We start from the raw sequence: 576,716 nt of genomic DNA on the forward strand, positions 1-576,716 counted from the left end.
ACATTCAAACAATGGCATTATAATAGATGAACCTTTTTTTCTTCTTTTATGCCAATGTAACAACAACCATTTGGCCTTTTACTTGAGCTTTGTGTTATCCTGTTCTCCCATCTGTGCGTGTGTGCACGCACACACACGTGCCTTCAAGTCAGTGCTGCCTGGACAAGTCACTGCAGTTTTCTTGGCAAGATTTCAGAAGTGGTTTGCCATTGCCTCCTTCCTAGGGCTGAGAGGGAGTGACTGGCCCAAGGTCACCCAGCTGGCTTTGTGTCTGAGGCAGAACTAGAACTCACAGTCTCCTTGTTTCTAGCCTGGTGACTTAACCACCACACCAAACTGGCTCTCTCCTTTATAAAACACAACATTTTGCATACTGTAAATGAAAGCACCTTACTGTAGCTTGGCCCTACGCATATTTATTTGGAAGTACTAAGCATAGGTTCAACTTCCACACCTACCTAGACACACTTACCAGGACAGAAAATCCAAAGTCTATTTATATTTACAATCCTTTTGGAAGGAATCCCCGCAAAGGACCGCTGTAAAACCAACTGAATGCAGTAAGATCGAATACACTTAGGACTGCAGCGGCTAAGAAGAGCAAGGGCAACACAAGAAAACGGTATTTGAGAGACTGAAACATTTCCAGAAAGCTATGAAAAGAGACCATGTGTTGTAGGGAATGCTTGAGACTTTTCCAGAGAAAGATCCAAAATGGAAAGTTGTGGTGTTGCACCCTCATCGGTTTTTATTGATTATATTTATGTCCAGTTTTCTCCGTCCAATTTTCTCCCAAGGAGGTGATGGTAGTCACCCAAGCGTTCTTTTCCCCCTTTCATTTCATCCACACAATAACCTCGTGAGGAAGATCAGGCGGAGAAACGGCGATTGCCGCTACGAAGCCCAATAAGCTTCACCGAACCGGTTTGAACTTGGCTGTCCCAGATCTCAAAGTCAGACAACTAGAATCGCCTTGTGTTCGTTATTCTTGCCCTCCGCAGCAGTAGCGGCGGCGCCATCAACCCCCCCCCCCCGGCTTCCCTCCCCCCCCTTGGCTCCAGCAATGAAAGCCTCTAGAAAGGTTCCTCCTCCAGGTTGGGGCGGGCGGGACTGAAAGGAGGAGGAGGAGGGCAGGGCTGGAGAAAGGAGGTGTACTAAAGCTGGACGAAGGTGGGATGCCAGGAGACTTCGCGGCGCCCCGGCTTGCCTTTCTATCCTTTTCCTTCTTCCTTCCGCCCTCCCAGCCCTCACCCTCCGCAGAAGATGAGGGTGGCGGCGGGTACGAGCCTCAAGGTCCCTCCGAGGTAAGATCTGGGGCTTTGCCTGTTTTTTTCCCCCGCCCCGTCCTTCGCTTTGCAGCGTTGTCCTTCGCGGCGGTTCTTCTTTACCCAGACCGCGGGACCGGGCTCACCGAAGGCGTCCGTGGACAGGGCGCCGGGCTCCAAGGCAGCTGGCAGCTCCTTCCGGCGAGAGGCTTGGCGGAGGGCGGCGAGAAGCAGCATTTGTTTAAAAAGCTGAAGGGTCCAAGAGCCTTGCGCGCCCCGTACTTTTATTAAAAGAGGCGGTTTGCTCCGCGGCGGCTGAATATTAGCAGAGAAGAAGGCTACTTCTTACGGGACAGGCGCAGGAGCTGTGAGTGTCTCGTCTATATCTCTGTAGTGAGCTTAAGTCGGTGGGCGGTGGGGGGAGGACCGACCATCTTCTTGATTTAAAACTACCGCTTATCGAACTCAACATTTAGGTCGGCGCTTACATGAGGTTACTATAGAGTCAGATTCTCTCTCTCCATCTAAGAAATCATCGCCAAACGCGCCTTCCCACGCGACAGCAAATGAACTGGTTCCCACCATAAGTTCTGCCCATCAATAACCGACCGCGTTGGCTAGAAGGAAAGGGAGGATGAAAAGAAATGAAGGGAGGAAGCTTGGCTTTTCACGGGACTGGAGGAAACGTGACTCTTGACTGTAGGGCACGTGGAAATTGAGAGGTGCAGATCAGCTGAGTGAAGCAAAGCTATAGGAGGATGGTTACCTGTCGTGCATGGTGTGGGCATGTAGCAGCCCCGAACGTTAAAAATGGCAACAAGAAAAACGATTCTTGCTTTCCCAAAGACCCATCATTCCAGTAATGGCTTTGAGGCAATCTTCCAGCAAAGTTCTATCGGGGAATAGGGTTGCCTTTCCCCTGAATCACATAATTTCAGAATATTCTAATAAGAAAGAATGCTGTGCAAAGAAAAAATGTATATGCAAATATGTATCAACTTAAATTTAAGCAGGCAGGAGGGAGAATATGTTTCTTTTCTCTCCCTTTGACATGGCTTATCAGGTTTTCTTGTGGCTTGCAAGTCTGACATAAAAACATGCCAGTGAAAATTCAATACTTGGAATTTCCAGCTTGGAACTCCAGCATGTACTCTCTTTATCACAATCAACATTTTCCTTATGTATATGTGTGTGAGAGAGAGATACACAGCCTCTGTTTTAATATAAATAATCACATTTGTTTAAATTAGTTGCATTAAGTTTGCAGCAACAGAAGCCACCATAGACGTATGCTTTCCCCAGTGCCCAAAGATCATTTGGAGTTTCAAATGGCACGTGAAAAAATGAAGGAAGTGGATTAAATGTTTAAAATCAACATTACAGAATATGTTATTAAAAAAGAAATCTCGATTCATGATGCTCTTTGTGTTTCATGTATTCATTAGCATATGCTTTTGTTGCATGCTACAGGCATGTATATTTTATGGCTGCCCTACATCCATTGCTCTCTGACCTAAATAACATGGATTGCTCCAAGAAGCAATAGGTTTATGGTCTATTCTTTTAGCTAATGAGCTTTCACTTTACTCCCTTGAGCTGATGCAGTACATATTAAAAAATCATTATAGAGGGTTAATGGTGTCTTAGTAGAGGAGATACAAATAAGCATCTTCAAGACAGTTCAGTCATTCTTAATGGACATCTGTCTCATTCATATCTCATAAGCCAGTGAACAGAGTGCAGTATAGCTGTCTTTAACCATCTATGTACCCCAGAACATGCTTCATGTTTGAACAGTAGAGGGTGCAAAACTGAGCCCTTTTCCCTTACTAGAAGAAACTAATTAGGGAAAACAATGAATGTGTTTATTATAGACTTTTCAGTGTGATTTACTTTTAATGGATGTACCTATCTAGTTACACATAGTTTTAGCATGTGGATTGTGCATAAAAACAAAATGAGATGTAACATTTTAATACTTTAATAACAATGCTTAAGATTGTTCTCCTAAACATGCCAACTAAAGATCAAGTTCCCATGAATATAAACTTTCTTTATACACTCAGTAATTGCAAACATGAAAAGAAGCTGAGGACAGCTTCTGATTCTCCCTCAATTCCTACTTCCCTGTGATAACGGGAGAGATTAAGATAACATAACTGTTTTAATTTGAAGGTATCTACAGTAATTCATTGTGTTAGAAACCTTGATTGTCTGTGGTTTCCAATAGCATAAAGAGTATAACCATGTCTGAACAAAGTTCAGTTTTTCTTCGTTCCTCTTCCATCAACCCAGGAAGGTCAGGGATGGAACTGGCAAAGCTGAGTCCTGTCCATGCTCAGAATTACTGAATGCCAGAACAGCACTTTAGAAGACATCAGGATCTTTAGGACTGCACTGTAAGATGTGCTTCTTGAAAATAAGAACGTTTTACATGGCCACATGTCTCAATTTCAGTGAAAGAATTGGAAATTAGCAAGCTAGTACATTTCAAGACACCAATGGCTTGACTAGTGGATTTTAATAAGCAATGATGTAATAAAAATGAGGCAGATCAGGCTTCTGATTTTTTCCAGTTTCTTAGCTGTAGCTTCTGATTTTCATTCCTCAGTTTGATCCACATTCAACTGAACCACACTTTCATTTATTTCTGCCATGAAAGTAGGGCTGCCTGCTCCTCCTCTTCCTCCTCTCTTAGCAAATATGTCCTTACAACATAAGCCATAAAAAAGGAAACAATGAATTTTGTTTAAAGAGTTCTGTGAAAATCTGTGCCCTTCTGGTGATTATATACTCAGTGTTGCTCAGTATAATGTACAAGCCTGACCTATATATCAGTAAGAATTGTTATACAAGTCAATAAATATTACTGCTTCCCCTGAATAATACTATAACTGGGCTATTTTTAAACTGCCACATGGATATTTTAGTAGTGGTACAAGTAGAAATGTGTGTCTATTTAGTGTAATCCATAATGGAGAGCTGTAGCTATTGATTTCAGGTGTACTTTTTAAGAAGGTAAGTGGACTCACCTACATGTAAGTTAAGAGGCAGAATGTATCCTTTACTGCAGAGCTGAGCAAGTATGATAAGCTGCCAAATTTCCATAGCATGATTGATTATAACCTTCACATCAGGCACAGCAATATACCTTGCTCTTCAGACACTTAAGTCCTTATTCAAGACCTGGCTTACTTACAGAAGGCTCTCAGATGTAACTGAACTATTTTTTCAGACAAGAATGAAGATTAAACAGAAGTCAAAGTTTGTGCTCCAGGTTGTAAGCTTCTTCTTCCTTCCTTTTCAATTCAATGGATACTTGGGTTTCTCTTGATAGCCTTGGAAGGCAATTGATTTCTGTTGTCATAACAGCTCTCTTTAGGCTGGGAACCACTGATTCCTGTCTTGCCAACTTATTCCAGTTGCTGGAAATTGGCAACTACTATGGACCCTGAAAATGAGTATGTAATTCCTAAAGTAAATTTAAGACAATTAAACTCCCCCAAATATTGCCTACTCCAGCATAGTTGCACCAGTACAGTGAAATTGGTGGCATCTTTCATATATGTAGTAACTCAGGATAACATACTGTAGATGCAGCAGTACAATTTCTCTGATATTGCCGAATTGTATGCAAACATTGCTAGAATCAGATATGGGCAGAGACAAGATTGGGAAATATAGTACAAATACAATCATATTCATTCTTAATGTAAGCAAAATATAAACACCAAATATTAAATGTCATGATCAATTAAAACACTGGATGCTAACTTCTTTGCACAAGGGAAATCCATTGACAGGGCCAATGGGTTTTTTTTTACTCAGAGTACACAGATGTTGTTCTTAAGTGCCTCTTGAGGGATACTTAACTAGAGTGCATGAAGTTAATGAACAGATTTATAACTGCCCAGCATGATACCAAGAACTAGCATTTCCCTATAAGGTTAACTGTAATTGAAAAGCAAATATTCAATTGTTAAAGAATTATTACTTAAATGTCATTTAATCATGACCTCATGTTGCTAGTTTGGGTAAATGGCTTTTTCTTTGCAGAATACCTAGTAAATCAAATACAGTTATGTTGTACTGCTAATCCCTTTGCCACAACATGAACTATGAGAACAAATTTTGCTAAAACTGATGAATTACAGGGAATTGCAAAGGGATCAGAAGAGGTAAATCAAAAGCACAGCATTTGTTTTATAGACAATGAATGTTAAACATGAGCTGCTTCCATCTCTGTTCATATTTGACACCTAGATAATTATTAGATGCAAAACTGAGAACACAAGAAGAGCCTTTTTGGATTAATTATTGGCCAAGCATAGACCTATGGAAATTCACAACCTGGAGTGCAATATAAGACTTAAGAAATCAATCTCCTGGCAGCTACTCAAAATGTTCATTGATTTGGAGCTGGAAGAGTTGCTTTATGGAGGGAGAAGCAATAGAATATAATAGAGCTCCAAGCATCTCTCTCTTACTATTTTTAATAATTGACATGACTCCAGAATCCAAGAATGATCTGAGCATGTTCACTGAGGCTAAGGGATCAATAGCAGTAATAGAAAAGGCATTGGGTAGGAACATCAGTACACATTTGGAGATATTAGAGGCTTGGAGAATCTTGCCCATTTCACCAAGCCTAGCCTCAGCATCATACCCTTCTCCAAGAGTTCCACAACCTACAGAACCGATGTAAGGGACTTTGGTTTCAGGTCTGGTTTGAGCATGTTACTGACTCGGAGCTGTCCTTGGTGGTTCAGCCAGCAGTTATACTACTAGAGCACTCTTTAATGTAATAATATTATAATAATGTGAGCTGAGTGACTAGGAATTCTGGGAGTCCTAAACCTAGCATTTTGTGTGGGTCATAGAATATGACAAGCTGGACTACATATTTTTGCTTAATTTTTCTTGCCTGTATATCTTTTTTCTTATTAATAATGTCTTCCTTTTAGAACTGGGAAAACAGCACAGATCATTGAAGGCAACTCTGATTTTTCTTTCTTCTTGAGTCTCTTATGATTTCTAGAAACTCAGAACAAACTGATAATTAGATTTAGATGACTTTTTTCTGAAAAGATAGTTGAGATTTCCTTCCAAAGCACCACCTTAGTTCCCCTATGGCCATACCTTTAGGCATGATTCTCATTTCTCTCAAACTGGGGGCACAACTCTTCCACTGAATTCACTCCGTATAAACATCTCCTACCAGTATTTTTTTACCTCCTCCCCTTGGTTTCCTCCTCTTTCAAATATTCACACATTTTCTCAAACTGACTAGACCCGCAGTGCTTTTTTGTGACTAAGTCTACTCCTGGAATGACCACATTCAGTCTACTACCAATCAGTAAATCTTTAGCAATTATTGACTAAGCTCCCAAATATGGCAGAATCCCTGCAAATGAGTTATAACTTCTTCCAGAACCAGCTATTATTGTGCCAGCATAATAATGGGAACAGAGTTTACATTCTTAGTAATAACCAGATGATGTTGGAAAACACTTAAATCACTAATGAAGAAATGACCTGTATCAGCTTCTTCAGTAGGTACAAGTATAAGTCTAATTTTTGATACAACTAGAATTAATGCTCCTTTCTAATCCCCCTTTTACCTTCTGTACCAAATGATAATAGAAGTAGTTTAATTGCCCTTATTCGGTTATTTACATGGGTTTGACATTCGTGTGTGTGTGTGTTTAATAAATCATGATTTTATTAAATGTGACTTACTGGCTAAATTTGCCAAGATGATTAGTTGCCAAGATCACTCACATGTGTGTATCATGATGTAACCTGCATTTGAGTTGTTAGGCTGAAGGTAGTGTGAAAGCATAATATAGTTCAACAATTTTGGAATTTTTTAAAAAAATGCATTTTTCAACTCACTGATAGATATCAGTTTCAGAAAATATATATTTTATTACATTTTTCATTTCTCCAGTTTTTGAATTTTTTAAGGAAATAGATATTGAGAAGTAGATAAAGTTATACTAATCGATATAAAATAGACTCTCTCCATTTTGTTTTCTTAATGCTTTTATAAATTAAATTATCTTTTCAGTAAATGCTAAGGTCCAAAATGAAACCCCTTTGATATACCAGTGTAGAGCTATAACTTGTCTTGCTGATATTAATAAAAAAAATTAAAGTTTTGCTACTTATATTTTTGTTCTTAATAGGAAAATATTCACAATTCTGAGGTGTAATATTGATCTGATAATTATTTTCTTATCAATCCTATTTCTTTTTTAAAAAGAGTAAAAGATTCAAAGGTTTTGATTCATTATATACAGTATATTTTCAATATATACCATTGTTTCACAGGTTTTTGCTGTCAAAGAATCATACATATTTCTGCTGCTTAATAATACATTAATAAAATATGTGTGTGTGTGTGTGTATATACACACACATATACATATACTGTGTGTGTGTGTATACTGTGTTTATGTGTGTGTGTGTGAAATTATAATCAAGAACTGCCTAATTCTCAGTATCCATGGGAGGGTCAAAACAGGCAAAACAGTGGACGGGGGAGAAAAACAGGCAAAACAGTGGACAAAACAAAAACAAAAAAACAAAACAAAACAAAACAGTGTCACAGTGCAAGCCCTGCCTTTTTTCACACATCTGCAATGTCAATAGTTGTATAGAAAGGCTGGGGCTTGCACTATAACACTACTCATTTAACAACTGCCTGGTTAAGTGACCATTCACAGTTACAGTGGTGATGAAAAAGCAACTTTACAACCAATCCTTGCATTTACAACTTTTGCAGGTCTGTAAAGCAAATGAAAGCTGAAGTAAGACTGTGAGCACAGTCACAGTTTCACTTCATGACTGCTTTGCTTAACAACTGAGTTGCTGGTCCCAGTGGTGGTCACTAAATAAGATCTACTGTACTTGTACATTCACCACCTTGCCTGTTTTGTCCCCTCCCTAGCTGCTCATTGCATTCTAAATAGTGATTTAGATATTCTAATACAATCTACTCCCTTCAAGTTCTGCTGTGCTAGCTCATTGTTACAGAAAGATTTCCCAGCAGGGATGAACAAAGAATGCCTCAGATGGAGAGCACAAGTGTATACACCTAGCAGGGACTCACAAGCCATGAAGGTCATCCTACCTGCCCAACTAAAGCAAGCAGGCTCCTATATTGTGCAGCAGTGATATAGGAAGATGCTGGAGGTCAAGCATCACTTTAGCAACTATGGTAAAGGTGTCATTTCATACTGCATGGGAGAAGGCAAAGGTAAAGAACTCTTGTATTTTACCAAGAAAACCATATTGACAGAAAATATAAAATGATTGATGATATAGTACCCAACGATGGGTCCCTCAGGTCAGATGACACTCAACATCCTACTGAGGAGAATTAATGGTGTTTATGATGCAGCTAGAGTAGAGCTTTTAGGACATCCTAGTTGCTGACATTGCCATGGAAGAAAAGAAAATCCAAAGCTACATGGGAAAGCTCAATGTAGTGAAAGATGAAATGAATTGACTACACATTGACATTTTAGGCATCAGCAAATTTAGATGGACTGGATTTGGACACTTTCAGTTAGAAGACCATACTGTTTACTAATCAGGACGTGAAAGACAAAGAAGAAACTGTGTTGCTTTCATAGTTAGGAAGGGCATAGCAAGAGCAGTACTTGGCTAAGATGTAGTCAATGACCACATAATGTCTGTTAGACTTTGTGGACACCTGTTTAACATGATAATTCAAAATCATGTTCCAACCACTGATACAGAAGAAGAGGAGGCTGGTTAGTTTTAGGCCAAGTTCAGTCTGAAATTGACAGAATATGCAAGCAAGATGTGCTGCTTGTTGTTGGAGCCTGGAATGCCAAAGTTGAAAATAATGAGGAAAATGGAGTTGGCCTAGGACACAGAAAGGGGCAATAATTTATCAGCTTCTATCTATCCAATTATTTCTTTATTGTTAATCCAGTCTGCAAAATAATAAAACGACATCTATATAAATGGACATCACCAAATGTAATACACAGAAATCAGATTGACTATATTATGGGAACAAGGAATTTAAAGAGCTCAATTATAACAGCAAAGATGTAACTAGGGACAATGGAACAGATCATGAACTGCTCATGTGCAAGTTCCAAGTCAAGCTAAAGCAGAAGAAAGCAGTTTCCATGATATGATCTTCAGCACTGACCCACAATTTTCAAGGAGAATATCAAGAATTCCTTTTAGGTCCTGAACTTCAGTGATCCAGAGGAACCAGAGGAACCTCAGTGAACCAGAGGAACTGTTGTTAAGGATGAACATGAAAAGAGAATGCAAAAGACAAGGACACAAAAGAAAGCAATCTGGATGTCAGAACAGATGGTGGAAATTGCCAAGAAGAGAAGCCAAAGCCAAGAAAGACAAAGAAATCAGGTATGAACTTACAGTATTTCAGAGAGTTGGTTAGAAGTGACCAGAAGTCTGTAAAGACATTGGAATTGGAAATAGACATGGAAAAACAAGGAAAGTCATCCAAAAGTTCTCTGAACTTAGAAGGAGGTTCTGATCTTGAATTGGTATGGTAAAGCATACCAGCACACATAGTAACCGATTCAAAGAAGATCAAACAGAGATGGAAGGAGTATACTTAAATCATGTACAGCATGGATGTCAACATAGAAAATATTCCATATTTACAAGAGCTGCTAATAGTGAAAGATGAAGTTAGATCAGCAGTCCAGCCACTGCCAAATCAGAAGGCTACAGGAATTGAGGGAATGTCTATAGAAATATGGCAAGCAACCTAAGAAGAATCAGTAAAGGTTCTAGCTAACCTATGCCAGCAAATCTGGGGAACCACACAGGGACCCATAGATTGGAAGAGTTCAGTCTAGATTTCAATACCAAAGAAAGGAGACTTAATAGAATATAGTGCAAACTATTATACGATTTCCTTAATTTCACATGCTAGCAAATCATGCTTGGGATCATCCAGTGCAGATCTGGTGTCTCCCTGCTTGGTTTTAGAAAAGTTGAGAAACAAGATACATTATTGCTGATGCATGCTGGATAACTAAGAAAGCCAAAGAGTGCCAAACATAAGTTAGAATGTGCTTCATTAATTACAGAAATGCCTTTGATTGTGTGAACCATGTCTAGCTGTGAAATGTTCTTAGGAAAATGAGAATCCCAGAACATTTCATTGTCCTCATGCCAAATCTTTACACAGGACAGGAAACCACAGTCTGGACGAAACATGGCAAAACAGACTGGTTCCAGATTGGCAAAAGAGTGAGACAAGACTGTATATGTACTCTCTTAATTATTTGTTCAACTCATATGCTAAATATATAGTAACAGTGGCTGGATTGGAAGAAGATGAGCATGGTTTTAAAATTTGAGGAAGAAATATAAATAACCTGCACCATGCTGATGACATTAATCTCATAGCTGAAAACGTATTTTTATTCTAGTAATGAAAGTCAAGAAGCACAGTGAAGATGTTGCGTGGTGGATAGAATGAAGCATAGTTCCCCATGCTTCACTTGAATCATAGTCCTTTAAAAGGTTAACATTTAGTTATAGTTTACCCTCTGCTTTTTTCCCCTTTTATTTACCTCTTTTGAGTCTATAAGCATTGCATTAACATTTAAATCTCCCATTGTAAGATTTAATAAGTCATTTTTTTTCTTAAGATTTTCTGCAAGAGGCTCTACTTTTTCTTGATGAGTAAACAAACTGATACAAAGATGTACACTTTCTCATTTTCAAACCTCATACTAAAATTTATTCTCTCTCTTTTGAACGTTTCTCAATTTAAAAGAATAGCAATACCTCTTGATCTGTTTGCCTCTGAAGCAACTTTTATCAAAATATTTTTTTTTCAACTTTTAAGGCTACTATTTATTTATTTGCTGGATTGATAAGGCCACCCAAGCCAAACAGTGTGACAAGAGAAAATCATCAATAAACCAAAAAAGAGGCATGTAATGTTAAAACATACACAATGTATTCCATCCAACTAATATGTTTCTTGAATACGATTACAGAGGGATTTATCGAAATGAAATATTCTCTATTTTTTTCCTGTAACTTTTCACCTTCAAACATTTAAATATGTTATTCTAAAAATGACCACTTAACATATTTTGCCTTTGGAACTCTAACATGTAACATTTGTTCCACTGCTAAGCTTTTGGTGTAGCTGCCTAGGCCTGCCCCCTCCTTATCTCTCCTTCGCCTTCATTACCCAAACTGTGTATTATCCAATCCCTTTAATTATTCCCATTGTTACAAGAGCCAAGGCACTGAAAAGACCTGTGTAGATTATATGGAGCTAACATCTAAATCAAAGTTGTTCGGTATCCCACACAGTGGATTAAATTATACACAGAGATGTTATCTTTCATTTTATCCCCAAAGGGCAATTATTTTGGTACATTACTTTTTAAAAATAATTATTAAATAAATATAAATGCCTGCTTTGAACAGACTAGCTTTGTATGTTTACTTAGTTAAATGTCCTTTTTAACAACATTTTCTAAAGTTGAGGATATTTATAATTTAGGTCATACTATTATAGGAAAAGTTATGGCTGATGTAGAGGGCAGTTTCTGTAGTTGCAATGAAGTAAGTTTGCTTTTCTGCTTTGGTTTGTTCCATATTTGCTTAGAAGAGACCCTCTTTATCTTTGCTTCTGTTCTTGTAACGTATTTGCATTTTCATCCATAATTTCTTATTTTAGAAATAATGAAAGTGATTAAAATGTTGCTACTTCCTTGGGTGTTGCTGTTTTTGTTGTGTATCCATCTAGAACAACCACTGACCTTTGCTGGGAGGCTCATTTCCATTTTACTGCATCTTCCTGCAAAAGCTCTGTAAAAGGGCTGGCTTCTAGAATTATAGGCCATTTTTTCTCTATAATTCTAATGTGGAGTGAGTTATCTGAATCTCTTCAGCAAAAGATTTATAACTTCTTTCCTACTAGTCCAGCAATTCCTTTTAAAAGACATGATAAACTGATCCAGTAACCCAATCATGGGAGTATCCGAGATTTGAGAAGGCTATAAAATTGTTTGTGTGTAAGAGACGGGGGGAGGAACAACTCCTTTTTCGTGAAAACACGAAGTTACTAGCCAAGGCTTAATCTGGACTGGTTTGCTAAGGCTCAGATCAAACAGTTTTTAGGGTTTTAGGATTGTCATTGCACTTCTGAGTTAATATAGTTTGTCCAAACATAAATGCAATTCAAGAGGAAGCTACTTGGGGATGGAACTCACAAGACTGGAACTCCTTTGTAAAAAAGATGGAAGTGTAAGAAACAGTAGCTCAGTAGTATACCGTGTGCTTCGCATGCAGGAAGGTCCAAGTTCATCCCCTGCTATATCCTGTCAGACAGCAGGGGATGGGAAGCATCACTGTCTGACAGGTAGAAGAGTCACTGCCGCTTAGAGTAGATAATCATGGACAAGTTGATAGATACATAGAACAGCTTTTGCTGGCATACGGGCAATAATAGATTCAACAAGATTATTGTTCTATATCTGTAGAATCTGACAGTAATATTCTGCCTGCGCTACAGCATTCATCAGTTTTATCCCTTAGCAGTTTTATTCAACCTTATTATAAAGGATAAAGGATAAAGAAGTGAGATTTGCCAGAGTCTAGTTTTCATGAATTACTTGCATACTGCATCAAACCAATAATAAAACTGTATGCATTAATTTGCTTCTGGAGGAGAATATAAAAGCCCAAATGCGAAAACAACAGCTGCGGCCTTCAACTAGGCCAATAATGATAATGCAGCAATGTTTATTCTCAGGGATTGTCTGTATCTCTCAACTCTTCCCTTTCTGAAGCCCAAGATTAAAAAATCATAGCTAATTAGCTAACACTTTATAGTCCAGGCAGGGAGGATAAAATTTTAAAATACTAGGAGTTCACATGTATTGTGCTGCTGCTATCCGCACCCCCAACCCAGATGTCAATTTTTATGCATAAAATTTAACAGTAGTTTGGAACAAAACTGCAGTGGTCCAGGGAACAATATCTCATTTGCTAGGAACACTTGGATCATCAGAGTGCAAATTAAGTGAGGTGTTCTATTGTCTGTCTTGTCTTAGTTGCATTTTAAAATGACCTCTGGCCACTTTAAATTATCTTAACTATAGAATAGGGAGATTGCAGAGAAGCTAAATATATTATTTGCTTCTGTATTATGAAATATGTTAGCCAAATACCCACACCTGAAACTTATGTTTTTTTTCCTGATGGGGGTTGGAGGAACTAAGTCAACCGAAGTAATAGCATATATATTCTAGTGCTTATAAGCAAAAATTAACAAAACTCGCTGGATCAAAATGGCAACCACCCAAAAGTTAACCAATATTCAAAGGTAAAATTGCTGATCATATGTGAAAGATGTATGCAGACTGTTAACATTCACGCAGATTGGGAAAGTGAGCAATGTAAGAGCTGTTTTTATAGAGGACTAAAATGTGGATCCAGGACATTTCCCCACATAGTGGGAAATTGGTGGAAAGCAGTACTAAAGGAAAGAATTTATTGGGCATGTACAAGAGCCAATCTTGTTGGAGAGAAATCAGCATGGTATCTATGAAGGAAATTCTGGTTCTTGATGTTCTTGGATAGCTTCAATGTGCATACATCAAAAGCAATTCATTAGTGAACATCTGACCTAATTACCAAAGCTTAATTACAAAAAGCATTTCTTCAGTAGCAAAAATAGCCTTCCCCTAGATATTACCCCAGAGAGCTGAATGTGATTTACCATAATCTGTGGCTAACATGGCCATTTCCAATGTTATTTGAGGATGAGGCAAACTGTAGTTCAATATCTGCTTTTGGGAAAGCACCTAAACAAATTTGATGGGGAAAAAATCTTTTTATGAGCATTAATTTTTAAATCATATTTGTTAATTCTTCTGTGGTGCTGTTTAGCTTTCCTACAAGAGAAATCTGGGTACTGAGCATAACTAGAAGCAGAAGGCTCTTCATAAGCTACAAAAGTACTCTGTGGTAGGCAGACAGACATAAAGTATATAGACAGGGAGTAGTTACCATGATAATCCAGGTGCTTCCTTATAGCATTCCTGAGCATCATACTATTGCTTATAAAGTAAAATCTCTTATATTCCAAAGGAATGGAATTAGAAATTAGTATCCTTTTTTATGTTTTTTATATCTTTCCAATATTAACTGAAGTGTAATAACATAAGAGATTTGATACAATGAAGTCTTATAATGCTAATCTGAAGCAGGCACCTTCTCTTCATTTTTCTTGGCAGATCCAAAGTTGATTTTGGAGATTCCAATATTCCAAAGAGAAATATTGACTTTATCTTTTCTCTTATAATCTCCCCTATCATTGGTGTCAACAAATATTAACTTAGAGTTCACACTGGATAAAGTCAAAGTTCCATAGTGTTAGGTCTGTGTAGACTTATTCACATATGCAAGTCATTACTTGGGAGGCATCATTGATAAACTTGCAGAGAAACCTCCAGGTTCAAATATATGCTTGCCATGAAAGTATTAAAAAAAATCTATTTCAAGAATTATTTTGAAAACAGTGTGGGAACCATAAAATCAAATTGCATATTGGGTGCTGAAGCAAGCAAGGGTGAAACCAGAGCCCAGAATTGGGTGGTAAGGATATTTATTTTCTTTCTGACATCTACATTTTTTTTTGTCTCCCAACTTTCCTTTTTACATTTTTACATTCCCCCAAGCCATAGTTGTAGGAATAAAGAAAAAGCTCTTCTTACCCTGGTCTTTGGCACAAAGCCACAGAAATTAGTTTTATGGCTGCTTACAGTCCAAAGGCCACTGGTTGTTGAAGACCACAGATAGAAAATGTTTTCTTCAGTTCTACCCTTTACTTCTCAACTGATTTTAGACATTAGGTGAAACTTCTTACAATAGAATGCTCCTGTTTAAATCCTACAAGAAGAAAATAAGGTTTTGTAAGAAATAAATTTTCTCTGTGTAGGGATATGTGTATGTATATGTATATGTATATGTATATGTATTGTTATAAAATAACTTTCTATAATGTGAATCCAAGTCTGCAGCATGGTACAGCTAAGGCAGAGAAGTCATATTGGATGTAAGAAATAGCCCAAAGTGCTACCAGATACAGTCTGTGATAGGTAACAGTTAAAGTCATTACCACTTTTTTTTTGGTATATAATGATTGTTCTCATTTGAAGTGGGCAACATTTCACCATACCAAAGGTTTTGCGAATTTTTTTTTGCTGTTTACTCCTGAATAACCGTAACTCCCTTGAAATAAGGGAGTTTTATATTAATGGAGAAAAGTCAGGGATCAAATGCTAGAACTTCTGTTTCTTTGGAAAGGTGACATATTTTAATGTGCAGATAGGATCGTTGTGCTTAGTAAGTCACTTGGCCCTAACAGCATTTCAGTTTGGTAAACCTCACCTTATCGTTGCAAAGTAGATCATCTGGCTGAATTCTCACATTTAATGGAATAAGGTTTTTCAAGCACTGGAAAGCAAGGGGAAAAAATCCCTGTAAAGTTACAGATTATGGCTTTTCTTTTCCATTCAATATTCTCCATTTGATATTTATTCCAAAATGACAACTAGCTTAACACTGGGATTCCTGCAACTGTTCAGTTGTGGTAAATATGAAATGCCTGTGCAAAATAACATAATGTGCATTGAGTAAAGGCAATGGAATGCTATATTTTTAAAATACAAAGCTGGTGTTTATTTAAAACTTGGCTGATTTAGTGACAACGTATAATACTAGAAACAGATTCTTCTTTAGTAATTACATCCTTTATAGTCAGAATCCTGAGACATATATTATTGTACCAGACCCCTAATGTGTGATCTATACAGCTTGTGGAATTAGGCCACAGAGCATTTACATTTTGCCTGGAGTTTCATCCATAAAAAATCCCAAAGACATTTGCTACAGGTATTTATAGCTGTCACTTTGATTAACCATCTGTGCCTTTACTGAAGAATACACATGGATAGGAGTGAACAAATAATTCCAAACAACTCTAACTTTAAAATCACAAATGCAACTGCTGGGGTATATATGTCACTCAAATTTATTTTATTTATGTATATTTTTGTTGTCAAGTCAGTGCTATATATTTGAGAGAATAATGCATGTAAAATAAGATCTGGATTAAAATTTCAGTAATTTTGCTCTTCTAAATAATTGTAAGGTTAAATCCTATTGCAGGAAATGGCTTTGCTTCTATGAACCTATTTAGGGTTTCATTGTTAGCCATACAACTCATTAAATAATCTGAAATGATAAGCATCATTTAGCTACATTAAACACATGGTTTTATGGTTTTATTAATGAATTATCCTAGAAAATAAATTTGGTTTTCTAAGCTGGTTTCTCCTGTTCACCTTTCCTAAACACTGTTTATTTCCGAGAACAGAGACAGGGCCTTACTTTTAAATATCCTTTAGATCAAAGGTGGATGGCCTGTGTATTGTGTGTCATCTTCAGTCCACTTTGGAAACCTGCAAAATCCATTGCAATAGTGCCAAAATTCAGAGGCAAACTAGTAAAACACAGTGGTTGAATTTACTATCTGAAAAAAATGGATAAAATGTGTAAGTTAAGCCTTTGATAAGTTTTAACACATCTATTTTTTTTTAAAACCCTCCCACTTCCCAAAAGATTTTTAAAAGATTTTAAAAAACAGACCTAAATATTCCAGTCCTGCATCTCACAGTCCTGAATGAGGAATGTCCCTTAAAAATCCAGTCAGGGATCTGACTACCATAGATGCCAACCAGACAGATTGATGAACATATTTCCAAAACAGGTCAGCACAGGTAAACACGGTTCCATCATGAAGCAGCACTGCTATTCTACCAGCTGGAGCTAAGACATATATTACTGGCCTTGAAATAACTGTCAGATCAAGTGTGAACAACTGGTATGAACTGACAATGCTACAACAAAGTCCACTTAAATCATCAAGGTGGATTCAGATCAAATAGCCATCAGAGGGAGATCACTACCTAGATATTGGACAGGAGCAACTCAAAAGGATATACTAGTGAACTTTTATAGCTCCTGTCAGCTCCATCTCTAATGACTGAGAATGATAGTTGGACTTACCACCCTGATAATTAGAAGATGGACTTGACAGTTATATCCTACCTAAGAGTGGGAATTCATTAAGATAGAGTTCAAGCAGCCAGCCCAAGGATTAAGATATGAGCTACTTCTTTGTGTTATGCTGTCATATTCTAGTCTTCTGGTCCCATGTTTTGTTTTGGGGTTTTGCAAATTACAAGTGTTGTTACAGCAAAATATGCAGGAAAGTTAAGTTTATATGCACACAATCATGTGACTTAAGGGAAGGTATTTCCTTCATGAGGCAGGAAGAAGGCTAAAACCCTGCCTTCTGACCAGAAGAAAGAGTTAAGCCCTTTCTCTTCCGGTGATCAGAATGGCAATTCTTGGTAAGTACATTCATAGAGCCATAAGAGTCAACTGTTGTGTCAAAGCTGAATTTATGTAAAGGTCTTTGCCTCATGACTTCTTATTACACTAATTCAGTAACAGCAGCATTTAAGACTGGTATGAGCTTTGTGTGATGATGAATTGTCTGATGAAATTCTCAGATAATTTCTTTCAGCCCTATTGTTCAACTGATAACTGTTCCATATCTGGGCTGATAGAAATGGCCTACTTTGCTTCCTAAATTCAATCATTCCCATTGTATTCTTTGCCTTGAATGGCTATAATTTACCTCTTTTCTTGGGTATAAAACAGATGACTTAGTATAAAATTTAGTGTGCAATTTCTTGCCTGCTGTCATAGTGAATGAATGTAACCACTATATAATTTGGAACCCTCAAATTGCTTGTTTGATGGAGAAGAGAATATTTTAGTGTACTGTTGAAGGTGGACAGATGCTATATCCAACTTAGTTCTGTATTCTGGTTTTTTAAAAGGCAATCAGGCTGCTATTTCAGAACATGACTCCAGTATGAAAAAAATATAACTAATACCTAATCCCATGAGTAATAGTATGATGCTCTGAGCCAGAAAAACTGCAGGAACTAGAATGGGACGAGGTAAGAAGGACCATGAAACCATGTTTGATTTATTTGTGTCAGTGTCACTGAATTTCTTTCCTTCTTCTCTCTTCAGCAACTTTGAATGTCCCCTGATGTATGAAGTCTCACACCACAGTGGCACAGATAATAGTGTCGGAAGTTCGGTCACAGCTTGTAAGAAGGTAAATCGTTTTAGTCAGCAGCTCAGCCATGCTGTTTACCTATTATTTCAATAGTATTTGAAGTGCACACTAAGCAAACAACTAAATGAGGAAAACATATTAATATCTGGATACATTCAGTTGACCAACCATATGCTGAAAAATGGTTACATATTCTAAAAACAAATTTGTTCAGTTTTTATGGACAAACCTTATTTTATGATACTTCGTAGCCTATAGAAATAATGGCTTATAACAACGAGCCACTCAGACACAACAGTGCTTGGGACAATGGGTACAAATCTCACAGTACTAGAATTTCTGGAATGAAATAAGGAAGGACAGAAGGAGTTGGATCCAAATATAATATTAAGAAATGAGTTTTGAATGTTATCTGGTCCTGGAACCACTAAACTAGAACTGTCCAAAATGAAACTCCAAGACCCCAATGCAGCCCAGAAAGGTGTGGTCCACAGGGTTCATCCATCCAGGAGTCACTGCCAAACTTTAAAAGAAGAAACATGTGTTATTTCTTATTTTAATTAATCAAAGAGAATATCTGTAGCTCAGGGTTGAACTGTGGAGTCCTTGCTGCTCTCTGAGCCTTGTTGTTTTCTTGAAGATGTTTCACTGCCACACTAGGCAACATCTTCAGTGCGAAAAAGTGTTTTTGCACTGAAGATGTTGCCTAGTCTGGCAATGAAATGTCTGCAAGAAAACAACAAGGCTCAGAGAGCAGCAAGGACTCCACAGTTCAACCCTGAGCTACAGATATTTTAATTAAATTTAAATTAACTTATAGGTCATGGGATTGGCTCTTCCTATTTTCTGGAACATAGCTTCTCAGTCCTGAAAAACAATGTGTACTGCTGCTCTATGCCCTAGAGATGTGTGGCTGAATTCCTTTGTCATTTCGTAACAGCTAATAGCTAAGTGAGTTTACAATGAATTTAAATATGATTCATGCAGTTCACTTTAAGGATCAGAACTCTGTTACCATCTACTATCACAATTTAGAATATTTGCTTACCCAGACTTTGAGAGGCTATGAGCTGCTTTCTGATGTTCCAATCTTTCTGGATAGCCATTTGTCCAGAATGGTATGAGGATTCCCGCACTGGGCAGGGGTTTGGACCAGAAGACCTCCGAGGTTCCTTCCAATGCTATTATTCTATAATTTTATGATTCTATGATTCTAATTGTAATACATTAGGCAGAGCAATCCAATGGCAGTGACAGAGAGGAGAACTACACTTACTTACACAATGCACAGTTGAAGCCAACAGATATGATGGCCCCTGTTTAAACAAAGTTAAAAGGGGACTGGACAAATTTAAGGGAGTTTGGGTTATCAATAGCTGTTAGAATTTAATGGCTGTGCTGTATCCAGAATCACAGGCTGCATACATTCAGTACCAGTTGGGAGCAACAGTGGTGGAGGACTAGCACTCTCTTGTCCATATTTGTGGGATTCCTATATTTATGTGGTTGGTCACTGGGAAATAAACTGTATCAGGTACAGGACTGGCATAATCATTTCTCCTCTGCCATGGTCCTGTTTTGCATTTCTACCATTGTTCTAATGGCACAGGGACCATTGCTATCTCATCGGGGAGATTACTAAGAGAATCTCCTTTATCCACTGACTTTTCTCTTTGGAAGGAAGAAATATTAGGAGTAGAAAACTGGGGTCCTTCATATTATTTCGCCATTAATCAAATCTCATGGGACTGATGGGCATTGGTCCAGGACACCAGATGGTCTACTCTAACTCTATATTCTATGGAAAATCTTCCTGTTGGCTGTATTATTGTTCTATTGGTTTCAGTTCAGTTAATTAACTGACTTTATTGTTTATTATATTATTTTTATAAGAAAAACCCCTCAAGCTTTTAAGCAAATGAATGTTTATACTTCAAAATAATACTACAAATGAGCAGTTATCCTTGGTTTGGGATAGCAGTTCAATCACCTCTTTTCCTAGTGGATCAATATTATCCTTGTGATCCATCTCTGATACAAATCAGTTGCATCATCCTAATATAATTTCACAGAGGAGAGATTTTAACCTTTCCATCTCCTTCCATTGGTATCTCCAGGGGCAAAAGAGGCAAATAGCAATACATGTGTCATGATGCCATCAGCAAATAACACAACTTACGTACTTTGGCAGATGTCATACAAGTATATAATTGTGACATTCGCATGATGATGTCACAATGCACATGCCATCATGTTTATACTGGTGCGGCTTAGTAATGGACACACATGCCTCTTTCTGTATGATCATTCAGAGGACCAGAAATTAAAATGTAGCAAGAATCTTTTATGGTATTGATCAGCATCATATTGATCCCTCTGCACATCCAGTTTATTTATAAAAAAGAAAAAAAAACTGATTTAATGGCTTCTGAATCTAAGAGGGTCTGCCCATATGCAGTATTTACTTCAAAAATTAAGCTCTGTTTATTTTCTTGCTTCAAATGATGTGCCAACAATTTACCAGCTCTTTCACCTGACTTCCAATATTTTTACTTTAATCTACTCAGTGAGAATTCAATCTTACCAGAGTAAGAATCGCTCAATTGTAACTTGGTTAAAATAAATGCATTATAAGCCTTTTCCATAGGATTTTTCGCATATTCCAGCAAGTACACTTTGACCAAATTTTCCAGCTGTTGAAACAAAAGATTATTTTCTTCCTTCCTTCTGGAGGCATAAGCAATTACATAATCTTACATACAGGTCTGTTAAGTATCCCATACAGTCTGTATAGTGGGCGAATCACAAATAAGTTCAAAAAATCGTAAAGTTAGTTGTCTATTATAACTTAAGAAGCCATCATCTTATAACAGGGAGGTATTAAAATGCAGCTTCGTAGCCTAAATTGACATTTTTTAAACTGAAGCTTTAATGTATGATCAGATATGACAATAAGATAAATAGAAGAGTCTAAAATCCATTCCAGTACTGTAGTGAAGGAGAAATGAAGAAATAATCTACAGTAATCTGGAACATTCTATGAGTATAAGAAAATATATACAGTTCCTGGTGTGAGAATGAAGTTTATGCTAGACATCAGTCAAATTAAACTCTTGTAAATAAGCCTGAAGCAGTTTCCAATTCTGATGATAAATGCAATTTTTGGATGGAATATTCCAATCCAAATCTAAATGCATCATAGTACTGAACTAGCCTGCAAAGATTAAATGATAATGTGCTACCTTTACACAGAGACTGATTTGGCAGTCAGTTTTAGAAGTGACTGGAAAGTCTTTTCAAGGTGAAATCCAGCTGGTGATTTCCAGGTCCCAGGTCCTAGACCTACAGTACTTATGTATGTCTAAATAGGCAATTATTACATACATATAATTTTCCTAAACAACAGTGTTAAACTGAGGGCTAACAAGCAAAAGATTCCCAACACCTGGCCTAAGTTTTTACTGCAGATTTTTTTACTGTCTGTGCAATCTTTAAGGCATATTCTGTTCCACCAAAGTATGATTCACTTCCATATTGACAATAAGCTCAAATAATAGTTGTTATTATAAGATGAGTTGAAATGGAAAACATCACTAAGACCTGCTCATAAGCCATTGCAGTCCATCTCCTGATCCCACACATTATGTTAATGTAATTGATTTTTTAAATGTAGGTTTGTTGTTTGCAGTGGGCTGGCACAATCAGAGAATAACTTAAGCATTCCCTTCAGTCTGCTTTAGTTTTGTTCAGTTATTCCTGACATGAACAGAAACTGATAGCATGTAACATGCCAAATATTATTTCACTGACTCCATTTTAGAAAATGCATGGAATGAGCCCCCGAAGTCTCATCTTGTTTTGCATGTTCTTTGCCATCTCTTTTTGATGAGCTGTAATTAAGCACTGCAATTAAGATGATCAGGCAAGAATAAGCTGTTATCTCATGTGTGAAGAGAACCTCTATAGGGATGTATCCAATTACACATTAACTATATTAGTCACTTAACTATCTTAAAGAATGATGTGGTTGTTCTGAATTTATAGTCTGTGCACTGTTAGACAGTGTTTCAGTTCTCTGATTTACAACTGGCAATACAGGCCTTAATAGGGACAGATTAGTCTATATGAAATTTTCTTTTTAAACAATGTCAATTAGAATTAAGCCATTCATTTTTATTTTATTTTTTTTAGCTGAAGAAAAATTGTGAAGTTTCATTTTTGTATCTGTGGAGTATGACTTATATCTACTTGTAGGTTTGCTGAGAGGCTGAAGAAAATGGGATGTTAATCACAGATTTTTTTTAGTTCAAGACATCCTTGCAGTGTTTTGGGGATCAAGGGCCACATCACAGAGTAGCCAGGGCCAAAACAGTGAAGAGGATGGGCCCAGTGAAATAATAAACATGATTTAACTCTAATTTGCATGTAAACTAAATTAAAATACAACCAACTAATTATAGTTAATAAGATTAAAATAGGTAAGGAATTGGTTAGAGAATCTTTAAAAAGGGGGGAAAGTGGATCCAGGAAACTACAGACCAATCAGCTTGACCTCAATACCTGGGAAAATCCTGGAAAAGGTAATCAAGCAGCAGGTTTGTGAGCACCTAGAAATGAACAATGTGATTACTGGAAGCCAGCATGGGTTTGTTAAGAACAGGTCATGCCGAACAAATCTTATTGCCTTTGATAAAGTGACTAAATTAGTGGACCAAGGAAATGCTGTGGATATAGTATATTTAGATTTCAGTAAGGCATTTCATAATGTAGACCACAGCCTATTTCTTGGTAAGATAGAATAATATGGGATAGACAGTACCATTACCAGATGGATTCACAGTTGGCTGACCAACCGCACTCAGCATGTGGACCTTAATGGAACTACATCTACATGGAGGGAAGTATGCAGTAGGGTACCTCGAGGTTCTGTCTTGGGCCCAGTGCTCTTCAACATCTTCATGAATTACCTAGATGAGGGGATTGAAGGGGTGCTCATCAAATTTGCAGATGACACAAAGCTGGGGGGAATTGCTAACACTTTGGGAGATAGACTCAAGATTCAGAAGGATCTTGACAGACTTGAGCATTGGGCCCTATCCAACAAAATGAAGTTCAGTGGTGAGAAATGTAAGGTTCTACACGTAGGAAAAACCAGGTGCATGAGTACAAGAGAGGCAGCACCTGGCTCAACAGTAGTGCCTATGAGACGGATCTAGGTGTCCTGGTGGACCACCACTTAAAAATGAGTTGGCAGTGTGCTGCACCTGCCAAAAAAGCCAAAGCATTCCTGGGCTGCATCAACAGAGGGATTGTATCAAGATCACAGGAAGTGATAATGCCACTCTATACTGCACTAGTGAGGTAGAACTGGAATACTGTGTCCAGTTCTGGTCACCACAATACAAAAAAAGATGCTGAGGCCCTAGAAAGAGTGTGGAGAAGAACAACAAAGATGATAAGGGGTCTGGAGGCTAAATCCTACAAAGAACGGCTAAAGGAACTAGGTATGTATAGCTTAACAAAGAAAAGACTGAGGGGAGACATGATAGCAGTCTTCAAATACTTGAAGAGCTGCCACAGGGAAGATGGTGTCGATTTATCCTCCATAGCACCTGAAGGTAGAACAAGAAGCAATGGGTGGAAGGTCATCAGAGGGAGATCCAACCTGGAAATAAGAAGGAATTTCCTGACAGTGAGAACTATCAAGCAGTGGAACAGTTTGCTTCCCAAAGTGGTGGGTACTCCATTGCTGGAGGTTTTCAAGAAAAGATTGAACAACCATTTGTTTGAGATGGTATGAGGATTCCTGCCTTAGACAGGGAGTTGGACTAGAAGACCTCCAAGGTCCTTTCCAATCCAATGATTCTATGATTACTAGAGATGTGGGAATCAGACACACCAGTTGGTTCAGTCTGAACTGGATTCAATTTGAACCATTAAAATGCACATTCGTGTACACAGAAAGAGTCCAGACTGATCCAAATCAATTCAGTCAGGTTTCAATCAACTAATTCTCAATTCCAGTCTGAACTGATTCTGAGCACTGAATAGTTGCACAAGTCTAATGATTGTTCTGCATATTTTCTTTCTCTTCTGTAATTTTAAAAATCACAATGTGGGGCGAGAAAACTGAAAGCCAATACTCCTTAGAGGATAAACTAGTTTGAATCAAAACAGCTCAAGCTTTTGATGGTTTAATTCGAATGTTGCAGTGCTTAAAGTTGTTTGACTAGGAAAGAATTAAACTATTTGGTCTCAAAAAAAAAATATCTTATGTGAATTTTTGTATTCCAAAAGAATTGCTCTACCACACATGGCTTGTTTTAAAAAATCCTTTATTACCTGAGACCTTTCCGAACAGGATGGGATTGTGTAGTCATGTACTCAAAAACAAAACTGTGGTACATATCCAAGATATAGTCCTTCAGTATACCATCTAAACAAGCTGGCAGTTCAAATTAATTTATTCATGATTTGCCCAGAGAACATACACAGCACCCTGCAAGGATGTTTTGGTGGAGTGGAAGTGTAGGAAGAGCAGTGTTTCCTTCTTTTACATCCTGTTCTGTTCCTTGTTAGATTTATATCCCACTTTTCTCAAAAGCTCAAGTCATGGGATCTCTCTTCAATTCATCCCTACAACAGCAAACTTATTGGCCCAATAAGTTTCTATGGCTAAGGTTAAATGAACGAACCCCGGTCTTCCTGGTCATAGTCTAATGCCCTAACCACTACACTACACTGGCATAGTGGTTTTCAAGCCTTATCTCCCCCTTCCCTTCCAGACTTGTGAATGTTTGGCTGTTTGACATTATAGAGGGGCCTTCAAGGATTTAAGATCCTTCCAATTCAAAGCTTCTCAAAAGCTGTTCTTTTCAGATCCAAAGCTTCAGCCCTGCCATACCTCTGTGGGGAAGAATTTTAGAGGAAGCCCTTTTATTTAAGAAACTAAAATTACATCAGATAGGCTAGAAGATTTTACGAATATTAAGAAAAAATGGCTTGACTCACTTTTGACTTTTTTTCTTAGTACTTTTTTTAAAGCTTTATAATCCTAAACATCATGAATGTGGCTGCTTTACCACCCCATTCTTATAGTATAAAATTGAACAAGATATTTTGTCCCAATTATTAGTATATTATGATGAATTATATTTTAAAAATTATTGGTACTGTTATATTATGAAGATTATGAAGCATCTTTAAAAAAATGTCGCACAAAGTGAAAAGAAATCTCCCTAGCTGCAATTTTGTACCTGCAGATTTAGACTAAATCCAGATGAACTTATTTCCATGTCTCTGTGTTAATTCTGTGTTCACTTTTCATTTTCTTTTTTTTTAAAATTCTGTATCATAATTTATCAGATAAAAGTATATTTTAATAATACGAGCTCATCCATCACCATGAGATGAGTTCTGAATAAATTAGGGCAGTGTTTCTCAACCTTGACAACTTTTAAGAAGTGTGGACTTCAACTCCCAGAATCTTGGGAGTTGAAGTCCATACATCGTAAAGTTGCCAAGGTTGAGAAACACTGAACTAGGGCCTACCATAGGAAAGATTTCTCAATATCTCTTTCCTCGTGGTCATCCAGATTTCTGCAGGCTAGACCTGGGAGCAATACCTCATGCTTTAGAGATTTTATATCCACTGCTGGATTTTTTTGAAAGGCCCTATTCCTGCAAAGACACTGGCCATAACAGTCAGTGAAAAGCTGGAACATACACTCTGACTTTTCCACAAAATTAGAGGTTTTAAGATCTCTTTACTGCTACCCAGTAATAATCTGAAGTTTTGCAGCCCAAATATATAGTAATAGCCCAAATAGTATTGTACTGTGTTACCTGGGATTTATGTAGGGGCTTTAAATGTGTTTTTAAAAGTTGTGGCACATTAACTAGCACAGCCCCTAAAGGGAAAGAATTGGCATCTTGTGGTTTAGTCTGTATGCCTTACATGAATAGTTCATTTTTCATCAGGGTATAGTTATTGTTATAGAACTATCAGTTATAGTTCATTTTTCATCAGAATTTTTCTCCAACTTTCTAGTAGCTTTAATGGATGACTGATGCATAGTTTCAGTCATGATAATTTGCATCCTGTTGAAATGGGGGGCTGCAGGGAACTTCCCTGCTCAGCATTTAGAATCATAAACACATTTTATTACAATATTTTATTTGCAAACATGTGTAGTGTGACTATTTATAATTTTGAATTAGCAACAGCATTTGAAAAACAAGCCCTCTCAATGAAAGGAGGTGAAACCATTCTTAAGAAAAATGGTAACGACTCTTTAGTCGAAAGGCAAGTAATATGTTAGGCTGCATTTTTAAAAGATTATTTAGTGGCATTCCAATTATTGGGAAAGGTTTTGCTTTAAGGCATTGTTCATCAACCACCAGCCCTTCAGAAGCATGCAGACTACAATACTAAGAATGTCAAGGTAGAAAGAGAGTTTGGAGTTTAAGAACAGAAGAATGTTCTTCATTGGCTACGATTAAAGACAAGCTGGGGCATCCTCCAAGACTGTGATAAAGAAGTTGGGAAAGAGATTTTATTTCTAATCCAGGCCAGATAATTGACGATGCTTTCATTAAGCCATAAATTAATTATTAAACCCTTTAGTTTCGCAGCTTATACTTGGATTACTTTAATCTAGAGTTTCATTGCATTTAAATTGAAATGAGTGATTCAACCTTAACTCCAGATTACAGTATGAAATGAGGATGGTGATATTCCATTCTAGCATAAAGGAATAAACCATAATAAATTACAGTTTCCCCTGCATGGATGTAAACTGTAGATACAGTAACCACAGTACAGTTATCAATGTGTATGAGAGAAGACAGATGGGTGAGACAGCAGTATACAATTATAAAGTTGTTCTTAGCTTAATAAGCCATGGCCCTTGGCTTAATAAATCATAATCAGCACATGTACCCAACTACATTATATGTTCAGATTATATGTCTCTTAGTATTTCTACGGTAGATTTTGTGAACCTCTCATCTACCTGAAGAGCTCTTCACCTGGCATGAACTACCTCTTCTTGCATTTTAATGTCCTTTAAGAGTCTACAGTTTGCTTTGCTTTAATATAGTTGGTTCAGTATTGACCTTGTGAATTCTATGTCCCCAGGTGTTATAGTACGTAAACCATGTTTTATGGTTTAGCATATTGTACAAGGTCAGTAAATTATGGTTTAATCAATGAACAAAATTAAATAAACCACAGTTTCCAAGATACAGAAATCAGGTCTTAGGCTCTCCTGGCTGACAAGTCAAAGGTGACCTTGTTATATTTATACTATCAGTTGGCCTCCTTGGCTTTACAACGAGCAATATTCCTAAGATTTTTAGATTCTCCATATTTCTACTTACTACGTCTGGGTTGAGATAACACTAAATCAGAGGTGAGTAAAATTCAAGAGCCTGATGATTGCAATCCTGACCAGGAGGACTACAAGAAGCTTTTTGGTGATGTTGTGATCTTATCAGGAGTGGTATGGCACATTTTTTGGCCTCATTTTCGGTTCGTGGGATGGGATGGGAATGGAGTGGGAGGCTTGTTAAAAAAAAAATGTCATCTTTAAGGCTGCCTCCAAACCACAAAAAACAGGGTAAAATGCCACTGTTGAAATGTAGCCATTTTGCAGCCAAAATTTAGTAGTATTTCAGGATGCTGGGGTGCCATGTGCATCCCACCCATTGACCTCCCCTGTACTAAATCATGATTTGTTTAACTGATTTTTAAAATTTACTGCAGTTGATTTGCTGTAACACCTTTACATTGCATGGTGAAAATAAAATTACTTTGAGAACCTCTTGTAGATAACCAATGCAATAATGCTGTATTCAGGCTCATGATTTCATTTTAAGAAGGACTAAGAAATTTTTCTCTTTCAACAGGTCCTTTGCAGTAACAGCCTGCTAGAATCAACAGACTATTGGCTCCAGAATCAGAGGACACCATGTCAAATTGGCATCATGGAGGACAAGTTAGAAAAGAACTGCAGCTCAGTAAGTCCTTTGGGAAATCTAAACCTTTGTAGAGGAGGATATGTACAGTCATAGCTGCAAAACAGCATTTGTCACAATGAAACTGCATAGTAGTCAGTTAGGGAAAAGTAATGCCTAGTGGCAAAATCCAATCTATTACCGAACTGAACTGAATTGAACTGAACTGAACTGAAAGTAATTTATTCTATCACATATTTATGATTTTTGTTGTTGGAATTGGCTCCCATGAGAATAGATCTGACAGTTCTCCATTTTTTTCCCCCAGTTAGGAGAGGGAGAAAAGGAGATTCATGGGAAAAAAAAAACACCTATGCATACCAAAGAAGATAGGACAAATGGCCATCTTTTAATTTAATATTTTAGTTTATGTTCATAGAAATGAGGCATGGGTTCTATTGGGGTGGGGACAGGAGAAGAGAGAAAAAGAAAGGTATAGACTTAACCAAAACCACCAGGAAAGGTTCTGGTTACTACGTATGAAGGGTGTGACTAAGAGGAATATTTAATGGTTGATGGAACTGCTTGTCGAAAGAAACAAAGAGGGCCCTTAAAACACAAAGGTAAAGGTAAAGGTAAAGGTAAAGGTTTCCCTTGACGTAAAGTCCAGTCGAGTCCGACTCTAGGGGGCGGTGCTCATCTCCGTTTCTAAGCCTTGGAGCCGGCGTTGTCATAGACACTTCCGGGTCATGTGGCCAGCATGACGACTCGGAACGCCGTTACCTTCCCGCCGAAGTGGTACCTATTGATCTACTCACATTTGCATGTTTTCGAACTGCTAGGTGAGCAGGAGCTGGGACGAGCAACGGGAGCTCACCCCGCCGTGCGGTTTCAAACCGCCGACCTGCCGATCGACAGCTCAGCGGTTTAACCCGCAGCGCCACCGCGACACAAAAAGAGATCAGCCTGGACTTGGGGTAGGGGGGCGGTTTAGAAGATTGCTAAGCAATTTTATAAATACCTTTTGAAGTCTATTTTAATTAAGGAACAGAGTGAAACAAAACTGAAACATTACATTTTTCTTAATTCTGTTCTTAAAATAGCTCTCAATCACCATCAATAATAATTACAATTATTTTACAACAGCCATCCTCAGTCTGAAAAATTTCACATGTATGGGATTACAGTTCCCATAATCTCTAGTCATTCTGGTCATGATTTAGGCTTTTTTTTTTCATATACCTTGCATCTTTTGGTTATATCCTTTCCCTCCCTCTGAAACCTAAGTTATTATTAGTAAAGGTAAAGGTTTCCCTTGACGTAAAGTCCAGTCGTGTCCGACTCTAGGGGGCGGTGCTCATCTCCGTTTCTAAGCCTTGGAGCCGGCGTTGTCATAGACACTTCCGGGTCATGTGGCCAGCATGACGACTCGGAACGCCGTTACCTTCCCGCCGAAGCGGTACCTATTGATCTACTCACATTTTGCATGTTTTCGAACTGCTAGGTGAGCAGGAGCTGGGACGAGCAACGGGAGCTCACCCCGCCGCGCGGTTTCGAACCGCCGACCTTCCGATCGACAGCTCAGCGGTTTAACCCGCAGCGCCACCGCGTCCCTCTAAGTTATTATTAGTCAAGAGATATTTTTAGTGCTAATCTGCTGCTTAGAGTTCAATTTTGAAACACCTTAATTATATTCCACCAAGGAAAAAGAAAGGATAGCCTTAGGAGATTAGTGTTATAGCAATAAGAAAGCCGTGGCTATTTCTTCAGGATAGTTTCTCAGAGTTTCTGTAGGAGTTAATGGTATCTCCATGGTTTTATAAACACAAGGCTAATGCTTTGTTTTAAATGATCAGATTCATATGGTCCTAATGACAGTTAATAATAAGGAAGACTTCCAAGATAAATGTTCTCTCCGCTTCAGCTTTGCACATGTCCGTTGCTGCTATTTGATCACAGTACCAGTCCATCTGCTTTATGCCTGTCTGTTAATTATTTGCTGCCTGAAAGGGGGAGGCAGGATAGCTAACTTATGTAAAGCTTCCCTATCTGATTTTCCCAACCTGTTGCTATAGTACATAGCATAAATTATGGAATGGGTATATAATTTCCTGATTTTATTTATTCATTACACTTTTCTTCAGGGAGCTCAAGATAGCACACTAGGGTTTCCTTCCTTATTTTGTTATCACAACAACCCTGTGAACTAGGTTGGGATGAAAGATGATGATTGGTCAAAACTCATCCTGTGAGCTTCATGGTCAACTAGCTTATTTTATTAGTTGTAAACCATTAAAATTAAATCCCAAGTTTATTTATGCAAGAAATATAGACAAACTTATTGTTCTTTCACATCATGTTTTTGCCCCAGTCACTTTGCAGCTGAAGGTCTATCTATTTGCTCTCTTTCTTAGACACTTTAGAATGGATGGAACCAATATAGGTGGGCCATTTACCCTTGCTCACTTTTGACTCTGGCTCCTGCTTAAGGATGAATTGTTACTCAATTTTATTGGAATTATAAAGGCAAAGACAGTTGACCTCCACTGCCCATATGCATGGTGTCATTGTGCTTGCTAAAGGACATGCCTCTGCAACAGCTGAAATAGCATCTTTGGAAGATGCTATTCACATATTATTGATCATACCTTACATAGAGCATTCTGAATGAGTTCATGGTATCTAAATGGTAGAATTGTTTCTGGAAGCTCTCTAAAAATTCTACCTAGTATATAAACCTATCCTCAGAAAATATTTTGACACTTTTTAAAAAAAATCCCCAGAGTAATAAAAATATGAAACCTGTGTAAGTATCACTAGAAATGAAATAAAATGAAATAACTTTATTTTAGTGGTTGACCAGCTTTGAGTATTACTCTAATAACTGGATATTTAGCAAGGCTACATAAGTAGTAGTGTCCAGCAGACCAGTTGGTTGCTGAGTGCGGCAGTGTGGATCTGTAGGTATCATCTTTGCAATCACTCTATGATCTTCTTAGAAATGGAATCCCAGGAAGAGTTTAATACAGTCTTTCCTGTGCAGTGTCATGATTTGGTGCTATCTTGGGTCAGGATCTCAGTGTGACCAGAATGATTTCAGGTATAAACAAGAAGTGCCCTGCTAACTCTTAACATATGGTACCAAAGGGAGCAGATGGCAAGCATGACATAAATATTTATTGGCTCATTTTTGTTAAGCATTCATCAGAAGTGACAATTAATTACATCAGAACTAAAAAGCAGTCAGCTTTCATTACAAGAAAACATTCACAATTATTTCTAAAGCTATGAAATATGCAGAAAAAGGTTCTGGGTGACAGCGCCAGGTACTGATATGGAGAACAGCCTCTAATATACCTATAAATCTACCAGGACATTTTTGAGTTAATAGGTTCTTGGAATAAGTTATTTTCTTTCCTGGGATCTTGGCAAAATATGCTAAAATCTTGTGGTGCTATGGATACTACTGTAGGCATTTAGTGGCAAAATCCTGAGGATTTACCAGCATCACTGTTTTGCATGATGGTGCAGGGAAGAAAAAGGGAAGGTAAGGATGAGAAACAAATTTAATCTGTTTTGATTTACATTTAATTTAAGTTTAAAGTATTTTAAGTTGGTGCAATTAATATTACAACTCCCTATTTATTCAATGGTTCCCCTTTTCTGTGACATTTTAATTTGCAATTTTGTGCCAGTATGGGAATTGTATCCAGTAATTTTGGAAGCTATTATGTGCCAACCAGTCCACTATGGCATGTTCAGCAAGCCATGATTCAAATAATTTTGGCACAGTATTATATGTGGATGTGGCCACTGAGTTGTTCACCAGTAGAAGTCTCATTTCTATTGACTCCCATGTGACACTTATTCCCAGAAGAGAAAGACCAAGGCCTGTATGGAGCAGCACTGCTTAGAAGAACCACCTTCACTTCTCCTGAAGGAGCAATAAAGTTTGTGCTTTGCTTCAGTGGAAGTCCTTTAACACAGCTTGCCTATGTTAAGCCTTTGGAACACCAGCTGAGTGGAAGGCACAATCACTTTAAAGGCACATCATCTGATGCTTCAGCTGAAAAGAAGCATCCCTTTGAGACTTCAGGTAGCTCTACAAGATCTCAAAGGGAGGCTTCTCTTCATAGGACATATGTTTTAGAATGGTCAGCAAGTGGTGGGCAGATGAGGGAGCATGACCATTTCAGAACCAGTCCAATGATATGAAGGACAGTATTCTTTAACATCACAGTGATCCAAATATACGCCCCAACCACAGATGCTGAAGAAGCTGAAGTAGAGCAGTTCTATGAGGATCTGCAGCACCTACTGGACAACACGCCTAAAAGAGATGTTATTTTCATCACAGGAGACTGGAATGCTAAGTTGGGCAGTCAAATGACACCTCGAATTACAGGTAAGCATGGTCTGGGAGAACAAAATGAAGCAGGATGTAGGCTGATAGAATTTTGCCAAGACAACTCACTCTGCATAACAAACACTCTCTTCCAACAACCTAAGAGATGGCTTTATACATGGACTTCACCAGATGGACAACACCGAAATCAGATTGACTACATCCTTTGCAGCCAAAGGTGGCGGACATCTATACAGTCGGTAAAAACAAGACCCAGAGCTGACTGTAGTTCAGATCACGAACTTCTTCTTGCACAATTTAGGATCAGACTAAAGAGATTAGGGAAGACCCAGAGATCAGGTAGATATGAGCTTGCTAATATTCCTAAGGAATATGCAGTGGAGGTAAAGAATAGATTTAAGGGACTGAACTTAGTAGATAGGATTCCGGAAGAACTATGGACAGAAGTTTGCAACATTGTTCAGGAGGCGGCAACAAAATACATCCCAAAGAAAGAGAAAACCAAGAAGGCAAAATGGCTGTCTGCTGAGACACTAGAAGTAGCCCAAGAAAGAAAGAAAGCAAAAGGCAAGAGTGATAGGGGGAGATATGCCCAATTAAATGCAAAATTCCAGAGGTTAGCCAGAAGAGGTAAGGAATTATTTTTAAACAACCAATGTGTGGAAGTGGAAGAAGACAATAGAATAGGAAGGATAAGAGACCTCTTCCAGAAAATTAGAAACATCGGAGGTAAATTCCAGGCAAAAATGGGTATGATCAAAAACAAAGATGGCAAGGACCTAACAGAAGAAGAAGAGATCAAGAAAAGGTGGCAAGAATATACAGAAGACCTGTATAGAAAGGATAACAATATTGGGGATAGCTTTGATGGTGTGGTAAGTGAGCTAGAGCCAGACATCCTGAAGAGTGAGGTTGAGTGGGCCTTAAGAAGCATTGCTAATAACAAGGCAGCAGGAGACCACGGCATCCCAGCTGAACTGTTCAAAACCTTGCAAGATGATGCTGTCAAGGTAATGCATGTTATATGCCAGCAAATTTGGAAAACACAAGAATGGCCATCAGACTGGAAAAAAATCAACTTATATCCCCATACCAAAAAAGGGAAACATTAAAGAATGTTCAAACTATCGAACAGTGGCACTCATTTCACATGCCAGTAAGGTAATGCTCAAGATCCTGCAAGGTAGACTTCAGCAATTCATGGAGTGAGAATTGCCAGATGTACAAGCTGGGTTTAGAAAAGGCAGAGGAACTAGGGACCAAATTGCCAATATCCACTGGATAATGGAAAAAGCCAGGGAGTTTCAGAAAAACATCTATTTCTGTTTTATTGACTATTCTAAAGCCTTTGACTGTGTGGACCATAACAAATTGTGGCAAGTTCTTAGTGGTATGGGGATACCAAGTCATCTTGTCTGCCTCCTGAAGAATCTGTATAACGACCAAGTAGCAACAGTAAGAACAGACCACGGAACAACGGACTGGTTTAAGATTGGGAAAGGAGTACGGCAGGGCTGTATACTCTCACCCTACCTATTCAACTTGTACGCAGAACACATCATGCGACATGCTGGGCTTGAGGAATCCAAGGCTGGAGTTAAAATCTCTGGAAGAAACATTAACAATCTCAGATATGCAGATGATACCACTTTGATGGCTGAAAGCGAAGAGGAACTGAGGAGCCTTATGATGAAAGTGAAAGAAGAAAGTGCAAAAGCTGGCTTGCAGCTAAACCTCAAAAAAACCAAGATTATGGCAACCAGCTTGATTGATAACTGGCAAATAGAGGGAGAAAACAGAGGCAGTGAAAGACTTTGTATTTCTAGGTGCGAAGATTACTGCAGATGCTGACTGCAGTCAGGAAATCAGAAGACGCTTAATCCTTGGGAGAAGAGCAATGACAAATCTCGATAAAATAGTTAAGAGCAGAGACATCACACTGACAACAAAGGTCCACATAGTTAAAGCAATGGTATTCCCAGTAGTTAGTAACATATGGCTGCGAGAGCTGGACCATGAGGAAGGCTGAGAGAAGGAAGATAGATGCTTTGGAACTGTGGTGTTGGAGGAAAATTCTGAGAGTGCCTTGGACTGCAAGAAGATCAAACCAGCCCATCCTCCAGGAAATAAAGCCAGACTGCTCACTTGAGGGAATGATATTAAAGGCCAAACCGAAATACTTTGGCCACATAATGAGAAGACAGGACACCCTGGAGAAGATGCTGATGCTAGGGAGAGTGGAAGGCAAAAGGAAGAGGGGCCGACCAAGGGCAAGATGGATAGATGATATTCTAGAGGTGATGGACTCATCCCTGGGGGAGCTGGGGGTGTTGACGACCGACAGAAAGCTCTGGCGTGGGCTGATCCATGAAGTCACAAAGAGTCGGAAGCGACTGAACGAATAAACAACAACAACAACATTCTTTATTTATGGAAAGAGCAGAACAAACTACTTAAAATGAGTAAATTCTCTGCCTTCTGCTGAATAATAGGTGTAGTGGCTTATTTCATGCAGTATTTTTGTCAACTTGCATCTGAGTGTCAAGTGTTTGAAAGAGAAAAATATTTTGCTGCAGGGAGAAATGTTTTTATTTTCCTAGGTGCTGAATTTTAATGAACCTAACCCAAAAAGAGAAATATAACAGTCCAGAAGTAGAGGTGAGGGAGAATTCCTTCATTTATGCTGGCCTTGTTCTTTTTTAAGCACTATTCAGTATCTTGGATGAAAAGTTATTTTAAAGGCAACCCCTTGAATTGAATGAGTAAGACCTATGAAATTCATTGCTAGGGTTTCTTCTGTCTTTTACCTCATTTTAAATTAATATTTTTTTCCTACTGTTATTTTGCTTCCTTGAATCTAAATCTGAATAAATTAGGGAAAACACCTGAAGTATAGTTGTTAATTTCCTTCAAGTATGGGGGATTTTGGTTTTTTTAATTTTAATTTTAATTTAATTTACTGTGTACTTTTCCTTTACTCCAAGGGTAAGTAACCTTTATAACTCTGAGAGCTATAAGTACTCTTGGTTGGTGGATCAGAGGCCACATATGTGTGTACAACCCGGGTTCGATCCCAGCGGAAGCTGGATTCTCAGGTAGACGGCTCAGGTCTACTCAGCCTTCCATCCTTCCGAGGTCAGTAAAATGAGCACCCAGCTTGCTGGGGAAGGTGACGACTGGGGAAGGCAATGGCAAACCACCACGCTATAGTCTACCAAGAAAACGTCGTGAAAGCAGTGTCCCCCAAAGGGTCAGACCAGACTCGGTGCTTGCACAGGGGACCTTTCACCTTTTTCACACACACACACACACACATCCCCTCCCCAATTGATACAATCACATTTCCTGATAAACAGTCAAATTCCAAAGCTTTGGTATATAATTCAGCATTACATTAACATCTTTAACATTTAAAGATTTTCCCATAAATCTACTAATATACATTAATATGCTATTTTATACTAATTGGAAAAGTGATATTATTCTAGACATCAAGGAATGGTTGTCAGAAATGTGCGATCTATCTGTTTTGGAAGAGGCAATATTTTCTACCAATCAAAGGATGCAGCAATATGTGTTATTATGGCAGAGATTCTGTGATATCTTACAGTAATATCTTGCATTGTTCATATTATAGTAGGGAATTCATTGGTAAACCAGTACTATTGATAAGTATAAAATATAAGAGATTTTTTCATTTCCTTCTTAGTTTGTATGTTTAGTTTGTACTTTTAATTTGTTTTAAAGGTTTATGATTAAAGATTGTTTTGTTACAAAAATAAAAATATTAAACAACAATAATTCTAAAATATATGCACACTTATATACACATACACATATTTATGAGCATTCTTATGCAGAACTAAAGAAGTTGTTGTCGCGTCGCGCGACCAGTCCTTCGCCCTTCGGTCTATGGGATTCCCTGGGGGGGAATGAGCCAACGATTCCCTCGCAAGGGTGAGGTCGAAAAAACAACGGTAGGTACAGGATTCTTTTGTGGTGAGAGACGCTACATCTCAGGAGGATGCTGGTACTGCCTCCTGTGTGCCACGCCCCCACCTCCTTTTATTCAGCAGTTCTATCAGGGCGGGGGAGTGAGTACAAAGAGAATAGGGAAATACAAGTCATGCCCTTATAAGGGAATATACAGCATTCTGAGGCTACGTGAGAGACGTGCAATCTAGCTGTGCAGTAATGGAGTCAGGTTCGTCACATTTCTACCTTTTTTATTTAATTTAGTCCTCCCCCCAGAGGGTCTGAGTCGGGGAGCCAGGGACTCTTCAGTCCAAGGAGACCCATCCCATCTTCCTCTTCCGGGGGGTAGTGTGACTGGGGGTCCTTGTCCATATCCGATTCACTATCAGAGGACCATCCCAAGAGTGGTGTTTTCTCCATACCTACAGCAGTGACCAGGTGTTGAACAGCAAGCTTTGTCTCGGATACCTCTGAGTCCAATGTATGAAGTCTCTGCTTTAAGAAGCGGAGAACGCGACCCAGCACACAGGGGCCTATGGTGCATACGAGAATCAGTAAAAGGAGGGGCCCCAACAGAGTGGACAGCAGTGTGGTTAGCCACGGAGAAATGCTAAACATATTTTGATACCATGACATGGATTGTTGGCGCTCCGATTCCCTTGTTTTTAAACGGGAATCTAGCTCTTTCATAGAGTCCAATACTACTCCTGAGTTGTCGGCATAAAAACAGCAGTCTTCCTTTAGAGCAACACACAGTCCCCCTTGTCTGAGGAACAGAAGGTCGAGACCCCTACGATTTTGCAAAACCACTTCGGATAGAGAGGTAAGGGAATCTTGTAGCGCCACAATAGATTGTTCGATGGCGCGAAGGTCAGCGTCAACGGTAGCACTAAGGTGACGCAGGTTCTGATCATTGACAACAAGGGCTGACACACCGGTGGCGGCTCCGGCCGCACCTAAGCCCAGTAGGACTGATAAAGTTACAGCAGTCACTACTTCGCGCTTAGCTTTGAGGGGGTAATGAGGGGGCTCTAGGACGGAGATAAGTTCGTCAGGGGAATAGATGGAGATTTTGGGGAGTAGGAGCACCTGAATACAAAAGGCGTTAGTTCGTAACAAAGTATCACCATATACACATGCGGTGAGGCCAGAAGAACATGCCCAAACAGAGTTGTTCCCAGGGATAAAGTATTGCCCTGTCAATCGGGCAGAGATATTAGGAGAGGTAGTGTAGAGTACACCGTAGCCACCATGGCCGGTGTAACCGTTGATGTTCAAGCGATTTTTTGGAAGATAGAGGGCACAGTGATCATGAGAAGAATTAAGGCAATATTGAGTATAGTTAGCAGGAACACGGCCAAGGCAGCAGCCCTGTCCTATTATAGAGGTGATAGTCAACGTGGTGTTTTGCCAGCGGCAGGAGGAGGCTGAGGTAGAGTTTCGGATAGGGTCAGGAGAACCGACTGCTTCATAGAATGGTGGAGAGGAAGACAAGCAAAGCCAACATTGAGATGTGTTAGAAGCGGTGTGAACGAGGGAAAAGGAGGAGTTAAGAAGAGAGACAAGGGGGTTTTTTTGTTTGTTGAGGGGTTTAAGAAAGGTGGAGTGAATGTCGTCGGCATTGGGCCCAACAGGTGGGGACTGAGGGAGAGTGACCTGTCGTTGGATGTAGAATATGTTGCCACGATGAACCCCGGGCCATCTGGCATACATACGACCTCCCCATTTTACACCTGAGTCCCAGGCATTCCCCAGAGCTTTCCCTGCAGCAGTGAATTGTACAATAACCGGATTACATCTATTCCAACCCCCCTGTCCTGCCGCACCCTTTCTGGTTGCGGTGCACCTAATGTCCTCTCTCAACCGAGTGAGAGTGATGTAATCAGTCTTATATGGAGGGGTCCAGTCGATGTGGCCGGTGGAAACGCAGGACCAAGACTTGCAAAAATAATCTGCTAAGCCTCCGCAGTCGTGCACGTGATCAGGGCGGGTGTCATGTCCTGGACACACATACAGGGGCCACCTTTTAACGATGTAGTGGCTGGGCGCTGGGGTGCCGTCCAGCCTCCTATAGGCTGTCACTCCTAGAAGCATTTCTGCAAAGTCAAAATACAGGTTAGGGAAACAAGATGCAATTGGGCTATAACAGGAGGAGGTATTCAGGACCTGACCCAAGGCATCGCGGATTGTCCAGGTGATACTGTAAGGGCGATGCGATTCCTGGGCGTCGGATGCCAGCAGGCGTCGTCCCTGCCAACGGGCGGGCTCAGGAAGGGAGAGTTGAAACAAGGTGAGCGTAAGGCGAGATGAGGTGGCGAACCCCTTAATTAACTTTGTTATTTCACAGTGGTATTGTCCTAGATCGGTCAACTGCATGTTGGTGACAGCAAGGGTAGTTTGGCGAAAGTGATAAGTGATGGAGTAGGAATCGCCATCTTGGAGAAGGGTGTTGTTGCGGAACCAGCGCCAGAAGGTGCCTTTGTTTTTGATGGGAGAGCGTTGAAGACATTCCATGGCGTTGGATGCTGAGCTGCGGCCGATGATGGCAGGGTAGCGTAAACGATGGGTTCGAATGAGAGAGGTTGTTTTAGGGTTCGTTGTGAGGGGAGCAGAGATGGAAGAGAGATAACAGAGAAGGAGGATCAAGGAGGTGCTTGTCAGGAGGCTGCCCATGATATGGCCGGATACAGCGAGCAGGAACCCAGAGCACTCGATCAGGAAGTTGCACAGCAGCGTAGCCTTTTCCCCAGGTGACGAGTTGCGCAGGGCCTTTCCACTCAGGGCTGGGCAGTTGCCTAAAATAAACAAGGGGACGGGAAGAGGGAACTACTGGCTTAGAGAAGTGTCGAGATGCGGCCGTAGCAGGGGGGGTACCGGTAAGATTGAGGAAATTTAAGGTAAACAAGGTGAGATTAAGGAGATTTTGTAACATCGGGAGGCTCGGGGGGCCTAAGGCCTTTTTCCCCGTTTGCCGATCAAGGGCATTCTTTAGGGTCTGGTTAGCCTTTCCACAATAGCCTGACCTTGGCTGTTGAATGGTATACCGAATCTGTGGGTAATGGACCACTTACGGCAAAACTCAGCAAAGGGAGTGCTGACGTAAGCAGGGCCATTGTCAGTTTTCAAAGTTTTGGGACATCCCGATGTGACGAAAGTGCGAATACAATGATTGATTACGTTTTTCGTGGCTTCTCCTCTTTGCAAAGTTGCCAGGATGAATCCCGAATAAGTATCCACAGATACATGGATATACTTCCAAGGTGCAAAAGAGGGATAATGAGTGACATCCATCTGCCATGTGTCACAAGCTTGGACACCCCTGGGATTAACTCCCTCAGGGATGCACTTTGCCTGCAAACTGCAGGTTGGACATTGTTGAAGAATGGCGGTAGCTTCTTGATATGTAATGCCAAATTGGCGCACCAAGGCCTTTCTATTTTGGTGGAAATAAGCATGGCTGTCCCCTGCTAAAAGCTGCGGAGGAAGAGGGGAAGAGGCCATAATTTTGCAAGCCTCATCTGCCATGTGGTTGCCTTCGGACAGGAAACCGGGTAGCTGTTGGTGGCTTCTAATATGCGCTACAAACAAAGGGGATGTTCTGTCCTTCAGGAAAGTTTGAAGCTGTAAAAAAAGCGTCATGAGAGAGGGGGGGGTAACAGGGGAAATATATGCATCAAACATGGCCACAGCCATTTGAGTGGCATACATACTATCTAATATAACATTCAAAGGCTGTTCTGGGAAAAGAGACAAGGCTAACAGAAAAGCGGCTAATTCAGCCTGTTGGGCGGATGCTTGTGGGGCTGTTAGGCGTTTTTGCCATTTGCGATTATTTTGCCATATGCAAGCCCCTATGGTTTTGGAGCCGTCTGTAAAAACAGTGAGGGCTTCCTTGAGTGGCTGCTGAACGAACGGTGAGGTTAGTGTGAAGGGTACTGTTCGCAACAGTTGCAATCGAGGATCAGGGGGAAGATGGCATGACACCTGGCCACACCAGTCCTCCAAGGCATCCTGCAATGCAGTGGAGTTTTGTAGGAGGGGTTCCCATTGAGTAACCTTAAGGGGAATGTACAGGGTGGAAACATCCAGTCCCATTAGGGCTCTAATCCTCTTCCGGCCTTTCTCAACAAGAGAGGCCATTTGTGCTGCTCTGGTGATGATGGATGTCTTAGGTGTGTGTGGCAAGTGTAGCCATTCTAAAATATGTAGATGTTTTTTATCAGACGTTTGGACAATGATGGCAGTCAGTAATTGATGTGTTGAAAGAATGGCAAGAGAGGGTGGTTTGTCAGTGAGCGCACGGTCCACCCATTGGGTCGTAAGGGCGGCATTAACCTGTTGTAGGGCATGCAATTGTTGTTCTGTAAGGTACACCTTGTCAGCTGGATTTGTCAAACCCACTAACGCTTGGAATAAAGGTGATAACATGGGTGTAGTTAAAGCGAGGTATGCGCGGGCCCAGTTAATGACCCCCAGACATTGTTGTAATTGGACCAAAGTGGTCGGCTGGGGAAGCGTGAGCATAGGTAGAAGTGGGGCAGCCGTGGAGGCTAAAACTTTGTGGCCTAGATATTGCATTGGGTAACGAGACTGGACCTTTTCTGGTGCAACGTGTAACCCTGCCGTTGCTAGGGTGGCTAAAAGAGTAGGAAAAGTTTTTTGAACTGTCCCTTTCGGGCCCTCAGCAGCGACTAAGATGTCATCCATATAATGATACACAAGAAAATGCGGAAATTGGGATCTATAGGGTTGCAATGCTTTATCAACAAAAAATTGGCACATTGTGGGTGAGTTCAACATGCCTTGTGGGAGGACCTTCCACTGGTACCGAGCAGTAGGCTTTGAATTGTTGAGCTCCGGTACCGTAAATGCGAAAATAATTCTGTCCTTTTGTGCCAAAGGTATGGAAAAAAAACAATCCTTGAGGTCTATTACAATGAGGTCGTGTCCTTCCGGAATCAAGTTGGGGTTGGGAAGTCCACACTGCAAAGGTCCCATGGGCTGAAGGATGGTGTTGATAGCCCTAAGATCCTGTAGGAGGCGCCATTTGCCAGACTTCTTTTTGATGACAAATACCGGAGTATTGTATGGGCTGGTGGAGGTTTCGATATGGCCTTCAATTAACTGCTGCTGGACCAGGATATGTAAGGCGTCCAGTTTCTCTTTGGTGAGTGGCCATTGATCAACCCATACCGGCACAGAGGTTTTGAGAGAGAGAGAGAGAGACCCTAAAGGGTCCTGCAAAGCCATTAGGGAAGTTGAATAAAAGCGTGGAACTGTGAAAGCAAATCACGGCCCCATAAGTTGCAGTGCAAAGGCAGGATATAAGGCTTTAGATAAGCTGTAATATTAGAATGAGCAGTCGCAGCAGAAAGCCAATGAGAGCTGACCTTAGCGGCCTGTGCTCCGCCTACTCCTTGCACCGAGGAGGCTTCGGCGAGAGGCCAGGAAGAGGGCCATTCAGCGGAACGAATGACAGAGACGTCGGCGCCGGTGTCAATCAAGCCTTCGAAAGAGCGACCATTTAGTGTGACAAGGAGGGTGGGTTTAGAGGTTTGGACTGGTTGCTGCAAGGCAAACAATGATGGCATATCAGGAGAAGGGAGAAGTATGAGCGTGGCGACAACTGTTCCTTTATCTAAGGAAAAGCACCTATCTCCCACTCCTGCCAGAGCAATTCGTGTCAGATCTGACGAGTCATACAAATAGGGAGCAGCAACCATTCCCTCAAGCGTGAGCGAGGAGTTGGGAATGAGCAAAGCAGGGGTAAGAGGGGGAAGGGGTTTATTCAGCGTGACAACGAGAGGAAGGGAAAGGACAGCCCCCGGATCGTCATACAAAAGATCCTCTGCCAACTCCACAGGGAAGCTGGTGATGGGTAATTCAGCCTTTGGGGCGGGGTTAGCTGACAACCCCCGATCTAGTTTTCCGAAGGCTGGTGAGGGGAGGAGTTGTTGCGACATTGCGAGGCCCAATGGTAGCCTTTGCGGCACCTGGGACAAGGAGTTTTAGGTTTGGAGGGGAGGGGCGGCCCCCTTTGAGTGGAAGGGGGCGCCCCACCTCCCCCGGGTGCACGGCATTGATTCTTAAAGTGGCCCGGCTTCCCACAATTGAAGCAATTTCCATGACGAGTGACTGCGAGGGCTTCCGGGGAATGGAGCTGAGGGGAGGGGTTAGTAGAAGGCAGCGAGGTGGTAATGGCGGCAGCGAGAGCGCTCACTTTGTGAGAGGTGGTACCAACGATTCTGCAAAGTTGCAGGAAGTCTGCAAGTTTTATACCCGGTTGATTGACTGCGGGTTGCAGAATGGTCTGGCAGTCATGATTAGCGTTAGAGAAAGCAAGTTTCATTAGCAGCTCTTGTTTAGCCGTGGCATTATCAATTTGTCGGTCTAAAGCAATCTGAAGGCGACTTATGAAGGAAGCGTATGGTTCATTTGGTTCTTGCATAATTTTCAGAAACGTTTGGGTGGATTGAGAGTCGGAATCATCCACTCTTTTAAGAGCATTCATGGCGCACATGTGAATGATAGCAAAACTACGACGGGGGGAGTTCTGTTGCTGGACTAAGGTTGCGAATTGTCCCTTTCCTAATAATTGATCTGCGGTCACCCCTGCGGGAAGACCTCTTCTAATTTCTACTTCCACCCCTTTGTCGTATTCAGATTGCCACACAACGTATTGCGCCGGGGTCATAAGCATAGAAAAAAGCATTTTCCAATCATACAATAGCATAACAGTGTTAGCAGTAACTAAAGAGTCTAAAACTCCCCTAGTAAAAGGAGAGTGCAAGCCGTAGGTGGTTACAGCATCTTTGATTTGTTTCAAAACCTTAAGTTCAATATTGTTATACAAATTTCCTCCCGCCGCCCCTAGGCCGATGGTCATGGGAAAGGCAGAGGGACTCTCCATTTCCAATGAGAGGGGGGAGGAGAGGAGTTCAGTGATGGCGCCTCCGAGGGGGTGGTGTTGAGGGGAGTCGGGGGTTGGAGCTGAAGGGGGAGGAGGAACGGCTGGGTATGGAGGGGGTGGTGGTGAGGCAGCATCGAGATGGGCGGCAAGAGGGGGTGGGATTTTTGGGTCGGGAGGAGAAGGGCAAGTCTCCGGGGAAGACGGGGGAGGGTAAAGAGTGTTGATGGCCGCCATGACAGCCTTCCAGGCAGTCAGAATAGGCACGGGTGCTCGTGGGGTATCATGAAAATATTTTCCTATCCTTTCCCAAGTGGATGCTTTGAGCGACCCCTCTGAAGGATAGACAGGGCAGTGTCTCTCCATGTACAGTAGGAGTTGAGTCACCGATTTTTTTGAAATGGGAAAGATGGTCGTACCGTTAGCCTTTTGACAAGAGTTAGCCTTCTTCACTAAATCATAAAGTTCGTCCCTATGAACTGACGAAACTTTGGAGAGTGGGGAGCCCATTACTTACGATTGCAGAGCCTTTTCCAGGTGCGTAGTAACGAGAGTGAAGGCAGTGCACCTCTAGACAGAGATCACACCGTGAGACCGAAGGGATCCCGGACGAGCCCCCAGTTGTCGCGTCGCGCGACCAGTCCTTCGCCCTTCGGTCTATGGGATTCCCTGGGGGGGAATGAGCCAACGATTCCCTCGCAAGGGTGAGGTCGAAAAAACAACGGTAGGTACAGGATTCTTTTGTGGTGAGAGACGCTACATCTCAGGAGGATGCTGGTACTGCCTCCTGTGTGCCACGCCCCCACCTCCTTTTATTCAGCAGTTCTATCAGGGCGGGGGAGTGAGTACAAAGAGAATAGGGAAATACAAGTCATGCCCTTATAAGGGAATATACAGCATTCTGAGGCTACGTGAGAGACGTGCAATCTAGCTGTGCAGTAATGGAGTCAGGTTCGTCACAAGTTGTGATCTCAGAAGGGGAAACTATAGTCCTCCTATCCCTTCCCCACCAGCTTGTCTTCCTCCTGTAGGACTACCATATCAAGTCTGCAAAAGTGTAAACAACCTCTTGATGGCACCAAGAGTTAAAGTTTTCAGTATCTCTTTGCTAGATCTCTTTGGTATCTAGAGGTCATCAGATTTTTGCAGCTCTACTTCCTGATGCTGGAGCCAACTCAGGAGTTTTCTAAAAGCCCTGTTCCTGCAGACCCAGCGATCATAAGAATTTACTAAACATAGAACTGGAGGCTCAGATACTCTGGCCCTGTGCTTGCTGGATCTCGAAGGATGAGGCTGAACCTTTTCCCCAGGTAGCTGTGCATAAGAGTGCAGTCATTTGAATATTTTAAATGGAAACATTACAAAAATTATTTGATGAAACAGCTTACCTACTAAAAGTAAACATTCACGTAAAATAATATTCAGTAAGCCTTGTATCTTCAGTATGCCCCCAGACACCCATTTGGTCTGTCTAATTCTCCTTTCCCTTCCTTTCCTTTCCTTTCCTTTCCTTTCCTTTCCTTTCCCTTCCTTTCCCTTCCTTTCCTTTCCTTTCCTTTCCTTTCCTTTCCTTTCCTTTCCCTTCCTTTCCCTTCCTTTCCTTTCCTTTCCCTTCCTTTCCTTTCCTTTCCTTTCCTTTCCCTTCCCTTCCTTTCCCTCCTTTCCTTTCCTTTCCTTTCCTTTCCTTTCCTTTCCTTTCCTTTCCTTTCCTTTCCTTTCCCTTCCTTTCCTTTCCTTTCCTTTCCCTTCCTTTCCTTACCAAATCTGTGCTGCAAAAATTCAGATCAGTATTAGATGGCACCAAAGAGATAAAGAAAATTCTTTTTTCTGTTATAGCATGGTTCTATGACAGACAAAAGAATTTTCTATAAATAACTATGCTAATGCTAGTGTCTTGCTTGGCAGCATGCCAGCTTTCTATTTAATTTCTTTTTATTTAAAAGTTGGTCTACCAAATCTATGCTTGGTTTGCAGACTAGAGAGGGAATTCTCTCTTTCTCTCTTTCTCTTCATCCCTCTGCCCTGGAAGAAGATGATGACAAACCACTTTGGGATGTTGCCCAGACAACAACATAGATGTGTCCATGTCATTAGGAGACCACGTTATGATCACATCAACTTCTCTACATGAAAATCGTAATTCAGAGCCTTGTACATAACCTAAGACAAGGAAGGACAAGTATATGAAACACCTTTATGAGACCCTTGTGTACATTCACCAACATTTGAAGTATGCTTATTTAATTATTAAACGTGTTCATGATAATGATCAGGCCTAAGAATGGAGGGCTCTCAATGATATGGTAGCACAAATTATCAAAGCAGTTCTGAAATGTTATTTTTTTAAGAGCTCCACTGAAAGTAGTAATAGGAGTAATAGGACATAAGAAATACACAGGCTGACTGAAGGCTTTGCCACTGTTTTGTATTAGGCACAGACAAGCTTCCTGAATCTAATGAAGGTGACTATTGTTTCTGAAATTTCATACCACAGTAATCCTTTTTTGGTTTCTTGAGTATCAGATTTCTCCCTCTCTCCTTTTTTTAGCTACCACTTGCTGGGTGAATTTTCAACAAAATTATATGCTATTTTTAAAATCTTTCCAACCAAGTGTCACCCAGGTAAAATATGTGACAGGTGTCTACCTTGCCTGAAGTCCAAATGCTGATGTACAATGCCGCTGGTGATTCAGCTGTTCCCTGCTAAGGAATCTCAGTGTAGTTTGCCTCAAGGTTTGGGCATTATATTTCATGACAGCCCTGTGGAATAAGAGGAATGCTGATATAACTCATCCCCAACATATAGCCAAGAAGACTGGTGTTTACCATGTTATGCATGTTAGTAAATGAGTAGGAATAGGGGATTTCCAAATGCAGTCCCAACTTATTGAGTTCTTATTTTCACAAACAGCAGTAGAAACTATAAATCATTCTGCTGCTGATTGTGATTTTCTGTTTTTTAAATTGATTATGGACAGTTATGATAAGTTTGTATATTGGCTTTTAACTGTTTTTATTGGAATGCTTTTACCTGTTGTGAGTACCCAGTGTTGTTTAGTTGAGATGGGGGGGCATACAAATTGAAATTATCATCATCATCATCATCATCATCATCATCATCATCATTCTTGCCTATTGGCCAGGCTGACTGATGAGATTTAAAACCAATAGTATCTGGATGGCCATATTTTCTCCATTCTCTGCTGTACCACTGAAAACTGCATACAGATGTCCACTTGGCCAAATGTTATTCTACATACACACACACAGAGAGATAGAGAGAGAAAGAGAGAGAGAGAAACAGCCTTACAGGTTGAGCACTAGACATTAGAGAGAACTGTTTCAGCCTAGACTTCTCCCTGACATCTCAGTTTTCTATGTGGAACAATCTTTATTGATGAAAGGAGTATTCCATCATGAGCAATTTGTCATCCCAAAGAAATTACCTGCTTTTATACAGCATAGGCTCAGTTTAAAACTCTATGTTATGCTACTTAGAAATGCACTTAGGATAGGTGATGAAAGGGTAATAGACTAATACTTGTAGTCATCCCTCACCCAAGGTCCTTCAAATGAACTAGACTTCAATCTCCAGCATCTCCAGCTAGCAGGTTCATGTCTGACACCTCTGGGGAATTGAAAAAGGCTCACTTAGTGCTTCACTAGATTGCTCAGCAAAGGATAGGCATCAATTTGTAATGAAAGGATTATTTCTGCTCTCTTATGGCTGGAATATTGTAGCTATATCTCACAGAGTAGCCAAAGAACCACAGGAAAATGTTCTGAGTTAGCAGGTTCTTCAGTCTAACATTTTTGACATATTGACATTTTATACTTTTTGTTTAGAAAGGGGTACAGTAAAAACAAAACTACTCAAACAAAACAGTTCTCAAAAACCAATTATTTTCACCATAGTCCAGTAGAAAAAGTAATTTGTCCAGCCATGTCAGCATACTGCATAGGATGTTCACATGCGGGATTCATACAAGGCAATAACATTTTACATCCTGTTTTGCACATAGGAATAATTTATGTAAAACAAAATAAATTATTCTTCCTATAAATAAATTCCAGTCTACCATTTGCAAAACAGCTTTCTCTAGTCTGATGCTGTCTAGAATTTCCAGAATTCCCAGCTGGCATGAAACTATTTCTCAGTGGTTGAGCATCTGCCGATGTACTGTATGTGGAAGATCTCTGCTGCGGTCTCTCTCATGTCCAGGTAAGACAGAAACAACTCCTGCCTAAAAAGACTGGAGGACCATTGACAGTACTGAGTTAATGGAGCCATTTGTCAAAGGCACTTTTTAAGGCAATTTCTTATATTCCATTTTTCATAACTAGAAAAAATTTTAGCTCTCCCCCTCCTCCACAGACTTAGGATCCATCTTGAATCCTCAAGGTAGATATTAATACACAATAAATAAACAATAGAACAGTACAGAATGTCAAATTTATACTAAAATGTATATTAAAGTCAAGAGACTGATAAAAAGTATGTTCGGCTAAACCTCCCTTTCTCAGAATTCTACAGGGTTTCAAGAGCGTATATTTAAGTTGTCAAATTAATTGAATTGATGACTCTAATGCAAGTGAACAAGTTGACAAGTGCTGATGATTCACAAGCCACATAAGATTGTCACAGAAATCTCAAAGAGAATGATGCTATTTTCATAGACTTTTAATACCCTTATATGTATTAAAAATAGGCAGAAAGTGACAAAATAAGAATTATCATCACAACAAATGTCTAATTCAGCTAACAAGGGCAAACAGTTCTATAGGCAGATGCTATAAGGATGGGTTTATACACTGATAGGATATTTCAGTGCATTTTTTTAAAGTTTTTTTCTCCTTTAGTTTAATGGCACAATCCATACATCCGTTCCTCCATGTTCTATGATACTGAATTGCAGGTGTGAGAGTATGAGAGTTTGCACCATATGTGGGATGGACTATATGATTTCAGAATGCAATTAGAGTATAGTTTTTAAAAATCCCCATGGACAGGAATAAAATGGTAGCAACAACCTTCAAAATAAACTTAGTACTTCAAAGAGAAAGATTCTCACCCAGCCCTCACTTTATTGTCCTAGTTTACAAGATACAAAGGTTTTCTGTTGATCTGATATAATGAAAAGTAATACTCCTCCATTTACAGTCCAAAGAGTTACAATCCCTCAGGTATCTTCTTGTGATGCATCTGGTGAACTTGACTTCATTCTATGCGGTTCCTGAACAGTCCTCAATATTATTCAGAAGTACACTTAAAAATTCAGTGTTGCCTAAGAAAAGGAGGTAAAGGTAAAGGTTTCCCTTGACATTAAGTCCAGTCATGTCCGACTCTAGGGGGCGGTGCTCATCTCTGTTTCAAAGCTGAAGAGCCGGCATTTGTCCATAGACACTTCTGTGGTCATGTGGCCGGCATGACTACACGGAACACCGTTACCTGCCCGCAGAAGCAGTACCTATTAATCTACTCACATTGGCATGTTTTCGAACTGCTAGGTTGGCAGGAGCTGGGACTAGCAACGGGAGCTCACCCCGTCACGCGGATTCGAACCACCGACCTTCCGATCGGCAAGCTCAGCAGCTCAGTGGTTTAACCCGCAGGGCCACTGCGTCCCTAAGAAAAGGAGAGCAATACATAAAAAGACAAAATATATTTTAAAATATTGAAAGAAACAGTGTATCGATAAAACATCAAAAATAAAGACAGCATAATGGAGAACAAAGAAAGAGCCATCTTGGTGTGGTGGTTAAGGCATCAGGCTAGAAACCGGGAGACTGTGAGTTCTACTTCCGCCTTAGGCACAAAGCCAGCTGGGTGTCCTTGGGCCAGTCACTCTCTCTCAGTCCTAGGAAGGGGGCAATGCAAAGCACTTCTGAAAAAACTTGCCAAGTAGACTGCAGGGACTTGTCCAGGCCGTCACCAGGACACAGGACTGACTCGAAAGCAATCCCCCCCACAAAAAATGGAGAACAAAGAAGAAAGACACACTGGTTTAGGGGAAAATATTTTAGAAATATATGTAAGTCTATTTGTGATCTTAAGGACAGAGGTAAAATTTCAAATATTAATATTCAATACTTCAATTAAGAAAGACATGTATAAACCTAGTATGAATTATCGTAGCAAGAGAACTATGTTGCTTTATGATAGCCAAAAATCAGGATTCTGGTAGCACCTTTTCAACTTTTTTTTTCTTTAAGGCATAAGATTTTGTGAGCTGCAGCTCAGATCATCAGATAATAGAGTGGCTAGACTGATATCGGATATAAATTGGGATGAGATGAGAGACAGCAGGGAAAGGCAGGGTGGTTAAGCAGATATGGGTTACATGTGAGACAGATTGTAAGTACCTTATCAATTAACAACTGTAATGTGTTAAAAAAAACCATTGTATTTACTAAGATCTTCTGAGATAGGCTGAATCCTTTCGATGTGTCTGAGTTCAGCAGTCTCTTGCTCAAATGAGCTAGTAGTTTCTTTGTTCCTTTATTACGCACTATTACAGCTGTGTCCAGGGAGGTTAAAATGCTCTGCTGTTACTTGGTCCTTGTTTTGAGTCCTGATGTTGAACTTGTGTCCATTCCTTCTTTTGCACAAAGTCTGGCCTTTTTGTCCTATGTAGAATTCAGAGGGGCATTGCTGGCAAATGACGGCATTGGTCACATTAGAAGAAGAGCATGTGGAGGTGCTTCTAATCTTGGGAAATCGTTGGGCCTATTTCTGTTGCTTGTGAGAATCTGCTTCAGATTGGATGCTTGTCTGCATGCAATATGGGCCTGCAGCCCACTGCTGAGAAAGTGCAGTGTCATGCCAGTATGGCATGTAACATATTATGTGTTTAAGTGGCCTAAGCTGTAAATGGGAGCTGTAAATGACAATAAAAATGGATAGTCTGAAAAGGTTTACCAGACCCCTTCTGACTATTAATGATTAAAATAACTATAAACTGGAGACCAAATATGAGAAACGTATTTGACAATTCTTCAGTATTCTTTTGCTATTGGGCATATTTGTCAGCCATGCTATAATTTTAGATACCACTAGTACCAAGAAATTTAAATTTCAGATGGTTTACTATAAAAAATCTGGCAACTAACAACAAAGATTAAATTAATTTCTTAACACTGTTTCTATATGAGTTGGGGAAAATAGGATCTAGGGAGGACACACTACATGATGATTGAAAATCTCTTTAAGAAGAAAAAATCCAGTTTCTAAGACATTTACAGCAATTGTTTACTCTTTTTTCAGACTTTTAAATAACTAGTGACAATTCTATGTATGTATGCAAGACACTGCAAGGGCATGCAAACACATACTAAGCTGAGTTGTATTAGAGCATTGTATGTGATGAAACTAAATACATGAGCCTGTAAAAATATTCCATAATTTTATTTAGTCGTCTTGTGATATTAAGCTGTGGCTTCCGTTCTAAACAGACTCATAGACATATACATATACACTGTGTACACACACACACACACACACACAAACTTACAAAGAGGGGAAAATGTTTCTTTTCTTTTTTCTTTTTTTTGCATTTACCAAGTAAAGGCCCTCTTTCATCCGTCTGTGTGTGTGTGTATTGTACAATGTTACAATGACTCACTACTTTAAGCATTTAATTGTCACAGCTGGAAATAACATGAAATAGTGCATAGTTAACAGCAGGATGGTGTTTAAGTCACCAGAAATCCAAGAGATAAATTTTTAGAGTTTTAAATAATTAAACCAGACAATACAGTCATACACAAATACTTCAGAACAATGGTTTTTTAAACTATTTATAAGAAGTATAATTCTATAACTAGTTTAAATTGGCAGATAGCTCTCAAGAAAAATATCTGACAGAATAAGGTTCATCCTTTAGTCAAATACTATGATAGGAAGCATGTATAGCTTTTGGAAATTATTATTGGGACTGTTCATTTTTAAATGTTATGTCGTGCAGTTATGCTATGAACAATCTAATATGGTGCTATATTTATATTTTTTCATAATTTAGATTTTAAAGGCGGCACAGTTCAACAGTGACTCATATAGTATTATTACATTCACTATACTCCAGTCCATAATAGCAAACAGGTCAAAGTGATGACAGAGGCCATCCAGATATAATGTGAAACTCTAGTTTAACCATAGTAAACAACAAAGTATATCTTGCAGAGATCCTACAAAACAACTTTTTTACAAGTGGATATTTAAAGCTTCTATTTGTGATTTGGAACAAACAATTTAATCCCAATATGGAACCACATTGAATGGTCCTTCTATAGCTAATAAGCTAGCATTAAACCATCATTCAACAAATCAGTTTCCAATATTCCAACAGATTTTCATGATCAGAAGCTACTAAATTCCCCCTTCTAGGAACTTTACAAAGTTCCCTTACAAAACTCCTAGGGGCTAACCAGAGCCCTCTTGTTTCTACTTTGAGATGTAGGAGTAACTGCACTCAGGGGCCAAGGTTTGTGATCTTATGCAATGATTGAAAGGTTTGTGATCTTATGCAATGATTGATATGAGATGATAGGCATAAAACCTAAATAATAAATTGGTTAAACAGTTTCAATTATCATTTCCCATTTACTTTCTCATTCTTAAGTACCACTCCTCAATCAGGATGATCAGACAATGGTTAGGGTTTATGGGTAAGACAGAGCACACCAGATGGATGACCAGGGTCAGAAAACCTTGTGATTCTATCCTCCTTTTATCTTCCAACATGGCCTGCCCAATTTCATCAGTTTTGCTTCTGAGTAAATCCTCCCTTCTCTGGTAAAATTTACTATTAGCAGTGCATTCTGTTGAGTGCATATTCCCTTTTCCAATGAAATGCGTTATTTCTAGACACCAACTCACCTAGACCCCTTCTTATTTCTCACCATCTTAGATGACTGACATTCTGTTTTCATAAATTGGTACCTGTCTTCCCATGGTCACAAATGCTATCTCAAATCATTTATAACAAGGCCAGGGTTTCAATATCCACTGCTAAATTTAGCTGAGTATGCCTAAAGTCATTGTTTTCAGTCTGAGTAACAGCTTTCCTTAATAGTCAAACAAGATAATTTCATTTAGGTATGAGAATGTAGACTAGGTAAAATATGTGTATAGTGTAAGAGGAAGCTGCTTCTGTGGATCTACTGTTGCAAGACCATATCCAAAAACACCATTATTCAGAAAGAATCCGGGCATATGTATTGCAAATAAATCTCCATGGAGGAAGTTAAAATGGCAAGATTATGGCTGTGGCAGCATGCTCAAAGCTTTACCTATTTTATATGCATGTTGATGTCACAGGCTGTAAAGAGTAAGGAAGATCACTTTGACAGAGATATGAAAGAACTGTTACCTAGGCAAAAGGGCTGAAACATTTTTTTAAGTCCAGAACGAGATAACATTCAGAAGCAGATCAGGCAGATGCCTCCCTGATTCACTGGAGTATAAGAAGGGGGAGGAAGTATAGCACAATCAGATTTGCAAGATCTGTTGTTATAGCCAGTTTCAATGAAAGTAGCTTTAGTCTTCCTGCAGAGGTAATTTCCTGGTCTGGTCTACCTAGTGAGGTTGACACATGCCCATCAAATGGGACAGAGTTTTGATAGTGCTGCCACAAATGTTGTCTTGCCTTTTTAGACTGTCCCACCCTGGATATGCTGTTGGAAACAAGACTGAACTGGAAACCACAGCCATTGTTTGGTGGCTGTTGCAACTAAGGATCCATTGGTATCAGCTTGCTAAAAGGTCAATCTGGAAATGTGGGAGGATTTGCCTACCTGATAAATAGATAAATGAGAGGAGATGAAATTTTCACATACTGCCTTATATTCATGTAAATGTGTAGTTTGTTTGTTTATTTATCAAATTTCATAACCACCCATCTCCCCCAAAAGAGGGACTCTGGGAGGTTTACAATGAAGCTAAAAAGATTAAAAAAACAATAAAAACAAGATATGGTACATAAAATATAAATATAAAATGGCATCAAGATGGCAGTTAAAAATTCTAATTCTAATTCATAAACATATGAATAATAAAGGTGGGATAGAAAAATAAATAAAAAATAAATAAGTTAGCCTCATACAACCACTTTGCAGGCTTGCCATGGGATCACCAGGGTTGATGGAAAAACCACCGGCTTTCTGGAAGGCTAACGGAGATGGGTCTAACCTCACCTTAGGGGGAATGGTGTTCCAGACGGTGGGGGCTACAGCAGAAAAGGTGCGTCTCCTGGGTCGCACCAGATGGAGCTTCTTATTAGACAGGAACCGGACCATGCCTCTTCTGCTAGACCTGATGGGATGGGTAGATGTAACCATCTACCCATCCTGTAACCTGTAACCAGGAAGAGACAATCCCTCAAATAACCTGGCCTCATGCCATGTAGGGCTTTAAAGCTAACAACCAGCACCTTGAATAGCACCTAGAAGCAAACTGGCAACCAGTGCAGCTTGCAAAACAGAGGTGTTTCATGGGAATACTGAGGCATGCCCATAACTGCTTGTGCCACCACATTCTGGACCAGTTGAAGCTTCCAGATGTTCTAGGACAGCCCAATGTAGAATGCATTGCAGTAGTCCAGCTGCAAGGTGACTAGGGCATGAGTGTGTCTGAAGGCCCCACTGATCTAAGAAAGGGTGCAACTGCCACACCAGATGGAGTTGTATAAAGGCCTTCCTGGCCACAGCTGACATCTGTTTTTCAAGCAGGAGCTGCAAGTCCAGGAAGACCCCCAGATTGCATACCAACCTTGAAAGGGGAAGTGCTACCCCATCCAAGTTCAAAAATGGGGTATCCCCAAATCTGGTTGGCCAAACACCCATGGCTACTCAGTCTTGGTAGGACTGAGTTGGAGACAGTTCCTCGCCATCCAAACCTGCACAGCTTTCAGGCACTGGGATAGAACCTTGACAGCCTCACTTGGATGGCTCAGGGTTGAAAGATATAATTGGGTATCATCAGCATACTGATATTGAACCCCAAACCAGAAGAAGACCTCACCCAGTGGTTTATGTAGAGGTTGAAAAGGAGGGGAGAGAGAGTAGAATTCTGTGGCACCCCCCATACACTGTACCAATGCAATTCCTCATTGATACGTTATTTCCAGTAGTAGAGAATATCTACCACAAGATTGAACTGTTGGGCTCTTGGTGTTGTCTGAACTTTGTTGCTTTTTTCTGGTCAGCAAAGTCCACTCTCCCAGGCACTGATGCTTTTATCTAACCTGGTAATGAAACATCTGCCAGAAAACAACCAAACCATGTGTTCTTTATTAAACTAGACTGCAGGCCCATCATCCTTAGGAGGTGGAATGGAGCCTGAGTCCATGTCTCTCCTCCCCAGTTCCAGTGCAACATAAAAAGGCTTTCCCCTGAATGTACTGAGAAGTGGAAAGGAGATATTTGAAAGTTCTGCTGGAAATCTGCCAGGAAAGTTGTTTGAGGGTAGTCTGACAAGCAGAAGATTGGTATCAGTCATTAATGACTGACATACCAGTATCTGTCAAAGGGTGTTATGGCAGCAGACTGGTTCGTTCCTTTCCCCAGTAATTTTGACAAACTATAAATACAATTTATTTTATATGACAGGTCTCTGCTCAGCATTTTGATGCCCCTCAGAAGAACTAGAGCTGGTCGATAGACTGAGGGAACAGATGACTACTTTGCTGCAGATACCATTTTTTTACATTAGGATACCTCTTACAATATCAAAAATAAGGCATAGAGTTTCATTTCAGAAATGAAAAGCTGCAGCTGAATTTGAGAAAAGTTGGCCTTTTGCCCTTACCTTTATGAATCCTGGAGCTCTATTTTGCTTCTCCCCAAAGAAATATAATATAGAACAATATTTTTATTCCCCGTCTTTAGCTGACTCCAATGTTTGCAAAAGATGTTCATCCAAATGCTAAAAGCACTCAGGGGAGCCAGGATTTTGAGCTGCTCATGACCCATTATAATACTGTGGGGAAATTTTTATCTGAAATTATTCCTCCTGAAAGTATAAAATCACATTGTACTCTCCCTCCATAATGCATCTAAATTAATTTACTTCCAGTCTGACCAACGAAACTGAAATCTGAATGTGATTTGACAAACAGGCCATGTAAACTGGGCTGATGCAATGGAGAGCAATGTGGCATAGACCGATGCAATACGTGCAGTTTGACTTTGCAAATGGATTAACTAGTAGGCAGGGATTATGGTAGATGAGTGTGTTAGATTCAGGTCATGCCAAATGAATAGAAAAGTGATGGTGGGAACAGTGGAAGAACTATCCCCTTAATTTTCTTTTATGTATCTCACCTTCCAAAAATCTCACTTTCCTTCAGTCAAAAATGGTTCCTTGTCTAGAAGAAACATGCTTGTAGTGGAGCAAACTGTATGAGAAAAGAAGCACAGGATTGGTAGTGAAATATGATGTTGATGAATGAATAGAAAAAGGTAGAGCAATATCTTATAGGAATACACCCTTATTCAAAGAGGCCTTCTTCACCTGGTGTAACCATGGAACCAGTCCTGTCCTAGCAGGTTAAACAAAACATTCTCTCGATATCCGCCAAAACACAAGGTGAAAAAAGTCCCTATGAACAGGACATGTGAGTTTGGTGCTTTAGACTGATCTCTGCACCCAGGAACAGACAATTATCACTGAAATCATGAAAGAAAAATTATCTGTGTGTGTGAAAAAATCTGAGTATCCATCTGAGTGAGTAGCAAACTGACAAATGATAAGATATTGGAAATACCACAACAATTTCACTCATAGAGACAACTACCTTTACCAAACCATCCTTCCCTAATCCTTCTTAAACCAGTCTCATTACTAATGTTTTTTGTGAAGAATATAATTTTTTCTTGGAAGGTATTTATTATTGTGCAGGGCATTTTATAGACCTTGGGAAAACAAGCTCTGCCACAAGCAGATTACAGTTAAAATCCAATTCAAGGGAAATGACAGAGGAATGTGATAGAGCTGGAAGCAGAGGTGATCTAAAAAAGAATATGGCAATAGGATCCTAGAATTGGACTTGAGCCCAACACATCATGGAAAGGATGAATTTTGAAGACAGATTTGATTTAACTGAAGTGGCAGAAGCTTTTTCCTCTTTAGTGTTCCAAAATTGAACTTCATTTTTTATTTGTATGCATTGTATCTGTTGACTTATTAAAGTCTGTCTATCTGTCTGCCTGTCTGTCTATCTCATCTATCTCTGGAAGGTACTGAGCTTTTGGAATTTGTGGATAGGAACCGAAGGCTTAAACTCTTTTAACATATTTGCTCCTGTAACAAGAATTGTTCTGTTCGGAGAACATACTGTAGCTCCAGGGCTTGAAAGTACCAATAGAAGGATACCCACTTTCTGTCAAAAAATGGACATGCTTTTTCAATATCTGAGCAGGCATTTTATCACTGAGAATCCAAGCTAAAATACAGTTTAGAAATTTGGATTACATATACTTCCTCTTGTTAATAATAACACAATAATAACACAATATGAATATAAAAGCAGTATTAGCAGGTATGTAAGATTAGTTTTGTAATATATGAGAGATGTATGTTTGTGTTGTTTTCGTTTTTATTCCCTTTTCCATTTTTGCATTATCAAAATATAATCATAAAAAAAATCAAATTCGTGTTACAGATTACCTCTCTCTAGCTTCCCCAATTGCTCCCTCACCATTCAGCCCTTCTTCTGATCTTGTTTATCTACTTATACTGACTCCATTTCTCTTTGACTGAAACCCACTGGACCTCTTCTTTTAAGTTATTTTTATTAAATATAAAGATAAATAAAAAGCAAACAAACCAATGAAGAAACAAACAAACCCAAACATCAGAAACATCATTATGTACAGGAATTCACTCAGCCATATTTTTAAACAATATTGAACCTGACCACACGGAATAATATTGATCAGTCTTTCCGTTACGTGGATGAAAAGGTGCTTCATAAACAGAAAGTGAGCAAATATCATTGATCCAGGGTTGTAATCCTGAGCTCACACTCTCTTTCCAACTTCAAAGAGTAATCTGCACCACAAGCTTGGTAAATCCATAGTTTTTCATATAATGGTACCATCCAAATTTGGAGTATATAGTTCAAAACTGCAGTCATGTTTTAAAACCGTATTGATCTTTGCAACACTCTATTAACAAACTTGTGAATATTAATCTAAAATGGGTCAAATTGTGGGAAATAGGTATAATGTATAAGTATCCCCTCACCTATTTTACACACCTGACACCTTTTTAAAAAAATATTCTCTGAGATGTCCAATAAACATGAAAGATTATCTTAAGATCATAAAAAACATCTGAACTAAGTATCTATCTTAGTGGTCATCATTAATTGTTTATTTTAAAAATACTGTAGATTAACATCATCCAAATTATATACGAGTACCCAAATTACAGTAGTTCAGGCATTTTAAATATTGCTAATACATTGAGGTCCAACTGTGAATCAGAAGATATTTTAATTGAATACACAGTCCTTTCACAACTATGGACAATCTAAATGCATAAATTCATATACTTTAAAAACATAATTGGCAATAAAATAATCCAAAGTATTCTTGATGCAGCTTGCCAATGACACCCTCCATCTGTCTCTGAGATGTCCCATGATAATTTTCCCATTTCCCCATCCCTTAACCGTGATTGTCAGCTGCAGTTCTGTCTGAAGAGAGGGAAGAGGAGGCAGGAAGTTTTAAACAAACTGCAAAGATTTTAGGCTGCAGGAACTCATTCTAAGGGTGCTCCCACACTCCACTGGAATAACCAGAATCTCCTACTTTCCCTTCTATACAAAAGGGTAAGAAGATAAATACAAAAATAAAAAACCCCAAACATGTTTTGTATGTTCTGCAGAAAGGAAGAGAAAACTACAATTCTTTCATTTCACCTGGATAAATCAAGACAGCATTTCCCTTAAAGGATCTGCTAGGGTGCTGAAGCTCAGAAGCAGGGAGGTATTGGTGGGGGGCGGGGAGGCAAAAGTTCTATCCTGTGGAGAAATGGAGCTCTGTAGAGCTTCACTGCTGCAAATAGAAATAGGTTGCTTTGCTAGTTGGATTACAACTGCAGCTGAGCAAGAACATGAAGGGGCTCATCTGCTGAAATTGGCAACTTTGTGGAATCACACAGGCCCAGAGCTGCTTTGAACCAGCAGTATTTCTTGACCTTGGCAACTTTAAGATGTGTGGACTTCAACTCCCAGAATTCCCCAGCCAGCAATGAAAATAAAATTGCCAAGGTTGAGAAACACTGAGTTAAAGTCTTTGTGTGAAAGACCTCTTGCTCCATCCTTTTGAGTAAGCAGGTGAATCAGTTCCTTGTTTCTCTACCTGGTTTCTAGGGGAATAAATGATGCTGCCCACTCCATTGTGCTCACTGGCTTTTGAGGTTGAGTAAGAGCACTGGTGAGACCTGAACAAATCCAACAACAGTCACTAGAGTGAAGAATAATGTCTACAGACACGGAGGTTTTCTTCTTTCTTGTGAAAGTGGCAGTACTCCCTAAAGACAGAAATGCATATTCTGCACTTGCAAATAGAGTTCATCTTCAGCATAGCAGCTGTAAAGAACTTGGGTAGAAGAGTTTTCTTTTTTCTCAATAGTTGTAAGAGACCATTCTGGAGAAAAATGATTCTTTTATTTATATATATATATGTGTGTGTATACATACATATACACACACATACACACTGTATCTCTCTGTGTGTGTGTGTGTGTGTGTATGCATACATACACACACACACACACAGTACATACATACATACATACATACATGTATACCTTATCTTAAATATTTTATTTGTCATTCTAAATGAAGAAAAAAAAAAATTTTGTCCAAACAGTTTAATTTGGTCTTTGTGTTGTAATTTGTCACATTAATCATATAATTAATAATAAATGGAGAGTTAACCAATGTGGTAACTATTAAGTTTTTTCTTGGGCAGTGGGCCTTTCATAACCAACCAAAATTAAATGTATGTGTAGTCAGGAGCTGTGTATTACTCTTTTCAGAAAGGTTCATGGAAGATTGAAAAATTAGCACTACAATATAGACACATATTATGATTTTATGAAGGGTTATAATTCAGTGGCAATTGAATTAGTAAGCCATTCCTTGCAGCAGAGTTTCCTTGGGAGTTATTACATGTATATATTGTCCAGGTAGAACAGTAACACAGCACAGAATTTTAAAAGCTCATGAAATAGAATGTCCTTATGAACAAGCTATTTATTACCAAGCTTAAAATATTCTGTAAATAGAGCTGCTTTATGGAGTGTTTTTATGACAAATGTTTTCTATAATATAGCCAAACATAAATTCACATAGTTGAAGTGACAATCATCATCCAAGTGACATATTTTAAGGTTCATTTATTTTAAACTATGCAAAAACTACATTTTAAAGTAAAATAATGTATTATATTACACTTCCTTGACTCTCCCTTTTTGGGTTCAATTTGTCAATATGTTATGCATGTTGTTGCCATAGCCGTATTTTTACATGCAATCAATGCATATTACATTGGCATAAATTAGAACCAGATTAATATAAAACCCATACTCTGAATTGTGCTATTGTGTGTTATGACACATCTCTGATATTTGTTCTACAGTCATTTCTTAAAGCAAGCTTTCCTTCTGTCTTTTATTCCAGTCCCACATCAACAAAAAGCAAGCTGTGATTTGTCTAACAGAGATATAGTTTTCTGTTTTGTATGATTACCTGTTGAGAATATTGTCATATTGTCATAGAACAACATTGGATGAAATGGCCTTCAGATTCTTTCCAGTCTTACATTGCTAAATCAGGCTTTATTACTAATATTTGATCAGTTTGTATTCTATGTTTGTATTAACACAACAATTTTTGTCATGTACATCTGACTGCAAAATTACTTTTTTCTTTAATTTCATTTGATGAAATGAGCTTGGAACATTCAGTAGAAGAGACTATACTTTCAAGATTTAGGGTACAATCCTCAGTGCTAGCATATCCAAAAACCAGATTGTGGACACTCAGTAAAACTAGGCACTCAGTAGAACTGATGGGTGATCATAAAGAATGGTTTCAAGAGATGCAAGTTGCCCCAAGGATTAAAGGTTGTTAGATCTGTCTGTGGAACATATTTAGCTCACCTATGTAAGGTAAAAGGTAGTGATGACCAAAAGAGAGAAGAATCTCTTTGACCTTTATGAAGTGCCATTTAGAGTCTTCACTCTATGAAGTTCTCTGTATGTGCATGAATCAGCCATATCTCCACTTAACCATGGCACAATCATGCTCTGGCAACATTTATTTTCCTCCTTGTCCTCATAATGTTTTCTTTACCTCATCCTCAACCCATGAGTTTGACAGGCTTAAGTCCTTAGCTCTACCAATGATATACAGTAGTAGTGCTTTTCCCTGTATTCCAACACCATCCAAGGGGAAATTCAATGTGGAAAAAAATTAGGTCACTGGCACAGACTGAGAATATAAGCATCTTGTCCATATCTCCAGGATTTATAAACTGAAACTGATCCCATACAACTGGACAAGATGGTGTACTGGGTACCTGAGTATATACTGTATCACAAGTGTTCAGCTGACATGAATGAGATTGTATTTAATTTTCAGATTAGTTAATGATTAAGACTGTACAACAATTGGGATTGCTGAGGATAAGTCAGATGGTACATCTGTACATCCCATTCCAAGTCTCAGAGCTTATAGGGAGACTTACACAAGAATCAAATCAAATCAATTGAAAGCCATATTTTTATTTATTTATTTTATTTTATAAATTTATTCACCACCCATCTCCACCTCATGGGGGACTCTGGGAGGTATTTAAACAACAACAACAACATATTGTTTGAAAATAGCACAAGCCATGGAAATTAGCTCTTTAGTGCAAAGATCAATAATTTCTCAGCCTCTGAATCATTCTTTGAAATGGATACAGGTTCACTGTTTTTAGAGCTTGGGCAGGATATTAAGAGAAAGTTTGGTTAGTGTTAAGATCCAGTTTTCTTTCTCCTTTAACTTAAAAAAAAATAAAGCTACAATTCTGAGCCTGCCTCACTATTAGCTATTTTCAGGGATTGCTGAAAGCTGTCATTCAACAACAAGTGGGGTGCAACTGGTACCTACCCTTAATCTAGGTCAGGGTTTCTCAACCTGGGTTCTGTGGAACCCTAGGGTTCCGCAAGAGGTCACTAGGGTTTCCTGGGGATCATGATTTATTTAAAAAATTATTTCAAATTCAGGCAACTTGACATTAAAGAGGTAAGTTTCATTCTTTATGTTTAGTTTCAGAACACTATTAATGCATATATACAGGCTTACACATGAAATGTGTATTTTGTGAATTTTGTAACTTCTGGCCTATATTTGAGCCTGAATGTGCAGGGGTTCCCTGAGGCCTGAAAAATATTTCAAGGGTTCCTCCAGGGTCAAAAAATTGAGAAAGGCTGATCTGGGTCATTGCAAAGCTTTAAAGGTTAAGAGCAGGAACTTCTGTTGTGCATAGAAATGAATAGAGAACCAGTACAGTTCTTGGTTTTGCTTAGAAAAGACTTAGTGTGCCTTTCTGCTAGCTAACTCCCACTGATTTCTTACCGTGCATCCAATAGTCATCTACATTTTCCAGTCATTGAAATTTCAGAGCTCCTTTCAAAATTTGTTTCATGTTGTTTTGTGTTTAATAGTACTGCTCCTTGGTAATACTATAAATGCAGAGAACCATTTAAAAGTAGCTTGTAATTTTTTCATTTCATTGCATCGAAATAGCCAGATAATGCAAAATTTCAGAAGTTCTTAGCTAGAGTTTGTGTCGTACATAATCCAAAGAAGAAACCTAGATTTAAATCAGGGAGTAGCAATGGACGGATATGCCGACAAGCGGACCCTGCCATAGCGTGGGAAAAATGCTAAGAAGAAGAAGAAGTAGCAATGGACTGAGAGTTGCTATCACTCATAAAGAGACAACCCCATTGCTTAAATTACATAACAGCTTGCTTCTTTGGAAGGGAAGATTCTCCCTGGATCATTGGAGAATCCCAGCTAGTCAGATTCTTATGTTCCAGATTAATTAATTACCTGTCCTTCTTTCCAGCAGGCTTCTTCCAAGTGATGAGCTGCTTACTTTTTGACAATCCTTCTTTACATGGTAGAAGCTGTCATCCTGCAAAAGGACTTTAGAAAAATGAGTTTATTTTTTGTCTCCAAATAGGTTTATCGATTTTTTTTTCTGGGATCTGTTAGAATCTATAGCCCTTTTTCTTCTTTTTTCATTTGCTTTTTCATGCTCTGATTACAGGTATGCTTTGTGAATCTGGATGCAGACAAAGCTGATTACAACAGTGAATTCATGAAACAGGCAAGTGTTTTGCTAATACACAAACAATAGGATTTATGCAGGAATAGATCCAACATTGTTCCCATTCAACCATGCAGCTCAGGGTGTGACTTCAGCCAGTCACTTTTCCACAACCCAACTTATCTCACAGGATGTTTGTGATTGAGAGACCATTTACGGAATATCCCCAGGTGTGCTACTTTGAGCCTCTTAGATGAAAGGTGGAATATGAATCCAATTAATTGTGAAACACATTATAACTGTTTGCGTTTCACATCTGGGTAATAGAAATTTCAGCAATCCAGTAGGTAGTCTCCACATAGAAACACAAGGATCTACAAATATCCCATCCATAACTACAAAGCAACTGGCATTCAATGACACACTAATGAATGAGATTTCTGGCAAAGAAGAAAATAGTTCCAATCACCTTGTCCAGACTGGGCACTATTCTTGCAACTGTGGGCTACACTACCATTACTACTATTATTACTGGATTTCCTTCTGTACTATTTTATATTATTATATTTATTATTGTTGGTTGCACAGTCAGCCAGATGTTTAGACTGGATCTGGCATTTTTGTCCACCTATTGAGTCCTTCCCAAGGACCTGGGATAGGCACATGTTGTTGTTTGATAATATTAAATGTATTGTTGCAGGATGTAAGCTGTTCCAAGTAAAGCTGCCTTTTGCAATTGACTGGTGATTTTGTCAATGCTGATGGTGTCCAAGTGGTGCTCCAGATGTTGCTCCCAAGACACCTATTACTATTCGGACTCTCTTTGCTTTCTTTTGCCACAGTCATTCTACTTCTATTTGCAGGTCTTTATATTTTGTGATTTTCTCCACTTTCTCTTCTATTCTGCTATATCCAGGTATTGCAACGTCCACTATCCAGACTTATTTTTATTATTACTATTTTTCTGAAATTCCTAAATTCATTTGCAGACATTGGAGCAGAGAATTGCCAATAAACTCTATTCTGAAGATCTTGCTCTGCTGCTTTTCCAGTTTCTATTTGGCCTGACTATTTAAAAAAAAAAGATCAGCAGCCATCTCATTCCAATCCCAATAGCTGCAGAATTAAGATAGCTTTGAAAGGGTCATTGGATTTAGAGTGGGAAAGAGTGGAGACTTCAGCTCAAAAAGTCATTTCTCAATCTGGGTACTCTGCATTTATCCAGCACATGCACAAAAAGGCTCACAGCAGCATCATTCGCACATTTAGAAAAGGGGCTTTATCCAAACTGTTCTGTAGAGATAATGCCTATTGGATAATTGCCCAGAATTTCCATGGCAAACATCAAGGAAAAAGATTCTATCAATACCTCCTTCACTGAACAGTCTTTTAAGTAGAGTATTTCCTAATAATTTTTAATAGTTTTAAGCTGCTTAACCCTTTTGTCTGATCCTTGATGTTAAATACACACATACTTTTAAATACCTGAAAAATACTGTATATTTCCCCTTCTAATTTTTTAATATAAGCTAGTTAAATATTCTAGTTCTTTTGTCACTTTTTATCTTTCTCCCCCATATCTAAACATTTTAATTACTAAACATCCTATGCTCCCCTCTACATGCTTGTGTCAACAACATTTTCCTTATCTTGGTAAAGTCTAGTTGACTGAAATGAATCAGACTTTTTTTCTACGATTAATTAATATTTGGTATGGTGGATTTAAGCACATTTTCAAAGTCATGGGAGAACTTAGATCTTGACCTCCAGGGTAAATTTAGAGCAGCATTGTTTCTGATTCCCAACTGTATAATAACAGGCAATGCAAAATTATTCTATGATCACATTCTAATTAAACTGCTGAATTTAAAAAAAGCTTGGTACAATCTGTGAATTATTGTGTGGAAAGGCATTGAGGACCGTTCAGGCCTGATGCTCAAAACAAATACTTCAACATTCTTTCATTTCAAGTCCTTCTGTGCCAATACCTGATGGATTTGGCATTTTATTAAACTTTAGTATTATTATTAATCCACAAAGTCTGAAATCTGCTGAGCCCAAAATAATCAGAAGCTTTTCTTATGCTTAAAATAGATTTAAGGAAGCAAATTAAGCAGCCCTCACCCAAAAATATCAAATGGATTTCATGGTGTTGGCAGACACAAGAACACTGATGGTTGGGCTAGTTAGCATAGTTCTATTCTCTGTCTTTACATATTCATGAAGACACAGAGGGGGATTTCTGAAAGTTGTGCATGATTCTAATCCAATAATTCCCAACCTTTCTCTATCAGCACAAATCAGTCATGTAGCACTTACAAGCACCAGTATGTATCAGACATCCAAATATGGCATCTCTATGACAAATGAAATAAAAAATAATTTTTAAATGGATGGCTGAAACTCTGTGATCTCATGACATCTCCATTTTAAAGTTCACCTATGTTTACTATCAATGAGAAGTTCACTCTCAAATCATTTCTGAGCACAAGTCAGCAACCATTTTTATTTTATATTTGTTAGCAAGGCTGTTTTAATAAATATGATACAGTCTGCCTCAAGATCATGATTCTTATATTTCAGAGATTGGTCAAAATCTCCCCAAATCTTCCAAAGCTTATTGCCTCAATGAATGTACAGCCACCAAAAGACAATGAAATTATTTTGCTGAGTGGATTAACTTCAGGAAATCTTCAGGCTGATTTTGAAGTGCCCCAGGTATGAACTTCAAATTAATCTTTAGAAATGTCTTCATGCTCTGGTGGATATTTCAGAAATAAATGCAGAAAACTTAGAGAGGTGCATACTAGCCAACTAGTAGCCAGAGTATGTCTCATTTAACCCATGGTAACTTAGTACTGAACAGACATATACTGTATAGGATTATATAGGGTATCTATATGAATAGAGGTGGGTAGTTAGCATATATGTATGATCAATGGCTGATGATCACTTTAATCAAATCAATGCCTTGGATTTAAATTATATGCAATTCCCTTGAACTGAACACACAAAATCAGCTTGCATATGACTGCACTACAATATAGTGATCCTAATAATCTAAAACACATTTGGACGCCGCTATGCATATTTTTTTGTTGATGTAAGCATGGTTAAACTTAATGGGATTTGTTCTGAATGAACTTTATTCTAAACCTGGTTGCTGCTGAAGCAGAAGATATTGTATGTAGGCATCTATATACTTTAAGAATTCTTATCTAGGCAATTCTAATAAAACAAGATTATTGATCATATTAAAAGTTTTAATTTCATGAACAGAAGGAGCTTACATTCATGGAATAAGGTTTGTTCTCACATAAAAGATCCTTTCATGAGCTGAAGGGGTCCCATTGTGAATGCAAGTCTCTTTTTGTGAAATAAAAACATTAAATTCAATCTTCTGTCTCTAATTATGAATGTCTATAAGGACAAACACAAGGTAGTACCACTCACCCACAGAAAATAGGTGGGCAGCCAATTTGTAGCCATGGTTGGCAATGTCCCCAGACCATGTCACTGTTTGCAATTCTTTAAGTGTTCAAACTAATCCACTATAGACATTTTTCAGGGTATTTATAATCACAGGCTCTCATCCAGCCATTGGTACCCATGTAAGTACTATCAAAAGAGAGAGGTTTAACTGGATGATAATCAAATGTTCTATTATTATCACTGGGACTGTATGAGGGCTAACTATACTTAGAATCGGGCTCCTATTCCAGGCAGATTTATTTGATTCTAAGATGCTGTCCCCTTTCACATTACATAATATCTTTTGACCTTGAAACAGAAAATGAATGTGGGAGTAGAGTAGGGAAACAGAATCTGACATAAGGTTTAATGAAGTCATGCGAGCATATATAACCTGAACATATTGGCTATTTACGTGAGGCATATGTTCAGTGAAGCATACACCTGAGTTTAGGATTGTAGCCTTCAAGCAGAATAGACATAGCATCTTATAGGTTTTATGAATGTGATACTTTTACCCAAGAAATACCTTGGGATTGTGAAAAAATGAATAAAATATTCCTTGTTTTTATCTCTTATTTGCATAACTTGTGTGTTGTCTCCTCCACCCCCCCCCCCCCAGTGTTCTTGGCTGGCAGATGTCTGTCTTGTTCAGTGTGCAAGAGGAAACAGAAGGAAGAACACAAGCTGCATCATCTTTGAAATAAACAAGTTTCTGATTGGCCTGGAGCTCGTGCAGGAGAAGCAGCTGCATAGAGAGGCTGGCAGCTTGAAGCCAGAGGATGATACTAACTGCTCTGTATCTTCAATAGAAGAAGATTTTCTTACAGCATCAGAACACTTTGAAGAGGAGGATGAGGATGAGGAATATAAACAGGGTAACATCTAGGGGCCCGAATGTAAATTCATAACAGTCTGTGTTACCCAGGAGCAGGTGATTGATCGATTGATTGACGTGTGTCATCAAGTTGGTGTCCACTTTTAATGACCACCTAGATGGACCTTCTCCAGGATTATCTTTCCCCAACCTAGCCTTTCAGATCTTTGAACTGTGCAGCTATGACTGTTATGAGTGCTATGAGTGTCCTCCTTACTCCTGGTCATCCTCTTCCCCTTCCTATCCCCTTCCCGAAATTAGAGACTTCTCAAGAAAGCTAGGCCTTCACATAAAGTGCCCAGGGTATGACAATTTGAGTCTGGCTATTTGTGCCTTGAGTGAGAACTCTGGATTGATTTGTTCTACAATTCATTTCTTTGTTTTCTTGGCTATCCATATTCTCAAGAATCTTCTCCAGCACCAAAATTCAAAAGTGTCAATACTCTTTATGTCCTGCTTTTTCAAAGTCCAACTTTGCTTCTTGCTTCTTTGCTCTTGCTTCTATAATATGTCACAGAGAAAACCATTGTCTGCACAATGGTGATCTTTGTAGGTATAGACATTTCACGACATCTGAATATCTTTTCCAAGGCCTTCACTGCTATCTATCAACTGCTAGTCTGTGGCATATTTCTTGACTCCTGGCTTACTGTTGATACAAGATCCTAAATTATTAATCACTTCAGTATCTTCATTATCAATTCTAAAACTGGTTGTTGTCATTCATTTGGTCTTCATTACATTTAATCTTAGTTCCATTTTTTCATTGTGCTCCTTAAGTTTCATTACTAAAGCTTGCAGATCATTTGTATTTTCAGCTATTTATAAAAATAATAAAGGCAGGATAGAAAATAAATAAATAAATAAATAAATATAAGATTAAGGGAGCTGTGCAATCGTTTGCACATTCTATTAAGTTTCCATTCTTTAGTATGGGAATGTAGACTGACCTCTTCTAATCTGTGGCCTTTTGTGTGGTGCTCCAGATTAGCTAGCATGATCTGGTTAGAACTTGTACTGATTATTCTTCTTTTGCTTGCCATGTCTCTGTAGCTATTCCATCAATTCCTGTAACCTTGGCAGTGACAAGAATGCTGATATAACTTCATTTTCTACTACTAGCAGTTCTTCTAAATAGGGAATAGCTTCTGTGTTGATGTCTGTACTGTACATGACTTCAGTACATTCCTTCCATCTTTCTTTGACCTTCTTTGAATGAGTTATTATCTGTGCTGTGTGCTTTAGGATACTAGTTTGAAGTTGGAACCACCTTCTGAGTTTGGAAATCTTTTGGAAGACTTTCCTTGTTTTTACACATCATTTTCCATCTTCGATTTCCTTACAGATGCCATTGTAATACTGCTTCTTATCTCTTTGAACAGCTGTCTGAAATTCTTAGTAAATTATTTCTCCTCTTAGCAATGTTCACCATTTGTTTTAACATTATTATTATTATTATTAATAAAATTTATATGCCGCCCAACTCCCAGCAACTTTTAACATCTAATTTGCTTTCTTCTGTATCTTGGTCTTTGGCAGTTTCTCTTCACATTCATCCTTAACAACTTCTTTGACTTAATTCCACTTTGACTTGGTTCCTTCTAATGAGGTTTAGGAGTTGAAAGCAATTTCTGATGTTTTTCATGGGTATATGTTCAAGATCATATTGTGGAAACTGAATGGCTTAGTTCTCCCACTTTAGTTTAACTTAGAACTTGCACGTGAATAGTTTGTACTCTGTTACACAGTCAGCTACTGGCCACATCTTTGCTGTTATAACTGAGTCTTTCTACCTCTTTGTACCAATATAGTCAATTTGATTTCTGTGTATTCCATCTGGTTGTCTATGTATATAGGTATCATTTTGGTTATTTGAAGACTATGTTAGCAATGAAGAAATAATTGGGTTGGCAGAAACTGACAAGTCATTCTTCTGCTGCATTTCTGTTTCCCAGGAAATACAGTCCAACTCCATTTTTCTCATTATTTCCAGCTTTGGCATTCCAGTCTCTAACCATCTGCATTGCGTGTTGTGTCAATTTCAGATTCAAATTGACCATACAACTCATCAACCTCCTCCTCTTCTGCATCAGTGACTGAGTATAAACATGGATAACTGTCATATTAAAGGGTTTTCCATAAATTCTATTGATATTATTCAGACATTGACCTTATTCTACCTAGGTACCATCTTTGTTGTATCCTTCCTGACTGAAAGCAACATAGTTTCTTCTTTGTTTTTCATATCCTCAGTATGATGTTCTGACCAGAGGTTCCCATTTCAATTCACTGATGCCTAAGATATCAATGCATAGTTTATTCATTTCATTTTCACTGAGCTTTCCCATGTTGAAGCTTCTTAGGTTTCATGTTCCCACTGTAATTCTTTGAAGCTTCATATTTTCTTTTCCTCCATGGCAACATCAACAACTAGGACATCCTAAAGGTTTTAGCCTAGCTGTATCATAAACATCATTAGTTCTCCTCAGCTCTTCCTCAATAGCATGTTGAGTGCTATCCTAGCTGAGTGGGCCATCATCTGCAGTACATTGTCAATCCCTTTGTATTGTGTATCCGTGTGGTTTTCTTGGGAAAATACAGGAGTGGCCTTTTCCTGTGCAATATGGACTGATGCCTTTACTGTTATCACTAAAGTGATCACCTACCTCCAGCCTCTTCCTATATCACTGCTGCCCAATACTGGTACCTGCTATCTAGGGGTCTGAATGGAAATTCTTAATGGTCTGTTGTACCCAGGAGCGGATTATGTTCAGTGTTTATTCATGCATATCTTTTAAATGCAACATAACAGGAGATTTTTAAAAACCCACATGTCATTACATATTCAAAATATCGTTCATGAGAGAGATTTGACAATTCTACAGGGTGATTTTCTCTCCTTTTCATCATACTTGGAAATTCCCACTGTTCAGGAGACTGACTGTTTTTGCAAGTTAATGTATTGTTTCCCTTTTCCAGGTGAGGAAAATCTGAGTGCCATAGAACCTGCAGCTGAATTCAAAATGTACAGAGAGGAAGTTTGTGAAGACTTGCATTGTAAAAGGGCCCAATCGCCCTTTTTCCTAAAAGAAAGCTGCATTAGTCATGAAAGCACAGCTTCTACTAGAACTTCAGGGTCATCTGATGAAGAATATAATAGTGAAACTGAAGACAATGTTTTACAAACTGTAGATGAAGCCATTAAGCAGCTTAATTGGAAAGTTGGAAAGTATACTACAGCTGGGAAATTTAAGCCACTCTCTAGTGCTGATGATCAGAAAGACTTTTCCAAAAATGATAACAACAACTCGGACAGATCAGAAAATGTATCTTTGACTGTAACAGCTAAGGAGGAAATGATTTTATTGGATGATATAATTGCAGGACAAAAAAGTCATTTGGGTATGTTAGACTGTAGAGTTGAAAGAACACCTCATCCTCTCATTCAAAATGATCAAGCTCCTACAGGTCAGTTTGCTACAAATTTGGCAGAGTCTGTCCTGCAAGATGCATTTATTAGATTGTCTCAGTCAACTTTTGCCAAAGAAACTGCCCTCAGCATCTCTGTCAGCAACTCCTTAACTTCAACAGCACATGCAACACAGAATGAGATGGCTTGCCACTCATGGAATGTACTTCCAAAGATTGTTATTGTTCAGAGTCCAGAAGGTTCTGATAATATGACTGAGTGGCCTGGGTCTAACATGAGTACTTGGTCAGAAGTTGAACATTCTTCTGATGCTGCAGATTGGTTCCAAGATAATAGTCCCAGAGAAAACACTCAGAATACTTTGGAAGTAGCTTTGGCCTGTGCAGCTACTGTCATTGGTACCATTTCAAGTCCACATGCTGCAGAAAAGTTCAAAGAACATGAATCCATGAGCTCTACAATGACTGTGAGTGATAATGAAGAACTGGAGGAAAAAACTTCCCAAAGTGCCAATAGTAATTGTATCTCTGTGGATTACTCATTTCCACCTGCCCTTTCAGATATGGCTCAGGTGGCAAATGTAGTTGCTGTTCATGGACTTGGTGAAAAGAAAGATGAGTATCCTGTAACTTCAAGTGGACTTTTATCTGCAGCTGAGACATCAGCAGCTGTTACACTCCATTGTAGCATAGCCATTGGGAGCACCATGGAGAATCTGAATAATAGCATTGCACAAGCATTGTTCAAAGAGGTGTCTCTAGTATTAACCAGACCTGATGCATACAGAACTATAGGAGAATTTATGGAGTCTGTAAATGGAAAAATTGTTCAGGCTGCAACAAAGCCCTCAGCCACCCTTCTGGATGAAGTCATTGTTGATGAACTTGCTCAGAATTTGTCTAATGTTATTCTCAGGCATTCTGTGGAAGAAGTTAGAAAGAAGCAGCTATGCTCAGAAAGGAACATAGATCCATGCTCAGAAAGTACACAAGATGTTTTTACTGCAACTGCAAATCAGCTGCTATTTAATGTATTATACTTCACCTGCAAGAAAATGAATGACATTGCACAACTTAATGAATGTTCAAATACTTTCATTGCAGATAATCTTAGCAAACAGGTAATGGATTGCCAACCAAAAGAGGCAACAAGTGATGTATTGCATCAGTCCTCAAGCTGCTACAATAATAAGCCCACCAGCACCTTCCATGACAAGGATGGTGTATTCATGACAAATTTGGTGAAGAACATCAAAGGGGAAATTGTGTCAAATGCCTTGGAATCTACCACACACTCTGTAGATTCACTATCTACAGTTAATGCTCAGAGTTCACCCTCCAGAAAAACATCTTCCAAGAAAAGGTATTTAAAAAGAATTACAAAAGAATGTTGCAGGCCCATAAATCCTAATAGCAATCACATGAAGAAAGAACTCTATCCATTTAGTGGCAGAGAAAACTTGACACCTGGCAGTGAATGCAGCCTTCAAGAACTTCAAACTTCCAATGTCTCCATAACAACAGAAAACCATGAAAAGTATATGTGTGATGCAATATGGCATGATGAAAGCCAGCTTAGTGTGCCTTTCTTGGGTAATCAAGGTTTTCTGCCTACCCGACCTCTGGTATACTTGAAGCATCCAGCAGATAAATACTGCATAGCAGATTTTGCAGAAGAATTGGCAGAAACAGTGGTTTCCATGGCAACAGAAATTGCTGCCATTTGCCTTGATAATTCAAATGGCAAGCAGCCTTGGTTCTGTGCATGGAAAAGAGGAAGTGATTATTTGATGCCCCAGGCTTTGCCATGCCGATCTATCAAAAGGAAAAAGGAAACCCAATCCAGTGGATCAACTGTGAGAAAACATAGGCCACCTAGACTTAGTGAGATCAAAAGAAAAACTGATGAGCACCCTGAACTAAAAGAATGGCTTATGAATAGGGTAGTGGATGACTCCATTAACCTTGATGACACCCTTGATTTGAGCAATAACTTTGCAAATGAAGCAGCTGCTAAAATTATGAATTTAGCTGAATTCTCTGTGGCTGATAATGTATGGCAGAGTCCAAACCATCCTCGAAATAGGCTCCATTGTGACAGATGGAATAGAGTCAATGCATCCAGCTGTGAAAGCATTCCTGAGGAGGACTTGGATTCTAAAGGGTCTGCAAATACTTTGGCTCTTATAAATACTTTAGGGCAGCCAATAAGCAGAACTAGTTCAGTCTCCAAGCAGTCCAGTTGTGAAAGCATTACAGATGAGTTTTCAAGATTTATGGTCAACCAGATGGAAACTGAAGGCCGAGAGTTTGATTTATTACTTGACTACTATGCTGGGAAAAATGCAAATAACATTATAACTTCTGCGCTGCAACAAGTCACCAAAAAGGATGGCCACCTCAACGTGAGGCCAAGTTGCCCATCCAAACAGTCAAGCACAGAAAGCATAACAGAAGAGTTTTATAGATATATGTTAAGGGAAATTGAAAAAGAACATAAAGAAAAAGTATATTCTGCTAAGAATGCAAAGGAATGGAGCAGCAGCTTATTACTTCCCTCCCAACGATCATCTTTTTGTTTCAGGCAATCTTCAGTCCCTGATAGCAGATCCTCAACATCTAGGTTAACAGTAAATATGCCCATTAAAGCAAATTCATTCGATGGCTTTTCTCGCAGTGGCCACCAGGATTCCTTAAGTGGATATCCAGTCAGCACAGCATCCTCTTCAGGGCTCTGTAAATCAGATTCTTACCTGTACCAAAGATGTAGGACTGACCAGGTAACTGACATGCTCATTCATGAGACCTGGGCAAATTCCATCAGAGCTTTAATGTGCAAGAATAAAATAATTGCAGACAGTGGGGAGGTTGCAGAGCCTGACCAGCATCCTTATGACTCTCCACCACATGTTCAGCAATATGCACACAGGCTTGCTGCAAATATTGTTGAAAGTGGGAAAACTTTAATTGCCATCCACCAAGATTCCACAAAGAAAGATCATGTCACAGAAAGCAGCCATATCCCAGCAGGGATGCAAAACAAATCTAAACCTTTTGGAGACAGAATATATTTAGATGAGAAAGAACAGCAGGCCTCATTCCCTGAATTGTTTTCTATAAAACACACAAGCTCTTCTTCTTGCCTAAGGGAAGTGCCTTTAATCCAGATCGAAACAGATCAAAGACAAGACCTTGATAATGCCTCGGAGCCTTTAAATGAAGTTCACGTTACCTCTGGGAAAACAAGAGAACATCTAAACAAAGGAAAACCCATGGATGCCGATTCAGGACCACACCTAATTTCCTCAAAAAGCCATGGGTAAGTTTCATTCCCCAAATGAAGAACACAAGGCTCTGCGGCAGACAAACTAGTAGTGCCCCACCAGGAAGGCAAGATGCAAAGAAGTAAAGAAGCAGTCTTGCAAATCCTTCAACTTTGATTGAGCCCAGAGTGTGTTTGGGCCATGCTTCAAGATGGCAAGTGGAGTCATGACAAAAAAGAGGGTGGGTTCAAGAAAATTAACAATTGAAAATGTAGTATAGTTACATAATTTGATACTCTTAATAGATATTAATTAACTACTCAGGACTTGCTGTTTCATACACTCCCTATTCTCTGACATACATGTATACATACATACATACATACATACAGGTGTTATACACATACATATATCATCACACATTCCTTCTTAGCCATAACAAAGTAACTCAGAAAAAGGGAAGAGCAACTCACTTTCAACTGTACCTTTACCACAATGGCAACAGAGAATATTGCATGCAGAAATGTTGGGGAGTTGTAGGCAGCCTAGTTCATCATCCACCAAACCAGCAATCAGGATGGTATGGAAAGAGGAAACAGGAAAACAAATCTACAAAAGTTAATCCTAGAAGTATGAAGAACAAGCAAGGGGATGAAAACAGCTAACTGTATGAAGGGATAGAAGAAGGGGGATAATTAACAACTTTAATGGCTTAGAGATGGCAAGGAGAAGGAAGCAGATACAGAAAGAAAGGATGAAAATAGGGAAGAAAATCCAAGAAACAGGATGAAGAAGTAAAAAATAAAACATTTTGGTTTCTTGGTGGCTGCCTGATGACTAGCTAGCCTGCTGAATATTGAGCATGGATACCAGAGCACATGTTGCTGCACACTCAGGAGGCAGGAAGGGCAGCAGTAAGGAAGACGTTGTGGCAATCCAGCATTTTGACTCTTTCAGTCCAATACTGGTACCACCAAGATGAAAAGCAGAGTGTCCTGCCTCAAGTCAGTCTCTTTTTCCTCCTTGCCCCTCCTCTTCCAAGCACAGCAGCAAGTGCACAGGGTCAACCCTCCCCTCATGTCTTTCCTGGCTGCTCATCCTGTAAACAGCAGCTGTTTCTTGCTTGCCAACTAAAGGAGCAAGCAGGAAGTGTCCTTTTCCTATGATCTTTCCATCCTCCTTGCCTCACTACTGCCACTGCCTATCTTCATGCTTAAGGAGCAGAAGGAAAATCTTGAGGAGTCAGGCGGGTAGGAGGGCACTGGTGGGAAATATGAATAGATGAGTTAGTAGGTCAGAGAAAATATTGGAGTCAAAGGCAGATTGGAGAGCGTTGCTTTTTCCAGCAGCAATTCTCCTCCACAAACATCATTATCGCTGCTACATGGGATTTATGTGGAATCTGTTTGAATAGCAGAGGTGGGCAGATGTAATTTAGGATCTACTTATAGATTGGGTCATTTCTAGTAAATTATCAAGGATTTCTGATTCATAGTCACTTAGCAATAGCAGCAACAAAATGATATTTTCCATTTAAGTTAGACTGCAGCATAGAACTTTTTTTGCAAACTGTATGATGAGAAAAATATTTTGATGACGACTTCATTTTATTTTCATGTGGAATACTCTTTTAACACTGGAGACTGAAGTTTCCCAAACATTCAGATAACTGAGCTAGAACTGATGGCTCAAATTACTTCAGTCATGGGTAGACATACAAGACATTTATCATCCCATAAAAAACTGGCCACTTTTTCAATCTTGCCTAATCATTGTCATTGGGTGGCTTACACAGTAAGGCTGGTAGCTGATCCTGAAGACATATTTTTTCATGGAACAGGGATAGATTATTAGAAGTGCCAAGCCTGCACTCTGAGATTATTCCTTTAAGTTTAACAAAACACTTTAAACATATTTTTAAATTAAGTAAAATATTTATATACAACTTTCCTATACATTTTTGAAATGAGTAACAGTAAAACCAAAAACAGCAAGCAAAACAAAAGCATAAGGAGTTGCTAATAAAACAGATGTGGTAAAAACCAGAAGTAGCACCTATAAAATGCAGATTGAACCTAAAAGAGCTGAACAACTTTATTGATTAATGCCTTGGCAAATGCATGGTACCTAAAATTTATCCAAATAAACACCCAGGAAAGCAGCCATAAAGAGAATGTTCATAAGTTGTGGCATTGCCATTGAATAGTCCCATTGTCTGATCACCACTCACCTCACATCAGATGGGGGGTAAGGAGGTTAAATGACTACAGTCCTCTGGAGATATTGCAACAATACCTAACAAGAAAGATCACATTGCTTAAAACTCTTAATTACATTCCTTCCCTAATCTGCAGCTCTTTCTCCCATTTTCCCATCACTGACGCAAACTGACTTTAATATTGCTCAACAACAGATGGAAAAGGTGAATGATCTGACAGGGACCAGAAAATAATGAAGTATGGGAGGGATAGTGGTACCAACTCCAGACCACAAACATTATGAGAGACTTCATAGAGAGTATTCAATTCAGAATACCATTTTAGCTCTTCTGATAAAAGATACGGTAACATATGCATCTTCAAAAAGGGCAGTATAAATTGCATTAGATTAATATGATTCCATGACTAATACAAGGGTGTTAAGAGTTGGAACTATTTCAACTGTAGGAATTGCAGGATATTCTTGTTTCATCAGGAACATCTTTCCCTATTCTTTTATCAATTAGTTTGACAATGTATAGTTGCCCTGAATCTGAAGCCTCTGTGGAGACTAAAGCAATGGAAGAGTTTCCAGTCCCTCTTAGCAGCAGTGAAGAAAGCACATGCAGCAGCTGGTGCCAGCTGGCAAACAATCCTGATGATACAAGCAGCTATTTGCAACTCAGCGAGAGATCTATGAGGTAACCTTGTACTCTTCAAGCTATAAACTGCATAAATGTTTGGCTTGTGGTTTTCTCAAAATGAATTTTGCAAAAAGAGGTCTAGCTTTCATACTGAGCTCCAGGAGACCTCATTACTAAGGCTTTGGAAATCATACAAAGATTGTAACCCCATCCAAAACAATTGCTTTCTATTCCCATAAGAAAAATTCTAAGGGACAAGCTAATTAGCGTCAATCAAGCTCATTTTTTCCATTCCATATTTCTGACACATATGTTGCACCTATTACTTGGGTAATTTGCACTTTGCTCTGCTGTATGAAGTCCTCATTCACCATTAGGGTAGATATCTGAGTAGAAAAGTCTGGAGGACAAATGACTATTGTAAGGTGCCGTCTTTTTCTGCCAAGCCCTTCAGTCTTACTACATCACTGTGAGTCTCAACAGCAAAGTTTCAGGATGACATCTGTAGATCTACATAGCTTTATTAGGTCTGAAAAAAATAACTTGGATAATCTATTCTTTTTACAAATATTTCATCCTACTGCTCATTCACTTTTTATAAGTATTTACATCTAAGCCTGTGCTGGCACAGATACCAAAATAAAGTGGATAAATTCACAACTGTTGAAAGACTTTTCATAAAAATAATAATTACCACTGAGCTCTTACCTTAGATCATTTGTCCAACAAGACTGATGATTTGTATTAAGGGACTGTTAATTGTTTTCAGCATTCACATGATGTGGCTCACTACCACTAAACAATCAAGTATTTGGAGTTGCAGATTCATATAAGATGTCAGGCTGCCAAGCAGAAATCCCTCTTATTTTATAAGAGGTTTCTGAATTTCTGGAAGGATATTTAAAGGCTTTCATAGGATTATAATGTGATCAGACTTAGTTTGATATAAACTTGTTAACTACTTGGTGAGTGCAACATCAAATAATAATTGGAACATACAGTACATAAAACAACCATCATTGATCCAATATTATCAAATATCCATGTCTCCTGTCATCACCTTCAAAGCAATATCTCTTAAATGATGCATCTCACATTTTTGCTGCCAATATCAATTGGTGCATTTGCATGCATAAATCACCCTTTATAAAGGATGTTTTGCTATCCTAGGCTGAAAACACATCTACATTTCAAACCACATACTTCAGATTTGGTTCTTTCTTTAGTAATACATAACATCACTAGATGTATAGCCACCGTATCAGTTTACATGATTTCACCAGTTATTTTTTGTTCTGCTAATAATGGTTTGCTGAGTAAACAAGAATGACATGCCCTCATTCTGATAAACAGAAGTAGCAGTTCTGCCTGTCACTTTGGTTTCACATTGTGTTCAAGTGCATGTTGGGGCAGACTAGCATTAATATGAAAATTTTTGCATCGTCAGCAATGGCAACAGCAGTACCTCTAGCAGTCTTGACATTATGGATCTGGAAATTTATCAGGAAAACATGCCATCTTCTCATGCATTTAAGTAAGTAGCTGTTCAGGAGGTCATCTGACCTACAGAAACACCATTTCATTTCAACCAAAAATCATTCACAGTGTGTAGAATGTGGCAAACTTTTCCAAAGCTTCATTGTTTATCTTGGTGCTTTCCAGTTGCTGTTTCTTGCAAGTGACAATGTAACCTATAGTTGCTTATTACAAGTTTGATAATTACTCTTCAGTAAAAATAATAGCCATCTCTTTCACATAAATATTACAATGTATACTAAGTGCAAATTAACTTTGTGCCATGCGTATTAAATACATTTGCGCACAAATCAGTTCATGTGTGTTTCACCTCCCAAACATTATCGTCTGATAGTTATTATATAAGGGTACATAGCTACTTCTTTCTTTCTGCTGGAGCTGTCTACAGTAATGACATGTTCTTATCTAGCAACACATTTGTTTATTTTGAAGAGTGATACCCAGACTTCTATTTGAATTATTGTCAAGACAGCATACAAGTTACAATAACACAATGAAAAGGAAAATCAGTTTGGTATGGTGGTTAAGGCATCAGGCTAGAAACTGGTAGTCCGTGAGTTCTAGTCCCACCTTAGGCATGAAGCCCGCTGGGTGACCTTGGGCTAGTTACTCTCTCTCAACCCTATGAAGAAGGCAACGGCAAACCACTCCCAAAAATCTTGCCAAGAAAACTGCAGGGCCTGGTCCAGGCAGTTGCCAGGAGTGCTCCTTCTTGAAGAGTCATGCCCATTTCCACTACTCACCCCTTTTACCTGGTTCTGACTGACTGCTATCTGAACTGGCAGCTACCTGTGCTGAGTGAGTCAGGTGTCTGACTGCCTACTGCCCTCTAAACTGCAGGCTAAAGGTCTTCTAGGTCCTCCTATTAGAAGAATTCATAACCACCTCTGTGGGTAATTTTGTGGGTAAAGAGGTGGAAGTAATGCTAATCTAATTTGCAGCTGACACAAAACTGAGTGAATAGTTGAGTCTAGAAACCTGGAAAAAATTCAAAATAATTTTAATATGTTAGAGAAAATTAGCTGAAAATAACAGAATGAAATTTAGCAGAGAGAACTGCAAGTTCCTCATTTAGGAAAATCAGATGCATAGGAATAGGATGGGGGATATCTGGTTTGGTAAAGATGCTTGTGAAACTGGTAGTGGAGACATGCTTGACTGAATATAAACTAGCACTATGATCTGGCTGCAAAAAGAAAGGCAACCACTTTAGATTGCATCAACTAAAGTATCCTTTCCAAATATTGGGAAATAATAATTCTACTTTATACTGGTCAAATCTGTCCATTCTGAGGGCAGCCCTCCTCTGCATTTCAACCTCTATGAATGCATTGCATTCATCTCACCCAGGATATCTCTTAGCAACAATTTACGCTTGTTCAGAACAGACTCAATTAATTTAAGATGAAGAACAAGAAGTTGTTAAGTTCTAAATGAAAAGATAATTAACATGATGCACACATTTTAACATATTTTCTTGTTTGGGTTTATTTCTATCACATTAGTTTAAAAGCATTAATGCTCTGAAAAGGTGTGTGAAATATGCTTATATAGTCTACTGTACCTAGAAAATTGTATCATTTATAAATGGATGGCCTATAGCAATGCTTATTAAACTCTGACCCAATTACCCTTTTCCTGGTGTTCAATAATGTCATTACTCCCACAAAACAAAAACAAAAAAACCCAGACTCTGTTGTTTTATACAAGTGTCTTGGCAGTGGCTGTCCCAGACTGCATCCTCAACTCACGAACAATTACAAATTGCTCCATTACCCCCATGATACGCCAAATTACGCCGTTTAAGAACCACTGGCCTATAATGACATGGCCAACCTTGGTATATTTATCTCAGTCCTACAAACTCCTTACATTCCAATAACTACTTTATTGGCTAAAGCTCTACCATATCCAATACTGTATATATTTAGGATGCAATTCAAAAGGACATAGACATGTTCAAGTCCAATTTTATTCAGTGGAATTAAAGCCCAACCATGCATATGAATGAAGACAAAGCAAATTAGAAACACCTGAACACAGAGATCTCTCCCTTCATGCAAAAGTGGGACATTTGTGTTTATTTTTAATAAACACAATATCGAATATTTAAATTAATCAATTTTTAATTCAATGAACTTCTGCCCAGTGTAGATGCCTTTGTAAAAGGTTTTATGTAGAATAGCAGAAATTAACAATCTTAACAATCCAGGGTTGTCTTAACAATCAGTGTTGAAATCCATAATAAGCATTTCTTGGTTATTGAGTTAATTACTGAGGTTCCAAAACTGTTTGGGGAAGCATGGGAACTTCTGCCTTGACCATTTGCACTGCACTGACTCATTATGGATTTGAGGCTGCTTTGAATTTTGCTCTAAGTTTGCTAGGCATCTCTTTAAATATTTTGGCAGGGAAGGATGTAAAATCCTTCCCAAAGACTGATCGGAATCAGAATGCCTCTGTCTGGTAGAAGATATTAACTAAATAGAACCTAGATGTGCCTCCCTTGGCAAGGAGTTACCAAGCCTGGGAGCAAATCACAAGGGAAGCATCTCTCATTCCTATCACTGCTCTACCAACAGATTTCTGTTTGAGTAGTTCATAATAAAACCATGGCTTTTCTTTCTCTATCTGAAGTAATCACAGATTCATGGAAGAATGTGTAGGTTTTGAGCCAAAGTTCTTTGTAAACACTGACTTCTTGTTTTTGTTTCTTAAGTGATTTAACAGAAGGAAGGCTTTTCTGTGAGAAACCACCAGAAAAGATAGAAGGTAAGTCATACATTTTAAAACAAGGCAGGGGAATTCATAAGCATCTGGCTCATGAAATAAAAATAATGCTTTCACTCTTTAGCATGCGTTTCCAGGTTGTCTGTTGAAACTACTAATGCACAGAAGGATCTCTTGGTGATAAACCTGGACCTGGAACCAGAATGTCCTGATGCAGAACTGCGTGCTACACTTCAGTGGATTGCTGCATCTGAGCTCGGGATACCCACGATCTATTTTAAGAAATCTCAGGAACACAGAATTGAAAAGGTATGGATGGATGAACGGATGGATGGATGGATTCCACTGTTTTATATACCACCCCTTTCTGTGGGACTCAATGCAGTGTACAAAGCAAGAAAATAAAATAAAATAATGAAATGAAATGAAATGAAATAGGTACCCTCCCCCACCTAACAATCTACCTAAAAGGGCACCCTGTGTACCATTCGATGGATCAGCCTGGTTTTTAACAACCTGAGAAAGGCAAGGAAGACTACGGGCAGTCTCTGAGGAAGTAAGCTGTTCAGCATGAGGGCAGTTACAAAGAGGGCATGTTGTTGGGTTCCTCCTCCATAGGCTACATGTCGGATGGCAGCTCTCATTAATCCCTTCCAGAAGAACACATGGGACAGACCAGATCTTGACAGGAGCCATAGCCCTATAGGTATCCAGGAGCTAAGTCATGGTGGGTTTTAAGCATGAGAACTAGCACTTTAAAGTGAACCCAAATACTATAAGAATGTCATCTTTTCAGATAAAAAATGTTACAACAACATCTGTAAGACTCTTGCCCTCTTCTTAGTTTTGCATTGCAAGAAGATTGGTTTTTGCCATTGAAATACTGTAAATCTGTCACATCTGTATCCCATCATTTCTCTAAACAGCTCAAGGTAATATAAATACAAAATATCTCTTTTTTGTCTTCACAACTACCCTGATATAAGTAAGGTCAAAAGATTATGACATAGTAATGCTGTACCATGAGTTTCAGGAATAACTGGGGATTTAAGCCAAACATCTTGTATCCAAGCCTGCACATTACACTTTGTTGATTCATATGTTCTAAAATGTGTCTGATTAATGCACATACAAGACAGCAGTCCAGAAATTGACAGTAGTACAATTTACATATTACTCAGTATTGTTTAAAAGTTATTTCCACCACCACCACCACCACCAAAATATCTGTTCATTCACAACTGTAAGCCACAATGATGCCTGTAAACTAGATTTACAGCTGTGGATCAGGCAGGCAAATGTAAAGTGATAGTTTACATAAAGTGAGAGGTACAAGTTTCAAATATATCCTGCTCCCTCTTGCCTAGTGCTTTGGACCAACTCCCTTCAAAGCCAGCAGCATGATCTGTGGCAAGGGACTGTAGAAGCTGTGGTCCAAAGCTCATGGTGCAAATAAGTTGTTTGTACAATATACACCAGTGTCGCATAAATAATGGGAGCATATCATTGCTGTAATAGCTGAAAAAATAATAGGATCTGCTGAATCCTAAAGAAATAATCAAATTGCCCTTCAGTACAGCTGACATATTGTCAAGCGTTTTCATGGGGAAAATATTTGGGAATCTTAAAACATCATTTAAGTGCAGATTCAATAACAATTGCCCAATTTTCCTCTGTCATAAAAACAGCTGTCGGCTTTGTAAATAGTTGAATCAATTACTAAAACACATGCAAGGAAGATTAAACACATCTTGCCTGCAAGATAATTTTTGGAAATCCACTTGCTAGTTTAACATCTTTAAATTGCATGTTTAAGGTTAGAATGCCATGTGTTGATAGCAAATAGTTCAGGAAAGCAATGGAGACAGAAAATAGTAATTAGATATTGATTGCAAAACTCAGAAAGATTAAAAAAATCATGTTAAGCCCAAAGAAAAGTAGTGTGATATGATGATGTAGTGTAGCGTAGTACAATGCAATGTAGCTAGTAGATTTTTCCCAGCTGTCTGAAGTGCAAAGGAAACAAAATGTTAGGAGGAAGTAATGAAAGCACAATTGATGCACAGTAGAATAAAGCATGGTTTTCTAGATTTTGTGCTGCTCTATGACTGAAATAGAGATTTGGTATTGGATGTTTTAGATTTAATTTCCACTGACAAAAACATCTGAGCAGTTCTGGAGACCTACAACCCAGTTTGTTGGTATAAATTCACCAGAGTCAGCTGTAGGGAAAATAGTACATCCCATTTATTTTTCCTATTTGCATTTAAGTAGTATCATCATTTCTAGCAAGTATGTGCTTCTCAAGATTCCTTAACAAATGCATGTTGTTTGATTTGTCATCAGTCATCACTAGCTGAGTGATCAATAGCTAAATGTGAACCAGTGCAGTCAACATGAGTGGTGGCTATCAGTCTGCAGTCAGTGACCATCCACTTAGGCCAGCTCATACAGTACATGCACAACATTTGGTGCAACTGCTTTGAATAATCAAACTGTGAATTAATGTGCACTAGTGTAGATCTCCTAGCTTAAAATGAAAAAGGAAAAACATCTTGGAACAAACCTTCTCTAAAAATTGTTTTTTTTTTCTTCCAGTTTTTAGATGTTGTGCAGTTTGTCCACCAGAAGTGCTGGAAAGTGGGTGATATCTTTCATGCTGTGGTACAGTTTTGCAAGCTCCATGAAGAAAGCAGAGAGCCAACTCTGAGCCTCTTTGACTGGCTTCTTGAGCTAGGATAGAAACCTTCTTAAAGACCTTATTTACATTTTTAATCCATTTTAAGTGGCAGTGATCTGTGAGTGGCCCTGTTTTATTGAAAATCTCAACACATAAATTGAGCTGAAAATCAGAAACTCTGCCGCTATATCATGACCCTGTTCCAAAGCTGTGCAAAGAAGGGAAATGAGGAGGGAGGTCAGGGCAGGAAGAGAGAAGCAAAGACCCAGAGTAAATTATTATTATATGGGGGACTTTATAATTATGAATGTATCACTCTTGAAAAGAATAGGATATGCATTTAAGTGACAACATTTTTACAAAATCTGAATGAAAAAGACATTTTCCTTAATCTGCCAGCTATGTGTATTAACTAATAACTGGAATCTCAGAAACAAAAATCATTTTTTAAAAACTTCGTATTTATAGTTCAACTGCCCTAGTGATTTGTAGAATGCTTGACAAATACCAGTTGTCTATCAATGAATTCTATGTAGTTATGCTTTCAATCTATTCCTGGGCAGCAGAATAAGATCTTGAAGGACAGAAAGAAACAATATTCACATGCTGAGACTGCACTGAAAAGTGTGAAAGCCATTGAACAAGTGTGTCTGTTCTTAAAAAGTTGTCCCTACAGTTTTTAAATGGGTTCTTAAAACTCATGTTGTTATAGTTACTTTCTATAGTTACTCGAAGATCAGCATTTCAATGAATGTAATGCTGGACTGTCCTTTAGTAGAACTGAGTCTCACAGAGAGTTTTACAGGCAATTGCCTGCCTGGCCATGGCCAATATTAGCACTTCTCAGTCTCTTTCCCTATTTTTAACAATGATTCATGTGCTTTATAAAACTATTTCCAATCTCTGAATAAATAGCAGAAACATGTATTCCAAGGGACTTTGCAGTGGGTTCAACAAGAAGTTAAATACATTGTCATTTAGCTCCAAAAGTAAATTAAAATAAGTTCAATTAGGCCAACCTGGAAAGTAATACATTATGCCTTAATAGAAAGAGTATATTGATGAAATATGTTTCATACTACTAACAACAGTTCATTTCTAACATCTTTAAACCTAGTGTATCATTTTATTGTAAATATCTGAAGTATAGTACATGAGATTTTTCTTACAGAAAAACATGCTTGTCAAAAGAAAGTACCCTGCTGCTAAGAAAAATAGTTCTCATCCTACTCAAACATGCTTTGTAACAGCTAAAGAATCTGATTTTAATATATAATCAAGAAAGTGAATTACGTTGCAGTAAAAAAAATCGTTAGCTCATTACCTGATAAATAGCTCCATTACAAATTGCCAATATCCATTGCTAATAGATACTATTACTGTGGAGCTACTATGCTGTTGAAAATTTCTTTCACAAAAAGGGATGTTTTTCACTGCAAGACTATATGATTCTAGAATGTATCCAAAAATAACATTTTGCACTATTTTAGAAGTATTTTTAAATAAAGTATAGACAGCCATAATTACTACCACTTCCCAATCATGCCTGCCTTTCCTTATATATTCAGCAAAGATATTGCCAGCATTTTAATCTAATTTAAGTGGCTTTATGGACAATAATTATTCTACAGTACATGTACAGAAGTGAAGAATACCATTGTTAATAGAAGAACTTTGGCCTAGCACCTTGGTCTGCTTTGGAAAAGTGCCATTTCCTAAAAAAGTCTTTGCACTCAGAAATCAATAATAAAATGATAAAGTATTAGAGATTGATATATTGTTGAAAGATATTTATTTTTGACCAATGCCAAATTAGTTGTGAATTACACAGGTTTTGCAGTGGTAGAATAAATGTTTACAAGCACAAACAATATAGCTGAGATGTAAGTGTGATGACATTTCTCTCTGTATATCACCTTTTAGTACTGAAGCCTGACTTGAAATAAATTTGTGTTAACAATCTGTCTTTATCATTCCTAAGTCTGATTCTGACTATCCCTTGTATATGATACAGATGAAATAAAGCATTGTTTACAACTACTTAATGGGGGGGAAATCAGTTTCCAATGCCAGACAAAAAGAGGTATTTTACAACATTCTGAACTGGTCTGAGATGTATTCAGTAGAAATTGAGTAAAGTATATCTCCATGGAATTGGGATGTCAGCATTGTCCAAAGCCTTCACATTTCAGATATGATGCATGCTTGTCATTGTTGAAGACTGATTGCCTATGAAATAGATGGTCTAGTACACACAGACACTTAAATTGTTTCCAGTAATTGATATGGAATTTGTGAGAGACCAGGCCTTCTAATTCACAGGTCATATAAGAAACAATATAAATTAGATGAAGACTAGCAAAAGATTGTTTTCTTTGAGATATATTCTGAAACAAAACATCTGAAGTAGAACCCCCTCCCCTCCAAAAGCATGAAATTTCGTAATTTACTGGGAGGAAAGAAGGGATAAACAAATTAGCTGGAGGGAAAAACAACCAAGGGATATGAAATAGTAAATAACAGTTTATAATAACAATCAAGTCATGTTAATGTAGTTCAGATCTCTACAAATTATACCATCAAGAATAGCCTGCCAGTTAAACCTAAAAGCCCATTAGGGAATTGATACTTAGCCCTAATTTAAGATACAAGATTAAGGTGATATAATCATATATTCTGAGCCTGTATCGATGCAATAATATTTCCCCCGCTTCTGATATGTGGAATTTTTGCTTGCAATAAATACATTTTACTAGCAACTTAATAACTTCATTTTAATTTTTGTTTTTATAAACCTTTGTACTTCCTTCAGTGTGTACTGTACTACAGAAACAAATGAGGTTTTACCTTCCAGGGCTAGAAAGGTGCTATATTTTATAATGTAGCAAATAGTAATGCTTTGTTGTACTGAAGATTTCACCTGACTTTTTCACCTTTCTTCATTGAAAGGAAATTACAGCTAGTTTAGAAGGAAGTCTAGATAAGCCAGCAACCTATATTTTGAGAGCAATATAATAGAAATTAAAGATTCAAACACATTTGCAACTAAACTTCATGCCAGCATCTGGATATTTTGGAACACATTGATGCTGAGCTGATGGCAATATTCTTTAACACTATTCAAAACAGGAATGGAGAAAATTATTTCTAATGACTATGAAATAATGGATCAGAAGTAGCATATAAATAACATATCAACAAATTCTAGTTCATACAAGAGCCAACATAAACAACATTGCATGAACGTTGGACCAGGCATTTTCCTGGAGTGCCTGCTCATACAGAAGCCCAGCCCATACATTCCTTCCCTTCAAATTAGTAGGAGATCATGTTAGCAGGCTCCTTAAAACCAACATCAAGGTCTTAAGCAGAAAGCTAGTTCACATTAGAAGTGAAGATATGAGGGTTATGCCACTTTTCTATTTCAACGGTGCTATGACACTCACAACTGAAAGCCAAAATCAATGCAATTGTTTTAATTTCAGAACATGGAACTCCAATGAACATATGAATAATTCACAGAAAATTATTCTCATAATGCAAAAAATAAATAAATAAAATAAAGCCAAAGGACTACTTAGAAAGCCATATGTGAAATGTGATGCATATTCATTAGCTTCCATTATGCAGTTCATAGTATGAGTTAATGTATACCAATTTCTTTTTTCTCAATGGTATGGAATAAAACTTAATACTTGTTAGGTTGCACTTATTTAATGTTAGAGACTTCTAATATTTAAACATACATGTAAATTTACATTTAAACCTTTCAGGATGGGGCAAACCATAAATCTAAAGTATTTTTTTAAAATCAAGATATTGAATTATATGATATAAATTCAAAATTAAGTCCCAAATACAAAATATGAACAGAATGTTCCAATCAATACTACATAGATACATACTACATTATACTGATTGAAATGTTTTTATTAAATGAAAATTAAACATTGTAAGGAAAAGATATCTAAATTAATGCAAGAATGACATCAAGTAACAGCTAATAATATCATGATGCCTCTTCACTCCAACTAGCCTACAGATCTTTAGAGAAAAAAGGCATTTCTTACAACTTTTTCACTAACACATTTCTTATATAAGTAGCCAAGTTAATTATTACAGTAAGTCCAGGAAATAATTCTTCTACAGAAAGAATAAAAAAGACAGATTTTGAAGGTTCCTGTCTATATAAAAACACTGAATTAAAATTGCTAGAAAACTGGATCATTGCCTCAATTAGCGCCATATCCTACATGTATTATCTTTGCTTCCTAAAAAGAAAGAATATTAGCATTAATTGTTAAATTCTTTTTTAAATCTATAATATCTAAACAATATTCTAAAGATTCATAATCATTAATGGAATACGCTAGATCACCAAAGTATTATGTTTATTTTATCAGAACCTGTATCTGTTTTATTTTTGCTGGTAATCAGTCGTTTAGCCTGTTCTTACCCTAAGTAATCCAACCAGTTATTGCTCTTGATTTTTAAAAATTAACCTTGCTGGCTTTTCACCTCAGAAAGAATCAAGCTATAATTTAGTGATAGATGATATCAATAGTTTCTGCCCAAATATCTTCAGTAAAAGCTCTCAGAAAGGATAAGAAAAATCTCTACTTGAAATCTTGGCAATGCTCTTTTATTCAGAGAAGATGCTATAGTGCTACATAGACTAATGGTCTAGATCAATATAAAACAGTTTTATATATTAAATATATATATTATATATTTTTAACAGTAAGCCAAAAAGCAGAAATAGCTTCCCACAATTATATTTTGCTTATTTTTATATGTAATACAACTGTTAAAGATAAACCATAAAGTAGGGGAATTACAATTCAGATTGTATCCTGATATATGGATTACAATATCGAATAAGATAGCACTTGCTTAAATTCTGTCTTAATGTCTTGCCTAATTCAGATCACAGGGGGAAAAAAAGTCAAACGTGACTCTGGAATAATAGTCAAATTTAATGCCTTCCCTATTCTTCTCTTGTTGCAATGTTTATCAATGTAGTAACACTTCAGCTAATTTTACATAACCTATTTAGAACAGAAGTCTAAGCAGATGTTAAATCCAAAAGTTGTTTTACTACATCCTCACATAAGAAATAAGAAATGTAAATAGATCAGTCCTCCCTCCCTCCAAACTGCCACTAATTTAATCCAATATGTATAATGAGTGGACTAAGGCAAGAGAAACTGGGATTTCACATTGCTTTATTTTTATTCACCACTACTGATCTAACATTCAAATGACCCATTAACTGAACCATTTCTAGTCTATGTATTAGTTACCTGTAATAATGATATTCCCTTTATAATTGAAAGCACAGGAAAATATCTCATCAGTGTGGCCTTCCAATATTTGAATGCATTGTCCTGTCTTAGGCTCCCAAAGTCGAGCTGTCTTATCTGAACTGGCTGTAAGAATACGACTTCCTTGAGGATTGAAACAGATCTTTAAAAAAAAAATGATACAATGATATTAAAAAAAAACATTTAAGAAAGTGGAATACTTTATTGCAGTTTGTCATCATAGTTCACGTGGTCCCCATTTAGAGAGGAAAATTAGCCTGGATTGATAATCTTTAAAGCCATTATACTGTAGCTTGCATTCTGTTTAAATATACAGCAATTGATTTGGGACAGCCAGTCTGGTGTAGTAGTGGCTAAACTGGGAAGCCATGAGTTCTACTCCTGTCATAGGCATGCAGCCAGTCAGGTGGTTCTGGGCTAGTCACTGTCAGCAAACAGTTGAATTAGGGCTGAAACAGAATGAAGTTTTTCATGGCAAGCCACCAGAAACTGACTCACTGTCTTTCTTCGCAGAATGGTACTTGTAAACAGTTTTGTAATATTAGAGAAGTAAAATTAGAGAAGTAAAAAATGTGGACATAATTATGAACTATTTAAGACTAGTTAAATTGTAGACTTAATTATGAACTAATGGATTCAAAGGTATGTCAGAAAACATGAACTACTGTTATCTTGATTGCTGTGGTTGCATATCAAAGTAGCAATTCATAGGCTGGAGATAGTTGTATGTCACATTCCAGTAAGTGGTAAAAATGAAAGAACCAGATACGAGTTCTAGAAAAACATGTGCAACATTCTGAATTAATTGAACTGCAGGAAACAATTATTCTGTAGGCGATTGGGCCATTCAGAGACATAGAATGACTGATAATGGTGACTGGTAAGTATCTGCTTTTGGACAATGTCTGTTTGTTTTGAATATATGGCTTAGGCATAAGTGTACACATGGAGAAAGAATCTAAAAGCATGATAGATTTGACAGCTTATGCTGAAAGATTTAGTGAAGGATTGAAGAGTGATTAGAAGTTCCAAAGGTTAGTAGAAGAGATAGAAAGGTAACTGGTAGTATGTGCAAGCTGCCACATTCCTTTCTAAATGGATGATGATGATGATGATGATGATGATGACGATGATGATGATGACGATGATGACGACTTACATACCACCTTTTACCCATAGGATGCTCTATTGCAGTGAATTATGCAAGTTATTATTTTAACTGATTATGTCTGATTTATTTTGTATTATACCAATCTGACCTGATATTCTAATAACCAAACAATATATTACAGTTAGAGTAGAGACACAAACAATTAAAACTCTATTAAGAATACAAAGACGAAGAAAAAAAATGCTTTCTTGGCCATATTCAAGTAGCAAAATATTTTATAAAAAATAAGCATAACTGCCAAAGTTTGAGTTTGAACAGCAGTACTGAAGAATTTGAAAACAAGTAAAAATCTTACCTTTGAAATTTCTCCTGTATGACCCTCAAGTTTTGCAATACATTTTTTTGTTTCTGCATCATATACTCTTGCTGATCCTTTAGTTAAAAAAAAAAGAATCTAAATAGCTTGATTACATTTTTGTTAAATCACTGACCAGACAATTAACTAATTTCACCTACCATCAGCTGAGGCACTTGCAATACGCTGGCCAGTATAATCGAAACAAATATCTAATACTTCATCATCGTGGCCTGTTAAGGTTGCCACCCGCTTGCCTGTCAAAGCATTCCAAAGCTGCAGTGTGAAGAGAAAGCATTAAAACAACCCACACAAATAATTTCAGGCAATCAAAAGCAGTATCTTTATATATTAGACTGGACTTTCATTGCAAGTATAGCTAGCCTTTAATCTTTTTCTCCAAAAGAATACAGAATTAGTGCAAATCAGAGTAAAAGATACTTTGTATGATATGATAGCAGTGTAAATTAGACATTTACTGAAATTCTTTTTTAATTAATGCAAGTTGCTCTTTTACAGAATTGTTATGGATAGATTTAGTTCACCAGATTTTAATATGTAGTTATGTTTTTTTTTCAGCCCAGGTTGGTATGTAGTGTATTATTATTGTTGTTGTTGTTCCTGAGCAGTTGACATGTGTTCCAGAAAGCATTTGAGTGATCTTAAAGTGATCTAAAGCTGTGACAAATATGTTATTAAATGCTCAATAAAAAGGTGACTGTCTAGTCTGCCAGTACTGTATAGTCAGGCTGGCCATGCATATATCTTTAATTTCTATGGATCTATATACTACTAAAACTCTCCTGTCTGTTTGTCTGTTTGTCACTTTCAATTTCCCAAAACGGTACATCACAGGGCAAAAATTTTTGAAGCAAGGTACCTCAAATGGGCTACATTAAAGAATGCATCCAAAATCCAGGACCCATGACTCCCATGGAATTGAAATTTCAGGGATCCTCACACCAGTCCTATTAGCAAAGTTGTGGCTGCTGCAGTGTCGCCGCTGTTAGCCATGGTCATGTGATAGTGATTTCAGATTACATTTCCCAGAAACCTGTATGTTGCGTGGTTCAAAGGAAGATGGCGTATCCCCACTCTTTCTCGCCTCCCTCTGACCCCCTATGCAATCGGCTGGCAGCAAGGCCCAATGGGTGAGTGGCAATTGGCTGCTTTGGAACTGAAGCCGAAAACTGACATCTCTTAACAGCGGTGGGCAGTGAGGGAAAGACAAGGAAGCAACTCAGATGCATGCTGGCGAGGTAGGGTTGGTTGCGGGGGGCACTGGTGGTTGATGGGTGAGCCCTCTTCCTCCCTAGAGGGAGGGGGCCCTTGGGGACATGCCGGGATAGGGAGTGGGGGTGCAGTTTTCCTCGCAGACCACAGCTCCCTTTGTTCCCCTTACCCCCAGCAAACTGGCAGGCAGTTCTGCGGGTCAGCCAAGGAGGAGGAGGAGGAGGGGCTTCACCAGGGCTCTGCTGAGGGTCATGAGGGGAGGGGAAATAGCACCAGTCTATATTACATGTGGAAAGGATGACCCAATGAATCATGGGTTGTCTAGTATACAATTGTAATTGAGGCTATGGCTGAAACATACTGTTCTCCAAAGTTCTAGAACACCTGGTTCATATCTGACTGCCTCTATTAGCGTCTAGCAGCTTATATGTTAGTTCTGAACTATGATTCTTATAAAATTATATACAGGAAGCAATATACTTTTGGTTGGATCTATATTTCAGAATCCCTGAAGAGAAACTAGGAACAGATTCTGAAAAGGGTCAGACAGCTCCAAAGAAGACATGACCAACTGGATCTTTTTGCTAGATTAAATATTTTGGAGGAATAACGCCTTTCCATACAGAGCCCTATCATAACTGGCATTACACTATTTTACCATGCATGTTTTGTCCATAGATCCAGTAATTATCAGAGTACAATCCCAATTGAATTGTGCGCTGCTTATTTCTGCACGATGGCCTATTAAAGTATGCATTCTCCTGATGGGAGAGAGAGTAAATTTCAAGTTAGATGGTTGTTGAACAGTTACATAAACATATTATACACAAACAGACATCCATGGGAAAAAAGTTGGAGAAATCCTATAGATAGTGCTGTCCTTGATATGTTTATTTGATAAGTATCACAATTCAGTTAGAATTCTTTCCAAATAAATATGCACAAGAATGCAACCTTAGTATTAAAATATGGTATTTGACTGTAACTTTTCTCTCCAGAAGCTTAGGCAGAAAAGCCTAATGAGTAGTTTGCACTGTATTTATTTTCTATATGCCTACCAGCATTTTATCTTATAAAAGCACGGAGAATTAGTTTTAAAAGGTACAAGGTCACATGGTAAATATATAAATCAAGGAAACTGTCATTTCTCCATTAGGGACTCTTAGCAGTCATCTAATGATTGTTACTGCTATTTTGGGAAAATGATAACAGGCTTTGTATCACTTCAACTATGGTTAGGTGATGCTATGAAGACACTCTATGTCCCTAGTGAGGAAGTGGCCTGAGCTGGCTTGTGTTAAGTCTGTATCTGTTACACTTTAACAAGCAAGCATTTCAGTTTTGAAATTTTTCATATTCTTGAATTACATTGCCCTTTGGTGAGACAATATAGGTAGAATACTATTTAGGTGAAAAGGAAGACAAAAATTCATTTGGAGTCTAGAGAATAATAGAAGAATAACCCTAGAAAGTCACTTTGGTGTAGTGGTTAAGGCACCAGGCTAGAAATCGGGAGACTCTGAGTTCTAGTCCTGTCTTGTGCACGAAGCCAGCTGGGTGACCTTGGGCCAGTCACTCTCTCTTAACCCTAGGAAGGAGGCAATAGCAAACCACTTCTAAAAAACCTTGCCAAAAAAACTGCAGGGACTTGTCCAGGCAGTTGCCAGGATTCAACACACACACACACACACAAAAACCCAACAACCCACAACCCTATAGCAGGTATTCTTTTAAGCCCCATGTCCAGGAAGGTAATGCAAGCCTGTACCAAGGGTGTACATTCAAAAACCTGATCCTGAGGAAGCAGTTTTCAAAACCAGAGGGTTTTCAACCAAGATACGCAGGCAGCCAGGATAACCAGATCTTTTCAACCAAGATATGCAGGCAGCGGGATAACCAGATCTAGGCTACAAAAGTCCAGACAACTACCAGAAGGCAGCAAAGTGTTTGGATTTTCTGTATCTCTTTACTGCAATCTAGTTGTGGCAAGTTTTTGTAGCCCTGATTTTGATGCAGCACACTTTGCCACTTCAGCAAAGGATCGTTACCTTGTCATGGTGCTGGAGCTTGAGCACCTCAATGATGCCATGAGCTAAACCGTGAAGGGCCACCCAAGACGGGAAGGTCCTGACAGAGAGGTCAGACTAAATGTGATCCCTGGGGAAGGTAATGGCAACCCACCCCAGTATTCTTGCCGTGAAAACTAAATGGATCAGTACATCCAGAGATATGTCGGTATACCATCGGAAGATGAGACCCCCAGGTCGGAAGATGGTCAAAATGCTACTGGGGAGGAACAGAGGATGAGTTCAACTAGCCCCAGACGTGATGACGCAGATAGCTCAAAGCCGAAAGGACGGCTAGCGGCCGACGGTGCTGGTGGTGAACAGCGAATCCGATGTTCTAAGGATCAACACACCATTGGAACCTGGAATGTAAGATCTATGAGCCAGGGCAAATTGGATGTGGTTATTGGTGAGATGTAAAGATTAAAGATAGACATTTTGGGCGTCAGTGAACTGAAATGGACTGGAATGGGCCACTTCACATCAAATGACCACCAGATCTACTACTGTGGACAAGAGGACCACAGAAGAAATGGAGTAGCCTTCATAATTAATAGTCAAGTGGCTAAAGCAGTGCTTGGATACAATCCAAAAAACGATAGAATGATCTCAATTCAAATTCAGGGCAAGCCATCTAACATCACAGTGATCCAAATATACGCCCCAACCACAGATGCTGAAGAAGCTGAAGTAGAGCAGTTCTATGAGGATCTGCAGCACCTACTGGACAACACGCCTAAAAGAGATGTTATTTTCATCACGGGAGACTGGAATGCTAAGGTAGGCAGTCAAATGACACCTGGAATTACAGGTAAGCATGGCCTGGGTGAACAAAACGAAGCAGGACATAGGCTGATAGAATTTTGCCAAGACAACTCAATGTGCATAACAAATACTCTCTTCCAGCAACCTAAGAGACGGCTTTATACATGGACTTCCCCAGATGGACAACACCGAAACCAGATTGACTACATCCTTTGCAGCCAAAGGTGGCGGACATCTATACAGTTGGTAAAAACAAGACCAGGAGCTGACTGTAGTTCAGATCATGAACTTCTTCTTGCACAATTTAGGATCAGACTAAAGAGATTAGGGAAGACCCAGAGATCAGCTAGATATGAGCTCACTAATATTCCTAAGGAATATGCAGTGGAGGTGAAGAATAGATTTAAGGGACTGGACTTAGTAGATAGGGTCCCAGAAGAACTCTGGACAGAAGTCCGCAACATTGTCCAAGAGGCGGCAACAAAATACATCCCAAAGAAAGAGAAAACCAAGAAGGCAAAATGGCTGTCTGCTGAGACACTAGAAGTAGCCCAAGAAAGAAGGAAAGCAAAAGGCAACAGTGATAGGGAGAGATATGCCCAATTAAATGCAAAATTCCAGAGGTTAGCCAGAAGAGATAAGGAATTATTTTTAAACAAGCAATGTGCGGAAGTGGAAGAAGACAATAGAAGAGGAAGGACAAGAGACCTCTTCCAGAAAATTAGAAACATTGGAGGTAAATTCCAGGCAAAAATGGGTATGATCAAAAACAAAGATAGCAAGGACCTAACAGAAGAAGAAGAGATCAAGAAAAAGTGGCAAGAATATACAGAAGACCTGTATAGGAAGGATAACAATATCGGGGATAGCTTTGATGGTGTGGTCAGTGAGCTAGAGCTAGACATCCTGAAGAGTGAGGTTGAATGGGCCTTAAGAAGCATTGCTAATAACAAGGCAGCAGGAGACGACGGCATCCCAGCTGAACTGTTCAAAATCCTGCAAGATGATGCTGTCAAGGTAATGCATGCTATATGCCAGCAAATTTGGAAAACACAAGAATGGCCATCAGATTGGAAAAAATCAACTTATATCCCCATACCAAAAGGAAACACTAAAGAATGTTCAAACTATTGAACAATGGCACTCATTTCACATGCCAGTAAGGTAATGCTCAAGATCCTGCAAGGTAGACTTCAGCAATTCATGGAGCGAGAATTGCCAGATGTACAAGCTGGGTTTAGAAAAGGCAGAGGAACTAGGGACCAAATTGCCAATATCCGCTGGATAATGGAAAAAGCCAGGGAGTTTCAGAAAAAACATCTATTTCTGTTTTATTGACTATTCTAAAGCCTTTGACTGTGTGGATAACAAATTGTGGCAAGTTCTTAGTGGTATGGGGATACCAAGTCATCTTGTCTGCCTCCTGAAGAATCTGTATAACGACCAAGTAGCAACAGTAAGAACAGACCACGTAACAACGGACTGGTTTAAGATTGGGAAAGGAGTACGGCAGGGCTGTATACTCTCACCCTACCTATTCAACTTGTACGCAGAACACATCATGCGACATGCTGGGCTTGAGGAATCCAAGGCTGGAGTTAAAATCGCTGGAAGAAACATTAACAATCTCAGATATGCAGATGATACCACTTTGATGGCTGAAAGCGAAGAGGAACTGAGGAGCCTTATGATGAAGGTGAAAGAAGAAAGTGCAAAAGCTGGCTTGCAGCTAAACCTCAAAAAAACCAAGATTATGGCAACCAGCTTGATTGATAACTGGCAAATGGAGAAAATGTAGAGGCAGTGAAAGACTTTGTATTTCTAGGTGCGAAGATTACTGCAGATGCTGACTGCAGTCAGGAAATCAGAAGACGCTTAATCCTTGGGAGAAGAGCAATGACAAATCTCGATAAAATAATTAAGAGCAGAGACATCACACTGACAACAAAGGTCCGCATAGTTAAAGCAATGGTGTTCCCCATAGTAACATATGGCTACGAGAGCTGGACCATAAGGAAGGCTGAGAGAAGGAAGATGGATGCTTTGGAACTGTGGTGTTGGAGGAAAATTCTGAGAGTGCCTTGGACTGCAAGAAGATCAAACCAGTCTATCCTCCAGGAAATAAAGCCAGACTGCTCACTTGAGGGAAGGATATTAAAGGCAAAACTGAAGTACTTTGGCCACATAATGAGAAGACAGGACTCCCTGGAGAAGATGCTGATGCTAGGGAGAGTGGAAGGCAAAAGGAAGAGGGGCCGACCAAGGGCAAGGTGGATGGATGGTATTCTAGAGGTGACGGACTCGTCCCTGGGGGAGCTGGGAGTGTTGACGACTGACAGAAAGCTCTGGCGTGGGCTGGTCCATGAGGTCACGAAGAGTCAGAAGCGACTAAATGAATAAACAACAACAACACTTTGCCAACTAGTGATGGAGAGGGGAAAGTGTTGATGAGTAAGAGTAATATTCTGGGTTTGGAAAATTTGTTACTTATGTGGCTGACCAAGTACAACTGAGACATGTTAACTGCATGATTCTATATGTATGTTGTCATCTTCTACAAAGGCTGAAGAACTCTTCTGAGAGTTTAGATAGCACTAAGAGGATTCCGCTGATGGACTTTTAAACTCAATATAAAGGCGTTCATGTATTTATTATATACCCACTTTCCAAAAGCTACTTCAAGTGTAGAATATGAAAGAATATAAATATTCTTAAGTTGCATCATATGTTCTCCAAAAGTTGACAAGGATGCCACACTGTATATAACATACCAGCATATTAGCTGTTTGGCTGATTCGTTGCTGAGGAGTCTCACAGTGAAATAATGCACTTAGTTTTCATCCTTCTGGTTTCAAAAAATTTTGTTTGCTTAACATGCAGAAAAAATGTAAACAAAGCAATGTAGTGTTATAATATAGATATGAAAGATTTTGGAGTCTGTGGGTGCATCCGCACAACAACGTATGCTTGTTGAACTAGCTGAAATAAGCCATTGTCCACCGTGATTATTTGGCCAATCTCTGGTTTGTTATCACTGTTTTTATATCATTACATGCCACAATGCAGTCAGAAAGCCAACTGCAATCAGTAATTTCAAAATGTGGAAATCTGCCATAAAACAAAACATGGCTTATTCATTGACCCTACTGCACAATGCGTTAAGCAAAACTATATACAAACCACATAATGCACTGTATAACCCTAGCCTGTACAAAATAAGATTTCTGTATAGCACAACATAAAACAATATAAAATAGTACCTGCCCGTGCTAACATCCCATACTGCGACTGTATGGTCAAAAGAACCTGTGATGATTCTGTCTCCTGTGGTGTTAAACGATAATGCAATAATCTCTGCAGAGTGTCCCTACATTTTTATAAAAAAGAGGATTTCGTAGTAAAAATAATTATTTATACATACAGGCAGTACAAATGAACATTTTTTTCTGTTAGGCATGAAATGAGGTAAAAGGAAATCAGTGTAAAAGAAATCAGCAGAGTTGGAACCTGAGTGAGAAAATAAAGCCACTGGCTTGTGATGACATAATACGATTATAGTTTATAAAGCCTGACTGAAGTGTATGCGCGGCACAAGGGATACAAACAACATGGGAAACACAAAATATGAAGTGGAGGTGGGCTAGGGAGATTTGGGTTAAAATAGTCAGGTTGTGAATCTCATTTGGTGGACTGGATTAACTCCAACTAATCATCGATGATTATAAATAGGAGCGGGCAGGTGCTATAGTGTGCAGATGGGTTGACGGAGGCCATGGGAGGCTAGCGGAGTCTGTAAGAGGGCCAGTGGAGGCTGCAAGAAGGCCAGGAGAGGCTGCGCACAGGTTGGTCGAGGCTGTGGGCAAGCATGCACTACAAAATGCAGGCGGGCAGGGGTGTGCTACAGAGTACGAGATCCCTAGGATCTCATATTCCATAGCCATCTCCTCAGGAGAAGTGGTGGGAGCAACTTACTAGAGCAACTTACAGCCTTCCCTGCCAGCTTCCCCATTGACTTTGCTCGGAAAGCTTTCAGGGAAGGTTGCAAATGGCGATCACATGACTGTGGCTCACTGCAACATCATAATCGCGAGCTGGGCACCCAAGCACCTGGATCGTGATCACATGACCACAGTGGTTTGCGATGGGCAGAACTTCATGGACCACTCGTAAGGCCATTTTTTCAGCACTGCCATAACTTTGAACAGTTGCCAAACAAATGGACGTAAGGCGAGGACTACCTGTATTCTTTCAATAGCTTTTATTTTGTTTAAAACTTAGGGAAGTATCATATGCCTGTGCCTGCTAGAACTATAAACAACTGCAACCCACTGTTAATCTGACTACTTCTTCTCCATTCTGTATGTCCCATAATCTAGCCGTAGTATCCATGCTTCCAGTCGCAACTAGTGTGCTTTGAAGATTAAATGACAAGCAAACCTGTAAGATAAAAGAGGGAAAGCAGATATTTATAGAAATCCTTAGCTTTTGTATCTTCCTTGCTGTTAGGCAGGTGATAGCATGACAGAATGCAATTTCTGCTGAACTGTATCTTATTGGTTGCACAGGATTATAGACGGCAACAAGAAGATTAATGATTCACCTTCTCATGGATCTGAGGGCCTAAAAATTCACAGCCACTCAGTCTTGGAAGGCTTAAGGCTGAGCCTGTTCCTCCCTATCCAGACCTTCACAGCCTCCAGACACTGGGATAGGGCATTGGCAGCATCACTCGGATGGCCCGGGATCAAGACGTACAATTGGGGATAATCAGCATATTAATGATACCGAACTCTGAACCAATGGATGATATCTCCCAGCAATTTCATGTACATATTGAACAGGAGGAAAATGTTGAGCTCTGAGGCACCCCACAGACAAGGGGCTGAGGGTTTATTTATTTGTTTGTTTATTTTTCAATTTTCTGTTACCACCCATCTGCCCCCAAAGAGGGGTACTCTGGGTGGTATAAATTCCCCCTCCTGCCAACACCAACTGAAACTTGCCAGGAGAAAGGAGAACCATTGTAACACAGTGCCTCTAACTCCCAAACCCCACAGTCAGTCCAAAACAGTACCATGATCAACAGTATCAAAACCCATTGAGAAATCAATGAGCACAAGGATGAATATATCTCAGCTCCATCAAAGGTCATCAACAAGTGCAATTATTGCAGTCTCTGTACTGAACCCCAGCCTGAAACCTGATAGAAATGGGTGCAGATAATCAGCTTCATTAAGAATCCTCAGCAACTGCAGTCCAACCATCTTTTGTCATTATTGGAAACCTATAATGACTACAATGATCAAAAACTGCTGGGTCCAAGCACAGCTTCTTGAGGAGGGGGCACACTACCACCGCCTTCAAGGCCAAAGGAATCTTCTCCTCTCTGAAAGATGCTGACACTACAGCATGGATCCTGAACCTCCTGGGCAGCCTTAAGGAGGCTGGGGCCCTGATCTAATAAGGAGGTGGCTGAACTAAGTTTGAAGGATCCTGGCAACTTCATCAGGAGTCACAGACTCAACTCATCCCAGATAGCCTCTGTACAGATGTATAGCTAGCCTCTATCTATTTTGATCTTGTCAAGTTTCCAGGGAAAAAAATTAAATTAAACCACTGACATAGCCTATAAAAGCAGTTGTTCTGTTATTCGGAATGAGTACCTGAATTCCAAATTTATGTTGATACAAGACAAAGGGATTTGCCAGGTGTGTGCTTTATTCTATAATTTGGGAAAGGATAGAAGAAAACAGCCCTATGATGACATAATAGGATATATGTGAGTGTGACCAAATAAGTTTATCTGAAGCAGTTGCTTGAAGGAATAAAATCCTTCGAGAAACATGGAGCTGTCACCATTCTAAGTCTGATGTCTTCTTTAACATTATATTGAATACAATGTGGATTATGACACAGCACTGGGTATTTCTCACTAAGGGGAGAAAGAATAGCATCTGATTTTTTTCAGCATCTTTCTACAAATCCTATTGAAATCTAGCAGGTTTTAGTTCTGATTAGTAAATGTACAAACCAGTTAATTAATATCAAATACACATTTGAAGATTTAATAGATAAGGAAAGAAGTGACTGCTAAATAAGTTTGATTTTTTTAAAAATGAAGGCACATAAAGGATAAATACATTTATTATCACAAAAGGATATATCTAATGAAGTGGGCTGTGATCCATGAAAGCTTATGTGATAATCAACTTGTTAAAATGCCACAAGACCCTTAATTATTTTTGCTATCTCCCTGGAAATAGGAAGTTTTACCAGTTGGAATAAGGCTGCAACTATTCCAAAAATACAAAGATATTCCTTAAATTATCCCTAATTAACAAATTATTGGATAAAACCTATTTCAGTGTGACAAAAAACCTATTTTGTGACAAACAACATGCATTGTTAATTACTAATACAATTTTGATGAGATTCAGTGAATACAGCCACTCCTCATTTAGCGACTACCTCAGTTAGTGACCATTCATTAATAGGATAATAAATGGTAATAAAAAAAATATCTTCTGAGCAATGCACCTATGTATGACCAAATTTTGTTCACCTGCCAACAAAAGCCTTCAGTGTGAAACTGATTAAGGTCTGGTCAGTTTCAGAAAGCAGGCTGGATGGTTCTAACCACATAAGGTCACAGACCTGAGCTTGTTAACTTAGGGCTAGCACTTTTTAGGGACATGCACTACTGTGAAGAAAAGCAGCTCAGGAAGAGATGGCTCGTTTAAGCAATCTCTCTGCCCTGAGAGGGGGGGAAAAGGGGGAAAAATGGGTCAGGCATAGGACACTATATGGGAGAACTTTATCTGAATGAGATGGCAGCAACCAATGATCTTCACAGCATCTCTCTCTGTCTCTTTTTCTATTTCTGTCTCTCTCTGTCATGTGTTCACTTAACCATTTCACTTAACAATAAAGTTGCTGGAATGGATAGCAGTCGCTAAATGAGGAGAGGGTGCATACAACATTGTTTAAAGGGGTTTGAAGGAATTGAAATAACTCTGTATTAGAGAAGTGTGGAAATTTTCAAGTCTAAAATGGGTTGTTCTATTTCATAAGAAGCATTCCAACTTCAAAACAACTGTTCTGAGCTTGAAGCGAATCATGTCAAGTTTGGAACACATCCAATGGGATTGGAACAGCTCATATTAAAGTCAAGCTGTTTTACTCACTTCTGTTCTATATATACTGTTGTCAAGTGCAACCAAAACTCCTGTACTTACTATTTCTGCAGTGTGTCCTCTAAAAGTATAATAGCATTTTCCTGTGTCTACACTCCATAATTTGCAGGTCTTGTCAAATGATCCAGTAGCAATCTTGTCACTAAATAAAAAAATAGAAAAAGTACTATTGTTTTAATTAGAATAATTAACTCCATATACAGTATTTGTTGCTTTAACTTATATAGTGCCAAATCCTGTAAGACTCCTAGCAATTAACAGCATTCCATCAAATAGTAGAGGAAAGCAAAATAAAATTCAATGCCGAAAATTAAAACTATATTGGGGTATAAAAAATAAAGTCTTTCAAATTAGGGTTGTAAAATATCTTAGATTTGAAGACATGTATGGCTGTGGTGTATTAAGGATTCTGAAAAATTACATACCCATAAGGATTATTGAAAGCAATTGCATACACCACATTTCTGTGGCCTTCCAGAGAACGTAATTCTTCTCCTGTTGCTGTATCCCACAGTTTGCATGTTCGGTCATAACTTCCAGTGATAAAGCTACAACAGACAAGTCCATTGTATTTTTTAAGACATATTTGTTCTCATCCCACAAATTAACGCACTTCTGACTGAATTCAATGGCTATTTTTCCTCTAAACTTTTCTCGTTCACTTATTTTTCTTTAAAGAATGTGGTATTGGCAAAGATGAAAACAAATCGAAACGTTCATAGCTCCAGTTTTGTTTAGAAGATTGCATGATCTGTATTTAGTATTGTAGCAACAAGGCTGAGCCCAGAAGGTCAAAGTATGGAGGTCTCAAACCTCCTTTCCCAGAAGCCCTCTGAGTTCATACACCCTGGCCCACCTTCCTGTTTCGGTGTAGAAAACTTTGCTGTTACTGCTGCCTACCTTTCAGGAAGCCCAGGCAACTGGCAAATAGAGAGGAGGAGAAAATATGATAAAAATAAATACAATCTCCTAGTATTTATCCTACTACCTCCTAGGACTGTAACATGAGGTGTGTAACTAGGGATATTAGCCCTGCTACTGTGGAGAAAGATCAATCTCTTAAGTGTTAAATAAAATTAATTTATTAAAAAATGAAAAAAGATAATATAAAAATTCTTTTTGCTGCTTTACAGAATCACATATAAAACAATCAGTCCTGAAGAAATGAACATTTAATGCCTCTAAAATCATAAATCTTCCATATGAAGGAAAATGAAAATTTTGGGCAGACACAAGACAATCCTAAATTTACTGCATAAAGAGGCGCCCCACAAGGAGACCATAAAGCAATGGTCCCTGACAGGTTTTAGAGCTGAGGAAAGTCATCTTTGCCCAAGCTGTGGTTCAGATCCTTCAAACACACACTGGTTTAACCTACTTCCTTTCTTCATCACTTCTGGGAATTGCTTGTTAACTGCTTTTCTGATATTAAGAACCTTCAGAATAACCAGTTTCATCACACTGGGTGATTCTCCTTCAATCTTCAGCAAAAGAAGTTTCATGTAAGCTTAAGGACTTAATTTTTTTTATTTTGAAAAATAAAAGGGTGATTATAAAGTTGATTTTGGAAACTTATATACAGACAAAGGGGCCAGATAGAATGGAAATAAGATTCTGAAATTGATTATAAGAATCCTTCCTGTGGGTTGTTTAAAATCCTAGTAAAAATATATGCAGATTTTGAATCTAAGTGTAAGCAATCTTACTTATACATGGGAATATGTTGTGGATTGGAGAAAAACATGACAAGAGGAAACTTTGAAGGCTGGACACTAGAGGTAACCAGAAAGAATTAAAGATTATAATTAAAGAAGAGATCCACAAATGCAGAATGGAGAAAAATATTTTAACTCTGGAAGAATTCAAGGATATTTGGGAACAATGCACTCAGAAATTTTTCTTAAGATTGTCTGCTACCATAAAAATGGGTTTAAAAGAGGAAATAGAAGAGGATATGACTGAGAATCAGGCTGTTTTGGATGTGGATTTAAAAATGACAAGTTACACTGGATATACAAATGAAACCAGCTAATATTTTAATAACTAAAAGGGACACACAAATAATAAATCAAAGTCAAAGTTATGACTTGGACAACTTTCTTATCTTGGACTTACAAAAGAGATGTGTTAAACTTATAAAGGAGTTCCTGAGAGAAGACAAAGAGAAAATGAAAAGAAATCAGCTTTTGGGACATTATTTAAAAGGAATAAACATCAAGATTTTTAAAAGCAAAAGGAAGGAATGTAAATTTGACTTATCTGATCAAGGTTAAAATATATTTGATGTTCTCTGTAGTAGCTATTAATGGGCTTTCGTCAACCAGAATTGAATGACAAGGCTTTAAAGATCTGTTTATAGATAAGAGATAAGATATAGGAAGAGATTTTTTTTGTTGTATTGTCAGAGAAAGTGATAAGCTATGGTGTTAAAAGTAAAGGAAAGGAATACAAAGTTAGCTTATTTGATTAAAGTTAAAATATAGATGTTATTGCTGGTAACTCTTAATGGACTTTTGCTGATTAGGACTGAATGAGGCTTTTAAATTTTGTTTATAGATAAGAGATGAGATTTGGGAAGAACTTTTGTTATAACATTAGAGAAGGTGGTAAGTTCTAAGATCGTTTGTCATCTTGATGAAGGGGGAAGTCATTTCTTTCTATATCTTTTTTCCTTTTTTCTTTTTCTTTTTTATTGGTTTTTTTACTATTTACTGTTTCTTTATTTTTATTTTTTATTTTTTCTCTCTCTGCATTTAAAATATTTTGTATTTATTTTTTACTGTTATATTTTCCTTAGTTTGTATTATTTTTTTTATTTCTGTATCTGTAAACTTTAATAAAAATTATTATAAAATTTTTAAAAAGCCAATCCTAAATTTAGAGGAACTCTGCTGTGCCAAGGTTCTAAGCTAGCACCCAATTTACTGAGCATGTATAGAGAACACAAATAACAGAAATTTCCCCCCTCCCAACCTACCTGCTTCCTCCTTTTTTTCTGGAGTTTTGACTTGGATTAAAAAAAACAAACAACTTTTTTCTCCTGAATAGAGAGAGGTTAGGAAGAATCTCTTCCCATGTCACATGCACTACTAGTTATGAAGTATTACTTGTAAGAAACTGAAAAATGTCAAGGGCTTTCATGCATGTTTATATTTTTGAACTGTTGAATAATGATACAATCCTATATGTGTCTAGTAGGACTTGTCCTATGTAAATAATCATTTGCAGCCTCAGTAGGTTTGCAGCCTAAAACCTGGATTTTGGTGACAATTTGCTATTACATAAATATTAATAAAACATTCACCACAGCATAAGTAAACTGGGAAAAAGTAAGTTCAGTATTGTGACATACTATTCATATTTTCACATTAATGGCTTCAAATATCATCTCAGTGAATGACATTTTTAAAATGGTAGATTTGTGTTACATTGTTAATTATCAGTGTTTCAAGAAATGAGTAGAAAAAGCAGAACACTGGCTAAGGAAAAGAAAAAAAAGTTACACCAAATGTTTATTCACTGTCATTTTGCTATCTATTTTTTACTAAAATATTTTAATTAAGGTTTTTTTCTACTGTTGTTGCTGCTGCTGTAGTTTTGGCCTTTCCTACCCTGCTATTGACCTTAATCAACTTTCTTTAATTAAAACAACAGCATGGGGAAGTATGAATTGTTAAATATACCAAATACAAATTTAGTTTAGACATACCATTCCCATTTAGATCACTTACTTTGAATTTAAGTACATATCCAAACTTACCAAGAACCAGATTTGTTAAAGGCAACATTGGTGAGTGGCAATATATGTGCTCGAAGTACCTGAAATTACAAAAAACAGCAGTGTAGTTTTCATTAAATTTCTGTATATTTTTGCTTTCATAAATCCAGCTCCTATAGATATACAGTATATTTGAAATATATGGCTTGTTTCAAAAAAAGTTGAGCACTTTAAATCTCACTTATTTCAACAGCAGTGATTTAAGCATGCACTTCACTTGAATTCAGTGAGGATTTGGCTAGATTATGCTTAATTAAATTAAATCACCATGCCATAACAGCATGTTCTATGTATGAGACACTTAAATGCCAATCAAGTTATGCCACAACAGCTTGCTACTACGCTGAGAACACACACACACAAATCATGATCACCCAGGAAACCGCAAAGAAAGGCACAGTCATTTCATACCAAGCCTGTGTCTCCATTAAGAGGTGTTAGTGACAGTTACAAGGTGATATGAAGTGAAAATGGAAAAGTAGTCCTATTTACACTTCTCTATTCTTGGCAAATAAGAAATAAGTGTCCACTGAATATATTTGCATGTCATTCATTACTGAACTCTGGGGAGAGCCCCTATTTTTATCAATATAAAGGATGCCTTTCAAGCAGAACTTTTTATTTTATTTCATATTAACTACATTTTGTATCCTGCTTTCATGGAACAAGATGCATATAAGTAACTTAGGGTCTGGGGGGGAGTAATAAAAAATGTTTGGATAATTGCTCCTCTGGTGCCAGATAGACTGATGAAAGGCAATGTGTCACTTATAATAGTTTTATCTCCACTGCTTGATTTTGAATCATCTTATCAAAAGAAAAAAAAAGGCCTTAGAAAGAAGAAAGCATTCTTTTTGAAATTATTAATCAAATTAAAGGGTTAATGGATGGAACAATGCAATGGCACAGAATGACCTTTTTAACAAATTAAATTATGTTAAAGGACTCCAGTACTGAAAAAGCTAGGATATGACAATTACTAATAGGAAGAACTTTTGCTGTGGCCAACTGAATAAAAGCATGAAATGCAGCACAAAAAAAAACAAAAAACAAAAACCAGCATAAATAGTAACAGAACACTGAGGAGTCAAGCACTTTTACCCCTTAATTGAAAAAAAAAAAATCTAAGGAAAGTTTTTGAGAAATTTTGTAATCAACACATTCCATCGGTTGATTTTTTAACCAATGGGAAAAACCCCTGGTTCTTCAATCATTTACTAATGTTTTTCTACAAACACCCCAAGCATTCTATAACACCAGTGCCAATTCATCCAACTCAACAGAGTTCATACTTCATACTATCTAGGAGTACACATCTGTGAGAGGATTGGCAAGCGCAAAAACCCTTTCTAAGCCATAGCAGCATGGCTGTCTCTTACTGTCCCATTGTGAAAATAAGACTTTTAAAAATCATTATATTTTTTTATATCCCAGTTAAGAAGAAGGATGGCCATCAGCTAGGATTCTAGACAGAACAAAAGTCTTCCTGAAAGACTAAGCCTCATGAAAAATAGTAGCCCTACTTTATACAAAAATATCCATATTCTTTGACACCAAATGCATGTGTAGAACAGGCATAAGTCCTACCCCTAATTATCGATCTATAGCTCTTTCATACTGCATTGGTGATACAAGTAAAGATTTTTTTTCCTGAAAATCTACAACATACAACTTAGATGAATATTCCAATAGTCAATTTTTCTATTTAACTGCCTAAGGATCTTACTCTAATATAATTATTATTTATTATTTATTTTAGTTATTATCTAACCCACCTTTATTATTTTTATAAATAACTGAAGGCAGCGAACATACCTAACACTCCCTCCTCCTCCTATTTTCCCCACAACTACAACCCTGTGAGGTGAGTTGGGCTGAGAGAGAGTGACTGGGCTAGGGTCACCCAGCCGGCTTTCATGCCTAAGGCAGGACTAGAACCACCTTAGCCCAGCACCTTAACCACTAAGCTCCTTTTGCCTTTATGCAAGTTCCCTTTGTGTAATCACAACTTAGCACAAATATATATACTAATATTTATACAAATTTATACACTAATTTTTAACTCACTTTCCTTAAGGTACATTGGTTTTACCTACATTTCTGGCTGACAGCAGATGCCAACAATTTGCATTGACGATGCCATGTACGCCATGGCAGAGTCCATTGTGGCAAATTCCTTTCATTTCAGGATAAAAGAAATCCAGGGGAGATTTCTTTTATATTTCTAGTTCACATTAGATTCCAGTTGTTCATGCTTTTTGGAACATAGTAGATCACTCAGCCACTTAACCACTTAACATAGTGAAGACAATAGCAGGTTCTGCAACTTATTTTCAGATATGATTGTCTCCCACTGCAAATCTTCCTTTCAGCAGAGATATCTTGGAAGTGCATGCCCTTCAGAGACCAGTTGGAATCCTCTATTAATGCCATTTAGAATAGCTCAGCACTGCCATCTAGCTATGTCAATGTGGTATTGCAATTTCAGAAAAGGACAGCAATAGACTATTTATAAAATAGAAACTCCCTGGAATCCTTGATATGTCTATTATTGTTGTTGTTGATGATATTTTTATTATTATTTATCCCACCTTTTTTTAAATATTTGGTCAACTCAAGGCAGTGAACATAATACTCCTGCCTCCTATTTTCCCCACAACAACCCTGTGAGGTGGGCTGGGTTTAGAGAGAGTGACTGAACCAAAGTCACCCAGCCAACTTTCATCCCTAAGGGAGGCCTAGAACTCACAATCTCCTGGTCTTCAGGCCAGCACCTTAACCCCTTCATCAAACTGGCTCTCTATGTAGTTTGGTTTACTTTTTAGTTTTACAAGAATACAGAAATGGTTTGCCACTATCTTCTTCCATGATTTTCCATCTTCCCAATTTAGCCTACAACCTTGGGATTTTATGGTGATTTCCTACTGAAATATTAAGCAGGTCATTTTTTTTCAAGATTGGCTAGATGTTGCCATCTTACCCAATGGCTTAGCCTTCTCAATTGTTTCACTAGGAGTTTGTTTATTTTTATTTATTTATTTATTTAGCACATTTTTCCACTGCCCATCTCAAACACGACTCTGAGCGGCTTACAATACATTAAAACAATTCATATCAATTAAAAACATTATAAAATATAAATATACAATGTAACAAAACTCTAGAAATATATAAATATTATAAAATAGATAAGTAAAAAGCTAAAGCCCAAGATGGTAAGACGTTAAAATTCCCTGGGGCCGTATTATGGCGCCAGCCATTCCCATAACCAACTATCCCCCCTTCCGTCCCAAGCGAGGTGGCACAGCCATGTCTTGAGCCCCTTCCTGAAGGCCAGGAGAGTGGGGGCTTGCCTTATCTCTGGGGGTAGCTTATTCCAAAGGGTGGGAACTATGGCAGAGAAGGCCCTCCTGGGCCCTGCCAGTTTAATAAATCTGTTTCTGCTAATTGCCTTGAATAACCAAAACAGTCTGTGTCTTTAATTTCTAAAAAAGCCCAGTGTATTGTAATGGTCTTTCTTCACCTTAATGCTGAGATGCCCATTTTTTTCCTCTGAAGGGTCATACAGTGTTTGAGTGATGTAACAGGAACACATTTCAGTGTGTAATGGGTGGGACCAAGACAATAGCTAAATTTCTTGTTATTTCATTTACATTTAATGAAAATGAAATACAGCTGATAAATTTATTCTCAAATCATTTATTTAGTAATTTTCTCCTTTTATCACATTAAAAATGACTATGTAGTAACATCTTTGCGAGACATCTGGGGGCCACAGCCAAGACTTTCCAGGCCTCAGACTTTCTACCTCTGGCTTAGTGGATCACAATATTTGAAAAACTGATTTCCAAGACTGAAAAGGAAAGAATCAAAGATTACATATCTATATTCCTCACCCACAAAATAGTAGAAGTTAAAGTATCGAATGAGACTTGCAACTAAGTGTTGCAATGCAGCTTCCCTTTCTAAGTAGAGTGCTGATTTTCCCCTCTCCACTTTCCTTTGTTTCCTTATACTTGCACTCACCAACATACAGAAAGATAGGAAACAATAATTTAAAATGCAGAGATTCTGTTATTGCATAACTGAAAAAGAAGCCTCATGACTCTTACCTTAAAAAGATAGAACTTGTGGTCCACTTGTTGTCCCAGCTTCTCTTGTAATCGTAGAATTAAATGTACAACCTGATCTTTCCGTGACTGTGTGATGAGAGGTTCTGCTTTTCTAATATCTTCTACTAAGGCTTCTACATCTGTTCTAAAGAACATTTTAAAACACCGTTTTCATCTTCTGACAAACAAACACTCAAGAATGCTTTTCAGTTATCTTAGAGCACAGTTTCAATTATCAACATCCATCAGTGCCAGTGTTGGTTTCTCTACGAATGATGGAAGCTGCAGTAAGTAACGTTGACTTAATGTAAACTGTAGAATTACAACATCCAGGTTATAATCACAAATTTGGGGTATAAATCTTGCTAATTTATACATCTCAGCAATTATATTGAAGCTATTAAGGTTTTCAAATGTTTTGTAGGACCATAGAGAATTATAACATTTTGTATGTATGCAACTTAGATGTATGGATTGCTATATTATATCCATTAGATTTTCTCTAACTGCTCTAACCTTTTAAACCTAATTGTTTGGAACACAGTCCTCTCGAAAACTGTAATTGTACATTTACAAAGGAGTAAGTCCCATTTAGTTCAAATAAGATTTTCTAGAAGCTCTCCTAAATTAAATCCAAGATTTCTCAGTGAAGTTGCTGAAAACAAATAGTGCTCTACGTATATTATTCTCCTACAGCTTTGTAAGTTTTAAGATCTCAAAGAGATCTTCTGGTGGCTGCTCTTAGTTCTGGAACTCATTGCCAAGGGTGGCCAGTTTCATTCCTTCTATGACAATCTCCATCTAGAAGAGCATTTTTTTCAGACATGTCTTTGGCTTCATAAATAAACTGTTTTGGCCCCAGGAAATAGTTCTGTTTGAGCAAATAGCTGTTTTCATCTATCTTTATTTAGGTACTTATTTCACTGGTATAGGTTTTATTTCTATTATTTTGTATTTTTCTTGTATCATCTCTTGTAAGTCACCTTCCAAGTCATTTGGTGGAAAGGCAAAATGTAAATTTAAGAAATGAAATGATGGAATTTACTTCTGAGTAAACATACATAGGATAGGCATATAACACTTTTTTCCCAGAATAAATACAAAAATTGAGTCTTCTCATTAGGTAGATTTTCTATTTTTGATCATTTTATTTGAAATTACATTAATTGTAAAATTGTCTTCTTAAACATAGGTGAACTTTGAAAACAGTCTTCCAAATGAAGCTTTCTCTAATGACTTCAATGTCATAATGTTTTATTTTACACTAACGTGTGTTTGATCTTGTTTTAATTTTCTCCATTATGTTTACTTGTCTTCCCCCTACCCCACCCTCACAAAAAACGTATTGGCTTAAAAAGTATTCTTTGGCATAAAGCTTGAGTTCACATTCCTTTTATTTTTTAAATACCACCACTCTGAAAATAGTCTCAAATCTTTTGAAATGTTAAATGTCCAAGACCACTAAGAACCAATATAAAGTTTATGAAAGATTTGTGTATGGATATTCTCACATATGACTAATAAATCTCCCACTGGGAAATAAAGTCTGGGAACAAAGAGGATTTGTCAGGCATCATCTGAATCATGAGGAACCGTGGGGGGAAAAAAATCCTGATGACAACAGGTAGTACTGTATGTCCCATTGCACTGGATGTTTCAAGCAAAGACTGGACAGTCATTTTGTAGAGATGCTTTACTGAATTCCTGCACTGAGCAGAATTGTCGGACTCCGTGTCCTAAATGGCCCTTTCCAGCTCTATGATTCTATCAGATTGAAGCCACAGAAAATTCATAAAGAAACTAACAGCTATATGCCAATTATGCCAAAGGAGACAGGATTAGGCATTCATATCTCAGTCTTAAATAAACAAACCTAAATTAACATAACAAACATTATGGTTAGAAAGTAGTACTTTTTTCTGTTCAGCATACTTGTGTGCATTACTTAAATTGTTTGGTGCCAATATGTAGTGCTACTGTTATAATAAAATATAATACTCACGTAGTATTGAGATCTAATAAATCTATGGATTTGGTTTTCACTTCCCCACTTTGAATATATTCCAAAATAATGCCTTTAAAGAAGCATAACAGTACAATTATTACTTCCATGCTGAGATCGCTTCTAATCAAAAGCACCACAAAAATGGGCCTTTCTTTTGATGAATACTTACTGTTTTCAAGTAGCATTTGTAACTTAAACCATGTAAGAAAAGTTCACATTACCAATTTCTGTCACACTGCAAGACATAAACCAGGGCCCAAAAGCCTGCAACTAGTTGCATATACCCAAGAATTGCATAAACTTCATTTCCTCAAGGTACAATCCCCCTCCCCATTGCCACTTACCATCTGTTTCTGAATCATCGATGAGAAGGATTTTACAGCTGATGACAGAGAATTGCTAAAGATTCCACTGTCCCGTGGACATAGTAAACGGGCTGACCAGCACTTTGGATTCAGTCTTGAAAAAATGTTTTGGAGCACGCAGAAGCATGGATGTGATACCTACCTGAAATACCTTAAAGCAATTGCATGCAATCCCAAGAAAGGCATAGCTGCTTGAAGGTGTTGTAGACAAGTGCTACAGTCCTCTCCCCCATACCTGGAAGCACCTTTTGTACATACATCTGATGCACTATATAGCCCTAATAGCTGTATTCCTTGCAGATAATATTTAAAGTCTTAGGCCTAATTATAGTCCACATAGCATAACAGAAATTCTACTTTATCAGATAGTCCAATTTGCCCATGACAAAGTTCTAAGGTTTGAGTCCTACGAAAATGGAGATGTCCTTCAACATACAGCAAATGCTATCTTTATGATTATCAGTTTGATCTCTTAAACTGTACTGCAGTGCTTGCATGAAACCACATTCATGACAAGAACACGGTTCAGATTTGACCTTCCCAACAAAACTTATATTCTAAACCAATTAATTAAATTGGCATTGTTTGAATCATTTGTTAGTACATCTGAAGTATTTAACTGGCTATAAATTAACTACCACCAAATGCCGCAGGAAACCTTTTAACTGCTTTTTGAATATGAAAAAAAAAGTGACATACACTATAGTTTGTGAAGTTAGCAACTTCCATCATAATTCTTTTAATACTTAATTCCAACAATTACTTTAAACACATTAACAATTTTAATGCAAGTAATATTCAAATTAGTTTTTAAAATATTTAAATAAGTATTTCTGACCATTTGAAACTGGGTTTGGGGGAGACTGCAGCCTAAATTTTTTATAACTAAAACAGAAACTGCCACACCAATTCTGTTTACCAATTTGATATCTTTCAAATACAATGGTTAAATCAAATACATATATATGGCACCCTACTAAATATACCTGAGATAGACTGATCTATTTTAATACCTCTACTGCTATCAGGATATTCCCATAGCAATACTTTAAGTTAATGTTTAATATTAAAGATTAATATTTATGTTAAATATTAAATATTAACTTTAATATTGTTATTAATCCATTCTTCCTCATTAAAATGATATTATATAGATGTATTTGTTATGCTTAGGATTGTATTGTAATATTGTATGAAGTTTTGTAACACCAGCATTTCAAATAATATTTTGCTAATCAATGAAATCTAACTTTTCTATAATGTCTGTAAGATATCTCTTCTATCATGAATGATTTCAATTTAAGCAGCTACAGCTTGTACTCAACCAAGTCAGTAAAGAGGATGGTATTGAAGGGCAGACGGAAGATCCGCTAGCATGGCAACTATCAGATAAACAAGACTTCAGCCCAGGACAAGATAGTGGCTTATGAAAATGCCTCAGATCGCCTCCCCTCTACCTTAATTCTCATGAAAATAAAAAAAAAAAACAAGAAGGGAAACACATTCAGATTTGCCAGATTCTGTTACTATAGATGTTCTAATAAAAGTAGCATGGTGTCTGTTTCTTAGTCTGGTCTATCTTATAGGGCTAACAACCCATGCTGAATATTAATTGCACGATCATGAGCGTACAACTTGTTTCTACTGCAAACCACATATTGTGAAGTCATCCTGCATTCTGTCAAACTTACTATCTTAATCACAATCTTCTAAAGAGTTGTATAAAGTGCCAAAACCCAGCCTGTGTTAACTTGCTATATAAAACTGTATATATAAAACTGATTCTACTGATGAGGGTACAGCTTAATGTCATCATGGGCATAAAAATTATGCAAGTATCACATACCAAAAGGATCATATAAATAAGGTCCAATTATAATAATTTATTTATATCCCAGGTTCCTTCCACTGAACGCAGGGCAGCAGAGTTGATTCCATCAACCCCACTGATTTTTACACAGACTATCATGACTAAATAATAACTATATTTAATATAGCTTCTGCAAGCATTTGCTTTTCTGGTTTCTATGGCAATGTCACTTATCCTGAGGCCTCTACCAAATCCAAGAGCTTCATGGCTAGGAAGAGATTTGAACTTGTGTATCTCTTGTATTAATTAAACCTTCTAATTACAAAGCTGCACTGGTTCTGATAATGTATTACTTTACTTATTGTGAAGAATGGTACTTAAAATGGTATTTCAAAAAAAACAAGTTACATCTACACCATGCCTTGATAAGTTTAACTTACATATAGTAGACTCTCAGTTAACCGACACCCATGGGGATGGGTAGATGCTGGATAAATGTAGTTTCTGGTTGCTTGAGAGTTACTATTAAACCCTAATACCCACTAGATGGCAGCAGAGAGATACAGATTTATTTATTTATTTAGTGCTGGCTGCTTGAGAGTGCTGGGTTTTTTTTCTGGTTGCTTGAGAGTGCCGATTTTTTTCCGGTTCAATTTTTGTGCTGGTTGCTCAGCGTGCCGCTTGCTTGAGTTCCGGTTAACTGAGAGTCTACTGTAGCCTGAGAACGTAGTTGTGATTTTTGATAGCATAAGACCAAACAATGGACCCTTGCACTTCCTGGCTGCTTAAAGTAGCCAGGAAAGATCTAGTTGGGTGATCATTCTGGACTGCTTAGTGGGAGAAGCAGTGATGTTGGTCTTTCCTTAATTATCAGTTTATGTTGGCATGCATGCATATATATATATATATATATGTGTGTGTGTGTGTGTGTGTGTGTTTTGTTCTTCTCTCAAACACTGTTTAACATCTCCATGAAACAGAAACTCTTTCATCTCTATTTCACTTTTTCATTTACTACTAAGGAAGTTGTTTGTGTTTTCATCCATCATTAGAGGAAGTAATGACTAGATTGAATCTCAATCCACACAAGGCAGAAACTTTCTGGCCAAGAGACAGATCTATTATAGATTCAACCTATCTATCCACCTATATACTACTAAAACTCTCATGTCTGCTTGATACTTTGTAACCTTTAACTGGGCAAAACAGTGCATTGTAGGGCAACAGTTTTTGAACCAAGTATCTCAAATGGGCTAACTTAGAGAATGCATCCAAAATTCGAGACTCATGAATCCTGTGGAACAGAAATTTGGCAAATTTTATAAAACATTTTATGATATAAAAATTATCATAAAACATAATGACATAAAACAAAATGTCATAAAACATTTCCTGTGGTCAACTCCTGATGTTTGGCTGGGCTATGCAGTTCAACATGGGCTACTTTCAAGGCAGACACATCTCTCCCTGAATTTTTAAGAACTTTTCTAGTACATTAGAAGCTCTGTCATTGTGAAGGCATTGAGGAAACTGATAAGAAAATACCTCTGAAACAATGACCCAGTGGGTCACAGGTTGTCTATTTATACCATAAAAGGAATAACAGAGTTTAACATGTTTTGGATGGATTAATACTTTATGTGAAGAATGTCATGTCCCCCGTTGCGATGTATACATACATCACAACGGGGAACATCTCTTCCTGGGGAAGGAGAGGAAGGAGGAAGGAATCAGTGATAATCTCACAAACACTTAAAGACAAATACAAATAAAGGACAAAGGAGCCATACCTTTGTCCTGACCTGAAAAGCCATCACCCTATTTCCCTGACATCTCTGCATTACCACGGGGGACACACCTGCTCCGGACACAGGAAGAAGACAGAGGCAATCAGCGCTAATCCCCCTGATCGCCCATCGAGACTCCGGAATCGCACTCTGATCGCCCATCGAGACTCCGAAATCGCACCCTGATCGCCCATCGAGACTCCGGATCAGGACTTTGGGACAATAGGGGGTGGGGAAGGATCAGGTCCACACCGCGGGTATTTACCAGATACCTCGCACGCCATGTGCTCATTCTCGTCTTTTTCCGTGCATGCATTCTATTCCCAATAAACCAGAAATCCTTAGCCCTGACTAAGTGAGTCTGCGTCTCTTTGGGAATAAGGCAACCATCACATAAAGACGGGAATCGAAAAAAAAAAATTTCTGCTAGCACCATTCCAGATTTCGTCTGTGAGGGATCAAAGCTGGCGATGGAAAGACCCAACCCACGAAGAGGTGGCTACCAGAGGACCGGCGATGGGACTCCCGACTCCACGGCATGGGCGATCAGCGACAACCCTATTCCCAGATGGTACGAAGTCCAGGAGGGTTCGGGATCAAGCTCGGAGGAGGAGGAGGCCGGAAGAAGCAGGACACGTGAAGCCACCAGGGAGTCGCAGGGTGAGTGGGTCACCTTGGACGAAACACCGAGATCCCTGCCAGGGACGCTCGGAGCATCTAGGAAGCCACGGGACTTGCTGTCATCGTCGATCGCAGGAATCGAAGGAAGGCGCCAGATCGGACGATCCGAGGAAAGCCCCCAGACAGCTGAGAGGCTGAGGATAATGAAGGCGAGGCTGGAGTTGATTGAATAGCTGTTCCTGAGATGGTTGGTGGTGTGGGAATCCCAAGGAAGGGGTAAGCTGGAACCAGGCACCAGAAGGTCATCGCCCCCCCCATCCCTGAGACGCGACAGCCAGGGCAAGGAAGGAGATGGCAGGAGGCTGAGGTAGCACCGGGCAGAATTCACCTTGCGGAATCCACCGGGAGTTCATCTTCCCCCCCTCCCACCCTGGGGACTCGACCGCTGGGAAGAGGCTGGAGTCGGCACGAAATGGAGGCAACGCCGCCCGGAGTCCGGCTTGAGGAATCCCCACGCTGAGACCGGAGAACCCCAGCAGCCCGAGGTATGCACAGATGACCAGATGTGGTTTGGAGCCCACCGGAAGCGGGGGTGAAAGACTTCGGGGTCAAATTCGACAGGGACCCAGCAACATTATTCTTCTTCCTGACAAACGCAAGGAACTACATGGAAGAATTTGGGCCATATTTCCGCTCCGAAAAGGGCAAAATTAATGCCATTGCGAACAAACTTAAAAGAAGGGCGGCTGACTGGTATGTGCAGCTATGCCAGGCAGATGCCCCAGAGCTCGATAACTTTGATGAGTTCCTCTGGGCACTAGATCTGCACTTCAGAGACCTCTGAGAGAAGGAGAGGGCGAAGAGATCCCTAAGGGGAATCAGCCAAGGGCAACGATCCATTGCAGATTATGCCATGGACTTTAAAGCACTGGCTGGAAAGGTGGTGGACTGGTCGCAGTCTACCCTAATTGAATGTTTCAAAGACGGCCTGAACTTGAACGTTCTGAGATGGGCATTATCCAGAGATGACCCACTCTACATGAGTGGATACTGCTGGCCGGTAAGGCGGAAAATGCCCAGGAAACCTTCCTACAAGCCAAGAGGGCGGTGCAACAAGAGGCGACGGTAAAGGGACCCCGGACCGCTGCAGGACCGGTGAGGACAACATCCCAACCCTGGAGAGAGGAGAGGGAGAGACGCTTCGCCAGGGGGCAATGCCTTCGATGCGGGAAAGAGGACCACAAAGCAGCGGCGTGCCCGAAAACAAAGGTAGCTGACAGACCAGGAAGAACGCCGGGCAAACCACCCGCAGCTCCCAAAAAGATGCCAGAGGCCAGGGGAGAGATCGGGGCAAAAGAACTACCTTACTCCAGTGACGAGGAGGAGATCGACCAAGTAGAACTGGCGGGAAACGCCAGCCACCTGCCCTAAGAAGTGCCAGAGGGCAGGTGGAGGAGGAGAATGGGCACAGCGACGTCTGGGTGAGTGCCAACTGTCCCACCCTGTACGTAAAAGTTAAGCTAAAGTCCATTGAGAAGTCGATCGAAGTCTGGGCCCTAATAGACTCGGGCTGTTCGAGGTGCCTAATGCACCCGGACATGGTTGCCGCTTTAAATCTCCGCTGCTGTCCATTTCAGCACCACATAGTGTTCACACAATTGGATGGTTTGGCAGCGGGAGGGGGCCTGGTCACCCAATTCACCGAAGTGGCGCTGCAGTTAGGCAGTCACCGGGAGAGACTGAAATTTGTCGTAGCACCGGTGGGCCAACCTTTAATCATCTTGGGCATTCTGTGGCTGGTACGAAGGAACCCCTACATAAATTGGGAAACCAGGACAATCACGTTTACAGATGGCTTCTACCAAGCACCCACAGGGGACCGAATTCCCCGTGCTGCAGTGGGGAGGGCAGCGTCTACAATCACACACCTGGCTGCAGCGGCCCTGGAAGGCTTGCCAGACAGGTACGCGAAGTTTGCAGAGGTGTTTGGGGAGAAAGAAGCAGACAAACTCCCACCCCACAGAAAGACTGACTGTGCGATAGATCTGGTCCCCAACACACCCTTACCAAAACCCAAAATTTACGCAATGACCCAGAAAGAACTGGCAGCATTGCGGGAGTTTGTGGACAAGAATTTAGCACGAGGCTTCATCGAGCCTGCAAACTCGCCAGTTGGAGCCCCAGTGTTGTTCAGAGAAAAAAAGGATGGGACATTAAGACTCTGTACGGACTACCGCGGATTGAATGCGGCTTCCATATCCAACAAATATCCTTTGCCCCTAATCAAAGACATATTAGCACATCTGGCAAAGGGGAAAATATTCTCTAAACTGGACTTGCAAGAAGCCTATTTTCACATACGCATACAGGAGGGGGATGAGTGGAGGACGGCTTTCAATTGCCCACTGGGATCATTCCAATATAAAGTGTTACTGTTTGGTCTGGCAGGGGCACCAGGGGTATTTATGCAATTGATTAACGAGGTCTTGTACGAACACTTGTTCAAGGGGGTCCTTGTGTATCTAGACGATGTATTGATATATTCTGAGACTGAAGAGGAGCACGAACGCTTGGTTAAGCAGGTGCTCAGGAAACTCCGCAAAGCCGAGCTATTTGCCAAGCTTTCTAAGTGCGAGTTTCATAAATCTCAGATAGATTATCTGGGCTATAGAATCTCCGAGAGGGGCATCGAAATGGACCCTGGGAAGGTCCAGGCCATCCTGGCAGGGGAACGCCCGCGCACTAGAAGGCAACTACAAAGTTTCCTGGGATTTACTAATTTTTACAGGGGGTTCATCAAGGGACTAGCGGAAATTGTTTTGCCCCTAACTAATTTGCTCCGCACCAAGGGTTTGGGAGTCACGCGCAAGGCACGAAACCCGGGAGCGCTACTTAACTGGACACCTGAATGCCAAAGGGCTTTCGATCACCTCAAAAGCCTGTTCACAGCCGAACCGGTCCTACAACACCCCGACCCCACCAAGCCCTTTGTAGTCCAAGTGGACGCCTCCGATTTCTCAATTGGGGCGCTCCTGCTTCAGAGGGATTTAAATGATCAGCTGAAGCCTTGCGCATACCTCTCCCGCAAGTTCTCCGAAACAGAACGGAGATGGCATGTATGGGAGAAAGAGGCTTTTGCCGTCAAAGCCGCCTTAGAGGCATGGTGACACCTCCTGGAAGGGGCCACTTGCCCCTTTGAGGTCTGGATGGACCACAAAAACCTGGAGGTGCTCAGTACCCCGAAACTGATTGGGTAGACTTACTCCCCTTTGCTGAGGTGGCATATAACAATGCAGTGCACCAGAGCATGGGCTACACCCCCTTCCGGGTAGTCTATGGTTGAGACTTCGTTCCGATCCCGGAGTTACCACAGCCAACTGCCCCGCCTTGTTCCCCAGATGACTGGGCGGCTCAGCTAGCCAACGTTTGGCCAATCATTCAGCTGGCTCTCTCCAAAGCCCAAGCAACCTACAAGCGTTATGCAGACAACCACAGGGCTGCGCAGCCAGACTTCAAAGTGGGAGATAAGGCCTACCTCTCCACTAAGTTCATTAAATCGCCGCAGCCCTCAAAGAAGTTAGCCCCCAAGTTCATTGGCCCTTTTCCAATAGTGGAAATAATCAACCCGGTAACTTTTAAGTTGGAATTGCCACACAACTTGAAACGCATACACCCGGTGTTCCATTGTGCCTTAATGAAACCGGTTACCTCCTCAAAGTGGCACAACGAAACTCCCCTGCCTCCTCCCATCATGATCGATGGGCAACAGCACTTTGAAATAAAAGAGGTTCTAGATTCCCGAAGGCTACAGGGCACCCTCCAGTACCTGGTCTGCTGGAGACATTTCCCCCACCCTGAGTTGGTGCATGCCCAGGATGTCTCAGCACAACGGCTTGTCAAACGCTTCCATGCAGCGTATCCTTCCAAACCGGCGCCTTGAAGTTTTTTGGGGGGAGGCAGTATGTCATGTCCCCTGTTGCGATGTATACATACATCACAACGGGGAACATGCCTTCCTGGGGAAGGAGAGGAAGGAGGAAGGAATCAGTGATAATCTCACAAACACTTAAAGACAAATACAAATAAAGGACAAAGGAGCCATACCTTTGTCCTGACCTGAAAAGCCATCACCCTATTTCCCTGACATCTCTGCATTACCACGGGGGACACACCTGCTCCGGACACAGGAAGAAGACAGAGGCAATCAGCGCTAATCCCCCTGATCGCCCATCGAGACTCCGGAATCGCACCCTGATCGCCCATCGAGACTCCAGAATCGCACCCTGATCGCCCATCAAGACTCCGGATCAGGACTTTGGGACAATAGGGGGTGGGGAAGGATCAGGTCTGCACCGCGGGTATTTACCAGATACCTCGCACGCCATGTGCTCATTCCCGTCTTTTTCCGTGCATGCATTCTATTCCCAATAAACCAGAAATCCTTAGCCCTGACTAAGTGAGTCTGCGTCTCTTTGGGAATAAGGCAACCATCACAAAGAATCAGGTTTGTTGCTGGAGTTGCTATTGGATTCATTTAGCATTTCAGATGCTCAAGTGGTTTTTGTACCCAAGAGTGCCTTTGCCCAACTTAAAGTGATACACCAAATTCATTTGGCTATGGTGATATATGCCTTAATTAATCTAAGATATAATGTCTTAATCATTAAGTCTGTAGTATCTCATAAAGAATGAGAATCCTCACCAACAGCAATTGCTCTAAATTGCAGCAGCAAAACCATTATATATCTGTCCTGCCCATTTAAGTGTACATTGCTACCAAATTGTTTACAGGTACAATTCAAATTATTGTTGATGACTCTTAAAACTAACAGGTTGCACATCTTGTGGTGCCATAGACACATGGGACCTCCCAACCCAGAGCTCTTTTAAAAGTTGCTCCCAAATTGGAAATTTAATGTGAAGTCATTACATCGGATATAACCATATTGATTCTGATCTAACTTGTCAATTAATGGGTTCACTTTTTGTTTGTTCCCACCTACTTTTTTAAGTGCAAGTCTCAGCATGCTATGTAAAGACCAAGTGTTACCTCAGCTCAAAAACAGCTGCATTTTTCCTGATCCAACAGGAACCAGGCTGCCTAATCCCTAAGATTCAAGATAGATTCTTATCCATATTGCAGAGGACCAGTTAATAAGAACAAGAGAAAGGGCTATATGTATATTTTGGAATTCTGTGCCAGGAGAAGTTAGTTTGACAGCTTCCCAAGAACCTTTTATAGTTTGATGAATATCTTCTCATCTGGGAAGGCATTTGTTTCACAGTCAATGTAAATTTTAGTTTATTTCAGCTGCTGTTTCTACTAACTTTTCTTATTTTCCCCCTGCAGTTGTTATAGTATTTTATTTGTTTCAATTATTGTAAGCTCCCGAGTACTGCATAAGTCCTAGTACAGCAATATAACAGGTTTTTTAATTAAAATAAATAATTTGTAAGATTTTTCTTCCTATTCTGAGTCCTTGATTCCCATGAACTGCTATTTAATTTCTATAAGCAGATAATAGCAGGGTAAACAAATGGGTGAGAATGCTCTCCCCACTAATTATTATTTAAAATGTACGGAAAGGGCCTATTTTGTTTTTCCAGGATGATGCTAATGATTGGCTGTGTCTGCAACTCCATGCACAGCTCCATACCTTTGATTAAGTTTTTTCAACCAAATAAACACTACGTGGAGTACGCCCCACTGAAGACTGAATAGAAGGGGCCTACTAAGTCCACTGAAGTTTACTTTCGAGTCTACAACAGGTCTGATAAACTTCAGTACTGTACTGCTGCACAATAATGCCACGTGCAGTGAAACCTTGCCATTCATTAACTCACTGCCTTTTCTCTGGGTCTCTCCTTCTACATTTGCACCATCCCCGCTCCCGTCGCATAGTCCGTACCGCCCCCCCCCCTCCATTTCTTCGCTATCGCCGTTATCCTCTTTCATCCTGTCGGTCTTCCCATAGCCTCCGTTTGCCCGCACCCAAGGCTTTGCCGCTTTCCCCATCACCGTCCTTCCCCGCCGAGCTCTCTTCCCACAGCAGTTCGTCTCCGCAACTGCCTCCCTCCCTCCCAGCTTTGCCGCTGAACCTTTCCGCACCCGGCGGGTAATATCGCAGCAAGAACCGCTTCAGCTTCATCTTGTCTCTGGCCGCCGACGACCCAGAGCCGGAGTCGTTGTCACAGAAACCAGACAAACCGACGCTTAAGCGCAGTACGCAGGCGTAGCTGGGTACCACCCGAGAAGGAGGGACTTGGTTTTCCGTCTCGGCGTCGGCCTTGTTACTATGGCAGCGGAAGGCGTGGTTTAAGATCGTCCGCTTTGCGAGACGTCGTAGTGCGCTTTCAGATTTAAGAGGGAAATTCAGAAAGCGAGAGAAGGGAGTCTGCAAAAGACATTGGAAAAGCGGAAGCGAGCGGCTCTGCACACGCGGACCTAAAATGCCAAATCGCGTCTTCTCCTGTCCTCTAGCCGCGCCAGACTGTTTTCCGCGATCCCCGGAAAAGGTGGGAAAGGCTGGTGTAATTCCCGAGAGTAACAGTGAATGCTGTGTAGCGTGATTTTACGCACGCTTGCTCGGCAAGTAGTCCTGCTAAATTCAGTGGGGCTTCCCCCCAACTAAACCTGTATAGGAGTGCAAACTGATTTTATTGGGTGGTGTGTAGTTATCCCAGTTTTCAAATTGCAGACAAAGCACAAACCCGCTAGACATTTATTACACTTAATAGTCTGCGTTTCCTATATGATGTTCTTTACTCCCTTTTCCCAAGACCTGTTTTATCCTCAATCCTGTCCCATCTGGAAGTCAGGCACTTAAAATAGTGCCCGGCCCAAAGTCACCCAATATTCAGCGGCTAGGTCTTTTCTTACCAGAACAAAAATGTAAGAGGAAGAGAGCTTTGATCAGTAACACTTTTCCAGACAACAGCAGCCCAAATCCATATTGGAAAGACCACAACAAGATATGCTGTTCCCCGTGTACTTCTTTTTTTGCATGTGTGTATGCTTTCAAGTCAGTGTTGACTCTTGGTGACTACCTGGGCTAGTCCCTGCAGTTTTCTTGCCTTCTTCCTAGGGCCGAGAGAGGGGAACTGGCCCAAGGTCACCCAGCTGGCTTCATGCCTAAGGCAGAACTAGGACTCACCATCTCCTGGTTTCTAGCCTGGTGCCTTAACTACTACACCAAGCTGTTTCTCTCCCTGTGTACTACCGAGATTGAAAAATATCCCACTTTTGGTTGTAGAGGTAACATGCAGTCATAATGGAACTGAAAGCTTGTTTCTCTGCCCCATCCCATAATTATCTTAATATCTTTTTAAAGCAATCTGTTGGTAGACATATCTTGTGGCAGCAAATCTATATACTCCTTAAACTCTCATGCCTGTTTGTTTGTAACCTTTAACTGGGCAAAACAGTGCATCATAGGGCAACAATGTTTTAACCAAGGAACCTCAAATGGGCTAATATACAGAATGCATCCAAAATCTGGGACCCATGACTCCCATGGAATAGAGATTTGGTTACTTTTATAAAATATTTTATGACATAAAAATTATCATAAAACATGACGTAATACAAAATATCATAAAACATTTCATGGTCAACTCCTGATGTTTGACTGGGCTATACAGTTCAACATGGGCTACTTTCAAGGCAGACACATCTCTCCCTGAATTTTTAAGAACTTTTCCAGTACATTAGAAGCTCTGTCATTGTTGAAGGCATTGAGGAATCTGGCAAGGAAATATCTCTGAAACAATTACCCAATGGGTCACAGGTTGTCTAGTTTTATAGTGAAATAAATGTCATATAAAGAAGTATTTCCATTTGCTTATTTTAAATCTCCCATTACTTAGCTTCTTTCGATAGCCCTAGATTCAATTTAAAAAAAGGGGGCAGAGAATCTTTTCTAGTTTCTACTCACTATGTTTAATTTTATATTGACAGGCTCATCCAATTATTTACTTCTTGTTGTAGCTGTCTTTAAAGACCCCTTCCAACTTTCCTACATTTTCCTCCAGCACCAGCCCTATACTTAGAGGACAGAAGAAAATCTTAAAATAGTTTAACTGTAGAAAGAATAAGTGGTAGCCAGACCACAGCAGATTTTGTTTGTGTGTTCTTTTTATAACAATTGTCTCTTGTAATTTACCCTTTCCTCTAAATTTCCTGTAGCATATCTACACATAGTACCCTTTGAAGTTAAACCCTTTATGTTTCAAAGGCAGGAAATAAGATTGAATAGAAGAAGTATTCTAAAATATTTGGGGGGGAAATATTTTTTGGCTCTTTGAATTAGTTATGTTTTTGTTTCATTTGAGTTTAAGAATTTTTCTTTGTTGTGGGGGATGGCCATTTTAATTAAATTTACTTCTAGAACTGGGATCCCCAACATGGTGCCTGTGGGCAACCAATGCTTAAAGGCTTCTCCTTTGGTGCTCACCAGGCTCCATCCCTTACCTAACATTTTTCTTTTATGACCAGCCATTCTATCATAATAGCAATTTGTAAACAGGCAGACCTTGTTGAATGGGCAAGCCATAATGTTCACAGCATGGCCCTAAAATTCCACGTGTGGCCAAAAAGGTTGATGAGCCCTGCTGTAGATCATTCTAAGAAATAATTTGATTTAAATTACTTTGCTGATTCAAATACAATTTATGATTGCTTTCCTTGGGTTCTTTTTGAAAAGTGAGGGGAGATTTCAGAAAGCTGTAAGTCTGAGCAAACTTGGACTAGATAATATTTGATATTTAGTTTTAGTTGATTTGTAATGCCAGTGTTTTGATTAGAATTTTCAGATGCAACTTTCAAAAATGTGGTTGCATATAATTTTATTAAATGCTACTTTGAGTGTATGGGTGAGAAAGAATAAAAATCTAAGTAAGCATTCATATTAAATGGCTTAAAGTTGTTTAAAATATATACTAGTCTTTCAAGGCCTTTTTCCTATTAGTAATATGTAAGCAAGTATTTCAAAGTATCTTGACTTTCTATAGAAGATTTCTTTGTTCTAACACTGCCTTTCCCATTCTGGTGCCTTCCATATGTAAGACTTAAATTCCTACCATTATAGGATTTATGGCACTTGAAGTCCAACAACTGGAGAACAGCAAATAGAGAAGATTACTTTAAAATCATCCTAATCGTAGAGGATAATGGTTGCAAGATTTTTTTCCCCTCTGAAACAGTGATCTAAATTGAAATCAATAGGTCATTTGGTGGTGCAGGGATTTAAATCTTAAAATATAAGTTAGACCAAGAAATCATAATTTTGGAAAAGAGGAAGGAAAAAAACCCATGACATTTCATTATATTTGTCAGTTGGATAATAGTTTCCAAAACATTTTTATGGTAGATTTTAATTATGCAAACCTGTAGCTCAGTTTCATATTTCATATGCACTGAAAATGTCATTAATATACCAAGTCATTGCAGAATGGTGGGGACCATGGCATGTCTATTGCAATCACATTGATTGATGTCTGTATTATGTCTGTAGAAATCAGCAGTAGTTTATTCATTTACTTAATTAATTTGTATCATTTCACTGTAGCTCACAAGAGTAAAAAAATTACAACAACATTTTACACATACCAGAAACCAAAAGACCAATTATAAAATTAAAAGCAATTGCCAACACATTTATGAGGAAGTCCTTGATCCTTCACTGAATCTTCTAAAACATTTTATTGAGCTTATGCCTTTTTCCCTTTCTTTTGTTCTCTCACTATTGATTTTTTTTCAGCTTTATTAAATAAATAAAAGAAAATTTTAAAAAAGTGTGATTTAAAGTTCTTTTTTTCCTCAACACAAGGGTAGCACTTGCATATTCATTTCAGGAGGCTAGATATTACTGTGTCATGATCTCGGCTAGTTTTTGCTTTGGCTTTAGCTGGAGTGCATTGTTTTAGAGTTGGAATGAGCTTCTCCAGCTATGCTTCCTAAGAAAATGTAGCTTTTGGTAAGATGGGTGGCTATATAATAAATCCAATACATAAAATAAATTTTATTTATTTTAGAATTTATTTCTTCATTACAGTCAAGAAAGAAAGGAACAATGGTTTCCCAAGGATCAGAGTTTATTATTGCCCTGCATTTTCAGAAATTTGATTTCTTTCTTTAGGGACAAACTGATCATGTATGAGTTTTGACTCCAAGGTTTCCTGAATTGAGATGAATACGTGTTCAGACTGCCCTTTAAGAAGGAAATCAAATTTCTGAAGGCCATTAGGTTCTAATAAACTCCAGCACTTTGGATATTTAATTTCTCCTTCCTTTCTTGTTGTGTGTAGTACTTCATTTTCTTATTCCTGAATATAGTACACATCCATAGAAAAGTGCATCACATTAATTTAAATATACTACATGCCACTGCCATGCTTTCCTTCCTTTTTTCTTTTAGCTTAGCTATACAGACAAACAATATTGCAAAATATGGTTGAGTTGTCTCAGTATGGAGAAAGGTAAATGTTGAAAAAATGAATATTACCTCAAAACATACATATGTATACACACATATCCACACTTCGAGGTATTCCCGTGCTCATATCTTAGCAATGGCAGTTCCAGCAGTCCCAGTTGCTGTTGTTAAGTGAGGACCTCACATGACCATGACTTACAACTTCCTGCCAGCTTCCCCATTGACTTTGCTGGTTGGAAGCTGGCAGGGAAGGTTGCAAATTGTGATCATGTGACTTCAGGGACGCTGCAATAGCTGTAAGTACGAGGACCCATTGTAACTACAACTCGTTCAGCACCGTCATAAATTCAAATGGCCTCTGAACAAGAGGTCATTAACCAAGGACCACCTGTATGATACAGATCATGAAGTTTCATAGAATCCAGGGATTAGTGAGCAGGAAAAAATAACCACACAGAGAAAAATAATTACAATCTAATTTAAGGTTCTTTAACCTCTCTCTGTTTCAGCTTTGGTTTCAGATATGATGTAATTGTGACAGCTTCTAGACCTTTATATTGTAAAAACAATGAGGAAATGAAAGGGCTTGTATTTCCTTCCCCAGCACACAGCTCCTGCATTATGAATAAGGTAACAGAATTCTATCCTTTCCCCCAAAGACTTGAAAGTGGCACCCGTTCCAGCTGAGGAAATGAAACTATAAACTTCCAAAGTGTGCTTAAACAATCTTTTGGGTCACCTGTCTTACTATTGTCATAAATAGCTCCTCTAAGCATTATCCATCCTTACATAAGCAGCTGTGCCAAGAAACTAGTTCCTTATTTCTACCTCAGCTTGTGGAGGTGCTTTGCCAAATACCTTCAGGATCTGCACAAACTTTCCATCCTTTCTCAGTATATACTGTAGTCATATTTTTAAATGCAACAGATTTGAGTCATTAAAATAAAGAAGAATATTGGCTTAATTTCACTGCAGTGCCTAATTAAAATGAAGTGAGATTTTTTCCACTTTTTCCATGAACTTTTTGGAATTGCAGATAGTAGCATATTTTATCTGGCTAAGATGAAAGCTCTCCCATGTAATGGGCAAAGATAGATGTCTGCCAGAAAGGGTCTAATGACGAAGTGAGGCTATGTACACTTTAGCTGGAACAAAGGGAAGTCTTTTGAGAAGCCTGTATAAATGATTGGATGTTTCACCTCTGATCAAAGTTTATCAAAACCCAATGTATTCAAATGTTGTGAAGTAAGCCACACAACTTTAGGTTCACAGTTATTTCTTAGACCAACGGTTCTCAAACATTTTGGTCTCAGGACCCCTTTACATTCTTAAAAGTGATTGAGGACCCCAAAGAGCTTTGGTTCATGTGGGTTACACCTATCAATATTTACTGCATTAGAAATTAGAACAGAAATTTTAAAATATTTATTTAAATTTGCAGACCCCCTGCAACGGCCCTGGGGACCTCCAGTAGTCCCCAGACCACAGTTTGAGAATCTCTGCCTTAGACCAGGTGGATAAGAAGCTGTCTCAGAAGGTCAGGGAAGCCAAAGATCTCTGAAAGTAAATTAAGCCAGTAATTTAAATAATTGTACCATATATAAGCCTGTATGGAAATCAGACAGTTTCTAGGTATGGCAAACTATTGGGTATATATCAGGACACACCAAATAAAACCCTTAGAAATTTAGATGTAATGGTTACAAAAGGGGTGTCAGAGCAGTATTTATAGACTTGAGCTCAATAGGTTAGGTGACTCATAAATTTTGCATTATATATCTTAACTGCTGTCAGGATGTGATTGTTGTTATTTCATCTCACAAAATGAAAAAAAAATGGTGTTTGCAGGGCTTTGGCCTTTCATGAATGTTAGCCTTGTCTGATAATTCCAGGATTTTGATTCCAAACACACTTTTGTTATACCATACCATTATAGGGATCTTCATAAAATGTATATTTTGCCACTGCTATCTAGGTAGAACGGATAAGTTTTGTGTCAAGTTGCATCTTTCTGATATTAAATACCCTACTATATACAAGTAGACAATTTTTGTGTAGCTACAATGGAAACAAGGTTATACAAACATGATTAAGCTCTGTTTTATTGGTGTGTTTGTATGTTTGCTGATCATCGATTATAAATAAAGATTTTGATTCCAAAAAGGAAGCCTCAGGATATTTAAGCGACTTAACCTGCTTTATTATGACACCATACATTTTCAAGAGTGGTAGTAGACACATCAGTTGTAGAAAATTTAATTTTGTTTTAGCATAGATGATGTAAAGATCATTATCTCTCCAGTGGGAGACAAGGGCCTTGAGACATCTTACATGTACTAGGGATGTAGAGAAAAGGGCAGTGTCATCTGCAAACAGACGGATAAGGATAGGTCTGTCTGCTAGTGAGGGAGGGTGGAATTCAGGGCTTGATAAAATTAGTACAGAAGTTTAAACACATAGGAGCTATAATACAGTGATAGGACATTAAGGACAGGGAACTCTTATGCATAGTATTGTTCTCTTGGTACTTCATGGTTAAAGCAAAATGTTGTCAATCAATTGAGATAATAATAATAATAATAATAATAATAATAATAATGGTCCAAGTCATTTTCTGACTCTTTGGGGGACGCCACTTTTGTGACGTTTTCTTGGCAGACTGCAGCGGGGTGGTTTGCCATTGCCTTCCCCAGTTGTAACTACCTTTTCCCTAGCAGTACTCATTTTACCGACCTTGACCTTGGAAGGATGGAAGGCTGAGTCATCCTGAGCCGGCTGTTTGAGAAACCAACTTCTGCTGGGATCGAACTCAAGTCGTGGGGAAAGTTTCAGTTGTAGTACTGCAGCCTACCACTCTGAGCCACACGAGGCTCATTATCATTATCATCATCATCATCATCATCATCATCATCATCATCATCATCATGACTTTCAGATCCATAAAGGGACCAAAATGTTTGCCTCAGGAGCAGGGAGTATATTTTTTGGCTAGATGTTAGAGGACTAGACAATGATCTAGGGCTTGGGTCAATTGAAGCTTTCATATAATACTTTTAAATAAGATAAAAGAGGAAAAGATGAGGCTATTTGCCTTAACCATATCCATATCACATGCAGCATTCCCTGCTAATGGTAAGGTTTTATCTATCTATCGTATTTATATGGCTGCCCATCTCACACAAAGCAACTCTGGGTGGCATACAACAATGAGATAAAATAGCAAATAGAAAAATGAACATTATAAAAAAGATAAAAAGTAGTTATTAAAATAAAAATATTAGGAAACATTTTAAAATATACAAACCCTATGGAGAGACCAAGAATATCAATCACAGTGGAGCCATCTAAGAATGTCTCCCGTTCCCAAAGACCCCCAGGCTTGATGACATAACCAGGTATTGAAGGACTTCCTAAACAACAGCAGGGAAGGAGCAAGCCTAGTTTCAGGGGGGAGAATGTTCCACAAGGAGGGAGCCACGCCTCCTAGGACCCACCAAATGCAAGTCTCTGGCTGATGGAACCCATAGCATACCTTCCCTGCCAGATCAAAAGGTTTATTTTGCAATCCTTCAGAGTGATGTTTATAAAGAGGTTGGCAGCAAGCTGGATGGAGGGTAAGTGGTAGTGCTGCTGTCGCTGGGGAAGGTGCACATAGTAGAGAATGGTTGCAGGGGCTACAAGTCTTGATCTCACCTCAAGTGGCAGGTTCTCCTGCCTCAGGCAACAGATCAAGAAAGAGGCTGAATTTACAGAACACACCAGGCTAAACTTGGTTGGCTAGTTTCTTCTTCAAAATACTGTATTGTGCCAACCCAACCAGTGTGCTTAGTTTATGGTTTAGTATGTTGTGGAAACCCAGGCAACTGGGTTAATTCAGCAACTTGTGGTTTAGATACTATGTTGTGTGAACACAGCCGGAGAGAAGAAGAGACAGCAGAGAAAAAAGAAAAAAAAATGAACAGAATTCTTCTATCCACTTTTGGCTGCTTGTGCCAGTTTCACCATCATCAGACAACCTCTTGAGAAATTACCCTGAAGAGAATGTGGCCTGGGACAGAAAAGTAATCTCTTGACCCATAACCCCGCTGGTCCACTTACCGTACAGCAGGGAAATTTCAGCTAGAGTCTGTGTACCTTTGAGAAAAAACCCAACTTATATAAACAAAAAGAGAACATATTTTGTGCCAGCTATGTCACTGAACTTCCCAATCATTTTTTTGATCTTCCTGATCATACAGAGACAGAACAGATAAGGGGGAAATATTTAATTTTCTATCCACATGGCCCCAACAGAAGCGCTCTCTCTGAAGCTGCTACTCGTACTTCAAGAGACATTCCTAGTGGCACTAATGGAACTTTTCTTTGAAATGAAAGTAGCAGCTTAAGTGTTAAATTGTCCATATTCCGCCCCCCCCCCCCAACAGTACAATGCACAAACAGTATGTATGCTGATAAGGCTTCCCTAAGGTTATTTATATTTCCCCTTAAATCAAGGACATTAATTGAATTCATGCAATTAATGACATACCTAACTTCATACAGAGGAGTACTGAGAGCATTAATCAAACATGAACTGATTTGTTCCAGACATCATCTATTTTCAAAATATATTCAATGAAATTAGTAATTTCCTAGTACTACCCTAGATTAATCTGTTTTCTTGGAGACCAAAGAAGGAAAAAGAATACCTAAGGTAGAATACCTAACGTAGTATTTTGAATTTCTGATCGGATGTATGGCTATGACGTTTATTATCATCATTATTATTATTCATTCCAAGGGAAAAGCAGCCTGAAGTTTGATTTAGGCTCATTCACAACACTAGTAAGGCATTTATGATATAAATGCATTTCAATAATTCAGGGCATCATAATAGGAATATCTCTTTGAAAAATTCTTTGGCAGCCATATGAATGATTTCAATTTGCAAGCTAAAGTCAATAGATCTGAAATAGATTGGATACAATTTACACAAAATTGGCCCTGTTCTGGCTCCATGTTCCTTTACCTCACAAAAAAGAGGGGTGAGGGATGCTTTTTTTCTGAAAAAAGAAAGTGGGGGAGAGAGGGATGACTTACTTCAATAACTCTGTATGCATTTTGTCAATTTCTTGTAATTAACACTTTGCCAATTTCAATCACAGCTGCAGAATTGGGGAGAGGAGGAGGAGGAGATTGTTTAGCTAAACAAATACAAGGAAGAAAGGACTGAAAGCAAGAAAGGAAAAGTCTCTGCTGTTACTTCCATTTGTGAGGACTTATTGCATAAAGAATAGTGGGAAAGAAAATAAAGTGAACACTGTAAACAGGCTGCTGCATGGCGCTGGTTGTTGATGTAATCTGGAACAGAACCAATTTCCTCAAACCTTTCTGTGTCTTTCTTCAAAGCTATACTAAGTCATGCTGGAAAGCTTGATCCTAGCCCTGAAATATGTTAGTTAACACAGGGTATGTCACAGCTCAGAATTTCCTAACAGTATTAAGGATTTGGCTAGTGCCAATGCTATCAGTTTAGAATACCAATAGGAGAATTTTACCGCATGCTCGTTTGGGAAGCCTCATGAAGTAGAATTACAATCACTCAAGCTGAACACACACACACCCACAGTGAGCTTTCATCCCCTCTTCCTGCCATCAAAGAGCTTGGTAATTGAAAGCATACATCCCCACCTGGCACCCTACAGATGTGTTTGGGTTGTAACTTCTCAGCATATGAGCAGTAGTGCTAACACATCTGGAAGATACCATGTTGGAGAAAACCTGATGTAAGACTTGAGTAATGGACATTTATACTATCATAATAACCCAGAGTCTTCCTCAGTCAATTTATTTATTATGGTCACAGGTTCTCTATTTGTCCACTAGAAAGAAAGAAAGAAAGAAAGAAAGAAAGAAAGAAAGAAAGAAAGAAAGAAAGAAAGAAAGAAAGAAAGAAAGAAAGACAGACAGACAGACAGACTGACTGACTGACTGACTGACTGACTGACTGACTGACTGACTGACTGACTTTATTCTGGTCATTGACCAATTAAATACATAAAACAGAGTTATCCCCTAATATCAGTAACTGTTAACCATTTGTAGGCGTAGCTTACATAAAACGTAACAGAATTTTGCTACTTTCAGAGAGATACAGTTATATTTGTTGTTTAACAGAAAATGTAAGTAAAAATTATCAGAGTGACCCGGGAATTTAAACAAAAGGGAGGTAATAGCTGGTTGTGAATGTCCCTATAAAACAGACAAGACAAGAGAACATTGCTGTGGTCTCTACAGCACCCATGTCACAGTGGACAAAATGGTTTTCATATGGAATTTTCTTATATTTCCCCTCAAAAACAGCTGTAGGGAGGACATTCAGTTGGGCTTGTGATAGAGCTCTCCTAAATTTGGGAACTGTGATGTAATATAAATATGGAGCTGGCTGGGACAGTAAGATTTGATTATGACAAATATATTGCGAGTAAAGGCAGCAATTTCTGTTTGGCCTTCTATATCTAAGATCCTTTGCCTTAGTAGTGACCTAGCTTGGTCTGACTCTAAGGCTAAGATGGCATCACTGGAGAAACCATAGAGGCTCAGTCTCTTTTGGATAGCTGTTTCCTGGGAAGATTTAAAATTATCTACCAATATTAGATAGGTCAGTCCACTGGGGTTGTGATGTGAATTTTAACCAGTAGGTAAAGATATTTATCCAGAGGTTAGATTCAAGTTTACTAACTCCTGCTTCCCATCGAAGTACAGTGTTTGGAACACAGCGGGTAACGTGGAAGATATTTCTTAGAAATTTTGTTTGGATTCTTTCTAAGGCAGTCATATGGTCCCAAGTGACCCCCGTATAGCAGTTGTGCTTGAACTTTAGCTGCAAACCACTTAATTGTAGCAGGGATAAACTGTGCTCCTCTGGTAAAGTAATGCGTTTGGATAGCTGATGCAGATCTCTGTGCATTGCGAGTTACATAGTCCGGGTGGGCATTTCTGCTTCCTGTAGCTTGAAAAACTATCCCAGGATATCTAAATATCTTAACCTGCTCAATGGCTGCTCACCTAAGTTCCAGTTTCTCTGTTTTGGGCGTTTGGAGAAAGTAAGTATTTTAGTTTTGGTGTAATTTATTATTAATTCCTCCTCAGTACAGTAATGCATAAGTGATCTCAAGGCTCTTTTGAGGCCAGTAGAAGTTAATGACAGAATTACTGCATCATCGGCATAGAGTAATAACTTGACATGTCTTTGGGCTAATTTAGGGGGATGAAAAGTGGAGTTACTTAAATGAAGGACCAATGAGTTTATATAATAGTTGAATAAAACTGGAGCTAATACACATCCCTGTCTAACTCCCCTCCTTACAGGTATTTCCTTTGTGACATGTCCTTGGTTACTGCACCTGACTTTCAATCTTGTATTCTCGTGTATTTTAATGAGCAGCAGGAGTAGGCGTTTGTCAATTGTGGAATTTTTCAGTTTATACCACAGTTTGGTTCTAGATACCGTGTCAAAAGCTGACCTAAAGTCAATAAATGCTGCATAAAAGGATTGTCCTGATTTATGGGTATACTTTTCTACTAAATGTTGCAGCCCCAAAGCATGGTCTAACGTTGATCGTCCTACTCTAAATCCAGCCTGTTCATCCATCAGAAGGTCTTCAGCTTCAAGCCAATCATTTAGTTTCTCCTAGAGATGTTTAGCATACATTTTGCTGATCTGACTTAACAAACTAATTGGGCAGTAGTTAGCTGGATCATCTTTCTTGCCCTTCATATATATTGGTATTATAATAGCCAAGCCCCAGTCCTTTGGTATCATGGCTGAATGGTCTACTGCAGTGAAAAGTGAGGCTAGCACTGGGATCCACCATTCCAAATTATTTTGTATTACTTCATACATGATAAAGTCTGAACCAGGGTTGTCCACTATAATTAGAGGGATGTCTGGATCATGTGCACTCTTGGTAGGCTGGAAATGCTCTTACACTATGTCTATAATCTTATACACATTTAGTTTAATTTAAAAGCTGTATTCAGAAGAGTCTTTAAATGTAAAATTGCAATGCCTTGCCCATTCATTTATTTAGAGGATTGTTTTTTACCCAGCCCCAGCAGTTATTCTGTGCCTTTTCTGATTTTTAAAACAAAGACAGTAACAAATCATTGTTGATATTCCTTATTCCTTATTACTTATCCATCTGATGGAAGTGTAGTTTTGACATGAACAATAGCATTCTGGAAAATTGAATACTTTAAGTCTTCTTGGTGCACATTTACATTTTCTTGCAATTTTATTTACTTACACACCCAGTAAAATAAATAATTTGAAATATACAATAATACATATAATGATTTTAACAGAGTCTTTTATGGCAGGTGGATTTCACACCACAAATGCAAGACTAATAACTAGATCTTCACCAGATGTTGAAAGGCAGATAACATCAGCATCAGCCTGGTCTTTTGGCAACTGCAGTCATAAACCAGGACAACTGGTATCGGTGCAATTCTTTTGGGACCAGTGTTATGTGGTCAGGCCATCCTTGGCCAAGAAGGGTAGATGCTCATTATATGATGGGCCATAGAAGTAAGACATTTCTTGCTTTTCAAAATGGTTCCTCATACAGTATTTTTAAAAAAGCATCTACAACTTACCTTAAGCTTGATTACAAAGGCAAACTATCCTGTGTGCATAACAATATTAAATGTCATAGGTTTTTAGTCTAGAGGCTTCTTATTGTTTATTATGATGTTATATTTGATTGTAGTATGTTAGAGCAGGGTTCCTCAACCTTGGCAACTCTAAGCTGTGTGGACTTCAGCTCCCAGAATTCCCCAGCCAGCAAAGCTGGGAGTTGAAGTCCACACAGCTTAGAGTTGCCAAGGTTGAGAAATCCTGTGTTAGATTATTAGTTGTTTTATTCTCTGCTACTGTGCTTAGTTATAACCACGTGATAAATAAAATTACTATTATTAGTGTTACTACTGTCAGGTGCACCTGGCCATATGTGTTCAGAGCCATCAGTGCCACTTGGGCCACAAGTGACAAAAATCAGTCTGATGGACTTTAATATACAAGATGGGCAAGGAACAAGACTTGGAAAGCTGAATAGATGCAGGGATCTTGTCCGCAGGTCACAGAAACTGAAACCAATCCCAAATAGTCAAGCAGTGCTCTGGATACCTCCACAGATCCTGCTACAATTATAGTCATAGTATGCACAAAGTCCTAAACTAGCCCATCAGGAGGTCTTCAGCATGGATATTAATCCAAGTCTGGGATTATCCAATACTATCTCTGACCTACCTTAGCCAGCTCATCCAGGGTAGTCACAGGAAAATTCAATGAACAGTATACCAGCTGTTTCATTAACCTAGTTCTCTGGCCCAATAACAGATACATATCCTCAAAATAGATATTAGAACAGAAGGATTTTTTTGAAGAGGATGACTGAATCTCTCATAGATGACAGAATCTACCACCTCTATCCCTCCAGCCTAGACTGATGCTGGACCAAATACCAAGTAGGCAAAGCTGAATAAAATTAAGTCCACCAAACCCATTGTTCATGTCGGTAATACAGTCCAAGTCAGCTCTCTCATCTACAATCCAATCATAGATGGATACTATCTTATTACAGGGTGACTTGGCATTTAAAAGTAATATCATAAGATCAGAAGGCAGATCCCTGAGAGGCTTAATTTTGAAAGATAGTGGGACCAAGTACCTAACCTGGATTTTCTTTATCTGACTAGTCCTTCCCCTATTCTGAAAGATGTTAATACATGTCCTGTGTCTGACTGCCTGACCATATTTTTGTATTTTTTTCCCTTTCCCCACCTTTGCATAATTTCCCCCCTTGCAGAGAGAAGAGATTGCTTATACAAGCTATCTCTTCCTAAACTGCTTTTGCTATGCACTTCCCTAAAAGGTGCTAAGTGCAACAAGCTCAGCTCTGTGACATTAATTAATTAGCACCTTGGCCTGCTTCTATCTGAAATTGGCAAGACCCTAATCAGTTTCACCCTAAAGGGTTTATTTTGCCTCCTAAGCAGTGGGGAGCACCTAAGCCACTCATTCCTTTTAATGTGCATTCCCCAGTGTGTGCCTGCTTACTGTCTTGTAATCTCTTCCTCTCCAATGAATGTAAATACAGACATTAATTTCCCCTTGCTAATCATCCCAGAATGAAGGTGAGGATTTCCAAAGGGCTGGGGAGAGGGGAAAAGGAGCTATAAGATTTACTCCTTTTTCCCAGCTTCCTCCTGAGTCATGTTCCAGAAACCTTCCCTGCCTTGAGCTTACTGGGCTGTTTGGGGTCCTATCCTTCTGTTGCTGTATGTTCAAGGGCGATTTCTTAATAAAGATGTATTTTCAAGATGTATTATCGCTCTTGTGTCTTCCTTAGTGTTCTTGTTTTTTGTTTTTGGTCCTGCAACCAGTTTAAAGGCAACAATCTGACTCATCCTTCCCCAACCCTAAAATGTGATAATGTAGAAAAGACGAATCATTAATAAAATGAGATTTTGCCTTCCTGGGTTTTTTCCACTACAGAATTGGCATATCCACATCCCACAACTTACATTTAAAAGAAAATTGATGACACAAATTAATTGATTTTAAAGAAAAAGATTGATGGAAAAGGAACTCAGCATCCTGCTTTTACACAGGAGGCTTGATACTTTGCTTGCTCGTTCCTGCAGCAAGAGAGAAGAAATTTTCAGCTGCCTCCATTCATGCTAATTTACTTACTTTATTTTATGTAACTCCCCTGCCTTCAAAAACGCCCTAAGAAGTGAAGGCAGGACTTCCAGACAATAAGGAAATTGCCTTTGTTAATTGCAACCTTCTTTTTTCTTGGCTTGAAGCCAAGAAAAACATGCTGTTATTCTGCCTTTTAAATGTTCCTTTTTGGGCTCAGAATGTGGAATTCATTTAACAAGCTCTTAAGAAGTACTTATTGTTACACAAATAAGTCAAGTATGTAATACAGAATAAATAATTGGATATTTAAAAAGAGTGAAAAGAAATCAATATGAATGTGTTGCTTAAATAAATTCTCTGTTTTCTGTCCACTCAAGTAGGTCATGCCCATTACCATCATCCAAACATCAGGATGCAAGCAGAAAAATGCAACCTCTCTAATTAAAGTAAGATTTAAGTTTAATATACAAAGTAATTTTTATACTATTTCATATAAATAGTATAAAAATTTACTTTGGTAACTTAGAATAAATATGCTCAGCAGTCTCTAGGTATATATATATATATATTACCTACCAGCTGGAATGTTTTGCAAAAAATATATGAGAAATATTATGGAATGTAGAATATCCATAAGCCTTCAGAGAATTTAAGGGAAAAAATGTTTTGGGGAGTTGTAGGCAAGGTTTTTTTTTTTAATCCATTTATGAGGCTGCAGGGGAATCATAAACTAGGAATCAAACTGCATTGCACAGCTATGGTTGGAAAACATGGAAAGTTTAGAAATGAAAGGCAATGCCCTTTAAAATTCAAGAACTAAGCAGGAGGATTACATGACAAGTACCACAATTGGAAACACACAAAAAATTTTAAATACAGCTTTGAGCCTGTTTTTAAATGTTATTTTATAAATAAATAAAAATAAAATAAGCAATGTCCTCTGCAAAAAAACACTCTGTAGTGGTGCTGCCTTTTCCTGAATGGATGTTCTTGAGAAAGAAAAATATCAGAACCTTGTGAATTTCTCTGACTAGAGCAGTTTTCTCAACCTTGGCAACTTTAAGATGTGTGGACTTCAGCTCCCAGAATTCCCCCAGCCAATACTCATCTTAAAGCTGCTAAGGTTGAGAAACACTGGACTAGAGCATGGCAATTCTCCAAGGTTTCATTGGGAAACACCCAAGAGCAGATCCACACTTTCTGCTTGGCTTTGCCAGTATGGGCCACTCACCACTTCCTGAGTGCAGAAGCAGATGATGTCTCCCACCCACTCCCAGCTCCCAGGGAAGCAGTAAGGAAAGAGTACTGTAACCAAAGTCAGGAAGAAAAAAAGAAAGACACAGTACTTCCGGTCTCTCAGGCCTTTCTTCCAGAAATCTTATTGGGTTGCTCTCTTCTTCCCCTGCCCTCACTTATCCTTTTCTGTCTGATCTTCCTCTTTGTATATTGTTCCAGCTCAGGGAATGTTGCACCAACCTGGAAGAAAAGTGCAAAAGTTCTTTCTCACTTCCTGTCTCATTTTCCACACTTTTGGGGGCTGAGATGGCTCCTTTTTCACTTCTGAATTGGGAGAAAATCCTATGAGCAACAGAAGAAAATGGAGAGGCTTTATGGACTAGGGTAGCCTGTGGATTTCAGAGAGAAAGCAAGAGAAAGCACAAATTAAAAACAAAAAAAAATTAAAAATAGATAGATAAAGTAGGAGAGGCATTCCAAGAAAGAAAGGCTTAAGTTAACTTGGACCAGTCATTAACTTTATCCCTGCTGAAAATAACCAAACCAACATCTATATCACCATGGCCTTTCCATGCTTGTCAACTTTCCACTAGTCACTGTCAGTTTCTGTTCTGTTTACAGAAAACAGTTGTCCATTTCTTTTGCAGAGGTGAGAGGGGAAAGCAAGCTTAATTTTTTTCCCTCCATCCCTTTGTTGTCATTACTGACATCTTGAGTTCTCTGTAAAACCAAAGTGCTTCTCTTGAGGTAAACTGACAGAACCATAAACTTAAAAGTTTCTATCAGTAAAAAAATGGTATTCAAAACTCTTTACCAAAAAGGATATTGGTTTGGAAATGACCTTCTCATACCCTATACACATTTATTCAGAAATCAACTATACTGAGTTCACTGGGGCTTTTTCCAAAATAGGGCTATTTGTGACAGCAGTCTGAAAGTGCTTTTCAAATGCAAAATACCTTGTTTGACTCAAAACCATTTCTCCGTTCCTTATGTGGGCATTATTTTAATGACCCACATATACTTTCTTAGATAAAATCCAAACTAAAGAAGGTATCGTGAGTGGATTTCTGGGGTTTTTATTGGGGGCAGGGTTGATTTTTAAGAACATCACAACAGCCAGGTGCCCTTATTTGCAGACATTAGGCCCAGAAGAACCAGCCATTTCCTTAGAACATGGAGTCCAGGGGTTCGAGGACTACATGTGCCCCCCAAAAGCCTTAGACATGATTTTGAGATAACCTCCAAAAGTTATCAAAATGTAATTGTTGATGTGACTGAGAGACTAGATCCATGCCTTTCATGGCTCCTGCATTGAGCCTGAGGAGGCACAACTGTCTGGATCCAGGAAGTGGTTATCCCTCCACACTCAGAAGGAATGTTGCTTGCAACCTGAAATAAATTGTGCTGTACCGTTTCCTTAAGAGGCTTCCTTGGATCCAGCAGTACTTGGCAACTATTGCCCAATCTTCCCTTTCTGGGAAAGGTTGTTGAGATGGTGGTGGTGAGGGAGTTATGGAGTGCCTTAGAGGACACTGATTATCTGGACCCCTTTGAGTCAGGTTTTCATTCTGGGCAGGAGATGGAAACAGCACTGGTTGCGTTGGTTGATTTCCTTTGTTGAGAACTAGATGGGGGAAGTGTGTGCCTTCTGGTTCTGTTAGACTTCTCAGCAGCCTTCAGTACCACTGACTGTGATGTCCTCTTGGACTGGCTGCAAGGTTGGGAATTGGGGAAACTGTTTTACAGTGGTTCCACTCCTTCTTCAGCAGGCCTTTCCACTTGGTGGTTGTAGTTGTTTACTTGTGGGACATTGCAACATTCAGTCCTCTCCCCAACACTGCACTCTCTACAACATTTTGTGGTAAAGGCCATTTATAACCTATTGGCTTTGGATTGCTAGCCTATACCTTGGCATATTAATTCTAAGGCAATTGCATCAGCTCAAATGGTGTGCCATTTTCTCCCCACAAAAGCAAAAGACAACAAAAGCCAGCAAACAATCCTCTTTCTACTTCAATTAACTGTAAAATTTGTTTTTAGTTTTTCCTTTTGTTTGGCCCACTCCTTTCATAACTTTGCATTCTACTCTCTGATGCTGTGGCATCTCCCTCTCTCCACTCCACAAGGAAGAGACCACCACAGCAACTGAAGTTCTTTAGACACTGACAGTAAATTAATAGGTAGTCAGCAAGGCTCCAGAAAGTCCTGTGAAGTTTCATAACTACTTCTATTTTAATTTAGTAAAATATAGGGGTTACCTGAAATGTTCCTCCACATGACATTCAACCTCTGTATTTCTGTCATACCAGTAGTGGAGTATAATTTGTTTTCCAAGGCAGGATTTGTGGGTGGATTGAACAAACCAAGGAAAACATTTCCAAAAAATAGCTTAGCCAGAAAAAGAGCTTCTGGAGCATTGCTGCTAACATTTAGTTAATATTTTATTCACCTGCCTTATCGCATAGACTTTGAAGCCTAAAATATAGTCCCTGTGGCTATCTCTGAGAATTATTATAAACATTTTGTCCTTTGTAATGAAACAATTAACTGTTCTTTGATCAGAGATCAAGGCAGTTGTCACTCCCCCTTCCATTTCCCCTATGTAGATTTTACTACTTAGTAAAAGTTAATATGCCAACTGTGAGTCTACCTTGATGCTTACTAATTTAATTTCTTTGGCTTTTACAAAGGCCATTTTTCAAATCCACCTGGACTTTCATGGGCTGTACATGCGCTTAGAAACTTGAATCTATCATTTTACAATGGTGTAAAGTGAATTGTCACCAGCAAGCTGAAGGTGGGTGAAACAGAGGGACACTGGGGAGAGAAGTGGGAGTCCAGAAGCAAGATTGCGGGTGCAATTACCAGAGCAGTAGTTAACAAACAATTACATGCAACTTGCTGCTCTTTTTCTCTCTATCAGTATTCTCTTCCCTTACTTCTGTATATCAGAAAATCTATGGTTTCAACTCCATATTTTGTGATTAAAGCCTTTCAAGTCTTTAAACTTAAAATAATTTGAAGAGTTATGCTAATATGAATACTTGGTTTGCTATCATACTCTAATTTGAAAATATGCATTTCTTTGGGAAGTACAGAAAACTCAAATTATATTGTATAATCTAAAACTGCAATGTAGAGAAAAGTATTTTATTTAACATTTTATGACACAGGTAATTCTTAAAATGGATTGTGTTTTAACTTCAATAAGAAGGAAGTGTGAATTACTTTAAGCAGGGATGGGAGTTCAAATCAAATTTATTTAATTATGGTCAATGACCAGCAAGGTTAAGAAAACAAACCGTCAGAAACATTGACCAAATATGGCTAAGACAGCGTAACAGTCACTGTAATAGTAACAGGGCTGAATAGACATCTTGTCCTCCTCTCTGTCTAGCTCTGGAAGAGGGCAGCATGATGACCATCTTGATGCTGTCCTTGTAAATTCCATTTTCCAGGTGTTTGTGACTGCTGAGAGGGTTGTAAGTGAGGGAATGATCCTTCTGGCTTCCCTTTCTCTGGGTGAGAGCTGGTTGAGGTGAGAAGTAGGGGGGTCACTTGGATTATGGGAAGAGGGCACCTGATCAGCCTGGTGAGAGCAGCTGGTGGGGAAACTGTGTGAATGAGTTAGGTTGGGAGGTGACTCTGGAGTCCTCAAGGCACTGAGAGCATGAGCTGAAGTGCCCAGGAACCCATTTACCCTCCTTGGTGTGTTGGTTGAATGATGATGGGTTGGTGACCCTCTGACTTCAGAGCTGATAGGTATGAACTAGTGGGTGAAAGAATCTCTGGGGGGCCTGGGGCAGGTCAGAACATCTTGGTGGTGATGGGAACAGGGAGTTATGGTGGGAGACAAGGGCCACCCTTGGGGAACATGACCTCGATGTTTAACTCTGGTCCCCTGTTCCAGGCCCCTGTGCTCAGCCCCATTTCCTGGTCAGCAAACCCTTAGTCTGGATTGGGAGGCTCTACTCTCAGTCACTCATGCCCTGGTCACCTCCAGAATGGATTGCTGTAATGTGCTCTACCTGGGGCTGCTCTTGAAGAACAACCAGAAGCTACAACTGGTGCAAAATGCAGCGGTGCAGGCAGTTATGGATGCTTCTCATTCAGCGCATGTTACACCTCTGCACTGCAAGCAACATTGCTTGCCAGTTTAGTTCCAGGTTCAATTCAAGGTGTTGATAATGACCTAAAAGCCCTATATGGCATGGGACCAGGCTATTTGAGGGACCGCCACTCCCCAGTGACATCTACCCATTCCATCAGGTCTGGCAGGAGAGGCATGTTAAGGATCCCATCCATTAAGGAATGTCACCTGACAGGGCCTGGGAAGAGAGCCTTTTCTGCCATGTCACCCACCCTTTGGAACATAATTTGCCCCAAGATTAGATTAGCCCCCAATCCTGCTGACCTTCCAGAAGGCTCTTAAGACATAGTTTTGTCATCTTTCAGTAGTGGTATCAAGCCTGCTGGTTGGTTGTATTGTTAGTAATTTATTGTGCTCTCCAGCAAATTAGTTTTATTGTTTTAATTAACTGTTTTAATTGGTTTTAATAGTTTTTCTTTTGTTTTTAATTTTAATTGTTGTTGTGTTTTAATTATGTAAGCCACCCAGAGTCACTTAGGTGAGATGGGTGGCAATGTAAATTGAATAAATAAATAAATAAAACTATTAAACCTAAAAAAAAAAGACTTAAAACCAGAGTAAGAGAAAAATTGAGTAATACACAATAAAACAATATGAAGCAACACCATCACTCCAAGATTAGGAAATCTTACATTTTCCTATGGAAATTGTTACAGATAGAAATTTAGCAATTCTGTTGGTGATGATAGGGTTTTTATATGCAAGCAGGAAACAGACCATTTTTCTGTAAGAAGGTATAAGATGTTCTCATTTTGATGACTTTATGAAGTTTCCTGTCTCTTTTATTTTATTTTATTTTTATTTTATTCTATATTTATTTTAACTTTCTATATATGACTGTTACACTATCTTAGCCAAATTTGGTCATTGTTTCTGAGTTTTTCTTTTTTACTTGCTGGTCATTGTCCATAGTTCAATAAATTTGATTTGGGATGGGAGCTTGATTCTGGAAGTGTTGTTGGATGCATCAGTCCCAAAAAGCATGATTAATGATTAGGAGTCATGGGAATTATAGTGCGACAACTTCTCGTTTAGCACCTTGAATTTTTTTCCACCCAAGAAGTAAAGGAGTAGAAAATACTTTCACCCAGAACTTTATTGATAGACATTTAGGAACTGAAAAGTTTGAGTTTTTTTAAAAAAAGAATGGCCTCAGTGGGAGGCAAAGCAGGGTCAAGCCTGGTTCATATTTGATAGAAGACTACCAAGGAATAGCAAGACTTAGCTGATGCTGGGAAATTGAGGAATATTCTATTAAAAGACAGTGGCAAACAACCTCAGTACTGTTTCCAAGAGAACTGTATAGATTCAAGTGAAGCATGAGAAATCAGGGAGGTTGCAGATCATTGGAGAGATGATAAATGACATTCCCACACACTCCTTGGCTCCCTGTTAAGTTAATAAATGTAATCACCCCATATTTCACCTTTGAAAATTCCTCTGAAATTAATTCTTAATGTGCAATTAGACTACAGTTATCATTACTGTACATTTGTCCAAGTAGCCAAAAATATAGCTGGCAAAATAGCTCCTAGGGGAACTCTATGTCATCAGAAAGAATATAATGAATGATGTGTAAGTAAATGTACAGCCCATTCCCTATTTCTCACTCCACAATCCAATGGTTCTTTCATTAACATCAGATTTTGGATCCAGAAGAAAGTAACTCCAGTTGTACCATGTGACTTCTATTGGTGTCATACACAGGTAGGTGGATTTACACTGGAGTATTATTGAGCTGTGGATCATCACTGAATTTTTTCATGAATGTTTTTAGGTGTACTGGATACATTCTGCTTGTTTTGAGTTTGCAGCCCATCAGTGGGTTTGCTGAATTAGTTACCCTTTCTAAGGCTCAGACTTGACCTCCCACAAAACAATTATCTCACTGAGACTATAACTTGTCTAATACCTAGAGCAATGTTGCCAGTCTCGCATAATTTGATTTCTTCTTTCACTTTTCACTTTCACAGCTTAGATCAGTGTTTCTCAACCTTGGTAACTTTAAGATGTGTGGACTTCAAGTCCCAGAATTCCCAGTCAGCCTTGCTGGCTGGGAAACTGAGAGTTGAAGTCCACACATCTTAAAGTTGCCAAGGTTGAGAAACACTGCCTTAGATGGTTCCAGGACTGAAAAAATACATGCTCTTCAGTAGTCTCTCCTAACCTGATTTTATCATGTTCCTGCTTGCAATTTGTCTCCTGATGACGTAAATATTTTGCAGTACTCTAAGAGAGCTATTTTCATTAAATGGATGAACAAAAGCTAATAAAATACTCTCTGTTTGTTTTTTTAAAAAATACAGCTTAAATGTTACCTCTGTAATAGTTTGTATTATCTTGAATATTGGAGACCAATTTCTTGAAGGCAAGAAGTACAGTCCTTATCTCTGTAAGGAGATTGCATATTCTTTTGCATTAATTTCTTAACCAAAATAATTACATTTTATTGGAAATGGCAGGGTTTTTTGCTTTCATTTTGGCTCCCTTGACTTACGATTGTTGGTAGAGATAGAGAGATAATGAGAAGTATAGGTTACTTATATGCAATTTTGTGAAAAAATAAGCCATGAGAGCAATGTGCTGAAACTGTAAAGTTTGTCTCTCCTTTGTATGGATTTGACCTTGTAGAAGGGGTAGGGGGTAAGATGGAGTTTTCAAAACTGTCCTGAACTGATATGTGCTCCCTCTTCCATAGCATAGTTTCTGGAAACCCTTCATAGCAGCTCCACTCTCTCATATGGATGCACTGGGGGGAGTTTGTTCTAGATTTTTTTTTCCACTGCCCCCCCAGCCAGATTTGCCCATTTTTTATTTCAATCTTCCATTTGTTGACTTCTCTCAATACATTAAATTTGACCTCATTTCATTCCAAGTTTGGAGAGTTATCCTACTGACCAATGAGACAGATAGACAGAGTTTCAATCTGATTTACATAATTTCTTTCCAGAATTTTGTTGGATTGGAAAGAAATAATTGGAAAGAAATAATTGGAAATAATTGCCAGCCTGAAAAGCAAAAATATAAATGTCAAGTCTTTCTCTTCAAATTATGCTTGAAATTCCTGCAATGTACAGCAGAATGAAATAAAACATATATTAAAGGTGATGACATTAACCTTATATGGAAAATTAAATAATTCAGCTGCTTTCTCCTACAATAAAATGTCATGCCTCATATATCTGATACTTACTGGCAATACAAATAGCATGTGTATTTTGTACTTTGGATCTATTCAAATCCACAATTGCCTTTTCTGTGTTGCTCCATGAATGGTGGATTTGAGCCCTACTTTACAGAGGACAGTACTCTGTCTGACAGCATTGTCTCCTTAAAAGGATGGTCAGTCCTTATCTAGTTAGATTTTAAAAAAATAAAAACTCCATCCCTTGTGTGCTTTTTAATCTTTTGCTGCCTGGCCATCCAAGAAGAGGAAGCATTCTTATAAGCAGGTAATCAAGAAGTGGTTGCTATAATTCCTTAAATCTCAAAGTATTTTTATCTTTCATCAGAAATGTCAGTTTTGCCATTTGTGCTAAATCTAATAATTTAATCATCCATTCTTCTATTGTTGGTATATAATCTCTCTTCCAATGTTGAGCATATAAAATTCTTGCCGCAGTAATCATATATAACAACAAATCTCCGTATTTTTTTCCTTAGTTCTTCCTCCATTATTCCTAATAAAAATAATTCTGGTTTTTTTTACTATATTTACCTTCTTGATTATCTGCTTATAACCGAACAAAATGAAGCTATGACTATGGGTTTTTTATATCAATGCATGAGTTAAATAGAAATAATGGTAATATAAGGGTAAAGAGAGATAAAAGATTACAAAAGGCAAATATATCTTTAGCCATGATAGTTGGAAACTTTTCCCTTTTCCCCTTTCCCTTTGTTTTTCTCTTGATAGAAAATATTTTGTTTTGTTGTTTTGTCTTACTCTATTTGTTGTACCATGATTTTTTTGTATATAGACTGTCCTATAACTGTAAATGTATGTTAGTAAATAAAGTATATAAACACTAAAAGGAAAGAGGAAGCGTTCTTCATGTGATGTACTTGAGTTAGAAAAACATTAGCAGCATTTCTCATTTCCTAAAGGGAGGGTGCTTAAACAGGGCCAGATTGTGAAGGAGGTGGCAGCTTTAGAACAAGAAAAACTAGAGTAACCAGCATGAGGCAAGGAGAAACCCAAAAGGAAATACATCCATGTAAAGCAAGCTTTAAATTCATCGAATCAAAAACAATTTGAAATGTCAAGAAGACATCTATAGAAATTCTTGCCTCAGGCTTGACATTGAAACTTGGAAACCTAAGAAATGTACTGATGAGAAGCAAGGGTGATTATTAAAGGGAAAACGTAAGAGCTGTATCATCTGAGGGAAGCAGAGAAAGTGGTTACCATTTTGTGACAACCTAAGGAATTTGATCATATAGCATGGTAATTATATTTTTTAAAAAAATATTTCTTATATATTTATATTCTGCCTATAATTTAAAGCTAAGCCAATGTGCACAGCACCCCCTTCTCCCATTTTTCTCTGTAACAACAAACCTGTGAGGATAATTGGGCTGAGAGAGTAACTGGCTCAAAGTCTCCCATGAACTTTTCTTGCTGAGGTTGGCCTTCAAACTAGATCTCTTTGGTGACAGTCCAACACCTTAACCACTACACTATACATGCACCCTAATGCTTGTGGGTATCTTTGCTTTCTCTTGTGCTTCAGAATTGGGCTGTAATTCCATTAAGCTAGGGAAATCTCTAAGGGATCTATTGGTTTTGCTTTCTCCACCAAATACTTTCACATCTGGATTTTTTTCTCTCTCGATACATATAAGGTAAAGTGACTGGGTAGCATATGGGGAAGGTATAGATTACAGTCCCCCTTTTAAAATATTTAAACAAAGTACTTAACTAACTTTTATTATGTAACCTAAAAGTAAATGCAAACAGGTCCCTTTAAGAAGGAGTGCAATTATGCTAAACTACTTCATTCTCTTACAGTAAAATTACTTCAGTAACTTATGTTACTGTTATGCAGACTTGTCTCCATTTTCCTTCTGTAGAACAATTTTAGGAGACTAAGGTCTGCTTTGTTTTGTAGTTAAATGAACAATTTTATTTATTTGCATTTGATTTTACTTTCAAGGAGAAAGTATCTAGTGGGGGTACTTGATCATAAAATCCATAAACCTCCTTTTCTGCATCAGTGGTTGGAGCATCAACTTGGATAATTGTCATATTAAAGGATTATCCTTTGTTTTTCATGGCCTTAGTAGTAAACAGTGTGATATTCTGAGTGAATGTGTCCAATTCCAGCCCATCTCAATTCACGGATGCCTAAGATGTCAATGTGTAGTCAATTCATTTCATCCTTCACTGTGTTGAGTTTTTCCATGTTCACGTTTCCACTGTTATTCTGTCTTTGCAGCTTCGGATTTTCTTTTCCTCCATGGCAGCATCAGCAACCAGATATCCAAAAGGCTTTAATCTAACCACATCATAAACACCATTACTACTCCAAAACATCCTCAGCTCTTCCTTGGTAGCATGTTGAGTGCCATCTGACTTGAGGGACCAATCGTCTGGCACTGTCTCATCAATCATTTTATATTTTCTATCCATATGGATTTTTTGATAAAATAGAGGAGTGGTTTGCCATTGCCTTCTCCCACACTGTATGAAATGATGCCTTTGCTGTTGTCGCTAAAGTGACCCTCTGTTTCAGTATCTTCCTATATCACTGCTGCCCAAAAAGGGTGCTCGCTTGCTTTAGTAGGCAGCTGGGATGACCTTAATGCCTTGGGGTGACCCTGCTGGGAATATATACTCTTGGCATACACTCCCATCATTCTTCACTTATGCCTCCACACCATCACCATGATGATTCAGCACAGCAGGACGGGTAGGGGGGCAGCACAGCAAGATTTGGGGGGAACTCTCTACCTAACCTAACCAAGCTAACCATAGGGATGGTGCTTAAAGTAACTTGCTATGCCTGAATACAGCTGAAGTTTTACTTAACATTATATTTGCTTTTATTTTTTTTAAATGAATTCTTATTCTGGATATAGTTAGCCTGGAAGAAATAAGTTTTCAAGTACAAATTAATGAACAAACAGAACTTTTGGCAGATTTCTGTAAACAATTCTTATTATCTTGCCCTGTATTGGGGACAGAAATTTTGTCTGGGGAAGTAATGTATAAGAAGTAATAAGTATTAAGTATTAAGTAATAAGTAATAAGCAGAAATGTATAAGAAAAGTATAATTGTCCATTAGTTGTGATGTTACCCTGTGAGACATCCCACTGAAATGGTTTCTTGTTTCTGAGCCTTGATAATAGTCTAACAAGCAGGTCAAGTGAATGCTAAAATGGGTTCTACTATGAAGCTATACCTCTGTTTCCATGAGTTTTATTATAGTTCCACTACAATTTCCATTCTTCTTCTAAGAAAAACTCTCATTGTACACCTTAGAGAAATAGGCTTTTTAAAAAAATTCAAAACCTCTTCTATTTTTGTATACTTTAATATTTTAGCTGAAAGAGCCATGGATTGTTGGCAGAAAATACATAATAGTGGGTGGATGTTTCCCACTGTGATCCTTTGTATTTATGGCTTCTTTACCATGATGAGACCATCTGAGCCTTTCCTCACACCTTACCTTGCTGGACCTGAAAAAAATCTGACTATTGATGAGGTACAGTGAAGCATGCTTTATCTGGGATGGAATTTATTGGGTAGGAATAAGCTGTAGTTGGAGGAGGGGTTTTGTGATTTTTCTCTCTCTTAAACACTGGTTGAATTCAGGCATGTTAAATCCATAATGTAATTTTATGGTCTGGAATGCAGCAGCACAAGTAGCTACAGATGCTTTACATTTCACCAATATGACACCACTTCTCCATGAGTTGCTCTGGTTACTGGTAGTCTTCCAGGTGCAGTTCAAAGTGTTGGCTGTCATCTACAAAGCCCTTCATGGCTAAAGGCCAGGTTAGGACCATGTTTCTCCTGTTGTTTCTGCCTGACCATCGAAGATCTGAATGATTTGGCTTATCCCAGTTCCCAGGCAATGTCATCTTGTAGGACCTACAGTGGTGCTTAAAAGTTTGTGAACTCTTTTGAATTTTCAATATTTCTGCATAAATATGACCCAAAACATGATCTGTTCTCCACACAAGTCCTAAATAAGTTCTAGATAAAGAGAACCCCATTAAACAAATGAGTCAAAAACATTATACTTGTTCATTTATTTACTGAGGAAAATGATTCAAAGCTACATATTTGGGTGTGGCAAAAAGGATTATCAGTTCATTTGAAGAGGAAATTAGAGTCAGGTGTTTCACAAACTTTTAAGCAGCCCTGTAAAAGACTTAACTTCGTGGCAACTGCACTGTGGAACAATGTTCCTCCAGAGGTCTTTATGGCTCCAACTCTACTGTGCTTTTGTGAAGCTGTAAAAAAATGGCTCTTCTGACAGATCCAGGTAGCAATCAGTCCCTGATGGTGGCTGATTAGGAATATGTTTATTTAGTTACCCTTCCCCAATGTGCACCATGACTTTTGCAGTTGATTTTGTCCCCTTTTACTTGTACCTGTTATTTTGTACTTGATGTTTTAATCCTATTCTGTAAGCCACCTGGAGTCACTTAGTGATTGAAGCAGCATACAACCTGTTAAATAAATTTGTTATCTAGTGTGCTAGGTTAATGCAACTATTGTGGTTTATAAATCATGGCTTGATATATTGTGGTACCCAACCAATAGGGATTTGTTTCATAAATGATGGTTACACAACCCATTATTTAAGATATTGCATAAACACAGCTGTACATAGGTGGACTGTGCAGCCATCATTTATGTTGCCACAACAGATGCTCTTGATATTCAGAAAACTTTCTCAGTAAAGTTTTCCCCATCCTAATGAGTTAGACTGCAGCTCGCAATAGCTACCTTGGCTGGAGAGAATGAGTTGCTAAAGGCAAAACTAGCACATCTGCAGGTAGGTGTTTGGTGGAGATCTTAAATGGAAAACTAAAACCATGGTGGGCAACCACAAGGCTGTGTGTGTGTATGCCACTCCAATCAAGAAATGGCTTCTAATACCTCTGCAGACAACACTAGGCGGCAATTTTCATCCTTAATCCCACAATAAAAAATTATTTGGGGTTTGAAGGCAGGAAAATGAATAAATGCATGCTGGGAAAGCTCTTGCAGCCTATGGATAATGGGTCACCCACCTGTGTTCAAGGAGCAGAGACTGAGCAATACTTCTGGCTGTGAAAAATAGCCCCAGGTCAACAGGGAGTTTATTTGGTTTTGGCAAAGGGATCTGTTTTATATGATAAACTTGTCTATTAAATATGCATGCTTTATAGTTCTGCTTTATAGAATTTCTCCTCTTTGTCTTCTAGATAACACAGCATATTCTTCCAGTTTGGACATACTCCTACCTGGCCCTGCTCTTCCCTGTATTTCTGATTACAGACTATGCACGCTATAAACCTATAATTATTCTACAGGGGATTAGTTTAATTATTACTTGGCTGTTACTTTTATTTGCATCTGGCCTATCAGCCATGCAGCTGGCCGAGTTTGTGTATGGACTTGCAACAGCCACAGAGGTTGCCTATTATGCTTACATATATAGCGTTGTCAGTGCTGATCATTACCAGAAAGTGACTGGATATTGTAGAAGCATCACCCTGGTGGCATCCACCATGGGATCCCTGCTTGGACAGCTTTTAGTTTCTTTAGGCCAAGTACCGTATTTTTATCTCAATGCCATAACTTTAGCTTCTGTATCTGTGGCATTTATAACTTCATTTTTTCTACCCATGCCACAAAAGAGCATGTTCTTCCACAGAAAGTCTTCCCCAGCACTTTCCATTGGACCAGCACAGACAGTTCCAGCACAAATTTCAAACCAACAAAGCAATCAACAGGACAAAGAGATGACAATATCATCAGTCAGGCCCCAGAATTTACCTGAACAACAGCCATCCCAAATTAAAAACCAGAGTCACTTTCTGTCAGTGCTTTTGCAATTGTTTGTGGACCTGAAGGAATGTTACACCACCAAGAAACTTCTTTACTGGTCAATATGGTGGGTTTTAGCTACTGCAGGATTTAACCAAGTTTTGAATTATATCCAAGTACTGTGGGATGATAAAGCACCTTCTCATAGTTCTGAAGTGTACAACGGAGCTGTTGAAGCCATAGCTACATTTCTGAGTAAGTATGTTTAAATTTATATATTATCCAACAATAAATGCTTAAGTACAAGCAATTTGAAAACTAAATTCATGCAAAATCCCATATGCAAATATGTACAAAGATTTTGATTTCAATAGAAGAGAATATGTGTAGCTCGGGGTTGAACTGTGGAGTCCTTCATGCTCTCTGAGCTTGGTGGTTTGCTTGCAGAAGTTTCATTACTTGACTAGGTAATATCATCAGTGCTAGTGAGTGTGGGGTTTGATCCCTGTTTATAAACAGTAGCTTGCCCAGCCAGTGTTGGTGGGGGTGTGGTTGCCTCCTTGGTAGTCCCTTGATTAGGGTATTGTTTTCTGCTTGATTGTTTGTCTGGTGTTAATCCCTACTTATCTGGGTGTTGGTTGCTGGGGAGGATGTGTTCTGGTCTTTTTGTTTCCTTTTTAGCTTTTTTATTGTCTCCTTTGAATGGTGTGTAAATGTGGTTTATCTCTATGTGTCTATTGATGGCTGATCTGTCTGAGTGCCAAGCTTTCAGGAATTCCCTAGCATTAGCTTGGTCTAGAATGCTCAGTTTCCCAGTTGAAACTATGGTTGAGTCTGTCCGTGTGTTGTGATAGTAAGGAGTTTTCATCATGTCTTCTGACTGCTAGGTGGGGTTCGTGGATGCACTCTGTAGTCTTCTGCCTGTCTGTCCTACATAGCGGCTGTTACAGTCCTTACACTGTATGTTGTGGATGACTCCTGTTTTTTATTCTTGGGCTATTGGGTCTTTTGGTTTATTTAAGATGTTTTGGAAGACTTTAGTTGGTTTATGTGCTACAGTAAAATATAGTTGTAATCGCTGGTTGTTTCTGAGATGTTTTTGATATATGGTAGTGTTATTCTTTTCATAGCTTGAGTTGGTTGTGCTGTAGTGGGTTGAGTGGTCAGGCACTTTTTAATGAAGTTACATGGGTGTCCATTATGTTGGAAGATATTGTATAGATGGTCTGTTTCCTTTTTCTGGTTTCCTTTTCTGCAGAGCCATAGCTGCCCTGGAAAGCCCCAGCCATCCCAGCAATGTGGTGTAAATCCACAACCATCCCGGGAAGCACCAGCTGCACCAGCAGTGCAGTATAATGCAAAGTTGCAGCCGCTCCAGGAAGCCACAGCTGCCCCAGTCGAGCCGCAGCTGCCCTTACCACCCTGCACACTGCTGCTGCCCTGCACTCTGCAGCCCCAACTGATCTTCTCCATCTTCTTGCTCCTGCTGTTGATGAGGTGCGCCTGCCCTGGCCCTTCACGAGGCAGCTGCTGGCTACATGAGACCATCTTCCCCAGGTCTCTTGGAAAGAAAGTCTTGTGTGGCCAGCAGATGCCTCACAAAGGGCCAGAGTGGGCACATCTCATTAGCAGAAGGAGGAAGAAGATGGCAAAGGTCAGCTGGGGCAGCAGGGGCTGTGGAGTGTAGGGGGCTGAAAGGGCAGAGATGGGGGGAAGATAGGCGGGTGGGGGGAATTGAAGCGCCCCTGTGGTCACAAGTGCAGGTAGCCTGCCAAGCACCCAAATTTTGATCATGTAACCACGGGGGTGTTGCAATGGCAGTTAACTTCAGGGACTGCTTGTAAGTCCCTTTGTTCAGCACCACTGTAATTTCACTAAACAAATGGTAGTTAAGTGAGGACTATCTATATTGAGCTCCTACCCCTGAGATAATGTTTTACATAACATTATACTAGTTATGTAACTTAAGAGGTGTATGTTCAGGGCATCAGACATATATTAGCCCTTCAGCCTTGTTACAAAACAGTCTGAACTATTATTATTTTGCAGTCCTATGAAAAGAACGTTCATCTTGCCTGCCTATTAAAAAAGCAACTAGGACAGCTTTTGACTCTGTATCTTTATACATTTAAATAAATATGAAGTTGTTTTAGAAACTTTTCAGTACATGCTGCAGTCCCGCAAAATGTCACAGGCAAGTCCATCTACTTCTAGGTTCAGTAACATCGCTAGCTGTGGGATATGTGAAACTGAACTGGGATCTAACTGGAGAACTGATGCTGGGAATCTTCTCTGTCCTGGATGCTACTTCACTTATTCTGATGCATTTTACCAGGAGCATCTGGGTCTGCTATGGTAGCTATTTAGTGTTCAAAGCAGGTTATATGCTCCTTATCACCATAGCCACGTAAGTATCTTTCAACTACCAATGTTAATTTGCTATCATTTGCAGTACTTCTTGCTGGGGCTGGGGATGGGACATTATCAGTGGCTTTATTTTTGTAACAGCACAGAATAGGTTTAGGAACCTAGGGAAAAAGCTGTTGAGGGAATGGAGAATTTGTTTCTCTAGCAGGACTGCCAATGATACAGCTACCTTTCATTATGGCCCTGTATTTGACTCTACACTAGGTATGAAAGAGTCCCCAATATCTTGCTCAGAAGACCCTCAAATGACACCTATGGGGACTGAATTTGCTTACCACATAATTTTTTAAATAAAGTTAATAGGTAGGGGCAGCCAACTAGTATGTACACAAATACTGTAGATGTGTTCTATCGCCCTTTATCTTTAAAGTATATGATTCTATTTTATAATAAGGGGGTACGCTAAATCCCAAGTATATATGACAGTCCAAAGGAAGCTTGTCCACCTGCCTGTGAGACTGTTTACTCCAGGGCCTAAAAAAACCTAGTTGCATCAAATGCTAACACAACCATGGAACGTGTAATCTCATTTCTCTAATTAGCAATTCTTTTGTTAAATCAGGCAAGTGCATTTTTGAGACTTCTTCAGTTAACTATTTTCAAGACACGTGTGATTCTGGAAAGAAAAGATCATTAACTTTCATATCTTTAGCAATCTCAGTACACTTCTGCTACTGCTTCTTAATGAGCCAGGTTAGATTAAGCAATTACTTGTAATTACATTGTGGTGGGTGGGTATGATTTTACACTGTATTTGTAAAATTCACTTATATTCTCCAAACATATTTTGCCCCATCTCAATAGTCTTTTACAATGTTTCAATAAATTTTTGCAGAAATCATGTAAAGTTTTCCAACTTCTCACATGCAGGCAAATTATACTGAAGCTTCATCTCTCAAAATTATGTTCAACATTCTAACTGAAGTTTGTATTTTAGATTCCAGATCGCTGTCAGCCTCAGCATGGAACGCTATGCCTTGATGTTTGGCTTCAACAACTTTGTTGCACTGCTGATTCAAACTGTATTGACTGTTGTTGTAGTTGATTCAAAAGGTCTGGGCCTGGATATTGGGACTCAGGTAAGTTGGACAGGTAATATGGGCACTGTTGCTAAGTCAGTAATGCTGAAGAGTTTCACATCTTTTCAGAGATCATCATGTGAAATGAATGAGCTTAGAAATTTCAAACTAAATAGGGACAGGCAGCATTATGCAGCCAGGAACTGTATGTTTTTAAAATATTTATTTCTGACTTTTGGTAATTGCAGCAGAGGGCCAGGCCAGAGCTATTGGCCCTCTATCTTTTTATAGTGTTTTAGAAGGTTGATATTAATACATACAGTAAGCCTATTAATCAACAGTCATTTTTTATTTCTTACTAAAAACAAGTGCATTATTACTCAATGGTAAATCCTCACGAAGGTTAAATAATCACAACAAAAACTAAATTAGGACATAAGAGGAGGCAGAATGAAATCAGTAGTTTTGATGGAACTACAGGTAGTTGTCACTTACTGATGGTAGTTGGGACCAGGAACTCCGTTGCCAACCAACATGGTTGTAAGGTGTGACATCATATGATCGCCATTTGCGACCTCCTGCCGGCTTCCCAATTGACTTTGCTTGTCAGAAGCCGGAGTGACGGTGACAAATGGCAATCACCTGACTGCAGGATGCTGTAACATCATAATTGCGAGCTGGTTGTCAAGGCCCCAAATCACAATCATGTGACCACAGGGGCACTGTGATGGCCGCAACTACGAGGACCTGTCCTAAGTCCCCCTCATTCAGCACCATCGTAACTTCAAATGGTCACTGAACAAGTGGACTTTAAGCAAGGGCTAACTGTAAATGTTTTAAAAAACTGCTTCAATATCACAATAAGAGGGCTTGTTGAGTTCTGGGATGGGGAAATACAGAAATATGGAATCCTTGAGCTTGGGTTGGACTTGGGTCGTTGTTTCTTACATAACAATTTCTATTTAAAGGAATACATTTGAAGAAGGCAGTGCTACAACAGGCATGTTTATTGTTAAGGAAGCCACTTATCAGAGGAAGATGAATTTTCATTATTCCTACACTTTGTGTACATAAATAGCCCTGGAACCACAGCAACTGCTCTCATAGTAAATTAGTTCTTTGTCCAAAAACAAATGTGTGTACAAGCCATTGCTGTAGCCTTTGGATTATGCTGTGCTTTTTTCATACTATATTAGTTTTGACCATTTAAAATATAGATCTGAACTTTTTCATTTCATGTAAGTGCATATCACTTGTTCATTTTATAAATGTTTATTGAAGAAACCTTTGGGATAACACTCAAGAGACTGTAGCATTTTACATATGCACACCAATGTGCATCTATTCAGAAACCTCACACAGTTCACTAAGACAGTTGGTTAAGGCTGAGGTATTACTATAGCTAATGTTCTTGGGCTTTGTTTGTTGTTTGTTTGTTTGTTCAGTCGCTTCTGACTTTTCGTGACTTCATGGACCAGCCCACGCCAGAGCTTCCTGTCGGTCGTCAACACCCCCAGCTCCCCCAGGGACGAGTCCGTCACCTCTAGAATATCATCCATCCACCTTGCCCTTGGTCGGTCCCTCTTCCTTTTGCCCTCCACTCTCCCTAGCATCAGCATCTTCTCCAGGGTGTCCTGTCTTCTGATTATGTGGCCAAAGTATTTCAGTTTTGACTTTAATATCCTTCCCTCAAGTGAGCAGTCTGGCTTGATTTCCTGGAGGATGGACTGGTTTGATCTTCTTGCAGTCCAAGGCACTCTCAGAATGTTCCTCCAACACCACAGTTCAAAAGCATCGATCTTCCTTCGCTCAGCCTTCCTTATGGTCCAGCTCTCGCAGCCATATGTTACTACTGGGAATACCATTGCTTTAACTATGTGGACCTTTGTTGTCAGTGTGATGTCTCTGCTCTTAACTATTTTATCAAGATTTGTCATTGCTCTTCTCCCAAGGATTAAGCATCTTCTGATTTCCTGACTGCAGTCAGCATCCGCAGTAATCTTCGCACCTAGAAATACAAAGTCTTTCACTGCTTCTACATTTTCTCCTCTATTTGCCAGTTATCAATCAAGCTGGTTGCCATAATCTCGGGTTTTTTGAGGTTTAGCTGCAAGCCAGCTCTTGCACTTTCTTCTTTCACCTTCATCATAAGGCTCCTCAGTTCCTCTTCACTTTCAGCCATCAAAGTGGTATCATCTGCATATCTGAGATTATTGTTTCTTCCAGCGATTTTAACTCCAGCCTTGGATTCCTCAAGCCCAGCATGTCGCATGATGTGTTCTGCATACAAGTTGAATAGGTAGGGTGAGAGTATACAGCCCTGCCGTACTCCTTTCCCAATCTTAAACCAGTCCGTTGTTCCGTGGTCTGTTCTTACTGTTGCTACTTGGTCGTTATACAGATTCTTCAGGAGGCAGACAAGATGACTTGGTATCCCCATACCACTAAGAACTTGCCACAATTTGTTATGGTCCACACAGTCAAAGTCTTTAGAATAGTCAATAAAACAGAAATGGATGTTTTTCTGAAACTCCCTGGCTTTTTCCATTATCCATTGGATATTGGCAATTTGGTACCTAGTTCCTCTGCCTTTTCTAAACCCAGCTTGTACATCTGGCAATTCTCGCTCCATGAATTGCTGAAGTCTACCTTGCAGGATCTTGAGCATTACCTTACTGGCATGTGAAATGAGTGCCACTGTTCGATAGTTTGAACATTCTTCAGTGTTTCCCTTTTTTGATATGGGGATATAAGTTGATTTTTTTCCAGTCTGATGGCCATTCTTGTGTTTTCCAAATTTGCTGGCATATAGCATGCATTACCTTGACAGCATCATCTTGCAAGATTTTGAACAATTCAGCTGGGATGCCGTCGTCTCCTGCTGCTTTGTTATTAGCAATGCTTCTTAAGGCCCATTCAACCTCACTCTTCAGGATGTCTGGCTCTAGCTCACTGACCACACTGTCAAAGCTATCCCCGATATTGTTATCCTTCCTATACAGTTCTTCTGTATATTCTTGCCACCTTTTCTTGATCTCTTCTTCTTCAGTTAGGTCCTTGCCATCTTTGTTTTTGATCATACCCATTTTGGCCTGGAATTTACCTCCGATATTTCTAATTTTCTGGAAGAGGTCTCTTGTCCTTCCTATTCTATTGTCTTCTTCCACTTCCGCACATTGTTTCTTTAAAAATAATTCCTTATCTCATCTAGCTAATCTCTGGAATTTTGCATTTAATTGGGCATATCCCCCCCTATCACTGTTGCCTTTTGCTTTCCTTCTTTCTTGGGCTACTTCTAGTGTCTCAGCAGACAGCCATTTTGCCTTCTTGGTTTTCTTTCTTTGGGATGTATTTTGTTGCCGCCTCCTGAACAATGCTGCCAACTTCTGTCCAGAGTTCTTCCGGGACCCTACCTACTAAGTCCAGTCCCTTAAATCTATTCTTCACCTCCACTGCATATTCCTTAGGAATATTAGTGAGCTCATATCTAGCTGATCTGTGGGTCTTCCCTAATCTCTTTAGTCTGATCCTAAATTGTGCAAGAAGAAGTTCGTGATCTGAACTACAGTCAGCTCCAGATCTTGTTTTTACCGACTATATAGATGTCCGCCACCTTTGGCTGAAAAGGATGTAGTCAATCTGATTTTGGTGTTGTCCATCTGGTGAAGTCCATGTATAAAGCCGTCTCTTAGGTTGTTGGAAAAGAGTGTTTGTTATGCAGAGTGAGTTGTCTTGGCAAAATTCTATCAGCCTATGTCCTGCTTTGTTTTGTTCTCCCAGGCCATGCTTACCTGTAATTCGAGGTGTCATTTGACTGCCCACCTTAGCATTCCAGTCTCCTGTGATGAAAATAACACCTCTTTTAGGCATGTTGTCCAGTAGGTGCTGCAGATCCTCATAGAACTGCTCTACTTCAGCTTCTTCAGCATCTGTGGTTGGGGCATATATTTGGATCACTGTGATGTTAGATGGCTTGCCCTGAATTCGAATTGAGATCATTCTGTCGTTTTTGGATTGTATCCAAGCACTGCTTTAGCCACTTTACTATTAATTATGAAGGCTACTCCATTTCTTCTGTGGTCCTCTTGTCCATAGTAGTAGATCTGGTGGTCATTTGATGTGAAGCAGCTCATTCCAGTCCATTTCAGTTCACTGACGCCCAAAATGTCTATCTTTAATCTTGATATCTCACCAATAACCACATCCAATTTGCCCTGGCTCATAGATCTGACATTCCAGGTTCCAATGGTGTGTTGATCCTTAGAACATCGGATTCGCCATTCACCACCAGCACTGTCAGCCGCTAGCCGTCCTTTCGGCTTTGAGCTAGCTCCGTCATCACGTCTGGGGCTAGTTGAACTCATCCTCTGTTCCTCCTCAGTAGCATTTTGACCATCTTCCGACCTGGGGATCTCATCTTCCAATGGTATACCGACATATCTCCGGTTGTACCGATCCATTTAGTTTTCACGGCAAGAATACTGGGGTGGGTTGCCATTACCTTCCCCAGGGATCGCATTTAGTCTGCCCTCTCTGTCATGACCTTCCCGTCTTGGGTGGCCATTCACGGTTTAGCTCATGGCATCATTGAGGTGCTCAAGCTCCAGCACCACGACAAGGTAACGATCCTTTGCTGAAGGATCTTGGGCTTTATTTTTTGACATTTATAAAATACTAGAGATAATACTGATAGGCAAAATGGTTGAAAAATGTTATTAAAAGATAATAGTTGGGTTTTTTTTAGGGAAAAATGTTTGATTAAACCTTACTCTGCTTTATTGCAGTTCTTAATATATGGCAGTTACTTTGCAGTGATAGCTGGGATTTTTCTAAGCAGAAGCATTTACATTATAATCTCAATTAACTGCCAGAAGGAAAACCCTGCAGAAAATCTTCAAATGGAAGCACAATGGCAGAGTACAGAGGATCATAGCACAAGACTATAGCACCTTAAGCAAAAGTTGCCTTGAAGCCAAACTGAACATTTGCATAAAGAAATCCCTCTGTGAGTTTGTCAAGTCACAAATTGCACATAAAATTAAATTGCGTATTTTCATCTGATTTGAAATACTGTGGTTATGACATTACTGTATTGGAAAATCAGCATTCTCAATGTATCCAAGCCAACGGAAGATGGTTATATTCTATTTGAAATTAGAAGGAAGGAAATGTTGGTTTCACATAATAGATGATTTATTTGTAATTACCATTAAAATAGTTATTTACAATACCATTTAATTCATGAAAATTTGAAGTATTTTCCCCACATTCAAAGATCCACACTGTTAATTGTTTCTGGGTTCAGTTTAAGATCTCGGTGCAACTTCTGTAGCTGTCACGTTCACTGTTTCAATGTATTTCAAACATAACGTTTCACATGCCATGGCGCTGACGTGCATTTCTGTATGGGAGGGAGCTGCTGTGAAACCTTGTACTAAGCTATGTGGAATCAGGACAATGGAATGTGTTTGGGTGATATTCTCTGTTCAAGGACTTTTCCCGCAGACCATCAGAAACCGTTAGGAGCACCTGGGATTGTGGACTTGAGAAGATTCTACGGGGGGAGGGATTTCGTTTGCACCGAGGGTTTTTAGTTTGAATTTGCCGTGCTTTCATCATTCTCAGCTTTCTTTGTGATCCTGCGTGCTGTTCTTCAATAAATCAGATATCTTTGAAACCCTGCTGATGAGTCTGATGTATATTAGAATAGGCAATCACTACAGTAGCCCTCCAGATATAGATATCTAGATATTGGTATATCTCTATATCTATAGATATATCTCCCACCATTGACCATTTTGGCTCATGCTGCCCAGACCTATGATTCAGCATGAACTGGAGAGCTACAGATTTCCCATCTTTATTCTGAATGGATGAGGGCTTGGCTATCTGAAATGCTGCTGTTATGCACCTGGCCAGGGCGTGGGATTTTGAAGATGCCTCCATCTGTAGAGGCCATTTTATAGAGTATGAAGTATAGTCCATTTCTGTGTCTTCAACTGTGGGTAACATTCCCTCAGGAATTGTGACCGGTCCTCACTCTTTGTGAGGATACGTGTCCTGCCTAATTTTTTGAACAGTTGATGTTTTTATTTCAAGGTTATGTTCAAGTATTTTCTCTCTATTATAAGCTTCCCAGAGAACTTTGTTCATTAGGGATGTGCATACGCTTCCATGCCAAAGTATTGTGGGCAAAGAACGGGTTTTGAATGATTCATACCTGTACAGAAATGTTCATTTGTTTTTGGTCAATATATAGAATGAAAGAGGCTGTTTTGTTCTGGATAAAGACTGAAAGATTGCCCTAAGATGAAGCGTTCAGAGAAGAGTAAAAGAAAGTCAACCCTGGGGGGAGAGGGGGTTGCTTGGTAACTGCATGTGCCTATAATAATGCTGGTGATGACAGGGAACAATGAAATATAGGAGGCCACCTCCTCACATGGCAAAGGAGGTCCAGCACAATGCCAGTGCCATATGGGAGCAGCTGAGAGGAGGGAAGGCACTGGACAGTCCAGAAACACTGGGGGAATTTGCTGTGCTAGGAACAGGCACACAGGCAGTGGCTGAGGAAAGGCAGAATGGGCTGGTGGGTAATGCTGTGCTGGGAGCTGCTTGGAAGAGACTGCAGAACTTCTAGAATAAGATGGTTTGTTTGCAGTTCAAAACAGATTTTATTGCATGCTCAGTCCTAGAATTAACTTAAGCCTTACTAAAATCTTTTAATAAAGATGGTAGTAAATAAGTCAGCTTATTTTAATGCAACAGAATTTGTCTCCTTGGGGAGAGATGTGCATGTGTGTTTTAAGGTCAGGGTTACTTTGTATGCATATACTGTGCTCAGAAAAAAAGTAATTTCTACAAAACTTGCTCATAAATTTGTAGTGTTTTGCAAATACTGTAGGTAGCATTATAATTCATGGAAATTCTTAGTGGATGGATCCGTATACTGTGCTTATGGGGCCACCCTTGAAAATAGTCTGGACGTGTGGCTGGCCCTGAACGCAGCAGCTTGGGTGGTGAGTAGTGCCTCCCAAGGGGCCCACAGAACCCCCATGCTGAAACTGTTAAAAATAAACTTTTATATACATTGCCTCACTGAACCTTCTCAACCTGTTAGATGCTAGGAGAAATAGAATGAAACGTAATGTAGGGATTCACCTTTGGACTCATGTTCCATCTCTGGCACTACCCTATAGGTCTGTCATTGGCCAAACTGATATTCTCAACAGCTGTCATTTCTAGTTCCTGCTCCTTGTTCCCATTGTTCTCATACTCTTCTGTAGTAGTAAGTAGGCTCCATCTAGTTTAACAGATTACCTAGCCATTCATTGGCTATGTAATTTTCTTATATTTTTTTTAAAAATAAGCACCAGACGCCAGAAGATGTTTTGTGAATTGCAGAATACGCGTGCAGAGAAAAATAAAATACTGTTATTTCTCCCACCATGCATATTCTATTGCACAAAGCTAAAGCTACTCTCACAAAAAACATTTCACTGGCTGTTAGTTACCTTCTCAGTCTAATTCAAGATGCTTGTAAGCATATATAAAGTCTTACAGAGCTGAGGACAAAGTTTACAGGATAGTCTATTCCAGTTTAATTTCCTGTTCACTCTGAAATCATCAACAAGCATCTTTTGCTGCTCTCTCCATGGATAGATTTGAAATCCATAGTCAATTCTGCTTTTGTAATTTCTTTGTTGTGGAACAAACTGCCACCAGAGATGAAACAGCTCCCCACATTTAAATTGGTGGTGGTGGTGAGCTCAAAACATGCTTGTTTATACTGGCCTTTTCATTATTTTGTTTCAAACATTTAAAATATATTTAAATATATTTTAAAATATATTTAAAATAGTTTAGAGTTTAATAAAGTTTTGAAGTTTGTTTTAATAGTATTTATGCAATTTCAGTTGTATTTGCTAGTTGCCTTGAGCACACAAATTCTCAAAATAAAAAGATGGTGCTATTTTATTATAAACATCAGGAAGGAAAACCTCTGAAGTGCTGGGAAAAAAAGTCATCCATTATAAAAGACAGTGAGAAAATTGATGTTTACAGATGATTGTACTTTTGGTTGTATTGGAACAGAATCATCATGCAATCCACTAAGAAATAATAGATATCTGGGGAAGGTGATGACTGGAAAAGGCAACGGCAAACCACCCCTTTATAGTCTGCCAAGAAAACATAGCGAAAGCAGGGTCCCCCAAAAGGGTCAGACATGACTCGGTGCTTGCACAGGGGACCTTTCACCTTTCACCTCACAATGAATTTTCTACTTGCAATCTGCTTTCTCATTAGGTAACACCAGCATTTATTTTAATATTTATGACAAAAACACTTAAAACACAGTATGTCCTCATATGGATTCATTCTGCTCTCCTCAGTTTTATGTTTAGGAAAACTGTTAGTAATACTCATCTTCTCCTACCCTATTTTTAAAATGCTTGTGCTTGCATTATGGAAAAAATGTTACAGTTATATAATGCTTTTCTGCTCCTAGGGCACTCAAGGATTTAGAAACTTATATATAAATGGATTTTGAACCTTCATCTGTAATAAAAGCAGATAAAAATAAAGCACAATTGACATTTATTACAGCTAGTTATTACTGCTTTTAAAAAGCACAGCTAGATGAGAACCTGTTTTTCCAGCAAATTGGCTGAATAATATTTTTACAGAGGCTGGCAATCAACAGCATTTCAGTCTGAAGTCCATGAGAACTCAGTAAAATGATCACTACATTCTAAATCTGAAATACCTTATTTCTTTCCCCCTTCATGGCTTCAAATAAATCACGGCTACTTTGATCATAGTTTGGTCTATTCTCAGCATAAATTTTTAAATGAGCAACCCAATACTCCTTTTAAAAAATCTATTTCTTGACATAATTTTGGTCAGAACAGGATACCTATTACATACCAATAAGAAAGATAAATGAAATGGCCAATATTGGGTTTATCTGAGTTGCTTTTTTGCCTGATGGAATCCATTACAGAAATAAACCCTATAGTGTATCTCTATCAATAGCACAAGAATATTTTTAAAGTGAACATTTCTGGGATATTTCAAACATTAAAGAACTGGAATTTCCGATAAAGTCACAGCAATGGCTTCAGGTCCTTAAAAATATTAAAATGATTTGAGATTTAAGGTAGATTCATCAATGTATTAGGGTCTATTGGACTCCACAAAGAATGTATTTGAAAGGATGGACATCAATTTTTTTATGCTGGAGGTATAAGAAATTTGAGGGCTCAGTGACCCACATGATATGGTCATGTAATCATTTAGTACCTTTTTGGGGTTGTGTATTAAATTACATTAGTATATTTATGGGAAAATCTATTATTTTAATGTAATATTGAATTATATACCAAAGCTTTAGAATCCCGATTATCAGGAATTATGGTTTAATCCAGCATGGGGGATGGCAAAAAGGATTTCAGGTAGTCCTCGAGTTACAACCATTTGTTCAGCAACCGTTTGAAGTTACTGCAGCACTGAACAAATGGTACTTGTCCCCAAAGTTACAGCTGTTGCAGCACCCCCGTGGCCATGTGATGAAAATTTGGGTGCTTGGCAGCCTGCCCACATTTATGACCATAGGGGTACTTCAACTCCCCCCACCCGCCTCCCCATGTCTGCCCTTTTGGCCCCCTGTACTCTGCATCCCCTGCAGCCACAGCTGACCTTTGCTTTTTGCTCTCACTGCTGATGAAGCATGTCTACTTTGGCCCTCTGCAGGGCAGCTGCTGGCTGCACAAGGCTTTCTTCCCAAGGTTGTGCACGGCAGTTTCCCTGCGAGACCTGGGGAAGATAGCCTCATGTGGCCAGCAGCTGCCTTGTAAAGGGCCAGAGCAGGCACGCCTTGTCAGCGGTGGGAGCAAGACGGGGAGGGTCAGCTGGGGCAGCAGGGGACTTGGAGTGCAGGGCAGCAAGGACAACTGTGGCTGGGACTGGGCTGGGGCAGCTGCAACTTCACTCCATGCTGCACTGCATTGCTGGGCCAGGCTGGGGCTTCCCGGGGCTGCGGCTGTGTGCTATGTTGTGGCTCAGGGACTTCTTGCAGCCTGGCAAGCAGCCCCAGAGCCCTGTGGTTCTGGGGCTGTTTGCTGCCCCACAAGGCAGGATGTAGGGTGGCCAAAAGGGCAGGAATAGGCAGTTGGGGGGAGTTGAAGGGGAGGAAGTCCATTTCCCTGGAAGAACCAAGGCGCAGGGCTTGGAGGGACTGAGCTGGGAATGGCTAGGATTGGGGTGGGTCCTCAGCTAATGACTGGTGGAATTAATAGCAACAAGGAGTGCCAGGATTGCTGTTGCTAAGCGATGTAGCCACATGACATCAAGCTTTACAATTGCATTGCTTAGTGATAGAAATTCTGGTCCCAATTGCCGTCGTAACTCAAGGACTACCTGTACTGTATATTAAAAAATTGGAAAACGATATTCCAGATGTCAAGGAATATTGTCAGAAATGTGTTATCTATCTGTTTTGGAAAGGCAGTATTTTCTACCAATCAGAGGATACAGCAATGTGTTGTTATGGCAGAGATTCTGTGGTATCTTACAATAGTATCTTGTATTGTTTATATTACAGTAGTGAATTACAGTAGTGACTATTGAGAAGTATAAATATAGATTTAAAAAATACTTAATATAAAATAAAAACACATGGGGATGTTGTCGGTAATACAGAAAGTGAGGGGCAAAATACGAATTCTTGTCGAGGTTTCGGTCTTTAGAGAGAAAAAAACACAAACTTACTTCAAAACTGGGGAATCCACTTCAACCTAAAATAATGTGTGTGATCCCCACTGGCCTTAATATAATTTATAACACACTGCATAATATTTCATAAATGTTATATAAAACCTACAGCCGATAATAAAATTGATGTATTTGGCAAAAAACTTGTGAATTGAAAGTTTCTCTTTAAATGGCTGAGTCCATTAAGGGATTTACATTAACACGTAGGGGAATCTTGAGCACATGTCACTATTTGGGTAGATGAACTCCAAATTACATGGAAACATATCCTTCCACTGCCTTGAAAATGATTTTTCACCACAATGTAGATCATTTCATAAATATTTTAAGTGGAAAAAAAGAGACTCACTAAATCACTTGAACCATGGAAAATACTGTTTTTTTCAGCTACATTTCTCGTTTTTTAAAACAACTCCCCATTTCTTAGCTCACATTTAAATACTTTTACTGTAACATCCAAGACAATAAATAAGATCTTGAGTAAGACACAGTTGATTAAAAATTATGGGCACACAGGACTGGAAATGCAAGTTTCTCAATGGCAAAGAAAAGCCCAATTAAAACTTAACCATTTTCAAACTTAACTATAAGACAGGAATGCCAAAAGGATGAATGTAAAAGCCAGCTTAAAAAACCTATTTTAGAATGTTTGAAGGAGATTGGGAAGAACTGACATAGCACAATTGCCCAGTCACCAATTTGATTACCAAAACATGGGGCTTTTTAAAAAAATAAGTTGCCTCCAATATTTAAGTACTATCTAAATATAGTGGCATAAAGTTTAAGAGTTCTAAAAAACTCATCTGATACAACAAAATAAATTATGTTAATAGATTTTTGCAAATGCACTTTGTGCTCATTGAGATGTGCATCCATGTTAGATTCCATTTAACTGGCTGGACAAGTTTTAGTAGGAAGCTCAACGAGGATGAGTATCATAACACAGTTATCTCAGATTTATTCATCTGCCACTCTGTGAATTCCAGGACTCCTTCTATCAAACAGTAATATGCCAATTAGTGCTTGCAGTTACATGCTGCAAGATCGTTTTTATTCATAATACATACACTGAATTTCAGTTAAAAAACAATTGTTCAATGTAAATATTACTCAGAGAATGAAAATAATTTCTAGAAAAAGGAGCATAGAAAAGTCTTTTGGGATCATCTGAAACAAAAATTCAAAATGAGGCTTATATTAAGTTCAATAGTAAAAACACTGCCTTATCCTTAAGCACTGATACAATGTATTTTTAAAACCTAGAAATGAAAAGCAGCAGAGAAGTAAAACTCTTGCTCTTAAGATTCAAGGCATTTAAGTGAATGCATAACATTCCCATTTTCCCCCCAGTAGAGCCAACAGCAGCCTAAGAGGGCAAAGAGTGTAGAAAGACAGTACCAATGATGAGTTAAAACATTATCCTCCAGAATTATTGTTCCATTAAAAAGCTGAGGCTCTTCAACTACTTTAAAGCAAAAAAGACTGGGAAAAACAAATGTGGCTCTCATATTGGGTCTGCTGACTCTCAGGCCACATTCTGTATACAGACACACAGTTTTAATTGCAATTTCATGGATTCACTCACTTAAATTTCAGCAAAGAAATTTATACATGCATGAAGATGACATATTTTTTCAAAAGAGATTTAAAATGGCCAAAAAGCTCTAAGTTGACTTCATTCACCTTCATCAAGAGGCAGCCAACTGAAATTAAGACAAATGTTGCATAAATTGGAACACACAAAATGGCCTTTTTGGGGGAGCCTGCCATAACTCAGCACTACCACAGGTTAGCAAATTTCTAAATAAAATGTTCTGTTTGCTTTGTTAGTTACCTATCTCAACAAGGATTTTGAGATTAAAAAACCCAGAAATCCACTAACCTGGTAATTCTAGACAGAAACTGGTAGTTTACCAAACTTCCAAAGCTAAACTTGACCAGATTCCATTTATCCTAATTTCCATTCCCCTATTAAAAATCTTAGAGGAAACATTTTGAAAAACCCTTTACTGTTCAGTATTTTACATTCTACACAAAGTATAGGATTATTATTATTATTAATTAAATTTATATCACCACTGATCTCCCCCAATGGGATATGAATGGATTAACTATTTCAATGTTCCAAGTAGCCTTGACCAGTAGCAAGGATATTTAGATACTATTTTTTATATCTCAGAATAATGCTAATAACAATCTGAAGCAACATGCCTCTAATTTAATGTGTTTAAATTCCACTAACAGAACACTTTCCCCTCCCCCCAATCAATCATACTTTGAGGGAAATTTCCTGTATCCATGCCACTCTAAAAGAATGATACACGAGTCACTTCTTGATCCAAATTTTCATCTCACTGGATTTTATGAACTAATGGCCTGCCTCAGTATTACTCTATGTATGGATTTATATTTGCCACTGATAATATAACTGCATACAAAATTTGTATTTCTATTGACAAATATAAACTATTTGAGTTACAGATTACCTAAAATCTACAGAGCACAGCTGAATTAGCTTTCAACAAGAAATGCTAAATACACTGCCATGGCATTTATCTTGCAAATAACTACTGAACAATAATTCTGTTGGTAAGGAGCACAATATTCATTTCAATAATGCTGCAAGATCGATTTTACCAACTTGTTTTAAATAATAAGAATGAACAATGACAGCAAGTTGAAGTAGAAAACATTTCAACAATAAATGAAATATATTCTGTACTACCCATTTTAAGTTAGGATAGTTTTCAAAATAAAGGCAATTTCATATTTTACTGATTGATCAGTAGGTATATTCCTATTGTTGACAGGATTTATTAACAATTTGCAACCTTACTGAAAAAGCCAAGGAAATAATGCAAGTTCAAAATTGTGTCAATGATTTTGAAGATTAATAAAATTGGTTAGTGCAACTGCTGACAACAAACTTTTTTAATATTTATTTTTCCACCTGCAATCTGTAGCAAAACATGATCAGCTTTATTATGCAGACAGGTATCCCTCCACATTATATAGAATTTAGGCATGTATAAATAGAAGAGCTCTTCAGGAAAGGAAAAAAAAAAACACTTCAAGAAATGAATAAAACCTTCAGTTCTGAACTCATAAATCCCAACAAGCAATGTTAAAATGATATAGGTCATTCATTGCAATATATATGACAGCACCTTAAACTGGCTGATCTATTTCTCCCAGTAACATTTTTCACATAACAGTGTGTTAAAAGTTACAAATACTGATATGCACAAATAACTAATTCCTAAGAGAAAAATATGTACAATACTGCAGCATAATGAATGATATCTGCAATAACTTAATATTAGCCAATTTTAATATACATGATACGGTTAACATTCTCCTGCCAATGCACAATAAAGGATGTTACCACAGCCTCCGGTTTTGTACATCACCTGGTGTTCCTTGGTTTTAATACACAATGCAGACTTTTTTTTCCTGAAAGACTTCTTGTGTGTTTAAAGCTAAGGTCAGTGAAACAAGACAACAGTGCAAGAGGCATAGAGATGTTATGTGATCACACAGAGTTCTTTTAAGTAAAGTGTCTATAAGGCTATAAGAAAGGATTGGTTGACGAGCTTCCTGTTGGAAAAGGCCCTGTTGCTGCTCCTGCCTAAAAGGAAGAAAAGAGAAATCTCACAAAAAAATAATTACATATGTATCTTGACAAACTGAATTCAAATGTAAATTATTTGAATAGTTGCCAGTGTCTGAAGTATTAATTCACAAAACAGAAGTAATGTCTTACTGCAGTGCTTTTATCCTGCTGTGCACAGAAATATACATATTTAGACAGCATAGTATTTAAAAATATGAACTATATTTCTGTACAGCTATAAAAATTGTATTTGTGCTCAATAATAGGACTTTATACTCTCTACCTCTCAAGATTGATGAAAACAACCAAAACGTTTAGTATCTCTTTAAATTATTATATTAATTAAATAAAGCATTTTCCTGCTTCAATCACTTAAATCCCCTCACCTAACATGCAGTTTTTAGAGGGCTCAATTTTTCCATTTCATCCAAATGAGGACCATTAGACTATATTATACGGAAGACAGAGTTAAATAAAAGATTAAATACAAATCATCTAAAATATCACAGAGAAAGAAAATGTCATAGGATTGGTTTTTGTTTTTTTTGTATTCTCCCTTCTTTGGTATCCTTTTCGGGACAACCTATTTCCTAACATGTATATGAATTAAGTTATTCATTCAAGAGACCCATAAATCTGACCCATAGTATTCACTTACCATAAAAGGATTACTAGAGACTCCAACAGCTGTAACTTGCCCAAATGGCGTTACTACTGGTTTTGCTTGTCCAAATGCAGCAAAGCCAGTACCTTTGCAATAAAAAACCAAAAGTTACCTCTAGACTAGTTGTCAAGTACCATATTATGCATTTATTCCATTCCCAACAATCACTCTCTTAATCACTGAATCAATAAAATATTTTACTCCAATCAGAATGGGATCCCATATATTAAAGTAGATTAAAAATAAATTAAAAACTATGAATTACACATGACCCAATATTTTCTGATTTTTTTCTGCTGGAGGACATCATCTACTGGTTTGGCATGAGGTGTCACTAGTATGCAGATGAGACTCAACTGAACATTGCCACTCCAGACTGAACTGGAGATAATACAGAAGTCCTGAACTGATGCTTGTTAGGGACTGGAGAGACAAGCTCAGATTAAATCCTCTCAAGACCCAATTACTGTTTGTCTATAAACAGCTAGGTAATCCAGTAACATCAACCCCATGATAGTTACCATGGATGGCCCATGATTTGGAAGTCCTCTTGGATTTGCAGCCCCTACTTAAGATGCAGTGGAAATTGTGTTACACCAAGTTTTAGGTCACTGTGTGGATGTCAACAGGCTTCTGGAACAATTCAAAATTACCTATAAAGTCCTATATAGGGTAGCACTGGGGTATATCAGGTTTGTCGAATGTGATTCTGGCCATCTGTTCTAAATCTTCCTAAGTACAGAGTAAGTACACCCCACCCCCTTTTGAAATACACGTTCCCCACTTACATTTTGATAAACCTTGAAGACCAAAGTATTTATTTATTTATCAGATTTTGCCACTGCCCATCTCCCCCCAAAAAAGGGACTCTGGGTGGTTTACAATAGTATGTCTTTGTTATTATAGTTTTTATCTGATTATACTTTAATGTTGATGTTTTTAGTTTTCTTGTACACACCCAAAGTTGGTATGACTGGGTGGTTCACAAATGTTTTAAATAAATAAAAATGAATAATATGGACACAGCTTGATCAGGTGATTTTTCATACCTGTCTCCATATATACTACCAGTTACACCTAGAGATGCAATACAGTATTTGCTTGGCCCATCAATGAAAGCAAGGCAAAGGATAGGCAAGAGTATTTCAAGATAAACCAGGAAAACAAGTTGTTTTAAAATTACAGCTATACTCTTGGAACAAAATGTAATATGCAAGCATTTACCATTAGGCTGTTGAGTGAAAGCAGCCTGAGAAAAAGCTGCCTGAGCTGGGAATGCAGGCTGTTGGAAGTTACCACTAAAACTAGTAGGAAGACTGTATGAGGCAGTTGTTCCAAATCCTGCAGGCATACTCATGGATGCTGTGCCAAATGTTGTTGCTGATGGAGGAAACAACAGCAGTCAATTATTTGTGTTCACCTTTTACTACAAATGGCATACTAAAAAGTATTTCCACAGAATCCCTTGTGAAGCAGCCAGTTGCATGGCTAGCCTTAAAACCATTAAACTTCTAGATTTTATTGGCATATAGCCAAAACTTGTTTGGACTGCTCCTTTAGCTCAATGCAACAGTTACCAGTACCTTTTTCAAGGTGTTTTCATTTTTTGGGAAATGAATATGAAGGCTAGGTAACACAGGCACTAATTTTTGATGTTTTTAATGGAGAATAATTAAAGAGCAGAGAAAATTTCTACAGCATCATGAAACCATGTAGCTCATTAAAGAAAAAGCACTCCGAGAAATATGGAAGTTAGAACTCTGTAGAAATTCTAACCAACTGCTTCGGCTACAAACTAAATTCTCTTTGGTTCACAGCGCTGGCCAAGATCCAAATGCAGGCTACATCAATAAATATTCTTAAAACTAACCAACCTGTATTATCTTTCTTTTTCTTGAAAGGGAGAAATTAAAGAAAATTGTTCATGAAATTAATGCCAGTTTCTTGGATTTTGGATAGATTGTGAAAAGGATATTATCCAATTATTGTACTGCATATGAAGCAGTGTAGTAATGAACGATTTTAAGTTTTGCATAGTACTACAAGATATATTAAAAGCCTCATGTCAACAAATTCTTGAAAATTACTCTACTGAACCAATTTTTCAAATAAAGAATTTTTACGCATTATGTTGTAGAGATCTGGCATAACTTTATCAATACATCCATCCATCAATAGTTATGCGTAGCCAAGAAAGACATGATGAAAGCGCTTATTGTGGAATAAATAGGCACACAAATATAAAATAGACAAGATACAGATAGGAGACCAACAGAGCTTACACAAGCCATTATCAGCAGGGAGGATAATTAACTGAACTTGCTAACATAGCAAAACCAAACACATTGTGATAAGGCACAATGGTTTGACATCATTAGTATCATTGAAGGTATTAGGAGCACAAGCTTCAAAACTCACTTTAAACTTTCTATGTATGTGACCATGGAGGTAAAATGTAGCAGCTTTAGCTCACGAGTCTAAGCACACTTAATTGGCAGCAAGTCCCAGTGAAATTAATGGCACATACTTTTGAATACATGTGCTTGGGACGAAGATGTTAAATTTACAACAAGTAATGTGTTAACATATATTTGAGGTCAGTCACCATCCATGCCCACTCCATTTCATAATATGGAAGGAAGGTTGAAAAAGTTGTACATGCAAAGGAACTTGTAACTGGCAGTTAAGCTTTCACAAGCAAATAAAAAGTTAACCACCTGAAATTTATATAAAATGTGGCCACCTACCAAAGTGAGCCTGAGGAAATATATGAGAGTGAATTGCTCCTGAAAGGCCTTATGAGAAGTCAAAGAGACCAGACATTGTCAAATTATTTATAAGCAACTTCTTCAGTTGATAAAATGACATGTAATCACTTTGTCAAAACTTCAAAATACTTCATGAATTTCTGTTTTGAAGTTATTTCCAAAATTCATTGAAATACATGTTTTAACCAAGACAAATTAATTCTTTCAATGTATTAGTTTTATAACACATAAGTGCCAAAGAGTCACAAGAATAAATGATATCAAAGTTAAATCTGTTAAAATAAATTCAAATATTAAATTGTTCTAAAAGAGTAGCACAGTGTAAATGCCTGATTTATAAACATATTATTAAGTAGATTTAATCTTCAAAAAGCAGTTAAGGGGATTTAGTTAATCTATGCATATCGCCAATTCATAAAGGGATAAGCCTAACACCCATGGGATTTCATAATTGATTTCATATGTACATGAGCATCTTCAGCACATTAACTATACCTCAAAGTTATAAATGTGTACCTACTAAAAACAGAACAAAAATTGCTATCAAACATAACTATCACATGTTATATGTATATGTTTGTGTATGTGTTTTTTTTCTAACCTGTTGCTCCTCGGTTAGTAGTTTGGAATGGATTTGTTGATGGTGCTACTGCAGCTACAGGTACAGCCACAAATGGATTTGTGGATGGTGTTGCTGAAAAATGAAGCACTGACACTGAGAAAGGGATATTGTTTTTACAAATTGCTTAAATAAACAGCATGGCAAATCAGTTTTAAGTTACATTTTAATCAATGAGTTTGTTTAATCATACCTTTGCTTAATAAATCAAGGTAGACTGTTACCTAAGTCACAAAGAAACTAGGAATTCTTCCATTAACTATAGTTTTGTATTTTATCTGAATTAGGACCCCACTGTTATCAGCTTTGGAATAAATAAAGCATTACTTTATTTGCAGGAGTGTAGACGCTGCAGAAAACAAAAGTCCATCTCTCATCTTACTAAGATTTAAGATTAAATCAGCATTAGAAGATGCCTATTTTCTTTTCAATATAAGGCACACTGGCTTGGAACATGAACAGACACAAATTGTCTCAGAGGTAGTCTTAGTTTGAAAGCACTTTGCTTGTTTGTGGATGCAAGATAAAATATTATCACGCAAGCTGAACCTATCAAATATTGGTTAGAAAGGATGTTTAGTAACATATTGTAATACCTCCAAATTGAGCAGGAACATTGGATGATGCAGACTGTGTCTGTGTATTAGCACCGACTGGTACTGTTCCAAAAGCATTACTGAAAATAATTCACATCCATCAGTTATATAAGATTTGTACATTTACAGCTAATCATTGTACATGGAAATATAAAAGTCAGCTTAACCGAATTTTAGAGAAAATCACTCGTTTAACTTGCAATCGTTTTAAAATGAAGTTAAACAAAATTAAAAACTGTGTCCTCCTGGTAACCAACAGCATGCATAGAAAACAAAAGAAACTGATAAGAAATGAAATTCAGAACTGTGCTTCTAGAAAGTTGCAGCATTTTCTTTTGGCAGGAGTACTACTAAAGATAGCATATATTTTCCTATTAAGAGATCCTAAGTTTATTAAAAGAGGACTATAAATATTAACACTTATAAAAACATAATTAGGACACTGGAAATGGTGATGATTACTCTTCAAAGTATAGTAGTTTCTATTTTGTTCCAGCAAACTTGACAGTGTTTTGTGGCAAGCTTTTGAGCTACTATTTTTGTAAGCAACAGTATATTTCTCATTTCAGGATAAGATTAAGGGGCAAAGAATATATAGCTCTCGAGATGTAGATGAACTATGGCTCCCTTCTAATTATGGTTCATTCTTGTTGGGTCTCATGAAAATCAGACTCTAAGAGTATCTGGTTTTTCAAGCAATGGCATTTCATAAAACCTTGCATGTTAAAATGATGCCATTTCATTTTTGATTTCTGTAAATACAAATTATTTACATTAAACTTTTATCAAGAAAAAGTACCTGCTAACATTACTGGTGGAAGTATATGCGTTACTAGTGGTTGCCGTGGAGCTGAACACACTGTCCAATTCCGCTAGAGCTGCATACTTGTCTGAAGATGTACTTGTTTGACTTGGACCTGACACAGCAGGAGCTGCTGGTGCCGTACTGGCAGCAAAGCCACTTCCTTGCTCATTGACACCTAGGAAAAGAAATACCAGATTAAAAATTCACACAATAGTATTTTAGAGCACAAGTTTAGCCAATTTTCTAGAGGTACTAAGAGAATGACCAGCCATTTTTTTAAAAATAAGAAAAACAAAACTGTATGTCCAATGAAAGACATTTTGTTTTGGGAAGGAAAGGGCATCAGATTTATTTTTCCAATACTTTATATATTCAGCAACATATTCAGCTGTTTTTGAGAAAGAAAAAAGCTGTACAAGAGTTCCCACTCAGGAGAGTTCTAAATTAATGCCACACGACTACAGATACCATAAACTTAAGACTACATAAGAGACAATACTGTGTGCAAAAATGTCTACACACATTTTATGGCTTCCACATAGATAACTAGTTTTAATTACCACTGATGCCATTAACTAAACATATAAAACATAGCTATAACTTCTATAACTCAGCAACAGGTAAAAAAGGTTCCATGTTATAGTGTAAAGAAATGGCCTGAACCAAATGAATAGCTGCTACATGTGAATGGTTTGTCACAAGGCAAAAACCATTTGAAAGAATCCACATGTGGATAACCATTCATGTGCTGGTTTTGGTCTTGATGGTCCAAAAAATGAAAGGAATGTCACTGCACATTGGGAACAGGAAACTTCGAAAGAAAATATTTCATTCCCAGTGGTATGATTCTAGAAGAAATAATATTTTCTTTCAGCAACTTATTTAAAGTTTTTCTATTAAATACATTTTGTACATTATATACATATATATATATATATATATATTCTCTATGAAACCAAGAATATTAAAATTGTTGCAATAACAATCAACAAAATTACATTTCTGAAAAGGTAGCAGGTAAAGCACTATGAACCACATGACTGTGGAGTGCAATAACAGCTGCCTGTTTTTGCTTAGTAAACTTTATTATCCTATAAATTATGACTGGTAGGTTGCTCTATAATCATGTGCTTCAAGATTCTTTAAGTCCATAAAGTGAATTTTATGTGCCATATATTTATAGGGTTTTCTTCCAACAGTTTCAAAACTGAGTAAGTTTTTTATGTTTTTTCTTGATTATCCAAATACTTTAAACCCAAATTGAGGAATATACTTGCTTGACTTGAATTATGATGAAATTCCAGAGACAGAAACTACTGTAATATACCAGTTCCAAGTTTCAGACAAGAACCATTTAGTTATAAAATTCATAACTAATACGGAGTTGTATTTTGCTTATAGATTTTATACCCACACAGGACAATTTCACAAAACTAATTAAACAATCAATCTTGCAAGACTGCAGTTGGAGACTGCCACTAGGGAGAAGAGCTGTGTGCACTGCCTGAGCAACTTACTGGATCTATCAGTCTATGTACACACCTATACACTTACACCCACACACTTATCAACAATTACCAATATATCGAAAAAAGTAAACTTAGAAATCCAATTCTATATAGCAGTCTTTCACAGCATCTTCCAGGGATGTATAAAACCTATTCCTCCTATGGACCATGGCAATCTGGCCATTCTGGGCTGGCCCAGCAGTTTCCCAGAAGTTAATTCTCAATCAGAAACAATATTCTGGGGATACTATTCAGAACAAAAAGGCTGGAGAATAAACATCTAGAAAAACCACCATACCACACCTGAAACAGACTGGCAGGGTCTGAATGAAGAACGGAATATTCCAGAGATCCTGGAAGTTCCATTCCTGGAATTGTAGATTTTGAACATACCTATTATGGGCCATTTTCATACCAGCATACATTAAACAAAAATTCAGAAATATTAATTCAAAATGCTATACTAAACCAGGTAGATCTGCAAGTATGCATTTTACAATTTGGTGTCCTAATTTTTTTCTTATAGGCAACTAGATTAGCACTTAGTGGACTGTGGCTGGTCTCAAAAAGTAAACAGACCCGATTATCACTTGGACAGGAAACCACCAAGAAATATGAGAAGTACAAACTAGACTGAGAAGTCGAAAACATTCCAGCAGGTGGCAATGACAAACCACTTCCATGTTGTTGACAATAAAAGTCATTAATCGTGTCTATGAAGTCATCAAGTGTTAAACTCAACTTGAGAGTTTACCTTTAGCTTAGGAATAAAGATTTCTATTTTCCTACCTCTTAAGAATATTTACTAGATGTTCCTTTGTAAACTTGGTGGTTATTTCACCTTTCTAAAGAAGAGGCATAGCAGGTTACATCAGAACAACATAAATATCAATGTACAAGTAGTCCTCACTTAACAACCATAATTGGGACTGGCAACTCCATTGCTAAGCGATGCAGTCATTAAGCAAGACATGTGATCACAATGGACTTATGACCTCACTTCCACTGCAGTCATTAAACAAATCACCCATGGTTGTTAAGCGAGACATCATGTGACTGCAACCTGCAATTTTACTGCTGGTTTCTCAATTGACTGCTTGTCAGAAGCTGGGTCTGAAGCAATCAAATGGCGGTCACGTGACTATAGGACACTGCAATGGTTGCAAAATGCCTGATGGTTGCAAAATGCCTGAATCTCAATCACATGACCACGGGGATGCTGCAATGGTCATAAAGTTACTTTTCCAGTGCCATCATAGCTTTGAACGATCACTAAACAGGGCAGTCATTAAGCAAGGATTACCTGTATAATGGGGTAGGGTTTTTTTGGCAATTTAATGGATCATGAATAAGTGTTAAAATAATTTATAAATAAAAAGAATAAAGATTTTTGTGAATTCAGGCACAAAAATCTATAATCACCAGTACCATATGCTGAAATTCTTGATGGCAACTATATTTTAAAAGATTCAGTGCCTTAGAAACATAGTTTGTTCAATAACTGATAGAACAGAAATGGGCTCTGATGCATGTCAAAGAAAAAAACTGTGCATACCATGGATCAATATTTTTACTGTATTACCGTTGTTTTCATCAGAATAATTTTGCTTGTATAAATTCCAGTGCCTCAAATTTGCAACTAACATGCTACTGGTTTTATGGGCAACACTGGTATTGATTGTTCATAATAGGAATTACTAAAAATCTCATGGAATTTAATAGAACATCACAGAACAAACTATAGCCATGATAAATAGCATCAAAGAATAAGAATTAGTACCTTGCCCTGTGCTGAAGATATTATCTAAATTAGCAAGAGCTGCGTATTTATCTGCTGACTGGAGACATGGTTTATTCACTACAGCTTTACTGGCTGCAGTTGTGTTGCTCTGAGAACCACCGAAGGCTCCAAAATCAGCACTGGAGGATTTGGGGAAGTTATCAAAGTGTGCAAAGTTAGCATTCACTGATCCAGCGCTCCCACCTGCAACAAGATAAGTTAAAAAGTTTTCAAGCTCATTGAATGTCTCTTCAAATGTCTCTGGTGACCATGTGTGTTAATGTACTTACAGGTCACACTTTTATAAAGCTTCTCTATTCCCAAATCTTGATTGGTTAAAGCAGGTATTTTAAATTCCAAATCTGGAAGCCCGAGCTTATCAACCTCAGAGCAGAGTGATGTGAAATGCATGCAGCAGCAAAACTAGCCTTAACGATTCACACAAACATGGTATTTGTTTTAAGCTCTTATCTCTTTCTGAAAACTTAATTAAATTGAGATTCCTTTAATAAAACAATATTTGATAATTTCCAATAAGTGGTACAATTTAGTCTTTAATTAAAAAAAAAACTATCGAGTTAAGAAGTAAGTATGTCATTTCATTTAAATTTAGCATGACCTAACTTCTTTGTATCTCTTTATTATAGTGTACATGATATGCCATGAAGAATTAAGAGCAGGAGAGAGAGCTAAAGAAGAGTGAATTATATTTTAAGGAACAGAATCTTCATTACTGGCAATCAAATATTCAGTGTTTTAAATTTCAAACTGCAAAAGTGAATGCTACTGGTTGGTGCTTGATTCAACAGCTCTCTTTCACTACTGAAGAGATTAGGATGTTCAGTCTTCTTCCACATAGGAGGTGAAGAATTTGTGGCATTCAGATGCTACTAAACTACAACTCCTAGCATCTTCACTACTGGTCACAGTGGCTGGGGCCACTGGGAGTTGTAATTTAGTGATTATCTTGTTGGCTATAGTTTGGGCAATCCAAATTATAAAAATATTGGAAAGGCCAGACCGGGTTCTATATCAGAACAAATATTCCTCTGCTATTAACATGATAGAATAAATAGCAACAGTAACACCATCCCAAATCAATCCACTGCAGGATGAATGCCTTTTCATTAAAGGTCAGGGTCATAATCGACTACTCTTGTCCAATGCAGGTTGCTAGCTAGATCTTTTCATCTACCCAGTGTAGGGCTGAGAGAGTGTAACTGGCCCAAAGGCAACCAGTCAGTTTCTGTGCTCAAGGAAGGACTATGGCCACCGAACTAGTAAATTGTGATTCTGGGTGACTAACATAGGACTGAAACACAAAATAAGGTAAACAATAAAAATAAAAACTGCAAAGCCCAGCATAAAACAGCACTTACAGAGGTTAAAACACAACATCTCAACAACCCAAAACATTTACCAGGTTGGTTCATCCAACATCCTGGCCTAATGCCTAAAGAAAAAAATGCCAAGGTTTTAAGGTTTTACCAAAGGTCAACAGAGTTGGGGTCATTTGAATCTCAAGGGGTTTATTATTCCAAAGGGGAGGTGCTGTGACAGAAAAGGCACACCTCCTGGGTCCCATTAGATGACACTGGTTCATAGAGGGAACCCAAAGTATGCCCACTGTGTTGGATCTCATGGGATGGGCAGACACAATCAGAGACAGGCAATCCCAAACAACTTGGTCCTGTGCCATGAAGGGCTTTATAAGTTATAATCAGTGCCATGAATTACACCCTGAAGCCTATAGGAAGCCAGTGCAGCTCATGAAGTAGTGATATTGTATGTTCATACCATGGTGCATCCACAACTACCCATGCTGCTGCATTCTGAAAAAAACTGTAGTGCATAGGATAGAATTATGCAAAGACCTTTTGGGCCACAGTAATCACCTGCTCTTCAAACAGGAACCACAACTGCAAGAAGACTTTCAAAGTACACAGAAGTTCTTATGGGAGAGTGCAACTCCATCCAGAACTAAAGACACAAAGCCTCCAGTTTCAGGGGCCCTAAAACCCAGTCACTTGATCTTGCCTCAGCTGACCTGAAGCCCATGTACCCCCATCCACACCACCACAGCCTCCAGACACTGAGGAAAATTGACAAGATCACCTGGTCACAGATGTATAGCTGTGTACCATCAGCAAATTGTTGTTTAACCCTGTGCCAATGGATGACCTCATTCAGCAGCTTCATGTAAATACTAAATAGGAGTGGAGAGAGTATAAAGCCCTGAAGACCCTGCAAAGCAGGGTTCTAGGGCTCGGTCTCTTCCTCCACTAGCACTGACTGGAACTGGCCCCAGAGAAAGGAGAACTATTGCAATACTGTGATCTCCCCCTAACCTTAACCTTCCTAAGTCAATCCAGAAGGACACTACGCTCAGTGGTACTGAACAGCCACTGAAAGATCAAGGAGGGCCAGGATAGATGCACTGCCTCCATCCTGATCCCACCAAGTCATCTACAAATATAATCAATACCTTCTCAGTGCTATATCCCGATCTGAAACCCAACTACCTTCAGAGCAACTTTCCCATCAAAATCATCCCCTCCCTAAAAGATGCATTCACTACTGCACAGTTTTAATCACACATCAACTCCTGCGAATTCTTGACCAACCAGGAGGGTTACAGATTTAATACTCAGGTGGCTGCACTTCCAGCCCCAAGGCCCCTGTTCATTTGATTAGGCCAACAGGCTCAAACTTTTCTCAGAAAAAATGTTAAACTATGCCACAGTTAACCCCAAAGCACCTGTATAGCTGAATTCCAATCCAGAGTGGATCCAAGTGACTATATTCGACAGATGCCTCAAATAGTCTTCACAGAGCCCTGCAGATTTTCCTTAGGCCCATCCCTGCCCAAGAGGGACCAGATCACCTTGAACAGAGCTGCTAGCTATCTGTCTGTGGACATATAACTACCGCCATGAGTTGAGCCTTCGGTAATCTGGGGCAGATACATGGTGGCCATGAACTCCCAAGCAAATCTCACCCTGTACTCAGGGAAGGCAGATTAAATCCCCCCAGTGTTAAGTCTTGGGAATTCCACTACCAACTTGGCCATAGCATCAAACAGCTCAGGCAGGAAGCTCTGACTATGTAGCAGGGAGACTGGTGTAGCAGCAGCAGTCTCATTTGATCTCTAGAGTACAACCTTATGAACAGGGTTTTACATTTGGTTATCTGCAGAGCAGTGCATCTAAAAGCCACTAGGCCTCTTGAATGACTATGGCCACTCCACTGCCCCTGGAGTGGGATCATGGCTTGTCAAACACTCAAAACCCAGGTGGGCATATTTCTAAGAGAGAAATACCTCCCTCAGTGCCCAGGAAGATTTCAATGACACCTACTACTACATTGGTCCTCCCATCCATTATCAGATTATGGATGAAGGAGACCTGATATTATTAAAGGCCGACCTGGCATTCAGTAGCAGCTGCCAAAAGCCTGGACTACTGAAGGTCCAAAGACTAGGCGCTGGAACCAGCATAGGAGGCTGGAATGTGGAATCAATGTTACACAAAGAATTGGACTATGTTAAATAGTAATCTGAAGTATATGAGATTTTCATGAATACTAAAAATTGTATTATATTTTCCATTTATTTGCAGAAAATAACTATGACTTTTACCCTCTATATTTGGTGGCACTCCGGACTCCTTCTCAACTGCAAGTAAGCCAACATACTATTAGCAAGCATGTACTATTAGCTAGCATCTTTTAAGCAAGAACTAGTTAGAAAACCCGAACATGACAACAGTGGAAATGAGGAAAAAATGGTATTGTAAATTAAATGAGCTGAGTTTCCCACCTCGGTGGAACTTACTGCGCATAGCCTGGCCAGGGAAAGCAGAAGTAGTAAAGTCACCAAAACTGCAGCTAGATGAAAGCGTTCTGAACGCTGGACAGCCAGAAATTGTGTGAGGGGTTAAAGTTAACAGAAAGGAAAAACAAAAATTTTAAAGGAAATCTTAAGCATTTTTAAACAAGGAAAATGAAACAGAAAAGAGGTCAACCATCGATCAAGACACACCAGTTAACATTCCAAGAAAAAATATTACAGCATAAAACAAAAATTAAGAAAAAAGCAACAGCCCTTACACATGAGGTATTTTTAGCTGAACTTACACTGCATTTAATGTATCTTAGAAGAGAAAAAATAGACTCTTTAACTTAGACATGATCCAATATTTTTCCAATAAATAGTATTTACATCATGTGTAGGGATAATTCAGAAGCTATAATACAAAAACTTCATGCATGAACACAACCCACACCAAGTATAGCAAAGAAAAAGAAACATTCATTTTTCAGGTTTCCCCAGAGCTTCAGATTATGTGTATTAAGACAAGGAGATGCAAGGAGATCTGAAGAGATATTCCAACTATAGTGTCCAGATTCGTTCATATTAAGAGAATTAACAACATTAGAGCATTTCTACCTGTATTTTGGTGCTGAAAAGCAGACTGACTTGCTGTGGGGAAACCACCAAAATTATTCGAAGCACTAGACTGTCCAAATGCATCAAAGTTTGCAAAACCTGCATTTGCAGAGTTCTGCGCTGTAAAGTGCAAATGAACAAAATATGTTAATGATATGAAAACAAAAGATATAATAAACTGAACAGAGCAGACTTTAGGATAACTATACTACTTATGGAAGTACAATGTACGGAACAAACATTTTCTTACATATATTTTGCAAACCTAACTATCCTACATGGAATTGGCAGTTCTTTTAATTCTATTTATATATAAAATATTTTAGATCTAATATCTGTCAACTGAAATGAAAGTACCATTTTGTGATCAAAGTATGACAAAATACCTTGGTTATTGCTCATTTTCTTTCTGAAATCCCACAAACTAATTTTAAGAAAAAAATTATACATAATGCTACGCCATAACAGGGTCGTTATTTTTTGGCTTACCAGGATGGATATACAAAACCCTTTTGTCATGGTTTGTAAACCCTAATTCTATTATTTCAGATGAATTCATCTATTGTTCTAATCCAAAACGAAATAAAATTTATTATGGTTCAGGATTATGCATGAGAACCAGGCTCCATGGCATGTTTCAGCTCAGGCAATTTGATTTGAAGTATACTTCTATGATAGAGATGTGAGAACTTGATTTGAAGTATACTTCTATGATAGAGATGTGAGAACTAGTGGTTTTTCAGATATGGTTGAACTGCCACTTCTAGCATCTCTTACCACTGGTCATGCTGGCCTGAGGTCTTATGAGTTGTAGCCCAGCAAAAGAGGTCAAGGTTCCCCTCCCTTATATCTTGTCTTATCACTGTCAGTGAGGTAATGGACAACTAGCTTGTTTGTTTTTATGACTTTTGTTTCAGATTCCCTCTAAAAAGTAATTTTATAATTTCAAAACATTTTGGCGAAATCCAAAGCAGTATGCAAGTTTTGTGTATTGTAACATTTCAATGTGTTTCTGAAACAATTCCCCAGGCCACATGACTAATAGCTTTTAAAAGTGAGAAATTTTATAATCCTCCTCCAAGAGTCATGAATAAAAGTGTTAAACCACTGGTATTCACATGTTCTTGAGCTCACCCAAGGTAACTCTATTGATTTTGGCTTCTGAAAAGTTATTGCTTCAATAACTAACATAAAACATTAAAGGCATATGACAAAAAAGCAAACCATGTATATTACTGCACAAAGAAAGTAATGATTTAAGACTTTAAATTATTTTCAAATTTGGGAACATTACATATATAAAAAATTACTTATGGCTGAAATGAGTTTACCTTTAATATATCACACAATGAAAATGCTTTCCTAATAAAGATACATTATAATCATTTGAATAAGTAAATGCTCCTATCAGCTTGAGAGTTTAGTAGATTGTACAATTTAACATGAAATACAGCCTCTCATATTACTGAATAGTGACTGTCAGGTGATTACTATATAGTATTTAAGAGTATATAGTATTTAATACAGTGTTTGTATTTAACATAATATTGTTATGTTTAATTTGTAAAAAAAAGGGACATTATTAATATATAAAACGTAATTAAAACATTTAAAATATAAGCACATTAATAAACTTTAAACATTAAAACATTAAAAAACACTAATAATATCCATCACTCAAAGCCAGTGTCAGCAAAACATCATCATAAACTGCCAAACACATATCTGAATAAAAACACTGTTAGCTGCCAACGGAAAGATTAGTGAGAGGGAACCAAATTTTGGTACTCTTTGCAGGGGCTTTCAAAGTCTAGGAGTAGCCCTGAAAGTTTTCCTTACACTTCCATCAAACTACTTTTGATAGTTACAGAGTATCAAAGTAGGGATTAGGTAGTTGTCGATTAACAAGCGTAACTGGGACCAGCAACTCTGCCGCTAAGCGAAGCGGTCAGTAAGTGGGAAATTACATGATTGCAACTGTGCTTTCCAGCTAGAAAGAGACAAGACTAGAGAGTTTCACACCTTCGGCTTTTGTTTGCCTCCTAACAACTCCCCTGCCCTTTGGAATGCTTGAGTGCCTGCTTACTTATATCAAAAGTAAAGTGATCACACCGGCAATCTCTCCTTTGCCTGACCCTTTCCTGCTGCTGGTGTGATCGCACTGCTTTTGATTTGTAGAAAAGCAAACAGCTTACAGTACTCTCTTGCAATCCCTTCCTCTCCAATCTCTCTGTTCTGCAAAGGGGGGGAAAAAATCACAGATCAGGCACAGGATAAAGCGTACTGACTCTAATGACGATCATGTGACTGAGGGACACTGCAAAGGTTGTAAAATTATTTTCTCAGCACTGTTGTAGCTTTGAACGGTCACTGAACGAGTGGTCGGTAAGCGACTCTGTACTTAATATGCCCTCATCAAAAGTCTTAATCTGATATATCTATTTTTGCACATAGAAACTGGACTGCAATTGATTAATCACCTAACCAATTACAAGGATTCTATGTAACATCTTGCTAATGTCACCAACATTAATGCCCCTCCTTAAAAAATAAGGGCATTCTCTACTCCAAGCATTAAAGGGGGGGGGGGAAAAAAGCCGAGAACTTGTCCAATATAGCAACTTTGAGAACTGTATTCTTTGACTACTGCAGCTACTAGTCAGGACCAGAAATATTGGAACAAGGATAACTGTTTTGGCATTTGGCCTCTGTACACCACCACACTGAAGTTGAAAGGAAACACATCCAGATGGGAGCGAAGTCAGGACTTTCAGCTGTAATTCAAGGGTTTGACAAAAGTGAGGCACCAACCATTCAGGAAGTACAGCCAGTGGCATACACGCGCACCCATCGTTGGTGGCTCATAAGTAATGGAACAAACCAACATCATTACAAACATAAGGATCACCTTTAATACCTAGATGAAAATCCTTTGTGGTCAATGACTGCCTGAAGCCTGGAACCCATGGACATGACCAAATGCTGAGTTTCCTCCCTCGAGATGCTTTGCCAGGCCTTTACTGCAGCTGTCTTCAGCTGCTGCTTGTGTGTGGGTCTTTCTGCCTTCAGTCTTGTTTTCAGTAAGTGAAAAGTATGTTCTATTGGGTTGAGATCAGGTGATTGACTTGGCCATTGAAGAACATCCCACTTCTTTGCCTTGAGAAACTCTTGGGTAGCTTTTGCTGTATGTTTTGGGTCATTATCCATCTGCAATATGAAGCGGCATTCTATCAGTGTGGCAGCATTTGGCTGAATCTGAGCAGAAAGTATAGCCCTATACACTTCAGAATTCATCCTGCTGCTTTTCTCAGCAGTCAGGTCATCAAGAAACACCAGTGACCCGGTTCCATTGGCAGCCATACATGCCCATGCCGTAACACTGCCTCCACCATGTTTGACAGATGATGTGGTATGCTTTGGATCATGAGCTGTTCCTTTCCTTCTCGATACTTTTCTCTTCTCATCATTCTGGTGCAAGTTAATCTTGGTTTCATCAATCCAAAGAATCTTATTCTAGAACTGGGCAGGCTATTTAAGGTGTTTGCTGGCAAAGTCTAATCTGGCCTTTCTGTTCTTGAGCATTACCAGTGGTTTTCACCTTGCTGTGAAGTCTCTATTTACATTCATAAAGTCATCTCTTGACTGTAGATGTTGACAATGACATGCCTGCCTCCTCAAGAGTGTTCTTGACCTGGCTAGATGTTGTGAAAAGGTTCCTCTTCACCATGAGCAGAATTCTGCAGTCATCCACTTTAGTTGTCTTCTGTGGTCTTCCAGGCCTTTTGCTGTTACTGAATCTGCCAGTTAATTCCTTCTTTTTCAGGATGTTCCAAACTGTTGTATTGGCCACTCCCAATGGTTTTGCTATCTCTCTGATGGGTTTATTTGGTTTTCTCAGCCTAATGATGGCCTCCTTCACTCGCATGGACACCTCTTTGGACCTCATGTTGAGAGTTCCAGTGAACAGCTACCAATTGCAAATGTAACACTCAGAACCACCTCCAGGCCTTTTATCTGATTGGTCATGGGTACCCAGGAAACAGGCCACACCTGGCCATGCAGCTGCTTGTCAGCCATTTGTTCCATTACTTATGAGCCACCAACGATGGGTGCACGTGTATGCCACTGGCTGTACTTCCTGAATGGTTAGTGCCCCACTTTTGTCAAACCCCTTGAATTACAGCTGAAAGTCCTGACTTTGCTCCCATCTGGGTATGTTTCCTTTCAACTTCAATGTGGCGGTGTACAGAGGCCAAATGCCAAAACAGTAATCCTTGTTCCAGTATTTCTGGTCCTGACTGTATCTTATCTCAATCAACCATACAGATAGTCCTAATTTAGCAACTGCCTTGTTTACCAACCATTCGCAGTTACGGCAGTGATGAAAAAGTAACTTTACGACCAATCCTTGCATTTACAACCTTTGCAGGTCTGTAAAGCAAAGGAAAGCTGAAGTAAGATCATAAACAGAGTCACAGTTTCAGTTAGTGACCACTTCACTTAACCAATTGTGGTCACTAAATGAGGACTAACTGTACTCTTAACTCCTCATCAGCAGGGTAAAGACATGCCTTCTGGGACTGTTGTAAGAGTTTTAAATCTTATGACTGTATTTTTATCCCTTTTTTATATATATATAACTCAACTCTGCGAACATACCTAAAACTCCTGCCTCCTATTTTCCCCACAATAACAACCCTGTGAGGTGGTTTAGTTTGAGAGAGTGACTAGCCCAAAATCAGCCAGCATCACCCACCCAGTTTCATGCCTAAGGGAGGCCTAAAACTTAGTCTCTTGGTTTCTAGGCCAGCACCTTAATCACTACACCAAAGGTAATATATGTAAAACACTTCAAATCAATTAAAAAATTCTACTACAGTAATATCCTGATTTATGATTCTATATACGTACCAATGAAAATTTAAGACCCAATGACACCCTTTTCCAATTTGCTGACCTTCACATGCATTGGACTATAATTACCAGAATTTCCAGTCAGCAATATGTTTGGGAAAACTGATCAGAAATGTTTAAGCAAAATGAAACTAATAAATAGCATGCAAGGTGCATTTATTTCTACATTTAGTTAACTATGGACTTCAACAAAAATGACTTAGCTCAGTTTGTAAGCTACAGATAATGACCTATGGGAGTCATCATCTTCCACTTTCCTTGTAAAGGTGCAGCAGCACCCCTATAAGTCATCATGTAGTTAGGTAACAGATGTTCCTGTGAATGGGGGCATGAAGAGGAAGAGTCACTAGGGTCTAGACACCACCAACAATAAATAATCTGTATCTTCAAGGTTAACCCATACATTAAAGTCTTTTGAGGAAAGAATGGGAGGGTTCTTCACTGACATTATTTTTTTAAAAAAAAATCTGTCTCCATAGCTGAATAGCTCCAAGTAAAAAAGAAAAAAAATGAAATCTAAAATCCCTTTTCCCACCATTCAAGCACTTGAGATTCAGACATCAGAACTCTGCACTAAAAAAGCTTTTAAAAAAGTGTATTTCTCCAGTCCTCCCACCCATCTCCAACACACATACATAGGGAAGACTTTATGTCAGTCCTACACCAGGTTTAAAGAATTTCAGTAAGAATCAAAGGGGAAAAAAGCTTCTGACATGCTGAATGTTAGATTCCTTGGAAGCTCTGACATCAGATCTTTTACAGAACGTTAAGGACTGTACAAATCATGAGAGTTCTCCCACTGTTGTTTGTTGCTTTTTATCCCATTACATTCTTGGTCATATTGCTGCTATTTTCAAAAGTGTATTAAATGTGTGATTACTATACAATTATTAAGGTTCTATCCTTCCCACCTACTTTCCCTTGATTATTATCTATATCCTTCTAAAACATCAGAAGTCACAAAACTGATTTAAGCAGGAGTCCCAATCATCCTTTTACCAATAGTCAAAGGTACAAAATAATCTTTGGGATTTGTCTTGGACAGCTAGAAGTTCAGAAAGACCTTTACCAACGGCATGTCATAGATAAAAGATATAGGAGAACTTGTTTACTGGAACGTGTATGACCCTGTGAGTTTGGGCACTCTTAAGACTATCAAACAAGTCCTTCTGTATTGCTCATTTTATAGAGACTTTGAAGATTTCTTATCTCTCCAATATTAACATGGCTGCTTTTAATTCTGTCTTTGTAATTATTTCTGATTGTAATCTTGCCCAACAGAAAATGTTGCTTGTAAAATTGGCAGAGAATTGATTACTAGTAAGAGTTAAGTAAATCTAACAAACTGCTTCCTTATAAAATTGCATGATTGTATTTCAGTCTATTATCTCTAATCTAATCACCTTAACAGTCTTAATTTTTAGCCTATTAGCACAGAATACTTCAGTATTTCCATACATACATAGTTTTAGTAATAATGTCATAAATTATTTGTACTTTGTAGATTTTAGTTTTATGATAATTATACACTATACATTTAATCTTTTAGCTATTTTGCTCAAAATTTGTATACATATACTATATACAAATATATACATATTTGGGAAGATTCCTAATCCTATAATTTTAAATGTTATTTTATTTGGTCTTGGACTGAAATAACATAAATTTGACTACCTCTTTTCTTCTTTTTCAAATCCTTACCAGTATTACAGAATCCAGCAAGTTTATTTTTCACAGTTTATTTCCTGTTTTATTTTTAGGTTTCCATAAACTCACACTGTTAGTACTCTTTCAATGACTACGTACAAGTTTTGGTATAATTTAACCATTATACAAACAGCCGTGCAAATTAATTTTATTTTAGTTGTTTAAAATACAGAAATATATTAGTTGAAATGTGAGAGCTCAATCTCAGTATTTAGCACTGTCAAAGCCAAGGTAGCAAATAGGATTACCTGTGTGACTGTTGAAGTGTGCAAAATTAGCAAAATTTGCAGTAGTTGTGGACTGCGGAGCAGGAGCAGCAAATATGTCTGAACCAAGATCACTTAGAAGATCAAACTGTTTCTTTTCTTGTGACTGCCCTTGAGACCGAATTATAACAGGAGACTGTAAACAAGTTGCAGTTGGTTAAACTAGCATGAGTAGAGTAACCAGAGTATCATTCCTAATGTAGAAAAACATACCACTTTTATAAGTCAACTTACTTTTCACCCAGATCAAGTTATTTAATTCTACACTGTAATGTGCTACAGCTCTGGCACTCATCAACAGAGCTAATGCAAAATTGTGTGAAACATTCAAGCATGCTTTGTGGGAGAGACAAGTAATTCACTCCCACACTCTAGTGAATTTAGTTGAGGAAATGGAACAGTATCAGAAAATTAAAGAGACTGAAGACTAGGAAGCTGAGAAAATATGCCAGTATTTTAGAAATGGGGAGGTAGCTCAAGCAAGGCAGCTCTCCTAAACAAACAGGGAGTGGCCTGTAAAATAAAAGCTCAACAAAATACAGGCAGACAAAGAAAAAACCCTGAAGGAACAGATTATTGAAGGATGGTATACTAGGGGAAATATGGGTGATATTAATTGTCACTATGAAAAAACCATGGAATAGCAAAGAACATAGATGGTTAATAGAAAGAAGTAGGTAGAGAGAGTGCCTGAAAACCATCAGGGCAAAATTAAGTGATACAGAACAGCTACACAGTATAAGATGGAAGTATGAGCGCAGCATGGGTCTGAAGAAAAATAATAATAAAAAAAGATCTATTAATACTACTGGACAAGGTACCTAGTAACAGATTTTATAGAATTCATGTAAAATTCACACCACTGGGCTTTTTAAAAATACATTACTTACTTGGGTAGGTGTGTCCTTATTTAAGTGCAGTGCTGGTGCAGACTCTCCCAGGAGAGATTTAAGTGGTTTAACTTCTGGAGTACTGCTTGTACTACTAGCAGAAGATCCAGATATAGATGCATGGACAGAAGCCACAACTTTTGCTTGTTCTGGAGGAACATACCTAAGATGCCAAATTAATACATTATGTATTTACTATAACATCCCCAAATCCATCATTAATAAAGGATTATGCAACAATCCTATTCTAAACTTTAGAGAGGTGGAATTAACAATATGGCTTAAGCAATTATAAACCAGTTTTGATATAGTAGCCATAATTTAAGAAAAACAGAAAAAACAAAAATTAAAAGATTAACTAGAATCTAATTGAAATGCACTGATCAATTATTAAGCTTTAACTGGTCCAAAATATTTCACAGATGTATAAGGTAAATAGTGAATGTAAACAGCGGTAACATAATCTAACTGATTGAAGTACAACTTCTACAACTGCAATCCTGTGTGTTTATGTATAGCACCTAGTAAGATATACTGTTACAAGCTAAGCAAAATATATAACTGTACATAGTTGAAAAAAAATAGATATTAGCAACAGGTATTGGCTTAAGAAATACATTTAACTAAAACTGGAAAAGAATGATTCCAGCCTGTTAAAAATATCCCTAAGAACTGCTTCAGCCAAGAGTTTTACTATACCAAAAACAGGTTAAAGAGAAATCCAAATGTACATTGTGAATATTCATAATACATACATACCTACACCCCTTAAATGTTAGGTAAAAAAAATTATGTGTTAGTCTCCCTAAAAAAGAAGCTTTAAATAAGAAATGATTTTGGGGGGGGGGGGGAATTAGGTTATAACAAGAAAATAAACTGCTTTCTGGTCCAAGCCTGAGGAAACTCTACCGTAATAATTGGTGGGTGGGTTTAAATGCTATGCCAGAGAAACAGCATCAGAGAATTCATTAAACTGGACACTGTCAGGGTCTGGACAATGGAAAAATAATTTGTTCAAGAAACTGAGTTAAAGTCAAAGATTGGATTGGGCCAATTAAATAGTTTAATATTTAGTGCTTTTGCATAGAATGCCTTTGAGTCTGGGGGGAAAGAATGTCAAAGTGATTGGTGACTACTAGTAGAAAGTAATAATAGTAGTTACAGCAGTAATAACAACAACATAAAATAGAGAAACAAAGGGTCAGTAGGGGCACTGCAACATGTGTGACAATGGGGATTCAGAGATTTTGAATTTGAATTTGGTAAATCATTTTCCTGTAACACCTTCACAAGGTAAATATCAATACAAATAAAAGCAAGCATATGTTTAGGCATTTCACTGGCAAATAGAACAGGGAATGTTCTATATATTATAATGTAAATTCTTTACATTATAAGAAGTTTTATAATATAATTTTAGTGAAATGTGTACCAACCATCTTTTCTTTTCATATTTTTCTTGCAGAAATTCTTTGACCTTTTGAGGATCCCTGAAGTCTGGAATTGCTGATGATCTATCATCAAATAATCCTAGCCAAATCTGTTTGCATACCTTTTCAAAGAGAAGCAATATTAAATGAAATGCACTTCAGTCTGATCAATTAATGAACTGAAATACTATATTAAAGAGATTGAGACATCATCAAATACTGTGGTGTACATGTTCAAGCTCATTCATTTTCTCTACATGAATACAGTAAAACTTTGAGAAATCTAAAATCTTTTCTATTGTTAATCATCAATATAACATACAGTTTGGGAGCAGAATTACATACCTCAGGTAAAAATATGTTTTTTATAAGTTTTGTAAAACCTTTTAGATAAATTAATAAAAATAAAATAGAGCAAACTAAAACACACAGTAAATAGAAATAGCAGAATACTAAAATTTTAAATACTTACAACTAAATCACTAAATTATGCAACTACTTTAGTAGCAGAATATTTATTTTGGTCATCAACTAGCATAAACTGATATTCAATGATAAAATTACACACACACACCCCTGGCAAGTCCTGCCATGTTGACTCAGAGGGGAGGGAGGGGCAGAAAGATGTTTCTCAGAGAGATGAGTGAAGAATGCCGGTAGTGTATGCTAAGAGTATACAGGTAGTCCTCGCTTACTGGCCATTCGTTCAGCAACCGTTCAAAGTAGCAATGGTGCTGGACAAGTGGTACCACTGGTCCTTGAAGTTCTGGCCATTGCAGCGCTCCTGCAGTCACGTGATCGCAATTCAGGCACTTGGCAACCAACTCACACTCATGACGGTTGCAGCGTCCCACAGTCACGTGATCCTCATTTGTGACCTACCCTGCTGGATTCCCACAAGCAAAGTCAATGGGGAAGCCAGCAGGGAAAATTGCAAGTTGCTCGGGTAAGTGTGCCCCCTGGCCTTCCTGCGCCCTGCAATGTGACCTCCTTCCCTCAGCCTCCCTGCACTGGTGTCGACCCGACTCCTCCTTCACTTGGCCTCCCTGCACTCACGCCACACTGTAGCACCCCTCCCTCAACTCACATGCAGCCTGTGCTGGGCCTCCCAGGGCCTTCCCCACTCCTTACCTGGGAGTCCTGATGCTTCCCACTTAACAACAGACACATCTTGGAGTTACGACAGCAACCAGGACTCTGGACTGCTGTCACTAAACAACGAGGTGATGTGACATTGCACTTTATGACCACATTGCTAAGCAATGGTAATCCTGGTCCAAATTGCTGTCAAACCTAAGAACTACCTGTTTAATCCCGGCAGAGTCACCCAAGGCATGAAGATCATACATGGTTGATACACAAAGATGGAGATGGATGATGACTTCAGTCACAACAACCAATTTCATACTTGGTGAGAGAAGACAATGGTAAATAACTCCAGTATTTTACCAAGAAAACCACATGGATAGAAAATATAAAATCACTGACAATACAATGTTGGCTCCTGGGCCCCTCAGCTAAGATGCCTTCAATATGCCACTGAGGAAGAATTGAGGTTCTTTTAAAATACTAGAGCTGTTTATGACATGGCTAGATTAAAGTCTTTGGGACATCTAGTTGCTGATGGAAAAGAAAACCCAAAGCTGCAAAGACATAATTAATTAATTACTGTTAATTAATTAATTACTGGGAACATGGAACATAAGAAGCATAGACATGGGGAAGCTCAGCACAGTAAAAGATGAAATGAATCTAATACACATTGACATCAGCAAATTGAAATGGACTGGAATTAAATAGTTTTGGTCAGAAGGTCATATTTTCAAGGAGAATGTCAGGAGTCTCCTTGAAGCCCTGAACCTCACTGATAGGGAACCAGAGGAACTGTAGAATAAAACCTTGAGGTTTCTACAGAAGAATGTGTAAATAGATTGCCAAAGACCAAGAAACAGAAGAAAGCAAAGTAGATATCAGAACAAATGGTAGAAATTGTCAAGAAGATAAGCCAAAGCAAAGAGGTCTTTGTCCTCAGGAAGAAACTTAATAAAGAATGTGTTAAGAGCAGTATTATCATGACAATACTGGAAACAAACTGGAAAAATAGGAAAAGTATTCCAAAAGAAGGAGGTTCCAACCTGGAATTGGCATGCTAAATGAACATACAGTAACTGATTTAAAGAAATCAAAGCTGGGAGGAATAAATAAATAAAATATTGAAATTCTGTACAGGAGAGATTTTAAGTTCCATGGTAACTTAGAAGATATTTCCTATTCACAAAAACCTCTGGTACTATAATATGAAATTAGATCAGCATTCCAGTCATTACCACACCAGAAGGCTACAGGAATTTATGGAATATCTGCAGAAATATAGCAAACAACAGAAGAAGAATCTGCAAAGATTCGAACCAAACTATGCCAGCAAATCTGAAGAAAGACACAGTAGCCAACAGACTGGAACAGGTCAATCTACATACCAATCCCAAAGAAAGGAGATTTAACAGAATGTGTGAACTATTGTACAATAATCTTAGCTTCATGTGCTAGCAAAATAATGCTTAGATCATCCAACACAGATTAGAGCTGTATATAGAAAGGAAAATGCCAGATGTTCAAGTTGGCTTTAGAAAAGGCCAAGGAACATGATATTTGAGAAAGCTAAATACTTTTTTTTAAAAAATAGTAATTTTTATTGAAAGTTTTAGTAAAAGAAAATACAAGCTAAACTCAAAAAAAAAAAAAAAAAGGAAAAGTAAAGGAAAAAGAAAAGGTATATAGAAAAGAAAGAAAAAGTTTAAGAAGAAAACATAAAGCAGCAGCTTCTGATCTTCATCACAAGTACAAACAGCTTAATAATTCATCATCTTTATAACATTACATGAAAGTATCTCTTACCATAACCCATCCTTTATCCATACACAAATCCATAAATTGTTAACATTTCAGTCCTAGTGTCAGTAAAAAGTCCGTAAAGGGATCCCAGTTTTATATAAATATGTCTTATTTTAACCTTGATCAAACAAGTCATTTTATACTCCTTCCTTTTGCTTCTAACAATCATGTTTAATTCATTCAGATACTGTCATAGGATTTGATTTCTCTTACATTTTAATTTTTCCCATCTCAAAGATTTCTTCAAGACTTTAACCAACTTTTGTTAGTCCAGTAAGAAGTCCTTATCCAGATCAATTTCTTGGCTTCTCATTTATACTGCTACTTTAGTTGTTTTCTCTGTCTTATAGTCCATGGCTGTTGTTTTTTTAATTTTCCATTACTTCTGTAAATTTTTAATGTTCTGATATTTCTTCATCAGGCAAAATTTGTTTCATCTCTTTATCTTGTAAATCTTCCAAAATGTTAGAAGTATGCATCATTGGTGAGACTGAAGCTATTTTTTAACCCCATTCCTCAGAAATCTCCTGAAGAATTTCAAATGTCAAATCATTTTCTGTCATTTTGCAAGTTCCAATGCTGACCAAAGACAAGAGACAGACTTTTAACAATTTTTTTCTTTTCCATTTCTGTTTGGAATCTTTCTCCCCTCTAGTGTTCTATTTCTGGAATCATAAAGTCTCAAGTTGCTGTTTTGACCTAACATAGACTAAACAAGTTGTTTCCCATGTATGTGTTGTTCATTTATTTAATTATTTCCAAAATCTTGTAGCAAAAGTTCTAATAGTCCTTTATTCCAAGTTTGTCTGGTCCCTTAGTTCATTTATAACTTTAAATGATTTAAGAATCTTAAATCAGATTCTTCAATCAGATTCTTATTTAGCTTTTTGCTGTTTATTTCTATTTTTTTAAGATCTTATGCTTATCGTTAATTTTTCTTTTATTCAAGAACTAAACTCACCTGGTAGCTTTTCAAACCTGTTGTTTTGAAGAGCTCTAATGTCCTTAAGGCAGTTAAATAGATAATTTCTGAAAGTTATTAGAAAGTGAGTTAGTGAACTCAGTGTCCTTTAAAAGGCTCTGCTGCAGTTGAGAGTATGATGGTTCCCTTCGTCTCCAGGCGCTCAAACCTGTGGGAAACTGCTATCCTGCAGTCTCCATGCAAGAAGCCACTGTCTGGAACTCAAGTGGGCAATCTTCCATCCTCTCCTTGTCCAGAGAGGTTCCATGGGACCGGTCTACTCACCAGTCCTTCAATCTTAGCCATGGTTATCATCTCTGCTCCTTCAGAGACATCTTAGCTCACCATTCCTCACCTGGAAGCCCAAGAAAGCCAAATACTGAAGATAAGTCAAAATGCGCTTCATGATTAGAGGAAGTGAATCCCAGAACATCTCATTGTCCTCATGAGAAACCTATATACAAGTCAGGAAGCCACTGAATGGACAGAACATGGCAAAACAGACTGGCTCCAGGTTTATTTAACCTATATGCTGAATATTTTTTGAGGGAAGCTGAATTGGAAGAAGGATAAGTATAGTTTTAAAATCGGAGGAAGAAATGTCAATAATCTGTGCTATGATGGCACTACTCTGATAGCTGAAAATGTAAATGATCTGCAAGCTCTATTAATGAAAATCCAATTTTTTTCCCTGTGACACTCTATGGAAGTGAAAATTGGACTTTGAAGAATCAGGTTAGAAAGAGTATTGACAATTTTGAACTCTAGTGTTGCGAAGACTCCTGAGAATTTCATGGATAGCCAAGAAAACAAATGATCACAGAACAAATCCAGAGTTCTCACTCAAGACACAAATGACGAGGCTCAAATTATCGTTATTTTGGACACATTATACAAAGACTTAGCTGTCTTGAGAAGTCTATAATGCTGGGAAAGGTGGAAGGAAAGAGAAAAAGAGGAGCACCAGCAGCAAAATGGATGGACCCAATTACAGTGACAATGGGTGCATTGTTGGAAGACCTAAAGGATGACGTTGGGGACAGGTCATCCTGGAGAAAATCTAACTATGTGGTTGCTAAGAGTTGATACCAAATTGATCTCAGATGATCAGTCAAAATTACAGCCATCCATTATTATAGTATTCTACCCTATATACTGTGAGAAATGACTAAGATCTAACTTATTAATGCAAATTGTAAAACTGTAATAATATCAGTATCATTAAGATTATACAACTACTTTGTAATTAAACTACTAACTGAATAAAGTACTGTTTAACACAAAACACTAAAATATTATTAGATTTATAGCTTACCTTTCACTAAATCTCTAATCTGATAAGGTATTAAAATATTACTTAAAATGGGACCATGCTAATTTTTTGAACAACCAGTTTATTAGAATTACAAGTTGGTACCAATATTAAATTCCATAGAATCAATATACTACATCTAATAATCGTTATCTCATAAATTTTGAGTTCTTTCTTATAACGATGCCATATTCAGCATATTGCTAGGCATTTTTTGGGGGGGGTCACAAGATTTTATGCTCTTTATCTGCAAGCATCATCCAGAACTATTGGGATTTTTATATCAGAGAAGCTATCAGAGTTCTAAAAATATCCTTATACAGGAGACAGCATAGAAGAACATGGGCCAGTGTATCTAATATATCCTTCCCACATGGATAGATCTTTCATTACACGGAGTATTTTTACATCTACCCTCTGGGATTGCTGAGGGAAATATATTAAAGCGGGCTAAGGTAAATGCTCCAAGTACTCTGCAAGAGTATTTAAGGTAGTTTATTATTTCTTTATTTGAATGTATTAGCAGCCCAACTCAAATGGACTTTGAGTGGCATACAAAACTAGAAAATCCATAAAAACAGATAAAACATTAAGCCAAACAGCCCAGACTAAAACAATCTTATAAACACATTTTTTTAAAAAAGGGGGGGCTAGATAAACAATAATACATCAACCACAGGCCTGGGACCAAAGCCAGGTTCTCAGAACTTTCTGGAATCTTAGGAGAGAGGATGCCATCCCTATCTCTGTGGGGATGCTCCAGAGGCTGGGGGTTGTGATAGAGAAGGAATGCTTCCTCAATCCCACAAGATGACAATGTTTAACAAAGGGGATCTGGAACATACTCACTCTGCCGGAACATACCAGACGGGCAGAAACTATTGGAGACAAGTGATCCCTTAGATATCTAGGCCTTATGCCATAGGCTGCTTGTAACAGACATTTAAATAACAAGTATCCAACTTCCAGCTACCTTATTTCCAGAGAACGTATCCTTGTTTCCTGCGAACTCTTGTCTGTAAATCTGTTTCAGGATGTTCCATCCTCACAAGCATCCAGGGAGAAACTCCACAGTACAAGAGTTTCTGCTCTACCCTGTGTTTCCACATAGCATGAAAATGGTCCATTAAACTCAGTGGGACCCAGCCATGGGGGAGGAAATTTTAACCAAAAATTATATATCATCAGCCAAGCCCTATTTTACAAACTTTCACAGGCTATCTCTAAGCCGAGTACTACATTTGGTACACAACTTGCCACTTGGAAGACTTTCCTCAAAAACCCAAGACTGAGTAATCTGAGTAAAGATGTCTTATTTTTTAGTGCTAATTCCATTCTAAGATAGTTGGCCTAAAGGTTTGACCACAAACTGCTAGATAGTAGCTGGAACGTAGTGTTTTATATAATTGTATCATAAAGATTGCCACGGAGATGTACTTTCATTTTTAACAGACCCTCATGAATAACAGCTACCCCTTTCTACAATTAGTCAGTTAAATTCAAGGTTTTACTATACTGATTCATAAACATTTTATTTATTCATCACATTTACACAGCTGCCCATCTCATGTAGTGACTCTGGGAGGTATACACAATAAAACAATCCAAATAGATAAAAACCAATTAAAAATAAAACCAAATAAACTAAAAAGTTAAACATGCATTTGGTTTGAGAATGTACAGTTGTTACTCTTCTTGATTCCTTTGATAAATTGTTCCCTTGATGGCACATAACTTTGGTCAGCAGTTTGAAGTTATTAAAACAAGTAACAAAACTTTAATATTTTATTTCCAAAGCTAAAACTCAAGCGGGTATTTATAGCAATATTTCTAGTCAACTGCTGGTGTGTACTTCGCACTCTCACGTTACCCAGTTTTAACAGGATGCATAATTCAATAAATTATTATTTTACATTGTTTTTCAGCATATAAATGTATATAAATTACCTATTTTGTATGATGAGATTGTATACACAGTTGTATAAATTTCTATTAAAGTGGCAAGAATTATTTGGATAGGATTTTTTTAACGTTTTATATCATGTGACATATTGGAATAAAGTATTAATACATCACATAGAACATGAAGTATTTTCTAAAGGAAAGTTTCCAGCTTTCAATATAAATAGGTTGAGTAAAGAATCTAGATGCTACTGTACCATAAAGTATGTTACACTAAGACCAGAAAATACTTTAGACAGTTTTTACTCAGAGGATCCTTACATCTCTTTGTATGAAGTTCTCAAAAAGAGCTTAATTATCCAAAGAGCTTCAAAGCAGTACAGAAATTTAAATAACATTTATTACAACATTTGGTGGAAAGGCAGAGAATAACACCCCATAATAATAAAGTGCAATTTCTCCTGTGTGGCTTTTGAATATAAAGTAGTGGATGATCAGAACACTGGTTTGAAGTTTCATTTAAAAAGCATAACAAGGAAAAATAAGATTCATGTATTGAGTAATTATGCAAAATTGTAAATGCTAGTGTTTTCCCACTCACAGTAGTGAGTCAATAGCTATAAACATTTGTTTCTTAATCAGAATGTGAGTCACATTTCATTCCTTCAGAATTTCATTTTTAGGCTAAAGCATGCTAACAAGCGCTTTAGCAGAGCCTGTTTAAAGAATGATTAAAGTCTACTATATTTCATACTCTACATCCAAATCATATAAAAAGATATGTAACAATTATAATAAAATGCTAATCATTGTTAATAGTATGAATGTACAACACAGCAAAACTTCAAAACTTGCCACAGGAAGAATTTTGAAATTGTGCTCTTATGCTAGCAAATTATTAACTTGTGTTCTATTATTTCCTATTATCATTTATCTTAAGACAGTAGTTTAGTGAGCTAATTTTCTACTTCCTAGAAATGCAAAAGCTGTAAGCATTTGTTAGTTAACAAATCATAAGCATTCCATCATTTATATTTGGTCATGAGTTACTTCCTCAGCTGCCTTTGTGGGACATTTTAAGGTTTCTTTTAAAGGAAAGCAGTAAGCAAAGTTCTAAATAAATATAGATTTAGATAAATTCTCTATCCTTCTGTTGTGCATGTTTGAAATTATTACATTCTATTCTGTTTTTAAGGAAAATGCTTCCTGTTTTGTAAACACAGGAATTTGTTATGATGTTGTATCACTTTATCTGCAACTATTTCTTTGCAAGCATTGTAATAGGAATAACTTCTGCAAATCACACAATAACGTACATTAAGATGCAGCCACTCTGAATTCTTCCTCTGTGTACACTGGCCCTTTAAGACATTTCTCAGGAGACTCAACATCTCCAGCTTTCAAAAATAACTCCTTACAATACACCCTCTCCTTGTTTAGCAACTGCAATTCATTCCCTAAATTGGAAGCTAAACTGTCGCTAAATGAACCACATGAGTGGGGGAGAGAGAGACGCTGTGAAGATCACTGGTTGCTGCTGTCTCATTTAGGTAAAGTTCTCTCATGCAGCAAAGCCAGCGCTAATCTCACTCTGACATGCACTGTTGTCAGGCACAGAAATTGGTCATATGTGCAAGCATTGGTTGGAAAATGATTTTTTAAATATCTATTATTACCATTGTATTTGTGAACGGTCGCTAAACAAGGCAGCTGCTAAATGAGGAGTGGCTGTACCCCCTGAAAAATGGTATAGTGACATACTGTTTACTTAAATGTTAGGAAATATTCTGTAATCCACTTCCCCATTTGCACAGAGTATAGCAGGATATACAAAATGAGCAGAAGTAAATCTGGATTCACTGGAGGATCTCTTATGATTTGCAATAGATTAACAAAGACTTCTGATTCTTGTTTAACAACAGCAGTAACAGATCCTCCCCAGCTGCTAAATTATCTCTCTCAAACAAAGAACATTATGAATTTGCTGGAGTGAATTTTCTATACAAGGACTCTTGCGTTCTAGTCTCTACTGGTGTTCAAATTCCAGGATCAAAAATCTTTAATTCTAAATGTATATTTTGTGCAGCAGAGTCCAACTGGTGGATTTTTTCACTATCCATCCACATTCCCTACATACCAGCTATATTGTTTTCAGTGTTTCAGCTAATTTTGGAAAGTTATATTCTTAAAATTCAAGTAAAACAACATTCTTCTTGTGTAGCAAGTACCAATCAAATACTTCTTACTAGAGTTATTCAGATAATTCCTCTGTATCCTCTAAATAATTAGAATTTTCTTTTACCAAGAAAAACAATAGTCTACAAAAAAACCTATTTATAATTAATCTGGCAGCAGTAAATTGTCCTATTTCAGGGATTGGGAGCAAATATGAAGAATCGCATTCCCTAACAAATAGCTCTGATTAAATAAAAAATAATCTGGTTGATATATTAGTCATTTCTTACCATTCCTTTAACTAATATAAGTCTGTAACTTAAGCTATGTGGTGTGACTAAGCCTCATGGAATTCATGTACTTGGGATAGCTTGTCTAAAGTCTAAAAAGAGGCTTTAAACTCATGACATATAGTCTTACACATTCTGATAATTTTAAGAACATTCAGCAATTTCTTGTATTCTATATCGCATAAAACATAGCCACAACATGCTTCAGCAGTACTACCGTGATGCAATATTAACAGGAATAAGCATTTGAGGAAATACCACCCATATTTCTAGGAAGTTCCATCCATGCTAAAAAGTGCACTGCAGCAGCATGCTGAATAATAAAGTGACAGTGAAAGAGCTGAAATAAATACATCAGTACAACTTAGACAACTTGATTCAAACTACATGGGTCAAATTAGGGTTCAATTTCAGCTCACAATTACTAGCGTGCTTATTGTCCTAACATATACAACCCAAGAAAATTCCATATTCTATTTCTTTTTGACTAATATAATACATTCATTAAAATTTTATTCTCCAACGATCAATTTAGTTATGCATTCTATAATAAACACTTACTTCATTCCCATGTTTCTGAAGAAATTCTATTTCTTGCTGTGTGAATGTGGTCATTGAAATGGACTTCACTCTGTGAGGTGGGTTTAAGCCTCTCCTATAAAACATTTTTTTAAAAAGTGATTGTAGAAATCTTTCAAGGTAAGAGACCTTTTAACTACAGTTTAATTTTAAAAGTTACTGATAAAAATAGTACTATATTTAAGTAATCATAAGAGTATGACAAACATGCAAATTCCTTAATTTTAAAATACGTTTTGATTCAAGAATTGATGAAAAATTGGGCCTAATAACGTATCTCTTATGCATCTTATGGAGGCATAAGAATTCTAAAAAGAATTTGTCTGCTTTCTAAAAAAAGCTTTTCTTTGAAGCTTTTCCGCTAGTAAAGTGTTCATCTGTTTAAATTCTGACTATGGTATAAAATATAAAAGTGCTAGAGAACCCCAAATTCAACATATTATTTTGATTATGGAGAACCTGAAAGTTCTTTTAACTCTATGAAGATATTGGTTGTTATAATCAAATGTCTTTACAGCAAACAATTTTACTGAGTTCTATGAAACAAAATGTTATGATAGTTCGAAAGGGACAACAGACTTAATCCTTTCATTTTCTGTCATTACTAAACAGTTGTCTTACATGAATACTGGTGAAGAGAACCATGCTGCATTTGACTGTGAGTTACATAATCTTCACTAAAACACTATGAATTTGTATTTGAAAATGATCTTGGTGCATATAGCACGCAGACAACCATTAAAAAGTATTCAGAAATATAAAGAATATCACTCTACATGTACAGACTACTAGTATTAGAATATTCTGCTTAAAATAGTTTGAGGATCCCAGTTCTCCATCACGAAGTTCATGCGTTCCCCCAGATGCTTGTGATTTCAACAGAGAAATATGAGAATGTCTAGGTCAGCCTTCTTTATTTGGTGTCCTTCATTCTCTCCTGACAACTCTCAGCTCCCAAACCACCAGCCACCACCACTATTAGTGATGCTGGCAAGATATTGGGAATTTTAGTCACTCTTTTTAAGACAGGGGAAGGTTAATCTCAATTATGAAACTCAAACAAATATCACAGTAAAATAGTATATGAAATCTAAGGATCTACTACTAAGAAGTGTGATACTTTTTAAAAAGTTAGATTCAAATTGTCTGAAACTCCACCTTTATATAAAAATAATGTATTATTCTGGGAGGTATTCAGCAGTAACTTGACTATATTTGTCTGAATGAATTTGTAAAAGATTGCTAGTAAAATTCAATTCAGAACTAACTAGTGGGCTTAGTAATAGCTATTGTTGCTAATGAAAAGATTACACTCAGATTGTCACACATTTCTAAAGTTCAGCTTTGATTTAATTGATCTTTTATTATTCCATCATTTGCATTATTTCATAATACCAACTTCACAAAATTGATTAGTTTTTCAAAGTCATATAAGGCATATTGTTCACTTTGAACAATTCAGAAACTTGAAATCACAAGTTTCCCATTTTTCCCAGATAGAAACATTTTTCTTATACAGAATCAAGAACACTCTGATCAATTTACACCACTACAGGTAATGAACCTCCATCTAGGCATATAACACAGCTATTCTGTGTGTTGGTGTAACTTTAGTATATAATATCACAGATGATCAACTAAAACTATCAACTGTAACATGACATTCTTGAAATTTTGTAAAAGTAACGAAGCTTATATATTCTAGATAGCTATCTAATCTTCACCAACTATGAAAACTAGTTCATATTATTTCAAAATTATCTGCATGGTTTGGCTATTATCTAGATAAGTCAGTAAAAATATACTAACCTCTCAAATTCAGAGATTAATAATAATCTTTAAACTGTTTCTTGCTATAAGCCCTTAAAAAAACCTTTAATATTCTCAGTATTACTTATTTACTTCCTCAAAATATATTTATCTCAGTTAGAAAGACCTAAACAAATTACTATTTTGAAAATGCATTCAACAAGCTCTCCTGCTTCCATTTTATATACTTTTGGAATATAATTGACTTTTGCCCCTCTCATGAGAAAATTAGCACATCAAGCCTATACACTTTCTTCCATAAGTACCTCTATTTTGCATTGCCATAGCACATTTTTTTAAAAAAAAGCTACAGGTTTTATTACATACACTAGAAACAAAGATGGGTACACTTGTAGATCATGTCCATGCTAGGTTATTTCACAAACTCTAATTCTGTACTTTTCTCCTCTATAATTTCTCCTTATCAGTTTTTTTTGCTTTCTGGTGGTCTCTCTAGTTGGCCTAGTCTTTCAAATTGCTTGCAATATCAGACAAATTCCTATCGGTGACTTAATAGCCCAATCTCCTCAACCCCAAACATTTTTTTCTGCTGATAATTCCTTACTCCTCTCCCTTAATATTTTGGGGAGGAGGGAAAGAATCCCCAGTTCCACTTTTATTTCGCTCTTCATCCATTTCACTCTTCACCCAGGCCCCAAAGCCCTCCATGCCAACAGAGGAGGTCCTCGCAAGACCCCTTCCCCAGCCTAACCAGGCTTTCTCCCTCCACTCTTCCGCTGCCTACTTAAAACTCTCAACGGTTGGCTCCCGCCAAGCAGCCAGCCCTTTCTTCTCCTCAACTCACAGGATGCCGGAGCAGGAGGTACAAACGAAGCTGCCCACCGTCATGTCGGTATAGGTGGGGCCGCGCTGGTCGCAGTCGAAGCACTTGCGGTTGGGTGGGAGGCTGCTCATCTCCCTCAGCAGCTTCAGGTGCTTCTCCTCCTGCTTCCGCTTGGCGCTCGCCGCCATGGCCTCCGCCGGGGGCGGGGTGGGGAACCGATTCCCGGCCTGCTCGAGAACGAAGAGGAAGGCGGCGCAGGCGAGGCAGGGACCGTCCCGCTTGAGCTGCGACGAGAGGGGGCAAACGAACTGGAGAGCGAGGCCCGCGCCCTCTCGCGCGCACAGCCCAGCCCAGCCCAGCCCAGCCCAACGGGCGAAGAGAAGAGAAGACGGGGAAGGGAGCGGCGGAGTCGAGCCGGGCCCGGGGCGGCTGAATGACGAGCCGAGGCGGAACCTGCACGACACTTCTTCCAGAAACGACGAGGAGAGAAGCGCCGCGGACGCTCCGGCAGCAGAGAGGAGCGCCCCCTTCCGCCCGGGAGGATTTCCCGCATCTCTTTTCTACTCAGGAGCCGGTTACCTGGCATGACCCTATAGCAGGTGAGGGGAGGGGGGCGAGACGCAACCTGAAGTTGGGGACTTATGACGCGAGGAAAGAAGAGATTAAAAGGAAATGTGTCGGGGAAAGGAAGAGATTGATGATCCGAGCCGGAGCGATGAACTGGCGGTCCATGGTCCGTGACGAACTCCATTCCTTCCACGGATTTACGAAGAACTTCTTGAATTTGAATTAACCTGCAATCACATCTGTTAATCGGATCAAAGGGTCGTCCTGATCAGGATATTATAGAGGAGTCCGCAAGCGCCACCTGGGTAATCGCTGTGGCCTCTCCCAGCAAATAATTTTCAGCAGCCTAAAGCTCTTGAACGTGGAGGCATCCTGGTTACTTTGACTTGATCAACAAGAAAACTTGCATGCAGAACACATCCTGGTTAAAAACTCCAGGGGAAAAAAAGTTGGCCTTCCCAATTTTGCTTGTGCCCTCCCAAAATATTTTTACCTTTATCCCTAAAAATTGCCTAACCCTATTTTATGATTTACTGTATGAATCCAGACGAGTAATTTATTCAGTAAATGACGGTTCAACAATGGCTTTGCACAGGGAGTGAACCCAGTCTGTCACACACCTATCACTATTTGCTTTGCCTGGCTTTATATTTAATGTCTTGGGTGCCAGCAACTTGCAGAAGTCCTAGGCAAACAGTAACTTTTTCATAACTTGTAATACGGTATTGTTCATATCCCTGTAAGTACATTCATAGTGTAATATGCACAACTCTCCTAAAAAAATCCCACTTTCAGTGAGAGATTAGTATATATAGGATGTCCCAGGAGATCTTAGAAAGGAAAGCTATACAGATTGATGTTTCATTCCAAAGTTCTCATATCTTGTCAAAGAGCAGGTGCGGTAGAACCTGCATGATGAGGTTGGTAACAGCATAGCATCTGTCCTTTTCTTCCCCAATCCCACATAATTGGTATATGGGATTATTCTATAGCTAACAGCCATTGATGTCAACCTTCAGCTCCACTAAAGGAAGTTCAGGAGGTTTGAAGACTACATATGCATTCCATTTTAATAAAAGCTGAAACTGAAATATACTCAGACATAGGTGAATGTTTTTTAAAGCTGTGTTCAGTGGTCATTTTGGTTTCTAAATATGTATGCATGGGGGATCCTCTGAATGCATCATTGGAATATGTGATCTTGCACAATCACTATTTGTTCTAGTGAGAATTACAAGAAATTCCTAGTAGCTGTTCATCATCTGTCCTTGCAAATGTACTTAACGGGCTAGAAACTTTGATGGAAATTTGGTGAAGGTTGCAAATTACTGGGATACAAATGCATGAAGTTGGACCTGGGCACAGAAATATACCCAGCCACAAATTCACTTGGGTGATCATGAAGATGCCACAAATTTAATTTTAGCTCCCCATCAAGAAGTGAGATATATAATCCCTTTCTTTGGATTGAGAAGCCAAATATTCACAGTACAAGGAAATGAAGAATTGCTTTCCACAACAATACAATGAACGCTCATACCTTATGAATCCTTTGATAAATAGATCACTTTTATTCAATCCATTTTAATTCAATGAAGTTTAATAGAACACAAAGAAAACATATTTTTCTTCTTGAAATGCAGTATCTTTGTAAATGGATATGACCTTTTTTGCCTAACTACTGCTAATAACTTTTTCAGCTTTCTTCTCCCATTTCAAAGAAGGATAATGCCAGGGTTGCCTGTTCTCAGTGAAACCATAAAGTTTCCGCAGGGCCACACGGGCAGCCTCTTCTTCAGCAGCTAATATTGTTTCACCAGTACCTTCAGCTAGAAGCTTCTTATCACTGAAAAGAGAAGAAATACCTTTATGAGGTCTATCATGATGCACCCCATCATACAGATCAGGCAACACATACTTTCCTTTTATCTAACAACTAAGAGCATGTCTTAGTAAAGTACATGGCCTCTTTGTAAATCAAACATTGGAAAACTGGTACCTCAAATAGCTCGAGTATAAAATTATCTCAGCGAGCCTGAGATAACATTATCAGAAACAATTTCATTCTATTTTTTGATCTCGATATAAACTGATTTTGAATCTATTCTTCTGCATTTCTATTTTAAGGAACCTATCTGCTATCTTTATTAACAGATTGTTCTGTAGTGATTTCATGCAATATATTGAAATGGAAATTAGTAAAAGATGAAACATTGGATCCAGATTTTGCTTCCAGAAAACAAAAGGAGACAATCAAAAATATTAAGAAAGATGGTGCTGGATTTTACAAGGAAAGGACAAAAATCAGTAAATTAATTAATCTCTCCATTTCCTGACAGTATCAATATTCTTTGTGCCACTACCAACAACCCTAAGCCATTAACTCCCTTGAATTACTGTGTGTTTATAAATCATGTTGTACAATCAAGAATTACAAAACACTGTTTCAAAAGCAATTGTCGGTGCACAAACTACAACTGAATTTGCAAAATTCCCTTTCAGAGGAAAAAAGGAAACAGAGAAAGATCAAGAATAACCAATAGGAGAAAGGCAAGACTAGGATAAAAACAAGATAAAGACTAAATTAAAGTCTCCTCCATTCTTTAAAGGCTCAGAACCCACAGAAATAGCTCAAAAGCAATTAGAGTGAGCTTAACAGCGAGCAAGTTATGACACTATTATTTCTGAACCCACATATCAAAGTCACTCCTGAAACAGGCTGAAGAATGCCAGAGACAAGTCTCTTCATGTCAGAAAGCACTCATTACTTGTAGAGATATAAGCTGGAAATGTACTGGGACCATGACTGACACTTATTCTTTAGGGAGCAGAAGCTGACAAAAATATGTAATTCTTTACAGGATACAATATGCACTGCAAATCACTGAGAATATTAAAAGCTAGTTCAGATTTTATTACTGGTTATATGAAATGGAAGCAGAATACTAAATCCTGCAGGATCAAACTGCCAATGCCACCTGAATTCAGCATGTTTCTCAGTGGCCAAACAGCCACTTCTCCTGATATTCTCCTACCATTGTTGCTTGGAGGCATGCTGCTCCCTAACAATGGATACTGACTAAGTCTATGCATGTCTAATTTTCTACATGAAATTCCATTCAAGCATGGTATGAAATACATATAACTGGTAAGCCTGAGATCCATCTTCAGTACATAGTAACAAGTCTGAATCAGCCTGAAATCTTACTAACCAATACAATCCAACGAAGTACAAGGGCAGAGCAGTGCCAGCTCCTGACTGCCTGGTTAGCCTCGGTTCTGGAGCAGTTATATTCCTCTTGGCCAATTCTTCCAGCAGCAAGCCCATGGGGTTTACAATGTTCCATATCTCAAACAGATCTTTTCCTATCAACTGAGGGATGAAGAAGTCCTGTAAACAAATATTAAAAAGACAACAATATTCTCTTATTCATGTGATATCAAACAGAATACTATGCTTGAATTACTTTAAAATAACGACAATAATCATTGTTTGAGATACATAATATACAATTGTTCAAAATCAAACAGAACTCTTATGTTTCACTGGGGCACATCGTTCGTAATACATAGTTGCTGCTGCATTATACCTCTATAAACCTATTATACTTCTCAAGCGCTGAGGTAATTTTTTATTACTACACCAAGGAAAAAAGTCTCTATACATACTAATACAGTGGAAGTGGGCACACCATATAATAGCTTGGGAGACGAGGAAAACCATGCCATCATGTTTAATTTTCACAAAATAATCAGAACCAAGATAGTGATGTTAAGCACATAAGGAAGTCTACAGGCTATGCCAAATAGAAACTTCCTGAAATTATCTTCCATAACATCAATCTCCCTAAAGGATAGTTACATAAAATAGCATTTCTGACATCAGCATCAAGCACCACCATTTGTGAGGTTTAAAATATTCATTTTATAGAGCAGTGAGGGCACTGCTTGTCTAAAAGAAATGCTTCCATAGCTTCCATGTAATCAACAAGGAAAGCATAATACTAGATTGAAATTCTGCCTGCGTAGCTGGATCTGTACATGTAATTTTACAGTGGAGCTCATTTTCAGGTATTTATTTTTTCCATGTCTTTAATAATATAATTTTGCATATTAGGAAGGGAGAATATTTTTCTTAATTCATTTAATATACTGTGTTCTGCAAATCTATTTTCCAAATAAGCATCAGAATATTGCACCTATGCAAATCTTGTGTTAAAAGAAGACTGGATCACCAATTTCAAATGTTTATGAAGAAAATACGTCAGAATTTGGTAGTGTGATAGTATATAAAATGCTTTATTTTCTTAAGGGCACACTGTATTTTGTTTTTAATACTGCATTTAAAATAGGGCTTGGCAATCTGTGGCCCAACATTTCTTTCTGAGGCATCCAAAGCCACTTTTTACCATATCACCTGAGTTCAACTGTGCAACAGCTAAATATAGCAATATGGTTTCCCAAAATTTTGAGGTAGAAAACAAAACTATCATATGAATGCTGTAAACTGAATACAAAAAATGCAATGAATATCCTGCAAATAGGAAAGCAAAACAAAAAATCCCATGCACATGAACTGGTCCCTGATCTGGTCCACTTAGCCCCACTAGCTGTAGCCCTTGTTCTGCCCCCAAATGTAAATAAAGTCCCTTGTTACCATGATGGCCTGTCCTTGCTCCAAGTAGCCCTGTCTATTAACTCATTAAAACCATTTCATCTCAATCAGAGTAAAACCTCCAAGACAGTTGAAGATTACTCTATTAATGTTTGAACAATATGTTATTCTTTATGTATTTTACCAACTTTGTAACCTTGGATGGATACAAAGAACGTTTTTTTTTTTGCTAACCATAACATTACATTCTGTAATAACTTACCCTGACAAAGATCTCTGTTCTTTGAGAGCTGTTACCTTGAAGCAAAGCTCCTATTACAGCAAAAAATGTCTGCTGCAGCACCTTAGGTGGCACAGGAAATTCTGCACAAAGTGTCAATTCTTGCAAAGATAGGTTTCTAGCAATGTAAGATGCTAATTCTTCACTGGTGAGATAGCTAACAAGAGCCTCAATGCCTGCAGGTGGCATTTTTGGATAGGCCTCTTCAAAGCACTGTGCAAGGTAAGAGTGGGAAAAGGAAGCCCCCTGCAGAGAAAGTTCCTGATTGTCCTTGAGATTAAGAGCAAGGTTTTCTTTTTCTAGTCCAAGTTCTTCGCGTTTAAACTCTTCTCTTGCTATATAGCAGGGATTAACAAATGCAATTTTGAGTTGGTCCAATGGGAATGTCTCATGTAGCCGGCGGCCAAAAGCCTCTATTTCTGCATGGTAATCCCAGTTAGGCTTCTCAGACCTACATAAAGGGAGAGTACAAATAAACAAGTATGTCAAAAAAACCAGTCAAGACAGATTTTAAAATCTTAAAAACCAATATTGGATTCCTAGTTGTACAGATTCAGTTTGAAAATCTTCAGTCTGGGAGTCAGAGATATGTTGTACGAAAGAGAATTTCAGAGCCCCAAGTTGATTACTGTGAGCAAGCATATTTCAAGAGCAGAAAATTCTATAAATATATTTAATTTCTTTAAGTCATGTATTGTCCACAGAAGGATCATAGAGGAACCTGCAGGTATGAAACATGGAACTGAAAAGTCTCTACAGCTTTTGCCACAATATCATGTTATTCCTCTTAAGAGTTATTTGCCCATTCTCCTCCCTAGTTCCTGTTCCTTTTTTTCACCTTCTGACAGGGTAAAAAAGTTAATGGTTCCTGTTTAGTCATGTTTGACACTAGGCGGCAGACAGGGTACCACATGGGAATTTCAGGGCTGCAGGCTAGACCAGGAAGTTAAAAAAAAAAAATCTGGAGGTATACAATGGTAAGCCACTTTATAACACTGCTAAAAAAATGCACATATTTTAAAATACCCCTGATACAATACAGAACATCCCAATCTCAGGACAATGAGATTGACACAAATAAGTCTCCATTAGGTCAAAAACTTATTACCTGACGAGTCTTGCATCAGGTAGTTCTGGCTGCAAATATACATATATCCTACATACAAAAAACTACATATATGTAACAACATACTGAGAACACACTAAGGAAACTTTTTAACGTAACAGCATTAATAACGAAAAAGCAGGTGATCCTAATTTGTTCAAGTTTATGTGAGAGAAAGTCCTAAATATCAGTATATTTGATTATTAGAAGTGAAAATATTTGACTCTGGGAGAAGGAAATATTTGCTTCAGCTCTAAATATCATGCTGAGCACAATGACGCTTGTCCTATTAGAATAGCAATCTAATGAACTACTGAAGACTAGAAATTTGGGTGGTGGGGCAACAGCTCACTTTGTGTGGCTTTCTTATTACCAAATTATTTATGGTACTAAGACCTTGCTAGTATTGTAGAATTTATTTATTTATTTCTCAAATTTTTGCTATTGCCCATCTCCCCCCAAAGCGGTTTACAATAAGTTAATCAAGTAAGCATTAAAAACAGTAATCATAAATAAAGCATAAAATATAATACACTACAATATAAAAATAAAAATCCAGATGGCTATAAAAGATCGTGCCAGCCATCACCAGGAATGACTTTATTTAAATTTATCAAATTTATATGGCTGCCCATCTCACAAGAAGTGACTCTGGGCAACATATAGCAAAAAAGTATAAAACAATAAACATGTCAAACACAGTCATATTAAAAAAAAGTTTTTTTTAAAAAAAAATCACACATTACAGATTTCCTCTGAAAATCACTGTACAGTGAATTTATGTATATCTAACTTGGAAGTCAAAAACATGCAAATGTGAGTAGATCAATAGGTACCACTTCGGCGGGAAGGTAACAGCGTTCCGTGTCGTCATGCTGGCCACATGACCCGGAAGTGTCTACGGACAACGCCGGCTCTAAGGCTTAGAAATGGAGATGAGCACCGCCCCCTAGAGTCGGACACGACTGGACTTTACGTCAAGGGAAACCTTTACCTAACTTGGAAGTCAGTCCTGCTTTTCAGTGAAATTTTGCAGCACAGACTGGAACATACCCTGTGAGTAGCAGGAAGCAATTTGGCACATCATACTAACAATTTTTAATATCTGCTTAATTATTACAAACACTTTTTGTATAGGACACTGGTACTATGTGTGACCCAGACAATGGAGAGAGGCAGCAGTCTTATTGGGGAAGTTATGAATTGACAATTACCTTCCTCTATCTTTTGTGTATCACAATCCCCATTCAAAAACACACAAAAATTACTGAAGAACATTTAATAAGAACAGAAGACATCTTGAAGCACTTGCTCCAAGATGATTTTTACTTTATTTTTATTTAATCTTGTCGCTCTTATTTAGAATAAGAAAAATAGTTGAATAGTTAGGAAGAGGCAGGAATTCACATTTCAAATTCTTCTGTTTAAAATACAGTTCTCTCCTTTTCCACTTTCACAAAAAACAATGCCAGGCTAGACCACAGCTGCCCTCAATTGCAGAAGAATGTGCTTGCTTTCCCACAAACCCACATGCATGCTGGCTGGGGAATTCTGGGAGTTGAAGTCCACATATCTTAAAGTCGCCAAGTTTGAAAAACACTGGTTTAGGTCAAGCCTCCATCTACCTTCCCCAACTTGTCTCCCTGTAAGCTAGATACACGCTGCAGGATGCCCGCCTCAGTCAGGGCCTTCTGCTTTTCCTCCCAGCAGCATAACCAGCCGCTGCAGCAGCCCGACTGGAGCAGGAACTTCTTCCAGCCGCCCCCTTGAGAGCCCAAGTTCTGCCCAGGTAGCCGCCGCTAAGCTTGCGCGCTGCGAGAAGGAGCGCCCCCTTCGCGCTAAGCCTCCATCTTCCCGTGAGCGTCCCCCACCCGAGACCCTCTCACCGGCGCCTGGGGGGCTCAAGCAAACGCTGCTGCTCCAGGTAAGCGCGGAGCCACAGCTTTTTGTTTCGCCGCGGCTGCGAGCGAAGCGCGATGGTTCCATTCCCCGCCGCGAACAGGCGCTGGGACGCCTCGAAAACCAGCGGGCGGAGGAGCATCGACGCCATCCTACCCGGGGGAACTTGATATAGCACCGGCTGGAAACTCGTGCCACTTCCTTTCTGGTCCGGTTGAGTTCCGCGCTGAGACAGATGGTTTCTAGCGAATGAGGATTGGCGGTGGTACAAACGTGGCCGGTTCAAAACGGCGCATCAGAACTGTACCGCGAATACACTGAAGATCGGGGAAACCCAGGTTTATCATCTTTCTGCAATCAAATGCTTTATAGAACTGCAGATCAATATCTCTCAGGCTGAGAAATCCTCGTTTGCTTGAACTCTGCCTTCTATCTTACCGGACTATTGGCTGTGCTAACAGGGCTTGTGGCCAAAAATCCAAACGATCTTTCAACGTTATTATGAGAATTTAAAAAGCGTGACAGTTGGGGCGTGGTGGTTCATGAGCTACTGAAGAGGTGATGATGCAGCATAATGTTTGATTCAGGAGAAGAGATTTTGAATAAAGTTTTTAAGAATGGCAAGCTTGTTTGATCTCCAAAAGCTAAGCAGGATCAGACTGATTAGTGCTTGGATGGTAGACCACCAGGAAATTCAAGGGCTGTAGGCTAGCCTAGGAAGTTAAAAAAATGTGGAAAAAGGCAAAGACCAACCTGTTACTGTATGTATGCTTTGTCAAAGCAAACTGCATGTTCACATCCTAGTAATCAGAATGAATCAAGGGTTTTACAAGCTTTCTGCTTCCATTCTTTGCCTAACCCAACCCCCTGCCTCCAAGCTACAGAATATACATCATGATGTCAAATACAAGGGGTATTTAGACTGAGCTATAGCAAGGATGTATTCAGCCCAAAATTTAAAATAAAAACAGAATTTATTGTTTTTGTTGTTTATTTGTTTAGTCGCTTCCGACTCTTCGTGACTTCATGGACCAGCCCATGCCAGAGCTTCCTGTCGGTCGTCGACACCCCCAGCTCCCCCAGGGACGAGTCTGTCACCTCTAGAATATCATCCATCCACCTTGCCCTTGGTCGGCCCCTCTTCCTTTTGCCCTCCACTCTCCCTAGCATCAGCATCTTCTCCAGGGTGTCCTGTCTTCTCATTATGTGGCCAAAGTATTTCAGTTTCGCCTTTAATATCATTCCCTCAAGTGAGCAGACTGGCTTTATTTCCTGGAGTATGGACTGGTTTGATCTTCTTGGAGTCCAAGGCACTCTCAGAATTTTCCTCCAACACCACAGTTCCAAAGCATCGATCTTCCTTCTCTCAGCCTTCCTTATGGTCCAGCTCTCGCAGCCATACGTTACTACTTTTTACTGGACAAAAAAAAAAAAAAGTTGGTTAAAGCCCTGAAGAAAACTTGGAGATGGCAAGAAGAAAAATGAAGAGAGATCAAATAGATCAAATCCTATGACAGCATCTGAATGAACTAAAGATTAAGATTGTTAGAAGCAAAAAGAAGGAGTACAAAGTTTGTTTCATCAAGGTTAAAATAAGACATGTTTGTATAAATCTGGGATCCCTTTATGGACTTTTTGCTGACACTAGGACTGAAATGTTAATGATTTATGGATTTGTGTATGGAGAAGGGATGGGTTATGGAAGAAGAGATACTTGCATGTAATGTTATAGGGGGTGATGAATTATTAAGTTTGCACTTTTGATGAAGATTGGAAGCTACTTCTTTAAATATTTCTTTTTTCTTTCTCTTATTCTTTTTCTTTCTTTTTCCCATGTACAGCTTTTATTCTCATTTTTCTTTTCTTTCCCTTCTTTCTGAGTTTAGTTTGTCTTTTCTTTTACCACTGTTATTAAAACTGGACTGGTTTGATCTTCTTGCAGTCCAAGGCACTCTCAGAATTTTCCTCCAACACCACAGTTCAAAAGCATCGATCTTCCTTCTCTCAGCCTTCCTTATGGTCCAGCTCTCGCAGCCATATGTTACTACGGGGAACACCATTGCTTTAACTATGCGGGCCTTTGTTGTCAGTGTGATGTCTCTGCTCTTAACTATTTTATCGAGATTGGTCATTGCTCTTCTCCCAAGGATTAAGCGTCTTCTGATTTCCTGACTGCAGTCAGCATCTGCAGTAATCTTTGCACCTAGGAATACAAAGTCTTTCACTGCTTCTACATTTTCTCCCTCTATTTGCCAGTTATCAATCAAGCTGGTTGCCATAATCTTGTTTTTTTTGAGGTTTAGCTGCAAACCAGCTTTTGCACTTTCTTCTTTCACCTTCATCATAAGGCTCCTCAGTTCCTCTTCACTTTCAGCCATCCAAGTGGTATCATCTGCATATCTGAGATTGTTAATGTTTCTTCCAGAGATTTTAACTCCAGCCTTGGATTCCTCAAACCCAGCTTGTCGCATGATGTGTTCTGCATACAAGTTGAATAGGTAGGGTGAGAGTATACAGCCCTGCCGTACTCCTTTCCCAATCTTAAACCAGTCCGTTGTTCCGTGGTCTGTTCTTACTGTTGCTACTTGGTCGTTATACAGATTCTCCAGGAGGCATACAAGATGACTTGGTGTCCCCATACCACTAAGAACTTGCCACAATTTGTTATGGTCCACACAGTCAAAGGCTTTAGAATAGTCAATAAAACAGAAATAGATGTTTTTCTGAAACTCCCTGGCTTTTTCCATTATCCAGCGGATATTGGCAATTTGGTCTCTAGTTCCTCTGCCTTTTCTAAAGCTAGCTTGTACATCTGGCAATTCTCGCTCCATGAACTGCTGAAGTCTACCTTGAAGGATCTTGAGCATTACCTTACTGGCATGTGAAATGAGTGCCACTGTTCGATAGTTTGAACATTCTTTAGTGTTTCCCTTTTTTGGTATGGGGATATAAGTTGATCTTTTCCAATCTGATGGCCATTCTTGTGTTTTCCAAATTTGCTGGCATATAGCATGCATTACCTTGACAGCATCATCTTGTAAGATTTTGAACAGTTCAGCTGGGATGCCATCATCTCCTGCTGCCTTCTTATTAGCAATGCTTCTTAAGGCCCACTCAACCTCACTCTTCAAGATGTCTGGCTCTAGCTCACTGACCACACCGTCAAAGCTATCCCCGACATTGTTATCCTTCCTATACAGGTCTTCTGTATATTCTTGCCACCTTTTCTTGATCTCTTCTTCTTCTGTTAGGTCCCTGCCATCTTTGTTTTTGATCATACCCATTTTGGCCTGGAATTTACCTCCAATGTTTCTAATTTTCTGGAAGAGGTCTCTTGTCCTTCCTCTTCTATTGTCTTCTTCCACTTCCGCGCATTGCTTGTTTAAAAATAATTCCTTATCTCTTCTGGCTAACCTCTGGAATTTTGCATGTAATTGGGCATATCTCCCCCTATCACTGTTGCCTTTTGCTTTCCTTCTTTCTTGGGCTACTTCGAGGGTCTCAGCAGACAGCCATTTTGCCTTCTTGGTTTTCTCTTTCTTTGGGATGTATTTTGTTGCCGCCTCCTGAACAATGCTGCGAACTTCTGTCCAGAGTTCTTCCGGGACCCTATCTACTAAGTCCAGTCCCTTAAATCGATTCTTCACCTCCACTGCATATTCCTTAGGAATATTAGTGAGCTCATATCTAGCTGATCTGTGGGTCTTCCCTAATCTCTTTAGTCTGATCCTAAATTGTGCAAGAAGAAATTCATGATCTGAACTACAGTCAGCTCCAGGTCTTGTTTTTACCGACTGTACAGATGTCCGCCACCTTTGGCTGCAAAGGATGTAGTCAATCTGATTTCGGTGTTGTCCATCTGGTGAAGTCCATGTATAAAGCCGTCTCTTAGGTTGTTGGAAGAGAGTGTTTGTTATGCAGAGTGAATTGTCTTGGCAAAATTCTATCAACCTATGTCCTGCTTCGTTTTGTTCTCCCAGGCCATACTTACCTGTAATTCCAGGTGTCATTTGACTGCCCACCTTAGCATTCCAGTCTCCTGTGATGAAAACAACATCTCTTTTAGGTGTGTTGTCGTCAAGAGTAAGGATGGCGAGAAGGGGGCTCCCATCCAGACTGTCAAGCGCATGCGTAGCACTGAGGAATTGGTCAGCTATTCAAAGAGACACAGATCGGGACCGCCTTAACCTTTGGGGTTTATATGTCTGGGTTTTCCCACGCTTCTTCAGTTTGTTAGGATTCCTGTTAAGTACTAGCAATAAACATTAGAGACCAGTTCCTTGTCTCAGCGTGTTTCCTGGCTGTTAGGACAGTTGTCCAGTAGGTGCTGCAGATCCTCATAGAACTGCTCTACTTCAGCTTCTTCAGCATTTGTGGTTGGGGCATATATTTGGATCACTGTGATGTTAGATGGCTTGCCCTGAATTCGAATTGAGATCATTCTGTCGTTTTTTGGATTGTATCCAAGCACTGCTTTAGCCACTTTACTATTAATTATGAAGGCTACTCCATTTCTTCTGTGGTCCTCTTGTCCACAGTAGTAGATCTGGTGGTCATTTGATGTGAAGTGGCCCATTCCAGTCCATTTAGGTTCACTGACGCCCAAAATGTCTATCTTTAATCTGGACATCTCACCAATAACCACATCCAATTTGCCCTGGCTCATAGATCTTACATTCCAGGTTCCAATGGTGTGTTGATCCTTAGAACATTGGATTCGCCGTTCACCACCAGCACCGTCGGCTGCTAGCCGTCCTTTCGGCTTTGAGCTAGCTGCGTCATCACGTCTGGGGCTAGTTGAACTCATCCTGTTCCTCCCCAGTAGCATTTTGACCATCTTCCGACCTGGGGGTCTCATCTTCCAATGGTATACCGACATATCTCTGGTTGTACTGATCCATTTAGTTTTCACAGCAAGAATACTGCGGTGGGTTGCCATTACCTTCCCCAGGGATCGCATTTAGTCTGACCTCTCTGTCATGACCTTCCCGTCTTGGGTGGCCCTTCATGGTTTAGCTCATGGCATCATTGAGGTGCTCAAGCTCCAGCACCACAACAAGGTAACGATCCTTTGCTGAAGTTTATTGTTGTAGAGAAGACAAAAACTGCAAGATTAAAACCTAAAGGCTTCTGATGCAAGATAAAGTGCCATTTTGCTCCCCTTCCCAAGACTCTTTTGGCAAACCAGTCCATACTCCAGGAAATAAAGCCAGACTGCTCACTTGAGGGAATGATATTAAAGGCAAAACTGAAATACTTTGGCCACATAATGAGAAGACAGGACACCCTGGAGAAGATGCTGATGCTAGGGAGAGTGGAAGGCAAAAGGAAGAGGGGCTGACCAAGGGCAAGATGGATGGATGATATTCTAGAGGTGACAGACTCGTCCCTGGGGGAGCTGGGGGTGTTGATGACCAACAGGAAGCTCTGGCGTGGGCTGGTCCATGAAGTCACGAAGAGTTGGAAGCGACTAAACGAATAAACAACAGTGTTTGATGGCAACATTCCTGAACATAACTATTCTGAATAGAACCCATTTTTTCCATATCTGTTAACAAGCAGTGTCTGCAGACCAATTCTAGTTCTGCAAACCAAAAGTCAATTCCATAGACCAGATGAGGGTATAGTATCACATAGTAACTAGGGAGCACCAAACTCAGGTGGTTTCTCTATGGAGTAAAGAGTTTACTACCTCTTCTATTTCTGTTGTGAAGTTTTTAGTTTAACTTCCAGACTGGTGTATCCAAACTAGTAGTAGGCAATCTGGTGGCTCTGGATTGCAACTCTCATCTAACCCAGCAAACGTAGCCAAGAGAGATGGATTACAGAAATGTTTTATGGTTCAAAAGGTATGAAAATATCTCGTTTCTTATCTCTAAGCTTTCATAAAAAAAATAAGTAACATCGCTCAGACGTATCTCCCATATGCAGATCTCATTAGTAATGAAAAAGGTTTTTTGTTGTTTTTTTAATCCATGGGTAAGGCCCCTAACAATTCCACAAAAATGTGATAAGAGATACAATATTTTGGCAGACACTACAGAGATATTTTAACAAAATATCATTAAACATTTAAGCGAGGCATTCATCTTATCTAATCTTTAATTGTAGAAATTATTTAGGGACTAGGCTTTGTTTTTCACAGTTCACAAATGCTTTTCATGTCAACATTATTTTACAGCACTTTCCAAGAAAGTAGAACTTTTAAAATGAAACACAGGGTGAACATTACTGTAGGAAAATTAAGTAGTGCAAATGGCTGGACTCAATGAAAGTGTAAGAGCAAAATTACCACTTGAATAGAAAACAGTGATTTGAGATGCAGTGTTGAACAAAATGAAATATGCCTTAGCTCAAAATAGAAAGGTAAGCACTTCCAAATGCAAGTTTCCACATATCCAAAGAACAAAGAATACAATTCAGTGCAATGATAAGAAATTACCACCTCTTTACTTTTTTGACTTACACTACCATTGGTACTTTGTTCCATAATCTTTAAATCACTCAAACAGACTTGCTTAAAATTTTATTTTTTAGAAAAAAAAAAGCAAAATTAAAGCTAAAATACATTTTACACATACCTCTGGATAATCTGCTGACATTCTAGTAAATCATGTTTTTTAGTCAATATGTACATGTGCCAGAATGAGAGAGATAGATAAGTTAGGATGCCTTTTCATCTGGCAAACCACTGCAAAAAAAATTGGCTAAAATGAAACAAGTGCAATAAAGTTAACAATAAAGGTGCTGTATTTAATAATACAAAAACAATGAGAAACCTACTGTAAGTTATGCCATTTTGTAGATTATTTGAAAAATACGTGTTTGTCTTCCTATGCAAGAGAATTGTCTGTAGATGCCTCCACAGGGTGGAGACATTTCCCTTTGCAAAATAATACAGTTCAAATATACATTATCATGCAAAAGAAGGATAACAGAATGTTACAACAAATTTGAAAAAAATGTCCAAGCATCCTTTTAACACTGTAATATGTTGCAGTTGTTTCCAGTGGCAGAAGTTTCCAGTGCATGGGTCATAAGTCACCATACAATTCAAAGACAGGAACAAAGGGCTTTGCAATTTTTTTGTATTTCCCCATCATGAGATCTTTTTAAATGTAGAGGCTACTTTTAGCGCCGAAACCAAAGCCAACTATTTAGTAGCCAAAAAGCTACAGTAATTGAATACATGATCATCTCCCTTTTAGCACGCTCTTTATTTTCTTCTTCCAGAAGTTGTAGGCGGCGATTAAGTTTTATTATCTAAAAAAGAAAAACAAATATTAATACTTGCCACAACCATCTGAGGGATCAAATAGATTCTGTCAATGTAGGACTTCAATCCTGGAAACCTACTGCTCAACCAACAGAAGACTTGGTTTCAGTAAGAAATTCTCTTGCCCTCACAGTCTTAGAACTGGGAATTTTGGCTATTTTTTTCTTTCATCTTCCATCTTTGTATTAAATTCATACTTTAATCTCTGGCATTTCACTATCCATTTTTGATTTTGCTGTTCCATCTTAACATCCCTTTTACTGCAGGACCTAGTGCAGTCTTCTTGCATGGCGTATCATTAGCACTCTGCTTCTATTTACATTATTCTTTTGCTTCTATTTACATTATTCTTTACTATGCAAATAATTATTGCAATTTTGAAAAATTGTCTTGGCTTTTAATTTTAAACATCTGTGAAAAGATACCGCTTTCTGGTCTTACAGTTCAACCCTTTTTCTAAATTTATTTATTTGAAAGCTGCTTTGCAACAAAAAATAGAAAAAGCTTTATGGTATATGAAGAATAATGCCACTATATAAAATATATAAATGAATTTTAATATAAGTAAAACAAGCATTCAATTCATTCACCGGCTTGAAACAAAGCAAAAGAGCCCAACAGGCTCTCCTTTTCCAAATCTTTTTACTCACATGTGTGCTGGGACATTCCTGTATTTTATTAATATAGAAACTGAGATTACTGAGAGAACAATTTTGTACCACAGTTGACAAACTGTATTTGCACTACCAAATATGAATACACTTCTAAATGTTAATGCAAATATAACTTTGCCCCCTTGCACCTCACATTTACTATCTGATAGGTACAGAATTAACTATATTATGTAACGGCATTTTAAATACCTGTCTTCTTAAAGAAGCAGCATCCACAACTGTCATATCTTCTGGTGCTCCCTCAAATGATGTGTCTATATTTGAAAGAGTATATCTGTATGATAGAAAAATATAAACATTCTTCAGTGGCACAGAGAGAATTATAGGTAAAAATATATTTTTTTGCACATTTTTCCATCTTCTCTAAAAAAAACTCTTAAAACATTAGACAATTATACAGAATGGTAATTCAATACAGCCTGGGGAAATGCAACTATAACAAAAACAAAAAAGAATCAGAAAGTTATTTTCTGTGAACTGAAAAATGCTTTTATGTACGAAAACCTATTTGGATTCTAGGTAAAATACAGTAGCTAATTCTAGGGTAAAATAATGGGAAGAATTTCAAGAAATAACTTTTCATGCTGAAGATATGCCTTTGGAGGGTTAGTTATTGGTAATGGTCAATCAACATTAGAGACAGAGGTTGGGAACACACAACCCTAAACCCTAAATTATGGTTTGTTTTAACCATTATCTGTATGTGATGTATAAGGCCAGCTATTGTGATTTGTAAATCATGATTTATAGCATAGTATTATGTAAGCTAGGTCACTAAGGCTTGTTGAAGAAAACTGTATTTAAAAAAAAGAATGTCTTAATATTACGTGTAGAATGACAGAGCTAGGTTTGTGATAGGTATACATATTCCATGATGGCAGTATGGGGATGAAATCAGCAATTATGATGCACCTCAATTATGAGGTGAGAGATAGTCATAAAATCCTGAAAGCCAAATTTAGGTTGCTGTGCAGGAGTTTTAAAACCAAAGCTTCAGCACAATGTTGCCAATTACACAGACAAGCTCAGTGCAGTTAAGTGATGGTACAGTTCTCATCAGTATATGGATAAGATATATAGGAAAGAAGCTTAGATTAATGAGGTAGGAGATAATGAATTTGGGCAAGCCAGGCACGTACAAAAGGAACTTAAGGGTGACAGTATCAGGCTGTAGAGCCATCTTGAGATAAAGAAAAAAAAATCAAAGAGATTCTGAAAAAAAAACCCAATGTAAGTATCCTCAATTATTCTGATAAAACCTGGATAAATAATGCTACAGTTACTGCATTGTGATATAATATCAAGATACCCCACATGAATGTACCATAGATCACTGGATCATAAAACCAAAGAGGAGGAACCCTAAGTGCAATCCAAGATCTAGCACACTGGAAACTAAGTTTTAAATTTTAAGTTAAGCGGGAAAGTCATCCAACAAATCTGATATTGTTACACTAGCATTCAACAAGAATGTTAAAAATAAAAAGGATTAAGGAAAAAGAAATCTGAAAAGGAAACTTAGAGGGGCAAGTCTCTCTAGAGTACTCAGAACAGAACAGAAGCTCACCTCTATCTATCTATCTATCTATCTATCTATCTATCTATCTATCTATCTATCTATCTATCTATCTATCTATCTTATCTATTCTATCTATCTATCTATGAAATCAGCCAAGTGGTATAAATGGTCACCAGCTGGTTAACAAGCAGTATTAAAGATATTTGAGAAAAGCCTTCAATTAAGTCTTTCACAAATGAGAATAAAGAAGAATACAATGTGCACCAAAGACATGCAAATAAAGAATGTGAAATAAGATTTTGAGGAGTATAATGAAAACGATATAATAAATTTAAAAAGCAAATACATCAAAAGCAGAAAGCAGGACTGTTGAATGAAAAGAGTTGAAGGCATATAGTAAAAGAACATAAGGACATTTATCAAAAGAAGCTGAGTAAGTTATTTGAGCATCTCTTCATTTTAAATGTAAAACCTATCAATTTGCTAACAAAAACAAAGGATGCTTTAAAAAGATCTCTGTATCAGACATATACAAAGCATCTAATGTAATATCAATTTTAAAGAGATTCAGAATTGATTTTAAAATCTTTTATTATTTTTATGTTCTATTCAGCGAAGGTGGAGATTCAGTACTGTACTTAGTGTGATAAATTTCAAATTTACTTTGTATATTTCCATAATATTAAATTGATATAGTGAGTCTTTCTAAATCAAATCAAATCAATTTTTATTTTGTCATAGATCAGCAAATAGAACAAAAGAATCACAGCTAATTAGTATAAAAGGGAGAAACACTTAAAATTCTAAAAAAATCTAAAAAAATTAGAAGAGATATTACAGTGTACTGTAGAAACTATAGAACAGTACTTAGCTGTGGTCAATGAAATAAAATCAGATTGATCTAATAGTAAGAATTAAGATAAAATGAATCAGAAAGACCAGGAAGTTTAGTAAAGAATGGAGATGATGATTCCTGGTGAGCATCTATATAGAGAGGATGTCATGAGCCCTGATGGTGAGCAGGAGGGTGACCCTATCCAGGGGGGAAAACACATGCGTAGTTTAGAGGCTTTGAACTTTCCTTCAAAGAAACTCAGAGCAGACCCGCACTGGGTTTTGGGTTTATCTGTGTGGGTTTCCCACGTTCTTTCAGTTTGGCAGGACTTTCTATCTACTAGAGCAGTTCAATAAACACTAGAGACCAAGTCACTGTCTCAGCATGGTTCTTCACTCTAAGTTAGGACAGAGGACAATACAAAATAATGTGTTCCATCGTTTCAATTATTCCTCCACCACGTGGACACAGTCTTTGTTCAAAATGGCTATTTCGGTATCTCCTTTTAATAACAGCTGTTGGAAGGAAGCTGTCACTGAATCTAGCCAAGGATAAACCCTTCTAAATTTCAGAATTGTTATGCAGCTAAGATATCTGGCTGGTTGGAGAAGATGTGCAGAATGGCCCAAAAAAGTGTTTTTAGGTAGGATTGATAAATCTGATTGCAGCTCTAAATCGACAGCCCATTGTTTGAGATCAGCTAGTGCACATTCACAGCACATCAGGGTGATGGCTGCCCATGAAAAGCCATATAATTGCAGTTTAGTGTGTATTGCCTGGCACCAAGAAGACTGAAAAAAGAGTTTAAGCCAATAGGAAAAGATGAAATTCCAAGCAGAAGTTTCTATTTTAAGTAGGCTAGTTTCATGGCAAAGCACCACGTTCGGAACACAGCAAGGTACTTGAAAAATAGATCCTATAACCTTGAATTGAACTCTTTCAAGACAAAGGAATGACTTGTAAGGGCCCAACTGAGCTCCAAAAAGGAGCTGGAGAGTCTTTCTAAATTGAACATACAAATTTGCATTTATGGTTCTCAGAACTAAGAACATCCTAACTCACCAAAGCCAAAGAGAATTCCATGATTCATTTCTGGTGGCTTTCAACTGCTAGCTCTTAATTTATTCTCATAACAATTGCATACTATTTTACAGCAGATAATTTACAATCTGCATGGTTGGGATCTGGCCCTGAGAAGATTTCACACCAATTTACCATAAATATTACTGGCTTAAGTCTGATTAATAGCATTGATGTTTGGTAAATGCCTGATCATACATCCCTTCAAAACTTGGTTGCATTCAGTGCTGCTTCTCTTCAAATAAAAACTGCATTGTTAATGTATCAGTCATGGCATTACAAAACCTTCCCTGTTTCCTAGTGATAGGCAATTCTATTTACAATTGGTTATTCCCACACAACTTTCTTCTGTCCTATGCATGGTAGCTACTCTATTTCTTTTTCTTTACTCATCAAGCCATGGCATTAGGGTTAGGTTAGACAGAAATAAGGTTAATGAATCCTTTAGTATGGTTAGACTCAAGTAGACTCAGCAGAAGAAGCACAGAAAGAGGAATACAAAACCACTGGGCATAACTACTACATACAATTATAGTGTTAAAACACTATAATTTTAAATATTTGTTTAAAATATATTCAATCAAAGGACTCTAGGCAAATACAGCATTTGTTATGGATCAAATTGAACCATTTGGCATTGTTTTAATATCTTGGAACAAGTTTCCAATCTAAACCAGGAATCAAAATTATCTTGAATCATTTGAGAAATCCATCAATTACTTTTGTAGCATAGGATTGGCCCCTGAAAAATCAGTATAAAGGTGTGTAAAGTTATTACAAATGAAAGCGTTTAAAAATATGAATGCAACATGATTTTTTGATATAAAAATATGTATGTCTACTGAATAAACAATATGAAGTATATATATATTAAGTAGTAAGTTCTGTTGCATTCAGAGGATTTTATTATTGAGCAAACTAGTTCAGGAACACCTTTGACAGTTTGTAGAAAAGCTGAATATCATAGCTAACTAAATGCAAATTTACCTGGCATCATCATGATGGCGGCTAACGGAATTGGCAGCTGCTGACCCACCACGTAACACTGGCCTAAGGTAAGTTTTGTAGATAGGAGACAGAAGCAGGAAAAAAAAAACACATGGAGAGAAGTAGAACAAAAACAAAAAAACAAAAAACCCTGAAGTCAAATATTGTTATTTCTATTATACTTGACATATTGCAAATATAAACCCTATTTTTCAAAATATTCTATTTTATAATGGAATATTATGTTCCATGATGTACAAAAGACTTTTTTTTTCAGATTATGGTTAGCTTAATCTAATTATGACTAATTTATGTCCCATTGATTTCAATGGCCTATTCTAAGTACGGTAAATCTTAACAGAACTATTTCATTTTCACTCATCCTCGCCAAAGCCTGGGCAAAGAGCCAGGTCTTCAAGGCCCTTTGAAATGCCAGCAGGGTGGGGGCTGTCTGGATCTCAGGGAGAACCTTATTCCAGAGGGCAGGCACTACTACATAGAAGGCTTCTATGCTTCTGGGGTCCCAATAGATGGCAATGTTTAACTGAAGGAACCCAGAGCATGCCAACCCTACCAAATCGAATCTCTGTATTCATTCATATATATCTGTCTATAATTGTAATAAAATCCCTTCTATATTACTGATGTTAATTTATTAATTCTGGGCCATTTTGCTTTTAACTCATATGTAATTTCTAAAAATTCCTGGAAATATGTATCTTAAGCTTTTGAGCACCACAAAGCTTTGATACAAACTAACAATAAATGCACATGCTCATATTTTCACTCACAGAATAATTAAAAAAAATATTATTTCAAATTTCTTCATAAAAACCTATGACAGCATCACCATGTTCTAAGAAATCTTTCTCAGAGTAAGAAAAATAACGGCCAATACAAATCACTAAACACATCAACTCCTTGGACATCATGTGACATTTTTATGAGACATAAAGCAAGTACTTAATATAATCTTTTAATCTGACAAGTAGCTATTGTTTCTGAAAATTATTAGCTACTGAATAATTTATGCTTTAAATAATCTGTCACAGAATTCTGTTGAAAAGACAATGAACACAAGAACATTCATGTTCACAAGTAAGCTGGATTCAGTTTAAACTGGCACTCTAGAAGCCATAAATATCTACCATTTAATACAAATTGAAAAGTAAAGACTCCAAATAAAGGTTGACCCCTGATGATTTCATGGACATGTCCATGAAGTTCATGTCGGCAACAATACAGAAGTGGTTTGAGACAATGCGCATTGCTTCACTGAGGTAAAGAGAATTATGTTGCTTCTATGGGATTAATGTCACTTCAAGCATAGGCTTATCAAGTACCAACAGGGTCTGACCCTGCTTTGCTTTTCAAGATCAGACTAGGTCGGTTAGATGCTGCCACCTAACTGGGGAAATGAATATTAATGTATTGTGGATATGCCAAATAACCTGCAGGCATAGCTATTAACTAGACTTGTGTCAATCATCCTAGCTCATTAACTAGCCTTGTGTAAATCATCCTATAAAAAGCACAGAACATATTTTGCTTGCATGCTGTGACTTGCACTGCTAAAAAGAATTGTTTGGCACCATCTGAAAAAGTGTGATGGAGATGACAGAACAGGATGAAGATTGCCAAGGGACAATAACTAACCAATTCAGAAGGTATGGTTGGAGTGCTGGGAGAGGACTGAATGTAAGATCAGAGGTTTATGTGCCAGAGGGAAGCAAGCAGACAACTAGCTGCTGCCATTCAGAACCATGACAGGAAAACAAAAGCTGTCACAGATCTCTCTAAGCCCTCTTTAACTCTCTAATTAGGACACAGGGTTATGAGTAGAGCATGCATATGTTAAGCTTAACAGTTAACCGTTAACACTTAACAGTTGCTCTGAGGCTAAAAGTTGGAGTTCATTAAAAGAAAAAAGGCTAACACACTAACCACCACTGGCTGTCTTATCATTAGAGAATAAGGAACACATTTTTCACAATGGAATATATCTGTGAATCGTACTTGCAAAGCTTAGCTGGAACTGAAACAACCACTACTGCACTTTACCAGGAACTTGAATAGAAAGAGGGCACAAAGCCCGTCTTTTTCAAAGTCATGCTACTTCATTTGCAAGGCTTGCATGAATATTTTGGAAACTACAGGCAGTCCTTGACTTACAACAATAGGGACCGGAAAATTCGTCATTAAGCGGTGTGGTCATTTAAGCAAGGCATCACGTGACCATACTTGATTTTACATTTTTTGCGGCAGTCGTTAAGTGAATCGTGCTGTTCCCCATTGATTTCGCTTGTTGGAAGCTGGCTGGGAAGGTCGCAAATGGTGATTGTGTGACCCCTGGACACTAAAACTGTTGTAAATATATGCCGGTTGCCAAGCAACTGAATTTTGATCATGTGACCGTGGGGTGCTGTGACGGTTGTAAGTGCAAGGACAGGTTGCAAATCACTATTTTCAGCGCCATTTTAACTTCAAAGGATTGCTAAACGAATGGTCTTAAGTCGAGGACTACCTATACTCCCATGTCTCTCTGCATGAGTGCATACATGTCCTGCACATTGAGAAAATGCTTTGAACTGCCATACTGTTTATGAAAGTGTATTTTATATGGTAGCAAGTCTTCGGGTAGTAAATATGAAGGATTTCCAGTGTTTTGTACCCTGCAAGAAGTGGCTGATGCTAACCTTAGTTTCATATGTAAAGTACCATTATAAGTTAGATCTACAATAAGGAGAGGACATTTGAAGAGAAACATAAATCATTACAACATGTACTGCTTCTACAAATTTATAAGATAAAAAAAAATATTTGAAAAAAAATAGAAAGGGAGGCAGCTGAAAAACAAATGTGCAAATGGAGGCATACTGTAAATGAAGTTGCCAATCAGAAGTCATTCCCCAGCATGAGCCTGAGACATTTTAACAGGAGATGCTAGGAACTGGAAAAAGAAAGACCTGCATGCAACAGCTATAGTCTATGTCTAAGATATGGCACCACTGGCTTTTAGAATACTGGTTTGATAATATAGTTATCAACTCATTGCTAACAAAACCTCAAGTAGTACCACATCAAGTATCAACATTCAAGGATAGATTTATGTTAAAGTTTGTCCAGTTTAAATACAAATTTTAATTTCCTTTGCATCAAATGCAGCATGTCTTCCAAAAAAAGAAGCATATTTAACTTCTAGCTTACTCTTACCTAAAAGCCAGAAATACTTGAGCTCAGATCCATTCTACCTACCTCTTAAAGTCATACATATTTATCTTTCTATTGTACCTTAATCACAATGCTCTTATTGTCTTGCTATTCAACAAGTGACCTCAGTTATACGCAAATGAAGGTGGAATTAAATCCCACTTTAAGCAACAAAAGTTAATCTCCTGTAAGAATATTTGAGTTCCAACTGGTAATTTATTTAAATTAAACTTAAATACATATCTGCCCTAATCCTTAACAAGCTTTTAGACATTTTACTTAAGTATATTTCTATGACCAATAAACATGTTCTCTCTTTATGTTCTCTGAGTATCTTACATTAAAGATTAACAGAAGTGTGTCATACTTTACAATGAAAAGTATATCTACAGCCAAATATATATTGAAAGGTTTGTAATAAAATATACATTATAAAACAGCTGCTCAAGCTAGATGATATAAATAGTAGACAGACAACATGACAGGAAGGATTTATCTCTTTTAAATTATCCAGTAACACTGCTGTTCACTACTACAATTTCTGACATAGCAGTAACATCCAGATTAGAGATGTCTTTCATACAGAGCAGATACACTGAATTTTTTTCAAGATAGCAAAAAGTTATATCAAGTTCATGTTTGAGTCCTAGATGTTCCTGTATGATCGAGTTCCTGAAAGGGAGTTTTTCAGGAAAGAAATGTTAGAAAAAGTTTGTCATATGATTAAATTATCCATGATAAATAATCAACATTTTAATTGACAACAGAACATACTGTAGTTATGTAAAGCAGGGATGGGATATGCAGGAGTCAGAAAATATTTTAAAAGAAAAATAAAATAGAAACAGAACAAAACCCGAGTTTTAGGGTGCGTAACAAAACCAACATTCAGTAACTAAAAAAAATGTATTACAGTTTTAAAAACTACTGTTAAATAAAATAATATGCTTAAAACAGCAAAAAAAAAAGCTTTTCTATAGATTAAAATACTATGAAACAATGAGCAACTGTAGCCATGCAAATAATATATTTTCCAAATTTCACATTCCTACATGCAAATTTAAGAAGTTTTATTTTACCCCAAAAGGTGGATTTAAAAGAAAATGGTATAAGATCTTGATTTTTAAAATAAACTCTGAGATAAACAATAATGAGAAACTTTCTTCAGAATTCTGAATATTTCTCAAGGCCTTATTATTATTTTATCAATGGTTGAATTATGTCTAGTGATTTACAGAATTTAAAAACATTGTTGTATTTCAAAATACTGAGAAAGTATTTTAAGACTCTTTCACCTTAATCTGGGAAAATTGGATGTACCTACCTCTATGGTACTTGAGCAAGACACAGGTTAATACTTGACACCTTCCTAATTAGTTAGTGGGCTGACAACAGGTAACAAAAAAATTGATCAGAGCTTTTGAAAGCCATGCATATAAATTGCATAGGCTGTCTTCTCCATGCCATTTTCAGGAAGAAATTACTATAGGCATTTTTCCAACAACAGTTATAGATACTGCAGACAGTGCCCAGTTAAATTCAGTATCAGAATATATTTTTAACTTGGATCTCCTTCAACATTAATCTCCTTCAACATCTACTTTTTAAAAAATTCTAACACTGCCATATTACAATGAGAGAATACTTTGTATTCCCAAAGTATTAAGAAGTTAAAAAGAACAAAAGCTCTCCCACTCTATCAAAGGAACATAAAAGAACATATTATCTTGGATTGTATAGCTGTATTTGGTGCCGTTTCTCTTTTCTTCCTGATTTCTACTGAGGGAGAAAGGAATTTTAACTGGCTGTTTAGATGTTCATTTTGTCCAAATAAGCGAGAAAACTAAGCCCCATGAAATGTGAATTTTGGAAATGTCATTCATAAATACTAAAAAGAAAAGACATGAAAAATATTAATTTAATGCTGTGTATTTTTTTAAAAAATCAAAATTGATAAACTAGAAAATTAAAAGGAAGTAAAAAGCAGTAAATTGGCAGAATCTGTGATGGCCAATCACCTGCGGTTTTCATCCAGCACATCCAAGACTTGCTGGTAAGCCCTACGGGTAGAAGACTGGATAAGCGACAAAATGCCCCGAGCAGAGTAAAGACTAGATCCATCTTCAGAAAACTTTTGGGGAGAGCAGACACGAACCTGTTGAGGTGATGGTGTCACACTGTTTGTGCAAGCATAGCAAATGAAGAGAGAAACACTAGTGTCAGGTTTCAGGTAGGAAAAAAGTTTTCTCTATCAACCCTTGTTGAAAAATTAAGTTGGTCCCAGTTTTTGGCACCTTTATCATACATAAGTAAAATATTATCAAATAGAATTTAAAAGGAACCTGAAAAACTTTCAGTAAAAAGAGAAAAACACTTTTAAGATATTGGTATAGACCTATTATTATTACTGAAAACTTACTATACTAAATATACAATAGGCATGATAAAATACAATTCTGCGATCAAAACACAACCACAAAATCACTCTTTAATGCAATATTTCTCAACCTTGACAACTTTAAGATGTCTGGGCTTCGACTCCCAGAATTCCTCAGCCAGCATGGCTGGCTGGGGAATTCTGGGAGTTGAAGCCCAGACATCTTAAAATTGTCAAGGTTGAGAAACACTGCTTTAATGAATACCAGAGGTAGATTTTGACCTATTGGGAGACCTACCAGAATCCATATTTAATTTAGTTATAACTAATTTATCAGAAGATTGATCCCAGTTTTTTTATCTAGGTTTGATAATAGCCCTTTCCATCTCAGTGAGAGAGGAGAGAAATATTTGCAAACAAAGAGATGACACAGCACATGCAGTGTTTCCTGTTTCTTGTAAGAATGACATACTGCAAAGAATGTGATTTTGGCTAAAACCTACTGTATAAAATACCACAGGCTCAAATGTTGAAATTATTTTAAAACTGTGGAAGGGAGGTATTCTGAAATGAAGTTTAGATAAAACTATAATGATATTTACTTTTTGGAAAAAAAACTTTATGGAGATTATGAGAATAAACAGGCTGCAAAAGAAACACGTAAGACAGCAAAGGCACTGATAACTTCTAGACACATCCCAAATAAGCAAAATACCTTCAAGCATTTATTGTGAAGTAAAATGTTTCAAGAATTATGGACAGAATGGGCATCTGCTATATAGGTATTAGTGAATGTTTCTACTGGAGATCCTAAACTAAAACTGCATTTTATATTTTATACAAACAGCTTCTGATCAATAAACTGAACACTTTAGGAAGAGGATTATATTTAGATTACATATTGAAATTGTAGCCATAGGAAAGAATGTGGAGAGTTTCTACTCATGTTTTATGTAACAGACAAGCTGGAAAAGCTGCCATCACAATCCTGAATAATATATAAATGAAAACAAGAACATGCTTCCAAGGAAATATGCTTAATTTTGCAGATTTCTCTGATCTTATGACTTTGAAAATCACTAGCAGCTAACTATTCTAAGCAAATGCATGGCCTACAGATGATGTTTATTGTATTTATTATAGGATTTACCTGAAAGACTATTTTTTCTCACATAATTGATCTTGGTTTAACTTAGATTGAGAATATGATAATGGAGGCGGATTTTTTTTATGTTTAATTCTTTGTTGGAAGGTGCAGTTGAACTTAAATTCTGGACTATCTTCCTTTCAGGTAAATATAATATTTATATATTCATTTTCTGGTGACAGACAATCCAACTTGTCCTTTAAAATATTCCTTTTATCAGTTAAACTTAATGAATTGTTAAAATGGATTGTAACCTTGATGTCATTTTGGTATCAGACTATGACCTTTCTGTTTGTTTGTTCTGAAGCCTAAATTACACTGGACCCCTACAATTCTTTCAACTAAGTAGATTTCATTTCATTTTTCTGCTCTCTTTTAAATTGGATTGTTTGTATATTTATTCATCTATTTCCTGTTTTCCATCTGGAGAATTTTGCTATCTAGTGGCCTAAAAACAACCTAAAGAAAAATAAATCAGGCTCTTGGTAATAGATTTTGCTGGAAGGACAATTACTTTCTTAAGTTTCTCAATATAGTAAAATATGATATAAATTAAAAATTGTTTTCAACTTGACCTCACCTGTAGGACTAATTTTCAGCTGAGTAAATGAGTTCATACATTGAAAAAAAAAACCTTGCACACCTCATTTATTGCGTTATTATCACAGATGTTTCCCCATGAGACTCTGCAAAGTTGATTACTGTATACACAAACAGTGTTTGAAACAACAGAAGTCTGACATTAAAATTCACAACAAAGATACATGTGAGAACAAAGTAAATGAATTTATGTTTAACTAAGCCATTGGTTCACTTAGCTCAGTACTATTTATTTTGATTGGCAATGGCTCTCAAGAATTTCTGAGATTTTTTCCAGCTTATCTACCTTTGTGGAAAATGAATACTGAAACCAATTCAAGCAAAGCAACACTCTGTTATGAGTTAACACCATTCCCCAGGGTTTGGCATGTCATGTACTTTAAGGAGCGTACACATATTGATTGACTTAGGAATCATTTACCAGTTATGAAGGAACAAACGATATTAATACTAAAATAACAAGTGATACCAAATTCCCCATAATTGTGGAAATTAGATATATAAGCATGTATGTAATACTTTTCAGTTTGAAGTTCCGAAAAGAAATGTTACTGACGTGCAACCACTTCCTGTAACAATTTAATGCAAGAAATAAACTCACAAAGACTGACCCCTCTGCACAAAACTATTCTATATTTCGTTTCCCCATTCCAGCTATATTAATGATGAAGCTTCAGTTTTAATTATCATTACTTCTCTAAAATAATTATACAGAACCCACCATTTCTCATAATTTGTTTCAAACGGTTTTACACCAGTAAACTTCTTTACAAGTAGAGGCTGTACACATTGAGAAAGTAAATATGACTCTGCACACACATCTGTTTGGCCTCAAAGCTACCAGGTGTCCTTGAATTTATATAATATTTGCATAGAATCTATGGCCATAAAATCTAAAGTGTATGGACTTGTTCAAAACCACTGAGACCCAAAGATTAAGGAATCAAAGATATGATTCAAACTACACATGTTGGATTTTTCTAAACAGACCTGTAAGCACATGAGAGAATACTTGGCAACTCTCACCACCTTGAGTTATATATAAAAAAGGTTGGATAAAATATAACAACAACAACAACAACAACAACCCTGAAAGCTAGAATAGATATATCTTATTTGTGGAAAGGAAAATGTAAACACTGTCTCTCTTCCACCCCAGCTTGTTACTATTTATGAAGAAATTTGTCCAATGAGGGCATAATGCTTATTTGGAGAGGACAAAAAAACTTATTTCCTGAATTTACTCACAAGATGAATTAATGTTCATATCTAATTTTATTACACACACACGTATGTATGTATGTATAAATTAAAGGTGCTACATACTGCAATACAAGTTAATGAGCTTCATTTCAGATAATATAGCTAAACCATATTGATAGAGTGCAGTAAACAGGGAATAATCAATTGTTAGTGAGCATGCTTACATTTCATTTTTAGCTGTAAAAGGTGACTGGTACCCTGACATTTTCATTCTCTGGTCAGTTTCAAGATTGTGCTATCATGAATAACAGTTCTGATTATCTGGAAAGTGTCCTCTTTGAATTAATTAGCAAGAAAGGCATCATTATTGCTCATCACTTCTTGTATCTAGTTATTAGTTTGGGGGAGCATTTAAGAATCAGTGTATGTCAAAATGATCAGGTGAGGCAATTACACTACTGTGTGACAAATGCAATTACAACAACATATAAAGTAGTATTGTTCTTTATGTAGAGAAAAAAATGGAACTAAACAAATTCTTCTAGAGCTGGTAAGGTTTGGACACAGAATTTTCACTGTTACAACTAACATGCTAGAATCTCATGTGGTAGTTCATATACTAGAACACAGAACAGTTCCAACTATATACAGAGAGCCAGTGTGGTCTAGTGGTTAAGGCACCAGGCTAGAAACCAGGAGGCTGAGAGTTCTAGTCCGGCCTTAGGCATGAAAGCCAGCTGGGTGTCTTTGGGCCAGTCACTCTCTCTCAGCCCAACTCACCTCACAGGGTTGTTGTTGTGGGGAAAATAGGAGGAGAATTAGGTATGTTTGCCACCTTGAGTTATTTACAAAAATAATAAAGGTGGGATAGGAAATAAATAAATAAATATATAAGCATCTCTCAAAGGGGAAGAGCATGGATATTTGTCAAAATGTTGCACAATAAATTAGGACAATAATGGATAACAGTTTATATTTCTAAAACTGAAGATTAAAACAAATAAAAACTGAAGGCCTTTGAATGCAGGCTTGAGAAGAAATAGCCTATCATTTCAGCCTGTGGGAAGTATGTCATTGAAATACTAGGATGTCATGTGAAGAAGAGAAAGGATAGGAAGAACTCCTTGTAATGTATTTAGAAAATTGATACACATTTATGAATCATTTACTTGCAAAAAAAAAAAAGTGACACCAACAGAAAAAAAATACACATTAGCACATGCAAATGAGATGATAAAGACAAATTTAAAAATAATGACTAATACATAAAATGGAATACACTATATTCTACATGGTCAGATGACTGATATGGCTGCTCAGTTCAAATGCTAACAGCAGGCAGGCAACCTCAAGATTCTTGCTTTTTAATCTTATGGTTCTTTACCTTTAAAATGGACTTTGACTGGACAGACTTTCACAAATGAGGTCCATTGCCTTCTAACACATCTTAGTTATTTATATCTGTGAAATGCTTATCCTTTGAATATAACATCTTTAAATATGCCCTTACACACAGAGGAGACCAACTATTTTGCTCCATCTAGTTTCCTCCTCCCTACTTTTCTCCAATTGTGGGTGAAGAGAAACAAGAAGGAAAACGGTTCAGAAATTCCTTTCTTCATCAGTTTTGGTTGGAAGCTGAAATTATTGTTTACCTAAATAACAGGAGGTTAAAAGAAATAGATAGGACTCTGCGGAAAACAGATGGGCATGTGCATAGTACTTGTTAAGAATTCCTTATAGCTGCTGTGCCTTTTCTTCGGCTCGTGCAGCTGCCCTCCACAACTGACAAGCCATCCCAGGAAAAGGCCTATTTTTGTTGAAGGGGCTTGGCTTAAGGTGCTACATGAGCTCCAAATTACATTTTGTTCTTAGAATTGGGATCTCTAGATCATCTTAGAAACTGATCACTCAACAGTTTGTTGAATGAATAAATGAATGAATGAATGAATGAATGAATGAACAAATGAATTTCTTCATTTTTCATGTTTCTAAGGTCGCCCAACGCCACCTCTGGTGGCGTACAAAAAGTTAAAACATCATCAGAGACAACAGAAAAGGGGCATGGTCATCCTAGTAGAACAAACATACAACCCTCCAGAGAGGGAATCAACATCCCACCCTAGCCCAAAGCCTGGGGAAAGAGCCAGCCAGGGCTTTATGGTTTGTTTGAGAGAGACTAGGGTTCAGGCACTGAAATATGTAACAAAACTCTACACTGTTTGCATTCGTGCCACTGGATCTAGATTTTAAAGCAGAGGAAGACAATTTGGGGTGGGGGGCTAGGGAAACACCAAGAATATTAACAGCACATTGGGGCATGCGCTTAAAACAGCTGCCATGGTGGGATGGCTTGCATATTCATAAAATGGCTGTCATGATGGCCACAGCCAGTCAGAAAACATCCATCTTACAAAAACAAACAGGTAAAGCTGCTGCCAACCATCTCCTTCTGGACTCTTATAACGTACCTAATACTTTTGTTGTCTTTGCTGGGGAAGTGCATGCTTCCAAAGAAAGCACTGGACTATCAATATCCACTTTTATTTTCTCAAAGTGAGTTTGTGGGCCATATAGATATTCTTGGGGGAAAATGGGGCTAAAAATACAGCATCCTAGCTCTCCTATTTATGTAATTAGAACATCTAAACATAAAATAAAGAATGTACTAGATATCAGGGAGGTATCCATGGATACTAAGTTTAAGTATTTTTTTAAAAAAAATTCAAGGTGGCAATATACTACAAGCCTTCATACATGTGGTTTTCCCTAATGAAATCAAAAGACCATTGAGTGCTTAAGATATATTAAGAATTTGTTGTTACAAAGCAAAAACATGGATGCATTTTTTTAAAAACACCAAATTCCGCTATAAAAAATTATAGGAACTGCCTAATATAATTGCTTGTATATTTAAAAAAAAATCAGAGCAAACAAATTCATTTTACAATTAACAAGTTGGTTAATATCCCCCCACTCCCAAGAACAGAATTAAAAATAGCAGCTGTATCCCTTCAACTTTTTCACTGCATTATTTACAAACAGATAAGATCACTTTTTGGCCTCAAAGCTAATATCAAAGTGCTGTAAATAGATAAAATAATCACTTGAAGGCATTTCCTAACCAAGAACTAAGAAAAAACACACAGATCAATTTTCATCTACAGATGCATTCATAATCCTTCTCTACTCACACTGCTTCATTTCTCATAAACTGGCCATTCTGACGAGTTGCATTTTCACTCATGGAACGTTCTCTTTTCAGCCTTCCTACTGACCGAGTCTACCAAAAAGAAAAAAGCCAAGAGAACAAATCAAAGATAGTATTTCACTGTATCTATAGCATTAATAACCAGGTTAATCTAAGAGACAACTGATCTTGAGTAATGAAAGCCTTTTAAGCACTGGATTTTATTTCCCTCTTTTCTGTTAAAATATAAGCTGCTTATTTCATACATCCAATGATCCACTTATATTTTAGCCAGTCATGATTTTGAAAATGTGCAGATTCACATATAATTGTAAGCCAGATTCATATACAATTAAATATGCAAATTCAAATATAATTCTAAGAATTCTGAGAATTTTCAGCTTATTGGAAGTCAGTATATGTGCTAGCACACACTCCCTGGTTGTTCCTGCTTGATTTCTCCTGTAGCCAGGAGTGGCTAAAGTAACCAGGGAATCTCTTGTTTAGCATTTCATATGAGTCAGGATTCCTAATGTTGAGGAATATGGAGATAACCTTGAAGAAGAAATTCAATGACCATTATGTAAACATCAGCTCAGCCCAGATAGATAGGTAGGTGTGAGAAACAAACAAACTCAGGATTACCCTGTCCTGATTCTCTTTGGTATAAGAGGGGAAAGAGAATCTTCATCAGGTTTCAAGGTTCTGTTATAATACCCTGTCAAAAAAAGCAGAATTCCAGTACTTGATGCGGTGTCTGGTCTGCCTTGAAGATCTGATACTCAGCTTGTTGTCTTCTACACTTCTACAACAGTGTGAAGCCAATAACAATCTCTTCAGACTGTTTTTATAGATGGATTATCAAGATATGACATTAAGTAAATTATGGGCAGATAAAAGTTTTATGAGCCAGTTATCAGCACTATACCTAGAAACTGAATGACAGTCACTCATAAGCACTTAAAGCCTGTGTTAATTATGGGCAATATCAGCTAACAATAATTTATTCTGAACCCACTAAAGCTGGTAATTTAGATGATGTGCCTTAAAGTAAATTTGTGCCCTAGCTGCCAAATCATGTATTATTATCACTAAAGTTTAACTTATAAAAGGACTTCCAGTGCTACTTTAGAGTATAACATCTTGGTACAAGGAAAAAAAAATAGATGAATAGTGGTTGTAAAGAGTGGGAATGATGGCATAATGTGGCCCACTTCTCACTTTTATAATGAACTCACCAGGATGGCCTCAGAGAACCTGCTGTATTTTGAGCCTCAACCTTCCACCTAGTTTGCAAAAACTAATATAAGCCTACCTTTGAAATAATGTACATGATATATTTTAACACTAGAAACCTACAGTGTAGAAACTAAACAGTGATTAAGATGAATTATTTGTGACTGTTACTTAGAAGTCTATACTTCTGTTAACAAAGATATACACAAAGAGTATTAAGAAAGGAATACAGTAATTTTCTTTTAGCTTCTTAACCTCAACAGAGTCCTTTAAACAAAGTAATTTTATTAATATATTAAAGATATTAATGAAATGAGAACAAATAATACGTTTGTATAAAGAGACTCTGGTAACATCTGCACTTTTATTCAAGATTCATATTCAATGTATTTTACACTATAGGTAGTCCTTGGTTAACGACCACTTGTTAGCAACCATTCGAAGTTACAACAGTGTTGAACGAGCAGTAGTTATGATTGGTCCTCTAAGTTCCAGTTGTCCCAGAATCCCGCGGTCATGTGACTGTGATCTGGGCACTTGGCAACCGGCTCACACTTATGAGGGTTGCAGCCTCCCATGTCACATGATCACAATTTGTGACCTTCCCTGCCAGGTTCCCACAAGCACAGTCAATGGGGAAGCCAGCAGGGAAAGTCTCTCCCACCTGCTAGCCTGCTTGCAAACCTCCTGGGACCTGCAACTTCTTCTCAGCTTCCACACTGACTTTGGTTGTTGGAAGCTGGCAGGAAATTGCTCACTTAATGACCCACAATCCTTGCTTAACAAGAGCAATAGGGACTGCAGGGATTGCTGTTGCTAAGATATGCAGTCACGTGATATTATGCTTTACACCACGTCGCTTAGCGATGGAAATTCTGGTCCCAATTGTTGTCGTAACTCAAGGACTACCTGTATTCTGAACAGGATTATCATGCAGAAAATTTTCAATTTCTTGGTTTTCACTTTAATAAAATATTAAAAGAAAATGTGGTATTATCAAGGCAGAGTGTATACTAGCCTCTTCATTCTGAGGAGTTTGAGGAGGAGGTCTCTCTAGGTCCAGAAAATCTAGTGGACGATCACTAAGTGAAATAACACGGGGAGGTGTTTTCAGTGACAGAGGCTTGAATGGAGTTGACTGTAGAAGATCTAGATCTGGGGGCCTAGACAGTGGAATGTCTTCACTATTACCTGCAATAGAGTTAATTTTCAAGTCAAGAACACACAATACAAGTTATTTGCTGAGCTTCAATGGATAGACTGCACAAGCATGGTGAACCAGCTTTATATCTAACTTCAGATATAAATTTACTGGGTGATCTAAGCATAAGATTATCTAGTGATTGTAGGTGATGTCCTTGGAACCCTTACATAATATTGGTCTATGGATACCATTTTTAAATTACCATTTTTATAATATACACTACACATACAACATACAGTAGCTAGATGCAGAGCTGACAATATAATACCCCTTTCATGTAAAGGAGTTAATTTTTTTACACCATAGTTCCCATTGGAAGACTGGTGAAATCCAGACCCCTTCTCAGATAAATGTATTTAAATGCATAAAATATATAGATATAGACAGTGTCACAAAGGAAATCAGTTATGCTCAAAATACAGTGATCAAAGTATTAAACAATTAAACACGTAAAACAGTAATATAGGAATACATGTGAAAAAAGAGTTGTAATTTTTCCCATCAAAATTCATGGACTCCCTGAAACCTTTCACAAGGATGAAAGCCTCCTAGTCTAAAGCTAAACGTACCTGCCACTACAATCCGCTCTGGCACTTGCATTGTTACACTGGCATTTGGAAGCCCTCCTTCAAGACAACCTTGCTCAAGGTCAGCATTTGGTGGTGCTACCTTGAGTTTTTCTGGAACTCTCATTCTCTGGTTGATCCCTTCGGTATACTCAATTTCATATTGAATTCGATTCATTTCTGCCATTTCGGCAGCTGGAGATGGGAATGCTGCTGTGCTCATCCTAATATGAGATGAAGCAACTTGAATTATATATCAACAGTGTCAAGTAACATATGTTTTTAGTGTACAATAACTTATATTGCTTATTGTAACAAGTGCATTTTTTCTTTAAAGACACTTTCACAATACAACTTCTTCTATTGCAGCATTGTCACTTTATACAACATAGTCAAGCTTCTATGATTTAACATTGAATTTAAATTTCTGCTAGAGATGTCCTTTCTATCGATCATTGGAATCCCAATTTTATACAGTAAAATCTGCACATCATTGCTCTTTAGAAGGGTAGCATTAAATATTAAGGAGCAAATTGCCAATGCAATCAATTTAGAAACAGATGACAGAGATAACATCACAAATTTTCAGCATGCTTACTACAAAAATATTGTAGCAGAAGTGTTGACATAGTCTCATCTATTGACTTATATCACAATCCTATGCAGATCTATTGCACCCTAAGACAGTTAAATGTATTTTGTAAAAGAAAATATATACATATATACATACACACACACACACACACACACACACATACTTAAAAGGCCTAGAAAAATTTAAAATCCTAAACCTGGGATTGAAAAGTAGGTGCTATGCAAGATTTTCAGGGATAGAATGGACAGAATGCTTTAGCCTTAATTGACAATGAAAGATCTAAGAATACTCTCAAGCTATGGACTTATTCTCCCCAGGGGAATGTAACTAAAAAGACTGAATTCCTCTCATACAGACTGTGGAATTATTCTATCATCTTCTGGCTTGAGCCAGAAGATAACCTTCTATCATCTCTGGCTTGAGCTTCAGTTGTTGGCATCACCCACTCCAACACCATGCACAGGGATCAGCCTAGTCCCCTCCTCCAATTCAAAAAGGAGAAACAGAGCTGCATGTGATTTGCATACTGATATTAAGGCACTCCAGTCCCTGCGCCATTACTTTATTGAATAGTTTCACACAGATGAAAAACAACATAACAATACACTGAATCCTTATAGGTTTCTGAACCAAATATATTATGGAGTCAAAATAGCTGTCTAGAAAGGAGCAGAACTACTTCAAAGCAGTCTCTCCTACATCCAATTAGGACAAGCCCTTCTAGAAACATAGCAGACAAGGATAAACCCACTGAAATCTGCTGGGTTAGATCCAGAAGAGGCTTGATTAAAATTAGATGTTTTATTAAGTAGCCAAAGGTGCCTTTTTTTTTTAGTGTTAAAAAAGACTAGTGTACATGATGCAGCTCAGGCTGAGTTGCAGCATTTCTTGGAGTGGTTCAAGAAACTGCAACAAAATCTTAAGCAGAACAAAAGAAAGTGCCTTTTACAAACATCCAATATGCCTACACAACAGATTTCTTTGCGGGGAAGGAAAATCACTACCAGGTGTTTGTTATGAATATATCCTTCAGGCCCAGAATCCTATAAATAAAACTATTTATTTATTTATTTATTTATTTAATTTATAGAACTGCCCATCTTACAGCAGTGACTCTGGGTGGCATACACAGATTAAAAATTAAAACCATCATGACAATATAACCATATATATCTATATATATCTATATGTGTGCATGTGTATGTGTGTGTATATACATATATATTCTAGTGGTTAAGGCAATGAGCTAGAAACCAGGAGCCTGAGAGTTCTAGTCCTGCCTTAGGCATGAAAGCCGGCTGGGAGACCTAGGGCCAGTCACTCTCTCAGCCCAACTCACCTCACAGGCTTGTTGTTGTGGGGAAAAGAGGAGGAGGAAGGAGTATTAGGTATATTCGCTGCCTTGAGTTACTTATAAAAATAATAAAGGCAGGATATTAAATAAATAAATAAACATTCAATTCAGTCCTAACAAAATTAGAGGGTTTTTTTTTTTCCAATTTCTACTCCTATTCAAAAAGAACCTCGGTCTGTTTAGCACAGAATTTGAAATTCATTACACAATATCTCATAGTGGTATATACTCTGCTTGTGAGAAAGAACACATGGCACAGTTATTTTAGCAGCAAAACTACTGCACAACTCACCACAAGATTTTCTTTATGAAATTTAAGTTCTTATAATAGGAGAAAAGGAAAACAAACACTGGCATTGTAGCCAACACCTTAAGAGTTTAAGACACCTTCCCTCTGAAGCGTATCTATAATATATGAAAGCAATCCCTTTATAATTGCAATCAGGTATGAAAGTTTCCTCCGATCACATCTAGATAAATTTGAGATTCATTTGAAGCACGAATTCTGAATTTTTCTCTCTGATAATGCAAGCTGAATACATGTTTCAAAAGCAGCATATAAATTTTATACTTATATGCTGCTTTTGAAACATTATAGAAGTATGATTTTAAATTTCTGAAAATCACCTGGAACAGTATTTCAAATTCTTGTCCTATGAACCAGTATTTGTCTATATACAGCAGGTTTGTATATTTCAAGAGACTTGGAAAATACAGCACATTTTTTAAAAAAGGCACTCAGTGAGTAAATCAATACAGCCACCAAATGCTTACTTTTTAAAATAAGTAAACAATCCAAGTAACATTTCAGGTAAAGAGTTATAGGACATTAAATCTTGCTGCCCCCTGCCCTAATCCTGCTTGGCAATGAAAGTTTGTATAACATGCAGAAAATAAGCACAAGGATTGATCCATTCAAGACTACAGGGAATGCTAAGTATTAAAATGCAATACCCGCTAAATCAGATTCCAAACAGACCCTCTGCACTTATATTTATTTTTAAAACATTATTAGCACAATTACAAAAAATTGACTCCAAGAATAACATTTGCTACTATGTAGCAAAAATTGCCTAATCAATTTGCACCACTTCTGATTTTTGACCATTCTACCTGCCAGAATGGAAACATAACAAAACATAATGTGTGCATGGTTCAGAATAATTGGGAAAATATCAAAATTTAGGCTTCAGGATCTTCATTTTAGATATTGGCTTGTGGATGTTATCTAACCTCTCAATTTTAGATTTAGGTTTTGAGGACTATTTGACAAAAACTTGTTACACTAGCACATATCTGGACCATGTCATTTTCCAAATGGAAAACCACCTGGGGATCTTATGCATGGATTCTTGCATCCTATTAGAGAAGAAAGATAACAAATATATGTAATTTTAGTTGGGAAGGAAAGGAACTCTATCAGACCAGAGAACACTGTATGCAAAACGGTCACATTGTAATAAATGAAGATACTACAACAGTTCATCCTCTACTCACAAGTGTAATTCTTCAACTTTCACTAACCTTCCTAAAGGAATTTCACTGCTTGTTCGCTTGCTCATTTTGATGTTTGCTTGCAATGTTTTAATATTACTACACTATAGCACTGTTTACTTTATAGAATAATTTCACTATACAGTGGAACTTTTCTACATAAGACAGCATGACAACTGCTTTTCGAGCTGTAAGGGGAAAAAGAAGAACAGAGAGAAGTATTAGGCATATTACTTAATAAAAGATTTATTACCAATGACATTTCAAATGGCATCTCCCTATTCTATAATATGAGCTTGATAAGAATATGCCAAATAGCTTCCAAATATTTAAAGGTTTAGGAGGACTCAGAAATGCCATCTTGTTTAAGTCCTCAACTCTGATTTTTAGAATACCTGAACTATAAATCACAGTAAAGCTGTTGAAGACCTAAAACAAGCAGCCAGAACACAGTTCCTAAAACTGTAAAATAATTAACCCATATTTAATAAAAATAATGTGTACCTAATTATGACCAAAGACAGCATTGCAATACCTGCCCTTCTTCTAGGCTTTAATCCTAGCAATTGCAAAGATAAGATGGAGAATATGACTAAGCCTGTGGGATAGTAAATCCCACAAGGGAGAGTACAATACATTAAATATGGACAGAGTTGGCCCTCTCAGGTTTTTTCCCACTTTACCATCAAAATATGGGACCTTATACAGATCACATTAAAATAAAGAACATGTGGCATCATCTACAACAGTCTGTTTGGCAGTCCTTTGGCACAGATCAGTACCTAGCATTCAGTGGCATTCTGCCTATAAAAATGGAGGTAAGGGTCATAGCAGAACTAAGGAGGGCGAATGAATTATAGCACAACAGAGCTGGAAAGGCCATTTAGGTCATCAAGTCCAATCCTCTGTTCAGTGCAAGAATCCAATTAAAGCATCCCAGACAGATGGCTCTCCTGCCCTTGTTGGAATACCTATCATGAAATGACACCCATCACCTCTCTTGGTAATTTGTTCCGCTGTCAACCTTGCTCGCACTGTAAGAAAGTTTCCAAACAGTTAATCAGAATCTGCCTTCCTGGTTCCTGGAACTTAAACTCATTGGTTTTCTGCAATAAGAAAGAGCAGGTCTTTGTTTTTCTATCACCTGACATCCTTCTAGGTATTTAAAGAGAGTTATCGGGTCCCCCTCAGGCATCTTTTCTCAAAGCTAAATATTCCCAGTGGCTTCAATCTCTTTTAGGGTTAAGGCTTGGTTTTTAGCCCCTGATCGTCTTCGCCGCACTTCTCTCAACCTGCTCCAGTTTCTCTGAATCTTTCTTTAAATGGGGTGCTCAGAATGGGTCACAGTAGTTGAGATAAAAATAAGTGTTACCAAACCCGCAAAAAACAAAAAAAAAGCTGAGGAGTGGGGGAGAGAGGCGGAAGGTGTAGTAACTCACTGGAAGAAGAGAAGGCGTTAACGCGACAGAAGATAACTACGGCTTGCAATTTGGGGTGCGGGGAGAGAGAAGCAGCAGCGGGGCAAGGCTATTGAGGCACGGAAGCGAAAGGACCTTGGGGCCGGTGGCCGAGCCTTTGGTGGGGAAGGGGGTGGGGGAATCAACAGACGAAAACAGTAAATGAGAACATCTGAATTCAGCAAGGAAGCCACCAAGGATTCCTATACAAACTCCCCAGCTTTGCTCCACTGTTAATTCGGAGAGAAGGCCCCAGACCAACTTTCCCTTTATTTCTCACCCTGAGGCCAGCGGGGAGGCGGAAGCCTGGTCCCAAGTATCCACTCCGGCCGCCTGAGGCTCCGTCGTCCTTCAGGGGCCGTTAGTGGCGGAGCACGTCGCTCCCCAGCACGGAACTCAAAGAAACAAAAACAAAAAGAGAAACGACCCAAATTGTCCCAATTGAACCGCCGTAACCGGTAGCCGCGAAAGTTCCGTGATTTATCGCGTGATCGAGGAAGGGCGGAACCGGACCCTCAGTAGGAATTAGAAAGTGTCGCGGCCATCTTTACTATGGTCGCAGCTGGGTTCCCCTTCGCTTTGCAGAAAGCTAAAGGTTTTCTTCCTTTGGCTGGTTCGAGGAGATTGACCACTGTAACGGGTGGCTTGTTTTATTTTTTTCGTAGTTTATTTTAAATACAGCTTCCTTCAAAAAGATTTTAAATATTAGTATTGGAGTCCGAGGATGATAAAGATCTAGAAAATCAGGATTAAAAAGACCTTAAATCTTCCTTTAAAATTTTGTTCCGGTTTTCTGTCGTATACAGATCTGGCAAACTTAGTATCAACGTAATATTTGTGGCATGTGATTTATGTAAAAATAAGTGTGCCACCCCGCAAAACATACGTTTTCCCATGACTGTTTATAAATACTTTACTAAAAACTTAAATACACAAAATAATAAATTAAGCAAACATATTTACATTGTATTTGCATGGGTTTAAAGCACTTCACACATAAGTTGCCTCTTTCTAAAAGTGAATTTTGTTTCGCATGGTATTTTAAAAATTATGTTTAGTGCTTGCTGAGCTGCAATACTGTATAGCACTTACACAATTTGTTTCTGGCGTTCATTTTATTGTAGGAAGCTCACCATATACCTGCCTCAGTATAAGGACTGTGACAGGATTTAATGGAAAGTATGCAGAGGCTGCCCCACATTTGCTTCCCTTTTTGCCCCTTCTTCAATGCCAGAATCAAATGTGAGAGTTGGAAAAGATCTTATGGGTCGTCTAGTCCAATCTGGTTAGCAATGAAATCCACTAAATCGAACTGACAGGTGGTCCCCTCGTCCCTGTTTGAAAACCTCAAGCAAAGAGAAATCCAAAACTGTTCCAGACAAACTATTCCACTGCTTAACAGCTGTGAGAAATTTCCTAATACGCAAATCAGAATTATTTTATTTTACTTGTACTGCCCTTGGTTTCAACAGAAGGTCTCCACTTCCTTTCTTTTAGATTGTTGTGTCTCCCCCTACTCTTCTCTTTTATGATCTAAACATGCCCTGCTTTTTAAACCATTTCCCATAGAGCTCACTTTCCAGATCCCTCATCATTCCTGGTAGCAATCGTCTGAACTCTCTCCAGATTCTTCATATCCCTTTTACAGTGTAGTACCAAAGTTGGATACAGCGATTCTAACCAGTGCAGAGTACAGTGAAATTATTATGTTCCAGATACAGCAGCTCTATCAATGCAGCACACTGGATTTTTTTACCTGCTGCATCTCACTTCTTGCTCATATTCAGATGGTGGCCAACTGGTATTCCTGTTCACATGCAGTGCCAAGCCAGGTGTCCCAATCTTTTATATAAAAATCATTGAAGATCATCCTGGTAATTTGGAAATGTGATTTTGTCCTCTAGCATGGTATTATCTCCAAATTTTGTCCAAAGGGCATGATAGTCTTCTGTTATGCTTGAAGTAGTATACAGTATTAAGTTTCAGGTATACTGTAAATCTGGTCTCAGAAATGTATTGCTTTCTCCAATGTCCTGTTGTTTTGATAAAATGTCACTTAAAGAGATTTTGCATTTGATCACATCCTGTTATAAATAGTTGGATTTTTAAAAAGTAGTATGATAAAGAGTGCAAGTGCAATTATATTAGTTCCCAAAGGACATACAAGTGAATCCCCTATAATTTGCAATATGATAAAATTATTACATAATCTATCTCAGGAGAACATTTTATTTACTCTGGAAATCTACACATTTGAATTAGTACCTCTGTTTGCATTGCAAACCAAACATGTAATATAATCATCGTTGATATAGATGTTTTTGGAAAGTTGTTACCAATATGAATGCGATTCTGTGCATATTTATTTAAGAGTAAGCACCAAGGATTTCATTGGGATTTACATCTATGCATAGGATTATAAAGTACTGTAAAGAAAGATACTAAAAGCATTAAAACAAGTAAATGCATTTACCTCCAAAACTACATATTAGAAATGAGGAAGCAATAGTACTTCAGGAGAGATCTTGCATCACAGTTACTTCAGAGTAAGCCCCCTTGAGTATAGTGCTACTTATTCTGCAGTGGATATTCTATACAGAATCACACACTTACAGTATATAAGAAAGGAAAACCATGTATGAAAATAGAATGCTTAACTAATTGTTGGAATGGAGCAGGATTTTCCCCTTGGTTCCCCAGTGTATTTATGGATGTAATGTATTTATTTCACAATAAGGAATTATTGTGGAATAGTGTGAAAGCCAGTTTGGTGTAGTGGTTAAGGCACCAGCTAGAAACTGGGAGACCGTGAGTTCTAGCCCTGCCTTAGGCACAAAGCCAGCTGGGTGATGTTGGGCCAGTCACTCTCCCTCAGCCCTAGGAAGCAGGCGATGACAAACCATTTCTGAAAAACCTTGCCAAGAAAACTGCAGAGACTATCCTCAAAAGCACACAAAAAAAGTGTGATGGGTAGGTGTGCTTATTTATATACAAAGAAAATAAATTAATATGATCTGATCTCTATGGTGAACTAGTGCAACCCTACAGTTGTACAATATCAAACATAGTTGCAACTTTATTGTTAATTTTAATACTTTTTCAGGTGCATTACAAATAGAGAATATTCTGAACTACACTTTCATACATATATTATACATTAATTATTGTATATAAAATCCCAATCTAGCTCCAGTTGTGTTTTAATGCACACAAATACAATTATATTAGTTCCCAAAGGACACACATGTGAATCCCCCATTATATTATTATTATTATTTTTAATCGTATGGCATAGCAGTTTGGTGTTCATGCTGCTTTTTCTTGCTGGGAAATCCTTGTGAGGTCCAGCAGCCAGATGTGTAGACTATTTAGCCGTGACAAGTCACGTTGCCTGGGGTGCACCACAAGGAGGCTAGTCTACATTGCAGTGAGTTGGGCTGAGAGAAAGTGACTGGCCCGAGGTCACCCAGCCAGCTTTCATGCCTAAGGAAGGACTAGAACTCACAGACTCCTGGTTCCAAGCCCAGAACCTTAACCACTAGACCAAACTGGCTCTCATTATATTAATTCATCAAGTTCAACTGGATGTGCCTTACAATGATTGTTCAGCATACAGATGAATATTTCCACAAACTGTGCATAGGAATCTCCCTTGCTAATAAAGATGGTTTATTTATACTGATATTTTACAAATAGACATTAACTGAAAACAATAGTTTTTCTGAATTAATATGTATAGTATTGTAATTAAAGGTGAATCCTTTGTATAAAATTATTCAGGTTCATGGAGAGAACATTAAATTCAACTAATATGCTTGACTTGTCAACACAACTTAAATATGTATATCTGACTTAAGATTTTGTTGTATTTATTGCAATGGTTAAGATACCATAAAACAGTCTTGTACATTCTATCTGAATATTTAATATATATTTGTCACACAATGCCTTGCAAACTAATTTACCACGTTACTTAATAACAGAATACTCAGCAAAATGCTCAGCTTTGTGTAACTGTATCATTCATTTATGGTACATCAACACCCTGAAAAAACCCTAACTCTTTCAAGTTTAAAAATAGCAGTGAATCTTTTTCTGTGTTTCATGATACCTGAACAGCCTATCAGTCAGTTTTCCTCCAGCAGTCTGGGTTCAGATTAAATTAAACTTGCTTTAGACCAGTGTTTATCAACCTTGGCAACTTTAAGATGTGTGGACTTCAACTCCCAGAATTCCCAGCATGCTAGCTGGGGCATTCTGGGAGTTGAAGTCCACACATCTTAAAGTTGCCAAGGTTGAGAAACACTGCTTTAGACACACAGTGCAGAGTTTATTTCAGCCTGGGGGCAAAACTAATTCCTGAGAACCATGGGAGAGGGTACACATTGGCAATAGAATGGCCGTGTCTCCAAGTTGGCAGAAATATCCTACTGTAACAGTGGAGCCTTCAACACATTTTGAACACCCCCCATACACAATTCATTTACTGTATAATCTTTCCCTTCTCTCACTTGCGTTGTATTTGATGCTATGCATGGAACATTTTTTTTACAAGGGGTTGCTGCAATAGGACTTTAAAATAGCCTCTTTTTTATGTTAACATAGATTATTGTAAAGCCTTACTTCTATGTGGGGGTGATTTTTCAAGAGAGTCTTGTGACATTGGGCACGGGGGGGTTACACCTCTAAAATGTGGCATTCTTTTAAAACTGCCTCCTTGTGTCTCAATGAGGCTTTAAAAGGCCTCCACCGACATAAATGGAAGTTATTTTAAAGCCTCACTGAAGTGGAGGATGGGGGTTTAATTGGTAGACAGAGGTGTAGGTGGGGGATTAATCCTTCCTAGCAACAGGCAAACCTTGAAAAGGTTCGTATTATAACGAGGCTTACTGGAGTCAGGGAAAGGTCTTTTGTCTGCTTTGTGGGGTGGGTAGGAAATTATTCCTTACTGACAACAGATAGGGTAGGCACCTTGGGGGATGTAGTGGAGATTCAGAAGAGGGTGAGGATCTTCCCCAGCTGACATCAGGTCATACAGAGAACATCTGCTAACTGGATTAGGCCTTTTTTTAGTCCAACTGAAATAGGAAATAGGAATAAAGGAACCTTTAGGAATAAATTGTCCTGTTTAACTTAGTCAATTTCAGTGAGACTAAAGCATTTTTAATTTATCTGTATTTAACCCAGAACCACCAAGTAATCAGTTAAGGCTGCAGTCCTGGACCCAGACTGCTAGGAGCTGGGAATTAAATTCACTAAATATAATAAGGTTTACTAGTATATGTGTGATTGTGTGTCTAGAGAGAGAAGGAAGAAGAAGGGAAGGAAGACAGCTGAGGTAGTGCAGCAGGAGTCTGGCAGGCAAATGAAGAGTAATGTTGGCAATGGCTGCAGTTGCAGTGAAAGATACACAGTGGCTGTGCTCACGCAATACACTGATTAAAAGTTAGCCAGTTTCCTTCACATATTACTTTGAAAAGTTCAGGATTCAAATGGGCGGGGTTGGCACAACACACTAAAAAAACTAAGTAAAGTTAAAATTAATTGAGCTTAGCATGTTGGAGAAATGCAGCTGCTAGATTTTTAATTGACGGGGTTAAGCAAGTTACGTGAATGCAGCCAGACAATAGATGCAAGGGAGCATCGCCTATATCTTCCATTGAGGTAAAGCTCTTACTCCTTGAAGCTGCTGCATCTCTCAAATTTTTAGGAATTAAAGATTTGGCCAGGAAACCGGAACAAAGTTGCTATTAGTAAGATCCAACAATATATATAAATTGTCTTTAAGTAATCAACATTTTCTTATAAGTTCCTTTCCAACCAGTGAAGACATATTGGCGCTGCACTGAAGTGAAATGCTGCTATTTCCATTTCTTAGTCAAAGGAAGGGTGAATAGTGAAGGTAGCATTTCAGAAGTTTCATTCAGAAATGTTTTATTCATTTCTTCAACCATCCTTGAATATAAAGCCAAAATGTCAGTGTACATAATATTTGCTTTGAATAATACATAATCCAGTGATCGCTATTTACTCCATTTCATAGTTAGAAAAGCACAGGATCGCAAGATGGGAGCTTCAGCCTTTCTGTTTAAAAGACTGATGACACCATAATTCATAATCTGTAAGGGTCCATGAATGGCAGTGTTTAGAAACTGGCAGCTGTGTAATACAGCAGGTACCAATACTTGCTTTCAGGATCATGTTTTTCATTTTAGCAAAACAAAACAATAAAAACATTGCACTTTTCATCATTGTGCAACCCTGATTTTCTACTTTATGGTACAAATACTGTCTCACAGTTGTAATGCACGTTATTAAAAGTTCATAAAAGCATTTGGTTTAGTTTCAGGCATTTTTCTCTGGGCAACAAAACTGGAACTTAATTTTCAGATGACAGTTCTGTTCAGTTGGGTTTCTTCATGCAGACCTGACAGCGACTAATGATATTTTCCATTTCCCCAGCTTTCAGAGTCTGTGGCAGTGGTTTCCTTTAAAGGTAAATAGCAATTTAATAATGTATTTTAAACAAAACAAAGCTCCCATATCTTGAACATTAAGCTAATAAACACTGATTCAAACACAAGTACAAAAAGTAAAAAATAGTAATTAGGAGTATGCAGTGCTCTGCATTTGAAGACAAAAAGCTGCTTTACACATAAAACACATGCCCTCAAATAGCATTTGTCTGTGATTCCTTAAAACAGTGATATCTTTTCCCTGGAATCTTCAGGGTGATCCTAGGAAAAGTTGTGGCTCCTTTAAATAGTTGCAGGCAGGAGTTCCACACGCACACCCTCCAAAACACCTTTTTGTCTTTGAATCAGAAGCATTGCACAGCTATAACAGTAAACAGTCGGTTGTCATAAAATAACTTGCTAAATAAGGCTTATAATGGCAGGTAGTTATCAAAACATAGATACAAATGTGAGTTTTATTTGTAAATTGGCCAAGAGGGAGCATATCACAGTACAATGAAGGAATGGACTGACACATTTTAAGTTGCCTCACTGACAAAGTAGTATAAATAAGCATACCTGAACATTCTTCTTGAATTTAGTGAAGCCAACCAGAAACTGTAGGAATTTGAGTAATAATTGCACGTCCCTCGGCCATGACATTCAATGAATGGAATGGCACGAAATTTTTCTAAGCATGACCCTGGAGATGCCAAAGCTTGTCCAGAAGCTTCTGAGCCTGCACCTGTATACTGTAATGATAAATGTCTTCCATAAAAACCTGTCTCGCTTAATAATCTGCAGATAAGAAATACCAGTGTTTAGACTTCCAGTGAGGAGCTAATTGTATCCCAGAATATTAAGACCACAAATAATTTATCCAGGTTACTTTTACATAGCATTTGGTAGTTTTTGCTAATATTACTGGGATTACTAGCATCAGAGAAGAACAAAAATTTCCGACTAAGAAATTTTATTAGGAGGCATGAGCCTTCATGAGCTGTAGCTCATTTCATCAGATGCATAGAATGGCAAGACTGACATAGGATTTAAATTGGGGGGAAAAGGGGGAAAGGGAAGACAGATTGGTTATGCAGATGCAGCTTACATGTAAGATGGATTACAAGTATCTCATCAATTGCCACTGCACCTTTCCTCCCACCTCACTGCAATAACAAAGGTTAATAAATGGTAGATAGCATCTTGGTTGGGCACTTTCATAACCTGTTTTTTAATCCCTTGCCCAGTGAATTGTTATTCCAAACAAAAAGCAGTACTTGTTTCTTTCTTTCTTCTTACCATTATGAAAGAAAACCCTTTCCAAAGAGATTGCCAGCCTTGAGGACACGATGGAACTGAAGTTTTTTGACTGTGGACTGCTATCATCATTGCAGGACCTTCGCAGACAGTGCATCTACAAAGGAAGAGACCAATGTATCAGATGATAAAATGCTCATTAAAAAAAGGGAGAAAGAAACTGTAGCATACAAATGAACTTCTAGCATTTGGAAGTGTTGTCCATTTTCTTTCTCCTACATACCTGCTCTCAATGATACTTTTGGAAAGCTTGGTCTATCTGGGTACTGGGCTGTGAGCTTCAGAGTATGTGACTGCCCCTCAGATCCTTTTGCACTCCAAGCAGTGAAGTGAGAGTGAGGGGCGGAATGTAAATCAGGGCTGGAAGAAAATGCTGATAAACCAAGTAGCCAGCAGGACACACAGAAATGGAATATTTTTTTAAAAACGGTATCTTTTCTATCTATATTAGATCTAACTTGAGCTGACATCATTTTGTTCTGAATGTTCATTTCTTTTGAATTTACTCTTTATTCGTCTTTCCCCAAAATCACTTATGCATCTTGATTTTGTTTTGGGAAACCAGAAGTTTATCTACTTAAGTGTTCCTCATGTAAAGATATTTATAGAATAAATATCTGGATAGAAATTAGAAGGGTTAATCAAGGAGGAAAAATTACCTGCTAATATAGGGCTCTAAAGCTTTTCCAGAAATTGGTGCCATATCTGCAGGCATGTTTTTTTCTGTTGACAACCAGTATGAATAATCATTGCGAGAAGCAAATCTGCAGACCCCATTGGGAATACATAATAAAAAGGGCATAGTAGTAAATCTTGACAGACAGCTGCCAGCTGTACCTGGATGATTCAGAAGAGAAGTTCTGGTGAGTTCTATATAGTATCCTATTTTGTTATAGGCATGCTATAGTATTTAATTTATAGCATTAGTATAGATCAGTGTTTCTCAACCTCAGGAACTTTAAGATGTGTGGACTTCAACTTCCAGAATTCTCCAGCCAGCCCTGGGGAAGTCCACAAAACTTAAAGTTCCTGAGGTTGAGAAACACTGGTATAGATAAATCCATACACTGCAGGGAAATGCTGTAATAGAGACAACTCTGGAAAAAAACTAATCTGAGAGAACAAAAGAAGAGCAGAGGTTTTTAATAGGGAAGTATGAAAAGCTGCGGGAAGAGGAAATATTTTGTGTTTAATTCCCTTGGAATTATCCTTGCTCTGTGAAAAGCAATGTTGAATATACAATTGGAAGGTATACAGTACATTAAAATAAAATAGCTAGAAAATCATGTAAATTGATTAATGTTGCAACTTTTTTTTTGCTCAGTGTTTTTGAAACAACTAGCTCATAGGGTTCTAAAATAGAACATAAAGAAATTAAAGAGTAATGCTTCTGCTGGCAGTTATTCCTGCCCCAAAACTCTCATTAAGAGAGAAATTTATTTATTTATTTGTTTGTTTGTTTGTTTGTTTGTTTATTTATTTATTTATTTAATCTAGCTGCCCATCTCAAAGTTATTTGCTCTGAAGTGTTCATATATCTATATCCTGAAAAGTACTGTGGAGGAAAGATTCATCCTTAAGATGCAGATGTAGTCACAGTTGCCTGGAAATACACTTACTTAAAAACTATGTTTAGAATTGCACTGTTGGATATGTTACCTTAGCCAGGACATGAGATGCTTGCTTTTGCAAAGCAAACTTTATACAGTATCTTGTTAAGGGAAAAGTAAATTGAAGCATAAAGGTACCAAGGTCTTGTCCATGTGCTTGTTCATTTCCTTGTACAAAAAGAAGAGAATAACCACTATAGATCTGAGCTGTCCCAGATGGACATGATGGTATTTTTGTTGACTGGCTGTGCCGGGAAAAGATGAACCCTCTTTTCACTGGACTAGAGATGCAGCTTCCTGGGAATCCAGGAAGTCCCTTTATACCAGGCAATCCAGGCAATCCAGGTAAAGCTATGCATAAATTAATTAAAACATAACAATTAAAAATATTGGTGAATCTGTCCAGCTACAAACTCTGTGTAAAATATACAGATTATTTCCATGATTATTGTAGTCAGATACATGGCAAAATCCAAATATTTCATTCCATTACATGGACTAAGAAAAAGAGTGTTTCTTTTGGTTTTAAAGTTTTATTATATTTTTTAACATATACATAAAAACTACAAAGAATGAAACAAAGAATACTACAAGAAAAAAAAGAACTAAATACAAAGGGGACTACTACATAGTGACTTCTGACTTTCTACCACAAAGATATACATAACTCAGTATCAATCTCTTACTCTAAACTAAAACAAACATTATTTCTATAAAGCATTTCCATTCTCAATATAACATTCTGCTTTAATACAAACTATCTTTTCCTCTTAAAGAAAATATAAAAAACCTTTTACAGCATAGTTTTTCACCTAACAGCTTATCCTTCTTCACTACATTTTTACTCCTCTCTACCTGCTTAAATAACAAAAAATAAGGCCTGTCTACATTTGATTAATATTCAAAAAGGAACACACACATCCATCAAGACCCTTAAAAAAACATCCTGATATATTTATGCAATTAACCAAAGCATTTATAGTTAAGCATTAGATCTTGTTACCATTATATATTTAAGCAATAACCTTATTAATATGCTTTTACCCAAAATAGATTCATTATCCCAATAACAAAATCATCTGTCTAAACCTTTAAGAGACCATCCTGATAAACACAATTAAACAATTATCCCACTTCAAAATAAACTAGGGCATTTACATATCTCAGTATTACAAAGAGGGCTTTCTCCTTTCAAGTCTCAAATTTAACACCCTGCCTTGTGAAGTCCAGATAATCTTCAAAAACCTTCCAGTCCTTGAAGCTTAATTCTTTTCTTTGGTCTCGATATTCCAGGAATGCAGGAATAAACTAAGATTTATATGTTTTTATTATTACTTTTATTGTAAACTGCCCAGAGTCCCCCGTTGGGGGAGATGGGCAGTGATATAAATTTAAATAATAAATAAATAAATAAATACATTCCTGGAAAAAGAGTGTTTTTGTAATAAGTTCACCACTCCTTATTAGAGTACCTTTTTGCCCTTGAAATCCTTTTTCTCCTTTAGGTCCAGATGGTCCAAATGTACCTGGAATCCCAAGACGGCCCGACTGGCCCTTTATACCGGGAGGTCCTGAATTGATCAATAGAAGAAAAATGTTAACTTACATTAAAATCAATAATTAAAAAGGAAGGGATTGCTCTAGAGAAGACGTGATGTGAACTCACTGCAAGACAAGCCCCAAATAACTGCCACTAATAACTAGCCCTCCGTATTTTACCCAGAAACACCCTCAAGTGCAGGTATTCTGTCTCTCTGAGTTCTTCTGGAGACCAGCATAGCTCCTGAGCCCCCTAACACCTGAAATGTCCAAACCAGACAGAAAGGCAGCCCCAGCTAGAGCTCTAAGTAACCCTGGGGCAGTAATCACTACATCAGACTAGATCAAATAGACAGTGTTCTTCAACCCTGGCAGCTTGAAGAGGTTGGGACTTCAACTCCCAGAATTCCCCAGCCAGCATGTTGAAGTCCACAACTCTTAAAGTTGCTGAGTTTGAGAAACCTGAAATAGAGGGAAGGAAATCTGTACCTGAAAGCCCGGGTGACCCTCGGGGACCAGGATCTCCTGGGCTTCCTGGGCTTCCTGGAGGTCCAGCAGGTCCTGGGCTTCCAGGGAAAGAAACTGCTTTCACTGATGGTCCAGGCTGGCCTAGTAATGAAGATCCAAGCAAGTAACAGGTTGCTTGTTTATCAATTTATAATTACCATTATACAGTACAATTAATTACCATTGTTTACAATTACAATTATTTATAAGCAAATCATATTAAAAATCCAAGACAATTAAGTAAAAAAGATCATGTATATTTGCTACCAGGTAGTCCCGTTGGCCCTCGAGGACCTGCTATTCCGGCTGGTCCAGGTGGTCCCTGATTGCCCTTTTCTCCTGAAAGGAAGATCTATTATTAGACAGCAATTATATGATTATAATGTCAAAGAATACTTGTGAATTCTATGAAGCTCGTGTAACTATTGTACGCATATCCCAATTTACTATTCTATATCATTTCAATAGTGCAGAGTTTTGGGGGGGAGGAGTTGTTTGTTTGTTTTTGGTATTATAATAGGATCTATTCTCAAAGAAATATGCATAAAAATGCACATTCAGTACAAATACTGCTCTTCCCAAATTTCTGAGTTGGCCAGTTATTGCATCTTTTTTCATTGTTGGTGTGACTTGAACATACGAAGTAGGTGAAGGTCTCCAAGCCAAATGGCTATGAAATGCTGGTTTCAGAGACAACACATACCCTCCAAATGTTTCTGAAATTTTCACAAATGTATTTTGAACATTTGTTCTTCCCCTTAAGCTGAAGTTAGGGGCCATGTTTATATTATATATGTTGCACTCTTTTGTACAGTAAAACCTGAGACCTAATTAATAGATCAGTTACTACATGCCAGCCATCATTTGGCTCAGTGGAATTTGTCATATCAGATGCCATATACAGGAGGATTTTTTCAAAACATCCTACTGGTGTGAGAGATTGATAGGTAAAAGGAACACATATTCTTGTTCAGCCTGCCAAGAAAGTGGACTATTCTTACACTCCATGAAAATGTAACATTCAGCCCTTTATGAATAGCCCTTACAAAAGGCAAACATTACAACCTACAACTTCATCTCTTCTTCAGTAATTGCATGTAAAGAGCTGCCCAATTTCAATGTGCATGTAATGAGAGCTTTGCTTGCACTAAGCTACACAGGAACCAAAACAACTTTGGACAATAGAAAGAAACACTTACGAAGTTTAGTAAAATATCAGTGTGAACAAGATGAAAGGCAAATGCAAGAAAAAATAAGTGAAAATCAGTGCGGATGAGTTTTAATCAATGCAATTATAATAAGCTATCCATAGCCTGTTTTACCTAAATGCAAAGCTGCACAATTCTGCATTAGCTATAGCGTTAGGGCAATCTTAAATCCAAAATGAAGTACATTTAAGACCTTCCAAAGAAAACAATTTATCAATAGGACAAGTGCTCCATACAGTTGTATTTCAAGGAGGGAAATAATAGCTTGGTTAAATGTTATTGTTTATTATATGATTTATGTATATAGTTTTTTTTGGATTAAATTTTACTGGATCTGTATTTAACAGTAGCTTGAGAAAGGTCAAGCTTAAGGATAAATCTGACTCAAATTGCCTAGTTGAACCTGGGAGTATAGCTTAAGCTCACCTTGTTAACCTTAACATTGATCTAAAATGAAGCTTTGAACTATTTATTACGTGCATAGCACTGCTGTATGCTTTATTCTAGAAATTTGGCTTTATTTTACAGAAAACTTTCAGATGTTAGCAAAACCATCTCTTTTATCTTCTCAGCAATACTGTTTTGGATCTTTCTGTTTAAAGGCCAGCCCTGTCGAGGAAGTCAGTTTATAACAAGGATGAAGGACAAGCACAGAGTGCACAGCAATAAATTTTGGATTTCATCCAAGACAGAAACAGGTCAATTCTGCACTGGAGTCTTCCTAGCTGGAGCCAGTCCTCTGTGGTCAAATGGATCCCTTGAGTACACTATCAGAGGAGATCACTGGCTGAGAATCTCCACGTCAACTAGCAAGAACCTACAACCTGTTTTGATCCTTTTTGAAGTATACTTCTATCTTTTTCTTTCTAGGATCAAATAAAATTTGATTATTTGTTTGTACTTAGTATGGGTCTCTTTCTAGGTTCAAAATCTGAGTTTAAATTTAAGGCTTTTTGCCTGCCAGTTCCTACTTTATAAGTTGTGCAAAATATAATCCAACCTGGTTTCTGAGATAACAAAGAAAAATACCTGTTCACATCGTATCTTGTGGCATGCAGGCAGTGACAACAATGAGGAGGTGGAATGGCAATCTCTGTTTGTCTTGATTTCTTGTTCATTTTTGAGGTATGGGCTCAGGGGGAAATGGCAAGGAAACAGACAAGATGCTTTCTATATCTTAGAGTCAATTTTGTAAAATCCTTGCAAGAAATCAAAGCTTCAGAGCTGCATTAATCCAAGCCCCTATAGATCATCCTGGAAAAAGTCTTTGTTGTTGCTAAGAGTTGGAACTAAGTTTACAACATTCAAACAATCAATCCAGCAGAGGAAGTTCTCTATCTACAGCATCCAAATTATAGTCATGATGCATGATATATAAGTGAGACATTATGGCATTTAGAATTAGACAAAATAGGCAAATACCTTTTATTCCTGGTAATCCTGGTAATCCAGGTTCACCACGAGGGCCTTGATAGCCAGGGATACCTTCAGTTCCCTATAGGTCAAGGAAAAAAATAATCTTTTTTTCAGTTTTAATCTGTTTTCAACAGATTTTGTGAGTAGGGTAGAGAGAGAATGGACATCATTGTTAAGGGGAAACGATCTCAAGCAAACAGAAGCATTGGCAATGGAGAATTGGCAAAGATAAACACTCCTGAATCCCACATGATACATTCCTCATAATTGCTGGCCTTACATTTCTATTTTCTCACTAAAAGTAAAAGTAGCACTGCTACTTTGCCAGTAAAAGTTATATTATATCTCTAATTTTAATATAGGTATCTTCCTGTATAGGCACCTCCCTGTATTCTTAACAATTTCAAATTATTTAGGAACATGCTCTCTCTCCTAATTATTTATTAAGACAAATTATTCTAGCAGAATAAAACTCAACATTGAATCAGCGAGGAAGGAGATTTTTAAATGAGCACAAGTTTGGAGGATTAGACATAACGCAAGGAAATGACTCCTTGTTCTTGATATGTAAGTACCTGAAAGCTATGTCTGTGCATGTACCCATACACACATACATATATGAGCATATTAAAGCATGTGAGCTCCATTAATTCTCTCCTTAATAATTATCCCACAACAATTCCTCCACTAATACTTATTTCACAATATTTCCAGTGCTCATTGATCTTCCTGGATGGATTGTCCATCCAACAACAGCAATGGAATCAGCCACATTTTTCAGCTATTTTGTATAAAGCAGCTAGATCTGAACCCAGATGTGGGCAACCTGCTGTCCTAAGGTCACATGTGGTCCTTAGTATAATTTCATGCATTCCTTGCTCAATTTTAAAAGACCTTTGTAAGTCATTAAGGCAAACATTGGCAGGAGCTATTAGTCATAGCTGGGGGGAGGGGGGGTTGAAGGGATGCCATAAGAGAGAAAATACAGGCATAGCTAAGTTCCACCTATTATTGACATACTGTACAGTCTTCCAGATATTATTCCCAGAAGAAAGGCCCTCAACAGAATAAATGTTACCTATACCCTAAACATTCATAAGTCAATTAAAGTAGACTGAAAACTCTTTCTGTATTTGCTCTGAGCCTCCCTGCTCCCCATACTGTAACAGGAACTAGGTCCAAACTACAGCAGAAATGAAACAGCCATGAGTGAAACAGCAACAAACAAACAAACGCCAATTCTTATGACATTTCACCAATCTAGTGACACTCACTAATATACCCACTAATTCTGCATTGATAGCTATAAAAGTGTAACTGTCCTATCAGTCAGGAACCATGCTGAGATGAGGAATAAGTCTCTAGTGTTTTATTACTGCTACGTTAGACAGAAAATCCTAACAAACTGAAGAAGTATGAGAAAACCCATACAGATAAACCCCAAAAGTCAAGGCGGGTCTGTTCTGTGTCTCTTTGAATGACTGCTCAACTCCTCACTACTACGCATGTGTTTTCCCCCTTGGATAGGGGCCCTCTCCTGCTCACCATCAGTGCTCATGACAGTAACACACTAAAACTTCCTGCTTTTCTGATCACTGTTAAAAACTGATAGTTCAGTTTTAATTTTTCTTGCAAAATGTGATAGCCTTTTTCCTAAACAAATTTGCATTTCAAATATAAAATATAAAATCAATGAATGACTAATAAAGGATATTTATTTAACTTACTGCCATACCAGGTAGACCAAGATCACCTTCCATTCCTGGTGGGCCTGAAAAGCCATCTGTTCCTCGAACCCCTTTGTTTCCTTTAATGCTGTAGCTTGGGACTCCAGCAGGTCCTGGGGTACCAGGAACTCCTATATTTCAGTGGGAAAGTACATGCATTTGGGAATAGTATATTAACCAAGAATTATGTAGAATTATATGCATACATCTGTTTTTATCTATTATCTATTATATCTCCTTAGTAAATTGCAAAGTATATATGTGACTTTTCATTATAGATCTGCACAGTTGGTAGCAAAGATCCAGTGCCACAAGGAAGAACACCCCCAGTTAACACAGGCCAAAGGCTTTCTGGTCTAATACAATCTTGTGGAATATTAGTAAAGTAGGTGTACCTGCATGTACCTCGAGGGGAGAGAGTTCCTTAAACTGGAGAATGCCACAGAGAAGACCTGTCATCTGAACAATAACCAATAACCCTCATAAATTATAAGAAGTCATGGTCTCTAACTTTAACAGGGTTTTAGCAGGGGATTGGATAAGTTAATGGAGGACAAGTCTATCAAGGGCTATTCGTTGCAGGAAAAAAAAATGAGAGAGGAATATGTCTCCACCTCCTGCTTGTAATCAGCCCAGAGGCAACTCTTTGGCCACTATATGGAACAAAATAGTGGACTAAGATGTGTTTTGGTCTGATCCATCAAGGCTATTCTTATGTTTTTATATTAAATGCAGAGATGAATGGGCAGTTAGTACATATGCTCCCAAATGTCTCCTCCACTGAAGAGAGCCCACTTGGCTTTTCAGCTAAGCCAAGCAGAGTAGCTGGAGAAGGGTGGAAAAACAACTAAAATGAAAGTAGGGAAAGATTCATGATGAATCTGGTCAGGCATAAGAATTGAATACTTGAATCTATTTTGTAGCAATGATTGTTGTAGCAGAACAATGCCCCTTCCCCAAACATTATGTCTCCATGTTGCTTTTGAGAGGAACATTTTTAAATAGTTCGGGACCTTCTGAAATCTTAGCCATCATGAGAAGGAGCCTTTAATAACATCCTGTCATATGTTTTCTAGAGGTAAAATTGTGTCCATCTGCCAGAATCTAGATACTGCAGTTGATGAAGAATATCCAAAGAAGTGTTCAAAGCATATCTGGTCCAATTTTATTAAATAATATTTCTTATTAAGATCTGAAGATGGGGATAATATGCTAGGCCAAGTCTGGCCAATTACATATATATGTCTTGGAGAAAAGTATCTGGTTAAGAGATCTTAAATGCCTCTTTTAAACTTCAAGCTACCCTAAAGAAAACAATGGAATGTTTGTTCCTGAAGAAACCTAGAAATTTTTGAGCTGATAGCTCACATTTTATAACTTTTTATAACTGGGGAAGGCATTCAGTTGGATGGTTGCTGGGCAAATGAACTCCCAGTACTCTGATTTTTTCAGTTCATTTCAATCAGGTTGCAGACCTGTTTGTGTTCTACGTACAGATTGGAAATACTCACACTTCTGAGTAGAAATACATAGGATTCTGTTGGTAAAATATACTAAGATATTTTCAGCTTTCCTAAGCAGATACAATTGTTACAGCTGCTGTATAATAACTGCTTCTTACCTGGTTTTCCAGCTGGGCCAGGAGGACCTCTATTTCCTTTGGGACTAAGTATTCTCCCTGGTTTTCCTGGAGGTCCTGGTTGTCCAGGTAAACCAGGAGGTCCACTAAGTCCTTGGTCTCCCATAACACCTTTAACACCTTGTGGTCCTGGAAAACCAGCTACTCCCATATCTCCTTTGATACCTTTGGAATGAGTATTTTAATCAAAGTTAAGAAAATGTTGGTCATTACATTTTAAGGGTACTATCATATTGTTCCAGAAATGCATAAAACAAAATATATGAGTATTATACTTTACTTGAAAATGGAAAACTTAAGCTAGGTAATGTCAAGAAATATAGAGTTGTACGTATCATTACAGCTCCCCCCACAGATGAGTTCCATTAAGGAAAGCTCCTTTCCATGAATGTAGTCTATTTTCCATGAATATACTTTCTGGGAATGCAATCTACTTTCCACTTAAATAATGGAATTATAATATTGGATATATAACCTGGTATGGATCATATGTTATGAGTTAAAAGTTACACTATTTATAAGAATCACTGTTAATGTTACTGCATTTCTAATCAGATAATGTGATGACCCATCAGCCAGGAGTAGACAACCCAGGGATCCTGAAGCATTTATACTTGGCTCCTCCACCCTGCCTCTTCCAATTAGGATAACCTGCAGTGTACAGTTAAGCCTTAATACCATATAGACATAATAAAATAAAACTACTAACCCTGTTAAAAGAAAACATAGACAAATCTGAGGTGCATCCATGTATGTGATACATCCCTAAGCACTTTGTGTTACCATCCTGTCTGCTGTCTTCAGGAACTCAGGAAAACCTTAATTGTGGTCCTCTGCTACCAAAAAGGCTATTTATAGCAGTCCTCTTTCATAAGAATAATCATTCCTTTCAGAAGAATGGAAGAAGTAGCTCAGAAGAAGCACTTTTCTTTCTTTTTGTAGTATCCACCCAATTATTGGCCACATTATAACAAAAATGTTTATGAAATGTATGCAAGTAACAAACAATCGTCCAGCTTTTTGATCTGGATTTTCTTGTTACAGAAGTTGAAGAGATTTTGTTACGTTTCAGTTAACTGTAGTGGAACTGGAAATCCAGGTGGTGAAAAAGAAAAGCATGTTCTTATCACAGGAAAAAAAAATTTTTTTTTACTGTAGCAATAATATATGGTTAGGAAGATTTTTCAATTTCTATGTTATGAATTTACAAGTCAGCTGCCAGCATAAGGAAGAACACAACAACAGAAAATAATTTTACCTTTAGGTCCAGGAAGTCCTTGAGGACCAGGAATTTGTTGCCCTGGGGAACCTACATGATGATAATATATTTTATATTTTGAAAGTAAATTAAAATTCAAAAGGTACTATATTACAATGATATTAATAAGAAATATGGCTGAATGTTATACTGAAAATTCATATTCCAAAGACTCATAAACAAAATCCATTTTCTATAAACTTATTCAATAATGTTCTTTATTTCTATCACAATAATAGATAAATTTATTTAGCAAAGCAATTCCTTGCTTAAATTGTTCCAACATGTCTGATACATATTGTGATTTCCACACTCACATATTAATATTAGCAAATTTTGTGATAGTAAGAGAAAGATTGCAATATGATGAAAACCTTGTGCTCCGGTTTCTCCAGGAGGACCGTGAGTACCATCATGCCCTTGATTACCCTTTTCACCAACGGATCCATTTTCACCAGGCAATCCAACTGAACCTGAGGATAATAAATTACTAGGTACTTATTGTTATAAGCATTTCTGAAAAATGAAAAAAAAAAGTTTAATATCATGGCCACAAAAACAATGTAATGTTAATAATGAGGAGAGTGGTTTGCTAAACAAAATAAATACATTTTTAGAGATGTCAGAACACTGATAATTGCAAATCAAATTTTGTGTGTCCTTGAAAAGCTATAGAAAAAGGTCTGTTGCGCTTCCTTGTAGAATACTGGTTGATAATGTCTATAATCTCTGAATTATCAGATAGGATAAGTATATTAAGTAGACGACCTTCCAGGTATATTTCAGCAGAGAAATATGAATATCTGGACCACAAGCACTATAACATCAGTATCATGTGTGGCTTTCAGGACAATACTAAGCTTAGTAAACATTTAGAACAGCTCCTTTCCAACAACAAACTGTGCTGCTTTCATTGTTGAACTAGGTTATGCCCTTCTACGAAAATCCCTCTAGTCTGGGATGGGAAACTTGCGGCCCTGAAGCCATATGCAACCCTCCTCCTGGTTCCTTACAGCCCTCAGTGTGATTTCAAAAGCCTTGGGAACCATTAATTTAGATTTCTGATCTATTCCTTCTGTGGTATTCTGCTGCATGCAGAGGAAGTGAGAGAAAGAGGCGACATAGAGCTAAAGAGAAAAGAGAACAGAAAAAAGAGTACAGCAGCACATAGATTTGGTCAACTGTTGCACCCAGAAACAGCTCCAGAAGGTGTCTACTCAATTATGCCATATCCACCAACAGGAGATGCCATGCCCACTTATGGCCATGATACCAAACTAGAGAAGGCAATACAGAAATATCACCTATCAGCTAAAAAGCAGTATGCTATGTGTTAAATAGACCACCTCATTTTACTGCTTCTATAGATAGCAAAGCTCTGTGTGCGTGCATATATGCAACATAATATATGGCAGATGGGTTACATTTTGCATTATGGGTCATAAGCCATCTGTACTGCTCAGCTGTATTATGCATGAGAAATATTTCCATTTCAGATAAAATGAAAGAGCCTGGAAGAGATAAAAGAGAGCCACTTTGGTCTAGTGGTTAAGGTGCTGGGCTAGAAACCAGGAGACTGAGAGTTCTAGTCCCGCCTTAGGCTTGAAAGCTGGCTGGGTGACCTTGGCCCAGTCACTCTCTCTCAGCCCAACCCAACTCACAGGGTTGTTGTGGAGAAAAGAGGAGGAAGGAGTATTTGGTATGTTCGCCGCCTTGAGGTATTTATAAAAATAATAAAGGTGGGATAGAAAATAAAATAAATAAATAAATAAAATAAATAAAATAGGTTCTTAGGCTCTCATATTCTCTGTTCAGATAGATAAAATTCTCCCAGTGAAAAATAAATGTTTTTTTCCAACAGTGAAAAAAATGGGGAAGGTTCAGAAAAGTAAGAGTGTCTAAAAATTTACAGACCTGGAGATCCTCTAACACCATTTTGTCCTGGTAGTCCTTTGTAACCTTTAATACCTTTACTGCCTGCAGGTCCTGGTTGTCCTATAAATCAAAGGTAACACATTGACAGAACTTTTAAAAGACCATCTGTAAATGTTTCCTCTGTATGCACCTAACACAAATTACTAACTGAGCAAGCAAAGGAGATCCATTTGTTTTACCTGAATATAACTATAACTTTTTTTTATTGAATATAACTATGTATGTGTTTTCCACATTGCTTAAAGTAGCCTAGGCTATTAAATAGCACTACCTTATGGCCTCATCCAAACACCCTCCTTACCTTGACATTGAGATGGACTGCTAATAATTTTATGAGGCCCTGTCCTCACAATGGAGCCTTCCTCTTGGTGCTGGCTTTCCAGTGAAGGAAACAGAAGCCAGATCAAAGTGATCCAGCAAGAAAGTGGTGTTTTCTATCAGAAAATAAGATGCCAACTCCTACATAGACATTCTAATTTGCAGGAGGAGAAACCTGAGGGAAGCTGGTGATCTGCAGATTCAGCCGACTGCAGGACCATCCTGTCCATCCAGTTGTGAGGCTGTGTGCCTTCATGGTCATTTCTGCTTTGACTGTCAGAAAGAATAGGACCTCCCCAGCAACCAACTTTTTCTTTTTGTCTTATTTTTAGACTCATGTAGAAATAGCGATGTTGTGGAAAGTTTTCATGATGTTACTATTCCTACCAGAACTTCAATTCCCATCTCCATAGTTTTTTTCACCTCTCCAGCAAGTGCTGAGGCTTGCTAGAGACAGGAAAAAAATGATTAAGGGAAGCATCTCATCACTTTTTCTCCTCTCCAGCAGAGGCTTGCTAGAGATGGAAAAAAACTTACAGATTCTTCATCTACCCTGCTCCTCTTCCCTTCACTGCACCTGCCCTTACTTACTCCATGCTTCCCTCCCAGCAGCTTCTGACTACCATCATAGCCACTGCCCTCCTATGAGGAAAGCAACTTTCCTGGTATATTTTGGAGTCATGGCAAGAAGAACACCATGTGGTAGTGGCTTTTGAAGCACTGTGCTTTCTTCATGTCTTGAGGATGGGTGGAAAATCCCTATAACTCTTATGCCAGTCATCTCCAGCTTGGTTTCCTACTGCCAGGTAAAGACATTAGCTCTCAGATTTCTCAGCCAATAATTATTGGAAAGTCAAGAATTGGGAAAGGCTATCTTCTAGGTTTTTTCCTACCCTTCTGATTGGGTATTGAGGTGATGTATAAAAAGGTAAAGGTTTCCCTTGACATTAAGTCCAGTCATGTCCGACTCTAGGGGGTGGTGCTCATCTCCGTTTCAAAGCCGAAGAGCCGGCGTTTGTCTGTAGACACTTCTGTGGTCATGTGGCCGGCATGACTAAACGGAACGCCGTTACCTGCCCGCCGAAGCGGTACCTATTAATCTACTCACATTTGCATGTTTTCGAACTGCTAGGTTGGCAGGAGCTGGGACTAGCAACAGGAGCTCACCCCGTCACGCGGATTCGAACCGCCGACCTTCCGGTTGGCAAGCTCAGCAGCTCAGCGGTTTAACCCGCAGCACCACCACGTGTCAATTAAAAAGCAAAGGAAAAAAGATAATCCACAAATGTAACCTCTCATGTGTGTAATTTGGACCTGCTCACACTATGACCCTCAACCCACCAAAATTTTAAGTGTGGCCTTTGGCCAACAAAAGGTTGCCCCCTCCTACTTCACCTGGAATTCCTGGTAAACTAGTATCTCCTCTGTTTCCAGGTAGTCCAGGTTCTCCGATAAGACCTGGCTGGCCTGGTGATCCACTTGCCCCTTTTCTTCCCCTCTCTCCAAGGAGACCTGGATTACCCTAGCAAGTAGCAACAAAATAATATGTTATGGTAAATAAAAGAAGAACTAGAAAACACCACCTGATATAAGGCAACTATCCTCAGCTTTCTATACCTTAGGTCCTGGGTTTCCTGGAGGCCCAGGTTTAGGTTGTCCTTTATCTCCTGGAACGCCAAAAAAGCCAGGTAGGCCTGCTATACCTGGTGATCCAGGCAAACCTGAAGAACCTTGTTCCCCTTTAGGACCTGAAATGACATAATAATGAAACTGGATATTTTACATCACTTATTTGAAATTTCAGTGAAGATCCCTACTATTCAAAATCATCAACTTAACTAATGCAAATATTAAATGAGATACAGTATGTGTTGTGGTCTGATCTCCAAACCCTTTGATATAAACTCTTATCTGTCAGCCCTTCAAGGTAGGCCAGGTCAGGGAGCAGACAACACAAATATTACCTGAACTCAATTTTTTTGTTATAGGGTATAACAACAGAATCTTGAAAGTGTTTCAGAATTTCTCTCTGCTTCCTCTTATCCCAAACAGAATCCAGGTGGGGTTATCTTGAGTTCCTTTTCCTCTTCCTTCCCAGGGCTAATTTGATGTTTACTTAACAGTACTTGCATTCTTTCTTCAAGGTTATTTCTATACACCTCTACAATATGTTAATGAAAATAAACTTGTACCCAAATTGCTATTAATATAAATAGAGAAATCTTGATGTCATATGCTATCTGTCTTACAGTATCAGTCATTCCAATAATTATTATACACTAAATCATCATTGTAACGGACCAATAGGAGGAGGAGTGTCTATTAAGGCAAATTGTCTGTTAAATCCACATAGGATTTTTTGCATGAGTATTTTATGTTTGTTATGCATTTTATTTAACTGTAAAATGGGAATAGGATTATACACATGTGCATTTTACATATTTTCTATATTTTACACATGCATCAAATGTGACTGGGATTTTACATACTGTATGTGAAGGGGCATACAGTGTATGGATAAGCTTGTACCCAAAGCCTGCTAAGCCGAAGTTTTACTGTATTAGTATTACCATAATGACAATTTAGATACTTTAATGTGATTACCTGGCACTCCCATGACCCCAATGTCTCCTGGAACTCCTGGCAATCCCTGTCTTCCAGGAATTCCTGAAAGTCCTTTAGCTCCTTTAGCTCCTAAAAATATAATCAATGTTGATGTTGATTGTATAGAATTAAATGTGATGGACGAGTCTTTATCATAGTCATTATTGTGTCTTTCAGAATGTTTCTGACAAGGGAAAAAATGTAGCCCTCAATTGTTGTTTCCTCTATTCCTCTTACTTCTTGCTTCAGTGACGTATTATTCCAAGAACAATTGCTACCTCTGGAATATAGTAATAGTTAGATATTGGGATAGGTCTGATAATTCAGACATTTGAATGCATATCCATTTCAAGTTGATGTAAGCTGTATCCATGTATCCATAAGCAGGTTGCTCCTTTCATTAGGTTCTCCATTCAACTACAGGCAGATATGCAATCATTGATGAATATTTATACATCATACCAAGCCATTGCATAGAGAGAGAGGGAGAGACTGTGTTGATTAGCTGTTGGCTTAGCATGATCAACTGAACAACATCAATCTATACAGCTAGTATAATCTGAGATCAAAGGAAAACTATATACCTGGTGGCCCTGGAATTCCTGGTGGTCCAGCAGGACCCACACAGCCTTGCACACCTTGCTGACCTTTTCCTCCCTTGAGTCCTATTGTTCCAGGGAGTCCTACAGCGGCAATGGAAAGAATTAAATAAAAACCAGTATATTCCTTGCATCAGAATGATACTCAAAGAAAAGGTTGATGTGAAATGGTAAATTTGTAGTATAATCGGCTACGTTAGTGCAACTATTTCATTTGAGATAATGGTTGTATCCATATATTATAATAATCCATAATGTGGTTAGTTATCCTAGTATGTTGTGTGAACTTAGCTACTGAGGTTCATAAAACATTATTTATGATGTTGGCTTACTCAATAAATCATGGTTAAATAAGCATATGTGAACCAAGCTAATATCGGACTCAAAACTCTAAACAATAATCTTCTTCACTTGTAATAAACTTCATAATATGTGAAAATGCCACTCAGAGTTGTGTTTTAAGATGGGCAGCCATACAAATCTTTTGAATAAATAAAATGGAACTATACAATCTATCTCTGCCACATAGATTCAAAGCATATCCTCTGCTTTGGAAAGTGGGTCCAGAATGATGAAATTTCCAGTGCAGAAGTGGTAGGATGGCATTTAGCCTTTCCTCTTCCACTACTGTGCTCCCCACATTCTACTTTGTAGATCTGAAGGGGGAAAAATGCAGCTGCTAGTCTTGGGAACTGAAGACAAACCAACAAGCAAAGGATTAAACACCTTTTTGGAAAATGCTGGTTCTATTTTGTAAGAAGAAGCAACAGCTAGTCACTGTAGACGTTCAGTGAAGGCAGAATGCCATGGAAATCCGCAGAATGTGTATCATGGTGATTTTAGTAGTAGTATTGCTTTATACCTTTACTTCCTCTCTCTCCTTCATCTCCATAACTCACTTTGGACTCTGATGGCCCAGGAAGACCTTTATCACCTGGTTCACCTTTTTCTCCTAAAGATCCTTTCCTTCCTTTTTGTCCTGGATAGCCTGGATAACCTATAAATTAACAAATACAATAGAATGAAGAAATACTGCCACCAGCTTCAAATCTAAATGATACTGAGAGAGTCTCAGGAAGCATAGAATATAGAGTTGGAAAAGGGTATTTAGGCATTGAGCTCCATCTCCTGGACAATTAAAAAATCTTTGCTTGAACACATCTACATACAGTACATTTTAGAGTACAGGAATACAGAGGAAAAACCACAATAGAAGTATTCTTATTCACTATGTTTTAGAACTCCATCCATCCATCCATCCATCCATCCATTTTGCAGTCAAAGCTTTTCTCTTATATCCAAAGCTGGAAAAAATAGGCAGGTTTGCAGTTTTCTGTATTTGGAGCAGTATTAGTTTGACTCCTAAATATTTGACAAAATCAGTGTTGTTTCTCTTTCTTGTTTCCAGAGATTTCAAATGTGCCATTTATTGATTTAACTTTGAAACAATTATATTAGAGGAAACTGAAAGAAAATTTGGAATACTTATAATGGTCTTGTCATCTTTATTGAAAGCATTCTTTTTTTTAGCCCTTTGTGATATATTTTTTAAAATTTTATTGGTTATTTTAATTTATGTCCCACGTTTCTACATACAGAAAGAGATATACATATAAAAGCAGATAATGCTATTATTAATCCCTCTCAAAAGGCTTGACGGAAGAAAATAATCTTGTTTCTTTTCCTGAAGGGGAGCAAGTAGGAAGGAAAGTGAATTCCCAGGAGAGCGTGATCCATTCTCCTTCTCTGTTTCCTAGGGGTGAAGTAAGTACTTTCATAAATTTGGAAGGCTTTGAAGGACAACAGAGAAAGGAAGAGCCACATGCAACCAATTATCTACTTTGTAGGCCCAATTTTCATGTAGTCAACTACATTTCTCTTCAAGGTAGTCACAAAACCTCAATACACAGGGCTCCTTGAGGAATGACATGACAATTAAGCTGAGGTGAAACTAGTTAAGTTTCATTAAACTACTATGTTTATGGAAAACAAGTGTGATTCTACTGGCAGCCTTAGAGTTATTCCTGCCTGCCTTTCATCAGAGAGAAAAGTCATAGAAACTGATAGCCTGTTTCAACATTTTTAAGGGAAGGAAACTCAATAAGGAAAAAGTCAGACATTGCTCTGCATGTCAAACAACATAACATGACAACAATATAATCTCTATTACTAAACAATATAGATCTATAATTTATCACTTACTTCAAGAACTAATATTTCACTGAAAATTGCTTAGATGCTTTTCACTAAAGATGAGTAAAATATATTTAATAAATGAATTCAAAATTAAATTTATTTCTATTAAATGTATCACAAACCAGTTCAAATGGTATGAACTATGGAGTAATATTTTAGAACCAGAGCATAATTTAGCCCCAGATAAGGTGGATACTGCACAACTTACCTCTGCTTCCAGGGATTCCCGGATTTCCAGAGGCACCAGGCAATCCAGGGCTACCCACAGGTCCCATCAAGCCTTGTTCTGCTCTGATACCTACCGGAAGTGAACCAAACACATCCATAGATACAAGGGGCATTGCCCATAACCTCAAAGGCTTTGTATTGTCTTTTCAAGAAACCCCCATCTAAGTTTTACTTTAAAAAAGAACTCCGCATTTTGCATATATGTCAATATTATAACATGACCTTTGTTAAGTGGCAATACATCCATTAATTATATCAAGACTCTTCTTGTTTAAGGAACATTTACCTGGTGTGCCTGGCATTCCTGGTTTACCAAACAGTCCTTTGATGCCAGGCAATCCTTTATTTCCTTGAGGACCCTGTAATCCAGGAAGTCCAAATTGTCCTGGAAATCCTGGGAAGTCTAATCCTGGAATACCTGGATCTCCTTTGGCTCCTACTAGTCCTCTGATACCTAAAATAACATAAATGATCCAGTACAAATTATAGGAAAAGAACAGTCTCCCTTTTCCCAAAAGGGTTCTTTAAAGCCCTGCATGGCATGGGGCCAGGTTACCTGAGGGACCATCTCATCCCCATAACATTGACCCATCCCACCCGGTCATGCAGAGAGGGCATGTTACAGACCCTGTTGGTGAGGGAATTGCACTTGGCAGGGTCCAGGAGGTGGGCCTTCTCTGCAGTGGTGCCCGCCCTTTGGAACATTCTGCCCTCGGAAAGTGAGGCAGGCCCCTTTGCTCCTGGTCTTCTGGAAGGATTTGAAGACCTGGCTCTGCTGTCTTGCCTGGGGTGGGAAGGGCAATAGCTCTTCCTGGGGGTGGCTGGTGCCATAGAAGCCTCCCTACTGAATATCATCTTTGCCACTTGGATTTTATATTTAGTCATATTTATTTATTTTATCCTGTCAGTTGTCTGTTTTGTAAATCATGTGTTGATGGTTTTAAATGGTTGATTTTATTGTAAACCACCCAGATTCCCCCTGTTGGGGGGGAGATGGGCGGTGATAGAAATTTGAATAATAAAAATAAATAAATAAATAAAACAGAACATGAACCTAAACACTATGAAGACCTGTTAAATTCTGAAGGCATCTTGCACCAGCATTTCTATAAACCAAATAGAGGTCAACCTCTATTCTTGTAATCTTATGTAATTAGAAGCTTCTTACAGGCACAACAAGAAAAAGCAATGAACCCAAAATCCATTGGAAAAAAATGTTGAAAAGGCAGATCATTCCAACTCTGACTTTTTTCTTTGGATTCTTTAAAATGTTATTAGAAAGCAAGACCAGGGAGAATTCAGGACATCACTGACATTACATTAATAAAGGATGAATCTCATGCTTTAACAGCATTTTAATAATTGTTGTCTCTTCCAGAACAAAACCAAAGCTAAACTAAATCAGATATTTTAACCACCCTAAACATCAAAACTATAAATATTATTTATTTATTTATTTGATTTGATTTGATTTCTATAGCCGCCCATCTCAGCGAGTGACTCTATAAATATCAATATTATATCACAGAAAATTTCCCTGTCAAACAGGCACCATTTTCTGTAGGTACTACAATTGTCTGCTCTTGCACCAGCATATTTTCTGCAGGTACAGAAAGCAAATAATGTCAGATGAGTCTATGGTTTGAACCTTTAATACAATTTATTTAAAGAATCACTAGGGTGGTTGGTCCACCACAATGCTGACTGCATGATTTTTGTGAGGAATAATATTGCCATTTGTTTGCCTGGCCATGCTTTATGGAAACTATTGTAATTTGTTAAAATTGGCATGAACATACTAGAATTAATTATGCTGCAGTTAACTTTTTGTACTAGTGAAAGTAGTGATCATTATGATCTTTCATTTGATTTTTTCCAGTTCAATGAGAAAATGCTAAACATTTCATTAATTTGACTTGCACTGATGCAATGTCCTCCGTGTTTGAATATAACTTTTATGTACCTTGCACATCTGATGTTAAGAGCAGATTAGGCAATCAGACCACAGTGTTTACTATATACCATAATATTATTTTTTTGTATACATTGTTGGTATATCAGTGTCACCATTTTTGAATATCATTTACCTTGTGGGCCCATTACTCCACATTGACCTAGTTTTCCTGGTAAACCAATGAGGCAGGGACCCATTTTTCCTGGAAGACCTTTTTCTCCTGGAACTCCAGGGGATCCAGGTTCCCCTAAAAGATATTCATCATATTCAGTTTATTTAAAAATTGGTATTCCCTGACCTTAATTTTTTTTCTCATATTCCAGAACATAAATCTCACTCAAACAGCCAATTCATTCATTCATTCATTCATTCATTCATTCATTCATTCATTCATTCATTCATAGATAGATAGATAGATTGCTAGAATGTAAAAATGAATGTAAGACTCTATTGATCAAGGCAATAAGAGCAGAAACACTTGAGAAAACCCTTCTTGGTTCAGATCAGACTCAGAGGCTTATGTAGTTCAATGTTCTAAGAGGACAACAAGATACTTAACCACAAACAGTATATCAGCACTAGCACTCATTCATGTATATTTTCCCTAGCAACTAGAAGTCAGAGCAATTTCTGATACATAGCAATACATTTCAAGATACCTTGTGACTGTTATTAGAATATGTTCCAGGATGGGGTGGGCAAAAGTTTTAGAAAAACATCCCTTTTAAAGGTGAAAACAGGTTGCTTCAAGTAGAAAGCAGTTGTTTTGCATTGCAAACTGAATATTTTGACCATTCTGCTGTGCAACAATTTCCAGAATAATAAGCCTGTTAATCTTTGGTAGGAAAAAGAACTAGAAATGTTTCAATCTTAAAATACTTCCTGAAACAACTACTCATTTAGAATAGAGTCAAGTATTTCAAACTTGAAACCGGTGGTTCTGAATTCAAGATAATCAAAACTAATATATTGATGCAGGTTTTCACAGTGCCGCGGTTCAAATAGAGATTAATTTGGTTTCAAACACAAGAGATCAGTCAGTTTCTGCTCAGTGGTCTGTGAGCTGACAAGCAGATTACTTTGCCTCTGAAAAACCAGCCACAGTTTGCTAGTGAAATGTCAGGATATCAGATAATTAAACCATGGCCTATGAGCTCAGAATCAAAACTAACTTTCTGCACACCACTTGTTCTGAGACAGTGGCAGCCATCCCATACGCTTTAAAAATAAAATGGCCCATTAGATATACACGAACGGTACCACAACTATCATCATTGTCTGGATTTTATACTGTATTTATGCTTACATTATATTTGTATCTGATATTTATTTATGATTATGGTATTTTAATGTTTTTATCTTTATTGTAAACTGCCCAGAGTCCCCCCTTTGGAGGGAGATGGGCGGTGGAAAAATTTAATACATAAATAAATACATTTCACTGTTAAATATGTCAAGATAATTTTGTGACTATTTCCCGAATCATAGCCCAGCGGTAGAAAGGATAACTAATTATTTTATATCTAGATATGGTCTTTCACCATATAATCCAGTTTGGGAAAATGTACCTTTTGGTCCATCAGCACCTTCCAAACCTTTTTGACCTGGAGGTCCAGGTAAACCTGATGATCCTCTTTCACCCTTTTCACCAAACTTTCCCTCTTCTCCTGGTAAACCGAGGCTTCCTTGCTGTCCAGGAATAACTGGGCCTGGTTCACCCTGAAGATAAGTTGTTAAAATATATTAGGAATTAAGTGGTATATTTTATGTATTGAAATATGTTTTTAAAGTTCATAACATCAAGAATTTGGAAGAAATTCTGAGCACTGAGAATATGACTCACCGACTTAAATGAACCTGAATTTCAAGCTGGTATGTATCATAACACTTCCCCACATTATGATATACACTGGTGGCTATTTCATTACCTCTGGAATTAGATATTGTACTCTCCAGCATGCTTCATCAGAGGACTGGAAATGGTTCCATGAACTTAGCTGAGCAAAGGTAGTATTTACTAACGTTTTTGAAAGCTTGGTTCATGATTGCAGGAGCAAGACTTTCATGTATGACGAAGATTAAAAAGGCCATTCTCTGTTGTGGTGGGACAGGCTAGAGGACAGTTTCATTGTCCTATTGAGACTCAAGAGGCAAAAAAAACACGTTTTGTGTTCCTTGCCCTCCTGAGCAATTCTCACCATTAGGTTCAGTCTCCTACTTCGACTCAACTGGGCACTTGTTTTCTTCTCTCAGGAAAAAATGAAGAATCAAGAGCTTATTCTGCCCATTTTCCCTTTAGTTTTTATTCAGCACTTGCTTCTAATTTCCTGCTGTATCTCTTATCTTAGAAACAAAATGAGTGTTTTACTGTAACATTTCTTTTTCTATCTCACCTCTGCTTTGCTTCACAATGGCAGGAATTACAAAAAACAAATGATAAGAAAAAACAGGAAGCAAAGGAGACATCTAGAATACTAACATGTAATCACTTTCAGATTACTAACCTGGGATTTTTTTTAGTGGTTATCCTTTTCTAGTTGCCAGGAGAGGGAACCAATTTATTCAAAAGATAACAAATGGTCTAATTTAAAATGCATCTTCCCCCGCCCAATTTATCCATCCATCTCTCTCTCTTTTTCTCTCAAATAAAATAATATATTGCTTATCCTCTCTAAAATAAAAAATAATATATTGGCAAACCAACCTTTCCTCCTGGCATTCCAGGTTTTCCAGGTAAGCCAGGCTTCCCTGTTTTTCCTGGACAACCAGGTACTCCTTTAGGTCCTTGAGCTCCTTTATCTCCTACGAAGAAAATATTATTAAGCAGAATGTCTTTACTGACTTTTACAAAGAACTTACGTGTTTTCTGATGTTTTTATATAGTTCCTACTAAAGCAGGTTTAGTGAAATTGTGCTGGCATTCAAATGCAGGCATTAATCTATGCAGATTTTGTTAAATGTAATTATTGTAAAATAATATGCAAACTCTTCCTTGCAAATTTAACAAATATCAGTTTTATTATTATAGCAGAGAAAGCAAGAATATCAGAATCTCAAAGGTAATGTAAGACAAGGAACACTGTTGTTCATTTCTGTAGCAAACCAGTGGAACAAACCATACAAAAAGAAATAAAAAGAATTGGACCTGTGCAGTCAAACTGCTATCAATCCCCCTTTTTGAAAAGGATGTAGCTGAAGGACTCTAATGTAGATACAGCTATAATGCAGACCTAATTGGGATTTCTTATTCTGTCTTAATTCTTTTACATAAAGTATAATGTTACCTTTCTGACCCGAACAACCAGGAAATCCATTCTCCGTTAAACCTGGATCCCCACCTGGTCCAGGAAGACCCGGGTCACCCCTCTGTCCTCTGGATCCCATGCTACCTATCAAAAATGCAAATTAGTTCTGGTAACTATCAAATGCCAAAAGGATTCTATAGCTTTAAAATAACTTACAAAAGTGGAAGTTATGATGCTGCTAGATTTTGCTTGGTGATGCGGACACCCAATTCTTGGTAACACAACAAAACCACATTCATCCCAAGTATTTCACTGGAACAAAGGTAGTTCTAGAAAAACCTAACATATGAGAAACTGCACCTCAGCTAAATATTAGATACGCTTGGGGGGTCTCCCAGATCTTAGTCATTGTAACCTCCTATCATAGTTGTTTACAGTATTGGGATAAAAATGCTAAGTATAAACTGTCCTCTGGTTTTCCTTCTGAAATATTTCACTCTGGATTTGGCTCAGGACTGAATTACACGTTGTTCATATAGCAAGGCAGGCAATATTTTGGCAGCTGATGCTATGCTCTCTTAAAAATTCCATCTCTGTGGGCTCCAAGGGATGTGGAAACAATGCAATGGTATTATCAGTAGAGATGGAGCTGAGATGTTTAGCTCATATAGTGAAAATTGTGTTACTGAAAATTGGTGGTTTGCCACTGAATACTAGCAGTACAATTTGGAAATGCAGACAGCAAAAAGAGGGCCTGGGCTGGAATGGCATATAAATCCTGTTGTTGTTTTTTTAACCTAATGGCTAAACCATACACTGTACACCAAATGCTTAATTACAGAGGTTACTATCATTAGAGAGTGCAAGGCAGTTGCCTCAATTCACAGATACTGGGAGGGCAACTGTGGCAACCTCTTGCCTGTTCCTCTTGAATTTTCCTTTTCTCCTCTGTATGAGAACATAGCAGCAGATGACACACATTCATCTTTGACTATTTAAGCTAGCCTGCTACCTCAGATGTAGTGGTAATCATTCCCATTCCCAGTGCTAGAACTGTGATTCAAATGCTAGTCCAGATATAGTTGGCTTGATCATGGAGTTGGAAGCCTTTTATTTTCATGCTAAATGTTAGATATGCTTAGATTTGGTACTATTTGAATAATTCTTACCTCTTCTTCCTTGTAGTCCAGCTCTTCCTTCTGGTCCTTGAAGCCCAGGTGGTCCAGGAATTGCAGTTACTCTACGAGGCTCACCTTTAGAACCTTCAAAGTGTATAATAAAGATGAGTAGAATATATCGTTTTAAATTTCAGTAAGAGCAATGAACGTATACAACTTGCATTGTGCATCTTGAATTATATTTCTGACCCGAACAACCAGGAAATCCATTCTCTGTTAAACCTGGATCCCCACCTTGTCCAGGAAGACCTGGGTTACCCTTCTGTCCTCTGGATCCCATGCTACCTATCAAAAATGCAAATTAGTTCTGGTAATTTGTTCTAAACTGCAAAGGGATTATTTGCACACCAGAAGGATTTGTTCTAAACTGCAAAGGGATAGATCATTTGCACACCAGAAGGAAATCCTGTTAATTAATGTCATTCTCAAATCGGAATAGGTGCAGTTTCCATTAGTTCTTCAACAGACAGCTGCATTCACATATCAAAATCACAATAATGATTTCTGGCAATGACAGGGGTTACAACTGGGGGACTGTAATTGTACAGCAAGGCAATTTCTTGATGAAGGGAATCGAGGCTACAGTATACAGATGCCTGACAGCAGAAACATGGAAGAAATGCTTTTGTATTTGTTTACTGAGGTCTCCAGTGAGACTTGGAGAGGGAGCTGTTACGCTCACAAGCTCCCAGGTTCGGCTTATGGTCACTCACTCACAGACTCACAGGCTGTTGAGGCAGGCGGATCTTGTCAGCCCCCCTTGCTTTCTACCTGGGTTTTCCAGATAGGTGCAGCTTGAGCAGACAAGACACACAGCCCTGGTCAGCAGCTGGGAAATAATCAGGGGCACACACAAATAACTTCCAACCAAACACTGGGGCACAACAGGTTCTTTGAAATACATGGAGACCCAGTGAATTTAAAGAAACAGCAAAACTTTACTGGTCGCAAGAAACATTTGCTCTTTCTCATGTGCACACACACACACACATGCTCATCCACACTTACCCACGTCCAACTAAGCTCCAGGCGCTAGCTAGAGGGATGGAAGCTGCCAAGTCTGGATCCAAAGATGACTCAAGGAGTGGGTGGGCTTTGGGACTCCTTTTATCCCCCAAAGTCCTTGCTTTGTTGATTCACAAGACTGGCAGCTACTCCTGCCTTGTTAATTTACAAGTCTGGTAGTTGTTGATGGGATTGGGGTGGGGGTTTCCATGTGCTCAGGCCCAACTTTCTTTGTCTAGTTCAGGTGACATTTTTCCTTTGTTTCCTTAAGGACTTGCTTCCAACTTGTCTATCTCCCTGATGGGATCTTTTAGACAAGTTTCCTGGCTTTTGTCCTCTCTGCATATGTGTCTGCTCATCTTTAGGTAATGGCAGCTTCAGCCTAGTCTCACAGAGGGACAGAGAAGAATAATGCAAAGAGAGGAAGAGGAGAGCATGTGTGCTATCCTCGAGAGGGAGAAAGAGGAGAGTTTCTAGGGGGAAACAGAGAGGCAGGATTGCCTGGACAGGGAGAGGCTGAATACAGATGCCTGCTGGGAGGAGTTTAGAGAAACAATGGCATTCCCAAAAAACGCCCAGGGCACAAGGACAGTGACATCAAATATAATGATTCCAATGAAGGAAGTGGGGACCTGCAGGCCATAAAATCCCCAAACTCACCAAGGGCATTGTTCTTCACTATATTTGAGATGGTGGCCACTGCAAATGGTCAAAGATACAGTTTGCTCCAAGCCTAATAGCCAAGGTTTGCTCCAAGCCTAATAGGCAAGGTCTAGAAGGCATGCGCTAGTTTCCAGGGACAAGAGAGGTAGACCTGTGTTTCTCAACCTTGGCAGCTTGAAGATGGGTGGACTTCAACTCTCAGAATTCCCCAGTCCACCCATCTTCAAGTTGCCACGGTTGAGAAACTCTGGGTTAGACTATGGTGAAGTCTGAGTGCTAGACCTAGGGAAAATCCTATGGCTCTAGGATTCTGAAATGAGAATATTAATATCTGCATTGGTCAGGAATAATTTTGGATGTTACTAGCAACCCAGACATGGAAATGAAAGTCATTCCACTATATCACTTTATGTAGAAAAGTGAAGCAGCTTTTTCTTTCATCCCTTTGCTGGCACAGTTGCTGCTGGGCACAAAATCCCTTTATGGATCCCTAGTAAAGTGCTTTGCAAAATCCACTTTTTCCTTCTTGCCCAGTTATCTACATCAGATAATATACCTCTGAGATCTGTACATTGCTCATTCCTTTATTCTTCTTTTGGATAGTTATTCTACAGTTTCATGTACCTAAACTTTTTAGGGACAGGAGAATTGAATCCAAAGCATTTCACCCCTCTAATAGTATCTTTCTTTTTAGGTTAATATTCTAATAAAGGAAAACAATGGTCAGATCAAATGCCTGAATTTAAGGATGGAAGAAAAAGGAGTAGCAGAAATTAATAAATGACTTGTAGCACATTAAAATTAAAGAGAGAGAGAGAGAGAGAGAAACATAGAGAGAGAGTAAATGTAACCACTATGTTGCTTCTACAGATTTTTTATTATGATGTCCACTTTTGTTTTATAATTTATAATTTTATTTAGTTATTTAAAAGATTTACATGGGTGCCCATTTTAAGCCACAACTATGGGTGGCTCACAACAATCACAAAACCACAAAATCATAAAACAAAATCTAAAAATCCAGTATCTCAGTCATCCCCTGGGATGTCTCAACAACCAGCCACAAACACCATCATTCTACCCCAGTGCCTGTGTAAAAAGCCAGGTCTTGATGGCTTTCTGGAAGGATAAAAGGGTGGAGGCCTGCTGGATCACTGTGGGGAGGGTGTTCCACAAGGTATGGGCAGCCATGGAAAACATAGCCTTCCTAGGTCCCACTAGATGACAATATTTCAAGGAAGGGATCTGGAGTGTGCCTACCCTATCTGATCTGGTAGAATGGGTAGATATTCTCAGGGATAATAAGGATATTAAAATTTATTTTACATAAATATATCACAAGCACGTTCAAAGTCTTTTCAGTAAGGACAAAGGTGATGAAATTAGAGTCTACATACCAGGTACACCATGTAACCCAGGCAATCCAGGATTTCCTCGAGATCCTTTTGAACCATTCTTTCCTTGGGGTCCATATCCTGGTGGTCCAGTTAGCCCTATCACACCAGGAAGACCTGGGCTGCCAACTGATCCTGGTAAACCTCTGTCACCTTGTAGACCATCAGCCCCCTACAAATAATTTAGAAAACATTGTTTAGCATGCATTGACTGACTTCCCAAGTAGAAGCTTATGGTGGCCTCTTTCAGCAATGGCCGTACTAGTTCTGGTCCTTCCCTCTCCAAGTCTCACCAGAGACCTCAGTAAACAAGTGACTGTCCACAAGTACAGCACATTTATCTGCAATTATATCTTTACTTAAATATTACAAAATATATTTCTCTGTTTGATAAGCCTGCTGAGGGCTGCATTAAAAAATATTGGTGAAGAGAGGGCAAAAAAGTAGGTTAGGCCATAGATAATTCCAAAATTATCTTGGTACTTAAAGTACCAAGGAAGCACATTACATTTTAAAATCCCCCTTCTCCAAATACAGTAGTTAAAATGACAGCTAAATAGAAAATTGAGAATGCGGTTCTAAGGTCCACATTAGGAGGTTTGTATGTGATCAAAAGGTTTTCACCCATGAAGTCATATATTGTTATATGAGACTGCAAGAGATTCTAAATAGCTCTCACAGCTAAGCCTGAAAGGAAGAAATCTGATTATATCTCTACAATTACATAAGTTATCTAAACATGATGCATTTGGCCTGTCATTTATATCACTGCTATGACCAGCACAGAAATAACTGACATAATATTATTTTAAAATTTTATTTATCCACATTTAGAGGCTGCCCAACTCCTTAGCAACTCTGGTGGCTTGCAAATAAAAAAGAACACCATACAGAGATTCAAATAAAAAAGGGCCCCGGCCAACTGGAAAAAAAATATCACCAGGGTGGGAGCTGTATGAATCTCTGTGGGGACGTCATTCCAGAGAGCAGGTGCTGCTACAAAGAAGGCACGCTTCCTGGGTCCTGCAAGATGACATTAATCAATAGAACCTGAAGTGATCCGCCCTGCCTGATCACCCTGGCTGGGAAGAAACAATTGGAGATAAGCAGTCCCTCAGACAGGCAGGCCCCATGACATGAAAGGTTATAAAGGTCATAACCAACACCTTGAATTATACACAGAAGTCGACTAGTAACTAGTTGAGCTCGCAAAGCAGTAGGGTCACGTGAGCATAATGCAGTGCTCACTGTCTGTGCCATCACACTCTGAACCAGCTGTAGCTTCTAGATGGTCTTCATGGGCACCCCATGTAAAGCACATTACAGTAATCTATTCATGAGGTGACTACAGCATGGGTGTCTGAACATCAAAAGTTATATAAAAATACTTAATTAAAAGTAAAAAGTTACTAATGATCACCATACATCTTTGTTGTTTACTGTAAGGATGGAAAACCCAGAAGCAATGGCTAATTGTGACTGGATGCTCCACCCTTACACATTGTTGAGAATGACGGAAGGATGAGAGACAGTGAAGGAACAATGGGCAAGAAGGGTAGGTTCCCAATGGTCCCACCCACACCAGAAGATTCGGGAAGTTATCATCAAGTTAACTGTCAGCACAGAGGGAGGCCACCAAGAACACTGAGAGGAAGGGGTGGGCCCTGGAAAAGGCGGGAAGCTTAAAGAGGGAGGTGGGAGGAAGTAGAAGCCAGTCGTGGCTTTAACAGAGTAACATACAGATCTAATAAAGAACTCCACATATCCCTAGTGGCTTGCGCTGTGAGTTACTGGGCTCAGATCTTAGATTCTCACATTTACAAGTTTTATATTTTTCAAATGCCATAACAAGATTGAATGGAAGAATGATGTTCACATAGATAACATAAACATATCTAAAAATATTAATAACATTTGCAAGAGGCTCAAAGTAATAGGCCAGGTTAGGGACAGATCATCATGGAGAAAATCTATGTAATTGCTAAGAGTCTACAACGACTTGATGGCATATAATCCATCAATCCACCAAATGAAAGAATAGAACAATGAGTAAGATTGGAAAAGGCATATGAAAATGTCATGTACCAACCTTTGTTCCAACAGAACCTTTCTTGCCTTTCAGTCCAGGTTTCCCAGGTATTCCATCCAACCCCTTTTCTCCTTCGTTTCCTCTGATTCCTGGTTCTCCTTTATCTCCTTTGGGACCTTCTGGATGCATGAACTGTGGGACACCTTTTGATCCTTTAAGACCTTCATTTCCTGGAAAGCCTGGAAATCCCTAGGCCACATGCCATTAACACAGTTTATCACAGGTACAGTAGAAATACACATTGCACCTGAGTTTTGGTGAAATAAGAATCTCCATATGTAAACAAGTTATTTCTGTTGTTAGCTGTGATAGGGAAAGTATCCCTAACTATCCATACTTGGGTAATGTATCCTTTAGGTGACTGAAATATGTTGCATTGGAGCTATCTTTGAAATTATTCTGAAATTGCATTTGTTCCAGAACAGCACTGGAAAAATATAAATTGGACAAAAGGTTGTGACCACATTATGTATGTTTTTTGTCAGTTGCAGTGGCTCTTAGTCAATTTGGGGGCCCACATTTTGCTTCTTTAAATATCTGAAGTCTTAAACACTTGGAATAATTCTGCCTTCCCTTATACAGATCTTATAGACTTCAGAAATCCTCCTGCAAGTGCCAGAATAAATTAATCAGATTATCACTTGGGAGGGGTAGGAATGTTTTAGTAATGGCATCCCAATTATGGAACAGCATTTACAGGAAAATTTCCTGGGCAGCATCTCTAATAGGCCTTTAAAATAATGTGCATTTTGTACTTGATGTTTTCAGTTTAGTATACAGTATGTATATCTGCACTTTAATTTTAAGAATATACTTGTTTTATAATGCATTTTAATTTTATATTTGTTTTGCAAGCCACTCAGAAAACCTGTATTATGAGCCAACTATAAAAATATAGTAAGTCATTGTCTGTAGAGCTCCATCTATCAATATACTGATGCCTATGGCTCAGAACCCTCACTGTTTAAAACTGTAATCACATTCAAACCATTATAAAAGAGATTCAATATGAGTCTTACTTGAGCTCCTGGAGGCCCTGGCTGCCCAGGAGATCCCTGGAATCCTTTAGGGCCAAATATTCCTTCCACACCTAGAATGACGAAAATACTAAGATTTAAAAATAGTAAATTTAATTTATTTATTATTTAACTATAAATTTAATAGTAAATCAGAGTAAAGGAACTGAACAAATACTACCACTGTTTATACAATTTAATCAGATAATATCAGGGTGGGCAATGAACAGGAAAAATTAAAGTTGATCATAAAAATATTAATATATTTCCTCCTTTCTACGAATAGAAGGTCTTGGAATTAAGATGTCCTTGGAAAGTATCATGTATGCTTTAAAAGTTCTATACCTGCTCTTTAAATGTATTACATCCTGGCAGCATGTTAGTTCATTACACCTGCCAGTATTTCAATTATTTTTTTCAGGACTATATAATATAGCCAAACCATGAGTCACTCCTCCCACCTGAAGTGTGACATCCCCCTAAAGTTTTGGCCCAGCGGCATCCAAGGCTGCCCTGTGTTCTCTGAACTACCAGAACTGGACTGCAAGACTCCAGGTGATACCTCAGTAGCAGTAAAGGATTAGAGTTTTCAGTATTTCTTTGCAGCCATCCAGTAGTAGCCCAGACTTTTGAAGCCCAGAGCTGGTAGTCCTAGTTCAGATGCTTCATATGGTTTTGCATAACTCTACCAGAGGCATCCTTTTTACACCATACTCCTACCAGTGCACATAAGCATTCTTACTTTATATTTTTGTTTGTTTGATTATGTCATCCTCTTTATCAAACAATACAGTCCAATACATGTTATTAATTTATAATCAATTGAATAGATAAGAATAAAATATTCCATAACTGTATTCTCAGGTCTCCCACTTCCAAACCCAAAGACTGATAAACTTCAGTTTTTAGTAATATTTAAGCACCATTTTCATTTTTTACCTTTCCTACCCTGCTGACCCTCTGCTCCAGCAACACCAGGGGGGCCAGCTCTTCCCATAATATAAGTACATTGGGTACACGGGCCTGATTCTTCACCTATAATAAAATTTTGCCTCATGTGAAAAGCTGCATGGGTAAATCATCACTGTTTCAAAAGTATAAGCGCCTTAGAGAAACCTATATATTTAACTGCAATGAAGATGAAGTTAAATCATGTTCATACACCTAATCAACTGGGTATTAATTTTCTGTGTTCAGCAACATGGCACTTTCTATGAGCAGATATTGAAATAATTTTGTACAATAATTGTATAATCAAACAACTTATTGAAAGGAATAGTGCTTCCAAACTGCAATGAGAGACACCTTTTTATCAGATGTTTGGCCTCCTGTTCCTCAAGTGGTCAGTGTAGCACAAATAAAATTTTGCTCTTTCATCCCCACAGCAAATCTGCAAGACAGGTTATACTGAGAAACAATGGCCATGCTCACACACCACACAGAACTGCTTCTGAGTTTGCATGACGCATTGCATTATTACAAACTAGGTAACCCAATTTGAGTCTAGTGTTTTGCATGACCTCAGAATACACAGCACTCCATCCAGTTTTTCCCCACAACAAAAACCCTGTGAGGTAGGCTGGGCTTAGAGAAGTGATTGGCCCAAGCCAATCACTGAGCTTCCATGGCTGAGAAAAAACTTGAACCTGGATCTTAATACTAGCACTAAATTGGATTAATTCAGTAACCTAGGGTTCATTTAAACTGTACATAAGTGTCTTGTGTGAACACACCCTATTCAATGTAATCTCTACCAGCAAAAAAGGTAGGTTCCCTGTCCCTCCCCTCCCACTCCTCCCCCTTTATTAGTTGTATGGAAGAAACTGAAACTTTTACTTTTGCTTTCCCTTAGCTCTAACTGGGGGCTGGGAACAGGATTCAATAACTTCATTATCATGGATAGACTATTTTCTTGTGAGGTTTGGACTGGTGATGATGTGGAACTTCCCTGCAGGGATCAGGAATCAATTAAAGTGATCCACCTCATTTTTCACAAGACTAAGGGAATTTGAGGAAACCCTAAATGTACTTTTAGACTTCCTGGTTGATAGGGTTGGTGATTCTGCTGAAGCCCTGTACAATTGCCCCCAATATCCTCCCTGATGCTTAAGGACTTGAAGTGCTCCCTAGTTTATGGAAGATTTATAGGTATGAAAGAGATCAGAAGATGGCTAGTGTGAAATGTAGTAGAAATCACAAATCTATACCTTCACAATTGGAAAGGAACTGAGCACATTCCATGCCTATGTATGCCTACATTATCTATCTATCTATCTATCTATCTATCTATCTATCTATCTATCTATCTATCTATCTAATTTTTATTAAAAGTTTTTTAAAAAGAAAGATTAAAACTAACAAAAACGAATATAGAATAAAGATGAGAAAGAAAAGACAAAGCCAAAAGTGCAGAAAAAAGAAAACAAAATATAAAGAAGTAGCCTCCTGTTTTCCTTACAGGAGTCATAAGTACAAATATAAATTTACTTCTTACTCTATTATTACAACATAACTCACTTTTTTTCTATAATCTATTTTTTTCTATCATCAAAACCATAAATCATAAGTTCATTTTTTTCTGTTTCATGCAAAAAGCCTATAGAGGGTTTCCAGTCAGCAATAAACATAGATAATGTCTTTTTTCAAATCTAAGAAGTCAATTTGGCCATCTCAGCAATTCCATCATCTTCACCATCCATTCCTCCACTGAGGGTAGCACTGAATATTTCTAACTTTGTGCATATAACAATCTCGCTGCAGTTATCATGTACAAAAACAAAGTTCCATACTGTTATTTCCAGCTGTTTGTTCATCAGTCCCAAGAGAATAACCTCCAGTTTCAATTGTATATTAATCTTTAAAATTTCTGAATTAGTGTATGTATTTGAATCCAAAACTTTCTGGCTTTTTTACAGGTCCACCAAGCATGATAAAATGTCCCTTCTTGTTGCTCACATTTTAAACATACAATTGAATTACCTTTATATATTTTAGTGTATGCCTAAGTTCTCAAACTGCTAAAATCTAGAAATATATTCACAACAAAGGAACTGACCTTTTTCTCCATCATCTCCTGATGGGCCTGGAGGACCTATACATCCTGGGCTTCCAGGAGTTCCTTGTGGGCCTCTTTCATAAGTTATTGTACCTGTTTGTGATGAAATAGACAAAATGTATTTTTATCTTGTTCACTACAGTAATGACAGGCAATTAAGACTTTAGGCTCTCAGGTTAAAGATGAATTCATTCAGTAGCATTAACAGTACAGAAGATGGAAACCATTTCAAAGTTACTCTTGTTGATTTAGCTTTTTGTCAGCAGGTCTGAAAATAGAGGAAAATATTTGGTATGTCCACATCATTATTCTAAGGTAATTGCTGAATATCTGGTTCCATTGAAATAGTAAGATGGATGTCTTATTGTTGTTTTGGATAGTAAGATGGGTTAAGTAAAGAATAAAATTACTCATGTCTGCTCAGAGCTGCATGCTAACTGGACAGGTCTACCAGAGGTGACAAAGGCTTCATCTTGCAAGGTCATTTGGTTTCAGCCTGCAGATCCTGGAGAAATGGACTGGATTCTCTGTGACCTTTGCTGCTGGTCATCCTCTTCTCTTTCCTTCCACCTTTCCCAGCTTTAGAGCCTTCTCCAGAGAGCTAGGTCTTTGCATAATGTGTCCAACATAGAATAATTTGAGCCTGGTCATTTGTGCCTCCAATGGATTGATCTGTTCAATGATCCATTTGTTCATTTTCTTGGCTGTCCATGGTATTCTCTGGAGTCTTCTCCAACACTAAAGTTCAAGAACATCAATACCCTTCCTATCCTGCTTCTTCAAAGTCAACTTTCACTTCCATAGAGTGTTACTGGGAATACCACTGCTTGCACTATTCTGATCTTTGTAGGTATAGAGACGTCATGGCATCTGAATATCTTTTCCAAGGCTTTCATGGCTGCTCTATCAACTGCTAGTCTGTGGCATATTTCTTGACTGCTTGTAAGACTGATCTAAATTCTCAGAGGGATTCCTATGTTTAAAATGGCTATGCATTTTAAACAAATTGAAAAGATATTAAGAAAACTCTTATGGGATGGCCAGGCTGCTAGATTTCACTATCTAAATTATGACTTTTATATGGGGATGGGGGCTTTGATTTTCCTGGGATGTATCACTGGCCTTATATTTCAACTTCTGTTTCTTTTTGGAATCAAATAGAAATTGGATTATTAACGTTAAAAATCACTATGGGCAAAATTAAAAAGATAACAACAACAACAACATATTAAACTTGTATTCCACCTGACTCCCAATGACCCTTTACAGTTTGGCAGAAATTCTGCTCTTATTTTAGTTAAAAGTCATTTTTTTCCTATGCTGAAGCCTGAAAAACATTTATGGATAAAACTGGGAAGGACATTTAAATTCAAACCTAATTTGTATGGGAAATTGACACTATGGAATAATCCAGCCAGAAAATTGCTGGTAAATCTTTCTTTAAGAATTCCTACACACACACACACACACACACACACACATTATTGTCAGTTATTTAAACTACTATGTTGCAAAAGAATTTGAATTGCCTAAAACTGCCAAATAGCAATGTATCCTCCAAATGTAACCACCTGCTTAGAAAGACATGGAATCACTGTAAAACTACCCCCAACCCTTGTAGATGGCCCAAAATGATACCGTGATCAGTGACATTAAAGGTTGCTGAAAGGTCAAAGGATCAGGAGGGATGCACTCTCCCATCCAGGTCTTAGTGAAGGTTATCAACAAAAGTGACCAATGTACTTTCTATCTATGCCCAGTCTTGAAGACTATCCAAAAGGGAACTAAAATTTTGCTTCCTGTAAGGCACTTTACAATTGAAGCCGCACCACTTTCTCCACATCCTTCCAAAGAAAGGAAAGTTTGGACATTATTGTCTAAGACAGCCAGATCCAGGGAGGACCTCTGCAGGAGCAGGTATATCACAATCTCTTTCAAGGCAGCTTTTATAACCTTCTACCTCAAGAACTCTTGACCATCTCCTGGATCCACACCCTACCCACTTCACAAAAATGCCAAGAAAAGCATGGGTCAGACTATAGGTGGCATAGCTTATACTGCAAAATACCCTATCCACTTCCTCAAAACTGATAGGCTCAGATGAGTCCCATATAACATTGCAAAACAATCACTCCATCAAATCCTGCCCATACAGAATCCAGACCTGAGCAAATTTGAGTGATTTGACCAGCAAAATGATATCAAGTTGAATAATGGACAGTAGCCCAAGGGAAGCTTTTGTTGCCCACTGGTGCCCCAAGGGAGCAGTTTATCCTAAACAATTCTACTGGGGCACAATCTATCCATGTAGTCAGGGAGAAGTAAGAAAACTATGCTGCCCATATCACCATAGTGTATGCTCTTACCTGTTTCTGCTGTTCTGTTCTAACCATCCTATTATTTCATTTCAATTCCCAGAGCTCTTTGATAGATCAAGGATGCCCTGGGATCTGCAAGGGAGGGAGTAGCCAGGAAACCTGTTGTTGGACAACACTTTGGCAGTTTTTATATTCCAGGGTTTGACCAGACACTTGGTGATATGATAATAATATAATATCATTTCTATACCTGGTTGTCCTAAGAGGCCTACTGATCCTGCTGGGCCAGGTGGGCCTGGAAACCCTGGATGTCCTGGTGGTCCAATAACATTCATTCCTGGTTGTCCTCTCTCTCCTTTCTTTCCTTTGAGGCCTGGAGAGCCTGGCACACCTCTTAGACCAGGTCTTGAAATACCTATCAAACCATGGCAATGGGTTAAAATTTACTTTATGTCTGTTTCTGTAATGTGCTTATCAGTGAAGATTTAATTGCAACTTAAGGAAAATAATACTAAATTTCTACTGCTACTAAATAATAGTTACTTTACTGAGATATTTCTATCCTTGGGTAACATACATACCTGGACTACCCATGGCACCAGAGGGACCCTGTGGTCCTGCAAAAATAATATAATTATTACACATGTATGAAATATTGATATTATTTTTCAATTGTCCCACAGTAGCAAACTGGTGCATATCTAAATTACTAATAATACAGAAATCAATAGGAATTTTATAAAGACAAGTAGATCCCAGGTTCAGTCCCTAACATTTTAATCTCAAAGTAGTCAAAGTATTATTTTGTGTAATTTATTCAAATATTTATACACTGTTCTTAAGTATAGCTACATCAAAATTAGTTTTGATATCATATCTATATCTATCCAACTGTCTGTCTATCTATACACATAGATCACTGGTTTCATGCTGATCTCTTTTCTTATATACACACACACCACATACCATACACCACACACATAAATATGAATGAAATCAGCATGAAACCTGCACTGGAACTGTGAAGGGGGAGGTGAAAACCTGTCTCTCTCTATTCCAAAAAACTGCATGAGGATTCTTGAGACTGGGAAGATTATTCAGTTTTCCTCTAATTCCCAATACCAACTCTCCAAAATGCTTTTGCAGTCTGGGAATAATGGGAGTTGCATCTCAACACATCTTCAGGGCATCAGGTTTGGGAAACCTGCAATGGGGGAACAAAAGTGTTCCAGTAATCCATCTTTTTTCCCTCCCTTCCACTTACTTTCTAATGCATAGTGGTGACATTATTTACCACGTAAGAGGCATTTTCTGAGCAGCCAAGCTAATTCCTCCTAAAACTGATAATATCTTACCAATTGGTCCAGGCTGACCTTTAGGACCTGGAGATCCTAAGAAGCCCTTATTTCCTTTTCCCCCAGGCATTTCATCATAATACTCTGTCTTAAAAAGAGGGGCAGACAAAAAGATGGAGAGAAAAAGAAAGGGAAGGAAGTTCAGCAGTGAAGAGGACAATGCTCATTAGCAACAATAGGTGGTATAATAAATAGAGTGATATTCTAAGATAAATTTGATAATATTCTAAGATGAATTTCAGATACTTCTGAAATGATTTTTTTTCATTGTGGCTTTACAGCTGAAGAAAGCAGCCCCCTCATGTTTAGGTACATGTATTTAGAAGTCTGTATCTGACTAGTATTTATTACAGATTATGGTGTAGTAATCTATAATTTGTTGCTGATCCCAAGTAGCTCCTTGGTTTACTGAGTAGCTGAGAGAAATCAAGTGACTGAAGAGACATCTAGAGCACAGAGGCAAAACCCAGAAATGGACATAACCAACCACCGCTAAGAGTTCAGGTTCAGCCCATGTAAAGACAAATAGAATAGTGGTATCCAACAGTCCTGGTCATTACTCCTGATGGATTGTATTTCCCCTAAAAGAGTTGGTTCATGGCTTGGGGGTTCTCCTGGACTCTTGGCTCCTGCCGAAACAGTAGGTAGAAGCTTCGTCTGATGCACTATTTACCATTTGCATCAGGCAACTTCTTGCCAAAATAGAACCTGTCTCTCCAGATCAGCCATCTAAGGAGGGCCTATTGAAGGTTTCCCCTCCTTGAGAGGTTCATGGGGCATGGACCAGATGGCAGGTCTTCTCACTGGTGCCCACACCTTATAGTATGCAACACCTTACCCTCAGAAGTATGGACAGTCCCAGCTCTCCATGCTTTTATGAAAAAAGTTAAATTGGTACTATTTCAGACAACCGGTACCTCTTAGTTTTGTTTCAGCACCATCACAATTAGTTAAATATTGTTATTTTAATTGTTTTGTTTTAATTGCATTTTGAACTTTGTCACACCATCCAGAGTCTATGGATAGGGGCAATTTATAAATATTGATAAATAAATAAATAAATAAACGTATTGTAACACAATGTTACAGCACATGTAATTAGTACTTACTGGACCTTCATTTCCCACAGGGCCAACTTCACCTTTTATCCCCTGCATAAAAAAATGAAAACCACTCAGGTTGAAGTAAACATGAAAAACACTGTAATTTCTTCTAATGGAATTATGAAAGTGACTGAGAATTTGAGACCATTTGAAAATTATATTAAAAAGAATTGATATCTAACAAGTTAACTAGAATTAATTTTAATTTAAACTTGTCTAAATGCTTCTGGACTAAACATTGTGTTGTTGTTTCTGTGTTAGTGACTGGTTATTATATTCATGGCTTCTTTTATTTCTCAGATATCCATTTGTTTCCCTGGGTCTCCTAGCAGATTTACCCCTGCAAATGCTTTCTGTACTACTTGTGGTAGTAATCAATGACATTATGTGGAAAGTATACAATACAAGAGTAAAATCAAGAGATTACTGAGTACTGTATTTCTTTCTTTATGACATAGAAATGGAAGATAGGCTGACTGGATGATCATGTACTTGGAATGAACAATTAAATCCAAGTTACTAAATAGTGCTTGATCAGGGAAACAAAATATCGGAAAAATCTCTCTTTTTTTTACCTTAGGTCCAACTTTTCCAGGCAATCCTAGCAAACCCTTTTCACCTTTTTCTCCCTGCAGGAATATAACAGATATCAAATGAGATTAGCATCCTAATAACACCATTTTCTTATTTGTAATATTATTTTGAAAAACACAACCATTAAACTGTATGTGCTGTTCAATTCTCTTTTAATTATTTAGTTTAAACTCCATCCCTTACCTAATTTTTTTGGGGGGAGGGGGTTCATTTTATTTTCTCTTCTATTATGAGTCTAATATTTCAAATGGTCAACTGTTTGATATTTCCTTCTAGATTTTAGATTTTGGTTTTGATTTCTATTTTTCTCTTCCAGAGCAGTTTAGTTGGGGATTACCTAGTTTGGCCACTTATACATACAGAAGTCCAGAAGCCATGGCATTATTCCAAGAAGCTGCGAGGAACACATTCAACTTTTGTGAAGGAGCAGTTTTTTGCAATCTTCCTTAACCACATTTCTATTTGACCCTCTTCTGTAACTGATCTTAGAATTTAATAATTCACACCGTCTATAATTTGAACATTAAATTATGTATTATTTCAAGCCTGAAATATTGCTACTATAGATACATTCAGAATGCAGTCATGTGAGTTGAGTAGCATATAAATGTAATAAATAATAATAAATTTTATTATTATTATTATTATTATTATTTATGACGTAAAACAATTTAAATCTTTTATTGTTACCAGTAGACCAGGTGAGCCAGGAGCACCATTCTTTCCTGGCCTGCCCTAAAAAAAGAAATAATAAAAGGAACAGTAAATAATATACAATATGATATAGTATATGATAACCATTATTACTGAACAAAATAAATTAATAATATTTACATACTTATACTGAGGCACACTATTTGAATCTTATCAAGCATGATTTAATAAAGCTGAAAACATAGAAATGAAAGTCCAGTGCGCACCATCTGCATTTTATAAAAATGTGCACATCCCAAATTGGCAAAATAAACACATAAGTTTAAATGGACCTTCGTGGGACTGAGTTTCCATAACAAGAGACAGTTTTCACAAAGGCTTGTCAAGTAAAACAGAGTGACACATACCTGATGACCGGGGTCTCCTGGGTCTCCTTTCGTACTGTGAGAATCACCATATAAACCCTAAGAGATTCCCCCCAAACAGTAGATTTTAATTCATGTTAATACGCTGAACATACAAGTTGCAAAACTGAATTAATATTTTAACATCTACAAAATATAAATGCTGCTGTTAATAAATCTTAATTAAAGTAAAAATTTGTAATGTAATATTTAATTTCACAGAATTCTATATATATGTTCTAGATTTTTTTCATCTTGAATTTGAAGGACTTGACTATTATACAACAGAGAACACCTCCATGGAAATATTCAGAAAGTATACACAAAATATTAATTAACATTTATCATTCAACACTCTTCTTTTTTTAGACAAAGAACATGCTGGTATCTGCTGCACTTAAATCAACCAAGCACTGTCCCGCCTCACCCCCCCCACTCCTGGTTGTTTTTGCTCCATTACTGTGTTTTGCATTTTGTTTTTTGTTTCGGTAATTGTAGTTTTAATGTTTGCTTTTTCATCTTGTAATACATAGATAAATAAAGTCAAGTGGACATTCATTATTCTGTGGGTGTAAACCAATACATCCAAGGCCCTTTCCTTGGTACTCATGAACCTCCGTGACCCATGAACATTATTTTCAAGATTATTTCAATCAAAAAATAAATAAATAGGAAGCTGGCATGCCACAAAGGTACCACTTTCCAGCATTGTATTTATTTCCAAGAATTCCCTAGGATCCCACGCATGTCTCATAGGCTCTTAGAAAGCAAAAGAAATGGTGGATGGCAGCAGTTCTACAGTAAGCTTTGTCTGGAGCAATGCTTATCTGTCCAGAAAAAAAAGACCAAGCAAGTTGTGGGTCATAGAGTATATCTGGAGGAAAGAAATGGTGCACAAAAGACATTCTTTATTGCTGAAGACAAATTCCATGAGTTTCTCTGTCCATTAACTATTTGCCCTTCTGCAGACAAGGTTTTTCCCTTCGAAAAAGGAGGGTGATGGGCAGTTTATGAAGCAACGTAAAAGACAAGGAAAGAAAAGAAAAGGTGAGGAATTTTATTCTGTGTTGCACAATTCATACACTTGAAAATTCTGATTAATTTTCATGGTATCCCAAACATGATCCATCAGTCTCAGGCTGTACTACCAAATACACTCATCAAGAAGCATGCTACTCATGGAACAACTTCTCAGTATTTTTTAACATTTAATGCCGCAACATTGGTCAGAGGACTGACACAAATGATAGGGGTTACAAGCCTGATTCCAACCATCAGGAAGTCTTTTCTGATAGCCTCCTTCCTCCATTAGTGGCAGACCATTTCAATGAGCGTTGCAGAAAATTTAAATGGTGCAGATTGAGACTCAATGGCGTGTATCAGTGCCTGGGAGCAATGGAAAAATCCTGACTGCTGGCACCAACAATGGAGTGGGGGAGATAAGGTGGACTTGGCATATTTAATTTTTTCTCCATAGATTGTTTCTGCCAGCAGGGGAAAAGAGAGACTTAATTTAAGCACAGCTATTTGCCTATTGATTAAAGATATTACAGAGAAAATATGATCATAATTAATAGCTCACAAAAGAAAAGATAAATATATTATAACAGGGTTTATAACTGAAATAATGATTAAGAACAACCTACTGGTTCTCCTGGAGGTCCAGAATGTCCTGGAGAACCTTTGTCTCCTTTATCTCCTTTTAATTCCTGTAACAAAGGCATTGAAATCACTCTTCATTCTCTCTGCTTTTTCTCACCATTCCCTTATCCAACAGTAGCACTGGCATCTTCTTTCTCTCTTTCCTTTCCAGTTTTAAAGGCTTCTCTGCAGGTCAGAGCTGAAGACAAGCCAGCATTTTCACTCTTTTAAAGGATTTCTAGGTCAGGGAGTGGGGAGGAGTGGCAGGAGAGAACCTCTGAATTTTTTTTTTTCTTTAAAGAAATGAATGCAAATTTTGGGTCCTACAGTGAGGCATCTTAGACCATTTCCTGATAGTCCATTCCAGCAGCACCATCCCCCCCCTCCACCCCCCCCCCCAGGATATTAAACAAATGAAGAATAATTCCTAGTTTTCCAGGATTTAGGAACAAATCAATTACAGACATCTAGGAGCATTAAGTTATTTGCATGAGCTAATCAATTGTTCCTTTGTTTATACGTAATCTTTGAATCCAATCTTTTTTCTCTAAACCCAATACCCATTCATGGTTCTCTTTTCTGTTGTGTATTTTCTGAGAGAGATATTTTGGTGCCAGTTGGTAATGCACTTGAAACTCTTTAGGCCACTGTAGATGAAACACCAGTTGCTGAGCTTAAACTGCCTTTCTTTTTCTTCCATTCAGCTGGAAGAGGAAGGCACGTTCCTTCTTTTAGCTTTTGATATTTTCCATGGAAGGAAGGAAGGAAAAGAGGGTGGTGGCAATAATGCTATTGAAAGCAATCCCTACTGCATCACCCACAGTTAGGTGGGGCAGCCTGGTATGTTGAAGGAGACTCTTCTATTCCTCAATTGGTGACATACAGCATGCATTAGCAACCTATTTCTGCGAAGGACATGTTCCAATATTGTATAATATACCTTTTAGTTATTCTCCCACACATGAGGGGCCCCTAATTCTTGTTCATAGACATAAAATATTGAGGTAAAGCTAATAATGTGCATTTTTGACAAATCAGAGTAGGATCATTAGCTGCAGATCCCACTTATTTAATGATCTGTATGGAATATAAAGGCCATTATCAGTGCTGAAGTCTCTGATAATGCACCATTTCTGATTATATATTGAAAGTATCTTGCAAGCGTTCCTTCTTCTAGGATATGCAGGGATATTGGCAGCTGTGATGAATTAAGAAATTGCTATTTGCTATTGATTCCCAGCAACTAGACTGAGGTTTAGCTGGATCTTAGCTTTCTTCGGTCTTTGTGCTTCTTGAGTCTTCTGACATACAGTAGTACTTATTTAGAAATGTGTACTTTGAAGAAAAAAATGTTTAAATGTGTTAAAAGAGGATTTTTAACAGATAATTAAAAAGTTACATATTAAGCTGAAAATGGGACTTACAGTAAATATAGGATACAGTGAGATGAGCTAGAAATCATCTCTTTATACATAGACATTCCCATTGAGCTATATAAATGCAGCAACGTTTACTGTATTGAACATTAACAATATTATATTGTACCGTTGTATTTTCTGCTCCAGTTAATGTTATAATAACTGTTCCAGTTGGCCCAGGAGGACCTATTAGTCCACAATCACCCTGAAATAATAATAAAAAGGTGTTATCATTAAAAATGGACTGGATAAATTAATGGTGGGTAGGGCCCTCATTGGCTAACAATCTGCATGCCTACCTAGTAATTATTGACAGAATCAAGGTTTATTGCCCTCATGATCTGCTTGTGAACTTCCTGGATGCAAATTCTTGGCCACTGTGTGGGACAGAATGCTCAAATAAATAGACGGTTGCCTTGATCCAACAGGGCTCTTCTTCTATTCTTCACTATTTTCATGTATGATTTGTAATGTTGCAAAAGAAACGAAACTGATTGCAAGAAGCAGACTTAATCCACCGTAGTGATAAATGTTGAATTAGTGGGGAAATGAAAAAAAAAATGAATTACATTAACTTAATAATAGTGAGAGTAAGAGAACTGTGTATATTTACCTTTATTCCTTTGGCTCCAATAATATTAATACCCATGATACCCTACAAAACAAAGCAAACCAAATCTTCTTTTAAAATGCATTCAAAAATCTAAAACAGTGCTTCCCAAACATGGGTAAATTACTCAAAATTGGGTAAAAGTGGTTTTTCTTTGGATAACAACATATGAACCATTTAAATTGTCTTAAAGTGTTTTACCTATATTGGGAAAGAAGGACTAACCGATAAGCGGTTTTAGTAATGAAGGAAAAGGTTTGGGAAGCACTGTTCTAAAACAATGATGACATCATTAGTAAATGATGCTAGGATAATTATTTTCAGTGTTCATTTATACCATAGGTCTAACAATACCTTGGGGCCTGGAGGTCCTGATCTTCCTACAGTGCCCTAAAATGTACAAAACACAAATAAAAGTTAATTCTTTTGTTATAAATCTATTACTGAAACTACTATATTTTGTCTGAAGTAGCAAATGAGGAAGATTGCCTAAATGCTAATATTTACTGTATGATAGCTTACTGAAAGTATCTATTACCACATTAACTGATGAACTTGTATCACTCTATTAATAAATATACCTTCTGGAGGCCACTGCCGGAAGAGCAGGTGGAGACCCTAGCCAGGAAATTCTTGGCCAGCTAAGGGTCTACATGGAGTAGGAGGACCTTGCTACAGTGACTCATGCCCTCCTCACCATGGATCTGGACTACTAGAATGCACTCTACATGGGAGCTGTGTGAAGATCACTTGACAACTCATACATTGTCAGACACCTGATGCTACCACCATGCAGCACCAATTTTGTGGGCCCTGCACTGGTGTCAGAAGGGTTTGGGATGCAGTTTAAAGTGCTTCTTTTAATCTGTAAAGCTCTGAATGGATTGGCACCTTGGTTCCTTCCCCAAGAAAGATTAGAAACATTCTAGAAGTGAATTCTTCTCCTTTATACCCTAGTTCTCTGGAATGGCTTCCTCTTGGAGGTGAGATTGGCTCCATTCTTAATAACCTTCCAGAAGCAAGTGAAAACAGAGTTATTCTTGTGGACTTTGGGGTGATTTTTAATGTAAACAAGGTTGTGTTATGTGATTTTAATTTTAATTTAATTTAACTTTAATTTACCATGAATGGTAAATTATGTATATGTTTCTTAATTATTGTGAACCTTCAAGAATTGCAAGTTGTGGCAATATATAAGTTTAATAAAGAAACAAATAAAAATGCTAGTAAATTGTCATTAGCATATAATACCAATTATCATATAACGTCACAGATAGTATAGAACTTCATGTTTTTATGTGAATAGACATGTATAAATGATGAAATATGCAAGACCCACTCAAAGCAGGCCTAAGAGGCAGAACAATTTCCTTAGGAAGATTTTGCTTATACACTTTGTAGAAAGGTATCATAAAAAAGACTTCGAAGAAAATAAAAGATGGTTCCCAAAAGAAAGAGTTCCTAGGCAAACAGAATGAGACAATAGCACTCTCATAAGAAAAGAGAAGCAAGAAGGTGTGAGGAAAACACCAAGGTGGGACTGGCCAAGCTTTGACATATTAATCAAGCTTTGTTGAAGGTATAAAAATGCAGCTTCAAAGAAACAAAATATAAAATTCAGCTTCCAAATGGAATAAAAACTTACATTTTATATATACCTCTACTAAAATTTAAAAATTTCTTACTGGAAAACCTGGAGGGCCTTCTGGTCCAATCACCCCAGGTAATCCTTGAAGTCCTGGCTCACCCTTTAAGAGATAAATAACTCTGTAACATTTATATCACTAATGTCCTTGTGTTATTTTGTTCTCCATTAACATACTGTATATTCATGTTAATTAATACAGGTAGTGAATTAGCCATTCTATTAAGTAATAGTTCGTTTATTGCACAGTAGTGGGTTTTTAAAATACAGTATAACATAAAAAATACTGACATTGACTATAGACCCAAAAGTGCCTTTATACTTATAGAAGCAGATCTTCTGAAAAATTTGTTCAGTGAATGGAAACTTCTCTCCTGAGTGGAAGAGAACCTTTTAACCAAGACTATAATATCCAACCCTTTGAACGCAGCCCATAATAAACATCAAAAGAAAAAGAAAAAACATTTTTAAAAATAAAAGAAGTGGGGTTTAAACCTGGGACTGCAAGCTGCACTAAGTGTAATGTGATACGTTTACTTTCGATGTACTAGGCGAACCATGTCAACCACAATTATCATAGAACAGCTTGGTGTGATGTGTGATTATTGCATTCATTTGTATACCTACTCATACTGAGGTTCTACTTAAAGTGTAGAAAAATCTTGGAATTGGAGTCCCAAGTAATCTGAAGTGTGTGAGATTCAACACTGGTAGTATACAAGATTGCCATCATTATACTTCACATACATAAATGTGAGCTATTAGATATTCTACTTATCATCTACTATGGTGAGGATGAGCGACCATGTTTAGTCTAGGGACCATACCTCCTCTCTCTTCCTTCCTTGGGGCCTATACAAGTTATGCCCAGTGACATTCTTTTTTGGCTACACAATGAATATGCTCCATAGCTCCTGACTTCAGGAATCTTGATTTGCATGATATAATATTATTCTAATTTAAATAAAGATTCTGTGATTTACTATTCCCATTAAACAGGATATATTTCTTCATTTTATAAATGTATTTTTCAGAACATATGTTTCAAGCTTACCTGAGGTCCAGGCATTCCTGGCAATCCAGGATTACCTTTAGAAGAACTATAACCTTGATTGTACCCATCTGCAGAATATCCCTTAGGAAATAAATGAGAGAAAAAAACCACATTCCATTGGATCAGCATGTCAGAATTAAAAGCTTCAGATAAATGTAGCAAATATATGTTGATTAGCTGTTTAATGGTAGTTAACGGATATGAAAGAATGATTGGTAACAGAAAACTAGAGATCTAATCATTTCCCTTCTTCATTCTTATTCCTTTCATTCACAACCTGAAATCTTCATGAGATTAGTAAATGTTTTCATGATGAGCAGATACATAAACCGCCACATAGAAATAATGTTGTACAGATGTTGTAAATGTAATGTAATGTTGTAAACCATCTGTTTACTCCCCCTGCCCCATTTTATTGGTGGACAAAAATACATAAGCACATCAGCAGAACTTTGCACGATAACGTACCGTCACTGTACACTATAACTGTACAACTGTATCCAAGTTAAAATTTCCACCCAGTCATGAAGCAAAATGGGTAAGTTTGGATCAATTATTCTATTTCAGCCCAAGCTACCCAAAAAGGTTTTTTGCTATGGGGATAAAATTAGGACTGACCCCCATGAATATTGCTTTGAGCTCCCAGAGAAAAGATGGCATACTGTATGTAGGCAATAAATCAGTAATATTGATAAAATGATAGCAAGGTTGATGAAACATTGGGGAAACTACAAAATAGGAGGCAAAGAAATAAATTAATGAAAGAAAATGAAAACAGGTGTCTGTAGGGGACCAAGAAGGGGCAAGTGCAAACCATGTGTTGTGATATCATGACACAAACTCCACTTCTAACATCTTCCATGCAACTTTACACCCCAAATAAGGAAGGGCAGGTCTCATGTCACTATTTTGGTGTCATTCTAGTTAGGAATGGATGCCTATGTTCCTAGGCTACTGTATATCATTATTTATCTTTTTCTAGGTTCAGTGTCTTACCTTTTCTCCTTTGATGCCCTTAGGACCCTAGACAGAGACAAACACATTATAAATCCATCATATAAAGACCAGAAATTTACATTTCTAAACTATGGACTTAGGTATCCAGTGAAATATTCAAAATGACTAAGTATTTCCAACTCCTGCAAAAGATCACTGGAAATGACAAAACTACAGGAAATTAGAAAAATAAGTCATTGTCTAATAGATTATATATTTATGACTGGTCAGAATTAAGCTCCTTGCAATTATCCCTGACACTGGTAGTATGAACAGCATGAAGGCCTATGTCAGTTCTCTCTTCATTCTCCCTCACTTCATTGTGCTGAGAACTTTACTATAAGTCAACTAAGAAATAGTTTGAGAAAAATAAGTATATAAACAATTGAAAAAAAAACAATTACAACCTTTTTTAAATTCAGAAATTCATTTGCATAATCAAACCAGTTATTTAAACGTATGAATACATACATTAAACATAATGCCTGATGTTTATCAGAACAAAGCAGAATTTCTGTTGGCTTAAAAGAGAAATGGCAGTTAAGTTTCTATTTAACAATCCAATCTAGCCATATCTGGCAACACTGATGTGCTGTGTGAGCTGGTTTATTAAGACATGGCTTTTTTTTAAAACCCTCAATACTATAGAATCAAATTGCAAACATGATTTCCTATCTCTCTGTAGGTTTTTTTAAAGTCAGTATTGTCTGATCCATAATTAATTTTAACTAGACAACCCTGTGACCTGTTGGGTCATCCTTTGAGAGAAAGGTAGTGTAGTCTGATGTGATCGGAATGAACATTAACTTTTAGGCTGACCATATATTTTTTCTCCAGTGTGGTCCTAAGAAGAATACATATCATACATAGAAAAATAATTGTAGTGGCAAACAAACTTCAGTAATAAGTCAATATTTACTTACCTGAACAGATAAACAGAATGACCATGGGTGGGCAAAAAAGCAGTGGGAGCAGGAGCAACTTCCGGCCAGCTCCCCCATTGATGTTGCTTGTGGGAAGCTGGCAGGAAGCATTGGAAATCACAATCATGAGATCGCAGGGATGCTGCAACAGCCACAACTTTGTGAATAAAACTGGTCTGAACATCATGGAAATTTCAGTTCCACAGGAATAATGGGCCCTGGACTTTTTATGTATTCTTTAAGTTAGTGGATTTTAGGTACCTTCATTCAAAAATTGTTGTGGTATTATGCACCGTTTGGGCTAACTTGAGGGTACAAACAGACAAACACAATGAACATTTTAGTAGTATATGGATTACACCAGGCTCTGCTTTGCCACAATTAACTCCACCCATCTGGTTTGGACATTTTAAGACCTGCTGACAGTTGCTTCTCCTTGTGAGATTTGTGGGACTTGAACGAGGTGCAAGCTTTCTCTGTGACTATTCCTGTATTATGGAATATGTTACCCTGGAGGCTCAGAAGGTCTCTTCTATTCTTATATTCAGGGAGAATGTGAAAGCCTTTCTTTTTCAATGAGTTTTTGGCTCCAGTTCATTGGTGCACATTAGTTCCTTCATATCTGCATATTTTTGCTATATCCTTGATTACTATTTTATTATTTATATATTTCTCATTTGTTTTTACTCTTTTGTACCATGTTCAATGTGATAAGATTAGGTAATTAACAAATATAGTAAGAAAATAAATAAAAATAATATAAAGATTTTTTAAAAATACTATGAATTTCTTAAATGGCACATTTGACCAAAACTTACTGGTGACCCTGGAAGTCCTCCTTGTCCTAAGAGTCCTGGGAAACCTTGCTCACCCTGGATGAAACAGAAATAGAGAAGAAGAAGCTGGCAAGAAAAGAACTCTCATGGGTCCCTAGAGATAGCATGCTCTGCTACTCCATGTGCACATCTTCCTCCAAATGCCTTAGAATCTAATGATTGCTTTGGGGCAATCTTTCACAACTTCCATCTTAAGGGAAGGCCACTGATTTCTGTTTCAATCATACCTTTGTTCCATTGCATCCTGGCATACCCTGACGTCCAGGAGGGCCAGCATTTCCAGGTTCACCCTGAAAGTATTTACAACATTGTCAAGGTAACCATTTTTACCCATTTCAAAGAACTCAGAATAAACTTTGGACCATTTGTGCAAGAAGTTGGTTTAGGAAAGTTGGATGTCGTTGTATCTGAGCACTGAGACACTCGTGTCAATAAAATCTTTAAGATTTATAGAAATAATAAGATGCTGAACTAAATGCAAATATCCCAATTGGTTCAGAAAATGTTCTACTTACTGGAAGACCTGGAGGACCTGAATAACCAGGAACTCCTGGCTTACCCTAGGGATAAAAAGAACCAAAGAGGAGAAAAAACACTGTATTAAGAATAGATTTAAAAACTGAGTTACTGGTGGTGATTTTAAAGTATATTCAACAGAGATCTTCATTCTGTATTACAGTAGTTGTATGTTATGAATAACTCAACCTAAAGCAGATTGCAAGACCATAAAGGAGCATAGTTTCAAATAAGCATCCCCCATTCCAGATGACTCTATATTCCCCACCCGTCACTAACAGTACCAATTATTTTAAAATGCTGATTATTATTTTTCATATAGTACAACAAAATACCAACCCTTGAGCCTTTAGCTCCAGTTAGACCTACTGGCCCTGGAAAACCCTAGAAAGCAAAGGAAAGGAGAATTAATTAAACTAAAATATTATCTTTATGCAGAAAGCTTAAATACGCAATTCATCTGTTTTTTCTGTGTCTCATTCCAATCTCCCTTCTCCAGCCAGAAATGGCAAGACCAAAATTACCAGCCAGCATGGCCAAAGTCATTTAACATTTAAATATCAAAATTCCATGTCGGTTCTTTAAATCCCTCAGGATGCTGTCTATCAAGCCAACTTACCGTTGTCTTTTTTTTTTTAGCAGGTTGGGAACATTAGATCCACCATTTTTATTATTTAAGATTGCTTATAGAATCTATGTGAAACTTACAGACATTCATTTATTTCTTGTATTTAAAAGAAACTAAAAAAAAGTCAAGTGGGTACCAAGGATTGTGCCTACCAGCATATTCATACCTCTGGGTACCATTTGGCCTGCCCCTAGGGCAAAGCAGTAGCAATACAAAGAAGTTCTATAATAAAATGAAATTTTCACAGGCAGAAGAAGTAGCAGCTCACATTTTTTACAACCACAAATAAACTTTTAATTGATACCAGATCTGCTGTCTGATGTTGAATGGTCCATGTGGTCCATCCATAAGCCATAAGCTATTTAAAGTTCAGTCTTTATCAACCTAGCACATGCTGAGCTATTTACAGGAACAGTACATGCAAACATTTATACAAAAAGGTTTTTCAATAATTCATAGAGCATACATAACACTGGTTATAGAGACATAGGATTATGCAATTAGTGAATACACTCTTCAACTGGGATTAAGGCTTGCTACTATATAGTAATTTATTTCAATCTCCAAATTGAAGTTTGCAATGTACTAAAAAGAGGTGTTTGTGGATGGAAGGTAAATACACCCCTACACACACCCAAACACATATTTTATTGAAAGGGAAAGCAGTAAAGAGGCATATCAAGGATATAATATTAAGGAAATGGACCCCAAGTGATTCACTAGTTGGGATGGCAATTTCTCTATGGACTAACACATCAGATGAGAGAAAGCAGTAAAAATTAAGCAATTTTCATTAATTTTAATGTTGTTCAAACACCTCATATTAAGATTAGTAGGATTTTAGAATGCTTGTCTTCTGTAGAATTAGTCCAATTTTAATAGCTAGTCTAATGTCTTACACAAGGTTATTACTTAGTTTTGCTAAACAGTTACTACTGACAGATCTGGATTTAATAATTCAGCAAAAACATATCCAATTTTTCATTATTTGTTGGATCTTTCAGCCAAAAAATGAAGTTCATACCACATTTGTCTGAATCACATGTTTAAAAGCATATTGTAAAAGTTTGTGTATTTTAAATGCTAAGCAGGTACACTTTACAGAGTCGGTAGAACAATTCAAGATGGGCATGTTTTTATATATGCATGGCCCATTGCCAAGCTCATATATAAAAATGGAAATGTAGGTAAATCCCCACACCCTTGGCAGAATGGAAAGAGACATTTCTGGTACATCTAAGCCCCTCTTGTATCAACAGTCAGCTACGAGCTCAGAATCTTTTACTTTTCAGCATTATCTAAATCATCTGTCTTTCAGTCATTCGCCCACTGACATACAATCATAATAGATTATAACTACCTGAGGTCCTTGTGGTCCAGGAGGACCCTCTGGGCCAAGGAAACCCATCTGACCGGGTAGACCAGGATAACCAGGAAAGCCTTTTTCACCCTGTAAAAATAATTTACTTAATACTTTACTGTATAGGTATCTTTAGTTCTTCTAAAAACTCAGCATAGGTCATTGTGTAAAATTCTGGAAATTTGTTTTCTTCATTAAATATAGTTACTCATACAGATAATAAAATTACATTCAGGCAGAAACTCCCCATATCATCAACTAAACTGGAATAATTCTGCTTTGTGTAATCCCTCACATGCATACATGAAAATGTATATTTGGAAACCCATGTCAAAGGAAAACGCAGTCCTTAAAATTGATACATAGAAATGTTGGCATGTTGGAATAAGAAGAATTTCATTGACTTTCATTACTAAGCAGACAAAAGTAATGCAAGCCAATCAGTGCCCATTCTAAAGAAGAAGCCCATTAATGAAAGATAAAACCAAGACTAGCTCCACCAAGGAAAATTCAGCCAAGAAGGATCTATTCAAAAGAATCAAGATAGCCTCTGGCCACAGCCAGAAAGGTGACACCTCAATTGTTAAGCAGGCTGCATTGTCATACCATATGGGGGCTCAGCCATAAATGGATCTTAATACATTTTCCAGTAAAAGAAAAGTCTAACCACACAGTGAAGAAAATACCAGTATCCCTTAAGAATTTCTGGTGGAACAAAAGAGACTGGATGGTGAAGAGCTGGTTCTGATATAAAATAATAAAAGCCACTGCACCATAATGTGTTTGCTCTCTTGCTTGCTCTACCTGGGAGCTCTAAGAAGCATCCCTTCCCCGCACTTCCTAAGTATTACGGCTGGACTTTGCTGTGAAAAGTATTGATTGATTGATCTATTATGTGCCAGCAAATCCGTATCAACTCTTAAACGCCACATAGATAGAACTTCTCCAGAATAGTCAGTCCTCCAGTTATGCACTCATCATTGCCTTCTCCTGCACTGTATGAAATGATGTATTTGCCATTGTCAGTAAGATGATCATCTACCTCCAGCATCTTTAGCTGAGCAGCTGGGATGACCTTCATACCTTAGATGAGCCCATGGGGAATCTATACGCTTGGTGCATATTCCCAGAATTCTTTCCTCATTATTCCCAGGACCCCCCTTCCCCCAATACCCATTATGAGGCAGCATTGTGGGACTTGACGGAAATGAAAGATCTTGCTGAACCCTATATCATCTTTTTTCTATGGAGCCCAATTTTGTTTTTCGGAGGGTTTTGATTTGTTTTTGCTGTTTTGTTTTTTACATCTTTGTAACACAACTAAATTGCATCAGGAGAGATATACTTTCAATTCCTTTTTCCTTCCAATTTCTCTCTATTCAAGTAGAAACTTGGGTTTAAATTTTACATCTTTAATTCTTTCTAATCTGCTTTGGTTACAAAGTGCCCTACTTTGAATCATGTTTTCATGCTTAACTGAAATTGCTTCATCTTTCTGAAATGCTTACCTACTTAATTGCCAACAGAATGCCAGTTCAATTAGCTTGCTCTGCCTCCTTGGCATTATATGCCCATACCTCAATATTGTAAATTAAATTTTCATTATTTTGAAATGCCCATTTTGGGGAGATATATGTACTCATTCTTGGCTGAATGTTTGCAGTATGCTGAAGTTATTTTACCAGCATAACAATGTTATATATTGCTCCCTAGCATAATGTGAATATAGAATTGCTGTGTTATTTTGTTAAATTAATGTGCCTGCTCAACATTATCATTTTATGCACTCATTTTTGCATACTGTGCTATCCCAGCATCCACCACTGGAGGGTGCATGTTATTGTCAATTGCAAACAAAAATGTATCAAACATTCTTCTACAACATAGGTTCACCAAAAATTAGTTATTTGCAAAACTGTAACTTAGAATAGTGTTTAAACCTACTTTTAAATTTATGAGGAATAACTAATGAAGAATTACAGATTCTTGGTCACCAAACATGGTACCAACAGAAAAGAATTAACTCCATTTCTTCTCACTAAAAAGCAGGATTTAAAATTTCTTCCAGTCCTATGGAATAAAACCTTTCAGCCTTTAGCTCATCCCTCTGCAAAGAAACAGCGGCTTTTCTCTTGGCCCCAAAAGAGAAAGGAAGAAAGATAAAGAAGTTTTGGAAAGAACAAAGACGACAAAATCCAGTGCTGCCTTTGTGAAATATGGGCAGGTGAGTGTGGCAACTCTGGCAACCATTAGCTGAAGTTTGTGGACTAAGATAGAGAGATTGGCCAGCCACACAGATGAGACTGAACTGGGGAAAACAGCCTCCAAAGTAATTAAAGCAAAATAGAGGAGGTGAGAGACAGTTCAGACATCTATCCAATGCAGACAGAAGAAAGATGTTTCCTTGCCCCCAGTGCACTAGCACTGGGTAGCATCAATGGTGGTAACCCTCGAGTTGCCTAAGAAGACCCTGGATGTCACCGACATTGGTAACCCCCTGATATCTCATCTTGGCCTCAAGCCACCCAACCAGGACCAAGATCTCAGTTAACTTGGTGTGTCTTTTACAAAACTTCACCAACAGAAAGCATTGCCTTTATCTCTAGAAACTCAGCCAGTACTTAGCAGGGCACCTGTGTTTTGATAATGGTTCTTTGTACTTCCTTTCCTGCTTCAGTCCTCACAGTTTTGAGCACTGGGACAAAAGACCTGTGGCACCAGCAGCAGGGCCCAGAGCAATTGGGGGTTTTAAAAGCAGGATTGGAGAAGGGTGTGAGATATTGTGCAAAGCAGATGGAGGAAGAGTTCAGGGGATGTAAGAAGAGGCAGCCCAGTCCAGAGGTGGGGCTATGGGAAGGAAACCTTTTAAAAGGACTCCACCTTACTTGGCTTGGACACTTATTTTACACCTGACTAGCATTAAAAATACCTTTCTGAAGTCTGTGTGGGTCTCACTTCTTGTTTGCCAGCTACATGGGGCTTGACAAAGGGGCTAGCAGATAATTTGTTATACAGACAGGATACAGCCTTGGCTCCTGTTCTCCTGGAGAGACCTATCTCTCTCTGGCAGTCTTGTGTGCACTGCTTCCTCAAAGGTGCAAGCTTCCTCTCAGTCTAGGAGATTCACTCTTTCCTCTCACGCAACTTGCCATTGGACTCTAGCAACTGATCTCTTGAACCCATCAGACATAACCCCATTAACATTCTCATTTTGGTAGTGTAAACCTCAGCTAGGAGTGTAAAGGAACTAAAGACTCCCTCTGTGAGACGGGATCCATGTGTATTTCAATGGGACAAAGTGGTGCTAGATTGGATACTTCCTTCACATCTAATATCAATTTCATATTCCACCAAGCACAAGAGATTGTGCTCCCCAGTTTATGCCCAGACCCTGCCCATCCTGGAGAATGAATCTGCAAAAAGTAGATGTGTATTGGATGCTATGAATATACCTGAAATGTATTCTAGAGGTAAGGAAGGCTGATTGTTTATTCATTTCCTACAAAATAGGAACTTTAGAGAGATGAGTCACATGATCCATTAGTAGCAAGTGGGCCAGACCATGCATTGCTCTTTTGTATTCAGCCAGCAAGAAATAACTCCCCCAAGCATCACAACCCACTCACTGAGTGGAGCAGCTACATCAACAGTGGATGTCCTGGACAGAATCACCATCATTAATCATTATATGATAGACTACTTTGCCTCCCCAGATAATGTGTGGTGTTTTAAGAAATGCCTTAACCTCCACTGACCCTCCTGGAAAACCTCTTTTCTCTCAGCAGCATCTCTGGTGACTGAGAATGGTAGTTGGACTTACCATGTAATACCCTTCTGGTCACTGAAAGATGGGCCTGATGGTCTCACCCTACTGAATTCAGAGAGTTCAAGCAACCAATTACTTTACTGTGTTTGCTCTCTATTATACCTTATTTTTTTATAATTCATTTTCTTGCTGGAGGCAAGATTTTTTGTGGTTACAATAATTCCCCATAGGATTGGAAGAATTCCTAAGTCTTGCCGTCAAAGATAGTGTCAGCCCTATAAAGTAGACCTGACCAAAAAACCAATGGTCTAAAACCTTTATTGGAACAGCTATATTAACAGAATCTTGCAAGCCTGAATGTGCTTTACCCCCTCCCTCATGTGAATAGGGAGGGGCTTGTATGAGACATTTTCTCAAATTAGTTTCTTGGAAAGGATTGAGGCCCTGCTTGTCTGATCATCACCTTGATAGCAGTTCTTGCTCTGTCCTTCAAGGCCATTCTCTATACCCTTTACAGAGGGAGAATGAAGAGGGAAAGTTAAACCTTTGCTGTTGAAGATAGCCTTTTCCTGTTGGATTCACCTTTTTATGACCAGAAAAGTATTTTACAAGAAGGCTATTTACTATTCTGCTCCCGAGATTCTGCAAATGTTAAACACTGTTCTGAAAGTACCTGGATTTAATTCTATAGCTTACAGTACAATTCTGTTAATAATACTGTCACATTCAGTAAACACTTCTTACATATCTAGTTGAAGCTTCCTTGGACTTTTTGGCCAATAATCCATTTTTATTCTTTTCCAGTAAGAGGTTACTCCTATGTATGTGTAAGAAATCCAATTCTTCATGTAAGTTGATCATTGGGATAATACACACTTTATTTATTTATTTATCTATTTATCTATTTATCTATTTATCTATTTATCTATTTATCTATTTATCTATTTATTTATTTATTTATTTAGCTCTTACCTTACTGCCTTTTATTCCATCACAAGAGCATTGGTTTTTGCCCTTGCAGATACAGTTCTAAAAAAGAAAATACAATGGTTACTATTCATACTCTCATTAAATAAGTGCAAACCAAACCACTTATTCTTTTTTTCCCATACCATATAGTCTATTATCTTCCTTTGGGTGGATTCATATATCACTAAACCATGTTTTCTACAACCCTTCTTTGTTTCATAAGCCACATTTTTTGGATTCACATACCATTCTTAGCCATAAACATGACATACCATAACACAGGAAGGAAGATGGGGAAGGGAAAAATTAGTAAGATCTAAAGCATGCTGTGGGAGAAATGCCATGGGAAAGTGGAAAAAAAGTTCTACCATGGTCCACTGATTCTGCAGTGGGTAGGAGTGCGAACAGCTCTCTGGGTTGGAATTTACCAGTAAGAACATTAGCTGTGGGATTCTAGTGCTATCAGCTGAATGTTGCTGAAACAACCCTTGGGATTCACATATACATGAAACTACAGGGCAAAGTCATTTGGCCATGTGGGATGCTGTATTGTCAGTAAGCTGATGATAGTCAGTTATACATCTCCACTGTTGCCAGGGGAAGGCAATTCTATTCAGGTGCTGACTCACTGCCTGGTGGCTATGAAGGTCTGGATGGGGAGGAACCATCTGACTCAACCCTAACAAGATGGAGTGGCATGGGGTTTGGGGCCCTCCTGGATCTGGAGACACGTCATTTTTGACTCTTGATGGGATAGCATTCCTACAGATAGGGCTTCAGTCCAACATTTGAAGACAACACACTTTGTCCAAAAAGCATAACTATCTCTGTCATATATCAGGACTGAATGTTGCCTTAAGTTCATAGAATATTGTAATATTAATTATGTTCTTTAAAGATTCATGAAAGTGAAGTGTTAGGTTGGTGAAGGAAACTGGACCAGTTCAGATTTGGGAAAGGAAGTATCAACAAAAACAAAACCCCATCATGCCTTCATTCCTTGCTAGCTGACAAAAGTTTAAAATGGGTAAGATCTATCTATAAAATGGAAGTTTTTGTTGTTTCCTTCTTTTCTTCTTTATGTCTCTCTTTTCCCCTTTTTCTTTCTTTCTTTTTTTATATTAAAGCAATATAAGATGAAGAGTTGCATCATATCAGAGTTGCAAATTTAGGACAACCTTTAGATAGCAACCCTAAAACTCTGATTCTTTGCTGCGACCTGGTGGCCATCAAGATGCCTGAAGCCCAGATAAATCTCTCTCTGATGGTCTGGAGTTGAGTCTTGAATGGCTTAGATTTTAATGCCTTCAACAACAGGTTGCTAGAACAACATCTGATTGCCAACCTTTTGTTTGCTTGCTGGCCTTGCTTAGCCAGAGACTATACATGATCTTGGACTTCATCTTGATTTTGTTCTGCTAGCTCAGGTCAGCTTTTGCTGAGCAGAAGAAGAAAAAAAAAGGTAAAGTCTTCAAGATGAGCTAATGCTTTCATGGACACATCTATGTAGTTTTCTTAGCAGCAACAGGGAATTGGTTTGCCAACTGCATTTTTTCTAGATTTTTTTTTTTTTAATCTCTCTAGTGAAGTCTAAAGTCCTGGTATTTCCTGGAGATCTCCCAGCCAGGCCTGCCCTGGCTTAGCTTTCAGACAAGGTCAGCCAGGGACTGCTATCTGCTGAGACAAGCAGCATACAACAGAATTCTTCAGCTTAGTGCCTTCCAGTTATATTAAACTAGATTTAGGCAACACATTCCAACACATCAAAAGAGCAACAGTCTGGGCAAGGCTGTTCCCTTAACAATATTAACAACATTAACAATATAGGAATAACAGATGCGGACAAAATGACTACAGTATTAGAAACATAGTCATCTGTTGGACTACCAAGGCCTCATGTTTTTGGGCTACAAGATGTATCTATAATCCTGCAAAATGTAATCAGTTATCCATTCCTCATCTTCTGAAGTATTCTTTCTTTCCGCTCCAACTTTTCCTTTTCACCAGGCAACAGCTAAGACAGCAAGCAACAGCCAGCCAGCCAGCCCATCTGCCTTCATGCCTTCCTGAATATAGTTTGGACATGCTTAGAAAGAAGTTGCAATTGCACACAGCATAGTTTCCTAGTACACAGTATCTATGGTCCTTTATGGTGAGTTCCTCCAAAAAGCATCTTATGTAGGGTTCACTCAATCTTCTTATTTAGTTGATTTATTTTGTTAAATCTTTCATGACACTTTTGCTCTAATGGTATTCAGAGTTGCCAACAGCAAACTAAAATTAAGTTCAAGGAAAATATAAATCAAATAATTGCATCAGTAAAGCAAAATACAATCAAATGGAATGGAACAATGGAACAAACCAAACGTTTAAATTAAATGCCTTTGATTCTTTGGCAAAATAAATTTGTTCTTGGCCTAATCTAACATTTAGAACTTGAAAGCCAGTTATGTTGGGTATGCTGATACTGACTTCCTTGGAAGAAGGGTGGAAAAAAAGATAATAATTAGAATATTAGGTATCCCTCATATGTTGCAGTTGTAATGAGCCCTTTCAATGATCCTTTGGCTATTAAAGGAAGGATAAATATCCTATGGCCCTCCTGATTTTACTGAATTATAACTCCCATTCTCCGTTGGTCATGCTATTGGGACATCTGGGACCTGAAGCTCAGCACCTTCTAGACGCCACTACTCGCCCATCCCTGTGAGTCTAAAGAATTTGTGTCTGTGTGAAACAAATATTTTCTAAAACACTTTTCATACTTCTTGTGATAAACTTCACCTTGAAAACCACTCAAGATAAGATGTCACTTAAGCCAACTGGACAGACAAAACAATCTTTCTCAGCTAGGCATGTCTACATAAGTGATTTGTATGCAAGCTACTAATTAAACTTATTTGCACAAATAAAAATGACAAAGTGAAACTGTTGCATTTCTACAAAGACCTGTGTCTGGCTTAAAAGTGGTAATTTCAAACCAGCAGCTAGAATCATTCCCACTGTATTGTACTGAATGGAGTAATCACTACACCAGACTGGCTCTCTGTTCCTTGAAGTCCCTTTAATTTCTTCTTTGCTTTTCACAAGAATGAAATTAAATTTACAGGAAAGCTAGGTCACTATTAAGAGATGGGGCATGCAAAATTTCATAAAATTAGTGCAGGGATTATCTACCACAATCTAAATTCTAATATTATAAAAATGCTATAATATTTTGCTTTGAGACAGAATGCAATTAAATTTGTCCTGAAAATGGACTCCATAGGTGAAATATATTTGTGCCAAATTTCAGGTAGATACATCAGTGGATTTTGGTGCAACAGAAGGGGTGGTATAAATAATAATGTATTAATAAGTGAAAATTATAGATACAAAACTATTTTAAAAAATTCTATAGATGCAGGATGGAAAACAACAAGAGGAATAAACACTTAAAAAAAGAACTCTCTGCCAATTTTTTCCATCCTGCTCTAAGGTATGAACAAAAGGTGTTAGTTGGGTTGTGGGTAGATCAGTACTTCCCATCCTCTAAGATGTTTAATCATGCATACATAGACACTTTTTGACGTATGGCATATTGAAGTTGAACCTTGTGAATTTTGAAACAGAGTAATTACCAATGGGATTACTTCCCCTGTAATTAAGATGCATAATGGAACTCCTCAAGGATTCTTCATATTTAATATTTAATTGGGGTTGAAGCCTTTGGCACATTTCAGAAGAAAATCCAGTGATATTACAAGTATTCAAATGGCAAAAAATAAACATACTTTTTAATAATTTTTACAAAAATATATTGATTAGGCCTCCAACTCTAGGAAAAGTAGAACAGATTTTTTCTTTACTTTTACATTTGTTTATTTATTTCTGTATGGTTTTGTTTGAATTATATTGTCTGAATTATATTGAGAAGTTTATTTTTTATTATTATTGGTAGCTTTTAAAAAATATTATTGTAAGGAGGTTTTGAAAGAGGGACAAGCAAATTAATGTCATCCATTCCACCTTGCATGAGTTAAAAATTCCCACAAATGGCCCTTTTCTGCTTTGGGCTCAGGATTTGTGCTACAATGGGCCTACTAGAGTCTCCAATAAATATAATTTAGCAAGGAATGAGAAGAGGCAACTGAGTTTTCACAGTCCAACATTCCATCTCACATGTAGTTTAAATTGTTCTGCTGTCCTTGTTTCAAAGGTAAACTTCATGAACCAGTTTTGGCAGCTAGAAGTACAAATATTCTGTAATCAGATCACTTTGAACTATGTACCTGCCAAAAACCTTTAGTTCCCAGGTATTTTTTTCTTAATAAGGAGGAAATCTGGGACTATTTGAATAATGTAGACACCCTATTTCAAGGAATTGTCTTAATACTTTCTATATCCTGATGAATAAAAGATTTAATAAGGTACAAGCATGTTCTTATAACTTATTCAAAGAAATTGGTGGGGTGGGTAGAGGGAGGGGATGATACAAGCAGGAATTGTGTGGCTTTCTACTTTGATAGCATATTTTGCTGGAAACATGGGGAAAGTGGGACATACGTTTAGTCACCAGTTAAATCTATGTACATCTGCATGTGAACGAAGCAGTAATTTTGAAATGTTTTTAAGTAAGACACTGCTCCAGAAATAGCTGTTGCACACATCAATATATTTAGTTTTAATAGTTACATTAGACTTTTTTCTATTTAGCATTACAACAATGTTATCTGGACTGCAAAATCTGGAGGTTCACTACATGCCAGCAAAGACTTTGAGTTCTCTGTGTCTCTTTGCTACCATTTAGTGGGCATCTGGATTTTATGAAGCACAGATGTAGTCTTAAACAATGTTGTCTTCTATAGTCAGTAAAGTGACACCCAAATAAGGCTTCAATCCAGAAACCAATTCAACTGTTTCAAAGGAATGTTCTTTCAAAGAAGATTTTGCCATGGATAACTCCAGTTTTTAAAACATTTGCATGAAATAACATTCCACTGAAATCAATACATAGTGGTATTTTAATAGCAGGTACTGGAGTGCTTCAAGACTCAATAGCACACAAGATGGAACAAAACAGCCTTCAGACAATGCAATGAATAATAGTGATGTATTTAAAGAATCAGCTCTGCAGGTGATTGAATGGGGATATAAAGATTTCAAATTAAAGGACCACCTGAACCATAGTATGAAGATTTGAAGTGTTGAATACCAGAATCAACAAACAGACTTCAAGTGCTGATGATCATCTTTAAAGTCCCTTATGTCTTGGGGCCTGATTATCTGCAAAACTGCTTACTCTAAGCAGAATCTGCCCACCCAAGATCTACCTGCATAGGGTGATTACTATGAGTCCTTACCTTCTTGAGGTGTGACAGGAGGATATCTAGAGGTGAGCATTTTCTACAAGAGCTCCCTTTAGAAGAACACACTACACTGGTTATAAGATCTACTTACTGTATGTACTCATTTATGACATTTAGAAAGCTGCTAAAAATTTGGTTGTTCCAAAGAGCATTTGTGATGGTAGAGTGAGAGGCTGAACTTGTAATGAGTGCTATTAATGTGATTACGAAATAGATGTATGGATTAGGATATTGATTTTGTATTCTGATGTTGTTTTACTGACTTTGTTGTAGTGTTGTATATTGTCTTCGGACATATTGTACACTGCTTTGAAGCAGCAAAAAAGCAGCTGAAATACATACATCAATCTACTAAGTGATAAAGAATGATTTGTAAACTATAAAAGCTGTGTTCACACAACATGCTAATCCACAATCAAACAAATGCTACACCATGGATAGCTGTTCATTAAGAAGAGTTTCTACAGTATTATGCCCTTAAAATGGACAAGAGTGAAAACTTTTCTCTCTGTCCCCAAAGACTTGTGGCCAGCTAACTCAAGCAACTGGCCTAGGAATGGTCTCATCTGGGAGCAGCGATAGACAGTTTTGGGGCCAGGAGTCACCATTTACAAAAGAGAATACACACATAGCAAGGCACAGTGTTCATAGTGATTTGGGACAGGGATAAGCTGAGTCAAGTTCTCTAGAAGCATTTACAATTAATGGCATTGAAATTGTGTAATTTATTTGATTATATTTTTCCCACTCCTTTAGCAATGTCACCAAGAAATGAAATAGAGTTACAAAACTTGCTTTATTGAAAAAGCAAATATTTAGACCTATTTTACTAGTATTATAAGAATGGAAAGTAATGGATTCCTCTTGTAAAATTTGTGAGCACATTAGAAATTCTAAATTGATGAAATTAACAGAAACTTTAGAGTCAAAAGACTTCTGTGAAAAGTCCTATGAAGGCCCAGGTTCTTCCTTGTTCATGGTTTGCTGGGCAAATTACAGACAGAGGACATAGTCTATTTAATACTGTTGCTTAACTAGCCCCAAATCTAGTTGTTATTAATGTGTATTTCAATAGCACATCATCTCTCTCTCTCTCTCTCTTTTTTTTTTTGCAAGAATGGACAGGCACCAGCGGGTGCTATGAAGAGGTCAGAACATAATATTAACAAATGAGACTATTTGCTTGTAGGAGTTGATCGAACTATAAAATATACTCAGTGGCAGGAATATGGCATGTGCTGACTGAAGCGTGTTATCTAACCACATCAATTAACTTCATAAGAGGCAGTATTACTACCAGGACATCCTCAGGGTATGATCAAAAAGGCCAAAGTGGCAGCTGTAATGGTACAATCAAAGCTCCACCTGTTTATTTTGTGAGACACGGACACCCAGTTACTATATTGTTCCAAATCCAGACCCTAGTCTAGAGAAAGCCAAAAGCACAGGAACAGAAGTATCAATAAAAACCCCTGTGTTCTTGCCAATCCTGCATTATGACATGTGTATGGTTGGGGGGAAAGGACAGAGAAGAGCAGAAGGTGGAAGCAGCAGGTCCTGTGTGAAAGATGAGGAGATGTTTAACTCAACTTTGTTGCATAGAAGAGACTATAGAGAACTGATGTATAGAAAAACTATGTATATATGTTCATAAACTTTCAAATATTTAGACCTATTTTACTAGTATTATAAGAATGGAAAGTAATGGATTCCTCTTGTAAAATTTGTGAGCACATAATTGGGAAACAGTAATAAGGAGTGCAATTTCAAATGTTCTGAAAACAAGCCTGATATTCAAGCATTATCTTTTCAGATAAAGCAGCATCATTTACAGTATTTCAAGAAGCTGAGTATTATTTGCAAGAGGAATAATAGAAAACTTTTGTTGCTGCTCAGCTTTCATGCCAGGGAAATTTAATCTTAAACACAGGGACCTCAGTGTTCACTTGTGGGGAGTAGCAGTCATTTAAAAAGAAGCTACAGTATGGGCCATGCTGGCACTAGAGTGTAAACAGTAAATATAGTTTATTCTGTGTAGTGCAATGAGTGGTGCAATTTCCTCCCATCTTATATGGGTGGGATGCTAAAGAATAAGGTGTGCTAAGCATAAGCTTTACACAAGCTAAAGCTAATTAAAATAAGAGAAGAAGAAAACTTTAAAAGAAGGAAGGAAGGAAGGAAGGAAGGAAAGGAGAAAGAGGAGGAGGCAGCTAGCCAGCATAGCCCACCTGCACAATGTCATGATATCACATGTCATTTTGATGTCTGAGACCAAAAAGTAATCTCTCAAAAATATGTGTCCTAGCTACAGATGGGCTACCTACATCACATTATTCTCATTATTCCCAAGGTGCAAGAATGCAAAGCCAACATACATACATATAAACATATACAGGCTTAATTTAATGGATCAGCATAGTCCATAAATCATGGACATATGGAATTCTTTTCCATAAAAGTGATGCTTGTTAACTTAGATACTTTAAAGGGGAACTAAATTAATAACTAGAGCAGTGTTTCTCAATCTTGGCAACTTTAAGATGTGTGGGCTTCAATTCTGGGACTTGAAGTCCACACATCTTAAAGTTGCCAAGGTTGAGGAACACTGACCTAGAGGATGGAGCTATCAGTTGGTACTGCCGATAAGAAAAGTTTGCTACTAAATATCTCTTGCAGAGGGGCAGAATAATGATTTAATGCTGGAGAATAGTGGATTATAGTGCAATCTTATAATCACTTATTGCAATCCTATAATATCACTTCTAATCATTGGATTCCAGGAGGCTCACTGTTGAGTAAATGTGTTAAGTAATGGGCTACTGTTGGAAACAGGAAGTTGGAGGCTGTGATAAGGCCCTGAAGATATTTTCCCCTTCATACTTTCCTTCATGCATCTGCCACTGAATTCCAAAGTTGTAAATATTGTCATATTTTGCCCTTATTTCATGACAAATAATAATCTGCTGCTTCCTTGGGGTGCAGTGTCCATAAGCATTGGCTGTAAATGTTAGATAAATGAAAGCTGAGGACCATTTGAGTAAAAAGTTTGACTAGGCAGCAAATAATCTAAAATATTTAAATATCAGTGTTCAGGATGCAACAGCTGCCAACCTCCCTCAGTTTGGGAGGATGTTATTGCTGCTTAGGGAAGAAAGACTGTACTTAGATAATTGGTAAAGAATGCAAATAATAGTCGTAAAACTCAAAACCTTTAGGGATTATCCACATTCCAGCATGGGAAAGGTTTTGGTTTGTTTCCTTTTTCAGATAGTTATGTAGACATTTTACTAAACAGAAACAATATTGTTGAAATTGTAATCTTTAGCTATTGTTTGCTTACAGTATATGTGATTTCTGAGTAATTTGCTGTGAATACATCTCTGTACTTTACCAGACTTCTCTGATATACTGCATGTGCATAGAGCAATAGATATAGCAATAGATAATAGATATAGACCGGATCCACACATTATTCTAAAACATGATATCTTAGTTTTATTTTAATTTAGTATGCTGCAAGAACCTTGCCAATTGTGCTTTGGTTGATAAAATGTGGCTAAAAACAAGCCTTGGTAGTGTGGTGGAGGAATAATTATACATAATTACATTTCCAAAATGACAGAAGTTTTTCATTCGAAGTTCCCAAGTCATGGAACAAAGCAATGCCTGAAGTCAGTAATATGTTGGATGAGAGCTAATAAATTGAAATATGATGGTGCTGATTGTAAGGGGTCAGAATTCCGGAGAGTTAGTAAATCCCCCTTTTTGAGATGGGATGGGGGAGATTTTATTGCAGCAGCTATTATGTTTTGTTGTTTTTGCAAAATCAGTTGCTTATTTGACATATGGGGCATAGCAAGGCCTTTATTCCAAGCAAGATCTTCTTAAATTCTTAATATTTCTTTTTCAGATGCAGTCCCAATGGAGGACTAAGATTGGGGGCTACGTTGCCCAGAACTGAAGCTAAAGTTTGGCTTATTATCCTGACAATTGGCTAAGACTTATCCTGGTAGCAGCTAGGTTGTCACTGCTAATACCATCTGACAGTTTTAGAGCTACATGGTGGAAAAGTGGCGAGAGTCAGTTTGGCAAACCAGGCAACTGAGTTCTAGGCCTCCCTTAGGCACGAAAGCCAGCTGGGTGACTTTGGGCCAGTCACTCTCTCTCAGCCCAACCTACCTCATAGGGTTGTTCTTGTGGGTAAAATAGGAGGCAGGAGTATTAGGTATGTTTGTCGCCTTGAGATAGACAGACAGACAGACAAATAGACAGACAGCAGACACAGACATACAAATATAAAATGTGGGATAAAATATTATTATTATTATTATTATCTCAAGCAAATGATCTTTGTATGGACTTTTAGTCAAGTATTTATTATCTCTGGGACAAGGTAAGGTACTGTACAAATCGTTTGTCATTATCTTTCTATAACAATAATTGATCTCTTCCTGTATTAAACATTTGTTCCTCAAAGGCTTTTTTTCCTAACAGAATTCATTAATTGATTCTAAACAGTCACCAAACATATTAACATGTGCCTTTGGCTGCAGTTTGTACATTTTAATCTCTTTATCACAGCAAGTCACAAAGCAACTCTTATAGAACTCAGGAGTCTACTGTGTCCAGAAAGTGTTGTGCAAAAGACAGAATCAAGGATCATTCTCCCATCTACATTTTTCCTGGCAAATAGGTAGTACTTTCCAAAAGGAACAGAAGAGAAAAGTAGAAAGATAGTTTGGATTTCTTGTTTAGTTTTTTGGGAAAGCATGCATATTGTATGCTGTCCTTCAGATCTTCCTAGATTTGCCTGCACAATGCAATCCATATGACAGCAAAAGACACCTCCAAGGAAGACAGCTAATGAATGAAGTGAGTTGCATGTTTTATCAAAAGGCGAAAAGCAAAAAAATGAGAGGCGATCTGACTTGAGAGGCCAGCGAACCACAGAATTTTAGGAAGTCATCAATGAGGAAAGCAAAGAAACCTCAGTCTACACCAGTGTTTCTCAACCTTGGGAATTTTAAGATGCTGTGGACTTCAACTCCCAGATTTCCCCCAGCTTAAAGTTCCCAAGGTTGAGAAACACTGGTCTACACAGTGTGATTCCCACATTTCAAATAAGCCTTTCCTGCCCCTAGAACTTGGGGAAAGGGTTTTGCAGGACACAGCAGAGAACTATCTGTTTCTTCTCTTCCTACTTTCAGAGTAAAGTGTTTCAGATTTACTGTTAATAGTTTCTAATGAATTGTGCCCACTTGCGGTTGCATCTAACGGCGAAGAGCAGGATAGAAACGCTATAAATAAGCAAGAAAACTTCAGCAGGTGAAGCCACCTCCCGGATGACATTCTTTTCGGTTAAAGACACAGGAGTCCTGCTGAAAAAAACAGACACCAACTGGAGGCCGGATAGGTGGGGCGCGGGCAGCCCGCCGTCGGGTTACTCCACAAACCGAGCGCCGCTTCAGCCCGGTCAGCACCTGGCTACACTCACCTTCGCGGCAACAGCCGTGGGAAAGCGCTCCTGCTCCTGGCCGCCCAAAGCCAGCACGTAAATGAAGGCTAGCACCACGCGCCAGGTTTGGGGGAGCGCGAGCCTCTTCATGTCTCGCGGCGCTCCCTCGGTTCCTCTGCCCTTCCTTTGCAGCGGCACAGGTCTGCGGTCCCCAATTTCGTCTTTGTCCTGCTGTCACTCACATACACACCCTCCACACAGCGTCCAGGCAAAGCTCCTCCTCCCGCTTCTCCCCCGGCGCGCTGAGTCTCTAAGCTCCGCACCGCCGCTTCGGGTTAGGTGCCCCCCCTCAGAGGTCTGGCTGAGGATGGGAAGCCTCTTGACTTTCGAGCCCGCAGGGGAGGGGCTAAAACTTGGGTGCCCGCGAGCCGGGGAGCGGGGACTAGACAAGCGGCAGAACTTTGCCCGAGTGGCAGGAAACGCAGGACAGAGAAGCAGCCAGGCGGGAGCCCAGGGCAGGAGCTTCTGGGGCTGTACTCCTGGAAGTCAGGTACGCCTGTCGGAGGAGCGTGGCGGGGAAAGGAAGGTGGGGTTATGGGAAAAAGAAGGTACCCTTCCGAGCCACATATCCGACGGGTTGGGGCCCAAACTCCCAGAATGCATTCCGACCCAAGGGTCACCGTTCCAACACATCTGGAGAGCCTGACTGGGGAAGGCTGCGCTCTAAGGAAGGGGGGGAAGATGTACACTACAACTTCGCAGGGCTTTTGCCTACTGCTGATAAGTTGAAGTGCTATCCCACCCCACCCCCCAGTCGGCAGAAAAGTGTGCAGGATGACATTTGTTCTTCCTGGGCTATCCCTGGCCTGCCTGTCTAGTGCCTCTCTTCTCCATTACTCCCAGTCGCTCTGCCCTTCCTTCAAGGTAATGAGTGACAAAGCCTAACAGACGATTCACATCCTGATATTTGCCTTGGAAGAGGTTGGAATACAGGGGAAAATACTTTTTGAATGCTGATACAGCTAAGGACAACTTAAGATGAAGGCAATGCTGTGGGGACATGGCAGAAAAAAAAGATTTTGCTGGGCTGGGTGTGAGTGGGGGAAAGCCCTAGTCTTTTTCTTTCTATTATATATGGATTGGAAGAGTGGCCAGATACCCTGAGACAAGAGGGGTGGTGCCCAGAAACTCTGACCTCAGCCTGTTTGGATTAAACCCTGGGGATACCTCGAGATTTGGTCCCCTTGACTTGGGATGGGTAGCACAGACCGAAGCTGCTAACTAGCCATTTAAACCGGTGCCCTCCTTCTTCCTTGCTGAGCCCTCAATATGCCTGGTAAAAAGGCTACTAGGCTCGTTGGTCTGTAATTTGCCATCAGTTTTCAACAATCTGGGTTAGGGGCAGTTCTAAGAGCCAAAAAAAAGGGACTTCAGGGCTGTATTTTGCCCATCTCTTGAGGTCAGGCCAAACCATATCCCTGATTGGAGTTTTCTATCATAGCCCTTGTTATACCAATGAATGGTTCTGAATCTCTTTGCTACTATCCAGGTTTCTGTAGCCCAGATACGATAGCCCTGCATCTGGTTTGGAATAAGCAAACTGTTGCTTAGGTGTACCTTCCACATGACATCCCTGGGGTCTTTAGATTTCAGAATTTTAGTTAATAGGAAGGCTATGCACATTTTGAAAACCATTAGGAATTAATGCTTTAGATTTAACATGAGTTCAGTGCCTCACTGCTATTTCTTAAAACAGCATTAGTGTGACTCTTGAAACAGCTGCAGGTTGTTGTGATAGCCAGAAGAAAGAACAGAGATGTGCTGTGGTTGCAGAAGGCCTGAAGCACTCCTTCCAAATCATTTTAAAAGAATGCACAGCCCTACTTAACAGTTTGCTTGAGATAGATAAGCAAGTACAGTAACAGAGTCCTGAGTTAGATAAGCCAATGATCTCATTCAATATAGGGCTACCTTATTTGGAGCGCAAAAATCTGGATGACCACTAGATGAGGGCAAAACGTAGACCTGTCTGTTTCTTGTTCCTGCCTTCTTGTGGTGGTCAAGATTTTTGCACCTCAGATCTGATCATGTGAAAAATTACTATTTAATGGCAATTTTTGAAATCACTTTAGGGCTCACATCCAAAACTGTGAGAACAGGATTTGTTACAGAAATTAGTGGACAATAATTTTTCACTCATTGAGGCAAATTGGTTTTACTATAGAGAGGGTAGAAATGGCAGTTACTTACATGGTGTACATAATTTAAGTTAATATATATAGAATAAAAGGATTTGGCCTTGAGTTACCCTGTCATTTCCTCATATCAGATTGATTTATAACAGCAGGTGCAGTAAGATGATTCTGTTACCTTGTCTGTAAAGTTTTTTACATTAACTGATCCAAGAAAAGATGGTGTTACTTCCGGAAAACCAGCCTTGAAAACAAATGTGGAATGTTACTTCCATGTTCCTTCCAACATTGTCCTTTATAAGGTTTTCAGGAATTCCCTACCACCATCACTCACTTTCTATTTATTATTAAGACTGTAAAATAGTGTTGACTGAGGATGTATTTTCAATACTTACTTAAACATTGTCAAGACAGCTTAGATGTTTAACTGCACTGAAATCTAGTAGGTTTAAAATGGATTCTTGAGGTATTATGTGACACACTTGCAGAATCAGTGTTAAGCATTATATATGCTGTCTATACTTCATCATGGTAATGTCCCTTTTGAAAAAAAGCAAGTAATGTTTTAAAGGCATATTCAGTTTGCTTGGTAGACTTTGATATGGTGTAGACATTGTGTGAAGCTGTGGTTTGGTTAACTATGAATTCGCGAGAAAATCAAAATTGGCTGGATTCATACCTTGCTTTGCATAAAGGCTAAACCAGACCAGCATGCTAAGTTAATGATAATCAAAGCATGTTATAGTTTAGTGCAATGTGTAATCTGGGTGAAGACTTTCCCCCATGCTAACCTTGTTAAAGGCAGTCACTTGGATTTCAATCTTGAAAAACTTAGAACCTTTTTTTCTGTTTCAGCTATGAAGACCCTAAACAATAATAATTCTCCTCACCATCACTTTTAGACAATCTTTTATTGGCCTTTTTTAAAAACACTTTTTGAAACTAGTTCTGCATGCCCGCTATGTTACCAGCAAATCATTCTTTGAAAAAGAAATTGTGATATGGAAGGAATCTGTTATTCAAGGGGAAATAAAACTTCTACTGGGGGTGCCAAAGTTAGTAGGCAGCTAGTTTTTAAGGAAGCTATGTAATTAGAAAACAATGCCAAAACAAACTAGCTTTACATTTGCCTCAGTATTTCTCCTTTGATTAAAAATGGTTTTCTAAAGTCCAAAGTTGTGGGGAGAGATCTTCCAAGCGCTCATAAGAGTTCACTTGATTCTTTAAAAAAAAAGAAGAAGAAGAAGAAATGAAAAAAGACATCTTGGGTCCTGAAAATGGAAGTTTTATTTTCAGAGTAAACACTTTGCTCCTAAATTACTCATTCTTATAAATAAAGTTTCTTGAATTGCACTGCTCTGAAATTAAAGTGGAGAACTGAATGGGGCCTAGGGTCGGGTCCTTTGAAGTTTCCCTCATTAAGGTTGAGCCAAAAGACACATAGTAGAATAGCTGAAACAAAGACACATTTGCAGGTGCTTTATCTAGGTGCCTGTAAATATTCTCACTGCAGATAACAGGAGCATTCCCAGCTGCCTGAAGTCTTCTAAAATTTATAATGATTTTTCTGATATGCAAGTTTTGAGAAACAAAAACTTGAGAATTATTGTGTGTCTGGCTATGTTTTTGCTTTTGACAACAAAGTTACATGGTATCAGGATGTTAGGATGGGAAGCTTGTTATATATGTATAAAAGAAGAAAGCAAGAGACCATGACACCAAAAGAAGATTAACTTAATGGATATTTACATTAGTATTTCTCTCCAGAGGAGAGTGCTAATATTTCCAAAATATCTCAACTTAAATGTAATGGTAAAAATATTTGTGCATAAAATTAAGGAATTTCATATTTCCTTTCTCAGCAGATCACAAAAGCAAGAAGAATGCTGAACATTGTTTTCATACCTGTGTCTGCAGTGGGGTCAAGTCCTGGCTATTAAAAATCAAAACAGTGAAGGCCTGGATTCAAATGTATTAATATGAACTACATCCATAATGAATTGTTTATATTGGATTAAATTTATTACAAGTGCATGGTATGTTTTCTTTTTTAGTTGTATTAGTAACTTTCAAATGGGAAAACAAGAGCAGGTTCAGTCTGTTGGTTTTTAATCTTATTGCTGCTACCTGAAATGGCTTACCTATGGTATTTACCCCATATATTTGCCAGATACTGGCAAAATTCAAAAGATAGACACAAATATACACAAGTTAATTTTGTTAGCTACAGGAACAGGGAATTCTCTAATTCCAGTATCTACCATGTTTCCCCTGAAGCTTCAGATCTTTCTACCCCTTAATTTTCTAGATCCTTTCCCTTTGCACCTAAATTTTTAAGTGGGAGAGGTTATCTATTGGGAAGAATGTCTTTTTTAGGCTGCCTAGCCTTGCCATAAAAACTTTAAAGTGTAAAGAACAATATGTTTGTGTTGAATGGTATGGCACAATGCAGAGGTAGGGAATCTGCCCTCTAGAAGTGTCGGAGTTCATTTCCCATAATCTGCGACCATTTGTAGCTATCACTGGGTAGGGAAAGGCTGTATGAAAAATTGATGGAAATAAGAAAAACAAAGGCGTCAGGAATCCTTTAGCACAGGCAGAAGGCACTGCAGTACACACAAAGGCAGTCATCACTGATTTGAACTGGTATATCCTTCAGCTGACTCCCCCATGTGACAGCCATGTAATTCATGAGGGTCTTAAAAACCTCCAGAATTGCTTTTAGTTGGCCACAGAAGGTTTCAGGGAGAAGGATGAGGTGGGAAAGTTATATTCCATGACCAGGATGCTTATTTTATTTTCTGGAGCCAAGTCTATACTAATTGTAATTCAGTTAGTACAGTAATAGGGATTAGCTGATGAAACAATAACAAAAGAATAAGAAATTATATAACATCCCATTTCATGGTGGCAAAATAGGATGGAGATAATTTAAACAAAAGCTAGTATTCCCTGGTTTTCCTTTAGCACCTGCAGTGGTATAGGCTGGGTTCACTTAACTTGCTGAAGCACAAACCAGCTAACCATGATTTAGCCTAGGATAATGTACAAAACCATCCTGTGTGGGCAGTGTGTTACAGGAACTCTCAAATAGGGTAAAGTTAACAATGGGATAATGTATTATAAGGGGAGCTATCAGTAAGGGTGTGTCTATAAAATTCTCCATTATGTAAACCATGTGAAATTAACTATGGACTGGGGCAGAGTTTGTCATTATGGATACTGTACTGAATGGTAATTATCTAGTACTAGTAGTTGGGATATGTACATTGTTACAGGAAGGTGATATTAACTGGGCAAATATGTGATTGTGTTCACAAAGAATTATTAAGATTTAATAAATGATATAGAGGATATGGTATCCATATTTTTATTGGTCTTTCCACTTTATATCTTGAGAGGAAGAGGGCATGTTTGCCCAATATTCTATCCCATGGTTAACCATATTTATTCAATTTACTCCATTTTTAAGATCCACATGATATAAAATAATCACAGTGGCTAAGTCTGTTTGACACAGAGAATCATTTTTTAACCATCACATCTTAGACTGTGTATGGTGCAAACTAAGCCACTCAGAAAGTTAAAGAAAAAAAAGTCCTAACCATTTTTCTAATTCCTACAAATCCTTGGAATAAGACTTTCTTATGTTATATCAATTGGAGGCTGATAATCATAAACTAACCTATATGTTCCTATGGATTAGGTGGCTAATAATTGTATCTTCAGTCCAGCCAGCTTATGGGGTAAGTGATACAAATAAAAAAAGGTTTCTTCTTTTATTCATGTACATGTTACAAAGTTATTTTTGAATCAATAAATAAAGTCTTTGAGATAACTGTTAATGATGAAGAATGGATAATAAATGTAATAAATAAATGATTTGGCATAACATCAAGGTAAAAATGCTCTGACCTATTGGGAAACATAAAGTTGCATGCTTGGACAGACTGACTGGTGTAATTAGTCAAATTAGCTAGCAAATTTACATTTACTTGTTACTGAATATAGTGAGACTTTCTTTTAAGTAGTAATTTTTGCTATAAAGCTAAATATGAATTTCTGTCTTGAATGTAATCAAAGTGGGAATTACTTCAGTAGCATGTTTAGTAAAGCATATCTGATGCTCTTTACAGTTAAATATCAGGACAGGTATAGCAGGTTCCATTGAAGCTGTTAAGACCTAAGAAAAAAGTCTCATAGGCATCTGGTCTGACTCGGAAACTGACCTAGAACAGACTAATAACAGACTTAAATTGTAATTCAGTTAGTACAGTAATAGGGATTAGCTGATGAAACAATAACAAAAGAATAAGAAATTATATAACATCCCATTTCATGGTGGCAAAATAGGATGGAGATAATTTAAACAAAAGCTAGTATTCCCTGGTTTTCCTTTAGCACCTGCACCCTTATGTTGTTGTGGGCAAACTATTCATAATTTTGTTTTTAGAAAACATTAACTAATTATACAGCTTGGATGGTTTCAGGCTTAAAATATCTCCAACTTGAAAACCTAGGCATTTCTATACCTTACATACTTCACAAAGGTGATGCAAGTAAGGAGGTTAGCTCTTTTATTATTTTAAGCAGGCTTTCCCCACTTATTCATCAGCAGAAAAAATTCTGCCTTGTTGCCACAAAATCCCACATTTCAGGAACTTCTGAACCAAGTTTTAAGACATCTTAAGAGAACTAAGAGTGGAACATAGGCCAGGCATTCCCTGCAGGGGAAGCTAAAAAATGTAGTTAATTTAGTGTTATGCATCTTCCACTGAGGAACCCAAGGTCAGCTTACAAGGAACCTAATGGTTCCACAAAACACTGGTAGTTTTCTTTGGGAGCTGTAAATTGTTAAATGAAAAATAATCAAAATTTTTGTGATTAGTCTATGTTTTGACTATTCTAGCATTTTAATCTTCAGTGCAAGGTTAAACACTGAAAAATAGTTTTCCTAGAATGATAATAAAACATTGTTTTAATTAGGGGGGGAAACACCAGAATCTTTTTAATACTGCTATGGAAGCATGCATCTAAAAAGCCAAAGAAGCAAGTTATATACAGATTAATATTTCCCTTGGAACCTTGCCTCAAAATAAAATGGGTAAAAACACAAGATCATTCTTTCTGTGTGTGTGACTATGTATGTGTAGGTTCGTGCATACACTAAAGATTAAGAGAAAAAAATGTTTTGGAAATATTTTGGATAAGGAAAAATGATCAGTTCATTTAATGAGAAAACTGTGAAGACAACAACATGAAAATATAAACCTATTTGATAAGAGGCATAGACTTAAAATTATAGTGAAATACAAAAGCCAGGTAAGTCAAGAATGCAAAATACATTATATCACTAATAAATGCACATAATTTTTGTTTACATATTGTGTGGCAGTCATACAAATATGAATTCAAAGCAAATTTTGTAGATTAGTTTACACATTCTATGTATATAATGCTTATTGTACATATTCCTGTTAATAGGTCTGTTGATGTCAAACTATACTGAGTGTTGCTTAGGCAGCTGATACTATGACCCCAAACATGTTATCTGATAATATTCCATTTTATCAGATTGAAATTTTTGCTGTTTGCCTAAAAAGACTTTTAAAAGGTCATCCCTTTCCCAGGGCATAGAAGAATCAACTTATGTTCATAAAAGTGCCACATTTCATATTATCACCTCACAATAGCAACTATCTATATTTTATTTCTTCAGTGCTTTAAAGGCACAAGATTCCTGCCAGAAATACTTTGGCAACCTTGTTCTGGACTTGGTATATTCATTTTTGTTTAAAATGAGAAAAACCATCAGCATCTTTCAGAGACATCTCTCTTCCTATAAAATGTTGAAGTAAACCTTTGACTCAGAAAATTTCAGAGCTCCAAACAATATCTTGATATTTTTTTGTTTGGTTTCTGGTTAGGGAATTGTGTTACCCACAAAGTAGCAGGTGCTGCTTCCCAGCATCTCAAGGACAGTTTCTAGGGTCTTGATTGCTCTCTTTTACAGGTCTCATACTTAGCCTCTTCTGCTTAAAATTAGGCAGTTCCTTGAATTTCATGCCTTCACTGATTGATTCCTATCTCTTGTGCCTTCTCCAGGAGCTATTTTGTGTGTGTGTGTGTGTGTTTCTGTTATGACTTAACTTTTTAAAAAATTCGTAACCATCCCTAGCTATTTTCCTGATTTTATGGGGTTTTTAAACTCTTTGTTCCTTTTGCTTCTTTTTTTAAAATCTGTAATAGACCCTTCATGAATTCAGTTGTCTAAAGATAGTCCTGTTCTGTTATTTTTATATGCTGTTTTATATATATATATAAGTTTAGTGATTTTATAAGCTGGGCTAGCTAAAGACCTTTTAATGTTCTGATCAATTTATATCTGACCCATTATTTTTTTCATATGCAATTTGTAAGCACTTTTTAATAATAACCTTATTTATGATTAAGCATCTTTAAGCTTCCATACACATTTCTCTGAGGTTGGCAAACGGATTTGAAATGGGATAACAACAACAACAGCAATATCTTTTATTTCTTCTTAGGATACATATATTGGATACTGTGGTGGAGAAGATTGTTCCATTTGTCAATGCTCTCCTGAGAAAGGCTCAAGAGTAGGTTTTAAACTTTCTTCCTTTATTTTGTCCAGCTTTTCCTCATTAACAGCTACTGAAGCTAGATTTTTTTAAATCTGTTCAATCATGTCTGATTCTCAAAAACTGCCTGGATAAGTCCCTGCAGTTTTCTTGGCAAGGTTTTTCAGAAGTGGTTTGCCATTGCCTCCTTCCTAGGGCTGAGAGAGAGTGACTGGCCCAAGGTCACCCAGCTGGTTTTGTGCCTAAGGTGGGGCTAGACCTCATGGTCTCCCAGTTTCTATCCTAACCATGCCAAACTGGCTGTCAGTGAAACTAGATTACAAGCATAAAAACAAAGCAAATCATGATGAAGGTGAATAAAATATAAGGAAAGATACACTCAGAATTCTTAAGCTAAGAATATCCACTAAAGCAGAATTGTTTTCAGAAAGCATTTAAAAATGGAAGAATGAAATTGCCCTTCTTTAGGAAGACATTCTATAAGCTGGGTGCCAGAATCTAAAATATTCATTTCTATTTATTTCTGTGAAAAGTTATATTTCAATCTTTTCATGCGTATGTTAAAATCTGATGGCTGATTTAAAGGTCTCAGAAAATTAATATTGAGGCTTCTTGACTGTCATACAAACATAAATGCAGTTTCTGAATTGTCTGACATTTAATTTTTTGGAGTTTTAAAATTTAAAGCCAGTGTCTTAAATTAATTCCAGGAAATTCTAATTCCACCAGCAATTACGGTTTAAAAGCACGACTAACACCAATTTATATTCAACAATATTAAGTCCAAAGATACATCCCTAACATAGCCATGTATCAATACATCATTATTCCAGTGAGCCTCATGGATAGGCTTAGTAAAAGCTGAAGTCTGGATCAGTAGGATGGAATCTTTGGGACTTCTGATAGTCAAATACCTCTGTCCAAGGATTATAATCATTAATCTACAATACCTAACATGCTAATTCTTATGAGGAATGAGATATAAGAAATAGTTTTAAGCTAAATATAGCTAAAATATATATTATGTCTGTTACCTAGAGGTTAGTTGTCATTTTAAAAAGCATTTCAGAGCTATTTGCTAACTGACTTCTTACAGAGATGTTCTTACATCACATTGTTGGGACAATGGCTTCAGAAGATGGAAACTACAGAGATATCCGTATTTCTAAAATAATGCATTTTAATATTACTTTACAAGCTGGATATTTAAAGTCCCTGGTATCATATTAATAGCTTTTTCCATCTGGAAGAATAGAGTTTAATGCATGAGTTTAAATCAAGAAACACTTCTTTACACTGCATACTTTGCTTTGGGGGGGGGATAATGAACCATATCAGGGAAAATTAGAAAATGCCATACTTGAATGAATTGGAATTTTAATTGCTAAAAAATGCAGTCTTTAAAATGTTAAACCAAGATCAAATAAAAGAGAAGCACAGAAGGAAACAAAAATTTGAACTTAGTTCCACTTGCTGTTCACATAATGTATTAAATCACTATTATGCATAACTCAGTATCTTTGAACAAAGTAAGCTGGCATTGTTTGCTCTCTGTGTTTCATGAGAATATCCAAATTATCTCATATAATAGTAAACAAAGTATATTATTGATTTGATTGGTTACAATCTTGCATTTGGTAATGATACTTTAGCCAATTAAATTCTAAGGGACAGGAGCTTTTTTTTTTAAAAAAAAAAGCAAATCAAGTCCAGTTTAAAAGATACAGAGCCCGATTACTAAATCATAGTGGGGAGATGAAAGTACTCCACCTATATTGATATAAATTCTCTCTCCCTTTTCATCATTATAAATAACTATGATTTATTGTGTTGATCAAACTTAGATAGCTATCATGTAATCTTTCTTTCAAAAGAAATGGTAATGCATACCATTACCATAGTTATGCTAATTCAGACAACAGGAAGTCACAATAATGCAGTTGAATGGAAAACAGAAGCATGTCAGTGTGGAAAAAGAGGAGGCAAAGGAGTTACTGAGCTTGTAGAGTTATCAACTTATGTTTCTGGGGATAAATCTGAATTCTAACATTGTGAGTGGGAGAAAAACTTACCTGTCTCCAGGTTACGCTATCTATGCCATGTATAGTTTTATATAGCTCTACAACACCTCCATTTATCTTCCTTTTTCCACACTAAACAGCCCCAATTGTTGTAATGTTTCCTTGTAGGGAAGATCTTCCAGTTATCAACCATTTTTGCTGCCCCTTTTTTGTACCATTTGCAATTCTATAGTATCTTCTGTTTTATGTGTATTTTATTGTGCTGAACTATTAACTAACCTGTATTTTCCACCATTTTCCTTAGAACAGATGTTAAATTTAACTGGCCTACAGTTTTCTTTAAAACTCCCCAATCCATTTTTAAAAATCAAGGTCACATTGGTTATTTCCAATTGTCAGGAACAGATGCTGATGTTAAAGAGAAGTTGTATATTTTTGTGAAAAGATCACCCAATTCATATTTCAGGTCCTTAAGAACTCTTGAGTGGATACTGTCAATACCTAGAGATTTTTCAATATTTGTTTGTTGTTCAAACTCTGTGTTACTTTTGCCTGAAAAGAAATTTGAAAGTCATTCAATTATTACCAAGTTTAAAAAAATGATGCTTTTTAAGCTTTTTAAAGCTCCACATTTCACAGAGATATAGTCAGGTGTAAGGAGTAGAAGTGTAATTGGACTCAGCATTAAAACGACCCAGAACAAATACTATGTTTCCTTGGTTCTGTCCAAGGTACTGAAATACTTGCCTCCAAACTCTTAATTTTTGGAATTCTGATGCTTTCTAATAATTATTCCTTTCTTTTTCCCCTGTTCTTTTCTCTTTCATCTCACAAAGAAATAGTGACATCTACTGGTGACTGTGTTAATTTTATATATATACATATATATAGAGAGAGAGAATATCAATGAAGAAAAACAATGGGAGGATGGAATTAATGCAGAAAAAGGAACATTAAAGTTATACATGCTGTGTATAATATCAGGCAGCATAATGACATTCTGTTGCAAATGACCTTGAAAATATATTTCTATGACCAGAGTATCTCCCGTTTTAACAACTAAACCAAATAATTTTGTTAAAAGCATCTGAAGTGTGAAGTTTGAAGTGTGATTTCAAGTGTCCATGATTTTGCCATGCTTCCAACAGTACAACATTTTGCCATTTAAAAAAAACTAAGTCCTGAATTCACCCCTCTAAACTCAAATTGTATTTTTTTAAATCACTTGGGCACTATTGAATTCCTGAGGATTCCTATAGGATATGATATCATTGATAAACTGATTCATGTCATCCTTGGATGAATGAATGACTGTTTACATGGAATACCCTTATGTGTTCTCTCTAAATATTTGCACATCCCATTTAACTGGTAACAGCCCTACTGTAAATTCAACTGCAGTGGGGAAGGTTTCAGTATGCATATGTCTATGCATATAAATTTATACACACATATATACACACATGAAGTTTATAATATCTTTCTGTATATCCATATTTGTATCATTTACACAATACACACATGCATATTCTACAATGCCTCCATTCTCACTGCATCAGGTTTCCCTACCCTGTGAGACAGATTGCTCATATCCCTAGAGACTTGAAAGTCAGCCTTTTAGTCCTTCTATATAGTTCCATCAGAGCCATAATTAATATTATGGTTGTTGAATAATAAAACCAGAGAAACACTTTTTGAGAAAAAGTTTTTCCCCACTGAACTTTCAAGATGAACTCTGAGCTGATCTCTATTCTTCTCTGGCAGAATAAATCCCTATAGGAACATTCAAAGTTTCTGTTTCAATCCTTTGCAACAAAATTAGCAGCATAGGAGGTATTCCCATCAAAAGCTACTGCAAAACATATACTCAGCTATCTCATTTTTTAAAAAGTAGACATTCCTTTAATGAAAAAAAGTAGTTACATGAATCCTTTATGTGCTCTTTCTGAAAAATGTTCAGTTTATTATCTTTACCTGAAAGAAGAATGGCCCTGAATTTAACATGATCTCTAAAGAAAAAACAAACACACATCTGTTTCTATTACCATGTGCCTATTAAATCTAAGAAGACCCAGTTATTTTAAAAAATAAATTATAAGGAAAACTAGTCTTCCTTTCAGATAAAAAGAGTATATATTGCATATTGCTGCCCTTTAAGCAACTGTAGTTATTCCAAAGATTCATATTTATGAGCAGTGCCTGCTAGAGTGGCAGCTGGCCAGATCTACCATATTGTGCTCTAGTGCACTCTAATCCCTAATTGTTTCTTTCCCATCAAAGGAAAAGCATTAAGGAATCTGTTCTAGCTGTGAGAAAAAAGGATGGTTCCACTCAAAGTTATATTTAATACTGAACATATTGAACAAAAATAGGACTAAATATATCTAATGTAAAATTTATAGCTGAAATTTGAGAAAATCTCAGTACCATTGCTTTATAAAAATGATTCCATTTTATATTGTTATAGGGTTTCTGTTCTCGAGATTAGTATTACATTTCCTGTAGAAGAAAATACAACCATATAATTTGTCACAGTTGCAGAGGAGAAAATAAAGAAAATAAGCATTTTCTACTTTTATATGATACACAGTATTGTTGCTTCTTTAAAAAAAGGGTTAAGGAGTATTTTCTTTAATGAGAAAATCTGTTTGGTTTGGTTTGAATTCAACAATCTATATTAGGTCAAGTCCAGGATTTGCTAAATTATGATTGACTGGTCTTGGCATTGGAAATGTTCCTGACTTAGACAATTAGCAAGTGTTCTGCTACCCAATGGCCAGACAGGTGCCAGTAGGTTCTTTTAGGATTCAAGACAATAAACACACTCTTACAGCAAAGAGCCCAATAGTTTATTGAAGTTATATAAATTACAAGAGAAGATATACCTAAACATCCTTTCTGCAGACAGGAACCCTGAAAAAGGCTTCAGACAGACCCCTTTCTTGTGCCAGCTGGAACATAGCACCTTCCCAGTTGGGTCTGTGCTGAAGTTCACAACATCACCCCAACTTCTCTTGGCTTAAATACTTTTCCATCAATGAGAGAAGGTGATCTAATTTAAAACCTGGAGATGCCTGCTAAGAATATTCCAAGGGAGATGTCTTTTCTTGGCATCTATCAACTCATCCCCTATTTTGAAGTTATACATACCTTCATTACAGCAATATAGTTGAGATAAACAATGTAAGTCTAGAATAGTGTCTGCAATAAGGTCAACACAAGATAAAGCTATTAGAGGATAATCAAAAGAAATTCAAAGTAAAGCAAATAATACAATATGGGGTGGTACAGAGTAATATGGAGTTTATGGACTTCTGGTGGGGACATGGCGGACTGAACAGCTGTTCCCACGAGCTCCGCAGGCAGAACTGGCATTGTGGCAATTTTTTCAGGCTCAGGCTAGTTCCTCCTGAAGCCCAAGGGCATTTTTCTGGATCAAGGAAAATGCTTGGATTTGACCCATTTGTTCTCCAGATGGCAAATTGTAGCCAGAAGATCGTAAACAGCGTTCGCGATTGATGGGTAAGTTTGGGAACATCACTATTTCCACACTGCACTGCAGCCTTAAATGGACATTAAGTCCAGCCACTCCATTTCTAAAGCACCCAATTTATTATTTTTTTAAAGTATTTGTATCCTAAGAGAGGCTTTCTACATTAAGGAGAAAGGATCTCTCTTGGTGCTTATCATTGTTTTTGTGATTAATTTTTTTTAAGCTTTGGATTTGCTTTCCATCCAATGCTAAGGAGGGTTGAGAGTATATTATCATCTCCCTGTTGTTATTTTTGTGCTAATTTTGAAGATTTTAGCATTTTTCCTACACATTGAATTTGCCGTTCTGAACTTTTATTTTCCTGCTGTTACTTTCTCTGGGGAACTGTCTGTTATCTTAACTCAGTTCAGAAATTTTCCATTACCTTTCACTTTTGCCAGTTAAGTACCTAGGGGACGCCATAATTTACTGCATGAGACATGGAGGATCTTAACCAGGTTCTCTCTGACCTCCATGAGATATTAAAGCAGATATTTTTTTTCTGATGCCTGTCAAGTTATTATGCAAGACATTCAGAGCATTGTGGAAAATATGTGGTCTAAAATGTGCCATCTAGTTGGAGAAGTTGTGAATGAAACTGAAGAATCTGACAGTGATGGAAATGTCTGTTCTAAGAGGGAGATTGGGGCTCCTGTTGAAATGCCAGATGAAATTGACAATGCTGAGGAAGTTAAAGGGAGAAGTTGAGTTGCAAGATATGAGTGAATGTGACTTTCTGATGGAATGTTATGGAAAATAAGGGGTTATTATGTATGGGAGGTTTTTTGAAGAGAAGTCTGTGTTTGTGAGGGGAGCAGTTGGGCTGTTTGATTTCTTTAAGAAAATAGCTCTGTGTTTATTATGGGGATATATAAATGCTTTGATGTATTTTGAAGTGGGTTAAGGGACTAAAATATCTGGATGGTCCTTTGGCTTTGGATTATTTTACTTATCATTAATGATTGGGATTAAGATTATTAAGGTTTTTTAAAAATATATTAATTCATGTTTCTTGTATTATTAATTATAATGACAGACGATTTACATGCTTTTTTATTTTTGATCATTATTATAGTAGACAGGAATGTATAGAACAGTAGTAGGAAGGAAATAAGTAATTGTTTTTTGGGGGGGAGTTGATTAGGTGATTTATAATTTTTCTTTTCTTTTAATATAAGGGGAGAGAGCTATGGTATTTAGTGATTTTTATAATGTGCTAAGGGGTTGATTGTAAAAATAATGTGATTTTGGTTTAATATAGAGTTAGGGATTGATTATGGAAAATTGCTGTATATCCTTGAAGTTTAAAGTCAGAAGTCACCTTTTTGTAATCTATTTAAATTTTTTTCTCTTGTGTTTTCATACTTTTTAGTTCTTTTTCTTTTTTTGTAGTTTTTTTGTTTTTCTGTATCATTTATCTTTTTCTGAAATTTAATAAAAGTCTTTTTTTTTAAAGTAATATGGGGTTTATATAAGATACCAAGGGAAAAGTGGATCACACCACTACATTTCGTCGCCAATCTTCCGCATGAACACTACAGCAAGCTAGTGGAATTTATTAGCATTAGGAAAAGATGCCAGGCATAACATTCTGCCTACTTAACTGAATTGACGTGTTGTTTTCACATTAAGCATGGCTTCCTTCACCCTCTTTATTTTTACAGCTGCCCTGAGAGTGGAATACCACAGTGGTCACATTAGATGGGCGCAAATAATGGATGTTATAGATGCCATAAACTTGTTTTTAACAAAGCTTCTACTTACTATTTGTCTTTGAGTGAAAAGAAAGACCAGTAACATGTGGTGTGGTTAAGTTGAATCAATCACCTATTAACCTCACTGTGAATTCTGGATTTAGTTAGCATGTTCTATTACTTCTCTGAATTAGGGTTTAGGAAGCTGGCAGTCCATGGGTTGAATATGGCCACTAGAAAAATATAAGTTCTATTAAGCCTAAAGAGCTATTCTAATTAAATTAAGCACTATCATTCCATACTATATGTAGCTTTTAATGTCTTCAGTTATTCTTAAATAAATGGGAGTGTTTTCTCATAGCTTAAATTGCAGAATTTGTGATTGTGAGTTCTAGTCTTGCCTTCAGCACAAAGCCAATTGGGTGACCTTGAACCAGTCAATCTTTCTAAGCCCTAGGAAGAAGCAAACCACTTTCTTGCCAAGAAAACTGATTTCTATGAATGAAGTTAATTTGAAAAAAAATGTTGCCTCTAGTGGTTATATTTAAGATATATTTTCTGTTTACTATATTGTGGCTTCAGAAATATATTTATCACAGGGCTGTGATATATGTAAATATGTGCTACAATATAATGTATTAATATTATATTGTACACTATGAGATATGAAATCATAAATGAACATTAACATCTGCACAATCTATTTTCTTCCACTGAATTGTTCTTGTTGTTATGGCTGCTGCTGTTTTTACATAGGGATTAATCTGAATTATTTCTACTTTGCAGGGGCAGCCTGGCCAGCCAGGAGTCCAGGGTCCAATTGGTGCCCTGGGTCCCACTGGACCCCTTGGTTTGCCAGGAGAAAAAGGCCAGAGAGGTGATCCTGGTCTATCTGGGCCACCTGGTGAAAGAGGAAATATGGTAGATAATAAATAATAACATACAATAGCGTTATGCAACCTTTCCTGACACGTAGCCCTCAATATTGCATTATCTACAGTTGTGATGGCTGTTAATGAATATAGATATTTTGAAATTACTGACATAGTGTTACTTAGTCTGCAGTATTCAGATTAAGGATATTAAACAGAGCTGTGCAATGTTTCATACATGAAGGCAAAAAGGTGGATTTGGAGCATATGGAGGCACAAATGTAGCAATATCTGCAACTCCTTAAAGCAGCTTTGCCTTTTCCTGGAATTTTGTGCTATCCTTTGCAGCTGCTACATAGTCCTGGGAAAATATGCATTTGGTTTAAGGTCTTGAAGAATTACATTCTCTTCATGCTTTCCAAAGCACCTTTTTGTCTTACAGTTCAAAGTGTTGCACAGTCCTAACGTTAAATATTGCAAGATATTTTAATTAATTTTCAAGATGAAAACAGGGTATCACATAATTTGGAGTAACTGCTTATGAAGCTATTTACACAATTTGAAAGAGACTGTGGTATAAGTCAGTGCAGTACGATTAACTTCCCCATACTACTGCTTTAGCTTGGTCTAGATGGTTGATTGTGAATCTCTATGAAACTATTTTATACTGAGCACACCATGTATCCTTCTAGCCTCTTACAGTGTATTTTGATGATACTAGTTCTAACTCTCAGATTGTTTTCCCACTCTTGCTTGGTGTTACTGTACCTGGAACCTTATGTGTACGTTTTACCAAAACTATATGCCCTAATCAGATCTGGAAAATAAGAAGTTAAAAAACAGAAGTGAAGGTATGTCTTCTAAGTCAGGAGAAGGACCTGCTGCTTGAAACAGGAGAAGGACCTGTTATTCCTTCCACACACCACTTATCCAGTGGCAGCAGCACTGATGCCCATTCTCTGGCTAGCCGACTGACTGACTGACTGACTGACTGACTGACTGACATCTATCTATCTATCTATCTATCTATCTATCTATCTATCTATCTATCTATCTATCTATCTATCTCACTTTGACTGTAGGCTGATCGTGGTGCCTGCTTTTTAATGATGCATATAGGGCATCTGGCAAGGGTAGCAAGCTGCTTCAAAAAGCTACAGACTTCAGGTGCAATGAGTAGTTCATTGGCTGAGCAATGGGTGGAGTTAGTAAAGTCCCCTTTGAGTTGAGTCAACTGATGATTTCATGGACACATCCAGGTAGGATTTTGGTGACAACAGGACAATGGTTTGCCATTGCCTTTTTCCAGGACTTCTTTTGCTTGATTTCAATCTAGCCCATAATCCTGGTATTCTGTGGTGGTCTCCCACCTGAATATAAATGAGACCCACCACTTCACAATCCTAAGCAAGATTGGCCAAGTGTCACCCCCTCCTGAGGCAGTGAGTGAGGGCTTAGACTCAAATGTCTGCTTTTTCTGATTTGTCAATTAAAGTGGCATTTTGCTTCTATCTGATGGTAGCTGATGATTGAGTGTTCTGCCTCTCAATCTTGTTACGGTAAGAATAACAAATCAAATTATACAAAATTGTTCTACAATAATTTTTAAAGTAATGCATATTTTAATATTGTTTAATGTTGAATTTTTTAAGGGTCCAACTGGAGTCCCAGGATTTTCAGGTCTAGATGGAATGCCTGTAAGTATGTTGCCAATGTCTGTTTATCATGTAAGACTGTAGAGTATTGATATTTCAAAAGGTCTGTGCACTACATTCATCTGATCTTACTATATTTAGAAAAAGTGCATTACGCTATGTAATTCATAAAAAAAAAAGATGTTTTTTTGCAGTGGCACCCCAGTTATGCAGTACCCTTCCTAGAGATGTTTGCTGATGCTGATAATTTGCACTTTTCAGTGCCTAATCAAAACATTCTATTTGATGATATTTTAATGTGTGAGACACATCTCCAAGACAGTTGCAGCTTATGAGGAAATTTGCAAGTAGAGAAGTAGCTGTTCATTCCCTGCAACAGGTTCTAACCCTACCTAGAAGAGAAGAAGAGAGAAGTCCCTTGAAGAAACCCCAGGACTCTGAAGGTTCTTATCAAACATCTTTGTTGAAAAGGACTGTTAGACTCCTTGAGCTGGGCAATAAGACCAACTAGTTTAGAAGCAGTTGTTAGCAGCTATTTTATTCCCTCTCTATGGATGTTCTGGCTTCCCACTGAATTGTTTGGGACACTCTCTACCAGGCTGCAGAATTAATGAATACTAATTCTTCTGAGCAAAGAGCATGGAGTGTTACCGGGAATGAGATGCCTCTACATCTCTGAAACCATAACACTGTATATTTTTTAAATGTTTGTCTTTTAATCTCATTTTTAATGAATGGAAGCTTAGAAACATAAATTGTGAATATAAATAAATAAACCACACTATAGAAACTGGTCTATTAGTTTGTTTCTTTTCTCTTGTTGTTTTTATCTGAATGAAAGTTGGGTAGAAATTGGTATGAAAGTTGGGTGGAAATTTTCATAAAATCCCTCCTGGAGCTACTGTTTGCCCCCAAAGCAGCTTGCCACATTTGGAGCAATTAGCAGCTGGAAGAAGAAACTCCAGGAGAAAATGACAGGAGAAATATGACACCAAAAGCATGCATGTTCATATACAATATGGTATCAGCTTTTATTTGGAACTCCTGTTAATTTTTATAAAAATTAGAGTAGGATTTTAACCACATAATTCATATACATGCCTAATGTATGCCTAATTTGTTCCTCTGAGTACCCATAACATTAGTTTTCTGTTTCAGATATGTTTAACCATTAAAGGGGCAATATCATCAAGGTCAGCCTTGCCCAATTTGGTGTCATTTAGACATACTGTCCCTCAACTTTTATGATTGTTACCAACCCTATTGGGAATACACCTGACATCTGATCTGGGTTTTGATCCTGGCTCTCATCATGTATAGTACTCTTTCAATATATGGAGGGAAATGATTATTTGTTTTAGGAAACATACAGAATTAATCCTTTTTTACTTTATAGGGTCTGCCAGGAATTGAAGGACCCAGAGGGAAGCCTGGGGTAGATGGATGTAATGGTTCAAGGGGAGATCCAGGATTTCCAGGAGAGGCTGGATGCATTGGACCAAGAGGCTCATTTGTGAGTTGAACTTCATTGGATCATACATAGTTTGTGACTAATTTGTAAATGCCACTGATTTCTATCTCTATCTTCTTAAATATACAGGATTCATTTCACTGTATAGAAGATGGGCATATAGATGTATTTCCTCTGTTGAAATGAAGATGCATTTTAATATGCTGTATAACATCTTTGAATTTCCTGAGATTTTTATCAGTATATAGTGGGAGGAGGATGTAAGCTCAGTATGAGCTGGACTCAGACTTCCGTTCAGTGAAGTTCCAGTATTGCTAGACCAGGTGTAACGAACTGTTTTTGGGCCAGGGACTGTGTTGCAGGAAGGAAGGAAACCCATATGTATACAGTTACATAAGTCTATAGCTAAACTGTTAAAAAAAAAAACTTAGTGAATTTTAAATTTACATACATACACTTAATCTACTTTTTAAAATCAAGTAGTGGTAACTAAAGAGATTAAAAAGCTAAATTTAAAAGAAAAGAATATAACTTTCAAAGTATTTCTGAAGTTTAGCTTTTAATAAAACTTATCCTAAGTCTTAAGTATATACTGCTATGGTCAGAGAATTTTTCAGTGTTTTACCCTGAAAAATTTGGGGGTTAACTATTTGCTGTTATTTTGGGGTTGCAAATGAGGAGGTCACCTCAAAGTTTCAAGGGGACGCATGTAGTTTGCCATAATGTTGGAAGAAAAGAGTGGAATCCTTGTGGCCATTGGTGTCCCCTCTGCCTTGCTGAAAAGCAGATCTGGACAGTTAAGAAGGTGACACTTTGCAGGGCAAAGTAGCGATTGGTCAAAATTGCTGAATATGACTCTATTCTCCTATGTGAAAGATACTGTATATTTGGAGCCAAACATATTTTTTACCAATTATTTTCCTTTAACTTTGTCTAACTTTTTGACTGAGTATACATTCCAGAAGCAAAAATTTCCTTTAAAAAAAATCACATTACGTCTAAAAGGCTAAGTGTATTGAGTATCAAAGTATCACTAATAGTAGTCATTACTTCATTGTTTCAGTTTTTGTATGCAAACTCATAACATCATTCTATAATTTATAATGATTTTTAAACATGTTTTATAGGGTATTCCTGGCCAAAAAGGAGAAAAAGGAAATTCCATGTATATTTCTGAGTTCATTCAAGGGGCTTCTGTGAGTGTTATATCATTTTTCAAATAGTGCCTCATGATAAAGAGTTATGTAAATAATTTTAAATATATAAGTGAGATCCATGACTCACACACATAAAGAATTTCATTGGTTTAGGCAAGGTTTGTATAATTAATCATTGGAAATTCTAAAAGTGAATATTACAGTATAACACATGCAGATGCTGTGAGAAGGAACTTTATCCAGGTTGATTAGGGAATCATGAGTTCATGTTCCATATTTTTAACCATGGATATATTTCCCATATACACTCTTTGAATTTATTATTATTTAAATGATGAAGACCAAGTCACAAGCTTTTAAATTCTTTTCTACTAGGATTTCTAAATGGAAAATAAAATGGCCAGAGATGCATTGTCTTTTTAAGCATATTTTTATTGATATAGGTTATTGTGGCGGTGCAATCTTATGCATACTTATTTGAAAGTGAATTCTGTGGAATTCAGTGTGCTTTAATTTGGAGTACATACATATGACTAGACATATCAAAACTAGCTTTAATACTTATATGTGAAAGTTATGAAATGACAAGTTAAAAACAGTGATCTCCTCTGTGTATCAATGATTCTTATTCCAGTATAAGTGTACACAGGATTGCAAAAAAATGAAATAATACAGAATGGAATAAAATAATCATTTAAATTATTTAGACACATAAATGATTTATTTTGTGGTTTACACATATTTTTTCTGTATATCATCTTAGTTCTGTATGAGTTTCCTTTTTTTCCACATAAATCAGTAAACTGTAATAATTAATTGTTACAAATAAAGCTCACCTTTCATCTAACATAGTGATTGTGGTTACAGGGTGAAAGAGGGGATCCTGGACCTCATGGCATGCCTGTAAGCTCCTTCATCAATTTGTATGGTGGAAATACATTAGTTTCCCTTTCACCTTTTCTATCTATTTTAAAATTCCCTGCAGAAGCAGTAAGTTCACCACTTGGACTACCAGCCGTGTATGTCCATACCAGGCTCAGAACCTATCAGACCTATGTGAGGATCAGCATATGTTATAACTGGTACCTCAGTTTGTTGCCACACCACGGATTTTTAGAACAGTTTCCATATAAAAGTTGTAGTTTGTAAGCCGCAGCTTGCCAACTTCTTTAGAAAGAAGTTTAAGAGGCCTCATTAATAATAAATATGAGGGACCATCTACAAATTGTTGCAGTATATCCTCTTTTCAATTATTGAAAATAATTATTTGTCATAACTAATTGTCCTCTTTCAAAGTTCCACCTGTGGAATTTTGTTTGATTGTTTGTTTTGGTAACTAGAGAGATTTCAGAGGAGGACAAAAAGAAAAAGAAAAAAAGCCTTCATCCTTTTATTGTGTTATATAATTCTAGTGGCCCTAATAGATTGCCTTCAAAATAACACATTGTCGCTATGCATTGCATATTGTTCTACTTGGTGGGAAAACATCTTTCTTGTTATTAAATTACTTCACATTATTTTACTCATTATTGCATTCTCCACAGAAATATTCATCTGCTTCTGTTGCATTTGTAACTTCAGACCAATACCTGAGATATTATTTTATTTATGTACTATAATGGGTAGTTAGCTTATATCCCAGAACATTAATAATCTTACAAATAAATTAGTTGGTTGTTGCTAGTATTTGGAATATTGTCTACTAGCTGGGGCTAACTGGTAAAGGATGATGTTAGTCGGGTAAGTTATTAGAACTTTTGCATCCCTAGCACAACTTTCTCTAGAGGGAAAACAAAACATTGCTTCTATTAATAAGAATACTGTTGAGTGGTTGTGCTATCTGTTCTTAGGGCCCTAGAGGAGAAAAGGGACCAAGGGGTCCACCTGGATTTCCAGGCCAGCCAGGTGTACAGGTATAATTTTAACATTTTAATTTCCTATTTCAACTGACACCATGTTAGAATGTGCCTGTCTTTTATTTATCTCCTAGTTGTCCTGCAGAGGCCAACTAGGAGTTGCAGAGATCATCTGAGATTGGGTGTTCCTTCCCTCCAATAATTCTATTGGCAGTTTGCCCATTCTCTAGTAAATTTTACGAACAAATCTAATTATAATCTGTTCAAAGTTAATTGAAAATTATTTTCCTTTGCTTATTTGCATCAAAAGTAAAGCTTTTTGTCTGCAATAAAGACAATCAGAAAATTATTTTTAGTGCATATTCTGTCAGGAGGTGATGTTTAAATGTAGCAATAGTGCAATACATCAGTAGGGGAAAATATTAAGAACAACAGAAGAACAGAAAAGTACTTTCCTTAGCCTAATATTTCCAAATACGTTGGATTTAAATGCTGATAAAGCCCCAGCCAGCATGGTTTTCAAGATTTGAGATTATGAAAATTTAAATCCAACACATCTAGAGAATACCAGTCTGATTATATCAAACTTCTTCTCACAGGGTTTTCATGGTCAACTTGGCTTACCAGGTGAACAGGTGAGAGATTATTGTTCATGGAAATATTTACAATTTCTGCATATTGATGATTACTTTTGAAAATAGTCTTCAATTTTTAAACAAAAAATCCTAAATTTAAATAATAGTGATACATTTTAATATAAAAGCATATACCAATAGAGTAAAACTCTGATTTAATGGACCATGGAGAGGGGACATCCTTTAAATCTGAATATATGTGATTTACAGAATTGCAGAATTAATCTAAATAGTTTAATTTGCAGTAAACCCTTGATTAAACAGACAAAACCTTGATTTAGCAGGCATTAGTCCATTAAGTGACGGTAGGGTCCAAATGAAAAATATTTCTGTTGTACCCATGGTTCAGTACACAAGATCAATTAAACTGAGTTTAGTGTATTGTTTAAAAGTGGATAATCAGTATATTTTCCCTCTTTTAATATATTAATATTTTATTAGGGAAATCCAGGAATTGGAGTGGAAGGACAAAAAGGAGAGCCGGTAAGGAAAGAAGTTGCAAATGGGAATTGCGGGTAACAATAGTTAGCAATAAACAAGAAATTGTTACTTCAGATTATAATTTTTTTTCTTCAGAAGTTGAGCTTTTGAAAATTTCTAGGCTATGAGTTTATTCTAAGGAGATAAACACATGTGGTTTCTATGGTCAAGGAGAGGTTTGATCTTAAAAGAAGCATTAAAAATGTATTATTGTTTTGCAAAGAAATGGTTATTTAGTCTGAATAGATTCCTATGTTTATTTTCAAGTGGACCAGATCTAATTTAATCTCTGCTGAATCATTTGTGACATTTTAATATGATATTCCAATATGCAGGATTCTTGGAATAGTAATTGATTGCAGACTGAGTATGAGTCAGCAATTTGAATGGCTGCAAAAAGCCAAATGCAGATTTAGTCTGCATCATGAGAATTTTCCAGATCGCAAGAAGGAATTGTTCCATTTTATTGTGCATTGGTTAGACCCTACACTGAGTATTTTGTCCAGTTATAGGTATATACTTTAAGAAGGATTCAGAAAAAACTGGAACAGGTTTAGAGTAGGGCAATGAGTCTGTAAAGAGAGGCTGAGAGGAACAGCACTCTTGAAATACCTGAAATAATGTCAGACAGGAAGTGGCCAATAATATTGTCCATCATTCTAGAGTCTAGGATAAAAATAATGGATTCAAGCTTCAGGAAGGCGAATATGATTGAATGTTATCCAGTTGTCAAGAAAATGGGTTCACTCCCCATTTAATGAATATGTTCAAGTGGAGGCTAAACAGCTATAGTGTGAAAATATTTCAGTTTGGATTCCTGTTCTGAGCAAGCATTTGAATTCAATAGCCTCAATGGCTTCTTCCAGACCTACAGTGCAATTTAATGATTCTATGGTTCTGTTATTTAAAAAAAAAAGAAGTGTACAGTTTTGTATGTTCAGCAAGTAGGGGAAACTTGAATTTATTATTTATTTCATTCTGTCATAGGTAGATACATTAATACTCTGACTTTTAAAATATTTTGTAGGTAGAAAAAGAGGGGACATGAGAAGAAATTAGCAGAGATGAGTCTCAGGTTCTTGATCTATAGATTCAGCATCTGCAACTCACTTTTATTAGATTGTTCATTCTATTTGCTCTTTCCATTCTTCGTAGGGTGATGTAGGACCTCCTGGATCTCCAGGACAGCCATTACTGGTTGGACCTCCTAGTTCTAGACTGTTAAAAGGAGAAAAAGTATGTACGTTATAAACTCTTTTTGACTGTAACCAATAATAATATTTACTTGTAAGGTAACATTTGTCTAATTGCATTTTGCACTTGTTTAATCACATAATCCCATTATAAATGTATTTGAATATAGCAATAAACAGACTAATTGAAGTGAAACTCATTTTGTTATCTTGGAATCACTCTAGTAGCTATGGCAAAATGCAAGAGATAGGTACTTGAATACTATATCAGCAACCTGTGCAGCTAAATTTATCTTAATAGTTTGTATGTAATAGTTCCATGGAGTTTATATACTTGTCAAGCCCTGCAAGGCTGGCAAACTCAGGAAACAAGAACCCCTTGGAATTTTGGAAAGGGTAATGAAGCAGAAGCTTGAAAGCTTGTCAAAGCAATTCTCTTGTTCAATTTATACCCAGTGGAATTAAGCTGAATTGCTCTGAATCTCTTTCTCATGCTTCCCCCATCCCCTGGGCTGAGATGTCACTTTTCTCCTCTCCTGGATTACCAGGGCCTGCTAGACATTCCATTACAAAACTCAACTTAATGGATGATTTTACATTACACTAACCATAATATGCTGTGTTTGGTATTGACTTAGCTTGATGTGTGAAATCTGTCACTGAAGTTTGTAAACCACAATCTACAGCAATGATAGGCAACTTGTAGCACTCCATGTAATGCTGAACTAGAACCTAGAAAGCATGGCTGATGATGAGGGATGCTGGGAATTGTAGTTCAGCAACCTATGGAACACCATAGGTTGCTTACACCTGATCTATAACTTAACATTATGCATGAACCAGATGGATTATTAAATAAACCACAACTGGAACAAATCATGGTTTAATGTAATGAGTGAAGTCAGCCATTATTCCCTATATCAAAGCAGCTGCTAGCATAAAATAGGTTTTTGAGGAAAAAACAATTATAGAGTCCATTTTGATAATTTAATCCTTTTGATTCGTTCTTAAAATGAAAACACTACAATACAGAGTATAACAGAGCTAAAATTATTTTATTTAAACTATATTAAAGCAAGAACATTTTAATCTTTAGGGAATAAAGGGAATGCCTGGATCTATTGGCTCAAAAGGATTGCCTGGCCACAAAGTAAGTGACAGTTTTTCATGAATAGATAACATTCACTTCATCACTCTACTTACCAAGAATGCTGAGAAAGAGCTTTCTCAGTTAAATGTACATTTATCTTTATATGTGTAACCCCATTTTATCAACTGTCATCCCCCTGAGTATGTAGGTTGGATTTGTCTTCAAATTACAATAGAAGAGATAGTGAGAAAGAAAGCCATGGCCTCAAAATGGTATATGTTGCTTCTGGCCTGATAAATAACACATTTCACAATAGAATACAAGTGGAAAACCAGTTGCAAATGTTCAGAATAGGGGGAAAAGACACACAGACTAGGATTTAATTAGGTAAGTAGTATGAAAAAGGACAGCTCAGCTATGTATTCTAAGCTAAACATCTAAAAGAAAAATGATAGGGAGGGATGCATTTCGGTAAATTAATTGTTCTTGGTTAAACCATTAGAGCCACCTGGACTTGGATGACATAGTAGCAACAGGTCTTTGGAATTAATGAGATGAGGCCCTGTTACACACACACAAGCTCCCAGATTCAGTTTATGGTCACTCACTCACAGACTCACAGGCTGTTGAGGCACGCAGATCTTGTCAGCCCCCCTTGCTTTCTACCTGGGTTTTCCAGGTAGGTGCGGCTTGAGCAGACAAGACACACAGCCCTGGTCGACAGCTGGGAAGTAATTAGGGACACATACAAATAATTTCCAACCGAACACTGAGGCACAACAGGTTCTTTGAAATACATGGAGACCCAGTGAATTTAAAAAAACAGCAAAACTTTAGTGGTTACAAGGTGCATTGCTCTTTCTCACACCCACACACACAGCCACACGCTCATCCACACTTACCCATGTCCAACTAAGCTGCCAGGCACTAGCTAGAGGGATGGAAGCCGTCAAGTCTGGATCCAAAGACGACTCAAGGAGTGGGTAGGCTTTGGGACCCCTTTTATACCCAAAAGTAGCTGTAGATGGGATTGGGGGTGGTGGTTCTCCATGTGCTCAGGCCCAACTTCCTTTGTCTGGTTTAGGTGACATTTTTCCTTTGTCTCCTTAACAACTTGCTTCCTTCTTATCTACCTCCCTGAAGGGATCTTTTAGACAAGTTTCCTGGTTTTTGTCCTCTCTGCATACATGTCTGCTCATCTTTAGGTAATGGCAGATTCAGCCTAGTCTCACAGCCCTCACAGGACCCCTTTAACAATAGGCTCCCTTCTGTGGCTGTAATCCTAATCTGAGCACATTTCCCTACTTGCTAATTTCATTGGAAGTGCTGTAAATGGCAACCAATCCTCAAATTATGTTAACTGGTATATTTTGAAACACAACAGGGTGCATTTGCAATTGGAGACAAGGGTGAAAAAGGGATTCCTGGTTTTCTTGGAATGCAGGTAAGGAAATTCCAGAATGCTATCTTTATCTCATTTTAAAGGTACAATGTTTTAAAAGTATTTTCTATACTTTCTATTATCCTCTATGTAGGATTTTTAAACTATGATTTTATGAAATATTATTGTTCATTGATATTTGAAATGCTTACTACATGAGCCATCAGTTGAGCATTGTGAAAGAGGCTGCCACTTCTATTTTAAATCTACATACAGAAGTACATAAAGGAAGTTTTGCCTACCAAGCTATTTTGTTTTTTGTTTTCTTATTAACCACAATCTTTCTGTAGAGCAGTGTTTTTCAAACTTGACAACTTTAAGATGAGTGGCTTCAACTCCCAGAATTCCCCAACCATGCTGGCTGGGGAATTCTGGAAGTTGAAGTCTACACATCTTAAAGTTGCCAAGTTTGAAAAACACTGATATACAGTATATATTAATTTAGCCAGCAACTAGAAACACGAAAAAAATCTTTTGTGGATTATACTTTTAATGAATGAGTCCAGAGCATGACTTTTATTTTTGTTGTGATTAAGTGAAACTGTTTTATAGATTCTCATTGATTTGTCATTCACAGTTTGTGTATTATCAGACATCTTTTCTGCCATGTATAAAACAAAAGATATTCTAAATAATGTTTTGGTTCATTACAAAATCCAAATGACCCTTGCCTTTTCATTGTCCCTGAGATATTTGTAAAACCTTATCCAATTTTTTTCCCTCTATTTCCTGTAGGGAATTCCTGGCTCATATGGTTCTCTGGGTTTTCCAGGAAACAAGGTAGCATATACAGAAATTGCATTGCTTATTTGTAGTCTTTTTAAGGCAGATGGATCCCTTATGGAGGGGCAATTGGATAAAAACAGATAGGAGAAAATAAGAATAATGGGACAATTGTCACAATACAGATATGAAAAGTAGAGGTCTCCAGGGAGATGTACTGTTGCTTTTTAACTTCTTCATAAATGTTCTGGAGATAAGAGATAGCCAAGTTTGAAGTCTTATCAAGATCTCATCAAATTAACTGTAAAGGTAAAGGTAAAGGTAAAGGTTTCCCTTGACGTAAAGTCCAGTCGAATCCGACTCTAGGGGGCGGTGCTCATCTCCGTTTCTAAGCCATGGAGCCGGCGTTGTCATAGACACTTCCGGGTCATGTGGCCAGCATGACGACTCGGAACGCCGTTACCTTCCCGCCGAAGCGGTACCTATTGATCTACTCACATTGGCATGTTTTCGAACTGCTAGGTGAGCAGGAGCTGGGACGAGCAACGGGAGCTCACCCCGCCACGCGGTTTCGAACCGCCGACCTTCCGATCGGCAGCTCAGCGGTTTAACCCGCAGCAAAAAAAAAGAGGTGGGGGGAATGAAGAGAATTGTGTAGAACTCTTATAGCTATCTCCAGACTGTGTAAATGGAGGCTAAAATGGCAAATACAGTATGTTTCAAAAACAGTTAAGAGTCTTACAGCAATTTAGTGAAAAGTCTTTTCCATAATACGTTTGAACCTTTAATGTGCTGAAAGATCTGACCTTCCATTTAATATGATAATGCTGGATTTTCATGGCGATTGAGGCTGTTAATGGTTACTAGCCAGGTTGCTTATATATAATTTTCAGGATTAGAGGTACTGTATATGTCTCTAAGAACAGTAACTGGGGAATTACAGAGGGTTAATAAGTTTCTTATAGGTAACTACCTGGTTACCATTAAAACAGGATCCTGAACCAGATAAGCTTCCTGTCTGATTTCTCTTACTATATTGTAATCAGTGCAAAGAATATATGATAGTTTTCTCCAGCTGCCATGTTAATAATGCACACATCTTCCATTTTCTGTGAGGTAATGAAAATATTTTCCAATTGTTTATGGATTCCTAGTCAATTTTAACTTATTTTATCCTCTTAAAGAAACAAACATATTATACAATTTGTTTCAGGGTAAAACTGGAACACGTGGATTTCCTGGTCAAGATGGCTTGCCAGGCGTTAAGGTTAGCTGTTTAAATTTGTTGTTCTTCACCCCACCTGTCTTTTTCTACACTAAAGCAATGAAAGTCAATTAATGCAGCAGTTTCAATACATACCATTGCATAGTAATGCAATGAGGTCATGTTATTTGATGCAGTTAGATCTCACAGTCAGAGCTCATCATTTACCTTGTCTTCCTCTAGGGAAATGTCATTCAGCTTTGCCATTTTTACAGGGGGATCCTGGAGAGAATGGGCAACCTGGACCACCGGGATTTCAAGGAACTCCACCCACTGGACCAAAGGGTTAAATTAACCTTGTTATATTATATTCATTTCACAGAAACCATAATAAAATCCAATTATTTTAAAAGAAAGTATACTTTCCATTATCTTGTACAGGTATTCAAGGAGATGCTGGGGACACTGGACTTTCTGGAGAGAGAGGAACAGATGGATTGCCTGGTTCTCCTGGTGCTAAAGGAAGGCAAGGGGAAGAGGGAATCAGTAAGAAACATTTTAACTGTCTTATTTAGGTGGGATTAAATGGTACCATCTGCTTTCAGCTCTTTCCACAGATGTTATAGAGACATATTCTGAAATGAAAATCGTGTGTGTGTGTGAAAATATACCCCAAAATAGTCACCTGTGAATTCTTGACATTTTCTTAGCTGGTGCATGCTGACATATCTTCTTACTGATGCTTTAAAGATTATTTAATTTCCTTGTTTAAACAAAGTCACTGCAGGTTGTATTCTTTGTATTCCTAAAGGTTATGTAATTAATTCCAATAGCAATCCTATTAAGTTAAAGTTAGTCCTAGTTTGTAGGGCTGTGCAGTGTTTAGAATTTAAAGACAAAAAGGATTGTGTGGCTGCATCTTTCCTTGGGATTGCACGGATGCTGCTTACAGCTGCAACACAATCCCAAATAAAGGCAAATTTGCTTTATGGAATTGTAGATAGGTGCAAGGTGCACATTCTGCATGGTCCGAAGCAGCTTTTTTATCTTTAAATTTGAAGCATTGCCCTGCTGTACTTGTTTGCTAATTGACATGGTCATTAAAAGACTGACCTTGACAATTTGGTACCTCAGCTGTCACAAAAAAGGTACCAGCAACTTCACCTCATATTTCATTGGTTCTGTTTGAATCTTTTTCAAGGACCTTTTTATAGCTGTGTTTTAGGTTTTTGGATTGATTGATTGATTGATTATGTGGAGTCCTTGGTGCTGTCTAATCTTGGTTGTTTGCTTACAGATGTTTCATTACCTGACTGGGTTACATCATCAGTGCTGATGAGTGTGGGGTTTGCTCCCTGCTTTGGATTTAGACCAAGCTAAATCCAAAAATGCTAGGGAATTCCTGGAAGCTTGGCATTCAGACAAATCAGCCATCAATAGACACATAGAGATAAACCACATTTACACACCATTCAAAAGAGACAATAAAAAAGCTAAGAAGGAACCAAAAAGATCAGAACACATCCTTTCCAGCAGCCAACACCCAGACAAGCAGGGAGTAACACCAAACAAGCAGAAAACAATACCCTAATCAAGGCACTACCATGGAGAAAACCAAACCCCCACCAACTCTGGCAGGGTAAGCTACTGTATATAAACAGGGAGCACACCCTACACTCATCAGCACTGATGATGTTACCCTAGTTGAGTAAAGAAACGTCTGCAAGCAAACAGCCAAGCTCAGAGAGCACCAAGGACTCCACAGTTCAACCCTGAGCTACATATATTCTCTTCTATTGGATTGATTATGTGTCACAAAATGATGCGAACACTTAACAACCACAGAGAGATACCTCCAGGATGATATTCCCCAACCTGGTCCTTCATGTCAGCTATAATTGAGTCTAGCCACCTTCTTGCTGATCATCCTGTTCTTCTCTTTCCTTCCACCTTTATATAAAGTACCCAAAATATGATAATTTGAGTCTGGTCATTTTTGCCTTTAGTGAGTACTTTGGATTGATTTATACCCACTATTTATTGTTACTTTGGTTTTTCTTACAAGGAGGTTCAAATACTTTTGAAAAGGTGGGTTGGATTTATACAGATCTATATGATAAGTTAGGGATGTTTTAAATGCTTTCAGTTGTAATAAGGTTCAGCTAACTTGTACAGTTCTACACGTCTGCTTAGATGTCAGTTCTGGTTGGTTCAGGAGTTTTTAACTAAGGAAATGTGGAAAGGGTTGCACTGTTATGCATCTAACTACTAGTTAAGATGTATTTCAAGAGGCTATAGCGAAATACTGATTTTGGAATGTGTAAACATGAATGCTGTAATCAAAACCACTAAAACTGATTTACAGGAATGAAGTGTATGAAAAAAATCTACTCTGTAGATATTAAAAATCAAGTGTAGGAATCTACATTAATTCTTAACCTGCTTTCACCAGCATACTTGGGAAAAATTGCTTGAATAAAAATTGGGAGAATTCAGAAATTAAGGCAACTGCAATACCAGAAGAAATCATGTTAAAATGTTCAATAAATGAAAAGCTCAAAGAAGTATGAGAGTAGACTGTTTCTGATCTGACCTGCATGGAAGCAAAGATATACAGAAAAAAGTCTTTGCTGTCATCCAGTGGTCATCTGGATTTTTGCAGTCTAGGTCTGGTAGTCCTATTTCTGACAGAGAGTGTTTTTCTCAAATGCTGCTATTTTCTTTCCTGTTTCAAGGCTCCATATATACTCCTTTCCCTTTCTTCCATAGGCTTACCTGGTCTTAAAGGTGCATTGGGAGTACAGGGTCCTCAAGGCTTTCATGGTGACCCCGGTCTCCCAGGTCAAGCTAGTACAGCTCCAGGAAGGCCAGGATCTCCAGGATTACCTGGTTTTCCAGGAATACCAGGAAACCAAGGCTTGCCCGGACCACCTGGTAAGATAAGCCAAATATCTGAGCAGTGCATGAGAATTGGAGTGATTAATAATTCCAGGATATCAGCTGAAAGCAGCCAACATTTCCTATAACATTTCCTGTACAGTAAGGAATATATTTTAACTAAGTAGATGTGATGGTTGCCTTATTCCCAAAGAGACACAGACTCACTTAGTCAGGGCTAAGGATTTCCGGTTTATTAGGAATAGAATGCATACACAGAAAAAGACGGGAATGAGCACATGGCGTGCGAGGTAGCCGGTAAATACCCGCGGTGCGGACCTGGTCCTTCTCCACCCCCCATTGTCCCAAAGTCCTGATCCGGAGTCTCGATCGGTGATCAGGGGGCGATTCCGGAGTCTCAATGGGCGATCAGGGGGATTAGCGCTGATCACCTCTGTCCTCTTCCTGTGTCCAGCGCAGATGTGTCCCCCAGGGTAATGCAGAGATGTCAGGGAGATAGGATGATGGCTTCTCAGGTCAGGGCAAAGGTATGGCTCCTTTGTCCTTTATTGGTATTTGTCTTTTAGTGCTTAAAGGATTATCACTAATTCCTTCCTCTTTCCTTCCCTTCTCCGGAAAGGCATGTTCCCCGTTGTGATGCATGTATGCATTGCAATGGGGGACATGACAGTAGAACACAGTTTTGGTACAAAATCACTCTAATTTTATCTATGTGTGTGGTGGCACGGACAGCCTAGGAACAGGCTTATTTCATCAGACTTATTTTCACTGTACGGTAGCATCCTTGACTCTGCCCCCAATTTGCCTGTCTTGAAGGAGAGAGAGAGAGAGAGAGTTTGTGTGTGATGTAGTATTTAAGGTGCTAGACTAGGAGCAGGGAAACCGAGTTTCTAGCCCTCCCCTTGGAATGAAAACTAGTTGGTTGACTTGGGACCATTCTTTCTCAGTCCTCACTGGGAAATCAAAAAATCTCTGTCTACCGGCCAGAACTGGACCAATGTGGAAGATTATGGTCCACAACTATCAAGAAACAGGCCCCCATCCTGCAGTGGATTGATTAATAATAATAACAACAACAACAACAACTCATACAGATATTTGAAATATTTGCAGTTGAAATATTTGAAATAGGCAATCAAATGTTGTATTTGAGGCTTCATTGTCATCTGCAATAAAGATTTTAATCTAGCCAAGTTGTTTCTGTGGAGCTGCTAACAAGTGAAACTGAAAATGTTGTAAGTGTCTGGAGCCCAGTGATTTACTGCCTAGCCTGCATATGAAGTCTGACAGCATCTCAGTAGAATGGTGTGGATGATCTCCCAATAGTTTAATGTAGGCATCAGAGAAGGGGTTAGTGCCAAACACTTTCTAGACATGATCTGACAGGAAAGACCAGAGATATGGTAAAACAAGGCCAAGTCCTGAGATGTGGTATGGAAGGCTGCTGTATTTGTAGCCACTGAGAGTTCCAAGAAAACTGGTAGCTTCATACTTTTCCTATCCAGTTCCTGGCATAGATAATACACCAAAGTGACTAAAGTAATCACAGTCCCATATCCCAGGCCAAAGGATTTATTTATACATACTGTACATACATACATACAATGTTGGTAGACTTCCCCTATAAATTGAGATTCTGGGCAGTGAACAGTAAGGCAGGAACAACAATAAATACAAATAAAAACAATGATATTGTACTCATATAACTAACTTAGGGGAGAATACAGACCCATGTGGCTCCCTATAATGGAGTAACCAAGGAATTAACCACTTTCCTTTGATGACTACTGAGTGGAATCACCCAGTAAGCTAGGAGCAGAGTTATTTGCAATGCTTGCAAGTGGTCCAACTAGATACCATGATCAATGGTATTGAATGTTGCTGAGAGATCTATAAGGACCAAGAGGAATACAAGAGCCCATTGCTGTTTCTGTCCCAGAACTATGCTTAATCGTGACTGGAATGGATCCTCTGTGTTCCCCTGTAGCTGATTCATCATCACCAAAGGGACAATTGGAATATGGGTAAAAAATATTTTTTAAAAAAGCAGATAAATGAGGGCTTTTCAAGAGAGGTACACCACCTTCTCCTTCAAAACAAGCAGCATTGTGCCCTCCCCTAAATGTGAATTGGCTGTCCTTAAATCTATCCACTCATGTTCTGCCTAGGTTCCTGAAGGAGATCCTGCCTATCCACCTGAACATGGCATGGATCTAGATCTCCAGTGGCACATTTCATACCATACAGAACACTATCCACTTCTTCAGATTTTGCAAGTTCAAAAGAATCCTGGATAGCAATACAAGATGCCACTTCACTCATTGCAGTGGATTCTGTCCAACTGGCTTCCAACCCAAAGCAGGCAGGCATTGATTTATTTAATTTGTATACTACCAATTTCAATGAATTGGCTTACAGTAGGTAATTTACAGCAAAAACATAAAACATCCAACACAGAGACAAAAAGATGTGAGTTACTTTGGGTGCACCACCACAAATGCATCTAATGAGCCTTCAGGTGCTTTATCCTCCCATCTTTCCCTGAAAGGGTTTGGATTAGAGAGTTGCTGGGCAGTAGTCTGTAGAAGCAATCAGCATGGAATGTTAATTTGTGTCCTCCAGATGTGTTTGGAATAGTGAACTCACTATTTTCTTGATCATGTTAACTAGAAATGATACATTTAAAAATGGCAAATAGATTCCCAATCCTTCTAGGTTAAGGGAAGGAGACCACTGCCTCTTTTACACAGGAGGGAAATACTCCTCCCAGAAAGAGGCTTTACCTCCCATAATGATGTAATCAGCCAGCGGTGGTAGTTCTTACCTTTCTAGACAGCCTGTCTACATCATTAAGATCCACAAGCTGAAAAGAATCTGAAAAATGGAGCAAGGAGTTGCTACAGTTCGATCAATATATCTAGGCCCAACATCGGAATCTATGTGACTTTATCTGCAAAGAATATTGCAAAGCTCACAGTGATTCATGGACTGCTCTGATTCTCCCTCCTCAGCTTCTTCATGGAACCGTTACCACCACATAGAAAGCAATGCCAGCCATTTATATGCAGGTGCAATGGAGACAGAGAGTATTACTTCAAATGGACTTTAGTCTGTGCTCAGTCCTACAAAGCCACCTGTCTATCTCTTCAGCTTTAAGAGTGAGGATAAGTTTTGATTTTTTTTAAATAACAGAGGAAAAAAAAACAATACATTTACATTATAAACATACATTATTTTTCAACTTCAAGGTGTTGCCTGTAAGGGGAGAGGGTTCCCTGGAGAACCAGGAGCCAAAGGTCATAGAGGATCACTTGGAGACAAAGGTGGAAAAGGAGAGAAAGGCAAGTATATACATTCTGTATACCCATCATAAACCAAATACTTCAAAACTATGATATTTTGTCATTGATGTCCTTAAAGCAAAAGCTCTTTTGTGCATTAAAATTAATGAATCAACTACACTAGATAATAGAAAAGGGTTGTGCATGCTAACCCTGCACTGTACATCTTTCTGCTATGCTCTTCTTTTCTCTGACCTCCTTGTGTTCCTTGAGGAAAGCATTGTACCCACAGTTTCTTCAGACATGAATGCAATACTCTGTATGATTTTGACATTTTTTGTTAAAGTCTGTGACTGAATGAAATGAACAAAAGTAACATTTTTTTCAGCGCTCCACACTGGATGTCAAGTCAGGGAGAAAGGCTGAATAAAACAGTGTAAACAGTGGATACATCCTCCAACACAGTTTATTTCTCATGTAGTCAGCAGCACTTATGAAGGCGGGGAGGGTGGCAGAGTTAACTAGTACTTAATTTCCTTACTTGCTTAATGTAACTGCTTTGTTTATACAGGGAATCCAGGGAAGTGCTCATGTGGGCTTGGTCCTTGTGGTCTACCTGGCAAACAAGGCCCACCAGGAATACCTGGAACAAAAGGAGAAGCAGGAATACCTGGAACATATGGAAGAAAAGGTTATCCCGGTTTTCCCGGTACAAGAGGAGAACCAGGATCCTTAGTGAGTAATTGCTTTTTAAAAATTATATCAAACTAATTAACAGAAGAAAAAATATAGACTTATGTGCAAGAATATAAATAAGATAACATGACCTCAAAATTAATAATTATAATTAAAACAAAGGAAAAGGAAGAAAATAATTCTGGATAATTTGCTCAAAAGTCTTCTTGCCCTTTGGTCCTTTTCAGAAACAATCCAACCTACTTGCAATTCTAATGTTAACAAACAACACAAATGATCTCTACATTGCTGAAATCAGGTCTAGATTTCTCCTTCAGTGTTGTATTATCGTTTTAGTCAGTCTTAATGCCCCTAATGTCCTCATTTCTTGATGCCTTGGCAGATTCCAAATATTGGGGAAATAGCCATGAAAAATATATCTAATAACAGTTATCAAGCTAGAGATATATCAACTACCCTGTTGATTTCATCCTGAATAGGACAATAATAAGTCTTAAGTTCAGAATCCTTCATGAACAATTGCAGGCAATATGTCATGAAAATAATTGTTTCAATATTATCTGTTTTTTTTAAGTATTAATATTTTTATTGTGTTATCTGAAGTACCCTATAAGTAGAGTACAAATTATAATTTAACTAATAACAATTTAAAGAATTTAGTCAGGTTTTGTCAGAAATGAATATTAATCTGCATATGTTCGAGTAGAACTGAATGCCATGAAAACAAATAATGAAACAATATCTCATATCTTCAGAAGAGATTGCTACTACACACTATGTCATGAAGGCAACCAGTTTAATCAGTATGTTGCCTTCTCAAACAGAATACTCTTTCATCCTGTTCATTGTTTAGAATTGTAATCTTTTATTAATTCAAATGAATAATTGACTGAACTTAACAATAACCTGGTTATTTTTAAATTTCTAAGGGATTATCAGGTCCACTTGGACTGACTGGTGAAAAAGGAGATAAAGGTGACCCAACTGGAGTAAGGATCAAAGGTGACTATGCAATCTACTATAGTTACAAGATTTGAGGACTGCTGCTTTGGTATCTCCAAATCTTGTACTGCACTTTGGGAAAAAGGGCAATGAGAACAAGAGATACAGATAAAGGCAATGGAGTGTGTATGTCTAGTTCAACTGCAATTAGCTTAATTAAGCATCATGCCTATGTTCTCATGTTGCACACTGGGTCATATATTTTATGATGGCTTGTTTAAACTACAGATCCCTGTTACTTCTGAACCAGGAAACTTTGAGTTGAACTTGGTTTACCAGTATGAAACAAGGAGAATGATAAAGATAACACAAAAGAAAGAAAGAAGTGTTAAAAGAGAAAGACTAGATAGTGCCACCCATTTTTTTCCCATTTCTGTGGACCCATCTACTGTTTAAGTCCACCTACATTAAGCCCACCTACCATTTTCTTAAAGGTCCTTATAAAATATTCACAAAGAAATGTGGCCTTTGACAAAAAATAAAACATAAAAAAATAAACGAATTGTCCACTCCTGATATAAAGTATGCAACCTAGTTACTATAGTACTAGTTTTCTTAAGGCACCTTAAGTTTTGACAAATATCTACATTTGCAGAACTCAAACTCATTATAAAACCTATTTAAATTTCAAATGTTCACAATATATCTTCTCATCTGTCTCATTAGGACTGCATTATAGTTTATTAACTTTTTAAAAACAGACTGAAATTCTGCACATTCTGTATACTGTAGATATCCTATAATAAGGTGGTGGTAGTTGGGTTTTTTGGTTAATATTCCTTGCTGGACAGAAGGGAATTTTTGACATTACAGAGTTCCATGTTGCACATCCTGTTTTCTTGCATATTACAACATAATTATTTCTCTTGCATATATTCTTGTTCTACAACTATTGGATATTATATTTCTTATTAACTAGGCTGGCTTGAGTTGTAACACATACATATTTCTTCAGATACTAATTATAAGCTTTCCATCATTTGCAGGAGTAAAAGGACAAAGAGGTGTTCCAGGGGCGCCTGGATCTCCAGGAATAAATGGCACTGCTGGCAAGAATGGAGATGGAGGATTGCCGGGTGATAAAGGGATTCAAGTAAATCTGATTATATTGAGCCTGTCTTTTATTGTAAATCAATCTCTATTCCTTTTAAAAAGAAGTTTCAGGAGGTGGCAGTATCTGGACATCTGTGTCTGGGCTCAGCAATCTGTAAGAGAGAGAGAGAGAGAGAGAGAGAGAGAGAGAGAGAGAGAGAGAGAGAGAGAGAGAGAGAGAGAGAGAGAGAAGCAAAGAAGCTAAACAGGGTTGAACCTCCTTAATCTTTGGATGAAAGACCATGAAATACCAAGGTTAGAATCTAGAATGGGATGAAACAAAACAAACCTGGAATAAGACAATGGCAAACTATTTGTGTAACCAGACATAGTTTCTAGCTCTGGCTAGTTTCCAGGCAGGTTCTTGCTTGAGGTTTCTAAACCTCTCCTGGACTGAGCAGTTACTCAATACTGGGATGGTCCATTCATGTTCCAAATTACTTCTTCAATTGTTTATGGAGTATGTCATTGGTTCCTGATATATACATGTAATGCTCTCTTCATCAGAAGTAAACAATGAGAAGGCATTGAACAGTATTTGAAACACTTCCTCCCTTGAAGATCTTGCTCAACAGTTAGGTTGTCATTACTGAGTAGCCAGCAAAATGTTTTTATTCCTTCAGGCCTGCATATTGTTAGAACTCATTCTTGAATTTATCAGTTTCTGAGTTTTTAAAATGTTTTATAGATGTACATTGTGGTTTTACTCTGTGATCATTTTGATGAAGTATAGTTTATACATTTAACTAATTATGTAACAGTCTTAAGCTATTTAATTAGAATTTTGAATTCTGAATAGACACCCTGCCCCCATGGTAATTGACTGCATCTAGATAGGATCTTGAATCAACTTGAATGCAATAACATTTAAGTGTCATTCAGCTCACAAATATTATTTTGTATTTGTATGAATGGTGGACAGGGAGATGATGGAAGAGCTATACAAGGTGATAAAGGATTCCCTGGGGCCCCTGGAATTCCTGGCTCAAGAGGTCAAATGGGGACACCAGGTTTTGGAATTCAGGGCCCACAAGGTGTCCAGGGTCTACCTGGAGATCCAGGAAGCCCTGGTATGAAAGGAACACCTGGACCAAAGGGTCAAAAAGGTAATGTAGATGATGTTGAAAATAAAAAAGGGAAATGCAGTTTTCAATTGGATATTTCACTGAAATAGAGCTGTTATTGCAGTACTAATATAAGAATAAAATATTGATATTTATGCAAATTTATTTAGAAATAAGTATAATTTTATTTAGTGGTTTTAATTACTTAAAATGTAGAAGAAATGTTTACTTATCCAGGTATACCAGGATTTAAAGGTATAGCCACAAATAATTTTCAGCCAAGTAACAAAACCATTGTTGATTTAGTGGTCTGGAAGACTGGGATTTGAGACTCATATACTGCTTTTTTTTTTAAATTTTAGGTATTACTCTTCCAAATGGAAGAGCATATCCTGGAAATCCAGGTATACTCGGATTTAAAGGTATACCAGGTATGGCCACAAAAAGAAAATAATTCTTTTCTCTAGACGAAGTTATTTGTCTTTAGACTATACAATTAAATCAGCCCTTTATAATTTAGACTCATACCAAATTAAGTGTGGGAAAATCATTTAGAATCAAAACAGAAATATAAGGGTAAGGTCATAATAAATGATCCAAAATGAAAAGCTAGGCTAGAATATTTTGTGATATTCTATGTAAGAGGACGATGACATTTTGTACTACTGTGAGTTAGTGAGAAACTACGATACACAGAGAGAGAGAGAGTATATACACAGACATACATGTACTTGATTAGTATGAAGGATCTTTATAAAAGATTAATAATGAGTCTCAGCTGTATTTTGCTTTTTGATTCTCTTTGATTCACTAATTCTATCCTATCCTTTCTAGAAAAGTGGGATGAAATCTGTTTCCTCTATAATTTCATAAAATCCTTGGAACTGAACTCTATGTTATGATGATCTGGTTGCTTCCACTGATGCTTTTGGCCAGCTACCAAATATTAAAACAGATAGATTTAAATGACTCTGTAACACTGTTGCTTAGAACAAGGATCCAAAGATCTTTCCAGGTTCAGGTTTGTACTTGGCTTTCAAGTGGCATGCTGGAAATGATGCTCCAAAAAGCCAGAATGTCCAAGACAAACATTTATTAAATACATTGGTTGTGATTATTCCTCATACATAGAATAATTTTATTCATTTGACATATTAAAATTTATACTTTCTTGCTTTCACATTCTAGTACCTCTTAGTATTTCACAGAGTTCCTTGAAATCTTTTCACTTCCTATGTTCTATAGTAAGACACTGGACTCATTCATCCTAATATATACCTGCATGATTCTGTGGAGTCCTTGGTACTCTCTGAGCTAGGTTGTTGGCCTGCAGACATTTCATTACCCAATTAGGTAACAACCAAGCTCAGAGAGCACCAAGGACTCCACAGTTCAATCCTGAGCTATATATATTCTCTTCTGTTGAAATATATGATTCAGTCATTTATTCAGTTATAGCTGAGCACTGAGCGCATATTTAGTATTGTCCTTTTAGGACATAATTGTCACGCCATCTCTTCTCAAGGAGTCATGGTCTGAATTGCGTATAATATAAATATCTGAATTAAAGTGGCCCATTCTAGTGTACCTTATTCCTAAAGAAAATTATTAATTTGAAAATATGTTTCATTTTCATTTTCAGTTTGACATTTATTTTCAATTTCAAATTTTCTTTGGTTCATGTTTCTCACATTCCATGTCCCGAGGACTTCTTTTTTAATACTGGCATCACTTTCAGATGATCAGATCAGACTTTCTTGCACTATATCATCATACCAAGATATAGACAAGAAAGTTTGATGCTCTTTCCTAATAAGTGAAGAGTGCCTTCCAATGTGAGGGTCTCACCATATAATACCCAAAGTTGTCAAAATGCTATAGCTATATCCATAGGTTTTCTTGGCAACAAGCCACTGCTTTTTTTTCTGTTTGAGTTTGGAGTTCCTTCTCCTTGGTATGTTGGCTTCCCTCAAGACTGCAGTACTTTACTTACCCTGCATGGCAGATTAGTTAGTTTCATTCCTATTTTTCCCCAAAAGATCTTACCAGCAATGATCATACTACCAGCATCTCTCTCACACACATACACACACATGCACACACATAGAATGTTTTTCTTCCAGAATGGAGAAAAGAACTAAGTTGTAGAATAAGTAGGAGATCATTCTGTTTATTACTTCAGGAGACTTGAAAGGCATACCTTAAGAAATCTGTGAACTTAAATATTATGGAAAGAACCAAATGCAGCTTTAGTTATTCAGGTAATTTTATATCTGTGACCTCTTAATGTTAAATGAGTATTGTTCAGTTTGATTGACAGTCATTTTAAAATATAGAAATTTGAATGACAAAGATTTACATGTTGGTGGAGTTCTCTTCAAAAGCCAAACAAAGCAGGTATTGGATGGATAGCAGAAAAGTCATTTAACATACAGCCTTTCCTTCCATTTTCAGAACAGAACTTACTTTATTTATTTATTTTTATAGAATGTTTAAATGTGTTCAAAGTCCAGCTATGCACCCCTGCATTATTTCTGTATATACAGGTCCAAAAGGTTTAAGAGGGCCCTCTGGGCCACCTGGGCCCAGTGGTTTTGATGGTGTCAAAGGCCAGAAGGGTAGATTAGGAACATCAGGCAATCCTGCTCCAGAAGGTAAGTGAGAAATTCTAAATATTTTATTTATTAAAGATAGGAATCTACAAGAATCATTCTACACTGCTTTAATTATTGTTGCTTTTCCCCTCTGTAGTTTATGCAATAATGCATCATAAATGCAGAAAGATTCCTGAGTGCTGCAAAATCATTAATTAAAATCAGATTTAGGACAGAATTACAGCATAGTGATAGATCTCTGCATCACTGGGATAGGCAAATTCTTAATAAAATTGCAGTAGCATCATGGGATCCAATCTCTTTTTAACAATTTATTTTAAATTTATTGGCTGGCCAACTCCAGTTTTCCAATCTTAAATGTGGGGTCAATAACTTGATGAATTAATTTTGAATGTTGATATGGTCTGATTTCCTATCCCTAGTTAAGAATTTTTGAGGCATACTCCTCAATCACGATAAAAATTCCAGCTCCAATAATCTAAAGAATTTCCCCACATTAGATACTTTCACTAAACAATGAGAGAGATTAATATTGCTCAAGTGATTGGCAGTCACCACTTTCTCACATAGTCACCACAGACTATGCTGGGTGTTGGCAGTATTTAGATCTAATGCAATATAACTGTTCAGAAATGAACTTCCAGACACACAGATTGAATGCCACTGAATATTAATTTCTGCACCCAAAGCATGGGGTGAAAACTATTTCCTTAGCACTCCATTATAGGTTTCTCATAACTGTCAGCCCTTCAAGGTAAACCAGACTAGGAAACCAAAGTCATGCAGGCTAATATTACTTTTATTATATTATGGTAACAGCATCTTGCAAGCCTGAATGTACTTCCCCTTCCCTCCCTTTATCTTTGTGGGAACTAGGGAAGGTCTTGTTTGAGATGTTTTTTCAGGTTACAATTCTACCCCAGATTCAGCTTTCTTTTATCTGATTGTTGCCTTGGTAGTGGCTCTTCCTCCTGTCCTGCAAGGTTGTTCCTTCTACACATTACATCTATTTCTGGTAATTTACCACAAAAACAAAATTTTGAACTAGCTTAGGCTCCAACATAGCACCTTCCCAATGTATTAGTGCTGAGAATTATGGGACTTGTAACATATCTGGAAGATTCCTGAAATTGCAATTTCAATAGACCTCCAGAAGACTGACCTAGATATATTTCGGATTGAGAAGTATTTTCTATATTCTTATTTTGTATATTGTATCATTAGAAGCTGAACGTAAGCTAATTGAGCATTCCTCTGTGTAATCCAGATGTCATTATTCTTAGGTTTAAGGGGTGAGACTGGTGATCCAGGTGATCCAGGTGAACAAGGTTCAAGTATGGATGGTGCTTCAGGATTGCCAGGCCCTCCTGGGCTTCGAAGTCCAAAAGGTGTTCCAGGTGACATTACGTACAGCCCTCCAGGAACCCCCGGCAACAGAGGTCTTCCAGGATTACCAGGTTTGCCAGGCCTAAGAGGTGACCCTGGTTTTCCTGGGCTTCAAGGTGAGAAGCCCAGGAAATGTGCATGCATACACAAAGATGTACTTAAATTCCTTCAGTTACATTTTTTGACAGAGAAGGGGACAGAATAAAAATAAATAAAACATATTTATAGTATAAGAGTCTGAAGGACACAAAGTTAAATTATATTTGGAGGAAAAACAGTTTAAAAAAAGAGTTAATAGAAAGAAAGAAGGGAAGTGGGAAGACATAGAAGTCCATTACAGTTACCCAGGTAGTTCCTCTTTTTTCTACTTTGTCTCTTCTTTTCAGAATCACATTCACTTGCATTTCCTTTTCTAAAAAATTAAGGAACAATTCATCCATAGTTAATTTAGTAAGTGCATCAATTAAAAGAAAAAGGTAGCAGATAACTCGGTAAAAAGTAGTGTAAGAGCCAAAATAAGAGAAATATTGTAAAATTTGCTCTGAGTCAAACAGAACTGATGTATCTTGCCACATTCTTATTGCCCATGAGCATGGCAGTGTCATAGGACTTAAATTATGTGTGGCAAATTCCATTTTCTATAGTAGTTTCACAATCTTTTCTTCTACCTTTATCAGTGGGACTGAATGGACCACATCAATGCTTTTAAGATTTGAGAGATAAATGAATTTTTACTCCCTATTGTTCTGTCTTCAGAAATTCCATGCTAGAGTTGTTTTAGGTACTGTAGATATGATTTCCTGAAGCTGTAGATTCATTGATGAATCAGTTTTGTGACATGTCTGAGCATGATGCTAACTTGCCATCATTATCGGAGTATTTCTAGAGGGAGCAGCACACAGTATAAACTGTGGAGCGAAGTGCTACAAGTGAAGTCAATTCCTGATGTAATTTTTTACCCTACCATTTTATAGTAAATTGGATTTAAAATTCTAGGAATGCCATAGTATCTACCACATTAGGCATGTTAATTTTCAACTTTTCTGGGAAAGTAGGAAATTTGTTTAGCCCCCCACCCCCCAACCAATAAATGTAATAATCTGTTTGCAGGGCAACCTGGCACATCAGGACTTCCAGGAGCTAAAGGTCTCAGAGGCCAAAAAGGTGACATAGGAGTGATGGGTTATCCTGGATCATCTGGACTGGCTTGTGACAAAAAGTTGGAGGGACTACCAGGACCACCAGGCTCTTTCGGAGCACGAGGACCTAAAGGTGAACACATCACAACTTAATATGTGTGAAAACAATCACATATCTTAATTGATTACTGTATATTCTCTATGCAACTAATACCTACCATTTTGACAGTTGGCCTTAGGTTTTAGGCAGCCTTCAACCAAGTTCCTGTTTGGCCTCCAAAGGAATATTTTATCAAAAGGATTCAGGAGCAATCTCCATTAGGTGGTAGATGGTTGCCACATATCCCAAGTATAGAATTGTCCCAAGAAATAGGGTTTTCAGGCTCCAGAGCATGGAAGGTCCTGTCCCGTCAAGTCATTGAGCATTTCTTTTAAAAAATGGATATGTGGTTATGACCTTTTTTTGGCTGTTGTTTAATTGAAGGCTGTACCAATATTTCAGATGAATCCGGATTAATTTAAACAGTTATGTACATGGACTTTTGGGTTTCTTTCCCATTTTTCTGTGAGGTAAGGAATGCTCAGTAAGCCAAAATATGAAATGGAATGGAGATCCTTTTAAACTGGTTTGTGTATGTATGTGTGTAAACATGTAAATGTATATTCACATACATATTTATCATCATCACCCTGTATCAATCCATTTCCTGTATGTATATGTGCATATCTCTACACACATGCACATACATGCATAGTAGCATCGTTGCACTTTTCCATTATTATCATGGTATGCTCTGGTCAAAATAGCAGTGATATTTCTGTGGAATCCTTGGTGCTCTCTGAGCTTGGTTGTTTCCTTGCAGACACTTCATTACCTGACTAAGTAACATCATCAGTGCTCACAATGATGTTACCTAGCTGGGTAATAAAAAGTCTGCAAGCAAACAACCAAGCTCAGAGAGCACCAAGAACTCCACAGTTCAACCCCGAGGTACATACTGTATATTCTCTTCTATTGGAGTGATATTTCTGCACTCATAGGAGAAATCAACACTTACCATTTAAGCCGTTCCTGTGCTGTGCTCATGCCAGTTCAACTCTAAGCTGGCTTAAAGAAAACCCTGTCTGAGCTGAAACACTTTGGAAATTCAGTTTGGACTGCAGGCTACCACATCCTCCCATTGGACAATTCCCCTGCTGCCATGCCCTTCCAAATTTCTCTATCAGGGAAAGCAGTGCCTAATTGTTTCCTTCCTGCATACGGGTCTTCCTGAACATACATACTTTTATATGTGTAGGTACATACTGTATCTATGTATGTGAGCAACCACATAGATAGATTTTCTCAAGGACAATCTGTCACCAGCATGGTCCTTCAGGTCTTCCAATGGTGCTCCCATCACCATTATAACTGATTCCATCCACCTCGCTGCTGGTCATCCTTTTTTTCTCTTTCCCAGCATTAGAGCCTTCTCCAGACAGCTAGGTCTTCCCATAATGGGTCCGAAGTAGGATAGTTTGAGCCTGATGATTAGTACCTGAGTGAGAACTTCTTTTTCAAGGTTTTCATAGGTACTCTACCAGGTGCTAGTCCACAGTATATTTCTTGACTGCTGGTTCCTTTATTGTTAATAGTAAATCCTAAAAGGCAGAACTATCCCATCCATCACTTCAGTATCTTCATTGTCAGTTCAAAAGCTGCTTGCTCTATCTGTTGTCATGAGTTTGGTCTTCTTTATATTTAATCTTATTCCCATTTTCCCCCCTGTTCTACTTGACTTTCATTACTAGAGCTTGCAGATCATTTGCATTTTCAGCTATCAGAGTAATATCAGCATAGCACAGGTTATTGATGTTTCTTCCTCCAGTTTTAAAACCATGCTCATCTTCTTTTAATCCAACTTCCCTCAACGTATATTCTACATATAGGTTAAATATATAAAATGGGAGTATATAGCTTTGTCTCACTCCATTGCCAACCTGGAGCCAGTCTCTTTCACCATGTTCCATCCAGACGATGGCTTCCTGACCTGTATATAGGTTTTGCATGAAGACCATGGAATTCCTATTATTCTAAGCACAGTCCACAGCTTGGTATGATCAACAAAATCAAAAGCCTTTCTATAATCTATGAAGTAGAAACTGACTTCTTTCTAGTATTATTTGGCTTTCTCTATTATCCAACATGCAATAATGTCTCTTCTACCTGGCCCTTTCTAAAGCCAGTTTGAACATCTGGCATCTCCTTTTCCAGGTAGGGCTCTAATCTCTGTTGGATAATACTTTTTTTTTTTTACTGATGTGAAAGTAAGGGTATTACGTGATTGTTTGCACACTGTGCTAAATCTCTCTTTGGTATTGGTATGTAGACTGACCTCTTCAAATCTGTTGGCCAAATCTGTGTCATTTTCCAGATTTGCTGGCATTGTTTGGTTAGAACCTTTACAGATTCTTCTTCTGTAGATATTTCATCCTGTAGCCTTCTTACTTAGTAATGGAACTTGTACATGAGTTACTTGTTATCTGTTCCTCAATCAGCTCCTGGCCTTGTCTTTGCTGTTTATAAGTGAGCTCTTCCAACTTCTTGTACCAATAATATAGTCAATTTGATTTCTGTGTACCTCATCTGGTGATGTCCCTAAATATAGATGTTATTTTGGTTGTTGGAAGATTGTGTTAGCAATGAAGAAATCATTGGACTGACAGAAATACATCTGCTTATAGAAGCAGCATCAACATAGCTCTAAAGAATGCATGTACTAAGACTTGGCCCAAAATTTTCAAATTATGCTTGTAAAACTTCAAAATATTTTTAAAAGTTGTTCTAAGCCAGTGTTGTTTTGCCCATCTTGTCTGCTTTCCTTCTCCTCCTCCAGTCCTGGGATACCTAGATGGGTGAGTGCAGAGGAACAAGCAGGAGTAATTTTAAGAATTCAGTTAGTAGATATGGACTTGGAAAGAGTGGGATGATATATTGCTTGCTGCATTTCCCCTTCAGGGTTGCAGGGTATTAAAGGTCTACAAGGAGATATGGGTGCACCAGGCCCAGCTGGAATGAAAGGCTTGCCGGGAGCTCCTGGAACACAAGGACCACCTGGGCTTCCTGGCTTAAGAGGAAATCCAGGACTTTCAGGGGAAAATGGACTGCCAGGTCTTCCAGGAAAAAAGGGTATGAGAGTCTAATCAAAATTCTCTGAATTTCAAATACAATACGTTATTTATAACACTTATATACCACTTCTAATAAAATGGATATGGGCTGATTGATTTGGGGGCTCAAAGTCTAAAAGCAGGAAAATGAAATCAGTCAGGCCATGGGTTAGTATGTTGTGGGTGAATCCAGTCAATATATTCAGCATACCAGTAGTGAATAATTTAATGGCACTGCTCTCTCAATATTCTTTAAAGGAGACAAAGGTTCCCAAGGCATGCGAGGTTTCCCAGGCCTCCCAGGAAATGAAGGAGAAATGGGAGCATCAGGTGTGAAAGGAGAAGAAGGGCAAATTGGTCAGTCTGGTACTCCTGGAGAATTTGGGACAAAGGGTTCCAAAGGTATGTAGAATAATGTTTGTATTTATGAATAACTGACTTCTGCACAAGCTCAGTTGATATTCAGCCAGAATTTATAGCTATTCCTTTTGCTTATTTTTTCAGTAGGTGATCATGTATTTATATGCTTGCTTTTTGAGCAAAGCCACTGCAATGATTCTGTCTGTCTGTCTATCTAATTTATATGCCGATCTCACTTGCATATGAGTCTGAGTGGCATACAGAATTAAACTAATTTAATTAAATTAATTAAAGATGATCATCTTTATTATACCGGAATACTTCTAGGCCTCAATGTATCCAGGAGCTCTTATCTAAGTAAGAAGTATGATGCAGTCCTGGTTACGTGTTGTCACATTGCTTTTTAAAGAGCTAAGCAAAAAAATTGGATGATTGGTTGGTTTGGTTTTTTAAAATAAGGGATTAGAATTTCAGCTAATGGGTTCTTGTTGCTGATATTGGGCCTGACTTAGGGCATCCACGTGATGCCAAGATTTCTTCAACATGAGAAAATGTGCTTTGTTATGTTACGATGCAAGCACCCCATAATGTGATGTTGTAGTGCAAGTACAAAAGAGGTGGAGTTGTGCCATGAAGTAACAATACATGTTTCATTATTGCTTCCTGTGAACATCCATGCCTGATCTTTATTGTTTTCCAAGTGAATCAAGAGGTTTTCAGAATTCTGATGCTTATGTCCTTTAAGTGTCAAATAAACACATTTCTCAAATGTGGTATCTATTCAGCACAACTAAGATTTAAGTCACTATGGAGATCCCAGGGGCAGAGGTGGGTAGATTTGAAGCAATTATTGTGAGTAAATTGTGGCATACATTCTATTTTGAAGGTGAAGCAGGATCACAAGGGGACAATGGCTTCATTGCTGTCCAGAAAGAAAAAGGGCAAAATGGGGAACCAGGTGCTCCTGGTGATGAGGGATTACCAGGGGTACAAGGTAACAAAACAAATTATTTTCTAAATTAAACACATACAGTAATCATAATATTATAATCAGACTGATCAGTATCTTTCATATATTGTATATATTTTGGAGGGCATTAATGATTGTGTAGTCTGTTTGAAAATTGCTCCACTGACACAACACTACTAACAGAGTATCAGGGCAGTTGGGCAATAGAACCCATTACCTACAGAGGTAGTAGATTTTATTTATTTATCAAATTTTTATCACTGTCCATCTCCCCCCACAAGGAGGGACCCTGGGCGATTCCTGTTCATGGATTCATCAGAGCAGAAATGGGATGTTATTAAGATGCTATATACTGAATTATTGCATTGGGTAGGGGATTGAACTTCTTTGGCCTCTCCAACTCTATGATTTGGTGATCATGCTGACAAGTTTACTCTTGTAAACAGATTCTTTACAAGATTCTGAACTTGTTTTTCTTTCTTGCTAATAATTTTGGTTAGTAATTGCTTTCTTTATAATACGAATAAATCCAAATATTTATACCACATGTATGTATGTTAACAAGGCTGCCTCAAGCACTTTCCTACCTCTGTGCCCATCCAGCATTGTCAAGATGCTACATATTCAAGACAAGCTAAATTATTTAGGCGAGGCAGAAAGGTGCAATGATAACATTAAGAACAGTTTGGTGTCCTTCCATCACACCCATTATCAGATGACTGAAGCAGCACCCTTTCTTTACCTAATGCATGTGCCTCAGGACCCTAGTTGTGCTCCTGAGCAACCCAAGTTAGTGCTGCCAAAATTTAGTGCACTTGCCAAATTTCAGTGGTAGGATTTTGTGCCTTTTAAACAATGGGAATGGAAGTGCTTTCTTCTTACAGGCCTTCTTCTCTTATAACAAGCTCTATCAGCAAAACACGGGGCATAAAAGCAAGCAAACAAGCAAGCAAGCAAACAAGCAAGCAAGCAAAAATCAGTCACACTCTGCCAGTGATGTTGCTGTACCATTAGAGGGTCTCCTATAGAAGTTCAAGAGGCTCAGTTGTGGGCCTAGACACCTCAGAAATTGGCTACACTTGCCAAATGATAGGGCTGGCCCTGTATAGCTGCTTTCAAATGCTGTGACTTTAGTTTAAAATGAAAGTCATTAAATAAATCATACAGCAGTGTTTCTTAACCATGGCAACTATAAGAGGCATGGACTTCAACTTCCAGAATTCCGTGGCTCTTAAAGTGGCCAAGATTGAGAAACACTGTCATATAGAATTGCAAAATATATTAGGCATTAGTAAGTAATCCTTCACATTTCATTCATATAGTCCTGGGTGACCCCATTTCAAAACAAGAACAATTTTTAAAGTAAATGTTTACCTCTTTTCTATTAAGATAAGCTGCAGCTATCATAAATGAAAATAGTTATGCTACGCAGTGTAATAAAGTTAGCTTTGAATTTCAGCTTATTCGAATAGTTTATATTACTGTTGTGTTTAGTTACTTCAATTTTATCCTCCCAAGAACAAGTTATCCTTATCTGGGGCTACATAAAAAGAATTAAAAGATAGTAAAATCTGGAGTAAAATTCAATATAAAATATGCCAATAATCAACATACGAAATCAAATAAAAGTGTGAATCCCAAGTAAGATTAATGGAAATAACATTTATTTTATTATTTGATATTGCAGTGTATCTTAACACCTGTATCTAATAATATATAATGAATTCTTTGATAATTCTTGAAATGATTTCAGGCGATAAAGGCAACACTGGATTCAGAGGAATCCCAGGACCGCCAGGCAAGCATGCAGCTTCAGGCAACCAAAAGGGTCCGCCTGGTGATGCTGGACAGTTTGGTTCCCAGGGTCTGCCAGGACTCCCAGGGCCTCCAGGTTTGAGAGGGATCATTGGTTTTCAAGGACAAAAAGGTGATCAGGTATGCTAAGAAGACAGAGTTATATTATATTTATCTTTATACTTGCTGTAGAGTTGGATCATAATACAATTCTGTAGTATATTTATTACGTTATGTTATGTTATGTTGTTATGTTATTTATTGCTCATATTTATATGGCTGCCCATCTCACACAAGGTGACTCTGGTGGTGTACAACAATTAAATGAAAACAGCAATAAGTAAAAAAGCAATCGTTATAAAAAGATGGAAGTAATTATTAAAAGAAGAAAATATAAATATAAATATATATTGTATATAAGAATATAATGCTGCTGCTATTTCTTAGCTCCTAGAACCAAGCTGAGAAGCAGATCCATCTATGGTGGAGCATGACATTCACCTCTGGCTGTCTAGTGGGACCTTAAAATTTTTATGACTATTTTCTAGATTGCATAGTAAAGTATTGATGATTTTTCATGGAACATACAATCAATACATTTTCCCTAAACTGCCTAAGCAATATATTCCCAAATATCTATTACATCAAATAATTAGCAAGAGACCCTAGATCCTTAAAATAGTATTTAAGATGAGCCAGTATGCTTGGTAACAACTCCATGGTACCCACCAAACTTCCCATCTTGTCTTACTTTTAATGAGGAGCTAGCAACTCGCAAAGCATGAACTACTAGCATAAGTATTGCCAACAATGCTTCTGAACCACTTAGTGAATCCAGAAGCAGTCTTAAAAATATAGTGGTGGAAGTCCTAGCCCAGCACTTTGTTGGGAAGCATACCCACATATCCAGAAAAACACAGAGGTAAACTGAGGCGGTGGAGAATGTTCTGGAGAAGCTAGATGGCACAATCTTGTTTTCTTACTATGTCCTTCTTTATATATGTGTTTTTGTTTAACTCCAAAACCTCTATCTGGCTTGGTTATACTATCTGTTTTCTGAGGAATTGCCTGGGTCTCTGGGTAGATCAGCTTCTGCTTCTAGTAAAATTCCTGGTTAGCATGTTGGATAAAATTATTTATGTGATGCAAGTCGAAGAATTTCTGTAGAAACAGTACACATTAGAAAGGAGGCACTAGTCCAGAGGAAGAGCTTTGATAGCTTCATTGTCAATTCTGAGGCTGGTTGTTGTACCTGTTGTCATTAGTTTGGTCTTCTTTATATTTAATTTCAGTCCCATTTTTTCACTGTGCTCTTTGACTATTAAAAATAACTATGTATGATTATTTTATTTGCATTCTTATTGTTTATATAACATTCAGCTCCCAAAAAGATCCTTTAGCACTCACTTTCCAGTATTATCAGTGATCGGGTTTTGATGCACATATGATGAACTTAATTCATTTCCTCCAACTTGAGGGATTTTAGATTTCATATGCAATAAATGACACCCTTCTTTTCTTTTAATACAACAATTAGGGTGCACAGGGACTGTCGGGTCCTCCGGGAAGTCCAGGATTAGGTGGCACAAAAGGATCGAAAGGTAGTGAAGTAACAATAATACCAATACTTAATGATTGAAAATCACTTGTTCTTTGAATTTGTATGCATGCATTAAGAAAATGATTATGGGCAGAATATCTGATTTGAAAAACCATTTTCAGATGAAATGCTGATAATAAGCTAACTTGAATTAAAATGATTTACAAGAACATAATGAAACCAACATTAATAAGTTAATGAAAATTTTTGGGACTGAGGCAAAGAAATCCTGTACAGATGTATTTGAAAGCAAACTCCATTGAAAACAATGATATTTAGTTCCTAGCAAACATAAATAAGTTTACATAGTAAAATACATAATTTGATTGATAGCACAATCTCATGCATCTCTAAAAAGAAAACTTAATGGGTAAATAGTATAGAACTGAAGTATCCCATTCAATTTATTCAGTATAGAACTAAAAATTGCATGATTCCGTCTTACGTTCACAGAAGAATAAACAGTTAATTGCATAATTTTGATACAACTGAAAATAATGGTGTAAAATAAGGAAGTTAAAATCCTTCTTTGATACTAGTTCAAATAACATAGTAAGTTATATTTTTGAAGGAAACAAACTACTTGCATGCAGAAAAAAACTTAAGAAAGAATGGTTTAGGCTAATCAGGCTAGGAAGCTAGGAATTGGGAGACCGTGAGTTCTAGTCCTGCCTTAGGCACAAAACCAGTTGGGGACCTTGGGCCAGTCACTCTCTCTCAGCCCTAGGAAGGATGCAATGGCAAACCACTCCCTGAAAAACCTTGCCAAGAAAATTGCAGGGACTTCTCCAGACAGTCTCCGAGAATTACACACAACTGAACGGATTTTAAAAAAAATTCTGGCAGTTGTTCTTGATTTCAGCTGAGAAGTTGGTATCAAGTGTTAACTATGATATTATAATATGATATTATTGGAAATTATATTATCGGAGCCTCCTCAGGCGTCCCCCAGGCAACGGTGATGTCACTAGCAAATCCTTTCAATACAGAAGCACCTCGGTAGGTGCTTCTGACACATACACACAAAAAATTATATTATTATAATAATATAGTATTATAATTATGCTATTATAATAATATAGAATTTCAGAAAGATCATGTGAGTTTGCTGTGTAAAGATTCTTAGTTCATACAGTTTTGCAGAGCTGGAAGAAATGAATTCAGATAGAAGCATCTGTCAAAGCAAAATTAGCTAAACTGAAAAGGGGTTCCAATTCACAGTGTTTTAAGAAGTGGTAGAAAATGGCTCAAGTTTCTTCTCGTCTGACTGAGTTTTAAAAGTTTTAAAAAATAGTGTTAATTTTCTTAGTTACAGAGTCAGAATTTTTTTTTGAAATCATTTTGTTAAATTATGTAAAACGACTTCATGATTTTGGTAATGCTGTTAGAAAAATGAAAAGTCCTGAATAGTCTGAAGTGTGAATATTGGCATGACAGATGCAAAGAAAGATCTATCTACTTGCTGACTTGATAGGCAAGGATAGCTTCCGCTTATAACATCAGTTTCCACTGTTCTGCAGGTAGCAGGGGTGACCCAGCTACTCATCATGGTCAGCCTGGCAAGAAAGGCCCCAAAGGAGTCATAGGACCACCAGGTGATGTTATTTTTAATTATTTAATAACAAATATTCACGTTTGCTACATAATTTGTCAAACTTTTGTTTATTGGTTTTAGTTTTTGCAGATTTGGAAACCTGAGGTATGAAGTGGTTTATAAAGGGCTGTCCATATTTTAAACTGCAGGAATATTCACTATGCGCATACAATATTTCTTGTCATGAACAATGTTACATCTGAAAAGATGGTATCTGTTAGTGCAGAAGAATATCTATGATATAGGTAATCTTGGACTCATGCATATGTTGTACAATGCTGCATAGTAGTCTCTTTTAACTATATGGTACAGAAGGGTTTAAAAAAAGTGTTACACTAAAACTTCTTATTCATACTAGAAACTGTTAAAAGGTTTAAAGCCATCAACAATGATTTTTGGAGTGCTAATTTTAAAATCTGGGTGAAATGGCTAAACACTTTAGTTCCCCCTTGTTCTCCTCTTATTTCCATTTTTAGCCATCCTAAACTCCCTATATCTGTTACTATATTTTTAAAATAAAAGATCAATCAGATTTAAGGATTTTTATCTTTCTAGCAATCCTATTAATTTAGAGTTGATAACTAATGAGTTAATTTCTTCAAAATGTGCTTGACTATTTCAATTACAGTTTAGATCTTTTCTTCTTAATTCAGAAATAAAAGCTCAAGTAAACAGATCCTTGACAAACTCTGAAGCAGTGGTATTGAAACTTTCAAATTCATCTGTTATCTCTAAATTATATAATATTATCACAGAACAAACATACCAGCCTCTAACTGGATTGAAAATGGCTTAGGAAAAAGATTTCCAACAAGAAATTAAGAATCAAGACTGGAATAAAATATGGAAGTGGAAACTAGTATCATCATCGTCACCCAAATTAAAGATTTTTTTCTTAAACTATTTAATAGATGAAATATGCTTCCTTATAAACTAGCATGCATGAACAAAAACTCCCCTTTTCAAAGGAATGACATTTACAAAATTTGAATTTGCAAAATTTGAGGCTGTGATGGGCTTAGGAATAAACTTCTCAAAATCTGAATTGTTATGTTCTAGAGTTTGGCCAAAACTTCAGCACAAATTTTTAAAACTCCTTGGTATTCCAAAAAAATATGGCATTCTGGAATTATTGGTGAAGAAATTGGAAATTATTTCCACTTGTGGTGGTCATGTCCGCATCTATTTTCCTTCTGGTATGGGCTGTTTTTGGGGGTTGGTAAAGTTATATAAAGTTACATTTATAAAGTTATAAATATATTAATATGTATCCACAACTTTCTTTACTGAATGTACAGTATATTTTAGGGTCTAACACAAATATCTACTCTAAAGAATTAGTGGAATTTTTAAAAATACTTTTATTAGAATTTTACAATACAGTAAAGTATAAAAAATGAAAAGAAAAATAAGAAAAAGATCGTAAAAAAGAAAAAAGAAAAGAAGTGAAAAAAGAAAAAAAATAGAATGTTTACTTTTGCCCTTCTATCAAGTAATTGCCATCTTACTCTTTCCCCTCCCTCTTTAATTCTTTTTAATTCCCAAATCCATAAATCATCAGTTCAGCCTTTCCTTCTTTCAGCAAAAAGTCCATATACAGTAAGGCTTCCAGACTTTTAAGAAAGTCTTTATTGTTTTTTCTTTGACCAAATTGGTCAGCTTTGCCATTCCCATGAGCTCCGTCAATTTTCTAATTCAATTTTCTACTGTGGGTGTTTCATTACTCTTCCATCTTTGTGCATGCCACAGTTACCATATGCAATATCAATTTTCCATATTTCTTTTCTAGTTCAGCATCCATAAAACCCAATAAAAATAATTCTGGTTTCATTGTAATATTAATCCACAGTATCTTTTGCATCATTTGAGTTTGTACCCAAAATTGCTTTGCTTTTTCACAAGAAACTAAGCATGGTAAAAAGTTCCCTCTTTCTTTTCACACTTCCAACACTGGTTTGATATTGATTTATATATTTTTGATAGTTTAGCTAGTGTAAGAATTGGTGATATTTTTGTTGACTGCCACCAGAATGTCCATAACTAAACACTGGAAAGAAAGAACTATGATGTTGTAGCTTTGATACCAAAATGTTTGGCATATCGCCATAGTTGAGAAATTGCCCTACACTCTTCAACTGCATTCTGGTCAAGTTAAAGTTAAAACCTTCTCAAATATATGGTCTGATTGTATATCTTATGCTAACCAGGAAAAGCATAATTATTTTATGCCTGATGAATATATTAATGTGTATAAGGTATATTAAGGAATTATTAATATGTGGTTTTATTAATTGTTTTTCTTTTTATAAGAAAAACAATTTATTAATCATTTTCTTTTTTAACCCTTATATGTATGTGCTGAATTTTATTGCACTGCTTATAGTTATTGTAATTGTTTTTAATTTTATTTTTTAAAAGTTTATTATCTTGCCTATGAAAACTATAAATATTATGGTTATTAAAATGTTTTCATTGTAATTCAGAATTATTCTTCTCTCTATGTTTTGTGTGGGTCATTTGATGATGAACAACAGTCTCATGGTTAGGTTTGGATGCCAGTTGCAATACCCATCTGTCTCGAATGAGAACTGAAATAAGCACATTCTACTGAAAAAGGTTTACAATAAATTTTGATTATTTTGTGGTTGTTTCTTTAAGGTCATCCTGGATTACCTGGAGACCAAGGTATACCAGGTGTTCAAGGGGAACCAGGAAGACAGGGCTCCAAAGGGTTGCCTGGATATTCAGGAACACCTGGATTCCCAGGTGAGGAAGAACTAAAGAAAAATTAGATGAATACTAAAAGAAACATTGTGAAGTATGATGATGGACAAGACAGTGAAAGAGAACTTATGCATAATGGAATAAGAAAAAGAGGAAGACAGTAGTATCCTCACAGCGATGTGATAGAATAGTTTTTTTCTTCAGCTTAGACCATGGGCAAGCAAATTTGTTTTGGGCAAATACCACACTATTTAGTCCATTTTTTTATGCCCTTGATGGCTGCAATGGGTATTCAAAGGCATTTCCAAATGTCCCTCTTTTTTTCCTTTTTGGTTCTGGGGTGATTGGGGTGTTGTGGGGTGGACTGTATATTGTCTCCCCCCGGCCTGTGCCAGAAAAATAGTAAACCCACAGTCCAATGTGCTTAGTTTTTGGTATGCCACTGCAGACACTTGAATTGTCTTTAGAATGGCACACTAAATGCCAGTTCAGTCTGAATGCATTCCTAGATTTATGTTTTTTCTAGAGATTCAACATCACCATGTTGCTAAATAAAATATTAGGGAAAATTATAACAACATGAGAGAGAATAGTAAATGCAGTTTAAGTATGGGAAATGTCTATTTTACTTTAGGTGCACAGGGAGCTGCAGGATTTGCAGGACCTCCAGGTGAGCAAGGTAAACCTGGTCTTTTGGGACCTCCAGGTTTCCCAGGATTACCTGGTAACCCAGGTAGAAAAGGTAAATATTGTGGAGAAAAATTATTATTACAGATGTCAGTGCATAGCATAACATTAAAATGCAAACATGTCTGTTAATATAAAAGTAGGGCATAAACTGGTATTTTGAAAATAAATGTTTAGCCTACTCCATTATGTTAGGTGTATGTCTTTAGTGGAAGGAGATTTAAAATTTTGAATTACTTGTGGATCAAAAGCAATAAGATCAAAATAGTTTGTGCATGCAGGTTTCACCATTTGATTGGCCCAGATGTATGCATTCTACACAGACAAATTATTAGGTGTAGCTACTGTCAAATCATAAAACTGTAGGTGTTTGGGCATAGATGTGATCAATTGACATATGTCTTTATGCTGGTGAGTAGATACAATGTGAAATGGATTAAACATATATCATGTATCCTAAAGACATTTCAGCCACCATGAAACCAGTTATGATGGTTCAATGGTACCCAATTTAGGAATGCTAGTTGGCAATTTGGAAATTTGAAACATGTCATGGCACCCATTGAAAAGGGTGACACCACAAAGCACACTGTGCAATTGAATCACCTGCCCTCAAAGCACTGATGTAACTGCATCCTCTGAAAGCCTCTATGCAACTGCTTTGGTTGTTTTCTCTGCACACTTTTGTGTTTGTTTTCACTGGGACTGCCAGTGAAGAGAAGACAATTTTGGGGAGGAGGGAGGATGAGTACACTTTCAACATACCACTATGAGGGGTCCAGAAAAAGTTTTGGAAATATTTTGTTTGTTGAAGAATGCTAGGTTCCTATTTTAAAGAAATAAAATAATATTCTAAAGAAGTCATGTGGAACAGGATGCTTGGTGGGCACCAAGGGGATGTCACTGGGTACATTAAGGCCCAAAGTCACTGCACTGGATACCCAAATAACAGGTACTAATAATAGTAGTAACTTTGTGTTTGAGCTTGCAGCTGTTAAGTAAAACCAGCCAACAAATTTGATGAGACATCTGGCATCACAGTTTTGTTTCAAAAGTAAAATCGAAATGAACAGATGCAAGTGTTATTATATTCAAGCCTGTGCAAAATAATCAAACTGGGTCACTGATAATTATTTCATTTCCCTCCTCTGGCCAGATTAGAAGAAAACATATAGGTCTTGAGTTAATTTCAAACACTTCTGCTTCTTTGTTTATTATGTATCACCAAATCTAAAATGACTCATAATGATTTACAATGCAGATAAAAGATAAAATGCACAGTTATAAGACCATAAAACAGTAACCATAGCAAAACATGAACACATAGTATAAAATAAAAAATAAAACAATAAGTATTACCAGCTTGAAATAAGGCAACACTAACTCTCCAAGGCTGTGTAGACGAGTTCTGTTTCAACAACTTTATAGAACAATGCCAAGGTGGTGCAAATTTGACTTGGGGTGGGTAAGACAGTTTCATAGAGTGGAGGTGGAACACTGTCTCCAGATCTCCAGTCCTCTCACTTTATGCATGTGGGAACATGACTCATCTCCAAGTGGGAAGAGCGCACAGATTGGGCCAGTTACAGACATGTAGATATATACATTCTAGCTGCCTTCTCATTGGCTTTTCAGAAAATCAAGGCAAAGATCGAGATCTGCAAATATGGACAGGATATTTATGGCCACGATAGACTACCAAACATGTCAGTAGGAAAATCCTCCAGATGTTAGGAATCTCTTTGGATTCATGAGGACTTGGAGATAGGACAGCTTAATGGTTCTTACATTTCTGTAGAAGCTATTATTTGTTGTCAGCAGCCCTAACCTGACCACGTCATAAGTCATAGAAATATAAAATCATAGAATGTAAAGGAGACCTTCTAGTCCAACTCCATGCCTAGTGCAGGAATCAACTACTATAACATTCTGCTTCAAATGCATAGAAATACCCTAGAAATTTTTTTTTAAGAATCATACCTTTTTAAAGAACTGTTGAGCCAACAATTCTAATTTAGGGAAGTTCCAAATATCTGCATCTTGTATCAAAATCAAAACAATGATTCCTTCCTTGTATTTCCTTCTCAATGAAACCAAATAAAAGGAATTTAGCATAATAAAGATAGGATAGAAAAGTAAATAAATAAAATAAATATTTACTTCAATCTGGTGTAGTTCTGAGGTCCAGGTATGAGCCATTCCAGGATGATTGAAGGGGTTTGAATTCTGGTGAGTTCCTGGTATGTTCTCTCAGTGTCCTGTTTGGGTAACTTCCATAATTGTAAATTTCTATTTATAGAGCATTTTATAACATTAGTGGGAATTTTCAGGACAGAAGTAACAGCTCACCAGTGTTCTTCCACTCCATTTTTATCACTTTCAGAAAGTCTTTGGCAGGCATTAAATAGGTTCTATAAAATACCAAGGAATAGGTTGGTAATGGACCAAAAAAAATGAGATTATGATTTTATAATTGGTTTTATCCTTCTGGAAGTAACAAAAAGTTTGCTAAATATTCTGACATGCTAAACTTCAGGTAAACTTATTATAGACAAATCGTTCAAATGCATTTGACTAGTTGCATTTTTGTAAAATGGTCATTTTTTTTTCTTTAATTCACTCCACGCTATTTTTCCAAAATATTTAAGGATTATTGGGATCACCTGGATTAAGTGGTGTAAATGGACAAAAAGGCCAAAAGGGTTTGCCAGGACCCCCAGGTAAAGAATAAAAATTATTATACTATTTTTTAAAATTGAAGGATAACATCAAGAAACAATAGTTTAAATTTAATAAACATATGAAGCTTGGCTCCTGATGACATTAGTTGCTTCTAATGCAAACTAGTAAAACATAAGATAATTAATATTATTATAAAGGAATGTCTATTGAAGAAAACAATTATATAGCAAAAAAATTAATCAGCTGAATGTATTTTGAATGAAATATTCCTGACGTAACAAAAAGAAAGGCTAATTATCAGAGAAAACTCTACGCGAGTCTTTTGTGCATATGCATAATATTACAAGATTACCCATGGTACTTTCCAGCAGCAGCCTCTCACCAGTGTTGCTTTGCAGAATTTACTGACCTTAGTTATCTTTTGGAAGAACTGAAGGATATCCCAAACAGGAAAGCTAAAAAATCACATACTGAACAAATTTAGCTTCCCTTTTACAGAATCAAAGGAATGAATCATTTATGCTATTAAATCCAACACACGCTCTCTTTCTTTCATTATTATTCTCTTACAAAGGTTTGACTGAAACGGGACCCCCAGGGTGCACTGGAGAACCAGGGCTAAAAGGTAACAGAGGAGAAACTGGGGTTCCAGGAAGTACCCGCCCAGGCCCCCCTGGGGAGAAAGGCCTAAGAGGTCCTCCTGGTAAGTAGTAGATTTATTAGTGTTAAAAAAAAATGTCTTTGGTTACCCATGTTGTGGGGAAAATGCCCACTTAAATTAGGAACCAAAATGATTGGAAGTGGGTGAAACAAAGTATTTTTATTGGCATGCACAACTACAGGGATCACTGGGCTCCTTGCTAAAGGAACACAGAAGAACCCTGAACATAGCAAGGTAACAGGTTATATACTTCTGGTTTGTTACATAGGAATGAGGAAATAAAATATTGTAAATCACAGTATGACCTCTAAACCAGAATGCCTTTGAGAAAACTTTTGGGGATAACCTTACTTTGGCACCCTACATTCCTCTACACCAGGGTTTCTCAATGTGAGCTGTTTTGCTGGCTGGACAATGCTGGCTGGGGAATTCTTGGAGTTGCAGTCCACACGTCTTAAAGTGGCCCAGGTTGAGAAACCCTGCTCTGCACTATTAGAATTCTATCTTGCTGGATATATCATTTAGTTCTAGAAACAATGGCTGTATTGTCCTTATATACTGTATTGCATCATTTCACACCTTTCCTTTCCACACTGTTAGGAAGAGCAACAATCTGATTTCCACTATGTGTCTCCATTCCAGGGTCAGAGACTTCTGCTTCTAAGTAAATGACTCATGTAAATTAATTCAAATGTACTAAACCCCCACACGCAGTTGACAAACAGTGTTTTGATTCTTTCAATAGCTACAGTAAGAATTTATTGCATCCTCATGCAATCACTTTTCACCTAATAATTAAAACAACAGACATGCAATATGAGGAAACTTTTCTTAAGTAAATGTGATAGAAGAAAAGAAATGTATAAAACATGGCCAATATCAATATTTTATCTCTCCTCTTTCTTTCCTTGCAGGTAAGCCAGGTATTTCTGGGCCTGTAGGCTCTATAGGTCAGCCATCTGAAAATACACTTTGTGGCTTTCCTGGAGACCAAGGTCCAGCTGGTTCAGATGGCATTAGAGGTATTTCTAAAATCATATTTGAATAACAGAATTGCAAAAGTAGATTGAACCACTTAAAATCTTTTGACTTCTTCTAGAAATGGTCTTATGGAACATTTTTTAAAATCCATACTGGAAGTAGAAGAGGACCCTCCCCTTGGAGAATCTAATTAACAAGTGGTCTTTTACTGGGTTTTTGTCATGCAGCTACTGAAAAGCTTTGGGGCAATGGTGGCCTTTAAAAAATGTTACGGATGAATTGCTTGCTTGCATTTAGTTAGAACAGCAAAACCGATTATCCAGCAAGATTTATCATGGGCATATCAAAAGAACTTTAAACCAATGTATGATAATCTGAGCAGAACAGTATACCTTATAGGCATAAAGTAGTCTTGCAAAAACTTTTTACAGCAATCATTTTTATGTAAATCCACATTTTCATCTTGTTGGTGATGACATCTACTGTTGTGATATTGAAAATTAATACTTTTGGTGAATCAAGGAAGCAAATAGTAATAAGAAAATTTCCATAGTTTTAGTGACGCAGGCTTTTTTGGCAGACATGCAAGAATGAGAAATGTAAACAAGAAAAGATCTATCTATATTAGACAAGAAGTAGTATTATATATTAGGCTAAGAAGTGAAACTAAAAAAATCTTATATTATAGTTATTAGATAACTGAAGTGGATAGAGATAAAGGAAATAATTTTAAGTTAAAATGGGAAATGTTCGCCACAGATTTCTAAAGATCAGTGGATAACTACTCTTTATGATTCATTTAAAATGTTCTCATGTGTTTGTTCAATAGGAATATATTAGTTGGTATAACAGAAAATAAATCTATCTGCCTGTTAGAAACGTGGGAAATTAACTTCAATCATATATGACAAACAAATGAAAACTATTAGAGGGGCCAGGGAACTTATAGCATATTTCAGCAAAATGACTGGATATTTTATTTTGAACTCTATGTTCATCTTGCTTGGATAATTTAAGAGATTTGTAAGAGAGGAATATGCAAAAACTGATAGGGCATCTTTAACAGCTGCAAAAGTAACCATAGCTGCTAATGGAGGCAAGCCAACATGACCTCTTTAAAGAATGATGAAGAGAAAAAAGCTGGTGCACTGTCTCAGTAGCTTAATTAACAGATTTTATTGAATCTGCATAAAAATAAAAATGTGTACAACTTATATGAAACAATATAATTTGTACTTTATTGAATTTAAAATTCCTGCATTATTGGTGTGAATTTTTGAAGTGAGCAATGGATTGTTATTAAACAGGAAGAATGCTTTGCTCTTGATAGGTAGAATTATATAATTTGTATTTGACTTTATAAGATGTTGAGTTGTGTGTATTAGTGCATGTGTGTATATGTGTGTGTGTGTACACACACACACACAAACACAATAACCTAGCCTCTCTTAAATGATATAGGAAGAACTAAAAATCCAGTTTGAAAGTACAGTTCAATGAAAAGGAGCATGATTTGCATGCAGAAATTTCAGGTGTAGTCTCTGACAATTTTCCATCAGGGGCTGGAAGGTTCCCTAATTAAAACCCAGAAACCTGCTATCCATGTGTAGACAACAGACTGAGACTGTTGCTTGACTGATGTAAGGCAACTTTGTACTTACTTATAATGAAACCAAAAAAGAATGGAAAACTTGTTGTCTTCCTTACCAATTAGAAGCCACAGTGACCTTCAAAATTACTAAAGGGGAGGTCTGCAGGCACTTATTTCTGAAGTCTGTTTTGTTATCGATCGTTTTAATTTTTATTTCAGGTCTTCCAGGCAAACCTGGCCCTCCAGGAAAAACTATTCTTATTAAAGGAGATCCTGGGGATTGTGGTACTTTGGGCTCACCTGGTGTTCCTGGCCCACATGGTAAACAGGGAACCAAAGGTATTTCAGGAAACCAAGGAAGAAAAGGGTCAAAAGGTATGTTTGAAAGTATTGGTTTAGCACACACTAAAATTGAGTTTCAGATTGGAAATTTCTTTAGTAGTGGTGTGGCATTAATCTCTTTTTTTCTCGTTAAGGTCTAATAGGGAAGCCTGGTCTACAAGGACCGCCTGGTGCCCTTGGAGAGCCTGGGGCTCAAGGTGTTCAGGGTTCAGCTGGTCCTGTGGGCCATAAAGGTAATTCTTAGCATTCGAGGCATTATTTTTTTTATCCTGGCTATTCTGAATTCACATTCCAAATTATCTGATAGCCAAATTACAATAAATAAAAGTAATTTTGAAATCCAGTGATGTGGATAAAAATTCTCAAAGTCAGATAGCTTACTCATAATTTTTTCTTCTACCATTACAATGAAGAGTGATGCCAGATGTGTTAGCCTGACCCTGCCATTAGGCTGAGTCATCTCAAGCAGCTGACTGAAAGGGAAGCACATTTTTATTTATTTTATGTTATTTTATTATAATTTCACTTTTATTGCCAGGAAGTAGAAAGTCTCTTGTTGGTTTTTCAGTCTCAGGTGTGAATATATTGACTAACTTTGGGTGCTAGATCATCCTGGGAGGCAAATCCTGTTTGCTGCTTTTCCTAAGGCAGCAAAATCTTGAGCTCACCCTCTAAGTCATAGCAATTCTCATTGTATTCCTATACTAATCCTTCTCCACGGTTTTCTTCCTGCATGTCAAATGGCTGTCGTGATCTGATTCTTGGCATTTATTCCACTAGGTCACAGAGGTAAGCTATAGAAGGATGAGTGTATTTTAGAAAGTATTTTCTTGAGTGCTTGTTGCTTTTCCATTTACCCTCAGATCTCATTCTGTCATGTTAAGTAAAATGTTCTAATAGCATTCCATTCTACACATATTGCGGTTCCTTTCCTCTCAACCATAGAAGTTAAAGATACTCTTCAGAAAACTTTCCATCCATTGCTGTTATACTGATGTGGGGGCCAAGGCACAGTACTGGGAAAGACAATCCTTCGGAAAAAGTTATGTACTTTTAGAACCTGGAATGGAACTTTTTATCTCAGTGCTGCACATAAATGAATAAATAATAGGGCTGTAGAGTGCTTTGGAAATAACTAGGAAAAGATGCTTTGGAGTCCACAGGGGCACAATGATAGGTTGTATATCTTTAAAGACATGACGTCTTTTCCTGGGATTGCATGAGGATTGGAAACCACAGGGGGAAAGTAGAAGCTAATGAGAAAATTTGTGTGATGATACTATTTATTTATTTATCAAATTTGTAAGACCACTTGACTTAGAACAATACAAATAAGGAAAGAGAGATGAACATCCAGGAATAGCAAAATATTCACACCCCTTTCACCTAAGCCATTTCCTGAAGCGGGCTGCCATCCATCCTATCCCAGGGCCTGGGGGAAGAGCTAGGCTTTACGTATGTATGTATGTATGTATGTATGTATGTATGTGTCATATTACTCTGCCACCCACCTCGTATTACAACAACTCTGGGTGGTTTACAGACAATTACAGTAAAAATAAAAAATAACATATCGCTAAAACAAAGCAGTATAAATATGTATAATAATATAATATAATATAATATAATATAATATAATATAATAGTGCAAAATATAAAATATAAAATTCAAGATGGCGAGTAATTATCTTATCACTGGTCCCATCAAGGTGCCAACCACGCCCATGTTTGGTTATCCCCCCTCCCACTCCAAGCAAGGTGGCACAACTAGGTCTTAACCCCCTTCCCGAAGGCCAGGAGAGCAGGGGTCTGCCTTACCCCTGGGGGTAACTTATTCCAAACGGCAGATACCACGGCAGATAAACCCTCCTCCTGGACCCTGCCAATCAGCAATCCCTGTTGGACAGGGTACGTAACATACCCACTCTGCTTGCCCGGGTGGGATGGGTTGATGTAATGGGGGTGAGGCGGTTCCTGAGATAACCTGGACCCATGCCATGCAGGGCTTTAAAGGTGATAACCAACACCTTGAATTGGACCTGGAAGCAAACTAGCACCCAGTGCAGGTTGCGCAGCAACAGTGTTATATGTGCCCTCCTTGGGGCTCCTAAAACTGCTCATGCGGCTGTGTTCTGAACCAGCTATAGCTTCTGGATGCTCTCAAGGGTAGCCCCATGTAGAACGCATTGCAATAGTCTATACGGGAGATGACTAGGGCATGAGTGACTGACCAAAGGGACTCCCAATCCAGGAAGGGGCATAGCTGGTGCACAACACGAAGCTGTGCAAAAGCTCCCCTGGCCACAGCTGCCACCTACTCTTTGAGCAGGAGTCATGAGTCCAGGAGAGCCCCCAGGCTCTGTACCAGATCTATCTGGGGCAGTGCAACCCCATCCAGAGTCAAAGATGGTAAGTTCTCGGATGCCCAGGAGCCCCTAACCCACAACCACTTTGTCTTACCAGGGTTCAGCTGAAGCCTGTTGTTCCCAATCCAGACCCCTACAGCCTCCAGGCACAGAGAGAGGGTAGTCGCAGCATCATTTACCTCACCCGGGATGGAGATGTATAATTGGGTATCATCATCATATTGGTGATACCTCATCCCGTGGTGACGGATGATTTCACCCAGCGGTTTCATGTAGATGCTAAAAAGGAGCACAGAGAGTACTAAACCCTGTGGCACCCCACAAAGGAGGGGCCGCAGGCTGGATCTCTCACTCCCCATCAACACCAATTGGGACCGGCCCTGGAGGAAGGAGGTGAACCAGTGCAAAACCATGCCACCCACCCCCAACTACCTGAGCTGCCCCAAAAGGATACCATGTTTGATGGTATCAAAAGCTTCTGAGAGGTCAAGAAGAGCAAGGATGGATGCACTGCCACTATCCCACTCCCGCTAGAGATTATCCAAAAGTGCGACCAAAGCTGTTTCTGTCCCATATCCCAGCCTGAAACCTGATTGAAAAGGGTCAAGACAATCTTTTAGGCACTCATTTAAACAAGGTCAGGGTAGGGGCCATATACAGTAGATCTTGGTGTGGGGTGGATGTTCTTCCAGAAGGCAGGCAATGTTTAATTGACACGTTTAATCCAGTCAACCTTGGCAACTTTAAGATGTGTGGACCTGAACTCCCAGAATTCCCTAGCCAGCATGCATCCCCATGTAGAACACATCGCAGTAGTCCACATGTGAGGTGACTAAAGCATGAGTTGACTTTGTCAGTCAAGGAATGTGTGCAATGGTGTGCAATGTGTGCAATTGGGACATAAGATGAATCTGTACAAAGTCCTCCCTGGCCACAGCTGCTACCTGCTCCTTGAGCAGGAGCTGTGAGTCCAGAAAGACTCCTCCCTGAAGCACCTTTATTGAAGCATTTGTTCAGGTTTAATAAATACATTCATTTATCTCCAGGTGTGGAAGGCAATGGTAATACACAATCTATCTGTAACCTTCAGTGATGCATTCTGCACTACGATCAGTTCTCTTCCCCTTTGCTTTTGTTACTCTGTCACTGTTGACCTTGTAAAAATGTGGCTATTTACCGGACAATCAGGTTTTAAAGACTTAGCACCCCACTGGCAGCTTCTATGAGAGGATTCTATGGCTAATCATTTTGCTGCCTGAGCAGCTGCTAAAACTGCCATTCCAGCCTTTATTAGCATGTGCTCCTGAGAAACCTCTACATCAAAGAGATTATCATCAGGCCCTTCAAAACTTGCTACACATGCTCTGTAGCAATGCTCTCCTATTAAGATATTGTCATACTGTCCTAAAACTGGAAGGTGTGCTTATCTTCTGGTAATAAAAACATAATTCCCATTTCTATTTTTTTTTTAAGTGAGCAGTCACCTTATAGTAACGGTCTTGTTCAATAATATCAATTCACCTTAAATGCAACCACTGAAGAAAAATCATGTTGATCACAATACATACATTTGCTCATAATAATTTCTTTAAGTTATTTTTATTCCCTTTCCACTGAATATAAAACAGTAAGATAAAAGACCATTTGGCCAAACATTGAGACGAATTTCTTCTTACTACTGTCTAATGCACTGTTAATAAAGTAGTTAATGCTGTGTATTTTAGGTGATCCAGGAGAAGCTGGAAGAGTTGATTACTCGTCATGTCCTAAGATTCCAGGGCCTCCTGGAGTATTAGGTCCACGAGGGCCACCAGGCTTTGTAGGATTAAGAGGACCAATTGGCTTTCCTGGTCCTCCAGGTAAAAGATTGTATAACTTCAGAAACTGTGTAATAAGGAAGAGTCAGAGTCTCAAAAATATTATGTATCTTCCCAAGATAGGGTTAGGCAAGTTGATAGAATGCTCTCATTTGTGGCCCCAAGAACCCTACCCTCCTGAGTAGGAAGGCCAACATTGGAAGGCCAAAAATTTCAGGACCATTTTTGGGGGCAGGGATATCTTAGGGAGCAAAATGGGTATCAAGCACCTAAGAGCCACTTTAAAAATGCAAAGTGGCCACTTTTCTGCTTTGGAAATGGGTTTAAGGCATAACATGAATGTCTTAACTTAAGGCATACATTTCACTTCTGAAATTTCCCCAATACCTAAAATAAAAAGTCTGGGTATTTTAGCCCCAACATTGTGGTAATATCCTGTAATTGGTCATACTGTGTATAGCTCCCTGGCAGAGCATAACAAAGTATATCTATTTAAGGCTGAAGAAAAGGCCCATCCCTAAGTTTGTGTACCTTCATTTTTCTTCCAGTTTTCTGTCACACATTTTCACATGTTCCCTCCGCTGAACCAAATTTCTTATTCAACTTATCATCTAAAGCAGTGTTTTCCAAAGTGGGCAACTTTAAGATGTGTGGAGTTCTACACACAGAATTCCCCAGCCATCATGCTGACTGAGGAATTCTGGGAGTTGAACTCCACGGATCTTAAAGTTGCCAACTTTGAAAAACACTGATCTAAAGTGTTATATTTCCACACCACTTAAGAAAAGTGTAATGCCAAATCTAATTTCAGTCATAAGAAAGCTTGTGGTAGGCAAACCAGTAGGGGTCTGGTGCTTGTTCTATGGACAGAAAAGAGGATAACTATGTATGCGTAGTGCTGAATCATATCTACTTTCAAATAAATTTGTTGTATTTTAGGAAATAAAGGGGAAGAAGGTTCATTAGGTCAGCAAGGGCTGGAAGGCTTGCTCGGACCACCAGGACTTCATGGTGATCAAGGAGACATGGGACCAAAAGGAAGCACAGGCCCACAAGGTAAATATTCTATTTCATTTGTTCTCCTTTTAGAAGTATATTTCTTTTGCAAATGGATTATATTTATATACTCATGGTTTTGATTTTTACTTGAAAATATTGAACCTGCATCCTGATGTTTCTGTCCTGAAGGAGCAGAATCAGAGTCAGAGCAGAATCTTTACACTTTTGAGCTCAAACGTTTGATTGAGAAACTTGCCATCCTATTGCCCACGCTAGCTAGCTAGCTATATTTCAAATTTCTATCACTGCCCATCTCCCCCAAAAAGGGGGACTCTGGGTGGGTATACACACACAACCACACACACACACACTGTACATATACATACATGCATACATATATACATACATATATACAGTGTATGTGTGTGTATATAATATAATATAATATAATATAATATAATATAATATAATATAATATAATATAATATAATATAATATAATATAATATAATCTCTGAAGACGTTTGATTGAGCAACTTGCCATCCTATTGCCCACGCTAGCTAGCTAGCTATATTTCAAATTTCTATCACTGCCCATCTCCCCCAAAAAGGGGGACTCTGGGTGGGTATACACACACAAACACACACACACACACTGTACATATACATACATGCATACATATATACATACATATATACAGTGTATGTGTGTGTATATAATATAATATAATATAATATAATATAATATAATATAATATAATATAATATAATATAATATAATATAATATAATATAATATAATATAATATAATATATATGTTTCTGTTTAATTCAAAGTCCAGGAATCAAGAATCTTTACCTGCTCTCAGACTAATTCTAGAAAAGTAGATCTTTGACATAGAAATGGGACCAACTTTTAAGTAGGTTCTTATTTGTCTACCTTTTCTCCTTTCCTTAAGGTCCTCCAGGCCAAACTGGGATCCCAGGGCCACCAGGGCCAGAATCCAAATGGAGTAGTGGGTTCCTGCTTGTTTTTCACAGTCAGTCAGAAACAGAACCGTTTTGCCCTGAGGGAATGCCAAGATTATGGACTGGATATAGCCTGCTTTATTTTGAAGGGCAGGAGAAAGCCCATAATCAAGACCTTGGTAAGCATGATTATATCTTTATCAAAGAAAAAGGAATTGTAATGTTTTGTACTTTTATTGCCAATGGTTGTATTTAAGAAGTGTATCTAACTGAAGTTTTTCTCTTAGGTTAAAGTTGGGAAGCTTCAAACATATGATTCCTGTATGAAATCTGTTTGTTTTTTATTTACAGTTATCTATCATCTATCTATCTATCTATCTATCTATCTATCTATCTATCTATCTATCTATCATCTATCATCTATCTATCATCTATCTATCAAATTTATATAGCTGCTCATCTCACAAAAGTGACTTTTTATTATTTATTATTATTTACTCTTTGTTATTCTTTATTAAAAAAGTTATTATGTGTAATAGACCACTTACTAGGAACAATGAGTTGACCATCCATGTTCATATATGACATTTGTTAAACTTATTTAGAAACTGATATTATCAGACTTTTTCTTGCAAGGCATAGCAGCTGAATCTGAGTCTATGCTGTTCCACAAACATATAGGAATTGGGACTGTTTTCTATCTGTTGAGGTACCATTTGTGTTTCCATGTAATGGTTATTCTTTCTGCTCCCCTGCTTGAACCTTCATTGACAGGTTGCATCTGCTGAAGGTTGAATGCCAAAAGGGTTGTATCTTTGCTTTATTTGTAATAATTTTTATATGCCTGAGCATACCCTCAATCATTACCAGTTTTAAGCATGATTTTGGAAAGAATGTTACAATCCAGATGTTACTACAAACATTTTAAAATGGACTAAGTTTCTTGTGGCATTTTAATTCATCTCAAAAAAGGCAATGTCCAAGTATTTTGTTTATTATGGACAAGGGTCACTATTTCTGTTTTTATAAAAAACATTTTGGAGTAAAGAACAAAATTTATATAATCAAAATTACAGGATTGGTTATTGTAACATCCTTGATGTTTTCTCTAAAGGAGACTGGGGTTGCAATTTGCTTCCCATTAGCTGAATTTTATGAATTAGAAATCAAAATGTTTTTATGGTGGTTTGTTGAGCAAAACAGACTTATCTGTGCCATATTATTGGTCCATTTATCTCAGAAATATTTACACTAGTAGAATTGATTCACCAGGGGTTCAGACAAAAGACTCTTCTAGTCTTATCTAATGATGTTTGAAACTGACATTTGACATTTAGTTTCTCTTACTGGACTGTATCTTTAATATTTAACCTTTATTCTAAAATTCCCATAGTAAGAAAATTGATTACATAGCACTTAAAAAGATTCAGTCTCTACAGTAAACAGAAAACTGTCTGATTTGTGTTGCTACTTATTCTGGGACACAGATATTAGCTTTTGTTTAGAAATTTTGCATCAAAAATCCTTATGTATTAATCACTTATTGGTTATGTAGAACTAAAGTGAGATAAGGAATAAAGCTACTCTAGCAATTATTAATATGGCTAATATTTGGGTTGGTAATTATTAAATCTTAACTGGCTTCTAGGTCTGGCTGGATCTTGTCTTCCTGTGTTTAGCACTATGCCTTTTACCTATTGCAACTTCAATCAAGTCTGCTACTATGCAAGTCGAAATGATAAATCTTACTGGCTCTCAAGTGCGGCTCCTTTGCCCATGATGCCCCTCTCAGATGAAGAAATACAGCCGTATATTAGTAGATGTGCTGTCTGTGAAGCTCCTGCCCAAGCCATTGCAGTCCATAGTCAAGATCAATCCATTCCTTCTTGTCCACCAAACTGGAGAAGTCTTTGGATAGGTTATTCATTTTTAATGGTAAGGCTGAATACTAGTATGATCTAAAATGGAATATTAAGTCATCAAAACACTCAGTATGAATTCCTATAATACTGACTTGATAACTGCAGTTTTTATTTGTTTATAAACATAAGATGCCTCTCTCTTTTGGAGTATTATTTGATAAAATCGTCACAGTATCTTATTTTATGCTTAAGCATATTGTAACTGACCAGATATTGGATCCTATCTGAGAAATAAATGACTATTAACTCTGACATAAACCATAAAGCAGCCTTTTGTCTTATGTTAATTCAAAAATGAAAATTGTAGTTAACATTTACTTCACCTCTACATTTCTCCTATAAAATATTGGTACAAAAAAAGTGTAATGATTCTTATTTTTAAAAAGTACATGTAGAACCAATAACTTTATTGCATGAAAAGTCCCCCATATATTATTTAAATAATATATTCCATTAACTACAGTACTACTTTTTTTCCCCTCAATTTATCTTACATTCGGATTTCCCATTGGGGGAGGTGGGTGGTGATATAAATTTAATAAATAATAATAATAATAATTTAATCGTTTGGGGGATAATAGTTTTACAGGAAGTCCTTGCTTAACGACCAGAATTGGGACTGGTGACTCCATCACTAAGTGATGCAGTTGTTAAGCAAGACATCACATGACCATGACAGACTTATGACCTCATTTCTGCTGCAGTCGTTAAACAAATCACCCACAGTCATTAAGTGAGATAGCATGTGACCATGACTTGCAATTTTATTGGCCACTTTTCCATTGACTCTGCTTGTCAGGATCCGGCTGTGAAGTGTGCAAATGTCACTCACTTGACTGGGGATGCTGTGAAGTTGTAAGTGTGAGTACTGTTCACAAAGTTACTTTTTCAGCACCATTGTAACTTTGAATGGTCACTAAACAGGACAGTCAGTAAGCAAGGATTACCTGTACTTCATAGGAATGTAAAAATTCTGGACCAAAAGGTCCTGTAGTCTTGAACAATTTGAACCATTTATTAGTACGGTTTCCAGTCCTTAATACCATAATCAATTACAGATCAGCTGTTATAAGATCAGTGTTGTAAAATGTCTAAGATAGTTGCAAAATATTTAGCCATAGCAACAGCCTTCAGAAACCAATGGGTTTGTTCTATACCAACTAAGTCTGGGTTTTGTTTTTCTATCCACTCACATTTATTTGTTTAATTTTTCAAACTTACATGGCTGCCCATCTGCCAGAAGGAACTATGGTAGCAATTTTACATTTGTTGGCTGCTTTGTTCCTAGCTCTTCCACTAACTTGTAACTAGAAGATTGACACACATTATAGTAATCTTTAGTTTCTGTTGAACATGCTTCACTCATATAAACTTGGCTTTTATTACATACTAAATGCCTCAGTTTGCATGTTTTACTTTCCTTCAATCATTGTACAATCCCATTAATTTTGGCCATTGAGCAAAGAAATAACTAAAATGTCCCTACAGCTTTTTTAAACAAACAAACAAACGGCTTAATCTACATTTAATAGCTATAGGAAATAAACTATTTTAATAACTTATGATTTTTGGAAATGTAAAATGTTATTTATCTGTTCAGGAGATCTAGTTGTATATCTGGGAACAGTCAAGAATTAAGTGTTCTCAGTCAGACCTGGTGTAATGAAATGTAGAGGAGCATAATACTCAGCTAACAATTTGACAATCATCCATATGTATTTCTTAAGAGGTTAAAAGGTGGCGGAAAATGTAGTAAAGCAATCTAAGCATCAATTTTACCTTATTATGATCAGAAGCATTGGGTTGCATTGCATACAGAATAATTATCAGACATTGTAGTAGGTTCACTAGCATCTCAGGGGCAAACTACATATTATGTTAGTATGTAGCAAACAGATGACCCTGCTCATTTTATGTTTATTACAAGAAATGTACAGGAGGGCTCCATTAGAGCTCCTCTCAGGTGCTTCATTTGCAAACTACCATGTAGGGGTTAGAAGAACCCCACTGAAGTCAATGGAATTTACTTTTTATATGGAAGGATTCAGAAATTCAGCATTTGGGAAGAACTTTAAGTCCCCATCTTGATGGTGTGATACAATTACCCAGATAAATGATTAGATCACTCAATTGGATGTATTCAAATGGAGGCTAGACAGTAACTTGTCAGGGATGCTTGGATTTTTGTGCTGAGAAATGGGTTAGATGTGATAGTCTAATGTCCCAGCCCATCTCTAGGTTTATGTGAAATGCAGAAACTTGTTAAGAGCTTTATTCAGTATGCTACTGATGGATGGTTGATGGTCCTTGTTTAGTTTCAGAAGTCACAAGCCTTATGCATGTCAGATAGTGAGGAGCCTAGCCCAATGGATAGCAAACAGGTCTAGAAGCCTGGTGGCTACTCTTTGCCACAGATTGTCTAAACTGAAGGAATATGGCAAGTTTAGAAATTTTTACATTAGCCAGAAATGTTGAATTGGGCACCTATCGTCTTCTAACTTTATCTATATCTATATCTACCTGTATCTCTCTCTCTCTGTATCTATAGCTATCATTGTATTTATATGGCCACAGGACAAAGCACAGGTTACATTCCTAGGCCAAGAGGACTTTGGACAGCAGTTTGAATGGCCCAGCTGCATAGAGCTGCTTAGGCCCATAAGCCTTAAGACTGAGGGAATTAATACCTGATCTGTAGAGCTCCAAGTCTGAACCTGTTCTCCCCTTGCCACCCTTCACCTGCTTACAACACTGAATTCAGAGTGGGTAACTAAGGAATCATTGCTCATTTAAGGTAGCTAAGACAGAATCTTGGAGGGCCTAACTATCAAAATTAACACCTTAGACTGTATCTGTAAGCCAATTATCTTTTTTCTATATTCTTTTTTTTCTAATCATCAAAACCATAAATCATAAGTTCATTTTTTTTCTGTTTCATGCAAACAGTCTGTAAGGGGTTTCCAGTCAGCAATAAATGTAAATATTGTCCTTTCTCTAATCAAGGAAGTCAATTTAGCCATCTCTACAAGTTCCATCACCTTCACCAACTGTTCTTCCATTGTGGGTAATAGTGACTCTTTCCACCTTTGTGTATATAATAATCTTGCTGCAGTTATGTATAAAATAAAGTTCCATGACTTTTTTCCAGCTGTTTGTCTATCAATCCCAAAAGAAAAGCCTCTGGTTTCAATTATATATTAATCTTTAAGATCCTCTGAATTAGTGTATGTATTTGTATCCAAAACTTTGCAGCTTTTTATTATGTCCACCAAACATGACAAAATGTCCCTTCATGTTGTTCACTATACCAACAATAATCATTTTATAAAAATTCGTTTTAAGCATATGATATAAATTTCAATCCTTTCAGTTCCATAACATCAATGCCACCACAGAAAAACTTTTGAGGGTCTCCTTTCCCCAGTTGTATAGGAACAGGGAACTATTAGTAAATTATCCCAGGAACAACATCAGGTGATTGAAATTGAGGGGAGGAAACGAACCTTGATGCCAAGCCATACTCTTGACAGTAGAGTAAGGGTTAGGTTTCCCTGAGGTTTGTGATTCTATTTGGTGTGAGGGTTAGGTTACTATGAAAGTAATAAGGGCTTACTGATAAATCTGATTGGTCCTGGATCTCTCCCTTACCTCTTATTTTTTCAGTATCTACATTGATTGGATCAATATAAATTTCTGGCATTGATTTTCTGGGATACATGTTCAGAGACACTGTACTTCATTTTCCTGTGCTCTCAAAGTTTATTAGTGTTTTGTTTTAAAACTGCCACCTCATGCTTTAGGATTTTTTCCCACTTAGTTCCTACTCTCTGGAGTTACAGTTGTAGGCTGAAACTTCTAGAGAAGTTTCAAAAACTTAAAATACTTCTTTTTGCAGGACTTTTATGAAGCTGGAAAAACTCCCCCCCTCCCTTCATTGTAGTTTTAATCTGAAGTAATGCTAGTATGAAGAATTGTTTATATTATTCTACTGCAGTAGGAAATATCCTACAATGAATATTGTGTTGTTTTACTGTGACTGATTGGTATTGTGTATGGTTTTGGTTCACCTGTACTGCATTTAGTTAGAAATGGACCCTAATCAGAAGTACTACTGTTACAATTTTACTGGCCCAAATCCAGATTAGGATTCCATTCAGGAGCAGTACTAAGAGTAAATGGGAAAGGTCAACTGCCTGATACATATTAAATGTGTGCTTTGGCCCTGAATAATTAAAATCACAACTGTAGCTTCAGACTGCAATCTGATTTGAAATCCAGAGCAGCAGTTATTCCCTAGTATGTATGGTCAGATGGCATAGGTGATACTTCTTTTGTCTTTTCCTTTCAGCACACCGGATCTGGTGACCAGGGAGGGGGGCAGTCCCTCATGTCAACCGGAAGCTGCCTGGAGGACTTCCGATCAGCACCCTTTATTGAGTGCCAAGGTCAACAAGGAACTTGTCACTTTTTTATTAATGAATACAGTTTCTGGCTAGCTACAGTGAACAATGAGTCTCAGTTTTTATCATCCCCCGACTCAAGGACTATCAAAGATGAACAAGAACAACGCCGAAATATCAGCAGATGTCAGGTTTGCATGAAATATGCCTAGTGTATACTGGAACACTTCTTGAACAGAAATAAACCAGCTTTTCTCATCTTGGTGCCCTGTGTATTACATTTACATAGGTAAAGGTAAAGGTTTCCCTTGACATAAAGTCCAGTCGAATCCGACTTTAGGGGGCGGTGCTCATCCCCATTTCTAAGCCTTGGAGCCGGCGTTGTCATAGACACTTCCGGGTCATGTGGCCAGCATGACGACTCGGAACGCCGTTACCTTCCCGCCGAAGCGGTACCTATTGATCTACTCACATTTGCATGTTTTCGAACTGCTAGGTGAGCAGGAGCTGGGATTAACAACAGGAGCTCACCCTACCGCGCGGTTTCGAACATTTACATTTACATACTGACTAGGAATTATGAGAGTTGTATAGGGGACACTTAGATGGCACCCAGGAAGGAAAGAACTGGCATAAATCAACTGCAGTAGATGAGAAGAACACTAGCTCCATTGTAGTTCAATTGCTTTTGCTCATTCATATAATTTTACTTAAGGTTGGGAATCCAAGTGACATCATTGTTGACTTATAACTGTTTTCTTTACTACTTCAATCAGATTTGTTTTTCCACATCCAGAGAGGAAGACAGAAAACCTTGTACTAGAAATTCCACTTAACCAGAAAATACTTTTTTCTACAGCTGTGAAAAAGCAGAGGAAAAAATATTTTGTCTTTTCATAAATGAGAGATACATCTATGGATCTATATTATTTCAGATTTTTATATACACCAGTGATAAATTAGTTGCCTTGTTTAAGCACAGATTTAGACATTTTTAAATTTTTTCTACTTTTAAGGAACATTAGAAATGTAATAGCCAGTAGCCTTTATCTTAGAAACCCACTATTAGTGTCTGGCTTGGACAAAGTAAAACCAAAGGTTTTCTGGGCAAAAGGTGCCATTGAGTTTGTTTAGAAGCAAGAATTTGTTGCTCCTACCCTTTTCATTTTCATAAATTTTAAAAAATGGAGGTAGAGGCTGCTTTGTAGATAGCTCTAGTAAAGCAGAAGTTAAAAACTTTAATTTTGATAAAATGTCACATGATAGCAGCTTAATTCAAGTGAAATTTTCAAGCCTCACTGCCAACTATTATACAGTAGATAGTAATATCCTATCAGTATCAGGACTACTGGCATCTTAAAAGCTGGACCTCTCCTGAAAAGTGACATTTGTCACTTTTCAGGCCATGCAGTTAAATGCCAAAAAAGTTAAGCACGCCTGGTCAAATTGTATGTTTCAATGGAACTGAACAGAAGCTGTTCACGCTATAAAAGACAAAGCAAAATATAACTCCTTTTGCAGATTTGAATGCCTACCAACTATTCATGGCAGGTGCAGAAGCCAGGACATCTTTCCAGTCCAAATTTTATGACATCTCTTCAGTGGAAACACCAGCTTCCAAATGTTTCCTGTATCTAGCTTAGAATCTTTGTTCTTCCTTTCAGAATTTTTTTCACTCTTCCCTATAGCACTCTTCTACCTCATAAATATTCTGAGGTTAAAATTCCTTCAACTATTTTTTAAACACTAAATCTAAGGTTTCCCTAGCCCCTTTTTGAACGTGTTGCAACCTGCATTGCCAACCCATACACTACAGAAGGTGCTTCAACCAATAGTGGTCAGGAAAAAGCTAGTGATGTACTTCTTTTAAAAACACAAACCTACAGATTGCCTGTTTACCAAGAAAGGGAAAGCAGGAACACTGAATAAACAATTCAATGAAGTGTGATACTGCCAAAAGCTATTATGTAAGTGTGCTGTATAGAACAGTTCTAAATAAATACTACTGCACCTCACATTTCTGCATTACAGGAAGCATGGTACAAAAGGTTAAAAGCTACAAACAAACATAAGATTTACCTTGACCTTTCCATGCAATGAGGTTTTAAAAAAAAATCTTGAGAAAAAATCTTTTCCCAACAGTCACTTTGGGTGAGGGTGGAAAGCAGGGAGGAATAAACTCTTGAACCTCATTTTACTAAATGTTAGCAATATAAGGATGTCAAAGACACTTCTATCTCACAACAAATGTTAAAAACCCTGTATGTTGTTTTGTTTTCATGCAAAATGAAGTGAGCATGGATGTTTGTGCATTTTTGGCTACTCATATTTTGAGTTTATTTTAGCCCTATACACCAATATGCTGTGCTGTCATGAAAAATGTGCTGTTCCCATGGTAACCTCTACAGTCAGTGCTTAGGCTGCCACTGAAGTACTATCTTCTACTTTAAATGAACAGTATTTCATGGCTGTTTTAAAATTTCACTTCAAACAGAAAATCTAACAGTACTCAGAATGTATTTATTTTAGACTCAAAACTAATTGAAATTCCATTTTTTACTTAGGAGTTTTTAACATTTTAAAATAATTCTTTGTTTAATGTTAGAATGTCTATCTAGAAATATAATGGACACTTGGAAGCATGTAAAGAAGTTCATTCAAATCAATCTCTCACTGCTTCTCTGTAGGATGGTCCTCCACTGGCCCTGTTTTGCTGATTCCAAGACTCACTGCCCAATAATAGGGCCTCTTTGCATGCTTTTCAAGCATATTGGGTAAGAGCCACAATCAGTTCTGGTTCCGGATCCAAAGCTTGAAATCAGCATGGGATCATCTGCTTTGGTTAAGGCTGTAAATAAGAAATAAGCTGCAGCACACAGCTCAATTGCAGTCCTTTGATTCTTCATTAAGAAAGTATGGAGACAACAGTGCTATAAGCGTTGAAATTACTGTAAAAATAAATACAAAAAATATTCCAGAAACTTAAAATAAATGATTTTTAATACATGCTTTATTGGGGAAGGCACAGAGTAATTCTCAACTAGAAAATACTGTAATGATTTAAGAAAAATACCTGACATAAGCTGAAGTGTGCAGTATGGAAAGTCTTTTTAATCAGAAAAGTTAATACACAAATCATAATGTCTGATGAAAAATATCACACAGGAATGTTTTATGGCTGTGGTGAAACTGCCAATTCTATTTTTTCTCTTCCACAAAATTAGTTTATCAATTTTGGGATGCCCATGAAGAGTATTGCGGGGAGGGGGGGAATAAAGAATGGGGCATCAAAGTAATTTATATTTACAGATTCATAATAATTAAACATGTAGAAAGTTATACTGTTGCTGTTTCTTTTAAAATGAAATTAGTAAGACCTAATGGCTGAACACAATTAACAGTTAGTTGTGGGCTAAACTAACTGTAACGTTAAATAAATGCACCTCTGAATCTAGTAATCTTTTCCTTCCTTGTGTCCTAACAAAAACATCTTTAACTTCCTATTTGAATGACAGTCTTTCTGCCTATGGAAACAACAGTTTCAAATCATCTTGGGAGATTCTCTTCATCCTTCTGTAAAACAAACATTCATATAGTAGTTTCCTAGAAGCTGTTATTTCTATTTTTTAATATACATGTTTAATAGAAACATTTAATGTTACATTGTCCCCAAGAAAGGAAATTGAGATGGGAAGGTATATAAATTATTAATTTCTTTTGGACAAAAATATAAACAGCTAGCAAGCATGCAGACCAATTTTTTTCAAAAGTGGCAATAACACAATTGTGGACTAGACTGGAATTTCCTTGATGAAAGAAATTGTGAATCCAGAAACTTAAAACTTGCCAAAAATATATTATCAAAGATTGTGCACATATACATTCTGGATAAACCGTTTTAGAGTTTAATGTGTCAATGCTTCATAAGCACAAAACCTTGTAAGTAAGAAAATACAGATGCCTGCATCCAAATAAATCAATGTAAATTCCAAAGTCTACTTCAAATGATATTGAAAAATTCAAAGTTTCCAAACTTTGGCTTCTTTGACGTAATAAAAATATAAAATTCCATCTTCTTGTATACCAAAATAAAATTAGTGCTTGAACATGTTCATGTTATGCAATTACTTTCTCATCTAAACTAAAATTGTATGATGCTGTCATACTTTAAATATGCATCCGGAGAAATGCATTTCCATAGTAAATCACTGTACTCTTCAATTTCAGTAATTATTCCTGCAAGAAGACCCAAGAGGAAAGTGCAGAATAAATAACCAAATTCTTAAGTTACCAAAAGCTATACACTGAGAAGAACAATATGCAAGGTAGCTATAGAATTGTTCATGGTGTAGTGAATTCTTTTAAGATTTTTAGTTTTTCAAGAATGTTTTTCCATTTCAGTTTTAAATTTGGTAGTCCATGTGCCAAGCAGGTTTGCCTTTTTTCACTCAGCTTCAGATAGCTTCCATGAAACATATTTTGTCAAATAGCGACAGATTAAATGAAAAATATCCAGCAATGCCTTCACAGTTATGAGGAGCCCTTTATGTATTATATATTAGACTACTGCCACCTCTCAAATCTATTAAGTCTCTGCCTTCTGAGTTCCTCAGCTGATAGTTCTTCTGGTGAAAGCCAGAAGCCGTATGGCCTCCTTTCACTGCTGTAATGTCTTGTACTGCCACCTGTAAGAAGAAATAAATGTCAAAAGACCAATTTAATATACATTCTTCTAATGTTGTACCAGGCCCAAATTTATTTTTGTAGATAATTTATTAAACTGAGAAATACATAAGGTTTTGCCGTTTTAAATTAAACCTGGGCATCTAACTCTTTCTTGAGTCTAAGGCAACACTCCTTTCACAGTATGATCTGCAGTGATTTGAAACTTCCAGTCCTTGGATGTAATCCAAAACTTATGCATATATAACATCTACACACAATGCTTTCCTTCTGTGTTCGTACCGTCCAACCTGAAGAACTCCAGCTGGGGACTGTGTTCTCAGGAACAATATTTTTCTGCTGTTTTAAGGCCTTTCCATTGGAACTAACGAAAGTGATATTTTGGTCATGCAAGTTTGTTTAGTTATCATTTTGAAAAAAGAAATGAACAGAAATTGTTAGCTAAGCTGCAATGATATTTCATAATTAGCACAATTCAATAACAGACCTCCCAAAAGTAGTATAAACAACTTGCAGGGAATATAAAGCTTCTCCTCAATTATTAATTGTGGCTACTATTGTAAAAACAGCTATATATAGGAAAAATCCATACAATAGATTAAGTATCATGTTTTTACTTGGAATTCGGTGGCTTTAAAAAGGACCATTTAAATTTTTGGAAGGTACAACTAACTGTAATTACCAGGCCTAACAAGGAAGCTAAATGACTTCCTTCAGTAGCAAATTCTGGTGACAAAACAACAGTGAGAACCACTATCATTATGCACTCCACTTTAAGCACTTCTAAATTCTATGATTGGGAAGTCAAATGCATAAGAAGGGCCCTAGGTTGGGAAAGGCTGAATTATGTACCGCTTTAGCCTCCCAAATGCTATTGGAAATGGAGCGCTACACAGTATTAACCCGTCATTCTTTTGACAATTCCCATCCATAACAGAGATAGATGAGTTATCCTACTATGGTCATCTTATGTTTCCTACAGCTGCTGTAACAGCTGAAGAACCACATTGCTATTTAAATTGGTGTCTCTGAAACACTGAAAATGCTAAAGACACCTTAATACTTGCTCCTTAAAGATGTAGATAAGTAACTTCTTGGATTAATGTTCCCAGCCTGGGCCTGAATGCAACTAGTCTCAAAAAAGAACACAACATGCAATGTAAGAAATCAAAATAGTGACTGTGAATCCGAAAGGTTGAGTTCACTTTCTTTCTGGTCCTAGAGGTCTGAAAAAATACAGCAGGTCAAAGTAAAGTCTCTTCTTCCTTTGGGTCCTTCTTCCTCTGAAATCAGTGCTGCCTGATTAGTTATATTCTCTTTGTCTTCGTGATATAGAGAGCCTTTTCAAAACTGGTATCATCAATTAAACTGCAAACTTCAACATTTTCAGCCAGTGTACTGATAAATGAAGAACTCTGTAGTGATATACTGGACTTTGATGACTGGGACAAAGGATTCTCTCTCTTCCTTAACAGCTGTAATTCTGACCCTAATCTAGGGGAGCAAAAATGAAGAATATACCAACATAGACCCCTAAGGCACTTATCTCCAGTGTAAATATGACAAAAACTGTCTCAGAAACACTTTAGTTTCTTTCAAGAGAATGAATTTGTGCCTCAGAGTAACTAAAAAAGCTAACATACACTCTGGTACGACATTTTCATAGTTTTTAAACAAATTAATAGCGATTTTTCCAGTAAATTAGGAATTCTATCTCAGGTCCTGCTTCACCTCTTCCAGCAGATGTCTCCAGAGGCTCACAGGCAGCACTTTAGAGAAAGTAGGCCAAACCCCAGTCAACAAAGCATTCCACATAGTAAGCAGAATTAGGGCTATTTTGAAACAGATGGGGTCTACGGAAGCTGCAACTCTGGCTATTATAGAGTTGTTTATTGTCTGACTTATTTGAAGCCCAGGGATTATTTGCAAGAATCTAGCATTTTCTGTGTCACTCTGGATTTCATCTAATGGAGAACAGAGTGAAAGGGATGAATACACACATACGCAGACACACAGAGAGACACTTTTTATACTAATCCACTGTTGAATTCACAATTTAAACATGCTATTATGTGGTTTGTGCAGCAAAGGATTTTTCTGGAAAGATCAGCAATGTAACAAACATCCTAACTGATTCATAATAGGATTTAGTCAGCTTGAAAAAGCACAGAAGCACACTTTTATCTTTGTAATCTGGAAATGAAATATATTTACAAACGTTTGACATTTATTTTAAATTAAGAATTTAAAACAATATACCTAGTGGCATAAAGAGATCTCCTTGGTACTCTCAAGATCTGCATGGTATAGTATTTCTTGAAAAGTTTTCCCAACCTGGGATTCTTTGGATGTTGAGCTAAAATTCTTATCACCCCATACAGATACCAGGTTGGGATGATGGGAAAAGTAGGAAATAAAAGCAGCTGGAGCTGAACTCTAGCTGTTATTCTGAATGATGACATATTATATCTTATTGGTAATTATGAATGTTTTATACCAAAACTTATTGGTATAGTCCAATAGTTTGGCAAACTGTCAGGCTATAGTATAAGTAGACAAAAGGTAAAAAAGTTAAAAGAACATATTATAAGTCAGAGTTGATCAGAACATGGAAGTCCACAAAAACAGTAAGCCCATCAATCCCACCTTTAACTTCACTCTCAAATGACTTTTATTCTGGAGATAATTACTGTAAGAAAAGTATAATTACCATATATACTTGCAGATAAGCTGAGGATTTTAGGTGACAAAATACACCCAAAAAATTGGAATTGGTTTGTCCACAAGTATAAATGGTAATTTTTTAAAAGTGCCTGTATTTCCCATATAATGAAAATGCTGGTCTGCTTATCCATGGGTGGCACATTTTTCATGGTATTTTGGTTAAAAAATTGAGGGTCGGCTTATCCGCAAATGGGCTTATACACGAATACAAGTAGTCCTCAATTTACAATGGCAATTGGGACTGGAATTTCTGTTGCTAAGGTATGCAGTCATAAAGTGTGACCACATCATTAGCGACAGCAATTCCTGCAGTTCAGGTTGCCATCGTTAACTGAACCCTGGTCTAATGAAGTCCAGGACAACCAAGTCAGTGTGGAAGCTGGCAGGAAGTTCCAAGTCCCAGGTCAGCAGGCAGATAAGTGGCTGCTGCTGGGTGGGGGAGGGAACGACAGGGTGTGTGAGAGGCACAGCGAGGATTGGGGAGGGGGCACAGGGGTGCGGCATGGGGTGCGGCTTGGGTTGGGTGCACATGGGAATGTGTGTGAGGCGTGGCGAGGGTGCGCAAGGGTGCGGCACAGGCCAGGGAGGGTGCATAGGGTACCAGTTGGTGAGGGTGCAGTGTGGGTCAGGAAGGGTCCAAGGGGCTGTGCAAAAGCAGGGTGCGGGTTGGGGAGGAAGCACAAGAGTGCATGAGTGGCTGGCACAGCACCAGCGCAGAGGGGCTGAGGGATGGTGCGTGGGTGGGGGAGACTTACAACTTGTGACTATCCCTTCCCATTGACTTTCTGGAGAAGCTGGCAGGGAAGGTTGCAAATGGTGATCACGCGATTGCGGGTTGCTGCAAACAGTCATAAGTGAGAGCTGCTTACCAAGTGCTTAGAGTACGTTTCTTAAGTGGGAATATTTAATATAAAGATATTAACCAGAAGCATTTTTAAAGTTTATAAATAATTTGATGTAATCGGTAGTCAGGTACAATGGGAGGGAATTTAGGACTTATTGCTTTTACTGAGTTTTAATATTTTTTTTCTTTTTTTCCCCTAAAATCATGTGCATTTATTTTAGGAAATGATAAATAATGGTGACATCAGTATATATAACCAATATAAATATTACAGATTAGTGCATAGGGTACCAGTTGGTGAGGGTGCAGTGTGGGTCAGGAAGGGCCCAAGGGGCTGTGCAAAAGCAGGTGCGGGTTGGGGAGGAAGCACAAGAGTGCATGAGTGGCTGGCACAGCACAAGCGCAGAGGGGCTGAGGGATGGTGCGTGGGTGGGGGAGACTAGTTATTTATTATCATTTCTCAAGTTGATACAATGATTTTGGTTTTATATATTCAATTATTTAATGAAATAATGAAACAATGAATTCTAAATTTCATGACAATTGTAAATTTTCTATTGATATTTTATTTTCCATCTACTATGTCTTTCCTAATTTTATTTTTTATTTCATGTAGTAATTTATTTTTTCTTCAAATGTTTTAAAAATATATAAAGTGAAAAAAAAAGAAAAGATAAACTCAGAATTCTTGGGCACAATTCTTTTAAAAAAAGTGGTATCATCTAGTGACATTTTACCATTTTATTATAGAGATTCATGGGGGACTTTTTTAAAGGCTATGCTGAGATCGATACACTCTGTCTACAGCTGTGTTTCTCAACTTTTTCATTATCGCTCCCCTAAGAAGCTTTTTTTAGACATTTTTTCCTAATTGCCCACTCCATGAAATTTTAATACCATATATATTTTTATTTTATTTTTCAAATTTAATTACCAAATATACTGTATCTCTATGTATTATATGTATATCTGGGCTTTATATATAAAAAGAGTAAGTATGAAGCTTACCCTTTTTATTCTATGCAGTGGGTTTTGTTTTTGTCCCTTCAAGTCAGTACTGACTCCTAGCAACTGCCTGGACTAGTCCCTGCAGTTTTCGTGGAAAGACTTTTTGGATGTGGTTTGTCACTGCCTTCTTCCTAGGGCTGAGAGAGAGTGACTGGGCAGAGGGTCACCCACCTGGCTTCATATACAAGGCATGACTAGAACTAATGGACTCCTGGTTCCTAGCCTGGTACCCTAACCACTATACCAAACTGGCTCTCAATGGAGGGTTTAGAATGACTAAATAAAATGTTTAAGTCAAAAGTTAAATTAAAAATTAAAAAGCTATTAACATTTAACTTTATAAATGTATTTGCTAAGTAACTTTTCATGTAATTTATTTACTTATATAAATTGTTATGTATAAAGTTACATATGCAAATTAGCAATTTTTATAAATGCATAATTGCAATGTAATCAATTTTTTAAAAAAATCTTTCAAAACTGTTATTATTCCAGCAAAAGTAAAGCAATTGAAAAAATTAAATAAATTTCTTAAAAAATATTTTTAGTGAACTTAACTTTTGCTTGATATGAGAAAATAACTTTTAATTTAACCAGTTTACAAAAGGAAGTAACGTGCCCAAGAACAATTCAATGGGATCCCTGACAGCCTGATGTCGTTTAACTAAACGTTCAATGTTCAGTGTGTTGTTATTAAGTTTAATTCTAACATCTCCTCTTAAACATATATCAACTGTTTCTTTTCTTAGCATATTTTTTACTGAACTACAACCCCTTTCAACTGTGTAAGATGTTGAAAAACCAAGAAGTACTCTTGCCATTTCAGACCACAATAAACAACTTCCACAAGGCAGCCTATAGGCATGTAGAAGCGACCTCTCATGATATTTCAAGACTGAGAAATCAATCAAAAGCCCTCCAGTCACAGACATCTATTTGCTATCATTTTGTAGCACTGATCTTGCATACATTTTATTTTCTATAAACTCAATGTCAATGCTGCTCATGTGATACCCAAGAAAACCCAACAAGAAAAATTAAATATTAAAGAACAAGATTTTGTTGAGTAGGGTTGAGCTTTGGAGAGACACAAACCATTCTAATATCTAAGATTTCTCCCCCCACCCCGAACCAATTTTCACCCCTTGGGGTGAAATCCCCATTAAGAATGCATGGTAAACAGCATTCCTCTGATCTATAGTAACTTTAACAGGAGAGTTTATTCAGTCAACATCTAATTCTGTGTTTTAAAAATGAGCTGTTATCTATATGAATTACAATATGCTTTTGTCCTTTTCCTGTTTCTCTTTTGTTTTTTCTTCTATTTCTTTCCCTTAGATATCTGTATATTAAAGCAAATTGTAAAAGTCTTCATAAAATAAAGTTCTGAATGAGACATACATCTAAATTATCACCAGTTAGGTTTATAGAGATTTGAACTGCTTTTATGAGCTTTTAAGTTTGTATGTTTATTTTTTAATTTCTAGTTACACGATGAGCTCTATAAGCAGAAACATAAACCAGAAATGATAAAAATAAGTAAAATAAATAATGCATCTGGAAGATGCCTGGTTGAAGAACATTGTTCTAGCACAAAATTATGTAATTTCTGCTCATAGGCCATACACAACGATTTCGGTAGAGAGTGTTTGTTTATCACTTCTTTGGCAATACTCCTGACTTAGCCTCACTAGCTTCATTATATGGGACAGGACATGGAGCACATCCTATCAGGAAACGGCACTTAAGGTTTTTTTTTTCTAGTTAGAGCTTTTCTAGTTATAGGCAAGTTTCTAGCCTTGTCATGCGCTTTAATACACTATTGTTCCTCTAGAAATGCTTTTTTAAACTTCCCAGAAGTATTTTAGGCATTGGGTAGGTACTTGTACATACATGCATCTTATCACAGGGAGCATCTAATAGACGGTTATGACACCCTAATAAAAAATATTCAGTGCAACTCTCAAGGTAAAGTTCACATTTCCAGCGGTTAATTAAAGATTTTACAGCTCAACACAGTAAGAAAACCTGCCAAACTAGTTTGCTGTCAAGCTATATTGGCCCAAAAGAGTGTGCTGTGGATACATCTATTCTATAAAGCAAACTTCCGAAAAAGTATTATCTGCACACAGTCACATAAAAGGAAGTATGACAACTTTGTGTTAGAAGTTGGTTTGTCAAACATTTGGGAGGAAGGAACCTAAGTTTTACATGTGTAATTGATGTTTTATGCTTCTTATTCCAGATCCAGTAATATTCAGAATTATTAAGGGGGACAATATCAGATGTTGTTACATGCTTTCTTACATTACAATTTTCAACTTTATCCTATTGGCAATAAGCCTTTCTGCACTAGAGTTCCTCTACTATGTAAGAAACAAGTCAGACAGACACCTTTCTGCTACCTTAGACATTTTATACTATGTGGTCAAAATGATTACACAGTGTTATGCTATGCTTAATTGATTTTGCAAGATGTGTCATGATGAAGGGGTGAATGTATTTTTGTTTTTAAACTATTATAATAATAATGTGTCTATCAGCTAATTATGACTCTTATGACTCTGGGCATCTTTACCAAAACAAAGTCTGGCAAGGTCAAGAATGAAGTGCAGAGTTTTATTCCTATTTCTAGAATGTATGTGTATCTGCATCTATTTACATATCTCTTAGGCTTGTGTTTCCACACTGCTAGGATGTTCAGCATTCAGCTGTTTCTAGTTATTTGTTTGTACTGTCTAGAGATACCATAACTATGACATCTTTTTTCTTTGTAATTTTTTTCTTTGTAATACATATTATTAGGATCTCAATTTCCTGACTTTTTGTGGTAATTTTCATGAGAGAAATAAACTAACACAGCTGTGGCTTTGTAAACAGGAGCCAATCATAAGTCACTGTATTTCCTGGGAACACAAACTAATGAGCATCCAGAGCTATTTAAAACCTTTATTGAACACAATGTAAGAGGCAGCACTTGGCACTTCCTGCATCCTGGCCAAGAACTGGAGGATATACAGTTTTAAATACTTGCATTCTATTAGGCAAAAACAGAGAGAGTACAATCAGCTATTGAAATGGGAAAGTCCTGAGTTATGCAGAAAAGAAATGTGTTCAGTGGGATATAAAAAGGGGGGGACAGCTGACCCTTTAATTGATTCAAGTAGCCACAAATGCAGTCCCCATAACCTCTTGCCTTTACTATGCATATTAAAAATTCCAGATACGTAAAAGTGACGTATGAGTTATTATTTCAGACAGTCTGAGATTAGCCACATTACATAACAGCAGTTATAGTCAAATATTATACAAACAGCAGGGTAGAGAAAAATATGATTCCACTTTCCCTTCTGAGAAAAACTCGTCTACAGAGGTATAAAGAATTTCACCATTATTGTTAAGCCTACGTGGTCAATATGAGTAACAGCAGCAGCTCTGTGTAGACATCTGCAAAACACATCAACTGTTAGGTCTAAAAAGGATGGGCAGCACCACCGCAGCAGCTTCTTGACCAGACGCCAGGCAAACCACTACGGGAAAGTGATTTCTGAGTTATCTTTTCCAGGCCCCCATCTCAAGCAGAGATTCCTCCTTCTCACTGCTTGTACTATTACTGTCATCTCCTCAACTCTGAGTAAGGCAAAGAGCTTTAACCACAGTCTTGCCTGTGGGGCTCATCTACTCATCTGCTGAGGCTAACTATGCTATGTCATAAATAGTTCTTTGTTAAGCAGGAAGCAAAGATACTAACCAAAACCCCTTTTGTAGACTTAAAAGAAATGCTGTTATGTACATCCAATCCCAACATACAGTGAGTCATCAGTTAAAGAACTAGTAACTACATTCAAGGCAGCTGATCTGTTCTGATGTCCAGGCTTGCACACAGAAACTGATCTCAGGAAAGAACTCACAGCAGTGTTAGGTGCTCTCTCTTGGGTGAAGCTGTGTCAGCAGACTGTGTCAGTACCAGGGCTACCAGATCTGGATCTTCTGTGCCCCTCTGCTGCCATCTACCAATTGCCCTCTTCTGTAGGCACCAAGACTGTCTGCTGTGCTTGCCCCAGCCCACTTCCACCTGCTGCTCCATGTCCACCCATCTGCCACTTTGAGCAAATACCTAGATTCCTCCATGAGTGCGCACCTGCCAGGCAGCAGGGCATGTCCACGTTTGTTTTTTAAATACCGAAGGCCTGGCAGGGCACCCTCTGCCTGCAAGTCATAAAGCAGCTGCCACCCTGCCTTGATGGTATATATGCCACTGAGGGAGACTGCGTATTTTAGAGTATGCATTTTAGAGTATGCATAAATTCCATCATTTATGCATACTCTAAAAGACATCATTTCTTGCAGTCCAAAGCTCTTGGTAAAGCTACTTCCTTGGCTGCCCACTGGGTGGGAGAAATACATCACAGAAGAAGTTCAACCTAGATTAGAATCTACTTAACAGTTGTCCCATATAGGTATACAACTGTGGTGTTCCTTTGGATGAAGGTTTCAGGGGTATTGTGGTATTATTTTGGTGTTCCTTCTTTGAACAAGGAGCAATATGAACTTGTATCAGTGGAAAGAAATCGATATAATCTCAGTTTTGAGGGAATGTAAATTGGAGAAATAAGTATGTAACTGCATGAGGCTCCATTCATGTTATTTTTAAGACTGCTTTGCAAGCTAAAAAGAGACATGCATTTATTCTATGACACGTCGTTCACTTTGCAGCTATTCTGCCTTACCTCTTTCGCTCAAGCTGTTCCTTACCGCCCTTTCAAACTGTTCTTCCTCAGTAAGTCCACCAGTATACATATTGTAGTTGCTTGGTGTATAGGATGGATTACCTGAATATCTAAAATTCCCTGCATAGAAAGAGATAACAGAAATAAATGCATAGCAAAATCATGATTTAACAGGCCAACTGGAGGTGATTAGGTATCAATAATTCCCAATCATCCATAGCAATGTAATTACAAAATGGAAACAATTACATCATTGCAAATAATGTCATTATTATAAATATTATAAAATTACTATATTTACATCAGTGTAAACTAACCTAAATACAATGGGAATCAGTTTCATCTGATGTCCTCTGTGCTGAAATCTGTCAAGTTGATTGTTTCACTGTTACCACACAAGTCAATATTCTATTCAGTTTTAACATCTTTTGCCTCATAAATATTATGAAAGGAATTTAAAGCACAGAACTATATATACTGACAAACTATAGCATCATAAACTGCATGTAAAATGTGTGCCTTATAATAAATAATAGTGTCTTGTGCCATTTCCATATTGTAAAACAGGCTTCCAAGGTTGATATGATAACTGGGCTATACCGCCGTCGCTCACCAGGCAGCACAGGTAGAACATAATAGATTGGGGATATTGTTAACTAGCTTGTTTTTGGATTAGAAAGCAATCACCCTTTTTTTTAAAAAAAATGCATTTTTACATCAGTAATCCCCCCAAAAGTACAAATACTACTGCCTTAATTGAGAATGCAAAAAACAGCTTTTCTGAAAACAGACTCTCTGAATTGAGAATGCAAGTGGTTGCTATAATAGGCACTTGTGGAGCCCGATAACCAAATCTGAATTGCTGCCTGTTAGCTATTTTGAAAGATTAGAAAAGGGTTAAATTCAGCCCTCCCCTGTCCCCAGTCCCATTTCTTCACCAACCAGCTGATCAGCAGGGCTGTAGTTTCTTTTAAAGGCGGTATGCATGCTCAGCTTGATCAAGTTAAGTGTAATGTAAGACATCTTTCATAAAAGACATGGAAGTTTTCTGACATATGAAGGAAGGGCTATAAATGTCAGTATTAACAAGGGTTCAATCCTGTGGAACATGTTTCCTGCAATACTGAAATAATGTTAAAGAATAATATGAACAGAATTGCAAATACATTAGAACTGTAATAGAGAAGGAATAAGAAAGATATAATGAGTTATTTTAACAGATAATAGCATTAATCTATACACACTGATCCAAAGTGAGTCCTGCTGCATACGACAAAACTTTCTCTGAGATAAAAACTTGCAGGTTTTTATCCAAATTACTCACCCCCACTGTAGTTGTTCCTTTGTTCTGAAAAGCCAGCTGGAGATATGCGGCCACCTAGTAATAAAATTATAATGATTACTCATAAACATATAAAATATCATACTAGCATTTTAAAAAGTTAAGTTTTTCTATGCAAAAGTATATTTGTTTTGATTCTTACCTGGTAATATATTTACTGAATTTCTCCCTTTAATTTTAAACAAGTTTAAACTTTAAAAGAAGATAATACTTGTAAGAATGTATGTGAATAACAGCTGGGATATATATTTATTTTATTTAGTATCTGGCTTTTTAATCTGATAATACCGATTCCAGGCACAGCCTTTAGACTGAACTGTGGAAAACTACACAGGCTATTGAGAATAATGTTAATTCAAGTTTGCTCAGAAGGACACAGTTCACAAGTTATTTGTATTTAAAGATACGTGACTTCCCTCTGTGCTGTTCATGAAAGCATCATAAGCAAGAGTACATTCTCTTCAAAGGAACCCATAGTGTGAAATCATACAAAATCATCTGAACTGCTTGATAAGACACAGCAGTCATTCCCATTATAATGGGCATGGCCATTGGCACACCTTCATTGACAAATGACTCAAGAACAATCTAAGTCTTTCTCTTTCTCTCTCCTACAGGTAAAGTAGAAAAATTACAGTATACTCTGGGATCATCAAACTTGTTTGTTTTTACACCAGTCTGTATGCCACCCACTCACCACATACTAGGTAGCTTTTACATTAAACATTAAAATAAAATCCAATATTAAATCAAACTTTATATAATCAGAATTGTACAGAAACATTAAATCATGTGCACTGGGTATGAACACCATACAGCATAACACTCAAGTTACGAAGTACAACTTATAATCACTTTAAAGTTATACTGAACAGCAAATGCTTGGGAAGTTCTAGGGTCATTATTACCTGCACATGCTGTCATGAACATCTTCAGAGGTCCCATGGTGTACATTAGGCCAACAAGAATACCTGCCAGATGCCCTGCAAAAGAACTCCTAAAATGAAAGCAACCTTCTGTGAGATGGTGATTTGTTCCTGATTAGGAATTTTAACCTCATTATCCCAGTGGAGACAAACTAGTCACAGTTCACAGCCTTCGCCCTATTTGATGCATTTAAAATTTTAAGAGTTTAATATATTTAAAAGAGCAACTTGTATTTCACTACCTCAAAAATTTTGAGAAATAACATTCTAAAAGAATTCTCTGTTCTTATGATACAATACAATTCCTTTGACTTACTAAACTGTATGCTCATATGCAAATTCTTTATTCAGATAAAGAGCTAAAAGGAAAAGATAGAGAGTTTATCTTTCTAGCTATACTTCCAGAACCTTCAGGTATCAAAACTATTTTAAGAATTCACAAACTAAAGAAAAATAGAACTTGAAGAAATAAATGGACTACATGGATTTGCTACTTCATATTTCTTTGATCTATTTGTTGAGAAGATGATGTGAATATTCTCAGGTCACATATTTTTATTCTGCATTATTTAAATCTGAAAAGCTTTGACAGCTAGCAGCATCTGGCCAACTTTGGCTGATCTCTGAAGCTAAGCAGGATCAGGAATTGTTAGTACTTGGAGACCATGGGGGAATTCTAGAGCTTTACGTTAATTTGGGAAGGCAAAAACGTGCCAGATGACGGAAGTGAAAAACAGTATGTGTGTCTCTATGCAGTTACCAAAGTCAGCTATGCCCTGAGGGAGCCTTTATTTACTTAAATCTGGAAAGGCTTTTTGTCATGAGAAATGTATTGCTAAAAATTTGGAAACCACACGTCAAGTATAAGAATTACATATTCATTTTATACAATAGGAGTTTGTCAATACACTGCATGTACCTCCTTATTTGTGGAATACACGCTGGTAATCTAAACCTTCTCCATCTTTCTAAAATGTTTTAATTAATCAAAGCTCTGGGCAGCAGAGATAACCATTTAAAGACCTATCTGTGATGACAACAGCATATGAAAGATTACAACTTAAATTGTAGGAAACATAGTAAGAGCACGATTAATGAATGAAAGAAAAATAGACTGTGTCTGTTGAGCTAAGAGAAAAGGAAAGGATGTAATAGAATGAATGAATGTTGCCCTTGTGGAATGGTGAGTGCAGGAAAGTGAAAGTGTAGCTTTAATTATGAATGAAAGGACCAAAATGTGAGAAAATATATCCTGGTGTCATCTCAGTTGTTATGGGTATGTGTAAAAATAGAAATTCATTGAAAATTTCTGAGCACGAATGGTATGGATATCAGTGACTACTAACCATTACCATAATTAAGGGTGTGTCCAAATTAAGGCTTCAGCAAAGGCAGCAGGAGGCGACGGCATCCCAGCTGAACTGTTCAAAATCTTGCAAGATGATGCTGTCAAGGTAATGCACACTATATGCCAGCAAATTTGGAAAACACAAGAATGGCCATCAGACTGGAAAAAATCAACTTATATCCCCATACCAAAAAAGGGGAACACTAAAGAATGTGCAAACTATCGAACAGTGGCACTCATTTCACATGCCAGTAAGGTAATGCTCAAGATCCTGCAAGGTAGACTTCAGCAATTCATGGAGCGAGAATTGCCAGATGTACAAGCTGGGTTTAGAAAAGGCAGAGGAACTCGGGACCAAATTGGCAATATCCGCTGGATAATGGAAAAAGCCAGGGAGTTTCAGAAAAACATCTATTTCTGTTTTATTGACTATTCTAAAGCCTTTGACTGTGTGGACCATAACAAATTGTGGCAAGTTCTTAGTGGTATGGGGATACCAAGTCATCTTGTCTGCCTCCTGAAGAATCTGTATAACGACCAAGTAGCAACAGTAGGAACAGACCACGGAACAACGGACTGGTTTAAGATTGGGAAAGGAGTACGGCAGGGCTGTATACTCTCACCCTACCTATTCAACTTGTACGCAGAACACATCATGCGACATGCTGGGCTTGAGGAATCCAAGGCTGGAGTTAAAATCGCTGGAGGAAACATTAACCATCTCAGATATGCAGATGGTACCACTTTGATGGCTGAAAGCGAAGAGAAACTGAGGAGCCTTATGATGAAGGTGAAAGAAGAAAGTGCAAAAGCTGGCTTGCAGCTAAACCTCAAAAAAACCAAGATTATGGCAACCAGCTTGATTGATAACTGGCAAATAGAGGGAGAAAATGTAGAGGCAGTGAAAGACTTTGTATTTCTAGGTGCAAAGATTACTGCAGATGCTGACTGCAGTCAGGAAATCAGAGGACGCTTAAGCCTTGGGAGAAGAGCAATGACAAATCTCGATAAAATAGTTAAGAGCAGAGACATCACACTGACATAGTTAGGTCCGCATAGTTAAAGCAATGGTGTTCCCCATAGTAACATATGGCTGCAAGAGCTGGAACATAAGGAAGGCTGAGAGAAGGAAGATCAATGCTTTTGAACTGTGGTGTTGGAGGAAAATTCTGAGAGTGCCTTGGACTGCAAGAAGATCAAACCAGTCCATCCTCCAGGAAATAAAGCCAGACTGCTCACTTGAGGGAATAATATTAAATGCAAAACTGAAATACCTTGGCCACATAATGAGAAGACAGGACACCCTGGAGAAGATGCTGATGCTAGGGAGAGCGGAGGGCAAAAGGAAGAGGGGCCGGCCAAGGGCAAGGTGGAGGGATGATATTCTAGAGGTGACGGACTCGTCCCTGGGGGAGCTGGGGGTGTTGACGACCGACAGGAAGCTCTGGCGTGGGCTGGTCCATGAAGTCACGAAGAGTCGGAAGCGACTAAACGAATAAACAACAACAGCCATGGTCCTGATCCACGAATTATGTATTTAATCAGATGTTTGCCTACCCGCTACAACTGTTCAGCCTCCAAAATGCCTCCATGTAACATTAAAAGAATACAAAATAACTTAATATAGTAACACACCTTCAGCAAAGGATCGTTACCTTGTCGTGGTGCTGGAGCTTGAGCACCTCAATGATGCCATGAGCTAAACCGTGAAGGGCCACCCAAGACGGGAAGGTCATGACAGAGAGATCAGACCAAATGCGATCCCTGGGGAAGGTAATGGCAACCCACCCCAGTATTCTTGCCGTGAAAACTAAATGGATCAGTACAACCAGAGATATGTCGGTATACCATCGGAAGATGAGACCCCCAGGTCGGAAGATGGTCAAAATGCTACTGGGGAGGAACAGAGGATGAGCTCAACTAGCCCCAGACGTGATGACGCAGCTAGCTCAAAGCCGAAAGGACGGCTAGCGGCCGACGGTGCTGGTGGTGAACGGCGAATCCGATGTTCTAAGGATCAACACACCATTGGAACCTGGAATGTAAGATCTATGAGCCAGGGCAAATTGGATGTGGTTATTGGTGAGATGTCAAGATTAAAGATAGACATCCTGGGTGTCAGTGAACTGAAATGGACTGGAATGGGCCACTTCACATCAAATGACCACCAGATCTACTACTGTGGACAAGAGGATCACAGAAGAAATGGAGTAGCCTTCATAATTAATAGTAAAGTGGCTAAAGCAGTGCTTGGATACAACCCAAAAAACGACAGAATGATCTCAATTCGAATTCAGGGCAAGCCATCTAACATCACAGTGATCCAAATATACGCCCCAACCACAAATGCTGAAGGAGCTGAAGTAGAGCAGTTCTATGAGGATCTGCAGCACTTACTGGACAACACGCCTAAAAGAGATGTTATTTTCATCACAGGAGACTGGAATGCTAAGGTGGGCAGTCAAATGACACCTCGAATTACAGGTAAGTATGGCCTGGGAGAACAAAATGAAGCAGGACATAGGCTAATAGAATTTTGCCAAGACAACTCACTCTGCATAACAAACACTCTCTTCCAACAACCTAAGAGACGGCTTTATACATGGACTTCACCAGATGGACAACACCGAAATCAGATTGATTACATCCTTTGCAGCCAAAGGTGGCGGACATCTGTACAGTCAGTAAAAACAAGGCCTGGAGCTGACTGTAGTTCAGATCACAAACTTCTTCTTGCACAATTTAGGATCAGACTAAAGAGATTACGGAAGACCCACAGATCAGCTAGATATGAGCTCACTAATATTCCTAACGAATATGCAGTGGAGGTGAGGAATCGATTTAAGGGACTGGACTTAGTAGATAGGGTCCCAGAAGAACTATGGACAGAAGTTGGCAGCATTGTTCAGGAGGCGGCAACAAAATACATCCCAAAGAAAGAGAAAACCAAGAAGGCAAAATGGCTGTCTGCTGAGACACTAGAAGTAGCCCAAGAAAGAAGGAAAGCAAAAGGCAACAGTGATAGGGGGAGATATGCCCAATTAAATGCAAAATTCCAGAGATTAGCCAGAAGAGATAAGGAATTATTTTTAAACAAGCAATGCGCGGAAGTGGAAGAAGACAATAGAATAGGAAGGACAAGAGACCTCTTCCAGAAAATTAGAAACATTGGAGGTAAATTCCAGGCCAAAATGGGTATGATCAAAAACAAAGATGGCAAGGACCTAACAGAAGAAGAAGAGATCAAGAAAAGGTGGCAAGAATATACAGAAGACCTGTATAGGAAGGATAACAATATCGGGGATAGCTTTGACGGTGTGGTCAGTGAGCTAGAGCCAGACATCCTGAAGAGTGAGGTTGAGTGGGCCTTAAGAAGCATTGCTAATAACAAGGCAGCAGGAGACGACGGCATCCCAGCTGAACTGTTCAAAATCTTGCAAGATGATGCTGTCAAGGTAATGCATGCTATATGCCAGCAAATTTGGAAAACACAAGAATGGCCATCAGATTGGAAAAAATCAATTTATATCCCCATACCAAAAAAGGGAAACACTAAAGAATGTTCAAACTATCGAACAGTGGCACTCATTTCACATGCCAGTAAGGTAATGCTCAAGATCCTGCAAGGTAGACTTCAGCAATTCATGGAGCGAGAATTGCCAGATGTACAATATGGGTTTAGAAAAGGCAGAGGAACTAGAGACCAAATTGCCAATATCTGCTGGATAATGGAAAAAGCCAGGGAGTTTCAGAAAAACATCTATTTCTGTTTTATTGACTATTCTAAAGCCTTTGACTGTGTGGACCATAACAAATTGTGGCAAGTTCTTAGCGGTATGGGGATACCAAGTCATCTTGTATGCCTCCTGAAGAATCTGTATAACGACCAAGTAGCAACAGTAAGAACAGACCACGGAACAACGGACTGGTTTAAGATTGGGAAAGGAGTACGGCAGGGCTGTATCCTCTCACCCTACCTATTCAACTTGTATGCAGAACACATCATGCGACAAGCTGGCCTTGAGGAATCCAAGGCTGGAGTTAAAATCTCTGGAAGAAACATTAACAATCTCAGATATGCAGATGATACCACTTTGATGGCTGAAAGTGAAGAGGAACTGAGGAGCCTTATGATGAAGGTGAAAGAAGAAAGTGCAAAAGCTGGCTTGCAGCTAAACCTCAAAAAAACCAAGATTATGGCAACCAGCTTGATTGATAACTGGCAAATAGAGGGAGAAAATGTAGAAGCAGTGAAAGACTTTGTATTCCTAGGTGCAAAGATTACTGCAGATGCTGACTGCAGTCAGGAAATCAGAAGACGCTTAATCCTTGGGAGAAGAGCAATGACAAATCTCGATAAAATAGTTAAGAGCAGAGACATCACACTGACAACAAAGGCCCGCATAGTTAAAGCAATGGTGTTCCCTGTAGTAACATATGGCTGTGAGAGCTGGACCATAAGGAAGGCTGAGCGAAGGAAGATCGATGCTTTTGAACTGTGGTGTTGGAGGAAAATTCTGAGAGTGCCTTGGACTGCAAGAAGATCAAACCAGTCCATCCTCCAGGAAATAAAGCCAGACTGCTCACTTGAGGGAATGATATTAAAGGCAAAACTGAAATACTTTGGCCACATAATGAGAAGACAGGACACCCTGGAGAAGATGCTGATGCTGGGGAGAGTGGAAGGCAAAAGGAAGAGGGGCCGACCAAGGGCAAGATGGATGGATGATATTCTAGAGGTGACGGACTCGTCCCTGGGGGAGCTGGGGGTGTTGACGACCGACAGGAAGCTCTGGCGTGGGCTGGTCCATGAAGTCACGAAGAGTCGGAAGCGACTAAACGAATAAACAACAACATAGTAACACACACAATACAACTGAGCAACAAAAATAAAAACTAACTGTAAGATTTAATTAAAAAGAAGGATTTATCTTCTAAAAGTTTCATGGGAGTTAGTCAGGTGCACTTCTTTGGGAACTTCAAAGTAAGAATACTATGCAGACAGAATATGAAGTACAAGCACACTAATTCCTTTTTCTACAAACAACAAATAAATTAAAGCCACTGAATTGCACGCAGATTGAAGAACAAAGATTGTTCCAATGCTGTTCCATGTAAAGAGCTGAAGTACACCTTGAAAAATTCAGCAACCATGTTAGATTCATCCATTCTTATTTTTCTCAGCATGGGGAAGGCGCAGGAAGTATTGATAACTCTTCTACATGCACCAATCCATAGGTAGCAATAAATGCTAAATGACAAAATTCAAAACTCCTTAGGTTTCCTTACTGTAGTCTATTCTATACTACAACTAATACAGAAGAATTCCATTAAAAAATAATTGCAACCCTGAAGCACTTTTAACTATATTATTCCACGGTAATAAGGTGACATGTTTCCATCTAATTCTTGAACTAATCAAGAATATACATGCATATTAACTTAAGAGAAAAAATAATTATGACTCCAATTTTATTCAAGTTGAGAACTGTTTTAGATAGTTACCTGACCAAGTAGACAGTACTGATGATGTTATTTAGGCTGTAATTATTTTCATAAAGTACCAAATTCTGCAAAAATTAATACTAAGTTTAATTATTCAGCTTTATATTTGAAGGTATCCAAATAGCACAATTTAGACATATCTAATAAAAGTTCTATTAAGTTCAGTGGAGTTTAGTCCTAAGTAAATGGATAAAGGATTAAACAAGAACAGCAATTCTAAATGGAAATCTGAGTGCCTCCTTCAACTATACACCAGCAAAACAGAAGTAGGAAAGAAAGCATTCACTATTGTTAGTCTGCTTTCTTTTTTTTTTAAATCCTCCTACTGCTTGTAATCCTTGGGAGAAGAGCAATGACAAATCCCGATAAAATAGTTAAGAGCAGAGAGATCACACTGACAACAAAGGTCCACATAGTTAAAGCAATGGTGTTCCCCATAGTAACATATGGCTGCGAGAGCTGGACCATAAGGAAGGCTGAGAGAAGGAAGATCAATGCTTTTGAACTGTGGTGTTGGAGGAAAATTCTGAGAGTGCCCTGGACTGCAAGAAGATCAAACCAGTCCATCCTCCAGGAAATAAAGCCAGACTGCTCACTTGAGGGAATGATATTAAAGGCAAAACTGAAATACTTTGGCCACATAATGGGAAGACAGGACACCTTGGAGAAGATCCTGATGCTAGGGAGAGTGCAGGGCAAAAGGAAGAGGGGCTGACCAAGGGCAAGGTGGATGGATGATATTCTAGAGGTGACGGACTTTTCCCTGGGGGAGCTGGGGGTGTTGACGACCGACAGGAAGCTCTGGCGTGGGCTGGTCCATGAAGTCACAAAGAGTCGGAAGCGACTAAACGAATAAACACCACCAAATTAAGGAAGGGTGAATTTTGCTCAACTTCAATTTTCTTGACTAAAATTAATTTTATGTCACTACATAAGCTTGTATTCCAAATTCTGCAAAACAAAGTTATATGCTTTTTGTGGCAATTAATCTATTTTTGTACACCTCTTTCTTAGAACAAAAGTAGACTTTTTACAAGTCTATTTTTGTGTGAGCTTCCCCCTGAATATGCAGTCTTGTGGATTTTTTTTTTAAAATTATAAACTGCACTGCAAAAATTTGTGAAGTAAAGGGTTTGGTATGCAACTTTGGTTAAAATTTGAGTATTCCGTATAGGAATTCAGACTGTACTGAAATTTCTCCTATTTCCTATAGTTCAATTGACAGCTGAAGAAGGATATTGCCTTCATATTCTATTTTTTCAGGTTTCCCATAACTCTGGGTTTAAACACAATGGGAAAAAGATGCTGAACAAAATAGGTTTGGCCAAATCCAGGCAAATCCTTCTTATATCCCCTATTTTCTTCTCTAATAAACAAGTATTTGTTAAAAAGCACAAGCTAAATTGGATGAGGACTTCATTGATCCATAACCATTATTCATTACAGTAACATTTAGATACATATATACAGAGTTCATATTTAAGTTCTAGATGATAGACAGCAGACTTACCGTGGGTTTAATACATGGATTGCTACAAGTTCCAACCAACAAGCATATTTATTGGATACGTTCATGCCCATAATATTGCTTGATCCACCTGGATGATAATAGTTATTAAGAACTTTCAAAGCAAATAGCACTCCTGTATAAAAATAAAGAAGAAAAATCCAATCAAGAGAAATTCTCAAGTAATATAAAAGCTAAAGAATGTGAAGGATCTATTGCTCTTGGTATGCCTTGTAAATAGTTTTTAACAATATTTATTTCAATACTTTACAGCGGCAAAAGTATGCAAATCTGTGTGCACTTTTAAAAGATTCCAGTACTTTTTCCCAAATGAAAAAACAAACAAACCTAGGAGTGATAATTTGTCAAGAATCTTAACAGCATATTCAACATCATGTGAATCAATAAAAATATTCTAGAACATTTAATCACTATTTCAATATTTTACCAGTGACTTTGGGTAAAGAAAGAATTCTCAATAACATTAATAGACTGCGATGTTGGGCAAGTATATCTGGAACTAAGATCAGAAGTTCAGACCAACGGCTGAGGAAAGCCAGATAAAATCTCTCAATTTATTTTATTAAAAAGTAAACCTGTTTTAAAACTTTGGCTGAGAAAAGCAGATCATTTTCATGACAATCAAGGATATGAAGCCATTAGAACATCAAGCGCAGTTTCAACATTAGGGCAGAGATAGTGAACTTCAGGCCCACAAGCCTAATCTAGTTTGTCAGGCATGCCCCTCCCCACTCCTTTAAATGACACCAGGACCTGAACTGACAAGTAGCCCAGTGAAAGTACTTAAATATGTGAAACTGGCAAATCTTCTACAAACAATGTTGCACAGGGCAAAGGCAGAATACTGACACCTCTCCAATGACATCAGGGTAGTGATGAACAGGACTGAACCTATGAGTGCAGTTCTGTTCTTAGGCCATAGCATATGACTGTAGTTTACTGTACCCGTCACATGTAAAGATTGGCTGACATTCCTATCTTTAGTAGATGTCAATATCTTAGCAGTTGTGGTGTTACTTCATGAATAGAGTATTTCTGTGCCTTAACTCTATATTACCAGGTCCCTGGGTAGCTTGATAAAGTAACACAGTGAACAGAGAAAGATGTGTAAGTGCCAAAGCATCAATTCTTGGCATATTAAAGGGTTACTTCTGACAATCTGATTAAAATTAGAAATGATTAAAAAAATAGCTCTGTTGTGCTAACTGTCATAAATCCTTGCTTGAATAGCAAAGAATATTGACTCTATACATCTGAAAAATAGCAATGGAAGTGTGCTCCTTGCTGACTGCCACTGTTATTTTGGCATTTCTCTCCCAGTATATGTATTAAAGTCTTGAAATCAAACTCAGCTCTTGATGACTTCATGGGCACATGCATGCAATTGCTTTGTGAAGAGAAAAGAGGTAATTTACTACCTTATTCCAGGATGTCCGCCCCCCCCCCCCATTTCTCGATTAGCCTATAGCCCTTGGATTCCGTGATCAGCTCTGTCTGTTTCGTTTCCAAATGTAGAAAACATCAGCCAGGTGCTATTATCGGATTGAGATCAGCACATGCATATTCAAATATACATTTCTGTTTCCGATTTTAGTCTTTTAGTTTCCTTTGTGAGAGACTTCTGGAAAAATGTAGCAGTGACAAACTTGTATTCATTGTGTCATTCAAGAACATGTTAATTTCACATTCTCTAAACACATTATCTATTTCCTAAAAGCAAGTATTTGCAATAGTAGTCTTATAAAAAACAACAACAAAATAAAGAGGAACACCTTACCAGAAAAACCAACAGCACAGTGGTCTTCATATGTAGAATCACCAAAAAGTTGTGCCAGTATAACTTCCAGAAATATGTATACAGCTCCAACTAGTAATGAAAACAGTGTAATTATATATCCAAACCACGTACTTCCAAGCCTACTCTCCAATTTAATTCCTTTCCAAAGCAAGGAGACCATATTAAAATACAGATGCCAGTCATCTGCATGGTGAAATACTGAAAGATACAAACGATGCCAATCTTTTCTGTAAAGACAGTCATTGACACTAATACATGCTTTGTTCAAGGGTTTCAGGGGTTGCAAAAAAAAAAAAACGTTCACTGCCAAAGTTGCAAGTGTGACAGGTGGAATGTTGTTAAATCCAACTTGATAGAGCTGAGAAAGGAGGAGAAGCACTCCAGTATTTAATCCTCTGTGCCTTCTCTGCATAGTTGCTTCTTTGAACTGAGTTTGCACTGAAACTCAAGTACAGCAAAAATCCAGACAGATTCTGAAAAATAGATACATGTTTGCAATTACCATATTAATAAGAAATCAGTATTCCATATTGGTTATAGTTTTTTCTTTTATACAAGGAAAAAATGGAACAGCATACACTACACAGGTATAAGGCCAGTTGGGTAGATATAGAAACAATTTCATTGAAAATCTGCTTCCTATATTGTCCTAACAGCCAGGAACCACGCTGAGACAAGGAATAGGTCTCTAGTGTTTTATTACTGCTACTTAATAGAAAATCCTAACAAACTGAAGAAGCGTGGGAAAAACCCAGACATATAAACCCCAAAGGCTAAGGCGGGCCCGATCTGTGTCTCTTTGAATGGATACCTAATTCCTCAGTACTACGCATGCGCTTTACAGCCTGGATGGGAGCCCCCTGCTCGCCATCCTTACTCATGACATATATGCTGCCCAACTACTTTTTAAGAAACAGAGAAAAAAATGTAACAGAAGTCTCTAGATGCCATTTAAGTAATATTTTCTTCCAGAAAAAATGTTCTTTAATTTCTCATTCATTTAAAAAAAATATAATTTATCTATTGATTAAATTTGCATGCAGATAACTTTAATCATTTCCCCATCACTGTCCTGATGCTTTCTCTCTTAAAAGAAAACATGGTGGAGGGAGGAATTATTTGAAGGGAAGATGCTTGCCCTACGTACTATTATTTTTCTATTCCAAAATTCTTCACCACTAGGCCATTTTTACAATTCTATGCATGCAAAATCAGAACTAAATCTAAATTTTCAATGGGACTTGGTCCAAAGTAAGTACACTTATATTTGCAATATCTGCCCAAGGGAAGACTGAAAATGTGGGCAGATGTGATAGGAAGAAGGAAGCTGAAAAGAATAATTTCTGGTAAAGAATTTTAGAGGAAAGTAATTGTTTTTTCCTTCAGCAAAGGATCGTTACCTTGTTATGGTGCTGGAGCTTGAGCACCTCAATGATGCCATGAGCTAAACCGTGAAGGGCCACCCAAGACGGGAAGGTCATGACAGAGAGGTCAGACTAAATGCGATCCCTGGGGAAGGTAATGGCAACCCACCCCAGTATTCTTGCCGTGAAAACTAAATGGATCAGTACAACCAGAGATATGTCGGTATACCATTGGAAGATGAGACCCCCAGGTCGGAAGATGGTCAAAATGCTACTGGGGAGGAACAGAGGATGAGTTCAACTAGCCCCAGACGTGATGACGCAGCTAGCTCAAAGCCGAAAGGACAGCTAGCGGCCGACAGTGCTGGTGGTGAACGGCGAATCCGACGTTCTAAGGATCAGCACACCATTGGAACCTGGCATGTAAGATCTATGAGCCAGGGCAAATTGGATGTGGTTATTGGTGAGATGTCAAGATTAAAGATAGACATTTTGGGCGTCAGTGAACTGAAATGGACTGGAATGGGCCGCTTCACATCAAATGACCACCAGATCTACTACTGTGGACAAGAGGACCACAGAAGAAATGGAGTAGCCTTCATAACTAATACTAAAGTGGCTAAAGCAGTGCTTGGATACAATCCCAAAAATGACAGAATGATCTCAATTTGAATTCAGGGCAAGCCATCTAACATCACAGTGATCCAAATATATGCCCCAACCACAGATGTTGAAGAAGCTGAAGTAGAGCAGTTCTATGAGGATCTGCAGCAGCTACTGGACAACACACCTAAAAGAGATGTTATTTTCATAACGGGAGACTGGAATGCTAAGGTGGGCAGTCAAATGACACCTGGAATTACAGGTAAGCATGGCCTGGGAGAACAAAATGAAGCAGGATATAGGCTGATAGAATTTTGCCAAGACAACTCAATGTGCATAACAAACACTCTCTTCCAACAACCTAAGAGATGGCTTTATACATGGACTTCACCAGATGGACAACACCGAAATCAGATCGACTACATCCTTTGCAGCCAAAGGTGGCGGACATCTATACAGTGGGTAAAAACAAGACCTGGAGCTGACTGTAGTTCAGATCACGAACTACTTACTGCACAATTTAGGATCAGACTAAAGAGATTAGGGAAGACCCACAGATCAGCTAGATATGAGCTCACTAATATTCCTAAGGAATATGCAGTGGAGGTGAAGAATAGATTTCAGGGACTGAACTTAGTAGATAGAGTCCTGGAAGAACTATGGACAGAAGTTCACAACATTGTTCAGGAGGCGGCAACAAAATACATCTCAAAGAAAGAGAAAACCAAGAAGGCAAAGTGGCTGTCTGCTGAGACACTAGAAGCAGCTCAAGAAAGAAGGAAAGCAAAGGGCAACAGTGATAGGGGGAGATATGCCCAATTAAATGCAAAATTCCAGAGGTTAGCCAGAAGAGATAAGGAATTATTTTTAAACAAGCAATGCGCGGAAGTGGAAGAAGACAATAGAATAGGAAGGACAAGAGACCTCTTCCAGAAAATTAGAAACATTGGAGGTAAATTCCAGGCAAAAATGGATATGATCAAAAACAAAGATGGCAAGGACCTAACCGAACAAGAAGAGATCAAGAAAAGGTGGCAAGAATATACAGAAGACCTGTATAGGAAGGATAACAATATTGGGGATAGCTTTGACGGTGTGGTCAGTGAGCTAGAGCCAGACATCCTGAAGAGTGAGGTTGAATGGGCCTTAAGAAGCATTGCTAATAACAAGGCAGCAGGAGATGACGGCATCCCAGCTGAACTGTTCAAAATCTTGCAAGATGATGTTGTCAAGGTAATGCATGCTATATGCCAGCAAATTTGGAAAACACAAGAATGGCCATCAGATTGGAAAAAATCAACTTATATCCCCATACCAAAAAAGGGGAACACTAAAGAATGTGCAAACTATCGAACAGTGGCACTCATTTCACATGCCAGTAAGGTAATGCTCAAGATCCTGCAAGGTAGACTTCAGCAATTCATGGAGCGAGAATTGCCAGATGTACAAGCTGGGTTTAGAAAAGGCAGAGGAACTCGGGACCAAATTGGCAATATCCGCTGGATAATGGAAAAAGCCAGGGAGTTTCAGAAAAACATCTATTTCTGTTTTCTTGACTATTCTAAAGCCTTTGACTGTGTGGACCATAACAAATTGTGGCAAGTTCTTAGTGGTATGGGGATACCAAGTCATCTTGTCTGCCTCCTGAAGAATCTGTATAACGACCAAGTAGCAACAGTAGGAACAGACCACGGAACAATGGACTGGTTTAAGATTGGGAAAGGAGTACGGCAGGGCTCTATACTCTCACCCTACCTATTCAACTTGTACGCAGAACACATCATGCGACATGCTGGGCTTGAGGAATCCAAGGCTGGAGTTAAAATCGCTGGAGGAAACATTAACCATCTCAGATATGCAGATGATACCACTTTGATGGCTGAAAGCGAAGAGAAACTGAGGAGCCTTATGATGAAGGTGAAAGAAGAAAGTGCAAAAGCTGGCTTGCAGCTAAACCTAAAAAACACCAAGATTATAGCAACCAGCTTGATTGATAACTGGCAAATAGAGGGAGAAAATGTAGAGGCAGTGAAAGACTTTGTATTTCTAGGTGCAAAGATTACTGCAGATGCTGACTGCAGTCAGGAAATCAGAAGACGCTTAAGCCTTGAGAGAAGAGCAATGACAAATCTCGATAAAATAGTTAAGAGCAGACACATCACACTGACATAGTTAGGTCCGCATAGTTAAAGCAATGGTGTTCCCCATAGTAACATATGGCTGCAAGAGCTGGACCATAAGGAAGGCTGAGAGAAGGAAGATCAATGCTTTTGAACTGTGGTGTTGGAGGAAAATTCTGAGAGTGCCTTGGACTGCAAGAAGATCAAACCAGTCCATCCTCCAGGAAATAAAGCCAGACTGCTCACTTGAGGGAATGATATTAAAGGCAAAACTGAAATACCTTGGCCACATAATGAGAAGACAGGACACCCTGGAGAAGATGCTGATGCTAGGGAGAGCGGAGGGCAAAAGGAAGAGGGGCCGGCCAAGGGCAAGGTGGAGGGATGATATTCTAGAGGTGACGGACTCGTCCCTAGGGGAGCTGGGGGTGTTGACGACCGACAGGAAGCTCTGGCGTGGGCTGGTCCATGAAGTCACGAAGAGTCGGAAGCGACTAAATGAATAAACAACAACAAATTGTTTTTTCAAGTTCTTACTCCACATCTTTCTTCATAAGGTATACTTTACCTGAGTCTTTTTAATGAAAGGTAAACTAGAGAAAATTATTCTGAATGTTTTCGTGAAATGGATTGTCAACATAATATTTTCAACTGTTTAAAAGTTCTTTCTCCAACTTCTTCTATGCTTGTTAAAATGATAATGAAGTTGTAGACAATGCAGGATTTATTTTGTTTCCTCCCTGATTTCTAAAACATGCCACAGCTTTCAAAATGTACATGCTTGCAGGTTAATTTTGAAGTGGATATTTGTCTTTAAGTTAAGAAAGTCACATGCTTACATTTTTCTCACCTACATAAGATAAATGTCTGTGACTACATATTCTAAGAATTTTATTGTAGTGCATAAATGAAAATATTTAAAGATGCATGTTTACATTGAATAACAATGGACTGGTTAGAAAAAAAATGCTGCATACAACTTCAAGGATCCTTTCAAAAGTAAATCCAATGCAGAAAACGAATACAAGAAATATACTAAACCGAAGCTTATTCCTATTGTTAATTTTGCATACAATCCAGCTATAATATTGATAGTTACAACATGCCATCCTAAAATAATTTGTAGTTCCCACGGATATGAATAGGCCTTGCTTTCTATTAAGGCTATTCAAATGAGCTGGATGAATAGTCATCAACCTCTTCAGAACCAGGCATCATTTTTAATGTGCAATACTAAACAGCTCTTAATTTTTTAAACCACGTATGTCATCACCTTTTGGGGGGAACGGGGTCTATCATTCGTTTGTACAACTGATTTAGAATAAGGCTGTACTCAGCCATGGTCCTGATCCACAAATTATGTATTTAATCAGATGTTTGCCTACCCGCTACAACTGTCCAGCCTCCAAAATGTCTCCATGTAACATTAAAAGAATCAAAATAACTTAATATAGTAACACACACAATACAACTGAGCAACAAAAATAAAAACTAACTGTAAGATTTAATTAAAAAGAAGGATTTATCTTCTAAAAGTTTCATGGGAGTTAGTCAGGTACACTTCTTTGGGAACTTCAAAGTAAGAATACTATGCAGACAGAACGTGAAGTACAAGCACACTAATTCCTTTTTCTACAAACAACAAATAAATTAAAGCCACTGAATTGCACGCAGATTGAAGAACAAAGATTGTTCCAATGCTGTTCCATGTAAAGAGCTGAAGTACACCTTGAAAAATTCAGCAACCATGTTAGATTCATCCATTCTTATTTTTCTCAGCATGGGGAAGGCGCAGGAAGTATTGATAACTCTTCTACATGCACCAATCCATAGGTAGCAATAAATGCTAAATGACAAAATTCAAAACTCCTTAGGTTTCCTTACTGTAGTCTATTCTATACTACAACTAATACAGAAGAATTCCATTAAAAAATAATTGCAACCCTGAAGCACTTTTAACTATATTATTCCATGGTAATAAGGTGACATGTTTCCATCTAATTCTTGAACTAATCAAGAATATACATGCATATTAACTTAAGAGAAAAAATAATTATGACTCCAATTTTATTCGAGTTGAGAACTGTTTTAGATAGTTACCTGACCAAGTAGACAGTACTGATGATGTTATTTAGGCTGTAATTATTTTCATAAAGTACCAAATTCTGCAAAAAATAATACTAAGTTTAATTATTCAGCTTTATATTTGAAGGTATCCAAATAGCACAATTTAGACATATCTAATAAAAGTTCTATTAAGTTCAGTGGAGTTTAGTCCTAAGTAAAAGGATAAAGTATTAAACAAGAACAGCAATTCTAAATGGAAATCTGAGTGCCTCCTTCAACTATACACCAGCAAAACAGAAGTAGGAAAGAAAGCATTCACTATTGTTAGTCTGCTTTTTTTTTTTAAATCCTCCTACTGCTTGTAATCCTTGGGAGAAGAGCAATGACAAATCTCGATAAAATAGTTAAGAGCAGAGACATCACACTGACAACAAAGGTCCACATAGTTAAAGCAATGGTGTTCCCCATAGTAACATGGCTGCGAGAGCTGGACCATAAGGAAGGCTGAGAGAAGGAAGATCAATGCTTTTGAACTGTGTTGGAGGAAAATTCTGAGAGTGCCTTGGACTGCAAGAAGATCAAACCAGTCCATCCTCCAGGAAATAAACCCCAACTGCTCACTTGAGGGAAGGATATTAAAGGCAAAACTGAAATACTTTGGCCACATAATGAGAAGACAGGACACCCTGGACAAGATCCTGATGCTGGGGAGAGTGGAAGGCAAAAGGAAGAGGGGCCGACTAAGGGCAAGGTGGATGGATGATATTCTGGAGGTGACGGACTCGTCCCTGGGGGAGCTGGGGGTGTTGACGACCGACAGGAAGCTCTGGCGTGGGCTGGTCCATGAAGTCACGAAGAGTCGGAAGCGACTAAACGAATAAACAACAAACTACTTGTAATACATTTCTTTGGGTTTAGGATCCTCTCCCTCCATCTAATGTGACATAGTTCTCATCTTATCAAGGCAGGTGGGGCTTTCCTGGGTTTCTGTTGTAGCAAGAGGGAAGAATCCAATGTCAGACTCCTTCGTCTGAAGCCAGAGGCATGTCTCCAACCTTGGAACAAACCGAACAAATTTATAGCCTAGCAAGCTATCCCAGGAACAAGTCCTTTCTTGCTCAAAACAGGTTATCCTGACCTCAGCAGAAGCAATCCGATGCTATTCCAAGCTCAAAATAGAGGGCTATGCAATATTCAGACCTTAAGTGCTTTAGATCCAACGTAAACGTCTTTGCTTTATTTGACAGATACAGCAATCAGATTCAAATGCAGTAACAGCAATCTCCAGATAATGTTTGAAGTTCTTTGGTGTACACACAAACATATCATTCTTAAATATTAAAATTCCATACAAGTAAGAAGCAGCAATATAACTTGATTTAGAGGGTGTTAAGTCTAAAAACTATACTCATTAATGTACTGTAGCTAGTATGTGATCATCACTTTCTACCCCTCAGTAATTCCTAAACTGCAATGATAATTACACATGCAACTCAATTGTTCCATATTATTTTTAAGTACAACATTCAATCTTAGATGGCCTACAACTTCAGCATCATTCACAGTCCTAAATACATTTTCACAGAAATAAACTGTTTCAGGAAAACATATTTCACTGACATAAGTTAAAAATAAAAGAGCAATGGAATTATAAATTTGGAAGTAGTAATTTAGGCCATCAGATCTTCCTGGTCCATGCAGGAAATCAAATTAAAGCAATTATGACATGAAGCTGTCTAAACATTAAACTGTTAAAGCTGTTAACTGTTAAGCTGTTTAAACGTTAAAGTTATGCCCCTTCCTGGAGCGAGAAGCCCTCCGAACAGTCACTCATGCCCTGGTGAACTCCCATATAGACTACTGCAATGTGCTCTACATGGGGCTACCCTTGAAGAGTATCCAGAAGCTTCAGCTGGTCCAGAATGCAGCCATGTGGGTTATTCTTGGTGCCCTGAGATCAGCACATAACACCTTTACTGCGCAAGCTGCAATAGGTGCCAGTTTGCTTCCAGGTCCAATTCAAGGTGTTGGTTATGACCTTTAAAGCCCTACATGGCATGGGGCCAGGTTACCTGAGGGACTGCCTCATTCCCTCAACATCGACCTGTCCCACCCAGTCATGCAGAGAGGGCATGCTGCAAATCCCGCCAGTTAGGGAATTCCACCTGGCGGGTTGGAATATTCCCGCCCTGTGGAATGTTCTGCCCCGGAGGTAAGGCAGGCCCCCGTGCTCCTGGCCTTCTGGAAGAATTTGAAAACCTGGTTCTGCCATCTTGCTTGGGGTGGGACAGGTAATAGCTCATCTTGGGGGTGGCTAGCACCATAGATCTTTCCCACTGAATAAGAACGTTGCCCCTTGGATTTGGTATTTATCTTATTCTTATTTATTGGTGTATTTATTGTAATTTATATTTTATTATTTTAATTGTTTTATTGTAAACCACCCAAAGTCCCCCTTTCTTGGGGGAGATAGGCAGTAATAGAAGTTTGAAAAATAAACAAACACTTTCAGTGCAATGGAGCCAACCACCTCTTCGATTGGTTCTACAGTACTCTCAAACTGCTTACGCTGTTAGTAAATTTCTCCTAATCTGGTTTTCTCTACCTTAAATCCATTATCCCATGTCTGAAATGACATAGGTCTTGGGTTTTTGAATGACTTTAAGATCGATTACTGCAAATGAAATACTAATTTCTGCAGCGGAGCTGTGTGAAATTAAGTGCATTTCATTACTGACAAAACTGTAAGAAATAGGAAAGGTATTACATCTGAGATTTGCCAGGGCCCAAATGTCACGATCCCATTTCTCACCATCTCGCAAGCCTCTTATACTGCAAAAAATACATACTTTTTGCCCCACCCACCCTGGTGGGGCTCCAGAGGCCACGTAAGGTATTTCAAAGGGCCCACAGGTTTTGCACCCTTGCTTTAAAGTGCCGTAATAAACTATAGTTTATCTTGATATGAGATCTTCCCCATAGCATTCTTCTTCTTTTTCACTATTTTTGATCAATCATAGGCTAGCAGTACATCACAATGGAAAATTGCTTATTCTTAATTCTGGTTTATTGAACCATATCAGTGTCATAACCCTTGCTTTGCCACTGGTGTGTCTCAAATAGACTGTGGTTAAAATTAATCTCAGTTTATCATATCTGGTTAAACCAGGCGGCTACAGTTATCAAAAACAGAAAACATCTGGATTATTTACAACCATGATAGGAGAAATTGTACTCTGAAGCTAATTGTGATTTGTTTCCATCACTGATAAATTATCTGTATGTATATAACTGGAGCTCTAAAGTGTTCTTATATGCTTACTGGAAGTATATTAATTCAGCAGAAATTTCTTCTGTTCATAACCAAAGGTGGCATATATAAAAAGTCAGAGAATTAGATTCAGAGAATATAATTGGAAATAAGGGAATATTAACAAAAACCCCCACCATTTATAAATGACACATGTCACCATTAATTACTATGGTAATTAGTCTTGCAAATGCATAACTTTAGTACAGTAATTTAGACAAGATGTATTACCAAATTCAAGTTAACGTGAGTTCCATAAGGGGAATAAATAGTTGGATAGTAGATGGGTAAAGGTAAAGGTAAAAGTTTCCCTTGACGTAAAGTCCAATCGTGTCCGACTCTAGGGGGCGGTGCTCATCTCCGTTTCAAAGCCTTGGAGCCGGCGTTGTCCCTAGGGACACTTCCGGGTCATGTGGCCAGCATGACTCACGGAACGCCGTTACCTTCCCGCCGAAGCGGTACCAATTAATCTACTCACATTTGCATGTTTTCGAACTGCTTGGTGTGCAGAAGCTGGGACGAGCAACGGGAGCTCACCCCGCCGCGCGGTTTCGAACCGCCGACCTTCCGATCGACAGCTCAGCGGTTTAACCCGCAGCGCCTCTGCGTCCCAAGTAGTAGATGAAAGAACATTAAAACATGTGCTGCATAGATCTGCTATCACCACTTCGGAAACAAATGGAGTAAAAACTTTTGCATAAATTATGCTTGGGACCATTAACAGATTCCTTTATGATTTGTGGAAGAAAACAGATCACTCAGTCTTTTGCAATACTGTATCTCAAATTCTATTAAAGAGATATATGAAAGGACCAAGCCCAAATATAGGATGTAGTAGGATCTCTCTCTCCTTTCTTTCAATTAAAAGGCATTTGTGTTGGGATGAAAAGTTATTTAATTAGAAGTTACAGCAGAAGCAGTTAACTCCTTGCCCCACAGTATTTCCACACTTTAAATTATCCAAAAATATTGTTTTCTTCAAGTTATTAAATACACAAATACTGTTCAACATTCTACTGCTAAACAATCGTAACAGATGCAAATTTAAAGCAAGTCCAAGCAACTATGCTATGGCTGTGTAACAAAACGAAGGTCAGTAGTGCTGAATCTGATTCTATCTCAACAAACTTCAGAGTCCAAATCTGAATGTATTTAGAAGCAGTACTAACCAGACTTTTCCTATTTGACCAAACTTTTGGAAAAAGAAGCTAAAAGAAGTAGAACTCTTGCTCCTTTACTTCTAACTTACGTTCATCTAATTTTCTATTTCAAATGCTTATTTAGCCCCCTCTGCCCTGTGGTCAGAAAGATGCAAATATTATTAATAACAACAAAAAAACCCTTCCGGGGCTTGAGGCCTTTCAAATGCATTAGGTACTAACTCACCTGGAGGGCACTAAGGGGGGGAGGAGGAAGGGCAGTAGTAGAACAGAGTGAGCCGTAATGATTAAATTTTAAGAAAATATGCAATAATATGATTTCAGGGGCGAGTGAATAACGAGTCCGAGACTATGCCAATCCGGAAGAGACCCATAACAAGCTCGACGAATCGAAAATTACAACAGTGGCTCCTCCCCATCCCGTTTTACAACCTTACGAGCTGATTTACTCAAAAGTTACAAAGCAGAGCTGGTCCGTCCTGGCCAAACTCCCTTCCTTGGAGACTCCCTTCCCACACGGAGGAAGAGGAAGACCCCATCCATCTCCTTATAAAGCCCCTCCACTTCCCCTAGCGGAAATGGAAAACGGTACTCCTCCTCGCGACGCTCCTACAGATACCGCCACAACCCCAACTTACGCCAGACGCTGCGTGCAACCACGGCAAGGCGAAGCGAGGCCCCGCGCGGGGGATGCCCCACGTGATCCACTCACAGCCCAATCAGAAGCAAGAAGGGCGATCCCTCCATGGTGAATCGGCCTTCAGAACGGCGCGTGCGCCATGTTAAGCTGTGCTGCTATCTCGTTGTGAGGGAGGTAGCTTATCTGGCTTCTTTCCTGTGAAAATAAAATGGATTCAGAGCTTACTTTCGGTTTTTGTTAACTTGTACTTTGACTTTCGTTCAGAGTAATGTTAAGTCCTTTTTTATTTGAGCAAAAAAGTAATAATACTGGGACAACTTTCCCCTGCGCTGCAACGTTGAACTGGCACGACAGGACGGTCCCCGAGCAAGACTAGAGGGCGGAGACGTGCAGGCGCGGGTCGGCGGCCTAGGTGGCTACGTCCCACCTCTTTGCCTTGAGTGGGTCGGCAGGCTAAGCCCACGATGGGAGCGAGAGAGAAAGCTTAAGGCTCTGCCGCTGCCTGTTCTTCCAGGGCAGCGTTGTACAGTGCTTTGGGTTGGGAGAACATTCCCCCTTGTTCACTCCGTGCGCTCTGGCCGTGGGGCGGCGGTGGGGGTTGAGAGTAGTACCTACCTGGCGACTGGCAGCAGCGTATTGGGTAAGAGATTCTTGCGGCAGGATCTAACAGTCCCACATTTGTACTCTCCAGCCCTGGAAGTCTTTGCAAGAACGGAGCAAGCAAAAGGAGGTGGTGGCGGCCGTTGATCTGCCCTCTCCCTTGCATGGGAGTCTCGGTTTGAATGAGCTGCTAAGAAAAGAGGGGTACAGTAGTCCTTCCACTTTTAGACAGAATTGTAACTGGTAAACTTCCCCGACGCTTTAATTCTCCTGGATCGAGCTAATGAATTTATGAAACAACTATCGCCAAAATAATAGGAACTTTATGAGGAAGATAGTGTAAACAGAACCCATCCCTTGCTGTGGTGATAGGAATAACCTGTTGAGTTAATGATAAAATGCCTCTTTTTGCAGTCCTTTGCTGACAGGGATTTTGCAGCATGGAAAAGCACTGGGATGAGCTAAACCAGCCGAAGATAACATTAGGGTTGTCAGGCTTTTCCAATACTCACAAAATCGCATTTGCTTTCCAGCAGAAGGTTTAAATTGTCACAAAAGATAGAGGCAGGAGTAGCTTCCCATTTTAAAAGAATGTTATAGTTCCAAGATGGCACATTTCCAATCCTAGTCTCTCAAAGCTGTTTGTGAAAAGTCTTCACTTCTGCTGACTTCAAAATGCTGTGAGGAGTAAAGAACTTCATTTAATAACTACCTCAACCTGCTGTAGCTCCTGAAATAAAAACCACTGCTTCCTTCAAATCCACACAAAGGAAATTTAAAAATTGATCCTCCCATTTTCTTAATGTGTGCATTTGTCTTGTATGCCAAACAACAAAATGTTTCCTATAAAAAACCCTGAAAAGTCATCAAGTTACCTTTATAGTTGAATTGCCTACTAAGGTCAAAAACCTGAGGTATTGTGGCCACGTTGATTGGAGTTCCCATCTGGAGGGGTGTGATAGGGATTTGAATTCTGATCTATTAATTTTTGTTGTTATTAATTGTATGTTGTCCATAGTTGCAATTTTTCAAGTGGGGAGTATCATACACTTCAGCTGAGGCAAAAATAATTTATTCAGCTCTTGAATACTGTTAGCATGGGGCCACAGATATCCGAACTGCTTTGGAAGTGATGTGTTTTGAGAAAGTGCTCCTGGCCAATTTTACTCTTTTTTAAAGTACACCTCAGCCAACCTTAAAGAAGGGACAGCATAGTCTTCACCCTGAAACAGGGGGCTTCATCTCTTTAATTTCATTTATACAACTGGAAACCATTGAGCTGGGAGACAGTAAGGGAGTACTTAAGGAGAAATATTCCTTGTGTGAGTGATGAAATTAGCACACATAAGATACAAGAATACCAGGTGGAAGGAATGGAGAGGTGCAGGAATGAGACCTAAAGCTCCCAAGAGGTTCAGAATACTGTAGATTCCAGGTCCTCATTGCTAAATGAAGAGCAACTGGCACAAGCCTCAATGACTCTACAGCTTTGCAAGAGGAAATATTCCTCTCTCTCTGCCCTGAAGGGAAGGAAACACTGGGTGGTTGTGAGACTCCATACTAAGAGAGACTGAAGCAGCATTTATTGGCTGGATGGCTTATTAAGAAAAGTCTGATGCTTTCCTGAGACATACATGCAGGATGTGATGGAAAGACACAAGATTGATCCATGTGGGAATAAATGACACAGCCAGACATAGCTTTGAAGGTACTGCAATGTATTATGAAGTTCTGGTATAGGGGTACAGGTAGTGTTTTTTTCAGTCCTTCCTGTTGAAATGTGGTCTAGTAAAAGAAAAGAATATTGGAAGTAAACATCTGGTTACACAGACCATGCCAATGAGAATGGTTTGGATTCTTTGATAATGGGATACATTTCCAAAGTGAAGGACTCCTGGCAAGAGGTAGGCTGCACCCCTGAAGAACTGGAAATAATCCATTTGTAACGTGTCTTGCAAGACTGACCAGGAGGCTTTAAAATTACCCTCGCTGCCCTATTCAATCGAATCACCGATGAGGGTGCAGCCCCAGCAGCTTGGACAACCAGTACCACGGTACCAATTTGGAAGGGCGCCAGGTGACGAGTCCTGTGTGATCGTTGGATGTCCCTACACCTCAAGTCAAAGATCTACAGAACGGTAGTGCGCCCACTCACCCTTTACGGATTGGAGTTCTGGCCAGAGACAGCAAAGCATGAGCAGGCTCTGCATGTGATGGAAATGCGAATGTTCTGATGGTGCCTTGGACTAATGCAATTCGACCACACCATGAATGACGACATCCGACAACGACTGGGAGTCACGCCAATCATAGCAAAACTGTGGGAAGGAAGGCTCGGGTGGTATGGACATGTCATACACAGCAAAGAAGACTCAGTGGTGAAAACAGCCATGTGCCTGGACCCTGGCAGCTGGTGGCTCCGTGGTAGACCCAGGAAATGGTGGATGGACCACATTAAGGAGGACATGGAATGCATGAACGCCACCCCTGAAGATTCCTTGGACTGAGCCAAATGGAGACGGATATGCTGACAAGTGGACCCTGCCATAGCGCAGGAAAAACACTAAGACGAAGAGGGAGAAAACAACCTGGAAAAAGAATGATATCAAGTATTGAGACTAGGATTGGGAGAGGTATGGAGGAAGTGGAGGCACCCAATAATAAGCATGTAACTACAGGAAGGAATGGGTCAAATTACATGACTGAAAGATTCCAATATCTATAAAAGGCACAGAAAACATAAATGTAGAAGAAAAACTAGATGTCTTAACACAAGAAGGAAAATATGATTTAGTTATGGTGGTAGGGTGTATATGTTATAAATATTCCAGCCAGGTAGAAGTTCTGGGTAAAGCTCTCCTGGACTAGATTACAAGGAGAAGATACATAGCAATAATAGAGACTTTAATGAAGCAAACATCTGTTGGAAAATCAACTCAGCCAAGACTGCAAGGTCCCAAAAATTTCTCAGAGCTCTTGATTGTTTCATTTTCCAGAAGGTTGCAAAGAGGCAAGGAAACTGGCTGTTCTAGATCAGATCCTAATTAATAGGGAAGAACTGGTTGAAGAAGAAGGACTGTGAACCTCATCTAGAGATTCAAGATTCTATAAAAAGAGAAACTATAGTTGTACATGCACATTAGATTTCAGGATAACCCATTTCAATAAACTTAGAGAAGTAATAGGTAGAATCCCATGGATAGAAATCCTTGGATCAAAAGGAGTACAGGATACCATATCAATGAGAAAAAAATTGGGCGCAGTTTAGAAACTTTTGTACATGTCCAGAAAACTTTGAATTGAGTCAACTGTTAAAGGAATATGCACAGAAAAAACACTAGCAAGACTAAAGTACAAAAGTAATTTAGGCTTGAAATGGAAGCTGAAAGCAACACAATTTTTTTTTTTTTGGCTATGTCAGTAGCAAAAGGAAGAAAGAAAAAGGAAGAGTGGGTCCATTGCTAGAAGATGGCAGGATAATGGGAGAAAGGGATTGAGCAGAGCTCCTCACTTCTGCTCTTCCTTTAGTCTTCTACCCACTTTGTTCAAATATACCTGAGCAGATAACTTGACAAAGGAGGGAATAGCAATCCAGTATAAATAAAGAGATTATTAGGGAGCATTGGACTTCCACTAACAAGTTTAAATCTCCAGGACCAGGTTAGTTACATTCAGGCCTCTTGAAGAAACTTGCACTTGCCATCATGGAAACCATTTCTATAATGTTTCAGAAATCACTGAGGTTGAATTGAGTTCTCCATGGTAAATGTTCCTATTTTTAAAAAGGAAGAAAAAAGATACAAACCAGATACTAGACCCAGATACCAACAGACCAGTCAGCTTAATATTGATACTGGATTAAACTCTGGAACAGATTATTAAGTGGTTGGTTTGTGAGCATTTAGAAAAGAATGCATTGCTTAGCAAGAGCCAGCATGACTTTATTAAGAATAAATCATGCCAAACCAAACTGATCTCCTTTTTCGATAGAGTGACCAATTTAATTGGCCAGAGGAATGCAGCAAGCATAGTATACCTCACGTTCAGCAAAGCAATTGACAAGCGTCTCATGGAATTCTAGTAGAGAAGATGAGAAAATGTGGAACGGACTATGTTGCCATTAGATGTTACCATTAATATACATCAATTACTTTATGTCAGTATGGAGGGAAGTATTGAGTGACATACTACAAGCCTCTGTTCTAGGCCCTGTGTTGTTCAGTATATTTATAAATGACTTGCACAGAGGGTTAGAAAATATATTTGCAGATGAAACAGAGACAAAGGAAATAGCAAACTTCCTAGAGGACAGTATGAGAATAACGCCTCCTTGTTTCTGTATGGTATCAAAGGAGCCAGAGGGAAATTAGAGCAGGGTTTCAAGATCCTGTTGTTATACCATACAACAATGAAGTAGCGTTCCAGTAGTTCTTGTGACGTCTGCTACTAGAACTGGCCTATCTTGAAGGGTTGACATCATCCATCGGTTTGGGGTTCAGTATCATCAGTAAGCTAATGACCCACAGCTGTACATCCTGGCCACAGGCCAAGTGATATGTCAATGCCCTGTTTCAGTGTCAGGAAGCTATGTGGGTCTGGACAGGAAGAAAAAGATTCAGGATCAGTCTTGACAAGACTGAGTGGCTATGGGTATTTGAGCCAACAGGTCCAGGGGACCTTCCACCTTAGTCTTGGATGGGGTAGCACTTCCCCACTTAAGACTGGCACAGAATCTGGAGATCGTCTTGGGCTTGCAGCTCCTGCTCAAAGAACAGCTAGCAGCTGTGGCAAAGAAGGCCTTCATACAGATTCATCTAGTATACCAGTTGTACCTTGTTCCTCATTTGGGAGGCCCTTCAGATGATCACTCATGTCCTAGTCACTGAGAAGCCACTACTGCAATGTAGTTTACATAGGGTGCCTTTGAAGACTACACAGCCAATCTGGAATGCAGTGGCTCAGCAATAATGGACATGCTGCAGTATGCCTGTGTGACACTATTGCTCTGGGAGCTGTACTGGTTACCAGTTGGCTTCTGGGTGCAATCAATTATTGCCTATAAAGCCCTTTATGGCATAGAGCCTGGTTGTTTGAGGAACCATCTATCTCCAGTAGTTTCTGCTCATCATGTAAGATCAGGCAAAGTGAGAACATTCCTGGTCCCTTCAATTAAACAATGTCATCTAGTGGGACCTAAAAAGAGTGTCTTTTGCTTCACCTGCCCTCTGGAACAGCATTTTCCCCAGAGATTTGTATGGCTCCCACACGGATGATGTTCAGAAGGTCACTGAAAACATGGCTATTCTCCCAGGCTTTGGGGCAGGCTGGGTATAGTATTTATCATTGGTTATGGATTGTTTGTCCAGACATCTGTGGCTTTTACTTTTTTATAATTCTTGCTCCTAAAGTTGTCAGCTGCCCAGAATCTTGTGGAGTTGGGTAGCCTCTAAACTGTAAAAATTTGGGTAGGAAAAATTAAAGATATGAATACAGGATTGGACAGCAGTACTGTACATTAAAAAAAATCTGGATGCTTTGGTAGATTACAAATTGAACATAAATCAACAGTGTGATGGGGCTGCAAAAAAAGTGAATGCAATCCTAATCTGCATCAAAAGAAATTCAGGGTCAAGATTCAGATAAACCACTGTTCCTTTCTATTTTGTATTTGTCAGACAGCATCCAGTTTGGGGAACCATATTTTAGAGAGGACATTGACAAAGTGGAGTGTGTCTAGAAGAGAGCTACCAAGATGATACAAGGCCAGTAAGAAATTTAAAAAAGAGATGTGAAACAGTGGGAGATGTTGGTTATGCTTAGCCTGGAAAAGAGAAATCAGTGAGGGAAGATGACAGCTGCTTTCATGAACCTGAAAGGCTGTTATGTAGAAGAAGGAGAAGAATTGTTCAGTTCCTTCAGAAGATTGGGCAAGAACAATGGGTTTAAATTACAAGGAAGTAGATTTGGGTTGGGCATCAAGAACGTTTTCTCAATAGTAAGAGTTGTTCAGCAAAGGATCGTTACCTTGTCATGGTGCTGGAGCTTGAGCACCTCAATGATGCCATGAGCTAAACCGTGAAGGGCCACCCAAGACGGGAAGGTCATGACAGAGAGGTCAGACTAAATGCGATCCCTGGGGAAGGTAATGGCAACCCACCCCAGTATTCTTGCCGTGAAAACTAAATGGATCAGTACAACCAGAGATATGTCGGTATACCATTGGAAGATGAGACCCCCAGGTCAGAAGATGGTCAAAATGCTACTGGGGAGGAACAGAGGATGAGTTCAACTAGCCCCAGACGTGATGACGCAGCTAGCTCAAAGCCGAAAGGACGGCTAGCAGCCGACGGTGGTGGTGGTGAACGGCGAATCTGATGATCTAAGGAATAACACACCATTGGAACCTGGCATGTAAGATCTATGAGCCAGGGCAAATTGGATGTGGTTATTGGTGAGATGTCAAGATTAAAGATAGACATTTTGGGCGTCAGTGAACTGAAATGGACTGGAATGGGCCACTTCACATCAAATGACCACCAGATCTACTACTGTGGACAAGAGGACCACAGAAGAAATGGAGTAGCCTTCATAATTAATACTAAAGTGGCTAAAGCAGTGCTTGGATACAATCCAAAAAACGACAGAATGATCTCAATTCGAATTCAGGGCAAGCCATCTAACATCACAGTGATCCAAATATACGCCCCAACCACAGATGCTGAAGAAGCTGAAGAAGAGCAGTTCTATGAGGATCTGCAGCACCTACTGGACAACACGCCTAAAAGAGATGTTATTTTCATCACAGGAGACTGGAATGCTAAGGTGAGCAGTAAATGACACCTGGAATTACAGGTAAGCATGGCCTGGGAGAACAAAACGAAGCAGGACATAGGCTGATAGAATTTTGCCAAGACAACTCACTCTGCATAACAAACAGTCTTTTCCAACAACCTAAGAGACGGCTTTATACATGGACTTCACCAGATGGACAACACCGAAATCAGATTGACTACATCCTTTGCAGCCAAAGGTGGCGGACATCTATACAGTGGGTAAAAACAAGACCTGGAGCTGACTGTAGTTCAGATCACGAACTTCTTCTTGCACAATTTAGGATCAGACTAAAGAGATTAGGGAAGACCCACAGATCAGCTAGATATGAGCTCACTAATATTCCTAAGGAATATGCAGTGGAGGTGAAGAATAGATCTAAGGGACTGGTCTTAGTAGATAGGGTCCCGGAAGAACTATGGACAGAAGTTAGCAACATTGTTCAGGAGGCGGCAACAAAATACATCCCAAAGAAAGAGAAAACCAAGAAGGCAAAATGGCTGTCTGCTGAGACACTAGAAGTAGCCCAAGAAACAAGGAAAGCAAAAGGCAACAGTGATAGGGGGAGATATGCCCAATTAAATGCAAAATTCCAGAGGATAGCCAGAAGAGATAAGGAATTATTTTTAAACAAGCAATGCGCGGAAGTGGAAGAAGACAATAGAATAGGAAGGACAAGAGACCTCTTCCAGAAAATTAGAAACATTGGAGGTAAATTCCAGGCAAAAATGGGTATGATCAAAAACAAAGATGGCAAGGACCTAACCGCAGAAGAAGAGATCGAGAAAAGGTGGCAAGAATATACAGAAGACCTGTATAGGAAGGATAACAATATTGGGGATAGCTTTGACAGTGTGGTCAGTGAGCTAGAGCCAGACATCCTGAAGAGTGAGGTTGAGTGGGCCTTAAGAAGCATTGCTAATAACAAGGCAGCAGGAGATGACGGCATCCCAGCTGAACTGTTCAAAATCTTGCAAGATGATGCTGTCAAGGTAATGCATGCTATATGCCAGCAAATTTGGAAAACACAAGAATGGCCATCAGACTGGAAAAAATCAACTTATATCCCCATACCAAAAATGGGGAACACTAAAGAATGTGCAAACTATCGAACAGTGGCACTCATTTCACATGCCAGTAAGGTAATGCTCAAGATCCTGCAAGGTAGACTTCAGCAATTCATGGAGCGAGAATTGCCAGATGTACAAGCTCGGTTTAGAAAAGGCAGAGGAACTCGGGACCAAATTGGCAATATCCGCTGGATAATGGAAAAAGCCAGGGAGTTTCAGAAAAACATCTATTTCTGTTTTATTGACTATTCTAGAGCCTTTGACTGTGTGGACCATAACAAATTGTGGCAAGTTCTTAGTGGTATGGGGATACCAAATCATCCTGTATGCCTCCTGAAGAATCTGTATAACGACCAAGTAGCAACAGTAAGGACAGACCACGGAACAACGGACTGGTTTAAGATTGGGAAAGGAGTACGGCAGGGCTGTATACTCTCACCCTACCTATTCAACTTGTATGCAGAACACATCATGGGACATGCTGGGCTTGAGGAATCCAAGGCTGGAGTTAAAATCGCTGGAGGAAACATTAACCATCTCAGACATGCAGATGATACCACCTTGATGGCTGAAAGTGAAGAGGAACTGAGGAGCCTTATGATGAAGGTGAAAGAAGAAAGTGCAAAAGCTGGCTTGCAGCTAAACCTCAAAAAAACCAAGATTATGGCAACCAGCTTGATTGATAACTGGCAAATATAGGGAGAAAATGTAGAAGCAGTGAAAGACTTTGTATTTCTAGGTGCGAAGATTACTGCAGATGCTGACTGCAGTCAGGAAATCAGAAGACGCTTAAGCCTTGGGAGAAGAGCAATGACAAATCTCGATAAAATAGTTAAGAGCAGAGACATCACACTGACAATAAAGGTCCGCATAGTTAAAGCAAAGGTGTTCCCCATAGTAACATATGGCTGCGAGAGCTGGACCATGAGGAAGGCTGAGAGAAGGAAGATCGATGCTTTTGAACTGTGGTGTTGGAGGAAAATTCTGAGAGTGCCTTGGACTGCAAGAAGATCAAACCAGTCCATCCTCCAGGAAATAAAGCCAGACTGCTCACTTGAGGGAAGGATATTAAAGGCAAAACTGAAGTACTTTGGCCACATAATGAGAAGACAGGAGACCCTGGAGAAGATGCTGATGCTGGGGAGAGTGGAGGGCAAAAGGAAGAGGGGCCGACCAAGGGCAAGGTGGATGGATGATATTCTAGAGGTGACGGACTCGTCCCTGGGGGAGCTGGGGGTGTTGACGACTGACAGGAAGCTCTGGCGTGGGCTGGTCCGTGAAGTCACAAAGAGTCGGAAGCGACTAAACGAATAAACAACAAACAAGAGTTGTTCAGCAGTGGAGATGATGAGATCTTTACTAGAGATATTTAAAAAAGGTTGAATGGCCATCTGATGGAGGTGCTGTTTCAGTGGATTCCAGCACTGAGCAGGGGGTTGAATTAAATAAATCCCTAGATCCCTTCCATCCCTTATTTCTATTATTTTAGTTACTGACGAGAAAGAAATAACTGTTCAAGCCATTGTAATACAAAAAGGATAATCTGGAGACAAATTAGGGTTAAATCTATTGAATCATAATCAGAAGGTCAGTGTTTATCAACCTTGGCAACTAAGATGTGCAGACTTCAACTCCCAAAATTCACCAGCCAGCATGATGGCTCAGAAATTCTGGGAATTGAAGCCCACACATCTTAAAGTTGCGAAGGTTGAGAAACACTGCAAAATGTATTCAAGAGAAGATTGAATTGGTACTGTCTTGATTGGAGAGAGTTTTCTGCTACTAGATGATCAACTAGATCCCTACTAGTGTTGATTCTGAGATTCTAAATAGGGGATTCTAATTCTGGTAATTAGAACAATAAATGTAACAGTTTGATTGCTGTACAATCAAAAGACACAAAAGGAAAAGAAATGCACAAATAGACATAATGCCTTCTAGAGGAAAGGTGGAATTAATCAATTTGAATGTATGCAGCTGTGTTTGTGACTTCTTACCTACATCTGACAGAAATCACTGAAGACTGCAAGAGCACATTCATATTGATAGACTTCACGGCAGGCACTTTAATTGCCATTTGCAAAAATCTTTGCATTGGCAACTGTACAAGAAGTGATCGGCTACTGCAAATACTAGTATACTGTAGGCTTTTTTAAAAAAAAAAGAATGTTGCAATGTGCAGTTGCAGCCTGTAATTTAAGTCTGTTCTGAGTTTTTTCGGAATATTTTGTCTCTTCTGTTGCAAGATGTGATACATCACTTATCTAACAACTGAGTTTTATAATTTTCTGTTATTTAAAAAACTCTAGAGGGTATGCCAAACTACCTGGCAAGAAATGGTTTTTGCATTCCTACTTTTAATTAAAAATTTGGCTATGGTAATCCATAGGAAATGTTAAATTCAGGCTGGTCGTTTTGCAATATTTTCTTGCTTCTTTTAAAAAGAAGCTATGGAGTACCCCTACTAGTCAGCTATGTAGTAAGCCTCTTTCTAAAGCTAAATGTCTTTTTGTCATTTTTAGTGTTTTGTAGTTCATTTTTCCTGATGTTTTCAGAGTAGCATGCTTTGCATATTATGCCACTCAGAGTACAATGTTCCTTCCTTCTCTATACTATTGATCTATTTTACTGCATTTGGAATAGGTTTAACATTTTCAACATCATAGTAACTTTTTGCAGAGTTAGAGATTTATGTTTACTGTATGTATAAAACCTTAAAGGGGACGAACCAGGAAATTATGGAAATACAACTGTATATCAAAATAGGTGTGGCAAAGTCAGATAATTTTGAAATAGGTCTTTTTTTTTTGGTACAGATTTGTACACCATGATTAGTTATTTAAAGTCCCGTAAAAGGTTGGACGGAGAGGAACATTAAGAGAATGAAAGGAGTTGAAATACGTTTCTACAAGCAAATGCTGCCAGGAGAGTATTGTAGTAAGATTAATACTTTTGTTAACAATTTCTGCAGAGTAAGAGGAAAACACAGTATTGTATAGATTTTCCATAGAAATACATTTAAAGAAAGAAATTTTAACCTTTTCCTTTTCTTTATCCCAGCAACCCAGTGTGAACTGAACATGTTCAGTGGCCCAACAGTTGAGAATGTTTGAGGAAAAAGTAAAGTTGGAAGATATAATGGAAGTTGAATGAAGTTAGCAGCATCCTGCTTAGAAGTATTTTGCAGAGCAGCATTTTGTTTAATTTAGAATATTTTAATTTAATTTAGAATAGAGATGTAATCAAGGTTTTGTAGTTAAAAAAAAGTAATAATAACTGTAACAAGCCTTTGTATATTTCTTGAAGAAATATACAAAATGTTATTACTGTTTGGAAAAATACCTTAAAAGAAATTATGGTACATTATTCACATTCATGGCATAGTAAAACTCATGCAGTGATGAACTAGAATTTTTAGTAAAGAAGCCTGTTTGGTGTGACACAGTTTGACTATTCGTAGCAAGAGTTAACAATTTACCAAAATATGTAGTGGAATTTGTAACAAAAAAAAATATATTTACCTTTCCAAAAATATCATGCAGCTCATGATACAAAAGACTTCATTCCTAGAAATGGGGTGGAGGTAAAATGAAAAGAGTTGAATTTGCCAAAGCAAGCAAATTTTCCATATTCTTTATTTTGAAAAATAAAATTTTGGCAGAAAAGCAGGGCAACTTCAATATAAATTCTCAAGTAAGCTTGTCATTATTTAAAAGGCTTATCCAACCACTATTCAATTAAGTCAAACTTTTATGAGCCATTATATCAAGAATGAACATCTTATCCTGGAAATGAAAATATGAAAGAAGTTCATATGGCTAGTTAGGGAACATTTCTTTTATGATTATAACATTTGTAGCTGTTTCATGTAATTTTTTTTCCTTTTTGTCTTTCAACTACAAAAAATTTTCCTCACACAGTCCAGTTGCTCCTGATTGTACATTCTAGCTGAATTAAACATATACATCATAATCTTCCCTTTTGCTATTTGGGTTGAACTCAGAGAAAATGAAGTCCTGTGGTTGAGACACTGACTCAGAAAGCTGGGTTCTTGTATTTGTCTGCTTTTGCCAAATGATTTAATCACAATCTCTCAATTTCTTTACGTTCAAGATAGAAATAATACTATTATAGTTTAATCAAATGAGAAAGACAATAATTCATGCTCCATTTGCTTCGCTACAGCAATAGCATGTAGAATTTCAGAAACATTTTTTTCCCCCCCAGAACACAAGCAACTCTTCTCTTGCTGTTCTAGTGCTTTTAAAACTGTGAGGTCCCCTAAGGGAAACATAACTAGTTGCTAGGGAGAGACGTACATTCCTTCCTATCCCTTCTCAGTGTGTATTTTTCATTGTGCCAAAAGGCAAAGAGCTAAACTATCCCACTCCTTCTCAATTAGTGCCCCACCTCTTTTCCTCTACACATACGATAGTTCAGCTCAAGCATTTTTCAGAAGTATTGTGAGACCTTTATATTTAAGTGAACAATTGCCGTATTTTGAACTAGTCATATGTTTTTAAGAGCACTTGGGATGCAGCCATCAAATTACTGTCTTCAGATTAGCCTTTCTTCAAAGACAGATAACTCTTCAGAATGAGGTTATTTTACATTGAATTCATTTAAGACCAAAGCTGTATAAGACTATGAGGTTATTTTGCTAGTGTTATAAATCCTTTTCCTATTAAGGTAGTTGTTGGATTAGATTGTGTTTAAGTACTAGTTTGCTTTATTAGTCTATCACTTAATAAATGGACGAGTGTGCTTTAGGTAGATCAAATCAACATGGGATATAAATCAAATAAATAATGTTTTTTTTTTTAAATCACCTAAGGATGGTGGCGCTGCGGGTTAAACCGCTGAGCTGCCGATCGGAAGGTCGGCGGTTCGAAACCGTGCGGCGGGGTGAGCTCCCGTTGCTCGTCCCAGCTCCTGCTCGCCTAGCAGTTCGAAAACATGCAAATGTGAGTAGATCAATAGGTACCGCTTCGGCGGGAAGGTAACGGCGTTCCGTGAGTCATGCTGGCCACATGACCTGGAAGTGTCCTATGGACAACGCCGGCTCTTTGGCTTTGAAACGGAGATGAGCACCACCCCCTAGAGTCGGACACGACTGGACTTTACGTCAAGGGAAACCTTTACCTTTACCTTAAGGATTCTGAATTTAATAATATCACAATCCATGGAACATTATTGCTGAGTTTTTTTCTAAACATTTCAGAGTAATGTCAGTGGGGTACAATAATACTAAAAATAGACCTTTGTGAATTTATTAATGCTAATAATATGGAAATAGAATTTTAAAATGATGCTAAACAGAAAGACATGAAATAATCTATATAGTTACTTATTAGTTGTAACCCCCTTGCTGCTACAAGTAGGCATAACTTAGCCCAGAGTACAGTAAATATGTTCTGTATAAAATGTATGAGAACATAAAATTAACCATGGAAATTGAGAAACAATTGTAGCTCCTGTTCTTGGATATTCTATTCAAGCAAAATAATGATGGACATCTAAACTATGAAATATATACAAAGGAGACACACAGAGATTCTTACCTAAATACTTCATCAAGCCATCACCCTCAACAAAAAAGATCAATGATTAGGTCATTGTGATGCAACTAGAAAACCAAATGAAATTTAACTCTGTATAAATGCTTTCTGTAGTAATGCATCTAAAAGTGATAACTGCAGCAAGAAAAATATCCAAACATCCAAAAAACAAAACAAAACCCCAGTCTGCGTACATTTCATTGTGGTTTACAGAACAAAAAAAGTATATAAGATTTGGGACAGAGGTCAAGACAGAATAACTGCTGCTGTCTAATAAAGATAAGCACTCCAAATGAAAAACTAAGGCAGTATGTAAAATAAAACAGTCCCCAGCATTGGACATATTAGAATGCATAATTAAAGAATATGAATGGAACATTAAGCTTAAAAATATTGGACAGTTGGTACTGGCTGAACACCAGTCAGAAAGGGTGAAATCACAATTTAGAGCAGAAAAATTTCAGCATCTTGCCACTTTGTAAAAAATATTTCCCCAGAATTATTAGAGTAACAATAAAAATGTATAAATATCCAAATAATTTAAAGAGGGGAAAACATTATCAATATCATTTACATAACAGTAAGCAACTGGTGTGGGCATTCCACTCCACTAAACATAGGCAGTATATAGGGATGTGGCATCTGTTGTCAAGTTCAGTTTTAGATCTGCTTTTGCTAACAAAACATCAATACATACTGATTATCTCACATGGTATTACCAGGAAGTCATTTTGCCCATAAACAACAGCTGCAAAAATCTACACTTTGTTTTGTACATTTTGATCATATCTGGAAGTGTTAGAATTACTTTAAGGAAGTGTTGAGAAGTTACACCCCCAACCTCAGGTTAATTGCTTTGGGTAATCTGCATTAATTACTAGTTCCTTTTAAAAATGCACGTTCTGAGAGCACCAGAACTTAAGAAATGTGTGTGGTGTTTGCCTTAGAGGGATCACATAGATATATGTTGTAATCAGCAGCTTTTAATCTAAGGAAGAACAATGACTGATATGGATGCTTTTATTCCTATCTATTCCTCTAATCTGCATAATGTTAAAATTGTAATCCTGTTTGTTTACTGGCATATATCACAATGATATAGTGTACAGTTTGTGCCTCTGCCTCTAGTGTGCATTTCATTTGGAGAGTTTAAAGGGAGTCACATCATATCTGAGATCATTTCCTCTGTATGTTGTATCAAACTTATTTTTAGGAGTCTGACTCCAATTTACTTCTTCACTGCTCCAATAGATTCACCAATATGTAGCAGTCCAGTTCTGAATTTAAGAATATTTGTTGGATCAGACAAGTTCACTTAAAGCACAATCCTTTGAATAAATACATCTGGCTGAGTTCATTGGAACTTACTCTGCGATAAGGGTACATCAGATTTCAGCCTTAGCAGTAGCATTCTCTGCTACTGTTGGTATTATCTCTGTGTAATGGTTTTAATATTTTGCATCTGTGAACTGGTCAGAGATTTGGTATAGGTATTCAGTAAGTAAATAGATTTTGATTGGAGAAGTCTAATACAAATATTGCACTTGATGGCTTTGTAGCTGCCCAGATAAAATGGCAGAGGTTAAATATACAAGCATCTTATCAGTTTCCTCTTCTTCAAGACTGGGTGGGCCAGAGGACTTCCAGTAGGGACGTGGCGGACTGAACACCTGTGCCTGTGGGCTCTGCAGGCAGAACTGACAATGCGGCAGTTTTTTTGGGCTCAGGCAGGTTTTTCCTGAAGCCCAGGTGTGTTTTTCTGGAAAAAGCAAAACACCTCGAATCACCCTATCTGTCCTCCAGATGGCTGCCTGCAGCCAGAAGATTGCAAACAGTGTTCGTGCTTCACTGGTAAGAGCTAGCTGGGAGGCTGGGACCAGGCCCGCAACTAGGGTCTGTGTCACCCAGGGCAAACATGGATTCTGCACCCATTTTGGCACCCCCCAGCTCATTGTGGTGCCTCCCCCAGCGCGGCACCCAGGGCACATGCCCCGCTTGCCCCGCCACCCCAGTTGCGGCCCTGGCTGGGACATCACCATTTCCAAGCCATGCTGTAGCCTTAAAGGGACACTAAGACCGGCCACCCCATTTCTAAATCACCCGATTAATATTTCTTATAAGTATAGGTACCCTAAGAGAGGCTTTCTACAGCAAGGAGGAGAGGGTTCTCTTGATGCTTATTGTTATTTTGGGGATCAATTTTTTTAAAAAAATCTTTTTAAGTTTTGGACCTCGGTGTCCATCCGAATATTAAGGAGCATTGAGAGTAAATAATTGTCTCCCTCTTACTATTCTTGTAGTAAATTTGAAAATATTAGCATTTTCCTACACATTGAATTGGCTACTTTTCCTGGGGAACTATCTGCATATCGCACTTTCATTTATGTAAACACAGTTTGGAATTATTTCATATCTTCGACTTTTGCTGGTTAAGCTACTAGAGGGCGCCATAATCTACTGCTTGAGGCATGGAGGATTTTAAACAGACTTTCTCTGACTTCCAACAAGATTTTAAATAGATTCTTTCTGATTCCTACCAAGTTTTTATGCAAGGCATTCAGGACATTGTGGAAAATGTGAGGTCTAAAATGTGTCATCTGGTTGGGGATGTCGCGGATAAAACTGAGGAATTTAACAGTGACAGAAATGTCTCTTCTAAGAGCGAGATCAGGACTTCTGTTGAAATGCTGGATGAAGATTGGATAGTCAAGTTGAAGAAGTTAAAGGGGAAGATCAAGTTGCAAGCCATAAGTGAAATTGATCTTCTAATGGAACACCATGGAAAAGAAGGGGTTATTATGTATAGGAGGTCTCCTGAAGAGAAGCTGGAGTTTTTGAGGGGGGCAGTTGGGCTGTTTGATTTTTTTAAGAAAAGACCTCTATGCTCATTGTGGAGATATGTAAATACTCTCGTTTATTTTAAAGTGGAATAAGGGTTTAGGAATGTTTATCTGGATTGCTTTTAGGGTTTGGCTGATTTCATTTATCTTTAATGATTTGGATTAAGATTATGAAGGTATAATAAAAAAATGTCTGGTTTTGGGTTTAATATGATTAAGATTATTAAAATTGTTGTATTATGAAGTACAATGGCAGACAATTTATGCTTTTTTAGTTTGATCTTTATTATAGTAGACAGGAATGTATAGAATTGTAGTTTTTTTCTTTTTTTTCTTTGTAGTTTTTTGTTTTTCTGTAGCTTTTATCTTTGCTTGAAACTTAATAAAATTCTTAGATATATATATATTTAAAAAAAAAAAAAGACTGGGTAGGCCAGGGTGCAAAATGCCAGGGTGCTTCTGGGTTTTTGTTTAGGCTACTGGGATTTAGAATAAATGCTGCAGATGTGGTGCTAGGAAAGCCTTTCTGCTATTCTTTAAAACAGCTTACTTTTTTGAGGCTCTGCATCAACCTGAAAAAAAATGATGTGGGCTGCTTTAAGACTTACATTAACTTAAAAGAATGGACTTCTTAAAGGAACACCCCTGAAAAAATGTACTGATTTAATGAATAACAGAAAGTGCCAAGTTTTAGTGAGATTCAATGCCCTTTTTCCAAATAACTTTTGAAGTATTCCCAGCTCTGTCTCTTCCTTTTTGTAACCCTCTTTTTGTAGAAAGGGAGATAACCTTGACAGAAATATTCAAGAACCCACCAAAAAGGCTGAAGCATTATTTAAGTTCTGGGAAGTAGGATAGTATTTGGAAGTGGCTCAAGCAAATGCCTCCCTGATTCACATGGTGGGGAAGAAAAGTACAATTACACTTGCAAGATTCTGTTATTATACCCCATCTCAATAAAGTATGGTTCTTGCCTTCCTGTGAAGTTGATTTTTTTGTCCAGCCTCCCTAGTGGGGCTGACACTTCTGTGTGGAGTAATGCTGCAGCCTTGCCTCAGGGGACGTCAGTGATTTTCTTCTGTGTTCTCAGCATTTCAAGTTGATGGAAGTAAAGACAGTCAAAGATTACATTCCAGCTGCTTGGGCGAGTGAAAATGGTAATGGTGTGGAAGTGTTCTTATCTAAAACATTTTTGTTCCAGTCTTCAGCCAAAAGGTATCAATATTCCTTAAGAGCTGTTAAAGAACACCCCTCAAACACACACACACACACACACCACAAAGGACATTCTTCTTTCTGGCCTCCTAGAGGTTTAGTTCAAGAAGGAATCCTCATTGGAGGCCTCCTATCAAAAAAGGTCAAGGATTTGAACACTTCATATTTGAGGCATACCATTGAGTCATAGCCCTTGTACTCCATCAGATGCAGGCAATTTAGACTGTAATAGGATAAATGGAAAGTGGGAAACAAAAATTAAAAAGTACTGACAGTAATCATTCTATCAGAATGAAACAGTTGGTGAATACTCAGCATCTATCTTGATTATCACAGACCTGAAAGGACTGAATTTCTTTCTAAACATAGTTTTGTCCTGTTTGGATTGAAACCAATGATGGTACTGTAGACAGGTGAAATCATACATTCCTTAGTCTCAGGTTGCCATACTATACATCTTAATTGCTTGTAAGTTGCCATCCAACAGTACAGTCCTGATCCTTTCTGACTAGTTTAGGGCAGGATTTTAGTGATGGAAGAGACAAGCTATCTGAGAATTGAGTCTATTTCTTGAGAACCTATTGAACTATCAATATAGCTGGATTATTATCCATATAATTATGTTAGCTAGTTCTTCCTTAATTTTGCATTTGCTAGTATTCCTTATATTGTCTTTCTGGTAAAGACAACATGCAGGAATAAAAGTAGTTTTTCTGCAAGACTGAGATTAATCCAACTATGTAGTGATGTTTACTAATTTATACAAAGGTGTCAAAATATCACCACACTAACTTCAGCAGGGTAATATACTAATCGTAATCATGAAATTGCAATAATTCAACAATACTGTTTAGCTGTGTTTACCATACCATGTTCAACATGGTTAATGAGCTAGCCCATTTTCTGGGTTTTCACAATATGTTGAATCATAAACCTACTAAATGTGCTGGGTTAGCCCAACATGCTAAGCTATAAATTAAAAAAAACGCAACCAACAACAATAAAGACCAATACAAATCAAGCTTAGCATGATATGTAAATGTAATGGTTAGATTTTTTAACTGACCTATTTAATCAGGGTTGTGTCAACACAACCTTTGTGATTATAATTACATTTAGATTTTAAGCCACATCCTAAGGTATTTTGACTACATAGTAGTATCTTGTTCTAATTCCTCACCAACTTCATGTTGCTATTTCTGTTCCTTCGTGAATATTGTTATCTCTCTCAACACAGAAGTTCATTTTCATGAATACCCTGACCCACTCACAAAGGCAGGACTGTAGGAATCAAGAGCATTTGCTAGCAGTGATCCTTTTGCAATCAGATCCTTACTATCCAGCATCAGTATCCTATTTTCTGTGGAGAAGAGGTCCTCACATGAAATGCTGCACAAACAAGAATGTGATACCTAACTTATATAAAAAGAGCTATCCTGGGATATACTTTTTAGAGACATCCTCCACAAATATACATTTGAGTTTATTAGAAGAAGTTGTAGTATGGATAATTCCACTAACATGGATTGTCAGGATTTTCATAATAACCAGGAAACCATCATTGTGAGTGCTCTGTTTTCCACAAGGCTATTTTTTTAAATCAATTCAGCATTGTTTGTATGCATTAGAGTATCTGTCATATTTGCATCTAAAAATATGAGATCCAGAAAACTCAGAATAATGTATATAGGAGTCATCTTCTTTATGACAAAATTCCTGCAATTTGAACCATGATAAATACATATGAAATTTAAATTTAAGTCTAGAATATTTGTTGTTGTTGTTTATTCGTTTAGTCGCTTCCAACTCTTTGTGACTTCATGGACCAGCCCACGCCAGAGCTTCCTGTTGGTCGTCAACATCCCCAGCTCCCCCAGGGACGAGTCCGTCACCTCTAGAATATCATCCATCCACCTTGCCCTTGGTCGGCCCCTCTTCCTTTTGCCTTCCACTCTCCCTAGCATCAGCATCTTCTCCAGGGTGTCCTGTCTTCTCATTATGTGGCCAAAGTATTTCAGTTTTGCCTTTAATACCATTCCCTCTAGTGAGCAGTCTGGCTTTATTTCCTGGAGGATGGACTGGTTTGATCTTCTTGCAGTCCAAGGCACTCTCAGAATTTTCCTCCAACACCACAGTTCAAAAGCATTGATCTTCCTTCTCTCAGCCTTCCTTATGGTCCAGCTCTCGCAGCCATATGTTACTACGGGGAACACCATTGCTTTAATGATGCGGACCTAACTATGTCAGTGTGATGTCTCTGCTCTTAACTATTTTATCGAGATTGGTCATTGCTCTTCTCCCAAGGATTAAGCGTCTTCTGATTTCCTGACTGCAGTCAGCATCTGCAGTAATCTTCGCACCTAGGAATACAAAGTCTTTCACTCCTTGTACATTTTCTCCCTCTATTTGCCAGTTATCAATCAAGCTGGTTGCCATAATCTTGGTTTTTTTGAGGTTTAGCTGCAAACCAGCTTTTGCACTTTCTTCTTTCACCTTCATCATAAGGCTCCTCAGTTCCTCTTCGCTTTCAGCCATCAAAGTGGTATCATCTGCATATCTGAGACTGTTAATGTTTCTTCCAGCAATTTTAACTCCAGCCTTGGATTCCTCAAGGCCAGCTTGTCGCATGATGTGTTCTGCATACAAGTTGAATAGGTAGGGTGAGAGTATACAGCCCTGCTGTACTCCTTTCCCAATCTTAAACCAGTCCATTGTTCCATGGTCTGTTCTTACTGTTGCTACTTGGTCGTTATACAGATTCTTCAGGAGGCAGACAAGATGACTTGATATCCCCATACCACTAAGAACTTGCCACAATTTGTTATGGTCCACACAGTCAAAGGCTTTAGAATAGTCAATAAAACAGAAATGGATGTTTTTCTGAAACTCCCTGGCTTTTTCCATTATCCAGCGGATATTGGCAATTTGGTCCCTAGTTCCTCTGCCTTTTCTAAACCCAGCTTGTACATCTGGCAATTCTCGCTCCATGAACTGCTGAAGTCTACCTTGCAGGATCTTGAGCATTACCTTTCTGGCATGTGAAATGAGTGCCACTGTTCGATAGTTTGAACAGTCTTTAGTGTTTCCCTTTTTTGGTATGGGGATATTTTTTCCAGTCTGATGGCCATTCTTGTGTTTTCCAAATTTGCTGGCATATAGCATGCATTACCTTGACAGCATCATCTTGCAAGATTTTGAACAGTTCAGCTGGGATGCCGTCGTCTCCTGCTGCCTTGTTATTAGCAATGCTTCTTAAGGCCCACTCAACCTCACTCTTCAGGATGTCTGGCTCTAGCTCACTGACCACACCGTCAAAGCTATCCCCGATATTGTTATCCTTCCTATACAGGTCTTCTGTATATTCTTGCCACCTTTTCTTGATCTCTTCTTCTTCTGTTAGGTCCTTGCCATCTTTGTTTTTGATCATATCCATTTTGGCCTGGAATTTACCTCCAATGTTTCTAATTTTCTGGAAGAGGTCTCTTGTCCTTCCTATTCTATTGTCTTCTTCCACTTCCGCGCATTGCTTGTTTAAAAATAATTCCTTATCTCTTCTGGCTAACCTCTGGAATTTTGCATTTAATTGGGCATATCTCCCCCTATCAAGTCTAGAATATAAAGAGTTGTTTTTGCTCTGTAGAAGTAGATGAAGCAGTCTTTTTACACATTATGGACACTTCCATAATATGGCATTTATGTTCCAGCTCTTCCAAAGTAGATTTGCTTGGCATTTTGCATGTCTGCTTGTCTCTGACAAAGAGAAGGGAGAAGTAGTCAAAACTCTTTGCTGATGTCCCCCTTGATAAGCCAGCACTCCCTATACATGATGTGCTTGGGTGGTTGAAGCTCAGGGTCAGTGATCACAGGTTTGGGTCTGCTTTGGGACTGGCAGAGTCCTTATGTGGAAGTGCCCTAAGTCAGTTTAGCATACATTCAGTCCTAAGTCTGTTTCACCATACAGTATTTCTAGATTGCCTCTGAATTAAAAAAAGAAAAAAATATTTAAATTGCCCACAAATAATACACACTCCTAAATGTGTTTTATTTCAATGTATGCATTTATTAATAGATTTTATTTTAAATTATGTATTTAGCATGTATTTTGTTATTATTTATAGTGTGCGCAAGACTTGAATCACAGAATGTAAGAAGTGCCAGATCCAAAGGCTAACTGTGCTCTGACTGGTCATAATAACAAGTATGTACACAGTTTTGTGGAAAAACAAACAGATGATGCTAAAAGGTATAACTCCTAAAAGAACCTCTGCCCATGACAAATGGAAAATTTGAGACCCGAAACACAAGCATTCTCTTTTGAATCTCTATTCTTACCCACACTCTTCACACTCCTGGCATAGGAGAGCCACCCAAACAGTCACTAACTTCTTCTTGCCACTTTATTCCAAAACGTGTTCACGAATAGAGGACACTAAATTGTAAAAAATTGCTTGGACTTTTCCTAATGTTCAAATGCTTATCCTCAGATTTTGTATCATTTCCTAAGTCAGGTGAGCTTCAATGAGGATGGAAGAGTTTTGCATACAGAATAGTTTTATTTCATCTTTGATGTCCTTTTTTCCCCAGGTCCTGCTCTTTTCCTTTACTCTCCATTTAATTCCCAAATTACATTGAAAATAATTACTCCTTAGCAGTGATTTAATAATCAATTTCTAACAGGGTGTTTTTTTTTTAACATGCTCTTCCCAACTTGATATGTCATGGAGTTTTCAGAGAAGCAAGGACTAACCAAAGGTGAACTAATCCAAATATTGTTTTACTTTGGTTCCCCCTGACAATCCGACATGCAGGCACAAGCTGTACTTATGTACAGTTGAGTTTATATGATCAGTGCTGTCTAATAGTAAGATGCTCAGATATAAATGCATAGACAGAGATATGAACCACCACTGCTGAAATAAAATAACAAAAGGTTCAATAGAGACATGACTATTATCTGCTAGATGAGTCAAGAGGTGCTGAACGAACAGCTACTTCACAACTAGGTAAGTATTTTGTACTGTACTTTTGATTTCAGCAGTATGTGATGCTGAAAAACAAGATGCTTTTTCAACTGAACACATATTTAAATATAAGATTATGTCAAAAGCCTAAGTCTTCAATTTTTTCACTTAAATCTCAAATCAAGCTTTTTAAAATCCTAATCATCTATACAAGGATTTTTTTTTCCTCTGGAGCCCTGTCCATATTGTTATTCTAAGAATACTTCAGCCAAATGTATTGGGAGAATTGTGTGTTAGTAGAAATTGAGCAGATCCCTTTAGTGGAGCTGCAGAGGACTACCATATAAGGAGATGGTGTAGTGAGAACCCATTCCATTGCTTTTTTTCTTCACTTCTTATTTTATTTATGTCTTATGTAGTTGCTTTTGTGAATACAGTCAGTAATGTTTTGCACCAGGCTAAAGCTGGAAAGTAGAATGTAAACATCTTATGCAATGAAAAGATATAAAAGACAAGGATAGGGGATTCTTTTTCCTATCTTAGTGTTGACCTAGCGTGGGAAAGAGGGTGGCTCCTGATAGATACTCACAATACCTTCCCAGTGACTGAAGGGGTGTAAGCTTGCTTTTCTATCAAGTCTATATGCTGTGTATAATCTGCTTAGAACTAATCTTAACAGAGTTGCCATTATCTTGAATCCATTAAGAATCTGCATGGATAGGAAGACAGAAGAATATATGACAAGAGGGAAATAAAGTTGAAAGAACATTGCTGCTATCTTAAAGAATCGGTTAACACTTAATTGTCTGCAATGCCCAAATTATGAAGAAGGTTTGATGAGGATGAATTTCTTTGCACAAAGAGGCCCAGCCCTTGCCATTTGTCTTTATGAGAGAATGTCATTTAATCAAACACCCTTGTCTTTGGAGCTTTGCATCAGATCAGGTAGAGCATTGCTAGAAAGATAGGTTAGGCTTTGCAGAGTGCTAGCTTTCCATTTTGTTTAATTAAAAATATTTTTAAAATAAAATTAGGTTGGATGGGGATTTGGTAAGTGCCAAAGATTAATCAGCAGACACATTGTCACTCCCAGGCACCACACTACACTGCTTTAGAAATCACAGTGATATATAATCTCGGTTTCAGTTCAACAGTTAATTTGATTATAGGTTTCATTCAACTGTGAATTTGGTAGAGTTGGAATAGATTTATTCATCTCCTTAACTGCCAAAGTCCATATACTATGTGTGAATGTGTTGTGCTTCCTACTCTGCATTTATTTCTGGCTATACATTTTGAGATAGTAATGCTGGGGCTGATTTTCCTTGGTTTCATATCCATAGATGAAAAGACTGATAATAAACAAGGAAATAATACAAGTCACTGCACTTAACCCTATCATACAGTGTGCTCTAGAATATGATTACATAATGTACATTAGCTATGCATGACATGAACATTTGCTCATAAGTAGAACCTATGAATCTTTTTGTAGCAGAAGTCCTGTGGCAATCTGTAATTTGAAATTTGTGTGCCTCTTGCTCTAATCTCCATGACAAGCCAAGCTGAAGAGAGATGACAGCTTTCGAATTATGAAAATGGGCATATGATATCCTTCTCCATGAACGATACTTGAGAGATCATACCAGCTGTTTCCTTTAAACCATTTTATTAATCACTAAGCATAATTTATGGACATACAAACCTTTCTTATACCATGTCATACTATTCATCCATGAAGCACAATATTGCCTGCTTAGACTGGCAGAGACTCTTAGAGAATTGTAATATTTCTTTGTTAATAGTATGAATAATATTTTGCTTAAGTGGATATGCCAATGATTGAACTGGAAAGCATGCAGTCCCCCACCCTATTAATGCACCCTCATTTAATTTAGAAGACTTGGATGAAGCTACTGCCACTGGCTCCTAGCTTCTCAGACTTTTTACCACATCATGTGCCATCTAGTCGTTTAACTTAGATGCCAGCAACTAAACATAAGCTGTTCTTATGCAGAGCCATGGTCTTGGCTGAGCTGCTCTATAAAAGGAAGCACAAGCAAAGTTACTTTCAACAATTACTTATGTCAGAATTTTTCAAAAATTCCATATATTGATTGTACATTGACACTCTGTCAATGTGTGGTCAATGGACTTTCACTGTATGGTTTAATATGTGCTGCAAAGGAAAATTCTGCAAAAACAAAGGAACTGATTCCTTGCCTTACCCAAGAATATAATTGTATCTTGGCATGAGCACAAACCATTTCTAGAATATGGCATCTGGAATTCAGAATGCCATATTCAGAGAAACAAAACAATACTCCAAATTATGGATTTTATTTTGCCACTGTATTACCTTATCACATAACAGAAAACCATTATCTTCCTTCAGTTTAGGAGTCTGGTATTTTTCTGTTTAGCTTGCTATGTTAGGAGTTTGTCAATGTGGTATCTGATGAGAAACTGAGAACTGTCATTAACTGCCCTAGCTTCACAGTTTTTCGTGATCGGGAAATTGTTCTTGGAGATGAACTGATATTCCTTGCCATCTGCTATGTTACTATGCCAGCAAAACAAACAAAAATATAAATAAAAGGTGAATTTTTATAGGAACATGATAGTGGGCAGTTCATAAGTACCATGCGCAGAGCACTTCTATCTAAACCAGTGTTCACTACCAGTGAATTATGACGGGGGTAGACACAAATCTTCCCCTTGTCAACACTTGCATTCTCTCAGAATAATCTCTTGGAGGATCCATGATGGAGACATCTACACTGCTGCTGGTAGTTACAGCCAAGAGTTGTAAGGCATCTTAGAGACATCTCTCCCTTTTCTATAACACCAACACCTCTCTCCCAAGAAACAGGCTGCCAAGAAGAGATAGGAAGCTCTAAACAGAGCCTGAAATGAGGCTTTTGAAGTTAGGCCATGAGATGAAAATTGCATATGTGATCCTGCTCCATCTTGCATTCAATATCATTCACTACTGTGCAAATCAAATGAAAGGGAAAAATAGACATTTTGTTGGAAAGGGATTACTAGGACTCTTATCTCTTCAAAGTAATAGGCTGACTGTACTCAGTAATCCAACATTCCCATTCATTTCTCTAACTAGTCTTGCATATTTCTAAATAGATAAACTTAAGGTAAACTGTAAATACATTGCACTCTAGGGCCTGTTAAAATATTAGAAAGATTAGAAAAAACATGTATGATATTCTTTTTTAAATTATCTTTTTTTTAAAAAAATCTTTCTTTCTTTCTTTCTTTCTTTCTTTCTTTCTTTCTTTCTTTCTTTCTTTCTTTCTTTCTTTCTTTCTTTCTTTCTTGTGCCTCTAATTATAATTCCTTTCACAGTCCTAAAGAATTCCGTTCCATTATCTCCACTTACTAAATTTTTATGTAATTAAAAATCCCTGGTATATAAATAGGTACAACAGTGTGATATATACCTTGGAGTTGGCTTCCTCTAAACTTTTATGTTTCTTCATTTTCTGGACACTACAGTATTATATTTGTGTGTGTGTGTGTATTCAAGTATATCTGTTCACCTCTTCTGATTGCTGGTGATCATTTATTATTGCAGTTCAAATTCTTATTAGATATATGATTTCAGAATATACAGCATGTATCAGCAAGAATAACATAATCGTATTTATTTTTCATAAACTTATTATCTGAAAAAAAATGATAAAGATCATTGCTAGAAGACTTCAGGGGTTATCTGCCTGGTTTCCATCCAGCAATTATATTTGCTGCATTTGTTAATAATAGAAAGTCATGTATTTCAATAGGAAGAGGCAACAAACTTCGTAGTAGGATGGACATTATGTACAAATAAATTTCCCATAGGTGTAAATACTTTGTTAAATCCTTGGATTATTAATATGACCAGCATAAGGAAATATAGGGAAGATTTGGATGCATCAAGTCTTACAGCTGCATGTATTTTTTTCCTCCTTCACTCTTTATTCTAGTTACTAAACACAGCCATATTGGTCCATGGTCTTGTATACAGATGACAAAGTTGATTGAACAGAGTGACTTTGTCTATCTGATAGCTACTGATCAGAGAATGGTGGTAGATAGAAACAGAAAGACCAAAATCCATCTTTATTTCATTAATTCATAACAGAGGGATCACACTGAACAATTTATCGTATTGTACAAAGTATGTGAACAAACATTTTGAATGTTATTGTGAACAAGTACCTTTGGACTGACTGCATTCAAAAACTTTAAACAAATATAACTGGCCTACAGATGGCAGCATTGAGCAATCTATTTCCCATTTTTGGATTCTTGAACTATTTGTGTGTATCAAACAATTTGATACAAAAATGTATGGATTATGTTCCATATTTAAATTAATGTAGCTTATAATGATTTTAAAAAACACTAATGTGACATTATTTCTTATGAACAGGAGGGAAAAGTGTCACAGTGTATTCATATACAAAAAGCATCTTCCCTTACAGTAGAGGGAAAAACCGTAAGGGAGTTACAGTGATCTTTCCACTTCTTAAGTCATAGTTTAAGTTCTTTGCAGGCATTCAGCAAATAAATTCCTTGGGGGTGGGGTTGGTTTGCACATGGTGCTGCTTTATCAGAGGGAAAGTCCTCATACCTGGCTTGGAAACACTACCCTCTCTGTAGCTCAACTACATTTGTTCTCAGGAGTGTCATTACACTCCTCACATTGTCCCTGATTGCCTGAGATCATTTCATAGTGGAGATATTTAAAGTGAGTAGATAGAAGGAATAAAACTGGGAAGCAATGGCTGTGAACAATTTTGAAAAAGAAAAAAACCAAGAACTGGCAAAAATAAACTTTTTTCCTTCTTCTCAAATGTGATTCATTTTGAAATCTTTACAGACAAACATGAAAGAATTACAATTCTGTTGCTACAGAATGTCTATTTAATATAATTACTGTGTGTGTGTATATATTCACACACACAATGTTATATACACACACAAACACACAAATATCATATCGATATTCCATCACTAATGAAATGCTTAATTCAGGCTTTATCGTTGACTTATTTACTATTGCATTTTTACCCCATCATACCCCTGGAAGCAAAAGGCAGAATAAATGCAGATTTTCCCCAAACCCAGCCTTCTGAAGTAGGTTGACTTGAGAAAATCCACCTAGTGAACTCTGTGTTAAGTGAGGATTTGAACCTAGGTTTCCCCAGTCCCAGTTCAATACCTTAACTTAGAAACAAACTATTTGTACAGTAATGTAAATATGCAGGTCACTGAAATATCCAAAGACAGTTCTCAGACTACTACACTAGTAAAATTAATGAAGAATAATTGGCTAATTAAAAAAAAAAAGGGCTCCTAGCTTTGATTAACTTTGGATCAGTCATTGTCCAATGGACCTCAAAGACCTATTATTATAAGGAACAAGCTGGAATGGGAAGAATTGTGTATACCATCTTGAGCCTTTGAGGGAAAGATGGAGTACAACTTTTAAAAATTAAAGTGCTTGATACTAAATTTCTTTAAAGGCAATAGAATAAGTTAGATGGGGTTAACCTGATCCCTGTTTCTTTCATGTTGATGAATGGCACAATATTTATTCCTGCAGACATAAATGGAACATTTTGCAAAATGACTAAAGAAGTGATCCTATCCGATGGTAGTTATTGCTCAATAAGTATGTCAGTGAACTAATTGCATTAATTAGAAATGATTTCTGAGAGAAGCTATTTGAGAACTTGTAGCATATGTACTAGAGTTTGTGGTAGCTTATCTGTATTATTTATTATGATTTTAATTTTAATTTATGTTGTGTCTTCCAGATCTAAAGAGCTCTCAGAAATGATTTACAAAATTCTGGAATGCACATTCAGAAAGCAGAGGCTCTGTCATATTTTAAGTTATTATTAACTGGTACTTCTTAGTTCAGTTTATTATTTTTTTTAAAAGACATGAAAAATAATGCTTCCATAATGTAATTTCACTGAAGAAAAAATAGATAGGTATTATTACATATTTTCTCAAGAAAAGCAACTCTTCACAGCATCCTCCTCTCCGATATCATAGTGTCATTATTGTAGGCATATACAGTATATGACCAAATTCTTTTATTCTAGATAAATTCTTAATATCTTTCATCCCAGGTTATTGTTTTCTTGTTAACATTATTATTAATTATTAGTATTAGTACTAATCTTATGGTAATCATCACACCACAATGAAACATGAAACAATTTAGCTTAAAGAAATGACAACAAACTATGGCATGTGAATAGTAATGTTGAAATTGACAGTAATGGACAACATAGAAATGTTACATGGTCTTCTTCTAATCCTTTCAGAAGGAAGTGAATTGTATGTTTATGCTTGCAGATAAAACAAACTCTGCTAATTTGTCCTCAGCCCACTTTTTCCAATCTGCAGAGCAAATACTGTATTATGATTTTGTATGCAGTTCAACACTCAGAATTAAGGTATGTGTTTTGCAACATGGGAAAGAATATGTAAATGAAGCAAAGACTTGATGCCTGTATTGTTTTTCTGATGCATATATTGATCTGAAAAAAAAATATTAATAAATGCTGTATGTTACAAAACACCTTTGTGAGTGTATGTGACAATGGAAGAAAGTGGAATTAGCCTTCCACTTTATTATTTTTTTTACTTCTGACATTACAGAGCTAAAAAAAAACCAAATTGGATATATTGCACACCTAGGCTACTGATACTGCTTAACTTAGCTAGATAACCGAGGTCACATACTGAGATATTCTCTGATCTCAACAAATCAATAGTTACTAACAACTGCTTTGTGGAAAGTACCCCCAAAGTTGTGGTTATTATTATTGTTGATTTTATTTATGGTGACTAAGACTAAGTGTAAGCTGATTTCTTGATACACAATGCATCCTGAAAGATGGGAATAAAAGATAATGGTAATAAATAATGAATGTAAAAAACAAGTAATTGGCCAAGTATAAATAACTGTACAAATCTCTCTCTCTCTCTCTCTCTCTTTCTGTTTATGCATATCTGCAGAAAAACCCTGTAAACTCTGGGGGAAAAAATCTTTAACCATGCTATTTTATAGAATATATTAAGCAAACACAATACTGATGTGAACCCTAGCATAATTGGTTGGTTACCTGAACCAAAACAACATGAGAATGTTGCTTCCTGTTCCCTGACTTTCCCATGACAAATACTATTTCATTGTTATTTATTTATTAAATTTACATATATCCCAACTTTTCTTTGGAAGATAAAGATAATTTACATGAGGGTCTGTCCTAATTTTATCCCCAGAATTATAAACCTGTGAGGTATGCTGGGATGAAAGTGATTAATCCCAAAACTTCTTGGATTTGTAAGATCCTTTGTGAGAAAAAAATGTTGTAACATATAAAGTATAGAATAAAATAGAAGATAGGTGATAGCAGGCAAATGACATCCTTTATAACATCCACTTTATGTTAGGTTTTTGAAAGGAATTTAATTTAATAGGTAAAGTTCATGTCTTCCCCAAGACTGATACAAGATCAGAAACAGGACACATTTCTTCTTCACTAGGACTGACACATCTATCACAACAGATGTGTATACATGCATTTTACTGGGGGAGAAATTGGACAGCACTTCCTGTTCCCACTTCAGCAGTGTTGTATGCCTGTCAAATAAAAAATTAAACTTCTGCCAAGAAGAGTCAACATAAGAAGGGCCATGATGGATCAAGCCTATGGACTATATCACTCAATATTCATTTGCCACAGGAGCTAAAAACTGGTGCTTCTTGGGGGCTTACAAGCAGACAAAAAAGCAATACTGTCCTAGTGTTACTGGCAGCAGGTTTTCAGGATCTATAGCTTTCTTGAACCTAGTTTCTTCCCAAACCACAACTCCCAGAGCTCATGGCCAGCCCAATGGTTGAGTATTAGGGAAATGTAATTTCATCTCATGAGAAAATACTAGATTGCAGAAGGTTGAGTTATATGCTGCTTCTGAACATTGAGATTTCACTTACCTAAAAACAGGAAATGTTAACAGACCTGTCCTCTGTGAATATTTCATCCATTTTAGCCAGCATTAAAAATGCCAGTATGAAATAGTGTTAGGTATCTAGATTGGATTAAATATCCTCATTAATGGCAGAAGCATGAGTTTGCTACAAGAACTCAAAGAAGCAGATAATGATACAATTCTGGCAAATTGATGTAATTTCTGTCACAGAGTCAGACACCTCTGAACAACAGGAACAAATTGTGTTTAAGGTGCTTCCAACAGTTGGTTCCTAGCAGTACTAGTGAAAAGACATTGTGAAACTCTTCTGTTATTCCTGTAACTGAATTTTTCCATAATGAAAGATATGGGAATAGAGGTAAAACATTACAAAAAAATTACAAATGGAAAGTCATCATCTGGACACCTAATAAAATCTCTTAAATGTTGCAAGTTGATTAAAAACTGCACCTGGAAGTAGCTTTAAATAACAAGCTTAATCATGGTTTTTTTTGTTTTTGTTTTTGGAAGTATGCAAGTCAGTGTGGAAGAAAAACAAAGCACTTCTTAATTCATGTGTCATTTGCTACAAGTGAAGTAGCCTGTCTTGGTCTCTTTTTAGTATGCATGATCCCAAAATGAAGATATTTGCTTTATTTTTTTCCCTTGAAATTGGTATTTTAACAGTCATGATTCATGACTTCCTTTCTGTTTACCTTGTTAGGGGCATCTTTTCTGGTCTTGCCTCTTAAAATAACCAGTTTAATGCTAAACACATTTATCTGGAAGTGAGACCTGCTGATGTCAGTGAGATTTATTTTCAGCCAGGGGAAAGACTTACAGATGTTGTGATGTATTAAGTAGTAAAAGCTAAAATTGATGAAGACTTGGGAAAAACGATTTAATTTGCAGATTACTATCTATTACATTTTAAATGTCTGCTAGATATTCTTTTGTTTTACTCAGCCTGAAATTGTATTACTTTTTTCCCCCTATTGTTAAATGTTATTTGAGAACTTGAAAGCTTGTGCTCTCTTGTGCTATGTGGTCGAGCCTAATAAAAAAATTGGACAATTGTGGATTATGGATTTTTCTTGTAGTTTCCCCCTTGCCTACACAGCCTGTTTTTAAAGGGTGTTGCTATATTTTATGTTAGCATGGTAAGTTTGTCTGAGCCCTTTGTAGACCGTTCTGTTCCTTGTCAAGATGAAGAGCAGCTTGAACAATGTATGTAAGAGATTTGTAAGATTTATTAATAATGTAAACTGTAAAGAGGCTGAGGCAAGAACAGGAGAAATTGTAATGCAGAGGCCTCTGCCTCTGCTTTAAATCACAGCAACCGCTCGGCAGAGAGCGATCAAGCAATTCGCAACCCATTCGTTTGTAAATAGCATGACTGAATGGCGTCTCCTCTTTCCCTCCCTCTCTTTCCTCTCTATTAAAAAAATACTACTCTGTGCTTCTCAACCAAGCATGGGTGCTTCCCCTACGGTTTCCCACAGTCTTAGATGGTTTGAAGGACAGGTAGGTACTCCAATCGGAGAACGACCCCCTCGGGGCTGCGAACGGATCGACGCCCAAAGGTAAGCGCGTTCGCGGCGGTGCTGAATGAAAGCCGCGGCAGGCGGGCAGGCGAGGGCGGATTGGAATGCCGCACTACTAAGCTAGGCTGCTGGGAGCCCTTTTCGCGCTTGTGTTGCCGCCGCCGCCGCCGAGGCTGGAGATGGGGATGGTCCAGGCATTGGCGCCGTCACGTGTTTTTCTCCTCAGAGTGAGACGGAGTGTCGGCGGCGGGAGGGGGCTGGACTCGTAAACGCAGACGCAGCCGATTGTTTTGGTTTGGAGCTTTTCAATAAAGTCTGCGGAGCTGCAAGTCCTGCTGCAGGAGCCCTCGCCGTCCACGGACGAAGGAGCGCAAGCCCCAAGTCCAGCGGTCGCGGTGCCCGTTCCTGCCTGGCAGTGCTTTTTGCCTCCTCCGTTCTGGAGCGCACGAAGAGGGGGAAAAGGTGGTGCGGGACGGAGGGACTTCGCTGCTGCCGGAATTGCCTTCCGAGACTTCCCCGACTGGAATGAAGAAGAGGAGGAGGAGGTGGAAGTCGCCGCCGCCGCCGCCGCGAAAATGCGCCTCCGCCTCCTTCACTCCTCGGGCAGCTTCTTTTCTTCGTCTTCTTCGTTCTCGACCGTGCAGTCGCCTGAGTGTATTTGGTGTGGAAATGACACTTTTTCTGCCTAACCAGGCAGGACTGAATGAGGTCGCTCGCTATCTTCTCCTGCACAAGCTGGATAAGGAGCGCCTGCAGTCACAGCGCTGATTTGGGATATTGATGTGTTTGTTTGCTTGTTGGAGTCTTCCACCCCGCCGCCACGGTCCCCGCGAAGGATATTTTTATTCGGCATCTTGGGCGAGGAAGAAAACGCGGTGGCTTCTGTGGTGTTGACTAGCTGGTTTCTTCTTACTACCATTATTATATCACCATTACCATTGTTATAATTTCAGAGGGACTGCTTGTGTCCCTCGGGCGACCCACGTTTTTTCTCTCTCTTGCAAAACAAGCCCCCTCCTTTCCCCCGCCCCGTGCCTCTCCCTCTGGTGAGTATATTTAATCGGCACCTGGAAATTTCTCGGAGGGATAACTTGAGAAGGGGAGGGGCTGGTTGGGAGAGCAGAGACGGGGGAACCCCATCCTGCTCCTGGCGCTGGAGGAATTTCCACCCTGCATGGATGAAACGATGCCCGCTTTTCTCTTCTCATCCGCGGCGTCTCGGATCAGTTTCTGCTGGGGCGACATCGAAACTAGACTTTTGAAAGCTGCATTTCTCCTGCGGAGGGTGGTTTGGGAATAAAGCTACCACCCAAACCCTGCCTCCGGAGCTGGGAGGAGGCTCTGGCCACCGAACAGCTGTTTTCTCCCTGCCACTCTTTCCTCCACCCTCTGTTTTTGGAAAGGATTTCCAGAACTGTCTTTCTGCGTCGTTTTTATTTTTATTTTGGAGTGAAGGAGGGGATTTGCTGCTGTGTGGATTTCTGTTTTGTTGTTTCTTTCCAAAGCTGCTGTTTGCAGCAGGAGCTGCTGTACCTTGTCTCTTTTTCCAGCATGGCCAGCCCCACGGATAATAACGAGGGCTTCTTCTCAGATGTCAGGAAGGTGGGTTACTTGCGCAAACCCAAGAGCATGCACAAGCGCTTCTTCGTGCTGAGGGCAGCCAGTGAGTTGGGACCCGCCCGGCTGGAGTACTATGAGAACGAAAAGAAATGGAGACACAAATCAGGGGCCCCCAAGCGCTCTATTCCTCTGGAGAGTTGCTTCAACATAAACAAGAGGGCAGATTCCAAAAATAAGCATCTGGTGGCTCTCTATACCAAGGACGAGCACTTTGCCATTGCTGCTGACAATGAGCTTGAGCAAGAAAGCTGGTACCAGGCACTGCTGCAGTTGCACAACCGTGCCAAGAGCCATCACCATCAGCAGCAGCAGCAGCAGCACCACCACCACCACCACCACCACAGAGATGTCACAGTGGGAGGTGGGAGTTTGGGGATGGGAGAGACAGGGGAGGATAGCTATGGTGACACAGCTCCTGGCCCAGCATTCAAGGAAGTCTGGCAAGTGATCCTGAAACCAAAGGGTCTGGGCCAAACTAAGAACCTGATTGGAATCTACCGCCTGTGCCTAACCAACAAGACCATCAGCTTTGTCAAGCTGAATTCAGATGCTGCAGCTGTCGTGTTGCAGCTGCTCAACATACGGCGGTGTGGCCACTCCGAGAACTTTTTTTTCATTGAGGTGGGGCGCTCTGCAGTCACAGGACCAGGTGAGTTCTGGATGCAGGTAGATGACTCAGTAGTAGCACAGAATATGCATGAGACCATCTTGGAGGCTATGCGGGCGATGAGTGAGGAATTTCGGCCTCGTAGCAAAAGCCAATCATCTTCCAATTGCTCGAATCCCATATCCGTGCCTCTCCGCAGCAGGCATCATGTCAACAACCCACCCCCCAGCCAGGTGGGACTTACCCGTAGGTCCAGGACTGAAAGCGTGACTGCCACTTCTCCTGCCGGCAGTGGTGTGGGAGGAGGGACAGGAGGCAGACCCAGCTCTTTCCGTGTCAGAGCCTCTAGTGATGGAGAAGGTACCATGTCCAGACCAGCTTCAGTGGATGGAAGTCCGATGAGTCCAAGTGCCAGCCGAACCCACTCATACAGGCACCGTGGCAGCTCCAGGCTTCACCCCCCTCTCAACCACAGTCGCTCCATCCCAATGCCTTCCTCGCGCTGCTCCCCTTCTGCTACTAGTCCAGTCAGTCTGTCATCCAGCAGTACCAGTGGCCATGGGTCCACATCAGACTGTCTTTTCCCACGTCGATCCAGTGCATCAGTCTCTGGCTCTCCCAGTGATGGAGGTTTCATCTCCTCTGATGAATATGAATCAAGCCCCTGTGACTTCCGCAGCTCATTTCGCAGTGTTACCCCTGATTCCCTGGGACACACCCCTCCTGCCCGGGGAGATGAGGAGCTTAGCAACTATATATGTATGGGGGGGAAGGCTGCGTCATCCTGCTGCAGTATCACAACTCCTAATGGTAATTTTGCCCCCCGCACCTGCCATCTGCAGCAGCAAACTCGCTACCCTGGTGTCCCATGCTGCCTTCGGCTTGGCAGTGAGGATGTGGGTGATTTGGAAAAAGGCTTCAGAAAACGGACACATTCTGCTGGAACCTCTCCTACCATCTGCCATCAGAAGACTCCTTCGCAGTCCTCAGTGACCTCCATTGAAGAATATACTGAGATGCTTCCCTCATATTCCTGTGGTGGCAACAAGTTCTCTTCTTATCGACATTCTGCCTTTGTGCCAACCCATTCTTACCCTGAGGAGTGTCTAGAGATACACCAGGTGGAGGGAAACCACCACCGGACCAACTCTGATGATGGCTACATGCCAATGTTGCCAGGAGTGGCGCCTATGCCTAGTGGAGGTAGTACACCCAGAGGTGGAGATTACATGCCCATGAGCCCCAAGAGCGTGTCTGCTCCGCAGCAGATCATCAATCCTGGGAGAGGAGGTCGTCATGTACAGGCCATGGTGGACTCCAATGGCTATATGATGATGTCTCCCAGTGGCAGTTGTTCTCCAGACAGTGGTCCCACTGGCTACAGCAAGCTATGGATAAATGGGGCTAGTCATACAAAACTCTCAGTGGAGAGTAATGAGGGGAAGCTGCCAAGCGGAGGCAGTGATTATATCAATATGTTTCCAGCCAGTGGTTCTGCCACCAGCACCCCTCCAGATTGTTACTTTACCAGCCCAGGACCTCCAGGCCCAGAAGAGCCACTAGTGCATGGTTCTGCCCAGTCCCAACATAAACCCATCTATTCCTATTTCTCCTTGCCACGTTCCTTCAAGCACACACAGCGCAAGACAGGCAAAGAAGAAAATGCCCAGATGCGTATGTCCTTCAGCTCTGGCCACTTGCTTTATGCTGCTGAGGATTCTTCTTCCTCTACTAGTAGTGACAGCCTTGGCTGCCCTGGGGGACAGGAGGGTGGTGGGTATTCTCTTCCCATCCAAACACAGCCATTGCAGCCTGCTGCTTGTACTGTGGACACAGCTGTGCGGACCAAGAGCCATCTGGCCAGACCTACTCGTTTATCCCTGGATGGCCCAAAGGCCAGCACCTTGCCTCGCACTCGGGAACAGCTCCCAGAGCCCAAGAGCCCTGGTGAGTATGTGAACATTGAGTTTAAGCAACCAGTCTTCCCCTCACCTTTATCCTACGGAGAGGTTGGCTCCTGTTCAGAGGAGTACATGAATATGGATTGGGGAGCTGCTTGCCCAGTCAGCTTGGCCTCCATGCAGTCAAGTCAGAGTGGGACCACCCACAGTGACAACCGGGACTATATGAGCATGCAGCTGGGTGGTGGAGCACAGTATGTAGTCTGTGCCCACAGCCCATCACCTTCGTCCCCAGCTCTTCTGCTGAATTATTCTGAGAAAAGCCCACCACCCATGCAACTGCCTTCTCCACCTTCTCAGGCTCAGCCAGGCAAACTGGCTGAGGTTTTACCCCATTCCTGTTCCTCATCTATGATTGGGGACCCAGGAGCGAACAGCGCCTTTACCCATGTCAGTCTCGGTCCCAGCCACAGCACTCAGAGTGCCAAAGTGATCCGTGCTGACCCCCAAGGAGGTCGACGGCGCCACAGTTCTGAGACGTTTGCTTCTTCTGTCACTCCTAGTAGTAGTCTTGGATCCTCAGCAATACTCCATGGACCAGGAGGAGGTCCTGATGACTCAAAACACCACAGTTCAGCCTCCTTTGAAAATGTCTGGGTCAAGCCTGCATCTGGGGCACTGGGGGTTGCTTCTTTGGGCCTTGGCACAGCAATGCGGAGGGAGCAAGTAGCTAGTGGAACTGGGGGAGGCTTTGAGAATGGGCTCAATTACATTGACCTGGACTTAGTGAAGGATTTTAACCACAGCCAACATCACCATCGCAACCTCCAGCCTCAGGAGAATACTGGTCTGCTAGGGGTCAAGCAACCACCCCAACAGCATCAGCCACCTAAATCTCCAAAGCAGCCTTGTGGGAGTAACCACTTGAGTGATGAATTAAGCGCATATGCCAGCATTAGCTTCCACAAGCAAGAGGACATCCAGTAGAAGCCGGAGACAAGGTGAGCATGTTGTAAGCTAATCACTACTTCTTAGCTTTGAGATGGGAAGCATGGTGTTCTGTATCTTCACCAAGGATGACTTGAACCACTTATGTGACCACCTAATGAACAAGCTGCCTGACCATGGTTAGATCATATTTTGTCAGCATAGATTATGTAATGGGTTGTTCTGTTATCCACTTGCCTTTAGTCCCTGTTTGCTGTCTTCTACCCGTTTTATTTGATAGACACCTTATTAATGGGTTGGATTTAGAGAAAGTATGCTCTCCGAGTCACTTGGTTTAAAAGAAGGATGAGGAAAGTGTTCATTCTAGTTAAAGAGGTAAGGATTAGAAATGGTATTCTGTTTACTGATATACTACAAGCATAGTTCAAAGAAATGTCTTACAAAAGGGTTAACTTGTAGAGGGAGAAATTGTTCTTAATAACATGAAATAAGATATCAGGCTGTGATTGTTTTGAAGCCTGTTAATTACAGAAAAGTGTGTGTGTCTGTGTGCATAATAACCTGAAACATCTCTTGCTTCATGTTTTGCTGTGTAATAACCTTTGAGGAGCATTTAATCTTGGTTATGGTACCAGTTGCACAAAGGGGAAGAACTGCAAAACATCATGGCCAGTTAAAGTCTTGATAATGGGATACTGAATAGATTGCTTTGTATCTTGATTTTATGATTTAAAAGTTCCTTTGGAAACAAGACAGCATATAATGGAGCACCCTAGAAGCATAGTCTCTTTTTAAGTATGTAACATGTCCAGGCTAGATGTTTTTGTTGTTATTATTTTACTAGTTGCAAAGTGGGTGTTTTCTCTATGAAATCCCTTAATCTACTTCTGGCTGGAATTTCGAGAAGTGCCTGTTAGTGCTCTACTGCCCTACTTGTTTAACCTTCAGACAATTGCAGCTGCAAAGAAAGAGTCCTCTGTGTGTGTGATTGCACTAGCGTGTATGCTGCATATGAAAAAGAGGTGTGGCCTTACATTTAGGAGCTGAGATTGGAAACCTCTGCAGTCTATTCCTGAATTGTGAAAAGTTGGCTGTGGCTCCAGGCAAGTTTTCTTACGTACATGTAGTAATACCTCAAAGGATTGCTGTGGGGATTAATTAGATAATGTTTGCAAAGCATTGTCGACATGAAGCAAATGTCACACTGCTAACTTGTGTTTTCTTGACATTATTAAGAAACTTTGTATTGCACCAAGAAAGATTGCAGAACCAGCAATTCCTGTCATAAGATAGGTAGAATTTCTATAAAATTGTTGCACGACAAGAACAGTATTAAATGGAGAGGCAGAGAGTATGTTAGATTTGTTTATGCCTCAAATCTGCAAAGCAAAGTGGAAAACGAAGATTTTTTTTCTGCATTGGACCTTTTTGGAAGGATGTGTTTTAGGGATGAGGATATAGCAGCCGCTGTTTTAAAATATTTCTTCTACTGATTATCTCGTCAAAATGTTGATGTTCCTGCACAGCTATGATTCTGTTCTAAGCTTTGTTACCACCACAGTCCTCGTGATTGGAACTGGCCCCTTTTGCCCCTCCCCCTTATCTTTGATCCATAGTAATCACTGGTGAGCCATAGAAAATGTTTATATTGGCACAGATATACTGGCAAATTCAGCAGTATGCTTTTTGATCTAAAAATGTCATAACACAATTCTTCTATGACGTTTTTTAATTGCTTGTTTGCTGGTTCCAAGTATAAACAGTGTTGAGGGATGGCAGTGGTAATGGCTCTTAAAAAATCCTGGGGGTAGGTTTCCTGGAGCTGAACTTGGGAGACCTACAGATGAATACTAAATGCTCTGGATAAACAACATTAACAACAGAACACTTTTCATTGTGAAAAACACATCAGGCATCTTATTACTGTTTTCAACTATGTAATTAACCACATATTACCATATAGAATATGAAAAATGTATGGTACCTTTTACTGTATGTGCACCAAGATATTTTTAAAATTTCAGCATAAGAGCAAACAGCAGAAAATATATAGCATGGAATATTTTTTTTAAAAAAAATGATTAAAACAAAAATAATATCAACCCAACTTTGACAGATGGGTTACAGTCCCAATATCTAGAACATAATAATTGTGAATTGCTGTATCCAGCCTTGTTAGTTTAATATCCATTCAGAAATAATTTAAACCATTTTCCTAGCACCATTCTCTAGGTTCCAGTGTGCCAGAACAGAATTGTTTCTCCCATTTTGTTTTTGTTCTTAATGAGAGACAACCTATCCAAGTTACAGAACTGCTACGAATGTTGTAGCATTGACACTGCAGATCCTATATGCAGTTACATGTTTTATAGTCTTTTTCCCCCCTCCATAACCATTCATTCAGTGTGCCAATATCAAGTTAGTCACAGAATTCACACTAATCTGGTAGTAGATAGGAATATCTTAGAGCTACCAGTATGAAAATATTATCCTTTATTCTTTGATGGTTTCACTCAGATTGTTGTATTAGATATGTGGTCTGCATGTGTGCATTATTTTCATTTAAAAACTAATATGATTTTTTTAGAGCAGTGCCTTAAGATAGTGATTGGAGTAGATCACTGTTCAAGTGAAAATAAAACAATAAAATAATACACTGAAAGTTTACTAGGCAGGATTTTTTCCCCAAATAATGCATGCTGCTTTCTAACATCTAACTAGCAACACTTTCATTTTTGCAGGCAAATGTTTATGCTATTTCAAAAAAAGGATGGGGAATTTAACTTTTGGAAAACTGATCTCTCTCCATAGACGGTTGCAAAGCAATCCATTTGTTTTCCTTGAATCAAATTCACAATCCTAGTTGTTGAAAATTATCCAGCAGTCATTTCACTCTCTAGTACCAGTGTTTGTATCTGAAGGAAAGATGCATGTTCAGACTTCGCCCCTGCCACTGTTTGTGTGTATATGTGTGTGTACTTTAGAGAACGGGAATCAAGAAAAGAAAAGAATACCCAGAATTTCTTCATAACCTAGGAGGAATTCTTAGCCTTGGGTATTCGGCATCCATACATATGGAATGCTCACTTTACTAAATGTAGAGAGATACTGATGAAATGTAGGTAATTAATTTCATTTCATTTAATGAATTAAAGCAAACCTAAGTCTATATATTCAGTGATATAAAACAAGAGAAATTAACCAATCCTTAGCAATGTGCTCTGCTGACTAGGGCTGGTGTAATTTGTAGTGCAAACAATCAGAAAAACACAATTTTGCTTATACCCTAAAAAAATCTGGCTAATACAGAGCAGTGTGCATAAGTGGTCTGTGAACACTGCACATGAGCAAAATTAACAATGTATAGCAGTCCTACAGTTTGCCACTTATTTACCTCCCTTTCAAGGAACAAGATACTTCGTTCAGTACTCAACAATATGTGAACAACAAACACTGCAAATGTAAAATGCTATTTGTAATGAATGAGATGATAGAAATGAGAAAGATAAAAGAAGTTTCAGCAGTTGCTCTTGCCAACATTGACTGGTGGAAACCTGTCTTCCTTAATCTTTTTAAAAAAGTAAATAGTGGCACTTCAATAGTAGTACAGGCTGTAGGTTTTCTCAGCCTACATAGGCTGCAAACCATCGTTCTAATATGTCTTAAAAAATCAAGAGTAGTAGTAGTAGTTATAATCACATTTGTATTGCATGTTTTCTCTTGGCCCTCAAGATGTTCTACGCTTTATTCCCTGCTCCAATCTTTTCCCAGCAGAAAATAATCCTGTTAGTTAGACTAGGCTAAGAGTTGATGATAGATCCAGTGAATGTCCATGTCTGAGGGCAGACTTCAACCTGAGTTTTCCTTGTCCTAGTCTAACGGTTTACTACAGCCCATGTTTTTGATAATCACTAAGCTTGTTCTTTTGCCAGTATCAGCTGGACTCTCAGGAGGCATTTCCTCCATATTAATAAAATAAAATTGCTGAAATTTTGCAAAATTGCATACAAGTCAGAGATTTCAGAAGTTTTGCCTGATGTTTTAATGATATTATTTGAGATGTGAGGATTTTTTTCTGGTCTAGGGGCAGAAAACTATGTAGTCCCTTTCATTTGTGGTATAACTCTATGGCAACCTGCAGTTTTTAGCTCCTCCTCATCCTTTTGAGATCTAATGGTTTCAAGTTGTATTTATAGCTGAAGATTTTAAAATGTACATTTTTCATGAATAATCCAAAATTATATTCAAATTAGCATTGTTTTCAGGGAATAGAATTTACTTACTGATATTCATTGGCACAAACAATGAAGACAGTAAAAGCGATATTTTAAACTGTTGATTAGGGGCTCTTTCAGATAAAGTGCAGTTGCAGTCTAAAGTGAATTGACTGCCCCCCACTCCAATCAGCTGATACTATCACTGACAACTACCATTGCTCCTTGTTGTGGCTTTTTCCATTTTTAGATAGTGACTATTAATATAGGAGTGGCAGCATTGGAGGGGATGTTGGCTTGCCCCATGTTCCAGCTCCTGGTATCTTGGCCTGGTGGCAGGAAGTCAGGACTGTATAAAAATGTCATAACATATAAGGTAGGAGTTTGGAAGCTTGTCATCTTAACAAGAACCTGAAATAAAACTTTTTACTTCTTTCCCTGGTTACAGAAATAATTTACCTTTTGCACATAAAACTGAAGTTGTAGGATGAATGCTTTTTATGAACCAGTTAGTCTAGAACAAGTTCTGATTGATTGTCAGTTACATGTAAACAATATATACTCATAAAGAAGTAAACATACCCATATCATAGTGTCTTGGTAACATCACATAATCAGAGCAGTCCTCTTAAATCTGCTTTGTTTTCACCATGAAATTAAATTGTTTGGGAGGGGGAAAGGCAGGTTGTTTACAAATGTATTCAGGAACATTTTGGACTTTACTGAATTTTATTTAGATGAAGCTGAAAAAAATGTCTAATTTAAGCAATATTTTGATATATACTATTATGCATTTTCCCCAAGAAAATCTTGATCAGTGATGTGTGTGGCTTTCCCAACATACTTCGTCCTCTCTGCAATCATGGAAACAGCTGTATTTTCTGGAGTAGAAAACATTGTTTAAAAAACTTCTGTGAAGTTCACAGGAGCAAAGAATTCAAAAGATACTGTATGTCATGGTTATCTGAGGGATGTTCAGAGTGCCTTTCAAGTAAAAAACTTTAAATAAATAAATAATTTTATTTAGGCGTTGCCTAACTCCAGAACAACTCTGGTTGGGTCACAATGGAACAGATAAAATTAGAGTACAATATGAATAAGAAACAAGGTAACTAAGAACATATGAAAATAAAGGTAAAAAACAAGATGGTGAATCTGACCAACAACACAGAAGACATATACAGACACCTCCTATGAGGAGCTCCAGCCACCCTAGCCCAGGACCTGGGAGAACAACCAGGTCTTTAAAGCCCACCATAATGCCATCACGGTGGGAACTACCCATATCTTGGGGAAACTCATTCCAGAGAGCAGATGCCACCACAGGGAAGGTGTGCTTCCTGGGTCCTGAAAGATGACTCTGTTTAATTGAAGGGTTACAAAATGTGTCCAGGCTGTTGGCTTGTATTGGCCAAGCAGACAAAGGAGATACGCAGTTCCTCAGATAACCGTGCCATTTGCCATGTAGGGCATTATAGGTTACAACCAGCAGCTTGAACCACAACCAAAAGCACCTGGCAGGCAGCGCAGCATCAGAGCAGGAGTGGCACATTAGCATATTGAGGCATGCCCATAGCTGCATTCTGGACCAGTTGAAGATTCTAAGTGGTTTTCAAAGGCAGCTCCATATAAAGCACATTACAGTAATGGAGCTGTGAAGGAACTAGGACATGAGTGAAGGGTCTCTTTCTAAGGGTCTCCCAATCCAAGAAAGGGCAAAACTGGTGCATCAGATGAAGCTGTGCAAAGACCTTCTAGGCCAGGGCTACCACCTGCTCATTGAGCAAGAGCTGTGAATCCAAGAAGACCCCCAGATTGTGTACTACCCTTGGACAGGGAAGTGCAATGCCACTGAAGGTTAAAGATGGAATCTCCCCAGATCTAGGTGGCCCTAATAGCCACAGCCACTTGGTAGGATTGAGCTGGAGACAGTTCTTCCACATCCAGGCTTGCATAGTGTCCAAGCAATGGGACAGGATTTGACAGCTTCAATTGGCTGGCCTGGGGTTGAAAGATACAATTGGGTATCATCAGTATCTTCAGCAAAGGATCGTTACCTTGTCGTGGTGCTGGAGCTTGAGCACCTCAATGATGCCATGAGCTAAACCGTGAAGGGCCACCCAAGATGGGAAGGTCATGACAGAGAGGTCAGACTAAATGTGATCCCTGGGGAAGGTAATGGCAACCCACCCCAGTATTCTTGCCGTGAAAACTAAATGGATCAGTACAACCAGAGATATGTCGGTATACCATTGGAAGATGAGACCCCCAGGTCGGAAGATGGTCAAAATGCTACTGGGGAGGAACAGAGGATGAGTTCAACTAGCCCCAGACGTGATGACGCAGCTAGCTCAAAGCTGAAAGGACGGCTAGCGGCCGACGGTGGTGGTGGTGAACGGCGAATCCGATGTTCTAAGGATCAACACACCATTGGAACCTGGCATGTAAGATCTATGAGCCAGGGCAAATTGGATGTGGTTATTGGTGAGATGTCAAGATTAAAGATAGACATTCTGGGTGTCAGTGAACTGAAATGGACTGGAATGGGCCACTTCACATCAAATGACCACCAGATCTACTACTGTGGACAAGAGGACCACAGAAGAAATGGAGTAGCCTTCATAATTAATACTAAAGTGGCTAAAGCAGTGCTTGGATACAATCCCAAAAATGACAGAATGATCTCAATTTGAATTCAGGGCAAGCCATCTAACATCACAGTGATCCAAATATACGCCCCAACCACAGATGCTGAAGAAGCTGAAGTAGAGCAGTTCTATGAGGATCTGCAGCACTTACTGGACAACACGCCTAAAAGAGATGTTATTTTCATCACGGGAGACTGGAATGCTAATGACACCTGGAATTACAGGTAAGCATGGCCTGGGAGAACAAAACGAAGCAGGACATAGGCTGATAGAATTTTGCCAAGACAACTCACTCTGCATAACAAACACTCTTCCAGCAACCTAAGAGATGGCTTTATACATGGACTTCCCCAGATGGACAACACTGAAATCAGATTGACTACATCCTTTGCAGCCAAAGGTGGTGGACATCTATACAGTCGGTAAAAACAAGGCCTGGAGCTGACTGTAGTTCAGATCACAAACTTCTTCTTGCACAATTTAGGATCAGACTAAAGAGATTAGGGAAGACCCACAGATCAGCTAGATATGAGCTCACTAATATTCCTAAGGAATATGCAGTGGAGGTGAAGAACAGATTTAAGGGACTGGACTTAGTAGATAGGGTCCCGGAAGAACTATGGACAGAAGTCCGCAGCATTGTTCAAGAGGCGGCAACAGAATACATCCCAAAGAAAGAGAAAACCAAGAAGGCAAAATAGCTGTGTGCTGAGACACTAGAAGTAGCCCAAGAAAGAAGGAAAGCAAAAGGCAACAGTGATAGGGGGAGATATGCCCAATTAAATGCAAAATTCCAGAGGTTAGCCAGAAGAGATAAGGAATTATTGTTAAACAAGCAATGCGTGGAAGTGGAAGAAGACAATAGAATAGGAAGGACAAGAGACCTCTTCCAGAAACATTGGAGGTAAATTCCAGGCCAAAATGGGTATGATCAAAAACAAAGATGGCAAGGACCTAACAGAAGAAGAAGAGATCAAGAAAAGGTGGCAAGAATATACGGAAGTCCTGTATAGGAAGGATAACAATATCGGGGATAGCTTTGACGGTGTGGTCAATGAGCTAGAGCCAGACATCTTGAAGAGTGAGGTTGAATAGGCCTTAAGAAGCATTGCTAATAACAAGGCAGCAAGAGATGATGGCATCCCAGCTGAACTGTTCAAAATCTTGCAAGATGATGCTGTCAAGGTAATGCATGCTATATGCCAGCAAATTTGGAAAACACAAGAATGGCCATCAGATTGAAAAAAATCAACTTATATCGCCATACCAAAAAAGGGAAACACTAAAGAATGTGCAAACTATCGAACAGTGGCACTCATTTCACATGCCAGTAAGGTAATGCTCAAGATCCTGCAAGGTAGTCTTCAGCAACTCATGGAGCGAGAATTGCCAGATGTACAAGCTGGGTTTAGAAAAGGCAGAGGAACTAGGGACCAAATTGCCAATATCCAATGGATAATGGAAAAAGCCAGGGAGTATCTATTTCTGTTTTATTGACTATTCTAAAGCCTTTGACTGTGTGGACCATAACAAATTGTGGCAAGTTCTTAGTGGTATGGGGATACCAAGTCATCTTGTATGCCTCCTGAAGAATCTCTATAACGACCAAGTAGCAACAGTAAGAACAGACCACGGAACAACGAACTGGTTTAAGATTGGGAAAGGAGCATGGCAGGGCTGTATACTTTCACCCTACCTATTCAACTTGTACGCAGAACACATCATGCAACATGCTGGGCTTGAGGAATCCAAGGCTGGAGTTAAAATCGCTGGAAGAAACATTAACCATCTCAGATATGCAGATGTTACCACTTTGATGGCTGAAAGCGAAGAGGAACTGAGGAGCCTTATGATGAAGGTAAAAGAATTAAGTGCAAAAGCTGGCTTGCAGCTAAACCTCAAAAAAAAAACAACCAAGATTATGGCAACCAGCTTGATTGATAACTGGCAAATATAGGGAGAAAATGTAGAAGCAGTGAAAGACTTTGTATTTCTAGGTGTGAAGATTACTGCAGATGCTGACTGCAGTCAGGAAATCAGAAGACGCTTAAGCCTTGGGAGAAGAGCAATGACAAATCTCAATAAAATAGTTAAGAGCAGAGACATCACACTGACAACAAAGGCCCGCATAGTTAAAGCAATGGTGTTCCCTGTAGTAACATATGGCTGCGAGAGCTGGACCATAAGGAAGGCTGAGAGAAGGAAGATCGATGCTTTTGAACTGTGGTGTTGGAGGAAAACTCTGAAAGTGCCTTGGACTGCAAGAAGATCAAACCAGTCCATCCTCCAGGCAATAAAGCCAGACTGCTCACTTGAGGGAACAATATTAAAGGCAAAACTGAAATATACTTTGGCCACATAATGAGAAGACACGAGACCCTGGAGAAGATGCTGATGCTAGGGAGAGTGGAGGGCAAATGGAAGAGGGGTCGACCAAGGGCAAGATGGATGGATGATATTCTAGAGGTGACGGATTCGTCCCTGGGGGAGCTGGGGGTGTTGATGACTGACAGGAAGCTCTGGCGTGGGCTGGTCCATGAAGTCACGAAGAGTCGGAAGCGACTAAACGAATAAACAACAATCATCAGTATAGTGATGATACTGGACCCCAAACTGACAGATGACCTCATCCTGTGGTTTCATATAGATACATATATAGGAGGGGAGAGATCACTGAGTTCTGTGCCACCTCACAGAGGAAGGGCCTAGGGAGTGATCCTTACCCACAACTACCTCCGATTGAATCCTGCCCCAAACAAAAGAAGAAATTCATTAAAAAATTGTATTTAAGATATATTGGACTCCCCAAAGAATATAAATGAAAGGATGGGCATCATATTTTCTGTGTTGGAGGTGTAAAAAATTTGAGGGTTCACTGATCCATATGATCTGGTCACGTGATCATCTGATATCTTTTTGGAATAGTGTGTTAATGTTTATAAATACTGTAGGTTTATGGGAAAATTGTTTAAAGTTAAAGATGTTAATGTGATTCTGAATTATATACCAAAGCTTTGAAATCTGTTTATCAGGAATTATGGTTGTATTGATCATAGGGGTTGGTTAAAATAATCATATTGAGAATTTGGAAAAGGGATATTATTCCAGGAATGGCATTTGGAAATATGTGGTCTGTCTGGTTTGCAAAAGGCAGTATTTTCTACTAATCAAAGGATGAAGCAATATGTACTGTATTACTACGACAGAGATTTTGTGATATTTTATAATAATATTTTGAACTGATCATATTATAGTAGTGTATGGTGCTTATTAGTAAACTAATGACTATTGATAAGTATAATATACAAGGTATTTTTTTCTTTTCTCTCTTTCTTTTTTTCCCCCTAACCTTTCTCTTTTTTTGTTTCTATTAATCTTTAATTTTTAAGTTTAAAGATTGTTTTGTTAATTGCATATGTGTGGGTTTTAGTGGGTTTAGTGTTTTGTCGATTTTTTTTCTTGTGATGTGTAAATAAAATGTATTACATTAAAAAAAAAAAAGAGAGCCATCATAAAATGGTGCCCGAACTCCCAACCCCTGGATCTGGTCCAGAAGTGATTGGCAGTATTGAGAGCCACTGAGAGTTCAAAGAGCATGGATGCACTATCTCCATCCTGGGTCTTCCACAGGTTATCAACAGGTGTAATCTAGGTTGTCTCCATATGGAATTCTGGCCCGAAACCTGTCTAAAAGGGGTTTAGATAATCTGCTTCCTCCATAGTTCTCAGTGGCTGCAGTCTCATCTTCTCTACAATCTTCCCTTGAAAGGGAGATGGAACAATAGTTATCCAAAATAATTTGGTCCAAGGACAGCCTCTTGAGAAGGGGGCATTCCATTGCTTCTTTTAAAGAGGGTGACACCACAGCATGGACCTAATCACAGGTCACCTCCCTGGCTGCCTTCACAATGCAGGAGGGAACTGGGTCCAACAAACAGGTGGCCAAACTTACAGCACAGAGAAATCTGTCCACTTCCTCAGGAGTCACTGGATCTAACTCATCCCAGATCATACCACAAAACTGGGCACCAGGAACTTCAGCCAGACCTGCCCAGTCACAGGCCAACTTGGAGCAGATCTGAGTGATTTTATCCATTAGAGGACCACAGTATTCCTCATAGCAGCTCTGCAGATGGTCCCATGGCCCATCCCTGCCCAGTAAGGACTGAGTCACCCTAAATAGGGCCATTGGATGACTATTGGCAGGCACAAACAGGGCAGAGAAATACCGATGTCTTGCCATCCTTATCGCCACAAAATGATCCCTAATGTGGGCTGTTATCGGTGTTTGGCCAGCCTTGCTCTGAGTCTTCCTCCAGCAATGCTCCAGGCATGTCTTCTGGTAGTTCATTTCCCAGAGCAACTTAATAAACTAGGACATGCCATGGGATTAGCTCATAGGGAGAAGCTGCATAGGGGCAATGTGGTCCAAGGCCCTAGCCACCCAGCCAATTCCAGGAAGCAACTAAGACCTCAGCCGAGCCACCCTTCAGATCCTCAGGGAGGAACCCCATTGGTTCCATCAGTCATCTGGGAGGACCAATTGAATATGCCCTGTCTCCCCAAGGGTGAGGGTGACCCCCGTGATCCAGAAGGCAATCAGAGGGTAAACTGTCCATTAATAAATAAATACACTTTAAATAGGCTCCATAGTCCTCCTTTTTATTTTTTTTATGCATAAACAGTGGATTAAAAAAAATCATAGTACATGAAAAAACTTGCACATTTTTGTAATGTTGTTGTAGTTGGTCCTAATAAGTTATATTATGGATTAAGAAATGTTGAGGACTTACATGCTTAAGGAAGTTTTGTTTAATACTTATTAATCCAACAGAGGCTTGGGTTTTTTATAGGAGAAATATTAGCCACAATTTATCATGACATCCAAACCAGCAAACTGTAGTCTGAGTGGTCCCTTCAGATGAGGGTTGTAAATCATTTCAGATGTCACAGCATATATGGCTCATAGCCAGCCCTCCAAGCCATGGTCTAGCAAACTGTGGCATATAAATGTGAACACTGTCTTATGCTAGAGAAAGTTTAGTGTGTGTGTGTGTGTGTGTGTTTATAAATGGAATATATTGGTTTTGAAAGAAGGTGTGATAAAACTGTATTGTAAATTTTGTGATAATGAAAAAATAGCTATCCTTTTTCTCCACAAAATGACTGTCAAAAAACAATGAAATCCCATCTAGACTTTTGAATCCTGTCCTGACATAAGAGCTGTTAACAAAAACTTCCAGGATCTTGATGAACCTGATTGCTGGTGAGTTTTCAATTCCCCCTTTAAGAGTATGAGTTGAAAGGGACCACAAGGATTATCTAATCCAGTCAGTACTCTTATTCACAGTGATTTGCAAAACACATTTTAATTTACATTTGGACATCCAAATGATGGACGGCATTTCAGTAATGGAGAGCAAATGTATACTTTTGATATCTTGTGTGCAGTTTACACTCTTTATTTGTTTAAGCCCAGCCTAGTTGAAAGTCTACGATGGGTGGTGCAGAACATGTATGGAACACCAAGCTGTTTACTGCTTTATGCTCTCATATAACGTAAAGGCAACAGCAGAGGGTGGTCTGGCTAGCAGGTCTATCTTCTTGACTTGGAATTGCACACTTTTCCTCTTCAAACAGCAGGCTCTGCTCTTTGGGTTTGATGGCTTGATACAAACTGGTGTGAAATTCTCTGGTTATCACTTTATATCAAGGAATATATGTGGATGTATCATGCTCAGGTATGAAGATATGCACATACATACACACACACACACACACACACACACACACACACCTTTTATCTGTTTGCAAATTAAGGAAGTTCCTGCCAGAAGTTTCAGGTATGGTACTTGTAATACATGTGTAAGATATGCACTAATACTCAGCTAACATTTGTGTACAGTGACCCTGGAATAATTATTCTTAAATTAAATCTTAGTCTCATATCTGTATATAAATGCAGAAAGTATTTTGTGGCTCGGGAGTACCAGTAAGTTGAGTACCTTTCATTTTCAAATATTGGTGACCTTTTTCCCCTACTTCATTTTCTCACCTTAATTACCCATGTCTTCTGGGCTTCAGAATTTGTTGTTGCTTTTTCTTTAAATTCATATTAACATTGTGCTTGTTACTGCTTAAAAGAACACAGAATTATTAATAACATTTTTGTCTGTTAATAGCACATTAGTCCAGAAAGCAAGATGATTGCACATAAGAACTCAAATTGCTTGTTAGGAGTGTAATTTTTTTTAAAGATGGCATCAAAACATGTATGCTTTCACAGTCAAGGTGAGAGTGCACATCCAACTGAAAATGATTTTACAGTACAGAAATTATGAATGAAACATAGGACCTTCTTATTTATAAAAATAATTTTTAAAAGAACTTCCACCAGAATAGCAAGGAGAGACTGGTTTGAACCAGTCTCCATGGTATTACAGGATTTTCTTTATAGGATTTTCTATTTTTTAAGTTATTTATTTAGAGGAACATATGGATGTGATACCTTTCCCCATTCTCAAGTGGTACAGCCCACCAAATTGTTTGTGTAATATGTAGGACAGCTTTCATTTTCAGTTAGTATCTCTGTGATTATTTCTTTAATAAAACTTTGAAATACCATTGCAAGATAGTGACCAAGTTGTGTGCATTTATACATATGTGTTTGCTGCAAGTGAAATATCACAAATTGGATTCTGATTAAATTCTTTATTTTTGAACTTCTGACATATTGTAAGCTTTTCTTGTGTGTCATGATTTACACACAGAGTATATCTGCCAAGTTATATTAGAATATTTGAAGTTTAGTTGTAGTTATTGAGCCCGGTTTCAGATTGAGTCAAGGTATTCAACTCTGCATGAGATGATGAAGACAAGACTGCTCAAATTAGAATCCTGCTAGCAGACATATTCAGCAAATTATTTTATTCAACAAATTATTATTACAGTTAAGTGGTCAGATATAATCCTGTGATGACCATGATAATCTAAGCAGCAGTGAACTGCTATTGTAAAATGCTAACCATCCTTTCAGCTTCTTCTCACTTTTATTCTACAGAGAAATTTAAGATTGAGTCTCTAACGTCCAAATCAAATCTTTATTACAGTCAAAGACCAGCATAAAGGACCTAGGAAGCTTGATGAGAGAGTCATACTTGCTTGCTCTCTCCTTTTACTTATAAACCAGGCAGAAGAGATGTTTTATTCTAAACAACATGTGGATAGAGAGAACACTCATTTTGTGTTCCTGCATTCTGATGCATCTAGAACTTTAGGTTTTGGCCCACCTCATTTCTTGTGTTAAACAGATGCTGGGAGAAATGTAAATGATAAAATGCAGAAAGAGTACAGTAATATGGTTAGGTTTTAGTCCCTCTGATGTATATATTCCTTTCCATGTTAAAGGCTCCCTATTGCTTTCATTTTATGGTTAGGTTCACACCATTTTAGGACCAAAAAAGCAGCTAATTTGCATTTATACAAAATTTGGAGAAACCTGTCTTGCCATGTTACCATTAATTTATAATGTATAGTATGGAATATGGTCTGTATTACAGATCTAACCTTTGGATTTCCTCCAGGAAAATAGAATTTCTAACAAAACATTTCCGTTGGATATCTTGCATTTTAAGCATTATAAATATATTTAGTTTAACATTTCTGTTGTCATGTTCAGTAACATTTGAGTTTTAAGAGAAGAGTAAATTGAGCAAGTAGACAGAAGATAGATTACTGTATGCTTGTCAGAAATATTTGCGACACAACATATAGTAGCAAGTAATTAAATGTGAGCTGCTCAGGATTTTGCTGCTTGAATGGAACATGGTCCATTTGCACTAAGTGTAGCATTGTCATGACTCAGCTTGTGTCCTGTGCATCCCCGAACAAACAAATTTAGTTGTGGGTGGGGTGGGGTGTTAGAGGATCCTCCAAAAGAAACTTTTTTAATGCTTTGTGGCTGCAAATGGGAGGAAATGGGCAGTATCTCAGCTGCACAAATAGAAATACTTTTTACTCATATAGCTAGCTATCAAGTTGAATTGAAATTACTACATTTACAATTTTTCTTTCCATTTTGTTCTGGGAGCCTGTACTAAATCATGAAGATTTAGGAATGAAAATCAATCTAAAACATTTTGAAAGGGTTGTGCACCTCCTGTGCGGAGGAGGATAGGGATACCCTTGGAAGTGGGGAATTCCAAGTGTTGAAATCTCCATTATATTAATCTTAATCCTTCCTCCCCACAGATAGATTAACCCAGTATTTCTCAACCTTGGCATCTTTAAGATGTGTGGACTTCAACTCCCAGAATTCTCCCAGAAAAACACCAGATTAATTGTTTTTTATTAATGTAAAGCATGAAAACTTTTGCTATTATTATTTAAGATTTACTTTTCTTCATTGTGCAGTTGTATGAAACATAGAATTAACATAGTCCTTGCCTATTAAAAATGTCTACACGTATCTCTATAGCAAGATAAACAATCAGTGTAAATTGAACCAGTTTTGAATATTTCCTTTGGATATAGCAGTTAGGATGTACATTAAGTATATGCAGAATTTTTTTTTAGAAAGCAAAAGTTATACCAGTTACCTAAAAGGTTGGGAATATAACTTTTATAACTTCCAAAAAGTGATCAACATACAGAGCCCAGAATGCTCCAACCATCTTATGTTTGATTAGATCAAGAACAATTTGTATATGTGCTATAATTTCTTGAGATTCAAAAATAGATTCTAGTAACAACTTTTATTTTTGTAAAAAATGTGGTGGAGAGTTCTGAGATAGGATTATGTCCTGCCTTTTTAATAGTGAAAAAATATTATGTTATGGTACAATCTTTTCTTAAATTTTATTTTTTGCATAATTTATTATACCTTAGAAGATTATTGGCAGAACTATAGAAATGGAGGTAAGAGCTACTGTATGCTGCCAGTGTTACAGTTACAATGAATTACTTTTGATCAGACAAAAACATGATTTTGGTATTTACACTAAATTTTTGTCTAAACAAAAAACTTCAGTGTAGAGACATAAACATTTCCATTCATTGTGCTTGGGAAGAGACTTGAATGTATGTCAATTAGGCCTCATCACACTTGGAAAATGATTTGGAAGAAGGACAGTATGCAAGCATAGCACCTCTCTACTGTTTGTTAAGGGAATACACATTTTTTCAGGCTTTCACATAAGGGTGAAAAAAATGGTACTGCTTTAAGGAAACCCCTCATTCCTTATGAGTGCAACTCTTTTTCACACAAAAGCCTGAAAAAAGCCTGACTGTTTTAATAAATATTAGAGAAAGTCAAGATGCTGTGTTTATGTGAGGCTGGAAGCACTTTTTCACAATCCTTTTCAAAGCATGCATAGTCCTAATATTTAGGTTGATTAGAAAGGAAAAGCTATGGTAGTACTTTCAAGTTGTAATATATTGTGGTTGATAAATGTGTGAATGATTAAATGTTGCAGTTCATAAATTAATATGATTGTTCTATGTTCTAATAATGTTAGCTAGTTAAATATCCTTAAATAGTTTTGTAAACATTTCTTTTGTCCCACTTTGGTGGCTTGCATGTTTCTACAAGGAAAAAGATGTGCAGGCATGTATCTGGGGTATGTGGTTTCCCAGGCTTTTGAACTAGTAAGGAATGTTACCCAAGATGGAAGAATGAATGGTTGGATGGTGCTTTTTGCCTCAGGGTTTAAAACTCAAAAGGAATATTATGTATTCAAGTCCTGTTTCACAAACCTCTTTGAACAAGATCCTGGATAAAGTATTTGTTATTATCAAACACTATTTAATAACAAAAAGGGATCTCCCGAAAGCATGTTCACTGCATGATGATGTTGAAAAGGTGAAGGATGTGTGCAAATTGTGATTTTAATCTTTTAAAGAATTATTTACATGGGGAAAACTAAATTTGCATAATCACAATAGCACAAATCAGTTTGCCGCTAATATCTCTATGGATCAGTTTTTCCCAATACCTTCACTATGATTAAGTTGAGGATACCACAATTCAGTGTGAAGGTATTGGGAAAAACAGAATATTTCAAATTTATGATGGTGGTGTTATTAAATTCTGGTTATATGTATGTAACAAAAGAAGAGTGACTCTTCTGCCTGAATTTGTCTTGGTAGAGGAGCAGAGAATATTTTATCTTATGTTTGATTCCTTATTTGCTTTCTCATGCCATCTGTCAAATTATATGGCATTGTTATTATTTATTAAATAATATTTATTAAATGTATAGCCATTAAATTTCTGCAGGAGTTCAAGATACTCTAGATAACAGTCTTTTCTTCAGTTTTTCCCCACAGCAATCACCAATAAACAAATATTGACGTATTTCCAAAAGTGTGTCACTAGCACACTGTCCTCCAATTATATGTAGAACAACTCTTTTGAGATAGGCTGAACTGAGAGATGCTTATAGGCCCAAAGTCTCCATTGAGTTTCCATAATCGAGGATGATCTTGAATCTAGACTTGTCTGTTTCCACAACTCTGAAAAAAACACTTGGAGGGATAGTTGAATTTCTCTGTCAGCTCTTGCTTCTAGATAGTTTTGGACTCAGTTTCTGATTCACTCTGTGAAAATAAAGGCTTTCTAGGACTATGGTTTCATGATTATGGAGCAAGCAAGGCACAGGAATTAGTTAAAACAAAGGACTGGTTAATGCATTGTGGTAAATCATAATATGACTTATTTTTGACTTGGTACTATATGTAAACTTATCCACTGAGGTTTGGAAATCATATTTTCTTTTTTGGGTTAGAATTACAGATCTTGCTAATTGCACAACATATACACCACATTATGCCTAAACAAAATTTGTGAACTTAGAGTAAAGAATGAAGATAGGTAATCTGTTCCTAGACCCAGTTTGTGCCCTCTAGGATCATTCCTCTGGCAGCAGAATGGGATGATTTTAAGTATTAAAATAGGGTGGGTATTTGTGTATCAAAACTTTTTATTGAGAGAATATAATGTGGATTAAAATGCAGATACGACTTGAAAAATGTTTATGAATTGGTTAATAAATTAAATAATTCCCTTTCTGAGTCCTCTAAACATTTTTCCTTTTAATGTACTGTAAGTATAAGGAACTTCCTAGGCATTCTGTGCATGTTATTAAAGAGAAGAATAACTTGGTAAATTCTAATACCTAGTTAAATCATCTAGGTTTAAAATCTATCATCCAAGTTTTCAGTCAATAAAAAATATAGTAAGAAAAAATCTAGTTTCCACTTATCATTTTCTTACTTGATAGTACAGTATTTTATTGGATAGCCCTTATTTTGAAGGAATGTGGCAGGCCATAATGATTATTTCAATGCTGTTTCCCATCTTACGTTTTTTCCCTAAAAGATAGAAGTGCCAAGGAGATCAATTTAATGTATCTTGTTCCAAAAGTAAGAGAACTGTAAGAGCGGTCACTCTTAGGGGGTTTTTTTGGGGGGGGAAGGGGGGAGTAAGTTAGAAATGGTCCTGTATCCTTTTTAAAAAATATTTAAACTTTTTTTAAAATATGAAAATACAAAAATACAAACTAACCACAAAAAATACATAAACTGAACCAAAAAAGAAAAAAAAAGAAAAACATAAGTAATAACAAACAGTAACGGAAGAAAGGAAAATATTATGATCCATCTAGTCGTGTGACCGCTATGTCAATCATTAAACAATATATGAAAATTTCAAATTAGGAAAAAACTATTCTTGTAAAATATCATAAAGTGCATGTAGTTCAAGTTTCTTGTATCATTTTTTGATTAGTAGGAAAAAATTGCCTAGTAGAGTGAAAAGAATTGAGTGATTAATTATATTCATTTTTGTTTCTGGATTCCATTTTAGCATGACAGTTTTTAACTATCAGCTTGATACTTTTAGTGATAGTGCTTTAACTACATGCATTACAGGTAATAAAACAACAGAAGCAAGGAAGTAAGCAAAATATTTCAATCATCCAAATAAAATTATAGATGAGGAAAGAGCCAGCATATACTTAAAATATATTATACATGAAAATATTTCTCAGTTCATTAATGTCATACATTTTCCTTTCCACTTCGTAAACAATCAACACTTTATTGATACAGCTGAGCTCTTACAACTAGCCTACATTCATTCTGGTAGCACAGATATTTTGATGGAAAATTGCTAAATTCAGTGTACGAGAAAGGACTTGAACAGTGCAAGAAATACTGTGGGTGAAGATAGGTTTCATATCATTAAAAATGATTGATGCATAAGAAACGTCCACATTGCAATATATTAAAAGAAATAGTACTAAAACTGCAACAAGCTGTGAATAAAAATGCTATATACTCAGTCTGGTAGCAGACAATGCTCTGGCAAAGATAAGAAGATATTTAGGAGAAAAAGTAAAAAGAAGGTCTTAATTGTCCATGGCTGCAGTGCCCATTTTTAGCCAAAGGCTTAAGTAATTTTCAGGGATTTTCTAAAAAACTGTTGAAGTTGCAGATTACTTCCTTAACAACCATTTTGTTTCAGTTTTGGTGAAGAAAGCAGAACTAATTTTTCTTCAAGGTGTCTTGTAGAATTCTGTGACTAATTTTGTTGGGTTTTTTTTTTTTAACAAAATGCTATTCCCATAATAGTTTGTAAAAATACTATTGTAGAATCGAAGAAAGCAATTCAACTGAACTAACACTGAGTTAAAGATTATACGCTTAATATGGAAGTATACGTAGTAAACTTTAGAGATTTTGCTAAAGTCATTTGAGGAGGCTGAACAAATGCCTAGCTGAAAAATTAAACTGAAGGAAATACATCAAACACTAACTCTTTGTCATAGTATTTCAATATTATCAACATATATTTGAACAAGCATGTCTAAATTCTGAACAAAATGCTGCTGAAGTGGTGTGGGCATTCTAATATTAGTCCTCAGTTATATCTGCCACTATATCTAATGGCTGGAAGGAAAATATTTGAATGGTACTGGTGTTTTGAACAAAGTCACTCCCATGAATTAATGAAAATCATTAACCAGCTACAGGTACCTTGATTCAAAGCTCCTTCAGGTTTTGAATGAAAGTTCATAGCCAGCAGTTTACTCTGCAGGTATAGGTACAATATTCTCAATGTTTCTGATTCTTATTCATCTAAAGATAAATAGTTTCAGACAAAGGCAGGACTCATTCACACGTTGTCAGGGTTTGGAAGCTAAGCAGGGCTGGGCTTGATTACTACTTGGAGGGGATGGGAAACAGCCTGGGAATACCAGGGCTGTAGGCTACATTGACGAGAAAAATAGTCATAGAAGAAGGTAGAGTGAAACCATATTCTTATCAAGAAAACTACATTGAAGTGTGTATAAAGTCATCAGGAGGCATGCTTGATTTGGAGATGACTGGGAATTGAAAAAGCAAAATGCACAATTTTTTGTGATGAAACCATCACAAAAAACCTGGCAGGGAAAGGATCGAGTTGAAAACTGTTGGCCCAGCCCACTGCTGGGTTCATTCACCCAGCATGATGAGCCAATGAACACACAGAGTCGAGGAAAGTGGAATTCAAACACTTTATTTCTGTGCAGAAGCAAAGAAGTACACTTGGGACCCAAGTCCAAATCAAGCGTGACACACTGAAATTTGGCACACTCTTTTATACCATAAACCACACATACACATCATAATTTCCTGATTTTACATCATTTGTTCCTGATTTATTGAAGACGTGCAGTTTAGGCTAATATCCCATAATAAGCATGGGGGTGCACTTAATTAGCTAAGCTCTCCACCTCCAGGTGTGTTTTCTAACATGCTAATGATAAACTTTGTCTTGCCTCTGGACCTTTGCCCAGACATTCTTGACCACAACTAAGCTAAATGTCTCGGTACTTTTCAGCAATGGATACACTTGCAGAGTTTCTAGCAAGGTCTACGGAACCACATCCCTTCATTTGAGATGCCCACAGAGCATCTGAAGTCAACACCCTTAGCGTCATTTGATGAGTGCAAGTTGTGGTCCCTAACAAGCCCAGGCAGCAATTCCAGCTGAAGCAAGTTCATGGCTTCTTGCAAAAGTCCCTGACAGCTTGCTGATATATTGATTTTATTTTCTTTCTTTCTTTATCAAACTTTCTCACCGCCCATCTCCCTCCCAAGGACGGACTATCGATTGGCTAGGCCCTCAAAAAGAGACCTGATTGTAGAAGTATTAAAATTTGTTCTTTCAGAGTTGTGTGATCTTTAAAATTTTCAATTCAATTTTTTAAAAAAGAAAGTTGAAGAGGAACTATCAGCTTGTGATATAAGACAATTAAGCAGTTACAAATTATGCAATACTCAAGATGTAGTTTAATACAATATATGCTAATGTGGTTTGGTTTTTGCCATTCTTAATGTCTCCTCTGTTTATATAGTTTGATACAAGAATGAGTATTACGTACTGTCTTCAGTGTAAAAGTCAGTATTATTTTATTCACATAATTGTTTAAAGAAATTTGAAGAGTTAATTGCAAATTTGATTTAAATCAGATTTCTATGGGTGACTTTAAATATATTTTAAAATTGCCTTATTTGTATGATACCACTGTAAGTAGTAGCTTTCTTCTACCTGATGTAACTCTGGCGGTATAAACTATTTTGGCACCTTCTAATCTTTCTGTGTCACTCAATGACAGGATTCCCTTAAGTTCATTCTGCTTTAGCAAGTGAAGGTCACATAGCACACTCTTCCTTTCATTTGCCATCTGGCAGTTTATTATTAGCAGTGCTGTGGAAAACAGAAATTAGAAACACAGAAGAACCAAAACAGCCTTTGCCTGTTCAGTAATTTTGCTGTACCAAATGGAGCCATTTCCATGGCTTTTCACCTTGGTAAAAAAAGTGGGGAAGTAAATCTAACATTTGAGGAAGTGCTGCTCGAATGTTAGAACTTGTATAATTTCCATAGTGTATATCCCAAGTGTATCTTGGAATATAACATGTTTACTGCCTCGACAAAACTTGTATTAATAGATCCTGTACAACTGGTCTTTCTTGAGATTTTTTTGCTCCATACACTGGGGATTACAGACCTTGATGTTCGTCAAAAACAGTTATTGCTGTTATAGAACTGCAGTGGAGCAGTTTTATGATACTTGATTGAGCTGCTTATTTGAAAAGTATTTTAAAATGTGGCCACAAAATATATTTGAATTGAAAGGTGCACCTGATTCAGTTTCCTTTTCTGATCCTAGCTGTCTTTGACTTGTTTTCCCTTCCTTATTGATTTTTAACTTTCCCAGCTCTAGTTTCCCTAGGCCTTTGTTTCTTCCATCTCTGTAGCTTAGATCTTCTGTTTCCTTCATAGAATTCTGCCTCTGTGTATGACCCTTCTGCTGCTTTGCTTCACCTCCTAACTCCCCTCTTCCCTCAAGTCCTGTTCAGTCATTGCCCTAGCTCTATAGTACTGTCACATGGAATTATGCAGGTACTGTGAGAAGAGGGATGACATTTCTTGTTGATCTCACAAAGGCACTGTAGGATATTTTGGCTTTTTAACACTGCACTTTTAATGCATTTGAAACCCTTATTATTTTCCTTTCCTTATCAATGTTCTGCTGTATTCTCATTTGTTCCATTAAACAGTTTAATACGCTAAAGTAAACAGATGTGTGTATTTGCATATGTATGTATGCATACTTCATACAGGAATGTGTCTGAAACAAAGGGGAAGCAACTTTTTCAGGAAATTTGCACAGCCCAACTGTATATCTCTGTGAACAGGTTTATTACTTTTTCTGATGTAAATCTACTTATCAGAACCTCTTATATGCCTGAATGTCTGTTTAGCTGTTTGTAGTTCACCTTGCAGAGAAAAGCTTGACAATTTTCTTCCAGAAACTTTTTAACCTCACTCAATTAATGTTGTACATTCTCTATAGTGTCCTAACTAAGATGTCTCATGAGGTTGATTGTGTGCATTTATATATATGTAAGAGAGCAAACCAACGTAATGCAGAAAAGTTGGTCATGTATAAAACATTCCACCAAAATAATGGATCTGATATTTCTCCCTGGATAAGTTTGTATAAATCAGTAACTGCAGTGTGTTTCATTATAAGATTTGTTTTTTGCACAGTATTGAAGAACATACATTTGGTGAGGAGAACACTGTAGCTTAATCATCTATAACCTAGTCTTTGATTAAAGCAGATTCTGCAGTACAATTAGTTTCTATTGTACATACCATAAAATGTAAATAAATAACCCAAAAGTGGCTTAACAGAGATTTAAATCAGCCTTCCCCAACTTGGGCCTATTTCTGAGAATTCTGGGAGCTGAAGTCCAAACATTTTTAAGTTGTCAAGCTGGGGAAGGCTGATTGAAATTAATAGAATTATATATTTAAAAATGTGAAAGTATGCAAACAGGAAGATAAGTATTGATTACCATCATTTCCTAAATGGTGACCCCATACTTATCAGCTCCTGTGTTGGGAGCACATAATACCAATTTTGGGGACTCAGTACTGGTTGCTAACTAGTTACTTTGTACAATGACAGGTGCTGGTGTTGATTATGCCTTTCATGTCTTGGTGCCTGAGTACTTGTAGGACTACCTGCTCCCAACAGGTCTAGCCTTAACCTCCTAGATCATGTAGGGAACAGCTGCTTGTAGTCCCATGCTTCCAGGAGATGAAGGGGGGCAAGGCTGAAGGTGGTGCTTTTCTTTGATGCTGATGCTCTGGAATGGCTTCCCTACAGAGATCAGACTTAGGCCTTCCCTGTGTCATTTAAGCATTGCATCATCTTGTATATCTTACTTTTTACTTTTTTTTTTCTGTTCTCATGAGGAGGGGGATATTAGTTTTAATTTTTTATATAGTAAGGTAAAGGTAAAGGTTTCCCTTGACGTAAAGTCCAGTCGAATCCGACTCTAGGGGGCGGTGCTCATCTCCGTTTCTAAGCCTTGGAGCCGGCGTTGTCATAGACACTTCCGGGTCATGTGGCCAGCATGACGACTCGGAACGCCGTTACCTTCCTGCCGAAGCGGTACCTATTGATCTACTCACATTGGCATGTTTTCGAACTGCTTGGTGTGCAGGAGCTGGGACGAGCAACGGGAGCTCACCCCGCCGCGCGGTTTCGAACCGCCGACCTTCCGATCGGCAGCTCAGCGGTTTAACCCGCAGCGCCACCACGTCCCTCTTTTATATAGTAGTACCATACATATTTTAACTATTCTTACATTGTATACACTCTAAGCCACCGAGAGTTGCTAGTTTGTGATGGGGTATAAGTATAATAAATAACTAATTAACCAGCTAAATAATGTGACTCTTAAATTAGCCACACTATTTTTTTTTTCAGTCTAATGTGAAAGGGGCTGCCCTTATAATAATTATCACAGAGGTACTCTGCTCACATGAGCTCCCAAGTACTACTTGAAAGCATTTTTAAAGTATGTACTGCTTTAATTTTCATGTTCAAACCAATACAGGTATGCCTCCCATTCAGATTTCCTACGTATTTTCTGCCTACTTTAAACTTTTCATTTATTAAGCCAAATGTCTGAATGGGGGTCTAGAGAATTGTCTTCTTTGAGATTCTGCTGCTTTCCTTGAGAATAGGCAGAATTGGAATATTAACCTTTTGTGCAATATGAGAAGCCTTCACTTCAAGCCTTCACTTCTTTGGAACAGTCTTTTGCTGTTTTTGTCCAGTCCAAAGCTCAGAAATAACATGAGATCACCCTTTGATTCCAGGTTCTCTGTATGTGGCTAAATTTTCTGACCTGCTTATACCGGAATTCACTGTGATCTAAAGACCTGGCCGCGCTGCTAATCCTGATATAAAATAACTGATTATAGTGAACTACTTATTTGTATTCCATGTAAACCTAAAGTTCATTGAATGGAACACAGTAACTGGCAATTTAAGGATTGTTCATACAATCCTTTTGTTATGCTTTTAGATCTTAGAGAAGGCCACAGAAATGGATGGTAAAAGCACATCTGCTTCATTTCAAATTTCAGATTTCATACATATTCATCAATATGCCAGAGGCTCTATGAATTGGCCATGGGAATCCCAAAGAATATCTTGTGCAAGACACATAAAGAGACCTCATTCCAGTTTGGAACAACTTAATAAATACCAACCCTGGAGGAATATTCTTTGCCAACTTAGAGAATCACAGAGTTGAAAGAAGCCTTAGTTTCTTTGTTTCCCTTCACTTGGATTCTTTTTGTTACTGTTTGTTACTTTATTAATTTACAGGGAGGTATTGAACAAAAACATTATATGTATATGCCACAACAAATCAATTCAGGATGTTCTTTGTTCTTTTGAAGAAGATTGCAAATACAGAGGAGACAATAGAACTATAGACACTGGTTTATGTACTTTATTTTGTTAGAGGCCCAAACTTGTAATAGGTGGGAGAAATCCAGAAAATGTCAGTAATGCACTTAATCAACCTTATCCCATTGAAATCAGTGGGACACAGTCCATATATCTCTGATTTAAGCCTACTTTTTTCTGGATTGTGTATTTTGTTGTTTATTCGTTTAGTCGCTTCCGACTCTTCGTGACTTCATGGACCAGCCCACGCCAGAGCTTCCTGTCGGTCGTCGACACCCCCAGCTCCCCCAGGGACAAGTCCGTCACCTCTAGAATATCATCCATCCATCTTGCCTTTGGTCGGCCCCTCTTCCTTTTGCCTTCCACTCTCCCTAGCATCAGCATCTTCTCCAGGCTGTCCTGTCTTCTCATTATGTGGCCAAAGTATTTCAGTTTTGCCTTTAATATCATTCCCTCAAGTGAGCAGTCTGGCTTTATTTCCTGGAGGATGGACTGGTTTGATCTTCTTGCAGTCCAAGGCACTCTCAGAATTTTTCTCCAACACCACAGTTCAAAAGCATCGATCTTCCTTCTCTCAGCCTTCCTTATGGTCCAGCTCTCGCAGCCATATGTTACTACGGGGAACACCATTGCTTTAACTATGTGGGCCTTTGTTGTCAGTGTGATGTCTCTGCTCTTAACTATTTTATCGAGATTTGTCATTGCTCTTCTCCCAAGGATTAAGCGTCTTCTGATTTCCTGACTGCAGTCAGCATCTGCAGTAATCTTTGCACCTAGGAATACAAAGTCTTTCACTGCTTCTACATTTTCTCCCTCTATTTGCCAGTTATCAATCAAGCTGGTTGCCATAATCTTGGTTGTTTTTTTTTTGAGGTTTAGCTGCAAACCAGCTTTTGCACTTTCTTCTTTCACCTTCATCATAAGGCTCCTCAGTTCCTCTTCACTTTCAGCCATCAAAGTGGTATCATCTGCATATCTGAGATTGTTAATGTTTCTTCCAGAGATTTTAACTCCAGCCTTGGATTCCTCAAGCCCAGCTTGTTGCATGATGTGTTCTGCATACAAGTTGAATAGGTAGGGTGAGAGTATACAGCCCTGCTGTACTCCTTTCCCAATCTTAAACCAGTCCATTGTTCCATGGTCTGTTCTTACTGTTGCTATTGGTCATTATACAGATTCTTCAGGAGGCATACAAGATGACTTGGTATCCCTATACCACTAAGAACTTGCCACAATTTGTTATGGTCCACACAGTCAAAGGCTTTAGAATAGTCAATAAAACAGAAATGGATGTTTTTCTGAAACTCCCTGGCTTTTTCCATTATCCAGCGGATATTGGCAATTTGGTCTCTAGTTCCTCTGCCTTTTCTAAACCCATATTGTACATCTGGCAATTCTCGCTCCATGAATTGCTGAAGTCTACCTTGCAGGATCTTGAGCATTACCTTACTGGCATGTGAAATGAGTGCCACTGTTCGATAGTTTGAACATTCTTTAGTGTTTCCCTTTTTTGGTATGGCGATATAAGTTGATTTTTTCCAATCTGATGGCCATTCTTGTGTTTTCCAAATTTGCTGGCATATAGCATGCATTACCTTGACAGCATCATCTTGCAAGATTTTGAACAGTTCAGCTGGGATGTCATCATCTCCTGCTGCCTTCTTATTAGCAATGCTTCTTAAGGCCCACTCAACCTCACTCTTCAGGATGTGGCTCTAGCTCACTGACCACACCGTCAAAACTATCCCCGATATTGTTATCCTTCCTATACAGGTCTTCTGTATATTCTTGCCACCTTTTCTTGATCTCTTCTTCTTCTGTTAGGTCCTTGCCATCTTTGTTTTTGATCATACCCATTTTGGCCTGGAATTTACCTCCGATGTTTCTAATTCTCTGGAAGAGGTCTCTTGTCCTTCCTATTCTATTGTCTTCTTCCACTTCCGCGCATTGCTTGTTTAAAAATAATTTCTTATCTCTTCTGGCTAACCTCTGGAATTTTGCATTTAATTGGGCATATCTCCCCCTATCACTGTTGCCTTTTGCTTTTCTTCTTTCTTGGGCTACTTCTAGTGTCTCAGCAGACAGCCATTTTGCCTTCTTGGTTTTCTCTTTCTTTGGGATGTATTTTGTTGCTGCCTCCTGAACAATGCTGCGGACTTCTGTCCATAGTTCTTCCGGGACCCTATCTACTAAGTCCAGTCCCTTAAATCTATTCTTCACGTCCACTGCATATTCCTTAGGAATATTAGTGAGCTCATATCTAGCTGATCTGTGGGTCTTCCCTAATCTCTTTAGTCTGATCCTAAATTGTGCAAGAAGAAGTTCGTGATCTGAACTACAGTCAGCTTCAGGTCTTGTTTTTACCGACTGTACAGATGTCCGCCACCTTTGGCTGCAAAGGATGTAGTCAATCTGGTTTCGGTGTTGTCCATCTGGGGAAGTCCATGTATAAAGCCATCTCTTAGGTTGCTGGAAGAGTGTTTGTTATGCAGAGTGAGTTGTCTTGGCAAAATTCTATCAGCCTATGTCCTGCTTCATTTTGTTCTCCCAGGCCATACTTACCTGTAATTCCAGGTGTCATTTGACTGCCCACCTTAGCATTCCAGTCTCCTGTGATGAAAATAACATCTCTTTTAGGTGTGTTGTCCAGTAGGTGCTGCAGATCCTCATAGAACTGCTGTACTTCAGCTTCTTCAGCATTTGTGGTTGGGGCGTATATTTGGATCACTGTGATGTTAGATGGCTTGCCCTGAATTCGAATTGAGATCATTCTGTCGTTTTTTGGATTGTATCCAAGCACTGCTTTAGCCACTTTACTATTCATTATGAAGGCTACTCCATTTCTTCTGTGGTCCTCTTGTCCACAGTAGTAGATCTGGTGGTCATTTGATGTGAAGTGGCCCATTCCAGTCCATTTCAGTTCACTGACGCCCAAAATGTCTATCTTTAATCTTGACATCTCACCAATAACCACATCCAATTTGTCCTGGCTCATAGATCTTACATGCCAGGTTCCAATGGTGTTTTGGTCCTTAGAACATCGGATTCGCCGTTCACCACCAGCACCGTCGGCCGCTAGCCATCCTTTCGGCTTTGAGCTAGCTGCGTCATCACGTCTGGGGCTAGTTGAACTCATCCTCTGTTCCTCCCCAGTAGCATTTTGACCATCTTCCGATCTGGGGTTCTCATCTTCCGATGGTATACCAACATATCTCTGGTTGTACTGATCCATTGTTTCCACGGCAAGAATACTGGGGTGGGTTGCCATTACCTTCCCCAGGGATCGCATTTAGTCTGACCTCTCTGTCATGACCTTCCCGTCTTGGGTGGCCCTTCACGGTTTAGCTCATGGCATCATTGAGGTGCTCAAGCTCCAGCACCACGACAAGGTAACAATCCTTTGCTGAAGATTGTGTATACAATATATAAATTTCAACCATCCAAGTGAAGGGGAAGAATTAAATCCAGGTAAGGGTCAGATTGTCATTTGGCATGGCTTCAAGAAGACTCTGACCAAGCTCCCTACCACCACCATCAAAATGTTTTATCTAGACTCCCTTTGCATGGGGGAAGAATCACTTCTGTGTAGAAAGAAGAAATTAATGATACGTCTCAGGCTGCCCTGCACAGAGAATGGCAGGCATGATCATCATCATCATCATCATCATCATCATCATCATCGAGAAACTATACTGGTTTCTTTCTTCTACTCTGTGGAAAGTGTGCAGGTGAATTTTAGAAAGGATGTCACTATAGTTTATGTTGTAATGGTGATTGTATGCCAGAATACATCTCCAGTTTTTTTGGATTAACCAGCAGATAATATTATAATCCCTGGAAAAGGGAATTAACATGAAAAATGAGAGCACGGTACCAATTATGTCTGCTTAATTCTTATAAAGAAGCATCTTGTGTGCCTTATATTCAGTTCTTACACTGAAGATCCATTGGGCATTTAGCGTAAATATATATTTTTAAAAAAACAGGATATAACTAGCTTTTCATCAGTCATCTTATCCATCAATATCATGAAAAGGATTGCTGTGCAAACATAGAAACACATTAAATAACTGAAAAGATAATTCTTCAATACTACATTAAAAGGAATATTTAGAAATTGTTTGCAAAATCTAGTGTTTGATAATGTTCAAAATATTAATATCATTTCTGCAGCAGTCAACATCAACATGTTAATTAATTCATACGAGCACAGTTGACATTTGGTAGAAGTCCAGGTGAATGTGTGAAATATTTCCATTGAAAATCATATGTTAGACTTGGCCTTAGGTTATCTCTTAGGTTATCTCTAGGCAGGTAATTGTGTGTCAGTTTGTTGAACCAACAACAACAAAAAAAACACCCAATCATAATAAATACAAACCACAGGACTGTTGCTTTTGGAGATTAAATCTGTGATGGCTCATTGCTGTATGCATGTTTTCATTACACTTATGCCTTTTCTACACACACACACACAGACACACACACACACACTATAACTGATGGCATGGTCAGTATGTAAGTAATATGAATGTGGGAATTGGCCCTTTGGTGAACAGGTTTATTACAGAGTTGAAACACTTACATTGGTCCAAGAATTAATACATACTTATTCAAAAGTCTTGTTGAAATAAGCAAGGCATACTTCCTTACAGATGAATAGAAGTTTGTAGATGTTAGAACATTGCATGTACCTCCTGGTTAATGGGTTACAGGAAACAATATGTTGATTTGCAGGATAATCTGTAGAAAAAAAAAATCCTAGCTTGCAGAGAATAGCACGTGCCTGCTTGGAGTAAAACTGGATTATGGTTGCACTTATATCATACTGGCCAAAACTTTGGTAGAGTGCCCTTTTGGGAGAGATGGGTGGTGATAGAAATTTGAATAATAATAACAGTAATGATTGTTGCACGTGATTAAAACTGATAACCTAATCTTTTGTTCTCTTACTTAACTGGATTAAAGGAAAGAATTGATAGATTGAAGCTGTATGGATGGCAGAAGTCAATACAGGTAGTCCTTTTTTAGCGACTGCCTTGTACAGCAACTGCAAATACAACAGTGATGAAAAAGTAATCTTGTGACCAATCATCACATTTACAACCTTCCAGGTCTGTAAAGCAAATGAAAGCTGAAATAAGATTGTAAGCACAGTCGCGGTTTCACTTAGCGACTGCTTTGCTTAATGACCGAGTTGCCAGTCCCAATTGTGGCCACTAAATGAGGGCTACCTGTATCTCTGGGTCCATCTGTTGAAGACCATGGCATAAGGAAAATTGCAACTTGGAATATAAGGGAAGTAAATGCTAAAGAATGTAAATTAATAAATGAAATAAACATAGATATGTTCTGTTTTTGTGAAACAAAAGAAAGGGGGGAAATATAATCAGAATGAATATGGCATGATGTTATGGAATGGACTTGATGAATACGTGCAAGGAAGCAAAAGTATAACTTTAATTGTGGACAGAAGGACTGCAGTGTATATCAGAAACTATGAATTGGCGTCATCCAGGTTGTTGTGTTGTGTATGAATATAGAAATGAATAGGTTGATAAGAGTTGTATGTTATGCTAGAGTAATTGGTGATAATGAAATGTGGGGTGAATTTTGGCAAGAATTTTACAACTTTATGAGTGAATATGATTGGGGGGAAAAGTTATTCCTAGAGGATACATGAGTAGATAGGTGAGAATAATATTACTTACTCCAAAAGGTATAGCTTGATGGATATGTGTGTATGTAATAGTTTAGCAGTTTAAAATAAAATTAGTTTACACTGTTTTGTAAACTATACCTTGACAAGAATGGTGTAATGATTGCCTATCCTGATATACTCAGACTCACAAGCAGGTACTTAATGATATCTGATTTATTAAAAGAATAGTATGCAAATACAGAGAAAGCTGAGAATGAGCAAAAGCGCGCCAAATACAAACTAAAAACCCTCGGCTCCAAACGTAATCCCTCCCCTCACCCGGCCATAGCAACCACCCCCTCCCAGGTGCTGTTAGCTGTTGTTCACACATCCTGGGAAAGCAACCTTGAACACAGGAGATAACCAAACACATTCCAACCCAGCAGCCAACAGATAACAACTCCCCGAAGAGAAATCCTCCTCCCTCCCGAGACCAAACACGTATCAGGGAAATGACATGCGAAATGTTACAATGCACCAGGAACATTGGAACAGTGAACATGACATACCCCCCCCCCCCCAAATACTAAGGAGCAGGTTTCATAGGATAAGCAGCGTGAAAACGCCTAACCAAAAGAGGAGAGTGAACATCATGGGCAGCCACCCACTCAGGGTGGGGGAAATGCTTCCAGCGTATAAGGTACTGCAGGGTATTACAAAGCCTCGAAACGTTACGATGTACCAGGAACATTGGAACAGTGAACATGACAAATGGAAAATATTTTTCACTGAGATTTGGTAACTTATAGGAAAAAAAGGAAATATTCAGCAAGCAGAGATGGAATTTCTGTATTTTCTTCAAGGGATTAGCATCATCTCTGCATTATGATTGAAATATGCAAGACATCTGGTTCTGGATGGGGCAGGAAATAATCCCTGTTATTAGATAAATAATTTTGGAACTGATGTGCCACTTTATATGCTTCTTTGCTGAAAGCAAACATTTTCCTTTTATGATAAAATTAGAGACCATATATGAGAAGACCCAATCAGAAAATCTAATGTCTCATTAATATGATTGTTTTTAGAAGTCAGAAAGAGCCAAAATGCTCTTGATTTCCAACCAGATGACAAAGACTTGTGGTATTTTGTGTGACAATTTGTCACAGATTAGATGAGAATTTTCTTTAGGGCAAATTCAAAACAGTACAGAAAATGGTCATGGTGTCACGTTTCCTCCCTGCAGTTTGGACTCAAAACAGTTAATCCAGGGAATGAGGATGCAAGAGGTCTGGGTACTAGAATTTATTAGAAAGAAGGTGAAAGTTATAGCACAAGAATCCCAAAATATGGTCTACTTTTATATAATGGCTTATATAAAGGCCATTAAGGCACCTAAATTCTTGCCCATTTTCTCCTGCTTTTCTATGCTGGGGACTGGATGAACCTCTCTGCTGTGAAGAATTGGCAATTTCCATCCAGCTATTCTTTTGGTAAATGCCAGTCCTTTTATCAGTATGAGAAGTAACTCTTATAGATGGTGGGACTTTCATAAAGCTTTCTTCCAGGTTTAAGAAGAAAGTGCTCTTTATGCTATAAGAAATCTGATTGTATGAATTTATACACAGTATCAAATGGTAACAGCAGTTATATTTTTCAGCCTTTTGGGGCTTTCTGCTAGAATCAGGTATCCTTTGGAACATGATTTATGAGGTACGTAAACAAAAATACTTGTAAGTATCTTCATCTCAGTTTCTGAAGTTTTATTCCAACCAGTGAAACGTGTTTCTGGACAGAGAATTTCCCTGCCCTTCATTCTGCACATTTCTGATATCCAGAGGAAAAATTATCTATTTTTGAGTAATTGAAAATTGACTTTAAGATTCACTTGATAAGAGACCTAATTTCACTGATATTCTGTATTTAAAAGTAAACTATAATATTAATTTTTTAAGCTGTTGTAGTGTGACCACCTTCTGAAAGCCTTGAGGTTGGTAATACTTAGCTTCCCAAATAAATACTAATTGTCAAGCTTTCCAGCTAAATTACTGGAATATAGACTGTTTCTCTGCTTGTGTTGCATGTTTTGAAGTATGACACTGATAATGCAATGTTATAAATAGCCTGGGGAAGATCTGTCTTAAAAAGCAACGCACACACACGTAGAGAAACACACACTTTCCATTTCTTCATTTTTACTGGATCACATAGGAGCAAATCTTTTTGAACTCTGAAATGTGAGGGGAGAGAACAAATTACCATTCAATTGCATGTGTTTTGCCAACAGCTGCCTTGTATGCATCTTATGCATTTTCATACACATTTGACTGATGATGATATTGGGCTTGTTTGCTAAGTTTAGTTCCACATAAACAGCCAGCAAGAAACCTAAGAGTATCAGTTGTCCTTAAGCTAGTGAAGAAAAGAGCAGCCCATGCAGCTTGGCAGAACTGAGCACATATGATTAATTTTATCCGGGCATCTGCTAATTCAGTGTTATATTGCTCTGTTTCTTTTTAAAGTGTTTCTTTTACGAATATAAAATTACTGTTAAGTCACAATGTACTTCATCATAAATTAGGTCTATGCTGTTTTTCAGAGAGACTTTGCTTGGTAAGAGAATAATTCTTTCCAATTCGATAATAAAAGTCTTTAAAGTCAAGTTTTCATAACAATGAAATAATGGTAATTGTACTCGACACCATCAGATTCTATGACTTCCATTACCTTCTTTCAATCCAGATGCATAGTGAATAAAATTTGGTTTCCACTGTATTCCACTGTTCTATAAAAACATAGTTTAGAAATAATCTGCGCATGCATATGGTGCTATAACACATTTTAAATATTAGAGAGCTTATATATTGTAGATGTTTTACCATGTTATTAATTAAATGCAATTCCAAAGCAAGATTATGATAAACATTTTTTTTTAAAAAATCAGCTATATTGGTGATTTGCAGCTTATACCTAGCATAAAAGTGTTGAAGGGGTTAGCTCTGATGTTTTTATAAAGTTTTTCTTTTGTTTATATATACTTTTGCATGAAGTTGAACAAAGGAGTTTCAGTCAATTAATATAGTAAGAGTTTGTTTCCTTTCCTCCACCCTCCCCTCCCTTCCTTCCTAGAGTATCAAACTGTTATGGGATGCAAATATCGAATTTTAATCAGGTTGAATAATGTTAATTTGATATATATTCATTCACATACAATCATTTGGTTTATTCTTTGCATGACATTAAATATCCAGTGATAAATGATATAGATGGTATCATACTTTTGGTGGGAGTTGAAAAAAGGATAATGTATTGTGCCATAATGTAATGACTGTCGCCGCCCTCCATTTATTTATTTATTTATTTATTTATTTGGTGGGTGAGTGGGTGGAATTGTGGTTTGCTATATTAGAACTATCACTGCGTTACTTTTTCAGCATGAAACATGGTGGATCCTTTCTGTGCCAGGCAAACTTGTGAGTAGCCCCAGACTACATAGGAAGAGCCTGGCCTATGGCTCTCATGTGCCAGCAATGTCAAAATTATTTCAGAGAACTGCTCAGTGTAGACTCCTTCCACATGACCCTTGTCTTCTTGTCTTCCCAGTGCAGTGCCTTGGCTCACACTTGGCATACTTCTTGTGGAAAGAAACAAAGTGCAGGCAATAATGGCTGGGAAAAAGATGTGTATTTCTTGAGAAGTAAAACAGTTCTTTTTTACGTTGCTTTTTTCTTCATCAGCCAATCTCATTGGAAGGCATAATGGTCCAACAATAGCATAATATATTATAAGAAAATCGGAAAGAGTTTTTGACATTGCTTCATTTCAGCTGCTGCTTTGTGTTTGGAGCTACAAGGTGTTTAACAGTTGCCCTCCCTCAGGGGTGTCCACAGGGTGTGGTCAGAAATGTACAGCACACATTAAAAAAAAAAAAAACAGGCAGACCTTCGATCACACCATTGTGGCCATCTTGACATTTTTGACTATACTCTGTGGGCACCCCTGTCTTCCCTCCCCTGTCAAGTTTCCCAGAAGTCATTTGAAATAATATGGCTTACCCTCCTGAAAGAAGGAGAATGAGAAATAGTCAAGATCATTGAAAGCCATGCTTGAGGGTCTCTCATTACTACTGATAATAGAAGACAAAGGTTTAGGGGAAACCCTTGCCAAATTCTCCAAGACAAATAGTAGGCTGGATTAGATCTCTTGACTTGAGGTTACCAACACTTTTTGTAGAACCATGTTACTTGTTGTCATAGTACTATAAACATTTATTATCACAATTTAATATAAATTTTATTAATATATCATTATTTGTTTATTAAAACAATTTATAAAACCCTTCTGATAAATACCAGGGAGGTATGTATGACTGTCAAACTATATAAAGCAAAATATGATAGAATAATAATATACATAGTCATAAGGCAGTTTACAGGCAATCAGTACATTAAAACAAATAATTCAAGTGAAATGCTGAAACCACATTTAATTTGGCACTAAAGAATTTGCAACATTGATGTACTTCTAAAATAGAGGCAGTGTTTTCAGTCCCAGGAATGACAATAGTGGATGGTAGATCTGCACTCTTGTATGCTTGCATATACGAACAATACATACAAATACCAATACATACCCATAAATGCACACATATACCCACAATAACAAAACATGTTATTGGATGCATCAAAATAATTGGGAAGGAAAGTGAAAGATTCTTCTAACTCTTGCAGTACTGAAGCCATAGGTATAGGAGAAGCTTTTTGAATACTACAGACAAGATTTTGGATTGCAGCCTATAAGCCACATATTGCTTATACTGGTGATGAGGATGGAAATCCATAGTAAAGGTACTACAGCTTTTCTTGGCAGAGATAAAGCTACTTTGACTGGTAGAACTAGGAGTGAATTTTGAATCACATTGCTCTAAATAGTTTAGCAAAACACAGTACTATATATTTCAATGTAAAGAACATTTGAATGAATCAGAAAATTATATAAGTTTATGCATTTGCATATTATGATTAGGAAAAAATAAGATTCTTCATATGAAATATATGGCTTTTTTGGAAGTATTTTTTGTGAAACATACATTATGATCATTATCAAATCTTATTGGCTTGAAACATAAGTTTTATAATATACATAAAACCTATATTTGACCTTATTTTGTAAATATTTATCAATTTATATCTAAAAAAATACCAATTAATATTTCTGTATCAGCATTATAGATAAAACCTGCAGTGAATGCTCTTTCAAATTAGTGATATATTTCCATTTTTTGTTTGTTTTGGTTGCTCAATGCTCACTGTTCAAAATCAAATATGCTATCCATACCTTGGCCTACATATTGCACAGAGTATAAGGGACCCACTTTCTGAAACTGTCAGGGAGCCAAGCTTGATGAACTGAATGAGGGCTGGCTGGACTCCCCCCAGTGTAACTTAATCCGAAGCACCGATAAATTGTTCAAAGCTAGTTATGAGTTCTTTCTTTATCATATTCATTCATTCAATCGTGAACTAATTTAAGGACTTTCTTACTTGCTTTTTAAGTCTTTGCTAACTATGAATCTGCTAAGGCCTTAAAATGAAGAACAAATAGTCTCAGTTTAACTGAAATAATTCCATAAAATACTTCCTCATACTTTCATATGTTGTCTTCCAGATAAGCCTATTCTGTTTTTATTACTTCTTTATTAAGGTCTCTCTTCTGCAGATGACTTTGGCAAGTGCTCTTAGAAGAATGAAAGCCAGCATTCTGGTCAGTAATTAAGTTCTTCTAGATATGCTGAAATGATTGCTGGAAATTCTGAAAGTTGCAGCAGTAAAACATCTGGCAGGGACAAATTGGCTAAGGGTGGTGTAAAGAGGACGGATCTAGTTTGGGTTGTGAGATTCAATGGTTCATTAACATTATCTCTCCTTCAGTTTTTTTAGTCAGTTATCGAATGCAAGGAACTTCCCATTAATAAAAGCAGAAGTTCATAAAATTCTACTTCTCTTTAAGCGAAGAATTGCTTTATTCCTATATGGAATGGATCAGCTTGATCATAAATCCCACTGTTCATCTTGTATTGGTTTTTCTCTTTTGACCCTCATGAATGAACTTGAATTCTCATTTATTTCAGCCAAGTTTATTTCAAATTGTATTTGAGCTCATCATCAGGGAAACACACTTAGTAAAGGATGTATACATCAATATCTGAACTTTTTTTCTTTAAAAAGAGTCATTGGGAAAAAAATCACATATTTGTGGTGCTATATCCACATCAGTTTGGATAAAACTGCATAAAAATCATTTTATATGCTAGTCATCAAATGATAAACTTACATGTATGAATCAGCCCCTACTAATCCTTTGAGTTTTTTTTTTAATCTTCAATTTTCCCATTGTATATTCAGATGAGTATTACTAGCAGTAATAAAACTGATACATTATTTAACATGAAGTGCACAATTGTCCTTGCTGAAACAGGAACTTCTGGTTACCAAAAAAAAAAAAGATGGCATTTACTGTTTATTTGTTTAAATACCTTTCTATCAAATTGGAAATGAGATATTTTCTAGAAGGGAGTCTATAAATCATTAGTTGTTGCCTTGGACCCAATTTAGTATTCAGTATTTTATGCAGCAGCGCACCTCAAGCACTCAACATAAGCCTAATACAAAGTTTTGGTCTAGAACAACTCTGAAGAAACAAGATATATATCCATATGTTTACTCTGTGTCCTGGAAATTTTCTAATTTATATTTTTGTTGCTCAGACCACCAGAATAGCAAAATGCAGTATGTGAACTGCAGGTTCTGGTTTGTGTATACTTTCAGAGTTTTCTGCAAGCAATTATAATTTATTTATTACTACATTGTATTCAATGTCAATTGAGGTCATACTCATAAATGTGGCTTCATTGTATTGCTAAACTGGCAATGCCTTAAAAGTAGCGTCATTGTTTAGCACATATCCAGGCACAGCATGTTTTGATCTGTATAGGGAATATTTTACAAAGTGGAGGCCTCAGAAGAAACATAAACAATAGGAAAAGGAAAAGGCAACTGTTTTTTATTAGGTTTTAATCTTGAGCATTTTTATGTCTTCTGATATTATGGGATGTTTAGCTGTATGTGAGAATCCATGGCTTATAATATTACAAACGTACAGATTATATTTTATCCTTTGTAAAGCAACACAGTGAACTGGCTTGGTCCTCAGATGTTGTAAGTGAAACTAGCTAATTCTAAATTGCTTTTTAATAGTGATATTTTTGTTCAGATGATGATGATGATGAGGATGATGATTCAACTTGGAGATTTTTAGCTTGCTCCTTAACTACCATGCAATTGTTTAGGGAGGAGGCATTTTTCACTTTTGTTATATGTGGGAAAAAATCTTCCACATTGGTGGGTAACATTCTAAAGAAAAAATAATAGCACCAGCAAATCTATTTCAGGCTGGGAGTGTGACCAGCAGTGTTGCAGTTGACGCATATTTTTTCCGTTGGTTATGACAGACATTTGTTGGATAGTGTCCATGACAAGTAACAAACTCTTACTCTGCCCAAAGCAGTTTGAACGGCTATAAATTTATTTTGATTGTTTAAGAATGTGAAAACAAACATGCGTTCATCTGCTTAGCTACAGAAGCACTTATGCAGATGTTTTTTTTTCCTTAAGAAAAAAGACTCAAGACTGGTTTTGCTACCCCCTTAAAATGTTTTGCTATTTCAATAACATGCACCTTTTTTCTTTGCATAGCATACCCTTCTGCCCCCCAGCACCGTTTTCATGCATGTTAAATATTCACTGGAGTGAGCCTCAAAACAAGTGATCCCAGTCACAGTGAAATGCGGGATGCCACCCAGGTTCTTGTTCTAATCAGATTAGTAACTAGGACACTGCATATGACTTGGTAGAATATTCTGAAGCTAGCATCATGCTTTCTCTTCAAATCTGACCTTCCATAGGGCAAATTGGATTTACCCTTCAATTCTAACAAAGTTACATCCTTGGCCTGAATATTCCGATTTCACATGCTGATTTCACATTGGTAGGTTTAGAAGCTAAGGAAAATAACTTCCTGATAAATAAGGGATATTAGAGTCTTACTTGATCTGTCAAAAACCTATTCTGTTTGCACAGTGTCCAACTGGGTATGTATAAAACCACAGCTATAACTCAAGGACAATAGAATCCCTCTATTTATATTCACCAGCATCTAGTTTTCAGAAAGATACTGTCTCTTGCTACTGGTGTATTAGATAGATATTATCGTCATATCATATCCACTGATAGCTTCATCCTTGTCTAATCCTTTACAAATTATTCAGGCTGGCAACTACCACTACATCTTGCAAAAGAAAGATTGGATATGTGCAGAAGGAAGAAGTACATTTATCTTCCCTAATATCCCATAATACAGCTTTACTAACTTCTAGTTCTTGAAGGAAAAACTTCTTCCCACCAACCTTATTGCATATATAACTTGCTATATCTGTCCTGATCCCCCTTACTTACCTTTTCTTAAAGCTAAAAAGCTCCAAGCTTTATATTTTTCTCACAGGAGGGAGCAGTCCTAATTGCATAATAATTATGGTTGGCCTTTTATACCAGTTACTCACTTTTGTATTTAATGTTTCTCCTGACATATTCAACTCTCACTTTCATATAATGAAGCAGGCAGAAGCACTCCCCTAATCATGGCCAGTTCGTCTTTCATATATGTAATAATTTAGACTGGATGATTCTACCATGTATATTTTTCTGTCATGATATCCTTAACACCTTTGATTTTTGCTAATTTTCTGCCTTCTTGCTTTTTAAAAAGCTCCTTTATTTCTTTTCATTTTCATTTTGATACCAACAGTCTTTGCCTAAAGACTGATATTCTTTCAGCTGCCAGTTGGACAGAAAGGGTCTTGGCTTCAACTTTGACCGAGGATTAAGCTGAATTCAGTCACAAAAAGACAGTGTGGTACAATGCTTAGCATATAGGATTATGACAAAATTCTGGGTTATAAGCACCATCTAACTGTGACATTACCAAGCCTGTAGCCTACCTATGCTGTAGGATACAATACGAAAGACATAAAGGCCTGCAAATTGGTTCTAAGTCTTTGGTGGAAAAGGTGGCTATAAATTTAATAAGTAGACTAAAACTGAATGCTGGTTCAGCTGCACACACGAATTAGTTTGAGCTACTCCACAGGATAGCCAAAGAGATGAACAAATAGATCATCAAACTAATCAACTCACAGTTCTTACACAAGGCACAAAAGACCAGGATCAAATTATCATACTTCGGATACATTATGTGAAGACCTAGCTTTCTAATGTTGGGAAAGGTGGAAGCAAAGAGAGGAAAAGGACAGCCAATGGGCAAGGTTGATGGACTCAATTACAGCAGCAAAGGATGTTCTTCACAAGAAGTTAGAGGCCTTACCTGTGATTGGACAAGTTACAGAATTTATACTACTAGGCCATGTTCTATTAAAAGGACAGTCAACAAATATCAAAATTTTATCACATCAGTGATAATCAGAAGTGTAGAAGAATTCAAATGAGATGTGTAATGTTCTTAAAGGAATGGTTTAGAGAGTTGTTCAGCAATTTTTGATTACCTTTAATAAAATATGCTAGGAAACTCCAGTTTGAAAATTTATTCAAGATAGATACATGTGGATAAATAGAAATCAGATGACATTCACTATTATAACGTAGAATGGCCTGTTTTTCAGGAGTGTAATGAATACTCTCTTGCTGAGAATTCATCACTTGGACAATTGGAGGAAAAAGTAAGAGATGTTAGAAACTTAGTCTTAATAAACATGCTCTTGAAGTAAATAGGATGCAGCTGAAAAGGTGACAGCTGTAATTCTAAGATATATACATTATCTTATGCCAATTTTGTTTCTTCACATATTGATGCCACAGATTAGATACAGGTAACAATAGAATAACTTGATAAGCTTCAAATGTACTATCTGAACCATGAAAGCTGCAGCAAGTATATTGTGGAAATTTCCTGCTTAACATGACATACTATGCATATGATCAGATGGATCACATTAAGGGAGAGAAATAAAAAGATCTATTTTGCATTAGTAGCACATTCCGCACCCCCCTCAGACAAGGTGCATACAAAATACTCAAAACCAGCTCAACTATTTTGACACATGAGATGTCCCCTCAGCAATAACACTTACTCCCCTTCCTGGGAATAGACATTCAGTATGTCCTGATTACCAGGAAACACACTGAGGCGAGGACTTGGTCTCTAATATTTATTAGTAGTACTTAACAAGAATCCTAACAAACTGAGAAGGCGTGGGAAAACCCAGCCATATAAACCCCAAAGGTTAAGGCGGTCCCGATCTGTGTCTCTTTGAATGGCTGAACAGTTCCTCAGTGCTACGCATGCGCTTGACAGTCTGGGTGAGAGCCCCCTGCTCGTCATCCTTACTCATGACACAGTAATAACTAAATAGGTAACCTTTCCTTCACTTTTGTGACATCAGAAGGTAACATTCTGAAGTTTATAGTAGAACTGGATATGGGAATAAATAACCTGGAATGTGTGAATAGATATCAATAAGTTTTTATTAATAGAATAAAAATATATAATTAATAAAGTTTTTAGATGTATTCTATAATGCTGACAAGGATTGGCACTTTTGTTTGAGAACAATTGATTTTAAAAATATTGCAGATTATTGAATTATAGGACATAATTCTTCAACCTGATTGGAGTTGTAATTCAGCTCTTCTGGAGGCTTTGGATTAGAGAAGACTGTCATAATGGATAAGAAATCCCTTACCTCCTCATAGTCAAACAGTATAGCAGTGAGTTTGGCATAAATACTTATATTTATCAGCTCAGATTGATTTTCATAGACTGCAGGCTACCTTTTTAACAAGTTATGGACTCCTATTTATTTTGATAATCGTGAAAATGATTGTTTTATACAACAGCACTGATTAGTGTTGATTTCACAGGAGTTGTACCAGTCTTGACCTTCTCCTTATATAATGTGCTTCAGTTCCCATAATCCTCCAACCAGCATGGCTTTTCTGCTGGCTGAAGAATAATAGTAAAAACTCAATATTTTTAGGAATGAAATGTGCTGGTGTCTGAAGAGACTGGTACTAATTTCAGAAATGATAGAAGCTGTTCTTTATACTGGGCATAATCCAAGATTCTACATTCAATTTGTAGGAGATACATTTCACAAAAACATTCTGTGAGTGTTTGAATTAGTTTCTATTTTATTAGTACAAACTGCACAAGGATGACTATGAATCAGTTGTTTTTATTAAATATTTCAATAGAGATACAAGTGATAGGTTTCTCTCATATATCAAACTGAAGCAGGGGGTAGGGAAGCAGTCAGGCAGTGGTTGTATTTATTTTTCTTTCTTTCTTTATCATATTGTTATCACCGCCCATCTCCCCCACACGGGAGACCCTGGGCGGTTCACAGTAAAGCAATTTAAAATTCAATAAAAGCATAAATAATACCAATAATCAATAAATATGTAAAATACAGTCAAATCCAAGTAACAGCAGATCTAATTCAGCCCATAAGGCAATAAGTAATCCATAAATGGATAAGAAATCCCTTACCTCCTCATAGTCAAACAGTATAGCAGTGAGTCTGGCATAAATACTTATATTTATCAGCTCAGATTGATTTTCATAGACTGCAGGCTACCTTTTTAACAAGTTATGGACTCCTATTTATTTTGATAATCGTGAAAAGATTTATGGATTACTATGGCTGGTAGGAATTAATTACAGCATATTTGTGAGAACCCATTCTGGCAAGGTCAGAAACAGTCCAAGACCAGACTAGTCCATTTCAGTAAGAAGAGACAGGTGGCAACCATTCCTCCCCGCAAAGCATGAGGGTTCTTATCCAATGTACTGTATGGGTGAGAGAAAATGGTGCAAGTATTGGACCTAAATATGGCTTGCATTTCATTCTCAGTCACTGGCATTCTTTCTTAATAGCTTTCTAATTCTTGCAATAAACTTAGCTGACATCTGAATTTTTGAATCACTGCCTGTTCTAGTATCAGCTAAGAGTCACTTGCAAGATGGGCAGTGTAGAAATATGAGAAATAAATAAATAAATAAATAAATAAGAGAAGCCTAGCATTATTGTTAAATTATTCACTAGTAGAAACCATACACTATTGTCATATAACACCCCCGAAGTTATTATAGGTGAGTCTTTAACTTTTCAAGAATTTCTCCTTAACATCCTTTCATTCCAACATACACATGAACCTATTAAATGCAAAATAATTGAGATGTGGCGCAGAGTAGTAGGTGGCAGTATTGCAACCGAAACTGTCCCCACGACCTGAGCCTTCCATCCTTCCAAGGTCGGTAAAACGAGTACCCAGCTTGCTGGGGGAAAGGTAATTATGATTGGGGAAGTCAATGGCAAACCACCCCACTCTATAGTCTGCCAAGAAAACATCGTGAAAGCAGCATCACCTGAAGAGTCAGAAAATGACTCGGGGACCTTTCTTTCAATGGAGAAAGATTATGGGCCCACTGGAAGCACCTTCTAGACATCCTCTATATCTGATATAGTACTTTAGTACATCCATAGTACTACAAAATATTTTTAAATACCTTTGACCTCCCTTTAATATTTTCTTGTACCGACTTTCAAAGATAGAAGAGTAGAGATGGACAATTACCTTGGGGGTTGGATGAGAAGAGGATTCCCACACTAGAGATTTTTTCTAATTAGCCATTAGTGATGCCCTAGGACTGGTTTTCCTGTGTTGAGCAGGGCATTGGATTAAGTGGATGGCCAAGTGTATTAGCAAAAGGAGTTGGGTTTATATAAAATTCACATATGCTGCTTTTTATAGAGAGGCTGATGTAAATATGTAATATAACACAGTGTATTAGGGAAGATTGCAATCTGTATGCATACTCTTCAAGTACTCTTGATGGGCAAGCTCAAAGTCCCTGCTTTCCTACTTGTGTCTGTGTGTGTGTTTATTTTAATTTATACTGGACAGTACTTCTTTAAATAAAAGATGTCTTCTGCTGGATAACCTCTTGTAACAGCCCTTTAAATAGAATATAATTGGGTTTATGCATTGCCTTATACCATAGAATGGTTTGTTCAGTTTTGACTTGGTGGATTATGTAAACCCAGAAATTGTGAGATTTATGGATAATGGTGGTATAAACCCATTAAATTGTTAATTCCATGAGCCACAATTTAGTAAACTATGGCTTAGCATACTTTGTGAACTCAATCTGTTGTCTCATTGATCACTCTCCCTGCATGGATGTTTGCAGTGAGTACTGTAGGCAGATGACATGTGCATGATAATGTCAATACGCAAGCTGCAACATGCTGCATCTTTGTCAGACATTGGAATACAACTTGTCAGACAAATATATAATCATGGCATTGCGTGATGACATCACTGTCCAAATGTAATCATTTTAATATTACTATTTGCTGCAGATGCTATAAACTCCTAAATGTAGGTTTCTATCACATTTTTTCTTCCTACATGAAATTGTTTTCCTGAATTTTAAGTAATTTTTTATAACTTGATTATTTCTAAGAGATTTCACCATATTACTAACTACATGTCAAGCTGTTCTTTTGGGTTATAGCAGAGGTGGAGCAGGAAGAAGATTAGTAACAACCACAAGTTTATAATAAAACTAGGATGTAAGATGTAAGGTATCTATTTGTGATATATAGAAGAAACAATTTGTTTCTCAGTCATATAGAATCTGTTTTATGTTGGCAGTTGATGAAACACTGGATACACATAATTGTTAACTACTAAACACAGTTGCCATGTTAATAGTGCAGTGTTGGTTATTCGGGTTCTCTAAAAGGAATTATGTGTTAGGTTACAACAGTTTAACATTTTGATACGTGCATTTTGATGGGAGTTGGCATCTGTTCATGATTGTGCAATGGATATATTTCTCTTTATTTTTGTTATAAATCTACATCTGCCGTGTATTTGAGCAGAAGAGCTTATAAAGTACAGATAGGGTAAGGTAATGCTTGCAGCTTGTGATTGATGTAATATACCTTAACACTATAAATCTTAAAGATATCTAGCTGGTTTCATAATTAATCTAGTTGGTGTAATTTGAACCAGTAAATTTAAATATAAAATCTAATTTTATGTATTTGAAATGTGACTCTAAGGTTCATATATCTACTGTAAATTATGTCTGTAAATTAAAATTACAGGCATAACCTTTAAATCATACTTTTTCAGATGCTGAAATGTATTAAAAATAATTTTTAAATCTCAGGAAATTTTCAGTTGAAATACATCATTCGTCAACATTTGTCAGTATAATTTGTATCCAGTGTGATAATGCAAGACAGACAAAATTGATGCTGTATTAAGTGTGCTTCAAAATTATGAAACATTGTTAATTGTTAATATTGTAGCTTACTTGTTTTCCACCAATGCATTGCCATTTGACAACCAGGTATAGAAGTAAGGTGGCTGTTGTTACTTGATTTGAACAGCCCATTTGATAATATAATTTTGAAAAATGTTACATTTATATTTAACTAATACAGTATTAGGAAATAATATATTGGTGATATATTCAGCACAGATTCAGTCCTTAAAAATCAAGCGGATTTTGTTGATTTCAGGTAACTTTTGTTTTGTACTGCCCAAAGGTTTATGATCTTTTAAAAACTGTAAGTGAACAGAGACAAGCTTTCATTAACTGTGTGATTATCTGAAATATATGTATGCTATAACAGTAGTGGGAACTATGGCATGAATGTCATATCCTCCTGTTGAACAACCTTGAAAAAGGGGAAGATTGTCAGATGAATTGTGCAAGAGTGCTTTCTGCATGTGTTTTACAGGAGCTGTTGAGCAGAAACTACTTGTCAAAGATACCTTGTATAAAAAAAGTTTGGGGTTTTTGTATTGGGTTTTTGTTCAAGTACATTTTTATTGCATTACCAATTACTTCCATAAAGTAAGTCATAAACCCATATTATTGGGGAATCCAGTTTGAAGGCTGTGGTGAATAGGAAATGGATTAAACACAAGTTTACCCTGTTTTGAAGCTGCCAGCAATGATATCATTAATTTTAATGATCCTTACCACAACATATTGGAATCAGAAAAAAAAATGCTTAAAACTTCTGTCCTGTGCACAGGTTTATGTGTTGTTAAGGCAGCATTGATTTTTGTTGATAAGAAACAATTGGGATATCCAAAAGTTGACTTAAAAACTGAGAATTTTACTGTTCTTTATGTTTCTTTCAAATTTACTAAAAAAAACCCAACCCCTATATGATTTCTTTTAATGCTAATATTTAGTTGTAATGAGGAAAGAAAATTGACTTTTAAAAGATAAGGCATTTTTAAAACATTTAAAATTTCAGATTAGTTTCCCAGTTAGCATTCACTAAATGTTAATGTCATACGTCTTATAAAGACATCAAAAATTATTCTGATGTGTGAGTGCAGTATTGTGTCTGTGAATCAAATTTGGGTCTACATTGCTCTGTAGGAGTTCTGAGAAGTTCAGATTAAAATACACTTAAAACCAGCTGCATTTTCAGAATTTTCAGTGTACTGGGTACCTTCTTCTGGCCACCCTATAATTATTTTGGAACTGCACTGTTAGAACTCCTCGCCAACTTGGCTCAAGATTTCCTGGTAACTTTGGGAACTGCTGTTCCCACATGAATGGAAGGAGCCAGCTTGGAGAAAGTTCATCTGAAATAATTGTCTTATGCAATTAATATCTCTTTAGTCTTTATTAGGTTCCACTGAAGAATGCAGAACAGTTAGTGTGGCAATTTCTTCATGAGGAATTTTAGTCCCTTGTGACAAAACCATGCAATCATATCATGAGCAGAAAAATGTCTTGTTATTCATGAGAGGTAGCTATGACCAGGTCACATTAAAAGTGGCTCTGTCTGTCTGTCTGTCTATCAATCATCTATCAGGTATAACTTGCTTTTTTTTGTAAATGCTCCCATGTTGATTTATAACCATACAGACAAAAGTGAAAAAAAATCAAATCAAATTGAAAATCATGTTATTATGCAGTGCTAGTTGGATTTATAAAACCTTTCATTTTGGCCCTCAGAGAAGACCTTCAAAGTAATTTGCACATTCAAATATACAAATACAGCTTTAATAAAACTAAATCACAGAAATGATACTTCTATATAGATAAGCAATACCATCCTCCCGGCATCTCTGCTAACAAGATTTACATGATGTTAAAATCTGTAAGCAAAGGGGCCACCTGCCTCATTCTTGGATGGGAGTTCCATTCCATAAGTACTACAGCTGAAGTGGCCTTGGTTGCATCCCAGGCATAGTCATTGGAACAGGAAGCAGTACCATGCTTGAGAAATTTATTTAGTAGACAACTTCATGAATGTGGAAACAGTACTTAACACAGCATGGGCTAAAACCATTTAGGGCATTATAGATCATCATCATCATCATCATCATCATCATCATCATCATCATCATCATCTTGGATTAAATATAGAAACAAATTGGACATGAGATCATATTAAATAGGGCTACCAGCTCTGTGCTGCAGAAATAGAGGCAACCACTAGATGAATGTACATAAATAGGTACAGGAAACTCTACTTCTTTACTATCATATCATTCCAATTTTTGTAGCCCATATACTGTATGGTAATGCTACATTAAACAAATGCAGAACCATAACCTTTGAATAGCCTTCAGTTCTGACTGCATTGATGGTTTGTGAAATAACACAGCTTCCTTTAGAAAATGCAGGTTCTTATTTTGCAAAAGCAGAGCTATTCCCTGGCTATAATAATAGTAACATAATAGGAAGCACTTCTGCCATTCCAAGATGTAGCAACGTAGGCAGGCCTAAAGCAGGATTCTCATATAGCCTATCAGCCCATCCCACTGCCCTTTGGAGGTGTGTTTTATCTGAAAATATTCTTGTTCTTGAAGAATTTGAAGAAGTAACAATAAAGATGATAAATTGACTAGAGATTTAAGGTTTATAAAAACAATCTGTATGTACTACCTCCTATATTTTTAAGCTTCATTACAGGTTGCCAACCCGACTTCAGTCTTGATCAACCTTCTTGAAATCTAGCTTGTATTGTATTTCTAATTATAATGAGTAACAGTTTCCTTGAGCAAGTAGGAAGGGGTATAATGCCATAAAACAGTATTACAGTAACTGAGTCTTGAAATGGTAAGAAATGATTTCTCAAGACTGAGGTATCCTATTCTGACAATGGGATAATACTCTGCTTATTTTTTGCAATCTTGTGTGATTTAAATAAAAATTAAAACATCCAAGTTACTTTTATTATCAATGACTTCAGCAGTCAGGTTTGCAGACAAATCCTGTGCATGTTTACAAGAGGCCATGATTAGTTTCTTGGGGAGTTCATAACATCCTGATTGACAGAGCGGGTGCTGGTGAGGTGGGATCCAGTGCTACTCAGACCAGACAGGACTGGGTAGATTCTAATCTCAAGGCTTGGAAAAGAACAGTCAAAAGTCTGTTAATCAAAAGAAAAAAAGAAGTTTAAAATTTAAACTCTGGGACTGGCATAAAAATATGTGGCTTAATTTCTATGTTCTGCAGCATACAGTTCATCTTTCTTATCTCCAGTAATGCAGATCATCTAACAATGTCCTTGACATTTATCTTGTTATGCAGTTCCTGAACGTGACATTAATTTTCTAGAAATACAGAGATTTATACTTGTAACTGGCCTGAGCTCTGTCATTAAACACTCACAATTTATAATATGTGTGGTATATTCATGGCTCATACATATCTTTTGAGGATATCAACCTCAAAAATTGAGGGGATGGACTTTTTTCTTTACATTTGCGCAAACAAAATACAAGTCACCAAGATTCAGTTTTAACGTAATTAACATAGATGAGAATTTTCCAGTCTGGTCCCCATAGCAGCTAGATGGTTTTGTAAGTCGAAGTCCAACAGATCTAGTAAGCTGAAAAAGTTCTAATGTAGATCTGAATATTTTTTATTATTTTCAGTACCCTTTTATTATTTGTGTAAATAAAAATGATGCTGAATATGGCTTTTTTTAAAGAAGAATAGAATTAGAAAAGTCACTGGTTTTATAGTTCTCAAAACTGTCTTCCTTTTGTCACAATTGGGTAGTTGAGCTACTCAAACAAAATGCCTAATGTATTTTTCCTTGATAATTAGTACTGCTTTTATCTATTCAAAATATCTTACAGCAACAGGGTTTGACATGTATGGCAGAACTCTACTTTGCCCTTTCTCTTTCTTTGATAACGTATCCATCGCAGGTTAAAAACATGCTGGGTACAGTTTGTTCTTGCACTAAACCATTCATTCAGCACTTCTGGGAAACAGCCAAATATGAAAAGTAAACCCTTCCCAGTTTAAATGAGGCAATTTCTTTCTTTGTCACTGGCCCTTTTAATGAAGTATGGCAGTACTGTCTAATTTTAGGACCAACATAGTTTGAAGCTGTGACTCTATATTAAGTTTCATATGGCTGTTGAAGGTGGAACTCCCCTGTAGATTGAGAGGGTTCAGAAGAAAGTTGGAAATACAGAAAAGACCTGTAAGAAAATTCTTTAGAGATCCTTCACGTGAACTGGAACCCACAGGCTTTCAGTTCATGTGAAGCATGACACAGAATAAATTTGGTTTCTTGGGCAAATGCATGTAGCACAGGCAGTTCTTTCAATCCTTACATATCTCTGAGGAAAGTTTCAGTATTCTATTGAAAGGGCTAATATATTACAGCCCTCTTGAACAAGCTGAATTGTGGACAATTCTTACAGATACTGTAATTATTTAAGTGTGTAATATCTTTTCTGAAATCCCAACCTCATACCCCACGTTCATTGGTACTTATTCCTAAATAAGCATGCATAGGAATTTAGTTCCTTCATTTAATGAAGGACTACAGAACGGCTTTCTGACTAAAAAGGACTTCTGTGTACTCTTAAAGTGAGCTCATTCTACAAATGTGGATTATTTTGTAACAAAAACCACTCCATTCACCTACAGTACTGTAAACTAAGTACTGTACTACTTAGTAGTAAAAATGTTAGCTAAAGTAGTAAAAATGTTAGCTAAAGATTTAAAGAAATACAGAAGTCCATAATGTGGTTTATTTTGGCTTACTGTGATGTTTACAGCAATTATTTGTTAAACATGATTTATGGTTTAGTACATTCAGGCATAACCTAAAGAGGGAGAGAGGAAGACTCCAAGCAAACCAGTGAAGAATAAATATTGACCAGAAACACAGAATTTCAGTCTTTTGTTGGGGAGGAAAAAAGGAAGATGGATGGAGACAAGGCAAAATGGAATAGAATACACTGGCAAAATCATGAATGATACCACCACACTTGCAAAAACATTTTGTTGCTTGTCTGGTCAAATGCAAATATTTGCATTTACCATCCTAATGATTCTTGTGCAGTTATTGGAACAATGATTTCTGCAGCAGTTTTGTATATTCATAATGGTTAGCTTTGAATCTTGCCAAGCAAACTCTTTCCCCAAACTCAGCCACACATTGTTTGACATTATGGAATTTGGAAGGTAAAAAAATAAGATAAAGATTTTCAAACGGATATAGTAGGTACTTGTAAGTACCTACTATAAATAATGTATAAATCTGCTTTCTTTTCCCAAGGACTCTTTTATTTGAATGAAATAAAATACCTGCTAATGATTTTAGATAGAGAACATATATACATACATACATACATACATACATACATTTATTTATTTTTATCCTACCTTTATTATTTTTATAAATAACTCAAAGTGGCGAACATACCTAATAGTCCTTCCTCCTCCTATTTCCCCCACAACAGCAATCCTGTGAGGTGAGTTGGGCTGAGACAGAGTGACTGACTCAAGGTCATCCAGCCGGCTTTCACGCCTAAGGCATGAAAGTTATGTTTAACTCGCAACATGTATCTCCTCAGAATTGTCTTCCAAGCTGCTTTTATCCTAAAAAGAAAAAAAATGTCCTATTTACTCTAGGATTGGGTAGAGAGTACAAATGATTGCATCTCTTTTATTGTAAAGTATAGCTGGTTTGAAGATTAGCCTAAAAATTAGGTTGGGCCAATGCCAGTGCCAATTCATGCATTCATTCATTGGCCAGTGCTTGAGAAGGCTTGCATAGGAAGTATAACCCTTTCTTAATGCTTCTCTCTTGTCATTTTCAGTTTGCTGTTCAGTCCATTTGTCTGGGATGATATGAGGCTTCGTGTCCTGGGCAGGGGATTAGACTAGAACAGTGTTTCTCAACATTGGGAAATTTAAGTTACATGGACTTCAACTCCCAGAATTCCCTAGCCAACATGCCAACGCATCTTAAAATTCCCAGCATTGAGAAACACTAGGCTAGAAGATCTCCAAGATCCCTTCCAACCTTATGATTCTATTTCTTTTTCTTCATCTCCATCTCGCATTGCTTTCCCCACTTCTTCCCCCTTCTCTTCCCAGCTGTAATTTTGCTTTGGCCCATGTTTTTCATTGGAGAGGTGTGGGTATTGACTGTTTCAATATATGAGAATAATTTCTATGTCTGTGAGCCAGGAACTTACTGATAATGATGATAAGGTAAAGGTAAAGGTTTCCCTTGACGTAAAGTCCAGTCGAATCCGACTCTAGGGGGCGGTGCTCATCTCCGTTTCTAAGCCTTGGAGCCGGCGTTGTCATAGACACTTCCGGGTCATGTGGCCAGCATGACGACTCGGAACGCCGTTACCTTCCCGCCGAAGCGGTACCTATTGATCTACTCACATTTTGCATGTTTTCGAACTGCTAGGTGAGCAGGAGCTGGGATTAACAACGGGAGCTCACCCCGCCGCGCGGTTTCGAACCGCCGACCTTCCGATCGACAGCTCAGCGGTTTAACCCGCAGCGCCACCGCGTCCATAATGATGATGGAAGCCATTTAATTTTATAAATGTGGCACCTTCACAGGCGATTTATTTTAGTAATTATTAATTCTTCTCCTGGCTCTCCCACTCCCCTTTTTAAGTGTGGCTTCTGGTAAGTGTATATAAATGCAAATGCATATATGCCTATGCATGCACAAATGTTACATATGTACACCATTTATCTGGAAGGGGGAAATCTTCAGAATTGATTTCAGCTGAAGTTGGCAGCCCTAAGTTGACAAGGTGGGGAATCTGAGCATTGCGCAGGGATTTTGGCTGTGTTTATAGTTTATTCATTCTTCCCTATCTGCTGATCCCTGGAGAAGGAATATCTTAAATTCAGATACTTTCCTTTCAAGTAAATACTACATAGCCCTTTGTCTACTGTTCCCTTCTGCTCAGTTTGAAATCTCAGTCTTCAAGAGTTCCTGAAACTTGGAACTACCTATAGCTGCTATACCTGGTTAGATTCCTTGAATCATGTAATGTAATGTAGCATGGATCTGCCTTGGTTCATTTTAATTGTTAATGCAAATGATAACTGTATTGCAGGTATTCATTCTTATAGCGTGCTAAAGAAGCTATTTTAATATTGTGGTAGATTTCGCTGATAGTCTGGATTCATGTATGCCATATCATGTTTGTTCAGTTTTGTCATAGCATGTTATGTGAATGCAGCCATTATGATATGTAAAGCATGTCTTTTGAGTTACCATGATGGCTGAATACAACCAATTATGACTTAATAAATTGTGTCAAACAGACCACAGCTGGGCACTTAAAGTGCTAAATATTTTTTAAAACTGTTTATAGTTTATCTGCTGTGTTTTTTCCCATGCAGAAAATATTCCATGCCTATCATGTTTATAGGAATTATAAACTTGGATGTCTATACAGTATATTTATAAGAAATAGAATTATAAACTTGTATATATACATATATTATTTAGTATATCAATAATATTTCTTTCTTCTTTTCTCAGAATGATGACCTACACAACCTCAGAAAAAAAATCTTCTTTGAACTCATAGGTATCCACACTTGGTTTTGTGTATCACAACTAGGACCTCAGTCTTCTTCCCCAGTAGATGGGTACGATGCATCCAGTTCAATTTGTTTACTTTACACAAACCTCAGGAGTTAATTAACTGAACTGCACATTCTCTTTTTTTAAAAAAAAAATTTTTTTTGTTTGTGTGTGCCATGCAAAAGCACTGTGACACCTGGACAATGAGTCTATGATTGCGTCCTCCTCTATCATAGAGATTTAACTGGTGACAGTAAACTTATGTGCCCACGACTATAATATAGTGACAGTGGGTATACTACTAGCTCATCTATGTAAAACATAAAATTTTAATTTGCTGCTGAAAAACCTGTATGACAAATCATAAGTGTAAATTATTACATACAAACTGTTAATGTTGGTTGAAGAGTATTAAATATTTAACATAGGTTTTTGATTTATACCTGTACTTTTTTAATTAAAATGTAACTTTTCCTACAGCACATCTTTTTTGATGTGGAACTGAGGTATACTATATTCTGTTATAAACAGAGTGGGATGGGTGGGGGAAATTGCTTAAAAGAAGGCATTTTAAGAATAGCTTAGGGTACTATTCTTTTTAAGATTGTAATAGATTATATGGATCAATGGCCCATGAATCTGGATGTATAGTCATATTTACTGATACCATCAATAACTGCAATTCAGCTGAATTCTTTAAAAATACAGTATTTTTTATTCTTCCTGTGAAACATTATGAAAAGGCAATTGTGCATGGTATTTGCAAGTGTGAATTTGAAATTATTGGTTGCACAGGAACGTAGACAATATCAGAAAAATAAAGCTAAGTCTTCCATTGTACGTATGTATGTGTGTGCTTGTGCGCACGTGTGAGCGTGCCCGTGTGTGTGTGTGTATAAAATTATATGTGTGTGTGTATAGGTATGTGTGTATATATACATACACACACATATATATATAAATATATAGAGAGATATATAGATATGAAGAAAAACATCTGAAATATGGGCAAATACTTCAAATGAAATTATTCCTGGAATGAAATATGTGGGCCTTTGTAAATTCTGGAAATCTCTTTCTATACATAATAAACTAGGAACTGTTTTATCTTTATTTCTCGTACTTCATTGCTTCTCCCTTTACATACATTCAGTATATCTCATTGCTTTTGGCATTCTTGATTTGTTACATTAGGAATGATAGTTCAAACATTACTGAGTAATGAAATGTCTCAGTTGAAAGAGCACATTACTGTCAAAGGTCAATGATAACTTGCATTCATATTTTATCACAATCTGATAAAATTGGATCCTCTTCATATGCCATTATACTGAGAATTTTACAGTAACTTCCCATAACTTCTAAAAGTACAGAAATGCGCAAGCATCTGAATCGAAGTAGGCAAGATAATTTTTCTGTGTACATTGCATTTGTTTCACTGAACCATCTACTTGGATCAGATATCACCTTTTCTATAGCATCATCACCTGGTGGTAATGATAACATTTCTTCATTTTAACTAATACAAAAAAATCATAATTTGATTACCAAAAGGAGACACATGCAGGATATAAACAATGTATTTAAAACAATTGTTTTAAAAGTCTTAATATAATTAATGGAAAGCAACCATACCTAAACCATGTCCTTAAAACTGGGTGCAAATTCACATCTAGGTTTTGTTAGGTTTTCTTCTTTGCTTTATAAATTAAAGGCTGAAATGCAGAACACACTTAATAGAAAGGAAGAGCTTTAGAGACAGCCTGATTACAAACTTTTCTTTAGACAATTTTTAGCCCAGTGTGTCATGTGAACCAAACTATTGTGGTTAACATTTGGTTGAATATGGTTTGCAAATGCAGGAAACTTGTGTTAATCTCATGAGCCATATTAATCATGGTGGTGAAGCATGTCATGAGAACATAACCTCCAGTGCTTAGAAACATTTTGAGTCATTTAAGAAAGCTGTGGTAAATAATGGACTTCTGAAGATTAGTATATAATCTTCAGACAACACAACCCAGGAATATAAATAGTTTTTTTTTCCTGCAGGTGGTACCATAGCAACATCGTATAATCTACTCTGCAAAAAATACCTGCACATTTTAAGAACAGCCTTCATCATGAACAAACACACCATTCCAAAATTATCTCAAAGATGTGGCATGGGCATTGGCTGAAAGTATCTGCGTTGCTTTTCTTTTGTTTATAGCAGATTAATGTATCTAAGAATTCAATGACAGTGGAATTTTTCACCAAACATTAAGTAAAATGGGATAGTGTATAATACAATATTTTTTTAAAAAATTAAAAACCTCCCCTAATGAATTTATTCCTAGATCATCTCTTTTTGACACAATTCTATGTCAGGTTAATACAGCTGTATGGCTCTGCCTTGTATGGCTTGTACATACGTCACAGCGTTTCTGTATATTGTAGCTTTGCACAGGTCAACAATTGGCCCTCCCTTGTCCCCACTGCGGACATCTACATTTGTAGCTTCCTTCTTTAATTTCATATCATTAGCCCCATTTTGCAAGTGGCAATTTTGTGAGAGCAAGAGCAAGGTTTTGTGAGCCTAATCTCTTCCAAGGACAAACAGACATGTATAAGCAGCCATTTACCAAACAGGTTAATTATAGTAGCTTTTCCTGTTTTCAACCACTCTCTGGAAGGAAGTTTTAAGGGCAGCAGACTCCAAAGCAGTTGTAACCCTTTGACTTTCTCCAAGGTGACCACCATGCATCCCAGATTACCTACTGGCATCTTCACTTCTTAAATGAATTCTTCACAAATTGATTTCTTCACTACCTGCAAAGTATTCTTAGGTGCCTGTTGTACCATTATTGGCATTGAGTAAATTGCTGATTGAGCATTCAAGTACTGACCTGCCTAATACTACTATGGACAAAAAGAAAAAGAAGGATGAAGGCTTTTGTGATTCCAGATCCAGTGGCTTCAGGATCTCTATTGTAGATATCTTCAGCAATGCTACCACTGATTTCTCTGTTGATGGACATTATGATGGTCATAATGTGCAAGCCTTACTGATTCTTTTTTAAAGTACCAGGATCATTCTCAGAAGAGGATACCTATTCTTCCTGACCTCTCATTCATCAGGAAAGCTGAAACCAAGATTTTCCTCTTAAATAGTCTCACCATTATCATGGTCATCCATTCTAACTCATTTTCATACACTCCTATGCTGTCCCACACTATTAAGTTGGACTGTTTGTCTTCTTAGCACCAGGTTTTTCAGTCCTGATCAGCAGACTTGTATCAGCCTGCGTGCTAAAGTGGTATCTTTAATGTTCCCCTATAACAGCCTTTTTGGGACTTAACTTGCTTTCATTGTTTATTGGCTTCCAAAAATAACCATCTTTGGTTTCTATCAATTGTTTTGCATGGTTACCATATTATGTTCTAGTCTAATCCACACCAGACTGCCTTATAACTTCTAAAACATCTTCAAGAAATTTCTCTTCTACAAAATGGGTGATTGAGAGTGCTTCTCCTGAGGTAATTCTCTTGTAGGTAATGCACCATTCTTCACAAGGATGGCTGGCTCAATTTGGACCTTTGTCATTTCAACTATTTTTTTTAGGCTTTCTCATTTCAGATGATATTGATTGAATCTATCCTTTCTATAGTATCCTACCCTCCCTCCTCCTTCCAACCGGGGGCAAATCTTCCATCTCTTGCACCATTTGTTTCTACAACTGGTCCATGACAACATACAAAAAGTTATGTTGGCTTCTAAAAGGACTTCCTAATGCAGCTAAATAGAAATCTTTTGAGGCTTTTGCCCCCCAAAAGTAATTTAATAACCTGCAATATTGGCACCATCACATTTTGACATTTTTCTTCCATTTAAAAAAATGAATCATGGTTTATCTCATCAATAAAAGTATATTTCATGGCTATCACTTTTTTTTTTTTGGTCAGGAGGTATCCTTTTCTTACCCAGTAATAAAGCATTTTTTAACTCTAAAGGAGCAGAATAGACACTTTTGAACCTTGGTGTTGGAAAAGACTCCTGGGCAGCCAAGGAAACAAAGAAATGGGTCATAAAATAAATCAATTCAGAGATCTCACTGGAGGCACAAATGACCAGGCTCAAATTAATGTATTTTGGATGCATTGTGCAAAAGCCCAGTGAGAAGTCCATCATGCTGGGAAAGGTGGAAGGAAAGCAAAGAAGAGGGTGACCGGCAGCAAAATGTGTGGGCTCAATTACAGTGGCAATGGTACCCCATTGGAAGACCTAAAGGGCTTGGATGGGGACAGATAATCCTGGAGAATGGATGAATTCTTTAAATTTCAGCCAGAACAAATATAATTGATTACAGATCAGAAGTTAATGTGTTTTTTCAAGACATTTCATTTTTGTAATTCATACAAAATGTACTTAGAAGTGTGTATCATTGATTTACATCCCTGCATAATTCATCAGTCCAGTGTGATCTTCAAACAAGTCCCAAAGGATGATCTAGATGGATATAGTCATGGTACAATATATCAAAAGTATGCACAGTAATGCAGAAACTGACCTACTCCCACAGTTAATCTACAATGAAAATAGGAGCCCCCCAAACCCCAACTCTTTCATATTTAATCTGTCAAGATGAAATATCTGTATTGTGTTCTAAACTTGCCACCTCTGCTTCTCTTAAACAATGTGAATATATAGTGTGTATTAATTTCTTCTATTTGTATATTAACTGCTGATTGTTAGACATTTCTTTACCACAAGAGGTGATAATTAACTGTATAGTATCTATATGAAGCTGCTAGAGAAGAGAATCTATACAGTCGCAAATTTCTATTGATTACAAATTGTTTTACTTACAGCGTATTGCAGTAATGTGGAATTTGCTGTCAAGAGGGGGGTGGCTTAGGTGGCTTTAGTGAGAGATTTTAAAAAAATCATTCTGGATGGCTCTTAGTTATTACAATTCTTTACTGTATATCACTGAATATAGTCACTACATGTGTGTTCCCATTTTCTTCATGCTTTATTTGCCAGGATAAATAAAATACTAGATATGGCTTTTGATCTTATTCCATGGAGTTTGTTACATTTTTATGCAACAGACTAGAAACTGAAATTTGGTATGAAGTTTAGTTGCAAAATGATACCTAAAAACAGCACATTTTTTATGCCTCTCATCCAAAATGTGCAATGCCTTTTATTAGCAGTCAGCTAGCCAAGAGCCAGGAAACTGGCAAGTCAGGCCACGTCTCACTGAAGTAGGTGGGATTTCCCTCTGCCAACAGTAACACACGTCAGGTTAGAATGAGGGGGATTTCCAAGTATAGCAACGAATATGTTTGCAGAAGCATATAAGCAGAAACCTGTTGGTTTATCCTAACTGAGTATGCTCATTGGCCTTAGTTTTTTATGCCCTTAAGGGCTTCTTTTCAAAAATGCAGCAGCTGTGAAATAAGTCACTCTTAGTACCTGTTTGGTTTAAGTAATGGGCATTGCTTTGGGAACAAGCTCTTCCTGTTGTAGCACAGAAGAACACAACTCAGACTATGTACTGATCTTGCCTGCCATCTATGTTAAGTCTAAAGCATGCAGTTGCTGTAAAGCACCAGTTCTGCTAAGCAGCCTTATACATTCTTAGGAAGAGGTTTCAGACCATTCAGCCTCTGGGAAATGGTTCAGGACTGAGCTTGGAACCACAGGATGAGATTATCATATCGAGCTCCTATCTAGAGAATATACTCACTAGCAAGAGGTCTGCTGTGGTTTATGAGCAGACCAATTTCAAGATGAAAAGGAGCAAATGAAAACCTTATCACCATTCTCAGTTCTGCCTATTTTACCAGCATTAATTTCAGTAGTCTATTTTATGATCTTGGGAATGTCAATATCAGTTCAGAATGTTTTGGTCCCACTTTGGATTATACTATGCCTTCTTGTCTTTGCAGTCAAATTTAAATTTCCACAGATATTCAACTCTTAGACCCTTGCCCCAGTTATTCAGCTGTTGGAATCCCATTTCAGAAGAATAGATTGATTTTCCATCACTTTGTTCATATTTTTTCCAAATACTGGGTAGTATGCACTCTCATAGGTCCACATGTCCTGTGGCCTGCTTTCTGGATGCAACTCAATAGATGATTTTGTAGCATTGACTGTATAAATTATGAGCCACCACCCAGTCCTCAACAGACCTGCTGTTAATGTTCTCAAGCCCTTGTGTGGACATTCTGCTCTTATGGTATGCACATATGTTCTATTACAGATCATCCTTCCCTGACAAGTACTGACATAAAACAGCAAATTAATAGCCCAGTATTGAGGCAGTTGTTTCTCTATTGCATTGCAAAGACATGCTTTTCTTGGTCCAGTGACCTGAGTTAAAAACTCAGATGAGAACAAATAACATTTGAAAAGCAATTCTTCACTATCCAAATCTTTGATTTGAAAGATCCTGTTTTACTGTGGTCTAGACACAACAGCAATCTATATTTCATTGGACTGGCCTTGACTTTTCTATGGCATTAAAAATTTAGAAAAAGCAAGTTTATTCTTGAAATGCATTTACATGCATTTCAGCTATTTGGATCTTGTTTAAGAAGTAATAGATTTATTTCTGAAGTTGATTATTAGAAACATACCTTTATGAAAAGCCTTTGAACTTTTGCCAGAGGGCATTTTTATGCATAGTATTTGCTTGTGAAGATTAGATATGAAGTCAGCATGAGGGAAGTATCAAGTGGGAGAAAAAAACAAGTCATTTTAAACATTTGATAGTGCAATATCTTGGCTTCTCTAGCTTCAGAAACTTTCAAACATTTGGGGACTTCTGATATATATTAGGCTTCTGATATATATTTGTTAATCCATCTAATAATAAATCATGAATGGACTATGTCCAAAGCTGAACTGTATCAATGAAGAATGACCTGTCATTTGAATTTGACTGGTTGCCTGTTTCTAAAATAATAGGGAGGAAACACATCTAAGAAAGGAACCTGTACCTCTGCTGTAATTAGGCAATTTAGCATGACAAAAAAATTAGAAGAACAAGTTTTTTTCTGGATAAAAGGAATATATGCAACAAACATGACCTCTCCAAGAGAAGATTAAGTTGGTTTTAATGGTTCATTTACAAATAATTTGTAGTTTCTTAATATTTATACTCTATGAGAGAGACTCTCTAAATTTAGGGACCAGTTTGTTTGTTTTTTCAGAAGACAATAGCTTCAGAAAGTATATCGGTCTTCCCCAATCTAGGATCATAGAGTTTGAAGGAGCCATTTAAATTCAATACTCTAGGAATCCAAATTAAAGTATTCCAGGCTATTGAGCTTCCTCTTAAACACAGCCAGTGAAGAGGAACCTACCAACTGCCTGGGCACTTGATTTACTACCAAACTATTCTTATTAATTAGAATGTTTTTCTAACATTGATTTGGAATCTGCCTTCCTGTAACTTAAAACTTTATTCCATATCCTACATTCTGGAACAGTAGAAAACAGATTTTTGTTTGTTTGTTTGTTTGTAGATGATTTATTGGCTTTCAGTTCTTTAACAGTCTTCAGATCTTTTTTCAAATTAATTTTATTGAATATGTTTTTACAAAATAAAAACAATGCAAGTTTGAAGAAAACAGAAAATAAAAAAAAGTTATAAGTAAATAAGGAATAAAATATACAGAAAAGAAAGATATAAAGAAGTGGCTTCCGACCTTCTTTACAGCAGTTATAAATGCATTTATATTTTATCCTCTTTCTCTAAGGTTACGTCATAGCTCCCTTCTAATCATAAAACTCATAAATCACAAGTTCATTTTTTCCCATTTTCAGCAAAAAGTCCACAATGAGTTTCCAGACACTAACAAATGTAGTTAATTGTCTTTTTTTCTAATCAAACAAATCAATTTTGCCCTCTCTGCAAATTGGGTCATCTTCACCAACTATTTCTCCAGTGTGGGAATTTCAGAGTCTTTCCATCTTTGTGCATATAATAATTTTGCTGCAGTTACCATATATAAAAACAATCTTCCCTAAGTCTTTTCTAGTTGTCTGTCCATTTAGTCCCAGCAAGAAAAGTTTTAGTTTCAATTGAGTATTAACCTTTAAAATTCATTGTATCACTATATGTATTTGAACCCAAAATTTTCTAGCTTTTTTACAAGTCCACCAAGCACAATAAAATGACCCTTCAATAGAACAATAGAAAACAGATCTTGACCTTTTGTGTGATATCCTTTCAGCTCTTTGAAGAGTGACATAATATCCCCCCTCAGTCTTCTCAAGGGTAAGCTTATTCAACAATTTCAATCTGTATTCACAGGACTCAAGTTTCTAGTCCCTAATCATCCTTGTTGTCCTTTTCTAATCCTGTTCCTGTTTCTCTGAATCCTACTTAAAAATTAGAACTGGATAGAACTGGACACAGCACTCAGAGCAGAGTCTTACCAAACAAAGTGGATTGATTTGTAAATTATATTTCTAATGATATTCAGTACTTTAACTTGCATTGCCTTGCATTAACTTGCATTGCCTACTTTAACTTGCATTGCCTTGCATTAACTAGCCAGATATTCCCCCATCCTACACTTATGTATTTGATTTTTGTTCCCTAAATGAAAAACTTCACTTTTGTCTGTGTTAAATTCATTCTGTTACTTTTAGCCCAATTCTCTAACCTATCAAATTGTTTTTAAGTTTATTTATATCTCCCAGAGTATCAGCTAAACCACCCAATTTTATGTCAACTGCAAATTTCATAAGCATTCTCTGTATCTCTTAATCCAAGTCATTGATAAAAATATTGAAAAGTAAAGGCTACACACAAAACACCTCTCTCCAGTCTGATATCAGGCCCTTTGGCAACTGCCTGAGCCAAAAGTGATTACTTCCAAGCATAGTTTTCACTGAATTCTCCTGAGATTTATTGAGATGAAAGAGGTAGGGGTATAGGAGTTTCAGCAAGTGAACTAATTTTCAGTGTAGAACCAATGTATCTCAGTTTATATTAGGGTAAAACTTCTTGAGTCTGTTTTTCACAGCCTCATAGTACACTTATCTTCACAGTTACCTAAGATATCAGCAGTTATCTTCACTGATACCTAAGAAGTCTGCAGCTGGATGTTGACATAACAGAAGCTTGAATATTTACCAGAATTTTCATCAATGGCCATGCTCATTAGGGAATCCTTGGAGTTTCTATTAGGGATATCTAAACCATATATTAGAGGTGTTAGAGAACAGTTGTTTTCTTCTGGGCATTGGACAAATAGATTACAGGTAATCCTTGTTTAGCAACTGCTCATTTAGCAACCGTTCACAGTTATGATGGTGATGAAAAAGTAACTTTATGACCAATCCTCGCATTTACAACCTTTGCAGGTCTGTAAAGCAAACAAAAGCTGAAGCAAGTTCATAAACACAGTTGCAGTTTCACTTAGAGACCACTTCACTTAACAGCCAGTCTCAGTTGTGTTCACTAAACAAGGATTACTTGTATTGCTTGGAAAGTTGGTCAAATGGTTCTAGATAAATTGCAGTTTGTCTGAACCAAACCCAAATTTTGGATGAAGCAAATTCTGAAGTGGTCTAGTGTAATGTAGCATAGTGTAGAGTAGGGCAAAGATGGTGTAACTTGTTCATCATTCCTTCCTTTTCAACATGGTCTGCGTGCTAGCTTGCCCACCAATTTTTCCCAGCACCTCCTTTGCCCTTAGCCACCACTGGGTCTGAATTCAAGTGCATCATACCCTTCTAATCTGCCAGCCCATCCCCTTGTGCCCCTTATCTTCTTTCAGCGACAGCCGTTCCTGGTGGCCAATGACCTCACCTTACCTCCCATCCCCATCTCCCATCCTAGAATATCTGTGCCATTGTGGCCTGGGCATGGAATATTTTGTACATTCATACTACAAATGTACTTATATAAGAACCTTGCTATCATTATTTAATTTTAAATCCTGGGAACTATATATTGGTGAGGTGTTTTTGATATACCAACTCACATTTGTACAAGTACATTTTTGAGTCCCTGCCAAGAAGAAAAAACTACCTTGCAATACCCTAGTGCTGTAATATAGAGCAGCTGAAAACATACTTATGCTATCCATGTTTTTCTATTATTGCATTATGTTAAGAAGCTCTATTTTGAATGTTCACAGTAATCAGAGAGTATGAGGAACATGTACTGTACTTAAAGAAGGTTGTTAGGACTGAACTTAAACAAGATTGTTAGGTGACAGGATGACTCATATGCCAACAATACAGGAATTAATTTTTTAACTGTGGATCTAAAGTATCATAACATGCTTATACTCAGTGGATTAATACATCATCTAAATTTTAGCATGTCCATGTTTGTTACCTAACTCTACTGCACTTTCATTGTGGACCTCAGAAGCCTTTTGACAAATATTTGGAAAGCAAGCTAACTGAATAGATGCCAATAAGCTGTGAAATAATCCTTAATACTGTCCATGAGACATATAGACATTATATTAAGTCAGAATGTATTTCACAGAGTTTTTGTAAATCAGATAAAGGCATAAATTAATATGCATACTAAGGTATTTTATAAATCAGTAATAATAATAATGATAATAAATTAGTTCAGATAAACAGTAGAATCCATTAATTCTAACAGCCCTGATTGTATCACCGCTGATACAATGAAGACTATGTTAATGATGAACAAGATATGAATAAAAGTCTTGTGACCTGATTTGAAGCCCTGAATTTTCAGTGATACTAACACAATGTCTATATAGGTGCTTATTTTTAAAATAAAACAATGTACATCCTGTAAATGTAAGTAAATACACCTAAGAAAATGTATAAAATGGGAATGCAGCCTGTAACCTTAATACCACATGTGATCCTTGTCTACTATCATGCTGCTCTCAAACTCATTTTAATGGCCTCTCCCAGCGATCCTTGGTTAAGAAGGATTTGCAGCTTCCTTGGCAGCCTACTTGGTGGGAGAAAGAAAAAAGAGTCAGAAAGAGAACAGGGAAGAAAAAAATAACAGTGAGAAAGGGTGTGTCAAAAGAAACAAAACAGGTATCCCGTTACTTTTTGTTCTGGCTGCACCCACAGCTTACCACCATATGACACTGTACAGACTATCTTGGAGCAATGAGGTATAAGACAGGAAGAAAAATTGCCCACCCCTCTTGTAGAAAACTAATATTTCACTTCAATAAGATAATAATATTCCAGTCCAATGAGATAATCTTAAATTAGGAATTACTTTGGGCAGCTTTTAGCTGGTGGTTTCTATGTTGACCATTCTTTTTGTCTGTAACATTTCAGATGAGTTTACATTATTGTAGTGATGTTCAGGGCATGTGAATATGCATAGATCAGTGTTCAGATTCATCTGGGAACTACAGGATCATTTCATCCTTCTATGGTGAAACTATTGTTCCTCCTCTAGTAAAGTAATAGATGTTTCAGAAGTGCTTTGAAGTCCTTCCAGGTTTTTCTCAGTACTGTGAAATCTGATACTGTGGCTTCTAAGGAGTCTGTGAAAGTGCAAACTGTAGTACATGTGGAATTCATTCACCGACTTCCAAGCTTAAGTCTGGGAATAAAATGGTGTAAGAAAAAGTCTAAGAAAGGGAAGAGAGAGTGTCTCCAATAAAATGTGGCATCTAATTGTCAATTTTGGCACATTCTCAGATGTGCAGTTTCCTGCACTCTTGAGGTACGCTGTGACTTTCCCATGGGCTCAAAAATGTGACAACTTTCCTTTGAAACTTTCAAAGCGTTTTGACTGTAAAATAAAACAATGAAATGATGTTTTTATTAGGCATTCCAGAGTTACAGCTTCTGCTAGATTGTAAATCAGAGTTTTTCCTCCTCCCCTTGTGATTTTGCCTTAAATTAGGCCTCTGTGTTAGAGCCTTGTTACACAAGTACATCTTCTTGCCAGAAGTCCTTAAGTTATTCATGCCAGTGGGTATGTTGGCAAGCAATGTTTGCCTAAACCCTCAGCCCTGTAATCAAGAGTTTGCATTTGGAAGGAAAGACTAGAGGATAATAAGATGTTTTCTTCTCTTGAAGATAATAAAGTTTTGATCATATTCAGCATGCAGGAGGTAAAATCAAGTCAGAATAAAGGTAAAACCCTCTCAGAATAAAGACATGATAGGCCACTTCACAAAATAACAACCATTAACCCTTGATTAGGATTCAGCCTTTTCAAATTAACATTATTAGAGAAGAAAGTGAAAATATTAATTTGGAGAAAGGAGAGCTAGATCCATTGACATTTTTAACGTAAAGAACCTCCGGGTCTGCAAAAGGGATTACAGGCTGTTGGTGAGCCAGCTAAGCTGAGGAATTTGCTTTATATTTAACCTACAAACTAGGACTTAGGTTGTATTTAAAAGTTATATGCAGATGTGCATAACTAAGTATGTTTGCAAAGAGCTTTGTGCAGAAAGCCAGCATTTTAGATGGCCAGGAAAATGGCAGTCCGGAGCACAAAATGTTAGAACATGAATAGTTGCAGCATATCCTCATGTTACAGTTTAAACTGCATATGGGATGAGAAAGAGAGAGATGAAACTCTGTTACCTGGTAATTTGGAGGGGAAGAGGGAAGGACCAATTGTTTTACAACCCCAAATAAAAGAGGCAGTTTCATTGTTTGCAAAGAATGCATACACAAAGGTGTCAGAGGGTTCTTCTGCAAGGCAGCATTACACTCCTATTTTCCAGTGTCAGAGCCAGGAGAAAGTACACTGGCATAAAAAGATACTGACCCCACTTCCAATTCCTATTCTGCCTCCTAACAAAACAAATGAAGGATTCTATCTGCATGAAAAGGAGGAGGAAGAGAGAGACAGGAGAGGTCTTCTGCTTTCAGTTCTTCAGTCCCATGGAATGGGGGATCCATTTTCCACTGCTTCTCTCCCTTCTGCTTCTCCTACTTGCCGTGGCAAGAAAAGGGTGAGAAAGAGATCCTATCCTTCCCTTTTCTCTATTCCGCTTCTCTTGCTACCCTCGGCAAGAATAATAATTGCTACCCCCTTGCTACCCTCAGCAAGAAAAGCAGGGCAAAATGAAGAGGGAAAGCAGATCTTCTGTGTTATGTTGTCTGATCCCACTGTGATGGGTTCTAATCTAGCCTAACACATGAGCGTGCAGCTTTACCTTGATGAAGAGCCCCCCTTCCCTTCCCTTCCCTTCCCTTCCCTTCCCTTCCCTTCCCCCACAGATTTTTTTCATTCTGGGAAAACTGACATCAAAAAGACCCGCACCATGTAAGGGTAGCAGGAGAAGCATGTGGGGAGATAGGGGAAAATGGTTTCCTTGGTGCTAGTTGTCTGATTTCACAGATGATGTGCTGTTGATTCTTTAGTTCCATAAAGCAAAGATCCGCTTCCTTCTTTTTTTGCTAAGTAAAGTCCATAGGTTAGGCTCTCTAACACCTAATACACAGATGGGAGAGGATTTTTCCTGCATGTCCAGCATGTCAAAAATTATACTTGTCTATCCCCATTGATCAGTCACTGCTTTCCATTTGGGAGAATGGCTTCCACACTTCTCTTGCCATCCATTCCAGCCCTAGCAACTTAGGGATCTGCCAAGTCTGACAGGGTTGGCAAGCACAAGGGAAGAGATGACTCCATGCCAGTGGCAAAATGCAGACTCTCCTGCTGCCAAAAGACAAATGCCCCTGAAAACCAGTGGCCAGGGACCAGGAGATAGTGACTCTTCAGCGGTTCAGGTTGCCAACAGGAGCAGAGTTAAGCTCCCACCCCTTATCTGACCTCAATACAGGGCCCTACAGAAGGACCACATGCCATAGCTTCTGAAGCTGGATAACATCGTTTTAAAACTGGAAGAAGAAAATGCAGCATGTTGGGTGAACTGAAGATCAATTCACCATCTTGCAGATTTTGATCCTCCCCATGGACACCACCAATTGTTTTCCACCTTTTCCGTATATAAAAACTGAAGTAGTTGTCCTCATAAGTTTGTTACATTTAATTAGCAATTGTGTGTTCTTCAGGGTCAGCTCTACTATTAGACAAGATAAAGTAGCCTAATGGAGGTCCAAAGTTAGGAGGGACTATTAAAGTGTAAATAGTCCTTATATAGTTTATTATTATCTTTTCACATCTGTATTGGACACTATTTGAGCCTTCATCAAATATTAAACTGCTTTGGGCGGTCTCCTTCCTCATTACCATGGTGAGAATGAAAAGTTGTAAAATGATAGGATTCCCTTTTATTCTCCAGTGATTACTTAACAACCTCTTCTTCTCCAGGAATCCTTTAATTCTGCCAGTATTCAGACCAGTTCATGTTTATATTAATGCATCATTGTTCCAATACTTTATTCTTTAGAACACTTACAATGCACTAGAAAATGTAAATTTTGTTGCGTCTCATCCCTTCCTCTGACTGCTAATTCTGGAAAATAAAAAGATGTCTCAGCAGAATATTCCCTTTTCTTCTCTCCCCTGGAAATTAAATTTGTATGTTTTATTCTTAAATGACAGTCTTGGTAAGAGCTAAAAGAGACCCTTACTATATGCCCTGCCAGTGCATCCCACCAATGTTAATGAGCAGACACATTCTTCTTGAGGAAACAATTTGGCACTAAAAATAGATGCCAGACAAACTAAAACTGAAATAATTGCAAAAACAGGGCTACAATCAGCTCCTGATTTGTAAAGGCACAGATGAACCTTTTACATATTCCCTAGAGGATTTTCTTCATGGGGCCCCAAACCAACCAGTAGTACATTTACAGGCTGAAAGAGAAAGTATCTCACAGAGATAGAGGATGCCAGACATTAAAGAAGCCAAATATAATATTTCTGGATGAAGTTTCTTATTTGTAATATTATATACAATGTAATTTTAAAAATAAATACTGTTTCCCACAGTATTTTCTCTTTCTCTCTCTCTCTCCCCCCGCACCCTCTCTTTAGCAAAGACTGCATTTGATCATTGATAAACATACTAGAGTTTATTCCCATTTGAATAAGGGTGGAGAACTTTTCCTGAAATCCTATTCCAGAGGTGCTGTCCTAGCTGGTTAAGTCCAGTTCATGAGACCCAGTTGTAAAATTGTTACCTTTATTTTAGTTAACCCCAAGATTCCTATTTCCTATTCTGTCTGGGTAAGCTTTCCAGTGCAGCCACTGGGAGATTTTTTAGCCTCCTAAGCCTAATTGCTGAGTCAGAAAGGGCATCTTAATGGGATTGCATATCCATTCTTCCTGCTTCAGACCCTCAAGTGCATGCACTTGCATTCCCACAGAGGCAGCCTAGATGCATGCACCCTAATCATAATTTCATGACTAATAAAAGTTTTTTACTTCCTGCAATGTAATTTTTAACCATTTTAATCTGTTAATTATTTAGAAAGTGACACCGGATAGGACTATGACTTGCTTCACTATCACTCAATTTATTTCATTATTTTCCTTATTTATATTTTGCAAATGAAGTAACCTTAGGACCACATCTTATTTCTGAGATTGTTAATTCTCAAAAAATGATTTGACATAACAATAAATTCAGAGATGTGGGGTTGAAAGAAGTTGGCCAACTTGTTTTGATCACTTAACTCTATTTTCAATCTATACTTTATTAGTTATTATCAGATTATAACAGTCCCATGGTTTCTCCTTTCTTAAAAAACAAACATATTTTTCGAACTATTTTATTTTAAATATAACTTGAGATAAATATGTATGTTCACACAAAAAAAACCATTGGATTTTAGTATATATTTTTGAAGCTTTTCAGATTAGCACAATATAACAAACAGTCTTGAAGTTGAGAGATGTCATGTTAGATAACAATTTTCTCAAAACACCAATGCAGAACAGGGTTGCCAACATTTGAAGCTTGGAGATTTCTACCTTAATAATGTTCATATCACAAAACCATTAGAACTTCAGGATTGTTTTAGGAGCCTCCCAAATATTAATTCTGATTCCTGAAGATTTCAGACGAGTAATGGAAATGACCCAAGTACATAAATGAATTCTATAATAATATTTATATATCAACAAATAATTTCAGACACTTCATATCCTTATAGGACCATGCAGCTAGATGCCTAGCTAGTTACTATCTCACCCCTTAAACACAGAGTGGAAGAGGAAGGAAATTATGTGATCACCACTTTGAATTTGTGGGAGGAAAAATAAAGTATATTTATGTAAATCTCTCTCCCCATCCCCACATTTTAGTGAATTGACTATAATTCAGGTCACTGTTTTTATAAACCAGACTTCATCATTCAAGTTCTGTGATCTGAGGAACAATGAAGAATGTGATGAGTGTCATGAAGTCAGAGTAAGAAAATGTGAATTCAATTATAAGAACTTGCCTGGAACAGAGAGAAGAATGTAGGTGGGTTCAGGAGAGAGACAGCTGTTTTTTTTTTCAACTAATTGACATATATCAGTTGGGTGAGGAGATTAGCAGAGACTTTCAGAAGTAGCCAGCAACAGAAACCCTACATAAATGGATGGAATGGGAATGAGAACTGATTCCATAGGGATTTTGAAAGAAATATGGAGGGCCTATTTTATGACAGGGGGATTAGTAAGGATAATATGAGCAATGCTTTCTGTTCTGAGTAATGGAGATGTTGCTTTCTTTGTCTTTTCATCCTGATGATATTAGTTGTTAAGGTACAGCTTTTTTCTGGGCATATGGAGTGCTTAATTCTATTTTTGGATTGCTTCAGTTTGAACATGCCATATGGTTTGCATGTGGTTCTGGCTGCTATGACTCTGATGACATTTTTCTTCCTTATGTCCATTTATGCATAAACACATACTACTTTTTCCAGTAATACTGTATTATGACCTAAACACCAGCCAGTTTATTAAAGATGGGCAGTGAAAGACATCAAGTTCCATACAAACATGGTAACTTGAGCAGGAGGATTTACTGGATATCACATTGAAGACAAAATGTATTCAACATGTTCCTCACCAATATGCACCTTTCATTCTGTGAGATTTGTCCTTAGGCACTACTAGAGACAACCACCTTCAAATAGAAACCTAGCAATATAGTGATCATCCCATGCTTCTACATGAACCACATGCAAACCATATGGCATGTTCAAACTGAAGCAATCCAAAAATAGAATTGAAACCAATTTTTGTTCTTTATAAAATATAATGTTTCAAGTGATTCTCTTGTAAGAAGCCTGGAGTAGAATCAATTCACAGCAGGTGAAAATAACACCCATTAAAACAATAAAATGCAAAACCTACACCAGGAAGTGGGACTGATTTGAATCTATTTATCTGCATTGGTCTAAACTCTGAAATGCCCTGTTACTAACTAGGGGATTTAATAATATAGGATTTATAAGAAGATCCTAAGTAGATCACATATGAATCTCACTAAAATCAAAGAGACTTAACTGTCCTGTGATTCATGCCCAACTTCCCCCAGATATAACCCTTGATTTATTTCATTATTTTGAAAACAATTTAAAATACTACAATAGTGTTCATGTAAATGTGACCAAGGAATAATAAATGTATAAGCACTTGAAACAGAGCACTATCCCATTTTTTCCTTCTTGGGTCTGAGACATTGAGACATATAGTTCTGAGCAATTGTGGAGCCCAGGGTGGAAATGGTACAGTACTCAATGATTTATGAAGATAGATTTTTCCTCCTGATTAATGGCTGGGCCTTTGTATTTAAAAAGAAGCATGTTTCATTCAAAAATTGATGCATGTTATCCAAGGGGAGATATGCTATCTGATCAAACATGGCTGCTTATGTCCAGTCTGAAAACACACACTAGGCATTCTGGCATAGCAAAAGAACTTTGCATCATAGCTAACGGATGTGCAAGACCTGGAGATTATTTATTTTCTTTGCAAAGCTAACTGTGAACTTCTCTGGGAGGACCCCGGCCTTTGGCAGTTCATATTTAATGAATGGCAGCTGCTTTGGAGCATTTGTGGGCTGCTGGAATGTTAGAATATCGCCAACAGAAATGGAAGCAGACTTGTTAATGTATAAGCACTGGAGAGAAGCTATTTACTACTGGTGCTACTTCTATTTAACTTCACGGGCTAGTGATTCTACAGAATGACACAGCTAACTCTTTAGGAGTACATCAGCAGACCATTTATTTGAAAGCTTTATATTTTCATGTAGGACTTGAGCTTCAGAGTTGGTCTGGCTTCTGCCATCTGTACATGATGGACAGATTAGTTGGACCAGTGAGGGATACAAAAACCTTACACTACTAGATTTCTAAGATCTCCTGTTTAAATAGGTAGACGCTGTTCATTACAAGTTTAGGATTGTGCTTCAATCTTTAAATTTTCTTCTTTTTCTCTGGCTTTTTAAATATTTGTTCAGCTAAATAGTAACTTCTTTATCATATTTGCATTTATCAAAGAGTTGTACTTTAAAATTCAGCTTGTTGCAATTTGTAGAAGTTGAATATTTTTCAATGTTAACATTTGTGGCCTTCAGGTTATATTACAATGATGCTAAGGCAGAGGCTGCTACTGAAAAAACCATAAGTCTCTAGGTCTTAATTCTGTTTGGAAACAGCTGTTTAGAGGTTTCATTTCTTAATAAGTATCAAAGAATAAACAGTCTCTACTGCATTGTGCCAAAGCCTTCCTAATAATAATATATATTGAGAGATGTGTAAAAATCTCATATGCTGTATATTATATTAATATGAATCTTTTGATAAGTGCAAGGTCAGAAATCTCCCGGATCTAAATGGGTACATAAACAAATGAACAGGTGTTTTAATAAAGAATTGTAAGTTATATTACAATTAGTTTCTTCCTACCCTTTGGGCTTAATGCGAATGCTGGTGTATTAAAGTTACTGCGACATTCATACAAATACTAATAAGGCAAAAATGTAGATTCTCTTCTTTGTTCTTTTTAATGCAGAATAGCCTGCATGTTTTGAAGAAAAGCTTTCTGGCTAGGCAGCTGCAATTGTTTATAGAAGTAATATTACCACTGTTTATGACAGCAAATTTCTCAAATGAAACAAACATCTATTCTCATTGGAATCCCTCCAGTATATAATAAGGGGGGTTGTGCATGTCTGAGACTGTGTATGAAATGGAGGAAGAAAAAAAAAGGTCCTGAAAATAAAGAAAAGTCCAGATAATTTGTGAACAAGCTAAAAAGCAAGAGCTTTAATACAGATCCCTAGATGACCTTGCTGTTTACATCTTTCCAGTGTGAGAATCGTTCATTATTCCTACCCCTTGAATTCTACTCTTTTACCAGTTATTGATCTCCATGTACTTGATAACCACTACATTTGCTTAGAAGAGACTTTCATGAAAGTACAAATAAACAATACAGTATCTACTGGCTCACCCTCCTCTCACACCTATGGACAGTCTCAAAGATCTCTGAAAGATTAGTGAGACAGGATTTACCTTTGCAGGAGCCACATTCATTTTTAGCAACATTTCATTCTACTTTATATTAAGTAATTTTATCTTCAGTAAAGTTTGGTATTATGTAATGACCTATGCTGTTGTATAAACATGTACAGGATGTGGCAGAATAGGTCCCCTGTTCTCATAAGTGGATATGTAGATTCTTCACCCACGTTTCTTTTACATCCTTCCACATTCCTGAGAGGCTCTATTTCATACATTGCTGTCATCCACTCTATTTAAGCTAAAATTTCTCTCTAAACTTATTTAATTAGCAAGAAGTAAAGTGGCAAATTTTCCCTGATTTTCTTGGTAACTTAGTCTAATATGGAGTATTAAACTAAAGTCCTTTCAGAATGAGTGGGCTGAGTCAGTAAAGAAATTCAGTGATAATCAGTCAGTTGTATTATGTCCATTATTAGGAAGACAAAGAGGAAAAGGAGAACACAAAGGAGAACCAAACACCTAATTTAAAGAGATTTCTCTCAGCTGACTACTCTTCCAGTCAGGAATCTACATACAGAACAAAGGTAGAAGGTTATAGGACTTGGGACAACACAATAAAACAAGGCAAAAACAAGCAAATTAGCAACTGCTCATATCATTCCATAAAATAAATTCAAAATTCTTGATCTACACCCCAATGTACACAGTTTACACACTATTCCTCAGATTTTTCCCACTATGATTTTTTCCAAGGCTCTGATACTTTCTTCCCACCATCTAGACTAGCAGGTGTGGGTTTAATTTATTAATTTAAAATTTATTTTATCTCTTCTGTGTCTGAATCACTTGGGTAGGATTTTTTGCCATCTGCTATATAAAAATTTACTTTCAAAAGACATTAAATAAACTTTTGAATTCTTTTCTTTAAAATATGGTATTATGTTACTGATGCAAAAGCCAATCAGCATGTTAGAAAATTAGTATTGAAGACCGATATTCAACTATTATTCAAGTATTCTTTAGAAATGCTTAGCCTTTTAAAAGAATATTGCCAATATAATTTAGAACATGATATTTTGTATTCACTGATGGTGCATCAGACCCATAGAATATGGATATTTGTTTAGGCTGAGCACAGCTTTTATTTGACAATAAGTTTCAGCAGTGAATTGGTTCTTCTAATTGACTTGTGAAATCAGTTCCAACTTGAATTGAATTGGATGCCGCTGAATTATTTGACAATCTGATGTAGTTTTCAATCAAATAATACAACCTTATGGAATCCAGGAGGCATGCCTTCTCTGTCATACTCCCTGCCCTATGGAATGAACTGCTTCTCCAAAATTTGGTTGCCTGCATCCCTGCTGGCCTTTAAGAAGCCTTGAAGACCTGGTTCTTTCTCCAGGCACTGGGCTAGGAATTTAGATGAGGCATCTGTAGGAATTTAGATGAGGCATCTGTACAATATGAATTGTATGTCTGGTCCAGGTGCAGCATGTTTTACTTTTTAAAGTTTTATTATTTTTATCCCTTTCCTTGCATTGGATGTTTTTAACCCTTGGTAGCCACCTAGAGTTGCTTGGCAAGTGGATGGCCATATAACTTGATTAAAGAAAGAAACAAATTTCTTATCTCTGTGGGTGTTCTGATCTGGCCTCCCTCAACTTGGAATTCTCCAGATAAGTCGGACTATAACATTCCTCATCCTCAGTAAGCAGGAACTCTTGGCCCTGCAAATACTAAGTGCCGCTCCCATGCAAAATAAGTTGCCCAGTCCATAATCAGTAGTGAAGCGAGACTCACAAATCTCACAAAGCCATAATGTGAGGTGTTTAGTCCCTTAAGATACATAGGCCAAGCTACTGACTGAAAAATTATAGTTGCATTCTGTCCATACTTCCCTACCTGATACTCTTAGATATGCTGGACATTCTGGCAAGGGTTGGAGTAGACTGAAGTATGGCTGCAACACTTCAATTATATGCAAACATTTGGAAGTAAGCATCTTTGGAATAATTGAGCTTGGTGTTTTTTTTCAAATAAATAGGATTGGAATTGTTTTGTAATGGACCATTTACTAGCCTTCTATCAGTTGTACCAAAGATTAGTTGTAAAAGACACAATATCCATGTTTTTGTGCTATTAGTCTTACTTTTACATTCTACGTGTATTTTTTTTATTATTCTCTGCCACCACTTTTATCTTTTTGTTAATGTATCCCTGGCCTTTTAACTTCTTGTAAATCATTTGAAAGGATAAGATTGGTCTGTGTTTGAGAGACTTTTTATCTTGTCTTTTACCACTTACCTGCTGGCACTTTCTATTGCTGTTAAGAAATTAGAAATTAACAACTAACAGACTGGGACCTAAACAGTGAGATATCTGGTGCCAAGGACAAGACTCCCCTTTGTACAACTATCTTACCCAATGCTTAGGACTATGCTCAATATAATGTTAAATGTGCATATATATTTTTAAAAAATACTGATAGCAGAGCCTGGAATAGTAGTCTCCTTTGGGAGAAAAAAACTATTATTGACTACCAGAAGTAAATAACAATAAAAATGGTAATAAGTCAGTCTCCCTGCTAATACAAATACCAATTTAAGAGGAACAATTGCCACAGGGGAGAAAGGAATTAAATTTCCCCATCTCTGCTGTAACGTCCTTAGCAGCAGAACCACAACCCCTTGAAGCTGCCATTTGTCTTTTATTTAAAAGTGCATGTTAAATGTTAAGCTGTATTAACATCATGTCTAATTTGTCCTCCTTGAATTACTTTAGCAACAGGATAATATTCACCACCACTACATGTTTGTCTAGACTTCTCATGTGCTCTAATATTAGAGCTTTGTTTTAGGAAACAATGCTTCTGAATATTTTATCAATTCATAGTCACTAAGGCTAGAAAGACTCCTTTCTTTTCCAAAAACTTGTTAAATATTTAGCATTCATTCTACTCAGGTTTTTTCCCTTTTTCCTAATTGTAAATAAAGACAATATTTTCAAGTAGAATATTGATCCATTGTTTTTCTTTCTTTCCATTTTTAATTTGACACATGTATAATACCATAACAAGATCCTATGCAGATAAAAGAATATATGTATCTATGTGTATGTCAGTATGTGTGTGTGTGTGTGTGTGTATGATGGACTTAATGGAAAACAAAAAATGTATTAACTACCATCTTGGACTGCATCATTAAGGAAGATGTTTAAAGATGGTGGTATGGAATATACAATTATCTGCCAATAATATATTTTCATGAGAGCCAGTTTGGTGTAGTGGTTAAGGCTTCAGGCTAGAAACTGGGAGACCATGAATTCTAGTCCCATCTTAGGCACAGAGCCAGCTGATCTTGAGCCAGTCACTTTCTCTCAGCCCTAGGAAAGAAGCAATGGCAAACCACTTCTGAAAAACCGTACCAAGAAAACTGCAGGGACTTGTCCAGGCAGTCTCCAAGAATCAGACATGATTGAATGGAATATATATACATATATATTCATATAATAATTTATATATTAAGTTTTGACACTGAAAAATATTTCATATATTTAGGCTCTGTTACATATGGGAACATAGTAAAGCAATGGAAATAATGCAGTCACTTAATGGAACTATGCAAAATGATAATTCTTGTGTGGTCTGATGGATCGTTGAAAAAATAAGTTCTGTAAAATAGTAGGAGACTTTATTTCTCCTTTTGTTTTGTTCCATTTAGCTGTTCTCAGCTCTATAATTGTCCTTTCAAAGTGTAAATATTATGGCCAATCCCCAGCAAAGTTTAGATGAGGCCTGTGAAATGTAAACTCACATTTCTGTGCCAAAAATTGTGGGTGAGCATCGCTGTGTCATGTGAAAGTTCCAGTTTCTCTCCTCTCCCTTTTAAAAGTCTAGTCATATTAACTGATGCAGAATTTATTTCCAGATCAATATTAAGCACAAGTACTTTGCCTTTTTGTTCTGTTGAAATTAATGGAGCTTGGCTTCCAAATATGACTTTTATTTTTTAACTGCCCCTCTTCATTCCTGGAATTCTGTGAGAGGTCCAGATGACAATTCTTTGATTGAGAAACTTTTCTTTTTTTCTTCTACTTTGTTTGTTTCTTACCACAAATGCACAAGAAGAGGAAAAATCTGTTAAAGAAGAAAAGACCGATTTCTTGCATAATTTCATTTGATTTTTAGCACTTGGACCCATCTGTCTGGAAGCATTTTTAATTTCCATTTAGATAATTCCAAATTCCTCTGGAATGAAGCTCTTCAACCAGAGGTGTCAAAGTAGAATTTAATTAATCTGGGAAATTTCCTACCATGGGATAGGGTTATAGGCACTTGCTTTTCCAAATACATCTGGTTGGCTGCTATATAGCAAAGAAAGCTGGATTAAATAGATCCTGAAGGGGACTAGACAAGGTAATGGATAATCAGTGGCTCTTTGTCATGATAGTAACTTTAATCTCCAGGAATTAGAATTGAATGTCTATTGCTAGAGACTTTATAAACATTAGGGAAAAGTTAATGTCTACATCATTCTCCCCACCTGATGGTTCCTAGATCATTGAACTGCATCTCCATTATCCTCTTCCATCATGGCCAGTAACCACAGCTAGTGTCCTAACAGCCAGGAACCACGCTGAGACGAGGAATAGGTCTCTAGTACTTTATTACTGCTACATTAGACAGAAAATTCTAACAAACTGAAGAAGCGTGGGAAAAACCCAGACATATAAACCCCAAAGGCTAAGGCGGGTCTGATCTGTGTCTCTTTGAATGGCTGCTTAATTCCTCAGTACTACGCATGCGTTTTCCCCCCTGGATAGAGGCCCCCTCCTGCTCGCCATCAGTACTCATGACATCTAGCATCTACTTTATTTGAGGTCGGTTAGAAACACCTGATTTGCTGTGAAAAATGCATTTCCACTTTTGATCAGATCTTATGTTCTTACTATCTTCCATTCCACTGCACATTAATATTGATACCAAGCCATAAACTAATTTGATTGTATGTTTTAATCTGATTTAATCCAGGTAACTGGATTTGAGATTGAAGTGTTAATTATTAGCAGTTTTGTGTCTCCTCTTTTGTTATCTAGTGTATGGCTTAGAAAAACTCTTGGCTTTATCCTGGAAAACAATTTGTTGTATCACAAGAGATGGTCTGAAAACAGTTGTTGGGTTGTTTATTTGTTTTGTATTTACTTACCAAGAAATGTTTTCCATGAGTGATAGGCAAGACATCCAAAGTAGCTTCACTTGAAGGATTATTCGTATGATGTTTACAGGGCCGCAACTGGGGGGGGGCAAGCGGGGCATGTGCCCCAGGCGCCACACTGGGGGGTGCCAAAATGAGCAATGGGAGTGCCAAAAGGAGTGCTGGAGGAGCACCAAAATGAGCGCTGGGGGGTGCCAAAATGGGTGTGGAAACCATGTTTGCCCCGGGTGACACAGACCCTAGTTGCAGGCCTGGATGTTATCAAAGCTTTGTGCTGCTGCTCTTTATTTCAGGAGGTGCAGACTTGTCAGAAGCTAAACTGGTCACATGGCTGCCACTGTATCTGCCATAAACTAAACTGAGCCTAGACTAGTTTTCATATTCAGAAAGCTTTCCTTTTTTAGGTGATTGTGACTGAATCCATGCTGACTGACCTGAAGGACAACTCAGAATATATCAGGCAATAATCACATGCTTGCTCCGGCCATTATAGCGCAGGAACAAGCAAACACAGACAGATCCAAAGTGGCAGTAAGCACAGCTTGACACACATGTTTATATGTGTGACCCTTGATTTGATAATCCTGTGCTAATATGACTCTGCTACTTTTGCTCTTCTGGATGTGCAGCTGTAGAAATAATATATGCCTATAGGGCTAAGCAAACTTTAACTCCAGAACATCTTGTGAATACACAGTTCCTGAATAGCTACCTTCTCCGTCTTAGTAAGTAGCTGTGCTCATAATGGCAAATGGGCAAGACCCTCAAGGCACCATATGCATTGATGTGTGATTTATTCTGTATTTCCTGTGCATCAAGACAAGAAATAAATAAATCAGGCTTTTCTCACTTCTCTTTATGGTTCGTTTAAATGTATTTTAATTAGTAAAACATTCACTTTGGTAGACAGTGTCTGTTTAATCTATTTTTCTGGCAATTTACCTTATTTTTCAGTTGACAACCTTTTCTAATTAACTGTCTTCCTCTTTGCTGAGGGGGAGAAATTAAATCAAGTTCAGGCCAAGCCTGAAGTAGGAGAATATTTGCTATGAATTTCTCTTTCGGCACCTTCTCCACTGAGTTTATCGGCAAAGTTTGCAACCTCTATATGACCTGGTTGACTGACCAAGAAGATGGAAGAAATTAAGGACACTGCAGTTAGGAAAGCCTCCGCGTACAGTAATTGCTGGTACAGATGGTTTCTGCATGCTGGAGAGAAGTTGGAAGTTTGTGGAGGATAAGAATTTTCAGTGGCCACTAGTCACAATGTTGATATATTGCCACCGATCCCAGTCGTCAGGATGCAGAGACATGCAAAAAGCCGTTTTTAAGTCTGGCCAGGGACTGGCATAATCCCAAATCATTGAAATTATTAATATCCTTACTTCTGTACTGAGCCATCATGTTTTAGTACAAGTGTTTCTGCTTCTCTCTCAGACTTCAAATAGCTAAAGTTTTATTCTCAATCCATTTTGTAATGACAAAGAGTCTTTGTGGTACCTTGAATACTCAACAAATTCAATTAACTACATGGAATATAATGTATTTTGAATTTTTTCTGTACATCAGGGATTTTAAACAAGTGGCCCACAGGCTGCATACAGCCCACTAAGTTCTTTCGTGCACGGGTGATGGATCAAAAATTTAAAGTGCTACCAGGACCTGAATCCTGCTGGGAAGAATCTGCGGGCTTCTGCTCTCCATTGCTACTGTCTTCTTTGGCTTGGGTTTTCTGCCAGCATGTGATAGCCGCACAGGTGCACAAAAGGAACATTGCGAGTGACATCACCATTTGTCTCTGCTAGTTGGCCCCAGGGGAGTGTACATAACAGCACAGCATCGATATGTGGGACAACAGAGAGGTCAGGGACAGCAGCCATGGTGATGCAATATTTTACTGTTTTATATTAAGTAAGGCATTTTTGCTTTTATTAACCATCAATAATATTTCAATTTAGTTTTAATTATTATTTATGATAAACAATAACAAATTATTTTAATTGAATTGTTTTATTAATTAATAATATAAATATTTGATATTTGTTGTGATTTTGCATGTGTATGAACACAGCTCACCAAATAGCACATTTTATGTAATGTGTCCCCATATTCATTTGAGATTAGACTTCCACTGTGTAGATACAGAATCTTGGAGATGCTTAGTGAGAGGTAAGGGAACCTGATTTTCTCAGTCCTGAATCGAAGAAAGGCTTGGTATCTTAGCATTCTTTCAGAAGACTACTGAAGTGCTCAAATCAATCAGAACGGAAGCAAAGTACAGGAAAAGACCGTTTGGTTATGCAATGCATTCAGGAGATACACTTTCCAGGCTGTGTTAGCCCAGTAAAACATATATCCCAAGTGTGTTAAAGCACCCCTGTTCTCCAAAAGGCTTGGCAGATTTGAAGGCTCTGTGTGTGTGTATTTGTGAGTGTGTATTCACAGAAAATAATTCTTCTGGGACTGCCAGCAAAATGAAACAGCTAGCTGTGCATGTATTTATTTGTTTATTTAATCAAATTTATACACCACCACCATCACTATATAGGTATACACATGGAGGCAGTCAAGTCACCCTTTGAAGTATTATTACGTTTATATCGTTCTTGTCTTTTTGTACAGCTCAAGATGGCATCCATACTTAATGCTGCCACCTCCTGTTTTCTCCAGGAACAACAACCCTGTGAGGAGGGTTGGCCTGAGAGAGAATGACTGGTCCAAAGTCACCCAGCAGCTTTCATGCCTAAGGGAGGCCTAGATCTCACAGTCTCCTAGTCTGGCACCTTAACCACTACAGCAAAGTGGCTCCCAAGTAGCTGTACGACCCTTTAAAGGGCATGGCTGCTTCCACACTTTGAGGAGGAATGCTTTATTTGTACTCACATGCTACGTCAATCACCTCTTACGAATGTTTTGCACAGGTTCTAGAGGACAGTGTTCGCCGTTTATCAGAAAAAATCATAACAGATGCATTGGTGATTATTATAGTTTACCATATTCATTCTGGTACTTCAAAGAACTAGAAATGCATGTGGCTGAACACAGTATCTGTCCATCTACCAGTAGTTTTGGGCTCTGACCATAAGAAAATGAAGTATGTTCTTTTTCCCTTTCCTTCTCCAAGGAACAGCCACTAATCAAAGTCTTAGTTTTGGTTTAGATGACAACATACAGTGAGAGACTAAGTGGCCATATGATTTTGCCTATTGGATAATCTAAATCCTATGTTCAATTTCCATAACATAACTCCCTTACCACAGTGCATTTGCACAATACAGTTGGTAATCAATAAAGCTATTAAGTTTTGATTGGGTCGTGCTGGTTACAGCTTTAGTCATACATCCCCTTTCACCCATATTCTTGCTCCCTAGACAACTGATAAAATTCATGAAAAGCAGACCTAAGGAGTCTTGTTCTAGAGTAAGAGGAAACTATTCTTCAGAGCAATCCTTTTTTGAGAGAGAGAGAGGTCTTTTTTTCCGTTTGGGGTTCTGTTATTTTTTTTTAAGTGCCATTATGTCCCTCCTGTATAACAAACAAACATATGCCCTCAAGTTATTTCCTTTGGGCAAGTTGCCAGAAATAACAGGCCAAAGATTCAACTCTCAGTGTAAGAAGTTTCACTTTACTGAGCAGAGTTCAAGTGTACTCCATTACCCTAAACTAAGTGATAAAAAGGCCTTTGAGGGTAGCTGTGTGAGTGACATATATGGGCCAATGTTTCCTCTAGGCTGAGAGAGTAAGAGAGCATCATTAAAGCAAACAGTTGGTTTCTCAGGTTACTTTATTTTTGCCCAGTTCAAAATAATACCAGGAAGTTTTGATAATGAGAATGACAGAATTAGGCAAACAATGAAAATATGGCCTGGATCTCTGTATTAGCAGACTAGTACAAAGCTTGGTGTTTTTGACAAGTTTAATTTGTCCCATACTTCCTAAAGTAAGGCTGACTACCTCTTCAATATCAACCTGATTATAAATGCAGCATTTCCCTGTTTAGTATAATATTTCATATAACTCTTCTCTCTTTAAACTGCTGTCTAATGTATATGGTTTATTCAATCTCTGTCTTCTACCATATATACTCGCAGATAAGCAGAGAATTTTAGGTGTCAAAATACACCCCCAAAATTGGGATTGGCTTATCTGTGGGTGGGCTTATCTGCAAGAATATATAGTAATACTTCATAAAAGTACCCATACATACTCATGGACAAGCCCATCCATGGATAAACAGATTCTCAAATTTTTAATCAAAATACCATGAAAAATGTGCCATCTGCGGATAAGCCACCTGTGAAAATTAAAAGACGAAAATGTTGAGCATTGGCTTCTTTTGCTGTCTTCTTAGGAAAGATGTAAATGTGGACACTACAAGTTTTAAGTTGAAGCCTCTTATCAATACCAGCTCATACAAAGTCAAAGGGACAAAACAGATACAACATTAAATGGTCTGCTCATATTACTGTAAACACATATTAACAATGCAAATAATTTCTGAAGGGGTGTGATTCATTATTCATAGAAACATACAAGGGTGGTGGTGGTCTATATTCATGCCCTTAAGGAAGTTCTTCAATTGAAGCTGGTTGATGCATTGGAAAGAAAGATCTAAGGCTATAGTGAAACCTTCTTTTCAGTTTCTCAAAAGTTTATTCTATGCAAGACGCTTACAGTTTTCTGCCACATTTTCTACTATACTGGAGAATTATTCCTGAAAATTGTATCAAATTCTCTCTTGAAAGAAATTTGGAAAGCAAATTCTGTTTCATCAAACTGAATAGAACTGGGTTGGACAGGATAATATTTCTTCACAGCAATAAAAAATATTATGTTTTATTTAAAACTCAATGTTTTATTTATAAATAAACCTGAATAAGAAATGGAGCCATGAATGATTCCACTAGATGGCATTTTATTTTCTGTTAATAGAGTTTCTTAGAAAGCATACTACACTTAGGTCACTTTCTGAATTGTCCTAGGTTCCTGAAATATCCCTCATAATACCTATTCTCAGCCAACATTCCAAACCTAACCCTAATCCTCACCCTTAGCAGCACAGTAAATCATTTTTGCTTATCAGCAACTTAAACAAGAGGGCGTGTTTGGGCTAAGGACTGAAACTCGTTTCCAGATTCTTAGGGGATCTGCGTGATTTTATGAGAATGACTACGAGTGCTCAAGAAAGAATGATAACTATTTCACAAAAAATCTTTGGAATTTTAATTTAAGTTAATTCTGGTGTTTTCACAGATGAATAGGTTTATGCTTGGTTTTCTTTATGAATTGAAAAGATGCTTTCTCAAGAAAGAGTACACAATTATGAATTCAACCAGGTTTCTCTTTGCTGGGTCAGCTGAGTACTACGTTTCTCGGTTAGGATAAAGATCATTTCAAAGTTATGGATGTGCATGAATTCTCCTCTATCGCTTTAAGGTTGAGAGATGTATTTTTAAATGTTACTTTTTAAAAGTTTGCATTTTGTTCATATCCATAAATGCTAAAACATATTTATTTTTGATAAAATAAATACATTTTTCTTCTTCATTTTAGTCTGCAAATAAATACTAAATTTTGAAGGACATAGTCGGTGTATTCTAACCCTTACCAGCATAGTAAATCATTTTTGCTTATCAGCAGCTTAAACAAGAGGGCATGTTTGCACTAAGGACTGAAACTAGTTTCCACATTTTCAGGGGATCTGGGTGATTTTATGAGAGTGGCTATGGAATCTTTAAGAAAGAATGATAACTATTTCACAGAAATTCTTTGGAAGCCTTAAAGAAAATCATGAGAGCTTCACTAATATGCTTTTAATCAACAGACTCTGTGAGAAGCTGATGCATTTGTATCAATTATTCCATCTCAATATTTCTTTTTAGAGCTTTATATTGCAACTAATATAGAGGTACTAGGAAATATTGAGATACAAACCACAACCCACATTTTTAGTTCAGTACTTTCTACCAAAAGGAAAAGTCAAAATCAAATACATGAGGGGGAATTGCCTATACTTGCAACAAGGATGATGTCTGAAAACAGTCATCATCGCCAAAGAGGATTCCCTGTAAGGGTATGCAACAGAAACCAAGTGCACACAGCACATGACTCATGGATTAAAATATTTCCATAGCTTTGACTCTGTGTCTGACTTTGTTTGAGCAACTCCAAAATGCCAAATTATATTGGTGAGCCGTGTTGCATTTTTAACAAGGAGGGAAGGCAAGGTTAGATTGTTTATGATTGTAAACTGCCCTCATTAAATACCCAAAAGGCTGCTGGTGTCAGAAGTTAGATTGCATAGATGCAACATTTCAGCAGAAGAAATGTTTTAAGTGTTAACTGTCAAATTCTTTTCGCAATTTATTAGAAAATTCTGGTTCACTGTTTGCAAGCAGGCTTTTAAAGGCCATACACAGTGTCAAATGCTGGAGCCTACCTACAGAGTAGAAAATATAATCTCTTTTTTATGGGTGGAAGACCATATAAGGGCAGAGAAGGCAGCTAACAGGGTTCTGCAAAAACTGAACTGAAAACCTCTGAGTGTGCCTGATTAGTGCTATAGCTACTAGGCATTCAGTGCAGATATCTGGTTAAGCTGAAATCTAGGCTCAGTTCCTGCTATTGAACCCTCATTCAGTGTATACTGAAACATTTTCTACTAGATGAACAAATAAACAAAGACAAGACAAAATGACATTTTCAAGACAAAATGAATAGCTTGTGCTAAATCTCAACACAAGTTAGTATATATACACATACACACAATTCATATGCAGGACACGTATGTCATACATGGTGACACAGCTGGCTCTATTGCAAAAAATTAGGCTTATATATTAGACAGATTTATCTTAATGTTTAAAACATTTTTGTGTAATAACTAACATGGTAAAATCAATTGTCAAATACAGTTATGAGAAAACATACTACCTCACATCTGCCATGGGTAATAATATCCAATTTTATTGTGGACAATAAAGTATGACTAACATTAAAGGCAAGTCTCCTTCTGGTCCAATTTGATTCCTGATTACTTTTTCACTATGGTAGTTAGTTTGGCCATTGACTTCTGGATATTTTTCAACTTCCCAGTATAGACTAGAACTCTGAGATTTCTGTTGGTCTCCCATCCAAGAACTAACTGGGTTTGAGCCTGCTTAGATCTTCAAGATCTATTCCTTATTTTCAACAGAACCTATTCCAGACACTGCATTATCAGTCTAGCCTGTCTTCTGTTGATAGAATGTGGACTTCTGTCAAGAAAGTCCTAAATGTAAGCAGCTTCCTATGTGCAGCACTCTGATCCAAGCCAACTATGGATTTTGCTTCTACATTTCCACTCTAGATACAAATAATATGTGGACATACTTCATTGTAGGAAATTTGTAATATAAATAAAATGTCCTGTTTGGCAATTAACTTACAGTGGTCTTTTAGACTGCTATAACTGAGAGTATTCATCAAATTTAAAATGTGAGAAAGAATAGGTTTTTGTTTGTTTCTGTTTTTTTAAAGTCAAAGTCTTACTCATGCAGAGGTTTATGACTATGTTTAAGATATCATCCCACTGTGGCCTTATAGGTTGTATTTCTGAATTACACCTTGTTACCCATATTAGTTCAGTCCAAGGAAGCTGAGATACACCCTTCAAAATGCTGATCTCTACCCCAAACCTGCATAACTTAACTGATGCATAGTTGGGGGAGGGGGATTGTATGCATTTTATCATTTGTATGAAAAATAGAGAGGGTTTTTTCTGAATTTTACTATTTGAATGAAAGTTTTATTTGGATATTGAGTTTTATTTCAGAACCCAGCAAAAGCTTTCTAGATATACAGAAGTCAGAACAGCTATTGATGTCAAATACTGCTGCTTTTCCTGAAAAATTTATTGCCAAAAATGAACAGGAAGACTTTTAGAATTATTTTCCATTCCTTATGGTAGCAAAATATTATTCTACATGATTTGATAGCTGGAGGAATGCTTCATTGTTTGAAGGGAGATAATTTACATTAATCTATAAAGTGTGGTGTGCATTAACACTATGTAGTAGCATTGCTTTAGGAATGTTTAATTTCTGTACACATAATGCAACAAGGCATTCAACTGGAGCATCCTTCCAAAACTCTTGTCAAGGTGTTGTATGCAGTATGACTAGCAAAAATGTGTACTATATGAATATAATCTGCAATAGCTGATTCTATTTTATTTTAATTTCTTGCCTTTCTTCCTCTCCAGACAGAATTGAGAAGATCAGGAAACAGTCTTCTAGTGTCAGCTATCCATTTTATTTCACAGCCAGCAGAAGGGAAATCATAAGTCTATATTAGAGAATTTTACCAAAAGACTTCTGCATCTCCAAATATGAAAGTTAACGTTCCATACGACCATCTGTGTTTATTTTTTTGTTTCCTTCTCCATCTTTCTACTTTAGTGAGACCTTAAAGTAAGTTCTTCTTTTATTTATTAAAACAAATAAAAGAAGAACTTACAAAGTGAAAAACATAAATGTAATTATGGCAATAAAAATAAATAAATAAATACATATAAAAGTAATGCTAAGTTGAAGCAGTTCAAACCTGGCAAAAGGGGTGTATCCTTATATGAGTATATTTCCTAAGACTTCTTTGTTGTGCCAGGAAGACAGGGTTTTGACAAGGGGGGAATCTTCAGAAGGGCTTGTCTTGCAGATCTTAATAGTCAAGGCAGATTTATAATGGGATAGGCAGTCCCTTGGAAAGCCAGCCTTAAGCTATTTAGGTTTTTAAAGGTTAAACCAACAGCTTCAAGTGTGTCCAGTAAACAACTCCCAAGTACTTCTGCTTTTTAGTAGAGGCATAATGTGATTCCTGTACAATATTGTGCTCTGGTTATCAGCCTTGGTTCTACATTTTATACCAGTTGTAATTTCTGGGTGTTTCAAGGATAGCTTCATGTAAATTACAATGCAATAGTCTGGTCAGTATATAACAAAGGACCACTGTTGTCAAATTTGACTGGCTTTGCACTAGACTTAAATGTGAAAGCATGCCTCACCACAACTGCCATTTGTAAATCCAGTGACAGCTGAGGATCAAAGAGCGCTCTAAACTGCAGACCTATTATTTTAGAGGGAATGTAACCTCATCCAAACCAGTCTTAACTTCAGGCTTTAAGTTTAGTTTCTTATTTACCAAGACCATCTTCATCCTGTTTGGATTATCAAATTTAGACAATGTTTAAAGGTATGGATTTGGAAGTGGATGCCAAGAATCATTACATCTGGGAATCATTAGCTTGTTGATAGCATCTCACTTTAAAGTTCTGAATGATTTTCCCCAATGGTTTCATATGTAGAACAGCATCAATGACCAACTGGAACCTGGTGGGATACCACTGGTCAATAAACCAGGTTTCAAATGGTAATCTCCCTGCACTACCTCTTGAACAGAGCCTCTGATAGAAATGTCTAGTCAGCATCCCCAAAACCAAATCCTACCAGACAGTCTAGAAGGTTATTGTGATTAATGATAACCAAGTGAATATCCAGGTGGGATATGCATGTTTTCACCTTTTTCTCATTACAGAAATATGATACTACAAAAGTCTGCTGACCCTCAGTAAGAAACTATTAGATTCGTCCAGGCATTAAGTGTTAATGAATTGTACTGCAATAGTTCTTAATGTCATTCTAATGGAAGATGATGGGGACCACATCATAATTAGTTATTATACATCCTGTTGGCTATGGCTTTACCTACATCCTCATAGGCTCTACTGCTTTGGAAGGATACTTCTTACAGCTGCATCCCATTTTATTTATTTATTTGTTATATTTATATCCTGCCATATCTCCAGGAGTTCAAGGTTTATATTGGTTCTTCCTTCATTTTACCCCCATAACAACAACTCTATGAAGTAGGTTCATCTGAGAGAAATTGGCTGATCCAATGTTTTCCAGTAGGCTCCCTGTCTGAAGTTGCACCTGAGTCTCTCCAATCTAAGTTCAATACCTTCACCATTCCATTACATGGGTTCATTTCAGCCTATCTTAAGCACATCCAGACAGGTTACTGTACTATCATCCAGTTCATGAGATTATGCCAGCATAATTTGTTCTGTCCCCATGGTCAATCTTTATTGTGCTTCAGTGATAGCAAGTGGTGCTGTCCCAATAGTTTGTCACATGACACATTAAAAGGTAGTCATTGGATGTTCTTTCTGGCATCATCCACCAGTTGTTCTCCCTAGTGTGGAATGAAGTTGGAAGAGGAGAAGGAGGCAAGTTTCGACAGATGGATTTAGCCATATGTGAGAACCTGATCTGTGGGATGAATAACAGTGATTTGTTCCTATTTTACCAAGAAGTCCCTGCCCACCCTGTAGTTCACCTGCAGTATTTGATCCATTGGGTTCCATAGGGATTGGGTGATGGAGACTGCCTGCTATAGCAGGAGTCTGCTTTATCAGGTAACCTGATCACTCTAGCTCTGTAGATCAGGTGTTGGGAGTACTCCTGTTAAAGAAGTGAATCTTTCTTTTCCTGCTTTATTGAGAAGCCCTTACCCACCAGATGGATTGCTTACAGTGCCTGACCTATACTGGTGGCAGGGGGAGGAGAATGGAGGAAAGCAGTTCTGTGGATCATGTGCTACAGGTAATCCATGTGGAGGGAAGAGACCAATAGGCAGGCTCCACCTGTCACATGACTAGCCAAAAGCTGCCAGCAAGGTTGACCATGTCTCAATCTCTCATAGGTTAATCATGGATGACACCAAAGCACATCTCATTGTACATCTATCAAGATATGTGTTGGGAAAATTTGGAAAATACCATTTTCACACAATATCAGAAATCTCCAAGTAAATCTACATGTAAGAACCCAGTTAGTGTTGAGAAGAAGACTGTATCATGATATGAGAGATTGTGAAAAACAGGGGAATAAGAAGTTTGGTGTATGTGAGAAGGAGCCTGACAGTTGAGATGTGAGACACAGGGAAGAAATTCTTTCAAAGACACTTCTGTGAACTAATAAGAATATCAGTGAAGTACAAGCATATTTAAAAATACGTATTATAATAGAATTTGATATGTATAATAATGAAGCATAGCAAAATTATAGACATTTTAATCAGTTCTTATTATACCCAGATTTCTAACAGGTTAAATACAACTTCTGGAAATGGACTGGATGGTAAAGTAAAATGTTATCTGTCAGCCCTTCAAGGTAGACCATACTATGGTTTATTAGGCCATATCATGTAGGCCAATGATAGTTTTATTATAAGGTTATAGTAACAGAATCTGAAGATAAAAGCCTAGGCAGATTGGACAATAGCCAGGCAGCCTGTCTATTTATCTGACAAATAATTTACTCAATGAAATTAAACAGTTTTTTAACAATTCCCCTTTATAGGTAATAAGGAACAAAAAACTAGATTGACATATTCAAGTAGTTCCTTAAAATGAAAACTCAGCTTAGTTCCACTCAGTTAATATCTCCTAACATTCACCTATCAGCAGACATCTATTTTTATGAAATCTAACTCATGGGAAGAGTTTAATTGAGGGTGCAGTAGGAACAGCAGCAAATTTCCCAAAGGAACAATTCTGAAATTTCTAAAAAAGCTGACAATCTCCTAATGGGCATGCAGACAGCAAAGGAAAGCACTTGGACCACTACCCCCCCCCCCCGCTATTTACATTTCTTTAAACTCCCTTGCTCTACTATTGGTTGATGTTGAATTAATAAGCATTCCAAGAATGTTAAAGGAGTTCAGGAAAGCCCAGTCGTGCATATGTGTACAAATACTTTTGGAATAACCTAGCTTTTAGAGAAAAGAAAATGTTCAATAGTGTATGCTTCCCGGGTTCAAAGTGATGGTTTTGATTATCCAGGCTCATTGCTTCACTTCACTTCCCCTATGAAATTACAATCTGCTTGTAGGTAGGAGTTTTGTTGTTAATCTTCAATGGCATCCCCTTAAGTAACTATGGAAAGTTAGATGGATTTAGTACCATAATTTCCATGAATTTCAGTGAGAAAATATATATTCCTTCATAAGCTTTGAAAGCTCTTAAGAATCTGTCAGTTTTATAAGACTTCACTTGGCTGTCAAGCCCAGTGGACTTTGTTTTATTTATGCTGTCATCTTTCTGCTCTGAAAAAACATTCATTTTACATGTTTCTACTTGTGTCTATATGTATGCATTACTTGCTACTGCTAATAATCAAACGGTGAACTTTTTTTTTTTTGTAGCTCAAAGGTTGATTTTGTGATCCACAGGCAAGATTCATATTGAGCTTGTTTCCATTTTCTCTCCACCTTGCTTACCTTGTCTCCATCTTGGTTTTAATGGCTAGTTAGCCATGGCTGATTATTCTGGACAGTATGCGTTTGTCACACTCTTCTTTTGATAAGTTGTGGTCCCATTTTTCTTTTTCTCTCCTTCTCCTATTAGAGACAACCTTATTTCATATGCTTCACAGTTGTCGCTTAGTTTGCTTCCTCAATGAAACTCAGTTCCTAGGAAATCTCTTTTGTTATTCTTTCTCAAGTACCTTAAGGAGACATTACCTAGACCAGCTTTATCAAAGCTGGATACTGTCCAGATTGCTCTTGCTGGGAATCCAAGGAATAGTATCAAGGAATAGTATACATCAGAAGAGCACTGAGAGCTTGACAATAACATGCAGTGATTACTAATTTTGGTGAACTCAGCATAGATTTGTTAAGAACAAGTCTTAAGAGATAACCTTATCTCTATTTTTGATTTGGTAATTTCCTTAGTAAAATGTGGAAATTAAGTAAACATAAGATGCTTTATTTCAACAAACTGACAAAGTATCCCAAGACTTTTTGATCAGCAAGCTTTTAAGTGTGGACTGGATGACAAATATATTTGGTGGATTCTCAACTTGTTTGAAAGCTATATTCCAAATTCCAATTGTTCTTCATCAAACTGGAGGGAGCTATCAAGTAAGGGGAGTCAGAATATTCTGCCATGACCCTTCAGCATTTATATTAGTGACGTGAACAGTGAGATGGAGGGAATGCTTTTCAGATTTGCAGAAGTCACAATTAGATGTAAAAACTTATTTATTTGATTGATGTATATGGCCATCCAATTTGCTGAAAAAATCTGGATGATTTATTAAAGAAACAAACAAAAGCTAATACATAGAAGACATAAATTCAAAACAATCTTGATAGATCAGAGAAATGAAAATAACACAGTAATAATAAAATGCACAAAATAGAATGGGGGAACCTACCTTCCCAACTCCTTGTAAAAAAGACCTTGAAATGAGATTACAAACTCATGCAGATCAGTTACAAATCAAGCAGCTGCATTTGTATTTGTACAATAAACTAAACTTGATTGGTGTTAACCTTAGTGGCTTTGCCTAATGTATGAACATAGCCCTTTTGTTGGGTTTATGATTGCAGTGTATTGTGCAACCATATTAAACATGTTGTGTGAACACAGACTATGAGTCAACTGTCAGAAGTGGCTGCAAAAAAAGACAAATACAATTTAGACTGCATCAATAGAAACACAATTTCTAACCTGCAGGAAGATTTTGTCTACTTTATTTTGTGTTGGCCATAATCCACCTTGAACATATGAACTTCTTTGGGACAGCAAACAAACAAATAAATAATATATTCATGCATGCATACATACATACAATTACCCAGAAAGTTTCCATGGATAATTCTTGGCAATGGAAATAATTTTGTAGTTCAATCTTTGGTCTTACAGTTGCCATTGCTATGACTGGACTGCAGTCCTAAGTACACATGCAGAGCAAGTCTTCTACTCAATTCTGTACTGGTTAGACCCTCATTTGGATGCTACGCCCAGTGTTGGGAGCACACTTTAGACAGATTCAGACTAATAGGAGCTAGATCAGATGAGAGCAACAAGGAAGGTCAGGAAACTAGAAACAAAGTCCTACAAAGAAAAACTCAAGGGACAAAATGTTTAATCTTGAGAAGAGAATACTGAAAGGAAATATAATAATACTGCTTAAATATATGAAAGGATTTCGCACAGAAGGCCAAGACCTGTCTTCCGGTGTTCCATATTAGAGAATATGAAATAATGGTTTTAAGTTTTAAGGTGGCATATTCTGGTGGAATGTTAAGAAAAACTTTGTAATGTGGCTTCCGGTGGGAATGATGGACTGAATGGCTGTGCCCACAGGTTCAGCGAGCAGAGATGGCAATGTGCTAATCTTTTTCGGGCTCAGGCAGGTTTTTCCTGAAGCCCAGGAGTGTTTTTCCAGGAAAGGAAAACACTCGGAATCATCCCATCTGTCCCCTGGACAGCTGCTTGCAGCCAGAAGATCGCAAACAGTGTTTTGCATTCGACTGATAAGAGTCAGCTGGAAGATGGGGATTTCATCACTTTCCAAGCCATGCTGTAGCCTTAAAGGGACACTAAGACCAGCCACCCTGTTTCTAAATCACCAATTTGTATTTTTCTTAAGAATGTGTACTCCAAGAGAGGCTTTCTACAGCGAGGAGAAGCTGGTTCTCTTGGTGCTTAACATTATTTTTGGGACTATTTAAAATTTTTTTTTTTAAGTTTTGGATTTTGTTTTCCTTCCAAATATAAAGGAGGATTGAGAGTAAATAATTGTCTTCCTGTTACTATTTTGTATTAAATTTGAAGATATTAGCATTTTCCTACATTTGAATTTCCTACATAAATTGGCTGATTTGAACATTCAGCTTTCTGTTTTCACTTTCCATTGAGAACTGTCTGCTATCTCACTTTCACTTTATGTAAACACACTCTGGAACTCTTCCATATCTTTGATTTTCACTGGTTAAACTCCTAGGAGGTGCCATAATCTACTGCATGAAACATGGAGGATTTCAAACAGATTCTTTCTGACTTCCACCAAAATTTTAAACAGATCTCTTCTGACTTCTATCAAGCTTTTATGCAAGATATCCAGGAGATTGTGGAAAATAAGAGATCTAAAATATGCCATCAGGTTGGGGATGTGGTGGATGCAATTGAGGAATTTAAGAGTGATAGAAAGGTTTTTTTAAGAGTGAGATTGGGATTTTTATTGAGATGCTGGATGAAGATTGGATAGTGCAGTTGGAGAAATCTAAGGGAGAGAGTGATCTGCAAGCCATAAGTAAAATTGATCTTCTGGTGGAATGCCATGAAAAGAACCTGGAATCTTTGAGGGGTGCAGTTGGGCTGTTTGATTCTTTTAAAATGAAAGCTCAAATGAAAGAAATACAATAATATACTACAGACTAATAAGATATATCACATAATAATATAGCGTTCACTCTGCTATTACTGTAAAGAATGTTTAAAGAATATTAAAGAATGTTTATCTGGTTTGCTTTAAGGGTTTGATTGATGTTATTCACTTTTAAAGATATGGAATTACTGTTTTGAATTCTCTTTGTTTTTTGGGTTTATTAAGATTGGGATTATTAATTTTTTTGTATTATTAAGTATAATAGCAGACAACTTATGTGCTTTTTAATTTGATTCTTATTTTTGTAGACAGAAATGTATAGAACAGTGGTAGGAAGGGAATAATTAAATATGTTTTATCTTTTGGAGGGGAGAAATATGTTAAAGAGGTTTATATGAATGTTTTTTCTTTATTTTAATATAAGGGGGAGGAGTAACTGTACTTAGTGATTTTTATTATGTGTTAAAGTGGAATGATTCATAGAAATAATGTGGTGTTTTGGTTTAATATAGAGTAAGAGATTGATTATGGAAAAAATTTTGTATATCCTTGCTGTTAAAAGTTGGAAGCCACATCTTTTTGTAAATGTGAAAAAATTTTCTTTTGTGTTTCTGCACTTTTTTTTAGTTTTTTTCCTTTCTTTGTAGTTTTTGATTTTTTTGTAGTTTTTATTCTTCTCTTGAAATTTAATAAAATTTACTATAAAAAAAAGAAAAAAGCTTTGTAACGTTAAGAGCAATTCAACAGATGCCAAGGAAGATGTCAAACTACTCTTCACTAGATGTGTTGAAGTAGAGGCTGCACAGACATCGGTAATGGATGTTTTAATGTAAGTCCTATACTCTCCAGCAGAAGATCAGATTTAGCAGTCTAAATGGCCTCTCCTAACTTTGTGATTCTCTGATTACTCACTGTCGCTTCCTTAATCAATTCAGAAAATGTGTGTTTCTTTACTATCTCTGGTACGTTTAGATACACTTTTTACAAGTGTGTTTTAGAAAACATGATATTGTGCAAAACTTCATGTAAGAATCTCTTATGGACAATCATTTGACCTCCAATGCTTGACTCCCTGTCCACTGTCCTTTTCCAAATCTCTGTTGAACCCATCAAGTAATCTTTAGGCTGGACAGAGGAGGAGGAGGAAGGGAAACTGGAAATCATAATTTCATTGGGCCTACTAAATTGGCTCTTTTGAACCTGGTCTTTGATAACTATAGGAGTTATTCCCAAAAACTATAGAATGAACCCTCCCTTTTGAAAGAAATAGCCTTGGACACTGAGTATCAAAATTCCACATGCCCAGCTGAAAAAAAAAAAAGCTTATTGGCTGGAATTTTTATACACACTGTAGTGTTGCATATTGTCTTTGTTGTGCTTAATATTTCAATCCCTTCCTTTTATACATACCTAGCATTTTCCAATGGGAACTTTTGTTTGTTTGTTTTGCTTGATACCATGATATTCTCACAATAAAAACAGAGCTGATCAACAGGGAGCCACTGAAATATTCTGGGATCATCTCCAGCCATCCTCCTGAAGGTATATGAGTGTTAACTGAGGTCAGAGAAAATTAGTTGGGTGGTAAATGTCATTCTACTCTAGGAAATATTTTTGTAATGACAGAAGCAAAACACTGTTCAACAAACCTGCTATATCCTAATTCCCGTTCTCTAATTTCCCATTGCCATTTTTAGCAAATTGTATTTTATGATCTATGCCAAGATCTTTACTAGTAAGAGAAGCATCTGCATATTTTGTTTTAGATGATTAGAAGAGGCAAGTGATTTTCAAAATGATATTTCAAGTCTACATATCTAGAGCCGCTGTTTCAATTTAAGGAACTACAGATTCTGACCTCAGCCTCCAGATTCATTAACTTGATTCGTTGTAGATACGTTTTCCTGTCATTTTATTCTAGTTACGTTGTAATCTACTACTCAAGTGTTATAGAGTTGTAATCCATGTAACAGTCCTATAAAACAATATTATTGCCTCTATTGGAGGAAGTGGAGAAAGACTGAGACTAAGGTAAAGTGGTTTTGTAGAAGGCTGTGCCAATATGACATGGAGAAAGGAACTGTTCCCCTACCACTGGCAAAATAAAGGCTCAGTGGAGAGGAACAGGCAGAACTTTTCCTTCATTTGCAGTTGGAGTGAGACATTGTTCCCTCGTTCTAGAAGCTGGAGAGAGCTGAACATTTCCCAGTGAGCTGAAGATCTGAAGAGAGCTGAAAGCAGAGCAACAGAAGAACAAGAAGGACTGCTAGGACTTCCTGATTCCAAGTTCAGTCTTGTGACCTTGTTATGTTACATCTGCTCTAAATCACTGCATTTCAGTATTAGGTTAAACCAGATTGAATGTTTTAAAGAAACAGTCATGTTTTCCCCAATTTTAGCCAAATCATGCCATCCTGTACCTTTAACACAGCAGCTAATAAGGTCCCTATAGTCTATAAGCAAATTGAGGTTTAGGTTTTCCTTCTTTGGCTAGTTTTCTTTGTAAATTTCAATGTAGAATGATGGAGCAATACAAAATTGTTCTTTATAACATATTAGAAATTTTAAACATCATTATGACTTGTTAAAAATCGTTAATATTGATAGAGATACATTCATTACTAAGTTACAACTCAGCTCAATATTTATTGGAAGTTGTCCTTGGGGTTGAAGCAGTTTGTCCTTATTTCTGTCACTGATAATTGCCTGGTTAGTGCCAGTACTTCTAGCTCCCACACTTCTAGCCAGCTCACCCGATAGTCTGCTGCATCTTTAGGAGTGCTGAACTAAAGCCTCAATTTCCAAATATACATATTTTTTCTGAATAAAGGAATACAACAAAGTTCATACTCAGCAGCTAACAATATTTCCAGAATATTGTTAATGCTTGTAAGATACAATTTTCATTGCATAACAAAGTTGCATAGGCAATAAGTCTTACTTTCTATGAATATGCATTCATAGAACATTGATTTAAAGAAGAAATACATTTTTGAATAGCGATTTGAGGAAGGAAGGGAGGGAGGCAACCAGGCAGCATCAGATACAGTGGGTGGAAAGGAGACAACAAATCAAGATGGACAGGGATCTAAAACAAATGACAACCTTTTTCAAATGTTCAAATTCAAAAAAGTCACAGTCTAATTTCAATTTCCTGAATCCCGAATATGGTACAGTGTTGCAGCTGCACCATAAAACAGCATGCACTGCTGTAGAGCAGGGCTGGGCAATTCTTTTTTTTTTTTTAGCTACCAAAGCCACAAGGACGAGATAATGACATGGTAGCATAACCAAAAGGGACAGAAACAGAATTTTAACCCTCTTGGAGACATAATGCATACATTTTATTGCTTATTATTAAATGTAACTAACACAGAGACACACACACAATCCCCCAGGTAGAAACTGACACCATCATAATTTTGCAATTTGCCATTGAAAATCAGTAGTATGATACTGGATATCTCTGGGAGCTGCAAAACAAGGGGGCTGGGAAGATCACAGACTACGGGTTGTCCATACCTGCTGAAAGGACATCCAGTGTCTAACCAATTTATAATATTGTATTGTAAGTATTAAAATATTTGCCCAAGAAGACTCAGGTTGATATTCCCATTGAGGGATACCGCATACTGGCCAGCTTTGGGGTTCTCTCTCTCTCTCTCTCAGGCCAATCTATCCCACAGGATTATAGTTGGGATAAAATATAGGGGGAGATCCTCCATATATGCCACCTTGAACTCCCAGAAAAAAGGCCATACTAGAAAAACAATACATGAGATATTTATTTCTTTACTCGTTCTATTTATTTATTACATTTATAGGCCATGCAACTCCATCCTGACTCCTTGGATATACAACCTAAAACAGTTAAAAATAGAATAATACGAAAGTCCTACAGAGAAAACATATGGAAAAAGCTAATACCACCAAAACAATTCTATTACCTTTTTTGTCAGGACTTAAAAAGCTTGTTGGATGCCACCCATCTTTGGAGGTCCAAGTACTTTTCAAGATCACTGTGTTGTCTTTCAGTATATCCTCATCTTTCTTCAAAGGAGCTGAGACTGTGTAATGCTATGTGGGAATGACCTTGGGAGACAGGGCAAAGAGACACAGCCAAGGGAACAGTCAGATAAAAGTCAGCTGACCCTGCAGCAGGAATGTGGGTGGGGCAAGAGGCTCAGAAGAGATCCTCCCTAGTTTCCTGGGCTGTAAAGGAGAGAAAGTATTTTCAGACTTGCACGATTCTATTAAGATAGCTTTACAATAAAGTAGAATCAGCTTATCTGGTCATGCTTCCTGTCTGGTCTACCTTGTAAGGTTGACAGACTGGATCTTCCCTTATTTTCTTGTTTAATCCAATGGTTTGTATTCAAGAAGTAACTTCATTGGTGGGGAGGAATTTAAGCCAGCTCTCCTCAGTCCTAATTCAGTGCTAACCTTAACATCACTTAGCTTCTCAAAACATATCCAGAGCTTGTTGGGATGATCTTTTCTTAGTGTCCTGTGTCTGTCTCAGTGACTATGTCAGGAAAACTCCCATGAGGCTATTAAAGCCGAGTTTTAAAAACAAAAGACAAAACAACTGCTGCTCTAAAACTTATTTCTAAATCATTCAGTAAACAATTTGGTTTTCTGGTGAAATGCAGCAGTTAATTTGAAATACAGACAAAAATAACTGGAGTACTAAGGATATGTTTGCCTTGGCTGCATTTGGCTCTGCATGCTTAGCAGCACAGTACCAAACAGGCTGGTGGCCTCCTGCCAAACTGTAATATTTCCTTTTGCTGTTGTTCATAAAGGCATTCAGGAAAACAGTTGAGCACAATAAGGCCCTTCCTGTTCCGGCCAGGCGTGTGAACCACCCAATAAACTGGAATGAATCATCTGAACTGTGAATTTCCTTTCATTTGTAAATATGCCCTCTCAGCAGCAGCTGCCATGGATTTGAAAAACATTGAGCCTCAAATAGTTTTGTTCAGTACAGCCTCCTCATATTAGCTCTTCAAAAACTTCCTTCCCCATCCTTTAAGTCTGCAGAAATAAATGTTTGCATAAATAAAAAATCAGTGCAGGTTTAAAGCTTATTTGGGCTTGACTTTACAGTACCTTTAAACTACTTGTGAAAATAATTTTTCAAGAAACTCTGAAGTAAATGTGAAACCATCTCCAGAAGCTCTAAGTGTTCACTGTAATACTTCCCTCAATTTCCTCTTGGACCATAATGAAACAGACCTACTGATAGTTGATAGGGTGAAAGGACAGTATCTCAGCAGGGTTCATAAGAAGCCACAATGGTGTCAAAGTGACAAGTGCATCATGATGTCATGGGGCAAATGGGGCAATTATACAACGTCATGACCTCTGATGCAGTACCTAAATTGTGGCAATTGCTGTTGCCTGATGTTGTGATGCAGGTGTCATTTTCCCCCCTTACACCTTCAGAGACATGTGTATACAAAACCTATTTATGATTTTGAATAGTACTAGCTATTATTAATTTAGATGATTCAGATTTCAGCCCACATTCAAGGGAAAAATTATACATTGCATGAAATCAGCAATGCAAAACTTTTCAATGGGATGCCAGAAATTACTCCCCCACAAATGTTGGTAAGGTCAGGATAAAACTAATATTTAATTTCATTTTCTTCACCTATTGATTTAATTAAACTTAAAAATAATAAATACAAAGACTCTCCAGTCATATATTTAATATTTTTTTCCCTACTCTCAAACTAAAAATTACAATTTGGCAACAATTTTTGAAGACCTTATTGGCTGCACCCAGTAAGGTCATGTGTACTCTAGAGATAATTTCTAGAGTACACATGGATATAATCAGAATAGATATGCAGTGAAATAATTCTGATGTTGACTATGTCCATACTAGTGTTTTGTAGTGTTATCCAGCCATCGCTGTGGTGGTTTAAACTATATTATTATTATTATTACTATTACTATTATTATTATTATTATTCTTTGAGTCACTTTCATTTCCTGGCAACTGCTGTCATGATCACCGTTGCGATGCTCGTGACAGCGCAACGACTCACATAACAATACAGGGAAATGGGTGCCGGGGGATTAAGGGAAAAGGCAACTGGTTAACAAAAGAGAGCAACAGGTGCTGGCAACAAAGTAACAACTCTAGCCGAAGGAAGAGATACAATGTTGCAAAGAAGGTAATTGACAACACCCGACCACGAGGCACGCCCGAGCTGTCAAAAAGAATCACGAACCTAATCGCCTGGCAATGACCCATCACCAGCTGGGGAAACCGATCAAGAAACCACCCGAGGCATAGGAGGGGGCCCCACGACCCCTCACCCACCGGCAACGGGACAATCAGGGCTCGGGGCACACCCAGAGTAAGGAGGGGTGGAGCGCTGACCGGTGCGGGCTATTTAAATCCCATTCCGGCGTGCTCCACTCACTCTCAGCTTTTCCTAAGGCATGCATTCTATACTCAATTAAAGCCAGATCCTAAAGCCTACATTAGCGTCTGCATTTTATTGGGTAGCAGGCAGAGCCTGACAACTGCCTAGGCTAGTCCCTGCAGCTTTCTTGGCAAGATTTTCAGGAGTGGTTTGCCCTTGCCTGCTTCCCAGGACTGAAAGCGAGGGAGAGGCCCAAGGTCACCCAGCTGGCTTCGTAGCCAGGACAGGACTAGTACACATGGTCTCCCAATTTCTAGCCTGGTGCCTTCAACCTCTACACCAAACTGGCTCTCTTATTAGTGCTATATCACCACAATAATGGCTGGATGGTGCTCTAAACTGCTAGTTCAGAAATGGTCATTTAATTAATCTATAATTTGAATTTAGCATTGCTAACAACAAGGCAGCAGGAGACGATGGTATCCCAGCTGAACTGTTAAAAATCTTGCAAGGTGATGCTGTCAAGGTAATGCATGCTATATGCCAGCAAATTTGGAAAACACAAGAATGGCCATCAGACTAGAAAAAATCAACTTATATCCCCATACCAAAAAAGGGAAACACTGAAGAATGTTCAGACTATCAAACAGTGGCACTCATTTCACATGTCAGTAAGGTAATGCTCAAGATCCTGCAAGGTAGACTTCAGCAATTCATGGAGCGAGAATTGCCAGATGTACAAGCTGGGTTTAGAAAAGGCAGAGGAACTAGGGACCAAATTGCCAATATCTGCTGGATAATGGAAAAAGCCAGGGACTTTCAGAAAAACATTTATTTCTGTTTTATTGACTATTCTAAAGCCTTTGACTGTGTGGACCATAACAAATTGTGGCAAGTTCTTAGTGGTATGGGGATACCAAGTCATCTTGTCTGCCTCCTGAGGAATCTGTATAATGACCAAGTAGCAACGGTAAGAACAGACCATGGAACAACAGACTGGTTTACGATTGGGAAAGGAGTACGGCAGGGTTGTATACTCTCACCCTACCTATTCAACTTGTATGCAGAACACATCATGCAATGTGCTGGGCTTGAAGAATCCAAGGTTGGAGTTAAAATTGCTGGAAGAAACATTAACCATCTCAGATATGCAGATGATACCACTTTGATGGCTGAAAGTGAAGAGGAACTGAGGAGCCTTATGATGAAGGTGAAAGAAGAAAGTGCAAAAGCTGGCTTGCAGCTAAACCTCAAAAAAACCAAGATTATGACAACCAGCTTGATTGATAACTGGCAAATAGAGGGAGAAAACATAGAGGCAGTGAAAGACTTTGTATTTCTAGGTTCAAAGATTACTGCAGATGCTGACTGCAGTCAGGAAATCAGAAGATGTTTAATCCTTGGGAGAAGAGCAATGACAAATCTTGATAAAATAGTTAAGAGCAGAGACATCACACTGACAACAAAGGTCCGCATAGTTAAAGCAATGGTATTCCCTGTAGTAACATATGGGTGCGAGAGCTGGACCATAAGGAAGGCTGAGAGAAGGAAGATAGATCTGGAACTGTGGTGTTGGAGGAAAATTCTGAGAGTGCCTTGGACTGCAAGAAGATCAAACCAGTCCATCCTCCAGGAAATAAACCCCAACTGCTCACTTGAGGCAATGATATTAAAGGCAAAACTGAAATACTTTGGCCACATAATGAGAAGCCAGGACACCCTGGAGAAGATGCTGATGCTAGGGAGAGTGGAGGGCAAAAGGAAGAGGGGCCGGCCAAGAGCAAGGTGGATGGATGATATTCTAGAGGTGACAGACCCGTCCCTGGGGGAGCTGGGGATGTTGATGACCGACAGGAAGCTCTGGCGTGGGCTGGTCCATGAAGTCACGAAGAGTCGGAAGCGACTGAACGAATAAACAACAACAATCATTTGAATTTACACAACACACATTTTGATTGCATTTTTTGCACATTTACGTATGAGTAAACAAGGTGGAAAAATGGTTCCATGTTTCTTGTGATCAGTTACCCAGAGGGATGGAAGATTTTCTTACACTGGATATGTTCAAGCAGAAGCTAGGCAGCCATCTTTCAGGAATGGTTTGATTTCTTTTCTCACACTAGGTGAGAGGTTAAACTCAGTGGCTTAAATAGTCCCTTCCAACTCTGTGATTCTAGGTACGTTTTCCTAATTTCATCAAATATTTGGATCTTAGGACTCTAAATATTTGGTGACCTAGTGGTATCACTGCAAAGGTTTCTTCACTTTGCTTCTTGAGCAATGCAAAGACAGCCACTATAGTAGTTATTCAGCCTTAGATGTTTCCTGGTGGACTTTGGGTCCATTATTATCTTTGAGTCCAACCTACATATAAACTAAGCTGACAGTGTGTTGCTCTTTAATGGTTCCCAGAATCTGTTGACTGGGATATTTACTCTTTGGGCTTTTTCTACTCATGGGCAATCTTTATATAGGAAAGGTTCATCGTGTCAATCCCCCTATCAGATAAGACTTGCTGGGTGTCTAGGGGGATCAGATCTCTTGAAGTTTATATCCAATTCAAAGTGGGGTGGGCTGGACCCCCCCCCCCAACATTCCCCAAACAAAACCCTTCCTACCTTTGTTGATATTATACCTGCTGTGATCTGCAGGTTTTTTACAGGTGATCTGCAATTGTTGGGAAAGGCAGACAACAACCATTTCAGGGCAGAAAATATTGCACTGAGCTGGTTTCATTTGTGTACTGGCCATAGTATGTTGCTTCCTCACTGCTCACAAAATTGGGAGTGAGGAGTTAGGAAGATCTTTTGGTTTTGAATTTTTTTTCTGAGCATTCAGTAGTAGGAATACATTTGAAAACACTATTTGTTCAAGGAGAGTTTGTGTCTATAGGAGTATGTGTAGTACATCAGCATGATATTCTGCATTAGTCCAAAATGCTCAGTAATGATTCTGCAAGAAGACAAATGATTTCAACTTCTTTCAAGATGCTTCCTTCCGCATCTGATATTTTTATCTTGCATATAGTAAATCCTTTCTTCCATATGAATAAAGCAGCCATTTCTTTGTTTAAAATAGTGAAAGACAGTTTATTGACAACAGATTTTTCTCAACCAAAACAATCTTTTTCTGTCAAAAATGAGTTGGATTGCTTCCACATTTATGACATGCACACAGAATAATGTGCATGTCCCAAGGACAGTCCATTTATTTTTCCATCAACTATATCTAATGGAAAGACAGAATGTAGATCTTACTGTTCTGTGCATATCTGGAAATGCTGTACAATTAGAATTATGAAAAAAAACAAGACATGGGCAGAAGGATCTGTTCAGATGAGTTAAATTATGATTTCATTACTGTCCCAGCATATACAAACTTAAGCTATTCTCCAGTTCCAAAATAAATTGGGTTCATACTATTTTTCTCATTTTATACTAAATTAATATTTATCTGTTGTTTCCTATATTACAGGAAAACTGCATCATATTTGTTTCTTCCCATTTTCCTTTTGCTAGATATCTCTCAAAACCAAGATTATGGCAACCAGCTTGATCGATAACTGGCAAATAGAGGGAGAAAATGTAGAAGCAGTGAAAGACTTTGTATTCCTAGGTGCAAAGATTACTGCAGATGCTGACTGCAGTCAGGAAATCAGAAGACGCTTAATCCTTGGGAGAAGAGCAATGACAAATCTCGATAAAATAGTTAAGAGCAGAGACATCACACTGACAACAAAGGCCCGCATAGTTAAAGCAATGGTGTTCCCTGTAGTAACATATGGCTGCGAGAGCTGGACCATAAGGAAGGCTGAGCGAAGGAAGATCGATGCTTTTGAACTGTGGTGTTGGAGGAAAATTCTGAGAGTGCCTTGGACTGCAAGAAGATCAAACCAGTCCATCCTCCAGGAAATCAAGCCAGACTGCTCACTTGAGGGAATGATATTAAAGGCAAAACTGAAATACTTTGGCCACATAATGAGAAGACAGGACACCCTGGAGAAGATGCTGATGCTAGGGAGAGTGGAAGGCAAAAGGAAGAGGGGCCGACCAAGGGCAAGGTGGATGGATGATATTCTAGAGGTGACGGACTCGTCCCTGGGGGAGCTGGGGGTGTTGACGACCGACAGGAAGCTCTGGCGTGGGCTGGTCCATGAAGTCACGAAGAGTCAGAAGCGACTAAACGAATAAACAACAGATATCTCTCATATTTGAAGAAGAATTATAAAAATTATTTGCAACTGAGCCACTGCAGCCTGATGGAGGCTACAGACTCTTAATGGAAGCCAAGTAAATAGTAACATTCCTTCTGTTGCTATTCTCACTAACATCTCTCATTACTTGATTTGTCCTGAAACCATTTTTGTTGGCTAATATTTAGATTTGCACTATAATATATGCTTGCTACTGTTTGGATCATTGCCTTTGTTGCTGTCAAGGAACTAAGTGATCAATGAAACAATCTAATAATACAAATGAAATTTCAAACTAAGAGACAAATATTTAAAGGATGCAGTGAATCTGAAAAAGGTGAGTTAAAAATATATTTCTTGATCTTTTTTCTTTTGTTCCTTTCACTGCCTTCTTCTGTGTATAGAGTCACTTGCTGCTTTCCTCAGAAGGGTTCAAAGGCACATTAGGCACATATATTAATTAATTAAATTATATGCAAATTTTAAATTACCTGCTGATTAGCA

The 576,716-nt window shown here is 37.8% G+C and overlaps 10 protein-coding genes across 15 annotated transcripts; 4 read left to right on the forward strand and 6 right to left on the reverse strand.

The window, feature by feature from the left end:
• The first annotated feature begins 1,263 nt into the window (after positions 1–1,263).
• SPHKAP (SPHK1 interactor, AKAP domain containing) lies at positions 1,264–84,080 on the forward strand. Its single transcript, XM_063307779.1, has 13 exons — positions 1,264–1,304; positions 18,432–18,519; positions 28,390–28,500; positions 63,021–63,080; positions 65,604–65,738; positions 67,114–67,369; positions 70,348–74,024; positions 76,499–76,516; positions 76,727–76,959; positions 78,350–78,436; positions 81,158–81,210; positions 81,293–81,477; positions 83,767–84,080. The coding sequence occupies exons 1-13, from the start codon at positions 1,264–1,266 to the stop codon at positions 83,908–83,910; spliced, it is 5,088 nt and encodes a 1,695-aa protein (XP_063163849.1). The 3' UTR covers positions 83,911–84,080.
• Positions 84,081–87,309: 3,229 nt separating this feature from the next.
• Positions 87,310–122,598, reverse strand: DAW1 (dynein assembly factor with WD repeats 1). Its single transcript, XM_063306104.1, has 13 exons — positions 122,483–122,598; positions 111,788–111,860; positions 109,786–109,930; positions 105,656–105,714; positions 102,321–102,443; positions 101,938–102,037; positions 99,032–99,139; positions 97,963–98,069; positions 92,530–92,632; positions 90,800–90,914; positions 90,639–90,715; positions 89,152–89,314; positions 87,310–88,119 (listed from the first exon to the last, which is right to left on the reverse strand). Exons 1-13 carry the CDS (start codon positions 122,520–122,522, stop codon positions 88,085–88,087), a joined length of 1,248 nt encoding a protein of 415 aa, XP_063162174.1. The 5' UTR covers positions 122,523–122,598; the 3' UTR covers positions 87,310–88,084.
• An 18,758-nt stretch (positions 122,599–141,356) lies between these two features.
• SLC19A3 (solute carrier family 19 member 3) lies at positions 141,357–178,446 on the forward strand. Of its 3 annotated transcripts, XM_063306678.1 has the most exons (8): positions 141,357–141,532; positions 144,529–144,592; positions 149,433–149,593; positions 151,308–152,127; positions 154,087–154,279; positions 155,237–155,378; positions 174,040–174,116; positions 177,188–177,300. In XM_063306678.1, exons 3-8 carry the CDS (start codon positions 149,444–149,446, stop codon positions 177,198–177,200), a joined length of 1,395 nt encoding a protein of 464 aa, XP_063162748.1. In that variant the 5' UTR covers positions 141,357–141,532; positions 144,529–144,592; positions 149,433–149,443; the 3' UTR covers positions 177,201–177,300. The 3 variants fall into 3 exon arrangements, with proteins under 3 accessions (XP_063162748.1, XP_063162747.1, XP_063162746.1); XM_063306677.1 differs by lacking the exon at positions 174,040–174,116 and having other exon boundaries at positions 177,188–178,446; XM_063306676.1 differs by lacking the exons at positions 174,040–174,116; positions 177,188–177,300 and adding an exon at positions 160,103–160,546 and having other exon boundaries at positions 141,362–141,532.
• On the reverse strand, positions 169,013–205,109 carry AGFG1 (ArfGAP with FG repeats 1). 4 transcript variants are annotated; one of them, XM_063306671.1, is made up of 14 exons: positions 204,824–205,109; positions 202,192–202,285; positions 192,105–192,220; positions 190,669–190,831; positions 189,761–189,914; positions 182,889–183,008; positions 182,274–182,348; positions 178,442–178,645; positions 175,148–175,328; positions 174,349–174,428; positions 173,735–173,827; positions 171,590–171,745; positions 170,360–170,451; positions 169,013–169,716 (listed from the first exon to the last, which is right to left on the reverse strand). In XM_063306671.1, exons 1-14 carry the CDS (start codon positions 204,988–204,990, stop codon positions 169,657–169,659), a joined length of 1,755 nt encoding a protein of 584 aa, XP_063162741.1. In that variant the 5' UTR covers positions 204,991–205,109; the 3' UTR covers positions 169,013–169,656. The 4 variants fall into 4 exon arrangements, with proteins under 4 accessions (XP_063162741.1, XP_063162743.1, XP_063162742.1 ...); XM_063306673.1 differs by having other exon boundaries at positions 204,862–204,986; XM_063306672.1 differs by lacking the exon at positions 182,274–182,348 and having other exon boundaries at positions 204,824–205,108.
• Positions 205,110–206,917: 1,808 nt separating this feature from the next.
• On the reverse strand, positions 206,918–213,648 carry MRPL44 (mitochondrial ribosomal protein L44). The gene is made up of 4 exons (XM_063306679.1): positions 213,256–213,648; positions 210,247–210,715; positions 208,582–208,760; positions 206,918–207,215 (listed from the first exon to the last, which is right to left on the reverse strand). The coding sequence occupies exons 1-4, from the start codon at positions 213,417–213,419 to the stop codon at positions 207,044–207,046; spliced, it is 984 nt and encodes a 327-aa protein (XP_063162749.1). The 5' UTR covers positions 213,420–213,648; the 3' UTR covers positions 206,918–207,043.
• Positions 213,649–219,352: 5,704 nt separating this feature from the next.
• Positions 219,353–245,735, reverse strand: MFF (mitochondrial fission factor). The gene is made up of 9 exons (XM_063306680.1): positions 245,553–245,735; positions 243,846–244,003; positions 240,376–240,596; positions 239,621–239,793; positions 237,371–237,459; positions 230,868–231,026; positions 225,640–225,702; positions 221,408–221,492; positions 219,353–220,531 (listed from the first exon to the last, which is right to left on the reverse strand). The coding sequence occupies exons 2-9, from the start codon at positions 243,881–243,883 to the stop codon at positions 220,400–220,402; spliced, it is 960 nt and encodes a 319-aa protein (XP_063162750.1). The 5' UTR covers positions 243,884–244,003; positions 245,553–245,735; the 3' UTR covers positions 219,353–220,399.
• A 4,919-nt stretch (positions 245,736–250,654) lies between these two features.
• COL4A3 (collagen type IV alpha 3 chain) lies at positions 250,655–321,170 on the reverse strand. The gene is made up of 52 exons (XM_063307780.1): positions 321,060–321,170; positions 310,221–310,277; positions 305,483–305,572; positions 303,834–303,878; positions 303,494–303,538; positions 303,206–303,268; positions 302,961–303,014; positions 301,220–301,246; positions 300,224–300,304; positions 299,210–299,272; positions 297,879–297,914; positions 297,528–297,569; positions 297,042–297,119; positions 295,502–295,564; positions 293,859–293,915; positions 293,488–293,532; positions 292,779–292,832; positions 292,210–292,251; positions 291,101–291,188; positions 290,327–290,362; positions 289,996–290,160; positions 287,428–287,520; positions 285,312–285,407; positions 284,376–284,446; positions 283,357–283,545; positions 281,271–281,439; positions 278,197–278,289; positions 277,067–277,171; positions 276,487–276,584; positions 275,351–275,501; positions 273,916–274,029; positions 272,115–272,282; positions 271,809–271,898; positions 270,267–270,401; positions 269,390–269,488; positions 268,806–268,895; positions 267,819–267,949; positions 267,597–267,723; positions 265,863–265,943; positions 264,323–264,421; positions 263,949–263,999; positions 262,673–262,855; positions 261,052–261,182; positions 259,331–259,403; positions 256,968–257,039; positions 256,683–256,802; positions 256,127–256,225; positions 254,793–255,005; positions 253,704–253,881; positions 253,027–253,141; positions 252,307–252,479; positions 250,655–251,760 (listed from the first exon to the last, which is right to left on the reverse strand). The coding sequence occupies exons 1-52, from the start codon at positions 321,168–321,170 to the stop codon at positions 251,676–251,678; spliced, it is 5,034 nt and encodes a 1,677-aa protein (XP_063163850.1). The 3' UTR covers positions 250,655–251,675.
• Positions 321,171–321,387: 217 nt separating this feature from the next.
• Positions 321,388–397,862, forward strand: COL4A4 (collagen type IV alpha 4 chain). The gene is made up of 46 exons (XM_063307781.1): positions 321,388–321,628; positions 324,159–324,267; positions 326,919–326,958; positions 329,761–329,832; positions 337,848–337,982; positions 339,586–339,630; positions 340,985–341,101; positions 342,187–342,255; positions 343,084–343,119; positions 344,067–344,129; positions 344,672–344,707; positions 345,149–345,190; positions 346,343–346,423; positions 347,477–347,530; positions 348,855–348,914; positions 349,647–349,691; positions 350,848–350,901; positions 351,114–351,183; positions 351,280–351,384; positions 353,608–353,772; positions 356,985–357,077; positions 357,589–357,726; positions 359,702–359,808; positions 360,730–360,913; positions 361,234–361,302; positions 363,418–363,525; positions 364,770–364,988; positions 365,983–366,144; positions 369,010–369,180; positions 369,420–369,563; positions 370,408–370,515; positions 372,245–372,426; positions 373,823–373,886; positions 375,406–375,480; positions 378,138–378,245; positions 378,838–378,945; positions 381,539–381,610; positions 382,147–382,275; positions 383,148–383,255; positions 385,025–385,180; positions 385,282–385,380; positions 389,238–389,372; positions 390,270–390,386; positions 391,287–391,475; positions 392,945–393,231; positions 397,567–397,862. Exons 1-46 carry the CDS (start codon positions 321,388–321,390, stop codon positions 397,828–397,830), a joined length of 5,235 nt encoding a protein of 1,744 aa, XP_063163851.1. The 3' UTR covers positions 397,831–397,862.
• Positions 397,863–400,600: 2,738 nt separating this feature from the next.
• RHBDD1 (rhomboid domain containing 1) lies at positions 400,601–424,567 on the reverse strand. Its single transcript, XM_063306681.1, has 6 exons — positions 424,034–424,567; positions 422,239–422,371; positions 413,858–413,946; positions 412,932–412,985; positions 411,608–411,727; positions 400,601–402,303 (listed from the first exon to the last, which is right to left on the reverse strand). Exons 1-6 carry the CDS (start codon positions 424,464–424,466, stop codon positions 402,182–402,184), a joined length of 951 nt encoding a protein of 316 aa, XP_063162751.1. The 5' UTR covers positions 424,467–424,567; the 3' UTR covers positions 400,601–402,181.
• A 43,805-nt stretch (positions 424,568–468,372) lies between these two features.
• IRS1 (insulin receptor substrate 1) lies at positions 468,373–525,970 on the forward strand. The gene is given in 4 exon segments (XM_063306682.1): positions 468,373–469,840; positions 469,843–469,910; positions 469,912–473,061; positions 525,793–525,970. Coding segments are annotated over 3 exon segments (3,561 nt in total). The 5' UTR covers positions 468,373–469,483; the 3' UTR covers positions 473,048–473,061; positions 525,793–525,970.
• The last annotated feature ends 50,746 nt before the right edge of the window (positions 525,971–576,716 follow it).

The sequence above is a fragment of the Candoia aspera genome, chromosome 6 (assembly GCF_035149785.1).
Source record: "Candoia aspera isolate rCanAsp1 chromosome 6, rCanAsp1.hap2, whole genome shotgun sequence".
NCBI lineage: Eukaryota > Metazoa > Chordata > Lepidosauria > Squamata > Boidae > Candoia > Candoia aspera.

Bases quoted from the DNA above. Each gene is read 5' to 3' on its own strand.
- SPHKAP (XM_063307779.1), top strand. From the start codon at position 1,264: ATGAGGGTGGCGGCGGGTACGAGCCTCAAGGTCCCTCCGAG. The intron at 63,081-65,603 runs GCAAGTGTTTTG...CTTATATTTCAG, and splicing joins ACAGTGAATTCATGAAACAG to AGATTGGTCAAAATCTCCCC. The intron at 81,478-83,766 runs GTATGGATGGAT...TTTTTCTTCCAG, and splicing joins AGGAACACAGAATTGAAAAG to TTTTTAGATGTTGTGCAGTT.
- DAW1 (XM_063306104.1), bottom strand. From the start codon at position 122,522: ATGAAGCTGAAGCGGTTCTTGCTGCGATATTACCCGCCGG. The intron at 90,915-92,529 runs GTAAAATAGTGT...TTCACACTGCAG, and splicing joins CTATGGACAAAACATGCATG to CTTTGGAATGCTTTGACAGG. The intron at 89,315-90,638 runs GTAAGATTTTTA...TTTTTTTTAAAG, and splicing joins ATACAGGAGAAATTTCAAAG to ATCTGTTTCAATCCTCAAGG.
- SLC19A3 (XM_063306676.1), top strand. From the start codon at position 149,444: ATGGATTGTTGGCAGAAAATACATAATAGTGGGTGGATGTTTCCCACT. The intron at 152,128-154,086 runs GTAAGTATGTTT...ATCTACTTCTAG, and splicing joins AGCCATAGCTACATTTCTGA to GTTCAGTAACATCGCTAGCT. The intron at 154,280-155,236 runs GTAAGTATCTTT...TTTGTATTTTAG, and splicing joins CTCCTTATCACCATAGCCAC to ATTCCAGATCGCTGTCAGCC.
- AGFG1 (XM_063306671.1), bottom strand. From the start codon at position 204,990: ATGGCGGCGAGCGCCAAGCGGAAGCAGGAGGAGAAGCACCTGAAGCTG. The intron at 202,286-204,823 runs GTGAGTTGAGGA...AATGTTTTATAG, and splicing joins ACCTCCTGCTCCGGCATCCT to GAGAGGCTTAAACCCACCTC. The intron at 175,329-178,441 runs GTACTAATTCTT...TTCTTTTCCTAG, and splicing joins TATCTTCAGCACAGGGCAAG to GTGTCAATGAGCAAGGAAGT.
- MRPL44 (XM_063306679.1), bottom strand. From the start codon at position 213,419: ATGGCGTCGATGCTCCTCCGCCCGCTGGTTTTCGAGGCGTCCCAGCGC. The intron at 208,761-210,246 runs GTAAGTTATTAC...ATTTGTTTACAG, and splicing joins GAACAGAGATCTTTGTCAGG to GACTTCTTCATCCCTCAGTT. The intron at 207,216-208,581 runs GTTAGTAAGATT...TTCTCTTTTCAG, and splicing joins TACTTCGTTGGATTGTATTG to TGATAAGAAGCTTCTAGCTG.
- MFF (XM_063306680.1), bottom strand. From the start codon at position 243,883: ATGAGCAAGCGAACAAGCAGTGAAATTCCTTTAGGAAG. The intron at 239,794-240,375 runs GTACGTTTAGCT...ACTCTATTGCAG, and splicing joins AGAGCGGATTGTAGTGGCAG to GTAATAGTGAAGACATTCCA. The intron at 220,532-221,407 runs GTATTTAAAATG...TTTCTTTTTTAG, and splicing joins CTGCTTCTTTAAGAAGACAG to ATAATAAAACTTAATCGCCG.
- COL4A3 (XM_063307780.1), bottom strand. From the start codon at position 321,170: ATGAAGAGGCTCGCGCTCCCCCAAACCTGGCGCGTGGTGCTAGCCTTC. The intron at 299,273-300,223 runs GTAAGCTTGAAA...TATCTCTTAAAG, and splicing joins CAGGAATGCCTGGACCTCAG to GGTGAGCCAGGACTTCAAGG. The intron at 261,183-262,672 runs GTAAGAAGCAGT...ACTGAAATATAG, and splicing joins TGGCCCAGCTGGAAAACCAG to GAGTTCCTGGTACCCCAGGA.
- COL4A4 (XM_063307781.1), top strand. From the start codon at position 321,388: ATGGGAAGCCTCTTGACTTTCGAGCCCGCAGGGGAGGGGCTAAAACTT. The intron at 337,983-339,585 runs GTAGATAATAAA...GAATTTTTTAAG, and splicing joins CTGGTGAAAGAGGAAATATG to GGTCCAACTGGAGTCCCAGG. The intron at 372,427-373,822 runs GTATGCTAAGAA...TACAACAATTAG, and splicing joins AAGGACAAAAAGGTGATCAG to GGTGCACAGGGACTGTCGGG.
- RHBDD1 (XM_063306681.1), bottom strand. From the start codon at position 424,466: ATGCAGAGAAGGCACAGAGGATTAAATACTGGAGTGCTTCTCCTCCTT. The intron at 413,947-422,238 runs GTAAGTCTGCTG...CTTTCATTTTAG, and splicing joins ATCCATGTATTAAACCCACG to GAGTTCTTTTGCAGGGCATC. The intron at 412,986-413,857 runs GTAATAATGACC...TTTTATTACTAG, and splicing joins GTTCATGACAGCATGTGCAG to GTGGCCGCATATCTCCAGCT.